A 535,537-nucleotide genomic window follows, 5' to 3' on the forward strand; every position below is an offset into this window, starting at 1 on the left:
ATTTTCATGACTATGAAAATTGTACATTTACACTGAAGGCATCAAAACTATGAAATAGCACATGTGGAATTATATACTTAACAAAAAAGTGTGAAACAACTGAAATTATATCTTGTATTCTAGGTTCTTCAGAGTAGCCACCTTTTGCTTTGATGACTGCTTTGCACACTCTTGGCATTCTCTTGATGAGCTTCAAGAGGTAGTCACCGAGAATGGTCTTCCAACAATCTTGAAGGAGTTCCCAGAGATGCTTAGCACTTGTTGGCCCTTTTGCCTTCGTTCTGTGGTCCAGCTCACCCCAAACCATCTCGATTGGGTTCAGGTCTGGTGACTGTGGAGGCCAGGTCATCTGGCGTAGCACCCCATCACTCTCCTTTTTGGTCAAATAGCCCTTACACAGCCTGGAGGTGTGTTTGGGGTCATTGTCCTGTTGAAAAATAAATGATGGTCCAACAAACCGGATGGAATAGCATGCCGCTGCAAGATGCATTGGTAGCCATGCTGGTTCAGTATGCCTTCAATTTTGAATAAATCCCCAACAGTGTCACCAGCAAAGTACCCCCACACCATCACACCTCCTCCTCCATGCTTCACGGTGGGAACCAGGCATGTAGAGTCCATCCGTTCACCTTTTCTGCATCGCTCAAAGACAAGGTGGTTGGAACCAAAGATCTCAAATTTGGATTCATCAGACCAAAGCACAGATTTCCACTGTTCTAATGTCCATTCCTTGTGTTCTTTAGCCCAAACAAGTCTCTTCTGCTTGTTGCCTGTCCTTAGCAGTGGTTTCCTAGCAGTTATTTTACCTTGAAGGCCTGCTGCACAGTGTCTCCTCGTAACCCTGCTGTACTGTTCGGGTCAATATGACCCGAAATGATTTTTGAGACCCTGTAGATTTTTTTTATATGAGGATTTGAAACTAGTGGTATCTTGACTTCTCATTTGTGGAGATAGAGATAATTATATATATAATTATTATTATATATATATATATTTTTTGTGTGTGTGTGTACTTTTTGCTACACGCTGATTGTTACACTTGTACTGTTCGGGTCAACATGACCCGATAGCATTTTATACTGTTCTATAGGTCTCTGATTATTTCTGACTGCAAAAATTATGTTTTTTTATGTGTACTTCATCTCAAAATGGTGGTGGTTTCACTGTTCTTATCAGTAAACAAGTAATTTTCTAGTATTATCCATTTGCTGTTTGTGAGAGAGGAGACTGGTTGAGTATCATTCAAAGGCTGGGGGTTTCACTGTCATCAGTAATCAAGTATTTATTTAGTCAAATGCATTTTCAGTTTGTGAGAGAAGACATTGTTGTCTTATAAATTGGACACCAGTCATTTGACTTACACCCTGAAGCTAAGTTCTGTGAAAGAGACACTGGAATCTGTGAGCGAGAGAGCACTGAGCTGTGAATACACATCTTTACAGGTATTTTTTTTTTTCAAAACTTGGATAAATATGTTTCTAAAATGTCTATTGACTGACGCTGTGAATACATATCTTTACAACTATTCTTTTCTTTTCCAAACTTAGGTAATTCTAATGAGCACAATGCACCATGACAATGCCGTAAGTGATAGAGAAGACAGAAAGCCTGACGTTATTTTGGATTATAATGCCACAAAGGGAGCAGTTGATACTTTAGACCAAGCAATATCAACATACATGCAAACGCAAAACCAGTCGGTGGCCAATGATTTTATTTTATAACATACTGGACGTTTGTGCATACAATGCATTTGTCTTATGGAGAGAAATCTACCCCGATTGGAACCGGAATAAGCTGCATAAAAGAAGATTATTTCTTGAGGAATTGGGCAAATCCCTGATTAGGCCATATATTGAGAGCAGAAAAGTGACCCCCAGAAGTGAAGGAGCAACAGCCATTGTAAAAAGTGTCCAGCATGCTCAAGAAAGACTCCACATCCACAGCTACCAGCAGCACAGCTACCAGCAAAGAAAAAGGAAGAGATGTAGCTTCTGTCCATCTTCCTGTGACGATAAGACTAATCTGACATGTGCTGGATGTTCAAAATATCTGTGTAAAGGACATGTCTTATTATTGTGTTCAGTGTAAAAAGTTGAAGTTTTTATGATTTTTCATTTGTTGATTTATAAATATTGTTTTCAAAAAGTTAAATGTCATGTTTAAGTAATGTAAAGCTTCTTTGATTGTTGGCATTCTGCACACAAATAACAAATATAATTGTAAAAAGCCTGTGTAACCTTTTTATGACAAAAAATAAATTAAGTTTAAATTTTTTATTTGTTTGATAAACCATGTTCACATACAGTATAATAATGAAAAAAGTATTCAAATAAAACACTGAGTAGCTAAAAATCAAGAATTAATAGGTCGGGTCATATTGACCCGGGAACAGTACAAGTGTATAGCAAATGCGAACAGAACAGCAGGGTGAACAGTTGTTGTAGAGATGTGTCTGCTGCTCGAACTCTGTGTGGCATTGACCTGGTCTCTAATCTGAGCTGCTGTTAACCTGCGATTTCTGAGGCTGGTGACTCGGATAAACTTATCCTCAGAAGCAGAGGTGACTCTTGGTTTTCCTTTCCTGGGGCGGTCCTCATGTGAGCCAGTTTCTTTGTAGCGCTTGATGGTTTTTGCCCCTGCACTTGGGGACACTTTCAAAGTTTTCCCAATTTTTCGGACTGACCTTCATTTCTTAAAGTAATGATGGCTACTCGTTTTTCTTTACTTAGAATTTGTAATATGGCAAGAAAAAAGCAGCTAACAGTCTATTCAGTAGGACTATCAGCTGTGTATCCACCAGACTTCTGCACAACACAATTGATGGTCCCAAGCTCATTTATAAGGCAAGAAATCCCACTTATTAAACCTGACAGGGCACACCTGTGAAGTGAAAACCATTCCCAGTGACTACCTCTTGAAGCTCATCAAGAGAATGCCAAGAGTGTGCAAAGCAGTCATCAAAGCAAAAGGTGGCTACTTTGAAGAACCTAGAATATAAGACATAATTTCAGTTGTTTCACACTTTTTTGTTAAGTATATAATTCCACATGTGTTAATTCATAGTTTTGATGCCTTCAGTGTAAATGTACAATTTTCATAGTCATGAAAATACAGAAATATCTTTAAATGAGAAGGTGTGTCCAAACTTTTGGTCTGTACTGTATGTATTCATCCCTTTTGCTATGTATCCCCTAAAAAATTTCTGGTGCAAGCCACTACCTTCATAAGTCACATGCTTAGGGCCCATACTCACTTTCGCGACACTCAGATGAGTCTTGCATGTTAATACCCGGCGCTGCTGCCGGCACTCAGATTGTAGCGTGCGGCAGCATAGGAATACATGCAGCCGCACGCTCCACTCCTCTGTGCCAGGTGCAGTGCCGGGTATTGCCGTGCAAGACTCATCCGAGTTTCGCGCGAGTATGAGCCTTTAGTGAAAGGAAGTCCACCTGTGTGCATTCTAAGTGTCATTGTCTCAGTACATGCACACCTTTTCTAAAAGGCCACAGAGGCTGCACATGGAAAGAACATTGTACCACAACAAACCTGCCAAGAGAGTGCTGCCCAAAAAAAAACTCTCTGCCTGGGCAAGGAGGGCATTAATCAGAGAGGCAGCACAGACCAAAGGTAACCCTGAAGGAGCTGCAGAATTCGCAAGCAGAGACACTGGAGTGTCTGTTCAAGACAATGACTCAAAGCATGCTGCTAAAGCAACACTCGAGTGGTTTAAGGAGAAGCGTGTAAATGTTTTGGAGTGGCCTGTCAAAGCACAGACCTTAATTAAATTGTGAATCTGTGCTCAGACTTGAATTTTGCTATTCTCCAGAGGAAACCATCTAACTTGAAGAAGCTGGAGCAGTTTTGCCTTGAGGAATGGGCAGAAAGCTCAGACTTATCCAAAACGACTTACAAATTTAATTGCCGGAAAAGGAGGCTCTACAAAGTAATGACTTTATAGTGTGAATAGGTATGCACACTTAAGTTTTCAGTTATTTTGTTCTATTTGTTTGCGTCACAATAAAAAGAAATCCAAATGTTCATTTTGTATGCATGTTCTCTACATGAACTAATAAAAACAGACAAAAAACAGTGAAATTTCAGGTTGTGAAGTGGCACGACACAAAAAAAAAAAAGCCACGGGGGTGTATGAATACTTTCACAAGCCACTGTATATTATTCTATTCCAATTTGCTATTTTCTACAGTGGCTATAGCTCACATTGCAGTGAACAGGAAGCATTAATGAAAGTAATGTTTACGTTTTCCTATCCCTCATTTCTTTAGTAGGGATTATAGAGCGTTTTTAAGCAAGTTTCCTAATTTTAATTGGTTTTGGGTAAGCAAATGCCTGATAATTTCATCGATTAATAGGCATGGAGAAGTTAAAATAACTTTTGAGCATTTTTTTTTAAAAAAGGGAAAAATTCAAAGATTTCCAGGTTTCTAAAAGACTATGGTGTTGTCTGAATCCTGCTGTTTGTATGGAAATTGCATTAACAGGTAACCTGCAGGTGTTGTCACATGTCCAAATACAACCAGGTTTGGGGGTCTTTACAGATGTGATAAGCCAACATGTGACTATAAAAACCTTTTGTGTAATAGAAATGTTGAGGGTTTTTTTTAGGTTCATACATGGCTATTTTAGAAGACTGGAAAACCACTTTAGGCTATGTGCACACGTATTCTAGGTGCACTGCAGATTTTTCTGCAGCGGATTTGATAAATCTGCAGTGGAAAACAGCTGCGGATTTCACTGCGGTTTTACAACTGCGGATTTCTATTGGAGCAGTTGTAAAACCGCTGCAGAATCCGCAGAAAGAAGTGACATGCAGAATGTAAACCGCAGCATGTGAACTGTAAATTCATGGGAAACTGCTGCGGATCCGCAGCAAAATCCGCATTGTGTGCACATACCCTAAAGGTACCTTCACACATAACGATATCGTTAAGGAAATCGTTATGTGTGACAGCGACCAACGATCAGGCCCCTGCTGGGAGATCGTTGGTCGCTGAACAAAGTCCAGAACTTTATTTTGTCGCTGGATCTCCCGTGGACATCACTGGATCGGCGTGTGTGACACCGATCCAGCGATGTCTTCACTGGTAACCAGGGTAAATATCGGGTAACTAAGCGCAGGGCCGCGCTTAGTAACCCGATGTTTACCCTGGTTACCAGCGTAAAAGTAAAAAAAAAAAAACACTACATACTTACCTACCGCTGTCTGTCTCCGGCGCTGTGCTCTACACTCCTCCTGTACTGGCTGTGAGCGTCGGTCAGCCGGAAAGTAGAGCGGTGACGTCACCGCTCTGCTTTCCGGCCGCTGTGCTCACAGTCAGTACAGGAGGAGTGCAGAGCACAGCGCCGGGGACAGACAGCGGTAGGTAAGTATGTAGTGTTTGTTTTTTTTTTACTTTTACGCTGGTAACCAGGGTAAACATCGGGTAACTAAGCGCGGCCCTGCGCTTAGTAACCCGATGTTTACCCTGGTTACCCGGGGACCTCGGGATCGTTGGTCGCTGGAGAGCTGTCTGTGTGACAGCTCTCCAGCGACCAAACAGCGACGCAGCGATCCGGATCGTTGTCGGTATCGCTGCAGCGTCACTTAATGTGAAGGGGCCTTAAGTGAAGCTGTGAGAAGGATAAACCCTCCTAACTTGTCTACATGGACATGCAGGTCATAGAAAGGTGACTAAACTGGTACCTTGATATCTGCGATCTGATGTCTTATTCCAGAGAAATACACATTTTTCTGAGCTGCTAAGAATTAAGGGCCAGACACAGATCTCCCTGAAAATCTGCCTCCAGAGTTTATTTTAAAGGGAACTTGTCACCCCCAAAATCGAAGATGAGCTAAGCCCACCAGCATCAGGGGCTTAGCTACAGCATTCTGGAATGCCCCCGATGTATCCTGAAAGATGAGAAAAAGAGGTTACATTATGCTCACCCAGGGGCCGTCCCGGTGCGGTCCGATGGGCGTCTCGGTCCGGTCCAGGGCCTCCCATCTTCTGATGATCACGTCCTCTTCTTGTATTCATGCTGCGGCGCAGGCGTACTTTGCTCTGCCCTCAACAGAGCAGACAAAGTACTGCAGTGTGCAGGCGCCGGGAAAGGTCAGAGGCCCGGCACCTGTGTATTCCAGTACTTTGCTCTGCCCTCACCAGGGTATACAAAGTACGCTGGAGCCGCAGCGTGAAGACAAGAAGAGGACGTCATCCTATGAAGATAGGAGGCCCCGAACCGCGACGCCCATGAGATCGGACCGCCCACCCAGGTGCGTATAATCTAACCTCTTTTTCTCATCTTTCAGGATACATGTGGGGCTTTTCTACAGCATTCCAAAATGCTGTAGATAAGCTAAGCCCACCAGCATCAGGGGCTTATCTTCGATTTTTGGGTGACAGGTTCCCTTTAAGTGACACGGGCATTACCAGTGTGAGACATGTAACGACTTAACCCCTTAATGACCGCCAATACGTCTTTTAACTGACCTGAGATATAAGAGAATAGTATCCCCATACAGGTGACAATCCAGCATCTGTCAGTTGTACACTATAGCTGACAACTTGCTGTACCAGCCACGATCAGTATTTGCACCATCTAAATCTGTTTAACCCCTTAGATGCTGCTGTCAATAGTGACTACATCATTATAAATGGTTAACAGAGTGTGGGGGCTTCTTCTTTATCCCAATTGGTGCCCTCAGATCATGATTTTGTTGTCCTGATGTTTGCGATGGCAATTCATGGCCAAATAGTGGCTTTAGAGTCTGACGGCTGTAGTAATCTGTTTAGAAGTTAGAGACATTTAGGTGGTAAAAATACACATTTTCATTTCTGTCATACCACTTTGCATTAATTCCTGTAAAGCACCTGAAGGGTTAATAAACTACCTGACAGCAGTTTTCAGTACGTCAGGGGGTGCTGTTTTTAAAATGGTATCACGTTTGTGGGTTTCCCAATATATGAGACCCCTAAAGTCACTTCAAACATGGATAAGTCCCTAAAAAAATAAATTTTGTAAATTTCTTTGAAAAAATGAAAAACTGATGCTACATTTTTAAACCTCCTAAACTGCTAACAAAATAAAATATTTTACAAATGGTCCTGATGTAAAGCAGACATGTGGGAAATGTTATTTATTAATGGTTTGCTGTGGTATGACCATCTGGATTAAAGGGATAATCATTCAAATTTAGAAAATTGCTAATTTTTTTACATTTTTCTCAAATTTTTGATATTTTTTATAAATAAACACAAAAAATGTTGAACAAAATTTACCATTATCATAAAGTATAATGTGTCACGAAAAAACAATCTCAAAATCACTGGGATTTGTTGAAGCGTTGCAGAGTTATTACCACATAAAGTGACACTGGTCAGATTTCAAAAATTTGGCTCGGTCACTAAGGGGTTAATCTAATCTCTCTGCAGAGCTGTATGTCATTACAATCATCACAGTATAGCAGAGCTGAGCTTTGTCTCATCACAAACACATCAGCTGCAGCAGCTCTCTTTTCTTTCAGCTCTGCTATACTCCCCTCCTCCCATATTGACTGCCTGTATTAGTTAAAATGAGTTTGAGCTGTGCAGCCCTATGAGAGGACAACTGCATCTGTAGATGTTTGTAATGAGACAAAAAAAAAAATCAGTTCTACTGAGTGTGATTATAACTCTGTCATTACACATCTCACACTGGTGATGCCCCTTTTTCATTTAAAATCAGATTCTAAGGGAGATCTATGTCCGGCCCATAGTCCTGAATAGCTCATTTGCATATAAGAAAAACACATGTGACCTGAAATCTTATTCCAGAAAAATATCAAAGTATTTAATTCACCGGCCCCATGGCCTACATGCCCATATAGCTGGCTTATGAGGGTTATCCTACTGATTTCCTTTAAGTCCTGGAGTCATACTAAGCTGATATGCAAAACTGTATTATTTTTGTATCTGTTTCTTGAAAAACTGATACAACCCCTGACGAATTATGGAATCACCGGCCTTGGAGGATGTTCATTCAGTTGTTTAATTTTGTAAAAAAAAAGCAGATCACAGACCTGGCACAAAACTATAGTAATTACAAATGGTAACTTTCTAGCTTTAAGAAACACTAAATGAAATCAAGAGCAAAAAATGTGCTAGTCAGTAATGGTTACTTGTTTTTTAACCAAGCATAGGGAAAAAATTATGGAGTCACTCAATTCTGAGGAAAAATTATGGAATCATCCTATAAATTTTAATACCCAAAAATAACACCTGGATCAAATTAGATCTGTATATTAGTCTGCATCTAAAAAGGAGTGATCACACCTTGGAGAGCTGTTGCACCAAGTGGACTGACATGAATCATGGCTCCAACACGAGAGATGTCAATTGAAACAAAGGAGAGGATTATCAAACTCTTAAAAGAGGGTAAATCATCACGCAATGTTGCAAAAGTTGTTGGCTGTTCACAGTCAGCTGTGTCTAAAATCTGGACCAAATACAAACAGGGAAGGTTGTTAAAGGCAAACATACTGGTAGACCAAGGAAGACATCAAAGCGTTGAGCCCGGAAACTTAAAGCAATATGTCTCCAAAACAGGAAATGCACAACAAAACAAATTAGGAACGAATGAGTGGAAACTGGAGTCAACGTACTGTAAGAAACTGCCTAAAGGAAATGGGATTTACATACAGAAAAGCTAAACGAAAGCCATCATTAACACCTAAACAAGAAAAAACAAGGTTACAATGGGCTAAGGAAAAGCAATCGTGGACTGTGGATGACTGGATGAAAGTCATATTTAGTGATGAATCGCGAATCTGCATTGGGCAAGGTGATGATGCTGGAACTTTTGTTTGGTGCCGTTCTAATGAGAATTATAAAGATGACTGCCTGAAGAGAACATGCGAATGTCCACAGTCATTGATGATATGGGGCTGCATGTCAGGTAAAGGCACTGGGGAGATGGCTGTCAATACATCTTCAATAAATGCACAGGTTTATGTTGATACTTTGGACACTTTTCTTATCCCATCAATTGAAAGGATGTTTGGGGATGATGAATCATTTTTCAAGATTTTTCTCTCCTCCTTGCTTACCAAAATCCCGCACTGTCTGTCTGCCATTTCAGCCTTCTTTTCTGCTCGCTTTCTACAACTGAACATGGACAAAACAGAATTCATCATCTTTCCCCCATCTCACTCTACCCCTCCACCAGACCTATCCATCAATGTCAATGGCTGCTCACTATCCCCAGTCCCACACGCCCGGTGCCTCGGGGTGATCCTCGACTCTGCCCTCTCTTTCAAGCCACATATCCAAGCCCTTGCCTCCTCCTGTCGTCTCAAACTCAAAAATATTTCCCGGATCCGTGCTTTCCTTGACCGCAACACTGCAAAAACGCTAGTGCATGCCCTTATCATCTCCCGCCTCGACTACTGCAACCTCCTACTCTCTGGACTCCCCTCTAGCACTCTGGCACCACTCCAATCCATCCTACACTCTGCTGCCCGACTAATCCACCTGTCCCCCCGCTATTCCCCAGCCTCTCCCCTGTGTCAAGCCCTTCACTGGCTTCCTATCGCCCAGAGACTCCAGTTCAAAACCCTCACACTGACATACAAAGCCATCCACAACCTGTCTCCTCCATACATCTGTGACATGGTCTCCCGGTACCTACCTACACGCGACCTCCGATCCTCCCAAGACCTCCTTCTCTACTCCCCTCTCATCTCTTCTTCCCATAACCGCATCCAAGACTTCTCCCGTGCTTCCCCCATACTCTGGAACTCTCTACCCCAACACATCAGACTTGCGCCTACCATAGAAACCTTCAAAAAGAACCTGAAGACTCATCTCTTCCGACAAGCCTACAGCCTGCAGTGATCCTCAACCTACTGAACAGCCGTACAGCCAGCTCTTCCCTCTCCTAGTGTATCCTCACCCACCCCCTGCAGACTGTGAGCCCTCGCGGGCAGGGTCCTCCCTCCTTATGTACTCGTGTGCCTTGTTATCTGCTCATGTTTAATGTATTTGTCTATATTTGCCCCGTATTCACATGTAAAGCGCCATGGAATAAATGGCGCTATAAAAATGTATAATAATAATAATAATAAAGATGATAATGCATCCTGCCATAGTGCAAAAACTGTGCAAACATTCTTTGAAAAAGACACATAAGGTCAATGTCATGGCCTGCAAATAGTCCAGATCTCAATCCAATTGAAAATCTTTGGTGGAAGTTGAAGAAAATGGTCCATGACAAGGCTCCAACCTGCAAAGCTGATCTGGCAACGGCAATCAGAGAAGGTTGGAGCCAGATTGATGAAGAGTACTGTGTGACGCTCATTAAGTCCATGCCTCAGAGACTGCAAGCTGTTATAAAAGCCAGAGGTGGTGCAACAAAATACTAGTGATGTGTTGGAGTGTTTTTGTTGTTGTTTGTTTTTCATGATTCCATAATTTTTTCCTCAGAATTGAGTGATTCCATAATTATTTCCCTATGCTTGGTTAAAAAAAGTAACCATTACTGACTACCACATTTTTTTGTTCTTGATTTCTTTTAGTGTTTCTTAAAGCCAGAAAGTTGCCATTTGAAATGACTTTAGTTTTGTGCCAAGTCTGTGATCTGCTTTTATTCTACAAAATTAAACAACTGAATGAACATCCTCCAAGGCCGGTGATTCCATAATTTTTGCTAGGGGTTGTAAAAAAAGACTCAGGTTGTCAGTAAACCTGCACACTTGATCAGTTTGTCATTATACACGCTCCCTATATCCCTCCCCCCCCCCCCCCCCCATCCATTTTTTCTTTTCTTTAGTCTCCCTCCCAGAATTCCTGATAACTTGAAAGATTTTCTAGTTAAAACTCTAGGAAACCTGGGTGAGCACATAGGCATGTCTGGATGCACCTTTACACAGAAGGTGAATTGTTAACTTATATTTAAGCCGCCTTCTCACATCTGCATAAAACACTTAGGGTACCGTCACACTCAGCGACGCAGCGATATAGACAACGAGCCGATCGCTGCAGCGTCGCTGTTTAGGTCGCTGTAGAGACGTCAAACACAGCAACTCCAGAACGATGCCGGAGCGATCCAGTGATGTAACGGCGACTCACTTATCGTTCTCGCTGGTTGTTAGCTCCATGTAAAACATTGCTGCCATCGTTGCTTTTGATGTCAAACATGACGATACACGCCGACCTGACGACCAAATAAAGTTCTGGACTTCTAGCTCCGACCAGCGATGGCACAGCGGGATCCAGATCGCTTCTGCGTGTCAAACACAACGAGATCGCTATCCAGGACGCTGCAACGTCACGGATCATTGTCGTTCTCGTTGTAAAGTTGCTGAGTGTGACGGTACCTTTATGTGAAAAACTGGTATCTGTGTTTATCATCAGTGTGTCTGGTTTTACCATCAGCGTATAATCAGTGTTTCTCCTGTATGAATAAAGAAAGGAATAAATGACAAAGTGTCTCCCATACTTTGAACTGTCAAAGACAGACCGCACACTAATGCCAACCGTGTGATGTACGTGGTTTTCAAGGACCCATAGAGTTGTACGGCCCTTGTCATCTGTGCTGCCAGAAAAAAACTGATGTCTTCATTAGGCTACTTTCACACTAGCGTTTTTTTGACGTACGTCGCAATGCGTCGTTTTGGAGTAAAAACGCATCCTGCAAAGTTGCCCGCAGGATGCGTTTTTTCTCCATAGACTTTCATTAGCGACGCATTGCGACGTATCGCCACACGTCGCATCCGTCGTGCGACGGATACGTCATGTTGTGGCGCACCGTCGGCACAAAAAAACCTTACATGTAAATTTTTTGTGCATCGAGTCCGCCATTTCCGACCGCGCATGCGTGGCCAGAACTCCTTCCCCTCCTCCCCGGACCTTACAATGGGGCAGCGGATGCGTTGTAAAACTGCATCCGCTGCTCCTGTTCATTTTTTTTCGCAGTTTGCATCGGGCCGACCCGGGCTCAAAATTTAGGTCTCCATTGTTTTCAATGGGGTTCAGATACCCAAACTGAACTTTGGAATAAAGTTTGGATTGGGTACCAGAACCTTAACTTCCGTAGGTCTGCTCATCCCTAGTCTCACACAGGGTTCATGAAAAACATAAAATACCATTAGTGCATCCGTGATACAAATGCACACATACTGGAAACACGGACATGTGAAGGAGGCCACAGCGGTTATTTTGTATCACAGGTTCTCCTTTTGAGTATTGGCTTGACACTGCCATCCGTAGACTGGATTTTATTCTGAGAGTTCTGATTGTTTCATATTTAATCAGTCACTTAGTAATTTGTGGCTAATGCATCCGGATCCAGTTTTAACTATTTCAGCGCGCAAAATGGCGGCCTCTGTGTGGCGGTGACAGGTGCATCTTAATAAGATTAATATCAAACATGCAGAGTATTTAGTCGAGCCGGGCGTCTTACTCAATGGCCTGTTTAGAACTTGGGAGTAATTGTATATATTTATATACATTTTCTTTCTCCGCCGCCTTTTATGAGTTTGTGTGCCGGTGGAACTTATCACCTTTAAAACCACAAGGGGAAAAAAAAATAATGAGCCGCTTGTACTTGTTCTCAGTCAGAGGCAGTTTATTTAACTTTGATTTACATTTATAAGCAGCTTTGACAGGAGTTTTTGATTCATTAAGTTGCCTTCGGATTGAAAACATTAAAACCCCTGTCACCTTCCAACTTAACGTACTCTGTCCCCAACACAACATATGAAAATATAATTTAAACACTTTTCACAGACACAGTACGATACATTCACTATACACAATGTAACAAAATAGTCCCATCCTTACCTGTGGAATAATACTGTCACACGGAGTAGGTAAATAGAAACGGGAATTTCAGTTTTATAGCTGAAAAGAATTTACATGCAACAATGATATTATTTTACAACTGTTTAGCTGTTGCTCTAACATCCTGCCTGGGATATAAAGAACGTTGCCAAAAAAAGATTCAGGCTTTGTTTTTTTTTTTTCCTTGCAGGGCTGCCAACAATGCAGAAGAAGATTGCAAATTGCCTAATAGGGTTTGCTGAATGCTTCCCGCTTCATCCCCATGTCTGGATCAGGCAGCAGATGTGAAGGGGTCACAGAATGGCCCTGGGTCCATGTCGGAAAGCAACATCTCTTCTATAGAAGCAAAATTCACACTTTTGGGAGGTTTGGACATTTAAAAGAAAAAAAAAAGTCAGATTACATGACTGATGCACAAAATCATTGGAGTTTCAATCAATACAGGAAAAAACAAAATCCAGCTCACCATACCGACATTCCCAAGAGCTCGGAGCACGGAACCGCTGTGTCAGGGCGTAGACGAACAAGAAAGAGAAGGAGATCCAGCTCAACGAAATAGTGAAAAATCCATAGTTTATTTCACTTAAAATATAGTGAAAGGACAAAACATCAGCATACAAAAAAATGTTTTAAAACCAAGGTCAACGCGTTTCCGGTGACTAAGCACCCTTAATCACGATTAAGGGTGCTTAGTCACCGGAAACGCGTTGACCTTGGTTTTAAAATATTTTTTTGTATGCTGATGTTTTGTCCTTTCACTATATTTTAAGTGAAATAAACTATGGATTTTTCACTATTTCGTTGAGCTGGATCTCCTTCTCTTTCAGTTTCAATCAATACCCCGCATTTTCTCTAGCCCGATCCCTATACCTTTTCTTCTATTTTCATTTAAAGGGAACCTGTCACCTGAATTTAGCGGGACCGGTTTTCGGTCATGTGGGCGGAGTTTTCGGGTGTTTGATTCACCCTTTCGTTACCCGCTGGCTGCATGCTGGCCGCAATATTGGATTGAAGTTCATTCTCTGTCCTCCGTAGTACACGCCTGCGCAAGGCAATCTTGCCTTGCGCACGCGCAGTATGCTTTGCCCAACTGCAAAGCCGAAAAACATTAGTGCGCATGCGCCGGCGCACTATCTCCTGAAACACAGCGAAATAGTTCCAGGACATAGTGCGCCGGCGCATGTGCACTAATGCTTTTCGGCTTTGCCCGCAGTTGGGCAAAGCATACTGCGCGTGCGCAAGGCAAGATTGCCTTGCGCAGGCATGTACTACGGGGGACATAGAATGAACTTCAATCCAATATTGGAGCCAGCATGCAGCCAGCCGGTAAGGAAAGGGTGAATCAAACACCCGAAAACTCCGCCCATATGACCGAAAACCGGTCCCGCCAAATTCAGGTGACAGGTTCCCTTTAACACTCCATCCGTTGCACCTTAGCGTCTTGTTTTTACAACAGTTCTATTATCAGTGGACATGCCGCTCATTAATGGTCCACCTTACTATGAATCTACATGATAAAAAATATTGTCACTAGGAATAACAAAGCTGCAGTCACACATCTGTTTTTCACCTCCTTCTGATGTCCTGTTTAAAGCAGACCGTACTGGAACCATTCACACACATATATATATATATTTTTTTAAACAGAACCGTGCGACTGTTCCGTTAAAGTTTTTGCCGATCATATTCGGCCATTCAAATCTACAGGGATCCATTGGAAACTGAAGACATCCGTTTTCTATCACTTTTCCATCTGTTTTTCAATTTATTTTTAACTGATGCATTATTAAAGGGAATCGGTCATCGATATTTCACCCCCTGAACTATGTATATGTGCTTGTAGCTACCTGTGAAATCGGTGTTTGAATTGATATGCAACAACAGAGGTTGAATATTTCTGAAGCATCTGTCACTCCAGCTCTATTCCTCAGCCAGTGATGTCTCCTTCAGCTTAACTGATGGCTTATTTGCCTGAGGTCAAACAGCTTCATCATGCATGCCTGCAGAGGTCGGCAGTCAAGCAGGATGAGGCAGCGCTGGGCGGGGGAATAGAGCTGGAATGACAAAGGCTTCAGATCTACCCGAGTCCTTCAGCCTCATTTACATGTTAATTCAAACACTGATTTCTCAGTATCTGATGAGCAAACTGATCATGTAAAGGTATTGCTGGACTTGTCTTTTAAAGAGCTAAATAGTTTTGGGGGGGTGAAATCACGCTTACATATTCCCTTTATGTGTTATTGGATAAAAAGTTTGGTCAGTTTACTGCCTGTTTTAAAAGCAGATGTATATCAAAGGCACAATGACATGCAAGTTGAGAGAAAAACTGTCCAAAAAACCATGGTTGTGGAACGTAGGTCCATCGTGTCCATAAGACTGGCATTCTTCCTTCTGTCCCAGACCATCTTACTGGGGATAGTCCGCTCCACTATAATGACACATTTTGTAAGAGAGGCTTTTTTTTCCCCCTTAATGGAAAGAGGATATAAAACCCTCATGATTTTGTGCATCAGATATCCGATTCAGATTAAAATGTGGTGAAAGTTTATGAAATATTTTTCAAAGTACAAGAATCTCTGCTCACATCATGTTTTTTTTTTGTTTTTGTTTATTACACCCGCCCAGTGATTATATTTGGAAATCACAAATAAAGGAATTTAAAGGTTGGTACAGCTGAGCCATAGACGCTAATGGTCGGACTGTGCTCATATTTGACATCCAAAATTTTTTTTAGGTCTGGAAAAGCCTGTTACACTGCGCGTATCTAATAAACTGTTCAGATGTAATCATAGCTGGACCACGGCTGACCATTACAGTCTATGGATACCTTTATAGGCTGGTTTCACATCTGCGGTCGGGAGGGCTGCGGATGGCAGCGTACTTCCTTCTTCCTCCTTGAAGCCCAGCCTACGCTCCGCCTATTCTGCATGCGTCCTGCGTACCTATCTTTAACATTGGGTACGCAGGGACGTGCGTTGTATGCGGATATGTCCGCCTGCGGCGATTTGACGTGTGCAGCGACCGCACGGAAATGCAAAATTCTGCCCTCCCGATCACAAATGTGAAACTAGCCATACCTCTGTATATTGGATTGTGTGAACTACCCCTTAGATATGACAGCAAATGACGTGATCTAGTGTGTCCTCATATTCATGTATGTGCCACACAGCTGAGACATATCAGAGCTTCCTTTCCATATCCACAAGACTTTACACATAGATATTTCTTCCTCTGTACAATCTTCCCCTCCCCCTCCAAAAAAAAAGACATCTGTGAAAAATTCTGCCTGCAGAAAAGACTTCACAAAATGGTACCACGCTCATCTAAAGAACAGCAATCTTTGAATCCACTACTTACATAATGAGGCTACTAAGATAACCTTGAGAATTAATTTAGTAATTTCATTAATAGATGAAATTATAGAAAGGGTCAACTTTTTTTTTTTTTTATAAAGTAACAGCACCACTCTTGACCTCAGGCTGTGTCTGGTATTGCAGCCCCCCTCCTTTATTTAATGGAAAGTCATTGAGCTGCAATACAAGATTTGGTAGTAACTCTACTGATATGCCATTACTAGAGAATCCACATTTTTCACTTAAGATCATCCAATTTCAGATCTGTTTGGATTTCTGTACATTAGATGAGCAAGGAATGATCCAGACATGTTAATGTAAGACAGGTGGCTGTAACCGTGCCACCCGCAGCACACAACGCACCGCACCGGTGACCCGTAAGGCTAAACAGATACATCTATGTGGAATGAAACAAACATTACAAAAGGAAAGTACAATTAAAAAAATAATCACAATAAACATCAAAGGAGAGTCACTTGAAATTCCTTTCTGACTGCTCGGCCTCCCTTCTATTAATGGAGACTTTAGGAGTGCAGTCTACTTGCACATTTCCTGTGCCATATTACAATAATTGGCATTGCAGAAAACATTAGCTTGGTTGGCAATAGAGAACTACAAAGTGCTTTAAATCTCCATTTTTTTTATAACGGAGATGTTTCACAATTTAGATAAAATTAAAGAAAAATGCAGAAAAAAAAAATGAATACCGGGGGCAGCATTGCATGTTTTTGTCAACACAGAAGTTGATACATGAATACAAGATCTTAAGGTCATGAGAATAATGGAGGAGATACAAGTGTATGTAAAACAATACAACACGACTGCCTGCAGGGGTTCTGATCACCCAACACGACTGCCTGCAGGGGTTCTGATCACCCAACACGACTGCCTGCAGGGGTTCTGATCACCCAACATTATGCCTGCAGAGGTTCTGATCACCCAACATTATGCCTGTAGGGGTTCTGATCACCCAACATTATGCCTGTAGGGGTTCTGATCACCCAACATTATGCCTGCAGAGGTTCTGATCACCCAACACAATTGTATTCAGGGGTTCTGATCACCCAACACAACTGCCTGCAGGGGTATGGATCACCCAACACAACTGCCTGCAGAGGTATGGATCACCCAACACAACTGCCTGCAGGGGTTCTGATCACCCAACACGACTGCCTGCAGGGGTACGGATCACCCAACACAATTGCCTGCAGGGGTTCTGATCACCCAACACGACTGTATTCAGGGGCTCTGATCACTGAAGAAGAAAACAATGTCTGTAGAGGATGACCATCACAATATCCCCTACCTAAAAAGCAATAAATCTCATGTTCTTCAAGGAGACGTGAAAAACTAGAAAACATGGCTGCTGTCTTTCAACAAAACAAAAAAGCTAAGGTACAATACTACACACAACCTGTAGACAAGTGTGACTGACGGTGGTTTTAGGCAGAAATGAGTAGTTTTTCTAATCCTGTACTACCCCCTTAAAGAGAACCTGCCTTTGGGAGAAAGTCCTCTTAAAGGGCTAGTCCCAACATCATTATTGGTTAAAGTTGTCTATAAAAACAAGCAAAGTTGCTATTTACTAGTTTTTTAAAAAAATGTATGTTCTCAAGAATGGAGGGATTTTTGATTGCGTTGTTTAATGCTCGCGGTTTAGTTTACCAGCCACTGCTGCAATCTAGCAGCAGTGGCCGAGCGTGCATAGTGCTAGAGGATGCTTCTGAATCCAGCTTGTGAGCACTGATCTAAAGCTGACCTGATTTAGTGCCAATGTGCCCCTCCGATGCCGCCCCTGCTTGCAGCATCACAGATTGTACAGTTCAGGCCATTCAGACTCGGCCATGCCAATGGTCCGAACTGTAAATCTTCAGGAGTGCAAACAAGAAGGTGAGAGGTTGGGGAGCAGGGCGCTCCTGAAGATAAATGAAAAAACCTCCTTTTAGGCTCATGCATATGTAGAGTGAAAGATGGGACTGGATTTATTCCTACAAGATCAGGAAAGCATACCTCAAATCAAGTTCTTACAGAAAAATAACCTATTCTAGGGCACCAATTACATGGCTCCTCCTAAAACCACATGTCAAAGTTCATCAGGGGCCAGACGAGTGTGCCCACCCACAACTCCACAAGACTCTTACTCTATCTTATGACTGCTGTAGTAAGGCCATGTCCACATCTTCTTTGGATTCTACAAGCCACTGGGCTCCATTTTTCCGAAGAAGGCGAAAGGAGACTTGTTTTGAACTCTGTCACATTGGTATACTGGCTTTACTGGGAGTCTATTAGTTGCCCAGTCTGCGTAACCTTCCATAAGAGGTTTACATATGAGGAACCTCCCAACTTCCATCTATCATGGGTCCAAACCATGGTGTGAACAGAGCCTGACCCATCTGCTTCATCCTTTGAAAGTTTGAAGGTTTTCACTACAGGCCAACCATCAGGCTTGTAAACATTTCCCTATGCTATCTTTTCATTCAAAGCCAGCAAAAAAAAATTATGTCCTAAGTATAAAATATATGAAAAAAAAAAAATCAATTGAGACCTCACCCCTGAGGCACCTAGTGGAGCTTACACAAGCCTCTGTCAGATCCATCAATATTCAGGGAGCAGATCCAGCTGCTCTTTTAATTAAAACAATTGAAGGCCTTCTGCTAAGTGCAGACCTGGATGACTACATCAAGATGTCCAACGTCAGGTCATGAGATGATCATGCCATCACCAGGATAAGCCACCGAGCAACGCACATGACTCCTAACGGCAAACTACTGCAAAATCTATAAGAAAATCCAATATTTTATTAAATCTTTTTCCAGTACCAAGTTAAAGGTAACAGCTGATGTTATCTCTGCTTGTTTCCCCATAATGCTTAAAGGGGTCCTGCACCTTTGGGAATATATATATACAGTGGGGCAAAAAAGTATTTAGTCAGTCAGCAATAGTGCAAGTTCCACCACTTAAAAAGATGAGAGGTGTCTGTAATTTACATCATAGGTAGACCTCAACTATGGGAGACAAACTGAGAAAAAAAAATACAGAAAATCACATTGTCTGTTTTTTTAACATTTTATTTGCATATTATGGTGGAAAATAAGTATTTGGTCAGAAACAGAATTTCATCTCAATACTTTGTAATATATCCTTTGTTGGCAATGACAGAGGTCAAACGTTTTCTGTAAGTCTTCACAAGGTTGCCACACACTGTTGTTGGTATGTTGGCCCATTCCTCCATGCAGATCTCCTCTAGAGCAGTGATGTTTTTGGCTTTTCGCTTGGCAACACGGACTTTCAACTCCCTCCAAAGGTTTTCTATAGGGTTGAGATCTGGAGACTGGCTAGGCCACTCCAGGACCTTGAAATGCTTCTTACGAAGCCACTCCTTCGTTGCCCTGGCGGTGTGCTTTGGATCATTGTCATGTTGAAAGACCCAGCCACGTTTCATATTCAATGCCCTTGCTGATGGAAGGAGGTTTGCACTCAAAATCTCACGATACATGGCCCCATTCATTCTTTCATGTACCCGGATCAGTCGTCCTGGCCCCTTTGCAGAGAAACAGCCCCAAAGCATGATGTTTCCACCACCATGCTTTACAGTAGGTATGGTGTTTGATGGATGCAACTCAGTATTCTTTTTCCTCCAAACACGACAAGTTGTGTTTCTACCAAACAGTTCCAGTTTGGTTTCATCAGACCATAGGACATTCTCCCAAAACTCCTCTGGATCATCCAAATGCTCTCTAGCAAACTTCAGACGGGCCCGGACAAGTACTGGCTTAAGCAGTGGGACACGTCTGGCACTGCAGGATCTGAGTCCATGGTGGCATAGTGTGTTGTGTTACTTATGGTAGGCCTTGTTACATTGGTCCCAGCTCTCTGCAGTTCATTCACTAGGTCCCCCCGCGTGGTTCTGGGATTTTTGCTCACCGTTCTTGTGATCATTCTGACCCCACGGGGTGGGATTTTGCGTGGAGCCCCAGATCGAGGGAGATTATCAGTGGTCTTGTATGTCTTCCATTTTCTAATTATTGCTCCCACTGTTGATTTCTTCACTCCAAGCTGGTTGGCTATTGCAGATTCAGTCTTCCCAGCCTGGTGCAGGGCTACAATTTTGTTTCTGGTGTCCTTTGACAGCTCTTTGGTCTTCACCATAGTGGAGTTTGGAGTCAGACTGTTTGAGGGTGTGCACAGGTGTCTTTTTATACTGATAACAAGTTTAAACAGGTGCCATTACCACAGGTAATGAGTGGAGGAAAGAGGAGACTCTTAAAGAAGAAGTTACAGGTCTGTGAGAGCCAGAAATCTTGATTGTTTGTTTCTGACCAAATACTTATTTTCCACCATAAAATGCAAAAAAAATGATAAAAAAACAGACAATGTGATTTTCTGTATTTTTTTTTCTCAGTTTGTCTCCCATAGTTGAGGTCTACCTATGATGTAAATTACAGATGCCTCTCATCTTTTTAAGTGGTGGAACTTGCACTATTGCTGACTGACTAAATACTTTTTTGCCCCACTGTATATATATATATATATATATATATACACACACAGCTCTGGCAAAAATTAAGAGACTACTGCAAAATTATCAATTTGTCTGATTTTTCTCTTTATAGGTATATTTTTGAGTGAAATGTAAATTGTTATTTTATTCTATAAACGTCTGACAACTGGTCTCCGAATTTCCAAGCAATACATTTTGGATTTTTTTTCTGACAAAGAAAAATGGTCAAAATTAAAAAAACAAAACAGTGCTTTCAGACCTCAAGTAATGCAAAAAAAACAAACAAGTTCATAATCATTTAGAAACAACAATACTAATGTTTTAACTCAGGAAGAGTTCAGAAATCAATATTTTGTGGAATAACCATGATTATTAATCACAGCTTTCATGCGTCTTGGCATGCTTTCCACCAGTCTTTCACACTGCTTCTGGCGTAAAAATGTAAGCAGTTCTTCTTTGTTTGATGGCTTGTGACTATCCATCATCCTCTTGATTACATTCCAGAGGTTTTCAATGGGGTTCAGGTCTGGAGATTGGGCTGCCCATGACAGGGTTTTGATGTGGTGGTCTCTTAATTTTTGCCAGAGCTGTATATATATTTATTTAATGAAATGAAAATATTTGAGGCTAAAAATCATTTTCACAATTGGGTGTCATTAAAAATGTTGCCCTGTTTGGCTTTTACAGGCTCTTGGTTTCCCTGCACTCAGGTCTTAAATCAACCGTGAGGAGCTGAGAAAAAGACAGATAGCCCCAGTTATATGCATTTACGGTAAGTAAGAAAAAAAAGAAGTCTGCAAAGGTGAACAACCCCTTTAATGGCCTTTTGCTTTAGCGCTCCACTGCTACCATGGTATCACTGTACATCACAGCAGCCAATCAGACTCCAGCTTTTATTTCTAGACTACATAAGGAAAATTCTGATTGGTTGTCCTTACATCCACTATCCCTATGGCAACACTGCAGAAAGCGTCACACAAGAACCTCTGATTTTAACTACAGAATACTTGATATCTTAATTATGGTTGTCATGTTTTTAATCTATAATGTAGGTCTTCTTGGAGTTAGTTCTCCTTTAAATTCCTACAGGCTAAATGAAAAGCTGACACAGTATGGTTTCTTCCATAGAAAACAAGACATTATCATATGAGATTGTAAGACAGAACAAGAAAGGTTTTGCATATTCATGGACACTTCACACATGTATAACGTTATAGGAAGCCGATCGCACCGCTCTCCATCACTATCCGAGTGACTCCTGTCATCATGGAGGAAGCGGTGAAATATATACAACCCCAATAATCCAAAATACATCCTACTAAAATATAGTCAGGCACAATTCTGAAGGGAAACATTACCCGTTATCATAAATGATTCTAAAATAAGAAAAATTGTGCCGCTTAGAAAATGTAAGAAAAGTCGACCCTGAAGCCTGGACTAGTCCCGGTTTTTTATTTGTGCTCCACTTTTGTACCTTAAAAATGGCACAAACCTGCGACTATCGTTACACGTCGCTGCACTTGCCCTTCTTGCACTTAGACCTTGTCTTAAGCAGCTAAAAGAAAAAAAAGAGAAAAATAAAAGGATATTTTTTGCATTTTAAAGGGAACCTGTCACCTGAATTTGGCAGGACAGGTTTGTGGTCATAGGGGCGGGGTTTTCGGGTGTTTGATTCACCCTTTCCTTACCCGCTGGCTGCATGCTCGCAATCTTGCCTTGCGCAGGCGTGTACTACGGAGGACACAGCATGAACTTCAACCCAATATTGCGGCCAGCATGCAGCCAGCGGGTAAGGAAAGGGTGAATCAAACACCCGAAAACTCCGCCCATATGACCGCAAACCTGTCCTGCCAAATTCAGGTGACAGGTTCCCTTTAAGTAGGTTTCTACACAACAACCAGTGGCTCTTTATCATTTGCTGTGAAACCCACTGAATCCCTGTAACGTTCTTGTAATGTCTAGACTACGGCATACCCCGTCATACATAAAAATGGCACAAGAAATCCTCATGGACCCCTAGGTCCTCAGTTTGCTGTTGTATGGTCCTCCATCAGGCACCATGTTCTCCCCTAGAAGACCACAAATTGTTTTAATCGATTCTCAAAGAATCTATAATGGAAAAAAAAAATAGGTACAGAAGATGCTTAATAAAAATGTACTAGGCCAGTAAGGTGTATCTGCCGGGTGCATAAGCCCTAATTCATAGCAATATGATGTGGTGAAGAATGAATTAACAGTTTCATCTTTTTTTTTGAGGGTTATGTTGTTCTTTATGCAAGTTGTCTCGGAAGAGGTCTTGAACTCTATAGCGCCACCTATTGGAAGTAGCGATCCTACAAGTCACAATCAACCTGTTAACGAGCCTTAAAATATGGCTTAGGATAAAAGCCAAACAGAATCTCAATTTGCAGACACGGTGTTTTAGGGTGTTGCCCCTCATTAGTACAAAGTATGAGATCTGATTTAGCTGGGTGGGAGGCTACGACTAGGATCTAAGGGATAAGGTTTCTCCTTGGTGGAGAGTGACATGCCAGGTCTGACACACCAGTCTATGGAGGCTCGTTAGAGGGTCGATTATGACTTGTAGGATTGCTACTTCCAACAGGTGGCGCTAGAGTTCAAGTCCTCTTCCTCTCTGAAGAGACATTTATCATATTCCTAGAGGAGCATGCAAGGCTTTTAAGTCTCCTCACACTGGTGTGCCAGACCTGGCATGTTACTCTTTATAGCACATTGGCTTTACCTTTATTAATTCCTGTGTGGCTAAAACCGGCAATGCTGCTTGAAATATGAAACCTATATATGGCTAGGGTGGCATGGACAAGTTTTCATTGGTGGGTAGAGAAACCACGATAAGTCTTCCCTCAATATCAACATTGTCTTGCCGGCCAAATGGAATTACCCACTAAGCTACTAGACACTCTCGCCCATGTGTGCCCATGTGGCTATGCCAAGCCCCAGCCTTTCACTGCAGGAGAGAATTTCCTGGTTTCCTGGCCCAAAACAGAAAGTTGGCACCAAGTCAAATCCTTACTATACTGTGCTGACTGTAAACCACACAACTTCATTAACATTGAACTTTTTATATATATTTTTTATCCATTTTCATTTTTTTTTCTTTTTTTTTTTTTGCTAGTTGCAGACAAGAATTTTAGCACTTTAAATGGTAACAAAAATAGGATAAGCAAGATAATAGGAAATGATAGAAGCGCAGCCTTTATATGTATGTCATTTACGTATGAAAATATCTTTCTTATAATATGTTAGACATTCTTATTTATACTTCCATTACCCACGCCACTGATACCAAATATACTGAGATTAACAAGTAAGGCAGGTTAGCGAGTCTCAACGTGGTGGTCATTTGGCTTTATGCGCACGTTAAGCGCCTGTCATCAGAAAACAACGAGAGGATTAACGTGGTAGTAAAAATCTGTAACAAAATGACTCGAGTTTATCAAGAGCGTTTTAAGCTCAGTTTCCCACAAGTGCGGAGAGTATATGTATAACTATGTGCGGAGACATTTCTACTTACACCAAGTTTCGGGAATATTGTGGCTTTATCGGCCCGCTTTGTCCATTTTTTCTTTAGGTGAATTGAGGGTAAAAAAATCGCTCATTTTCTACAATTAAAAAAATATTTCCAAACGTATATAAAAATGAGGCCAAGACCTAAATAAGGCCAAAGTCATAAAAATCCTTCTCCTTAACCATCCAATGATTCTATGGTTGCACCGTGGCCCAGTCTTATAGCCTTAGTGCTATTACGGGAGGGTTGCTGAGATGTTTTCTAATCATACATATTCAGTCCTGTTAGGCTATGTTCAGATGGAGTTTTTTTGAGGAGTTCAAAAAAGTGAAGATTTTCAAAAGAAACTTCAGGAAATGCTATTTTTGGAGGTTTTCTTCTCCTTAAGTGTTTCTAAAGGGAATATGTCACCAGGGTTCTGACACATAATCTGAGAACAGCATCATGCAGAAAAAGATACCCTGATTCCAGTGATGTGTCACAGCTGCTTGCTGTAGTTTTAATAACATCACAGTTTTATCAGAAGGAGATTATCACTAGGAAACCAGAAGCCAAGTGGTTCTCTATATTCATAAGCTCTTTGTAACAGCACTGATTGTCAGCTTTCTGCCTATGCACAGTGTGTAGAAAGCTTGGAATCAGTGATGTGGGCGGGGCTATACAGATCTCAGCATTTAGAGAACTGCTGAATCTGCAGCAGATAAGACAATTGATTTTATCACAGCTACATTAAACAGACCAGCAAGTGATATATCGCTGAAATCAGGGTCTCTGTCCCTACATCATGCTGCTCTCGCTTGTGTTTTTTGCAGCTGACTGATTAGACAGTGTCTAGTTTGGAGAGGATTCCATCAGGAGCTGTTCAAAGAAGTGACATGCACTTTCTTTCAAAACATGAAGTGGAAAGAATCAAAATACTCATCAAAAACAGTTAACACCGGGCATGGATAGGAAGAGTATTTCAAGCATTTTTGGAGCAATTTTCATGGTGTTTTTTTTTTCTAATGGATACATTCCAAAATTCCCTAAAAACCTCAATTTGCGCATAGCCTCACACTCTGTTGGGTTGAGCTTTCCCATCCAGTCTCATTCAGGTGTTGAGCGTCTGTACATAAGAGTTAAGGATAAAGGGAAGCGGTCACGCTCAACACGTTGTATCTGTCATCTACCACCATCTTCTAGAACAGAAGAATTTGATATCTATTATTGGGGAAATGATTTAGTATTACTCCTATTTTATTCATTGTAAATTCTTCTCACTCTGGGCTCAGAGGTCCAGGGGTGGTCTCAGTGCGTATGTCTGTGAGCGGACACCGGTGGGAAGGCTGTCAGTCACTGATAGCACAGCCCACAATACATATCATACTAAATATCAACCTATTCCAATCTTCCTGCTCTATAATAGAACGCCAGAATATTAGACGGCATTTTTATGGTGACAGATTCCCGTTGTTATATGGTCACATGTAAACGATAACACGTGACCACGTCTGCTTTTATTCTTGTAAAACTTTGGCCATCATATTCTGAAGATTTTGTATAGGAACCAAAGTCACGTGCAACAAACGGCATCCGACCAGCGTCATCTACAGAAAACAATGGTAATCCCCGAATGTATCACTGCTGATAATGTCAGTGCAGCAATGTCCTGGAGTAATGGACATCAATAAAAGGAGGGGTGATGGAACCATAGACTTAGCATATGACATCCCATGAGAGATGCATAAGATCTTATGGCCATATGTCCATGATTTACTACTGTACACAGGGCAGATCAATTCATGGCGGTGATATATAAAAGCTGATGACAAAACCTCCCTGCCCTTTAATCCTTTCCATCCCTTCAGTTAACTTAATGGTCTTTTTTCAACTATACAAACATATGGGCTGAAATTAACCAATCAGATTATAGTCGTAATTTTCCTACCCAGCACCTGATTGGCCAGTAATGCTTTTCTGTGCACATGGGACATGTAGTGCCTCAGTTTGGCTTTGGAGATTATCGGTTATATTGGTTTACGTCCATATTATAATTACCAGATATACAGCCATCAGTATGAATATATTTTTTCACATATGAAAGAACACTGAACCTTACCGCCCCAGATAAACCTGGCCAATATTCCTTAAAGTGCACGCTCTAAAGATTTGTTGCATGCCACTTTCAATCCTCTTAGATGCTCATTAGCATCAGTCTACCTGTTGCCCAGTCTGCGGCTAAGGAGTAACGACACCACTATACAAGACCTAAGGTAAATAGGTGAAGCTACACGCTATGTCCTCTCCTCTGGCCACCAGTCACAGGTGGTCTCCAGACTCACTTGGCAGTAAAATAGTTCTAAGGGTCTCAGTGCCGAGATTACTTTTCCCATCCACGTCACCTATCACATCTATACAACCCAACATGCGTCCTAACCACTTGGACTGTCTTTATGGTTGGGAGAGAGAAACACTCGTTTCCTCCGCAGAAGGTTTGACCTTGTGTAATTCTTGTAGCACCGTATCAAAGTAATGAAAATGGGTCTGGTAATGAATGTGCAAAGTACAAAAAGGGTCACTTAAAAGAGCGATCATTCCAAACAACTGGAATTCTTTGATTAAAGCATGCACTGAAACGTAGGTTCTGTTGGACTTTTGAGTGCTTCCCCTGAAATGCAACATAAAGGATAAAAATAAAATAAAACCAGAATGTGGCTATTCTCATAATTAGCATCTGCTGGTGAGGGTTTCTTGGCACAGATGTCTTCAGCTTTTATTGCTGCATTTTCCTGATAATCTCAGCGGAGACAGGAGGATGGAAATTGATTGTGTGGTGACGGAGACCCTGAGCTGTCTTGTAACTCTTCCCACAGCGGCATTTGAAAGGTTTACGGACTCGTATTTGCGTTCGGTGTCCATTCTTGGCGTGGTACTTAATACCATTTACATTCTGTGGGTGAGAGGGAAAACAGTACAGATGTTAAATTAAAATGCAATATGGAATTTTTCAAAATTATGTTTAGGCCATATGGCAGGAAATTGTCCTGACAAATATCTCTAACATGTCTATAACCTAGGGGGTTCTGTTTCTCTTTGTGGAGACAGCCAGCTGGTATAGGAGGACCTACAGGATATACTCCTTGTGAAGAAGATATGCAAATATACCTACTTCCTGAAGTTGCGGGCCCCTATACAGATTAGATGAAAATCAATGAATACACCGATTTTGGAATGACCGGCAGGCCATTTAATGAGTATTTGGGCCTCCCACTGTCCTACTGCAGACGATGTAGAGGGAGAGAAAAAATTTGAATTTTCAACATCTGATCCGATAAGCTGCTGCCAGAGCTGTTTAGCAGTGACTTTTTCTTCTCTACCTATTGGAAACACGTAAGCTCATGGCATAGTTGGACGGTCATGTGTATAGAGTAGTCAGGAGAGATAGCGGTTGGTTGATCAAACATTAGTCAATTAGCTATATCATGTGTATGGCCATCTTTAGGTTTTGGAGAAAACTCTGACTCAGCTACAGTTCAAGACAACTGAGGAGTAAAATAACCAATGTCTTCCAATGGTCTTGGGGTATCAACAACAACAGGGGACATCACATCACCAATGTAGGCAATTAGCAATGGGCTCAGATGACATATGAAAACTGAAGGCATCCACTTATTATCTGCAATGGCCATGTCACGCCTGCCCAGCTGATGATACACTGAAACAGGCGGGGGTCATAGAAGAAAGTGCAAAGTAGCTGCAGGAGATAAGTGTCGTTTTTTTATTAACCCACCCTCGGTCTATTAACAATAACTTTAAAAGTCGTGGAAAACTCCTTTAAACACTGTGACTGAATCTGAGGGAAAGGTAGAAGAATACATTTATATACAGTACAGACCAAACGTTTGGACACACCTTCTCATTTAAAGATTTTTCTGTATTTTCATGACTATGAAAATTGTACATTCACACTGAAGGCATCAAAACTATGAATTAACACATGTGGAATTATATACTTACCAAAACAGTGTGAAACAACTGAAAATATGTCTTATATTCTAGGTTCTTCAAAGTAGCCACATTTTGCTTTGATGACTGCTTTGCACACTCTTGGCATTCTCTTGATGAGCTCCAAGAGGTAGTCACCGGAAATGGTCTTCCAACAATCTTGAAGGAGTTCCCAGAGATGCTTAGCACTTGTTGGCCCTTTTGCCTTCACTCTGCGGTCCAGCTCACCCCAAACCATCTCGATTGGGTTCAGGTCTGGTGACTGTGGAGGCCAGGTCATCTGGCATAGCACCCCATCACTCTCCTTCTTGGTCAAATAGCCCTTACACAGCCTGGAGGTGTGTTTGGGGTCATTGTCCTGTTGAAAAATAAATGATGGTCCAACTAAACGCAAACCGGATGGAATTGCATGCCGCTGCAAGATGCTGTGGTAGCCATGCTGGTTCAGTATGCCTTCAATTTTGAATAAATCCCCAACAGTGTCACCAGCAAAGCACCCCCACACCATCACACCTCCTTCTCCATGCTTCACGGTGGGAACCAGGCATGTAGAGTCCATCGTTCACCTTTTTTGCGTCGCACAAAGACACGGTGGTTGGAACCAAAGATCTCAAATTTGGACTCATCAGACCAAAGCACAGATTTCCACTGGTCTAATGTCCATTCCTTGTGTTCTTTAGCCCCAAAAATTTCTTCTGCTTGTTGCATGTCCTTAGCAGTGGTTTACTAGCAGCTATTTTACCATGAAGGCCTGCTGCACAAAGTCTCTTCTTAACAGTTGCTGTAGAGATGTGTCGGCTGCTAGAACTCTGTGTGGCATTGACCTGGTCTCTAATCTGAGCTGCTGTTAACCTGTGATTTCTGAGGCTGGTGACTCGGATAAACTTATCCTCAGAAGCAGAGGTGACTCTTGGTCTTCCTTTCCTGGGGCGGTCCTCATGTGAGCCAGTTTCTTTGTAGCGCTTGATGGTTTTTGCTACTGCACTTGGGGACACTTTCAAAGTTTGCCCAGTTTTTCGGACTGACTGACCTTCATTTCTTAAAGTAATGATGGCCACTCGATTTTCTTTACTTAGCGGCTTTTTTCTTGCCATAATACAAATTCTAACAGTCTATTCAATAGGACTATCAGCTGTGTATCCACCAGACTTCTGCACAACACAACTGATGGTCCAAACCCCATTTATAAGGCAAGAAATCCCACTTATTAAACCTGGCAGGGCACACCTATGAAGTTAAAACTATTCCCGGTGACTACCTCTTGAAGCTCATCAAGAGAATGCCAAGAGTGTGCAAAGCAGTCACCAGAGCAAAAGGTGGCTACTTTGAAGAACCTAGAATATAAGACATAATTTCAGTTGCTTCACAATTTTTTGTTAAGTATATAATTCTACATGTTTTAATCCATAGTTTTGATGCCTTCAGTGTGAACAATTTTCATGTCATGAAAGTCATGAAAATACAGAAAAATCTTTAAAGGGACACTGTCACCTGAATTTGGAGGGAACAATCTTCAGCCATGGAGGCGGGGTTTTGGGGTTTTTGATTCACCCTTTCCTTACCCGCTGGCTGCATGCTGGCTGCAATATTGGATTGAAGTTCATTCTCTGTCCTCCGTAGTACATGCCTGCACAAGGCAATCTTGCTTTGCGCAGGCGTGTACTATGAAGGACAGAGAATGAACTTCAATCCAATATTGCAGCCAGCATACAGCCAGCGGGTAAGGAAAGGGTGAATCAAAAACTCAAAAACCCCGCCTCCATGGCTGAAGATTGTTCCCTCCAAATTCAGGTGACAGTGTCCCTTTAAATGAGAAGGTGTGTCCAAACTTTTGGTCTGTACTATATGTCAAAAAAATAACACGTCTAGGATGTCTTGACTATATCCATCACCATTCTGTTTTTCTACACTATACCAGAAAAATAAGGATACCACATTTTGTACCTAAAATGCAAATGAAGTTGTGAAGTCCGGCTATTGCTTTTCAATTTCATTTTTAATGGCACTACAAGTGACAATGAAAAGACTTTCCAACAAATACACTTTTTATATGGTGTTCTGCAGAAATAAATTGGTAGTTATACAGCCCTTTTCCCTACATGTGGTTTTATCTATACAAATGCATTATAGGAGGTTATCTAGGTTTACAAAAATATGGAATTTTATTCCAGAAGCAGCTGTTCATGGCTTGTGTTTGGTATTGAACCTTGGCTGTATTAAAGGAAATGGGACTGTACTGTAATATCATCCCAACCTGTGGACAAGGAGGGAACCATGTTTTTTAAATCCAGTACACTAATTAAAATATATACATTAGACAGATATCTATTTTTAGCAAGCCAGGAAGAATAGACTTATCTATATGTTAACTTTTTAATTCCTGTGTTTCTTTCTGGTTGGTCAAAAAAACAAACTTTTGCTTGTATAAGCCGGTAATTTTGACTTGTAAATTTGACAATTTGCTGTGACACATTGTGCTCTTATCCTGGATGACTAGTAATGTTTGCTGATATGCTGATTAGATATTGTCTAGGCCAGCCAGTTTGTTGATGTGGAAAATAGAGGAAAAACTATGTAAATAGATTACATAACACTGGTCTACAAAAAAAAAAAATTCTGGCATGGACTTTAAGAACAGTTTTAGACTAATTTGAGGGTGCTGAATTCAAATCTGATCTTATAATTTCTCTACCACATCACGTTTTTGCGCTATAGGTATATAGCCCATTTTCATGAATTCCATGATAAATATAAGTAGTGTATGAAAAAGTGCCGGTTTATACGGTTCACTAAGGTAAATTTAGTTTTCATTTAGTCTCCCAATAAATGTTTTCTTTGAACATGCATAATTCCCATTTGTTATGATAACACCCTTGTTTTCTGTGCTACTGAGACAGTAGAGCTACAGCAGAGTATTGGGTGAAAACTGAATGGCCTCAGCGACAGAGTTTGGCATCTGGTGATAAGAATGTCATCCATGATCCTGTAGTGGATAGGAAGGACATTGTGTTTCCTCCCTTACACATAAAACTTGGATTGATGAAGCAGTTCGTCAAAGCTCTCAATCACAGTGGAGAATGCTTTAACTATATATGTTCAACTTTTCCTGGTCTTAGTGAAGAGAAGAAAAAAGCTGGAATATTTGATGGACCTCAAATAAGAACACTTATGAGAGACCCAAATTTTATCACATCAATGAATGAGACAGGAGAAAGAGCTTGGAATGCATTTTGTAATGTGGTGCCGAATTTTCTATGGAATAAGAAAGCAGACAACTATAAAGAGATTGTGGAAGAGCTACTAATGAGTCTGCGAAATCTTGGATGTAGAATGAGTATCAAGATTCACTATTTACACAGCCATTTGGATTTTTTTCCAGAGAACCTTGGGGAAGTGAGCAAGGAACAGGGGGAGCGTTTTACTATGAAGAGATTGTGGAAGAGCTATTAATGAGTCTGAGAAATCTTGGATGTAGAATGAGTATCAAGATTCACTATTTACACAGCCATTTGGACTTTTTTCCAGAGAACCTTTGGGAAGTGAGCAAGGAACAAGGGGAGCGTTTTCATCCTGACATTAAAACAATGGAAGAACGGTATCAAGGCTGGAGGGACTCACATATGATGGCTGACTATTGTTGAAGCTTGATGAGAGACAACCCAGAAGCTGTACATCACAGATCAGCCAAGAAAAGAAAGTTCAAATAACTGCCATTTGTCATTCATCTGTGTGCCATATATATGTGTTTTTATATTTTGTAGTTTAATTCTGTAAGTATATTTGACTTGCTGTACATAGACTTGTCATCTTTGTTATTCCTTGATTAAAAATATACAAAATATAGTACCGAAAATCATGTGTTTTTATCATAAAACATTAGGAGTAATTTTCATCACAAAATGAAAATATCTCGAAATCCTGATGTGATAGCCAAAAACGGAGTTCATATTGGTAATCAGCAGCAAAAATTGACTTAAAATATGTTTTAAAACCTTTTGCGAGAAAAATTGCGTTGATGGTCTTATCAGCATTACTTGTAAATACTGAATGAAGGACATTTGTTAATTATAAAAAGAGGTTACATGCCTCTGTATGGTGTGCCAAAGATTTAGCCCAGACATCCAAACATTCAGAGACGCTACAGTACTGCAGCCAAGACATCATGACTATCAGATTTGTCATTCTACAGGATGCCAGCTTAGAGGACCATGGCCCCAGCTGCAAGAATACAGATGTGCTTCACTGACCATCGCTGAACCATGTATACGTTTGTGAAAGCCATGTTGGGACCATCCGGTCACCTGTAACCTATAGATACCGTTCAAGAAACCAGGTTGGGACCATCTGGTCACCTGGCACCATGGATACATTTGGGGAAACCAGGTTGGGACCATCCGATCACCTGGCTAAGTACTTCGATGGACTGTCATCTTCTCTGCGTGCCACAGGTGGGGTAGTTGACCCTGGAAGCTCCAAAATCACAATTGCTCTTATCCCGATGAGTCAGCAGAAGGGTGAGACTCTGTAATGTACACCATCTTGGGAATTGTGCTGGGACTGTTCTACATGTTATCTTCATGTTTTGTGGTTCAATAAAATATGGTAACATTGTTTTACCCTCACCTCGTATTGTCTGAGTAGAGCTATGCTCTTGTTAAAAAGGAGAGCGGGCGGGCGAAGTGATGACCCTAGAGGGCCGGGGCGCCCAACGACCCCCCGTGCCTCCAAAATTAGGATAATATATTTATCCAAGTTTCTATTTATCAGGGCTGTGGAAACAGAGTCGTGGAGTCAAAGTTGGTAGAAATGTACCAACAAAAAAGATTATTCATTATTAATATTGATTAACCCCTTCATGACCCAGCCTATTTTGACCTTAAAGACCTTGCCGTTTTTTGCAATTCTGACCAGTGTCCTTTTATGAGGTAATAACTCGGGAACGCTTCAATGGATCCTAGCGGTTCTGAGACTGTTTTTTCGTGACATATTGGGCTTCATGCTAGTGGTAAATTTAGGTCAATATATTCTGTGTTTATTTGTGATAAAAACGGAAATTTGGCGAAAATTTCGAAAATTTCGCAATTTTCACATTTTGAATTTTTATTCTGTTAAACCAGAGAGTTATGTGACACAAAATAGTTAATAAATAACATTTCCCACATGTATACTTTACATCAGCACAATTTTGGAAACAAAATTTTTTTTTGCTAGGAAGTTATAAGGGTTAAAATTTGACCAGCGATTTCTCATTTTTACAACGAAATTTACAAAACAATTTTTTTAGGGACCACCTCACATTTTAAGTCAGATTGAGGGGTCTATATAGCTGAAAATACCCAAAAGTGACACCATTCTAAAAACTGCACCCCTCAAGGTGCACAAAACCACATTCAAGAAGTTTATTAACCCTTCAGGTGCTTCACAGCAGCAGAAGCAACATGGAAGGAAAAAATGAACATTTAACTTTTTAGTCACAAAAATGATCTTTCTGCAACAATTTTTTTATTTTCCCAATGGTAAAAGGAGAAACTGAACCACGAAAGTTGTTGTCCAATTTGTCCTGAGTACGCTGATACCTCATATGTGGGGGTAAACCACTGTTTGGGCGCACGAAAGGGCTTGGAAGGGAAGGAGCGCCATTTGACTTTTTGAATGAAAAATTGGCTGCACTCTTTAGCGGACATCATGTCACATTTGGAGAGCCCCCGTGTGCCTAAAAATTGGAGCTCCCCCACAAGTGACCCCATTTTGGAAACTAGACGCCCCAAGGAACGTATCTAGATGCATAGTGAGCACTTTAAACCCCCAGGTGCTTCACAAATTGATCCGTAAAAATGAAAAAGTACTTTTTTTTCACAAAAAAATTCTTTTGGCCTCAATTTTTTCATTTTCACATGGGCAACAGGATAAAATGGATCCTAAAATTTGTTGAGCAATTTTTCCTGAGTACACCGATACCTCACATGTGGGGGTAAACCACTGTTTGGGCACATGGTAAGGCTTGGAAGGGAAGGAGCGCCATTTGACTTTTTGAATGAAAAATTATCTCCATCGTTAGCGGACACCATGTCGCGTTTGGAGAGACCCTGTGTGCCTAAACATTGGAACTCCCCCACAAGTGACCCCATTTTGGAAACTGGACCCGCCAAGGAACTTATCTAGATGCCTAGTGAGCACTTTAAACCCTCAGGTGCTTCACAAATTGATCCATAAAAATGAAAAAGTACTTTTTTTTTCACAAAAAATTTATTTTCGCCTCAATTTTTTCATTTTTACATGGGCAATAGGATGAAATGGATCCTAAAATTTGTTGGGCAATTTCTCCCGAGTACACCGATACCTCATATGTGGGGGTAAACCACTGTTTGGGCGCACGGCAGGGCTCGGAAGGAAAGGCGCGCCTTTTGACTTTTTGAATGGAAAATTAGCTCCAATTGTTAGCGGACAACATGTCGCGTTTGGAGAGCCCCTGTGTGCCTATGCATTGGAGTTCCCCCACAAGTGACCTCATTTTGGAAACTAGACCCCCAAAGGAACTATTCTAGATGTGTGGTGAGCACTTTGAACCCTCAACTGCTTCACAGAAGTTTATAACGCAGAGCCATGAAAATAAAAAATAATTTTTCTTTCCTCAAAAATGATTTTTTAGCCTGGAATTTCCTATTTTGCCAACGGTAATAGGAGAAATTGGACCATAAATGTTGTTGTCCAGTTTGTCTTGAGTACGCAGATACCCCATATGTGGGGATAAACCACTGTTTGGGCGCACGGCAGGGCTCGGAAGGGAAGGCACGCCATTTGGCTTTTTAAATGGAAAATTAGCTCCAATCATTAGCGGACACCATGTCGCGTTTGGAGAGCCCCTGTGTGCCTAAACATTGGAGATCCCCCACAAATGACCCCATTTTGGAAACTAGACCCCCAAAGGAACTAATCTAGATGTGTGGTGAGCATTTTGAACCCTCAAGTGCTTCACAGAAGTTTATAACGCAGAGCCATGAAAATAAAAAAAAAATTTCTTTTCTCAAAAATGATTTTTTAGCCCACAATTTTTTTTTTCCCAAGGGTAACAGGAGAAATTTGACCCCAATATTTGTTGTCCAGTTTCTCCTGAGTACGGTGATACTCCATATGTGGGGGTAAACTACTGTTTGGGCACATGCCGGGGCTCGGAAGTGAAGGAGTGAAGTTTTGAAATGCAGACTTTGATGGAATGCTCTACGGGCATCACGTTGCGTTTGCAGAGCCCCTGATGTGGCTAAACAGTAGAAACCCCCCACAAGTGACCCCATTTTGGAAACTAGACCCCGAAAGGAACTAATCTAGATATGTGGTGTGCACTTTCAACCCCCAAGTGCTTCACAGAAGTTTATAACGCAGAGCCGTGAAAATAATAAATACGTTTTCTTTCCTCAAAAATAATTTTTTAGCCCAGAATTTTTTATTTTCCCAAGGTTTACAGGAGAAATTGGACCCCAAAAGTTGTTGTCCAGTTTCTCCTGAGTACGCTGATACCCCATGTGTGGGGTAAACCACTGTTTGGGCACACGTCGGGGCTGAGAAGGGAAGTAGTGACTTTTGAAATGCAGACTTTGATGGAATGGTCTGCGGGCGTCACGTTGCGTTTGCAGAGCCCCTGGTGTGCCTAAACAGTAGAAACCCCCCACAAGTGACCCCATTTTGGAAACTAGACCCCCCAAGGAACTTATCTAGATATGTGGTGAGCACTTTGAACCCCCAAGTGCTTCACAGACGTTTACAACGCAGAGCCGTGAAAATAAAAAATCATTTTTCTTTCCTCAAAAATGATGTTTTAGCAAGCATTTTTTTATTTTCACAAGGGTAACAGGAGAAATTGGACCCCAGTAATTGTTGCGCAGTTTGTCCTGACTATGCTGGTACCACATATGTGGGGGTAAACCACTGTTTGGGCACACCTCGGGGCTCGGAAGGGAGGGAGCACCATTTGACTTTTTGAATAAAAGATTGGCTGGAATCAATGGTGGCGCCATGTTGCGTTTGGAGACCCCCTGATGTGCCTAAACAGTGGAAACCCCTTAATTCTAATGCCAACACACCCCTAACCCTTATCCCAACTGTAGCCATAACCCTAACTCCAACACACCCCTAACCCTAACCACAACCCTAATTCCAACCCAACCCCAACCCTAAGGCTATGTGCCCACATTGCGGATTCGTGTGAGATTTTTCCGCACCATTTTTGAAAAATCCGCAGGTAAAAGGCACTACGTTTTACCTGCGGATTTACCGCGGATTTCCAGTGTTTTTTTGTGTGGATTTCACCTGCGGATTCCTATTGAGGATCAGGTGTAAAACGCTGCGGAATCCGCACAAAGAATTGACATGCTGCGGAAAATACAATGCAGCGTTTCCGCGCGGTATTTTCTGCACCATGGGCACAGCGGATTTGGTTTTCCATATGTTTACATGGTACTGTAAACCTGATGGAACACTGCTGCGGATCCGCAGCGGCCAATCCGCTGCGGATCCGCAGCCAAATCCGCACCGTGTGCACATAGCCTAATTCTAAAGGTATGTGCACACGCTGCGGAAAACCCTGCGGATCCGCAGCAGTTTCCCATGAGTTTACATTTCAATGTAAACCTATGGGAAACAAAAATCGCTGTACACATGCTGCGGAAAAACTGCACGGAAACGCAGGGGTTTACATTCCGCACCATGTCACTTCTTTCTGCGGATTCCACAGCGGTTTTACAACTGCTCCAATAGAAAATCGCAGTTGCAAAACCGCAGTGAAATGCGCAGAAAAACCGCGGTAAATCCGCGATAAATCCACAGCGGTTTAGCACTGCGGATTTATCAAATCCGCTGCGGAAAAATCCGCAGAGGACCAGAATACGTGTGCACATACCGTACCCTAACCCTACCCCTAACCCTAACCCTACCCCTAACCCTAACCCTAGTTCTAACTCCAACCTTAGTGGAAAAAAAAAAATTCTTTATTTTATTATTGTCCCTACCTATGGGGGACAAAGGGGGGGGTCATTTACTGTTTTTTTTTATTTTGATCACTGCGATAGGTTTTATCACAGTGATCAAAATTCACATTGGAACAAATCTGCTGGCCGGCAGATTCGGCGGGCACACTGCGCATGCGCCCGCCATTTTGGAAGATGGCGGCGCCCAGGAATGAAGACGGACGGACCCCGGGAGGCTAGGTAAGTATAAGGGGGGGAGATCAGGGCACGGGGGGGGGGGGGGCGTCGGAGCACGGGGGTGGATCGGAGCATGGGGGGTGGATCGGAGCATGGGGGGGTGGATCGGTGTGCTGGCGGGTGGATCGGTGTGCGGGGGTGTGGATCGGTGTGCGGGCGGGTGGATCGGTGTGCGGGGGGGTGGATCGGTGTGCGGGGGGGTGGATCGGTGTGCAGGGGGTTGGATTGGAGCACGGGGGGTGGGATTGGAGCAGACAGGAGGACGGGGGAGCGGAGCACAGGACGGAGGGGAGCGGACCACAGATCGGAGGGCTGGGGGGGCGATCGGTGGGGTGGGGGCACAAAAGTGTTTCCAGCATGGCCGATGATATTGCAGCATCGGCCATGGCTGGATTGTAATATTTCACCAGTTTTTTAGGTGAAATATTACAAATCGCTCTGATTGGCAGTTTCACTTTTAACAGCCAATCAGAGCGATCGTAGCCACGGGGGGTGAAGCCACCCCCCCGGGCTAAACCACCACTCCCCCTGTCCCTGCAGATTGGGTGAAATGGGAGTTAACCCTTTCACCCGATCTGCAGGGACGCGATCTTTCTGTGACACAGCATATGCGTCACAGGTCGGATTGGCACCGACTTTCATGACACATACGCTGTGTCACAGGTCGGGAAGGGGTTAATTTATTTATTAAATTTAGACAAGTTTAGAAATGTTAATACTTTAATCTAAGGCCCTTATTTAAAAAAAAAAAAAAAAAAAAAAAAAACACAAAAAACCCAGTGATGTTACTTTACTATTTGACTTCCGTAAATTTGTTATTGGCCATTCATGAAGGGGTTGGTGCCAGTGTCGGATTGTGGAAAAATGGAAGAGGTGACATTAGTGATGAGCGAATATACTCGTTACTGGAGATTTCTCGAGCACGCTCGGGTGTCCTCCCAGTATTTTTTAGTGCTCGGAGTTTTAGTTTTTAGCGCCGCCGCTGAATGATTTACCTCTGTTAGCCAGCATAAGTACATGTGGGGGTTCACTGGTTGCTAGGGAATCCCCACATGTACTTATGCTGGCTAACAGATGTAAATCATTCAGCTGCGGCGCTAAAAACTAAATCTCCGAGCACTAAAAAATACTAGGAGGTCACCCGAGCGTGCTCGGGAAATCTCGAGTAACGAGTATATTCGCTCATCACTAGTTGACATCAGAGTGGGAACCTTGGCTTACAGACTCCACAGTCCGGCTGCACCGTAATATTGCTCTTTATATAGTATCATAGACTTTGCCGTGCTTAGAGTAAACGCGCTTGCGTTATCAGAAAAAGCCTTTTCGTGATATCCAGCGTTGGCAGCAGAAAGTATCCTCCTCTGCCAGCAATCAGACGTTTATTGCCAGTTTGGCATTTTTTTTTATTGCACTCTCTAGATTAATTTTTGCTCAGATGTGACAAATACGAACTGCTGCATTAACCCTTCAGTGACAGCTTGTACCGCGCACATTCTCTAGCACACGATGTGTGGACGAGGGCATCTTTACAACATGAAACAAACAAATAAAAATCATCTTGCACTTATATAAAATGGATAAAACATTCTGTTAATGGGATGTGATGAGCAGTAAACTCTGCAGATCATAAATAGCCTCAGCTTGTTAAATCTGCGCAGCTGCAGACAGCAATGAAGACTATCGTCTTCTATTATATGACTGCCCTTCTCATTCTTGGCCTCTGCCTTGAAGACAATGACGCTGTAAAAAAAATTCAGGTCTGTAAAACCTTTGATTGAAATGTGCAAATACCTGAAAAGGTAAGAATGTGATGGGCACGACGAGCTGAGAATTTCCCTCTAATCACAACTTGAGCCCTATTTCAGTTTCCCCCCCACACTAAGTCATTCTTCATGCCATTGCAGCAAGCAGTGGGTTCATGTTAATGTATCTATCCATATTCTGCAGCGTTGTACATAGATTGTCAGCCCTAACAACAATCTCTGTCCCCAATATACTTTAGCCAATTTCAAAGGAGGCCAATCAACCTTTCAGCATGTTTTTTACTATTTCCAGTTTATAAAAGTGAAAGGAAGAAAGCTTGTAGTACCATTCACAGCCACTATACCATGGCTCAGCTGATTGTGGTGGAATGGGAGGGGGGACAGACCCCCACCAATAAAATATCAGTGACCTATTCACAGTGCAGTAGGGGGAGGTATACTCCCTGGGTATGCACGGTGCAGCGAGGTATACCGTACTCCCTGCAAGGAGAGCAATGAAGCCAGGCAGACTATACCTCTGTTGCACTGTATAGTACCTTGAAAATGTATCCATACCCCGTGAACTTTTCCACATTTTTTCACATTACACCCATAAACTTAAATGTATTTTATTGGGATTTTATATGATATACCAGCACAAAGTAGCAAGTATTTGTGAACTATGAAACAAATGATTTATGGTTTTTCTTATTATTTTAAAAATATAAATCTGATAATTTTGATGCACATTTGTATTCAGACCCCCGTAGTCTTATACTCCTAACTTAAATAAAATCTTGAGTAGCCAATTAGTTCCAGAAAGCACATAATCAGTAAATTGAGTCCACCTGTGTGTAATTTATTCTCAGTATAACTACAGCTGTTCTGTGGAGGCCACAGAGATTTATTTGAGGACACGGGGGATCAAGCAGCATCATGAAAACCAAGGAACACACCAGACTGGTCAGGGATAAAGGTGTGGAGAAGAGTAAAGTAGTGTTAGTTAGAAAAAAAAATAGTCCAATATTTGAAAATCTCACGGAGTACTTTTCAGTCCATTATCCAAAAGTAGAAGTATGGCACAACTCCAAAGACATTTTTGAATGCAAGCCATCAGAAGTTCCATTTGCAGATTTAAAAAAAAAAAAAAAAAAAAACATGTACAGGACACAGCTAGTATGTGAAAGGAGGTGCTGTGGTTAGATGAGACCAAAGTAGAACTTTTTGGCCTAAAGGCAAAATGTATGGTAGAAAGCTTACACTGCACATCACTCTGAAAACATCATCCTCATCATCATACAGGGTGGTAGCCGCATCATGCTGTGGGGAGGCTTTCTTCAGCAGGCACAGAGAAGCTGGTCAGAGATGATGGGAAGATGGATGGATCTAAATATTGGGAAATCCTAAAGGAAAACCTGTTAGAGGCTGTAAAAGACTTGAGACTGGGACGTAAGTTCACCTTCCAGCAGGAAAACGACCCTAAACATACTGCCAGAGCTACAATGGAATGGTTTAGATCAAAGCATATTCATGTGTGTGAATGGCCCAGTCAATCACAGTCCAAACAAACTCCATTGAGAATCTGTGGTAACACTTGAAAATTGCTGTTTACAGACGCCTCCATCCATCTCACTGAGCTACAGCTAGTGTGCAAAGAATGGGCAAAAATTTCAGCCTCTAGATGTGCAAAGCTGGTAGAGACAGACCCCAAAAGATCTTCAGCAGTAATTGCAGCAAAAGGTGCTCCTACACGCTATTGACTCAGGTGGGCTGAATACAAATGTGTGTCACAATTTTCAGATTTATATTTTTAAAATATTTAGAAAACCATTTGAAAACCATGTGTCATTTCTTTTACACTTTACTAATACTTGCTACTTTGTGTTGATATGTCACATAAAATCCAAATATTTTTTTTTTTACTTTGTGGGTGTAACGTGAAAAAATGTGGAAAAGTTCACTGGGTATCAATAATTTTTCAAGTCACTATATACAGCTCTGGCAAAAATTAAGAGACCACCACATCAAAACCCTGTCATGGGCAGCCCAATCTCCAGACCTGAACCCCATTGAAAACCTCTGGAATGTAATTAAGAGGATGATGGATGGTCACAAGCCATCAAACAAAGAAGAACTGCTTACATTTTTGCGCCAGAAGCAGTGTGAAAGACTGGTGGAAAGCATGCCAAGAAGCATGAAAGCTGTGATTAAAAATCATAGTTATTCCACTAAATATTGATTTTGGACTCTTCCGGAGTTAAAACATTAGTATTGTTGTTTGTAAATGATTATGAAATTGTTTTCTTGGCATTATTTGAGGTCTGAAAGCTCTTAGGTATTTTTTAAAAAATTTTGACCATTTTTCTTTGTCAGAAAAAAAATACAAAATTTATTGTTTGGAAATTCGGAGACATGTTGTCAGAAGTTTATAGACTAAAAGAACAATTTACTTTTTACTCAAAAATATACCTATAAAGAGAAAAATCAGACAATCTGAAGATTTTGAAGTGGTCTCTTAATTTTTGCCAGAGCTGTATGTCTGGGGAGTATAATGAAACAACACACGGACAAGACACAGGATGCCAATCATTTCACAAGCGGCAGCTTTGTTGCAGTAACTTTTGCTGATGATGATCAGTTCCATCTAATTGAAGTTGTTTTGGTGGCAAGCACATGGATTTTTGCAGTCCCCATTCGAATGAATAGAACTGTTGGAAAGCTGTAGAAATCTAAAGATTAAATCTAGCGCATGTGAATAAATTCTAAATGTCTAGTTTTCTTACCCAATGTTGCCTATGAAGTAATAATGTTCTATTAATGTTGTAAGGAAATACTAAAAGATGCACGCAGCTTGCAGTACATGATTGCACCACGAAAAGCGAGTAAATTGTGCAAAGAACTTCTGGAAAGTTGATTTCTAAAGGGTAAGACTGAGTCTTTGTGTGGCTGTGTTCGCAATCTATGCCACACCTGCTAGAAAGGAGTGAAAATGAGTTATGACTGAAGACAAGATTTAGTTCAGCTCTAATAAAACGCACCGAGCATACAAGATGCAGGCAGGGGGTAAGCAAAGTAAGGCTGAAGCCGGATCTCAATGATTGACATAGAAATAAATTCTGCCTCTATAATAACTGGGGACTTGCTACTTCTTTTTCCACTCTGCTAATGTCAACATTTTGTTTTGTGTATCGATGAAGCTTGCCAAGGTCTAAAGGGATGGAGTACAGAACAGTGCCAATCTTGTAAATGGGTTTTACTGCCCCGGTGACTGCACTGGAGGCGACAAATTATGAATTCTGATGACTTTATTTATGTTTGAGAGACGCAAATATGATTCACCGGGGAAGTGATCTGGCAGATGCATTGATAATGAACTAATTGAATGACATGACAGTCACAGACTGAAGTACATGTAGAAATTCATGATAATACACATTGCAAAGTTGACGATACATACCGTAAATGATTAATAGCTATAGTTCTAAATTGGTTCACACAGATATTTGTACTAGTAATTTGATCAATTTGATCCATATCAAGTTTAACACCAACCATTGATAACGGATTGATGTTTTGGAAAACAATGATTCCTCTTTACGCCATCATCCTTAGAACTGCCCATTCATTTGTGCTAAATGGGAAGATTGCCACGGCCAGCTACCTTGTGTGACATTGGAACCTGCCCTACCTGTCTTTGCTTCTGTCGCCATTTGTTGTCCATGCTGGGAGATCAAGAGTTCACATTTGTCAGTATTTGATTCCTCCTGTCTGGTCTGGGCAGGGCTGCAAGCTATTTAAGCTCCTAACAGCCTGCTGTCCACCAGCGGTTATAATTTAATTCCAGGAACAGCTTAGTATCCTATTTTGCTTTCCAGTAGACAGTCCTGATTTTGATCTCAGGTCGTTTTTGACTACTGCCTTACGATCTTGTCCCTGCACTGACCTCCTGGTACTGACCAAGTCACCGGACCTTTCCTCTTGCCAGCTTGCTCCACCGAACCTCAGTTAACTCTGTGGTCGCTGTTAAGTTCAGATACATGATTAGGGATTAAAGTGTGAAAGCCATGGTGACTCCTAGGATCTGGAAAATAGATTAGCTAGCACTAAGTCTGTTTGTGGTAGCCATATTTAGAGCTGACAGGTAACCACGAATAGTGCCTCCATTACACTTCTGGCAGCAACTTATCTCTGCTGAGAACCAAAGATGGTATTCAGATTCATCCAATAGTATCTGACATGGGAGAGTTGGAACACCCCCACATGCATAAGATGGTTGGCCCATCCAGCAGAAATCATTAGTTTCAGCCAACATTCAATAAATGTGTATGGCCAAGAATGTTTTAGCATGATGCTCTGCCAATCATTAAAGATGGCCAATATTGCTGTCTGTGTGTTTTGTGTTTGGATGTGTTTTGACTACAATTGTAATTTCTTACAATTGGTAAAACATAGTCTTTATTATTGTTTTCCAACATCTCAGCTCATCAAGATCACTTTATGACATTTAATGGTCATGTTCTCCTTTTAATCCAAAAATGTATTGCTCCAGTGCATGATAAAAAATATGGATCTTTTCAAAGTTTTTAATTAAAAAAATTACGTTTTGTGTCTAAAGCTTATATCCAGGGCTATGTGTTGCTAGTGTTACAGACTACAAACAATCTACCGTATTTTTCGGACTATAAGACGCACTGGACCATAAGACGCACCCCAAATTTGGGGTGAAAATTGCAGAAAAAAAGATTTTTTATAAGATGGGGGTCCGTCTTATTGTCCGAATTTACAGTATCTTACCTGAGGGCTGGCGGTGGCAGAGCAGGGTCACAGGAGGCAAGGTGTCGGCAGAGGTGGGGTGATGCTGGGATGAGGAGGTGCTGGGATGAGGAGGTGCTGGGATCAGGAGGTGCTGGGATAAGAAGGTGCTGGGATGAGAAGGTGCTGGGATCAGGAGGTGCTGGGATGAGGAGGTGCTGGGATGAGGAGGTGCTGGGATGAGAAGGTGCTGGGATGAGGAGGTGCTAGGATGAGAAGGTGCTGGGATCAGGAGGTGCTGGGATCAGGAGGTGCTGGGATGAGAAGGTGCTGGGATCAGGAGGTGCTGGGATCAGGAGGTGCAGTGAGAGGTATGGCGTGAAAGGGGTCCCAGGCTTACCGTGCAGGCAATGCAGGCTTACCGTGGCGGCAGAGGTGCGGTGGCAGAGGTGCAGCGGCAGAGGAGGCGCAGTAAGCAGGGTCCCTTTCCCCAGTATGGTGATGCAGCAGCCCGGTATGCAGCAGAGCCGGGTGAATCCTGTTGTTATCGGTGGGCGCGGCCATCTTCCTGAGGCCGCGCGTGCGCAGATGGAGCGCTCTGCTTCCCGGGGCTTCAGGAAAATGGCCGCCGCGATCTCCATCTGCGCACGCGCGGCCTCCCGCGGCCATTTTCCTGAAGCCCCGGGAAGCAGAGTGCTTCATCTGCGCACGCACAGCCTCAGGAAAATGGCCGCGCCCACCGATAACAACAGGATTCACCCGGCTCTGCTGCATACCGGGCTGCTGCATCACCTCACCGGAGAAAGGGACCCCGCTTACTGCGCCTCCTCTGCCCCTCTGCCACTGGACCTCTGCCTTTTTTGGGGGGGGAAAAAGTGCGTTTTGTAGTCCGAAAAATACGGTAATCTTCTTGTCATACTATTTTCCATCTATATCCTAACTTGCTTATTTATAATAAGTAGATTAGACAGAAAAAGGGCGATAGATGGAAGAAAGTGCGACTGCAGGATCAGACTACAGAATGTTTGATTGTAGTCTGTAACCATGACGTCACATACAACACCATAGCAGTTATATATCTGCTTGCTGTCATCTGCTGCCTATCATCCTGCAACATTCCCCTTTAACGCTACACATATCTCTGCTTGCTGTCATCTGCTGCCTATCATCCTGCAACATTCCCCTTTAATTGTACAAATATCTCTGCTTCCTGTCATCTGCTGCCTATCATCCTGCAACAATTCCTTTAAATGTGCCTATTGAATGTTTGCTAAATTCATTTGTTGTATTATATTACTTACAATTACTGCTGCACATCCATGCTGTGGTCACAGGAGATATTATCTTGAGCAAAGAGGTGTTAGAGCATATGGTTGTAGCCAGGCTCAGTGCCTTTGATCATGTAACCTCCCCTGGGGTGTTGGTCAATTGCTAATTTATCCCAAACTAGATTGTGGCCCGATTCTAACGCATCGGGTATTCTAGAATATGCATGTCCCCGTTGTATATGGACAATGATGATTCCAGAATTCGCGGCACACTGTGCCCGTCGCTGATTGGTCGAGGCAACCTTTATGACATCATCGTCGCCATGGCAACCATTATGACATCTACGTCGATACTGTGCCCGTCGCTGAATCAGAAACGTGAGATGTCTACGTCCTTTATGACATCATCGTCGCTGTGCCCGTTGCTGATTGGTCGAGGCCTGGCGGCCTCGACCAATCAGACGCGGGATTTCTACGTCGATGCTGTGCCGGTCTCTGATTGGTCGAGGCCTGGCGGCCTCGACCAATCAGAGAGCCGGGATTTCCAGGACAGACAGACGGAAAAACCCTTAGACAATTATATATATAGATAAGGACCCACAATCCCTCTCACCTGATCCTTTACTCAGTCCTATAAGTTTAGTAGCATCTTAAAGGGTGCACGCGTGTGGGGTCAGGCACGCGCATCCCTGCAGCAAAGCATCACACAGCTAAGCATACAGACGCTGCAGTTATTTCAACGGTAGTTAGTCACGGCAAGATTCAGGACCCCACGCTATGTATCTGTCTCTTTTGGGAATGTCTGCTGAGTAAGCACTTCTTATTACTTGGACCTAGCTTTTCTATTAACCCATCTTACTCCATCATGTTTACATACGCCCATACAGTGTTTGCTCCACTAATCCTCTCTCTCCTTCGCTATCAACAAACCCCAGCACCCTCTAACCAAATAACCATCTCCACTGCACTCTTACCTCCCCACCTGTCCTCCTCTGCTGACCTGCTCCTCAACCTCAAATCTGTCCTAATAAAACACAAAACCAGCCGGCCACTCTTCTTCTTCCATCTGCTCTCCCTATCTCTGCTTCTCCTCACTGCTGGTGACATATCTCCTAACCTTGGCCCCCCACAGCTCATACCTCTCATGACTACTCCCTCCCATCGCTCCCTATCTAATACGAACTACCGCAATCTTTCCAACATAAAACCCGTGATGCTGATGCTCACCCCCCTGCTCCCTCTCTCTGGAGCACTCTGAAATGCCTGCTCAGTCTGCAATGAGCTTCATGACCTTTTTCTCTCTCACAAGCTTGCCTTCCTTGGCCTTACATAAACATGGCTAACACCCTCTGACACCGCCTCCCCTGCTGCGCTGTGTTACGGCGGCCTCCACTTCACCCACACCCCCCGCCCCGGCAACAGACATGGTGGAGGAGTGGGTCTTCTCCTTTCTTCTAACTGCACCTTTAACCCAATCCCACCTCTACCCTCCCTTATCCTCCGCTCTTTTGAAGTCCACTCTGTCCGCATCTACTCTACCTACGACCTACAAGTGGATGTCATATACTGACCTCCAGGCCCCGCCACTGCCTTTATTGACCAATTCTCCACCTGGCTTCTTCACTTTCTCTCTGCTGACATTCCCACCATCATCATGGGTGACTTCAACATCCCCACTGATACCCCTCAGTTAACAGCCTCTAAACTTCCGTCACTTACTTTCTCTTTTGGACTTACTCATTGGTCCTCCGCAGCCACCCACACAGACGGACATACATTAGACGTGGTCTTCACCAGTCTCTGCTCTCTATCTAACTTCACCACCTCCCCTCTCCCTTTATCCGACCACCATCTGCTCACTTTCTCATCCCTGTCCTCCTCACTGGTCACCCAGGTCCAGCAACATGCGCACCCCTGTAGAAACCTTACACACCTAGACACCAACACACTCTCTGACTCTATCCTACCACTGGCATCCATATCCTCACTCCACGACACAGACACTGCCACTGCTTTTTACAATGCCACTCTCGCATCAGCTATTGACACGGTCACCCCTCTCGTTCATGGCAGAGTGCGACGTATCAACAGACAACCCTGGCACAATAACACCACTAAAAAACTCTGGCAACTGTCCAGGGTTGCAGAGCGGCATTGGAAGAAAACACATTCGCAAGACGACTTCACTGCATTCAGGCAACACTCGCTTTTAAATCTGCTCTCACCTCTGCTAAACATGCCTACTTCACAACCCTCGTATCTTCCCTATCCTACAACCCCAAACAGTTATTCAAAACCTTTAACTCCCTCCTCCGCCCACCACTGCCCCGTCATCTCTGCTGAGTACTTTGCTACACACTTTAAAAATAAGATCGAACAAACAAGGCAAGTCTTCATTGCTCAACCACCACAACCCCTTTGTATACGAGACCAATGCCCAAACCCCATAACCTCCCTCTCCAAGATCACTGAAGGGGGAATTAATTGTCTCCTCTCCAAATTGCACCTCACCACCTGTGCGCTTGACCCCATCCCATCTCCTCCCCAACCTCACCACCACACTTATCCCATCCCTAACCCACCTCTTCAACCTATCACTAACTTCTGGCACCTTCCCTTCTGCTTTCAAACATGCCACAATAACGCCTATCCTTAAAAAGCCAACCCTCGACCCAACAGCTATGTCCAGCTATCGCCCAATATCGCTGCTCCCATTCGCTTCCAAACTCCTGGAGCAGCACGTCCACGCTGAACTTTCCTCCCACCTCTCATCTAACTTGCTCTTTGACAATCTACAATCTGGTTTCCGCCCCCATCACTCAACTGAGACAGCCCTGACCATAATCAATAATGACCTACTTACAGCTAACAGACAATACTCTGTACTCCTCTTCTAGACCTGTCCTCTGCTTTTGACACAGTTGACCACTGCCTCCTACTACAGATCCTCTCCTCCTTTGGCATCAAAGACCTTGCCCTATCCTGGATCTCCTCATACCTTTCCAACCGCACATTCAGCGTCTCCCACTCCCACACTACCTCCTCATCCCACCCTCTCTGTTGGAGTCCCCCTAGGCTCTGTTCTAGGACCCCTACTCTTCTCAATTTACACACTTGGCCTGGGACAACTCATAAAGTCCCATGGATTCCAGTACCACCTTTATGCTGATGACACTCAGATCTACCTTTCTGGACAAGACGTCACCTCTCTGCTGTCCAGAATCCCGGAGTGTCTATCAGTTTTATTCTCCTTCTTCTCCTCTCGCTTTCTCAAACTCAATGTGGACAAATCTGAACTCATCATCTTTACGCCATCATATATATCTTCCATACCTGACCTATCTATTGCAATTAATGACATCACGCTTTCCCCGTACCGGAAGTCCGCTGCCTCGGAGTAACCCTTGACTCTGCCCTGTCCTTCAAACCACACATCCAAGCTCTCTCCACCTCCTGTCGCCTCCAGTTCAAAAATATCTCCAGAATCCGTCCTTTCCTCAACCGTCAATCTACTAAAATGCTTGTGCATGCCCTCATCATCTCCCGCCTTGACTACTGCAACATCCTTTTCTGTGGCCTCCCTGCTAACACCCTTGCACCTCTCCAGTCCATCCTTAACTCTGCTGCCCAACTAATTCATCTTTTCCTCGCTACTCCAGAATATCCCCCATCTTCTGGAATTCTTTGCCCCAACATATCTGACTATCAACCACATTCGAATTCTTCAGATGGAACATGAAAACCCACCTCTTCAGGAAAGCCTACAGCCTGTACTGACCCTGGCTGCCTCCTCACCACTACTAAAGCTACCGCCTCACCAACACCGGTGCTCCTACAACCCTCAACCTATTGTCTCCATCCCCACCATCCTGTAGAATGTAAGCTCGCAAGGGCAGGGTCCTCGCCCCTCTATATCAGTCTGTCATTGTTAGTTTACTAACTGTAAGTGATAGGTGTAATTTGAATGTAACCCCTTCTCATGTACAGCACCATGGAGTCAATGGTGCTATATAAATAAATAGTAATAATATACAATTATTTTTATAGGTGTATTTTTTTAAAGAAGTTGCACAGAACTTTGATATTGTTGGCTTTTTGGAGGAGAGGTCATCAATATCAATTAATGGGAACCCCAACCAATCAGCTATTACATGTCCCTTGCTGGTTAGAAGCACATACAGTATGGAATGGAACCAGAACACCATAGTTCCAAACACTACCTTATTTATTCCTGAAGAAAACCTTCAATTTAGAAATATAAAACCTGCATGCTAAAAATATTTTATCTTGAATTTTCTTATATAGGGTGAGTTGTTCATGACCTCCATCACTGCATAAAGCCTACGAATCCATTACCCATGACCTTTCTGCACAGTTTCCTTCTGAGCACTACTATTAATACCGTGTAGTCTACTAATCAGTGAAACTACGGGCTTCCCAGCGACATATATATAAGTGCTAACAAAGCAATAAAATGATAAGGAAGGCATGCAAACTTTACTGAAAATAAACACATAAAGCAGTGCAAACTGGATTTACTACAGCTGAAGTGCACGTAGAAGCTGGGTAGAGCTACTAGGTCAACACGAGCAGTCACAGAACTCCCATAAAAGATCTGCAAACAGACACAGGGTAGGTCAAGGGCAGAGGTAATAAGTGTTGATTGTGAAGGTGGTGCAATTTGAGAAATGGTTGTGAACTACAAATCTATGAAAACCTTTGGTGGGACTCAAGGAATTCAGATTGCTTATGTCACACAACAGCAATTAGAAAGGCCAGAGAAAACAGGAAAAAAAAGCTAAAGCCAAGGCAGGGTGCACCAAGAACAGCACTTGCATGGCTTACCTTCTAAAAGATCCTACCCAGTTTTTGGGTAAACAATAAACTTCCTATTTGGCAAAGTTCAACTTAAAAGTCAATAGTGTTAAGATATCCAGTAATCCTACAGACCACATAAAGCGTCCTATAAAAGCTCCATCTAAAATGTCTGCTGTTTAGAATAATCTCTCAGTTATACAACATTAAAAAATTATTTTGAGGTCTGATACATCTATTCTGCAGCCGAACCAGAACAGTAAAACAGCTCAGGATAGTGTACAAAAATAAAAAAAAATCATATTCACACATCCATTCCCTGTACCTCCTGTTTCAATACTGTGTAGTCCTTCATGGACAGCCATTTATTACTACTTCCCGTTCCAACATGAAGACATGTGTGTGCATACATAAATCTGTAAATTACATGGGATTTGGTTTCCTTAAAATGTGTTGCTGCCTTGAAGTTTCATACATTATGAAAAATTATTTTACTGTTTATATATTTTTATTGGATCTTTTCCAATAACTGTTTTTCTATGTGAAGTAGATGGTTGTATTGCACCTATTCCTATTTGTATGGTTGATCGTGAAAGATCTACATATAGTACATTATATATATATATATATATATATATATATATATATATATATATATGGACACATCACCAATTTTCTAAGTAAATCTGTTTCTAAAGGTGCTATTGATATGAAATTCTCACCAGATGTTGGTAACAACCCAACCAATCCAAGCAAAGAAATCAAACCACAGATGTCCATAAATGAAATTATGTGTAATAATGAGAAATGACACCGGAAAAAACGCTTACGGAAATTTAATTAATACTTATTACAAAATCCTTTGTTGGTGATGACTGCTTTCAGATGCCTCCTGTATGATGGAGAAACTAGTCGCATACATTGCTCAGGTGTGATTTTGGCGCATTCTTCCACACGGAGCGCTATGCAGTCTGTGAGTAAGGCGGGGTTCACAGGAGCATATGCAAAATCATCTGTTTAAAGTACAGAAAAACCTGAAGATATGTCTGTTCTCTCCATCTGCACGGCAACTGTACAATTTAATAAACAGGTAATATACAGGTTCCTATCTTTATAATTGTAATGTATCCGTGAAAAACACTTGCCATACGGATGGTAACCCGTACATGATTCGTGTTTTGTGCGCCCATTGACTTATACTGGCAGAGTCTGATCCTCTGTGGAGGGCGGTGTGGCTGCACAAGTTGTGGAAATGCTATGTCCACCACTGCACCAGGCCACATAAAAGGATTATGGCTATAGTTACATACATGGCACAAGTTCAATTATGATTAGAATTAAGTTGCTATGTAAAGATCATTAGAAATGAGTCTATTCCAGCCATGTGTCGCACGGTTCAGCCCATTCTGTGAAGGTCTGTAACGCCCCCTGTTGGCTAAGGACAAATGTTCTGATTATCTCAGGGTGGTGTGGCAGACATGGGGAACAGCAGGGTGGCTGAGGACAACACAGGGGGGTGCACAGACTGCAAAGGAAGAGGCCTATAATATGGAATGGGGTACCATAATAAAATGTAATAAAGTATCCTGCGATAAAAAGTGATTTCATACAAAATCCTTGGGAAAGAAGAAGGAAAACAGTTAATATTTATTCAAGTCTCTGTATGGTTACTTTTTATTTGCCGCTTGCTCCATGTTTGTCAGCTTTCCCCGTGGCTCATTAATTTCATTCCCTTCTGACTTAATGGTGTGCAAGATATCCTTGAGACAGTCCTTGTGCATTTGAGATGAAGGTGGTGTGATAGGAAAAGCAGGCAGGAACAGTACGCTTATTTGGGCAATAAAAGGAGGGCTGGCAGTCACACAGAGAACAGACAGGATGTAGCAAATTACAAGCCCTCTACCTCTAGATTCTCTCTTCTAAGGAAACACTTGCTGCAGTATGGGGATGCCCCCTGGGAAAAGGGACCCCTGTTACAATGGCAATGGCTAGTTTGCTTCCTGACTTAAGACACTGGCGTTTTACTATATGCCCTCCCACCATCACCACTTTACTCATAAACACTGCATTCTTGTGAAGAAAAGGATATGTCTGTGTAATGGGCATCTGTGATTTTCTGATTCTTTCTAAACTAGACGAAACAGATAAAAAACCTGCGCAAGAAACCAGAAGCCGGCAGAGCACTAATTGTGCCGTAATTAAGAACAAGAGCGTCTTACAGTAGGGTTTCTGGGTGTGCCACGCTGTACCAACTAACACTAATTTATTGTACCTGGCTGCGCCATAAATATGTTCACACTGTTCCAGGCTTAAATGGACAGGAATAAACATCATGTGAGACACAAGTGTTATTGAGACAGTCAAGAAAGTGGTGAAGAAAGCCCCTCATACACACAGCGGTGAGAGCCCCAGGCGCACCTCTGCTGAATCAGGGGCCGGGGTACCATGTTTAATTACACTTTACTTACAGACCTTCTTAGGCAATACAGAATATCAAAAGTCCGTTCACCTCCAGGCATAAAAGAGACACAAAGGCAATTAAGATAGCGGCTATTATATTGTACAGGATTAAGGTGTGTGTACAGAAAGTAGCAGCGTACAATGTGAACGTGCCTTGAGCCAAACTGTAACACGTAAAGGAAAGGGGAATGTTAAGGGGGAAAGTTTGGAAAAGGAGGTAACATATTTGGCTGACAAGTAATTATTGTACATCATAATAGATACATATTTACTGTAAAGTATGAAAGAGTAGGAAATACTCTTACCCTGCTCATAGTGCCCATCCCACCGTCCCTGAACCATGCACGATATTGGTTAAAGGATGTGAAATGTGTCTTCCCTCCTTGCAATTTTAGATGGTAGAGAAGAGGTTCCTAAGCGACCTCTGCATTTAAAGTATCCCACCAAAATGAGGCTTCTCCAGGGGTCTTGCCTATCCAAGGTGAAATTTTTCCGCTCAACCCTTTATAGTAAAAGCTACTACATTTTGCACCATACAGACCCAGAAGTGTTAGCGTCTTCCAGTAAGGTGTCATAAAGAATGTGCACTAGAAGAAAAATAGCTTGATGTCCCATGGCATACCTGTCCATATGTCCTGCAGGTCAGAGTGTGTCCTTGGCTTTCATATTGGCAATTCTGAAAAACCTTACCTCCCTAAGGGTTGTCATTCATGAGATAGCTGTTGACCCGAACAGCTACCTCTCTTGACTTCCCCATGCACATGACCGCTCATGTATTTTCTAGAGGGAGAGAGGAGAAAGCTCCGCCAGACCCCTCTCTCAGCAGCTTACCTCCCCTAAATACAAAAGAATCGGTGGCTGAATTGCCCAATCCTTCTCTCCCCTAACACAATCTGTCGGAGAAAGAGTCAGGGTCCTCCATACAATCAGATGGTCAGCCAGTCCCAACCCCATCAACTTTCATCTAATATGGAGGCTTTAACATATAACTAGAGAAAATAAAAGCTACCAGTAACAATGGGACCTGACATATGTAGGGTTTATCTCTACCATTAAAGAACTTCTTCAATTTCCAAGTCATGACATATCAGTGGAGGTCCGACGTCTGGGACTGCTACCGATCCTGAGAATAAAGGGAATGCAACACTGATGTAGATCTGTCTTTTCCCTACACAGTTTTCCCTGGCTACAAGACTGTGCTGGGACCTGCAGAGCAGAGATCTCCTCAGGATCGGAGGGGGTACCAGATATCAGACACCCACAGTCGTAAAATGATAGCATATCCTAGCTACAAGCCATCATTTTACGAGATGTGACATAACCTTTAAGAGTAATTAGAGGATCACTGTTTTGCTGTCCCTGAGAAAGGGGAAGGAACAAAGAATCATTGGGAAATGGAACGCCATTATTAAATAACTATTATTGTCAGTGCTCATAGTAGAGAGGGGCCCATGATTAAATGTTACGCCCCAGGCCATTTCGACAGTTGTTGGAACTTTCCATATGTGAATACGAGAAGGGACATACAGTATGTTACTGTCAGTGGCACTCTTATTGAGGTTCTGGAGCTACATGTGGCTCGCGGGCCCATAATCTGTAGCTCATGGCGGCCTGCCAGCTTAATGTGTTAGCACGAAGTTTATCAAACAACTATGAAGAGAAGGTCTTCAGATGGTGACTTCTGTGAGTAGCCCAGCACTGAACAACAGATCTGTATGCGCATATTCTGGGGGAGGTGGGCTATAAGTATGGCAAGATGGAGACAGGGTCACACTGACCGCTAGCGGGGTGCCCTGAGCTGGAGACAGAGTGACACTGGCCGTTAGAGGGGTGCTCTGAGCTGGAGACAGAGTGACACTGGCCGTTAGAGGGGTGCCCTGAGCTGGAGACAGAGTGACACTGGCCGTTAGAGGGGTGCCCTGAGCTGGAGACAGGGTGAAACTGACCATTAGAGGGGTGCCCTGAGCTGGAGACAGAGTGACACTGGCCGTTAGAGGGGTGCCCTGAGCTGGAGACAGAGTGACACTGGCCATTAGAGGGGTGCCCTGAGCTGGAGACAGAGTGACACTGGCTGTTAGAGGGGTGCCCTGAGCTGGAGACAGAGTGACACTGGCCGTTAGAGGGGTGCCCTGAGCTGGAGACAGAGTGACACTGGCCATTAGAGGGGTGCCCTGAGCTGGAGACAGGGTGACACTGGCTGTTAGAGGGGTGCCCTGAGCTGGAGACAGAGTGACACTGGCCGTTAGAGGGGTGCCCTGAGCTGAGTATGATAGTGCGGTGAGTGTGTTTGATCAGACCATCAATCAGACCCGAATGTGGTTCTCAATATAGGAAAGGTTGAGGAGGAATACTCATTTAATGTTGGATTTCATTCCAAATCTTCTAAAAAATATCTCTGCTTGATTTCAGTGAATGGAATAATAATATTCAGAAGCTCTAAACCTTGTTAAATCAGAACTCACATAGATGACAGCTAACTGTAAGAGTCTGCTCAGATTGTGCTTTGGCTTTACGTTTGGCACAGAGGAACCCATGTTCACATTACCTTATATCTCTTTTTACATCCGGGAACAGGACAGGCAAATGGCTTCTCATCCCCTCCATTCATACACATGGAGCTCAGAATTGCTTCAGAACTAATGGCACTCTCTGTGGTCCAAGACTCATCACTGTCCGAGTCTTCATAGTCTACTTCTTCCTCGTCATATTCACTACCTGTGGAATAAGAGAATAGAAGAATAAAACCTATGGTTGATGGTGGAATAAGGTTGTAGATCATCAGACAACATCATCATCAGCAAATCATTATTAGGAAAATTTCCTTGTCATCGTTGGGATTGACGTTAAACCATTAAAAGGAATCTGTCATCAGGTTTTTGCTATTTAATCTGAGAGCAGAGTCATGTAGGCAAAGAGCCTGATTCCAGGGATGGGTCACTTGCTCAGCTGCTTGCTGTAGTTTCAATACAATTGGTGTTATATCAGAAGGAGATTATCACTGCTGCACTAAAGTGTCAGTGCTAAAAGTAGTTCAGCTAATCTGTGTAACCCTGCCCCATCACTGATTAGCAGCTTACTGTCAGTGCGCAGTGTACACAGGAATCTGTCAATCAGTGGTGTGGGCAGGTTATACAGAGCTCAGCATTCTGTGCACTATTACATCTGAGGCAGATAAAATAGGGATTTTATCAAAACTACCCCAAGCAGCCCAGTAAGTGATACATCGCTGGAATCAAGTTATCTGCCCCTACATCTTGCTGCTCTCAGACACCACAGAAATAAAACCTGCTGACAGATTCCCTTTTAAATATTTATATGGCTCCAGTGATTTGCCTGTTGATGGACATGGTACTCTATTGTTATTTTTATTATTGTAGAGCATTTAACATTGTATTCTAATTATACAACGAACCAATGTGAATTTCAGTAAAAACTTGTTTTTCATAAAATAACAATTCTGTTTCATGTTTTCTTGTACATGTTAGAATCAATTTTCATAGTGCAAAGATTGGAAATAATATTGGTACATTTACCCTACCAATCTCAATAATTCTGCTAAATATTAATAGAATTATTTTATCACTGCGTTGTGTCATTATTCTACAAATACGTAATCGACCAATCCAATCAACAATGCTCAGATGACAAAATAAATATATAAACACTGTATTTATCTCTTCATTGAAGTTTGAAGATACAAATAAATGCTTGAATACAAACAAAGACACCAAAGAAATGCACAGCGCCAAAGAAAAAATAAGGACAAATAGTGAGTAAAGGTGCTGCTAAATTATTGAGTAAATTACATAAAGAAAAAATAGTAAATTAATGAATAAATGAAAGAATAAACTTCAATAGAATATACAGTGCAAGTAAACAACTTAGAAGCTGTAAATTAAAAAAAAGATGAAAGAGTTCCTGCCTGAAAACGAGAATTATAAAGGCCACATACTGTACACACGGTCACATAAACATCCCCTTGCATGGGAAACACAGGAAAACCACACATCGCACACTGTCGCAATTTGAAAGTCTGCAGCCACAAAAAATGACTGCAGACTTTTCTTATAAGTCCAAACAACCCATTTAAGAATCATGATGGGCCAAGAAAAAGTTGGAGACTGAAGCCACGTTCACACGGTCAGTATTTGGTCAGTATTTTACCTCAGTATTTGTAAGCCAAAACCAGGAGTGGGTGATAAATCCAGAAGTGGTGACGTGTTTCCATTATACTTTTCCTCTGATTGTTCCACTCCTGGTTTTGGCTTACAGATCCTGAGGTAAAATACTGACCAAATACTGCTAGTGTGAATGTGGCCTTCGAAAGTATAAATACTCAACTCTCTATGTTTTTGTATCTAATCATTGTTTTGACAGGAAAATCTGCACTGACCTAACACATGGAAGGGAAAAGACTTATATTGATGCTCATTGGGCAGGGCAGGATACAATTTTGTACTGCACCCCCTAAGTAATATCAATTAGTACTCAAATAATACAATGCCAACTAGCAATACTTGACAGTACGGATGTGACACTGTCACACAAGCATTAAATAACGGTGCTGCATAATGCTTATATAGTGTCATTTCAACAAATCTTGAATAAATTAACAGCAAAAATTGGACTCAGAATACATGCTGTATATATAAGTGTATGAATAGGGAAGGAAGAGGAAGAGGAGAGGGGGAGAAAGAGGGACAGAATGAGGGGGAGGGGGAAATAGAGAGCGGTATGGGGGAGAGAGAGGCGTAGAGAGGAGGAGACAGAGGAGCCGTGAGGGTGAGAGAGAAAGGGGGATGGAGACATTGGGAAAGAGAAGGAGAGAAAGAGAGGGAGAAAGAGAAAAGGAGATATATACCTGATTTATAGTATTGTAGCTCAGCCCAATGCTGGATTCACAGTTACACTGCTCAATAATATTAAGTCCACAATGCTGGTGCTGCTTCTGAGGGTGTGTTACATAGAGACAGGAGGATTCCCTATTCTTTGCGTGTAGTGCATAAGAGAGACATTATAGAACTTAGTCTCCATCCATTAGCGTGACGCCCCAGGGTCCTGGTTGTCACAGTGGCATTGATTTCCCCACAGGGAGAGTTGTGTCACACTTGGAAGAGATGAAGGATTCCTTTTATCAGGTAAGCACATACACACAACATGTTCATACTCCAGGCCAGAAGGGGGAGCTCTGAACCCGGATTAAGGGGAACTTCCCTATATTCTGGTCTGGAGGAAAAGGAAGTCAGTCAGTCTGTCAGAGGACAGAGAAGAGAACAGTCAGACCTTGAGTGTCAGAAAAATGGAAAGGGCTGCATAGCCAGAGTTGCTGCAGCTCCGGGAGAAGGAGAACTAAGAAGGAAAGGACAGTTTGTAGAAAGTGTGCAGGAGAGCGAAGCACAGGAGAGAGACACCAGGGAAGGACAGCTGCGACTGGGCTACCTCCCTGGAGAGCGCAAATACCGGTAGCCGGAAGACCGAGGTTGTGTCGGACTCTAGGAAGCACAGCAGAAAGCGGCAGGACAGCTGGATTAGAAATCACCTGTCCGCCTTAATACCCAGGAGGCACAGTGGCACATAGAGCCCGAGTCATGATAGAGACCCTATAAAAAGTCTCGAGTCATACAGGTTGTGTCCTAACCTATATGGAGGACAGAGAGAACTGTGAGGACCTTATCAGAAGCCATAGGCAGTAAGGGACTACAACACCACCGCGCTTTGAGGAAGGCTTTCATCTCCACCTGGTAAAGGGGACTCTGGATTCGCTTCCAAGCCGGCCGGACCCTGCCTATACCTGTGATCTGGTGCCCTGGACTGTGGTTGCCTGAAGCTACAGTAAACCAGGTAAAGAGATTGCAAACCTGTGTCCTCCGTTCTTTACTGCAGCATTCACCATCTTCACCTACACACCGGGAGCCCTGGGAATCTACTTCACCTGTGGGAAGTTATACCATATAGCTGCCATAACATCACCCCAGTGGACCCCTTTAAGCAGCGTCGGTCCCCACTGACCGAATACCACAGGTGGCGTCACAAACAGAAACCTTATTCCAAATCCCCTTTAAAGACTTTCCCCTTAACATGGGCGCCCAGGGCCATGGATCGGGTCGTCGCCACCGTGACATATACCTTTGAGCCGACAGGACCCGGTACCGAGTACCCCACGGCCCTGGCGGGCGACTCAGAGGATTCCCTATTCTTTGCGTGTAGTGCATAGGAGAGACATTATAGAACGTAGTCTCCATCCAGTAACTTAGAGACAACTGAAAATTAAGAGATAGAGCTTGTAATACTTGAGAATTGCCATATACAAGTCATATGTTTGGAAATAGTGTTCAACAGCTTATTCTGAAAAGTCACCTGAAAATACTAATCTCTCATGTTAAACGTGTGTTCTCGGCTAATTAGGTATTATATTATAATCCAATTAATTTAAAAAAATCTGATTATATTTCCCAAGTAAGATTTATAAGCGAATTAATTGAATTTATTCCATAAAGAGGTGAGAAGCATTGTAGCCCAGAACAAACCTAGCATAAAACACCCTCAGCCATCAAGTGCATAGTTTAGACCATGTTATAAACCTCCTATTATAATAAAACTAAATAAAAAAAAGCAAAAATTAATTTCAATTAGTCGATTTAACACAACATATTAAATACTAACTACAAAAATGGCATTGGAGTGTGGACCAATTACACAAGTAAGCAACATCTGCTACCGATGAAGACACTGCTTCCTATTGATATAAGGCCCAACCGTCTGCTCCTTGGGGAGTAACAGCATCTGATTAGCATGAAAGCCTTCTCTCTACGGTAGGGCGCAGGGCTTACCGTCCCCACGCCTAAAGTCAGGGCTGCCCAATCCTTAGGAGCATAATTCTACCGATCATAAACCGTGTCAAATAATATGTTGACAAGTCCTAATGCATTTACTAGCCCTCTGGAATTAATGGGAATTATGTCAGAACATTAATAAGAGTTACAGCAATTACGGTCGCACAGTTCAGTCCCTCAGGTGTGGGAATGAATGGCATTGTAAGGCTGGCCAGGCTCGGGCTCTGTGCTCAGCATAAGGTGTCCAGGCACCTGGAGCTCATTTCTCTTTTCATTTCAATTTGTGTTTTAAGCTTATTAATCAGGCTGTCGGAAGGGGAGCAATGCCATTGGGGTGGGGGCTCGCTTTACTACTGTGCTGTAATCAAAGGAAATCGGAAAACAGACGCTACAAGATTCAGTCTATGGTACTGTAATGTTCTGCAATGGGAACCGTAAAGACATAGATCACAACGATAAGACGAAGACATTGTGTCCCACTGTAGTCGTCCCTTATTGTGGTGGACAAGCTGCACACATAGCTGGAGATCATCATCTGGTGATCGCTACATCTGTACCTTGCAATTAAGCTATAGCACCCTTGATGACTTTTGTGATTCCCCAGGCCTTGCACTTGTTAAATAAACCCTAAACCCAACAATAGATAATTGCTAAAAATGCCAGGATTATGCTGGGGCTATAGGGTGACTTTAGCCATGACACAGGTTGTGCCCTTTGTGCTGCCATGTAAGAGAATGAGGTTGTATTGCATTTGCAATGTATCGCGCCCATGACAAGTCACAAAAAGTCAGAGTTTGTTGGATTTGTTGTGACTTACCTTTTTTGAGGTACTTTGTAGTATCATTCTGTAGCACTATGTAGCAATGTAACAACAGCACATAGTGATCTCTAGCAAAGTACCGTATTAGTATTTATAGGCATGACATTTTTTAACTTTTGCTTTTATAGCAATAACTGCATATAAGAAACCTATAGATCTCCCTATAGAAAGCTGGTACCAAGCTCAGACAGCAGCAGCCTGTGCTCTGTGAATAGACCTCCCTATAGAAAGCAGGCACCAAGCTCAGACAACAGCAGCCTGTGCTCTGTGAATAGACCTCCCTATAGAAAGCAGGCACCAAGCTCAGACAGCAGCAGCCTGTGCTCTGTGAATAGACCTCCCTATAGAAAGCAGGCACCAAGCTCAGACAGCAGCAGCCTGTGCTCTGTGAATATACCTCCCTATAGAAAGTAGGCACCAAGCTCAGACAGCAGCAGCCTGTGCTCTGTGAATAGAACTCCCTATAGAAAGTAGGCACCAAGCTCAGACAGCAGCAGCCTGTGCTCTGTGAATAGACCTCCCTATAGAAATCAGGCACCAAGCTCAGACAGCAGCAGCCTGTGCTCTGTGAATAGACCTCCTTATAGAAAGCAGGCACCAAGCTCAGACAGCAGCAGCCTGTGCTCTGTGAATAGACCTCCTTATAGAAAGCAGGCACCAAGCTCAGACAGCAGCAGCCTGTGCTCTGTGAATAGAACTCCTTATAGAAAGCAGGCACCAAGCTCAGACAGCAGCAGCCTGTGCTCTGTGAATAGACCTCCTTATAGAAATCAGGCAACAAGCTCAGACAGCAGCAGCCTGTGCTCAGTGAATAGACCTCCTTATAGAAAGCAGGCACCAAGCTCAGACAGCAGCAGCCTGTACTCTGTGAATAGACCTCCCTATAGAAATCAGGCAACAAGCTCAGACAGCAGCAGCCTGTGCTCTGTGAATAGACCTCCCTATAGAGAGCAGGCACCAAGCTCAGACAGCAGCAGCCTGTGCTCTGTGAATAGACCTCCTTATAGAAAGCAGGCATCAAGCTCAGACAGCAGCAGCCTGTGCTCTGTGAATAGAACTCCCTATAGACAGCAGGCACCAAGCTCAGACAGCAGCAGCCTGTGCTCTGTGAATAGACCTCCCTATAGAAAGCAGGCACCAAGCTCAGACAGCAGCAGCCTGTACTCTGTGAATTGACCTCCCTATAGAAAGCAGGCACCAAGCTCAGACAGCAGCAGCCTGTGCTCTGTGAATAGACTTCCCTATAGAAAGCAGGCACCAAGCTCAGACAGCAGCAGCCTGTGCTCTGTGAATAGACCTCCCTATAGAAAGCAGGCACCAAGCTCAGACAGCAGCAGCCTGTGCTCTGTGAATAGACTTCCCTATAGAAAGCAGGCACCAAGCTCAGACAGCAGCAGCCTGTGCTCAGTGAATAGACCTCCCTATAGAAATCAGGCAACAAGCTCAGACAGCAGCAGCCTGTACTCTGTGAATAGACCTCCCTATAGAAATCAGGCAACAAGCTCAGACAGTAGCAACCTATGATTTGTGTATAGCCCCCTCTATAGAAAGCAGGCACTAAGGAGACAGCAGCAGTCTGTATTCTGTGAATAAATCCCCCTATAAAGTAGGCACTAAGCAGACAGCAGCAGCCTGTGCTCTGTGAATAGACCTCCCTATAGAAAACTGGCACCAAGTTCAGACAGCAGCAACCTATGATTTGTGTATAGCCCTCTCTATAGAAAGCAGGCACTAAGGAGACAGCAGCAGCCTGTACTCTGTGAATAACCCCCACCATAGAAAGTAGGCACTAAGCAGGCAGCAGCAGCCTGTGCTCTGTGAATAGACCTCCTTATAGAAAGCCGGCACCAAGCTCAGACAGCTGCAGCCTGTGCTCTGTGAATAGACCTTCTTATAGAAAACAGGCAACAAGCTCAGACAGCAGCAGCCTGTGCTCTGTGAATAGACCTCCTTATAGAAAACAGGCAACAAGCTCAGACAGCAGCAGCCTGTGCTCTGTGAATAGACCTCCCTATAGAAAACTGGCACCAAGTTCAGACAGCAGCAACCTATGATTTGTGTATAGCCCTCTCTATAGAAAGCAGGCACTAAGGAGACAGCAGCAGCCTGTACTCTGTGAATAACCCCCACCATAGAAAGTAGGCACTAAGCAGGCAGCAGCAGCCTGTGCTCTGTGAGTAGACCTCCCTATAGAAAGCTGGTACCAAGCTCAGACAGCTGCAGCCTGTGCTCTGTGAATAGACCTCCCTGTAAAAATCAGGCAACAAGCTCAGACAGCAGCAGCCTGTGCTCTGTGAATAGTGTTATGATTAGGTAATTCAGTACCACAATGGACATAGAGGTCAGCGCACATACAATGACCTGACAATAACCCAAAAACATAGAACGAGCTCTGAGACGTGGGAACTCTGCTGACCGCAATCCCTAATCCTCTCCAACCACACTAGAAGCAGCCGTGGATTGCGCCTAACGCTCCCTATGCAACTCGGCACAGCCTGAGAAACTAGCTAGCCTGAAGATAGAAAATAAGCCTACCTTGCCTCAGAGAAATACCCCAAAGGAAAAGGCAGCCCCCCACATATAATGACTGTGAGTAAGATGAAAAGACAAACGTAGAGATGAAATAGATTTAGCAAAGTGAGGCCCGACTTTCTGAACAGAGCGAGGATAGGAAAGGTAACTTTGCGGTCAACACAAAACCCTACAAACAAACACGCAAAGGGGGCAAAAAGACCCTCCGTACCGACTAACGGCACGGAGGTACACCCTCTGCGTCCCAGAGCTTCCAGCAAGCAAGAAAACCAACCAAGCAAGCTGGACAGAAAAAAACAGCAAACAAAAATAACAAAAGCAGAACTTAGCTATGCAGAGCAGCAGGCCACAGGAACGATCCAGGAGGAAGCAAGTCCTATACTAGAACATTGACTGGAGGCCAGGATCAAAGCACTAGGTGGAGTTAAATAGAGCAGCACCTAACGACTTCACCACATCACCTGAGGAAGGAAACTCAGAAGCCGCAGTACCACTCTCCTCCACCAACGGAAGCTCATAGAGAGAATCAGTCGAAGTACCACTTGTGACCACAGGAGGGAGCTCTGCCACAGAATTCACAACAGAATAGACTCCCCTAGAGAAAACAGGCAACAATCTCAGACAGCAGCAACCTATGATTGTGTATAGCCCTCTCTATAGAAAGCAGGCACTAAGGAGACAGCAGCAGCCTGTACTCTGTGAATAAACCCGCCTATAGAAAGTAGGCACTAAGCAGACAGCTGCAGCCTGTGCTCTGTGAATAGACCTTCTTATAGAAAACAGGCAACAAGCTCAGACAGCAGCAGCCTGTGCTCTGTGAATAGACCTCCTTATAGAAAACAGGCAACAAGCTCAGACAGCAGCAGCCTGTGCTCTGTGAATAGCCCTCTCTATAGGAAACTGGCACCAAGTTCAGACAGCAGCAACCTATGATTTGTGTATAGCCCTCTCTATAGAAAGCAGGCACTAAGGAGACAGCAGCAGCCTGTACTCTGTGAATAACCCCCCCCCCCCCCCATAGAAAGTAGGCACTAAGCAGGCAGCAGCAGCCTGCGCTCTGTGAATAGACCTCCCTATAGAAATCAGGCAACAAGCTCAGACAGCAGCAGCCTGTACTCTTTGAATAGACCTCCCTATGGAAATCAGGCAACAAGCTCAGACAGCAGCAGCCTGTACTCTTTGAATAGACCTCCCTATAGAAAACAGGCAAAAATCTCAGACAGCAGCAACCTATGATTTGTGTATAGCCCTCCCTATAGAAAGCAGGCACTAAGGAGACAGCAGCAGCCTGTACTCTGTGAATAAACCCGCCAATAGAAAGTAGGCACTAAGCAGACAGGAGCAGCCTGTGCTCTGTGAATAGACCTCCTTATAGAAAACAGGCAACAAGCTCAGACAGCAGCAGCCTGTGCTCTGTGAATAGACCTCCCTATAGAAAACTGGCACCAAGTTCAGACAGCAGCAACCTATGATTTGTGTATAGCCCTCTATAGAAAGCAGGCACTAAGGAGACAGCAGCAGCCTGTACTCTGTGAATAGACCTCCCTATAGAAAGTAGGCACTAAGCAGACAGCAGCAGCCTGTGCTCTGTGAATAGACCTCCTTATAGAAAGCAGGCAACAAGCTCAGACAGCAGCAGCCTGTGCTCTGTGAATAAACCTCCCTATAGAAATCAGGCAACAATCTCAGACAGCAGCAGCCTGTGCTCTGTGAATAGACCTCCCTATAGAAATCAGGCAACAATCTCAGACAGCAGCAGCCTGTGCTCTGTGAATAGACCTCCCTATAGAAATCAGGCAACAATCTCAGACAGCAGCAGCCTGTGCTCTGTGAATAGACCTCCCTATAGAAATCAGGCAACAATCTCAGACAGCAGCAGCCTGTGCTCTGTGAATAGACCTCCCTATAGAAATCAGGCAACAATCTCAGACAGCTGCAGCCTGTGCTCTGTGAATAGACCTCCCTATAGAAATCAGGCACCAAGCTCAGACAGCAGCAGCCTGTGCTCTGTGAATAGACCTCCCTATAGAAATCAGGCACCAAGCTCAGACAGCAGCAGCCTCTGCTCTGTGAATAGACCTCCCTATAGAAATCAGGCACCAAGTTCAGACAGCAGCAGCCTGTGCTCTGTGAATAGACCTCCCTATAGAAATCAGGCACCAAGCTCAGACAGCAGCAGCCTGTGCTCTGTGAATAGACCTCCCTATAGAAATCAGGCAACAAGCTCAGACAGCAGCAGCCTGTGCTCTGTGAATAGACCTCCCTATAGAAAACAGGCAACAAGGTCAGACAGCAGCAGCCTGTGCTCTGTGAATAGACCTCCCTATAGAAAACAGGCAACAAGGTCAGACAGCAGCAGCCTGTGCTCTGTGAATAGACCTCCTTATAGAAAACCGGCACCAAGCTCAGACAGCAGCAGCCTGTGCTCTGTGAATAGACCTCCTTATAGAAAGCAGGCAACAAGCTCAGACAGCAGCAGCCTGTGCTCTGTGAATAGCCCTCTCTATAGGAAACTGGCACTAAGCCCACTTAGTCCAAGATTGATTCTCATGCACCACTGGTGGCTCCGTGCTGACTTGGTTAGACCCCCGAATAGGTGTAAAGCCATGGAAAATCCAAGATTCCAAGGCACCAGAGAAAATAGGGATAAAACATAGACTTTATTCCATTCTTAAAAATCACAGGGTGAAATACAATTGAGGTAGACGAGTGAACCAACGTTTTGGCCTAAAAGGGCCTTTTTCCAGCCAGAATTGCAATAAGAATTAAAGCCATAAAGTTCCGAATACTCAATTGTGTTTTTTGATACACCAGAGAAGATGGGCTCCACCTCTCCCTTATATTCCAAGCCACTCTTTACGGTCATGACAACATCTAGCCACCAAAACAAATAAAGCATTAAAACAACTTAAAACAATTTAAAAACAAGTGAGCTCACAAAACACATAACTGGTGTATTAAAAAGAAATGGAGTTATGTTCATACCAACGTGCCAATACTTTGGAAAGCGATCTGTGAAAGATCTGTGGCCAAGGCGCAAAAAATAGATCTCCACATGGTTTGACATGTGAGGTTGTTGCAGACATTGGGGAGAGTATTGTGAGCAGCCTGAGGCATTGAGGTGAAAAATATCCTAACAGGTGTACCCCACTCAGCCACATGTCGCCGTGTCCTGAAAGGACCACCTGAAGCCACTGAGTCAGCTGTGCTGGAGAGAATGGAGGAGGATAAGTCTTCACCCTCATAGGTGGTACATTGTGACTGGCTACTAATCATTTGGACTTCCAGCATCTTATCCATCAGGAGCTCATGCCACCCATCCTGTCCAAACCGCACAAGAAAAACGGGCTTCTGTCTTTTGTATACAGGTGTTAGAGTTTGAGCTCATTCAGACCTCAGTCATTTTTTTTTACCTAAAGAACGGACTGTTCTTCATCAGTGTTTGATCGGCAAAGTTTATCAAATCAGTGTTTGATCAGTTTTTTTTGCATACATGAAGATTGCTAAAGCTTTGCCTGTCAAATAAGTATATAAATTGTACAGCAGTGGTGATGTAACAAGATGACATCTCAGTGCTGTCTTATTGTTTTCACGGGTCCATAGAATTGCATTGGCGAGTTCAATCTGTGACTCGGAACAAAATCAGACATGTCTCCTTGCTTTGGTGCAAAAAAACTAGGACATATAACTCGTATCCATAAATAAAATGGCAGCTAATAAATATGCAGATTATATTTATTAGTTTCACACAAAAAACTGCGGCATTTCACTTACTGTAATAAAGTAACACAAGGTCAAAGGCTTGATGAATAGTTCACATTTGTCCCCATATTACAGAAGAATAGTAATTCCTTCATTTGCAAGGTACTTTCCAGCTTAATTATCTCGAGTTTGGTTCTAATTTATGTTGTATATAAATCTGTTAACTTAATTGGGCAATAAAAAAGTAAAAAGAAAGTTACTCTTCATCTCCTGGCAGAAGTAGCTAAGATCGGAAACTGTCTATAGTATCTTAGAAACTGGATACTTACACTGTAAACGTACAGAAAAGTATCTTTTCTAATAGTATGCTCACCTATGAAAGTGATTTTACAGTTTACAATTAGGATTTATGTACTTAAAATTAATAGGGAACTTTAAATACTTTCTAGTCCTCCTCATGTTGTTTCTGAGTCTTCACATATACTTCAGAGCTGCATTCACAAATCGTTTTGTAGCTCAAATCTCTCAGCATTCTTTAAGTATTGCATATTATGTGTTTATATCAATTAAAAAAAAATCTGACATCCATCTTCATTATCAAAGCTGAGTTATGAGATGTAACTAGGTCATTAATTGACTGAATATTTGAGTAATTAGTCTAAATCTGTCAGAAAACAAAACCACTTTCCATACTGGGAAGATGTTTGCAGAACATGCAGCGTAGTCAGGGCATAATACTGCAGCTGAATGGCACAGATACAGCAGTTTTGAAAAAAAAAAAAACCACAATGCCTTTCCCACTCCTATTTTCAAAACTTTTCTTGTGCTGCACCAGTTTTCTGGAATGCGCTACGCTAATCAAACTAAATTCACAAATCCACATTTTAAGACTCAGGTCTTTTTAGGCAGTAATCTGACTTCTGTTCCTTTATCTCCATTACACTTTGGGACCTCATTCTTCATTTAACATTATTCCCCACACTCCTTGTATCCTAATCAACTTAATTTATGTTCATACACAAATAGTGGCTGGGCGAGCGGCTTATACAGCTTTATGAACCACAGAACTATGCACTCTCTGAATTGTAAAGTGCAGCAGTGGTATATGCTGGTGCCAAAAAATATATATATATTATTATTATTATCAGTGGTAGTATAAAAACAATACTGATCTAAAAACACTTTTCAGGAGTAATTCCTGCAGGCAAGTTTATTAAAGGAGATGTTCCATGAAGGGTTGTCCACATCTCCTCCGAAAAAAGCAAGGCCACAACTAGCTCTTGATATATTTTAATTATTTATGGATTTAAATGCCCTATTTCCTCTAATGATGGCTGGACCATAGTTGCACCTACTGTGCCCGCCTATTTCCCTGTAGATTGTAAGCTCGCGAGCAGGACCCTTACTCCTTCTGTAACTGGTGAGCTTACTTTCTAATGTCCCCACTTAATTTTAGCGTGTTGGTAGTATCTAAACATTATTATTTTTAAACTTAATAAATATTATTATTATTGCTATTTGCCTGATTGTTATTTTTTTTTTCCAAATCTGGTAGCAGAAAGCTGCATGAAAGATTGCTTTTAATTTTTAAACCTTGACCCCATAGTCATAAAGCTGATGGCGGTGTAATCTATCCCTTGTCTAGCTTGTGGCATATCCAGGAAAAAACCATGGTATAGTTTTCTGAAAACAAAGCAGGACATTTTCCACCTCCAGTCACGGGATGTTAATGGCATTCTGGCAAATGTTTAAACGATCTCCACGCCGCCCCTCCATCAAACACTCAGCAAAGAATTAAAAACAGTTGGGGCAGAGAAAAATGAACATCTGGTACAAGCTTATACTGTATGCGCCTTCGAAGTACTCCCCTAATTAATGTGGTTTTGGCATGTGTTACTGGAGAATGTAATTATAAGATAGAAACACAATTCTGAATGAGCTTACTAACAAACTCCCTGGCCGCATATAAAGAGGCCGTCCAACTGTTTAGAGAACCAAGTGGATCTTCGAGACTGGGAAGAGAAAAGCTATTGGGTGTGTGAATGGGAACAGGCAATGATACCGGAACACTACCGCCGGCTAATGCATGAATCATAGAATCCAACACACTACCGAGTTACACTAGGCTTTCTAGGATTGGTACTGTTACATACAAGGATACTGTAAAAACCATAAACATTTGGCAAATTCAAATAATCTTTAGGGGCCTAAATCACCATGCCGAAGGGGGAGTTCATGATCTACTCCCTTGGGTTAAAGGGAATCCATCAGCAGGTTTTTTTGCATGTAATCTGAAAACGGCAGCAGATAGGGTCTGAAACATAGATTTCGGCAATGTGTCACTCATCAGGCTGTGTGCTGTTTACTTATAACGAAGATATTATCATCAGGAGATTATCATTGCCAGGTGTGATATGAACGTGATTGTTAGACCGACTCCGTCCCTTCCTGTGATAAGTAGCTCGCTGTCAATAGACTTTGTACATAATGAACCTGGTGTGGGAAGGGTTAACTTTCTCAGATCTGCTGCATGATACATCTAAGAACTTTCGATTGTGACAACTGCTGCACCCAGTAAACAAAGTGACACATCGCTGGATCCAGGGTCTCTTTGCCTACATTGTGCTGCTCTCAGATGAGGTAGCTGTGACAGATTCCCTTTAGAGTTCTGTTTACAGTTTCTTTTCATCTGGGGGTTCGGAATTTTGGATGGCTCGGATTTCTAGAGATTTTCTAGCTGTCAAACATATTGGTAACCTAATGGGAACCTAACAGGCACATTTATATCCCAGTTAGATTTCTTTTTGAAAATGGATGCGGCACACTTGTCATTTTTTTTATTATGAAGCAGAAAAATTCATACGTTCCCAACATACCAAGATCCGGACTGACGCTAGCATGCCCCATTTATTAGGTAAGCATCAGGCCCTTCAGATGAAGATGCAGCCTTCAGGATGGACATTAGACTAAACGAATGGAAACATTCAGATAATTGAGTAGCGTCCCATTTTTTCTTTTAATCAACACGTAGGTGCTGTCAAAATTGACCCATATGGAGAAGAGTCATTGCGGTAAACCTAAAAGTCCGAGACTCAGAATTGGTTGAAGCCTTAATTGAGTGTTGTGGATGTGTAGGCTACAGCCCTATAAAAAAAAGATCTAAACATCTGATATTCTGGAATCATGCCAGTCCTGAGCATACTAGATTTTTTATATTACCATGAACCATTTTTGTGTCCTGTGAATAGGATTTGTTAATCCATCTTGACTGGAAAAAAAATATCTTAAACTTGAATTAATTGCAGTAAACTAGTAATGGCAAGAAACTTAGACCTTGTGAGAACAACTTTAGTCTCTGCTTGTGCACGCGACTTTTTCGGATGCTGAGCAGCCAGGATATATGCTCTTTGTATTCTGCACTATATAAAGTGAAATAGTAGCCCTAATCCCGCATGAGGCCCTTAGTGTGTCTCTTTGATGTCAATGCTACTTAGGTTCGACCTGACTAATTAGAAGTTTTGAAGTCTGATCTACAGGGATTCCCCCACTGTGCCCGAGGTTCTGAGACATCACCTGCGGAGTTTGGCACAACTCAGTGCTCAGCTGTGTGTGTCTGCAGATGTGATACCATTGAGAGCCACAGTGTAAAATGTCTGTAATAGGTTTAATAAAGTAAATGGAACAACAAATGCAAACCATATTTAGGCTTCTACTAGCTGTTAACTGTGCTGAAACGTGTATAACTTGTATTTTTGTTAAAAAATTAGTACGATGAGTTGCTCCAAAAATTGCATTAAAGGCATTTTAATAAGTAAAATGCAATCAAAAACATACAGGGTGTACCATGTATATTGTATGTCTACATCAAAATGTATAGATTACAATTCTTGTACCTTGTTAGATACAGTGGGGAAAATAAGTAATTGATAGACTGCCGATTTTGAAAGTTTCCCACCTATAAAGGATGGCGAGGTCTGTCATTTTTATTATAGGTTCACTACACTTCAGCTGTGACAGACAGAAAAATAAAAAAAAATCCAATCGTATGATTTTTAAATGATTAAATTGCATTTTATTGCATGAGATAAGTATTTGATCACCTATCAACCAGCAAGAATACTGGCTTTCACAAACCTTTTAGTTTTTCTTTGAGAAGCCCTCCTACTCTGCACTCATTACCTGTATTAATTGTGCTTGTTTGAACTCATTACCTGTGTAAAAGACACCTGTCCACACAATCAATCACAAGCAAACCTCTCCACCATGGTCAAGACCAAAGAGCTGTCTAAGGATACCAGGGACAAAATTGTAGATCTGTACAAGGCTGGGATGGGCTACAGGACAATAGGCAATCAGCTTGGTGAGAAGGCAACAACTATTGGCACAATTATTACAAAATGGAAGAAACAAGATTACTGGCAATCTTCCTCGTTGTAGGGATTAATGCAAGACCTCGCCTCGTGGGGTAAGGATGATTATGAGAAAGGTCAGGAATCAGCCTAGAACTACACGGGAGGACCTGGTCAATGACCTGAAGGGAGCTTAAACATTACCATTAGTAACACACTACGCCGTCATGGATTAAAATCCTGCAGGGCACGCAAGGTTCCCTTGCGCATGTCAGCACATGTCTAAGCCTGTTTGAAGTACATAATTTACTATTTGGATGATTCAGAGGAGGCATGGGAGAAGGTCATGTGGTCAGATGAGACCAAAATAGGACACTTTTTTGTATCAACTCCACTCGCCGTGCTTGGAGGAAGAAGAAGGATTAGTTCAGCCCCAAGAACACCACCCCAACCATGAAGCATGGTGGGGGAAACATCATATTTTGGGGGTGCTTTTCTGAAAAGGGAACAAGACGACTGCACAGTATTGAAGGGAGGATCGATGGGGTCATTTATCACAAGATTTTGGCCAACAACTTACTTCCCTCAGTAAGAGCATTGAAGATGGGTCGTGGCTGTGTCTTCCAGCATGACAGTGACCCAAAAAACACAGCCAGGGCAACTAAGGAGTGGCTCCGCAAGAAGCATTTCAAGGCCCTGGAGTTGCCTAGCCAGTCTCCAGACTTGAACTCAATAGAAAAGCTTTGGAGGGAGCTGAAGCTCAATGTTGCCCAGCAATAGCCCCAAAACCTGAAAGATCTGGACAATATCTGTATGGAGGAGGGGGCCAAAATCCCTTCTGCACTGTGTGCAAACTTTGTCAAGAACTACAGGAAACGTCTCTGTAATTGCAAGCAAAGGTTTCTGTACCAAATATTAAGTTCTGTTTTTCTATGTATCAAATACTTATTTCATGCAATAAAATGCAAATTAACCCATTCCCGACCCATGACGCCACGTAGGCGTCATGAAAGTCGGTGCCAATCCGACCCATGACGCCTATGTGGCGTCATGGAAAGATCGCGTCCCTGCAGATCGGGTGAAAGGGTTAACTCCCATTTCACCCGATCTGCAGGGACAGGGGGAGTGGTAGTATAGCCCAGGGGGGGTGGCTTCACCCCCCTGTGGCTACGATCGCTCTGATTGGCTGTTGAAAGTGAAACTGCCAATCAGAGCGATTTGTAATATTTCACCTATTATAACGGGTGAAATATTACAATCCAGCCATGGCCGATGCTGCAATACCATCGGCCATGGCTGGAAACACTAATGTGCCCCCACCCCACCGATCGCCCCCCCCAGCCCCCCGATCTGTCGGGTACACTGCTCCGGCTCCCCTCCGTCCTGTGCGCCGCTCCCCCTGTGCTCTTGTCCGCTCCCCCGTGCTCCAATCACCCTCCCCCGTGCTCCAACCACCCCCCTGCACTCCGATCCACCCCCCCTGCAGTCCGATCCACCCCCCCTGCAGTCCGATCCACCCCCCGATGCTCCAATGCACCCCCCCCGTGCTCCGTTCCACCCCTCCCGCGCTCCGATCCACCCCCCCATGCTCCGATCCCCCCCGTGCTCCCCCCACCCCATCATACTTACCGATCCTGCCGGGGTCCGTCCGTCTTCTCCCTGGACGCCGCCATCTTCCAAAATGGCGGGCGCATGCGCAGTGCACCCGCCGAATCTGCCGGCCGGCAGATTCGTTCCAAAGTGCATTTTGATCACTGAGATAGATTATATCTCAGTGATCAAAATAAAAAAAATAATAAATGACCCCCCCCCCTTTGTCACCCCCATAGGTAGGGACAATAAAAAAATAAAGAATTTTTTTTTTTCCACTAATGTTAGAATAGGGTTAGGGGTAGGGTTAGGGTTAGGGGTAGGGTTAGGGTTAGGGGTAGGGCTAGGGTTTTGGTATGTGCACACCTATTCTGGTCCTCTGCGGATTTTTCCGCTGCGGATTTGATAAATCCGCAGTGCTAAACCGCTGCGGATTTACCGTGTTTTTTCTGCGCATTTCACTGCGGTTTTACAACTGCGATTTTCTATTTGAGCAGTTGTAAAACCGCTGCGGAATCCGCAGAAAGAAGTGACATGCTGCGGAATGTAAACCGCTGCGTTTCCGTGCAGTTTTTCCGCAGCATGTGTACAGCGATTTTTGTTTCCCATAGGTTTACATTGAACTGTAAACTCATGGGAAACTGCTGCGGATCCGCAGCGTTTTCTGCAGCGTGTGCACATACCTTTAGAATTAGGCTATGTGCACACGGTGCGGATTTGGCTGCGGATCCGCAGCGGATTGGCCGCTGCGGATTCGCAGCAGTGTTCCATCAGGTTTACAGTACCATGGAAAACCAAATCCGCTGTGCCCAGGGTGCGGAAAATACCGCGCGGAAACGCTGCGTTGTATTTTCCGCAGCATGTCAATTCTTTGTGCGGATTCCGCAGCGTTTTACACCTGTTCCTCAATAGTAATCCGCAGGTGAAATCCGCACAAAAAACACTGGAAATCCGCGGAAAACCCGCAAGTAAAACGCAGTGCCTTTTACCCGCGGATTTTTCAAAAATGATGCTGAAAAATCTCACACGAATCCGCAACGTGGGCACATAGCCTTGGGGTTAGGGTTGTGATTAGGGTTATGGCTACAGTTGGGATTAGGGTTAGGGGTGTGTTGGGGTTAGTGTTGGAGGTAGAATTGAGGGGTTTCCACTGTTTAGGCACATCAGGGGTCTCCAAACGCAACATGGCGCCACCATTGATTCCAGCCAATCTCGTATTCAAAAAGTCAAATGGTGCTCCCTCAATTCCGAGCCCCGACGTGTGCCCAAACAGTGGTTTACCCCCACATATGGGGTACCAGCATACTCAGGATAAACTGCGCAACAATTACTGGGGTCCAATTTCTCCTGTTACCCTTGTGAAAATAAAAAAATGCTTGCTAAAACATCATTTTTGAGGAAAGAAAAATGATTTTTTATTTTCACGGCTCTGCGTTGTAAACGTCTGTGAAGCACTTGGGGGTTCAAAGTGCTCACCACATATCTAGATAAGTTCCTTGGGGGGTCTAGTTTCTAAAATGGGGTCACTTGAGGGGGGTTTCTACTGTTTAGGCACACCAGGGGCTCTGCAAACGCAACGTGACGCCCGCAGACCATTTCATCAAAGTCTGCATTTCAAAAGTCACTACTTCCCTTCTGAGCCCCGACGTGTGCCCAAACAGTGGTTTACCTCCACACATGGGGTATCAGCGTACTCAGGAGAAACTGGACAACAACTTTTGGGGTCCAATTTCTCCTGTAACCCTTGGGAAAATAAAAAATTCTGGGCTAAATAATTATTTTTGAGGAAAGAAAACGTATTTATTATTTTCACGGTTCTGCATTATAAACTTCTATGAAGCACTTGGGGGTTCAAAGTGCTCACCACACATCTAGATAAGTTCCTTTCGGGGTCTAGTTTCCAAAATGGGGTCAATTGTGGGGGGTTTCTACTGTTTAGCCACATCAGGGGCTCTGCAAACGCAACGTGACGCCCGCAGAGCATTCCATCAAAGTCTGCATTTCAAAACGTCACTACTTCAATTCCGAGCCCCGGCATGTGCCCAAACAGTAGTTTACCCCCACATATGGGGTATCACCGTACTCAGGAGAAACTGGACAACAAATATTGGGGTCAAATTTCTCCTGTTACCCTTGGGAAAATTAAAAAATTCTGGGCTAAATAATTATTTTTGAGGAAAGAAAACGTATTTATTATTTTCACGGCTCTGCATTATAAACTTCTGGAAGCACTTGGGGGTTCAAAGTGCTCACCACACATCTAGATAAGTTCCTTTCGGGGTCTAGTTTCCAAAATGGGGTCACTTGTGGGGGGTTTCTACTGTTAAGCCACATGAGGGGCTCTGCAAACGCAACGTGACGCCCACAGAGCATTCCATCAAAGTCTGCATTTCAAAACGTCACTACTTCACTTCCGAGCCCCGGCATGTGCCCAAACAGTGGTTTACCCCCACATATGGGGTATCAGCGTACTCAGGAGAAACTGGACAACAACTTTTGGGGTCAAGTTTCTCCTGTTACCCTTGGGAAAATAAAAAATTGCAGGCTAAAAGATCATTTTTGAGAAAATATATATATTTTTTTTATTTTCATGGCTCTGCGTTATAAACTTCTGTGAAGCACTTGGGGGTTCAAAGTCCTCACCACACATCTAGATTAGTTCCTTTGGGGGTCTCGTTTCCAAAATGGGGTCATTTCTGGGGGATCTCCAATGTTTAGGCACACAGGGGCTCTCCAAACGTAACATGGTGTCCACTAATGATTGAAGCTAATTTTCCATTTAAAAAGCCAAATGGCGTGCCTTCCCTTCCGAGCCCTGCCGTGCGCCCAAACAGTGGTTTACCCCCACATATGGGGTATCAGCGTACTCAGGACAAACTGGACAACAACATTTGGGGTCCAATTTCTCCTATTACCCTTGGCAAAATAGGAAATTCCAGGCTAAAAATCATTTTTGAGGAAAGAAAAATTATTTTTTATTTTCATGGCTCTGCGTTATAAACTTCTGTGAAGCACCTGGGGGTTTAAAGTGCTCAATATGCATCTAGATAAGTTCCTTGGGGGGTCTAGTTTCCAAAATGGGGTCACTTGTGGGGAAGCTCCAATGTTTAGGCACACAGGGGCTCTCCAAACGCGACATGGTGTCCGCTAACAATTGGAGCTAATTTTCCATTCAAAAAGTCAAATGGCGCGCCTTCCCTTCCGAGCCCTGCCGAGTGCCCAAACAGTGGTTTACCCCCACATATGAGGTATCGTCGTACTCGATAGAAATTGCCCAACAAATTTTATGATCCATTTTATCCTAATGCCCATGTGAAAATGAAAAAATTGAGGCGAAAAGAATTTTTTTGTGAAAAAAAAGTACTTTTTCATTTTTACAGATCAATTTGTGAAGCACCTGAGGGTTTAAAGTGCTCACTAGGCATCTAGATAAGATCCTTGGGGGGTCTAGTTTCCAAAATGGGTCACTTGTGGGGGAGCTCCAATGTTTAGGCACACAGGGTCTCTCCAAACGCGACATGGTGTCCGCTAACGATGGAGATAATTTTTCATTTAAAAAGTCAAATGGCGCTCCTTCCCTTCCAAGCCCTGCCGTGCGCCCAAACAGTGGTTTACCCCCACATATGAGGTATCAGCGTACTCAGGGCAAATTGGACAACAACTTTCGTGGTTCAGTTTCTCCTTTTACCATTGGGAAAATAAAAAAATTGTTGCTAAAAGATAATTTTTGTGACTAAAAAGTTAAATGTTCATTTTTTCCTTCCATGTTGCTTCTGCTGCTGTGAAGCACCTGAAGGGTTAATAAACTTCTTGAATGTGGTTTTGTGCACCTTGAGGGGTGCAGTTTTTAGAATGGTGTCACTTTTGGGTATTTTCAGCCATATAGACCCCTCAAACTGACTTCAAATGTGAGGTGGTCCCTAAAAAAAATGGTTTTGTAAATTTCGTTGTAAAAATGAGAAATTGCTGGTCAAATTTTAACCCTTATAACTTCCTAGCAAAAAAAAAATTTTGTTTCCAAAATTGTGCTGATGTAAAGTATACATGTGGGAAATGTTATTTATTAACTATTTTGTGTCACATAACTCTCTGGTTTAACAGAATAAAAATTCAAAATGTGAAAATTGCGAAATTTTCAAAATTTTCACCAAATTTCCGTTTTTATCACAAATAAACGCAGAATTTATTGACCTAAATTTACCACTAACATGAAGCCCAATATGTCACGAAAAAACAATCTCAGAACCGCTAGGATCCGTTGAAGCGTTCCTGAGTTATTACCTCATAAAGGGACACTGGTCAGAATTGCAAAAAACGGCAAGGTCTTTAAGGTCAAAATAGCCTGGGTCATGAAGGGGTTAATTATGTAAAAATCATACAATGTGATTTTCTGGATTTTTTTTGTAAAGATTCGTCTCTCACAGTTGAAGTGTACATATGATAAAACAGAGACCCCCTTAGCGGACAGTCACAGCAGGAAGCCCTTTCCCATTCCAAAACTTGTTCTAGTAGTTACAGGAAGACTTTAGCATAGCCTCAACTACCTCAGCTAGGTCTATTTCTATTGTGCTAGTCTCTGATAAACCACTGCCATGCTGGTAATACACTACATACCAGCCTCCTGTTGCCAGTTGTATGCGGCTTCCTGAGTTGTCATCTATGTACAGAGCCTGATAGAGGGGGCACACAACACTGTCACTCCTCCCCAACTAGGGCTTATCCCCTAAATTAATTCTAATTTGGTTTTGATCTAAAATTTGTTTTAAAAAAACCCTTCATATAGTTTATATATAACATCACTTTTTTCCATAAACCAACAGCTTTGTAATATATTTTTATCAGAAATAAGCTTTTTTCTCCTCCTGTACTTATTATTCAGTCTCATTTCTCTGATTAACCCATGTTTTTACTAAAGACAGGTTTTATCTCACAGAGGAATGAGATGACAGTTGCTGCTCGTAAAAGTCAATGGAGAGGGGAGGAGCTAAAGACTGACACAGACAGACATTCAGCTGCAAGTTCCCCTGAAACGACAGGTACACCTTATTTACTTGCCTCATTATACAAATCAGTACAGGTTTTTCCATCCGGAACCATGCGCTGTTATATCCTAAAACACCAATATAGTTGGGAATTGTTAGAGAAAAATGAGTCAGTAAATCCAGCAATACCGCAAACAAATTACGAAAAAGAAGGAAGGATAATTTTCCACTTTATCTGCTGTGTATGCTGAGAGCAGCTCTGTGCCAGTCGCTGACACCCACCGTGGCTGTCGTAGGTACATTATAAGGATTACTAAAATATTTCTACTCTGGAAATATGGGTATGCCAGGAGGCGCTCTCACCTCCAGGGTGGTCCTGTAATCCACAAGACTATGTTACATCTCCACGGTAAACACTGCAGTCTTCAAAGCTAGAACTAGGCTTAAATGAAAGGCGACGCGTCACAGAAAGTCGGGAAGAAGGTGATCAGGAAAACACATGTTCTGTACTTGTTGAGCGAATCCATCCTTTCAACGGCTTCACACTATCCAAAATCAATGACAAAATGAGCGCTAAAATATCTATTGCCTTTTATAAGCATCAAAAGTGGCTAGCTGACTGTGATGGAGGTGTGGAATTGTGTGCCACGCCTACAGGTGTATGCCCCTACCATCGGCAAGACCAACCCCACCTATAACCTCAGGGCAATCCAAAGGCTGAGGCTTTGCTGGGATTGACTGACTCATTTTTCTCCAACAGTTCCCAACGACATTGGTGTTTTAGGATATAATAGTGTGTGGTTCTGGCTGTAAAACGGGTACTGAGTCGTATAATGAGGCCAATAAAGTCTACCTGTCTCTTCAGGTGCACTTGCAGCTGAATGTTTCTATCTGTCTTTAGCTAGCGCCTTCCTCCTCCTTCCCTCTCCATTGACTTTTTTGAGCAGCAACTGTTTATTGCTTTAAAGAGAATCGGTCACCAGATTTTAGTTACTCTATCTGACAGCAGCATGGTGTAGGGGCAGAAACACCGATTCCAGGGATGTATCACTTATTGGGCTGCTTGCTGTGGTTTTGATAAAATAACAGTTTTCTCTGCAGTTCTCTGAATGCTGAGCTCTGTATAACCCCGCCCACACCTCTTCACTGGCAGCTTACTGTTTACACTGTGCATAGGCAGAAACCTGACATTGAATGGAGGGGACAGGGTTATCTAGAGCTCATGACTATGAAAAGCTACATGACACAAACCAGATAGTCCTCTAGCGATTATCTCCTGTTGATATACAGTGATTGTATCAAAACTACAGCAAGCAGCCCGGTAAGAGACATTACTGGATTCAGAGTCTCTTTCTCTACATAATACTCAGATAGATTCACAGAAGATTAATGAATTTCTTTAGTGCTGAATCCTAGATACCTATGGGGCAACTAATTGCAGGGTGAATGAGGTCTATAAGCTGCAGTTGGCTTCCACTTAGGCCACCGTGGCAATCTCCATAGCTCCCACTGACTGACTATAGTTGGCCCTTTCAGTCCACAGACACAGCTCCAGAGCACAAACTACTGTAATACATGATCAAGTGCATCACTTGGGAAAATCTGAACGTTAAGAAACGCCACAGTTACTTATTATTATTTGGGAAGTGATGATTTTGGCCGCAGACAGCTGCATCCAGAAGTATTTGGGCAGAGGCAGAAGGATCAGAATTTAGTCTCTACACAGCTGTACTATGGATCAGAAAATAAATCATTAATTGTGACTGAAGAGCAGACTTTAGTTTTTATTCACTAAAAAATATTCCATTTATTGTGTAGGAATTACAGATATACAGACATGTTTACATACAGTAGTTTTCCATTTTCACTGGTTCAAAGGTAATTGGCCAATTGACTGGTTGGTGGTCTCACGGTCTGGAGTGGCCTGTTACCCCACTATTTCATGACAAGGTAAGGGCATGAAGGGTCTGATGTTGAATCCGAATGTTACACAAATCAAAGCTGAAGATGTAAAAGACCAACAAACAAGAAGCAGCTGAAGAAGAGAATCTCTATCGAGGACACTTGTTACTCAGCGATGGTCGTGTCATGCTCATGTGTTTCAGACTTTCGAAAGTCATGGCAAATTATGTGCGTCCGATATTTTGAGTGTGAGAGAATGGAGTTACTATAATGAAGGGACAACTTCGATTCGTGCAATATATCTGTAACATCTATTGATTTAAAGGAAAATAAAGATGCATCTCAAACTAGATTGTGTATGAAACTACAAAGGCTCATATCCCTCTGCCTGTTCTCCTATGTGATTTTGCGATTTCTCACTGTCACCTCAGCACTGATGCTGCTCCTGAGTTCTCCACCTACCTTTTGGGATGCTATGTCAGAGATCACCGGGCGTGGCTTGTGTCTTGTGGCTAATGTATGGCCACCAAGGCTTATCAGAGGCCATGTGCAGGTTTGATGTCTCCCCATACCCCTCACTCTTGTCATGCACTTCCTGCACCTTCACAGGTTGTATGTGACCTGTTCAAGGCTATGGAACATCTGAAGGTCATCCAAAGTGAGACATAATCTAAGTCATGTGACAAGGCTCGTTGGAGAGGTGATATTGACGTTTAGGATTGCTGCTTCCTGTAGGTGACGCTAGAGTTCTAGTCCTCTTCCTCTCTGAAAAAACAAATTGCAGATCATCTTTGTAACGCTCTACACTCTGGCCAACGTATGAGGACCTGAGTAAGAGACCTTTGGCTATTAAGTCAGAATTTTTAAAATGTATATATTAAAATGGGTTTTCTACAAAAAAAGCAATACATAAATGTATGTGTTGGCAGATTGTATGTGGCAGATCAAGAGTAGGTGATTCCCAGATACAAATGGAACTCTAAGGGTACCGTCACACTATACGATTTACCTACGATCACGACCAGCGATATGACCTGGCCGTGATCGTAGGTAAATCGTAGTGTGGTCGCTGAAGAGCTGTCACACAGACAGCTCTCCAGCGACCAATGATGCCGAGGTCCCTGGGTAACCAGGGTAAACATCGGGTAACTAAGCGCAGGACCGCGCTTAGTTACCCGATGTTTACCCTGGTTACAAACGTTAAACTAAAAAAAAACAAACAGCACATACTTACATTCTGGTGTCCGTCAGGTCCCTTGCAGTCTGCTTCCCGCACTCAGTGACTGCCGGCCGTAAAGTGAAAGTGAAAGCACAGCCACTGTGCTCTGCTTTCACTTTACGGCCGGCAGTCACAGTGCGGGAAGCAGACGGCAAGGGACCTGACGGACACCAGAATGTAAGTATGTGCTGTTTTTTTTTTTTTAGTTTAACGCTTGTAACCAGGGTAAACATCGGGTAACTAAGCGCGGTCCTGCGCTTAGTTACCCGATGTTTACCCTGGTTACAAGCGAAAGCATCGCTGGATCGCATCGCTAGATCGCTAGATCGGTGTCACACACACCGATCTAGCGATGACAGCGGGAGATCCAGCGATGAAAGAAAGTTCTAAACGATCTGCTACGACGTATGATTCTCAGCAGGATCCCTGATCGCTGCTGCGTGTCAGACACAGCGATATCGTAACGATATCGCTGGAACGTCACGAATCGTACCGTCGTAGCGATCGAAATGTTATAGTGTGACGGTACCCTAACTCTTTGGGACAGAATGATAATTACTCAATTTTGCTTGCTCTGCATGAACCCTCAGGGGTCTCAGACATGTTACGATTTTGCCACAAATTCAATACAAAAATGTCCTGAGCTCACAATGTGACTCATCTACGACCGCACACATGCATAGATAGGTGAGTGGTGCCTGCTCCATATCCCTCGTCTTCATTGCAACCTCTGATGATGGTCATGTAGGACTGAGGACACATCACACTGCCAGTTCCACTATCACATTTCAGTTATTTTTTATTGCAGTAACCAGAATCTACCTTCAGCTTTCTTATCAACAAATACAAGACAAAACTGAGTGTTTTACTATTGATTTATAGAGAAGACTATCATTGTTTTCCTATAGACTCTGCAAAGCCGACTTAAAAGCAAAGCAAAACAGAGCCGGCATACCACCGGCAAAGAGCAGGAATGTCCCATGAAAAAGCTTCCGTACAGGATATGAAGAAAATATACCGTATATCAGAAGTACCCCTCTCACCCCCACAAAAAAAAAAAAGAAACATTGACAGCAGTGAACCCCAATTTCCCACTACCCTTTATGGTATATATGGAAAAAAAAAGAGAGGAAACAAACCAAAAAGTCCAGAATCTAAACTATTGCTACAAAATATGTTAATCAAACAAATCAGGGAAGTAACAAAAATGTACAACAATGTAGGGGCGTGCATGCAATATACATAAAAGAATATTTACAACATAGAATGCAAGGGGTCAAACAACATGTCATATAGATATATACTATGTTATGTATTTGTGTCATTGCATATGGTTCAGGCATATAACAGATTAGATAATACCTAAGATTAACATCTTCAATAATCCGAACCGCACACGCCCATCTCCAGGACTTCTCACGTCTGCGCCATTTCTCTGGAATGTGCTACCCAGGATAATTAAATAAATTCCCAATACCCACAGTTTTAGGCTTGGCCTAAAAGTGCAGTTCTTTAGATTGTCCGATCTCCTCACTTCATTTATGTAACTATTTTACTTTTGCTCAAACAGAATTTTCTCCCAAATCAGGACCCTCGTATCATCTGTTCACACACCCTCCACGCACTTAATATCCCTCTGTGTCCGTACACATACTGGCTGGTGACCCATTCTGTAATGTCTTTATTGTCTGTACAAGTCCCCTCTATAACGTTAATATAAATATTATATTATTATTAGTTTCATTCATCAAATTCATCATTTTTCCACTTACTCATTGCTTTCTGTGGGTGAAAAAAAAAAAAACGCTGAAAGATTTGACACGCTGCAGATTTGCAAAAAGGCAGCAGTGCTCAACTTCATCCCGTTGTGTGTGCATGAGAGTTCTGAAATCTCACTCCTTTTGATGATACTAGAAAGAACAGCAAAAAGCCAGATGTGAACATAGCCATAGAGTTACCGTACAACTCGTGGCCCTACAGTGTTAAATAGTCAAAAACCCATTTCTTGACCTTGTAGAGTGAAATAGTCACTGGGCAAGTACCAGAATTCCAGATGTCTACTTTAATTCCTCTGTCGGTCCTTTAGGCAAAGTGACATCTAAAAGACTCTGCCAAACAGCACCACATACCTCAGCTTTGTGGATCTTTGAGAATATCACTTAAAGTATTGCTTTAACAAAACAAAGTTTTATTACATTTTACTTGAGCCTGTCTTTACCTCCCACTTTTCTGGAAGTCTCCTAGCACTGTGGTATGGATGCTGCTTGGCTTGTAGACCTGGAGCCATTAAACATAAATGTAGAAGTGTAATTGTAAAACGCTATTACTGACAAAGGCTTGGAAAGCTGATGTGAACAATATGCTTTCTAGCGGAGAAGTTACTTCTTTTAGAAAGACTGGAAAATGTGAAGTAGGAATTACAGGAAGTGACATGATGCAATGGACTAAGGTGTGGTCTATGCAAGTCCACATTTATGGATCCCTGGGGGGTTACCAAATATGGATGCTGCTGCTATTAGTTCATAGTACATGTGCTGGTATGCCCTTTCAAATGTAGCCTTCATACTGAAAAGAAGTCATTATCCATCTCCTCTGCTTGCCTTAGGGGATTGGGAAGGTCACTGACATCCAGCCAGCAGACAGTGTCCCATGACTGCTTCCTTCACAGTATTTGACTGAACAAAGAAAGGGGATATTTTCCTAAAAATAATATATGTGATCTCAAGAAAACATTATAACTGTATGTTAAGAATTTATACTTGGATGACAATTCATAACTTTAATAATAAAAAAAATACAGAACTTGTAAAGACTGTCAATCGGCAACATAATACACCCAGCTTGGTCAAGGGAGTATTCCTACAACTCGGCCCGGTCAATAGGTTCCTCCAACAACCCTACCTGGTCAATTGGGTTCTCCTAAAACCCTGCCTGGTCAATGAAGTTCTCCTACAACACTGTCTGGTTAAAGGGACACTGTCACCTGAATTTGGAGGGAACAATCTTCAGCCATGGAGGCGGGGTTTTTGATTCACCCTTTCCTTACCCACTGGCTGCATGCTGGCTGCAATATTGGATTGAAGTTCATTCTCTGTCCTCCGTAGTACACGCCTGCACCAGGCAATCTTGCCTTGCGCAGGCATGTACTATGGAGGACAGAATGAACTTCAATCCAATATTGCAGCCAGCATGCAGCCAGCGGGTAAGGAAAGGGTAAATCAAACACCCGAAAACCCCGCCTCCATGGCTGAAGATTGTTCCCTCCAAATTCAGGTGACCGTGTCCCTTTAATAGAGTTCTTCAACAACCCTGTCTAATTAATGTGGTTCTCCTAAAATCATGCATGGTCTATGGGGTTCTCCTACAACCCACCTGGTCAGTGGGGTTCTCCTAAAACCCTGCCTGGTCAATATGATTCTTCTACAACCGTGTCTGCTCAATGGTGTTCTCATACAATCTTGCCTGGTTAGTAGAGTTCTTCAACAACCCTGTCTGGTTAATGTGGTTCTCCTAAAATCATGCATGGTCTATGGGGTTCTCCTACAACCTACCTGGTCAGTGGGGTTCTCCTAAAACCCTGCCTGGTCAATATGATTCTTCTACAACCGTGTCTGCTCAATGGGGTTCTCATACAATCTTGCCTGGTTAGTAGAGTTCTTCAACAACCCTGTCTGGTTAATGTGGTTCTCCTAAAATCATGCATGGTCTATGGGGTTCTCCTACAACCTACCTGGTCAGTGGGGTTCTCCTAAAACCCTGCCAGGTCAATATGATTCTCCTACAATCCTGCCTGGTCAATGGGGTTCTCCAATAAGTAAAAAAAATGAAGTAACAAAGTAGGAAGCCATATATGTTATATATGGCACCAGATGACACCTATGGGGCAGTGCACTCGGGCTGTGGCTCTACTTTCTGCATCTACCATAAGGATTCACATTATCTGGATATCGTTTGAAACTTTGTTTTTTTCTGGTCTAGAGCCTAGTTTTACTAAACTCTGGTTAGTTAAAGGGATTGTCAGACAGAAACATCTTCTATCTGTCCCGAATCAGCAGAAATCTAGGGGTTAGACCTCTACCCATCATAATTATATGGTGTAGTTTAGCAATATGCCATCATATTACATGATGAGAATAGCCCTTTTACGGGGGATGTTCACAATGTTACAGACCAGAGCTGCCTTTACAGTTCTGCTGATTAACACAGGAAAAACATGACAATTGCAGAATTATGAGAAAATATGCCCCAGAATTTTTATTTTATTCAGAATATAAATATTTATTAAAGTAGATTTACTGACATGTCAGGAGAGATGACAAATTTTCTTTACAAAATTTTATCTGCATTTTACATTAAATTATTACTTACCTTAGAAAGGCCAATGACTGAAAAACAGAGGCAAGACACCTCGGACTCGGTTGTTCTTGTAATGATTTGCTTTGAGAAGCAAAAAGCCTGGGGCGGTTTTGCAAAACCTGTGCATTTTGATGAGGTTTGGTATAAATTTAGCTCGTTTTAAACGGAACCTGTCAGGTCCCCCGTACCTCTAGAAATGCCAGCAGTTGCGTCTACATATCTAAATTCCCTGCCAAACAGTCCCTTTATTACATTGGACACAAACAGATCTTGAGAAAAAGTATTTCAAAAGTCCATTTGTGATTTATAAATTAACCCTTTGACTAGTCGATGGGGTGTTAGTGTCCCCAGACTAGCCCACTTAGCATGTTATCACGCCCCTGTGGGCCTAATAAAATGACTTTCAAGCTCTGGCATAATCGCTAGCGCTATACAAACCTCGCGCATACACGCAGCTTTTTTCTCTCTCTACATTGGACCTCTGAAGCCAGGTGTATGCGTCCAGACTTCAGAGAGGCGCACTGCGCATGATCGGAAGTCTTCTGCACTTGTAAACATGCGCAGTGCGCCTCTCTGAAGTCTGGACGCATACACCTGGCTTCAGAGGTCCAATGTAGAGAGAGAAAGAAGCTGCGTGTATGCGCGAGGTTTGTATAGCGCTAGCACTTGTAAGTCATGTTATCACACCCACAAGGGCATGATAACAAGCTAAGTGGGCCGTGCAGTCAGGGGACACTAACGCCCCATCGAAGGCTTCATTTACATATCATAATTGGACTTTAGAATAGTATTTCCAAAGATCTGTTTACATGTTTAATGTGATACAGGGACTGTTAGGCCGGGTATTTAGATATGTAGACACAACTGCTGGTGGATCTTGGGGTACAGGGGGACCCAACAGGTTCCCTTTAGACTTTAAAAATCAGTAGATTTTAGGAAGCAAACTTGGAAGTCAAAGTCAGGCTATGTTCAGACGTTACTTTTTCGTTGCTTTTTTTTCCTGCAGCCAAAACCTGATCTCTTGGCAGTAAAGAAGTTTTTGCTGGCTTTTTTGATGCTTTTCTACAGTGTTTTTCAGGAACCCAAAGTTCAGCTTTGCTTCTCCACCAATACAAATTGTTAGGCCACCAATGCGAGATATACAGTATGTGAAACCATAAAATATTTTGGAAAAAAAGTACAATTTGATCAAGTTATTTAGTGGCAAAAGTTTTTTTGTGTGTGAAAAAATAGTGAGTATTCCGAACAAAAGAGTTCATGAAAAAATATACAATTGCAAATGTAAAAACAGCAGGGGGGGGAGTTAAATTGGTCAGGCACTGCTTAGCTAACAAGTTGGCAGGGCATTGAGTTGGTCAGGCATTGTTCACTGTCACAGATATCACTAATTTAATTAAACTGTACTGATACTAAAGGTACCTTCACACATAACGATTTTGTTAACGATATCATTGCAATGTCACACTTTTTGTGACGTAGCAACGATCCCGCTAACGATCTCGTTATGTGTGACAGCGACCAACGATCAGGCCCCTGCTGGGAGATCGTTGGTCGCTGGAGAATGATCAGGACCTTTTTTTGGTCGCTGATCACCTGCTGTCATCGCTGGATCGGCGTGTGTGACGCCGATCCAGCGATGTGTTCACTGGTAACCAGGGTAAATATCGGGTTACTAAGCGTAGGGCCGCGCTTAGTAACCCGATATTTACCCTGGTTACCATTGTAAAAGTAAAAAAAAAAACAGTACATACTCACATTCCAATGTCTGTCATGTCCCCCAGCGTCAGCTTCCCGCACTGATTGTGTCAGCGCCGGCCGTAAAGCAGAGCCTTCTAGCTCTGACCAGCGATGTCACAGCAGGATCCTGACCGCTGCTGCGTGCCAAACACAACGATATCGCTATCCAGGACGCTGCAACGTCACAGATCGCTATCGTTATCGTTCTAAAGTTGCTCAGTGTGAAGGTACCTTAAGAGTTACTTATCAATCATGGACATTTTATTGACAATACACCACATTATTCAATTATATGGCTAAAACCGAATAAAACAAAAGATGTAAATTAGGATTAGTTCCGAATGGGATCATAAGGACTTACATACAGAACGTCATAAATGCCTAAATATACAAGCATAAAATGTATTTTGTAAAAATAAAAAATATGGTAGACAGAAACAAGCCTCTACATTAATTGCTGGCGTTGGGTGCTCTATACAGCAAGAATTCGATATCTCAGTAATGGATATGACAGACACTGAGCTAGTTACATCCAGACCACATCATAAATTAGCATTTTCATCAGTCGCTAAGTTAAAACTTATGTTTTACTCCCCCATTAAGAAGAAGCCAAATTAAACAGTCGTCTGCATATTACGGCATTCATTGATGAAATCACTTTGGCCTAATTATTAACCCCTTACTATCCTTAATTAGAAATCATTTCCGTAGTGTTAAGCACAATGCAATCTTCTTTTCTATAAGGAACATTAATTGTAATTATTCATTGGGGAATCCTTTACATTTGCACATTTTTGTCCTTACTTGCTCAGTCGCTGGATTAGATGCTACTTTTTAATACAGTTAGATAAAAGGGGAGAAGAGGGGTGCAGGAATTATTTGCCCTTCTGTCAGAGTGATTTTTAACCCCTACACCCCCCAATCTGTTTTCACCTTCCTGACCAGGCCAAACTTTACAATTCTCAGCAGTGTCACCTTATGAGGTTATAACTCTGGAACTCTTCAACGAAGACTGATTCTGAGACCATTTTTTACTAACACTATGCAAATTAGTGAAAATTTAGGTAGAATTTTTTGGCGTTTATTTGTGAAAATATCAGAATTTTGGAGAAAAAAATAATAGTTTTCAAACTTTACATTTTTATATCCATAAACCAGTGATTCATGCCTTACATAATAATTTATAAATAACATTTCCCATATGTCTACTTTAGATCAGCATCATTTTTTAAACATTTTTTTTTTGTTAGGAGGTTAGAATGGTTAAAAGTTCATCAGCAATTTCTCATTTTTCTAACAAAATTTATAAAACCATTTTTTTAGGGACCACCTCACATTTTAAGTGACTTTGAGGGCCTATTTGACTGAAAATAACCGAAAGTTGACACCATTTAAAAATGTCACTCCTCAAAGTGCTCAAAACTGCATTCAAGACGTTTATTAATCATTTAGGTGCATCTAGGGGTGCAGTGAGCATTTTGAACCCTCAGATGATTTTTAACCTCTTAACATATTGCAGTCATCATATCACTAGGGGGAGCTAAATATATATATTCATACCGCTCCTGGTGGAGGAATATAAGTACATGTAAGTATAACTAATGGCATATAACTTCTTGCCTTACACAGGGAGACTTGACTGCTGAGTTACAAGTCTTTCTTATTTCCGTTGGGTTGTTGACACATGACTTATTGCACTTCACAACCAATCTCAATCCATGCAGACTGCAATAGGGTAATATAGGATTTTCTTGCTAGAACTTCTACTTGTAAATAAGAGTTCCTTCTATTGTCTAAGGATCTTTCATGATGAATTTACAAAATTACTTGACTGTCTGATATTTTGTAAACCTCATTTACATGGTGGCAAGCAGAGAAAAAAGCAGTCGGGGTGAGATGGGTCCCCAAAGCTGTGGCACTCTCCAAGTCCAGGGCTATAATTATTGCACTATATGGCTTTTCATTTCTGGCCTGCTTACCCCATGCGGGGAACAAAATGATTTAATAAAACTTATTTTTCTCCTAATTATGTTGCATAAACTGATAAAAGAAACCAGTGAAGGACAAGCCCATAAAGCAATGCCTATTAGCTAACATTGTTTGGGGGGGGGGGCGTCTAACATTTTTATGCATGATTAACAATTTCCAAATTCTAATCATTCTGCAGGAAAAGGAATGTTTACATTGGACTCTAAAAGTCATTATATACCATTCACAGAGCATAAAAAAGCCACCAGTACCCAAAATAAGTATGATTTGCAGTGATGCTTTCAAGGTTAAAAAGATGAATTTATGACGTTCACAGTCAGATACGAAAAGGCGAGACTGCACTACAGTGTCTCCAGGCCGTGAGGTGGGGTAAGACTTTCCAATCCATGGGGCTTAGCATGTCTGGTGCATACTTGCTCAATTATTCCACTTATACAACAAGCTATAGAGCTGTATAGAATAAAGCAGGAGACTCTAAGGTGGCTATTTATATGTAAGACGCATCTAATATATTAAGAAACTCACTAATGTTGTAATCCTAAAAAAATGCTAGGATATAAATGTTAAAATCTACATACCTTTGATTTAAATTACCCTTCCAGTCAAATGATGTCTGGACAACAAGACTGTAACTTGCTTGCAGTGCCGCAAGTGGAGAAATGAAAAATATGATGGTGCTTAATGAAGTCAATAGGTTGTCTTTGCACATGCGCTGGACATACCGGGTGCTCCAAGAGGAGTAAGTTGACTCCAACTAATTGTTAATTTAGTGGTCTTTCTCGCATTCCCTAATAGCTTGATTTGTCATGTATAGCCTTTCTATTGCTATCTCTAACAGTGAGAGGAAAGAGGAGGAGATGATGAGCAGAAGTGCTGTCAAATCTATATTAGAAGCAGCAGCACAGCCAGCCAAATAGAGGAGTTAAACAGACTCTACAGCAAAATGGAAGTGAGTTTATGAGGACAATTGAGAAAGATGTTTCATTTAGAAAGGAAAATAATAAAATAAGATTAAAAAGAGGAAGACAGGAAAGGTGTTTAAACATATCTTACTGTACTGTATCAGCAGCACCATTAATTAATAAAGTTTTATTCTGGAGAACAATATCCTTGTGAGAGCTCTGAAGTCGCCTGCTACAGATGTCACTCAGGAGCAGAGCGGAAAAGCTGCAGAGCTCTTACTACACAGAGGGAAGAGCACTTCAGCCTCCAGGACTGATGCCTAGAACTCAAACGTTATTTTTTTTTTATTATTATTATTATTTATTTTTATAGCACCATTAATTCCATGGTGCTGTACATGAGAAAGGAGTTACATACAGGGTATGTCATTTAATTATGAATGCTGCTGCTAAAACAGTAGAGTTTTGACAATGTATGTCTAAACATCAATGTACGTTAACATCCGTGTAAGACTTCATTTTATGTAAAAATAATGTAATTCTAGTGAATAAATATATTGGGCACCGAAAGCTTCATGTAGTACTTCCACTAACTTACCTGTAGGGGTGCTACTGCGGAATGAAGAAGATGGAGTGATGGGTGGAGTGACTGGTGGGGTGAGGCTGCCACTGCCGTGGCGGGGCGGTGTTGACACATTTCCACGGGATACAGAGCTGGACAATGTCAGTGAGAGCTTGGGCTGAATTTTCTTCTTTAAGGTTTCTTGTTCACGTCGAGCTGCATCGGTCATGAATCTATAATAAAATAATAAGAACATAAATCCTCCAGAGAACGAGTAGAAAATATAGTACTGGACATATAGTAGGCACAGTGGGTAGTCTAAATATATAAGAAAAAGGGCTTTCGGAAGAACGTAATACCATTATAGGTATGATATATATTTTGGGGGGTATTACCATACACTGATATATTGTCTATGCATTTCCGTAGTTGTAACTCTCCAAAGTTTTCAGGCTTTTAGGCCAGTGTCTGACCATCTCACCCGCACTTGTTCTCTCCCTTTTATCCTGCTCATCACTTAATATACTATAATAAAAGATTTTTAAATCTATTGTATTTTTTGCATTGATTTCTGTGTTTTTGCTCTCTATTGTGATATGGTGGATAGTTGTACTTGGCCTTGTCTAATTCCACTTCCTCTTCCTCAGATTGATCACTTTAAGGGCTTGAGCAGAGGACCGTATTTTCAGTTTGAGTGCGATCCGTCGAAAGATCGGATCACACTCGGACCCATTCTATGGGCTCACGTACATGTCAGATTTTTCTTCTTGGACAGGATGAGATTTTTTCCTCAGGTCGGATCAGAATTTGATCAGAGTGTGATTATCATAATTGGCCCATGTCTCTCGGATGAGAGGCGATACGGTGGTGTGACACCAGCGTGACACTGGCCAATTATTATTGATCAGAATGTATGGTGGTGACACACTTTATTGACTTTATTTAGGTGAATAGTAATACCCAGATTCTAACTTGTTCATTGGAAACAACAGAAGAACAGCACGAGTAATAGATTTACTGAACGGATCAATTCAGTGAGCTGACATACTTTCTAATGAAGCCAACACTGGTCCATATGTCTTTTTTTATGGCATATGAATTAACCCCTTCATGACCAGACACTTCTTCTTCTTTTTTTTCCGTGCTTACATTTTTTTCCTACTCTTTTCCTCAGAGCCATAACTTTTTTATTTTTCAGCCGACACAGCCACATGAGGGCTTCTTTTTTTGTTGGACGAATAGTATATTTAAAAGGAAAACCATTCATTTTACCATACAATGTACTGAAAACGGAGAAAAAAAAAACAGGTGCAGTCAAGTGGCAAAAAAAAAGTGAGACATTATTTTGGGGTTTTGTTTTTACAACTTTCATTCTGTGGTCAAAATGATCTGGTAACATAATTTCTCAGGTCATTACCGTTACAGAGATATCAAAGATGTACAGTTCCCTTCTTATTTAAGTGATGAAAAAAAATTCTTACATTTGTAAAAAATGAAATAAAATGTGGTTTGTGCTGCCATTTTGTGAGATCAGTAACTTTATATATTTCCATCAATGGAACTGTGTTGCAGCGTCTTTTTTGTGTAGCTTGCTGGTGTTTTTTTGGTACAATTTTGAGATGCATACTATGGTTTGATCGCTTCTTATTGCGGCAACCGAAAAACTGCAATTCTGGTGTTTTCTCCAAGGTATCGTCTGTTCAGTTCCTGAACCTGCACCATACTCCGGCAACTGGCATCACATGTCGGCAAGGGTTTAGAGATGACGAGACATCAACTATTTTACCTGCTGTATATGCCATTTATTTTATTTAATATGCTTTGCTTATATAGCGCTATCTTATTCTGCAGCGCTTTACATCCATTATCATCACTGTCCCCGATGGGGCTCACACTCTAAATTCCCTATCAGTATGTCTATGGAGTGTGGGAGGAAACCGGAGAACAAGGAGGAAACTCACACAAACATGGAGAGAACATACAAACGCCTTGCAGATGCCATGGTTCTCCTCAATCTGCTGTTGTTATTCGTTTGTTCCTACACCTTTCTGTTCCTGTGATATGGACCTTTCTTCCCTATTTTTAAATCTAGTATTATTAGCGAAGTGGGTGTGATCTTCAATTGATCTCAACAAGAGTCTTCATAAAGACCATGCCCTGTTGGATAAACGAAGAAAACTAGATTTCTAAACAGAGAGAATGGATCACATCTCAGGAATGGAAAATCACACGAACAGATAATAAACAAGTGAAAGATTCAGGAGAACAGAGGCATTTAGACAAGGTAAAGAAAATGCATATTTATAGCATGGTTATATTGATAGGTTGTTTTTAACTGAATACTATAAAATATGGTACAGACCTGATCCAATGACCACAATGCTAACCTGAATATCTGATCGGGACTTTTTGGCCTATAAACCTTTCGATGCTTAAATATTAGTCCATAATGTCAACATAAATCTGGGCACATCCATAGGAAAATCTGCTCTTTGGTGCTGGAGTCTTCTCTAGGACATAGTAAGCTAAGGACATCACAGAAGACATCACCGCACATCTATAAGACTGTGATAGTTGTGAAGAAACCAGATTGTATCTTAATTTCCCAGACAACCATGTTTTTGCAAAACCAAAAGAACTGGCGTTTTATCTGTATATTGGCTTGTGAATTTAAGTATTTATGTCTGGTGGGTCAAGAAGACAGACTTGCCCACTGATATACTATCTAACATACTGTGTAATCATAAAGTCACACTAAACGACTTACCAACGATCACGACCAGCGATACAACCTGGCCGTGATCGTTGGTAAGTCGTTGTGTGGTCGCTGGGGAGCTGTCACACAGACAGCTCTCTCCAGCGACCAACGATCAGGGGAACGACTTCGGCATTATTGAAACGGTCTTCAACGATGCCAAAGTCCCCCTGCAGCACCCGGGTAAACATCGGGTTACTAAGTGCAGGGCCGTGCTTAGTAACCCGATATTTACCCTGGTTACCCTTGTAAAAGTAAAAAAAAAAAAAAAGTACATACTCACATTCCGATGTCTGTCACGTACCCCGCCGGCGTCCACAGGGTCAAAACTGCTTTCGGCAAGAGCGCTGCTAATGCACGCGCTGCTGCCGAGAGTTTCCCTGCACTGTGTCAGTGCTGATGAATATATAGATTAGAGCACCATATAATCTAATGCGGAGCAACTCCCAATAGTCTATACACAATAAAGCAAATGGAGTCAAAGAGGCTCATTCATGAATACAAAAGTATAACATTTATTAAGTACATCGTCATAAAACAATCTAAGCATAATAATACAAAAGTTAGTTATACAAAAAGAGGATTTCTCACTATTTGTACAAGGATCCAGGTAAAGATGTTCCTACACCCACACAAACATAAAGTGTATTGGCCAGAGGTTCAAGTTCTCAATGCTATGATATTACAATTGCATGTAGCCACTATACAGGGGCTGCCGTTACAAGGTGGTACAATATTAAAAAGACTGAACCTCACCCATGTTTGCCGTAGTGTGGATGCGGAACCGCCAGCCCCTACGCGCGTTTCGCGTAGGCTTCTTCAGGGGGCCGTGTCAAGTGTGTCACTACGAGGTCTTAAATAGTGCTACCGCACCTGATGTGGATAACCGGACCTGAACGGCGCATGTACGCGCGACGCAGGCGCCGGAAATTGCATCATCCCCGGCCTCCCGAGCGACGCGCGACGCCAGGGAGCCATCTCCATGGCAACCATGGTCGGCGCGCATCACCCAATGGGCGCCAAGAACGATGCTCCGAAGCACCGACGTCACGGTCATGCGCACTGGCCCGTAGTAGAAAAAATGATGAGAGCGGGAGCTATAAACATATGTAAAGTGCGAAGTGCTGTGCAAATGGGACGCTGAAACAACCCTTAGTGCGTACTGAATTTCCAAGTGCCTAACACCAGAGTCATGGAAAATACATGAGTCCGTACTGAATAGGACGCAAGGTGTCCCTAAATATGTACCAATCCAGGCACATCACAGTGTAATCATAAAAGTGCATAGAGGCGTGCCAAATGCAACGTTAAGACGTCACTAATTATGTGCACATAAGGTTACATTTGAAAATGCATACTACTGTGCTAGATAGGACGCACAAGCGTTCCAAAAATATACTAAGTAAAGTTACATAAAAACTAATATCAAAAAAACAAAATAATATTGATTCACATAACTTTTATATGCATATATAGTTATATATAGAAAATCAACAATAAACATATTATAAATACATATAGAAATTTCAGTGCAGTTCTTTCTTGAAATATAGAAGTGAAGAAGTGAATCGAATTCCCGCATCACTCATCATCCACTCGGTAAGATGGCTATTGTAAATAGATTTAGTCCCTTTATGGTACAACTAGAAATAAACATAAAAATAAAAATAAAATGAGACATCACATAAAACATAAAAGACACACGGATATAAAATACCAAATCCAGAGGTAATCTGTACAATCTAAAGGAACGGGGCGAAACTAATTTGTTCGTTCAATCCGTGAGGTACCAATGTATTAAGGATCGTAATCCATCTACATTCGCGCTGGAAAAGAAGACGTTTTAAATTACCACCCCTGATCCCGGCGTGGACCCTATCAATCCCACATACTCTCAAATCATTGGGATTGCAATTGTGTTTCTCCCTGAAATGTCTTGGGATGGTTTTGAGGTTCCCTGTTTCCTTTTCCAATCTTGCGGCTGTGATTTCCCTCACGTGTTCGCGTGTCCTCACACGTAACTCCCGTGAGGTGAGGCCTATATATATGAGGTTACAGGTGCATTTCGCATAGTATATAACAAATATGCTCTTGCACGTTATAAATTCTCTGATTTTATATTCCTGTACCCCATCTGAAGAATAAAAGGAAGAGGCTCTCTGATGGTTTTTGCATGCCAGGCACTCAGTACAGGGGAAAAATCTCACTCTTGGTTTCCCAATGCCAGGGATTGTGGGTGGTTTTGCCACATAGTGACTCTTAACGAGAATGTCACGTAGGTTCCGGCTTCGTTTAGCCGTCATCAGTGGGTATTCAGAGAGGTGTTGTTTCAATATTGGATCGGTTGTAAGAACCGACCAATATTTTGATAGGATGGAACGTAATTCGTCCCAATTCGAATTAAAAGTTGTAATGAATCTTGTTGACACTTGTTGTGTCTTATCCATTCCCTTTTTGTTGGCACAACTCTGTCCCTGTTGGTTCTGGGATAGCAGCGAGGTCCTGGGTGTTCTTTTTGCTCTTTTATATCCCTTTTTAATACACCTCCTGCTATACCCACGTTCTCTAAATCTCTCCCCAAGGTCCACAGCTTGACGCTCAAAATCCTCATCAGAGGTACAAATTCTTCTCATCCTGAGAAATTGTCCCACAGGTACAGCCCTGATGGTTGACTCCGTATGTGCCGATGAGGCATGTAGAAGTGCATTCACTGAGGTATCCTTTCTGTGCACATCGGTGCCCAGTGAACCATCAGGCTGCACCTGTATCTTGATGTCCAGAAATGAAACCTCATGAGCATGGTAAGTATGGGTGAGTTTGATGTTGTAATTGTTGCGGTTCAAACTGGAAACAAAATGATCTAAATCCCTGACCGACCCCTGCCAAATGAAAAAAATGTCATCAATGAAGCGGTACCAGCTAAGGATTTGGGGGACGGCATGTGCGTCATCAGGAAAAATCTCCCTCTCCCAAAATCCCAAAAATAAATTAGCATATGAAGGCGCACATGCCGCCCCCATTGCGGTACCACGCTTCTGCAGAAAGAAACGGTCCTTAAACGTAAAAAAATTGTGTTCCAAGATGAACCGCAACAAGTCCAACACCAGCTCACGGACGTCTGGATCAAGATTGCTAACCTCAAGGAAAAAGCTCGCTGCCCGCATGCCATCCTCGTGATCAATGCATGTATATAGCGTTTCAACGTCTGCTGTCACGAGGAGCATGTCAGGCTCGAGGTGCAATCCATCCAGACGTCTAAGGACGTCCATAGTGTCCCTGACATAGGAGGGCAACGTCTCGACCTGTGATTTCAAATAGTGGTCAATATATTTACAAATTGGTTCGTTTAGCCCTCCCATGCCAGAGACAATAGGACGCCCAGGAGGATTTTGAGCATCCTTGTGGACCTTGGGGAGGAGGTAGAGTGTCGGTGTTCTAGGGCAGTCCACAGTCAGGCCATCACGTAGTTTTTTCGTGATGACCCCCCTTTCAAATGCTATCTCCAATATGTGACACAACTCTGTTTGGAATTGTTTTGTCGGATTTTCTGTAAGTATGGTATAGGTATTTTTGTCCCTGTTGTTTAAATCCTCCTGGGCGTCCTATTGTCTCTGGCATGGGAGGGCTAAACGAACCAATTTGTAAATATATTGACCACTATTTGAAATCAAAGGTCGAGACGTTGCCCTCCTATGTCAGGGACACTATGGACGTCCTTAGACGTCTGGATGGATTGCACCTCGAGCCTGACATGCTCCTCGTGACAGCAGACGTTGAAACGCTATATACATGCATTGATCACGAGGATGGCATGCGGGCAGCGAGCTTTTTCCTTGAGGTTAGCAATCTTGATCCAGACGTCCGTGAGCTGGTGTTGGACTTGTTGCGGTTCATCTTGGAACACAATTTTTTTACGTTTAAGGACCGTTTCTTTCTGCAGAAGCGTGGTACCGCAATGGGGGCGGCATGTGCGCCTTCATATGCTAATTTATTTTTGGGATTTTGGGAGAGGGAGATCTTTCCTGATGACGCACATGCCGTCCCCCAAATCCTTAGCTGGTACCGCTTCATTGACGACATTTTTTTCATTTGGCAGGGGTCGGTCAGGGATTTAGATCATTTTGTTTCCAGTTTGAACCGCAACAATTACAACATCAAACTCACCCATACTTACCATGCTCATGAGGTTTCATTTCTGGACATCAAGATACAGGTGCAGCCTGATGGTTCACTGGGCACCGATGTGCACAGAAAGGATACCTCAGTGAATGCACTTCTACATGCCTCATCGGCACATACGGAGTCAACCATCAGGGCTGTACCTGTGGGACAATTTCTCAGGATGAGAAGAATTTGTACCTCTGATGAGGATTTTGAGCGTCAAGCTGTGGACCTTGGGGAGAGATTTAGAGAACGTGGGTATAGCAGGAGGTGTATTAAAAAGGGATATAAAAGAGCAAAAAGAACACCCAGGACCTCGCTGCTATCCCAGAACCAACAGGGACAGAGTTGTGCCAACAAAAAGGGAATGGATAAGACACAACAAGTGTCAACAAGATTCATTACAACTTTTAATTCGAATTGGGACGAATTACGTTCCATCCTATCAAAATATTGGTCGGTTCTTACAACCGATCCAATATTGAAACAACACCTCTCTGAATACCCACTGATGACGGCTAAACGAAGCCGGAACCTACGTGACATTCTCGTTAAGAGTCACTATGTGGCAAAACCACCCACAATCCCTGGCATTGGGAAACCAAGAGTGGGATTTTTCCCCTGTACTGAGTGCCTGGCATGCAAAAACCATCAGAGAGCCTCTTCCTTTTATTCTTCAGATGGGGTACAGGAATATAAAATCAGAGAATTTATAACGTGCAAGAGCACATTTGTTATATACTATGCGAAATGCACCTGTAACCTCATATATATAGGCCTCACCTCACGGGAGTTACGTGTGAGGACACGCGAACACGTGAGGGAAATCACAGCCGCAAGATTGGAAAAGGAAACGGGGAACCTCAAAACCATCCCAAGACATTTCAGGGAGAAACACAACTGCAATCCCAATGATTTGAGAGTATGTGGGATTGATAGGGTCCACGCCGGGATCAGGGGTGGTAATTTAAAACGTCTTCTTTTCCAGCGCGAATGTAGATGGATTACGATCCTTAATACATTGGTACCTCACGGATTGAACGAACAAATTAGTTTCGCCCCGTTCCTTTAGATTGTACAGATTACCTCTGGATTTGGTATTTTATATCCGTGTGTCTTTTATGTTTTATGTGATGTCTCATTTTATTTTTATTTTTATGTTTATTTCTAGTTGTACCATAAAGGGACTAAATCTATTTACAATAGCCATCTTACCGAGTGGATGATGAGTGATGCGGGAATTCGATTCACTTCTTCACTTCTATATTTCAAGAAAGAACTGCACTGAAATTTCTATATGTATTTATAATATGTTTATTGTTGATTTTCTATATATAACTATATATGCATATAAAAGTTATGTGAATCAATATTATTTTGTTTTTTTGATATTAGTTTTTATGTAACTTTACTTAGTATATTTTTGGAACGCTTGTGCGTACTATCTAGCACAGTAGTATGCATTTTCAAATGTAACCTTATGTGCACATAATTAGTGACGTCTTAACGTTGCATTTGGCACGCCTCTATGCACTTTTATGATTACACTGTGATGTGCCTGGATTGGTACATATTTAGGGACACCTTGCGTCCTATTCAGTACGGACTCATGTATTTTCCATGACTCTGGTGTTAGGCACTTGGAAATTCAGTACGCACTAAGGGTTGTTTCAGCGTCCCATTTGCACAGCACTTCGCACTTTACATATGTTTATAGCTCCCGCTCTCATCATTTTTTCTACTACGGGCCAGTGCGCATGACCGTGACGTCGGTGCTTCGGAGCATCGTTCTTGGCGCCCATTGGGTGATGCGCGCCGACCATGGTTGCCATGGAGATGGCTCCCTGGCGTCGCTCGGGAGGCCGGGGATGATGCAATTTCCGGCGCCTGCGTCGCGCGTACATGCGCCGTTCAGGTCCGGTTATCCACATCAGGTGCGGTAGCACTATTTAAGACCTCGTAGTGACACACTTGACACGGCCCCCTGAAGAAGCCTACGCGAAACGCGCGTAGGGCCTGGCGGTTCCGCATCCACACTACGGCAAACATGGGTGAGGTTCAGTCTTTTTAATATTGTACCACCTTGTAACGGCAGCCCCTGTATAGTGGCTACATGCAATTGTAATATCATAGCATTGAGAATTTGAACCTCTGGCCAATACACTTTATGTTTGTGTGGGTGTAGGAACATCTTTACCTGGATCCTTGTACAAATAGTGAGAAATCCTCTTTTTGTATAACTAACTTTTGTATTATTATGCTTAGATTGTTTTATGACGATGTACTTAATAAATGTTATACTTTTGTATTCATGAATGAGCCTCTTTGACTCCATTTGCTTTATTGTGTATATACTGTGTCAGTGCTGGCAGTAACAGCGGTGACATCACCGCTGTGCTCTGCTTTACGGCCGGCGCTCCTGCCGAAAGCAGTTTTAACCCTGTGGACGCCGGGGGACATGACAGACATCAGAATGTGAGTATGTACTGTTCTTTTTTTTTTTTACTTTTACAATGGTAACCAGGGTAAATATCGGGTTACAAAGCGCGGCCCTGCGCTTAGTAACGCGATATTTACCCTGGTTACAAGTGAACACATCGCTGGATCGGCGTCACATACGCCGATCCAGCGATGACAGCGGGTGATCAGCGACCAAAAAATGGTCCTGATCATTCCCCAACGATGGTCGCTGTCACACATAACGAGATCGTTAGCGGGATCGTTGCTACGTCACCAAAAGTGTGACGTTGCAACGATATCGTTATGTGTGACTCTAGCTTAAGTCTGTAATAGTGACTGTACATAGGGTGTGTTAAGATTTGTTTATTGATGTGTGCTTATATGCTAATAGTGCTACTTAATCCCATCACCATTGTTTACCGTATCTTGATGTTGGACCCTGGGTAATTCTAAAAATAGCTTACATGCCTTGGGTATAAAAAGACTCAGAGATCACATCCTGGTAGATGGAAGTAACACAGAGCTACCAGCCAGACATTCTGCAAACCACCCAACAGACAAGAGAAAGGACTGCAGCCAATCCATCATGGCACCATCACGAGGGACACTGATCTATGATTCTATAGGAAACAACCTAGGGATTTTCAGCTCCGGTTGGAAGGACACAGATCTGACCCAGTGACCATCTCTGAACCATGGATATGTTTGGAGAAAGCCAGGTTTGGGACCCGCTGGTCGCCTGGTTCCATGGAGATGGTCAGATAAGCCAGGTGGTGACTCTCCTGTCAACTGGCTTTGGACCTTGTATGGACTCTATGGAAAGTTCTTGGTCATCTCCCTATGCTTGTCGTTACCTCTTCTCTGTGCGTGCATCCACAGATGAAGTAGTGACCCTGGGAGCTCTGGCATCATGTCATACTGGAAATACGTGGAGACGCAGCGATCTTTTATATGCGCCCATGTAACCAAGCCTTTCCAGCCATGTTGAGATTGTTCTGTTTGCTATTGTGTGTTGTGGTTCAAAAAAGTATTGCCACACTGTTTTACCTTAACCCTGTGTTGTCTGTGTAGTGTATTGCCCACTGGGAGATAGAGCGGGCGTTCAATGGTATGAGCCGTGGTCCATGCAGTCTTGCAAAAGACAGCCGGGCCAGCGGACGAGAGCACCCACTGACCCCGTTTCTCCACAATATTGTTTTATGTTTGTTTCCGCAGTCAGTAGGAAATGTCAGATCTGATTGGGACTATGGGGGTTTTATTGGGTTTGGAAAGAAATTAATAAGGCTTTTGTTCTGCAGGACTGTGTATCACAATGGGTAAAGTACGGCTGGAAACACTGAAAACATTAAGGGAAAATAATGGAAAATATCTTTAATCCCATTAGATCAAGTGGAAATTTTTAATTACATTTGGATTTTATGACTGAATAAATAATATGTTGTATCTTTCCAAAAAAATGCATTATACAAAGAAACATATTTGTGAAGTATCTATTAAGACTGTGCCAAACCCAAAGTCTGAGACAGATTAAATAATACCACTATTAAAATCAGTGTTTGCCAATTCTGAACAGCGGCACGTAATTCATCATTTATCATAGTAAGACGTATAACGATCTGTCACTACCCTGTCACCACAACATGCAGATGACGCTGTACGTAGATAAGTCGCAGATCTGTTGCAGAAATGTCTCATTCCCAGTCATCAGAAAGGACTATCTTTTTACAGCATCCACACAGATTTTTGGAAGCTCCATTGAAAACTACCATCCAACACTACCAATGTATCTGTCAAGTTGATTTCATACTTATCAGATTTGTTACAAAATTTTGTATGACTGTATCATTCAGTACTGTCATGGAAAATGTTGTCATAAATCTGAAATCAACCTGACAGATACATTGGTAGTGTTGGATGTGACCGGCACAATTTCAAGGAAATCTGTCAGTAGGATCAACCCTCCTAAAGGTACCTTCACACTGAACGATATCGCTAGCGATCCGTGACGTTGCAGCGTCCTGGCTAGCGATATAGTTCAGTTTGACACACAGCAGCGATCAGGATCCTGCTGTGATATCGTTGGTCGGAGCAGAAAGTCCAGCACTTTGTTTCGTCGCTGGACTCCCCGCAGACATCGCTGAATCGGCGTGTGTGACGCCGATTCAGCCATGTCTTCACTGGTAACCAGGGTAAACATCGGGTTACTAAGCGCAGGGCCGGGGGACAGACAGCGGAAGGTAAGTATGGAGTGTTTTTTTTTTTTACTTTTACGCTGGTAACCAGGGTAAACATCGGGTTACTAAGCGCGGCCCTGCGCTTAGTAACCCGATGTTTACCCTGGTTACCGGCATCGTTGGTCGCTGGAGAGCTGTCTGTGTGACAGCTCTCCAGCGACCAAACAGCGATGCTGCAGCGATCCGGATCGTTGTCTGGATCGCTGCAGCGTCGCTTAGTGTGAAGGTACCTTTAGACGTCTATAGGGGGATGGAGGTCATGGGAAGCTGAATAAAATGATACCGTGATATATGCAATATGATGTCTTATTCCAGAGAAATCCATGTTTTTCTTATATGTAAATGAGCTGTTCAGGACTCAATTTCAGCCAATTTTGTGTTCTAAAGGTCAAACGGTGCTCCTTCCCTTCCGAGCCCTGCCGTGCACCCAAAGAGTAGTTTTTCTCCCACTTATGGGATGTCGGTGTACTCAGGAGAAATTGCACAACAAATTTTTCTCCTGTTACCCTTGTGAAAATAAAAAAATTAGGTCTAAACTAAATTTCTTTTGTGAAAAAAAGTTAAATATTCATTTTTTCCTTCCACACTGCAAAAATTCCCGTGAAGTACCTGAAGGGTTAATAAACATCTTGAATGTGGGTTTGAGCACCTTGAGGGGTGCAGTTTTTATTAGAATGGTGTCAATTTTGGGTATTTTTCTCTCATACCAACCTCTCAAAGTCATTTCAAATGTTATGTGGTCCCTAAAAGAAATGGTTTTGGAAATGTTGTTGGAAAAATGAGAAATCGCTAGTAAACTTTAATCTTTATAACTTCCTAACAAAAAAAATGAGGTTTCAAAAATTGTGCTGATGTAAAGTAGACATGTGGGAAATGTTATTTATTAACTATTTTATGTGACATAACTTTCTGGTTTCAGGCAATAAAAATGTAAAGTTTGAAAATTGCAAAATTTTTAAAATTTTCAAATTTTTAAACAGATAAACGCAAGTCACATCGAATAAATTTTACCCCAACTTGAAGTACAATATATCACGAAAAGACACACTCAGAACCAGTGGGATCTGTTGAAGCGTTCCAGAGTTATTACCACATAAAGTGACACCGGTCAGAACTGTAAAATTTGGCCTGGTCATGAAGGTGAAAACAGGCTTTGCGATGTTGGGTGGTGAGGTGGGGGGGTTGGGGGAAGGGGTAAAGGGTTTAAACATAATGCGTACTATAAGGCTAGGGTCACATTGCGTTAGGGCAGTCCGTTTATCGCATAGCGCTACGGACTGCGCTAACGCAATGTCCCAAAAGGGATCGCGTTAGCTGATCCCGCTAGCGCAGACCCCCGATCTGCGCTAGTGAGGAATGGACCGCGTTAGCTGCAAGCAGCGTTCGCAGTCCATCACTCAAATGACGGCACATCGCTAGCGCACGCCCAATGTGGGCGTGTGCTAGCGATGCATTCGCCATTACAATCAATGGCGGAGTTAACGGACTACGTTACACCGCGTTATGCCACGGTGTAACGTAGTCCGTTAAACGTACCGCCATAACACAGTGTGACCCTAGCCTTAGGCATGATTGTGACATTTAATACTTTCAAAGGAAATGGACACCTTTATTACTTAAAAAAAGAAAAACATTTTTTAGTAGGGTTTTATTTCCATTTTTGGATGGTTTACCTTCTCCAGCCACTATGTTTCATAGTATGTAGCAGACTGCAGGATAAGTTAACAGTAAATCTCTACTTGAGCGGGATTTGTAAGATTTATCTGTCGTACCTTGAATGCTCTTCTAATCCAGTTTCAGACATGCATACTATGGGTGTACCCATATCACAAAAATCCAAGTCCTAGCTCAACTGCAGGTCTAGGGACCCAAACACACAGCTTTATAAGGAACTGTTGATTGCAGCCATGAATCACATGAATTAAAACTAATTATTGTGGCTGTACAAGCTAATTTAATATTCTTTATAAAACAGTACTGCAAAAAGGATTTTTAGCCAAAAATGCACGCTGTACAAATACAATTAAACTTGGGTCTGCTGTGCTCCAGCACATCATCACTTCGCAGTGAGAAGAGCAGGCTGTTTATCAATGATATTGTGAGGACATGTTATTATTATTATTTATTATTATAGCGCCATTTATTCCATGGCGCTTTACATGTGAGGAGGGGTATACATAATAAAAACTCGCTCGCAATCTACAAGGGGTGGGTGAGGCTACAGTAGGCGAGGGCAGAGCTGGTCGTGCAGTGGTTTGGGAGATCGGTGGTTACTGCAGGTTGTAGGCTTGTCGGAAGAGGTGGGTCTTCAGGTTCTTTTTGAAGGTTTCGATGGTAGGCGAGAGTCTGGTATGTTGTGGTAGAGAATTCCAGAGTAGGGGTGATGCGCGAGAGAAATCTTGTATGCGATTGTGGGAAGAGGGGATAAGAGGGGAGTAGAGAAGGAGATCTTGTGAGGATCGAAGGTTGCATGCAGGAAAGTACCGGAGACGAGGTCACAGATGTTTGGAGGAGACAGGTTGTAGATGGCTTTGTATGTCATGGTTAGGGTTTTGAACAGGAGTCTTTGGGTAATGGGGAGCCAGTGAAGGGATTGACAGAGGGGAGAGGCCAGGGAATAGCGGGGGGGACAGGTGGACTAGTCGGGCGGCAGAGTTTAGAATAGATTGGAGGGGTGTGAGAGTGTTAGAGGGGAGGCCACAGAGCAGGAGGTTGCAGTAGTCACGGCGGGAGATGATGAGGGCACGGACTAGGGTTTTTGCAGATTCTTGGTTGAGGAATTTACGGATCAGGCAGGAAGTGGAAAGGGCTTGGATATGTGGTTTGAAGGAGAGATCAGTGTCAAGGATTACACCGAGGCAGCGAGCTTGTGGGATTGGGGAGAGTGGGCAGCCATTTACTCTAATAGATAGGTCTGTTGGGGGAGTCAAGTGAGATGGGGGAAAGATGATGAATGTTCTTCTTTCCCCAATATATTCCTGCCTGCCTATGATTGGTCAGCATTGGAAAGAGTAAACCATCCACGCCCACAGTGAAACCTCTCTGATAATATCCACTTGGTCCTTTTTAAAGGGAACAAGGGGATATGTTCAGTTGGTAATAGCTGCACTGCAATTGGTTCACAACTACCCACCTATAGGACACATTGTGAATTTTGAGATTGGCCCCATTATAAAAATCAGTTGCAGATTCCTCCATGGTCTGTACTAGAAGGTACAGCTGTAGATCCCACAGCCGAAATTCCAAAACAAATCCAAATATGTGTCGACAATACATACGGTATATAGGACCTCATGTACATAAAGCAGTGCTAACGAAAACTGCAAATGTTTCCAAGTAAACGATTAGATTTCAGCCACCATTTTTAGAACAGGTTTTAAAAGGGATCAAATCAGTCGCAAAGGTAATTTCTGGTTATGCTCCAGACAGGAATAATGGTTTTGAAGGTTTTTCAATAATCAGTGGATTAAAGGTTATGATTTCTAGTAGCATGGATTAAGGCAGACATTTAATCAGTCTACCCAGGACGAGGTTACAGGAGGACAGCAGGCAACGGCAGCTTCTGGCAGCCACATATAACTAAGCTCAAAATAAGCGTATGTGGATTGCAAAGCAGGTGCAGGCTGAGGGCTGGGGTTTCTTTTTTTTCTCAATTCCTCAAACTTATCCACGTGGGTGAGACTCAAATAAAGAAATCAATATGTTATGAAAAGTATCAAGATGTCTGCAAAAGTATCAATAATAATAATATTTAATTGCTAGGTGGTATATATACAAGTAACAGGATGTTCCTATAACCAAGGCTAATTTTCATTTGGTTTCAAAAGAGTATAGCAATGAATTTCCAGGCTGATCTGCTTTATATTCTCAGGTCTGACAAGATTACTGCAATCAGGCATCACTTGTATTGTTATATTATGATGCATGGAGCCAAATAACTACTGTAGTTTCTTTGGTAAAATCCGGCTGACAGGTTTCCGTTACATTTTTTTCTGTTTCAACCTATTTTTTTAGATGGAATTCCCAAAAATATTCTGATCCCAGGGTTGATCCCGCCGGTGTAGACTTGGGTGAAACTTGTGCGTAATTCTCTGGCAGCACTACAACAGGGGAAGTACTGAATGGCATCCATTGGAATCAGTGGGCCGTCTGAGTAAATACATAGACATATTGGGGACAAATCATCAAGACTAGCGCAGTGCATACTTGAGTAGAAGGCGCCAAATTCATAAAGAGGTACACGCCTGCGCCTTAAATTCAGTAGGTGGTGTACAGGCTAAAATTTTATTTAAGACCTCTTCTGAGTCATGTGTGTCTCCACATGCCACAGCAAAAATGGTTCCAGATGAAGGTTTTGTTCAGCGAAACGGTCGTCGCCTCCAAATCCTTGTGCTGCTTTGCAATGAGTACCTTTTCCACCTCGTGTATTTTCTTACTGCACAAATATATTTAATTATGCCACTCTGTACAATTGTACCATTTCTTGTTTCTTTCAGGTATTTAGGAATTGCGGGTAACCTGCCCTGCTGGTAATGTATCCAATAAAGGAATCCGATATAGAAGGTAACAGTGCGGTTTCGAAGGTCTTCATCAGTAGGACCACAAATATTGTAAATTTTTGTTTACTTTTTTACATTTTTTTAAATATTCAATAAAACTACAATTAAAAAAACTGTCAATTTTCTATGATGTTTAGTGAATTATGAAGAATGCTGGTAAAGATTTGCAGGTCCGAGCGGCCAACGGAGGCGCGATTGTGCCGTTAGCAGAGTCAGATTTACAGTATTACCAATCTGCAGATTAGCATACCACATTTCTTGACACCAGCCCTAATGCAAAAGTATTGCAAGACTCTGGCATTCATCCGAAGCTTTTAGCTGAGCAATGTCTACAAGCAGACGGGATAATGTGAGCCGTTGTGCTGTCAGTCACCAGGGTGCACAAACTATCAAGGTGGCTTGTATATCACATGTGAAGACTTAGAACAAATTTATAATCTTATTATTTGTGCATCCCTCAGCTGAGATACACAGTATATTTTATTTATTGCCGCTTAGCACCCCTTATCTTCACCCATACAAAAAAAAAAAAGTTTGCCAGCAACGGTAATAAATGTTGTGCTATTTCACTGTAGTTGGGACACAAACTGCAGATGATGAAGAACCTCCTTTTTTAAAAATAAGGGGGTACATGTCACTCAGTCTTATTTGTTAACTCCTCATCCATAATCATGTATCGTAAACTCTATTAAAGAGGATCTGCCACCAGATTTCTCAATGTAAACCGTGCACATTATCAGATCTTTTAGACCTGATAACACTGGTGTACTTACTTTGAAAACAATGTCGGTATGGCTGTATAATTCTGAACTTTAAATGACCACTTTCGGAGTCCATCTCTACTTTGACTTGCAAAAACGTTTATTTTATTATGCAAGGAAATGTTCACAAAGGATTATACAACCGTTCTGGCATGGATTTTTCATAGTAAGTACACCAGCTTTATCAAGTCTAAGACATCTATTTACAAATATATGCAGTTTGTATTGTGAAATCTGGCGATAGATCTGCTTTTAAAGGGGTTTCCACTGCCCAACGGGGTCCCCAAACGACTGCAGTCATGTAACAGACCAAAGTCAGAGATTTTCACCCCCCCACAGGTCCAGTGATGGTTCTCCACCACTGATCTGGTCTTTGTGTTTTGGCTTCAGCGCTGAAGTCATGACTACACAACACATCACCAATCTCTCGGCAGCTCTGCAGATTTACACAGATGCTCTGTTGAGTGCAGCGCTTGGCAGCGGATGTGATGCACACTGCAGTCATAATGTCATGGCTGCATCCACAACACAAAGACTAGAGCAGCAGCGGGAAGTGGAATACACTTATAATGAAGCAATCTAGTCTCCGATTCAAGTTCTTCTATGAATTATTCAGCGGCATCTTGGAAGCCATTCCTGTATGGGCAGCCGCGCTATAAGCTAATGATAATGCTTTTGTGATTACATGATGCTCACAGTTAAAGGAGTTGTCCGATACTCATGCAACCCCTTCTGAATCCCTATGTTTCCCGCCAGTAATATAATAATACCATTTCTCACCTCCGATGTCGGCGCTATTTCAGCGATGTTATGTCATGCAATCCCGGCGGCCAATCAGCACTGGCTTCACTCTCCCTGCCTTCAAGACATCTGGAGGAAGTGAGCGAGCAGCTTCAGGATGTCAAATACATCCAAAGGAGGGGACAGTGAAGCCAGCAATGGGAGAGCCAGTGCCGACACTACTGGAATGACACCAGCACCAGAGGTGAGTACAGGTGTTACTATTTTACTGGGGAGAAACCTAGGGATTCAGAAGTGGGCTGACCAAGTAGTGGAGAACCCCTCTAAATATTCTAGTGTGATGCCAAATAACTCCACACGGGGCACTGTTCATAGAACTCATTGCTCTATATCAAAGCGTCAGACTATAGTCAAATATTTGAGTGCAATTCCTCCGAATGCCACAGGGAGCACTGTTTTACAGACCTCATGGATAACATCGCTCCTCAATCAAACAAAAAAAAACATCGATTCTCTTATTTTTAAATGAAAAAAAAAAAGTGAAACAATGAGAATCGACATCCTCTACAATGAAGGCCTGTTTTCTCTGTAAAGTAACAGAGGTTTTGCTCTTGGACAGGTGACAGGAATTTTGTCCCCCCTGCTCCCGTCTCGCCTGCCCTGTATTTTCCCACAGCCCCAGATTTTCATAACACAAGGCATAATAATATGCGGCTTTGCTTTTATAAGCCAGACTGCTAATGCATTGAAAACACAAAGTAATACAGTGAGGCTTAGGACATGGAAAAATCAATGCATGGCAAGCTTTATTAATACATTAATGGAGAACGCAGCGACAGAAAAACTGGAAAATATCATCTAACTCACTTAGCGTTAATTGGAGCCTCATACACCAAAAATTCACTTGTGCTTTTAGGCGATGTCAACAACTCGACAATGCATTTACACAGGGTCCGGCGATAATGAATGACTCAGCCACATTACCTAAATTAAAGCCATATAATAACAGCACAATATGGCAGCTTGAATTTTAACAATTAAATGCCTATTTCTGCAGACTCCTGCTCCAAAAACTATTACCATCTGACAGCTGTAGCCCGGACTGAGTCCTATGATTTCATACTTGGTACCGAGCCTGGAGAATGGACACTGCCCACAATCCTAGGCTGTTTACCAGATTGGCGCTAGACTGCTGCAAGAACTATGGCTGCTCCCATCCCCCAGCGGTCACTATCCGCTCAGTACGGTGCAACAGCTCCCTCTGCAGGTCAAGAGGTGAATCACATCATATAGGTCACTTGCAGAATTCAATGAGTGCCATATTACAGTGTTGGGGTTATTAGGACACATACTAATAAGGAGTATAGATCAAAACTTCCCAATAAATATTTCTAATATCTTCCTGTTTAAGATCGCGGTTCACAAAATGCCATTCTGATGCATGGTGTCTTTTTAAAGTCAAAACCAGGTAAAGAGACATATTATCTGATTAGAGCTATATAAAAATACAGATTATTATTATTATTAGATAAAAGTTGCAACAGTACCAAAAACATGCAAAAGGAAAAAAAATCCTGAAAAGGTTTGAGGATGTGTTGCAGGTAAACCGGATTTTCAAGCATCGGAAAGAGTTAAACTCGTAACAAATTGAATACATTTTTTATGGCCATGTATGCAATGGAAATCTTGAACCATTTGAGAACATATTATTCATTATATTTCTTTTGAAAATAAGTTTTGGCGGCCCATTGACTTGAGTGGCGCTTTATTACAATGCTGTTTTGCAAGGGAGTTAATGGAAAATATTGGGGGGTTCCAGTGGTCAGACCCCCAGCATTGAGATTGCTGGCTTTCAATTTTGCTTACGTTCATTAACGTTTTTTTTTTCTGGCATCATAAAGTTGCAAATTACGTTGTATAGAATAGTGAATATCTCCTATTTACGGTCCTTTCGCCACTTTTAAAAAGTGGGTTGGAAAGGGGTTAATGATACAAATACACCAGGTTTATGGATTCGGAACGAAGTTGAAATTTTGGAATGTTCTGAAAAAAAGAGTCTCAAGTCTGAGTTCAGTACGGGGGACGCTTAAGGCTAAGTTCCCATGATGAGTTTTTGATGCTGCGTATTTTCGCGGTGCAAAACAAAACGTACAGAAACAACAGTTCGAACAAGACGTATGGGATTCATACACATCTCACACACAGCTTTTTTATAATCTTCGCAAACTGACCGGTGGTGCGTGTTTGAAATCTGCACTAGAAAAACCTTTCCTGACGAAACTCTCAGTTTTACGTGCAGATTTTCGGCATAGAATTGCATTTGATGCGGAAAATCTGCAGGTAAAAAACGCACATGCTTTTTTAGTGTACGTATTTCCGGACTAGAAATCACTAAAAACACATGTAATCCGCACATGACGTATCAATAAGGTTTTATCAAATCCAAATATCAGAAAGGGAGAGTTACATTTCACGTGGATCCCCATTAAAAAATTGTGGGTTCACATTAGTAAAATTCTCACCATTAGGCATTTCTTCCGGGGGAATGTTTATACCCAGTATTTCGAAAAGCCTTTAGTTTACTCTTTCTATGGTTTGCTGCAATAAAACTAAAATTAAGATTGCTACTTCAATAAAAAGAGAGATAAGTAACTCCCGGTTGGAACTTATCTCCCAGGGGGAAAAAAAGGACTGGGCATGTTGAAATCCGATATGCCTAATCCTTCATTCCCTATTTCCTGCACAGGGGACTATTATGCTGCTCTAATTGGCTCGTTAGGTCAAAACTTATTCTATGTGTACAGCAAGAGAAGCTGTCACCAATGTTATACTGCCCCCTCTGAGGCCAGCATAAAGTAGAAACAGAGACCCTGATTCACTGGCTGGGTTACTTACTGTAATTTTGTATCAACTGTTTTCTCTCCCGCAGCTTTGATAGTCTTCTCAGTGATGAGCTTTTACTATGAAGTCCTCAATATTCATGAACTCTGGCTATAAATGTGCCCCCGCCATTGACTGATAGCTTTCTGCCTAAGCACAGTGTACGCAGAAAGCTGTCAACCAACAGCATGGATGGAGTCAGTTCATCATTGAGAAAACTAGCAGAGCCGCAGAAGGTAAAACTATGATTGCAACCAAACGATAGTGTACTTCATTCTATGTGACACACCGCTGGAACCAGGGTCTCTGTCCCTATTTTATGCTGCCCTCAGATTATGAAGCATAAACCTGTTGACAAATTCTGTTTAACTGGATAAAAGTTATGTGATACATAAGTAGTATACTATACCTAAACACTCCAAAAGGCAACAAATCGTAAAAAAAAATCCATATTTTTGTCCTTCTGTAACATTTCCTCCATTTTTAGGATTTTCTCTAATTGGCTTCTTTCTAGGTAACATAGTTCAGCAGTTACCGTACTCATCAAAAATTTGCTACAAACTTCACCTAGGATCAATAATGATTATTTGCTCTGCCTTTGTAGCAATTACATGTTTTATATAAAAATAATAGAAAACAACTAGATTGGAAAAGTTGCATTGATGGAATATTATACCATAATACAAATGCATTATATACTGTATATAATACTCACAGATTAAGTACAAAGAAAGAAAAAAGCCAGCTCACCGATATGTGCAAGGAGCACGGAACTTTGTCCTGACTCGACGTAGTGCAGATCCAAGTAAAAGAGAAAAATGTTCCAGCTTCTTGATAAAATGTAAAACTTTAATCCATCATATAAAATAGCAGAAAACACACTCCTGGGACAATGCCATATCACAAGTGAAGAAAGCTACGCGTTTCGACCATACGGTCTTTGTCACAGCTGATCTACTCAGCAGTCCATCCAGTATAAGAAGGACTGACCTACCAATGGAAAGGTAAAAAAAAAAAAAAAGGTCAGTCCTTCTTATACTGGATGGACTGCTGAGTAGATCAGCTGTGACAAAGACCGTATGGTCGAAACGCGTAGCTTTCTTCACTTGTGATATGGCATTGTCCCAGGAGTGTGTTTTCTACTATTTTATATGATGGATTAAAGTTTTACATTTTATCAAGAAGCTGGAAAATTTTTCTCTTTTACGATAATACTCACACCATGTTTTGTTGCCAATGAACATAATATAATACAAAGAATACAATACAAAGTATATAATACAGTACAAAGAATATAATGCAAAGAATACTGAGAGGTAGTGATCGGTGAACCTGAACAGTAAAGTTTGGGGCCTGTACAGAACACCTACTGTTAGGGCAACCTACTGGATCGGCACCCCGAACATCAGGTGTTTCCCGCACTGTCATGCAGCAACATCGGCGGCTCTGATCAGTAAGGTTATTACCGCCGGTCAGAGCACCAGCAGCTGTGACTGGTGGTAAAAATAACAGCTAATAACAGCTAGAGCAGGTGTGGCTAATGGGAGTATTTATCAGCAGTTTCATGAGCAATAAATAAATAAATTAAACAAAAAGATGTGGGGTCTGTTTTATTTTCGATAACCAGCAAAACTGATCCCACAATTATGAACCCCACTTATTACCACCACAGGGCAAGTAAGAAGAGCCGGGAAAGCGCCAGAATTGGCGTATCTAATAGATGCATATTTTCTGGGAGGCTGAGGGCTGCTATTTTTAGGCTGAGAGGGACAATATACATATATGGCCCCTTACCAGTCTGAGAATACCAGCCCCCAGCTGTCTGCTTTAGCTTGGCTGGTTGTAAAAAAAAGGGGGGGGGAGCCCCATGCCGTTTTTTAAATCATTTATTTAAATAATAAAAAAATACTGCATGGGGACTCCTCTATTCTTGATAACCAGCCATGATAAAAAGCTAAGGGTTGCAGCCAGCAGCTGTCAGTTGTGCCATGCTGGTTATCAAAAAAAATAAAGACCCTATGTCATTTTTTCTTTATTTATTTATAGCGCTGGCGCTGGCTGATGAATACTTCCATCAGCGGTGCCTGCTCTCGCTGTTAATAGCTGCAGCAGATGTAGGCTGATGGGAGTAGTACTCTCTCATCAGCAAATGCCTATGTGACCAGAGGCAAACGTTATACCGCCAGTTACAGCTGCGTCATCTGGCAGCGTGGGAACGGTAGCTCTCTGACTGGCAGTAATGATCTTATCGCTGATCAATGGAAGCGCTTGCCACGCTTTTCCTGCAGATGACAGCGTGGCAAACAACGGATGTTCGGGCCCTCCCATTCATCTGAATGTGGTCCGGGTTCGGGTACTGCTCTAATACATTAACCGATTTTTTTTTTTTTTAACTGTCCGGTCAAACCCGCTGGACCCGAATATCCAGGGATTTGCCCATCACTACTGAAAAGTTCAATGTTTTATTTGAAAAGCAAACTTTTGGATGCACAGTGTTCTCCATTCTTTACCTTTCCATAACTGGCAATTTCTCATCTAATTATGGGAAAAACTGAAGTTCAAAACATAATTTGTCTCATCATGTATACACATTTGACCTTGGTCAGATTTTATGGCAGCAGACAGCCGAAGAAAGCAGGGAGATGTATATGAAATTAATAACTGATTGTTTTACGGAATATTTATATAATCTCAAATGGGTATTACAAATGATGTCTGCAATTAATCTGGCTCTTCTCACCAGCCGATTGCCTTCAGCTTTCCAAACAAACTGTAAATTAATTATTAAGCAAAGAACAGGCTGCTGAATTAATAGCTCAAGGCAACAGTGGCGGGGGTTTAATTTCTAATGATCAACTAGTAGTGTGAAAGTGGTTTCATTACTGTCTGATGGAGACAAATTTAAATAGATGGAAATGAATCAACTGCAGTGAAGTTTTGTCAGTGTCAAGCAGTTCAGATCATGGTAAGGAAGACGCAGAGAGAAACACATTTAACACATAAAAACGGCTGCTGTCTCGGTGGTATACTGTATTAAATGGCAATTAATCCAAAACATGAGTTGATTCGAAATGCGAGAGCATCGCATAGTAATCTATTCGTGTAGGCATAGTATCTATCCACCAAACCACAAGACTCCATTACAGAGATGTAGCTTCTCATCTGACACCTGCCTTGTTTTATGGCAACCCTAACATTGTAGGATCAGGTAATGCCTCTTTATATTGGCTTGGCATCACCTTCTGGGCTGAAGTCCAAGACATGTTTCACTGGCATCACCTCCAGGAGCGCTGTGAAAGAGCATTGTAACGTGACCCTGACACAAGGCACCAAGTGGCCAGATGAGAAATCCACACGTTCCTCCTTAACCTCTTGCCCCTGCAGTCAATTTTCATTTTTAAGTTTGTATTGTTCCCTCCATTCTTGATTTTTTTTCTACTTACAGCACTTACACTATATAGGATAATTAATGTTACATTTTGACAGATCTAACTGTTTTACAAATGAAATTAGATATATTTATTTTTCACTTTTTCTTATTTCATTATTTTTAAAAGGGTGGAGGGAACTATATATATATTTATATATATATATACCGTATATACTCGAGTATAAGCCGACCCGAGTATAAGCCGACCCCCCTAATTTTGCCACAAAAAACTGGGAAAACTTATTGACTCAAGTATAAGCCTAGGGTGGAAATGCAGCATTTACCGGTGAATTTCAAAAATAAAAATAGATCATTATTTCCCCATAGCTGTGCCATATAGTGCTCTGCACCGTTCATTTTGTCCCACAGCTGTGCCCCATATATGCTCTGCACCGTTCATACTGTCCCATAGCTGTGCCCCATACTGTGCTCTGCACCGTTCATACTGTCCCATAGCTGTGCCCCATACTGTGCTCTGCAGCGTTCATTATTGTCCCATATCTGTGCCCCATACTGTGCTCTGCAGTGTTCATTCTGCCCCATAGCTGTGCCCCATATATGCTCTGCAGCGTTCATTCTGCCCCATAGATGTGCCCCATACTGTGCTCTGCAGCGTTCATTCTGCCCCATAGATGTGCCCCATACTGTGCTCTGCAGCGTTCATTATTGTCCCATATCTGTGCCCCATACTGTGCTCTGCAGCGTTCATTCTGCCCCATAGCTGTGCCCCATATATGCTCTGCAGCGTTCATTCTGCCCCATAGATGTGCCCCATACTGTGCTCTGCAGCGTTCATTCTGCCCCATAGCTGTGCCCCATACTGTGCTCTGCAGCGTTCATTATTGTCCCATATCTGTGCCCCATACTGTGCTCTGCAGCGTTCATTCTGCCCCATAGATGTGCCCCATACTGTGCTCTGCAGCGTTCATTCAGCCCCATAGATGTGCCCCATACTGTGCTCTGCAGCGTTCATTCTGCCCCATAGATGTGCCCCATACTGTGCTCTGCAGCGTTCATTCTGCCCCATAGATGTGCCCCATACTGTGCTCTGCAGCGTTCATATTGGCCCATAGATGCTCCACATAAATCTCTGCCATTGCTGCTGCAATTAAAAAAAAAAAAAAAACCACATACTCACCTCTCTTGATTGCAGCTCCCGGCGTCTCGTTCCGGCGCCTCCATCTTCCCGGCGTCTCTGCGCTGACTGATCAGGCAAAGGGCGCCGCGCACACTATATGCGTCATCGCGCCCTCTGACCTGAACAGTCAGAGCGCAGACGCCGGGAAGATGGAGCGGCGCCCGGTGGCTGGAACGTGGACAGGTGAATATGACATACTTACCTGGTCCCGACGTCCGGCTCCCTCTGCCTGTCACAGCTGTCTTCGGTGCCGCAGCTTCTTTCTCTAATCAGCGGTCACCGGCAGCGCTGATTAGAGAAATGAATAGGCGGCTCCACCCCTATGGGAGGTGGAGCCGCCTATTCATTTCTCTAATGAGCGGTCCCACGTGACCGCTGAAGAAGGGAAGAAGTTGCAGCACAGAAGACCCGTGGGACGGCAGGGACAGTGCGAGGATCGCTGGAAGCAGGTAAGTATGCTTCAGCGCCCTCTCCCCCTCACCCGCCGACCCTGCCACCCACCTTGACTCGAGTATAAGCCGAGAGGGGCACTTTCAGCCCAAAAATTTGGGCTGAAAATCTCGGCTTATGCTCGAGTATATACGGTATATATATATATATATATATATATATATATATATATATATATATATATATATATATATATATATATATATATATATATATATATATATATATATATACAGTGGGGCAAAAAAGTATTTAGTCAGTCAGCAATAGTGCAAGTTCCACCACTTAAAAAGATGAGAGGCGTCTGTAATTTACATCATAGGTAGACCTCAACTATGGGAGACAAACTGAGAAAAAAAAATCCAGAAAATCACATTGTCTGTTTTTTTAACATTTTATTTGCATATTATGGTGGAAAATAAGTATTTGGTCAGAAACAAAATTTCATCTCAATACTTTGTAATATATCCTTTGTTGGCAATGACAGAGGTCAAACGTTTTCTGTAAGTCTTCACAAGGTTGCCACACACTGTTGTTGGTATGTTGGCCCATTCCTCCATGCAGATCTCCTCTAGAGCAGTGATGTTTTTGGCTTTTCGCTTGGCAACACGGACTTTCAACTCCCTCCAAAGGTTTTCTATAGGGTTGAGATCTGGAGACTGGCTAGGCCACTCCAGGACCTTGAAATGCTTCTAACGAAGCCACTCCTTCGTTGCCCTGGCGGTGTGCTTTGGATCATTGTCATGTTGAAAGACCCAGCCACGTTTCATCTTCAATGCCCTTGCTGATGGAAGGAGGTTTGCACTCAAAATCTCACGATACATGGCCCCATTCATTCTTTCATGTACCCGGATCAGTCGTCCTGGCCCCTTTGCAGAGAAATAGCCCCAAAGCATGATGTTTCCACCACCATGCTTTACAGTAGGTATGGTGTTTGATGGATGCAACTCAGTATTCTTTTTCCTCCAAACACGACAAGTTGTGTTTCTACCAAACAGTTCCAGTTTGGTTTCATCAGACCATAGGACATTCTCCCAAAACTCCTCTGGATCATCCAAATGCTCTCTAGCAAACTTCAGACGGGCCCGGACATGTACTGGCTTAAGCAGTGGGACACGTCTGGCACTGCAGGATCTGAGTCCATGGTGGCGTAGTGTGTTACTTATGGTAGGCCTTGTTACATTGGTCCCAGCTCTCTGCAGTTCATTCACTAGGTCCCCCCGCATGGTTCTGGGATTTTTGATCACCGTTCTTGTGATCATTCTGACCCCACGGGGTGGGATTTTGCGTGGAGCCCCAGATCGAGGGAGATTATCAGTGGTCTTGTATGTCTTCCATTTTCTAATTATTGCTCCCACTGTTGATTTCTTCACTCCAAGCTGGTTGGCTATTGCAGATTCAGTCTTCCCAGCCTGGTGCAGGGCTACAATTTTGTTTCTGGTGTCCTTTGACAGCTCTTTGGTCTTCACCATAGTGGAGTTTGGAGTCAGACTGTTTGAGGGTGTACACAGGTGTCTTTTTATACTGATAGCAAGTTTAAACAGGTGCCATTAATACAGGTAATGAGTGGAGGAAAGAGGAGACTCGTAAAGAAGAAGTTACAGGTCTGTGAGAGCCAGAAATTTTGATTGTTTGTTTCTGACCAAATACATATTTTCCACCATAATATGCAAATAAAATGTTAAAAAAACAGACAATGTGATTTTCTGGATTTTTTTTTCTCAGTTTGTCTCCCATAGTTGAGGTCTACCTATGATGTAAATTACAGACGCCTCTCATCTTTTTAAGTGGTGGAACTTGCACTATTGCTGACTAACTAAATACTTTTTTGCCCCACTGTATATATATACACTGCTCCCAAAAAAATAAAGGGAACACAAGCAACAGAATATAACTCAAAGTAAATCAAGCTTCTCGGTCAACTTAGGAAGCAACACTGTTTGACAATCAATTTCACATGCTGTTGTGCAAATGGAATAGACAACAGATGGAAATTATTGGCAATTATTAAGGCACACACAATAAAAGAGTGGTTCTGCAGGTGGGGACCACAGACCACATCTCAGTACCAATGCTTTCTGGCTGATGTTTTGGTCACTTTTGGATGTTGGTTGTGCTTTCAAACTCGTGGTAGCATGAGAAAAACTCTACAACCCACACAAGTGGCTCAGGTAGTGCAGCTCATCCAGGATGGCATATCAATGCTAGCTGTGGCAAGAAGGTTTGCTGTGCCTGGCAGCGTAGTGTCCAGAGGCTGGAGTCACTACCAGGAGACAGGCCAGTACACCAGGAGATGTGGAGTGGGCCATAGGAGAGAAACAACCCAGCAGTAGGACCGCTACCTCAGCCTTTGTGCAAGGAGGAACAGGAGGAGCACTGCCAGATCCCTGCAAAATGACCTCCAGCAGGCCACAAATGTGCATGTGTCTGCACAATCGGTTAGAAACCAACTCCATGAGGATGGTCTGAGTGCCGGACGTCTACAGATGGGGGTTGTGTTCTCAGCCCAACACCGTGCAGGACGATTGGCATTTGTCACAGAACACCAGGATTAGCAAATTCACCACTGGTGCCCTGTGCTCTTCACAGATGAAAGCAGGTTCACACTGAGCACATGTGACAGACGTGACCAAGTCTGGAGACGTCGTGTAGAGCGATCTGATGCCTACAACATCCTTCAGCATGAACGGTTTGGCAGTGGGTCAGTAATGGTGTGGGGTGGCATTTCTTTGGAGGGCCGCACAGCCCTTCATGTGCTTGCCAGAGGTAGCCTGACTGCCATTAGCTACCAAGATGAGATCCTCAGACCCCTTGTGAGACCATATGCTGGTGCGGCTGGCCCTGGGTTCCTCCTAATGCAGGACAATACCAGATCTCATGTGGCTGTAGTGTGTCAGCAGTTACTGCAAGATGAAGGCATTGAAGCTATGGAGTGTCCCGCCTGTTCCCCAGACCTGAATCTGATTGAACACATCTGTGACATTATGTCTTGCACCATCCACCAACGTCATGTTGCACCACAGACTCTCCAGGAGATGGCGGATGCTTTAGTCCAGGTCTGGGAGGAGATCCCTCAGGAAACCATCTGCCGCCTCATCAGGAGCATGCCCAGGCATTGTAGGGAGGTCATACAGGCACATGGAGGCAACACACACACAACTGAACATCATTTCCTTGTCTTGAGGCATTTCCACTGAAGTTGGATCAGCCTGTAATTTGATTTTCCACTTTGATTTTGAGTATCATTCGAAATCCAGACCTCCATGGGATATACATTTTGATTTACGTTGATCATTTTTATGTTTTATTGTTCTCAGCACATTCCACAATGTAATGAATAAAGATTTGCAACTGAAATATTTGATTCAGTGATATCTAGGACGTGGTATTTTAGTGTTACCTTTATTTTTTTGAGCAGTTTATATATACACACATATCTGTCCATATATTTATTTGCCATTTTGATTTTATATATATATATATATATATATATATATATATATATATATATATATATATATATATATATATATATATATATATATATATAGTACAGACACCAAAAGTTTGGACACATATTCTCATTTAAAGATTTTTCTGTATTGTCATGACTATGAAAACTGTAAATTCACACTGAAGGCATCAAAACTATGAATTAACACATGTGGAATTATATACTTAACAATAAAGTGTAAAACAACTGAAATTATGTCTTATATTCTAGGTTCTTCAAAGTAGCCACCTTTTGATTTGATGACTGCTTTGCACACTCTTGGCATTCTCTTGATGAGTTTCAAGAGGTAGTCACCGGAAATGGTCTTCCAACAATCTTGAAGGAGTTCCCAGAGATGCTTAGCACTTGTTGGCCCTTTTGCCTTCACTCTGCGGTCCAGCTCACCCCAAACCATCTGTGGAGGCCAGGTCTTCCGGCGTAGAACCCCATCACTCTTCTTCTTGGTCAAATAGCCCTTACACAGCCTGGAGGTGTGTTTGGGGTCATTGTCCTGTTGAAAATAAATGATGGTCCAACTAAACGCAAACCGGATGGAATAGCATGCCGTTGCAAGATGCTGCGGTAGCCATGCAGGTTCAGTATGCCTTCAATTGTGAATAAATCCCCAACAGTGTCACCAGCAAAGCACCCCCACACCATCACACCTCCTCCTCCATGCTTCATGGTGGGAACCAGGCATGTAGAGTCCATCCGTTCACCTTTTCTGCGTTGCACAAAGACACGGTGGTTGTAACTGAAGATCTCAAATTTGGACTTATCAGACCAAAGCACAGATTTCCACTGGTCTAATGTCCATTCCTTGTGTTCTTTAGCCCAAACAAGTCTCTTCTGCTTGTTGCCTGTCCTTAGCAGTGGTTTCCCAGCAGCTATTTTAGCATTAAGGCCTGCTGCACAAAGTCTTCTCTTAACAGTTGTTGTAGAGATGTGTCTACTGCTAGAACTCTGTGTGACATTGACCTGGTCTCTAATCTGAGCTGCTCTTAACCTGCGATTTCTGAGGCTGGTGACTTGGATAAACTTATCCTCAGAAGCAGAGGTGACTCTTGATCTTCCTTTCCTGGGGCGGTCCTCATGTGAGACAGTTTCTTTGTAGCGCTTGATGGTTTTTGCAACTGCACTTGGGGACACTTTCAAAGTTTTCCCAATTTTTCGGACTGACTGACCTTCATTTCTTAAAGTAATGATGTCCACTCGTTTTTCTTTACTTAGCTGCTTTTTTCTTGCCATAATACAAATTCTAACAGTCTATTCAGTAGGGCTATCAGCTGTGTATCCACCAGACTTCTGCACAGCACAACTGATGGTCCAAACACCATTTATGAGGCAAGAAATCCCACTTAGTAAACCTGACAGAGCACACCTGTGAAGTGAAAACCATTTCCGGTGACTACCTCTTGAAGCTCATCAAGAGAATGCCAAGAGTGTGCAAAGCAGTCATCAAAGCAAAATGTGGCTACTTTGAGGAACCTAGAATATAAGACATTTTCAATTGTTTCACACTTTTTTGTTAAGTATATAATTCCAAGTGTGTTAATTCATAGTTTTGTTGCCTTCTGTGTGAATTTACAATTTTCAGTCATGAAAATACAGAAAAATCTTTAAATGAGAAGGTGTGTCCAAACTTTTGGTCTGTACTGTATATATATATATATGTATATATATATATATATATATATACATACACATATATATATATATATATATATATATATATATATATATATTAAAGAGCATCAGAGCTAAGATGCTAAGTTTGCATGTTATTCATTTTTATATATTGTAGGGATTTCACTCACTCAGGTGCGACGGCTGACACTCAGGAGGCACGTTCCTTTAAAAGTTCACAGGGTTTATTACTTCATAAACCACATGGCAAAATAACAGCAAACAAATAGCCTTTAGTTCAGGAAAAGAAAAACAAAGTGTCCAGTCCACCAGGCTCAGTCCTGGAGCCTTAACACGCTCAGGAGGGTTTCACCTCCACACATATCTGCTGTGTTAAGCATTAGCCTGTCTTATGTAGAGCTAACCACACCCAGTAACCCATCACATGATTAGCCATGTGGTCTGACATCACCACAGGTCCTGAAACACATATATATACATGGTTATGTACAACAAAGAAATACTCCAGGCTACATTACAGCAACAAGGCACTTATGTGGCACGTACCTCCCATGGACTACACACCCTTTAGCCATGCTACAATATATATACATATACGTATATAAGAATAACATGCAAACTTAGCATCTTAGCTCTGATGCTCTTTATTTTATATATGCAGGCGCTGTGTGGAATGGTAACAGCGCTACATACGCATTAGTTTAACTTGCAAACTTAGCGATATAAGCTTGAAACTGTGCGGCTCACCGCTCAGTACTTTGGGAACCGGATGTGACGTGGCCTGGGGTGATCACACTCCCGGCGCCTGCTCTCTTGCAGCTTGCGCTCCAGGAGGTATCACGCTGCGTTCCAGTGACGCACATCTATGAGCCACCAATGAATATCTGTGTGATAAGACCCGGAAGTAATTATACATTCAATCTGCACATGTTGCAGGTGCGGGATATACCTTAGGTACGATCTGCAATATGATTCCCCCTGCCACTATTGCGATGGGAATAATTAATTGACACCTGCTGAACCCTGGATGCTGAATCCTGATAGGTGGTGGATCAGCAGGTAAATTGATGGGAGGGCGTTTTTGTTGATATTTAAGAGACGCCATTACAGAGTTCACCCATGATGGGCTCTTTGTGAATACTAATGATGACTGAGCACTTCATCATGAAGACCACTGCTTGAATGTCCTATCCCCTGATGATTTCCTTTTCTCTGGAATGAAACGCGTAGGGAGGTGGTCCTGAAAGGAACATGAATGGTCTATGGAGTCATGGATCGTTTTGACTGACTGAATGACAGGGTGCATTTTCTATGTGGCATCTTTACCAATTGGTGAGAATGTTCCAATCTATATTATTGCACCCTTTATTTTTACTTTTGCTGACACAGTATGGTGATCATGAGTGGTACTGATTTGTTTTCACTTATTTGAGCAAAGGTATATTGGTACAGACAGCAATAATTCGTACTCCGCTTCTTTACAGGGCTGGATAATATCTAATGGTTACCTTTGTTTGCTTGCAGTACCATAATTTTGATCTCTTTTAAATGGTTTGACTAGGTGTTGGTAGAACATGTTCGTTGTGTCACGTGTTTTTAATAGGTATATTAAATGTTATGTTTTAGGTCCCTTTTTTGTGCTATTTAATATATAATTTGTGGGTACCTGTTATGACCTGGTGGTTAGGAGCACCCGGAATGACCTGATAGTTAAACCTCATACAGGACGAGCTCTGGGATGTGGGAACTCTGCTGACCGCAAGCCCTAATCCTATCACACACACTAGAAATAGCCGTGGAGCGCTCCTGACCAGACCCTAGGCGCCTAGTCACAGCCCTAGCCCTAGAGATGGAAAATAAAGCCTACCTTGCCTCAGAGAAATTCCCCAAAGGTAAAGGAAGCCCCCCACATATATTGACTGAGTAAAGATGAAAGTCACAAACTCTGAAATGAGACAGGTTCAGCAAAGGGAGGCCAGACTTACTAAATAGACAGAGGATAGGAAAGGTAACTTTGCGATCAGCACAAAAACCTACTAAAGACCACGCAGAGTGTGCAAAAAAGACCTCCGCACCGACTCACGGTGCGGCGGGGCCACTCTGCATCCCAGAGCTTCCAGCTAGCAAGACAAAATAATGATAACCAGCTGGACAAGAAACAATGAGCAAAAATAATAATCAGGAACTTAGCTTCTGCAGGAGAAGACATGACACCAGACAGATCCAGGAGCGAACTGAACCAATGCTAAAACATTGACAGCTGGCATGGAGTAACGATCTGAGAGGAGTTAAATAGAGCAGCCAACCAAAGAACAAACCACGTCACCTGTGTAAGGAACGTCAGAAGCCGCAGCTTCACTCATAGCCACCAGAGGGAGCCCATAGACAGAACTCGCCGAAGTACCATTCACGACCACAGGAGGGAGCTCGACAACAGAATTCACAACAGGTACCCCCCTTTTTTCTAAAAAGTTGGTAGGCTTTCAACCCTTTGCTAATTTTCATTTAAGAATAAAAAAGGAAAACAGCACAAAAAATAGGAAAAAAAATGGGCTTTAATGCTGAACGGTGTGGTAATGTTTCGGATATGTTATCCTTTTTCAAGCAATGAACATACAAGTGAAGTAAGTTTATATAGAACACACACATGTTCAATCATATTAAATTATTAACAATATTTAACGTTTTCAAACGTCAGTGCATATGTGATCGGTGATCAAAAAAAGTGCACAAGTGCTATTATAACAAATTCATCTAGATACATTATTCATACATAAATAGCATAAAGTGCAATGTGATCATAGTTAAAATTTACTCAATGATCAATCAGATCAACTCAGGTGTCCCAATCGGGACGAGATCTAAATCGGAGCATGCGCTCAGCGGCAATTTTCCCGGAGGCCACCGCATCGCAGCAATGGAGCTGCCGGGGCCTCCGGGCTTTGAGGAAATGCCGGAGGAGCCCCGACTGACTGCACTAAGATACGTCGCCGCCGCCCCACAGCACAGACCCTCGACGCTGCATGAAGAGGAGCCGCCGCCCCACAGCACAGCACCCACGCGGCACAATGAGGAGCAGCCGCCGCTCCCAGCACAGAGACCCCACGCTGAAGCTACAATGAGGTAATGGGGGATACTCCACTCACACTTTCCTGTGAGACGCCCCCTCTTCATCATCGGGACCACTGCTCCCCACCCACCATATACACATTGGTGTCTGCACCCGACGTACAAGACGACCCCCGACTTTTAAGAAGATTTTCAGGGGTTAAAAAGTCATCTTATACGCCAGAAAATACAGTATGTATATATCTATATATTTTTTTTTATTTTACTTTATTTTTTAGTCCCTCAAGGAGCCTTTAACATAAGATCACCCAAGCATGTATACTATATACTGTAACACTGCAGCTGAGCTTCACAGGAATGCCAAGATGGCAGCAACAGGTCCTTCAGCAAGACCCCTACTGCCATGGGAGCCCACCGGGGCCCTGTGATCGCTCCATTTAAATGCCACCATCAGCAATTGACAGAGGCATCTAAATGGTTGACGGCAGCGATCAGAGCTCTGCTCCAGCTGTTGATGTTAGAGGCAGACGCCAGCTGGGTAACTTTGGACAGTTCTACTCCAAGAAGTGATATCTAAAGAAGACAAACAAAAAATAACATCAAACTAAGAGCTAGCATATTTACTATGAGTGGGATATAACTGTAATGACAAGACATTGATTAGCTCAAGTAGTTGACTTCTCCTCACAGACATAAGATAGATTAATTGCCCAAAGAGATTTTTTCAAATTTATTTCAAGGCACCGACTAAGCCACAAAAGAACTTATACTCGATTAATGTCTCCATGATCAATTTTAGAGTGGCCTAGAAATGTAACAATGGAACATGAGGTTACCGGCCAATATGAGCGATTGGTTATTGGGTTCATGAAGAGACACTTGGAGACAATGGTAATTAATCTGCGCTTTTACTGCCACAGATTTTCTGATCATAATACTTATTTAGCCGGCCATACACATTAGAAAAACATCAGCCTGGGCAGCTAATTTCAATGGGACAAGTCGACCATCAAGTTAGTATGGGGCCTTATCTTGATTTTTTCCTGGTGACAGATGATTGGGAAAATGCCAGATCATTTTGTTCTCAGGGTTGATACACCGTCACCAGAAGAGTCCAGATGCGGGTTATTCCCATGCAGTAAAGGGGCGATGTCATGAGAAATATCCATTGGCTGACTAACCTTTCATCTGTCAACGCTTTAAAGTGTAGGGCCAGCTCTGGGAAAACTGCTGCTTTTCTTAGCCATTACAATTCTCATAGATATTTTTTACAGTTTTCCAGATTTTTTTTACAGGAATCTTGTACATAATTGTCTAAGGGTCACTTCTGTCTGACTGTCCTTCTGTCACGGTTATTCATTCGCTGATTGGTCTCGCCAGCTGCCTGTCATGGCTGCCACGACCAATCAGCGACGGGCACAGTCTGGAAGAAAATGGCCGCTCCTTACTCCCCGCAGTCAGTGCCTGTCGCCCGCATACTCACTGCAGTCACCGCTAACACAGGGTTAATGCCGGCGGTAACGGACCGCGTTATGCCGCGGGTAACGCACTCCGTTACCGCCGCTATTAACCCTCTGTGTCCCCAACTTTTTACTATTGACGCTGCCTATGCGGCACCAATAGTAAAAAATGTAATGTTAAAAATAATTAAAAAAAACCTGCTATACTCACCCTCCGTAGTCGCTCGCGCCGGCCGCCATCTTCCGTTGCAGGTTCCGGTGGCAAAGATGGTATGGGAGAAGGACCTGTCATGATGCCACGGTCATGTGACCGCGACATCATCACAGGCCCTGCGCTAGAAAGACCTACCATGACGTCACGGTCATGTGACCGCGATGTCATCACAGGTCCTGCGCTCATACCAACCCTGGGACTGGAAGCTCCCGTGGACTACAAGGGACCCTCGGAAAGGTGAGTATATGTTTATTTTTTATTTTTTAACCTGTGACAAACCTGGCTGGGCAGTATACTACGTCACTGGGCAATATACTACGTGGCTCTATGCTGTATACTACGTCGCTGTGCAATATACTACGTGGCTCTGTGCTGTATACTACGTCACTGAGCAATATACTATATCACTGGGCAATATACTACATAACTGGGCAATATACTACATAACTGGGCAATATACTACATAACTGGGCAATATACTACGTAGCTCTGTGCTGTATACTACGTCACTGGGCAATATACTACGTCACTGGGCAATATACTACGTGGCTGGGCAATATACTACGTGGCTGGGCAATATATTACGTGGCTGGGCAATATACTACGTGGCTGGGCAATATACTACGTGGCTGGGCAATATACTACGTGGCTGGGCAATATACTACGTGGCTGGGCAATATACTACGTGGCTGGGCAATATACTACGTGGCTGGGCAATATACTACGTGGCTGGGCAATATACTACGTGGCTGGGCAATATACTACGTGGCTGGGCAATATATTATGTGACTGGGCAATATACTACGTGGCTGGGCAATATACTACGTGGCTGGGCAATATATTATGTGACTGGGCAATATACTACGTGGCTGGGCAATATACTACGTGGACATGCATATTCTAGAATTCCTGATGCGTTAGAATCGGGCCACCATCTAGTCCTTCCATATATTCCAACAGCTTTCCTATAGCTGCAACTAGCGACCATAACATGGCCATAACTTTTTTATTTTATGGCCATGCGAGGGCTTGTTTTTTGCAGGACGAGTTGAACGTTTGAACGCCACCATTGGTTTTAACATATTGTGTACTCAAAAACGGGGAAAAAATTCCAAGTGTGGTGAAATTGCAAAAAAGTGCAATTCCACAACTGCTTTTTGGATTTTTTTTTACCATGTTCACCAAATGCTAAAACTGACCTGCCATTATGAATCTGCAGGTCATTAAGTGTTCGAGACACCAAACATGTCTAGGTTAATTTTTATTTACATGGTGAAAAAAAATCCCAAATTTGTTAAAAAAAACCAAACCGCCATTTTCGGATACCCATAACATCTCCAATTTTAGGAATCTCGAGTTGGGTGAAGGCTTATTTTTTGTGTGCCGAGCTGACGTTTTTAATGATACCATTTTGGTGTGCATGCGATCTTTTGACCCCCCGTTATTGCATTTTAATGTAATGTTGTGGCGACCAAAAAAATGTAATTCTGGGGGTTTTACTTTTTTTTTCGCTACGCCGTTTACCGATCGGGTTAATTCTTCTTTTAAATTGATAGGGAGATTCTGAACACGGCAATACCAAATATATGCATGTTTGATTTTTTTAAAATGGTTTTATTTTGAATGGGGTAAAAGAGGGGTGATTTGAACTTTTATATTTTTTTTTTATATATTTTTTTAACATTTTTTACTTTTGATATGCTTCAATAGTCTCCATGGGAAGCTAGAAGCTGCCATTACCTGATCGGCTCTGATACATATCAGCGAAGATCAGATCGCCTGTATGTAGCAGAATTGGGTGGGCGGCACTCATAGCAATCCGGCATTGACAACCATAGATGTCTGCTAGAGACCTCTGGTTGTCTTGCCGATCCATCTGTGACCCGTGATCAGATGATGGGGTTACCGATGGGAGGGATTTACGATGCGCTTGCCGGAAGCCCGCGTTCAATGCCTCTGTCAGAGTTTGACACATTTAACTAGTTAACAGCCATGGGTGGATCGCGATTCCACCCGCGGATGTTAGAGGCACATATCAGCTGTTCAAAACTGAATGTGACATCTGTCTGAGTGTTACCGTTTGAGAGAAACGGACTGATTTTTTTCTCAGAAGTCAATAGTTCTCCTAGTTGCATCCGTTTTTTCACTGAAGCAGATTAACTGTGAAGTTGTTTTATCCAATGACTTAACAATGAATCGGATTAAAGCATGATTTAACTCTGACATACAAAGACTGATTTAGGCTTTATTCACACATCATTATTTTTTTTTATCAGTAATTCATTAGTATTTTTATTCCAAAACCAGGAGTGTCTCCAAAGCACAGAAAAAGTGTCAATCTTTCATTTATGTCATATTCAGTATTTGTTCAGTATTTTACCTCAGTATTTGTAAGCCAAAACCAGGAGTGGGTGATAAATACAGAAGCGGTGACGTGTTTCTATTATACTTTTCCTCTTATTGTTCCACTCCTGGTTTTGGCTTACAAATACTGATGGAAAATACTGACCAAATACTGAACGTGTGAACATGGCCATACTCTGAGTATCAAGGACTGGAGGCATAGATCCGTTTTTAAAGCTGATGTGTCTATGGGTAATCAAGACTCTGTAAGTCAGAATGCTGGCTGATAAAAAAAAAACGGACAGCAAAAGGATGTGTCACACATATGCGTGAATGTAGCCTTAGAAGTTGTATTTTGTCAGATGACTACTTTTTGCTTAAGGTTATGTGCACACACCTTTTTTTTTAAATGGTCAACAACAACATGTTTTCTACTGGAACTCTCTTTGGGAAATCCATTTCCTTTGGGGAGTTTTTGGAGACGTTTTTCACTTCCTGAATAAGTTTGGAAACAGTTTAGAAGAGTTTTTTTTATTTTACTGAAGCTTTTTTTATTTGCACCCTTTGGATTGGGCCTTGTTCGGAGCAGGTTCCATCAGTAATATCTGTAAAGAAGTGATATGCCCTTTTCTCTTTCTTCCACCAAGTGTTTAACAAAACCCAAATTGGACAAAAAACACTCAAAATACTGAACATATGAACATCAAAGTGGATTTACAATGGAAACGAATTGGAAGATTCTTTCAAGTGGTTTTTCAGCAATTTTTCCAAAAACTCTGTGTGCACATGCCCTAAAGATCCAGACTTGTGCTATTTGACTAGTAAGAAGATGTATACGACTATATGCCTAATTTTCCTCTTGTGTTTATCCAGCCATCTACAAGAATAAATGATAAGCGACACCAACTCAACAATTTGTGACATGGTGACTAGTAACTAATAAGCCATCTTGGGTGTTACGTTCTGTAGGAACGCTGACGGTCTCGTTGTGCTATAAGCGGACACTTTGTTCTATTCAGAAATTGGCACTTCATTTATTTTTTCTGATCAGACCTCAAACACTGCGGCCGTTGTTACCCTGACTCCCCACTGTGCACATCACAGCTCGGGCACAGAATCCATCTTATGTCTACGGCTGCACGCATGCTACTTCAGCTGCTGAATTATGTCCGGTTTTCTTTTCCAAAATAGACAAACTTTCAAGCATTGCTGTGTTTCCTTTTTTTCCCATTTGCCCATAGTTTCCCAGCGAGAGTAGGCCAAGAAAAGTAAACCCTTTCAAAGTGCGGTCTGATTAGCTTAGTAACGTTCTGCTACAATACCCAAACAGAACAAAACTGAGAGCTGCCAATCACCATACCACAAGGTCACGGCGCTGTCTGGCCAAGTCATCACTGCGAGGTGTCTAATCCCCCAACTTATTTCTACTCTTTCATATTCCTCAAGTGTATGAGCAAAGTATAGCGCAACTAATATATGCACGTTGCATGCCTGCATCATAAGGTAGGAGCCTCGAGAATCAATGTGCTGTAGAACTTACACATGAAGCCCCGAATAATGCTGGAAAGTGAAAGCATCACATTCATCAAAAGTCAGCATGAGACATGGTGTTCTGGCTGTAGATAAAACATGAAATTAGTCCTGCAGAGATCTAGTTGCCAAAAGTAAATACACTACACAAAAAGTAGAGCCATGTTTAAAGTGTTAAAGGGGTTTACAAAAAAAGTTCTAAAAGTATTTCCCGAACTTTACCTAACACCAGCATTTAAAAAAAATAAGTTGGAAAATCCCTTTACGTGACAGTGTCACTATAAAATGATTCTCCACCTTTAATAACCGTTGCATAGAGTCAGCAGTGTAAAATCTAGCATATTTGCAATTTATCTATATGTCTACGGCATGAAATCTGGGTTATGCACAACTTCCTTCCTCTAATAGAGACTTGAAAAGAAACGTTTATGAGATGATGTCCGTAGAGCCCTGAGTACAGATGTGTGCAGCATGAGGCCTACCTGCTGAGATCTGGAGAGGGCTTGCTGTGTGAGGGCCACTTGATGGGTATGGAAATCATTTTCAGCACTCTGTTCCTTTGCTACATACCATGTAAACGGATCCATTCGGCTATAAAATATCCAGCACAAACAATGGCTGGAATACACATTGCAGCTCCTATGTGTTACTAAACTCAAAGTTTTACAAGATTTGCTCCCCGGCCGCAGACAGATAAGGGAAACATTCTGGAAAGTATCATATGACACTTATGCATTAAAGATAAAATCTAATCTTACATAAGTTCTGTTACGTTGGCCATAGATGTACACGTGATGAAGCTATACATGTTCTTAGTAGATGTACCTGTGATGTGACTATATAGTCATGGCTGAAAGTGTTGGCACCCTTAAAATTGTTCCAGAAAATTAAGTGCCGTATTTTGCGGATTATAAGACGCACCCCAAATTTTGAGGAAAAAATAGGAAAAAACATTTTTTTAATAAAATGGTGGTGCTTCATACAATCCATGCGTCTTATTGCTTACAGGGGCTGGTGGCTGCGGTGAAGCGTGGTCCTAGGGTCACTGATGGAGGAGGCAACAGTGGAGCGTTGCTGCAGGCCGCAGGCTGGGATGAGGGGGGTGTTCGTATGTGCAGCACTGAGTGCAGGGCCGGCCCGAACCCATAGGCAAACTAGGCGGCCGCCTAGGGCACCGACCCAAAGGGGGCGCCAGAGAAAAAATAGCAAAAATTATAAAAATCTTTTCAGAAGGCAAAAAGTTTTAGGGATGGAAAGAAAAGTGTACAAAAATTTTTTTACCATAAATTTAAAAGAAAAACCATTGAGCTTCAATTTACACACGGAAAGGAGGCGCTAAACTACGGACATGAGTCGTTTGCATCGTCTGCTGACAGGTGTTTGATCCCACGCGTTTATTTTGCTCCTAAGTTTTCAAATGTTGGCAAAGCAAACAACCAAAAATGCACACTTAACACACACTATACTAAGGGGGCGCCCGAGAAAAAAAAAATACGTATACTTAAAAGGTAGGTGTACTGTTGTGGATTCTGTGGCCAAGCTCCCTCCTGTGGTCGTGAGTGGTACTGCGGCTGGTTCTGTCTATAAGCTTCCTTTGGTGGATGAGAGTGGTACTGCGGCTTCTGAGTTTCCTTCCTCAGGTGATGAGGTTAAGTCGTTAGGTGCTGCTCTATTTAACTCCACCTGGTGCTTTGATCCTGGACTCCAGTCAATGTTCTAGTATTGGTCTTGCTTCCTCCTGGATCGTTCCTGTGGCCTGTCTATCCTGCATAAGCTAAATTCTGCTTGTGTTATTTTTGTTTGCTATATTTTCTGTCCAGCTTGCTATATTGGTTTTTCTTGCTTGCTGGAAGCTCTGAGACGCAGAGGGAGCACCTCCGTACCGTTAGTCGGTGCGGAGGGTCTTTTTGCCCCTCTGCGTGGTTGTTTGTAGGTTTTTGTGTTGACCGCAAAGCTTTCTTTCCTATCCTCGGTCTATTCAGTAAGTCGGGCCTCACTTTGCTAAATCTATTTCATCTCTGTGTTTGTATTTCATCTTTACTCACAGTCATCATATGTGGGGGGCTGCCTTTTCCTTTGGGGAATTTCTCTGAGGCAAGGTAGGCTTATTTTTCTATCTTCAGGGCTAGTTAGTTTCTCAGGCTGTGCCGAGTTGCATAGGGAGCGTTAGGCGCAATCCACGGCTACCTCTAGTGTGGTGTGTTAGGATTAGGGATTGCGGTCAGCAGAGTTTCCACGTCTCAGAGCTCGTCCTATGTTTTTGGTAAATGTCAGGTCACCTTGTGTGCTCTGAACTTCAAGGTCCATTGTGGTTCTGAATTACCTGTTCATAAGAGTACTGGAGGCCCAAAGTACTAATGCTTCTCAATAGAGGGAAAAGAGAAGTTCTGAGACCATTTTTTTTCTTCTTTGCACTGTGTTCTGTCTTTCTTTTCCCCTTTACATCAGGGTGGTTCAGAACACAGGTGTGGACATGGACATTCAGGGTCTGTCCTCTTTGATGGATAATCTCACTATAAGAGTACAGAACATTCAAGATTTAGTGGTTCAGAATCCTATGTTAGAACCTAAAATTGCTATTCCTGAGTTATTTTCTGGAGATAGAGCAAATTTTTTGAATTTTAAAAATAATTGTAACCTGTTTCTGGCTTTGAAACCCCGCTCCTCTGGCGACCCAGTTCAACAAGTTAAAATCATTATTTCTTTATTACGTGGCGACCCTCAAGACTGGGCATTTTCCCTTGCGCCAGGAGATCCTGCATTATGTAATATTGATGCGTTTTTTCTGGCACTCGGATTGCTGTACGACAAACCTAATTCAGTGGATCAGGCAGAGAAAAATTTGCTGGCTCTGTGTCAGGATGAGATAGAGATTTATTGTCAGAAGTTTAGAAAGTGGTCCGTGCTCACTCAATGGAATGAATGTGCGCTGGCAGCTATTTTCAGAAAGGGTCTCTCTGAGGCCCTTAAGGATGTCATGGTGGGATTTCATATGCCTGCTGGTCTGAATGAGTCTATGTCTTTGGCCATTCAGATCGGTCAACGCTTGCGCGAGCGTAAATCTGTGCACCATTTGGCGGTATTATCTGAGCATAAACCTGAGCCTATGCAGTGCGATAGGACTTTGACCAGAGCTGAAAGGCAAGAACACAGACGTCAGAATGGGCTGTGTTTCTACTGTGGTGATTCCACTCATGCTATCTCCGATTGTCCTAAGCGCACTAAGCGCCTCGCTAGGTCTGCCACCATTGGTACGGTACAGTCGAAATTTCTTTTGTCTGTTACTTTGATCTGCTCTTTGTCTTCCTATTCTGTCATGGCATTTGTGGATTCAGGCGCTGCCCTGAATTTGATGGACTTGGAGTATGCTAGGCGCTGTGGGTTTGTCTTGGAGCCCTTGCAGTGTCCTATTCCATTGAGAGGAATTGATGCTACGCCTTTGGCCAAGAATAAGCCTCAGTATTGGACCCAGCTGACCATGTGCATGGCTCCTGCGCACCAGGAGGATATTCGCTTTCTGGTGTTGCATAATCTGCATGATGTGGTCGTGTTGGGGTTGCCATGGCTACAAGTCCATAACCCAGTATTAGATTGGAAATCAATGTCTGTGTCCAGCTGGGGTTGTCAGGGGGTACATGGTGATGTTCCATTTCTGTCTATCTCATCATCCACCCCTTCTGAGGTCCCAGAGTTCTTGTCTGATTACCGGGATGTATTCGATGAGCCCAAGTCCAATGCCCTACCTCCGCATAGGGATTGTGATTGTGCTATCGATTTGATTCCTGGTAGTAAGTTTCCTAAGGGTTGACTGTTTAATTTATCTGTACCTGAGCACGCCGCTATGCGGAGTTACGTGAAGGAGTCTTTGGAGAAGGGTCATATTCGCCCGTCATCGTCACCATTGGGAGCAGGTTTCTTTTTTGTGGCCAAGAAGGATGGTTCGCTGAGACCTTGTATTGATTACCGCCTTCTAAATAAAATTACGGTCAAATTTCAGTACCCCTTGCCGCTGCTGTCTGATTTGTTTGCTCGGATTAAGGGGGCTAGTTGGTTCACCAAGATAGATCTTCGTGGTGCGTATAATCTTGTGCGTATCAAATGGGGCGATGAATGGAAAACAGCATTTAATACGCCCGAAGGCCATTTTGAGTACCTGGTTATGCCATTCGGACTTTCTAATGCTCTATCAGTGTTTCAGTCCTTTATGCATGACATCTTCCGAGAGTACCTGGATAAATTCCTGATTGTATACTTGGATGATATTTTGGTCTTCTCGGATGATTGGGAGTCTCATGTGAAGCAGGTCAGAATGGTGTTCCAGGTCCTGCGTGCTAATTCCTTGTTTGTGTAGGGGTCAAAGTGTCTTTTTGGTGTTCAGAAGATTTCATTTTTGGGGTTCATTTTTTCTCCTTCTACTATCGAGATGGACCCTGTTAAAGTTCAGGCCATTTATGATTGGACTCAGCCAACATCTCTGAAGAGTCTGCAGAAGTTCCTGGGCTTTGCTAATTTTTATCGTCGCTTCATCGCTAATTTTTCTAGCATTGCTAAACCGTTGACTGATTTAACCAAGAAGGGTGCTGATGTGGTCAATTGGTCTTCTGCTGCTGTGGAAGCTTCTAAGGAGTTGAAGTGTCGTTTTTCTTCTGCCCCTGTGTTGTGCCAACCAGATGTTTCGCTTCCGTTCCAGGTCGAGGTTGATGCTTCCGAAATTGGAGCAGGGGTTGTTTTGTCGCAGAGAAATTCTGATTGCTCGGTGATGAAACCATGCGCCTTCTTTTCCAGGAAATTTTCGCCTGCTGAGCGAAATTATGATGTTGGCAATCGAGAGTTGCTAGCCATGAAGTGGGCATTCGAGGAGTGGCGTCATTGGCTTGAAGGAGCTAAGCATCGCGTGGTGGTCTTGACTGATCACAAAAACTTGACTTATCTCGAGTCTGCCAAACGGTTGAATCCTAGACAGGCTCGTTGGTCGCTGTTTTTCTCCCGTTTTGACTTTGGGGTTTCGTACCTTCCGGGCTCTAAAAATGTGAAGGCGGATGCCCTGTCTAGGAGTTTTGTGCCCGATTCTCCGGGTTTGTCTGAGCCGGCGGGTATTCTCAAAGAGGGGGTAATTTTGTCTGCCATCTCCCCTGATTTGCGGCGGGTACTGCAAAAATTTCAGGCTAATAGACCTGACCGTTGCCCAGCGGAGAAACTGTTTGTCCCTGATAGGTGGACGAATAAAGTTATCTCTGAGGTTCATTGTTCGGTGTTGGCTGGTCATCCTGGAATCTTTGGTACCAGAGATTTGGTGGCTAGATCCTTTTGGTGGCCGTCTCTGTCGCGGGATGTGCGTTCTTTTGTGCAGTCCTGTGGGATTTGTGCTCAGGCTAAGCCCTGCTGTTCTCGTGCCAGTGGGTTGCTTTTGCCCTTGCCGGTCCCGAAGAGGCCTTGGACACATATCTCTATGGATTTTATTTCGGATCTCCCCGTCTCTCAGAGAATGTCGGTCATTTGGGTGGTTTGTGATCGCTTCTCTAAGATGGTCCATTTGGTGCCCTTGTCTAAATTGCCTTCCTCCTCTGATTTGGTGCCATTGTTTTTTCAGCATGTGGTTCGTTTACATGGCATTCCAGAGAACATCGTTTCTGACAGAGGTTCCCAGTTTGTTTCGAGGTTTTGGCGAGCCTTTTGTGCTAGGAGGGGCATTGATTTGTCTTTTTCCTCGGCTTTCCATCCTCAGACAAATGGCGAGACTGAACGAACCAATCCGACCTTGGAAACATATCTGAGATGTTTTGTTTCTGCTGATCAGGATGATTGGGTGTCCTTTTTGCCTTTGGCTGAGTTCGCCCTTAATAATCGGGCCAGCTCGGCTACTTTGGTTTCGCCGTTTTTCTGCAATTCTGGGTTCCACCCTCGTTTCTCTTCAGGGCAGGTTGAGTCTTCGGACTGTCCTGGTGTGGATACTGTGGTGGATAGGTTGCAGCAGATTTGGACTCATGCAGTGGACAATTTGACTTTGTCCCAGGAGAAGGCTCAACGTTTCGCTAACCGCAGGCGCTGTGTGGGTCCCCGACTTCGTGTTGGGGATTTGGTTTGGTTGTCATCTCGTTATATTCCTATGAAGGTTTCCTCTCCTAAATTTAAGCCTCGTTTCATTGGTCCATATAGGATTTCTGAGGTTCTTAATCCTGTGTCTTTTCGTTTGACTCTTCCGGCTTCTTTTTCCATCCATAACGTGTTCCATAGGTCATTGTTGCGGAGATACGTGGCACCTGTGGTTCCATCTATTGATCCTCCTGCTCCGGTTTTGGTTGAAGGGGAATTGGAGTATATTGTGGAGAAGATTTTGGATTCTCGTGTTTCGAGACGGAAACTCCAGTATCTGGTTAAGTGGAAAGGTTATGGTCAGGAAGATTATTCCTGGGTCTTTGCCTCTGATGTCCATGCTGCCGATCTGGTTCGTGCCTTTCATGTGGCTCATCCTGGTCGACCTGGGGGCTCTGGTGAGGGTTCGGTGACCCCTCCTCAAGGGGGGGGTACTGTTGTAAATTCTGTGGCCAAGCTCCCTCCTGTGGTCGTGAGTGGTACTGCGGCTGGTTCTGTCTATAAGCTTCCTTTGGTGGATGAGAGTGGTACTGCGGCTTCTGAGTTTCCTTCCTCAGGTGATGAGGTTAAGTCGTTAGGTGCTGCTCTATTTAACTCCACCTGGTGCTTTGATCCTGGACTCCAGTCAATGTTCTAGTATTGGTCTTGCTTCCTCCTGGATCGTTCCTGTGGCCTGTCTATCCTGCATAAGCTAAGTTCTGCTTGTGTTATTTTTGTTTGCTATATTTTCTGTCCAGCTTGCTATATTGGTTTTTCTTGCTTGCTGGAAGCTCTGAGACGCAGAGGGAGCACCTCCGTACCGTTAGTCGGTGCGGAGGGTCTTTTTGCCCCTCTGCGTGGTTGTTTGTAGGTTTTTGTGTTGACCGCAAAGCTTTCTTTCCTATCCTCGGTCTATTCAGTAAGTCGGGCCTCACTTTGCTAAATCTATTTCATCTCTGTGTTTGTATTTCATCTTTACTCACAGTCATCATATGTGGGGGGCTGCCTTTTCCTTTGGGGAATTTCTCTGAGGCAAGGTAGGCTTATTTTTCTATCTTCAGGGCTAGTTAGTTTCTCAGGCTGTGCCGAGTTGCATAGGGAGCGTTAGGCGCAATCCACGGCTACCTCTAGTGTGGTGTGTTAGGATTAGGGATTGCGGTCAGCAGAGTTTCCACGTCTCAGAGCTCGTCCTATGTTTTTGGTAAATGTCAGGTCACCTTGTGTGCTCTGAACTTCAAGGTCCATTGTGGTTCTGAATTACCTGTTCATAACAGTGTACCATATGGCCTATTTATACGTAGTTTGGACTTTAGGTACTAGGTACTAGTTGGAGATTATATTGATAGATGTCATCAGCAGTCGATGCGGCTAGTGGGAGGAGTCTCTTTTGACGCATTGGCGTAGACTGCCTGGCTGGACTGCCAGTCAGGCCAGCTAAGGCAAGGGAGATGGATAGCATCTACGTTTTTTGCATATCGGCGCGCGTGATTATACGATTTTCGAGGTATGTCTCTACTGTTTGCATTCTTTATCATGTGAGCCATTGCTGTTATTTTGTATATTCATTAGATTCATTGTTCCATGAGGTTTCATGAATGCAAATAGAAAATAGGAGGTTTTTAGTAAATTTTTGGCCTAGGTTCTAAAGTGTTAGGCGCTGCGAGGTAGGTATATTGTTTTGATTTTCAAAAATATTGGAAACATTGGAAATTGTTAAAGAAATTTGTGGTTTTTGTCTTAAAAGTAAAATCGTATTATATAATGTTCAGATAACAATTTTAATCGGCGCGTTAACTTTTAGGTAAATGCTGTGTGTTGTAACGAGTCATGGCTGATAAGAAGAAAAAAACTTTCGGGGTTTCAGAACCGTAAAAGAAAAGCTGAGGAGGAGAAATCACTTTCAAAAATCAAAGAGTCATTTTTAAAATATCTAAGCAATCGAAATGAAGACGCGGAATTCCAAACGTTGGAACAATAGGCTTCTGTTGCCTCTGAAATATCGAATGTGGAAATAGAATTTGTTTCTCATGCTGAAAATAGTGAACTACAACCATCAATACCTGGTGGTAGATCTGATCAAAGTACCAATACTGACATGGAGGCTGGTACATCTATAGAAATAATACGCAAAGACTATTCGGACGATCCTGCTACGTGGACCGTAATCAATGATGACTTACGCCTACATGTAGTAAAACTCGGCCCCACACAAGTTAAAGATTTCGATTTTCCTTTGGACACTAATCGTAGAAAATTTTCTTGTGTTCACTATAAACTTCGTCTTGTCAATGGTGAAAGTCTTGAACGCAATTGGCTAACATATTCTATTCAGAAAAATTAAGTTTTTCTGTTTTTGCTGCACGTTGTTTCCAGACTCATCACTTCAACTAGGAATCATCAAACGCTCAGCCTTAGGTACTGATGGTGTAAATGACTGGAAAAACATATCTGCCATTTTAGCCAGCCACGAAAAAAAGCAAAGATCACAGGATTAGCTTTCAAAAATGGAAGGAACTCGAAAATAGACTTAAGATGAACAAGACCATTGACGAAGAACACTTACGCAAAATTGAAGAGCAAGAAAAATACTGGCATCAAATTTTAGAAAGGTTGATAGCTCTAGTGAGGGTACTAGGTACGCAAAACTTAGCGTTCCGTGGATCAAATGATGCATTGTTAGCATCTAATAATGGGAACTTTTTGAAATTTGTGGAGTATTTGGCTATGTTCGATCCCGTCATGTGTGAGCACATTCGGAAAATCTGGGACAAAGATTCATGCACATTATTTGTGAAAAACAATACAGAATGAGATGATTCAACTGCTAAGTAATGGTATTCAGGAAAAGATTCTTGACGATGTCAAAACTGCAAAATACTTTTCTGTAGTGCTGAATTGTACTTCAGACGTGTCTCATGTTGAACAAATGACTATCATTGTTCGGTTTGTTTCCACATCAGAAGACAAAAAGTTTGAAATTAAAGAGCACTTCTTGGGATTCATTCCTGTTTCTGATACAACTGGAGGTGGTTTGACAGCCGCTGTCTTGAACAAGTTTGAAGAACTGTCACTCTCTGTGGAGAACTTACGAGGGCAAGGCTACGACAATGGGAGCAACATGAAGGGAAAAAACATTGGACTACAAAGACGAATTTTGGACATAAACCCACGCGCATTCTTTGTGCCTTGCAGCTCCCATTCTCTAAACCTAGTCGTCAACGATGCCGCTAAATGTTGTTTTGGAGCGACAACTTTTTTCCTGTTAGTTCAAAATCTCTACGTATTTTTCTCTTCGTCAACTCAGCGTTGGGAAGTACTCGTGCGTCATTTGCCATCTCTGACTCTAAAACCTCTAAGCGAAATAAGGTGGGAAAGTAGAATTGACGCTCTGGCCCCCCTCCGTTACCAATTGAGCGAAGTCCATGATGCCCTAATGGACACAGCAGAAAATATTAGTCTCACAGGAAGCTCTGGAAATGTCTCCCGGCTAGAAGCTCAAGGTCTTGCTAAACAAGTTGGAACCTTTTCTTTTGTTACATCTGTTCTAGTATGGTTCAACTATTTGTACAAAATCAATTTGACAAGTAAGTTACTTAAGTCACAAGAATTCGATTTAGTTGCTGCTTCTCAACACCTTGACAAAACAAAGAAATATCTGCAATCATTAATAAGCGATGAAGAGTTTGAGAAGCTGTTAGTTGATGCGAGGGAAATCGCAGAGGAGCTTGGCATACCAGATACTTTTGAGTCAAGTTCTGCGCTAAAACTTTTAAAGAAAAAAAACAGACAGTTCTCTTATGAAGGGAAAGCTGAGCCCATAAGAGATGAGAAACAGAGTTTCAAAATTAACTTTTACGTTGCGATCTTAGATACTGCTATAAATTCAGTTGATGAGCGGTTCACTCAGCTGAAAGAAATGGAATTGAAATTTGGATTTTTGTACCACATCCGTTCACTTGAGGGAAAACCAAGCAAATTTGTTTTGGATAAGTGTAAAGCTCTGGAAAAGTCTCTTACACACAACGAAATAAAAGACATCGATGCCATAGAGCTATGTGGTGAACTGCAGGCAATGCCAAGACGTGTTCCAGAAGATTCATCACCAAAAGACGTTCTTGAACTTTTGCTTAAATCTGACTTGAAAGAAAGTGTCCCCAACCTGGTGGTGGCTCTAAGAATTCTTTTGACTCTACCTGTGTCCGTGGCCTCAGGAGAGAGAAGCTTCTCAAAACTAAAGCTAATTAAAACATATTTAAAGGGACTCTGTCACCTGAACTTGGAGGGAACAATCTTCAGCCATAGGGGTGGGGTTTTCAGGTGTTTGATTCACCCTTTCCTTACCCGCCGACTGCATGCTGGCTGCAATATTGGATTGAAGTTCATTCTCTCTCCTCCATAGTACACGCCTGCGCAAGGCAAGATTGCCTTGTGCAGGCATATACTACGGAGGACAGAGAATGAACTTCAATCTAATATTGCAGCCAGCATGCAGCCAGCGGGTAAGGAAAGGGTGAATCAAACACCCGAAAACCCCGCCCCTATGGCTGAAGATTGTTCCCTCCAAATTCAGGTGACAGAGTCCCTTTAAGGGCAAATATGATGCAAGAGAGGTTGGTTGGGTTGGCAACAATTTCGATAGAATCTGAAGTTGCTAAACAAATTAATCTCGGTGAGTTAGTGTCATCTTTTTAAATAAAAAAAAGGTAAGGAAATTTTAATTACCTATGGTCATTTTTGTTTTGTGTTATTGATTACTTTGTATATATTTGTCCTATACAACTTCTCAGAAGATTAAAGAGTTAGGAGAGAGTTAATCATTGTTGTTGTGGTTTATTTTGCTCCTAAATTTATATCCCAAGTTTTCATCTACTGCCAAGAATAGTAGGGGCGCAACAAAATAGTTTCGCCTAGGGCGCCGTAATCTCTCGGTCCGGCCCTGACTGAGGGTGTTCGGCGATGCAGGGGCTCCGGCAACATTTTGTGAAAGCCTAGAGCCCCCACACTTACATGGTTTACTATGCAGTGGACTCAAAGAAAATGGCTGCCAGGGGCGGAACATCTGCAGATGGAGATATTGGCACTGAGATCTCATTTCCCGAGATTTCTTTCACTTTGTTTGCTTCTGCACGCCCAGAGCTGGGGTGACTCGCTGTGTGGACTCCATCTTCATCTGAAGAGTTGATATACAGTGAGCTGACCTTCCTATTCCCTGTCCCTCTATATATATGATCTTCATATTGCCCACACCTGTAACTTGCACAGCTGAGTTTGAACGAGCATCACATACTTGAAACAAAGTTGTTTACCCACAATTTTGAAAAAGTAGCAACAATTTTGTTTGGCCCATTTTTGGGGTTTTGTGTGAAATGATGTTCAATTTGCCTTTTTTTCATGACAGCGCGAGAAACGCAGGTGGTTCTGATTGGCGGTAAGATTATTACGGAGAGCTACGGTTCCAACGCTGTCAGATAACAGCATGAGCCAGCATCTGTGTCTGCTGGTAAAAAGTTTACTGGCATCTGCTGATGAGACAGTACTACTAGTGGTGAGGTCATAGAGACCACGGCCAGTGATTGAAGCTGCATTCCCACACTTCACTGTGAAATGGGACGATGAACTGCTGTGACCTCAATAAAATCACAGTGAACCTGAAGCTAGTCACTGAAGCTGTGCTCGCAGCACCTCATTCTCCTGTGGTTTTCAGCCTGGACAGTTGCATCATGGCACTGCCCAGGTTGTAAACCCCATATCGCAGATATGGATTAAAGGACATCTTCACGTTGGACAGGTGAGGAATATGGTTGTTTATTATTTTTCTTTTTTTTACAGTGGATACTTTTTTTGTTATTTATTATTTTCAGGTTTGTTTTTTTAACAGGGAACAAGGGCTTCAATGGAGTGGCCGTAAGGTGAGCATAACTGTGCTTTTTTATTTTTATTTCAAATAAAGGAGTCAGTCTTTCTTTCAAATAAAGGATTTTATTCTGGCTTAGTCTTTTTTTTACAATCTAACTATGGAATTAGTAATGGAGAGGTGAACCAAACTTTTTTTTAGATGTTCGGCCAAACCCACCGGACCCGAACATCTAGGGATTCGTCAATCACTACTCATGACTTATGTAGACAAAATTAACCTCCTGTTTCTACATAGAGCTTATAAAGACTCAGCTAGTCTGTTTTTAATGAGGCAATCTCAAAGACCTAATGGAAAAGAGAAGAATAAACTGGGTAGAAAGGCAAAATCAGCAATTGTAGGTAAACAGTGCTATATAATATGATTTCAATATATCAAGAGGATAAAAATTTTGATGGGAGTCCTCCTTTAAGGCAATAACTGATGGATGGCATGTCCCAAATATGTACATGTCATAATGATTCAGTGTTACGACTCTTTTCTGGAACAGAGCTCCGCTCAGTGAATGGGGTTGTGTTAATTAGGAAAATGTGACAAAAGCTATTGAGGTGTAAAGTAATTAAATGGAACTTGCATTAAATCACTGTACATGTACAGTGTTTTTCTAATGTTAACAAATTAGCTTTCTTTCATACAACACTTCAATTCTAAAACTTGTCATAAGAAACATCTTCCGTATTACATGCCTATTCATATATTTGTTGGTATAATGTAATTTTATAACCAACTTTTCTCCTCCTTCCATCTGCCTGTAAGGAACCCTTGTGTGTGACTGTACATGATTAGGGAAAGAGGCCCTGAACCGTCCCTAGGACTGGTGACCTAATTATCCCTGCTCCCAAAGGTAACTCAAAAGGTGAGGAGGTTTGGGCCACCAGCCTTACAGTTCTCCTGCTATTCCCTAAGCTGTCCACTCCCCCTCCCCCAGGAGGCAAGGCACAGAAATACTAGTGAATCAACACGCAAGACAGACAAAGATACCAGAAAGCAACAAACATACAAAACACTCATCAAAGGTAGAGAGGTATATAGGGAAGGATAGGAATGTACCAACCAAATGGGAATAAGACAATGAGGAAAGCATACACCCTAAAACAGCATGCAACAACCTTCAGTAGCAAGGAGCTAGGGGAATGTTCCCACGGTCAGGAAACGCTGCGGGTTGGACACTGCAAACATCTACAGAAGCCAGATGTTACAGCATAGTGGATGGGATTTCAAGAAATCCCATCTCCACTACGAGTGCAGGGATGCCTCTGGCATCCCTGCAGAGACGGACATGCGGCGCGTCTTTTCAGACCGCAGCATGTCTATTTATCTTGCGGAGGCGCTCAGTCTCCACAAGTTAAATATCACTTGTCCAATGTATTGGGATGGGTGATTCCGCACAGTTCAATGAACACATGCGGAATCACCTGAGCTCAAAAGCAGGCAGTGTTTTGGACAGAGCGGACAGGTGCTGCATCCAAAGCGCTGCCTGAAACTGACTGTGGGGACGTAGCCTAGGAAGCAAAGATTTCACGGGCAAGGAAGAGAAGGTCTAACCAGATTTTATAGGGAGAGGAAATGACCAGGTCAGGAACAGATGCGAGATGCAGCTGCAAGTTTCTAACAAGCACAGAAAGGCTAGTTAAACTCTTCAGCACCAAAGGAAACAAAAATTCATTTAATATGAAACACAAACACACAGGCTAATTGGATGATCTGCAAATCACAATATGTAGTGATTTTCTAACCCCAGATCTCTCAGGAGGACGTGACCCTCTTGTGACACTGAGAACCACTAATAAGGTCAGAGCATGTGCATTGATTTGTCTCTGCTCATACTAGTGTAATGGGTTCTTTTTATAACAAAGCCAAGAAATCTATGTTGGATACATTTGCAAATGTATACTGATGAATCCCGATAGAAATGCAACGTTTTCCTATATTTTAGCACTCCCGGAACTTTTGATTAGTAAGTGGCTGTTTAAGCTAAAAAGTGGAAAAATAAACGTAATCATTTAAGATTTTGCCTAATGGTGGCTCATGCAGTGATACCTAGACATTGGTGAACAACAGAAGTGACATCCTTGAGAGAGTGGCACCAAGAGTTTGCACACATATACCATATAGAGGATTTATTAGTCAAAGCATAAGGAGACAATAGAAAATTTGTTTGGATTTGGCAACTTTGGATTCTTTTTAGAGATTCTCCTGATTACCTATCTCTATTTGTGTCATTTCTTCTTCTCTTTGTTATTGTTCTAATTTTTTGTAATCAAAAACTTCTCAATAAAAATTATTACACATAAAAGTGAAGAAATTGCTCCACACAGAAGTGTTATATCCAATCGTGCACCAAATTTATTAAACATTGTGTGACACTTTGGTGCAAATTAGACAGATATAGTAGCAAAAGAGCCACATATGATGAACTTTGATTGCAAATTCGGAGCATTTTTTTTTTTAATTCATGAGGAATGTTGGGCAAGTTCTGGGTGGAGTCACTCTGTCATGCACAATACAAGATGATGAAGAGAAAAAAGCGTATGTTCCAGCTCCTTAAAATTTGAGAAAGTCTTTATTAATCCATATAAAATAGGGCAGATCCTTGCACGCAGTAGATGCGGACAGGTGGACAAGACGACGCGTTTCGATCTAAAAGATCTTAATCATGACTTACTACATGTCGGCACCAATGACCCTTATAAGGTACTAGGTAACCTATCACTGCGAGATCGCTGATCACATGATTTTTACACAGGTCCTAACAGCTCATAGCACCATAGAAAAGTGAATAGTATTTTACATACGGTACATTAAAAAAATCAATTACACAATACAAATTTTAAAAAAAACAAAAAAAAACATTTAACAATAATGATACATAATTTCGTTTTTCTTATTCAGACCAAAGGGGGATCTAGTTTGCAAATTATAGATTCAAAACGCCTCTCTCGTTAGGAGGCGTCTTTTTATATCCCCCCCACGATTGGAGCATTTAACTTGTTCTATACCCTGAATAGACATTGCTGAAATGTTACCGCCATGTTTTGCGACCATAGAGATGTTCCTACATTGAAATTACCAATATCTCTTATATGTTCGGATATTCTAGTTTTTAATTTCCTTGTAGTGCCCCCCACATACGAGACTCTACAGTCTAAACAATTGATTTTGTACACTACATTTTTAGAATGACAATTTATAAATTCTTTTATATAGTAGCTTTTGGAATTATCCGAATTTGTAAATGTTTTACCTGATTGGTTCAATGCGTAAGTGCTACAAGCAGAGGTGCCGCATTTATAAAACCCCTTGCGCTCCAACCAAGTTTTTGATTTGGACTTCGATGTAAAAAAAAACCCGGAGAAATTACCAATTGTAGGAGCTCTACTAGCTACCACATTAATTCCCTCACTCAATATACTTGATAACATTTCATCTTCCTCTAATATTGGTAATATTTTATTGTATGAGCTGGGTGACTACTCTTAGCATATAGGACAGTGTTCCCACTTACAGGTTGAACATGCTCTTTGCTGTTTATAATCTCACCATCATTTCCACTGAACTCTAAATCTAGAGATTCGGCATGTCATGACAATACAAGATGGCAAGTAACTGCGATGTAACAACGATAATCACCTCCCCCTAAGGCTTCTTTCACACTTCAGTCGATCGGGGTGCGTCATAATGCAGTGAAGCGATGTGTCGACTGATGTTGTGAAAATAGTGTAAAACGTGTGCAACGCATCCAGTGTTATGACGGATGCGTCGGAGGAGTTCCTGCCTGCATTTTCAGGTATAAAAAAATTCTTCCGGACATGCTCAGAATGAAAAAACGGGATACGTTGCTGGATTCCTGTGTTTGACGGTCAGCGACGAATCCTGCTTCCATAGGCTTCCATTATAGCCAACGCAGGCAGGCAGTGCAGAACCCGTCGCTGAGCGATTTTCCGACGTGCAGAAGAAACGTTCCTCTGAACGTTTTCTCCGCACGACGGACTGCTATTTTCCGACGGATCCAGTGCACGATGGATGAAACGGATGGACATCCGTCACAATCCGTCGCTAATACAAGTCTATGGGAAAAAACAGGATCCTGCAGAAAAATTTGCAGGATCCTGTTTTTTCAAAAATCGACGGATTTCGACGGGAGGAAAAAGACGGAAGTGTGAAAGAGGCCTAAGGCCTCCTTCACAAGGGACTTTTTCTAATACAAGTGCGCCCTGTGTTTTTCACAGATAGCACTGGTCCCTATGATAATCTTTTTTACATATTTGATTTTTTTTCTGGACTGAGTTGTCTGCAACAAAAGCGAGGAAACTTGTCCAATATTGATCCGATAAGTGTCCGATCAAACTCGCCAATGCAAGTCTGTGGATCTGTGAAAAAAAAAAAAAAAAAAAAATCAGACAGCACTCGGATGCCATCCTGGTGTCTGTTTTTCACAGCCAGTTTGATAGGAGAGGTTTGAGGTCTTTTTTCAACTGAGAAAAACTAATAAAACTCTGATCAAACTCTGATGATAAAAACTGGCCAGACTGATGACACTCTGATCAAAATGATTGATGAAACGCAGAACGTTTTTGCGTATGAGAAAAATAAATGATGTGTGAAGGAGCCCTAACATTATTACCCTGTAAAGCAACCATGATACACGGAATACGCTGACACTTTGTGCACTGAGCAGAATGCCGCCTTTGTTGGCTCTTTCTCTCCACAGAAATCAGTAAGGCTTAAGGGAAGCCTTGTCATACATTTGCCTCATTGGCTGTGTAGAGATATTTCCATCCCAATAAATGCTAGGTGGCCTATTTTGTGAAGATAAAGCTGCACTTAATATTTTATTAATCATTAATGAGTATTTATTGTGTGACCCTGACAGCTTTCTGCTGCCATGATAAATTATCTGATCTAAGCCAAAGGCAAAAATGCAAAGAAAGAGCTAATTAACCTCACAGGATCTACTTAATAAAAGCTTTTCTTGTCATCTACGGTTTTGCAGCGTGGGCGCCATCCATGGCTACTGCTGGCGACGATTTCTCATGGTGCACTCCTACTTGTCACATGTAAATAAGGTGTTTTGGAAAGTCAGAAGTGACCTTTTATTATCAGCATCACAAGAATATATTAGATAATTGCAAGATAAATTTCACAGCCAGAAATGTAAAGCTTATAGCTTTTAACACTGCTGGGTGCTGATCTTGAAGCTTTCATAGTGATTCATGTTAAGTAGCGATAATGGATTTGCATTTTCACTGAGGGAGATTCTAGGACTTCAAAGATGTAAAGAAAAATGATTTGGTTATATGCAGATGATTGGCTGCGGTTTGGTGCTTGAGATTGTGCTGGGACTTTCTCCTGTGAGAGGGGAGAGAGAACTACTAAAGTTTTCTTTTCTTATAGAGTTGCCTTTATGATTGGTGAGAGTTTGACTTCTGGAATGAACGGCTGATAATGTATGTGACATGTATGGCTGGTAATGTATGTGACATGTATGGCTGGTAATGTATGTGACATGTATGGCTGGTAATGTATGTGACATGTATGGCTGGTAATGTATGGGGCATGTATGGCTGGTAATGTATGTGACATGTATGGCTGGTAATGTATGGGGCATGTATAGCTGGTAATGTATGTGGCATGTATAGCTGGTAATGTATGTGACATGTATGGCTGGTAATGTATGTGACATGTATGGCTGGTAATGTATGTGACATGTACAGCTGGTAATGTATGGGGCATGTATAGCTGGTAATGTATGTGACATGTATAGCTGGTAATGTATGTGACATGTATAGCTGGTAATGTATGTGACATGTATGGCTGGTAATGTATGTTACATGTATGGCTGGTAATGTATGGGGCATGTATGGCTGGTAATGTATGTGACATGTATGGCTGGTAATGCATGGGGTATATATGGCTGGTAATGTATGGGGCATGTACGGCTAGTAACATATGGGGCATGTATTGCTGGTAAAGTATGAGGGCATGTATGGCTGGTAATGTATGGGGTATGTATGGCTGGTAATGTATGGGGTATGTATGGCTGGTAATGTATGGTGCATGTATGGCTGGTAATGCATGGGGCATGTACGGTTGGTAACATATGGGGCATGTATGGCTGGTAATGTATGGGGCATGTATGGCTGGTAATGTATGGGGCATGTACAGCTGGTAATGTAAGGGGTATGTACGGAGGCCTGGTAACAAATGGGGCATGTATGGCTGGTAATTAGTGATGAGTGAGTGTGCTCGTTATTCTAGTTTTCCGAGCACGCTCGGGTGTTCTCCGAGTATCTTGGGCGTGCTCATATATTATGTTATGTACGTCGCAGCTGCAAGATTTGCAGCTGCTAGGCAGCCTGAATACATGTGGGGACACAAATATAATCTACGAGCACGCCCAAGATACTCATAGAACACCCAAGCAAGCTCGGAAATCTCAAGTAACGAGCACACTCGCTCATCACTACTGGTAATGTATGGCGCATGTATGGCTGGTAATGTATGGCTCATGTACGACTGGTAATGTATGGCTCATGTATGGCTGGTAATGTATGGGGCATGTACGGCTGGTAATGTATGGCTCATGTATGACTGGTAATGTATGGCTCATGTATGGCTGGTAATGTATGGGGCATGTACGGCTGGTAATGTATGGCTCATGTATGACTGGTAATGTATGGCTCATGTATGGCTGGTAATGTATGGGGCATGTACGGCTGGTAATGTATGGCTCATGTACGACTGGTAATGTATGGCTGGTAATGTATGGGGCATGTACGGCTGGTAATGTATGGCTCATATATGACTGGTAATGTATGGCTCATGTACGGCTGGTAATGTATGGCTCATGTATGGCTGGTAATGTATCGGGCATGTATGACTGGTAATGTATGAAGCATGCATGGCTGGTAATGTATGGGGCATGTATGACTGGTAATGTATGGCTCATGTATGGATGGTAATGTATGGCTCATGTATGGCTGGTAATGTATCGGGCATGTATGACTGGTAATGTATGGCTCATGTATGACTGGTAATGTATGGCTCATGTATGGATGGTAATGTATCGGGCATGTATGGCTGGTAATGTATGGGTCATGTATGACTGGTAATGTATGAAGCATGCATGGCTGGTAATGTATGGGGCATGTATGGCTGGTAATGTATGAAGCATGTATGGCTGGTAATGTATGAAGCATGTATGGCTGGTAATGTATGGGGCATGTATGGCTGGTAATGTATGAAGCATGCATGGCTGGTAATGTATGGGGCATGTATGGCTGGTAATGTATGAAGCATGCATGGCTGGTAATGTATGGGGCATGTATGGCTGGTAATGTATGAGGGCATGAATGGCTGGTAATGTATGACGCATGTATGGCTGGAAATGTGTGGGGCATGTACGAATGGTAACATGGGGCATGTATGGCTGCTAATGTATGGGGTATGTATGGCTGGTAATGTATGGGGCATGTATGGCTGGTAATGTATGGCACATGTATGGCTGGTAATATATGACGCATGTATGGCTGGAAATGTGTGGGGCATGTACAAATGGTAAAATGGGGCATGTATGGCTGGAAATGTATGGGGCATGTACGAATGGTAACATGGGGCATGTATGGCTGGTAATGTATGGGGTATGTATGGCTGGTAATGTATGGGGCAGGTAATAATGGTAACATGGGGCATGTATGGCTGGTAATGTATGGGGCATGTATGGCTGGTAATGTATGGGGCAGGTAATAATGGTAACATGGGGCATGTATGGCTGGTAATGTATGGGGCATGTATGGCTGGTAATGTATGGGGTATGTATGGCTGATACATGTGGCTGATTCGGTACTTAAGATACAACGCCCCTTTTAATGGGAAAGTTATAATTCTTGTCTCATAAATATTTAATAGCAGCTTCCTTATGAAGCAACACTATAAAACATATCAATCTAAATGCTAAATATGAAAAGACTTCTTAATGTTTTCATAATAACAGCAATAAAGTCATCTAAGCCAGCCAAACAGTCTGAATAAGCGGTTTTAAATGTCTCTCAGGGACTGCGATACATTTCATATTAAAGAATCCTGGCCACCGAAGGAATAAATTAACCCCTTAATGACCGCCAATACGTCTTTTAACTGACCTGAGATATAAGAGAATAGCCTCCCCATACAGATGACAATCCAGCATCTGTTGGTTGTACACTATAGCTGACAACTTGCTGTATCAGCCACGATCAGTATTTGCACCTTCTAAATCTGTTTAACCCCTTAGATGCTGCTGTCAATAGTGACTACATCATTATAAATGGTTAACAGAGTGTGGGGGCTTCTTCGTTGTCACAATTGGTGCCCTCAGATCATGATTTTGTTGTCCTGATGTTTGCCATGGCAATTCATGACCAAATAGCGGCCTTAGAGTCTGATGGATGTAGTAATCTGTTTAGAAGTTAGCAACATTTAGGTGGTAAAAATACACATTTTCATTTCTGTCATACCACTTTGCATTAATTCCTGTAAAGCACCTGAAGGGTTAATAAACTACCTGACAGCAGTTTTCAATATGTTTAGGGGTGCTGTTTCTAAAATGGTATCACGTTTGGGGGTTTCCCAATATATGGGACCCCTAAAATCACTTCAAACATGGATAAGTCCCTAAAAAAATAAATGTGGTAAATTTCTTTGAAAAAATGAAAAATTGCTGCTACATTTTTAAACCTCCTAAAATGCTAACAAAATAAAATAACATTTTACAAATGGTGCTGATGTAAAGCAGACATGTGGGAAATGTTATTTATTAATGGTTTGCTGTTGTATGACTATCTGGATTAAAGGGATAATCATTCAAATTTAGAAAATTGCTAATTTTGTAACATTTTTCTCAAATTTTTAATATTTTTTATAAATAAACACAAAAAATGTTGAACTAAATTTACCATTATCATAAAGTATAATGTGTCACGAAAAAACAATCTCAAAATCACTGGGATTTGTTGAAGCGTTGCAGAGTTATTACCACATAAACTGACACTGGTCAGATTTCAAAAATTTGGCTCGGTCACTAAGGGGTTAAACTGTAATTGGAAATACACTAATACACAAGTGAAAATGGAGCAAAGATATAAATGACGAGTGCAAGAAATACAGGGCAAATTCCAAAACAGCTACTTTTTATACTTTTACCTTCAAAAAGCCAAATAGCTTACAAGCATTTGCCAACTTTTAAGTTTCTAGAAAATGTCAACTTGACCTAGCAGGAACTTAGCTGTAGTAGTGAATACCTTACAGTCAGTTCGATAAGGAGAATTTTATGGTGCCATCAGAATGCAGAACTAGGAAAGGAAACCTGTCCAACAGGAGGCGGTAACCCATGCCCCTGTCTTCATCTAATGTGAACTACAGTCAAATATTCTGGATATATGTACAAGTATGTTGTAAAATCACTGTGATCAGTTTATCTTGTATTGCTGGTCGTTCAATATTATTTTGTTTGTATTTAGTGTATTATTCTTCATAGCTCTATATTCTTGGGAAGAAGTGCCATTTTTTGTTTATTTTTACTCCTTTGTAGTCATCAGCTTCTCACACCAAATATTAAGGAAGATTGAGCTTGTCTGGAAAAAGTAATGAAACCAATTCTTTATTTCGTCAAAATGCCTTATTGACTGTCCGTGGCTGGTAGGTATGTTGTGGTAATCTCCCACCACCATCATCTGTAATATAGGTAAGCCAGCATGGACGCCCCCGGAAGAAGCTAGGGCGAAACGTGCGTTGGGGTGAGGAGGGTTCCTCGATCGGCGTTGACTCTTCTACCAGGTACAGGCATCGGTTGCTGATTTATTTTGATTCCATAGTTCACATATCCACCCTTATTGTGGTTTTTGGTATATGTATTGTCTGGATGGATCACTTTTACTTTGAGATTAGATTTTTTTAGTTATTACATATACAGCACCTTTGTCTGTGGTTTTCAGCTCTTGATGTAATATATTACATTATATAATATTCTTAGTGTTACAAATATTTATTATTTTACTGACTAATGTGGAGCTGCATTACATTTTACTGAGTCGTTTTATGCCGTACTTAGGGCCCCTCCTACTGGACTCTCCTGTTTGTATTACTTAGATCCTTATTATTTTTCTTTTTATTCTCAATAAAGCTACAGTATTTGTTTTTACATTGATGGTTCGCTTCTTTTTGGACTACAATGCTGTAAGTCCTCCAGTGTGCATAGAATTTATGAAGCGCCATATCTAGTCATGGTATTTGGGGACATATTTTGGTGCTATTAATGGTGGCTCAGTGGTAAGTAATCTGCAAGGAGTTTTTATGTTCTCCTTTTGCATTTACTCTCACTCCAAAGACATACCGCATTTGAAAGGGGATTTAGATTGTGAGCCTCCATGGGGACAGTGATGATAATGTGATAACACTTGATAAAATTGCCAACCAAATAAACCCAAACCTAAAACATATACGGTAAGTATCTATGCTCCAGTCTTCAGCTGACTATACAGGGAGCAGGACCAGCAGACATTTTTCCACAAAGGTATTTCTTTCAAATAGACAATGTTCCCCTTTCCAAACTGTATCTATTTTCTGCATGGAGAACTCTGTTCACATTGGTGTTAGGCAATTCTGCCTCTTAGGCTATGTTCACACGTTGCATTTTTTTTTTTTTCTGTTTTTTTTTTGTTTTGTTTTTAATTTTCAACTGCATTTTACAGTACCAGCAAAGTCTATGAGATTCCAAAAATCAACTGCACACACATTGTTTTATTTGTCCTCGGTATTTCGTGCAATACCTTGTTTTTTGCAAAATGCAGCATATCACTTCTTTTAGCGCTTTTCACCCATTGAAAGCAATGGATGGTGCACAACAAAACCGCTGCAAAAACGCAGGTATCAGTTTTTGTTGCAAAACCTGAAGTAGAATCAGATTTTGTTTTTATTCACTAAACCTTATCAGCATGCACAAAAGACAAATGTAGCATGACAAAAAAAATGCATCAAAAAAGCAACGTGTGAACATAGCCTTCTAGGAACAGAGCGAAGAAATCCATGCATAGGATGGTTCAATTAAATGAACTATGTAAATCGCATCAGAACTGACCATTTTGGGTATCTGCTATGGTACCTTTCATTTTAACAGAAACAAATTGTGCCGAATGTAAAAACAAAGGACATCATAGTGGAAATCTACTATATAAAGCTGAATGTGTGTGTGTGTGTATGTGTGTGTATGTGTGTGTGTATGTGTGTGTGTATGTCCGGGATTGGCATCTGCACCGTCGCAGCTACAGCCACAAAATTTTGCACAGTCACACGTCTGGACCCCGAGAGCGTCATAGGCTATATTGTGAGGCGAAATTTTAACCCCGCGCGTTCCAATTCAGCAAACAATTTTGCCCCTATCTACATAATGGGGAAAAAAGTGAAAGGAAAAGTGTTGGAAGCGTCGCAGCTACAGCAACAAAATTTTGCACAGTCACACGTCTGGACCCTGAGAGCGTCATAGGCTATGTTGTGAGGTGAAATTTTAACCCCTTCATGACACAGCCTATTTTGACCTTAAAGACCTTGCCGTTTTTTGCAATTCTGACCAGTGTCCCTTTATGAGGTAATAACTCAGGAACGCTTCAACGGATCCTAGCGGTTCTGAGATTGTTTTTTCGTGACATATTGGGCTTCAGGTTAGTGGTAAATTTAGGTCAATAAATTATGCGTTTATTTGTGATAAAAACGGAAATTTGGCGAAAATTTTGAAAATTTCGCAATTTTCACATTTTGAATTTTTATTCTGTTAAACCAGAGAGTTATGTGACACAAAATAGTTAATAAATAACATTTCCCACATGTCTACTTTACATCAGCACAATTTTGGAAACAAAATTTTTTTTTGCTAGGAAGTTATAAGGGTTAAAATTTGACCAGCAATTTCTCATTTTTACAACGAAATTTACAAAACCATTTTTTTAGGGACCACCTCACATTTGAAGTCAGTTTACGGGGTCTATATGGCTGAAAATACCCAAAAGTGACACCATTCTAAAAACTGCACCCCTCAAGGTGCACAAAACCACATTCAAGAAGTTTATTAACCCTTCAGGTGCTTCACAGCAGCAGAAGCAACATGGAAGGAAAAAATGAACATTTAACTTTTTAGTCACAAAAATTATTTTTAGCAACAATTTTTTTGATTTCACAATGGTAAAAGGAGAAACTGAACCACGAAAGTTGTTGACCAATTTGTCCTGAGTACGCTGATACCTCATATGTAGGGGTAAACCACTGTTTGGGCGCACGGCAGGGCTTGGAAGGGAAGGAGCGCCATTTGACTTTTTGAATGAAAAATTGGCTCCACTCTTTAGCGGACACCATGTCACGTTTGGAGAGCCCCCGTGTGCCTAAAAATTGGAGCTCCCCCACAAGTGACCCCATTTTGGAAACTAGACACCCCAAGGAACTTATCTAGATGCATAGTGAGCACTTTGAACCCTCAGGTGCTTCACAAATTGATCTGTAAAAATGAAAAAGTACTTTTTTTTCACAAAAAATTTCTTTTCACCTCAATTTTTTCATTTTCACATGTGCAATAGGATAAAATGGATCCTAAAATTTGTTGGGCAATTTCTCCCGAGTACGCCGATACTTTATATGTGGGGGTAAACCACTGTTTGGGCACACGGCAGGGCTCGGAAGGGAAGGCGCGCCATTTGACTTTTTGAATGGAAAATTAGCTCCAATTGTTAGCGGACACCATGTCGCATTTGGAGAGCCCCTGTGTGCCTAAACATTGGAGCTCCCCCACAAGTGACCCCATTTTGGACACTAGACCCCCCAAGGAACTTATCTAGATGCATATTGAGCACTTTAAACCCCCAGCTGCTTCACAGAAGTTTATAACGTAGAGCCAAGAAAATAAAAAATAACTTTTTTCCTCAAAAATGATTTTTTAGCCTGGAATTTCCTATTTTGCCAAGGGTATTAGGAGAAATTGGACCCCAAATGTTATTGTCCAGTTTCTCCTGAGTACGCTGATACCCCATATGTGGGGGTAAACCACTGTTTGGGCGCACGGCAGGGCTCGGAAGGGAAGGCACGCCATTTGGCTTTTTAAATGGAAAATTAGCTCCAATCATTAGCGGACACCATGTCACGTTTGGAGAGCTCTTGTGTGCCTAAACATTGGAGATCCCCCAGAAATGACCCCATTTTGGAAACTAGACCCCCAAAGGAACTAATCTAGATGTGTGGTGAGGACTTTGAACCCCCAAGTGCTTCACAGAAGTTTATAACGCAGAGCCATGAAAATAAAATAAAAAATTATTTTCTCAAAAATGATCTTTTAGCCTGCAATTTTTTATTTTCCCAAGGGTAACAGGAGAAATTTGACCCCAAAAGTTGTTGTCCAGTTTCTCCTGAGTACAGTGATACCCTATATGTGGGGGTAAACTACTGTTTGGGCACATGCCGGGGCTCGGAAGTGAAGTAGTGACGTTTTGAAATGCAGACTTTAATGGAATGCTCTACGGGCGTCACGTTGCGTTTGCAGAGCCCTTGATGTGGCTAAACAGTAGAAACCCCCCACAAGTGACCCCATTTTGGAAACTAGACCCCGAAAGGAACTTATCTAGATGTGTGGTGAGCACTTTGAACCCCCAAGTGCTTCACAGAAGTTTATAACGCAGAGCCGTGAAAATAATAAATATGTTTTCTTTCCTCAAAAATAATTATTTAGCCCAGAATTGTTTAATTTTCCCAAGGGTAACAGGAGAAATTTGACCCCAATATTTGTTGTCCAGTTTCTCCTGAGTACGGTGATACCCCATATGTGGGGGTAAACCACTGTTTGGGCACACGTTGGGGCTCGGAAGTGAAGTAGTGACGTTTTGAAATGCAGACTTTGATGGAATGCTCTGCGGGCGTCACGTTGCGTTTGCAGAGCCCCTGATGTGGCTAAACAGTAGAAACCCCCCACAAGTGACCCATTTTAGAAACTAGACCCCCCAAGGAACTTATCTAGATATGTGGTGAGCACTTTGAACCCCCAAGTGCTTCACAGACATTTACAACGCAGAGCCGTGAAAATAAAAAATCATTTTTCTTTCCTCAAAAATGATGTTTTAGCAAGCATTTTTTTATTTTCACAAGGGTAACAGGAGAAATTGGACCCCAGTAATTGTTGCGCAGTTTGTCCTGAGTATGCTGGTACCCCATATGTGGGGGTAAACCACTGTTTGGGCACACGTCGGGGCTCGGAAGTGAGGGAGCACCATTTGACTTTTTGAATACAAGATTGGCTGGAATCAATGGTGGCGCCATGTTGCGTTTGGAGGCCCCTGATGTGCCTAAACAGTGGAAACCCCTCAATTCTACCTCCAACACTAACCCCAACAAACCCCTAACCCTAATCCCAACTGTAGTCATAACCCTAATCACAACCCTAACCGCAACACACCCCTAACCACAACCCTAACCCCAACACACCCCTAACCCTAACCACAACCCTAATTCCAACCCAACCCTAAGGCTATGTGCCCACATTGCGGATTCGTGTGAGATTTTTCAGCATCGTTTTTGAAAAATCCGCGGGTAAAAGGCACTGCGTTTTACCTGCGGATTTACTGTGGATTTCCAGTGTTTTTTGTGCGGATTTCACCTGCGGATTCCTATTGAGGAACAGGTGTAAAACGTCGCGGAATCCGCACAAAGAATTGACATGCTGCGGAAAATACAACGCAGCGTTTCCGCGTGGTATTTTCCGCACCATGTGTACAGCGGATTTGGTTTTCCATAGGTATACTTGGTACTGTAAACCTGATGGAACACTGCTGCGGATCCGCAGCCAAATCCGCACCGTGTACACATAGCCTAATTCTAAAGGTATGTGCACACGCTGCGGAAAACGCTGCGGATCCGCAGCAGCTTCCCATGAGTTTACAGTTCAATGTAAACCTATGGTAAACAAAAATCGCTGTACACATGCTACAGAAAAACTGCACGGAAACGCAGCGGTTTACATTCCGCAGCATGTCACTTCTTTCTGCGGATTCCGCAGCGGTTTTACAACTGCTACAATAGAAAATCGCAGTTGTAAAACCGCAGTGAAATGCGCAGAAAAACCGCGGTAAATCTGCCATAAATCCGCAGTGGTTTAGCACTGCGGATTTATCAAATCCGCAGCGGAAAAATCCGCAGAGGACCAGAATACGTGTGCACATACCGAAACCCTAACCCTACCCAACCCTAGCCCTAACCCTAACCCTACCCCTAACCCTACCCCTACCCCTACCCCTAACCCTAATTCTTACCCCAACCTTAGTGGAAGAAAAAAAAAATCTTTATTTTATTATTGTCCCTACCTTCGGGGGTGACAAAGGTGGGGGGTCATTCAGTATTTTTTTTATTTTGATCACTGCGATAGGTTTTATCGCAGTGATCAAAATGCACTTGAAACGAATCTGCCGGCCGGCAGATTCGGCGGGCGCACTGCGTATGCGCCCGCCATTTTGGAAGATGGCGGCGCCCAGGAAAGAGACCACGGACCACCGGAGGCTCGGTAAGTATGATGGGGGGGGAGCACAGGGGGGTGGATCGGAGCATGGAGGGGTAAATCGGAGCACGGGGGTGGATCGGAGCACGGGGGGGTGCATTGGAGCATCGGGGGGTGGATCGGACTGCAGGGGGGGTGGATCGGACTGCAGGGGGGGTGGATCTGAGTGCAGGGGGGGTGGATCGGAGTGCAGGGGGGGTGGTTGGAGCACGGGGGGGATGATTGGAGCACGGGGGTGAGCGGACAAGAGCACGGGGGGGAGCGGACAGGAGGACGGAGGGGAGCGGAGCAGCGTAAAGGACAGATCGGAGGGCTGGGGGGGGCGATCGGTGGGGTGGGGTGGGGGCACATCAATGTTTCCAGCCATGGCCGATGATATTGCAGCATCGGCCATGGCTGGATTGTAATATTTCACCAGTTATAATAGGTGAAATATTACAAATCGCTCTGATTGGCAGTTTCACTTTCAACAGCCAATCAGAGCGATCGTAGCCACGGGGGGTGAAGGCACCCCCCCTGAGCTAAACTACCACTCCCCCTGTCCCTGCAGATCGGGTGAAATGGGAGTTAACCCTTTCACCGGATCTGCAGGGACGCAATCATTCTGTGACACAGCATATGCGTCACAGGTCGGATTGGCACCGACTTTCATGACGCATACGCTGTGTCACAGGTCGGGAAGGGGTTAACTCCGCGCTTTCCAATTCACCAAACTATTTTTCCCCTATCTACATAATGGGGAAAAGTGAAAGGAAAAGTGTTGGAGGCAAATTGACAGCTGCCAGATGTGACCAAGGGGGCCATGAACAAGAGAGCGATGGAGCCAAAGAGTATATACCGTACAGTTGCTAAGGTGGGGCCCCGACATGGGATACTCACCACACACGGGGATATGAACACACACACAAAATGCGCCACACACTACCACGTGCTTGAACACATATTACCCTCAGCACACATTTCACCACACATACACCAACCTCGCCACATAAAAGTCGAAACGCAAAAGTCGCCGCTCAAAACTCGCCACGCGCAAAACTCGCCACATGCAAAAACTAGGCTGACGCAAAACTCGCCACAAGTGCAAAACTCACCTGATGGAAAACTCGCCACACGCATAACTTGCACACGCGCACAAATTGCCACACGCACAAAAGTTGCAACACATGCAAAAGTTGCCTCACACAAAACTTGCACATACTCAAAAGGCACCACACATAGAACTCGCCACGTGCAAAACGCGCCATGCGCAAAACTCGCCATGCGCAAAACTTGCTGCACAAAACTTGCTACACTAACCTGCCACATGCAACTCGACACACAAAAAGTTGCTAGACGCATGTTGCCACACAAAACTCATCTCACAAAAGTCGCTACATGCATGTCGCCACACGCAACTCAACACACACAACTTGACAAACGAAACTCGCCCTAAAACACACACAAGTCTAGTATTATCCTTCAAAACTAAAAATCTGATTAATAAGCAGACAAACTACAAGAGCAACAAATGTACCATATAGGAAATACGGCAGCTGTCAGTCACATGACCTGTCTATTATGTGTATGTGTGAGCTAATATATACTGCCAGAGGGAGGGCTTCCTGTTGGCTGGGGATTTATCAGGCTGCCAATTTAGCTTACAAATAATGAGGTAAAAATACTGAGCAAATAACGTGTGAACGAGGTCTAATACAGGAGAAGATGACACACAGGTATATACTATATACAGGGGAGATGACACACAGGTATATACTATATAGAGGAGGAGATGACATACAGGTACATACTATATATAGGAGATGACATACAGGTATATACTATATACAGGAGGAGATGACACACAGGTATATACTATATACAGGAGCAGATGACCTACAGGTATATACTATATACAGGAGGAGATTACACACAGATATATACTATATACAGGGGAGATGACACACAGGTATATACTATATATAGAAGGAGATGACATACAGGTATATACTAAATATAGGAGGAGATGACATACAGGTATATACTATATAGAAGGAGATGACATACAGGTATATACTATATATAGAAGGAGATGACATACAGATATATACTATATATAGAAGGAGATGACATACATGTATATACTATATATAGGAGGAGATGACCTACAGGTATATACTATATACAGGGGAGATGACACAGCAGGTATATACTATATACAGGGGAGATGACATACAGGTATATACTATATACAGGAGATGACATACAGGTGTATACTATATATAAGGGAGATGACAAACATGTATATACTGAGGTGAAAATGAGAGGTGTGAGGTGAAAATGAAAAGGTGTGAGTGCAAAATGAGAGGAGTGAGGGAAAATAGTGGAGTGATCGGAAAATGACAGATGTGAGGTCGAAATGACAAGTGTTAGGGGGGAATGAGAGGAGTGAGGGAGAAAATGAGAGATGTGAGGGAGAAAATGAGAGATGTGAGGGAGAAAATGAGAGATGTGAGGGGGAAAATGAAAGATGTGATTGGGAAAATGAGAAGCGTGATGGGTAAATAAGAGAAGTGAGGTGCTATAACTAACCACAGATATTTACTATGCCCAGGCAACGACGGGCTCTTCAGCTAGTCTAATATATAAAGCTGAATGTGTGTGTGTGTGTGTGTGTGTGTATGTGTGTGTGTATGTCCGGGATTGGCATCTGCACCGTCGCAGCTACAGCCACAAAATTTTGCACAGTCACACGTCTGGACCCCGAGAGCGTCATAGGCTATGTTGTGAGGCAAAATTGTAACCCCGCGCGTTCCAATTCACCAAACAATTTTGCCCCTAAATACATAATGGGGAAAAAAGTGAAAGGAAAAGTGTTGGAGGAGTCGCAGCTACAGCCACAAAATTTTGCACAGTCACACGTCTGGACCCCGAGAGCGTCATAGGCTATGTTGTGAGGTGAAATTTTAACCCCGCGCTTTCCAATTCAAACAATTTTACCCCTATCTACATAATGGGAAAAAATGAAAGGAAAAGTGTAGGAGGCAAATTGACAGCTGCCAAATGTGAACAAGGGGGACTTAAAGAATGAGAGCGATGGCGCCAAAGAGTATATACCGTACAGTTGCTAAGGTGGGGCCCCGACATGGGATACTCACCACACACGGGGATATGAACACACACACAAAATGCGCCACACACTACCACGTGCTTGAACACATATTACCCTCAGCACACATTTCACCACAAATACACCAACCTCGCCACATAAAAGTCGAAACACAAAAGTCGCCGCTCAAAACTCGCCACGCGCAGAACTCGCCACATGCAAAAACTAGGCTCTTGCAAAACTCGCCACAAGTGCAAAACTCATCTCATGGAAAACTCACCACACGCAAAACTTGCACACGCGGAAAAATTGCCACATGCACAAAAGTTGCAACACATGCAAAAGTTGCCTCACACAAAACTTGAACATACTCAAAGGGCACCACACATAAAACTCGCCACGCGCAAAACTCGCCATGCGCAAAACTTGGTGAACACAACTTGCTACACTAACCTGTCACATGCAACTCGACACACAAAAAGTTGCTACACTCATGTCGCCACACGCAACTTAACACACACAGCTCGGCACATGAAACTCGCCCTAAAACACACACAAGTCTGGTATTATCCTTCAAAAATAAAAATCTGATTAATAAGCAGACAAACTACAACAAATGTACCATATAGGAAATACGGCAGCTGTCAGTCACATGACCTGTCTATTATGTGTATGTGTGAGCTAATATATACTGCCAGGGGGAGGGCTTCCTGTTGGCTGGGGATTTATCAGGCTGCCAATTTAGCTTACAAATACTGAGGTAAAAATACTGAGCAAATAACGTGTGAACGAGGTCTAATACAGGAGGAGATGACACACAGGTATATACTATATACAGGGGAGATGACACACAGATATATACTATATACAGGAGAGATGACACACAGGTATATACTATATAGAGGAGGAGATGACATACAGGTACATATATATACAGGAGGAGATGACATACATGTATATACTGTATACAGGAGCAGATGACCTACAGGTATATACTATATACAGGAGGAGATGACATACAGGTATATGCTATATATAGAAGATGACATACAGGTATATACTATATACAGGAGGAGATGACACAGATATATACTATATACAGGGGAGATGACACACAGGTATATACTATATACAGGAGGAGATGACATACAGGTATATACTATATATAGAAGGAGATGACATACAGGTATATACTATATATAAGAGGAGATGACATACAGGTATATGCTATATACAGGGGAGATGACAGCAGGTATATACTATATACAGGAGATGACATACAGGTGTATACTATATATAAGGGAGATGATAAACATGTATATACTGAGGTGAAAATGAGAGGTGTGAGGTGAAAATGAGAGGTGTGAGGTGAAAATGAAAAGGTGTGAGTGCAAAATGAGAGGAGTGAGGGAAAATAGTGGAGTGATCAGAAAATGACAGATGTGAGGTCGAAATGACAAGTGTTAGGGGGGAATGAGAGGAGTGAGGGGGAAAATAAGGAGTGAGGGGGAAAATAAGGAGTGAGGGGGAAAATAAGGAGTGAGGGGGAAAATAAAGAGTGAGGGGGAAAATAAGGAGTGAGGGGGAAAATGAGAGGTGTGAGGGGGAAAATGAGAGGTGTGAGGGAGAAAATGAGAGATGTGAGGGGGAAAATGAAAGATGTGATTGGGAAAATGAGAGGCGTGATGGGAAAATAAGAGAAGTGTGGTGCTATAACTAACCACAGATATTTACTATGCCCAGGCAACGCCGGGCTCTTCAGCTAGTCAAATATATAATATCATATATTAAAAGCGAAGGGCACCTTTGTCATGTAAAAGTGATTTTTCCATTTGTTAGTAGTAAACATTAATTAGTAAAATTGTGCCAAGTTTCAGGTCGCAATCTTCTGTCCCTAATTCCTATATGATATCCAGCCTGATCAGAGGTTCACATTTTTCTCTATTGGGAAAGTCTCTTTTACAATGTAAGGCCGGTTTCACACGTCAGTGGCTTCGGTACGTGAGGTGACAGTTTTCCTCACGTACCGGAGCCACTGACACACGTAGACACATTGAAATCAATGCATCTGTGCAGAGGTCATTGATTTTTTGCGGACCGTGTCTCCGTGTGCCAAACACGGAGACATGTCAGTGTTTGCGGGAGCGCACGGATTACACGGACCCATTAAAGTCAATGGGTCCGTGTAAAAGACGTACCGCAAACGGACGTTGTCCGTGTGCAGTCCGTGTGCCGTGCAGGAGACAGCGCTACTGTAAGCGCTGTCCCCCCCACTGGTGCTAAATCCGCGATTCATATCTTCCCTGCAGCAGCGTTTGCTGTAGAGAAGATATGAATAATCCTTTTTTTTGTTTCTCGTGTTTAAAATAAAGATCCATGTTCCCAACCTGTGCGCCCCCTGTTCTTAAAATACTCATCCGGCTCCCTCGCTGGCTGGCGCTGCTTCCTGTCCTGGCCGCACCTTCTACTGTATGAACGGTCACGTGGGGCCGCCGATTACAGTAATGAATATGCGGCTCCACCTCTCATAGGGGTGGACCGCATATTCATTACTGTAAATGAGCGGCCCCACGTTTTTTTTTTTTTTTTTTAAATCTGACCAGTGTCACTTTATGGGTATGTGCACACAATGCGGATCCGCAGCAGTTTCCCATGAGTTTACAGTTTAATGTAAACCTATGGGAAACCAAAAACGCTGTGCACATGCTGCGGAAAAAAAAACGTGCGGAAACGCAGCGGTTTACATTCCGCAGCATGTCGCTTCTTTCTGCAGATTCTGCAGCGATTTTACAACTTCTCCAATAGAAATCCGCAGTTGTAAAACCGCAGTGAAATCCGCAGAAAAACCGCAGTAAATCCGCAGCAGTTTTACACTGCGGATTTATCAAATCTGCTGCGGAAAGATCCGCAGTATACTTTATGGTAATGGATAATTTAGGTTGATATGGTTTGCATTTATTTATAAAAATGTCAGGAATTTGATAAAAATGTTTAAAATTTTGCAATTTTCAAACTTTGAATGATTATTCCTTTACTCCAGATAGTCATAGCACACAAAAACTAAAAAAAATTATAGTTATTGTAAAACTAATAATATCAGTCACAGATCAGGTTTTGTATTGAATACAGTGTATAAGCTACAGATATTGGGGAGAGGAAAAGGAATTAGAAAACAGCGGCTATATGTTTCTGACATTGGCTGACCCTGTGACTTACATAAGAATAAAACACAGAACAATAGCAGAAAACGAGGAATTTTTAGTGAAGAAGTGACCTGTAAGACCAAATCACGAAACCAGAATTAAAAAAGAAAAATAAGTACAATAAGTTTGTGGTTGGGATTTGGACTACAAACACTTTAGCATGTTTTTCATACGGCGTGTAAGACGAATTCTACTTCTTCAGAGCTTCAACGTTGCATCAGACTTTATTGTGTTTCTCTTATTAACCATAAAATTTGCTCTGGCCTTATTAAAATATGCTTCATAAAACCCGTCAGAAGTGACTCGACTTCATTAATGTAATGCCCCCTGCACTGTATGTGACCGCTAGTAATGCCTCAGACGCTTGTTGTGTTTTCACTTTTCTTTCTTATCCACCACGTGTAAAGCAAACTAGATTTTCTTTCCAGACGATTGATCTTTACAAACGCTACCTGTGTGTGGATTATATGGCTCCAGTGGAAAAGGCTTACAAAACTCCTGGGTTGTTTTATACTTTAGTACCCTACAATTTATTGAAATACTAAAATATTACAAGAGGCGCTGCAGTGTTTAAATAATTTTTATGTGGCTTTCAAAGAAAATGTGCACACTGAAGTTAGACTGCCAAGGAAACATAAATCCTAAATATGAGCCTATAAGAAGTAATAAGCATCTCTGCTAATGAATTTATTTGGAACTGTACATAGGAAAACGGGTTTCCCTTTTCTAATGTTGGTGTGTCGCTTTGCTTAAATTCTATGATTATTTGATCCAGCAACATAGCAACTAGTATGGACTCGTAGAAAATGTTCAGGATGAGAAATATGGGATCTCATATGTAACTGATAAATATTAGTGATGAGCGAAACCTACTCTGATAAGGTGTTGCCTGATCATACTCGATGCTAACCAAGTGTCTTCGGCATACTCAAAAAATATGTTTGAGACCCTGCGGCTGTTCGACAGCAGCAAAACATATACGTATTGCCCAAAAAACAGCCAAACAGACTGTTGAACAGCCGTGAGACATGCAGCAGCGGGGACTCAAGCATACACTGCTCAAAAAAATAAAGGGAACACTTAAACAACAGAACATAACTTCAAGTAAATCAAACTTCTGTGACATCAAACTGTCCACTTAGGAAGCAACACTGTTTGACAATCAATTTTACATGCTGTTGTTCAAATGGAATAGACAGCAGATGGAAATTATTGGCAATTATCAAGACACAATAAAGGAGTGGTTCTGCAGGTGGGGACCACAGACCACCACTCAGTACCAATGCTTTCTGGCTGATGTTTTGGTCACTTTTGAATGTTGGTTGTGCTTTCACACTCGTGGTAGCATGAGACGGACTCTATAACCCACACAAGTGGCTCAGGTAGTGCAGCTCATCCAGGATGGCACATGAATGCGAGCTATGGCAAGAAGGTTTGCTGTGTCTGTCAGCGTAGTGTCCAGAGGTTGGAGGCGCTACTAGGAGACAGGCCAGTACACCAGGAGACATGGAGGGGGCCATAGGAGGGCAACAACCCTGCAGCAGGACCGCTACCTCAGCTTTTGTGCAAGAAGGAACAGGAGAAGCACTGCCAGAGCCCTGCAAAATGACCTCCAGCAGGCCACAAATGTGCATCTGTCTGCATAAACGGTTAGAAAAAGACTCCATGAGGATGGTCTGAGTGCCCGACATCCACAGATGGGAGTTGTGCTCACAGCCCAACACTGTGCAGGACGATTGGCATTTGCCACAGAACACCAGGATTGGCAAATTTGCCACTGGCGCCCTGTGTTCTTCACAGATGAAAGCAGGTTCACACTGAGCACATGTGACAGACGTGACAGAGTCTGGAGGTGCCGTGGAGAGAGATCTGCTGCCTGCAACATCCTTCAGCATTACCGGTTTAGCAGTGGGTCAGCAATGGTGTGGGGTGGCATTTCTTTGGATGGCCACACAGCCCTCCATGTGCTCGCCAGAGGTAGCCTGACTGCCATTAGTTACCGAGATGAGATCCTCAGACAACTTGTGAGACCATATGCTGGTGCGGTTGGCCCTGGGTTCCTCCTAATGCAGGACAATGTAGACCTCATGTGGCTGGAGTGTGTCAGCAGTTCCTGTAAGATGAAGGCATTGAAGCTATGGAATGGCCCGCCTGTTCCCCAGATCTGAATCCGATTGAACACATCTGGTACATCATGTCTCGCACCATTCACCAACGTCACGTTGCACCACAGACTGTCCAGGAGTTGGTGGATGCTTTAGTCCAGGTCTGGGAGGAGATCCCTCAGGAGACCATCCGCCGCCTCATCAGGAGCATGGCCAGGCGTTGTAGGGAGGTCATACAGGCACATGGAGGCAACACACACACAACTGAACATTATTTTCTTGTCTTGAGGCATTTCCACTGAAGTTGGATCAGCCTGTAATTTGAGTTTCCACTTTGATTTTGAGTATCATTCCAAATCCAGACCTCCGTGGGATATTCATTTTGATTTACATTGATCATTTTTATGTTTTATTGTTCTCAACACATTCCACTGTGTAATGAATAAAGATTTGCAACTGAAATATTTCATTCAGTGAAATCTAGGATGTGGTATTTTAGTGTTCCCTTTATTTTTTTTAGCAGTGTATTTTTCAAGCATGCTGAAGACACTTGGTTAGCATCCGATCATGCTCGGATAACACCTTATCCGCACACGTGCGCTCATCACTAATGGATATCAATTATTCTGCAATATCGGATTGTCATAAGACAGCATATTAATCTAGTCTTCCTGAGAGAGTCTGCACTTCTATCACTTTTATTTTCTAAGAAAACATCTCCAAACGAGTTCTCTATACTGTCGTCTAGGCTTGAAACGCAAAGGATTTAAAGTTTACACTTGCCGTGTTTTTGCGGCCCCAATAATTTCTATAGGGCCGCAAAAACAGCCCGCAAAAATGCATCTTGGCGCCGTGTCCCTTATGGCCGTGAGGGCCGCATATATGGCCGTGAAAAAATATTGAGCTTGCTCGATATTTTTCATGGCTCATGGACACGACCTCCATTTAAAACAATGGTACTGCAAAAACAACGGTAGCTTGTTTTTGCGGTACACTGTATTTGCGGATTGTGTTTTTTTTCCCTGCAATTTGTTATAACAGGGAAAAAAGGCGATCCGAGAAGGTTATTTGCGGCCCATTTTTGCAGGAGACCGCAAAAAACACGTCAATACGGCCCGCAAAAACGGCCCGTAAAAACCCGGCATGTGTAAAAGCTCCATCACAAGGAGACAGCATTTGTTGGGTTTTATTCTTTAGCGTGTAAAAAACGCTCTGAGTTTCAGGCCACATTCACACGTTCCTTTTTATCCTGCGGGTTCTCCCGCAGCGGATTTGATAAATCTGCAGGGCAAACCCGCTGCGGTTATCCCTGCAGATTTATCGCGGTTTATCCTGCGGGTTCCGCTGCGGGTTCCGCTGCGGGATTTTACCCCTACTATTGATGCTGCATATGCAGCAATATGCAGCATCAATAGTAATGTTAAAAATAATAAAATCATGATATACTCACCCTCTGACGTCCCGATCTCCTCGGCGCTGCAGGCGGCGGTCCGGTTCCAAAGATGCTGTGCGACCAGGACCTTCGGTGACGTCACGGTCATGTGACCGCGACGTCACCGAAGGTCCTGGTCACATAGCAAACCTGAGACCGGACGGCCGCGTGCAGCGCTGAGACTTCAGAGGTGAGTATACCATGATTTTTTATTTTAATTCTTTTTTTTTTAATACAAATATGGTTCCCGGGGCCTGGAGGGGAGTCTCCTCTCCTCCACCCCGGGTATAACCCGCACATTATCCGCATTACTTCCCGCATGGTGGGCACAGCCCCATGCGGGAAGTAAGAGGATCAATGCATTTCTATGGGTGCAGAATCGCTGCGATTCTGCACAAAGAAGTGACATGGTCCTTCTTTTTTTCCGCAGTAATTCAGCGCGGTTTTTTTCGGGTTTTTCCGCATCATGTGCACTGCGGTTTCTGTTTTCCATAGGGTAACATTGTACTGTACCCTGCATGGAAAACAGCTGCGGACCCGCAGCGGCAAAATCGCCGCGGTTCCGCAGTAAAAACCGCATAGTGTGAACATGGCCTCATACATTTCTACAAACGTCTTTCTATTATTTCGTTGCATTGTTTTTTTTTATTCATATATGCATATTTTTCATGCTATCCTTCCAAATCAAAATTCTATGGGAAATTGCAAAAATGTCAAAATTTCGACCATGCAGAATGAATGTGAGAGAAACCTCCCCCCCAAAAAAAAAAAAATACCATACATGAAATGACTGAACAAGGCCAAATAAAGCAGTTTCCAGCGCATATCAAATTTAACTATTCCCTTACAGCAAACATCTGGTCAAGGCATTTTTTCTGCAAAAAGCATTGCAAAAATGTTGCTTTTAGAAAAAGCAATCAACAAACACATATTTATAAAGTTAAATGAGCCAGAACTGTGTTGTAATTTTAGCCAAAAATATTTATAATATTTTATTCAGTTTCTGCACCTTGACCAATAACGGTCTCAGTGAAAGGGAGCATGTTTACCTGAAAAGGGCGTTGCTTAATATCCACCAAAAATGGGCCACAGTTTTACTCATCTTGCTACAGCCTAAGGCCACATGCACACCTTCAGTATTTGGTCAGTATTTTACATCAGTATTTTACATCAGTATTTGTAAGTCAAAACTAGAAGTGGGTGAGAAAGACAAAAGTGGTGACGTGTTTCTATTATACTTTTCCACTGATTGTCCCACTCCTGGTTTTGGCTTACAAATACTGATGTAAAACACTGATCAAATACTGAATATGTGAATGTGGCCTTAAAAGAAATATGTCAGTAGGTTCAAATATGTAAATGAGTTAAGATTTCTAGACCAGACATAGATCTCCCTGAGAATCTGCCTCCAGAGCTTATTTTAAATGAAAGGTGGAAGTACCAGTGTGAGACATGTAATGACTGACTGTCTGCTCTCCTGAGCTACATGTTTCACATTCATAGCACCCTCTTTCATTTAAAATAAGCTCTGGAGGCAGATTTGCGGGAGATGCATGTCTGGCCCATAGATATCATTTACATTTTAAGAAAAATAGTGATTACTCTGGAATAAGACATTGGATCGCAGATATTAATGTATCATTCTATTCAACTTCCTATGACCATCATATCATGCCCATATAGGAGGGTTGATCTATTTAGAGCAATTCACTTTAAAAATCACCCGTCTACTTGGCCTGGGCAGTCTCTTCTGATGCCATCTAACGATTTAACATATAGCAAATTATGATATGTATATGACTTTTGTGATATTTAAACATTTATTAATGACCATACTTTGGTGAATTGATATGTTCAGTATGGACTTGTATTTATATTATACTAACTTAGTAAGTATGTAATCCTATCTTCGGGAAAATAGGTTCTGTATTAGTCATGGCACTTCCCTGAACAGCGTAGGCAACTTTTTGTACATCCGCAGATCAATGTGTTTTTAATTATGGAAATAATCATGTATGCTCGACTACTCCAAGTATTCATGTTTAAGTTGGAATTGGGGAAGGGAACTTCTGGCCAAATGGCCATTTGGCTGATGGCCTTTTCACGTGCATAGCCAGCCTAAGACTTGATGTCTGTGTCCTAAACATCAACATGATTCACAAAGCCAGAGTACATCTGGAACATTTTGATAATCCCTGATATATTCCTTGTAACCAAATCCCTCCCACCTTTTGGTTTTTCACCAAGAGTACATGGCATCACCTTTCCCTTCCACATTCTCATACTTTATTTAATGTGTAATTTATTTCGTGAGCATTCTTCATATTTTATGTAAAAGTGTTGGGGGATTATTTTTGCGTATTTTGATTCACTTCAACTATATTATCTGATATAATTGTGGTACAGACTATATGGATCTCCTTGAGTAGACAGGCACATGACAGCAGGCAACAAAAAAAATTGCACATTGCATTAATGGGACTGTAAGCTATAGTCACGATTATACAACCCCAAATCCCCAAAATGTTGGGCGCTGTGTAAAATGTAAAGAAAAAACAAGAATGCAATGATCTGGAAATATCTTATAGCCATATTCTATCACAACAGTACACAGTACACCAGGGGTGTCAAACTGCATTCCTCGAGGGCTGCAAACAGGTCATGTTTTCAGGATTTCCTTGTACTGCACAGGTGATAATTTAATCACCTACACAAATAATGAGTTGGTGATTAAATTATCACCTGTGCAGTACAAGGAAATCCTGAAAACATGACCTGTTTGCAGCCCTCGAGGAATGCAGTTTGACACCCCTGCAGTACACAGATCAGAGGTTGAATGTTAGGATTTTTCAAATACATTTGAAAAAAAAAAACTTATTTAGAAATTGATGGCGGCAACACATCTCAAAATAGTTAAGACAGGTTTAACAAAAGACTGGAGAATCATCTGGAAGGTCTATGAAAAACAGCTGTCATTGAAACAGCTGGAGGGTCAATTTTCATCTAAGCCACATAATGGTGTATAAAAAGGGAGGCAGAGTCTCTCACATGCAAAGACAGTCAGGGGTTTATCAATCTGTGAACAAATATGTCTTAAAATCGTGGAACAATTTAAGAATCCAAACTTTTTTTGGAATGCGAGTTGTAAAATCTTTTGGGTTATAAGATCAAAGCAAGGGTCATTTGATGGAGTTTTTTTTTATGTCGGCTCCATATGCAGAATACAGGTTGTCATAAGTGCAATTAACATTCTGCAGATAATTATAGAGTGGGAAAAATATTGCTTATTTACTGTTTTCCATCATTTTCTCCAGTATCACATAGATATAAAAATTACAAATTGTCAAAAACTCATCTTCAGATTTCCTACAATTCCTGCAACAATGGTTCCAGGTCCGCAGCATCGAAGCTACAGCCAGAGATTGGCTTCTGCAGTCATCTGGTCGCTGAGGGGAATGACAGGTGCTAAAGCGACTATTTTGTTATTTTTAGTAATATGCATGATAAACTGGGGTTAAACTCACTTTCCTGACTTAGTATCTGGCCTGTCCCCATAAAAATAAAACATTAACATTTGGTCCAACTTTGTGAGGCATGTACATTGGCTTTTGCTAGATAAAGTAGGAAGGTATGCTTTTATGAGAAATTAAAAACTTTCTATTTTGTTTATTGTGTTACTACAGAGAATTTGAGTGGAGCAGAAAATGCATGGAAACAAAATATACAAATTTGTTTTTAGGTGTTTGCTGGAAAAACCGCAACACATGAAAATTTAAGTGCATTTGGCTGTGTATTTTCCCATGTGTTTTGCAAGCAATTTCCATGGATGTTTCATGTACTGAGAATCTATTGTACTAGTAGTACAATGCCTCGAAAATAGGACACGCCACATTCTAAAATTTCAAACGCAACATTAAACTTTTACAATGCACTGATGTCAACAAAACCACAGATTCTTATGTGTCCAACTTTACAGTAATTCTGCTAGGAATATGAAAAACACATTGAAAAAATGTGAATGCGCCATGCATATGTTAACAGTAGAAAGTTGTTTTTTTTACTAGAAAACTGTTATAAATGCTAAAAAAAAATAATTTTCTTCAATACTTCCATACTCTTCCAAACGTTTGGTAATCTCACAAATAATATTACGAAACATAGCAGCCAATCTCCTGCATGGTGAAAAGAACAACATCCGTCATACGGAGGTTCTGGCAAAAGACGTAGGTCTCACATTCATCTGCATGAAAAACGGCAAGTGCAATCTGATTAAAAAAAATCGGATTGCACTCTAAGTGCCCGGTCACGTATAAAGCTTCCCTGTTCTGCCAATCGTGCTAGACCCCCACGATCAGTAAGTTGTTTGCTACATCATAATGAATTTGTCTCCGTTTTCTCCAACTCCAGCCTTGATTAATCTGGACCATGTAATCTGACAATGAAAACCCTCAAATGGTCTCTGTCTTTTCAATAAGGTTTGCATAGATCAATAATACTATGGAATATAGAACAACTTTTTTATATATCTAATAACAGAAAATGACTTTTTGGCCATAAGTTAATTACTTCTCCTCCCCCAGCCTCCTGAACGATCACTCACTATTAGATTAGTCTAATAGAGAGTGCAGGTGGGAACCAGAGAGGAAAGGAGACAGCAGCTACAAAGAGAAATAAGAGCAGACACATAAAGATCAGTGCTGCTTCTTTCTAGTATGTTTATCTACCAAGTTTAACTCACAGCTGAATACACAGCTACACTGCTCAGTACTGCTTTAATTTGTTCTTGCTGCTGCTGCTTCTACAAAGATAGGGAAGAAGGATCTCCTCTTTTCTACTAGTTTAGAGACAACTGACATTTAAAGGGAATCTGTCAGCAGGTTTTTGCTACCTCATCTGAGAGTAGACTGATGTATGCAAAAAGAAGCTGAATACAACGATGTATCACTTAAGATTACTTAGTGCAGCCATTCTGACATAATCAGGGCTTCCAGATTTAGAATGAAGCAGAGCTGAGAAAGCTAACCCCACCCACACCAGGCTCTCCATGCAGAAAGTCCATAGACAGTGAGGTGTCTATTTCAGGAGGGGGCATTGCAGGACTAGTCTGGCAATGTTAATCTCTTAGTGATAAATCCTTCACAATTAGTAAACAACAGCGCCAAGTGACAACTCCCTAAATTCTGTCTCCACCCCTAACTCCTGCGGTCTTCAGATTACATAGCAAAAACCTGCTGACAGATTCCCTTTAAATTGAGACCATAAAGAAGAGAACTGGTGATAAATGCAGAATATAAGTCATCTAAAGAAATAGTGTTACCTCTCATGTACATACACTACAGCTAATTCTGAGGAGTCCCCTAAATTGACATTACGATTTAGGACTATAGTTATTTTATCTTCTACTGGGGGTATACTTAGTACAGGATGGAGGCAATGCAGTATATTGCATGGATAACGAGTGTATGGGTAAAAATACATGCAGTGGAGTGGCAATTTTCTGTTAAGTATTAATACTGTGCGCCATTAGTAGCCCTCATGTGAGAACTACTAGGCACTAAGGCTGAAATATTATGTGGTCCCACCCATGCAGCTAGGATTAATTGTGGAGACAACCACAACATGCACAGATCGGGCTAACATGGGGCTTGTACCTGACAAAATAATTCCCTCTAAATGGTTGTCTGATATGTGTTGTTATTGCTGGGGTAGCTTAAGGGTTTCTACATTTCTAAGGAATAATTTTTTTTAACACACAGCACAGATCAAATGAGAATTATTGTGATTCAATTGCAATAAGTCTTTCTCTTTTAAGTGGCCCCTAATCTGGATCCCAGTGGAGTCCTCAAGCATCAAACCCCTCACTGTGCCCTAATAGTACAGGAGTTGTGTTATTAAGACAATGCCCCAAAATAATTAGTAGGCTATGCTCACACATTGCATTTTTGCAGCATTTCTTAATGCAAATTTTCAGCTGTGTTTCACACAGTACCAGAAATCTCATGCACACACGCATTGGATTTATTTTCCTGACTCATTTGGAAAACTGCTGCGTTTTTGAAAACTGCACACTTCTTTCAATGTTTTTACCTGAAACAACGGGTAAGTGGAAAAATTAAGCAAAAAACGCAGGTATCAGTTTTTGATGTGTTTTTGGTGCAAAAATCTAAGGAAGTTAAATCAGGCTTTTTTTTTCGTTGGGCCGCTAAACTTTATCAACATGCACAAGAGGCAACAAAAACAGTGCAATAAAAATGCAGCAAAAACTCAGCAAAACCTATTTTTTGTAAGCAGCTTCTTTACTCTCAAGAGAGCAGGCTTTGCTTGCGAAAAAAAAAAAAAACGCAGCAAAAACACGTGTGAACATAGCCGTAATGAGTGCTCTGATTCTATACATATGCCAGGAAGGAAAACACAGATAAGATATGATCTCCGAGAAGAACATTGGGCATGGACTAAAAAGATGCAAGATGTTGACATTTTTACTACTTCTAGGGTTTTTTTTTAAGTTAAAAAAAAACATTATTTTTAAAGTGCTGTTTTGTTTTTTTTTTTAAAGGGCAAACATTTTGATAGTACCCCTATGTAACTCCCTGCAGGTTTTTGCTCTAACATTTACCCATTTCCTAGAGGTCTCTGCTTCTTGATCACATCTCTATACACCAGACATGGTTGGATATTTCTGCTCAAACTATGACTAAAGCAGGTGACTACTGTGGCTAGAGACTGGCTGAAAGCGGGTGACTACTGTGACTAGAGATTGTCTGAAAGCAGGTGACTACTATGACTAGAGACTGGCTGAAAGCGGGTGACTACTGGGAGTAGAGATTGGCTGAAAGCAGGTGACTACTATGACTAGAGACTGGCTGAAAGCGGGTGACTACTGGGAGTAGAGATTGGCTGAAAGCGGATGACTACTGTGGTTAGAGATTGTCTGAAAGCGGGTGAATACTATGGCTAGAGATTGGCAGAAAGCGGGCGACTATTGTGACTAGAGATTGGCTGAAAGTGGGTGACTACTGTGACTAGAGATTGGCTGAAAGAGGGTGACTACTGTGACTAGAGATTGGCAGAAAGCGGGCGACTATTGTGACTAGAGATTGGCTGAAAGTGGGTGACTACTGTGACTAGAGATTGGCTGAAAGAGGGTGACTACTGTGACTAGAGATTGGCAGAAAGCGGGCGACTATTGTGACTAGAGATTGGCTGAAAGAGGGCGACTACTGTGACTAGAGATTGGCTGAAAGTGGGTGACTACTGTTACTAGAGATTGGCTGAAAGCGGGTGATTACTGTGACTAGAGATTGGCTGAAAGTGGGTGACTACTGTGACTAGAGATTGGCTGAAAGAGGGTGACTACTGTGACTAGAGATTGGCAGAAAGCGGGCGACTATTGTGACTAGAGATTGGCTGAAAGTGGGTGACTACTGTGACTAGAGATTGGCTGAAAGTGGGTGACTACTGTGACTAGAGATTGGCTGAAAGTGGGTGATTACTGTGACTAGAGATTGGCTGAAAGTGGGTGACTACTGTGACTAGAGATTGGCTGAAAGTGGGTGATTACTGTGACTAGAGATTGGCTGAAAGTGGGTGACTACTGTGACTAGAGATTGGCCAAAAGGCCATTAGTTTACGACTAGTTCAGGTGTGTGAAGTTCAGACTTGGGAAAGTGTCAGAACGGATGCTGTGGGGGATCAGTGAGTGGCTGTTACTTCTTATGTTTATTTTTAGCGGTCTGAGCCCTTTAACCCCTTCATGACCCAGCCTATTTTGACCTTAAAGACCTTGCCGTTTTTTGCAATTCTGACCAGTGTCCCTTTATGAGGTAATAACTCGGGAACGCTTCAATGGATCCTAGCGGTTCTGAGATTGTTTTTTCGTGACATATTGGGCTTCGTGTTAGTGGTAAATTTAGGTCAATAAATTCTGTGTTTATTTGTGATAAAAACGGAAATTTGGCGAAAATTTTGAAAATTTTGCAATTTTCACATTTTGAATTTTTATTCTGTTAAACCAGAGAGTTATGTGACACAAAATAGTTAATAAATAACATTTCCCACACGTCTACTTTACATCAGCACAATTTTGGAAACAAAATTTTTTTTTGCTAGGAAGTTATAAGGGTTAAAATTTGACCAGCGATTTCTCATTTTTACAACGAAATTTACAAAACCATTTTTTTTAGGGACCACCTCACATTTGAAGTCAGTTTGAGGGGTCTATATGGCTGAAAATACCCAAAAGTGACACCATTCTAAAAACTGCACCCCTCAAGGTGCACAAAACCACATTCCAGAAGTTTATTAACCCTTCAGGTGCTTCACAGCAGCAGAAGCAACATGGAAGGAAAAAATGAACATTTAACTTTTTAGTCACAAAAATGATTTTTCAGCAACAATTTTTTTATTTTCCCAATGGTAAAAGGAGAAACTGAACAACGAAAGTTGTTGTCCAATTTGTCCTGAGTACGCTGATACCTCATATGTGGGGGTAAACCACTGTTTGGGCGCACGGCAGGGCTTGGAAGGGAAGGAGCGCCATTTGACTTTTTGAATGAAAAATTGGTTTCCATTTTGGAAACTAGACGCCCCAAGGAACTTATCTAGATGCATAGTGAGCCCTTTAAACCCCCAGGTGCTTCACAAATTGATCCGTAAAAATGAAAAAGTACTTTTTTTTTCACAAAAAAATTATTTTAGCCTCAATTTTTTCATTTTCACATGGACAACAGGATAAAATGGATCCTAAAATTTGTTGGGCAATTTCTCCTGAGTACACCGATACCTCACATGTGGGGGTAAACCACTGTTTGGGCACATGGTAAGGCTCGGAAGGGAAGGAGCGCCATTTGACTTTTTGAATGGAAAATTATCTCCATCGTTAGCGGACAACATGTCGCGTTTGGAGAGACCCTGTGTGCCTAAACATTGGAGCTCCCCCACAAGTGACCCCATTTTGGAAACTGGACCCCCCAAGGAACTTATCTAGATGCCTAGTGAGCCCTTTAAACCCCCAGGTGCTTCACAAATTGATCCGTAAAAATGAAAAAGTACTTTTTTTTTTTACAAAAAATTTCATTTCGCCTCAATTTTTTCATTTTCACATGGGCAATAGGATAAAATGGATCCTAAAATTTGTTGAGCAATTTCACCCGAGTACGCCGATACCTCATATGTGGGGGTAAACCACTGTTTGGGCACACGGCAGGGCTCGGAAGGGAAGGCGCGCCTTTTGACTTTTTGAATGGAAAATTAGCTCCAATTGTTAGTGGACACCATGTCGCGTTTGGAGAGCCCCTGTGTGCCTAAACATTGGAGCTCCCCCACAAGTGACCCCATTTTGGAAACTAGACCCCCCAAGGAACTTATCTAGATGTATACTGAGCACTTTAAACCCCCAGGTGCTTCACAGAAGTTTATAATGCAGAGCCATGAAAATCAAAAATAATTTTTCTTTTCTCAAAAATGATTTTTTAGCCTGGAATTTCCTATTTTGCCAATGGTAATAGGAGAAATTGGACCACAAATGTTGTTGTCCAGTTTGTCCTGAGTACGCAGATACCCCATATGTGGGGGTAAACCACTGTTTGGGCGCACGGCAGGGCTCAGAAGGGAAGGCACGCCATTTGGCTTTTTAAATGGAAAATTAGCTCCAATCATTAGCGGACACCATGTCACGTTTGGAGAGCCCCTGTGTGCCTAAACATTGGAGATCCCCCACAAATGACCCCATTTTGGAAACTAGACCCCCAAAGGAACTAATCTAGATGTGTGGTGAGCACTTTGAACCCTCAAGTGCTTCACAGAAGTTTATAACGCAGGGCCATGAAAATAAAAAAAAAAAATTCTTTTCTCAAAAATGATTTTTTAGCCCGCAATTTTTTATTTTCCCAAGGGTAACAGGAGAAATTTGACCCCAAAAGTTGTTGTCCAGTTTCTCCTGAGTACGCTGATACTCCATATGTGGGGGTAAACCACTGTTTAGGCACATGCTGGGGCTCGGAAGTGAAGTAGTGACGTTTTGAAATGCAGACTTTGATGGAATGCTCTGCGGGCGTCACGTTGCGTTTGCAGAGCCCCTGATGTGGCTAAACAGTAGAAACCCCCCACAAGTGACCCCATTTTGGAAACTAGACCCCCCCAAGGAACTTATCTAGATGTGAGGTGAGCACTTTGAACCCCCAAGTGCTTCACAGAAGTTTATAACGCAGAGCCGTGAAAATAATAAATACGTTTTCTTTCCTCAAAAATAATTTTTTAGCCCAGAATTTTTTATTTTCCCAAGGGTTACAGGAGATATTGGACCACAAAAGTTGTTGTCCAGTTTCTCCTGAGTAAGCTGATACCCCATGTGTGGGGGTAAACCACTGTTTGGGCACACGTCGGGGCTCAGAAGGGAAGTAGTGACTTTTGAAATGCAGACTTTGATGGAATGGTTCCTCAAAAATGATGTTTTAGCAAGCAATTTTTTATTTTCTCAAGGGTAACAGGACAAACTGCGCAACAATTATTGGGGTCCAATTTCTCCTGTTACCCTTGAGAAAATAAAAAATTGCTTGCTAAAACATCATTTTTGAGGAAAGAAAAATGATTTTTTATTTTCACGGCTCTGCGTTGTAAACGTCTGTGAAGCACTTGGGGGTTCAAAGTTCTCACCTTATATCTAGATAAGTTCCTTTGGGGGTCTAGTTTCCAAAATGGGGTCACTTGTGGGGGGTTTCTACTGTTTAGGCACACCAGGGGCTCTGCAAACGCAACGTAACGCCCGCAGACCATTCCATCAAAGTCTGCATTTCAAAAGTCACTACTTCCCTTCTGAGCCCCGACGTGTGCCCAAACAGTGGTTTACCCCCACACATGGGGTATCAGCGTACTCAGGAGAAACTGGACAACTTTTGGGGTCCAATTTCTCCTGAGTATGCTGGTACCCCATATGTGGGGGTAAACCACTGTTTGGGCACACGTCGGGGCTCGGAAGTGAGGGAGCACCATTTGACCTTTTGAATACAAGATTGGCTGGAATCAATGGTGGCGCCATGTTGCGTTTGGAGACCCCCTGATGTGCCTAAACAGTGGAAACCCCTCAATTCTACCTCCAACACTAACCCCAACACACCCCTAACCCTAATCCCAACTGTAGCCATAACCCTAATCACAACCCTAACCCCAACACACCCCTAATCACAACCCTAACCCCAACACACCCCTAACCACAACCCTAATTCCAACCCTAACCCTAAGGCTATGTGCCAACGTTGCGGATTCGTATGAGATTTTTCAGCACCATTTTTGAAAAATCCGCGGGTAAAAGGCACTGCGTTTTACCTGCGGATTTACCGCGGATTGCCAGTGTTTTTTGTGCGGATTTCACCTGTGGATTCCTATTGAGGAACAGGTGTAAAACGTTGCGGAATCCGCACAAAGAATTGACATGCTGCAGAAAATACAACGCAGCGTTTCCGCGTGGTATTTTCCGCACCATGGGCACAGCAGATTTGGTTTTCCATATGTTTACATGGTACTGTAAACCTGATGGAACACTGCTGCGGATCCGTAGCCAAATCCGCACCATGTGCACATAGCCTAATTCTAAAGGTATGTGCACACGCTGCGGAAAACGCTGCGGATCCGCAGCAGTTTCCCATGAGTTTACAGTTCAATGTAAACCTATGGGAAACAAAAATCGCTGTACACATGCTGCGGAAAAACTGCACGGAAACGCAGCGGTTTACATTCCGCAGCATGTCACTTCTTTCTGCGGATTCCGCAGCGGTTTTACAACTGCTCCAATAGAAAATCGCAGTTGTAAAACCGCAGTGAAATGCGCAGAAAAACCGCGGTAAATCCGCGATAAATCCACAGCGGTTTAGCACTGAGGATTTATCAAATCCGCTGCGGAAAAATCCACAGAGGACCAGAATACGTGTGCACATTCCTAACCCTACCCCTACCCCTAGTTCTTACCCCAACATTAGTGGAACAAAACAAAAAAAAAATTCTTTATTTTTTTTTATTGTACCTACCTATGGGGGTGACAAAGGAAGGGGGGGGTCATTTACTATTTTTTTTTATTTTGATCACTGAGATATAACCTATCTCAGTGATCAAAACTCACTTTGGAATGAATCTGCCGGCCGGCAGATTCGGCGGGCGCACTGCACATGCGTCCGCCATTTTGGAAGATGGCGGCGCCCAGGAAAGAAGACGGACGGACCCCGGCAGGATCGGTAAGTATAAGGGGGGGAGATCAGGGCACGGGGGGGGCATCGGAGCACGGGGGGGTGGATCGGAACACGAGAGGGTGGATCAGAACACAGGGTGAGGGATTGGAGCACGGGGTGGGGGATCGCTGTGCGGGGGGGTGGATCAGAGCACAGGGGGGGAATCGCAGTGCGGGGGGTGGATCGGAGTGCGGGGGGGTTTGATTGGAGCACGGGGGGTGTGATTGCAGCACGGGGGGAGCGGACAGGAGGACGGGGGAGCGGAGCACAGGACGGAGGGGAGGGTAGCGGACCACAGATCGGGGGGTTAGGGGGGCGATCGGTGGGGTGGGTGCACATAAGTGTTTCCAGCCATGGCCGATGATATTGCAGCATCGGCCATGGCTGGATTGTAATATTTCACCAGTTTTTTTAGGTGAAATATTACAAATAGCTCTGATTGGCAGTTTCACTTTTCACAGCCAATCAGAGCGATCGTAGCCACGGGGGGGGGGGGGGGGGTGAAGCCACCCCCCCCTGGGCTAAACTACCACTCCCCCTGTCCCTGCAGGCCAGGTGAAATGGGAGTTAACCCTTTCACCCGATCTGCAGGGACGCGATCATTCTGTGACACAGCATATGCGTCACAGGTCGGATTGGCACCGACTTTCATGACGCATACGCTGTGTCACAGGTCGGGAAGGGGTTAAACATGTTTTTTTGTGCTTTGGAAACCCCTTTAAGCTGGGCATCTTTGTGGTCCTGCAAATCTTTAATGGATGAGAATGTCCAGTGCTAATCTACAGAGGGAAGAAATGTTTCTCCATCACCTTTATGATTTATCACAACATTTGCATAAACCAAATTTCAGTATGCTGCAGTCGTTACATACAGCGCACTCATTAGCACACCTTCCTGTGCCATTTTCTTTGGGACAGACAAGTAAAGTGCTTGGATATTTATCTAGGACTCGAACTTTGTTTTCTTTTAATAAAAGCCCAGCTATTGTGGTGTCGGCTTAAAAATATCATGCATTAAAATGGAAATACATTATTTAACAATCACCTATATATGAGACATTACTTGAGCTGAACCAGAATTCTGCCATAATGCACGGGTATTAACTAATTAAACTTTCAGAAGTCATTTCAGGCTGAGCTTCCTCCAAAATAAATGGAGCTGAGTAGAAAGCATTAATTTTACCAGGCACACTACCAGTATGTGTGTACCTATGTCTATACCTTACAATGGCCATGGCGGAATAACGTAGTAGAGTCAGCCTGAGATCCTGTATAGCCCGCCTCCTGTGATGACATCTCGCCCCACGTGATTGCTGCAGGCTATAACTGGCTGCAAATCCCAATGGAAATTTTGCAGCAAATTTGCACTGTAATATTTTGCACAGCTATTTTTCACTGAAAATCTTAAGTTTTACAGATAAATCTATAGTAAAAACGCTAATAAAATTTGATTTATGCAACAGGCTGCAATATACAGTGGGGGAAATAAGTATTTGATCCCTTGCTGATTTTGTAAGTTTGACCACTGACAAAGACATGAACAGTCTATAATTTCAAGGGTAGGTTAATTTTAACATTGAGCTATAGAATATCAAAAATAAAATCCAAAAAATCACATTGTATAAATTATATAAATGAGTTTGCATTTTGCAGTGAGAAATAAGTATTTGATCCCTCTGGCAAACAAGACTTAATACTTGGTGGCAAAACCCTTGTTGGCAAGCACAGCAGTCAGACTTTTTTTTGTAGTTGATGATGAGGTTTGCGCACATGTCAGGAGGAATTTTGTTCCATTCCTCTTTGCAGATCATCTCTAAATCAAGGTTTTTTTTTTTGACATAACAGGACCAAGCACAATGTAAAAACACCTTAATTAGTTCTCTATATTCAATCTTTGTGTTGCGTAATTAATGCAGATTTTTTGCTCCAATTTCAAAACCAAAATCCACAGATTTCTACATCTAAAATCCACACAAATACAGTACAGACCAAAAGTTTGGACACCTTCTCATTCAGTCTTGTGATAGAAATGGTGAATAATTAGGGTTAATAGGATACAGAAAAACTGGGTTATTTGGTGTCCACCTTCAGAATTATTCCATAGTGTGTATACATCCAGACAGCAACTCCAGATTGGCCACAGCAAAACATGTGAACGTTTCTTAGCTCATGTATGTCTTCCTTTTTTGCCTTTCTTCCTTCTGTACGCACATATACACCTTAAGACTCTCATGATGGAATATTAAGTGCCCGACAAGACAGGGGATTCCATTACCGTGTGGTCTTCTTGAGTTGAACATACTGGTCAATCTACTGCCGCGGCACTTTGTAACATTCTGCTCTTTCTTCGTAATATCCCCTTTTTGATCTTTACTACTCAGATGTAAAAGAGAAAATAAGTGTTTTATCAAGTTCAAAAAAAGTTACATTTTGGTTCACCTAATCTCTGATAAAAGGATTGAAAATAAGTCCAAGGACGTAAATCTTTGTGCCACAGAAAACATTTCCCTTTTCCCTGACCTAGCAGTGATTTGTGCACATCTTGTTCAAATTTATCATCTGAAGTTCATCTTTTGCTTTTTGCAGAGAAAGCTCCTCACATAGCACAATGTAGTGATCTTAGTGCATGAATGGAAACACATGATCGCTGTAGACAGCGCAAGAATAAAAAGGAAGGAGCAGAAATTATTATCTGATGAGAGATGTGTGGCTTTGATCCATCAGTCTCTGCCTCATGTCAGAGAAATCTGAACCAGCTCCTTAAGAGTCTAAAACTTCCTCCGATTCACTGATCTCTTCTCAAAAAATGGTTTCCTTGGTCACACTAATAAAAACATGCAACACATGATGGTGCTACAAACTGTGAGCTGAAATTTCCATTTTTCTGATTTTGGTGGATCACACGAAAAGAACGAGCGTAAATAAAATGTAAAAAAAACATTGTGGTCAAGAGAACAGAACGTGGGAAGACGATTCCATAATGGCATCTCAAATATCAGGAGTATGACCTACTAAATTCTGATGGACGAGGTCTTCTAAATGTGTCTGGATCTTAGAATATAAAGTTATATGCAAGATATGATTGCAACTTGTCAAGCAGTATTCATTAATGGATCCTACCACATCTGCGATATGAGAATGTACAGAAGAATATACAGCTCTGGCAAAAATTAGGAGACCACTGCACAGTTTGACAAAAATCAGCTTCTTTACATGTCTGACAGCCATTCCATTTCAGTGTCAGTTGAATTACTATTATTATTATTTATTATTAAAGCGCCATTTAATCCATGGCGCTTTACATGTACATAGTAAAAAAACAGGTGCAATAATCTTAATCAATACAAGTCATAACTGGTACAGAAGGAGAGAGGACCCTGCCCGTGAGGGCTCACAATCTACAAGGGATGGGTGAGGATACAATAGGTGAGGGCAGAGCTGGTCGTGTAGTGGTTTGGTGGATCGTTGGTCACTGCAGGTTGTAGGCTTGTCGGAAGGGGTAGGTCTTCAGGTTCCTTTTGAAAGTTTCCACAGTAGGCGAGAGTCTAATATGTTGGGGTAGACAGTTCCAGAGGAGGGGGGATGTGCGGTAGAAATCTTGTATGTGATTGTGGGAAGAAGAGGTAAGAGGGAAGTCGAGAAAGAGATCTTGTGAGGATCGGAGGTTGCGTGCTGGTGGGTATCGGGAGACGAGTTCAAAGATGTATGGAGGAGACAGGTTGTGGATGGCTTTGTATGTCATGGTTAGGGTTTTGAACTGGAGTCTCTGGGTAATGGGGAGCCAGTGAAGGGATTGACAGAGAGGTGTGGCCGGGGAATAGCGGGGGGATAGGTGGATTAGTCGGGAGGCAGAGGTTAAGATAGATTGGAGGGGCGTGAGAGTATTAGAGGGGAGAACCAACCAGAGTACACCTCATTCTACTTAATGTGCTACTGATTAGGTGATCACCTGAACCAAATCCTATTTAACAAAAGGAAAGTATAAAAAACACTGCTGTGGTGTTCACAATCCTCTTGCAATAGGACAAGCTGGATGGCAAAACAAGTGCTAGCAATATCCCAAAAGTAATAGGAATGAAAAAATAACTTTTAACCATGCCAAAGGAGTTGAAAAGAAAAGTCTTGAGTGAGGAAAAGAAGGGCTCAATTTTGGTTTTACTAGCAGAGGGCCACAGTGAGTGTCATGTTGCCTCCATCCTTAAAATGTCTAAGATGGCAGTCCATTACAACACAGTCAAGCATCAGACATTAGGGACAACAAAGCTACAGACGGGCAGAGGGCGAAAATGACTCTCTACTGACCGGGATGACCAACATCTTATTCGAATGTCACTCAGCAACCGCAGGATGACATCAAGTGACCTACAAAAGGAATGGCAGCTGGGGTGAAGTGCACGGCAAGAACAGATCGTAAGAAGTTCCTAGAGGCAGGACTCAAGTCATGTAAAGCTAGAAAAAAGCCTTTCCTCAATGAGAAGCAAAGGAGAGCCAGGCTGAAGTTTGTCAATCCATAAGGATTGGACCATAGAGGACTGGAGAAAGGTAATCTTCTCTGATGAGTCTAATTTTGAGCTTTGCCCAACAACTGGTCATCTAATGGTTAGACGGAGACCTGGGGATTTGTACAAGCCACAGTCTATTGCACCCACTGTGAAATTTGGTGGAGGATCGGTGATGATCTGGGGATGCTTCAGCAAGGCTGGAATTGGGCAGGTTAATCTTTGTGAAGGACGTAGGAATCAAGCTGCATACAAGGTTATACTGGATAAACAGTTGATTCCTTCTGCTCAGGCAATGTTCCCCAACTCTGAGGACTGGTTTTTCCAGCAAGACAATGCACCATGCCACACAGATAGGTCACTCAAGGTGTGGATGAAGGACCACCACATCAAATTCCCGTCATGGCCATCCCAATCTCCAGACTTGAACCCCATTGAAAACCTCTGGAATGCAATCAAGAGGAAGATGGATAGTCACAAGCCATCAAACAAAGAAGAACTGCTTACATTTTTGTACCAGGAGTGGCATAAGGTCACCCAAAAGCAGTGTGAAAGACTGGTGGAAAGCATGCCAAGACGCATGAAAGCTGTGATTAAAAATCATGGTTATTTCACAAAATATTGATTTCTGAACTCTTCCTGAGTTAAAACATTAGTATTGTTGCTTCTAAATGATTATGAACTTGTTTTTTTTTGCATTATTTGAGGGAGGTCTGCAAGCAATGCATTTTTTTTTATTTTGACCATTTCTCATTTTCAGAAAATAGATACAAAATTTATTGCTTGGAACTTCGGAGACATTTTGTCAGTAGTTTATAGAATAAAAGAACAATTTACATTTTACACAAAAATATACCTAAAAAGAAAAAAATCAGACAAACTGAAAATTTTTCAGTGGTCTCTTAATTTTTGCCAGAGGTGTATATCGATGAAAAAAACTCGGCAGAAAGGATCATCCAAACATCTTGGAGAATTAACCACAGATCTTCGGTAGATGTAGACTTTTACAAATAATTCTGTCTCTTCATGTAATCCCAGACAGACTCGATGATTTTGAGATTATGGCTTTGTGTGGGTCATATCACCACTTCTAGGACTCCTTGTTCTTCAGCTCTTAATGACATTGGTTGAATGTTTGGGTCCATTGTTTGGGATAGGTATCCCAAGAACTAGGCTCTGAAATGTGAATGGAGCGGTAGTCAATGGTGGGGGTCCCCAAACACTTGGACTCCTAGAGATCTAGTAATCACCTATGCAATAAACGGGGTCATAACGTCTGAACTTTAGACTACCACTTTAAAGCCTCCACAGTAAAGGGTCTCAGCTAAGTTTTATGGGTTATTTCTGACAACAAGGTTGTCTAATGTTCCTGTGACAACCAGCAAGTCTGAAACAAAGGTTACATACTTATGGTCACGTGAAGACCGCTCGAGCCAGAAAGCAAAGTTGCATCCTAACAATGTGAAAATTAGCCACTGTAAGGACTCCGCAGCCAACAATGCTTGCAAAAATTTTGCTCTGGTTTGAAAAACTCTTTTAAGGAGCAAGTGACTAATATACTTTTCTGGCATATGGGACCCTTGCTGTCCTTCGTCTACTCATTTTAATAATAATAGTCCGAATGTCAATTCAGCTGAAGATTAAAGGGAACCTGTCACCCCGTTTTTTGAGATTGAGATATAAATACTGTTAAATAGGGCCTGTGCTGTGCGTTACTATGGTGTATGTAGTGTTCCCTGATTCCCCATGTATGCTGAGAAATACATTACCAAAGTCGGCGTTTTCGCCTGTCAATCAGGCTGGTCTGGTCAGGTGGGCGTGTTCACAGCGTTCTTTTCTTCCCCAGGTTTCCGTTGGTGGCGTAGTGGTGTGCGCATGTCCAAGGTCCGGATTCCCTGTGCCCACGTGAAGACACAGCGCGCGATCTGCACTGTCATTCCTTTCATCGGTGCGGGCGGCCATCTTCCTGGGGCCGCGCGTGCGCAGATGTAGTGCTCTGCTGCACGGGGCTTCAGGAAAATGGCCACGGGATGCCGCGCGTGCGCAGAAGAGATCGCGGCGGCCATTTTCCCAAAGCCGAGATGCAAACTCGGCTTTGGGAAAATGGCCGCCGCGATCTCTTCTGCGCACGCGCGGCATCCCGCGGCCATTTTCCTGAAGCCCCGTGCAGCAGAGCACTACATCTGCGCACGCGCGGCCCCAGGAAGATGGCCGCCCGCACCGATGAAAGGAATGACAGCGCAGATCGCGCGCTGTGTCTTCACGTGGGCACAGGGAATCCGGACCTTGGACATGCGCACACCACTACGCCACCAACGGAAACCTGGGGAAGAAAAGAACGCTGTGAACACGCCCACCTGACCAGACCAGCCTGATTGACAGGCGAAAACGCCGACTTTGGTAATGTATTTCTCGGCATACATGGGGAATCAGGGTACACTACATACACTATAGTAACGCACAGCACAGGCCCTATTTAACAGTATTTATATCTCAATCTCAAAAAACGGGGTGACAGGTTCCCTTTAAGGGTTTTTTCTTTTTGCACAAGTTATCTCGCTTACTCAGCGAAAGACGGATATAAAGCACAATAATGTTAGGTTATATGTTGCTAAAAAGGAATATACCGTATTTAGTAGAAAAGCAGCAAGTCTGTTAGTAGGGATCGTAAATCTGGCTACACGGCTCTACATTGCGGCTCGGCCCTCCTCAGCTTCATGGTACAGCTCCAGAATCAGTCACCACCTTGTTACTTATTTGCTGGAGGCCGCACGCTGGTGCCAGAATGGTTCAGCTGGACACGTCATTGCCGCGGATTTCATCACACACCTTTATTGCAGCACTAATGTATATTTATACCAGTATATATCAAATAATCAGCTTCAATTCAGACCGACCGACATACCTATTGATGTAACTCAATGCAACATATGTTGGCTGCTGAAGTTCCTGCTTCTCCAAGATGCGTGGATCTGTGTCTGCAATACAAACAGGGAACAATTCTATTAGACCCCACATGATGCAAAGAATATACAATATGCTGAGTAATATATTATCTATCAGCTATATTCAGAATCTGACCTCGTATTTCCAGTACCTGGTTATTGAACATCAACTTTTGCACCTTACTAGCATTTTAGTTTGGGACAGGCAAGCTATTGGACAAGGGCAAAAGCTAAAAGAAGTTCCAACACCTATAATGCTGGAAGAATACCCAAGAATTACTGCCTGCTCCAGTTATAAGCTGACTAAATGTAAGACAATATTTAGCAATCTGCTCTTATATACAGTAGTTATAAGGTTCTTGGCATTTCTACAACTTTTTTTGTCAACACAAATGTATTATATACAGTATATGACAGGTTGACTTGAAGATGACTTTCTGTGCAGAGTCTGTAGTATTACACATGATGGGCACTTCTCTGCACAAGGAAGTACAAATTTGTCCTTCTTAGTCTTATTAGCAGCTAAAGAAGCCCGCTCAAAATTTTAATCCTCTTAATATATTGCAGTCATTCTATTATATAGCACTGTGTACTTACAATTGCTCATTTTGTCTTTCTACCCAGATATTTTTTCTCTTTTCCATTATGTTTGTGACATCAGGTGATTAAAAACTGATTAGCTGACTCCTTCTAAGCTCAATGTCAAAACAAGAGGTCTCTTTTCCTGTTTCTACATAGAGCAGAGAAAAGAGAATTATCTGGGTAGAAAGGCAAAATAAGCAATTGTAAGTACAAAGTGCTATATAATATGATGACTGCAATATATGAAGAGGATACAAACTTTGATAGGAGGAGTGCTTTTTTATTCAAGGTCCAAACTGCACAAAGTCTCCATCAATCAGTGTCAACTGGGGCAATTTGCATGCTTTAAAAAAAAAAGATCCAGTGAACAGTTAAATATTATGGCGCTACCTGAACACATTCAAATGCATAGCAATATGGACGTCTACCTAATGAACCGAATGCTGATGGACACACATGCTCCGTCACCATTCCCTGCCTCTGCCTACTAAAGAACAACCAATAGAGTTAGCTTTCTGCCCTGCTTTTCAGTAAAGGAGCAGCAGGAAGACAAAGAAGGGACTGTAATGTTGGCTGCCAGAGGGTGAAGGAGATTGATTTCATCCACAGTTTGCCATCCGCAACACTTATTAGCAGCATCAAATAATTGTACAAAACATTTAACACAATTCAAAACAAAAATACTACTTCAAATCGTGTATATCTAGTGTGATATTGATTCTTTTTAATGGGCTGTTTTGTAAACTAAACTGCTTAAAAAAATTGCATTACAGTACCCATATATGCCATAGAGTAGTATTTTTCCCATGCACATTTTCTACTTTTTCATGGATTTGTTTCCTTTCTTATACCAAACTATGATTCTATATAACAATAGAACAGGACGAAACCCCAAACCCTTCCTACTTTTTTTTTCCTTCCCTCCAGCAAATTTTCTGACTTATTTTAATTTATTATTACTCCATGTGACATATTATAGAAATATGCTATTAATTCACCATTAAGGTTCTGATTAAATATGACTGCTCATTCCGCCGTATATCTTCCCTTTGTCTATGCTCAGGGAATGGAAGGAGACATATATCAGGGCAGGGAAATAAGCTGGCGTACAGAAGGCACTGCGGCACTCACAAATTCGGTTACTTTGTGATTTGTGCTTTCTGACAGTTGCAAATAACGTTCATTCAGCATTTTATCAAACTCTACCTTGCATCACTGTGTGGAAAGCCTCCTGCCTCTAAATTCAGCTACCTAGAAAAAACATGTCATCTGAATCATACATATTCCTGCTCAGTTCAGCCTGTTTTATTATGTTGCCAACCATGCTCCATAGGATATATATTACTGGCTGAAATTGACTGTCAAAGTGTATCTGTTCCCTGCCACAGGCTCGGAAAGATTTAACCCTTTGGGCTCTTCAGTCTTTTTAATACCCCCCGGTCAAGGTTCCTGATTGCAGACTACAGCAATGCCTTACCTCACCGCAATTAATGGTAACGTTTATGGCAGGGAACCAATAAAATATTTATGTCTATTGAACAAGCGCAGTTTCTCCAGCTTCTTAAAGTAAAATTGATTTTTGCTTAAAAAGTTTGTTAATGTGAATTAGTTGACCTAAACTAAAAAGCTGGGGTACTTTCCAAGTCTGTTTTTTTTTCCTTTTCATTCCTCTTGACAATTATTCTCAAATCATATAAAATGTAAAACTGAAATTATCATAAAGTACAGAACAATACCACCTAAAAAAATTAAAATGTAATATTTTCAATAGATAAAATGGTTTATAGATAGAATTAATCAAAGAATAAGTTGAGAATTGAAAAAAAAAAAAAACCTCCACCAGTTGGTGTTTCCTCCTTTGCTGGCACCTTTGCCAGTTGGTGTTTCCTCCTCTCCTGGTACCTTTGACGGTTGGTGTTTCCTCCTCTCCTGGTACCTTTGACGGTTGGTGTTTCCTCCTCTCCTGGTACCTTTGCCGGTTGGTGTTTCCTCCTCTCCTGGTACCTCTGCCGGTTGGTGTTTCCCCCTCTCCTGGTACCTTTGCCGGTTGGTGTTTCCTCCTATCCTGGTACCTTTGCTGGTTGGTGTTTCCCCCTCTCCTGGTACCTTTGCCGGTTGGTGTTTCCTCCTATCCTGGTACCTCTGCTGGTTGGTGTTTCCTCCTCTCCTGGTACCTCTGCCGGTTGGTGTTTCCTCCTCTCCTGGTACCTTTGCTGGTTGGTGTTTCCTTCTCTCCTGGTAGCTTTGCCGGTTGGTGTTTCCCCCTCTCCTGGTACCTTTGCCGGTTGGTGTTTCTTCCTCTCCTGGTACCTTTGCTGGTTGGTGTCTCCTCCTCTCCTGGTACCTTTGCTGTTGGTGTCTCCTCCTCTCCTGGTACCTTTGCCGGTTGGTGTTTCCCCCCTCTCCTAGTACCTTTGCCGGTTGGTGTTTCCTCCTCTCCGGGTACCTTTGCTGGTTGGTGTGTCCTCCTCTCCTGGTACCTTTCCTGGTTGGTGTTTCATCCTCTCCTGGCTGGGCCTCCATCCGGTTCTTGGCGTATCCCAGCCCCCTGTTGTAATATCTCATCACGTGACCACTACAACCTCTGATTGACTAGATGAGTCACATGGGATGGAATGTCTCCAGAGGAGGCAAGGATGTGCCAAGACTGGCTTGGGAGTCGTACTAGGAGAGGAGGAATCACCAGTGAAGTTATCGTTTTTCCCCACAGTGGAACCCCAAATAAACTCAGGAGTATAGTATTATTACTACTTATTTAAGCACAATGGGGAAATAAGGTGGTTAAAAAAATATGGAAAGAAAATCTGCAGAGTATCTGGAATGTCTTAATATAGCCTTATTATTTGAATACAGTTTCTATTATAAACATATTTTAAATACATGATGGTATTTACCTTTATTTGACTATCAATATAAATACAATTTCAGTATTCATACAAGCCACAAACAATAGGCTGTTATTTTCTGCTTTCTGCAGCTCATTTGTCGTCTTTGCTGTGTAGACTGGGTCAGAGTCAGCAGAGGATTTGGGATTTAGGGGCAGATGACTCTTCTATTGTATAACTGGAAGTTTAGATAAAGCAAGATAGAAATACTAAACATACAATCTGGATTCAGTATGCCCATTGCTTGTGAATCTCTGGACTCTGGGGAATTCTTATACTTCCTAGTGTCGTGACATTTTTCTAATCATTTTAATGGATTTCAAGCACTGCAGCTGCCACAAAGCAAACACACCCTTATTTACTGTACAGATAATATTGGAAGTGTGTGCATCAAACATGTCCACCCTCAGAAAAGATTTTAAAATTGAAAAATAGATGCAACTATTTTGCAATGATCTTGAATGCAGTGGGGCTCCAACATCACCCGGCTTTTGCATTCAAAGTCTATGGGACTAACAGAGATATTAAAGCAAACCTGTCATCAGGATTTTGCTCAGTAAACTACAGGCATTGTCAGGTTGGTGCTATTACACTCATTAATATGATGCCTGGGTTGAAGAAATCTGTTTTCTGGTTCTTGTTTAATCTGTGTTTGCAAGTTTGAGTGAATGAGATGCTTGTGTTCTGGGGCGGGCCTGTGGGGGGGTCTTTTTTTAGTGCTCTTGTCTCATCATCAGCAGAATATTAAATGCGCAGTCACAGTATTTAAAATAGGAGGCAGGTCACTGGAGGTTTAGTAACCGGTCATTTAAGCTCAGAATGATGATGAGGCCAGAGCACTACATAAAGCCCCACTCACAGGCCGCCCCAAAAGCACGAGCATCTCATTAATTCAAAACTGTACACACAGATTAAACAAGAACCACAAGTCAGATTTCTTCAAGCCAGGTATCATTTTAATCAGTGTAACAATGCCAACCTGACAATGCCTGTAGTTTACTTAGCAAACTCCTGATGACAGGTTCACTTTAAGTTCAATGTTTCTCAGCAGCTTATTGCCACCACTAGGGGGCAACATTGGTATACAGCTAAATACAGTTCTAATTGACCTGAATAGTCATAGAGGAGGCAGCCACCAACTGATCTGTGTGTGAGCGAGGTGGAATAATAATAATAAAAGTAGCACTAGAACTCCAAAAAGTGGATTAAAATAATTTCTGCTGCTGGATGGTTAGGGTAGGTACCCATGTTCAGTAGTTGGCAGTGCTTTGGATGTAGCACATGTCGCTGCGTCCAAAGAGCTGCCGGCTATTGAACGCAGGTGAATCCGCATGTGTTCACTGAATGGTGCGGAATCACCGCGTCCCATATATTGTGTCTCCTCCGCAAGATAAATAGACATGCTGCGGTCTGGGAAGACGCGTCGCATGTCCGTCTCTGCAGGTAAGAAGCGGGCGTCTGTGCAGGTATAGTTCAAAAACCTGACCTGCACATCCAAACATAGACTCAGTGTGAACAGGTGCTGAACCTAGAGTCGCCAACTCGTATATAGTTAAGTTAGTAAGGCAGCACACTGCAGCGCTAAAACATGCAAACTTGAAAACACGAAATTTGAACTGCATTACTGCACTAGAAATATGAAAAATGAGAGCTTTTAGCGCATAAAAATGGCCAATTTTATGTGTACCTGGTAGCCCCTTTACGGCATCTCTCTTATACCAGGTCCTACGCTTGCCTTACCTCGCTGAGAATAAACGTCTCCATCTGAATGGGTACATGTGAAACCTCTTCTTAGACTAAAATTCTCTCTCTCTGTGGAGGGGTATTGGACCTGCTGTAATTAAAACACCTGTGGCTAGGAGGCGGAGTGCACGATCAGAAGGCTAGAGAATACATTTCAAAAACCTGACCTGCACATCCAAACATAGACTAAGTGTGAACAGGTGCTGAACCTAGAGTCGCCAACTCGTATATAGTTAAGTAAATAAGGCAGCACACTGCAGCGCTAAAACATGCAAACTTGAAAACACGAAATTTGAACTGCATTACTGCACTAGAAATATGAAAAATGAGAGCTTTTAGCGCATAAAAATGGCCAATTTTATGTGTACCTGGTAGCCCCTTTACGGCATCTCTCTTATACCAGGTCCTACGCTTGCCTTACCTCGCTGAGAATAAACGTCTCCATCTGAATGGGTACATGTGAAACCTCTTCTTAGACTAAAATTCTCTCTCTCTGTGGAGGGGTATTGGACCTGCTCTAATTAAAACACCTGAAGCTAGGAGGTGGAGTGCACGATCAGAAGGCTAGAGCAGGGGTCCCCAACTCCAGTCCTCAAGGCCCACCAACATGTCATGTTTTCAGGATTTCCTTAGTTTTGCCCAGGTAATAATTGCATCACCTGTGCAATGCAAAGGAAATCCTGAAAACATGACCTGTTGGTGGGCCTTGAGGACTGGAGTTGGGGACCCCTGGGCTAGAGAATACATTTCAAAAACCTGACCTGCACATCCAAACATAGACTCAGTGTGAACAGGTGCTGAACCTAGAGTCGCCAACTCGTATATAGTTAAGTAAATAAGGCAGAACACTGCAGCGCTAAAACATGCAAACTTGAAAACACGAAATTTGAACTGCATTACTGCACTAGAAATATGAAAAATGAGAGCTTTTAGCGCATAAAAATGGCCAATTTTATGTGTACCTGGTAGCCCCTTTACGGCATTCAATACTCCATTCAGATGGAGACGTTTATTCTCAGCGACGTAAGGCAAGCGTAGGACCTGGTATAAGAGAGATGCCGTAAAGGGGCTACCAGGTACACATAAAATTGGCCATTTTTATGCGCTAAAAGCTCTCATTTTTCATATTTCTAGTGCAGTAATGCAGTTCAAATTTCGTGTTTTCAAGTTTGCATGTTTTAGCGCTGCAGTGTGCTGCCTTATTTACTTAACTGTGCACGTATAGTTGGCATGGGATTTCTTGAAATCCCATCCACTATGTTGTAACATCTGGATGCTGCAGGTTGGACGCTACAAAAGTTCGTTGGTCCAACCTGCAGCGTTTACTGTGAGAACATACCCTTAGAAGAACACTGTGAAGAAAACTTTATAAAACATACCCATACAGATGTAAGAGGTTCACTGAACATAGCATTGCAGCCTTGTGTAGGCTCTAGAATACCGCCAACCAGACAAAAGTTTATTTCTGGCTATATGTGGTAATGGCTATTTAGACAGCCAGCGATTTTGGCAAAACGTATTAGAAAGAATGGTGAGCGGGCGAGGATTACCCAGACGCCCCTACAGTTCCACTGATTAGACAGGTGCACAGAATCAGTACATCAGGAAAAATGTGAAAGTCCTGTAGATACCGGAGCGGAGCAGAATTAATAATGATAAATATAGTTATCTCTAATGATTTCCTGACGTACGCCGGGCATACACGAGAACAGCCTGACTTTGCACTTTCCAGCCTGTTAAAACACAAAATTCCTGAGACTTTTCCAATAAATTATTCTAAATCTGTACGAGCGCCGGCCATTATTAAAAGGCAGCTCTGTATATCACGCGGCATTTTTTCATCTCCTGCCACTTTTACGATAGAAAAATATCTTCATCATATGAAATTATGTGCGTCTGGGCTGTTACCACCTCTTCTCCATATCAATTATTAGTGCACAGTAATGAGACGAGCTGCTGTACGGGCATGAACAATTGGTCTTAACTATAACCTTTACAGCTGTCATGGCAGCCTCCAATATGCAATTAAAATGAAAAATAAGCGCACGCCGAGGATTCATACATATTACTTCTAATAACACACCGAAACAGACAACGGCAAGAGGGTGGCAGCACCAGGAACATTAATCAGGGCCTGAGAAGTATCCGTGGCACCATCACTGGGCATCAGTGCGCAGAGCGTTTAGGAGATACCAGGGTATAGACTGACAATTTTTTTTTTTTTTTTACAATATTTTCACTAACCTTTTCAAAAGAATTTGTCAGCACAGAAATCCTGCGGCCTAGTATAATAGCAGCGCTCCTGAACGGCTGTGAAATCGCTAACATTTGTCCTATTGCTGATTTAGAGAGGTAAGTCCCTCTGAAAATCACCTAGATAAATAAGACAAATAGTTCTCCTCTTACATAAAGTCTAACCTGAATTATTAATGTTTGCCAGTATAATGCCCCTTAGGGTTGTTACAGATTTTCATAGTTCCAAATTGATAATTTACTATCACTGTTTTAACTTAATCTCATCCACATGCTAGTTCTCTTTTTTTTTGTGCAGAATCCGCATAAAAATGGCCTTTTGTTGGGTTTTATAAAGCTGCAGAATGTCAATTTCTGTTGTGGAAATTCACCTTTTTGGAGCAGATTTTACCCATTGACTTGAACGGGGATCATAAATCTGCAAGTAGTCTGATTTGGTCACATTTTTGGTGCACAAAACGTACCTAAAAACACATAACTAAGTGCGGAAAGTATGGGTGGATTTTAGATGCAGAAACGCTGCTGATTTCAGTTTAGAAATCCGGATGTAAAATCCACACCAAATATGTAACATGTGAATTCTGGCTGAGCAGTAAAATCTGATTCTAGACAAGAAATTAACTTGCTGAAAATTAAAGAAAAAAATAATTTCCACGTTAATTACGCACACAGAAAAAGACAGAATGTTAATAACAAACTAAAACTCATCCAATTTGCTGGTTCTGTAAAATTCGTGCGGAAAATCAGTGAAGAAAATCCAACCAAATTACACAAGTGAACAACCCAGCCTACAGGCACTAGAATAGTGTTAGTGAGGGCGGCAAGGTTTCAATTCAGCAAATCCCAAAAATAAAATGGACATCTTTATTTAAAAAAAATGGTTAAAAAACATATTTAAAAACAAGAAAGGAAAATGGGGAAGGAAAGAGGGTGATAGAATCAAATGAAGAGGTGACGCGTTTTGAACTACATGGGCTCATAATCGTAGCCTACTATAATAGTGTGAATTTTCCGTACGGATTTCTAAACTGAACACTGTACGATTTCTAGATCTAACTGGCATTTCTTGTCATTTAATGCGTTTTAGTTGCGAAAAAGGGTTAAAACACTGCATTAAAACAATGCTAGGCTTGCAGTTTAAGCTACAGATTTAGGGTCCGGTTTGAAAAAAATTGCTAAAATCCAAACCAAAAAACGGATTTCCACAAAAGAAACTGCCATTCTGCGGATTTAAAAAAATGCAACAAAAGCCGATTTCAGTGCGGATTCCACATCAAAAAACAACGCAGAATGTAGATGAGATCAAGGTAAAACTCATTCACTTTGCTGGAGGCGACTGGATAAAATCTGCACCAAATCCTCGGAACGCAAATCCATTCTGTAAGTGGTTGTCATCCACTGCTCCCCGCAAAGAAGATCCAGGGACTGTAGAAAGAGAATATACACCTCTCTAGCTTCTCATTCATAGTACATTGATATTTAGCATATATTTCTGATTGACGGTGGCCCAACTACTGGGCCCCCCCACAGATCAAAAGAAGAGGGGGCTAGTCTGTTGTTTGCGGAGGCAAGCTAGCCACATGTATGCAATCACACTCCATTGAGGTCTATGGGAAATTAGGAAATAGCTCGCTTTTCAGATAAATCTCCCTCTTCTATTCTAGGGCTACATATCACATATGTATGGCAGCTTTACTGTAGTTACATTATGAGCCGTGCCTTCTCTCCTGAAGGATTTACATATGAAATAATGAAAGTTGCGAGCGACAGTTCACTTTGGATTGCAGGCAATTCCATTATTTTTATGGGGTGAACAGCCTCTGAAAAAGCCAAGTGTTGGCCCAAGATACAGAGCGCCAGAGCCAGCAGTCACGTCACACAGCAGGCTGACTTGTGGCCTATACAGGCAGAAAATTCGGGGATAGGATTTTTCTACTTGTGCTTACATCTACATTGTTTTTAGCATTTCTAGAAATAAATTATGTTCCAAACTTTTATGAGTATAAAAAAAAAATGTAGTTTTGTGCACTGAAACATTACACAGTTCTAGAATACTTGTATAAATAGCACGCCCCCTGAGGAAGCGGGATTTATTGTACGCAAAACGCGCGTTGGGGTAGTTCACCTGGACCTGGACTGGACTCACCACCAGCATGGGTAATTAACTTTTAATCTTTAATTAATCATTTAATATATGTGCCTTCTTTGGCACGGCTATTGGGGGAAATGCACAGCGGCAGTACCGGTACCTATTGAGTTATATCTGCTAGTTAATGGAGCTGTTGCACTTTTCCTATAGCCTCATGTTTAGTATGGGAGTATACTGGTCATACATTTCATCATAGGCATTTACAACCATATATATCCAGTAGTATCTTAGTCCTCGATCCTAGGTTTGTTTTGATGCACTATGGATTTTGTTCACGAATTTTTAATGATGATAATTTTTCAATAAAATATTAATGTGAATATTATTTTGGCTACCTTCTGGACTCTTAGTTCTCCTTGGATTTAGTTCTAGAATACTGTACACTCTCTGGCCCAAATTCATCAAAGATGGCGTCATTTGGCCCAAAGGTCTACTGCACTCACTTCAACGTCATCGCTCCTTATGTATCAAATGTGTCATCACAATGATAAATTTGGCAGAAATAACGCCAGTCCAGTTTTTAATCATTTTTTGCCAAACTTCTCAATGTCAAAAAAAAGTCTGAGACCAATGTGTCAAATGAAGCAAATTAGAAATGAATTTTGAACAAATTGAAACTTTTTGACCCCGATTCATCCAAGTAATTGGACCCGAATTTTAGTGTAATACTTTCACAATAGTCACACCAGTTTCTTCCAGCTCCGCCAAAATGGGCGGACGCCACTTGTCAGACACTCCGGATTCATGAAGTACAATATCTCTGCATGAATCGGCAGCGTCTTACTCCACCATGCCCCCTCATCAGGGCCAGTGAGAAAATCAACGATCTTCATGAATCAGGGTGAAAGCTGCAACCTGTCTACAAAATGAAACTTTTTTTAATACTTTAATTCAAAAGTGCAATCTTAAATATGTCCGCTCTTCTCATCATTTTTAAGTCTGCAGCATATACTAAAAAATAGTGAAATAAATTGTGTCACAAATAGAAAAAAAATCTATCCATCCATCTATTAACTATCTGTCCATCTATTATTTTATTATTATTATTACATTTTTATAGCGCCATTTATTCCATGTGAAAGGGGCAAATATAGACAAATACATTAAACATGAGCAAAAAACAAGGCACACAGGTACATCTATCTATTACATAGCTCTTATCTATCTATTATCTATCATCAATCTCTTATCTATCTCTTATCTATCTATCTATATCTCTTATCTATCTATTATCTATCTCTTATCTATCTATTATCTATCTCTTATCTATCCTTCTATCTATCCATCTATTATCTATCTATTATCTATCCTTCTATCTATCCTTCTATCTATCCATCTATTCTCTATCTATTATCTATCCTTCTATCTATCCTTCTATCTATTATCAATCATCTATATCTCTTATCTATCTATTATCTATCTATCCTTCTATTATCTATCGCTTATCTATCTATTATATATCTATCTATCATCTATCTCTCTGATCTATCTTTCTATCTATCTAATCATATATTTATCTATCATATATTTATGTATCTCTAATCTAACATGTTTATCGCTCATCTTTTATCTATCCATCTTTCTGTCTCCAGTCTATTATCTATCTATCCATCCATCTAATATCTATCTATTATCTATCTGATCTATTTATTATCTATCTATCTATCTGATCTATTTATTATCTATCTCTCTATCTAATATCTATTTATCCATTAATCTAACATAAAACATGAAATTAAAAGTTTCACCTTTATGGTAATTAGGTAGGTCAGCCACATAGGATATTCTCTTATTCTCTTCTCGATCACTACCTGATCAGCAGTCAGGGGCGACCGTTAATCACGCGAACGAGTAATTCTAGGGAGATACAGCAAAATGTCTTTCTGTTTTGTGCAGGAGCAAAACTGTTCTAATTCTGAGCCGCGCATAAAACAGATTTAATAAAAGGTCAAACCTGGAAGCCAACATGGAGAGCCGTGAATGAAACGTATATATCGCTAACTAGCAGATCATTAGGCCTTTTTACATGGTGTAATGTTTTTGTAGCTTATGGTAATGTGGACTGATTTAAAAGCTATAATTATCTCCGTGGCCCATGGCACTTATTAATGGGCAATTCAATTTGGCAAAAACCTTCATTAATCAAAGCAGCCAACGGTAGACCCTGAGAATTAAGGTAGAAATAACAAGCGGAGTAAATCACCGCCGTGTTTAATAAATAGAGTTGAAGTCTGGAAACCTATATATATATATATATGTTTCCCAAAGAAAGGAAAAAATGGAAAGGGAATTTTAGTTGGCAATTGTACTTACTGTACATGCCTCTGTAACCCTTGCCGGCTGCCAAATTAATAATATACCGGTAGTCTAATAATATATGATATAATTGTACTTTGGTCCTGAAAAATACATGGTCAGATATAAGAAGTATCGTTTCGCCTTGTGGAGAGTGACATGATAAGCATGTTGAGGTGAGGAGACTTAAAGCCGCAATGCTCCTCTGGGAAATATGCAAATTGTCTCTTCAGAGAGGACTAGAACTCTAGTGCCACCTATTGGAGGTAGCAATACTAACAGTCAATGTCAACCCTTTAACGCAGGGGTCCCCAAACTACGGGCCGCATTTGGCCCCCGGAGGCCTTTTACCCGGCCCCGCCGCAATTCACATGTTCCTCTAGCTTCTGAGCGCCCGGCGCTATGCAGAAGCGAGAGTTCCTACAGACCTAGATAAGCACGTCCAGTGGCGTAGGAAGGAGGGTGCAGGGGGGGGCGGGCCGCCCCGGGCGGCACAATGCGAGGGCGGGGGGTGGGTCACCGGGCCGCGACCGGCGCAGGCTGAAGATATACCCCGGATTATCGCTGGAGCCGGCCATCTTCTGGAGGCCGCGCGTGCGCAGATGTCATCCCGCGGCCATTTTCCTGAAGCCCCGAGAAGCCTAGAACTTCCCGGGGCTTCAGGAAAATGGCCGCGGGATGACATCTGCGCACGTGCGGCCTCCGGAAGATGGCCGTCGCCAGGCTCCAGCGATAATCCGGGGTATATCTTCAGCCTGCGCCGGCCGCAGTCCGGTGACCCACCCCCCGCATTGTGCCGCCCGGGGCGGCCCGCCCCCCCGCACCCTCCTTCCTACGCCACTGGACGTGCTCATCTAGGTCTGGAGGAACTCTCGCTTCTGCATAGCGCCGGGCGCTCAGAAGCGAGAGGAACATGTGAATTGCGGCGGGGGCTGGGTAAAAGGGATTTTCACAGTTTTTTTATAGTCTGGCCCTCCAACGGTCTGAGGGACAGTGGACTGGCCCCCTGTGTAAAAAGTTTGGGGACCCCTGCGTTAACGAGCCTTGTCACATGACTTAGGATAATAGCCAAACCAGAATCTCAATTTGCAGACACTGTGTTTCGGGGTACTGCCCCTCGTCAGTGCAAAGTGGAGATCTGGTTTGGCTGGTTTCACCTCCAATAGGTGGCACTAGAGTTCTAGTCCTCTTCCTCTCTGAAGAGACAATTTGCATGGTCAGATATATGTATGCATCTATAGTACTGCCACGTGACTATGACTTGCTTTTGCAGATGTCAGTACTGATGATAATGCTTGCTTAAGGAAAAATATATATAAAATACTAAACAAAAAAAAAAGACGTAGTTGTGGATTTGCTGGGTTCTGGAAAGCTGCCGGGCTTTAGCAAACCATGATCAGTTATAGCGTGCAATCAGGGCACTGTATTTCCTCTGCAACCGGGGCTAATATCTCAGCCTCAAGTACAGGGGAAACCATCCTTAAAAAAATTTAGTATATGTAATGTTAAAATATATGTAATATATATGCGTATATATGTAATATTAAAATTGTCTTATAGAGGCAAAATGCCCCTGTATATAGAGAAAAAAGGGAAAAAAAGCAAAGAGCCCCATCACTAGCCCAAAAACTGTTACAGCCATGCATCTGACAATGCAAAAATATACATCAACTAGACTAGGGCTACAAAGCATCTCGTAGTCATGTGCCAAAAACCGTAGTGTTACTACATGGCAAGAAACGATAGAAAATGCTGTCAGGTTGGTGCCTATAAGGCGTTGCTCTGGCCCCCGATAGTCAGCAGAGATCCATCCACACTTGTACAACCACACATTACACCATGCTACATGGCACGACAGTTTGGCAATGTGTTGCTTTAAAGCTGTGATTTTTTTTACTTAAAAACTTAAAAATCTTTTAAAAAAATCTAATAAAAAAACAGCCAACACAGACAGGTTCCATTCAAGTTAGACATGACTTACATTGAAGTCTATGGGAGCAATTTAGTGTGCAACAGGTTTCCTTTTCTTGGCCACAACGACACCACTGACAATCATGAGATGTAGAGAATCGCTCCTCATGAAAACAAGAGGGGGGATGGGGCTGCTTCTCTTTATTAGGAGGGTTCCATGGAAATGTGCCAGTGTCTCCGAGGTAGTCAGTCTGCACTCCGCCACCAGTGTATACACCATAAATATATGTAGCAGCCAGACATCTGCCTGCCGGACCTCTCACCCGATTGCCACCAAATAGGCCCCTGCTTAGAGCTTCAGAAAGCCCGGGTCTACTATTAATATAAAAAAGCAGCTCGCACCATTTTCCGCCATATTTACAGACAAGCAGACTATGGTTTTCATTGCTTGCCCATTTTATAACTACTGTACAAGCAATATCACTTACAATACCCCTTACGGTACTTTTTAATTTTGCTGAGACTCGTGTGCTAAGAAAAATTTGAGTGACGAAACACAATCACATATACTACAATCCCCCTTAAATCGGCTACAAATATCTAATTTCACCAAAAATAATAATAATAGCAGGTAAAAAATCCCATCAGAGTGTAAAATTTTGTGTTTTTGAGGAAAGTCTTACAAACTACAGCCCCGATACATCATTTTTGCCATTTTCCTTCTTTATTTTTTAGTTACTTTTCTTTACATGTCTTGTATTTGCTGCTCTATTTTATGCCAAGTCCTCCAAAATGGAGAATGTGGTTTATGACTTTTGCGCAAAACTAAAAAGGCTCTTTCTTTACCTTTTTTTTTTATTTTTTACATGTTTTTAAAGAAAAAAGTATGTTTCACTAAAATTACATAAAATTTGGCCAAAAAAAAGGTATACAGAAAATCACTTGGGCAAGGGTGCTGGAATACATTTATGCTAAATTTTGCAGGTTTCTAAAAAGTCGCAACTGATGAATCAGTCGAAAATATCTGTAAACCCCAAACTTCGCTCACGTTGTTGAACATGTGTGCGGTGAATTTCACTACCTACATAAAAGAAGAATAAGGCGCAATTAAAACAGAATAAATAAAAAAAAAAAACAGATAAAGCCATGCAAATGCAATTATGAATCGGATCCTTTGTACCTTTAGGAGACCCCTGATGATATTGCGGTAAGAACGCTATGTGTGGGGCCTCCGTCTGCCCTCCCTGTGGCCCATATTACCCCATCACTACTTTTTATATTTGGATGAGTGTATTTATTGGTGCTTTTATATTTATGAGTATTAACTTATTTATTTCTAGTTATTTTTCCATTACTATGTTGTCTCCTTATGAGCAGGTTATTGCAATAGGTCGCGGTAATGGCAGTATGGACACCGACATCAGTGTCTGGCATCCATAGGTTACCCTTGGTTTTAGTGTTTTTGGTTGTTTGGTGTATATTTTTTCACTATGGTCTGCTTTATCATATATCATTATCGATAGTGTCTAGAGATGTAGGATGTGCACCTTTATGGAGTTTATGATGTACTACTTTCTCTTTTGATAAGCCTTTTGGAGCCCATTTACACTTTTCTTATTGCTCACTTGAAGTAGCAAATATTATACAAGTCTTTACTTGAGACATTTTAGTGGAAGGCAACACCTGAGCGGAGTAATAGTAAGGCTGGGTTCACACAGCGTCTTCTCCTACGTTCAGTTGCCCTCTGCAGAACGACACTCGAGTGTATGCGCTGATGAGGCCATTGACTTTAATGATGCAGACGGAGCCATAATGCGCTCTGACGTGCATCATTTTCAGACGTATGCGCCTAGTTGAAGCAGGCACCAAGACGTAGGCCCAAATGAGGCCACTGAACATAGGAAAAAATGCTGTGATCCCAGCCTTACTGTTAACCCTTGAACCGAGAAGGATCTACAACTTTCCAAAGTTTATGTGCTCAGCAGCTAGCGGAATAACCCATGGAAGATACAATTGTAACCTTGGAGACACATAGGTCTGCATTAGTGATGTATACTCACAAATTTTACATATTTTAAATTGTGACTATTTGCAAAGCTGCTTATTTAGTTGCTTTAAAGCGACTGGAGGAATAAATATCTAGTTGCAGCAAACACATAGCAGAAGAAAAATAAAATACAAGACATTTATAGAAAAGAAGCCAAGTTTGGCCTCATTTAGTTGTTGGTTAGTATTTGTAAACTCACACAAAAGAGAAAAACTCGAATGGAAAAATTGACACCTCATCTCATTTTACCTGAAATATGGTGTTCTATATTAGGAGAGAACCCGAAACATATAGAGTGAGGGTATGTGCACACGTCCGGAAAGTATGCAGAAAAGTCCTGAGAAAATCCTGAGGTTTTCCGCAGGAATTCTGCAGGCGTTTTTGTCCCGTTTTTATCGTGTATTTTGCGCGTCTTTTGTGCGGATTTTTCCGGAGGTTCCCAATGCAATAATACAGTGGGAAATCCGCTTAAAATCAGCAAAATTAATGAACATGCTGCGTATTTTTCCGCATGCGTTTTTTTCACGGAAATACGCAACATGTGCACAAAAATTGCGGAAACCATTATAAATTATGGGATGCATATGTATGCATTTTTTAAGCATTTTGGTTGCCAAAAAATGCGAAAAAAATGTGAAAAATCCGCGAATAATCAGGAACGTGTGCACACAGCCTAAAAGTTAAAGGGGACGTGTTACCTCTCCTAATGTGTCTATTATAATAAAAGCCCCATATTTTCTGCTGTATCTATCCTTAGAACCAAGCCGGTCCTCTGTTAATCCTTCAAGAAACTGACAACTGGGTGTTACAATTTCCTTTGTCAAAGGGGAGTGTCCCAACATAATTTGACACGGTCTGCTCTGATTGGACAATGTCAGAGGGTAGTGGGACACACCCCCAGCTGGTAACACTCAGCTATTCATAGAGTCATTCATTTCTAGGAGGAATAACAGAGGAACGACACAGAATTATTACCAAAGATACGGTAATCCAGGATTGTTACTTTACGGGGATGCAAGTATTTACAGACATGTCAGGAGAGATAGTATGTCTTCTAGAAAACCAGCTATATTATTTTACCTACAGATATATTGCCAGATTTCTATTGTCTCTGACAGGAGATCGATGGATCAATTGTCATACAGTTTGCAATCTTTTAAATTACCTTCTCTGCAAACTCTTGGGCAATTTTTAATAAATCATGTGTAGAAAATAAGTTATGTACTAGTGGTGGATCCAAACAGAACAATTTCAAACTCGCCCTAAAAAAATATATAATTAAAAAATACAAAAAGTTAACAAAAAGTTATTCTAACTAAATTTCCATTCCACTACGATAGGTATTTTAGATGCAAGTATTTGATGATTTTTAATACTAGTAAAATAGCAATAATAGATAAGAATAATAAAGAACCTCGCGTGTTATAATGACGGCATTTATAATGATTTGGTAAATCTTGACTCACTAAATGGCGGATATATAAGGAATAATTCAGTAAACACAGCATCCTGTTATATATAAAAGGCCTTTTTTTTTTTACAATAAAAGCCTAATTTCTCAGCTTCTTTAGGACGCATAAGGCATGAGTATCGCCGAAAATAGGCTCCGGATTACATGAAGGGTTTGGGACGGAGCTTCGATCCTAATTTATTTTTTTTTAAGTGGAAATTTTCTTTGCACACAATGGTCTAGTGTGTGAAGAAAAGTAGCTGCTTCCACGGCTTCCCTTTCCCATGTCGAGCAGTTGTGCTCTGCTATATGACTTAGCGCACGCAGCAGGATATCGTGGTAACCAGGTGCAGATAGATTGACACGGGAAGTTTTATGACAGCTGTCACTTTGCAGGACTAAAATTAAAAGACACTCGAGTCAGCCAACTTTTATAGGTTGTTTGCGTTCATTTTTTCTAAGCCGTGTAAGGCCGTACATTCGCCTAAATGGGTTTTTTTTGGAATTCGAAGGAAAATATACCACGCTTAGAAGCGGTTTTTATGTTGATTTTTAGGCTGTTAATAATGTTAATCATCCCGTTAAGATAAAAAAAAAAAAAAAATGACATTCTGCAAGGCTCTAATCCGCCTATCAGGCAGCTTAGTTTTATGCAGGACATAATCAAGTCTAAAAAATGTCTTCTGGTCCAAATTGATTCCGGCTGTGAAACATATTCAGAAAAAGGTCTCACGGCGTACGAGGCGTAGACCCCTGAGAAATCGGTATTCTGTTACTATTATGACAATATGTTTGTGTCAGAGTATAATAAAAATCCTAAGTCATTTTATCCTCACTGTTTTCTGCCTTTTTTTATGGAAATTAAATTCCTTTTTTTAAGCAATTTTTGGTGCCTTTTACACTTTAAAAAAAATAAATAAATAAATAAATTATTTTACCATTTATTAAAGGTATGTAAAAATGTGAAAAACCCCCAAACACCATACCTAAAGTATTCTATATTGTGAAAAAAGGCAAAGAAAAAATAAAAATTCACAAAACCATAACAGCAGCATTTTATCTGACATTAGCATTTATTGATGCAAAAAAAAAACAAAAAAAAACAGCAAAATCGCTTGGAAAGCAAAGCAAGAAAACACGGCATTGCTCCTTAAAATGGTAAAAAAGTACGCTATATACTGTATATCAGCGGAATTGGGACATTTTCTATCACAGACCCCTTATCATTTATTCATGTTCTCCAACCTGCTTAATACAATTTTAGAAGACACATTTATATATATATATATATATATATATATATTTTTTTTTTTTTTTTTTTAAAGATCATTTACAACACTTTAGTGGACTGAAATCTTCCATTTCTGCATCATGGTTGTTATTCATATCCATTCCATTTTTCACAATTTTGCTGTCTTCCTGTTCCCCACACCCAGATCGCTGTTATATATGGCATTACATTATTTTGACTTAAATAAGGAAATTGCTTCATTATATGTCTGTACTGTAAATACCGCAGAGATCTCTGACAATGGTGATATGCTGCCACCTGCTGACTGGCGGCAAATCCTGCACAAAGTGTTTGGTTTTCTTTTACAATTCGGCCTACAATTTCCTGTTTAGATGTTAAATACGAACTTCGTGGCAGTCCATTATCAGAGCGTTGCCTTATCCATTTGTCCTGGTGCTACTGGATGGATGCAAGAGAGATTATGGATGGATGACATTGAGCGCCTACTGGGTAATTTACATAGGTGGTGGAAGAATCCATGTACACCAGAGGATGGTGTATAATAATATGCATATAAAAAAATTATAATACAGTATGGAATAATATTAAAAATAAGATCAAATCAAAACCTAACACCTCTCCCCTCTGTACCAGTCTGTCATTGTAAACTTGTTTACTGTAAACGATATCTATAACTTTGTATGTAACCCCTTTCTCATGTACAGCACCATGGAATTAATGGTGCTATATAAATAAATAATAATAATAATAATAAAAAGTAAAAATATATATATATGTATATCTATATACACCATGTTGCAAATTATTATGCAAATTACATTTTTCTCGGATTTTCCTAAATGGTTGGTGCAAATGACAGTCAGTCTAATAAAAGACATCACCCATTAGAGTATACATCGAATTTTATTGAAGAAACCTCCCAATGATAACAGTATAATCTCCAAAATGAATAAAAACTCAAAATGCACTGTTCCAAATTATTAGGCACAGTAGAATTTCTATACATTTGATATGTTTTAAAGAAGTGAAAATGCTCATTTGTGGAAATTACAAAACGGATTATTTTTGCAGTTACAGCACCAATAACTAAGAGAGCCACCTTGTCAGAATGCTACATTACTGCTGCACAAGGTGGCTCTTTTAGTTTCAAACGCCTGGGGGGGTGACAGGTTCCCTTTAACCCCTTCATGACCCAGCCTATTTTGACCTTAAAGACCTTGCCGTTTTTTGCAATTCTGACCAGTGTCCCTTTATGAGGTAATAACTCAGGAACGCTTCAACGGATCCTAGCGGTTCTGAGATTGTTTTTTCGTGACATATTGGGCTTCATGTTAGTGGTAAATTTAGGTCAATAAATTCTGCGTTTATTTGTGATAAAAACGGAAATTTGGCGAAAATTTCGCAATTTTCACATTTTGAATTTTTATTCTGTTAAACCAGAGAGATATGTGACACAAAATAGTTAATAAATAACATTTCCCACATGTTTACTTTACATCAGCACAATTTTGGAAACAAAATTTTTTTTTGTTAGGAAGTTATAAGGGTTAAAATTTGACCAGCGATTTGTCATTTTTACAACGAAATTTACAAAACCATTTTTTTTTAGGGACCACCTCACATTTGAAGTCAGTTTGAGGGGTCTATATGGCTGAAAATACCCAAAAGTGACACCATTCTAAAAACTGCACCCCTCAAGGTACTCAAAACCACATTGAAAAAGTTTATTAACCCTTCAGGTGCTTCACAGCAGCAGAAGCAACATGGAAGGAAAAAATGAACATTTAACTTTTTAGTCACAAAAATGATCTTTTAGCAACAATTTTTTTATTTTCCCAATGGTAAAAGGAGAAACTGAACCAAGAAAGTTGGTGTCCAATTTGTCCTGAGTACGCTGATACCTCATATGTGGGGGTAAACCACTGTTTGTGCGCACGGCAGGGCTTGGAAGGGAAGGAGCGCCATTTGACTTTTTGAATCAAAAATTGGCTCCACTCTTTAGCGGACACCATGTCACGTTTGTAGAGCCCCCGTGTGCCTAAAAATTAGAGCTCCCCCACAAGTGACCCTATTTTGGAAACTAGACGCCCCAAGGAACTTATCTAGATGCATAGTGAGCACTTTGAACCCCCAGGTGCTTCACAAATTGATCCGTAAAAATGAAAAAGTACTTTTTTTTCACAAAAAAATTCTTTTAGCCTCAATTTTTTCATTTTCATATGGGCAACAGGATAAAATGGATCCTAAAATGTGTTGGGCAATTTCTCCTGAGTACACCAATACCTCACATGTGGGGGTAAACCACTGTTTGGGCACATGGTAAGGCTCGGAAGGGAAGGAGCGCCATTTCACTTTTTGAATGAAAAATTATTTCCATCGTTAGCGGACACCATGTCGCGTTTGGAGAGCTCCTGTGTGCCTAAACATTGGCGCTCCCCCACAAGTGACCCCATTTTGGAAACTAGACCCCCCAAGGAACTTATTTAGATGCCTAGTGAGCACTTTGAACCCCCAGGTGCTTCACAAATTGATCTGTAAAAATGAAAAAGTACTTTTTTTTCACCAAAAAATTCTTTTCGCCTCAATTTTTTCATTTTCACATGGGCAGTAGGATAAAATGGATCATAAAATTTCTTGGGCAATTTCTCCCGAGTACGCCGATACCTCATATGTGGGGGTAAACCACTGTTTGGGCACACGGCAGGGCTCGGAAGGGAAGGCACGCCATTTGACTTTTTGAATGGAAAATTAGCTCCAATTGTTAGCGGACACCATGTCGCGTTTGGAGAGCCCCTGTGTGCCTATGCATTGGAGCTCCCCCACAAGTGACCCCATTTTGGAAACTAGACCCCCAAAGGAACTAATCTAGATGCATATTGAGCACTTTAAACCCCCAGGTGCTTCACAGAAGTTTATAACGCAGAGCCATGAAAATAAAAAATAATTTTTCTTTCCTCAAAAATGATTTTTTAGCCTGGAATTTCCTATTTTGCCAAGGATAATAGGAGAAATTGGACCCCAAATATTGTTGTCCAGTTTGTCCTGAGTACGCTGATACCCCATATGTGGGGGTAAACCACTGTTTGGGCGCACGGCAGGGCTCGGAAGGGATGGCACGCCATTTGGCTTTTTAAATGGAAAATTAGCTCCAATCATTAGCGGACACCATGTCACGTTTGGAGAGCCCCTGTGTGCCTAAACATTGGAGATCCCCCAGAAATGACCCCATTTTGGAAACTAGACCCCCAAAGGAACTAATCTAGATGTGTGGTGAGGACTTTGAACCCCCAAGTGCTTCACAGAAGTTTATAACGCAGAGCCATGAAAATAAAAAAAAAAAATTATTTTCTCAAAAATGATCTTTTAGCCTGCAATTTTTTATTTTACAAAGGGTAACAGGAGAAATTTGACCCCAAAAGTTGTTGTCCAGTTTCTCCTGAGTACGGTGATACCCCATATGTGGGGGTAAACTACTGTTTGGGCACATGCCGGGGCTCGGAATTGAAGTAGTGACGTTTTGAAATGCAGACTTTGATGGAATGCTCTGCGGGCGTCACGTTGCGTTTGCAGAGCCCCTGATGTGCCTAAACAGTAGAAATCCCCCACAAGTGACCCCATTTTGGAAACTAGACCCCCAAAGGAACTTATCTAGATGTGTGGTGAGCACTTTGAACCCCCAAGTGCTTCATAGAAGTTTATAATGCAGAACCGTGAAAATAATAAATACGTTTTCTTTCCTCAAAAATAATTATTTAGCCCAGAATTTTTTATTTTCCCAAGGGTTACAGGAGAAATTGGACCCCAAAAGTTGTTGTCCAGTTTCTCCTGAGTACGCTGATACCCCATGTGTGGGGGTAAACCACTGTTTGGGCACACGTCGGGGCTCAGAAGGGAAGTAGTGACTTTTGAAATGCAGACTTTGATGGAATGGTCTGCGGGCGTCACATTGCGTTTGCAGAGCCCCTGGTGTGCCTAAACAGTAGAAACCCCCCACAAGTGACCCCATTTTAGAAACTAGACCCCCCAAGGAACTTATCTAGATATGTGGTGAGCACTTTGAACCCCCAAGTGCTTCACAGACGTTTACAACGCAGAGCCGTGAAAATAAAAAATCATTTTTCTTTCCTCAAAAATGATGTTTTAGCAAGCATTTCTTTATTTTCACAAGGGTAACAGGAGAAATTGGACCCCAGTAATTGTTGCGCAGTTTGTCCTGAGTATGCTGGTACCCCATATGTGGGGGTAAACCACTGTTTGGGTGCACGTCGGGGCTCGGAAGTGAGGGAGCACCATTTGACTTTTTGAATACAAGATTGGCTGGAATCAATGGTGGCGCCATGTTGCGTTTGGAGACCCCCTGATGTGCCTAAACAGTGGAAACCCCTCAATTCTAACTCCAACACACCCCTAACCCTTATCCCAACTGTAGCCGTAACCCTAATCACAACCCTTAACCCCAACACACCCGTAACCCCAACACACCCCTAACCCTAACCACAACCCTAATTCCAACCCAACCCTAGTCCTAAGGCTATGTGCCAACGTTGCGGATTCGTATGAGATTTTTCAGCACCATTTTTGAAAAATCCGCGGGTAAAAGGCACTGCGTTTTACCTGCGGATTTACTGCGGATTTCCTGTGTTTTTTGTCCGGATTTCACCTGCGGATTCCTATTGAGGAACAGGTGTAAAACGCTGCGGAATCCGCACAAAGAATTGACATGCTGCAGAAAATACAACGCAGCGTTTCCGCGCGGTATTTTACGCACCATGGGCACAGCGGATTTGGCTTTCCATATGTTTACATGGTACTGTAAACCTGATGGAACTCTGCTGCGGATCCGCAGCGGCCAATCCGCACCGTGTGCACATAGCCTAATTCTAAAGGTATGTGCACACGCTGCGGAAAACGCTGCGAATCCGCAGCAGTTTCCCATGAGTTTACAGTTCAATGCAAACCTATGGAAAACAAAAATCGCTGTACACATGCTGCAGAAAAACTGCACGGAAACGCAGCGGTTTACATTCCGCAGCATGTCACTTCTTTCTGCGGATTCCGCAGCGGTTTTACAACTGCTCAAATAGAAAATCGCTGTTGTAAAACCGCATTGAAATGCGCAGAAAAAACATGGTAAATCCGCCATAAATCCGCAGCGGTTTAGCACTGCGGATTTATCAAATCCGCAGCGGAAAAATCCGCAGAGGACCAGAATACGTGTGCACATACCGAAACCCTAACCCTACCCCTAACCCTAACCCTACCCCTACCCGTACCCCTAACCCTAGTTCTTACCCCAACCTTAGTGGAAAAAAAAAAAATATATTTTTTTTATTGTCCCTACCTATGGGGGTGACAAAGGGGGGGGGGGATCATTTACTTTTTTTTTATTTTGATCACTGAGATATAACCTCTCTCAGTAATCAAAATTCACTCTGGAACGAATCTGCCGGCCGGCAGATTCGGCGGGCGCACTGCACATGCGCCCGCCATTTTGGAAGATGGCGGCGCCCAGGAAAGAAGACGGACGGTCCCCGGGAGGCCAGGTAAGTATAAGGGGGGGGAGATCAGGGCACGGGGGGCGTCGGAGCACGGGGGGGGGGGGGGGTGGACCGGAACACGGGGGGGTGGATTGGAGCACGGAGTGGGGGATCGCTGTGCGGGCGGGTGGATCGGAGCACGGGGGGGGGATTCGCTGTGCGGGGGGGGATCGCTGTGCGGGGGGGGATCGGAGTGCGGGGGGGTTTGATTGGAGCACGGGGGGTGTGATTGGAGCACGGGGGAGCGGGCAGGAGGACGGGGGAGCGGAGCACAGGACCGAGGGGAGCAGACCGCAGATCGGGGGGCTGGGGGGGCGATCGGAGGAGTGGAGTGGGTGCACATTAGTGTGTCCAGCCATGGCCGATGATATTGCAGCATCGGCCATGGCTGGATTGTAATATTTCACCATTTTTTTAGGTGAAATATTACAAATCGCTCTGATTGGCAGTTTCACTTTCAACAGCCAATCAGAGCGATCGTAGCCACGAGGGGGTGAAGCCACCCCCCCTGGGCCAAACTACCACTCCCCCTGTCCCTGCAGATCGGGTGAAATGGGAATTAACCCTTTCACCCGATCTGCAGGGACGCGATCTTTCCATGACGCATATGCTGCGTCATGGGTCGGAATGGCACCGACTTTCATGACGCAGCGTATGCGTCAAAGGTCGGGAAGGGGTTAAGTAGTTTTCTTTTAATTAGAGTCACCAGGAAAACTAATTATCACATGTGTTTATGATTGATTTTAGTGATCCATTGAGCCCTGAGGCACAATACCATCCACGAGTTTATTTGAAAACCAAAACAATTAAATCTTTATGACACTTAAATCTAATTTGCATAATAATTTGGAACACAGTGTATATAATTGTCTAAGGGGTACTTCCGTCTTTCTGTCTGCAACTTCTGTAATGGAAATCCCACGTCGCTGATTGGTCTCATCAGCTGCCTGTCATGGCTGCTGCGACCAATCAGCGATGGGCACAGTCCGATTAGTCCCTCCCTACTCCCCTGCAGTCAGTGCCCGGCGCCCGCATACTCCCCTCCAGTCATCGCTCACTAAGGGTTAATGCCAGCGATAACAGACCGCGTTATGCCGCGGTTAACGCACTCCGTTACCACTGCTATTAACCCTGTGTGTCCCCAACTTTTTACTATAGATGCTGCCTATGCAGCACCAATAGTAAAAAGATGTAATGTTAAAAATAATAAAAAAACAAAAAACCTGCTATTCTCACCTTCCGTAGTCCGCCGAGCCGCACGCGGCCTCCGCCAGCTTCCGTTCCCAGAGATGCATTGCGAAATTACCCAGAAGACTTAGCGGTCTCGCGAGACCGCTAAGTCATCTGGGTAATTTCACAATGCACCTTGGGAACGGAAGATGGCGGCAGCCGTGCGCGCATCGCCAGAGCTTCAAGTTCGCTGGATTGGATCCCAGTGAGTATAGAACTATTTTTTTTAATATGGATATGGTGCCCACACTGCTATATCCTGCGTGGGCTGTGTTTGATACCGCGTGGCTGCTATATACTACCTGGCCAGTGTTACATACTATGTGGGCTGTGTTATGTACTGCGTGGGCTGTGCTATATATTACGTGGCCAGTGTTCTATACTGCATGGGCTGTGTTATATACCGCGTGGCTGCTATATACTACGTGGCCAGTGATAGATACTATGTGGGCTGTGTTATGTACTGCGTGGGCTGTGCTATATGTTACGTGGCCAGTGTTATGTACTGCGTGGGCTGTGCTATATATTACGTGGCCAGTGTTATATACTGCGTGAGCTGTGCTATATATTACGTGGCCAGTGTTATGTACTGCGTGGGCTGTGTTATATATTACATGGCCAATGTTATATACTGTGTGGGCTGTGTCATATACCACGTGGTTACTATATACTACGTGGCCAGTGCTAGATACTATGTGGGCTGTGTTATTTACTGCGTGGGCTGTGTTATATATTACGTGGCCAGTGTTATATACTGTGTGGCCTGTGTTATATACTACATCGCCTGTGTTTTATACTGCGTGGCTGCTATATACTGCGTGGGCTGTGTTATATAGTACGTGGGCTGTGTTATATACTGTTTGGGCTGTGTTATATACTACGTGGCCACTGTTATATATTGCGTGGCCTGTATTAATGCATAGGGTATTCTACAATATGTATGTATGTGTATAGCAGTCACATAGTATATAGCACAGGCCACGTAGTATTTGTCTGCTATATACTACATGGCTCCTATATGCTACGTGGCCTGTGCTATATACTATGTGGCTGCTATATACATACATACATACATATTCTAGAATACCCGATGCGTTAGAATCGGGCCACCATCAAGTGTATATAATATAATTATATATATATATATATATATATATATATATATATATATATATATATATATATATATTCAGGGCAGTCCCTTTAACCCATTATCTACCAATGTCCTTTTTTTGGGACGCCTAATCTTTAGCTTCTAGCAACTAAGATTTTATAATTTTTATAATTAGTTCCAATTTTTTGGGTTTTGTTTGTAAAATGAATGTTTTCAAAATAGGAAATCATGTCATTGTCATTTTTAATTGAATATTGGGATGCCCTTTTCTAAAAAAAAAAATACGTACTTGTAAAAATTTAATTTGGCAAGTAATGGGTTAAAAGAGTAGCTGCAAGGCATAGTTGTTCTCATAAACTTTGTCATGCCGTGCAGCTTTACATGCAGCTTGTACAAATTTTAAATTGCAAAAAAAATCTACATTTCCAATACTTTGAATATTTCCAGTGGGAAACAAATAATTTTAAAAAGACTAATTCTAATAACCCTGGACAAGCCCTTTAAGGCTGATCATGTAAACTTACCCCTGTAGGGTAAGAGGATGGTGTAACAAGATGCACAGCCCCTGAAGCTCTGCAGCCATATATCCTCGGCTCTACCCTCCATACAGTAATTATATTATTACTTCTTCACAAGGAGAATGACAGAAATGATCACGTGGCGGAGTGACTGTGTCAGATCCTCCATAGATGAATGGCAGCCGCCTGACACTTGCGTCCAGTATTCTTACCTCCGGCCCTCCACTAAGACGTGTCTCACTGCTGGAGGAGTCTATCTGGCATCCGGTGCCATGACTGCTTCCTGAGAGCGCGCCCTGACAGATGAATGGTAGGTCAGTCACTGGCAATGTCGGACATATCGCTCATGAAGAGAATGAATGCTGGAGAAAGTAAAGATAAAAGGAAGCAATATTCTACAGAATTGCAGAACTCACGGTTTTCTTTTTCTTATATCCACAATGCCCAGTTCACACTTGTGGATTTCGTCATAAATTATACCCAGAAATCCACGTCCATTCCTACGACAATCTGCATCCATTGCATGTAAATATTAACAATCTTTAAATTTTACAAAAATAGGCATACACCATAAATAGAAAGCTAGACATTGCCTGACTACCGAAAACCTACACGGAGTGTCCAGTGAATAACACTGCCTGCGGCACTGGATATGTGCTAGTGTTTAGGGACGAAATGGCAGATGGATTTTTTTTCTGTGCTGCCAATGACTCCAATATGAGGAAGAAAGGAGTCCAGGAGGCGCGGTGGAGAGGAGTGCGGTTTTTATTAGTCAATGCATTTCGAACTTCGCAGACTTCTTAAATCAGGACAAACCACTGCTGAAACATAGTAGACTGCGTTTGGGTGTCCGTCTCCAGTAGGCGTACAAGCCCGAAAATGATGCACGTCAGGGTGCACGTTCACTCTGTCGGCACCCTTATAGTCTACGGCCCTATCGGCACATATGCTTGAATCCCATTTTGCAGGGGGTTCGGATGTAAGCCCCAACGGAGTCAAGAAACGGGTGCCAGAACACAGTGTGGAACCACCTTTATGTGCCACTTCTAGACAAAATACAGATCCCGGGACCAACTCCTTTAATCGCTGATATACATCCTCTTTGTTATACTGTATATACTTGGCACATGTGCATTGTTATGCTTAGAGCTGAAATGTTGTACGGATAAGCAAAACTGACATCCCGCCTTGGGTTCCTTATTTCTTCTACTTTTTCGGCCTTGATGAGTGAATCGAGTCCTACAAATACACTCAATCCAAGTGACCTGAGTGAGGTCGAGCACTTCTGGCCGGAATGTGGCCAGAATTATGCAGATCACATACTTACAGTCACATGACCGTCCGCTCTCGCCGGTGACACCGAAGTCTCCTGACTGTGGGGTGCGCATGCTGCAAGGGTTCAGAAGTCTGAAGTCACAGAGTGATTGCAAGCTCTTTGCAGAAGACAGGACCCCTTTAAGGTAAGTGCTTTCCTGAGTTAATTTAGGGACACTCATTTACTCCAAAGATTCTCCCTCAACTAAATCTATAATAAACAGCTATAGGAATAAACATGGTATGAGTAGCACCAGTAGAATATCTAGCAATGGTGACAAGTTTAGAGAAAGATAACAGAAGACTATACAATCGCAGGTCAGCAAACATGAGTTTGGCTCCCAGTGAGCGACATTTGGACAAGTTAATGACAGTGCAGGCAGTCTACACATAAACAGTGCTACAATACCATCCACACACTGGAAGTCTCAGCGAGGAAATATACTGTACTTTTGGCAAGTTCATTTACAAGTGATCTGATTTCCAAAGATTTATTTTATAATACATTCCACAAGTTGTAGAAGCCAGAACACCTCCTGCTGCGTGAGGATAAGCAGAGAAGTACATAATCTGCCTGAGAACTGAGTGCACACTGCCTGCTTCCCCCAGTACTACTCCCTGCCTGTCCCTGCATGCTAGCACAGGAAAACATGAGGACACTGGACAAAACTGCAAATGTGACTCACTGTTTACAGCTATGTCCCCTGGGCGGTCACTAGATAAAGTGTTGTGCATTACAAAAGTAAAAAAATGTTTGAATCTAAGGCCTCTTTCACACTTCCGGCATTTGCAAACCGTCGTTTAGGGCAAAAAACGGATCCTGCAAATGTGCTCGCAGGATGCGTTTTTTGCCCATAGACTTGTATTAGCGACGGATGGCGACGGATTGCCACTCGTCGCGTTCGTCATGCGACGGATCCGTCGTGTTTTGGCGGACCGTCATCACAAAAAAAGTTCAATGTGTGTGTCGCGTCCGCCATTTTCGATCGCGCATGCGCGGCCGAAACTCCGCCCCCTCCTCCTCCTCGGAGTGCAGAATGGGCAGCGGATGCGTCGAAAAACTGCATCCGCTGCCCACGTCTTGCAAAGAATTCACAACGTCCGTCGGCCTGACGCATTGCGACGGGCCCGTACCGACGGAAATGTGAAAGAGGCCTAAGATAAAAACATCAACCCCTATTATTTACTGCACTGGAGGATCAAAGGGTTACAATAGTCAGTACAGTACTGGGCAAAAGTTTTAGACAGGTGTGGAAAACATGCTTCAAAGTAAGAATGTTTTCTAAAATAGAAGTGTTAATGGTTTAAGTGAATGAACAAAAGGGAAATCTAAATAAACTCCGTATTTGGTGTGACCACTCTTTGCCTTTAAAACAGTCTAAATTCTGCTAGGTTCATTTGCACACAGTTTTTGAAGGAACTTGGTAGGGAGGTTGTTCCAAACATCTTGGAGAACTAACCACAGATCTTCTGTGGATGTAGACATGCCAAACATCTTGGAGAACTAATCCAAGATCTTCTGTGGATTTAAGCTAACACAAATACTGCTGTGTCTTCATCTAATCCCACACAGACTTGTTGATGTTGAGATCAGGTTTCTGTGGGATTCACGTCCATCACTTTCAGAACTCCATGTTCTTTAAAGGGAACCTGTCACCCCCAAAATCGATGGGGAGGTAAGCTCACCGTCATCATGGGCTTATCTACAGCATTCAGCATTCTGAAAGAGGAGAAAAAGAGGTTAGATTATACTCACCCAGGGGTGGTCCTGCTCCGATGGGTGTCTCAGGTCCGGAACAGCGCCTCCCATCTTCATTCCATGACGTCCTCTTCTGGTCTTCACGCCGCGGCTCCAGCGCAGGCGTACTTTGTCTGCCCTGTTGAGGGCAGAGCAAAGTACTGCAGTGCGCAGGCGCCGGAAAGGTCAGAGTGGCCTGGCGCCTGCGCACTGCAGTACTTTGCTCTGCCCTCAACAGGGCAGACAAAGTACGCCTGCACCGGAGCCGCGGCGTGAAGACCAGAAGAGGACGTCATGGAATGAAGATAGGAGGCGCCGGAGCGGACCTGAGACACCCATTTCACCGGACCGCAGCGGGACCGCCCCTGGGTGAGTATAATCTAACCTCTTTTTCTCCGCTTTCAGGTTACATCGGGGGCTTATCTACAGCATTACAGAATGCTGTAGATAAGCCCCTGATGATGGTGGGCTTATCTCACCGTCGATTTTGGGGGTGACAGGTTCCCTTTAACCTGAAGATAGTTCTTAATAACTTTGGCTGTATGCTTGAGGTTATTGTCCTGCTGTAGAATAAATTTGGAGCTAATCAGACAACTCCCTGATGGTATTGCATAATAGTTAATTATTTGCCAGTATTTTGCAGCATTGAAGACACCATTAATCGTGAGCAAATCCCCAACTCCATTAGCTCATATGCAGCCCTAAACTTGTAAGGAACCTCCATTGTGCTTCACTGTTGCTTGCCGACACTTGGTATTGTAGCGCTTTTCAGCCCTTTGGTAAAACAAACTGCTTTCTCTTAGAGCCAAATAGTTCACATTTTGATTTATCAGTCCAGAGCACCTGCTGCCGTTTTCCAATACCCCATTTCTTATGTTCTTGTGCAAAGTTGAGTCGCTTGCCCTTGTTCCCATATTGAAGATGTTTGTCTGCAATTCGTTAATGAAGACCACTAGTGGCTAAACTTCTCTGAAAGGTAGATGGGTGTAGCAGGATCCTGCTGATTGTTCTGAGCTGATGGCACTGCTGGACATGTCTGATTTCAAAAGGGAAGCAAGCATAATGTGTTTTCCATCTGCTGCACTAAGTTTCCTTGGTCGAACACTGTGTCTACCATCTTCAGTATTACAAATTCCTTGGTGTTTCTTCAAAAGAGATTGAACACCACATCTTGAAACTCCAGCCTGCTTTCATATTTTTGCCTGGGAGAGACCTTGCTGATGAAGTACAACTACCTTGTGTCTTGTATATGTGCTCCAGGTTTGCCATGGTGTATGACCTGTGACATGAAATGGTCTTCCACAGCCTCACTTTTGTAGCAGAGTTTGGCTGTTCCTCACAGAATTTTAAGCCTTCTATACAGCTGTTTCTGCTAATGGACTATGCGGCTCAGTGGTCACAACGCTAAGGCCAATGATTGCCTGCAGTGGTCATGTGTGTAAACAGCACATCATTACTGCAGCCAGGTAAACAAACAGGAACAGGAACCACAAGAGTGACAGCACTGGAGCGGTGGGGACTTAACATGCAGTAAAGCTTTTATTATTTAATGGCATTCAATCCTCTCTCCCCAAATGCAACAGTTTTCTCAGACTCCTGTAAGGATCCAGAGGATCTGTTATTTGGGATTCAGGGAAAGATTGATGATATCCTTGTTAGGCATCGAACAATGACTGACAAATGGCTGAACACAATTTTTAATAACACAAGTTACATTTTTCAGTTTTTTTAATTTCTTATTTTTCTTTACAGTAAATATTGTTAAATAATTAGACTTTACTAATGAAATTAATTTCCAAGAACACAGAATTTATAATCTGGGAATAAACTCTTTAGAATAAAAATGTAAAGTGGATGTTTTAGTTTACAAAAAAAGCCTATAAATTATATAAAAAATGTGACCCCGTTTTTAATATGTTTTAGTTTATTTTCTGGGGGGAACAAACTTTGACCTGCCTTTCTTCTTCAACTACTAGAAAATGTCTATTATTTCAAGACCACACAGTCCATTTTTCCTACAAGCAGCTGAAAGAGTGACAGATAATTCTTATTTACGGACTGCTTGTAAGTGTTGGGATAATTCACAGAGCGGGCTGGTAAATAGGTGTAAAACTTTGATGAATTATGCCCAACTCTTTCAAGAAACTGGAAATACCGATCCCATATAATCACTCACGGAAATTGGAGGACATAAATTGTGTGAAACGTGTTACCAAACATTTGTGTGAAGACAGCTCCAGGCAGAGCCCGCAAAAGTTATTAAATATTAGGTGCGGACAACGACGTCTGCAAGTCTCTGACAACATTTCTTGTACTAACCGTCACAAGTCATAAGAAAAATTGCCGCTCATTATGATAACATCACACATATGACAATACATTGACAGCAATTACAAGGTTTTATCCCGCTATTGACAAATGATCTGACTTAGACTAAAAACGTATTTATTCGTTTTGCTAATGCAGGCAGCGGGCCTCGGGCAAACGGTCTTGACATCTCCTTATGGAACACCTGCGAAGGAGCACGCTGACTTATGGAAGACTTGCAGGACTCATTTATCATCCTACCTTCTGTTTAATTACTACGTTTGTGCCTAAGCAAATAAAAATAAAACAACTGATGTTAAGACGGAAGTGGCCATGAGCATTGGTGTTCAAGACATTCTTTTTTTTTTTTTTTTTAAAGCGCCACTCCAACATTTTTTTTTTTATTTCAGCGCTGGAGTGGTGCAACTAATGCAAGCTCTCTGACTCCAGTGTTACACTTACTAGCCGGCGTCTTCAGCTCTTCCTGATGCCGCTCCCATCCCGATCCACCATCTTGTGACAGCAGCAAGTCTATCAAATCCTCGTTCTGTTCTCACGGACTTACACGTGACTTCTGCATCACCCCGGCAGGTCACCAACTTCATTAGTCAACCGGAGTGGCACCAAGACGGCGGATGGTAAGTATAATACTAGGGTTATAGAACTTAGATTAGTTAAACCACTCCAGTGGTGAAATAAAAACAAAAAGGCTGGAGTGGTGCGTTAATAGTTTGGTGACATTTTGTGCCACCCTGAAAAGCAGATGCCAATCGTGCTATCAATACTGATGCTAAAGGGATTCTCATTCTTAGAAAATCCATCTGTTAGAAAGTTATGAGTTGAAGGTATTTTTCACGACTGTTCAAACTTTGCCAGAACAAAATAAAGAAAAAAATGAGACATTCAAGGTAAGAGGCCTATTGTAAAATAGAGAGAAAAGATGGCTGAATCATTAAGATTGGCATTGTGCACACGAGGGCTCAGTGGAATACGATACACCCAATTCATTAAGAGGCACACGCCACTGAATTCATTTGATGCATCTTCTCAGTGGCGTGCGACTCGCCAGAAATGCTACTCTAGTCGGGGACTGGAGTAGCATTTCTGGAGTAAGAAACACTGACACTTTTTGCTGAATTTGCCCCATCCTGCCCTAGCTCCTCCCCAGCTTAAAAATGGTGTGCAAACGGCAAAAGTCACAAAATAGTTTTAGTAACCCGTGATGCGCAATAAAATAGTTTTACCCTACTTTTCTGGAGAAAACACTTTAATGACTTGCCTCTTAACTGCTACTTACCCCACCAATTGTCTGCTACTTTAGTGGTCTCCACCAGGACTGGAAGTGATCATGTCTAGAAATGAGCGAACCCGAACTGTAAAGTTCGGGGTTCGTACTGGACATCTAGTGTTCGGGGCTGAAATCCAAAAATGGACATCTCTTCCTGTTTGGAGCTGCAAATTCTTTCTTCCCCGAAGTTCAGATCCCCATTGATTTCTATGAGGTTCAGGTTCAGGTTCAGGTTCAAGTTAGGGTACAGTTCTAGTACCTGAGCCGAACTTTGGACTAAAGTTTGATCAAACCTGAACATCCACGGGTCCGCTCATCTGTAATCACGTCCTGTCCATTCAGTCTTCTGAACATGAATCCCGCTGATTGCAGAGTCAGGTAACTGATGGATAGGATGTCCTTACTTCGGGAGGGACAACATTCCGGTCATTGGTCATCTGGCATTAGACAAAAAAGTGTCTTCAGCCCTCCCTGACTGCAAGTCATCATTCCTGGTCCAAGCAGATATCACCATATAGATGTTTAAAGGGGTAAGTAACACTTCTTTCATTTTTTTTGTGTAATAATCCCTACATTATAAAAATAATGAAAACCCCATTGAATGCATTGCGATCCTCATTTCAGAGCTCTTATTACTATTTAGCTCTAGCAGACAACAGAGCATTATGTGCTTGCCATCCATTAATGAAGCCTTCCATAGGCACTGTGTCCAGGTATCCAATGTAAGACAAAAGCCGCCTGGCACAATCAGGATGCTGGGGATATGGTAATAAATAGGATACATAACGGATCTCATGGTGCTCTACTTAACATGGACAATTGCAACAGAAGTAAGAAGATAAGGTGGCACTCACCACCCATAAATCATAGGTTATTTATTAAATATCCATTAAAAAAAAATCATCAAGGGACTCAGAAAAATGCAGTATACTAAATCATATCATATACCCTATTTCAGACTGAATTCTTCCCTACAAGCTGGAATCATTATTTCAGGAGGAAAACCCCACCTGGGTAACAAATCCTATCTCTGTACTAAGCAGTTTGTCACATGCATAGTCAGGTCCAGTGAAATGGTGCACCATAACAGTGAACTCACATGTCCACGCATGAGGCCTACCCAGGGAAATGGTTTAGACCATGATAGAAAAATTACCTGGAATATCTTTCTAGACATTCTATAACCCTTTAATTTGTTTTTTTTTTTTTAATTAAAAGAACTGTATGCATTACTAAATAGATATCTTAGACCTGATGAGGCCGGTGTGTTTACTATGAAAAAAATCCATGTAAGAATGTCTGTACAATCAATAGTGAAAGTTTCCCTGTCTATTAATGAAATAAACAACTGCTAATTTTAAATTGAGGATTGTACGTGGATTTTCAAAATACAGTGCTGTGCAAATTAATTGGGACAAAGCAAATAAAAAAATAAAATGTTATAATGCACTGTTACATACGAATTCTGAAAATTACCTTTTTCCACTGGCTAGTTGACCGAGATTTATTTACCGTATTATGTATTAAAACTGGTGTGAATCACTGACTGGTAACCAACCTACGATTTTACTTAAAAAATGCTGTCCCAATTAATTTGCACAGCACTGTAAGTATGCCAGTCTCATCAGGTCAAAGAGATCAATTTACTAATGTATGCAGTTCGTACTAAGTAATCTGGTGACAGATCTGCTTTAAAGGCCGATGGAGAGTACATTTGCTGTTTTTTTTGTTAAGCGCTATAAGTGGCAGCCAAAGCATCCATAATTTGTGTCCAGTATCCCATAAATATGCCCCGAGCAGCGCCGGTGGCATAGGGGTCAGTCATTGTACCCTCATAAGTGCCAGCCTAAGATTCCCATTATGTGACTCACTGAAAATTAAGCAGGACCCGGGGTACATCTTTATTTTGGAGGCGCAGATCAGCAGAGACGTGTAAGGCTACGTTCACACTAGCGTCGACGCACGCGTCATGCGCCCCTATGTTTAACATGGGGGACGCATGCGTTTTTGTGTGCTGCGTTTTGCAACACTTGCGTCTTTTTTGCCGCTAGCGTCGGACCAAGAAAACGCAACAAGTTGCATTTTTCTTGCGTCCGATTTTCGGCAAAAAACGACGCACGCGTCGCAAAACGCAGCGTTTTTGCGTGCGTTTTGCCGCGTTTTTGTGTGCGTCGTGCGTTGCGTCGCCGACGCAGCGGCGCGCAACGCTAGTCTGAACGTAGCCTTATTAGGATTCTGCATTAGGCTGCGGAGGATACAAAACTATTTCTGGAAATTTATTTATTTTTTTTTCATCCCGTAAATGAGATTTTTCAACATTAATTTGAATTTAAATATCTTTGGAGCCAGACTCCTCTGTGAATTTGGGCATGGTATATTTGGCTCACATTCAGGCCAGTGCTCCCCTCTCCAGCCCGGTACACTGAGCTTCCAAACGCCATTAAGTAATGTAAATTGAGCGGCGGTTGGTTTCCACCCTCCATCATCAGAGGCCGACTCCATTCGGACTGAAACGCACTGCGAGGAATCTTTGTGAGGTTTTTTTTTCTGCTGCTTCCAGTAACAGCCCAGGAAGCCTTGCCAAATTAGACATTTTTGTTTTACGAAGGCAATTTTAGAATGCCGTCCATTCCAATACGTGTCCGAGTTTACCGGGGTCGGTTCAGACTAGTTTTCCTCTGACTCACTCTAGTTAACAGACAAAAAACCACTTAGTACCCGGATTCATAGGTCTTGTCGTGTGTGCATGTGAGTGTATGTGTGTGTGCTGGAATTTCAAACCCTAGCGAAAGGTCAAGTTCAATTCCATGAGGGCCAGATTGAAGCGATCACTTTTATGGGCCTCTGCACCCATAAGGAACACATTTACAGCAAGGAAGAGAACAAAACTCATCAGGAAAGAACCACTCTGCCACCTAGTGGCCAACGGGGAGAATGCAGGAGCCATAATGATTTATTAGGAGAATCGAAGCTCTCCGGTGTGGGCGCGCTATAAAGAAAAAATATCGCTATTTTCTTCAGTATCAGAGAGGTCCTCAAGAGTAGACGCTGCTGGTTCACTTAGAGGGCACGCGGCGTTTGATGTTGAATTGACTAAAGGGAAAGGAGTTTTAACCTCCTGCCCACCATCCATATAACCTGCTGAATAATGGAGGCCTAAAATGTGTTATCCACTGCAATGTTTCTGCTTTCTGTCATCTTAATATACCTAATAGGATCATAACTCACAGGGGTCACACGTTGTAAATAGACTCCCAGCGCTCGTTTTTCTTTTGTATCAGCAATTAGCAGAAGTTTTGTTGCTTTGTCTACTATATACAGTATGGTATCGCCGGCTTGTTAATGGATTGTAATTAAAATCAGACTTTCTTCTTCTCATCTCTAGGAGAGGGCTCCGAAAACACTGAAGAACTGCAGCTGATTACGGAGTACGACGAGACGGAAAAAATAAATCTAGAAATCCTGATAAAGTGAATCCGTCAGCAGATTTCATAAAGCAAACTATGTACACGGCTAAATAGATTCTCAAATGCTAATATTTTTCTATTTACTGGCTAACATGGTACAAAGATATATTTTTCCTGTATCTAAATAGATTCATTTGACCTGATGAGGCCGTTGTATATACCTGGAAAATCAATGTCTTAATGGCTGTATAAACCTTTATGAAAGTTTTACTAAATCTTTGAGACTGTCGTCTCCTCAGCGCCCCTCCTCCCTGCTGCTGAGATCTCACACTACTCAGGACAAGCTGCAGCAGCCAGTCCAGCTGGATGGGCAGAGACAGAAGACACTTGGACTCATGACCTATTTCATTTTCTAAGAGGAGTCATAAAATACTCATCTTTATAATAGGATTATACAGCCATTCATACATGGATTTTCTAAGTAAATACACCTGTTTTATCAGGTCTAAGGAATCTATTTAAAATGAAATACAGCATCCATGTTAACAGCAGCACATCCAATTTTTAAAAGCAGGCATAAATGGTCTGATCGGTTGATTAACTAACATTTTGGTGTAGCTGAGCACCAATCACTTAAAGAGAACGCATCGCCTACATGAGGTTATGTGTTTTATGAAAAGGAATATCATTAGCGACCCATAAAAAATGTGTAAATAAATACGTTTTATATATATATATATATATATATATATATATATATATATATATACGGTATGTTTAGTCCCTGAATGAGGATCTTCTGACAGCTCTTTTTCAGGTTCTTACTTAGCGGCATGGTCTTTAGACATTGCTGCATTAACAGTGGTCCCTGAGGAGGAGGTAGAGGCGGTTTATCACAGCTTCCGTCTTCTGGCTGTGTCTGACTACTTAGCCCTAAGTGAGCGCACTATGGAAACCCTGTGAAGGCCGTTACTTCTATTGGACCTGGCACATGATGGCTAAAAATGTCCCTGACATAGCAAAGCTTAGGTCACAGCTGGAGGTAGTTGTTCCCTATGGATGCACCAGCAACGGTGAAAAACTGAACCGTAAAAACAATTGATGTCCCCCAGAGATCTTTTATGACTTCTTGGCAGACGTATTATTTAACAAAACCTAAGAAAAAAATAAATGTGATAAACTGAACCCCAGAACAAAAAGATATCTTTTACTTCTTTATTACTCAGCGATTTTCCTTCATTTTCGTTTTATTTGTTCCTCCCCTTTTTCCAAGAGCCATAACTTTTTTATATTTCTGGCCATACTTGTTTTATGTGGCACAAATTTTACTTTATGTGCCACGAACACCATTCATTTGACCATATAGTGCACTGGAAAACAGGAAAAAAAATTCCAAGTGCGTTGAAATTGCAAACAAAATTGCATTTCCACAATTGTGTTTTTGAGTGTCTTTTTTTTTTTTTTTTACCATGTCCACTATGTGGTAAAACTGACCTGCCATTATGATTCTCCAGGTCAGTATGAGTACATAGACACCAAACATGTATTGTTTTGCTTTTACTTAGATGGTGAAAAAAAAAAAATCGGAAAATTGGGAAAATAAAATGTTTTTGTCGTCATTTTCCAAAACCCGTCTATTTCTCAGGATTTTGGGGCTGGGCGAGAGCTTATTTTTTGCGGACGTTTTTATTGATACCATATAGGGGTAGATACGATGTTTTGATAGCTTCTTATTGCATTTTATTGCACTGTTGAGGAGGCAAAAAGAAAATTAATTTTGGCATTTCAATTTCCTTTCTCCTTTCCAACGTTTACTGATTGACAATATATTTTATGTTTTGATAGATCGGACACTTCTGAAATCAGCAATACGAAATATGGGTATTTTTTATTGTTTTACTTTCAATGGAAAAAAGGAGGGTGATTTGAACTTGTGTTTTTTTTTCATATTTTGTAAAACTTTTTTTCCTACTTTTTACTGAAGTTAATAGTGCCCTTCGGAGACTTGAAGCTGTGATCGTCCGGTCGCCTGTCCTCTACGTAGCAGGGCTGATGCCCTACTATGTATAGCAGAAATCACAATCACCTATAAACGCCGGCCATGAGTATCGTAATGACAGGTACCGGGGGTCTTCTGCAGACCCCCGGCTGTCATGACAACCCATTGGCGTCCATCAATCACGTGTTAAATCCCGTTGTCAGTGATTGAGAGCAAGATTTAACTGGTTAGCTCCACCGGCGGCTGCTGGAGGCACTTGATGGCTGACTAACACAGCCATCAAGTGCGGGTAAAGATGTGGGCTCGGCGTGTGAGCCCACAACAAAGGCAGGGACACGGCCTTTGACGTACATGTACGAATACATTCTCTTGCACAAACATTAACACTTATAAATCATTCACACGAATGACCTGAAGAAATCATTCAATGGGTAATTTTGCATGAAACGTGAACTGTATGTAGAAAAAAAATACAATTTTTTCTTTTTTGCTATTCTGACATTAAAAACCAAAATAGAGGCTTGTAAAGATGATGGAATATTTTTCTGAGGGTTCGTTCGCATTCATGTGGGGCATCAGTTGCACCAGATCCTTCATGGAGCCGGATCGGAAAATGTTACGCTATCAGTTTTGCAGTAGAAACTAGCTTGGGTGGGTTTCCATGCATCAGTCACACGTGGATCAGTCTTCTTGTACCTAAACTGATGTCGAAACGGCATCAGGTTTTTTCAATAGTCTCTACTGAGAAACTGATGACACGGATTGAAGAATGCAAAATGTGGTGTTATTTTTATTTTAATTCATCTTCTTGAAGTTTCTGGAGCAAATACAAATACACAAGATGAACGGGAATTATTCCATTGATTACTGTGGGATTAGTTTTTCCAGGAATTGATCTCTGGTATTTCACTGCCTGAGAGAAAAAAAGCAGATACATGGATAGGTAGAAAAGAGGCCGGATTAGAAGTCGACGCACAAGAAAACTGACGCTGAATCATTGGGTAAGTGAAAACCTGGCCTCATTTATACAGTATGTACCTCTAAAGGCTAAATTGTCATGACCGTATAAAAGAATCATTCTTTCATTGTCATCCGGATGGCAAATATTTTTCTACTAGATGGTGGCCCGATTCTAACGCATCGGGTATTCTAGAATATGCATGTCCACGTAGTATATTGCCCAGCCACATAGTATATTGCCCAGTGATGTAATATATTGGCCAGCCACGTAGTATATTGCTCAGCCACGTAGTATATTGCCCAGTTACGTAGTATATTGCGCAGTCACGTAGTATATTGCCCAGCCACGTAGTATATTGCCCAGTTACGTAGTATATTGACCAGCCACGTAGTATATTGCCTAGTGACGTAGTATATTGTGCAGCCACGTAGTATATTGCCCAGTTACGTAGTATATTGCCCAGCCACGTAGTATATTGTCCAGTCACGTAGTATATTGTCTAGTGACGTAGCATATTGCCCAGCCACGTAGTATATTGCCCAGCCACGTAGTATACAGCACAGAGCCACATAGTATATTGCCCAGTCACGTAGTATATTGCCCAGCCACATAGTATATTGCCCAGTTACGTAGTATATTGCCCAGTTACGTAGTATATTGCCCAGCCACATAGTATATTGCCCAGTTACATAGTAACATAGTTAGTAAGGCCGAAAAAAGACATTTGTCCATCCAGTTCAGCCTATATTCCATCATAATAAATACCCAGATCTACGTCCTTCTACAGAACCTAATAATTGTATGATACAATATTGTTCTGCTCCAGGAAGACATCCAGGCCTCTCTTGAACCCCTCGACTGAGTTCGCCATCACCACCTCCTCAGGCAAGCAATTCCAGATTCTCACTGCCCTAACAGTAAAGAATCCTCTTCTATGTTGGTGGAAAAACCTTCTCTCCTCCAGACGCAAAGAATGCCCCCTTGTGCCTGTCACCTTCCTTGGTATAAACAGATCCTCAGCGAGATATTTGTATTGTCCCCTTATATACTTATACATGGTTATTAGATCGCCCCTCAGTCGTCTTTTTTCTAGACTAAATAATCCTAATTTCGCTAATCTATCTGGGTATTGTAGTTCTCCCATCCCCTTTATTAATTTTGTTGCCCTCCTTTGTACTCTCTCTAGTTCCATTATATCCTTCCTGAGCACCGGTGCCCAAAACTGGACACAGTACTCCATGTGCGGTCTAACTAGGGATTTGTACAGAGGCAGTATAATGCTCTCATCATGTGTATCCAGACCTCTTTTAATGCACCCCATGATCCTGTTTGCCTTGGCAGCTGCTGCCTGGCACTGGCTGCTCCAGGTAAGTTTATCATTAACTAAGATCCCCAAGTCCTTCTCCCTGTCAGATTTACCCAGTGGTTTCCCGTTCAGTGTGTAATGGTGATATTGATTCCCTCTTCCCATGTGTATAACCTTACATTTATCATTGTTAAACCTCATCTGCCACCTTTCAGCCCAAGTTTCCAACTTATCCAGATCCATCTGTAGCAGAATACTATCTTCTCTTGTATTAACTGCTTTACATAGTTTTGTATCATCTGCAAATATCGATATTTTACTGTGTAAACCTTCTACCAGATCATTAATGAATATGTTGAAGAGAACAGGTCCCAATACTGACCCCTGCGGTACCCCACTATGTATGTAGTATATTGCCCAGTTAGGTAGTATATTGCCCAGCCACGTAGTATACAGCACAGAGCCACGTAGTATATTGCCCAGCCACGTAGTATATTGCCCAGCCACGTAGTATATTGCCCAGCCACGTAGTATATTGCCCAGCCACGTAGTATATTGCCCAGCCACGTAGTATACAGCACAGAGCCATGTAGTATATTGCCCAGTCACGTAGTATATTGCCCAGCCACGTAGTATATTGCCCAGCCACGTAGTATATTGCCCAGTTACGTAGTATATTGCCTAGTGACGTAGCATATTGCCCAGCCACGTAGTATATTGCCCAGCCACGTAGTATACAGCACAGAGCCACGTAGTATATTGCCCAGTCACGTAGTATATTGCCCAGCCACATAGTATATTGCCCAGTTACGTAGTATATTGCGCAGCCACGCAGTATATTGCCCAGTGACATAGTATATTGCCCAGCCACGTAGTATATTGCCCAGTTACGTAGTATATTGCCCAGTGACGTAGTATATTGCCCAGCCACGTAGTATATTGCCCAGCCACGTAGTATACAGCACAGAGCCACGTAGTATATTGCCCAGCCACGTAGTATATTGCCCAGTTACGTAGTATATTGCCCAGCCACGTAGTATATTGTCCAGTCACGTAGTATATTGTCTAGTGACGTAGCATATTGCCCAGCCACGTAGTATATTGCCCAGCCACGTAGTATACAGCACAGAGCCACATAGTATATTGCCCAGTCACGTAGTATATTGCCCAGCCACATAGTATATTGCCCAGTTACGTAGTATATTGCCCAGTTACGTAGTATATTGCCCAGCCACATAGTATATTGCCCAGTTACATAGTAACATAGTTAGTAAGGCCGAAAAAAGACATTTGTCCATCCAGTTCAGCCTATATTCCATCATAATAAATACCCAGATCTACGTCCTTCTACATTGTGCAGCCATGTAGCATATTGCCCAGTGACGTAGTATATTGCCCAGGGACGTAGTATACAGCACAGAGCCACGTAGTATATTGCCCAGCTACGTAGTATATTGCCCAGCCAGGTTTGTCACAGGTGAAAAAATAAAAAATAAACATATACTCACCTTTCCGAGGGAGCCCTTGTAGTCCACAGCAGGTTCCGGTCCCAGGATTGACATTAGCGCAGGACCTGTGATGACATTGCGGTCACATGACCGTAACGTCATGGCAGGTCTTTGTAGCGCAGGAACACAGGGCCTGTGATGACGTTGCGGTCACATGACCGTGACGTCATGGCAGGTCCTTCTGCCACCGGAACCTGCAACGGAAGATGGCGGCCAGCGTGAGCTGCAACGGAGGGTGAGTATAGCAGGTTTTTTTTTTTATTATTATTTTTAACATTACATTTTTTACTAGTATAAAATTGTTAGTCCCCATGAAAATAAATAATAAACTACTCACTAAAAAGATATATACATACATATAACTATATATCTTTTTAGTGAGTAGTTTATTATTTATTTTCATGGGGACTAACAATTTTTTCAATAAAATAATAACGTTATCCTGGTACTAGGTCCTTGTTCTATTTTCACTACTAATATTTTTGCAAGATGGTAAATAAGCAATTTTTTAAAAAACATTATTTATTGAGAAAAGTGTAGAGGGCAAACCCGCTACAGTGGAGTGTAGATGAGTCTAGCTGTACATGATGTAAAGCAGCACCTGGAATAATTCACAGGACGCATCTCTAGGATGCAGATATACTGTAGTAATATCACTGGGGTTTGCTATTCACAGTGTATTCTCATCTCCTCCTGTAATTTTACTGCCACTTTCACTGTGGATGAAGACGCGGAAGATCAAAGTCACTAATATAAATACCCCGGAGCAAGGGATGGACATGTGAAAAGAATGGCGCTCTCAGTCCTGGAGCCGTCGTAAACCGCGCTCTCAGGCTTTCAATATTTAGTAAATAAATAAAGAGAATGCGAGAGTCTGAAATCATTAACAGGATTCGGAGGGACATCATACAAAGTCGCCCAGTGAGATCATTTGGGAAGAGACTTAAAGGAAAACTGTGACCATTTATACATCTTCATCTGGTGAGACTGGAAGAAACACATAACCCAGCCAGGTGTTTGGTGCGTTCTCATGCCAAATCCTTGGGAGGATGTAGCGCAGCTGGCAAACTAAGACACGGCTCGCATGCCAGTCTCCATTAACTCCTTTGACACCAGGGAGTCGTGCAGGAAAACGCCGTTTACTTTGTCGGAATCTCATACAGTTCTGCCTTCCTCCCAGTCATGGCTGGGCCGTAAATCATTTTCAACCAAAATGTTAGAAAAGCATCTAGGATGAACATAGTTAAACCCCTATATAATGTATTAATTCATGTATTATTAATTGTATTATTAATGTATTATTCATTCACTGCCACATAGTGAAATTACAGGGGCGGATAGTAGACATCTCCATACAAAGTTGTACTCTAAAGCTCCTGCACCCCAATGTAAACTCTTCCGCAGGGCCCTTCCCTAGCGTTAGCTCCAGGCACCACTACTAGGGCCACAGTATTCAGCCCTGGGGCTTGGCCCCATAGCAGTTAAATTAATTTGCCCCTAGGAGCGTGCTGATCACTAATTATAACAATCAAGAGCACAGTTTAAATAAATTAGTCAAAATTAGAGCTGGTATCACCCCCTACCAGGGAGACTCGTGCTCCTCAGGCCATTTATAATTTGGCCAAAATAAAACAAGGTATAGGCTACAACCGAGCTGCAGGAAACTTGGGGGTGTCTGTTCTATTACTGGGGGGCACTAACTCAATACCAAGACTAATTCTACACTTTATCCATTACTAAATCCATAATTCCTAGCATTGACCAAAATATGTAACGTGATTGCCAGTAAAGCTAACGGGCAAGAGGGTAAACTGTCAAGTCGGAGTGTTTATCACAGAACAAAATTCCTTTAATCCAGCATAAAATTATGGATTATCAAAGAACCTAGGAAAGTTTCTAAAATGCACTTGCAGGTTAGAGACCCCCAGGACAACAGCACATAATAAAATGCTGTGAAGGGATATTCTGCTACAAAGTGAGGAGTCTCGTAAGAGGTTACCTGTGGGAGTCCAGATTATTTGGAATATATGACTTATTGGGTTTATTAGATTTTACTGTAAATAAAATTTCTTAAGAACAGTTCTACAATCTTGGAAAAACCCTTTAAAGCTTTATGCGACTACTGACAATTCAAGTTTGCAGGATGCAATGTCTATATTTACAGCAAAAAAGAATTTTACAAATCACTTTAGAAAAATATAAGAAAAAAAGCTACAAAAATACATAAAGCAACAAACCATGTCTTGCCTTTGGTGTCACTATTCTATGTAATGTGACTGTCCACTATATACACAATGAAGAGGTGCCAACAGCAAACAGAATCAGCGGGACCACCATAAATGAGAGATCTTGCTAGAAGTTACTTTAAAAGGTTTTCCATCTGTTCCTTATAATAAACTTATCGGCCAAGTGTGCTATAAATAAGAGAAATAGCACTTCCTCATGCTTCCCCCACTGCTCCTCTGTCGGTCTTCTCTGGTCCAACGCCGCTCTCCTCTGGCCTGGTCAACACAAGACCGCTGCAGCCAATCAGTAGCTGCAGTTGTGACCAATGCATCAGCGCTGCAACCACTGACTGGTTTCACTGGTCACATGATCAGGCATGAAGAGTAAGGTAGGAAAGTGATGGTGGACCCAGCCTGTGGGATTAAGGAGCAGAGAAGAATCCTTTGATGAGTTTTTGATAATTCATTTTTTACAGCACAACTGACTGATACGTTCAATACAAGAAACCGCTTTATATGTAATATTAGGTATGTACAGGACTTTAAGAGAAATTATTTAGCGTAAAAATTATGACAAACTTTTCCTTAAACTATTGGAACCAATTCCATGAACAAACCCCACTTCAGGTGTTAAAAAAAAACCATATTGGTTCTATGTGAGAACTTCCCTCTGAGATCTGTGACAATTTTATATTCCTAGTATAAAAGTATTTTATTAGAAAAGGGTTAGTAAAAAAAAAATATTGAAATCATGATGCAATACCAATGGCAGCTCAACGACAAGAGTAGCGCTATTTCAAACCCTTTTGGTATCGATGGGTCATCCAGCAGCTCTCGCTTGGTCGGTCCTTGTGCTATGTGAAGGCGTCTTTTTTGGCCAAGCCAATTCAATAGCTAAGTAATCCACGTGTTTGCAGTGATCATCTTAAGTAGTAGCAGTGGCACTTGACATCTGAGTTTGCTCCGATTTCCACAGACTGACAGAATGGAAACATTTTTTTCCATCATCTCCTCATCCGAGACAATTGGAGCACACTATGATCACACTCTGATCAGCATAATTGACCTGAATTTCCCAGATGGCAAAAAAATATGATCATCTGCACCGAGCCTAATAGTGATGTATAGGTCATCAATTTTAAAATATTAGAAACCCCCTTTAATTTTGAGAAGAAATGGGCCACAATGGTTGGATTCTGTGTTAATGAATGTACTGAGAGAGATGGTGAAAATGTAAATAAAGTACATAGTGGATTCTGCAATGTTCATGTATTTTTTGTTTTACTTTTGGGGTCTTAACGAATTGTGATCTACATGCTGATTATTTTTAAAAAAGTAAAATTAATGTGAAACAAAAATAAGTCAATGGGCTCCATCAGTCGGCACTCAGGACCATCATTGTGGCTCAGTATGGACAGATTCTCAATCTCTTTGTCCAAGAAATTTTGCTCTATGGGTTAAAATGTAGATGGACTAAGACAAAAACTTTCCAGTCCGCTCTTAGTCAGTGATGTGCCTTGAATTGGTGCGCTTTCTCTCCATTTATCTCATTTGAAAAGAGCATGCAGAATGTTAATACATTTGATAAGTCTGACACTAGAACACCTTGTGTCATTCAACGCTAAAGGCTGAACTCTCCCAGACTTGACACCATAGTTCAGATGGATCCTGCTTGAAAGCAAAGCTGTGATTTACAGCAACATAGAAAAGTTCAGCTTGGAGACTAAGTGATCTGAGAAGCGCTGATTGATTGTGATGCGGAGTGCGGATCACTGCAGCCGGGGTAATACTCTGACATGTACAAGACACAGCAGGAGCAGCACAGTTCATTACATCACCTTATTTATGGTCTCACTTTCTTAAGTGCTATTAGTTATTATTGAATCTGAATGTCTTGACACCATAATATTATAAAAAAAGGTAAAAAAAAATAAAACATTGGATGTGTTATCAAGGTTGTGTTATGCCTCGTAAGACCCCCATAAAATACTGTTGGCTGAGTCAACTTCTATTGACAGGTTCGGCCAACACTCCAATGTCTATGACACCGATTGATATCAGGGAAGATCTTGAAGATCAGGCATGTCCGATTTCAGACTGACGATCAATTTGTTCCTTGGAGATAATCCACCAACAGACATGTCCGTCAGCAGCTTTCTCATAGAGATCACAGGAGAGCTTGGCCAAAAGAGTGCCCCTGTTTAGGGAAAGATGGCCGAGATGGAAAGCCATTGAAAGCCATTCTCTTTTTTAAGAATCAAGATCTTCTATCCATAAATCAAGAAGATTGGCATGAAAAGTATCTTGGGTCATGCTCGGATAGGATAGTGGTTGGGTTGCATGAATTAGAAGTTGTTTTTTTTAAAGAACTTAAACACAGTTGAACTGCAGAACCAAACCCACAGCCCATGCCAAGATAGTCAAGTGCTGTAGCTGCCTACCTCCGTCAGTCACAAGCTGCAGGGACTCCCAGCGATCGGACATTTATTGCCTATCTGAATGGCTGGTGATAGAAATGCCTGTACCATGTAAACAAGCCCAGTATTCCACCGACAAACTCTTTTGTGATGACATCCTTTATGAGGGCCTAAAAATTATTGTTGATTGGCGGTACATCCCACCAATCAAAAAAGAGATGTGTTGCCAACAATGTCAGTAGGAGGTTAAATTTGTAGGTGAAAATGAACTTTAAAGAAGCACTACCAGCTACAATTGTGTCTCCTAACCCAGGGGTCCCCAACTCCAGTCCTCAAGGCCCACCAACAGGTCATGTTTTCAGGATTTCCTTTGCATTGCACAGGTGATGCAATTATTACCTGGGCAAGACTAAGGAAATCCTGAAAACATGACATGTTGGTGGGCCTTGAGGACTGGAGTTGGGGACCCCTGTCCTAACCCTTCATAAATATGTCTGTCATATAGTATAGGTGGTTATATATTTACTGATCGCTGTCTTCCCGGTTTCCTGCGCTGTTCTGGTCTTCTCATGCGTCATCTTTGCCGGTTCACACAATGAACCATTGTGCTACTTCTACCAATAGAGGCCTATGAAGACTCAGAGCAAGACACCAAAGACGTACGTTGTGAAAATTACATTGCCCACACATAAACCCGTGTGATAAGTCTGATTTGAAGTCACATGGTCCAGAAAAGGACTGGAGCGGTACTAAAAACCAAGGAAGATGGAGATCGGTAAGTATTTGAATGAGTCTTCTCCATCTCACATACATATTTAGAAAGGACTAGGAGATAACATTTTTACTGGAAGTAAAAATGGTTTGTCATTTATCAGGACAACCCCTTTTTAAGTAAAGTAGCCCACCTTGTACAATAAAAATAACATATACTCACCTCCCGTGTTGGCACCATTCCAGTGATGTCAGCGTGAGCCCTGCAGACAATCAGCGGTCACTCTTGGGCTGCTGTGCCCTCGCGTATTATAGGGGCTGCTGATTGGCTGCAAGGCTCTCGTGACATAACGCGAGACCCAGAAGAATCAGCGGCAGGCGAGTATATGTAACTTTTATTTTACAGGGGGTGCCACTTTATTAAAAATTGGGTTGTCCAGGTAGTGCAAAACCTTTTTAATGCAAATCATCTTCCATTGTTCATCGATCGCTGCCCCTTACAAGTGCTTTATTTGCCTTTTTAAAAGGACAGCACAGTGGCGCAGTGGTTAGCACAGCAGCCTTGCAGCGCTGGAGTCCTGGGTTCAAACCACACCAAGGACAACATCTGGAAAGAGTTTGTATGTTCTCTCCGTGTTTGCGTGGGTTTCCTCTGGGTACTCCGGTTCCCTCCCACATTCCAAAGACATACTGATAGGGAATTTAGATTGTGAGCCCCAACGGGGACAGTGATGATATTGTGTGCAAACTGTAAAGCGCTGCGGAATATGTTAGCGCTATATAAAAATAAAGATTATTATTTATTATTATTAAGGACCCTTGAATTACCTAAAATTTGCAGGAAAGTAAAAGTTGACCTCAAACATAGCACAACCCGTCAATTCCAAGTATCGCCACTCTATTTAGCCTGGAGGTGTCATTTTCCTACTGAACTGAGATAATTCTCTCTCCCTGAACTGCCCTTCAATACGTTTGTCTGTTCTCTGGTGAAAGATCATCTGCCAGAAGGTGGATTAACACGAGCACTTTGTATTATGCTCACTCAGACACTTGAACTTTTATTTACTTGCTGAATGCCGCGTCTCTCATTTGATGTGATTGAATGTGTACAATAATATCAAAAGCAGCCGGCCTGACGGATCCTAAAGTTTAAAGGGAACCTGTCACCCCGTTTTTTCAGATTGAGCTATAAATACTGTTAAATAGGGCCTGCGCTGTGCGTTACTATAGTGTATGTAGTGTACCCTGATTCCCCATGTATGCTGAGAAATACATTACCAAAGTCGCCGTTTTCGCCTGTCAATCAGGCTGGTCTGGTCAGGTGGGCGTGTTCACAGCGCTCTTTTCTTCCCCAGCTTTCCGTTGGTGGCGTAGTGGTGTGCGCATGTCCAAGGTCCGAATTCCCTGCGCCCACGTGAAGACACAGCCTGCGATCTGCGCTGTAATCCCTTGCATCGGTGGGGGCGGCCATCTTCCTGGGGCCGCGCGTGCGCAGATGGAATGCTCTGCTGCACGGGGCTTCAGGAAAATGGCCGCGGGATGCCGCACGTGCGCATTAGAGATCGCGGCGGCCATTTTCCCAAAGCCGAGATGCAAACTCGGCTTTGGGAAAATGGCCGCCGCGATCTCTTATGCGCACGCGCGGCATCCCGCGGCCATTTTCCTGAAGCCCCGTGCAGCAGAGCATTCCATCTGCGCACGCGCGGCCCCAGGAAGATGGCCGCCCCCACCGATGCAAGGGATTACAGCGCAGATCGCGCGCTGTGTCTTCACGTGGGCGCAGGGAATTCGGACCTTGGACATGCGCACACCACTACGCCACCAACGGGAAGCTGGGGAAGAAAAGAGCGCTGTGAACACGCCCACCTGACCAGACCAACCTGATTGACAGGCGAAAACGGCGACTTTGGTAATGTATTTCTCAGCATACATGGGGAATCAGGGTACACTACATACACTATAGTAACGCACAGCGCAGGCCCTATTTAACAGTATTTATAGCTCAATCTGAAAAAACGGGGTGACAGGTTCCCTTTAAGCTTAAAAGCCTCTCGTTCTTTACATTTTATCTGAGGGATGAAAGGGTAAATCAAAAATAAAGTAAGTATCGAGACTGGTTCCTGCTTAGGTATGTTGAATGTTTATGCAATCTCTTGGGCCGCTTACGTTGTCATACTGACTTATGATTACGGTGCTTTATGCTATACATTGCATAGGAGGCATTTTGGCACACAACAGTGGAAACACCGGCTACATCAGTCTCATAATTGGGGCACATGATGTAAAGACTTCGAATGACTAACATTTAAAAAAAAAAGAATTGAATCTGGAGGCTTTTATTTTTTCTCTTTATATAAATTAATTTTTACAATTACGGTATTTTCCCAAACATCAGGCTCCTGGGTTGGGAGTGGTGAAATCACACCGCCAATTATGTAATGAGACTCCAGTTTGGAGAGTAAAAAGCGTTTTATCTAAAAATTAAGTTTTATTTTGTTAAAGTTTTTTTTAATTGAGAAAAGGGGTTTCATAAGACAATAGTCAAATGATTCGAACATAAGGACAAGAAACTAGATCAAACAGAGGTATAATAGACCACTGCAGTTAAAGTCCTGCACACACTTGACTGAAGTCGACAGTAGCGCACATATCAGTAAGATCGGCCCACAGTCTAATGTGTATGGGGGACTCCGGAATCTCCCCGACAGGTGATGTCTGGGAAGAGAATGATCAGATCTTTTTACCTCTGGTGATAAACTGCTGCCAAAAAGGTCTGGTACATGTTCCCAAATATTTAGGAGTCAACTGAGATCGCTTTTGGCCAAACAAATGTAATACGTATATGGGGGGACTTAAAGAAATTTCACAGTCTAGAAGAAGTGGTCAGGGATATATAGGAAATAATGCCGAATAAGTCGGAAAACTTAAATGTTATGGTCAGCATGATCTTTCCATACAACCACAAGAACGTAGAAAAGGCACCAAACTTCTATCTAAAATGAATGAAGTAGCTTTGAAGCTAGTTTTCTTGTGCCAGATATCACAGCATAGGTCAAACCAAGAGGAAAGTGAGGAAGGACACAGCTGCCTTTAGGATTCAGAGTTTTTAGTTCTTTGTGACACAGATTTAGAACAAAACACCAGTGAGTTTGTCACTATTCTTAAAGAATTATTTAGAATTTGTTTATTACAATTTGGATAGAATTCCAGAACATTTAGGAGTTTCCCTCAAACTACAGAATATGAGACATAGCTTACTGACACATTATAGGTCCAGTACACATTCCTTGAGGGACATTTGGTAAGAAGATACGAGCTACAGTATGAAGAAAAGGAAAACATGACGGATTTGTACTTTGCACAGTTTGTAAAGTCTTCTGTGTTCCCCTTTCCCAAAGTTATACCTGTAGATTATACACCAAGCTGCGTGCCAAGTGTAGGATTACCAGGACAGAATGTGAGGGCGCTGATATACTGCTGACTAAAGAAAGTGCCATCTACTAATGAATGAGACAACCTCCACTGGTCAGAATAGTGAATGCGAAAGCCAGGAGGGACAGTAAAGTCCAAGTGCACCGACGTTCACACCCAATAACCGAGGGGAGCTCTGCCAAATGTTTATGCACTTACAGCGTGCTACTTCACGTTTATGTATTTCACATTAGAAGGGGGGATACATGTATATTAAAAATAAATGAAGTGCTTGCTTCTACTGCCAGCCGCCAGGAAACCAGCTCCGAATAAAAGAGCGCGCCCACATCTGGGAATGAAGTGGAGAACACACACTTTTAAATCCTGCTGCAACTTTTTCCCTGTAGCGGTGGTCATTTCCCTTGTACCTCTCATGTCTACTTTGGTTGGTAACCAAAAACATTTCCAAGGCAAATCAACTCCCTACCCACATGGAGGCATCTGTGAATCTGCCAGCATTAACCCTTTTGTACTTCTACTAAAGGCTTTCCACTCAGATCCACTGATAGAAAACTAACACAATCTGCAACAAAGATTTAATGGTGTTGTACAATCATGTATGCACAGAATAGGTGAACAATGCTAGGTTGCTGGGGGTCCGACGGCAGGTACCCCCATCAATCAGCTGTTACATGTTCTGGTGTTCGGATGCAAACACAAGGAACTGAGCTACAAAGCATAGCAGTATTCAAAGCGTAGTGCCCACTGCTGGGTACTGCAGAACAATAGGTGGCCCTGCAGGCCATAGCCTTCATTTTCTTTCATGTATTATATATATATATATATATATATATATATATATATATACTAGATGGTGGCCCGATTCTAACGCATCGGGTATTCTAGAATATGCATATCCACGTAGTATATTGCCCAGTCACATAGTATATTGCACAGCCATGTAGCATATTGCCCAGTCACGTAGTATATTGCACAGCCACGTAGTACATTGCACAGCCACGTAGTACATTGCACAGCCACGTAGCATATTGCACAGCCATGTAGTATATTGAACAGCCACGTAGTATATTGCACAGCCACAGAGTATATAGCACAGCCACAGAGTATATAGCACAGCCCACGTAGTATATACTCATCTTCCGTCCGCAGCTGTCACCGCTGCACGTGCTGCGCTGTTTGCTGCTGTCACAGCCGTCATCAATAATCACGACCATCATCACTGACTGTGGCCGCAAATTTAGTCCCCGGCTTTTTGGCGAGGTAGGCCCAACAGCGTCCATGGTCCCGGCCGCCTCCGCCCTCTTTGCAGCACTTCTGGCCGGCTCTGCATACTTCCTGGCCTCCCCTGCCCTTTTGTGTACGCCCACTGGCTGGCCGCGACCAAAGAATATCCGGGACAGACAGACAGACGGAAGTGACCCTTAAACAATTATATAGTAGATATATATATATGCAACGGCAACGTGTATAGGAATGATAGTAAGAAAATGTTTTAGAATATGTTTAAGTGAAGTTCTGCCTGCAGAAACTCTTTAAAAACAAATCTGTCACCAGAATTTAGGATACAAACTGCAGACATTACTAAACAGGTCTCTAAGAATTAACAATGATTCTTTAAAAAAAAAAAAACATGTCAGAATGACTGTACAATCCTTTTTTTTTTTTTTTTTAAAGCAGTCATGCTCGGTGAATAAATTTCGGACTCATGAGTCTCTCTCACCTTCGATTGACTCATAAAATGCTCATTTTAATGTTAGAATGACTACTGAATGCTCCGTTCTGACATGGATTGTCAAAGTCAGTACACTGGCTTCATCAGGTTTAAGAGATCCATTTAAGGGCTCCTTCTCACTTGCGAGCAACTCGGATGAGTCTCGCATGTTTAAAACCCGGCACTGCACCCGGCAATCAGATCAGAGCGTGCGGCCGCATAGAAATACATGCAGCCACCTGCTCCGCTCCTCTGTGCCAGGTGCAGTGTCGGGGTATTGCCGTGCTAGACTCATCCGAGTCTCGCGCAAGTGAGAAGGAGCCCTAAGTGTCTGCCTCAAGTAGGCATACAAGAAAGAAAATGATGCACATTTTACGGGAGGGTCCGGATGTAAGCCCCGACTAGACCTACGAGTGAGTTGCCAAACGAAAGGTGAAAGCATCCTTAGGATATAACCAGTGCTCTGCATGAAGGGGGCTGCCTGACTGGCTTATTTCATTGCTAAGCCAATCCCTATTTCCACCACCTCTTCTTCATGCAAGTAGCTGCATGTTTTTGTTTTTTTTTTCGTCCAGATAATTTATGAACTATAGACAAACGTTAAGTGAGCTTTATTCAGTTTCTCATTACTTTCAGTGGGTAAAAAAATGCTGCAGAAACACTGAAAGAATTGACATATTGCAGATTTTCAAAAATGCGGCATTGTTCAACTTCATTCTGGAAAAAAAAAGCTGTATGTGCATGAGATTTCTGAAATCTCATTACTTTTGCTGGTACTATAAAATGCAACTTCTTTTCCACGTGAAAGAAATGCACAACATATGAACATAGTCTAAGGGCTCATAATCACCTGCGAGAAACTCGGGTGAGTCTCGCACGTCAATGCCTGGCGCTGCATAGCAATACATGCAGCCGCACGCTCCGCTCCTGAGTGCCGGGTATTGACGTCCGAGACTCATCCGAGTTTCTCGCAGGTGAGTATGAGCCCTTAGGCTTCCTCTACACAGTTTTTTGTCTGTTTGTTTGTTTTTTGCAGCATTATTTTATGGCAGCATGTATTTTATTTTTTGTTTTCTAACTTTTTTTGACTTATACATGGATTCTTTTTTATGCTTTACAGATGCCATATCGTGCCCATGCTACTTTTGGAAATGAACGCCAACTATGCAAAAAATGCAAAAAAAAAAAAAAAAGGTGGATAAGGCAACACTTAAAGAAAACATTTAGCCATATATTTTTTTGCTGCAACAAAGTGTCAAAGACACATAAAAAGAGGCCAAATATTGCAGCATAAAGCAAATCTTTTTATGACTAATAAATTGGCTTTATTTACTGACCGGCCATAAAAGCAGTGTGAGGTATTATACAGGTCAGTAAACAGGGCGAAAAGTTTGATGAATTCCTTTTTAAATTGCTTAGTGGATGCTTTCCTGAAACGGAAAGTACTTGCAAGCAGCATAATACAAAGAATAGCAGGTTTACCCAGAATCCTTTGCAGTAGGCGGAGCTATGCAAATCATCTCTTTCCACCCCTGTCTAATCCACAGCGCTTGGAACCGCCAAGCGTGCAATGCTGCGGATTAGTTTCTAAATTTACACTGTGTAAATTTAGAAACTAATCCGCAGCATTGCACGCTTGGCGGTTCCAAGCGCTGTGGATTAGACAGGGGTGGAAAGAGATGATTTGCATAGCTCCGCCTACTGCAAAGGATTCTGGGTAAACCTGCTATTCTTTGTATTATGCTGCTTGCAAGTACTTTCCGTTTCAGGAAAGCATCCACTATGTATTTCCTTTAAGTAGAGGGCTTTTCGGTCTCTTTCGTCCCGCTACATTTAGCCCAACTTGGGTCTCTCCCTAAGGTGGCTAGCATGTATGTATTTTTAAATTGCTGTAATTTATAATCCGCGGTGGAGCTGGCACGCTGCAGTGTGGGAGCATATGGATCCACTTGTCATAAATTTCGCAGGGTCTGTTTTAAGCCTTAGGTGAATCTGCAGCAAATGGAGAACAAAGCCAATGCTGTGAAACTGCAGGGGTCTGCAGACATACTCGTGCGGATGTATTTTGTCTACAAGTGCTGTAACATATAGGGTGTGCTTATGAATCTGAAAACCTGCAGCATGTGCCGTAACCCACATGGATGTATTTTTTTTTTTCAACCTTATGTGAGTTCTTTATTTACATAATGAGATCACTTTCAACATCACTATGAAAAGCAATAAAAGGGAACCCGTCATGTCCAGAATCGTTATTTACAGGCATATATAGGGTTAACTTATAGGTAAATTGTGCAAAAATTATACCTGGACTCCTTGCTGGAGCCTCGGCTAAAGGGAGAAAATAAATTTATATCCTCCTTGCAGCTGCTTACTTCCAGTCATCGGGGCAGTGCAGGGAGCAGTTACAATCACCAGTCATTGTACAGTGAGTGCGCGGTAATCACTCTTTCACTCTTTGATTGACAGACTGATTTGTAGCGTGTGTGTGCTGAGCAGGCTGTCAGACAAAGCGCCGAGTAGTGATTACAGCGCACTCACTGTATCGTGAGCAGTGACTGTAACCGCTCCCTGCACCGCCCCGATGACTGGAAGCAAGCAGCCGCAGGGAGAACATACCATAAGTTTATTTTCTCCATGCAGCCGCTGCTTCAATAAGACACTCAGGATTGTAAGGCCGTGTTCACACGATCCTTTTTTTCATGCGGAATTGCCGCGATTTTCCCGCTGCGGGTCCGCAGCTGTTTTCCATGCAGGGTACATTACATTGTACCCTATGGAAAACAGGAACTGCTGTGCCCACAATGCGGAAAATAAAAATAAAAGCCGCGCTGAATAGCTGCGGGAAAAAAGAAGTACCATGTCACTTCTTTTTTCAGAGCCGCAGCGGTTCTGCACCCATTGACCTCCATTGTGAGGTCAAACCCGCAGTAAAACCCGCAGATGAAAAAAATATCTGCGGGTTTTACTGCGGTTTGTGGTGCAGAACCGCTGCAGGAGGAAGTGCGGGGAAGCGGGCGGAAGTGCGTGGGCGGAGTGTGGCTGCCCCCCCGTGCTCCGATCCCGCCCCCCCATGCTCCAATCCCACCGCCCCGTGCTCCGATGCCCCCCCCCGTGCCCTAATCTCCCCCCCTTATACTTACCCGGCGTCCCGGTGTCCGTCCGGCCGTCTTCTCCCTGGGCGCCGCCATCTTGCAAAATAGCGGGCGCATGCGCAGTGCGCCCGCCGAATCTGCCGGCCGGCAGATTCGTTCCAAAGTGCATTTTGATCACTGAGATATAATCTATCTCAGTGATCAAAATAAAAAAAATAGTAAATGACACCCCCCCCTTTGTCACCCCCATAGGTAGGGACAATAAAAAAAATTAAGAATTTTTTTTTTCCCACTAAGGTTAGAATAGGGTTAGGGGTAGGGTTAGGGGTAGGGGTAGGGTTAGGGTTAGGGTTAGGGTATTTTCAGCCATTTTAACCCTAAAAAACTTCCTAGAAAACACAGACTCTGCATAGAAAACTGCATAAAAAAAAGGATCAAAAAAAGGATCAAAAAACGCATCAAAAAAGGACAAAAAAAGGACCAAAAAAAAGGACCTGTGTTTTCTGCAAGAGCTGCAGTTTTTTAAAAAACAGTCCTGAAAAAAAAAGGATGGAAATCAGGAACGTGTGAACATACCCTAATGTTGTTTACCTACAGATTCATCCTATATCTGAAGGTAGACAGCATTTCTAAACATGGCAGGTTCCCTTTAATAGGTACATTCAGGCATTAGTAACCAGGGCTTGAAGCAATCTCCTCAAGAAAATGGTAGACTCATAAATATGAACCTGATGGTTCCTTTGATAGCTTTTATTAGCCACACATTAACCCCATATCTGCAGGTAATAATGTTTTATTACATGACAGGTTACCTCTTAACCCTGCTGTGGAACCATGGGGTCATATAGACCCCAGCGCTGAATAAATTGAAATATTTCTAAAACTGGTCAATCTCACACATTGACCATGTATTTTCAAGTAACATATTTCTGCTTATGTTGATGATATTTTGAATTTGTTTTTCAATTTTGTTTTAAAGTTATTTTCAATTTTCTGTGTTTGGGACTCTCCTGACCCCATAGTACCTTTATTGTCTGACATTTTTTTTCTTTAAATATTTTCTGTTTATTCACGGGTTTTGACAATGGCTAGTTCCAAGTGACACCAGCAGTGTTACAAGACAGAGCGAACGGTAATATGTTTGTCCTTTATCGGAGGGCAAAAGACGAGATTTGTTTGCAATGACTGAAAGAAGTTCATTTGTGAAGAACATGGCGCTATGACGTGCAGTGAATGCAAGGGCTAGATTTATTGCCAGATCATTCGTTGTCATTATGTTTTTACTAAAATCCCACACAGTTGCAGTTATTGTGCATTTTTTTATTGAATCTGAATACTTTAGTTATTAGTAAAGCATTTTGGTATAAATTTCAGTTTGTGTTTGATGATGACAAATAAATCACTTCAAAGTTACGTTTGATTTCATAACTGTGTTCTGAAATGATGACAGAGTAAAACTTGATTATTCTGAGCAGCCAGCGTGTTCATTTTAATGAAATATGATGATTTTGAGCCTGGGGTCATATAGACCCCATGGTACCAAAGCAGTGATTTTTTTCATGGTTCCACAGCAGGGTTAAAGCCGTTCTGTCACCGGATTTCACTATACGAACTGTATTCATCCTTAGGACTCCTTCTCACTTGCGCGAGACTCGGATGAGGCAATACCCCGGCACTGCACCTGGTACAGAGGAGCGGAGCGTATGGCTGCACGTATTGCTTTTGTTTTAAACATGCGAGACTCATCCGAGTTGCTCGCAAGTGAGAAGGAGCCCTTAGATGCAGTCTACTACATCTTGGTGTTCACCTCTGGTAGGTGTACAAGCCAGAAAATGATACATGGCAGAGCATACATTGACGCTGTCGGCACCATTATAGTCTATGGTGCCGTCGGCGCATGATCCCAAATTCCATTTTGCAGGGGGGGGGGGGAAGAGGGTTTCAGACATAGGCCCCGATAGGATAAAAAAGCGGATGCCAAAAAGCAATGTGAAAGCCCCATAACACAGGGAGATAGGAGAAGCTTTCTCCTATGTAGAAGCAAATGTGAAGGTAGGGCCGAGAAGACCCTGGGAACATGGAACATGGGTGGTTCTTAGATAATGAGTTTATTAGCGAGCTGTATATAGATGGACAACCCACTTAAAGGAGATGTCTGTACTGTCTGTAGGATACAAGTCTGCAGTTAGTCTATGTGACTGCAGACTTGTGAATCCTTGCATGGTGTGTACAGCGCACACTGTGAGCATGAGCAGGCAGTCATATAACCGCAAGTATGTGATTTTCATAATTTCGGCTACACAACAAGGAGACTCCTTGCTTAATACACTTGCATTAAGTGAGACCGCCCAATCGTTCAGAGTACAGTGCACGCAAAGTAAGGATTCATGAGTCTACAGTCACATATGCTACAAGCCTGGAGACACTCTAAGGCGGACAACCCCTTTAAAGAGGACCTGTCATTTCTTGCTATAAACCAGAGGTGCACAACCTGTGTCCCGGGGGCCATATGTGGCGCGCTGTATTGTTCTGTGCAGACCTCAACCATTTGCATAGTGTCTGGTCACGTGTCTTTTCCATGTCATGCAGCAGACCAGTGGTGCATAGCCACGGAAGAATGGGTGATTATGAATCGCGTGTTATGGGATCATTTCTGGGCCAGCCATATTTTGGCAGAATGGGTGAGTCCTGACTCCTCGGGGAAGATCACTGCATACAGAAGCCTTAGCGACTTTAGAAGAGTTCAGTAAGACACAGCAAAAAAAATTAAAGATGAGAAGATCTGTCAAAAATCGAAGACGTTGTGAATATATAGCATGGAAGGAAGGATGAACATCCACGTGCCATTGTAGGCTTGGCCTGGATTTACCAAGCATTGATATAACCTATACATGAGTATTACATGGATGTAACATATATTGAAATAGCCAACAATATAAACTCTAATGACTATCCGGTATCACAAAAAAGTTAATATAGCATGCAATATATGCTTGAGATAAGAAGATTACCGAAAAGAGACCATGAATCACTTTGGTGTCTAGTAGTGTCAAACCACCCCTGACAGTAACATAAAAGGACAGGCAGACAGTCTGTCTCGCGGATCCTCATTTTGCTTAAGGTTTCGAATCCATAAAACTACCTCAGTGTCATCCCCTGTCTCCTTTGTGCACATTATTATTCATATGTGGATATTTTACTGCTACAATCAAGAGAAAAAGGACAACTGCTACAGACTATTTATTGTGTTTTTTTCCTTCCAGTAGATCTTTAACTAGCAATTTATGGCGCTGTGACACTGAAGAACTGTCATGGATTCACATCTCTCCACAACCAGAGACTTTTGTGAGGTTTCTCAAAGGAACAGAATTTAAGAGGAAAAAAAAACAAAAGTCTCAATCTGAATAAGAAAGAAACACCTGTAAATTGCAGCCTTTATTCTGACCATATGTTGTTTTGGTTCTTTACTTCATTATTACTTTGGCCGCCCCAAAAGTATAGATTTTATGTTGCAAAACGGCATGTTTCTAACATAAAATAGGTGAAGCAGACATTAATAGTGAAGCGCCAATTTATCAAAGTAAAATTAGATTAAATGTATTTTCTTTCTAAAGTGCTTGTACCAAGTAAGGAAGTATCCATAGGCCATGAGATGAATACTTTATTCCCAATGACCCTGAGAATGGGGGAGGGGGGGTGAAGTCTGAGCGTGCGACCCTATGCTCCACTGATTCTCTACGAGGCTGTTGGGTACAGTCCTCAGCTATTGGGATCAAAGTATGTGCCAGGAACCGGACCACTTGCTCAGGATGTTATTCTTATCCTGTGGATGGAAGATAACTTCCACACTTGGGTGCAAACCGTTAGTGGAGTCGTCCGGTGTCAAGCTCTATGTGACTGTAGACTTGTGAATCCTCACATTGCGCACACTGCATGCTATGAGAATTCTCCAGTGCCAGCGCCAGGAGCAGTAGGTGCTTGACCAAGTATGTGATTTGCATACATACGGTCACATGCCAACTAGATGGGCGCAGCTTTGCTCAATGGCTCAATGCAAGTGTATTGAGGAGGTCTGATACAGTCAGAATGTGTCGGAAATAGGCAAATCATGTCCTTGCGGTCAAATGACCGCCTTCTCCCAAAGCTGGCACCGAAGGACCCTCAGAGTGTGCAGTGCGGGCGACGTAAGGATTCACAAGTCTGCAGTCACACAGAGTGAATGCCGTTTTGTTGCTTAAGACCGGATGACTCCTCTAATGGTGCTCAAACATTTTGGATGAATATTGTCCAAACCCTCAAATTCAACATAACCAATCTCATCTGCATGGTGTTGTTCTGACTTTCCACAAAGACAGAGGATTTCATGGTATCTGGGAGCATAGTTGTCCAAAGAAAGACACAACTATCTAAGATGAACTTGTTATATTCGGCAGGAGCCTTTCTTGACTGTTGTGTTAATTGCATTGTTCTTCTCTGCTCACACGAGAATCACGAGTTCCATTTATAAACCGATTATATTATTATCCTACTTCATACTCTGCCATGTGTCTGATACTTTTAGTTAGGTAGGAGATTTTCACTCAAAACTATTTGCAGATGTATTGAAAAAAAAACAAAAAAAAAACAACAACAGTGCATTAGTTCACATAGGGGCAGTACAGTGAAAAATACCTAAACCCTTTGCTAATGCTACACAGTTGTCTGTCTGGATGAGCTCTTAAATAAAGGTGTTGTAGATCATATAAAGCGGTATTACAAGTACAGCAACAACTAAAGCTTAATATTTGAAGTGTGAAATCGCCGTGGCTTTTAATGTTTTTACTATTATTATTACGCCAACTATAGAAACGAACACCGTACACCTCTAACGAGAGCGCAGGTTCAATTCTCTCCCTGCTTCTACCTTCAATAACTTTTCATTCAATCTACAGAATAAATAATATGTATGCAAATTCCTCACATCTATATTCCACACCAGCAGAAAATGAGCTGGGTGCCAACAGAATGGTTTATAGTCGCACACTTTTCAACTATAAAAAAAATTCAATTTCCTTTTTGAAAGTATAGGCGTTATTAAAAATAAACACTTCACAATTTACTGGTTTTGGGTTACCAGGGTTTCCATCGTGAGACTGTGTCATGACAAAGCGTAATAGAAGAAACATCTACTGCGCCCCACACGAGTACCTCTCCGGTAATGTGATAAATACCACACCCGGAGACGTAGAGGTGAACCAGGCCGAAAACGGCTTTTCATCCTCAATGCATATATTGTGCCATCCCCGACACCTCAACTGTTTCATTAAACCTGGGTTACTTCTAAATCGGAAGAAGAAACGTAATTTGTTTTTTGCTCAATGTCACAACCATGTCCTTTAAAGAAAAAGAGAGAAAAAAAAGTGGTGACAACTAGTGATGAGCAAATATACTCATTACTCGAGATTTCCCGAGCACACTCGGGGGTCCTCATAGTATTTGTAAGTACTTGGAGATTTAGTTTTCCTCACCTCAGCTGAATGATTTACATCTGTTAGCCAGCTTGATTACATGTGGGGATTCCCTAGCAACCAGGCAACCCCCACATGTACTTATGCTGGCTAACAGATGTAAATCATTCAGCTGCGGCAAGAAAAACTAAATCTCCGAGCACTAAAAAATACTCGGAGGACCCCGAGCGTGCTCGAGAAATCTCGAGTAAAGAGTATATTCGTTCATCACTAGTGACAATGTTAAGTTTAAGGTTAAATTCTTACTGTGAGTATTTGACGCTGCGCATTTGGGCCATGTTCACAGGTTCAGTATTTGGGGAGTTTTTTACTTCAGTATTTGTAAGCCAAAACCAGGAGTGGGTGAGAAATACAGAAGTGGTGAGTCGGTGACATGTTTCTATTATACTTTTCCTCTGATTGTTCTTCTTGTGGCTTTGGCTTACAAATACTGAGGTAAAAAATTCACAAAATACTCAGCGTGTAACGTTGCCTAAGGCCAGGTGCCCATGATCCGGAACTACAGTCATGGCCAAAAGTATTAACACCCCTGCAATTCTGTCAGATAATACTCAGTTTCTTCCTGAAAATGATTGCAATCACAAATTCTTTGGTATTATTATCTTCATTTAATTTGTCTTAAATGAAAAAAACACAAAAAGAATTGTCCTAAAGTCAAATTGGATATAATTCCACACCAAACATAAAAAAGGGGGTGGACAAAAGTATTGGCACCATTCGAAAAATCATGTGATGCTTCCCTAATTTGTATAATTAACAGCACCTGTAACTTACCTGTGGCACCTAACAGGTGTTGGCAATAACTAAATCACACTTGCAGCCAGTTTACATGGATTGACTCAACCTCTGTCCTGTGTCCTTGTGTGTACCACATTGAGCATGGAGAAAAGAAAGAAGACCAAAGAACTGTCTGAGGACTTGAGAAACCAAATTGTGAGGAAGCATGAGCAATCTCAAGGCTACAAGTCCATCTCCAAAGACCTGAATGTTCCTGTGTCTACCGTGTGCAGTGTCATAAAGAAGTTTAAAGCCCATGGCACTGTGGCTAACCTCCCTAGATGTGGATGGAAAAGAAAAATTGACAAGAGATTTCAACGCAAGATTGTGTGGATGTTGGATAAAGAACCTCGACTAACATCCAAACAAGTTCAAGCTGCCCTGCAGTCCGGGGGTACAACAGTATCAACCCGTACTATCCGTCGGCGTCTGAATGAAAAAGGACTGTATGGTAGGAGACCCAGGAAGACCCCACTTTGCCAAAACTTACCTGAGAAAGCCTAAAACATTTTGGAAGAATGTTCTCTGGTCAGATGAGACAAAAGTAGAGCAATTCTGTCAGATAATACTCAGTTTCTTCCTGAAAATGATTGCAAACACAAATTCTTTGGTATTATTATCACACAACCTTTAGCCAAAATAACTGCGACCAACCGCTTCCGGTAACCATCAATGAGTTTCTTACAATGCTCTGCTGGAATTTTAGACCATTCTTCTTTGGCAAACTGCTCCAGGTCCCTGATATTTGAAGGGTGCCTTCTCCAAGCTGCCAATTTTAGATCTCTCCACAGGTGTTCTATGGGATTCAGGTCTGGACTCATTGCTTTTTGTGTTTTTTCATTGAAGACAAATTAAATAAAGATAATAATACCAAAGAATTTGTGATTGCAATCATTTTCAGGAAGAAACTGAGTTTTATCTGACAGAATTGGAGGGGTGTTAATACTTTTGGCCACAACTGTATACATGTATATAGCAGCAACATAGTATATAGCACAGGCCACGTAGTATAAAGGAGCCATGTAGTATATAGCAGAGACGCAGTATATAACACAGCCACATAGTATATAACACAGCCCACGTAATATATAGCACAGCCCACGCAGTATATAACACAGCCCACGCAGTATATAACACAGCCCACGCAGTATATAACACAGCCCACGCAGTATATAACACAGGCAATGCAGTATATAACACAGGCCACACAGTATATAACAGTGGCCACGCAGTAAATAACACAAGCCACGCAGTTTATAACACTGCCCATGTAGTATATAGCAGCCACGCAGTATATAGCACAGCCCACGTCATGTATAGCACAGCCAACGCAGTATATAACACAGGCCACATAGTATATAACACAGCCCACGCAGTATATAACACAGCCCACACAGTATTAAACACTGGCCATGTAGTATATAGCAGCCACGCAGTATACAACACAGCCCACGTAATATATAGCACAGCCCACGTAGTATATAACACTGCCTATGTAGTAAATAACACAGCCCACGTAATATATAGCACAGCCCACGCAGTGTATTACACAGCCCACGCAGTATATAACACAGCCCACGCAGTATATAAAACAGCCCACGAAGTATATAGCACTGCCTACGTAGTATATAGCAGCCACGCAGTATATAACACAGCCCACGTAATATATAGCACAGCCCACGCAGTATACAACACAGCCCACGCAGTATACAACACAGCCCACGCAGTATATAACACTGCCCACGTAGTATATAACACAGCCCACGTAGTATATAGCAGCCACGCAGTATATAACACTGCCCACGTAGTATATAACACAGCCCACGTAATATATAGCACAGCCCACGCAGTATATAACACTGCCCACGTAGTATATAACACAGCCCACGTAATATATAGCACAGCCCACGCAGTATATAACACTGCCCACGTAGTATATAACACAGCCCACGTAATATATAGCACAGCCCACGCAGTATATAACACAGCCCACGCAGTATATAGCAGCCACGCAGTATATAACACAGCCCACGCAGTATATAACACTGCCCACGTAGTATATAACACAGCCCACGTAGTATATAGCAGCCACGCAGTATATAACACAGCCCACGCAGTATATAACAGCCCACGCAGTATATAGCAGCCACGCAGTATATAACACAGCCCACGCAGTATATAACACTGCCCACGTAGTATATAACACAGCCCACGTAGTATATAGCAGCCACGCAGTATATAACACAGCCCACGCAGTATATAACACAGCCCACGCAGTATATAACAGCCCACGCAGTATATAGCAGCCACGCAGTATATAACACAGCCCACGTAGTATATAGCGGTGTGGGCACCATATCCCTGTTAAAAAAAAAAATAGTTATATACTCACCCGTCGGCGTCCAGTGAAGCTGTCCCGATGCGCGCGCTGCTGCTGCCAGCTTCCGTTCCTAGCGATGCACTGCAAAATTACCCAGATGACTTAGCGGTTTTGCGAGACAGCTAAGTCTTCTGGGTAAGTTCGCAATGCATCTCTGGGAACGGAACCTGACGGCAGCCGTGCGCGAATCGGCAGACAACGGAAGGTGAGAATAGCAGGTTTTTTGTTTTTTTATTATTTTTAACATTAGATCGTTTTACTATTGATGCTGCATAGGCAGCATCAAATAGAAAAAGTTGGTCACACAGGGTTAATAGCAGCGTTAACGGAGTGCGTTACCCGCGGCATAACGCGGTCCGTTAACGCTGCCATTAACCCTGTGTGAGCGCTGACTGGAGGGGAGTATGGAGCGGGCGCCGGGCACTGACTGGATGGAAGTAGGGAGGGACCAATTCTCGGCTGGACTGTGCCCGTCGCTGATTGGTCCAATCAGCGACGCGGGATTTCCGTTACAGACAGACAGACAGAAGTACCCCTTAAACAATTATACATATAGATATATAGTGGCAAACAAATGACACTACCAATATATATAGTAGGGGGTACTCAATGTGCTACGTGCATAAGAGCAGACATACAGTATAAGGCCGGGGTCACACTTGCGAGTCCAATGCGAGAAACTCGCTCGAGCCTCTCGCATCAATACCCGACACTGCCGCCGGCACTCGGGACCAGACCGAGCGGCTGCATGTATTTCTATGTACTTCTTGTACATAGAATACAATCTGGCCAGAAATAAAGGCACTCGAGAGCTTTAATTTAAACTGAGATGTCGGAGCCTAAATGGCTAAAACTAATTCTATTAGAAAAAACTATAAAGATTAATTTTAATATTCAAAGGGAAAATGATGGCTTATACAAGCTACACTGGCTCTATGATTTTAGACAGGTATGTTTGACTCTGAAGTATACCTTAAAAGTCGCCGAGGACCGAGCTGAAAGGGAGACAAGTCAGAAAGGTGGGACCTCAGCAGCTTCTCCCAGTCCACTCCTTTGAGTGACAGATCTCAGATTGCATGCATGAATAGGGAGAGATCTGTCACTTCAGGGGAACGGGCGGGGAGAAGCTGCCGCAGACCCGCCTAGTCTGTCACACAAGTTAAAAACACCTGGCTGAAATCAGGCAGCAAGTGCCCAATACATGCTGCTCGTGGATCGGGCATCATCTACAGCTGTCAGGTTCCCTTTAACATTCTGTCTGCCAATGATGATTGTTCCCTATAGGCAAAGTGGTTTGGTTTTCACTCCTACCATAAATCTTTGCACTGTGTGAAGTAGCTCCAAAGCAGAAATATAATAATTAGGGCTTAATTATGCCTGGATTCCCTTCACCAATCTCAGCATTCCATCTAACCTAGTTCGGGTCGGTTTTGGCAATGCTGATGTCCTTACTTGCCCTCTTCACATCGCATTATCAAATGAGATAATTCTTCAAACATCCATATATATGGTAATTTAGCCACCCAAGTGCAAACACCGCATGACAGCAGGTTCAGGGTGAAATTACAGGAATAAAGAAAGGAGCTACAGGAATGATTAAAAGACACAACCAGACCGCACCTCGACACCCTGGGGCTACCTGCACACTTTATGAATACTCCCATTTAGTAATAAGACTCGTGTTTCCATTCTTTTAATGACTCCTTTTGTTACAATGTGTATCTACAGGCATATATTTTAAGAAAGTGACAGCCTAACTATTCTTGAAAGAAGAAATTAATCTCCATAAAAGAAAAAGAAACATTGTCATCCAATTTCCTTAATACACAAGAACAATTTATTAACCTGTCACTAGAAATATTCTAAGTGGAGACATACCGGCTGAACAAAGCAGCAGAATTTCCATGACTATTTGGCGATGCACAATGGCTGACACTTCTGGTGAGACATGCTGCTCATATCTTCATACCAATCAGATGAATCGTTGCCTTAGGGGTCTGTTCACACAGCGCAGTTTTGGGGCAATATCAAATGGTATGTCCACATTCACAACCAATGACTGCTGAACAATCTAATAAATAAAGCTGAATGTATGTGTGTGTGTATGTCCGGGATTGGCATCTGCACCATCGCAGCTACAATAACAAAATTTTGCAGAGTCACACATCTGGACCCCAAGAGCGTCATAGGTTATGTTGTGAGGCGAAATTTTAACCCCGCGCTTTCCAATTCACCAAACAATTTTGCCCCTATCTACATAATGGGGAAAAAGTGAAAGGAAAAGTGTTGGAGGCAAATTGACAGCTGTCAGATGTGAAGAAGGGGGACTTAAAGAATGAGAGCGATGGCGACAAAGAGTATATACCGTACAGTTGCTAAGGTGGGGCCCCGACATGGGATACTCACCACACACGGGGATATGAACACACACAAAAAATGCGCCTCAGCACACATTTCACCACACATACACCAACCTCGCCACATAAAAGCCGAAAACACAAAAGTCACCGCTCAAAACTCGCCACGCGCAAAATTCCCCACATGCAAAACTCGCCACATGCAAAACTAGGCTCACGTGCAAAACTCACCTCATGGAAAACTCGCCACACGCAAAACTTGCACATGCGGAAAAATTGCCACATGCACAAAAGTTGCAACACATGCAAAAGTTGCCTCACACAAAACTTGCACATACTCAAAACGCACCACACATAAAACCCGCCGCGCACAAAACTCGCCGTGCGCAAAAGTTGCTGCCCACAACTTGCTACACTAACCTATCACATGCAACTCGACACACAAAAAGTCGCTACATGCATGTCGCCACACGCAACTCAACACACACAACTTGACACATGAAACTCGCCCTAAAACACACACAAGTCTGGTATTATCCTTCAAAAATAAAAATCTAATTAATAAGCAAACTACAAGAGCAACAAATGTACCATATAGGAAATATGGCAGCTGTCAGTCACATGACCTGTCTATTATGTGTACGTGTGAGCTAATATATACTGCCAGGGGGAGGGCTTCTTGTTGGCTGGGTATTTATCAGGCTGCCAATTTAGCTTACAAATACTGAGGTAAAAATAATGACCAAATAACGTGTGAACGCGGTCTAATACAGGAGATGACATACAGATATATACTATATACAGGAGCAGATGACACACAGGTATATACTATATACAGGAGATGACATACAGGTACATACTATATACAGAAGATGACATACAGGTATATACTATATACAGCAGGAGATTACATACAGGTACATACTATATACAGGAGGAGATGACATACAGGTACATACTATATACAGGAGATGACATACAGGTACATACTATATACAGGAGGAGATGACATACAGGTACATACTATATACAGGAGATGACATACAGCCTGTATGTCATCTCCTCCTGTATATAGTATGTACCTGTATGTCATCTCCTCCTGTATATAGTATATACCTGTATGATACAGGTATATACTATATACAGGAGGAGATGACTTACAGGTATATACTATATACAGAAGGAGATGACATACAAGTATATACTATATACAGGAGGAGATGACATACAGGTATATATACTATATATAGGAAGAGATGACATACATGTATATACTATATATAGGAGGAGATGACATACAGGTATATACTATATATAGAAGGAGATGACATACAGGTATATACTATATAAAAGAGGAGATGACACACATATATACTATATACAGGAGATGACACAGGTATATACTATATACAGGAGGAGATGACATACAGGTATATACTATATACAGGAGGAGATGACACGTATATACTATATACAGGAGGAGATGACATACAGGTATATACTATATACAGGAGGAGATGACATACAGGTATGTTGTGAATTCTGCTCTTGGGCTCCCTCCGGTGGTTGTTGATGGTAATGCAGTTATTCCTGAGCAGCAGTCTTGGACAGGTGTTTCTGCTAATTGCAATTTTGACTGGGGTATTTAGCTTTGCAGGACTCATTAGTCCTTGCCAGTAGTCAATGTTCCTTTGGAAGTGTTGGTCCTCTGCCTAGCCTCTCCTGCTTGCTGCCAATTCAGCAAAGATAAGTGTTTGCTTCATTTTTTTAGACACACTGCTGTGTGTTTATTTTCTGTGCTGATCTTGTTTCTATTTTGTTCCTGCTAGACTGTGCCTGATGTTTTTCTCAGTCTAGTTGGATTCACTGGAGTCGCAGATATACTCTCCACATCTTTAGTTAGGTGGTGGAGTTTTTGTATTTTTCTGCTGTGGATATTTTGTAGTGTTTTATGCTGACCGCATAGTATCCTGTACTATCCTTTCCTATCTAGGTAGAAGTGGCCTCCTTTGCTTATCCCTGTTTTCGGTCTGCGTGTCTTTTCCTCTCCTACTCACAGTCATTATTTGTGGGGGGCTACCTATCCTTTGGAGGTCTACTCTGAGGAAAGAGAGTTTTCCTATTTCCATCTTTAGGGATATTTAGTTCTCCGGCTGTGTTGAGGTGTCTAGGTCTTGTTAGGCACACCCCACGGCTACTTCTAGTTGCGGTGATAGGATCAGGGTTTGCGGTCAGTAAAGTTACCACTGCTCCAGCGAAGGTCATTTCATGCTGCTCCAGGGCCACCTGATCATAACACAGGTATATACTATATATAGGAGGAGATGACACAGGTATATACTATATACAGGAGGAGATGACACGTATATACTATATACAGGAGGAGATGACATACAGGTATATACTATATAAAAGAGGAGATGACACACAGGTATATAGAGGAGATGACATACAGCAGGTATATGCTATATACAGGGGAGATGACATACAGGTATATACTATATACAGGAGATGACATACAGGTATATACTATATATAGGAGATGACATACAGGTATATATTATATACAGGAGGAGATGAAACATAGGTATATACAATATACAGAAGGAGATGACATACAGCAGGTAGATACTATTTACAGGGGAGATGAAATACAGGTATATACTATATACAGGGGAGATGACATACAGGTATATACTATATACAGGAGATGACATACTGGTATATACTGTATACAGGAGATGACATACAGGTGTATACTATACATAAGGGAGATGACAAACATGTCTATACTGAGGGGAAAATGAGAGGTGTGAGGTGAAAATGAGAGGTGTGAGTGCAAAATGAGAGGAGTGAGGGAAAATAGTGGAGTGATGGGAAAATGACAGATGTGAGGTCAAAATGACAAGTGTTAGGGGGGAATGAGAGGAGTGAGGGGGGAATGAGAGGAGTGAGGGGGAAAATGAGAGATGTGAGGGGGAAAATGAGAGGCGTGATGGGAAAATAAGAAGTGAGGTGCTATAACTAACCACAGATATTTACTATGCCCAGGCAACGCCGGGCTCTTCAGCTAGTTTCATATAAAATAAGATAAAAGCTAACAACTTTGACAATCATACTTACTGTGTTTGTGTACACAGCTCCTGTTCAGATCTATGGCCCTGATTCATTATTGCTATTTTTCCAGTTTCTGGAGTAACTTCCTCCTTATATGTTTGGCATCACTTTTTAATCTGCCTTTCCCTTTTAAACCTTTTTTAATTTTTCCCCGAAAACTTTGCTTATCCAGATGTTTGAGACAGTAATTTACTAAATTATGCTTTTTTACTTAAAGATATGGAAAAGAAAGTCATATTTGAGCTTACCATGTCTGTATTTTGACACGACTTTCCATATCCGCCGCTGCCACTCCTGATGTGGGCTTCCAACTTGGTAAATTTTTTAAGGATTGGAAGAAAACAGTCGATCCCCAAATCTCATAAAAAACAAACGTTACTTCTTTATTGAGTATATCCATAAGGAATAGAAAAAAAGACTAAAATCCACGTGGCATGGTCTGAAAACTCACCTAAGCATTTCTGGTATATCAGTCACCTTATTAGTAGTGTGAATAAGGGCACGGAGACAACAGAAACGCGACACTAAATTTTCAGAACCATGCCATGTGGATATCACGGTAATTTTTTTTAAATTTCTTATGCTGCGAATACAAGATCAGGAATACTTGCGTTCTGGATGCAGCGTATTTCAGCTGTGTCCAAAATGCTGCGTTGTACAGTACAATCACAGTGGATAGGATTAATAGAAATCCCATGCCGTATATAAACGTCATATGTCGTAAAGGGGTGAAGACCGGACAACCCATTTGAAGAATAAAAGCAAAACATAATAATAATAATAATCTTTATTTATATAGCGCCAACATATTCCGCAGCGCTTTACAGTTTAACATAAGTGTTGCCAGGTGTTGCATCTGCCCCATACTTCGTCATCGCTTACACATGCTGGGTTAGCATGAAGTAGTGGACAGATGGACAATTGTTAGACTGCAGGACCAGACTGCACAAAGTCAATCTGTAGTCTGTAACCACGGAGATACATACATCTGCACTGTAGCTGTAGGCACAAAAGGAGATTTTAATTATGACTTCAAAGCTGCTTCAGTTTTTCTTTGGATACATAATAATAATATAAAGAAAATAGCTTCAGACTTGAACATAAATTTTTTTTGTTTGAGCTTAGAAAAACTTTTTTTTTCAGAAAATAGCGCCACTTTTGTATATTGACTTGTTTTATTGTCTAGTATTACAACTCAAACCCATTTAACTGAAGTGGCGGGTGTATGCATGCCAATAACATGCAGATAAATCTTATTTTACAGTGAAATTTTACAGTGAAATTGAAGTTTCAGATCTTTTAACTACATAACATTTCTGTCTTGCTGTAAAAATAGACTCAAGGGAGAAGGCAACGACACCAAGAGCTGCCACCAACAAAACACAACCAAAGAAATTCATATGAAGACAAAATGTCCATGTGCTTTCAACACTTCGGGGCTGATTCATCAAGATTGGTATTTTATTTTCCAGTCTCGATGAAGAGTCTGCTTGAGTAAATGCACCAAATTCATTAAGAAGCATGTAATTTTGAAAGACTTTGGTGCTTTCTTCAGTAGTCATGCATCCGGAGTAAGAAATACAGTATACTCCAGCCATCAACTGGAGTACATTTCTGTTGTACTTTATGCTACTTTTAGGGGTTGAGGCAAGCGGTGGATGCCGCGTCGGAGAGCGCTGCAGCTCCAGGAATCTTCCTATTTGCTCATAGCAGGTTTGCCTACAGCAACCACGCTGAACTAATTTTGATATATGATCGTGCAGCGAATTATAATTCCCGTTGCCGGCTTTTATTTAATAACCTCCTGTAACTGATGAGGGTCACAATTGACCGAAATGTTTTCCTGTATTTACTACAATAAATTTTTCCTGCTGCATCTTACCTAAAGTTGAGTGCTAGGTCTCTTACTATTAATCTATATTGTTTGGGAACCTGTCCTTAGCACCCCTTCTCTAGTAGTGCTCACGGTTAAATTTTCCATTTTTAGTTTCCCTGTGTCCTGTGCCTGTGGCCTCCAGCACTTGTAGTAACTTCTCTATACCTGCTTTCCGGTGTCCTGTCTGCCTGGGGCCTCCAGTGCTTCTAGTCTTTGTTTCCAGTGTGTGTGACTTGCCTGCTGCACTGACGTCCGTGTCCTCTGTGCCCACACAGACCTGGGACTTGGAGGAATGACCTCAAGGTAAAACAGAATGGATTAGGGGCCGAGCATTTGCACTTGTGCTCCATTCAAGACAGGGCTCTAGACAAGCATAATTAGTAATTATGGAGGTCCTGATGGTCAAACCCCCAACAATTAGCCAGCTATCCCTTATTCCATGAATACGGGACAAGTTACCATAGTTAGGAATTACTTTTAGCCATAAAGAGGATGCTATACTAAAAAAACCCTTTAATTTAGTATACCAAAGGTGCCAATTTGAGAAAAGGATACTTCATCATTACCCACAGGCAGGCTCCACTATGGAGAAATCAGGAACACTTTAGGGCACAAACTTTGGTCCTCCAAGTATCAGTCCATAAACGGGTGCATCATTCTCTAGTGGTAACACAGTGCACAGGACAACCAGACTGAGCCCCTTGGGGCATTCCCCCTTTTCTGGGCTCTGACTCCTTGGCCTGATTCTGCCAGAGGAAGGTGAGAACCAGAATGAGGTCTCCTGGTCTCTGTTCCTGTCAAGACTCCGGTGATGGAGAGTGTAAGCCAATTTGTCCACCCACCCATTAATTGAGGGAGGCCAATGGTGTTTGAATAATAGAAAAATACTTGAAATTGAATGGATATTGGCTAGAATGTCTGGTGCTCCAGAACATATAGTATTAGTAGTGGTATTATGACTTTTCAAATGTTGCATCAGAATCAAATATTGTTTCGCCTTACTGATTTACCACCATACAGTGATTTATATGTGACACCCTTGGTTTGCAGAAATGGCATTCATTGGATGTGGTCCCTAGGTGGCTTTAAATGTGTTCTAATTGCATTTTTCAGGGCAGCTGAAAGCTGACAGCTTCCGCTTCCCAGCTCATTATCAGAGCACATCAAGGACTCATTCCACTAGACAAGCACCTGGACTACATTTATTTCAAGGGCCCAAAGCAAAATGGGAAGGTGCTTAATGTTCAACCACATTGGTGACATTTTTACGACCTCCAAAGTTCAGGAACAAATAAATGAATAGTTTGAAAGCAATACAAACAGAAAACTGTGACAATAAAAATTCTACATTCACATATCAATTTTAAAACATATACCACCCGTATAGCTGGCGGGGGAAGGCAAAAGTTCAAGCGATGATAGAAATAAAAAATAAAAAAAATCCATCCCAACAATTCTCATTCACTTCTCCGCTGTTATTCTTGAATATATTTCGCTTTCCCTCTGCATAATTTATGCTGCTTTTCATTACAAGCCAGGCATCACATAAAAGTGCTTTGCATCGTAACGGCATCCTTGAGTTCACATATCACAACGGCCGCTGTTTGTTCACAGTTTAACGCTGATTAATACTCGTGCCGCTCAGCCGAGCCGTGGAAGCTGCTACTCGGAAACATTCAGATGACACAGCGCAGTAAATACTTTCTGAAATAGCAGCTTTAAAATTGAAATCAGCTGAAAACAGAATGCAAAATGTGTAAACTGAGTTTATTATTAAGGGCTCTTAAAGGGGTTTTACCATCTGATCAATACTAGCTGAAGTGTGAGGTGACACACCGATAAAGTACCCTTGGGGATATCAGTAGAGTATAGCTTGGAGAGTCTCCCAATAATACTAAAACTTTACTTTTAATCACTAAATTAAGATTCACATGACATAAAAATCACATATACATAAAGTGCTTGTGCAAACCAGTGCTCAATATTAAAAATCCACAGAATAGACAGTGTAGGCCTCCCTACGCCTTTCCTCCCCAGTCTCGGAGATTCATCAGGGGAGTTAGATTATATTAATGCCAGTGGGACATGGAACAAATATAAAGCAAAGCGTCCGTAATCATAATGAATCCCGGAGTGGCCGGGTATCAATGTATAGATGTGACTAGTTGTGTCACTGCCTACTTTCCACGTGGTGTTGAATACTAAAATGCAACATGCAGCAGTCTTGAAAACAATTATTACTCCTTTGATGCTTTGTAGCATTACCATTAAATCCTTCTTTGCTTTTTCTTTCTTTTTGGCTATTTCTATACTGAAGGTCTTAAATCACTTTCTGCCAAATCTGTACATATTGAGTTACACTTAATGGTCAGAATATTTATGATAACTGTAACACCGCGTGTATTTTGTTTTCCAGAAATTATGTTATCAAAATTCTAACGCCATGTCACTTTAGAGACCTACCTAAAGAGAGGAGCCTATATTTTGTTGGGCACTTGCGTCAATGGTGGTTCTCAAAGATATAATTATTATAGTTTTGGAATAGCTCCTTTTAAACATTTATTTGTTACTTAAACTGGTAAGTGAATTTATATTTAGATCAATATATTTAATTATATACAAAAGAGTGAAGTAAGTGTTGAACACGTTACCATTTTTCAAAGTGAATATATTTCTAAAGGTGCTATTGACATGAAATTCTCACCAGATGTCCATAATAACCCATCCATTCCAGACAGGCAAATAAATCAGACCATAAATGTCCATAAATTAAAGGGAACCTGTCACCCCCAAAATCGATGGTGAGATAAGCTCACCGTCATCAGGGGCTTATCTGCAGCATTCTGTAATGCTGTAGATCAGGGGTGTCAAACTGCATTCCTCGAGGGCCGCAAACCATGCGTGTTTTCAAGATTTCCTTAGCATTGCACAAGGTGCTGCAATCATTATGTGTGTAGGTGATTAAATTATCACCTGTGCAGTACAAGGAAATCCTGAAAACATGACCTGTTTGCGGCCCTCGAGGAATGCAGTTTGACACCCCTGCTGTAGATAATCCCCTGATGTAACCTGAAAGAGGAGAAAAAGAGGTTATATTATACTCACCCAGGGGCGGTCCCGCTGCAGTCCGGTCAAATGGTTGTCTCAGGTCCGCTCCGGCACCTCCTATCTTCATTCCAAGACGTTCTCTTCTGCTCTGTTGAGGGCAGAGCAAAGTACTGCAGTGCGCAGGCGCTGGGCCTCTCTGACCTTTCCGGCGGGCGTGAAGACCAGAAGAGGACGTCATGGAATGAAGATGGGAGGCCCCGGACCCGAGACATCCATCGGAGCCGGACAGCCCCTGGGTGATTATAATCCAACCTCTTTTTCTCCTTTTTCAGGTAACATTGGCGGCTTATCTACAGCATTACAGAATGCTGTAGATAAGCCCCTGATGACGGTGAGCTTACCTCACCATCGATTTTGGGGGTGACAGGTTCCCTTTAAGTTATGTGTCAAGTTACATTTGTCCATTCATCTTTCCTTCAATTATATAAAGTTTGCCAGTGCCATATGCTGAAAAACATCCCCACACCATGATGATCACACCTACAATCTTCACTGTTGATATTGTGTTTTGTGGCTGATATGTAGTGCCTTTTGGCCTCCAAACATGGTGTGTATTAAGGTATCCAAAGAGTTCAATTTTGGTCTCACTTGAGCAGACTATATTCTTTCAGTATTTTACAGCGTTGTCTAAATGTTGTTGAACAAACTTTAAACGCAATTGAACATGCTTTTTGTTCAGTAATGGAGTGGCAAGCATGCATACAGGCCATGGAAGTTGAGTGCATTACGTTTTCTTTGAAACAATTGTTCCCGCTGATTTCAGATCTTTCTGTAGCTCTCTTGGACAACTCTTCTGATAATTTTTTTCATTCCTATTTCTGAAATCTTGCGGGGAGCACCTGGTCGTAGCTGGTACATGGTGAAATGATAGTCTTTCCACTTCTGGATTATGGCCCAAACAGTGCTCACTGGAACCTTCAGTAGTTTAGAAATTATTCTGCAGTCAGTGCCATCAGTATGTTTTGCAACAATAAGGTTGTGAAGGTCTTGAGGCAGCTAACTGGTTTTCTCATCATGAGATGTTTGTTGTGTGGCACCTTGGTAATGAGACACCTTTTTATAGGCTATCAGTTGATATTATTTATGATATCCATCTTGTGACTGATGTGTGGACCACATTTGGAAAAAGAGAAGGGTACATGCTCCTGTCTGCCCAAGGAAAATCATCAAACATCAGCTTATATGACCCAAGTCTGGATGCAGGGCCCTTAAAGAGGTTGTCCATTGCAGCAGCTCTCTCTTCCACTGGATGTATGTGATTGTCCAAAGAAGGGGAGAGTGAAGCCATTGCAGATTGGTTGCAGGGACTATGTTATGCAATCTCCAGGAGAGCCACTGCTGACACCGATGGAACATCGCCGGTCTGGAGGTGAATATAAGTGTTATTAATTTACAAGGGGGGAACATAGGGACTGAGAAGGGGTTTCCAAGGTTTGCTGATGTCATATCATCTATCTGACTTACTTTTCATTTTGCTGTGACTAATGCTGTGCATTATGCAGAATACCTCAAGATAAGTGGTGCATACTGGTAAAACAATTCCAGGCGAGTTATTCTTGGCAGCCATTCAGGTGCTTACTTCTTTTATGTTCACTTGTAAAATTGCTGTGGGCAAAATCACAGTTTTGGAGCAGTTGATATACGTAGTACTCAGTATTTCTCTGGTGATAGTGATGTGATGATCCTTCTTAGTGAAAAGTCATAATTAGTCCAAACATTGTAGGACCACATGAAATGTAATAAACGTTAGGTAGAGTCCGTGGGTCACACTGAACGTTGTCAGCTTGGTTTCTTGGTGAAAAGCGAGTTAGCAGCAGCAAAGCACTGTCCCTTAGGAGTTCACTGATACAAAGTTAAGGATTAACGGATGGTAACATGACACGGGCATAATGCTAAGGCCATAAAACTTATGAATGATTAGGTCAAAGGCCGTTTTTAATGCAAAATGCATATATATCACACACAGTCATCAGGACAATTAACTGTTCTGCAGAACAAGACTCGAAAAGTGCATAAAAAGACTGTGGAGGTATTAGAGAATGTATGCCACAAATACAAATGAACACATCATCGTTTTAGAATTTAGAGAGGTTGTCCTGTTTTCAATTTTCACTTGCTGGTGGAGGGGAGACGGATGCTTCTTTTTGACTAATAATTTGGATCAGTGGCATCCTTGCGCCGCTGGCCTGAACTGTGCGCGCTCTGATGTACTTACATGATGCGGTCTTGCCTCCGCAATATTAGAGGAGTGCAGGGGAACTGCGGTTGGCAGGAAAGGAGAACTAACAATGCCCTTCAGCGATCTGGCCCGCTCAAGAGCACCGCTTACAAATTCAATAGAAGAGCTTGTAAGCACTAAGCAAGATCTGTCATCACTGCTAGACCACAGCAGAGGCCAGTATCCTAGACAATGAGTTTTAAACAAGAAAAAGTACAATAGTAATTATCTGAAGAAAGCTATATAATTTAATAAGAAGTAAGTTGGAAAGTTGCCTCTTTTTACAAGTACTTTTCAATTATACTCATCTTATAAGATTGGAATAATCCTTTAATATCCTTTTCGTCTCTAGAAAACCTCATTAAAGATCAGTATGGTGGCTGCTTAGTGAAGAATAATTAAGTTAAAAGAACACTGTTTCCTGCCTCACTTCATTAATTTGTATGGTACTTTTATTTCAGTGTTTACTCCCCATTTCACTCTCCTTGTCTCACAGTACATAGGCGGATCCTTCATACATGGGAGACTACCCACCCTACAAGGCATTGGAAGACAGACAGAAAAGGGTCCCTGTGCAAGAACAATATATGGGCCCTTTACCGTTCAAAACCTCAGCATAATGCACAATTCCAAATGATTCGGAAGTGGAAATGGGCCCCCTTACCTCTTAGGCCCCTGTGCAACTGCACAGGTTACACCATTGATATGTCTGCCCCTGCGACAAAGTATCTGCAGCAAGGTCTACTGCACCCTGTAGGTACCCTCCTGGTTACATTCTTTATTTTATATAGAATATACACATAGAAGTATACATGGCCAACCTATCAAATCAGGCAGCAAGGAAAAATTCACAAGCTATTTTTGATCAGAAGCTGAGTTACGATACTAAGCGATACTGTACTAAGCGATACACATCTCTTAATAAACTTGGCATTCTTTTGAGCTTCCATTTGCCCGAAACAATGATTCCCTATGCGACTGCCTACTTTGCCTACTCCTCATCGCTCCTTCCTAGAAACCTGTAGTTTTGCAACAGGTAGAAAGCCATATGTTATAGACGACTGTTGAGCTTACCTTACTAGCATGCTAAAGCTATTACACAATGTTACAATATCTACTTATAATAACAATACTGGGTAATATTACCTAATTACAAGGTATTAGGCAGAAATTTCCAGACTATTATCTTCAACTAAAAAAATGGGTTTTGTGTTATCTGAGCTGTAGGAATAATAAAAATCATGTGTCTAGTAACCTGATTCACAGGTTCGGCAGATGAATTCCATTATAACCCCATAAGAACACTCGTAGCGTTCATCTTAATCTTCAAAATCTCCATACCGTCCTTGTAAAGAACATACCTTCAAGATGGATGCACAGTCTAAACGACCCCTGCACATATTCACTCATTTATGAGAACCCCCACACGATACCACCCTTAGGACCATGTGTTGTGAATTCAGCTTTTGGGCTCCCTCCGGTGGTTGTAGAGGGTAATGCAGTTGTGCCTGGACTGCAGGAGTGGACAGGTGTATCTACTAATTGCAAAACTGACTGGGGTATTGTCATGATCCCAATGGCAGGGGATCACAAAAGGACAAGCACAAAAAACAAAACAAGCTCTAGGGTGATGGAAACTGAGCTGACCGCGATCCTGAACCTCAACACACAACTAGCTGTAGCCGGGGAACATGCCTACGATGATTCTAGATGTCTCGCGCCAGCCGAAGAACTAACTTTCCCTATTAGAAGAAAGACAGACCTCTCTTGCCTCCAGAGAAACACCCCACAGAAATAGCAGCCCCCCACATGTAATGACGGTGAAATGAGAGGAAAGCACATACGTAGTTATGAAAACAGATTCAGCAAAATGAGGCCCGCTAAAGCTAGATAGCAGAGGATACAAAAGTGAACTGCGCGGTCAGCGAAAAACCCTACAAAAAACCATCCTGAAATTACTTGAACTCATGTTCCAACTCATGGAACATGAGGAGTAATATCAGCCCACTAGAGCAACCAGCAAAAAGGAATCACATATCTGCAAGCTGGACTAAGACAAAAATTAAGCAAAACGTGGAACAGGAAAATCAAAAACTTAGCTTGTCCTGAAGAATACAGAAGCGGGAAGCAGAGGTAACAAGACACACTGATTACATTGATAGCCGGCGAGGAAATGACAAGAAAGCCAGGTTAAATAGGAAACTCCCATATCCTGATAGAACAGGTGGACACCAGAGACCGCAGAGAACACAAGTCACCCAGTACCATCTGTAACCACCAGAGGGAGCCCAAAAACAGAATCCACAACAGTACCCCCCCCTTGAGGAGGGGTCACCGAACCCTCACGAGAACCACCAGGGCGACCAGGATGAGCCCTATGAAATGCACGGACCAAATCAGCAGCATGAACATCAGAGGCAACCACCCAAGAATTATCCTCCTGACCATAACCCTTCCACTTGACCAAATATTGGAGTTTCCGTCTGGAAACACGAGAATCCAAGATCTTCTCCACAACATACTCCAATTCTCCCTCCACCAGCACCGGAGCAGGAGGCTCAAGCGAAGGAACAACAGGTACCTCATACTTCCGCAACAACGACCGATGGAACACATTATGAATAGCAAACGATGCCGGGAGATCCAAACGAAACAACACAGGGTTAAGAATTTCCAAGATCCTGTAGGGACCGATGAACCGAGGCTTGAACTTAGAAGAGACCTTCATAGGAACAAAACGAGAAGACAACCACACCAAGTCCCCAACACGAAGTCGAGGACCCACGCGGCGACGGCGATTAGCAAACTGCTGAGCCCTCTCCTGGGACAACTTCAAATTGTCCACCACATGACTCCAAATCCGATGCAACCTATCCACCACCATGTCCACTCCAGGACAATCAGAAGGCTCCACCTGACCAGAGGAAAAACGAGGATGAAACCCCGAATTACAAAAGAAAGGAGAAACCAAGGTAGCAGAACTAGCCCGATTATTAAGGGCAAATTCGGCAAGCGGCAAAAAGGTAACCCAGTCATCTTGATCAGCAGAAACAAAACACCTTAAATAAGTTTCCAAGGTCTGATTAGTTCGTTCCGTCTGGCCATTCGTCTGAGGATGGAATGCAGACGAAAAGGACAAATCAATGCCCATCTTAGCACAGAACGTCCGCCAAAATCTAGACACAAACTGGGATCACCTGTCAGAAACGATGTTCTCCGGAATCCCATGCAAACGAACCACGTTCTGAAAAAACAGAGGGACCAACTCAGAGGAGGAAGGCAACTTAGGCAAGGGTACCAGATGAACCATCTTAGAAAAGCGGTCACACACAACCCATATGACGGACATTTTTTGAGAGACAGGGAGATCCGAAATAAAGTCCATGGAAATGTGCGTCCAAGGCCTCTTCGGAATAGGCAAAGGTGACAACAATCCACTGGCCCGAGAACAGCAAGGCTTAGCCCGAGCGCAAACTTCACAAGACTGCACAAAAGAACGCACATCCCTCGACAAGGAAGGCCACCAAAAAGACCTGGCCACCAAGTCTCTAGTACCAAATATTCCAGGATGACCTGCCAACGCAGAAGAATGGACCTCGGAGATGACTCTACTGGTCCAATTATCCGGAACAAACAGTCTTTCAGGCGGACAACGATCAGGTTTATCCGCCTGAAACTCCTGCAAAGCACGTCGCAAGTCTGGGGAGACAGCCGACAAAATCACCCCATCCCTAAGGATACCAGTGGGCTCAGAATTTCCAGGGGAGTCAGGCACAAAACTCCTAGAAAGAGCATCCGCCTTCACATTCTTTGAACCTGGCAGGTATGAAACCACAAAATCGAAACGGGAGAAAAACAGTGACCAACGAGCCTGTCTAGGATTCAGACGCTTGGCAGACTCAAGGTAAATCAGATTTTTGTGATCAGTCAAGACCACCACACGATGTCTAGCACCCTCAAGCCAATGACGCCACTCCTCAAATGCCCACTTCATGGCCAAAAGCTCCCGATTACCAACATCATAATTCCGCTCAGTGGGCGAAAACTTTCTAGAAAAGAACGCACATGGCTTCATCACTGAGCAATCGGAGCTTCTCTGTGACAAAACCGCCCCCGCTCCAATCTCGGAAGCATCAACCTCAACCTGAAAAGGAAGCGAAACATCTGGCTGACGCAACACAGGAGCAGAAGAAAACCGGCGCTTAAGTTCCTGAAAGGCCTCCACAGCCGCAGGAGACCAATCAGCAACATCAGCACCCTTCTTAGTCAAATCCGTCAAAGGCTTAACAACACTAGAAAAATTAGTTATGAAACGACGATAAAAATTAGCAAAGCCCAAGAACTTCTGTAGACTCTTAAGAGATGTAGGCTGCGTCCAGTCACAAATAGCCTGAACCTTGACGGGATCCATCTCAATAGTAGAAGGGGAAAAAATATACCCCAAAAAAGAAATCTTCTGGACTCCAAAGAGACACTTTGAATCATTTAGAAACAAAGAATTGGCCCGCAGGACCTGAAACACCTTCCTGACCTGCTGAACATGGGACTCCCAGTCATCCGAAAAAACCAAAACATCATCCAAATACACAATCATAAATTTATCCAGATATTCACGGAAAATATCGTGCATAAAGGACTGGAAGACAGAAGGAGCATTAGAAAGTCCAAAAGGCATCACCAAATACTCAAAATGGCCCTCAGGCGTATTAAATGCGGTTTTCCACTCATCACCCTGCTTTATCCGCACAAGATTATACGCACCCCGAAGATCAATCTTAGTGAACCATTTAGCCCCCTTAATGCGAGCAAACAAATCAGTCAACAATGGCAAAGGATACTGATATTTAACTGTAATCTTATTCAAAAGACGGTAATCTATACAAGGCCTCAAGGAACCATCTTTTTTAGCCACAAAAAAAAAACCTGCTCCCAAAGGGGACGAAGATGGACGGATATGTCCCTTTTCCAAAGACTCCTTAACATAATCCCGCATAGCAGTATGCTCTGGCACTGACAGATTGAACAAACGACCTTTAGGAAATTTACTGCCAGGAATCAAATCTATAGCACAATCGCAATCCCTGTGAGGAGGAAGCAAATTGAGCTTAGGCTCCTCAAAAACATCCCGATAATCAGACAAAAATACCGGAACCTCAGAAGGAGTAGATGAAGCGATAGAAATCGGAGGTGCATCATCATGAACCCCCTGACATCCCCAGCTTAACACAGACATCGTTTTCCAGTCCAAGACTGGGTTATGAGTTTGTAACTATGGCAGACCAAGCACTAAGACATCATGTAAATTATACAGTACCAGGAAGCGAATCACCTCCTGATGAACGGGAGTCATACGCATGGTCACTTGTGTCCAGTACTGAGGTTTATTCATAGCCAAAGGTGTAGAGTCAATTCCTTTCAAAGGAATAGGGACTTCCAGAGGCTCCAGACTAAACCCACAGCGGTTGGCAAATGACCAATCCATAAGACTCAGGGCAGCGCCTGAATCCACATAGGCATCGACGGAAATGGCTGATAATGAACAAATCAGAGTCAGACAGAATGAACTTAGACTGTAAAGTACTAATGGCAACAGACTTATCAACCTTTTTTGTGCGTTTAGAGCATGCTGATATAACATGAGCTGAATCACCACAATAAAAACACAACCCATTTTTCCGCCTATAGTTTTGCCGTTCACTTCTGGACTGAATTCTATCACATTGCATTGTCTCAGGTGCCTGTTCAGAAGACACCGCCAAATGGTGCACAGGTTTGCGCTCCCGTAAACGCCAATCAATCTGAATAGCCATAGTCATAGACTCATTCAGACCTGTAGGCGCAGGGAACCCCACCATGACATCTTTAATGGCCTCAGAAAGGCCATCTCTGAATCTTGCAGCCAGGGCACACTCATTCCACTGAGTAAGCACCGACCATTTCCGAAATTTCTGACAATATATTTCTGCTTCATCTTGCCCCTGAGAGAGAGCCTATAAAGCTTTTTCAGCCTGAATCTCTAGGTTAGGTTCCTCATAGAGCAAACCCAATGCCAGAAAAAACGTATCCACATTGAGCAACGCAGGATCCCCTGGTGCCAATGCAAATGCCCAATTCTGAGGGTCACCCCGCAGGAAAGATATAACAATCTTGACTTGCTGAGCAGGGTCTCCAGAAGAGCGAGATTTCAAAGAAAGAAACAACTTGCAATTGTTCCTAAAATTCAGAAAACTAGATCTATCTCCAGAAAAAAACTCTGGGATAGGAATTCTAGGTTCAGACATAGGAGCATGTACAACAAAATCTTGTATATTTTGAACCTTAGCAGCAAGATTATTCAGGCTGGAAGCCAAACTCTGGACGTCCATGATAAACAGCTGAGGTCAGAGCCATTCAATGATTAAGAGGAGGTAAGACGCAGCCAGGCTGCAATTAAGGCTATGCAGCAAACTGAGGGGAAAAAAAAAAAAAAAACTTCCTCAGACTACTTTTCCTCCTACTTCAGCCAATACGATTACCACTTTTTGGCCGGCTATACTGTCATGATCCCAATGGCAGGGGATCACAAAAGGACAAGCACAAAAAATAAAACAAGCTCTAGGGTGATGGAAACTGAGCTGACCGCGATCCTGAACCTCAACACACAACTAGCTGTAGCCGGGGAACATGCCTACGATGATTCTAGACGTCTCGCGCCAGCCGAAGAACTAACTTTCCCTATTAGAAGAAACACAGACCTCTCTTGCCTCCAGAGAAACACCCCACAGAAATAGCAGCCCCCCACATGTAATGACGGTGAAATGAGAGGAAAGCACATACGTAGTTATGAAAACAGATTCAGCAAAATGAGGCCCGCTAAAGCTAGATAGCAGAGGATACAAAAGTGAACTGCGCGGTCAGCAAAAAACCCTACAAAAAACCATCCTGAAATTACTTGAACTCATGTTCCAACTCATGGAACATGAGGAGTAATATCAGCCCACTAGAGCAACCAGCAAAAAGGAATCACATATCTGCAAGCTGGACTAAGACAAAAATTAAGCAAAACGTGGAACAGGAAAATCAAAAACTTAGCTTGTCCTGAAGAATACAGAAGCGGGAAGCAGAGGTAACAAGACACACTGATTACATTGATAGCCGGCGAGGAAATGACAAGAAAGCCAGGTTAAATAGGAAACTCCCATATCCTGATAGAACAGGTGGACACCAGAGACCGCAGAGAACACAAGTCACCCAGTACCATCTGTAACCACCAGAGGGAGCCCAAAAACAGAATCCACAACAGGTATATAGCTTTGCAGGACTCTTTAGTCAGTGCCAGTTGTTCATTGTTTTTGCAGGATTCACTTACCTGCTGGTCTCTCCAGTTTGCTGTGCTTTTCTACAAAGATAAGTCCTGACTTTGTTTTTGCTGTCCACCTGCTGTGGACCTTATAGTTCTGTGCATATTCATGTTTTTGTCTTGTCCAGTTTTGTCTGTGAAGGATTTTTTGCAGCCTAGCTATTTCTCTGGAGATGCAGATATACCCCCCATGTCTTTAGTCAAATGTGGTGATTCCTATCTTCTGTGGTGGATATTTTCTAGTGTTTTTATACTGACCGCATAGTACTCTGTTCTATTCTTTCTTTTTAGCCAGCATGGCCTCCTATGCTAAAATCTGATTTCATTTCTGCATATGTTATTTCCCTCTCCTCTCACAGTCAATATTTGTGGGGGGCTATCTATCCTTTGGGGATTTTCTCTGAGGCAAGATCGGTTTCCTGTTTCTGTCTTTAGGGGTAGTTAGATCTTAGGCTGTGCCGAGGGGTCTAGGGAGTGTTAGGTACCCCCCACGGCTACTTCTAGTTGCGCTGCTAGGTTCAGGGTTTGCGGTCAGTACAGGGACCACCTTCTCCAGAGTCCGTCTCATGCTGCTCCTAGGCCACCAGATCATAACACATATGGTGATGGCCAGGTTTAGGTAGCAGTGGACAAATTTTTTTTTTTTTTTTTGAGTGTTAATAGGATAAGCATATGTGGATGGATTCTTCTTTATAAAGTTTAACAAAGCAGAAAGTATTTTTCATATATGTGGTAAAAAGTAAACCCAAATGCTAGTACATTTCGAGTTTTCTCTGCATTCAGTACTGCCTTGGCTGTCTGGTCTTAAGGACCCGTCTTTTTATGGTGTGTTGTATCTGCCTTAAGGGGCAAGTCCTGTTTTCAGCAAACCTCAGTGACAGAACACCAGCATCACCATTGTTATATTAAACAGATGCCGTGCAATGCTGATTTTATGGGATATGCAAAGCCAAGAAGGCCTCTTATCAGGCCAAATGTTCAAGTGCTGCCTTGAGCCAATTAAACAGACGTGCAAGTTGACTTCTAAATGGAAGCTTTCAAGCTCCTCACCCAACCAAGCAGTCTGCGAGCCGGATACCTTCTTCAAGGGCCTTGGTACTGCTCGTTCTAATTGTTATTTCCACCCTTTTATTGAGACACAATGAAACTTCAATAACAGTGGCCAAGTTAAGACTGTCTGTGGTTCCCTAAGCCTGAAATCGTAGGCTGAGCTGGAATGTTTGCAATGTAATCTCTGGCACCGTGCCATTTGTATGGTGCTTTTATTTCCCATCTGCACTCTAGCAGCAAGCTGGTAAAGTTTGTAGAACATAACCTGCGATCCTCTATTGGGTCTGATAATTCCTGGGCTTTTATTATACAGTTTTCAGAGGAAAACAAGTACATGTAGGGAAACTCATAAACGAAGGACGAGGCGGGTAGCAGGGTAAATATGGTCTTTTCTAGTAGGGTGGTCACAGCAGAACATACACCTGTCATCAGGTAATTTAAAAATAAACTTTACAGTCAACTTTTTAATAACTGTTTTGCAGCCGTAAAACCTCTTTTTCCACCCGAAAGCAATGATTGACTGTATTTTTTCCTAGACAGATATTTATGTATATTTACACCAGTCAAAACATCTGTATCACATTTTTCCCCCCAGCTTCAACATTTTGTATTTTTTTTTTTAAGATCTTTTACCCTTATGCAACACTCAACTTTTCAGCCATTCTGTTCACCTGAACCTTAAAGGGGTTATCCACTTCTCATTCCCCATATTTGTAGATTGTGAGCCCTCGCAGGCAGGTTCCTTCTCTCCTCCTGTACCAGTTGTGACTTGTATTGTTTAAGATTATTGTACTTGTTTTTATTATGTATACCCCTCCTCACATGTAAAGCGCCATGGAATAAATGGCGCTATAATAATAAATAATAATAATATTTGCCTCCGTTAAAATAAAAACACTAGTGATGAGCGAGTGTACCGTATTTTCTGGTGTATAAGACAACTGGGCGTATAAGATGACCCCCCAACTTCTCCATATAAAATATGGAGTTTGGGATATACTCGCCGTATAAGACGGGGGGTCATCTTATACGCCTAGTCGTCTTATACGGCGTGTGCGGTCCGGATGGTTCCCAGGATCTGGAGGAGAGGAGACTCTTATTCAGGCCCTGGGATCCTTATTCATGTAAAAAAAAAAGAATAAAAATAAAACTATGGATATACTTAGCCTCCGACGGCCCCCGGCTCCCAGCGGTGCAAGCGACGGCCTCCGTTCCTAAGCATGCATTGAGCGAAGGACCTGAGATGATGTTGCGGTCACGCGACCGCGACGTGATTTCCGGCCTCGTGCAATGCATCCCTGGGAAGTATTAGTGTTCAGAGATTTAGTTTTCATCACGGCAGTTGAATGATTTACAGCTATTAGCCAGGCTGAGTGCATGTGGGGGTTGCCTGGTTGCTAGGTAATCCCCACATGTAATCAAGCTGGCTAGTAGCTATAAATCATGCTGCTGAGGCGATGAAAACTTAATCTCCGAGCAGTCATAAATACTCAGAGACCACCCGAGCGTGCTCGGGAAAACCCAAGCAACGAGGACACTCACTCATCACTAAAAAACACCTATATTCACCTCACGTGCCAGTGCCGTTCCAGCGGTGTTGGCATTTGCATTCTTGGTTATTATGTCACTGGAGCCCTGCCCCAATTGGCGAAGGCCTCACTGTCGCCACCTTAGGATGTATAAGTAATCCAGAAGAAGTGAGCGGCCAGCAAAAGCCCTGAATTATCCGTTTGAAGGCAGGGACAGTGACGCCAGCGCAGATTGGGCACAGGGCTCATGTTCCAATTTGTGGATCAAACTCGCCCATTTATCTGAATGGCTCCTTCAAAAAAAAAAAAAAAAAAAATCAGCATTTGGATGCAATTTATGTTGCATCCTAATGCTGTCTCTTTGTTACTGTCTAATGGGTAGGAGAAGCTTGGGATTTTTTTCGGCAAAAATGCATGCCACACTGATGGTAAAAGCAGACACATGGACCAAAAAAGATCCAGTACACTGATGAAACTCAGTCTGTTTTTTCTCATACTCAGAAAAAAGATAGATGTCTGAATAAAGCATAAAACAAAAACAGCTTCTTGTATTCAATGTGAAAGTTATCATTAAAGGTATGAAATTTAGATTGTGAGCCTCAATGGGGACGGTGATTATAATGTCTGTAAAGCTCTAAAGAATATGCTATATAAGCAATGCATAATAAATAATCATATACAATATTTACTACTTATGAACAGGATAGATGATAAATGTATGATCACTGGGGGTCTACCCGCTGAGATACCAACAAATTTGAGAATAGGGTCCCAAAGTAGTAGTGCGCATGGGCAACTGCTGCCAATATAAACATACTTACTACTGCTCCATCCACACAGGAGACTCAAATGAAGCATGCGGGATTTTAAAAGGATTTATGAATTGCAATTTAAAACCTCTGATGGCTTTTTGAGGTCTCTTCTGTACTCTGCCTTTCCTCTAGACAATAGAAAGTCAAAGCAAGGTTCACAGGTAAGGGAGATTCAGGATGGAGACCTAGGAAGAATTCTAAAAACTCTATCTACCTTTATTTTAGGCCTAAAAGTGACCACACACAATTATAATTGATCAAAATGGGACAGTTCAGGGTGAAATGTAATAAAACCAAGTTCAACATTTATTCAGGGGGAAAATAGTAGACAAACTTTTATTTCAACGAATGCTCCCAGACTATTAGGGTAACATACATCAAAAAGTACAGGGACTGAAAGGGGACTCAGGACACATCAGAGCCAGAAGGTGGATGAAAAAGGTATATATTACTTACTTTACACCAATTTGAGCAGTTTTGTTTTGTTTTGTTTTTAACATGGAAATAGCTGAATAATATGGACATGTCTTAGTCACATGGAAGAGTGGCCCAATACACCCCATGCTGATTACATTAATTACGGTAAGTTTTCCCGAGAACAAAAGTTTATTTTAATCAATAGATCTTGGAATAATAATAACTTCCACAATTGGATGTGTTTAAATAAACTGTTCTTGTGCTGACTGTAGTGCAGCGATGTCCTTGCTGTGCAGTGAGAAGGCAGTGACCCAGGAAAAGGTTCAAAATAAAGTCTTGCTTATTGTACAGCGCACTCACAAACAGAAAGTAAACGAGTCCTCTGGTACGCAGCTGAGAATAAATGAAGACAGTCCACGACCAGTTGCCACCGTGTACGCTGGGGTGTCAGGCTTTAGACTCGGCCTGGCACCCTGTTGCTTCACACAGAAAGAGCTCTGCACAAGTCTCCTGCTAGCTCTGCTTCCAAGACCAACACTGACACACCCAAACCCTCCTACAGGGTATTTTTTTTACTCTGGCTGCCAGACTCTGTGGCCATGGGCCACTTGTAAGATCCGGGCTGGAAGAAACGGACCGGCCCCACTACCTTCCTGCAGTCCATTTCAAACATAAAAGCCCAAACCCGTTTTCTTGAACAATTCCTTGGTCACATAGTTTGACCAGGTTCCAGCTTACTATTCGGTCTTGTGACTCACAGGCACCCTGCTGTGACCACAAGGCACTCCAGCGGATCTAATACGCTTCTGAGCGCATGCTGGGAAACACATAGCGAGCCTCACATATGACACCGGTCACTGCATCACATGAGATAATCGTATAAATGTGCCCCTGCTGTGTATTGTGTAATGGCTGTGCCTGACCATGCAGGAATATGGTCTGGTTATGCCACAGCTCCTGGCCAGGGGAGGAATCAAAAGAGTATACAGACAGGACACAGCTGCTTCTTTTTGTGAGGTAAAACATTTCACTGCCTGTTTTTAAACAATATTTTACCTCAAACAAACAATCATTTGTGATCCCGTGCTGTCCTGTCTGCATACTCTCTTGCATACCACTCAGGACCTGTAGTATGATCAGACCATATTCCTGTACGGTCAGACACAGCCATTACACAGTGCACAGCAGAGACACATTTATAAGATTATCTCAGCACAGGAATATTTTTATAAAACACATCCAATTGTGGGAATTATCATTATTCCAAGATCTATTGATTAAAATCAGCTTTTGTTCGAGGGGAAAACCCTTTTACTGTAATATAGTGAATGCCACTTACTGTACTTTCTCTGTTTGAACTGATCACAAAAGCTGCCTGAGAGTCTATCAGCATAAAGTTCTATTATGGCTCGCTCACACTGCCGTATATTCTCAAGTGAGAGAATCGGGCCGTTATGCTATTGACACTCGGCTGAAACTGTCAGAGTGTGATCTGATTCTCTGCCATGAGAGAACCACAGCACAGGTGCGGAGAAGACGGAGAACATAATTTCTCCATCTTCTCCATTGTCTCTGTGACTGTACATCGGACTGCAGTGGGATGACATCCGAGTGCAGTTCCATGTTTCCCAGACACCCATAGACTTGTAGGAGTGCGCGTGGTCTGAACAGCACATTGTTATCTTACGCAGAATCAGCATAAGAAAATAATCTCACATCTTCAGTGCCCCAGAGTATAACATTGGGCCGAGTGCTATCTGATAAAACATCACACAGCCCTTTGCCGTGTTATACAGCAGTGTGAGCGAGCCCAAAAGTGTGGATTCCCATACAATGCATTTTTTGGGTCACAGATGTGGCTGTGGTGAATCCAATGAAAAATCCACGTGCACATTGCAAAAAATGAAACCTGCAACAAGTCTGCAGAAAAATAACATTATAATCTACATGTAACACAGGATTTTTCTTAGAATTAATTGTGTCCACCCCAAGGCCTTATTCAGACGTCCGTGTTGCATCCTTTTCTTTCACAGTTATATTATAATCTATGGGGCTGTTCACATGTTGTGTCTTTTACTGAATGTGTCTGTGCAAAACACACAGAGACATGTCTGTTTTATTGCGTCAGCACGGATGAAAAGGGCAAATACAAGTCTATGGGTCTGTGAAAAACACCTGTGTGTCATCCGTGTGCTGTCCGTGTTTAACACTGAAAAGTATAGGAGAAGCTTTGTCATTTACCTTCCTTATTTCTTTATCGATCCATGAAAAACATGGATGACATACTGATGGTGAAATGGACACACTGATTGTGAAAACAGACACACGGATGACACATGGATGGTGAAATGGACACACTGATGACACACTGATGGTGAAATGGTCACACTGATGACACACTGATGGTGAAATGGTCACACTGATGACACACTGATGGTGAAATGGACACACTGATGGTGAAATGGACACTGATTGTGAAAACAGACACACGGATAACAAATGGATGGTGAAATGGACACACTAATGACACACTGATGGTGAAATGGTCACACTGATTGTGAAAACAGACATGGATAACACATGGATAGTGAAATGGACACACTGATGGTGAAATGGACACACTGATGACACACTGATGGTGAAATGGACACACTGATGACACACTGATGGTGAAATGGTCACACTGATGACACACTGATGGTGAAATGGACACACTGACGACACACTGATGGTGAAATAGACACACTGATGACACACTGATGGTGAAATGGTCACACTGATGACACACTGATGGTGAAATGGTCACACTGATGACACACTGATGGTGAAATGGTCACACTGATGACACACTGATGGTGAAATGGACACACTGACGACACACTGATGGTGAAATAGACACACTGATGACACACTGATGGTGAAATGGACACACTGATGACACACTGATGGTGAAATGGTCACACTGATGACACACTGATGGTGAAATGGACACACTGATGACACACTGATGGTGAAATGGTCACACTGATGACACACTGATGGTGAAATGGACACACTGATGACACACTGATGGTGAAATAGACACACTGATGACACACTGATGGTGAAATAGACACACTGATGACACACTGATGGTGAAATGGACACTGATGACACACTGATGGTGAAATGGTCACACTGATGACACACTGATGGTGAAATAGACACACTGATGACACACTGATGGTGAAATGGACACTGATGACACACTGATGGTGAAATGGACACTGATGACACACTGATGGTGAAATAGACACACTGATGACACACTGATGGTGAAATGGACACACTGATGACACACTGATGGTGAAATGGACACTGATGACACACTGATGGTGAAATGGTCACACTGATGACACACTGATGGTGAAATGGACACACTGATGACACACTGATGGTGAAATGGACACACTGATGACACACTGATGGTGAAATGGACACACTGATGACACACTGATGGTGAAATAGACACACTGATGACACACTGATGGTGAAATGGACACTGATGACACACTGATGGTGAAATGGTCACACTGATGACACGCTGATGGTGAAATGGTCACACTGATGACACACTGATGGTGAAATGGACACACTGATGACAAACTGATGGTGAAATGGACACACTGATGACACACTGATGGTGAAATGGACACACTGATGACACACTGATGGTGAAATGGTCACACTGATGACATGCTGATGGTGAAATGGTCACACTGATGACACGCTGATGGTGAAATGGACTCACTGATGACACACGGATGGTGAAATGGACACACTGATGACACACTGATGGTGAAATGGTCACACTGATGACACGCTGATGGTGAAATCGTATACATGGGTGACACACTGTTGGTGAAAACAGACACACTCATGACACACTGATGGGGAAATGAACAAACTGATGACACACTGATGACACACTGATGGTGAAACAGACACACGGATGACACTGATACCATTTTTTCACAGACATGTGAATGAGGCCTAAGGGTAGGATCACATGACAGTATAAAAAAAAATCAGTCAGGGTTTCATCCAGAAAAGTGGTATGATTTCTATCTCGATTGTCATCCGTATGGAATCCTTCAATCCATTTTCTTTTCTTCACAGCAGCAGCTAATAATCATTCACAGTTTCCTATGTTACAGAACTGCAATATACATGCAAAAATCGGATACTAGACTTTGGCTCCTCATGATTATCCAATTTTTTTCCTTCACCCATAGACATGAATGGGTAAGTTTGGTTCGATTTTTGGAATAAACTAGTGCATGCTAGTATTTTTTTTGCAACCGCAGTGGTCGGTGAATAAAATTGGTCGTTTGCACTGCCTCATTGAATAACAATGATCAGACAATCTGGTCGAGTGTCCGAGTGCTAAGAATGATCCTCCAACAGTGGAAGGGAAATTGCTGGATAATACACAACATTATTAATTTTCCTAATCAGATTCATAATATGGAAAGTCACCATCTTAACCATTTAATTTCATTTTTTTTCTCCTTTTGATCTGAACTCCAAGCAACATTTTTTCAACAGTTATTTTTCAGCATTTTTGATTTGGTCATTCATATGCATTTAGCCTGTGCTATAATCATACAGTGCTATGGTGGTAGACAATGGCTCATGATAATAATGCATAGTAATTAGAATAAAGAGATGGGCAGCCAGGCGACTAAATGGTCACATTTTACACGCAACCGCAATCTACTAATGGCCAATAATAAATTCTCCTTCAACCATAATGAAACAGACAGCAGTCCCACAAGCAGCAGTCTGATGGAGCCTGAATCCACTGGAGCCGCAAGTGAATGCGTTGTCTTCAGACACGTAATGTCACCAGAAGAAGAAATCAGGGCCGCGGGATTTACGAGCCCAGTAAAAGTCTGTAACCATTAATCACCGGAATTGTATTGACAGCCTCAAAGTTTGAGGTCTTACAAAATTAATGCATTTGGTTTTTCACACCATTGATCCGGCAGGGAAATTTCTCGAAGTTTTTCGTTTTATGGCCGAGGCTTTGACATCTTTACAGGAACTGTATATTAAACCAGTGCTTTTACGTTATGGGGCTTTTTTTTGTGTGTTGTACGCAAGCAAATCCTACGGACATCGGCCTCAGGAAAAAGCTTTATAAATACCAGCGGCAAATATTGCTCGGTAATTCACCTAATCCGTGTTTAGATAGTTCCGAGGACTGATTCATGCCCCCCAGAACATGGGGCCACTAAATTACATTTAAGCTTCCCTAAATAAACCCATCTTACATGTCAGCACCTTGCTCTTTATGATATCTCAGTGTTCCAATAATTCCGCTTTACAACTGAATTCCGATTGTGCTTTAGTAAGTGATGTTGGTGGCTAAACTTCAGGCCTCGGAGTAATGACTTGGATGAATGTAATTAGGACAGCCAGGTGCAGCAGGCCCGGCCGCCAATAAAAAACTTCTGACGGTTTACAGCTTCCGTTTCAGTTTTTGGGGTACAACTCCATACCATCCTGCCCAAATTACAGAGGAAATTATTTCCATGTTTTGTGCTGCTGCACATACTTCCCAACAACGCATCCTTCACTGTCATCCCCTCCCAGCGCCGCCTGCATGGTGTCATCATGAACTGACCTTGCTCACGTTAACCAAGAGGTTTTTCCATTTCTAGGACTTTCCATTCAGCACATTTTTTAATACAGTTTCTTATCCAATTTAAAATTTCTAGTGCTAATTATAAGAAAAAAAAAAAATGGAATTAAAGGGGTATTTCCATCTCTAAGATCCTAGCCCAATATGTAGTAGCTGTAATAATAATAAAATTAGCAAATACCACCAATTACAAATGTAGTATAGTTTTTCTGGTTTACTATGTCTCTTTCCTCATGCGCAGACATTGCAGGACCTTATGTATCCATGGTCAAGACCACTAGCAACAAGTTGTCACTATATCAGTGGTCATAACCATGGATACTCAAGGTCCTGCAAATATTGCACACAAGGAAAATTACATAGCGAATCAGAAAAACTATACTACATTTCTAATATAATTTGCTAATATTATTATTATTTCACCTACTACATATTGGGATAGGATCTTAGAGATGGGAATACCCCTTTAACGATTTATACCAATTGCCCTATGCAAAAAGTAGATGGGTCTAATTAAAGGAAGATAAATCCTATAATGCCAAACGTACCACATGCTTCACCCTATTGCACAAAAAGGAACAGAGGATAGCTGAATGCAGAATAATATCATTAAAAACCTTAGGCTTCCTACAAAGTCTTTTTTTAATTACATCATTTTTTGTGCCTATGTACACTGGACTTTGTTAAAATGTTCTATCTATTCCTTATGTTCAAGCAGAGCAGATTAGATGGAGAAATTTTACTTTTATATACATTTAAAAAGAGCATGAAAAAAAAATCATGTAAATGCTGCAAAAAGAACCACATGTTGGGTATGTGCCCACGATCCGGAGTTGCTGCAGGTTGGACGCTGCATGAATATGCAGCATCAAACCCGCAGATGCCAGATGTTACAGCAAAGTGGATGGGATTTCAAGAAATCCCATGTCCACAGACGCTTGCGGATCACCCGTGGAGACGGACATGCAGTGCAACTTTCCAGACTGCTGCATGTCAATTTGCGCAACCCCGCAACAGAAATTTCACCAATAGAATGCGTTTGTTCTCATTTGTTAAAATAGGTGAAAAACGCTGCAAAAAACACAAAGGATTGACCTGCAGCAGATCTGAAACTGCTCCAAATTTGCAAGGAACAAATAATCGACATCTGCATGAGATTTCAGAAATCTCACTCACTTTGTTGGGATGGTAAAATGATGCCTTTTCCATGGCAAAATGCATGAAAAAGAGAGGCAAATATGCAATGTATGAACAAGACCTTAGATGTATCCAATGCATTCGCATATATGCAAAAAAAAACCTGCCACACGTAGACACATCCTAAATAGTGACAAATGAAAGCCAAATCAAGTTGTGGGATATTCTATAAGAATAAGGCCATGTGCACACATTGCGGAAAGGTGTGTGGATTTTTCCGCAGTGATTTTGGTAAATCCGCAGGTAAACCGCACTGCAGAATTACAGCGGATTTACCGCAATTTTTTTGCGGGTTTTGTGCGAATTCCACCTGCGGTTTTACACCTGCGGATTCCTATTATGGAGCAGGTGCAAACCGCTGCGGTATCAGCGGATTTTGTTTTCCATAGGTTTACATGGTACTGTAAACTCAGGGAAAACTGCTGCGCATCCGCAGCAAAATCTGCAACGTGTGCACATATCCTAAAAAAGTTTTTTTTTTTTCATATTAGTTCCTCAACTACATGATCCATTGTTTTTAAATATTGTTCATTAATAACAGGGTTTTTTTTTAACAGAAAATAAAAAATACTAAAGAACAGATCTGTAATTTATTTGGGGTTTTAAACAGATCTCCTTCTATAGGATCTATTCATACATCTATTTTTATGTCACTTCTTCGATAAAGGGGCTGTCTAATCTCTCTTCAGGAGCAGATTGCATCTCTGCCTCCTGCTTGCAGAAGTATAGAGTGCTGCTGACCTGAACTGTGCACTCTCCCATGCAGAGGCAGGTTTACCTCTGCAGCATCAGAGCAAATGGTTTCCAAGCGTGCGCTCCTAGCCTAGGAAAACGGCAACGAGCAGTAAACAATAAAATTAAATAGCCCTCTGGTCTTGAGTATGGAATGGTTTTTAATAAGAGGTAAATTGCAAAGTTGCGTCTCTTTAAAAGCACTTTGCAATTTTACCCAATTAATAACTTGAGCGCCTTGGAATGACAAATGCTGTTTTTTTGTTTTCTTTTGTCTCCAAGAAATAAAGTATCTTCAAATGGTATCTACAGCCAGTAGAGTAATTAGATACAATTTAACAAATGAAACTGAAAAAAAAAATTCTTAAAAACTCAGTCATTTGTCATAGAAAGTAGTCACAAAACACACATTCATGTATAAATGTGCATAACCCCCCCCCCCCCCCCACACACACACACACTATTAGCCAGGGCTGTGGAGTCAGAGCCCAATTTTCGTTAGCCAGAGCTGTGGAGTCGGAGTCAGAGCCCAATTTTCGTTAGCCAGAGCTGTGGAGTCGGAGTCAGAGCCCAATTTTCGTTAGCCAGAGCTGTGGAGTCGGAGTCAGAGCCCAATTTTCGTTAGCCAGAGCTGTGGAGTCGGAGTCAGAGCCCAATTTTCGTTAGCCAGAGCTGTGGAGTCGGAGTTAGTGTCATGGAAATTGAGGAGTCGGAGTCGGAGGTTTGGCTTCCCGACTCCACAGCCCTGATATTAGCAATAGATTTACCAGCATAATATTTTTTTTTTATTAAATTACTAATGAATACCTTTACTTCTGCCTAAGGAAGATTTTGATAGTAAGCTTAGCTATAGCAAAGCAATCTGTAAAATGAATAACAATAATGACATATACCTACATAAGTATATTAATATTTGAAAATAAATATTTTCTTTTAAAATAATAAATATTAAACTTTTCCTAAACTTCATGCTGCCACCAAGGACACAAAAGTGGACAGCCCCGATCACTTGTCTACGTCTCCAAATAAGAAACCCCTTTGATCCCATTTCGAGCACTAATACCGACACATGTCGGGATATCACATTTCTGTTTTTGATATCATAATCACAAGCATTTTTGCAAGGTTATTTAATCCCGCCTGAAAATTGATTTTTTTTTTTCCCTCGTGGAAAGGTTCACAAAACCCCATGTGAAATCTAAATGTTAAGAAACATGCATAATTAAAAGCCGGACCAAAGCCCCATGCACTTACCAGCAGTAAAGTAAACATTAGCATTTTCTGCCTCTGCTTTTAATAACCAATTCATTTGGCAACTTTTTTTTTCCCTGATCGACCTGTCGAGTGTCGTAAAAAAAAAGTAGAATTGTTTGGTCACTCTAAGCATCCGGCAAAAAGTGGAAAAGATCAATACATGTTGCATCATTATAAAGTTTCTAGAAGAGCAAAGACTGCTCAAAACGCCATAAATGTCAATCGGTTTTTTCGCAGAGGGAGCTTTGCGAGGGTCTACTGCCAATAATGCCGACGGTAAGTATAGGCTTTGTTTGGAATCAAAACATTCGGATCAGTTGTTGGTTCCAACAGAACCAGCGGTCGTCCTAGTAATTTAATCATGTGGTGCTATGCGAGCTTCCCCTACAAACTGCACAAGAAAGGGCCGCAAGCTCGGCGAGCAAAGAATCGGAGGGATATGCGTGCAAGGAATGTGTGTGTGTGCTGCAGGAAGAGTTTAGGAATTTTCTCAGCATGGCTAATGTATGTATTGCTCAAAGAGGGACATACGTGTGAAAAGGAAAAGATTTCCTATGGATTTTTTGCAAGATTTTTTTTTTTAACCCTTGTCTGGCTGAACGAAATCCATGCAAGAAAACAGGTAATGGATTGTGCCCGGTCAGACAGAGCTCCTCAGTAATGAAACAAGACAGGAAAGTAATTTTGTGTCGGGGGGGGCTTGGCTATAAACAGTGCACATGAAAGGCAATATAACCTGTAGTAATAATGAAGGCGAGTTGCAGTATCAGCACATTAGCAGGTGTTTTCAGACCACAGGCTCGTTTCGCACACCTGCAATGGAGACGTGAGCAGGGTCCTGAATGCCCGCAGTCATTGGTTCTGAATGGGGGTTGACACAGATGAATTGGAAATTAATGGACACCAAAACATTCACATCATTGACTTTTGTGATGAAGTTTTCATGTAGAGTTAATAGTAGCTTTCATGGGCCTGCCTTGGCGGACAATAGTCCGTGCTAACACTCCTTCAAAGCGATGCAATAAAGAATAAAATGTGTTACTTTATAAAAGATGACTTACCACCTAGTGTTTACTATCTAATCTGAGGCTAGCACAATGTAGAAACATAGATACTGATTCCAGCGATGTGTCACTTATTGGGCTGCTTGCTGTAGTTTTTTTTTTAATAAATTCACTCTTTCATCAGTAGGATAATTTCATTAGAGGACTACTTGGACTGCCGCTATGTAGTCCAACCACACCCCTTCAGCTCTCAGCCTATGGCACAGTGTACCCAGAAAGCTGCCAATCAGTGGTGTGGGCGGGGTTCTACAGAGCTCTGCATTCAGAGACATTGTGGATCTACAGAAGATAAAATAGGGCTTTTCTCTAAACTACAGCAAGCAGCTCAGTGATACATCGCTGGAATCAGCGTCTCTCCCCCTACATCATGCTGCTCTCTGATAGGGCAACAAAACCTGCTAACAGATTGTCTTTATAGGGTTCTTTATGGAGTTTATTAGTGGCACAGCATCGGTACATTCTACAGTGGCATGTAAAAGTTTGGCCACCCCTGGTCAAAATTACTGTTATTGTGAACAGTTAAGAAAATTGAAGATGCAATGATCTCTAAAAGGGCTAAAGTTAAAGATGACACATTTCCTTTATATTTTAGGCCAAATATATATATATATATTTTCATCTTTTACATTTTAAAAATTACAAAAAGGAAAATGGGCCAATGCAAAAGTTTGGGCACCCTGCATGGGTAGTACCTTGCAGTTCCCCCTTTTGAAAGTATCGCAGCTTGTAAACGCTTTTTGTAGCCAGACAAGAGTCTCTCAATTCTTCTTTGAGGGATTTTCATTTTTAATTCCTTAGAAAATTCTTACAGTTCTGTGAGATTCCTGGGTCGTCTTGCATGCACTGCTATTTTGAAGTCTAGCCACAGATTTTCAATGATGTTCAGATCAGGGGACTGCGAGGGCCATTGTAAAACCTTCAGCTTGCACCTTTCGAGGTAGTCTATTGTGGACGTTGTGTGTTTAGTATCATTATCCATGTGTAGAAGCCATCCTTTTTTCAACTTCAGCTTTTTTATAGATGGTGTTATGTTTGCATCAAGAATTTGTTGAAATCTCATTGAATCCATTCTTCTCTCTACCCGTGTAAATGTTCCATTGGCTGCAACACAACCCCAAAGCATGATTGATCCACCCACATGTTTAATGGTTGGCGAGATGTTCTTTTCCTAAAATTTTGCGCCCTTTTTTCTCCACACATACCTTTGATCATTGTAGCGAGAGTTATATTTTAGCCTCATTGGTCCACAGGACTGGTTTCCAAAATGCATCAGGCTTGTTTAGATATTTTTTTTGCATACTTCTGACAATGAATTTTATGGTGAAGACACAGATGAGGTTTTCTTCTGATGACTCTTCATGAAGGCCATATTTGTGCAGGTGTCTCTGATCAGAACAATGTACTCCACTTCAGAGTCTGCTAAATGTTTCTGAAGGTCTTTTGCCGTCAAGCGGGAGTTCTGATTTGCCTCTCTAGCAATCCTACGAGCAGCTCACTGAAATTTTGATAGGTCTTCCAGACCTTATTTTGACCTCCACTGTTCCTGCTAACTGCCATTTCTTAATTGCATTTCGAACTGAGGAAGAGCAACTTGAAAACGCTTTGCTATCTTCTTATAGCCTTCTCCTGCTCTGCGGAGTGCTGGGCAGCTGCTTGGGAGAACCTATGGCCGCTGCTTTTTGGCACAGATTTAGAGGAGGTAATTTAATCTTTAACTTGCTTGACTGTTCACAATAACAGTAATTTTGACCAGGGGTGCCCAAACTTTTAAATGCCACTGAATATTGCCAGTGAATGATACAAGCTCTTGTCCACACTTGTAAATGAATGAAGGCAATAAAATGTATACCACCATGCCACTTCTGACTCATTGTTGAAAACTAAATCTCTGGAACACTAACAAATACTCGGAGATCACTCGAGCAATGAGTATACTCGCTCATCACTAGTTGAGATACAATGAGTCATAATCCCAAAAATCTAATATTGATGCTCCAACGACATGGATATCCTATAGGTAGGTTCTCAATATTAAAATCCCAGAAAACTCTGTGAAGGTGAACCTATCCCTATAAAAATGCATTGTAATCTATATGATTCAGTATAATTTATATTTTCATAGTTGAAACCTCTGCTCCTTATGTGATTTCTGGTCCAGTGGGCAGTCCTATCAGTGATTGACAGCAGTCTTTGTATAAGTATGCATATGAGAGGCAGCTGTCAGTCACTGCTCTGGACACCCACTGGACCGAAATCACAGAAATAGCAGAGGTTTAAATGGGTGCTGAGTATCTTGGGCGTGCTCTAATATGTTTGAGTCCCTGCAGCCTCATGATTTGCAGCTGTCAAGACAGCTGCAACAAATGCAGGGATCGCCTGTTAGGCATTCCAATGCCATCAGCTGCTTTATGCTTGTAAGCAGCGCATGGCAGTGACGTAATGCGCTGCCTCTAAGCCGAAGGACAGCTGCCAGAATACTCAATGCTCCCCACATCTATGGAAGCGGGCACACATCAACGCCCAGCAGCTGCAGGAAGCCGGCTGTTGAGGCTGACACTGTGTGCGCTATTAAAGAGATATTAATATTCACTGCTTTCCACTCCCATGGGCATGGAATGCAGTGAATATTCATTTCTATTTAGCAGTGGGCACAGGAGTTAGCTGTAGCTGCCTGCTCCTGCCTTCTGTGATCCGCTGCTCCCCCGTTGCCGTTCCCCACCTCAGCCAGAGCAGGTATATCCGGACTATAAGGTGCACCCCCCATTTTCCTCCACATTTTTGGAGGAAAAAAGTGCATCTTATAGTCCGAAAAAAAGCAGTATTTAGCTTTGACAAAACTATTGATACAGTCATGTGCTGATTACATGCGTTTTTAGCATTTTTAGTACATTTTCCGGAGTGGAAACACACAAAAAACACATACGGTAAATGTTTTTTTACGCATCTAATGAAATTCTATGGGGAAAATCCGCACATAAAACGCAGCGTAACGGCAAGAAAAATTGACACGCTGCTAATTTCCACAACGCAGCACAGATCAGTCTACACCACACATAAGGAAACACAGTGGGCAGGAGATCTCTATAAATCCCATCCACTTTGTTGGAACTGTAAGGCTCTGAATTTTTTTGCACACCGAAAATACACTTCAGAAACTCAGTAAAATCTCACCATGGGAAAGTAAGCAACACTCCAGCTGGAGTGTTGTTAATCTAAGTCCCCTGCCCCCTGTCTTAGGCTGCCGTCACACTATCAGTATTTGGTCAGTATTTTACATCACTATTTGTAAGCCAAAACCAGGAGTAGGTGATAAATACAGAAGTGGTGCATATGTTTCTATTATACTTTTCCTCTAATTGTTCCACTCCTGGTTTTGGCTTACAAATACTGATGTAAAATACTGACCAAATACTGATAGTGTGATGGCAGCCTTACACTCACGTTCCGGCATCTTCCCCGTTCTTCAGGGCCTCTCCGGTCTCCTGTCACCATCTTGTGACCGTAGCTTCCGACTGGCCAGAAGTCAGAAGCTACGTCACAAGCTCTCAGGGTATGTGCACACGTCAGGATTTCTTGCAGAAATTTTCCTGACAAAAACCGGACATTTCTGCCAGAAATCCGCATGCGTTTTAACCGCGATTTTACCGCGATTTTGACCCGTTTTTTGTGCATTTTTCCCCAAACGCATAGAATTGCGGGAAAACGCAGAAAATCCGCAAAAATAATGAACATGCTCATTTTTTTTACCGCGATGCGTTTTTTTCGCGTAAAAAAAACGCATCCATGTGCACATAACATGCAGAATGCATTCTAAATGATAGAATACATAATGTATGCGTTTTTAATGAGTTTTTATAGCATTTTTGCCGCGAAAAAACCGCGAAAAAACCTGAACGTGTGCACATAGCCTCAATGTAAGTCTATGAGAGCCGGAACGATGCTTGCATTGATTAGTGACCTTCAGCGCGCTCCAGCAAACACTGGAACAGTCAGCAGGTCACAAACTGCTGGAGACCGACCAGAGCGGAGGCTACAGAAGGAGAAGGTGCTGGAAGGGGAGGATGAGAATAGGGGCAGGGGATCTAGATATGAAGTAACACTTAAAAAACAACCACTAGAGTGGTAATGTAACCTAAATCTCCCCAATTATATAGAAAGTTCACATAAGGCCAGCCTCCGGGCTATCCATTAGATAACTAAATTATCATCACTTCATGGTTATTTTCCCAAGTCAGCTCAATACTAAGCCTACAGGGCGCCAGAGCATTTCCCGCCGGTCCCGTGTGCCCCTGCCCTCACAATACAGCTGCAATGTAAGGGTATATAACAACCTGGAGCATGCATTAGTGCTGAGCACACCCGTTGGCTGGATACTTTGCACAACGCCTAGTACTCTGTAAGAAATGCAAGCTCTTACAGTACAGCGTGTACTAGTCCGTCCGCAGCAGATCATTACAATGAAAACACTATCAATCTCGCCAGGTAAGCATTGATTACTAAGCAATAGGTCTGAGAACTCTCCGCGTTACTTCCCAATTAATTACAACATTACAGATCAGATAAAAAGTTTAAAAGGAAAAGGAATGCCCCCTCCCCCGATTCCATACCAGCCAGGCTGCATTTCATATCGATCGGTTTGTGAGGACAGGCACGATTTCACTAGGCCGGTTTTAGACTGGTTTTTAATATACAAGAGATCACAGTGAAAAGGGAGGAAACGCATAATTCACCCAATTTATGGCTATTAATTTCACATCTCATTAACCAGAAATAAAATGTGCTGCACGCAGGAAACCCAGGGGCAGATTTACTAAGCTAAAAGGAGCGAAAATTCGGGTTTAGGCCTAATTCGGACATTCGTGATTTTGCTAGTACTCAAAAACGTTTTCATGTTCATAGTCGGTGTCTCAAGTTTTTATCATCAGTGTTTTATCAGCGATTTTCTTGTATGCAAAAATAAAAAATGCAAAGCTTCCCTTATCCAACACAAAAACGGAAAGGACACTGATGGCACTCGTGTACCGTATGTGACTTTCACAGACGTGAAGAGAGAAAGTCCAGCTCACCAATAACGCCTGAACCCTGTACTGTCCGAGACATGGAACGAGTTACTGCCAAAACACCCAAAATCTTAGAGGGAATCTGTCAGCAGCTTTTTGATTCCTCATCTCAGAGCAGCATAATGTAGGGAAAAAAAATCCGATTTCAGAGATGTATCACTTAGTTTACTGGGTGTAGCCGTTCTGACACAGAGTTCTTAGATGCAGCATGAAGCAGAGCTGAGGAAGCGGCCCCCGCCCGCACCAGGCTCTGTGTGTACATAGTCTATTATCGATGAGCTGCTTATCACAGGAAGGGGAGCAGTCAGACAACTTGACATGAGGCAGCTAGTCACAGCAATGATAATGTTGTAGTGATAAAACCTTCATTGTTAGTAAACAACATCACACAGCCTGATGAGTGACACATTGTTAAATTCAGTGTTTTATCCCCTACCTGATGCTGTTCTCAGATAGCAAAAAAAAAAAACACCTGACAAATTCCCTTTAAAGCAAAGAGGAGAGATCCAGCTCCATGGACATACAATCTTCATTATTAGTACATGTTAAAATTCCAAATAACATTTTCACAGACCCATAGACTTGTACAGAAGATCTGGATCTGTCATCGGATTGAATTTGGGTATGTTTCCAGAATTTTTTCACAGATACATGGTCCACAAAAAATAATGACAAGTGAACAGCTCCACAGACTACAAAGGTATATTGTAACATGGACGTGAACAACACACATTTGGGCCTAAAATTGGGCCAAAAACTGATGCATCTCATTTATTATTTGTGTCTGACATGCATGACAATAGGGTACATTGTGGCCTAAACTGACCACCATGTGTCTGAGCAGCAATATCTGGCCCAAATTCCTGGTAGACAGACATTAATATGTGGTGTCATCTTCCACTAGACAGTCTAAGGATGCCACAAATGTACCGGACAGCATGAACGGCCATGATAAAACTCCTGCCATCCAGTCTAAGTTTAATTAGCTGAAAGCTAGAGAGTCTGCCAAATGGTACAGAATTAGCGATTCAGGTTTGTGGCAGTGATTATGTGATTTTGTTTGATGGACAAAAGGCTGCAGCATTCTGACCCCCAAATACAATTATATGACTGATGTACTAAAAGAGAACCTATCAGCTCGGAAATACTGTGGGCAATCTATGGGCAGCATGTTATCTTTATCAGCAGCGCAAATTTGGACACATACACCCGGCTTCACCATTATCCTCGGTCTTTGGACCCATCTCCTGCAGCGGCTTTCCACATGTTGCTTAGTTACAACAAAACAAGGTGAGCGTACCTCTCCCCGATCCACCCCATGTTTCTAACCAGTTAAGGCCCTATTTGCACTTTTTTGATCTCCAGATTTTCTATTTCTATTCATTATGAGCTGACATTCAATCATCCTGTACATGTATCATATCATCATGTACAAGTACCGGTTGGTGCTGGCCCAGATGGTGCTGGTCCGGCTGCTGATGACCCAGCTGGTAATAGCTCGGCTGATGTTGGCCCTGCTGGTGATGACCCAGCTGGTGATGACCCAGCTGGTAATAGCTCGGCTGATGTTGGCCCTGCTGGTAATAGCTCGGCTGATGTTGGCCCTGCTGGTGATGGCCCTGCTGGTGATGGCCCTGCTGCTGATGACCCAGCTGGTAATAGCTCGGCTGATGTTGGCCCTGCTGGTGATGGCCCTGCTGGTGATGGCCCTGCTGCTGATGACCCAGCTGGTAATAGCTCGGCTGATGTTGGCCCTGCTGGTAATAGCTCGGCTGATGTTGGCCCTGCTGGTGATGGCCCTGCTGGTGATGGCCCAGTTGCTGATGACCCAGTTGGTGACGGCCCGGCTGATGCTGGCCCTGCTGGTGATGGCCCTGCTGGTGATGGCCCTGCTGGTGATGACCCAGCTGGTAATAGCTCGGCTGATGGTGGCCCTGCTGGTGATGGCCCTGCTGGTGATGGCCCAGTTGCTGATGACCCAGTTGGTGACGGCCCGGCTGATGCTGGCCCTGCTGATGTTGGCCCGGCTGGTGCTGGCCGGCTGGTGCTGGCCCTGCTGATGTTGGCACAGCTCACTTCCTCTGACAAATGGCTTTATATGACCACTGTGTGATGCTGCCACCTGCTGGTCACTAAAATTATGTTGCCTCTAAAACATTACAGAAATAAAAAACACACAAGTAGTCAGCTCACCTAGAAATCTGCCACCTCTCATCTGTTCCTGCACAGAGGTAGGAGCACACAGTCCACGGGAAAAAATATGATAAGTCCAGCAGGAAATTCAAGTAAAAATTATTATTTATTTCTTCATATTTAAAATATAAATAATGGTAAACCACTCAAAAAGTATTGCACAGCATCACGCATAAAAAATCCATGGAGTGGCAGCATTATTCCGACGCGTTTCAACTTGATGTCTTAATCATGGCTTGATTAAATAAGAATTTTTCCTTGAATTTCCTGCTGGACTTATCGTATTACAGAAATAAGGCTCTGCTCGGATTATGCTTTGCTCTAAGCTGTACTGTATACAGTAGCATACACACCGTATTCATTTGGTATGACTGCATATACAGGTTTAGATTACGCCAAACTGACACCCTTAGTTATATGCAGATTGCGTGGGGACCTATGGACATGATCAGTGTATGCAAAAAAACATGAAATCATGACACCTATCTGAAGCTGGGACTTTTCTTTTAACAATTTTGTCTTTAACATTAATAGTAATAAATCGATTATAGAACAGAATGAACAGCTAAGTCCCTTTCTGATCCATGCCTCCTGTGATATTACATGCGCGCAGCGGAACCGCTCCGACTCATGATTCATTTCTTGAAACCCAACAGAAAAGTGAAAACTGAACTTGTGAAACGACGGTGTTGTGCTGCCCTCTGCTGGCGCATACAGTGAAATACTATCAATAACTAATGGGAAATGTCAAGCGCCAGTACTTGAATCAGCAAATTAAAACCTAATTGCAAAAAACAGGTTGGAGTAAATATCGCCAGGAGAATAAAATGTCATCTGTAAATCAACGTGCACATATTTCTAATGAAAAGGGCATGTGTGGATAGCGATGAAGCTCACCACCACCGCAGCTGCTCGCAAGGCATTGTTTTTCAACTCTACTTCAATAAGCACAGATTGATATAGAGCATTTTAAAAAATTTTTTAGATTTTCACATGATGTTTTTTTTGACATTTTTGCTATAGTAATATTTATCTTGTTTTTTTACTGCAGTGGCACAAAATGAAATAAGAATGAATGGGAATTTATAATATATTTTCTTATTTTGCTACTATAATAACAGCTATAGCAGCCAAATAGTAAGGACACTGCCTGAGGCCGGTTTCACACGTCAGTGTCTCCTGTACGTGAGGTGACAGTTTCCTCACGTACCGGAGACACTGACTCACATAGACACATTGAAATCAATGTGTCTCTGCACATGTCAGCGTGTTTTCACGGACCGTGTGTCCGTGTGCAAAACACGGAGACATGTCAGTGTTCGTGGGAGCGCACGGATTACACGGACCCATTAAAGTCAATGGGTCCATGTAAAACACGTACCGCACACGGACGCTGTCCGTGTGCAGTCCGTGTGCCGTGCAGGAGACAGCGCTACAGTACGCGCTGTCCCCCCCCCCCACGTGGTGCTGAAGCCGCCATTCATATCTTCTCTCCAGCAGCGTTCGCTGGATAGAAGATATGAAAAATCCTTTTTTTTTTTTGTGTTTAAAATAAAAATCCCTGTCCCCACCCCCTTCCCACCCCCTGTGCGCCCGCCCGCTGTTATTTAAATACTCACCCGGCTCCCTCGCAGCTCCCTGTCCTCGCCGCAGCTTCTCCTGTATGAGCGGTCACGTGGTGCCGCCGATTACAGTCATGAATATAGGGGTGGAGCCGCATATTCATCACTGTAATGGGCGGCACCACGTGACCGCTCATACAGGAGAAGGTGCGGCGAGGACAGGGCGCTGCGAGGGAGCCGGGTGAGTATTTTATTAACAGCGGGCGGGCGCACAGGGGGTGGGAGGGGGGTGGGGACAGGGATCTTCATTTCATCTCTAGCGCTGTCTCCTGCACGCTCCACGTGGTACCCAGTCGGCACACGTGTGCCACACGGATGGCCTACGTGAGCTCACGGACACGGATAACTCCGGTACCGGAATTATCTGGACGTGTGAGACTGGCCTGAAACACAAAATGGTCTTGTGGCACCCCTAGGGGTATTTGCCACAAAAATAGTTACTGACAGTAAATGCAAATACTAAAATAGCAAGACTGCACTACCACCTCCGGCCAGAAGGGGGAGCTCCAGAGACTCCCCTTGATCCATTCTGGTCTGAGAGAAGAACTGGCAGTTGGGCAGTTGGGCTAAGGAGCTGATAGTGAGAGGTCATACAGCTGAATTTCTAACAGCCCTATGACGGTTTCCAGGCCCAAATCACCGGCCTGAGGAGAAGAGGGATAGAGAAAAAGGACATTGTGAGAACCGGGTAGCATTAATCACTACCCAGAACAGGCGCAAAGACGGATACCGGATCCGTGGCTGTATTCATTATATATAATACAGCAACCGGAAAAACGTGAGGTGATATCAGCTTCACTAGGGCCGGACGCAGCAACAGACACAGAGTTCAGCGGTACTCCCAGGGGGGTAAACCGATAAAAGGACTCGGGTTGCCCGTCGAACCAGGACCCGGAGGGGACAGATTGGGCCGGCAGCCAGTTCACATACAGCAGCAGGGCCACACAGAAATTGCGCACAATAAGAGGCGAAGACCCCGGCAGGGTCAAAATAACTCAGAGTTCCCATACAGACTCCGGTGACAGGACTGGTTGTAAATCCTTTTATGTTAAAGTAAACTGGTTAAACGTTTCAGTGCCTCAGTCTTTCATTTGGACAATAGCCATCTATCCAGGATCAGGATCGTCACCGCTGGGAGAACCTGCTGCTGATCAAGTAAGTGCCTGTCCCCTCACGATACCCCTTACACTGTGCATTGCCTGAGGCCACAGCACCGGGTCAAGCCACCCGTGACATCCCCCTCAAGAGACAGACCCCATTGGTCCGGTGCTGGGTATCCCGGTCTCCTGGGCGTCACAATTGGCGTCACGAACAGGATCTAGCCAGCCCGTATACCGGGTATTGTGTGCCGTGATTGGAGCCCAAAACTGTGAAAACTGGGATGAAAAATCTTGAAAATTGACTTTATTAAAGAAAAATCCATTCCCCATTGAAAACTATTGAAAGTGACTTTTCCCCATTGGTTATAATGGAGTAAAGATGGCCGCCATCCCCTGAGGTAATCACTTCATAACCGTTAGGCACGAGACTGTTAATTGAGCTACGCCATCACCTGAGCCCCAGTCTAACTGAAAAACTTCAGAATCCGCCATTACAGAGCGCGGTGGGTGGGAGCAGCAGGGGGCGTGTCATTGTGGGCGGAACCAAGCTGAGCGCTCTGACATCAGAGCAAGGGGAAAATCGATCCTGCTGCACAGCGGAACGAATCTACACTATCCCGACGGAAGCGGAGGACCGGAAGGGTCCGGATTAACTAAGGGGGCACAGTATGTCGCAGCACGGAGACGCCGCAGCACTCGGCAACGCTAATGCAGCTGAAAGACAGAGTGTCAATAGAGAGTCCGGCAGCGCAGCGGTGCAAGGAGTGGCGCCCATCATGCCGGTGCTGATGCCATATACCCCGGGTGGCCCATGGCTTCCAATGTATGAAGGTGAGCCTAATACCCTTGACGATTTCAGAGAAAAGATGCTGGCCCATTTTGACATGTTCCCTGTGGGTGAAGTTCAGCGTGTTAGTCTCCTGATGATGCAGTTAAGTGGCCATGCTAAGCGAGAAGTCACAGCATGGGCAGCTGATCTAAAAGGCACTGTTGAACGCATATTTGCTGGATTAAAAGCTACATTTGAAACCACGGCCAGCAGCAAAGCTAAAATACGATTCTTTAGTTGCAAACAAAAAGCTAATGAGGGCGTGAGAGACTTTGCCTTAAACCTGCAGGAAGCCCTTAAATCACTTACACTGGCTGAACCCATTTTTAACACCGGAGCGGATAAACTGCTAAGAGATCAATTTATTGAGGGACTCTACACCCCTCCTCACCGGGGGCATGTGAGCATGCTTGTTTTTAAGAACCCTGAATTGACATTTGCCCAATTAAAGGAGAGCGCTATACGTCTCCAGCTGGCAGAGGCACCTCGGGATCAGGATCCTGCGCAACCCATGGCAGAGGCACCTCAACAACAGGGAGTGCCAGTGACATCAGCTATGTCTGGGGCCATTGCTAAGCCCCTGGGGCCCAGTACTAATGAGGCTCTTCAACAAAAGCTTGACTCTTTAGCTGATGTTGTTGCTTCAATGGCTAAAACCATGCAGGAGATGAGAGGACACAAGATGGAGTTGGCAAACTGTAGAGAGGATGTTCCATGGATGAGACCCCGGAGATACCCGACATGGAGAGGACGACCCCGCGACCGCTACCAACCGGATGGACAGCCCATTTGCCGCCGTTGCCAGCAGCTGGGCCACTTTGCACGAGATTGTGATTTAAACGGGAATCCCCTGGGAATGCGGGCCGCTTCGCAGGAATGAACTTTCAAGGCCCAACACCCTGGCACGACAGGTACATCGGAGGACGACCCATTATCCCTATCGTGCTGGACGGAATTCCCCTCAACGCTTTGCTGGACACAGGTTCCCAGATTTCATCTATACCGTATATCCTTTATAAGAGGTACTGGGCTGATGCAGATATTGATAAAGGGCCCTCTGATGTTGAACTAGATATATGGGCCAGTAATGGTAAGTTGGTACCGAAACTAGGATTCAGGGAGATGACCATAAAGATTGGTAAAGTAGAACTGAAGAAACAGGGTATAATTGTTGTTGATGTTGACCGGCAGAACTGTGAACCAACTGTATTGATAGGAATGAATGTGTTAGAGAACTGCTTTTCCGAAGTCATTTCTGTCTTACAGCAAATTGCTGAAACTGCCCAATCCTGCCAGCAGAGAGTTCTCCGGAGGGAAATAAAAGTATTGATGTTAAGGCAACAGGTAGAAGTTGCAGGTGGAGAAATCGGCAGTGTGAGGGTAAGTGATCCAACGTCTATTGTAATCCCACCAAAAACAGAAATGCTGGTATGGTGTAGAGCAGCCATTGGTACTAAGGGACGAGATTATCAAGCCTTAATAGAACCAGTGTACACCGACAGCAGGCCCACTATACTCACAGCACGAGGGATAGTCGAGGTACACCGGGGACGAGTGCCGGTACGACTTTTGAACTGTGGAGAGGAAGAGGTCACTTTGCCAAGGTATGCTACAATGGCAAAGCTATATACTGTTGACAACAATGCCATCACAACCATTGAGCCCTTAGAACCAACCTGTCAGGTGGAAGGCAATGGCTCAGATGGAGAAATGGAGGATTGGTGCCAACAGCTACACGTGGGCATAAATTCAACACCTACCCATCAAAAACAAGGGGTGTATAGGCTAGTGACGGAATATGAACAAGTCTTCAGTAAACACCCATTGGACTTCGGACGGATAGAAGGGGTAGAACACACAATCCCCACAGGTGACCATCCCCCAATAAAAGAAAGATATAGACCCATACCGCCCGCTCACTATCAATGTGCAAAAGATATGCTGAGGGAAATGAAACAGGCCGGGGTAATAAGAGACAGCTGTAGCCCCTGGGCGGCCCCTCTAGTGATTGTCAAAAAAAAGGACGGAACCATGAGAATGTGCGTAGACTACCGGAAGATTAATAACATCACCCATAAAGACGCCTACCCCTTGCCTAGGATAGAAGAGTCCTTAACTGCTTTGAAATCTGCTAATTATTTTTCCACCTTAGACTTAACAAGCGGGTATTGGCAAGTCCCTGTGGCTGAGAGAGATAAGGAAAAGACGGCATTCACCACACCAATGGGTCTATGTGAATTTAATCGCATGCCGTTCGGACTCTGCAACGCATCCGGTACCTTCCAGCGGCTGATGGAATGCTGCCTCGGACACAAGAACTTCGAGACCGTCCTCCTGTACCTAGATGATGTGATCGTCTACTCAAAGACTTACGAACAACACTTAATAGACCTGGCAGAAGTGTTCGAAGCCTTATCCAGGTATGGCATGAAAGTCAAGCCATCCAAATGTCACCTTCTCAAGCCAAAGGTACAGTACCTGGGACACATCGTGAGTTCGGAGGGAGTAGCACCAGATCCCGAGAAAATAAGCGCCATAAGGGATTGGCCAAGACCTACCAGCGCAAAAGAAGTGAGACAATTCCTGGGATTGGTGGGTTACTATCGCAGATTTATAAAAGGATTTACCAAGTTGGCAGCACCCTTGCAAGACACCTTGGTAGGGCAGACGAAGAAACCTTCAAACCGAAACCCTCCTTTTCAGTGGAACGACGAAAGGGAAGACTCCTTTGAACAACTAAAGAAGGCACTAACCGGAGAAGAGGTTCTGGCATACCCAGATTACCATAAACCTTTCATCCTCTACACCGATGCCAGTAATGTGGGACTAGGAGCGGTGCTGTCACAAAAGCAAGAAGGTCGGGAGAAAGTCATCGCCTTTGCAAGTAGAAAGCTCCGGCCTACTGAAAGAAATTCAGAAAATTACAGCTCCTTCAAATTGGAACTACTGGCAGTAGTCTGGCCGCTGGCCGCTGCAGAATTTATTGTCTATACTGACAACAATCCGTTGACCCACCTGGACACAGCCAAATTAGGTGCGTTAGAACAGCGATGGATAGCCCGGTTATCTAATTACAACTTCATAATCAAGTATCGAGCAGGTCGCAAGAATGGAAATGCCGATGCCCTATCCCGGATGCCACACTTGAGAGATGTAGAAGAGGAAACGGGGGAGATTGAAGAAATTGAACTACCAGCCTTCCATCGTCCCAAGGCAAAACATCATCAGTCAAGTACCTATCAGAAACAACAAGAGGTGAATTTTAATCCGTTAGCACACCATAGATGGGCTGACACCCAAGACAGCAATCCGGCTGTGAAGTTGGTGAAGGAACTGTTGACTGAGCAAAGTGCATATCCCTATGAGGATGCCCCAGAAGAGACGCATCAACTCTGGAAAGAGAGAGGCAAAATGTTCCTGTATCAAGGGAAGCTCTGTAGAAGATACACCAATCCGAAAACACATGAATTGGTTTGGCAGATTATTGTGCCTAAACAAGATGTGAAGATGGTCCTCGAAGCTTACCATAATGGTGCTGGTCACTTCGGTTGGAAAAAGTTAGAAGTACTTCTAAGAGAAAGATTTTATTGGGTCGGGATGAGAAAATCAATCGAACAGTGGTGCAGAAATTGTGGCCCGTGTAACCTCAGAAGAAACGATCAAAAGAACCAAAGAGCACCACTGCAGCCCATAATCACCAAACAACCACTTGAACTTGTAGCCATGGACCACGTGAAGTTGACACCAAGCCGGTCCGGCTATGTCTATGCCTTGACCATCGTGGACCATTATTCACGTTTCTTGGTAGTAGTACCCGTAAAAGATCTGACAGCAAAAACAGCAGCCAAAGCGTTCCAAACGTACTTTTGTAGACCCCATGGATATCCGGAACAGGTTCTCACCGACCAAGGTACAGCCTTTGAATCAGAGATCTTCAGAGAATTCTGTAATATGTATGGTTGCAAAAAGATCCGGACGACGGCCTATCATCCACAAACAAACGGCTTATGCGAGAAGATAAACCATATTGTAATAGACCTACTAAAGACTTTACCTGAGACAGAAAGGAATCAATGGCCAGAGAAATTGCCTGACTTGGTGGATCTGTATAATCATGTCCCGGTGAGCTCCACCAACTGCACCCCAGCTTACCTTATGCGTGCAAGACCCGGCCAATTACCAATCGATCTAGAAATGGGAATTCTGAAACCAGACGCAGAAGTTCAAGACTCCAATTGGGATATCATACGGCAAAAGCAGTATCGCCAAGTGCAAGAGAGTGTGGAAAGAAGCCTTCAGCAAACTAGAGAAAGACAAGAGCGAACTTTCAACGAGAATGCTCTAGCGACCCCATTAAGACCGGGTGACCAAGTGCTCAAGAGAAATCGTCGAACCAATAAACTGGACAATCAGTGGGAAGCCGTACCCTACACAGTTTTACCAACAAGAGTGGATAATCCTAAAATGTGTCTCATTAGCAAAAACGGAGGCTTAACATCTGTACTAGTGTCAAGAGACAATCTTAAATTATGTCCGGAAGCATTGAAAGAGCCAGACGTTGTCCAGCCAGAACCAGAAGTTATTCAACCCATACAGGTTCAACCAGTAAAGGAAAAAGAAGAGGAAGTGTATCACACCTGTATAGGAGACTTTCCCAAAACCCTACTAACATACCATGGTGCAGTAGTGGTCCCCATGGTGGCCTTTTACCCAACACCGAACCCAATACCAGAAGTCCCAAGACAGGAAGAGGCTGGCCCCGTACTACAGGAGGTTCCAGGCCAGGAAGAACAGATTCCTGGTCAGAGTAATCCCATTCACGGTGGACTTGCCAACTCCATAGTCGTGGAATTATCTTTAGCAGAGCAGGCAGATACTACATCCGCAGTAGACAGTAGTACACCACATGAAGAGACACCGCTATTACGTAGATCACAGCGTAGTACCCAGGGTCAATTACCGGCCAGGTATGCAGATTACCAACTATAAAGCTCATAATGTGAATTGTATATATGTTATGCCGTATATAGTTAAACAGAAAATGTAGTATAGTCATTGTTATCAGTCTGCAACGTTTAAGCCCAGTGCCTACAGAGACTTGTCTGTATGAACTTCTTGCATATTCTTGAACTTTTTATCAGCCCGGAGGCACTAAATCAAAGCTCCGGAAAGACTGCTTTTTGAACTTTGCTTTTTGCTCTTTTTGAACTTTCTTTAGACTTTATATTGATAACTCCGTTGGAAAAATGGAACTAAATTCTTGGACACAAAGTGCAGTGCCTTTCCTAGTACCTTCAAGGATAGAACTGTATTAATGGACGCTATTTGAAGTGACTTTTTACAGAACTATATTTTTGTTTCCTTGAGTGGTTTTTGTAACTTTTCATTTTTAAGACTCTGTACATATTAATTGTTATTTCAAAATGTTATTGTCCCACAGTCCCGGAGTACTGTTCTTAACTAAGGGGGAATGTGGCACCCCTAGGGGTATTTGCCACAAAAATAGTTACTGACAGTAAATGCAAATACTAAAATAGCAAGACTGCACTACCACCTCCGGCCAGAAGGGGGAGCTCCAGAGACTCCCCTTGATCCATTCTGGTCTGAGAGAAGAACTGGCAGTTGGGCTAAGGAGCTGATAGTGAGAGGTCATACAGCTGAATTTCTAACAGCCCTATGACGGTTTCCAGGCCCAAATCACCGGCCTGAGGAGAAGAGGGATAGAGAAAAAGGACATTGTGAGAACCGGGTAGCATTAATCACTACCCAGAACAGGCGCAAAGACGGATACCGGATCCGTGGCTGTATTCATTATATATAATACAGCAACCGGAAAAACGTGAGGTGATATCAGCTTCACTAGGGCCGGACGCAGCAACAGACACAGAGTTCAGCGGTACTCCCAGAGGGGGTAAACCGATAAAAGGACTCGGGTTGCCCGTCGAACCAGGACCCGGAGGGGACAGATTGGGCCGGCAGCCAGTTCACATACAGCAGCAGGGCCACACAGAAATTGCGCACAATAAGAGGCGAAGACCCCGGCAGGGTCAAAGTAACTCAGAGTTCCCATACAGACTCCGGTGACAGGACTGGTTGTAAATCCTTTTATGTTAAAGTAAACTGGTTAAACGTTTCAGTGCCTCAGTCTTTCATTTGGACAATAGCCATCTATCCAGGATCAGGATCGTCACCACTGGGAGAACCTGCTGCTGATCAAGTAAGTGCCTGTCCCCTCATGATACCCCTTACACTGTGCATTGCCTGAGGCCACAGCACCGGGTCAAGCCACCCGTGACATCCCCCTCAAGAGACAGACCCCATTGGTCCGGTGCTGGGTATCCCGGTCTCCTGGGCGTCACAGTCTCATATTACGGTAGTTACCCAGCAATTATATAGGTTGGAAATTTCTCCTTTCAGAGGTATTCTTCTATTGCAATGGCCATTTTTGCAAACAGAACGACATAAAACACAACCATAATAGGGTAAGCTTTAAAAGGAACCTGTGACCAGAAAAACGCTATTGATCTGCAGATATGGGTATACTCTGCAGGTAGCGTTACTAACCTAACTGGCGCCTGCACACAGCCGAACGCTGCGGGTAGAACATTTTCTTTATTCCCCCAGCAAGCGTCAAGATTTCAATCATGACGGCGGTGCCAGCGCTGGTTCAGTCACCACTTTGAGTGTCCACAGAGTTGGGGTTTTTCAAAAAAAGATGACTATATGAGCTAGTGTTGAGTGCAAGCACTCGCTGCTCGAGGTTATCGGGTGCTCAGGTATGCACGGGTCCCATGGGCAGAGACTCAAGCACCCGCAATAGTTGGTGCATACCCAAGCACGCGATGCAACATGGAGTAGCGAGCACTTGCGCTCCACATTAATAACTACATATTCAAAATAACAACTTCATGTTATCAAATTCTGTGTCAAACGTGGGTTCAAAATGCTCACTATATCCCTGGATAAATTCCTTGAGGGGTGTGGTTTACAAAATGGGGTCAATTGTTGCACTGTTTAGGCACATCAGGGGATCTCCAAACAAGACATGGCGTCCGCTTCTCAAAAAGTCAAACGGGTTAATAAACTTCTTGAATGTGCTTTTAAACACCTTGAGGGGGGCAGATTTTATAATGGTGTCACTTTTGGGTACTTTCCCTCAAAATCACTTCAAATGCTATGTGGTACCAAAAAAAAAAATGGTTTTGTAAATTTTGTTGGAAAGATAAGAAATCGCTGGTCAACTTTTAAATCTTATACTTCCTAACAAAGAAAATTATGTTTCCAAAATTGCGCTGATGTAAAGCAGACATGTGTGAAATCTTATTTATTACAGTAACTATTTTGTGTGACATTACTCTCTGATTTAAGGGCACAAATTAAAAGTTTGAAAATTAAAAAAAAAATTTCAAAATTTTTGCCAAATTTCCATTTTTTTCATAAATAAAGGCCCGTCGTATCAAACAAATTTTACCACTAAGATGAAGTACAATATGTTACAAAAAACAATCTCAGAATCAGTGGGATCCGTTGAAGCCTTCTGGAGTTATTACTCAAAAAACTCTGTGCACATGTAGCCTTACGGCTCATGCAGACAGCCGTGGATCTCGGTCTGATCTCAGACCGCAAAACATGGACTGGCCCTTCGGCACTGCTGACTTAACTGTAACAGCCTCAAATACATGGACCTGTCACGCTGAGGTCGAGAGACCCGCAGCCAGTGTTCAGACTGATTCTACATGGACGTCTGCATGAGCCCTTATACTTATGAATGCCATTCTCCCTAGCTACCACATGGCTGTCTTCAATCATTAGCCATTTCTACACTACAATTTACCTAAATGACATTAACTTTTCCAGTTCAGGATTGCATAGCACATAGTGGTAAACATTAGACCTCCTAAGATAAATGAGCAGAATAATCCGCTACATCCTGTAAAGACATATATGCAGTACAGTGATAAGCGAATATACTCGTTACTCGAGATTTCTCGAGCACGCTCGGGTGTCCCAAGTATTTTTTAGTGCTCGGAGATTTAGTTTTTCTTGCCACAGCTGAATGATTTACATCTGTTAGCCAGCATAAGTACTTGTGGGGATTCCCTAGCAACCAGACAACCCCCACATGTACTTATGCTGGCTATCAGATGTAAATCATTCAGCTGCGGCAAGAAAAACTAAATTTCCGAGCACTAAAAAATACTTGGAGGACCCCCGAGCATGCTCAAGAAATCTCGAGTAACAAGTATATTCGCTCATCACTAATGCAGTAGTTGCTTCTCCCTACTAAAACGGAGAACCCAGGGATGATATTCTGCCATTATTCACACAGCAACTCATTCTCATTCCTCTGAGAATGAGGCGAGGCAGGAGGATCCTTCATCTTTACAAGATGTAACACTAGAGCTATCCACGTCATTATGAGGTCAGTCGACAATAAGTGGGATTCAGTGTCTTTAGAAGCTTAAATTTACATGGTGGCCATACCTTCAGAAGCCTAAATTTACAAGGTAAAGAAACACCATGAGCACAGATATGGGGTGGTGCTAAAGTTAGGATCCCAAACCATAAGTACAGTAAATATAAACTTAGCACTCAGCTTAAATGCGTAGAAGGAGAATCTACATCTCTGGACCAGATATCACCTCCCTACTAACCAGAATCCCTCAATGTCTATCCGCTATTTCATCCTTCTTCTCCGCTATATTTCTAAAACTTAACATGGACAAAACAGAATTCATCATATTTCCCCCATCTCACACTACCTCCCCAACGAACCTATCCATTACAGTAAATGGCTGCCCACTCTCCCCAGTCCCACAAGCTCGCTGCCTCGGTGTAATCCTTGACACTGATCTCTCCTTCAAACCACATATCCAAGCCCTTTCCACTTCCTGCCGCCTCCAACTCAAAAATATTTCACGGATCCCTACATTCCTAAACCAAGAATCTGCAAAAACCCTAGTCCATGCCCTCATCATCTCCCGCCTCGACTACTGTAACCTCCTGCTCTGTGTCCTCCCCTCTAACACTCTTGCACCCCTCCAATCTGTTCTAAACTCTGCTGCCCGACTAATCCACCTGTCCCCCCCTATTCCCCGGCCTCTCCCCTCTGTCAATCCCTGCACTGGCTCCCCATCACCCAGAGACTCCAGTACAAAACCCTAACCATGACGTACAAAGCCATCCACAACCTGTCTCCTCCATACATCTGTGACCTCGTCTCCCGGTAATTTCCTGCACGCAACCTCCGATCCTCACAAGATCTCCTTCTCTACTCCCCTCTTATCTACTCTTCCCACAATCTTATACAAGATTTCTCTCGTGCATCACCCCTACTCTGGAACTCTCTACCACAACATATCAGACTCTTGCCTACCATCGAAACCTTCAAAAAGAACCTGAAGACCCACCTCTTCCGACAAGCCTACAACCTGCAGTAACCACCGATTGACCAAAACGCTGCACAACCAGCTTTACCCTCACCTACTGTATCCTCACCCATCCCTTGTAGATTGTGAGCCTTCGCGGGCAGGGTCCTCTCCTCCTGTACCAGTTGTGACTTGTATTGTTCAAGATTATTGTACTTGTTTTTTATTATGTACACCCCTCCTCACATGTAAAGCTGTTGTGAATTCTGCTCTTGGGCTCCCTCCGGTGGTTATGAGTGGTAGTGCTGCGGTAGTTGGATCGCAGCATTTATCAGGTGTATCCATTTTTTGGTAATTTGGGCTGGGCTATTTAAGTCCTGCTTTATCCTTTGTCAGTGCCAGTTGTCCATTGTTTTTGGAGGATTCACATCCATTCTTGGTCTCTCCTGGTCTGCTGTTTATTTCTTCAAAGATAAGTTCTGGCCTTGTTTTTGCTGTCCACCTGCTGTGGACCTTATAGTCTGTACATTTTCTTGTTTTGTTTTGTCCAGCTTTGTCTGTGAAGGATTTTTTGCAGCCTTGCTGTGTCTCTGGAGATGCAGCTATACCCTCCATGTCTTTAGTCAGATGTGGTGTTTTGTATTTTCTGTGGTGGATATTTTCTAGTGTTTTTATACTGACCGCATAGTACTCTGTCCTATTCTTCCTTTTTACCTAGTATGGCCTCCTATGCTAAATCCTGATTTCATGTCTGCGTATGTTATTTCCCTCTCCTTTCACAGTCAATATTTGTGGGCGGCTGTCTATCCTTTGGGGATTTTCTCTGAGGCAAGATAGTTTTCCCGTTTCTGTCTTTAGGGGTAGTTAGTTCTTAGGCGGTGTCGAGGGGTCTAGGGAGTGTTAGGTACTCCCCACGGCTATTTCTAGTTGCGCTGCTAGTTCAGGGTTTGCGGTCAGTACAGGGACCACCTTCTCCAGAGTACGTCTCATGCTGCTCCTAGGCCACCAGATCATAATATAAAGCACCATGGAAAAAATGGCGCTATAATAATAAATAATATTAATAATAATTTACTGCAGTACACAGAAAACTTTTCGGTTCATACAGAACCTTCTTCAGTTACGTGCTGTATTGAGCATGTAGGGGGCGTTACTCTCTAGTGAGAGACTTGGTGAGTAATACGTTATAACGGTAAACCGTAGAGTGTGGTACATAGAGCTGTAATGAGCCTGTAGAACGGGCAAACGTGCCACCAGACGCGGAGTTCACCTCAAGCCTAAATTTACATGGTGGCCATACCTTCAGAAACTGAAATTTACATTGTGGTCATACCTTCAGAAGCCAAAATTTACATGGTGGCCGTATCTTCAGAAGCCTAAATTTACATGGTGGTCATACCTTCAGAAGCCTAAATTTACATGGTGGTCATACCTTCAGAAGCCTAAATTTACATGGTGGTCATACCTTTAGAAGCTGAAATTTGCATGGTGGCCATATCTTGAGAAGCCGAAATTTACATGGTGGTCATACCTTCAGAAGCCTAAATTTACATGGTGGCCGTATCTTCAGAAGCCTAAATTTACATGGTGGCCACATCTCAAAAACCAAAACTAACAAAAGCCAACATGCAGTCGCCCGGAATGTAATAATCCCAAATCTTAGTACATTTTCGGTAGGCGACTTTTCAATTTGTACAGAGATCTGATTGCTGACTTTCTATAAGCTTAGAGCTGATTTACCGTATATAGATTAGTATGATGCTAAGCTTCACCATTAGATCAGATGATCTCTAAATAATACTACATAGAAATTCTGGTGAAGAATTGATGTATAAAAAATGCACGTCATAAAATGATGTCTCCCGCTGAGGACCTTCAATCTCTTGAGTCCAAGTAGCGAGCCAGCCTGTAGGAGCAGGTCTGGTTGTGACAGACGGGACCCGTCACTTTTTATAGGGATGTTCATGCATTTGAATAGAGTAGAGCAAAAAGATTCCCAAGATCCTGCCAGAACTGAGCCCTGCGAACCTCCTGCTAACTGCGGCATCTCAGAACCTCTCTTTATTAGAATGTTTGGCAAAATCATTACATTGATTCCAACACACGTGAGTGACGTTGTGTCTTCTATTAATAAGAAGAGGCGTTCGGAAACCTGCAGGCAATAGGTTCACATAGCGCTAGTCTGCCGGCTATGGACTACTGATGTGGCCGCTGAACCTGGGTTATGCAAATTTCTTTTGCTTAACTTTACAATAGAATTTCTACTGTTTGCAGAGAGTGACAGGAGTGTGACTACAGCAATTAGCTGAATGACCCATTAAGTGGTTTCTTAATATGGGATAATCATATTCAGAATTCAGGATAGATGTTGATCATCTCCAGCCAGAAGTATTAAAAAAAGTGCAAACCAACATGCGCTCTGGGCTTGGCTGAACGTGCATGTGTTGGGAATGGGGAGAAAGCCGCCAGCGATGTCCAGTGGCTTATCTTCCTGAGTACTGAAGGATTGGGCAAGTCTTCCCTGACATCAGCCATTAAGGAGGTCCAGAGAAGTCCTCACACAATAAATGGTCAGCCTTTATTACTCTTTGTCGTGGCAGTCTGGTGCTTGTATCCAGCTCGGAAATGATGGGGAGGGGGCCACACATGTGATTCTGGGTTTTGAAGTCACTGGCTCAGTTGTCTATACAAATTCCATAGACTTCAGTGGAAAGAAAACCTGCCCTATATGAGGGTGTGAAAGAGGATCAAGTGGGATCCTGGTTTTCTGACTGATTTGGAAAATTGCATCATTTTTGCAAACTGTCAATTCTTTCAGCGTTTTTTCACCCATAGAAAGCAAGTAAGTGCAAAAACACAGCAAAAACGAAGGTACCAGATTTTGCTCTCTTTTTGGTGCAAAAACCTAAGAAAGTTGCATCAGTTTAAATGGGAGGGGGGAGCAAAAAACGTTATCAATATGCACAAGAGACAACAAAAACACAGCAAAAATGCTGCAAATACGCATCAAAACCTGCTTTTCGCAAACTTCTCTGCTGCCAAGAGAGGGTGTTTTGCCTGCAGAAAAATAAACGCCGCAAAAACGCAACGTGTGAACATAGCCGTTGTCTAATCCAGATTGATAAATACGCTCGGATATTAATAAAACATAACATTATAAAAATCGAGCAGGATTTAGCCCCACTGGAAAGTCATACATTGCACAGCAAAGCCCCTTAGTGTCCAATTCTTTCATGTATGTACAATGCTCACTTTACACTTTACGGTTTGCAGTTTTTATTAGCAAACAGTAGGAGCAAAGCTGACAGAGAGGAGACATAGAACAGGAAGCGACATCTACATTTAGGATTACCAATATCCAGGTTTGGCTCCATAGAAGGTCAGTAACACACATCAACTGATAAGAGGAGCTGCAGTGCCACCTACAGCCAGGAACAGGATCCTGCAACCTTATCACTTTAATAGTACAAGGGCAAATTTTGATTTTATTCAACGGTATCCCGAGATTTTATAATCTCATAATGTAACATCATAAATTGCAATAATTTGATCTATGCTTCAAAATGAATGTTATATTTGGAAGACCACGGTGAGAGATGGACATAAAACAAACTGTGCATCATGTAAAAAAAAAAAAAAAAATAGACCACCGCCAATGTGCGGAATGAAGGGGCATCATGCGGCTGAAGTTTGTTCTCTGCTGTTACATCGCACCATAGTGCAAAGTGAATGATGCCACAATGCAACCCGCATGGTACAGCCACTGTGACAAGCAAGTCACAAAACGTTGGGACCCGTTGGAATTTTTGAGCTTGCATGCTTACTTTTTGGGTCCTTGCACTATGTTGCAATGTAGCAGCGTAGAATTGCGATATTTGGCCTTTGTCACGGCGAGTCGCTGTTTAGTCCGTGCCTTGGAACTGCACATACAGGGTGGGCCGTGTATATGGAAACATCTAAATCAAATGGGAATGGTTGGTGATATCAACTTCCTGTCTGTGGCACATTAGTATATGGGAGGGGGGAAATTTTTCAAGATGGGTGGTGACCATGGCGGCCATTTTGAAGTCGGCCATTTTGGATCCAACTTTATTTTTTCCAATGGGAAGAGGGTCATGTGACACATGAAACTTATTGAGAATTTCACAAGAAAAACAATGATGTGCTTGGTTTTAGCGTAACTTTATTCTTTCATGAGTTATTTACAAGTTTCTCTTTGTTCACAGCCATTGACCTGTCACAGGGTAACACATGAGGAGCGGATAGAAATTGTGTTGATGTTTGGTGAACGCAGTACCCAGGTCATTGCAGCAGATTTCAATGCAAGATACCCTACACAAGAAAACGGTCACCATTCCCTTCTTATTTAGGTGAATCCATATACATGGCCCATCCTGTATATTACAGTGCAAGCATAATGTGCACGCTAATTTGGCTACAAAATGGTCTGTAGATTTTTCTGCTTTTGATTGCAATTGGTGAAATCAGTAGTAAATTTGGAAGAACATACGCTACCTCTATTTGCACTCAATTTACTTTGCTGCATCTGAATAGGGTTTTATCGAGTTTGCTTTATGTATTTTTTATTATGAAGATTTTGCCCCACATTTATTGGTATTGCAGCTTCATCTGCGCCAAATCTGAAGCGTAATCATTTCAACAACGCCACTTCATATTCTTCACCTTAGTAATAAATCGGGCACAAGTTCCGCAGGCACAAGTTCCGCAGGCACAAGTTCCGCAGGCACAAGTTCCGCAGGCACAAGTTTTTCAGTATCGCAGCAGAATTCCCAATATCAGATTGCAGGTTGAGATCATTGTGTGAAATGTCAAAAGCAATGCCAAGTTCTGCACACCTTGGAACTTCTTATATATAATAAAGGGGTACACTTCCAAAATGTTAGAAAGGAGCTTGGAACCAAAGTGTCAAACATTGTAGGGAAGTGTCGAATTTTGAGCAAATTGCAACTTGTATTTTGCTACGATTTGTAACATACATAAAAGTATTTATTCCACACATTCTTAATGCAGCTGGGACCTGTCTACAATATTTGACGTTTTGTGACTTTCATGCAGAAATGTAATCAATAATCATAATATATTTCAATGTCATAATATTTCAATGTCAGTTTCAAGATGGCAGCGTATAACTACAAGTGCAAAGCCTCAATGATTGCTTGCTCAATGTAATACGGTAAATGGGGACACAAGGCGCCAACTCGTGATCTTGTGTTATCTCCTCTCTATGCTAACAACAGCCCGTAAATGTATTTTATTTTAGATGTATTACTAAAGATGTGGCTTTATCTTGGTTATTTGCCTTGCACTTCTTTCTCTTGCTAGAAATGCAATGCAACTTTATGCCAAAAAAGTTTATCATGCCCCCTTTTCCCATCATTTTGGACTAGATACTAAAAAAAAGGTACAATAAATGGAGTACAACATTAATACATTTGCCTTATGCAGTTTTCAACAATAGAATGTAACAGTTTTACAGTACATGCAGATTATGGTGCAACGTAATAATAAATGTCCCCTAATGAGCCTAAATAGAAGCCTGTGATTGCCCCATGCCAACATACCCCCTGTAGTTATCATTACACAGGTGACATCACAGACATAGGCGGAATATAATGAGGGCAATCTGGACTACCGATTACATTGTTGTGTGTGCCGCCATCTGCGGTGCACGTATCACAGCAGGGAGCTTTCCCGCCACTGCTCTGCCGACAATGCAGAACGGCAGCACAGCTCCAGGGGAGCTCCCGTCGCCTCTGCTGTGATGTGCCAATGACGTAATTGCGCTAGAATGTACGCGCTGGCCAGTAGAAGTGGAGCCTCGAGGATCAGAGCAGAGAACCAGGGGAATGGGAGCGAGGTACGGTATGTCTTTTTTTTATTAATATGTGTATGGGAAGCGAGGGCTCATACTGTTCATGTGAGGCTATGTACGGGCTCATACTGCATGTAGGATGCTATATGGGGCTCACACTGCATACAGGAGGCTATGTGTGGGCTCATACTGAATATAAGAGGCTATGTGCAGGCTCATACTGTATACAAGAGGCTATATGTGGGCTCATACTATATATAGGAGGGTATGTACGGGCTCATACTGCATATAGGATGCTATATGGGGCTCACACTGTATACAGGAGGCTATGTGTGGGCTCATACTGAATATAAGAGGCTATGTGCAGGCTCATACTGTATACAAGAGGCTATATGTGGGCTCATACTATATATAGGAGGGTATGTAGGGGCTCATACTGTATGTAGGATGCTATATGGGGCTCACACTGTATACAGGAGGCTATGTGTGGGCTCATACTGAATATAAGAGGCTATGTGCAGGCTCATACTGTAATACATGTGGCTAAATGCAGGCTCACACTACCTAGGAAGCTATATGGAGTATTACACTGTATACAGGAGGCTAAGTGTGGATTCACACTGTATATAGGAGGCTATGTGCAGGCACCTTATGTATATAGGAGGCTATACGGAGGCTCATACTATATATAGGAGGCTATATATATGTATATATAAGGCTATGTGGGGGTTTATACTGTATATAGCAGACTATGTGCGGGCTCTTATTGTATACAGGAGGCTATGTGCGTGCTCACACTGTATACAGCAGGCTATGTGTGGGCTCATACTGTAAATAGGAGGCTATATAGGGGCTCAGACTGTATACAAGAGGCTATGTGCAGGCTCATACTGTATATAGGGGGCTCATACTATATATAGAAGCCTATGTGCGGGCTGATACTGTATATAGTAGACTATATAAAGGCTCTTATTGTATACAGAAGGCTATGTGCGGGCTCATACTGTATATAGGAGGCTATGTATGGACTTATACTGTATATAGGAGGCTTTATGTGGGCTCATACTGCATATAAATAGCTATGTGGGCTTATACTGTATATGTGGGGGCTCATATTGTATATAAATAGCTAAGTGAGCTTATACTGTATATAGGGAGTTATGTCAGTGCTCATACTGTATCTAGGTAGCTATATGGGGGCTCCTACTGTATATAAGGAGCTATGTGGGGCTTATACTGTATATACGTAGGTATGTGGGGGCTCATACTGTATGTAAGTGGCTGTGTGTGGACTCATTGTATGTACGGGGCTGTGTGTATAGCGCTATGTTATGTATAGTGCTGTACATAAGGGAACAATTTGTGCGACGCCCTACGCGCAGCGGCATCTGTTTTCCGTGTACAGATGTGCCCTAGAGCACCTGTGTGTTAATCACATCACATGTCACGTGATATATCGAGTACCTGGGGGCCACACCTTGTAATCTCCCTGGGGCCCTGGCTACTCTTAATTCGCCCCTGACCACAGATTATAAGAGTGACCTCACAACTCAATATCGAGACATGTAGCAGCCATGTGTACACAGATCAAAGGGGTTAGGCAGTGCAAACAAGTTATCATCTATCTGCAGGACAGGTTAGAACTTATTGATCCGAGGGGGATTGACCACGGTTCACAGAACAACATTTTTTCATCCTGGACAGGGCACTTTCATCCCTGGTTAAAAATGGAGAAGTAAACCAGATGTCCAAAAGCTTCTCCATTCATTCTTTATTGGGCTGCCAGAAAAAGTTGAGTGCAACACTCGGCAGCCCCGTAGGGAATGAAGGGAGCGGCATTCGAGCATGTGCACTGCTGCTCAATTCTAACGGGATACAAGTTCGCTGTTCTGCTGATCACAGCGGGTCCCAATGGCCGGACTCCTACCAATCAACGAGTTATCACCAATTAAAGGGAACCTGTCACCCCCAAAATCGCAGGTGAGGTAAGCCCACCGGCATCAGTGGCTTATCTACAGCATTCTGAAATGCTGTAGATAAGCCCCCGATGTAACCTGAAAGAGGAGAAAAAGACGTTAGATTATACTCACCCAGGGGCGGTCCAGCTCCGGCGCCTCCCATCTTCATCAGATGACGTCCTCTTCTTGTCTTCACGCTGCGGCTCCAGCGCAGGCGTACTTTGTCTGCCCTGTTGAGGGCATAGCAAAGTGCTGTAGTGTGCAGGCGCCGGGCCTCTGACCTTTCCCAGAACCTGCGCACTGCAGTACTTTGCTCTGCCCTCAACAGGGCAGACAAAGTACGCCTGTGCCGGAGCCGCAGCGTGACTACAAGAAGAGGACGTCATCGTAAGAAGATGGGAGGCGCCGGACCCGGACCAACAGCGGGAACGCCCCTGGGTGAGTATAATCTAATGTCTTTTTCTCCTCTTTCAGGTTACATCGGGGGGCTTATCTACAGCATTCCAGAATGCTGTAGATAAGCCCCTGATGCCAGTGGGCTTACCTCACCCGCGATTTTGGGGGTGACAGGTTCCCTTTAATATGGATAGGAAATAACTTGGTTTCACCGGACAATTAGTGATGATCGAGCATGCTCTGATGAGGTGTTATGTGAGTGCGCTCGTGCGTTAATAGAGTAGCTCTGGCGTGCTCCAATATTATGCTCAAGTCGCCGCGGCTGTTCGACAGCCTCTACACATGCAGGGATATCCTGATGGTTAGAGACATGCAGCTGCGGGGACTCAAACAGAATTCGAGCATGTGGAAGACTCTCTTCTAACACAAGAGCATGCTCAGATAACATCTTATCCGGGCATGCTCGCTCATCACTTCGAACAATCCCTTTAAGCTCAGAAGGATCACAGAAAGGTTTCTGCTGTGACATAAACACTTGAATCTGTAATGGATTTAGGTTTAACATGGCAGCGCCCTGACAACACGTCTACTAATCGCATAGTCACAGATAATAATGGGACATGCTTATAAAACACTAGTGGCAAGCCAATTGTTGCTTTGGATCCTGTAATCTGACAGTGTCAGTGTGACTGGTTGCTATGGGCTGTTATTATTTGTACTCCTATTTACATACCTCCCCCCCCCACAATATCGACTTAATGTACTCAAGCCTACAAACGTTTGCAGCATATAAATGACGTAGTCATAGCAACAGATGGATCAAAAAGTGAGAGGCTAATAATAGCTGCAAACTTACTTCACTAATTGGTGAAATTAACCCTCTAAGTCATATCTAATTTAACAAGACCGACTCAGTTAATCACAGCGGCCTGCACAAACTGTATGGCACAGCCTGCAGATAAGGAAGGAACAATAGACACCTTCCTCTGAATTTCATTAGATATTTCACTTTTCTACAAAACTTTTAGTTGATTTAAACTTTAACCTTTCTTGGGACAAAACCTATAGCCTCATTAATAAGGGCACAATACCATTCAGGCATAAATTATACTGCCATCTATAGTCACTGACCAAAGGGGATAGGTGTAATCATCCCAACACACTGAGGTAATTAGTGTACAGTGACAGGCGGGGTAACCAGTGTGGCCATGGAGCCCTGGCCTGGTCAGTGAGCACAGGGAACCTCCGCAGAATGGGGCCTTGTTCTAATTACACTTCAATTACATGGGAAAAATGTTCTGTTCCCATCTGTAAAGTGACGAAACCACAGAGACCATAACATTAATAGACACCACCGATGGCCAATAGACCCCACTGCTTTTGAGTACAGTGGTATCTGTTATGTTTTTTCACAGAAATAATAGGGCTGCATTTTGAGTTACATCGTTTCTCTGTCAACTTTGACAAAATCTGTAATGAGGTCTATGACAAATGTGAGCTCAGTTTAAAGCTGATTCCTCGCAGGATCGCCACAGTGAATAATCATTTCTCTTTAGCAGTGGGCACACGTGATTGCCCCGCAGCCACAGCTACTGGCATCGGAACAAGATGCTGCGAGGGAGCGCAGAGATGGTAAGTAGAATGGTTTATTTGTTTAATGTTTTTCTGATGCAGGCCATGCATACCAGGATAGGGATGAGGAGCCATGCAGACCATGATAGGGATGAGGAGCCATGCAGACCATGATAGGGATGAGGAGCCATGCATACCAGGATGGGGATGAGGAGCCATGCGTACCAGGATAGGGATGAGGAGCCATGCAGACCATGATGGGGATGAGGAGCCATGCAGACCATGATAGGTATGAGGAGCCATGCAGACCATGATAGGGATGAGGAGCCATGCAGACCATGATAGGGATGAGGAGCCATGCAGACCATGATAGGGATGAGGAGCCATGCATACCAGGATGGGGATGAGGAGCCATGCGTACCAGGATAGGGATGAGGAGCCACGCAGACCATGATAGGGATGAAGAGCCATGCAGACCATGATAGGGATGAGGAGCCATGCATACCAGGATAGGTATGAGGAGCCATGCATACCAGGATAGGGATGAGGAGCCATGCATAACAGGATAGGGATAAAGAGCCATGCATACAAGGATAGGGATGAGGAGCCATGCAGACCATGATAGGGATGAGGAGCCATGCGTACCAGGATAGGGATGAGGAGCCATGCATTCCAGGATAGGGATGAGGAGCCATGCGTACCAGGATAGGGATGAGGGGGCAATGCATACCAGGATAGGGATGAGGAGCCATGCAGACCAGGATAGGGATGAGGAGCCATGCAGACCAGGATAGGGATGAGGAGCCATGCAGACCAGGATAGGGATGAGGAGCCATGCATACCAGGATGGGGATGAGGAGCCATGCATACCAGGATGGGGATGAGGAGCCATGCATACCAGGATGGGGATGAGGAGCCATGCATACCAGGATAGGGATGAGGAGCCATGCAGACCATGATGGGGATGAGGAGCCATGCAGACCATGATAGGTATGAGGAGCCATGCAGACCATGATAGGGATGAGGAGCCATGCAGACCATGATAGGGATGAGGAGCCATGCAGACCATGATAGGGATGAGGAGCCATGCATACCAGGATGGGGATGAGGAGCCATGCGTACCAGGATAGGGATGAGGAGCCACGCAGACCAGGATAGGGATGAAGAGCCATGCAGACCATGATAGGGATGAGGAGCCATGCATACCAGGATAGGTATGAGGAGCCATGCATACCAGGATAGGGATGAGGAGCCATGCATAACAGGATAGGGATAAAGAGCCATGCATACAAGGATAGGGATGAGGAGCCATGCAGACCATGATAGGGATGAGGAGCCATGCGTACCAGGATAGGGATGAGGAGCCATGCATTCCAGGATAGGGATGAGGAGCCATGCGTACCAGGATAGGGATGAGGGGGCAATGCATACCAGGATAGGGATGAGGAGCCATGCAGACCAGGATAGGGATGAGGAGCCATGCAGACCAGGATAGGGATGAGGAGCCATGCAGACCAGGATAGGGATGAGGAGCCATGCATACCAGGATGGGGATGAGGAGCCATGCATACCAGGATGGGGATGAGGAGCCATGCATACCAGGATGGGGATGAGGAGCCATGCATACCAGGATAGGGATGAGGAGGCCATGCATACCAGCATGGGGATGAGGGGACAATACATACCAGGCTTATACTTGAGTCAATAAGTTTTCCCATTTTTTTGTGGTAAAATTACGTGCCTCGGCTTATACTCGGGTCGGCTTAAACTCGAGTATATGCGGTAAGTAGATTCATTAAAAAAAATGCCTCCTCCAAGATGGCTACTGCACAGGCGCCATCTTGCTAGAGTATAAAAAAAGTCTCCACTAAGATGGCGCCAGCCACACCTGCGCAGTAGCATGTATCGGTGATCCGCTAGATGCTACTGCACAGGCAACGCCATCTCTGAAGAGTTGTTTTTCTTTACTTTTGCAAAATGGCGCAGCCGACACCTGTGCAGTAGCATCTATCGGCAATCGCTGACAGCTGCTACTGGGCAGGCGCTGCCATCTTGGCGGAGGCATTTTTTTTAATGAATTTACTTATATCATCAAATAAAACAACTTAACACACATTACACATGCGATCATGCTGCTGTGCAGGTGCTGCCGCCGGCTTGCTGCAGGTGATATTTTTTTTTATTTTTTACAATATATATAATATTCATTATGTAAAAAAAGGGGCAGCTCATTGAGAGATCAGTGACCTGTCAGAAGCCATACTGGTGAATACCTAAGCAGAGCACCACATGAAGACCCCCTCCCACAGGCCGCACCAGAGCACGAGCAAATCATTAACTCAAATCTGAAAATAAAGATTAAACAACAACCACGAGATGGATTTAGTCACCCAAAGTATCATTTTAAGCAGTATAACGGCACCAACCTGACAGTGTTTGTAGGTTGCGGAGCACAATGCTGCTGACAGATTCCCTTTCATATAGAGTTGATTCCCGCTTTGTAGATATAACAGCTTCCACTTTTCTAGGAAGGCTTTTTACAAGATTTTGGAGGTGTCTGGGAATTTTTCCCATTCATACAGAAGACCATTTGTGAGGTTAAGCAATGATGTTGGATGTGCGAGCCTGACTCACAATTTCCAGAGGCCTTTATGGCGTTGAGGTCAAAGTTCTCTATGGGCTAGTCAAGTTATGCAAACTCAGCCAACCATGCTTTTATGGACCTTACTTTAGGCACTGGATGTCATGGCACTGTTGCAGGATATCCTGGGGTTAGGGGCTCCTTCCCTATCCCTAAAGCTAGGGACGCCTAGCTATCCCTGTTCCCTGGTTTACTTCTGAAGGTGAAGACACCAAGGCCACATGCCTTGCTGAGCTACTAAACCAGCCCTTATCTGTCCCCTCCTCCAACCAGTAAAGTGGGGAGTTGTATAACAATACACAAACCAGACTAAAAAGGGAAGACATACAAAAAGAAATTAAAATACCAATCTTACAAATATGCACTCACAGAGTAGAACACCAGGAAGTAAATTAAGGAAAAATCAAATAAAAGAGGATGAGGATACGCACACAGACAAATCACCAAGCAACAGTCTTCTGAACAACACTCCAAATGCCTCCTGAAACAACCAACACCTCCAACTCCAGAACAAGGCAGTATGAAACTAACACTGGCAATCCCTGATTGCCAGAGGCGAGTATATATAGCAGAGGGTAGTGGCCAACACTGAACAGCTGAGACTATTAAAGCAGGAAAGCTACAGGAGCTCACAACTGAAAAGATTAACCCCTGCATTGCTAGCAGAAACCTGCACTGTTTAATTTGAGGGTGCAGTACTTCTAATTAGTGCAGGAGTATGTGAAATCAGACACTGCAGTCTCTGGCCCCTGTCTGTCGCGGTGCACCCATGACACTGGGACACAGTCATGTTGGAACTGGAAAGGGCCATCTCAAAATTTTTCCCATAAAATTGGAAGCATGTAAACAGCAATATTTCCCTTTACTGGATTTAAGGACCTCAAGCCAACCACTGGAAAAAATCCCCTTAGGTTGTCACACTAGCAGTATTTGGTCAGTATTTTACATCAGTATTTGTAAGCCAAAACCAGGAGTGGGTGATAAATGCAGAAGTGGTGCATGTGTTTCTATTCTACTTTTCCTCAATTGTTCCACTCTTGGTTTTGGCTTACAAATACTGAGGTAGAATACTGACCAAATACTGCTAGTGTGACAGCAGCCTTAGTCAGACAGGTAATGTTCTGCTATCCATCGTCAAATCCATATTGGTTCATTACACTGCCAGACAGAGAACTGTTATTCATCATAGAACATGTTTGCACTGCTGCAGAGTGCAGTCCAGTTGTGGTCTGCTTTACACCACTCCATCCAACGTTTGGCATCGTGCTTGGTCATGTAAGGCTTGCATGCAGCTGCTCGGCCATTGAAACCTATGCAATGAAGCTTCTATTGCAGTTTTATGCTAATAGGATTACCAAAGGAGTTTTGAAATTCTGACGTTACTGAGTCAGCAGAGCAATGGTGGTGGCTTTTATGCAACATGTGCCTCAGAACTCCACAACCTCAGGCTGTAATTTTGCATGGTCTGCCCTACTACCTACACAGGAATATTTAAGGAAAAATAAATGTCATCAACTGACTTGATACCATGGTGGCATCCTATTACAGGATCACATTCAAATTCAGTGAGCTCTTTTGGCTAGCGTCACACCTGCCTATATTCTCTAATTCAAGAGAATCAAGTCGATTACGCAAATCACACACTGATCAGAGTTTGATCAGAATGTGATCACAGTGTGATCCGATTTCCGGTGAGGAGAAGATGGAAAAATAAAATCTCCATATTCTCCATTCTTTAAGTCTGTGAAAATCAACTGCACTCAGATGTCATCCGTGTGCAGTCCAATGTTTTCCACAGACTCATTGACTTGCATGGCTGAGTGTGATCTGATATTAGGATCCAACTCAGCATCCTGTGATTATTTCCATGTACGAGTAAAAATCTGACATGTTATAGAATAACATTGGTCTGGGTGAGATCCAATGTTTTGTCTGATCGCACTCAGACCGAAAATATGGTCATGTGTACGATCAATTAGAACAAGCCATTAGGGGCTGGATTTTATCCACCTGTGGCAACAGCACTGAATGAAAAACCCGATTTCAATGTTAACCCCTATCTGACCTCGGACGGGATAGTACGTCCGAGGTCAGATCCCCTGCTTTGATGCAGGGCTCCGCAGTGTAGCGCAGCTGATCGCGTTGTGCCTGCTTCTAGCCTCCCATGGAGGCTATTGAAGCATGGCAAAAGTTTTTAAAAAAAGTTTTAAAAAAATGTGAAAAAAATAAAAAAAATATAAAAGTTTAAATCACCCCCCTTTCGCCCCAATCAAAATAAATCAATAAAAAAAAAATCAAATCTACACATATTTGGTATCGCCACGCTCAGTATCGCCCGATCTATCAATTAAAAAAAAGCATTAACCTGATCGCTAAACGGCGTAGCGAGAAAAAAATTCGAAACGCCAGAATTACGTTTTTTAGGTCGCCGCAACATTGCATTAAAATGCAATAACGGGCGATCAAAAGAACGTATCTGCACCAAAATGCTATCATTAAAAATGTCATCTCGGCACGCAAAAAATAAGCCCTCAACCGACCCCAGATCATGAAAAATGGAGACGCTACGAGTATCGGAAAATGGCGCAATTTTTATTTTATTTTTTTAGCAAAGTTTGGAATTTTTTTTCACCACTTAGATAAAAAATAACTTAGTCATGTTAGATGTCTATGAACTCGTACTGACCTGGAGAATCATAATGTCCAGTCAGTTTTAGCATTTAGTGAACCTAGCAAAAAAGCTAAACAAAAAACAAGTGTGGGATTGCACTTTTTTTGCAATTTCACCGCACTTGGAATTTTTTTCCCGTTTTCTAGTACTTGACATGCTAAAACCAACGATGTCGTTCAAAAGTACAACTCGTCCCGCAAAAAATAAGCCCTCACATGGCCAAATTCACGGAAAAATAAAAAAGTTATGGCTCTGGGTAGGAGGGAATGAAAAACGAACACGGAAAAATGAAAAATCCCAAGGTCATGAAGGGGTTAAAGAAGTGTGTCCCTGTACGTGTGTCCATATTGTTCAGGACAATGGAGATCATGTCATTCACTGTAGAGTAACTTCCTACCAGTAAAGGTCATGCTCCTTCCAGACTACCAACCACACTCCTTTATTAATTCCAGTACTGTTGTGTAAGTAGAAGGCTAAGCTGCCACATCATTTAGGTTAAGCGGCTGAAAAAGACTGGATTAATATTTATTTTGCAAGTGTACATGCCAGAGAAAAAATGTCATTCCATTTAGCGGTCACCCATATCTTGTGGTTAAATCTCAGCTGTCTCTGCCTGCCAAGAGAAGTACGAGGAAAGTCCAAGAGTGTGTACAGAGAGATTTATCCGGCATGCAGAATGGAGGACAACAAGATGAAGGTGTCAACTGTTGGAAAATTTACAGAAAAAATGTCTAAAAGGGAACTTGTCATCATTCTCCCCCCTTCTCCCAAATCACAGCTGAGAGACAATTTTATATTCTCTGGGAATAGGAGAGTAATGCTCAAATAACCAATTTTCTGTGCGAAAATACTGCCCCGATCATACAGTGCCCTGGATATTTAAATGACTTTATAGATAGGAAGGTCAGATGTATCTGCCATCCATATATTCTGGGGCATCACTTCTAGAAGTTAGCTCTGTTAACTTTAAATGTGAGGAATAACTATCACCTACCAAAGGCTAGGTAATCATTTGTTTATCGGTGATGGTCTGAATACTGGGACTACCACTGATGTAAAAAACGGGGCCTTGAGATACCTGTTGTAGTGAAACGCACATGCCGAAGATAGCCAAGAGCTGAACTTAGCCACAGAAGCTCTTGTGACTTTGCTGTTGGGTGACACAAGACCAGGGGCTCTTTCTCTGCCTCTAACGCTAGGGGCACCCCAGCTCGCCCTGTTTCCCAGCTCTGACAATGAGTGCTAGCCAGGACCCAGATTATATAGGAGATAGTTGTGGCAAACAGTGAACAGCTGAGATGTCATGATCCCAATGGCAGGGGATCACCAAAGGACAAGCACAGATACAAACAAGCTCTAGGGCGATGGAACCTGAGCTGACCGCGACCCTGAACCTAACACACAAATAAAGGTAGCCGGGGAACGTGCCTACGATGATCCTAGACGTCTCGCTCCAGCCGAAGATCTAACTTCCCCTATTAGTAGAAACACAGACCTCTCTTGCCTCCAGAGAAATCCCCCACAGAAATAGCAGCCCCCCACATATAATGACGGTGAAATGAGAGGAAAGCACATACGCAGTATGAAAACAGTTTCAGCAAAATGAGGCCCGCTAAAGCTAGATAGCAGAGGATACAAAAGTGAACTGTGCGGTCAGCGAAAAACCCTTCAAAAAACCATCCTGAAATTACTTGAACTCATGTGCCAACTCATGGTACATGAGGAGCAATTTCAGCCCACTAGAGCAACCAGCAGCAAGAATCACATATCTGCAGGCTGGACTAAAAACCAAATAAAGCAAAACACCAAAACAGGAAAATCCAAACTTAGCTTGACCAGAAGGTTCTAGGAGCAGGGAGCAGAGGTAACAAGACACACTGGATACATTGATAACCGGCGAGGAAATGCCAGCAAAGCCAGGTTAAATAGGAAACTCCCATATGCTGATGGAACAGATGGAACCCAGAAACCCAGGAAAGACAAGTCACCCAGTACCATCAGTAACCACCAGAGGGAGCCCAAAAACAGAACTCACAACAGTACCCCCCCCTTGAGGAGGGGTCACCGAACCCTCACGAGAACCACCAGGGCGACCAGGATGAGCCCTATGAAAAGCGCGAACCAAATCATCAGCATGAACATCCGAGGCAACCACCCAAGAATTATCCTCCTGACCATAACCCTTCCACTTGACCAAATACTGGAGTTTCCGTCTGGAAACACGAGAATCCAAGATCTTCTCCACAACATACTCCAATTCTCCCTCCACCAGCACTGGAGCAGGAGGCTCAAGCGAAGGAACAACAGGTACCTCATACTTCCGCAACAACGACCGATGGAACACATTATGAATAGCAAACGACGCCGGGAGATCCAAACGAAACGACACAGGGTTAAGAATTTCCAAGATCCTATAGGGACCGATGAACCGAGGCTTGAACTTAGGAGAAGAGACCTTCATAGGAACAAAACGAGAAGACAACCACACCAAGTCACCAACAAGAAGTCGAGGACCCATGCGGCGACGGCGATTAGCAAACTGCTGAGCCTTCTCCTGGGACAACTTCAAATTGTCCACCACATGACTCCAAATCCGGTGCAACCTATCCACCACCATGTCCACTCCAGGACAATCAGAAGGTTCCACCTGACCAGAGGAAAAACGAGGATGAAACCCCGAATTACAAAAGAAAGGAGAAACCAAGGTAGCAGAACTAGCCCGATTATTAAGGGCAAACTCGGCCAGCGGCAAAAAGGTAACCCAGTCATCCTGATCAGCAGAAACAAAACACCTTAAATAAGTTTCCAAGGTCTGATTAGTTCGTTCAGTCTGGCCATTCGTCTGAGGATGGAATGCAGACGAAAAGGACAAATCAATGCCCATCTTAGCACAGAACGTCCGCCAAAATCTAGACACAAACTGGGATCCCCTGTCAGAAACGATGTTCTCAGGAATCCCATGCAAACGAACCACATTCTGAAAAAACAGAGGGACCAACTCAGAGGAGGAAGGCAACTTAGGCAAGGGTACCAGATGAACCATTTTAGAAAAGCGATCACACACAACCCAGATGACGGACATTTTTTGAGAGACAGGGAGATCCGAAATAAAGTCCATGGAAATGTGCGTCCAAGGCCTCTTCGGGATAGGCAAAGGTGACAACAATCCACTGGCCCGAGAACAGCAAGGCTTAGCCCGAGCACAAACCTCACAAGACTGCACATCCCTCGACAAGGAATGCCACCAAAAAGACCTGGCCACCAAGTCTCTAGTACCAAATATTCCAGGATGACCTGCCAACGCAGAAGAATGGACCTCGGAGATGACTCTACTGGTCCAATTATCCGGAACAAACAGTCTCTCAGGCGGACAACGATCAGGTTTACCCGCCTGAAACTCCTGCAAAGCACGTCGCAAGTCTGGGGAGACAGCAGACAAAATCACCCCATCCCTAAGGATACCAGAGGGCTCAGAATTTCCAAGGGAGTCAGGCACAAAACTCCTAGAAAGAGCATCCGCCTTCACATTCTTAGAACCTGGCAGGTATGAAACCACAAAATTGAAACGAGAGAAAAACAGTGACCAACGAGCCTGTCTAGGATTCAGACGCCTGGCAGACTCAAGGTAAATCAAATTTTTGTGATCAGTCAAGACCACCACACGATGTCTAGCACCCTCTAGCCAATGACGCCACTCCTCAAATGCCCACTTCATGGCCAAAAGTTCCCGATTACCAACATCATAATTCCGCTCAGCCGGCGAAAACTTTCTAGAAAAAAACGCGCATGGCTTCATCACTGAGCCATCGGAGCTTCTCTGTGACAAAACCGCCCCCGCACCAATCTCGGAAGCATCAACCTCAACCTGAAAAGGGAGCGAAACATCTGGCTGACGCAACACAGGAGCAGAAGAAAACCGGCGCTTAAGTTCCTGAAAGGCCTCCACAGCCGCAGGAGACCAATTAGCAACATCAGCACCCTTCTTAGTCAAATCCGTCAAAGGCTTAACAACACTAGAAAAATTAGTTATAAAACGACGATAGAAATTAGCAAAGCCCAAGAACTTCTGTAGACTCTTAAGAGATGTAGGCTGCGTCCAGTCACAAATAGCCTGAACCTTGACGGGATCCATCTCAATAGTAGAAGGGGAAAAAATATACCCCAAGAAAGAAATCTTCTGGACTCCAAAGAGACACTTTGAGCCTTTTACAAACAAGGAATTGGCCCGCAGGACCTGAAACACCTTCCTGACCTGCTGAACATGAGACTCCCAGTCATCAGAAAAAACCAAAATATCATCCAAATACACAATCATAAATTTATCCAGATATTCACGGAAAATATCGTGCATAAAGGACTGGAAGACTGAAGGAGCATTAGAAAGACCAAAAGGCATTACCAAATACTCAAAATGGCCCTCAGGCGTATTAAATGCGGTTTTCCACTCATCACCTTGCTTTATTCGTATAAGATTATACGCACCCCGAAGATCAATCTTAGTGAACCATTTAGCCCCCTTAATGCGAGCAAACAAATCAGTCAACAATGGCAAAGGATACTGATATTTTACGGTAATCTTATTCAAAAGACGATAATCTATACAAGGCCTCAAGGAACCATCTTTTTTGGCCACGAAAAAAAAACCTGCTCCCAAAGGGGACAAAGATGGACGAATATGTCCCTTTTCCAAGGACTCCTTAACATAATCCCGCATAGCAGTATGCTCTGGCACTGACAGATTGAACAAACGACCTTTAGGAAATTTACTGCCTGGAATTAAATTTATAGCACAATCGCAATCCCTGTGAGGAGGAAGCGAACTGAGCTTAGGCTCCTCAAAAACATCCCGATAGTCAGACAAAAACACAGGAATCTCAGAAGGAGTAGATGAAGCGATAGAAATCGGAGGTGCATCATCATGAACCCCCTGACAACCCCAGCTTAACACAGACATTTTTTTCCAGTCAAGGACTGGATTATGAGTTTGTAACCATGGCAGACCAAGTACTAGAACATCATGCAAATTATACAGTACCAGGAAGCGAATCACCTCCTGATGAACGGGAGTCATACGCATGGTCACTTGTGTCCAGTACTGAGGTTTATTCATAGCCAAAGGTGTAGAGTCAATTCCCTTCAAAGGAATAGGGACTTCCAGAGGCTCCAGACTAAACCCACAGCGATTGGCAAATGACCAATCCATAAGACTCAGGGCAGCGCCTGAATCCACATAGGCATCGACGGAAATGGATGATAATGAACAAATCAGAGTCACAGACAGAATGAACTTAGACTGTAAAGTACTAATGGCAACAGACTTATCAACCTTTTTTGTGCGTTTAGAGCATGCTGATATAACATGAGCTGAATCACCACAATAAAAGCACAACCCTTTTTTCCGCCTATACTTTTGCCGTTCACTTCTGGACTGAATTCTATCACATTGCATTATCTCAGGTGACGGTTCAGACGACACCGCCAAATGATGCACAGGTTTGCGCTCCCGTAAACGCCGATCAATCTGAACAGCAATAGTCATAGACTCATTCAGACCAGCAGGCGCAGGGAACCCCACCATAACATCTTTAATGGCCTCAGAAAGGCCATCTCTGAACTTTGCAGCCAGAGCGCACTCATTCCACTGAGTAAGCACCGACCACTACCGAAATTTTTGACAATAAATTTCTGCTTCATCTTGCCCCTGAGAGAGGGCCAACAAAGCTTTTTCAGCCTGAATCTCTTGGTTAGGTTCCTCATAGAGCAAACCCAATGCCAGAAAAAACGCATCCGCATTAAGCAACGCAGGGTCCCCTGGTGCCAATGCAAATGCCCAATCCTGAGGGTCACCCCGCAGGAAAGATATAATTATCTTGACTTGCTGAGCAGGGTCTCCAGAGGAGCGAGATTTCAGAGAAAGAAACAACTTGCAATTGTTCCTAAAATTCAGAAAACGAGATCTATCTCCAGAAAAAAACTCTGGGACAGGAATTCTAGGTTCAGACATAGGAGCATGTACAACAAAATCCTGTATATTTTGAACCTTAGTGGCAAGATTATTCAGGCTGGAAGCCAAACTCTGGACGTCCATGATAAACAGCTGGGATCAGAGCCATTCAAAGATTAAGAGGAGGAGGAAGTAGCCAGGCTGCAATAAGGCTAGGCAGCAAACTCTGAGGGAAAGAGAAGGAAAAAAAAAAAAAAAAAAAAACTTCCTCAGACTACTTATCCTCCTACTTCAGCCAATACAATTAACACTTTGTGGGCCGGTTATACTGTCATGATCCCAATGGCAGGGGATCACCAAAGGACAAGCACAGATACAAACAAGCTCTAGGGCGATGGAACCTGAGCTGACCGCGACCCTGAACCTAACACACAAATAAAAGTAGCCGGGGAACGTGCCTGCGATGATCCTAGACGTCTCGCTCCAGCCGAAGATCTAACTTCCCCTATTAGTAGAAACACAGACCTCTCTTGCCTCCAGAGAAATCCCCCACAGAAATAGCAGCCCCCCACATATAATGACGGTGAAATGAGAGGAAAGCACATACGCAGTATGAAAACAGTTTCAGCAAAATGAGGCCCGCTAAAGCTAGATAGCAGAGGATACAAAAGTGAACTGTGCGGTCAGCGAAAAACCCTTCAAAAAACCATCCTGAAATTACTTGAACTCATGTGTCAACTCATGGTACATGAGGAGCAATTTCAGCCCACTAGAGCAACCAGCAGCAAGAATCACATATCTGCAGGCTGGACTAAAAACCAAATAAAGCAAAACACCAAAACAGGAAAATCCAAACTTAGCTTGACCAGAAGGTTCTAGGAGCAGGGAGCAGAGGTAACAAGACACACTGGATACATTGATAACCGGCGAGGAAATGCCAGCAAAGCCAGGTTAAATAGGAAACTCCCATATGCTGATGGAACAGGTGGAACCCAGAAACCCAGGAAAGACAAGTCACCCAGTACCATCAGTAACCACCAGAGGGAGCCCAAAAACAGAACTCACAACATGAGAACCTTAATGCAGGAAAGCTTCCTGGAGCTCTCAACTGAGCAGATTAGCAGGTGAAGTGCTTCTAATCGGTGCAGGAATAGGAGAAATCAGATGCTGTGCTCTTCTGGCTCCTCTCTGTCGCGGTAAACCCGTGACAGCTACATTCCAGTCACAAGACATTTCAGATTCCTTTTCTTGAGATCGGTTGGGTTCGAACCACTGGGAACTTTAGATATAGAGAATAACCCTTTAAAGGGTTATTAAAAAAGTTAACTCCTATCAATAGTATAGGGCAGGAGTGGAGAACCTTTTTTCTGCCAAGGGCCATATGGATATTTATGTCACCATTCAAAATCATCAACTTGAACATTACCCTGCTATATTTGGTCAATCATATAATTAACTTACCCCTAATGTGACGGCTGAAACTGCTTCTAAGGATCGACTGTGCTGTTAGGTGGTATGGATGATGTTGCTGCTCCTAACTGCTGTTCCAGATTTGCGTCAGTCTGCAGCACAGGTGACTATCTTAACTTGGGTCTGCTGCACTTTGGTTAGTGTAATTGTTTGGAGGCCTTTAACAGGTATGCATCTTTGCCTGTGTACTGTTTTTTTTTTTTTTTTTGTCAAGAATAGTGGAGGTTTTTCCTCTTATGGTGTTTTTTTGTTAGAGTAGGACTGGCAATACGTAAGGACCCTTGGCGTGGGTTGCCAGCTTAAATATTATGGCCATAATACCAACCAATACCTTACATACATTGTTATGTTTTTGGGCACGTCATTTTTTCAGGGTGCAGCTGGGACCTAGATGGCTCTGTAAACTGTGGCCTCTGTTCACACAGGATGCATTATAGCAATGGCTGGCCCGCTTTATGGCGTTACTAATAGGCCTTGAGCCATATGCTCTGCATTTCTGTGTGAACCTGCCACATACAGATTATTTTGCACAGGTGTGCCAGGCGGCCAAATCCTGATTGTAGGCTGGCTGCATTATCGGTATTATTGCACCTGTGCTTCTGTTATCCACCATCTTAACTTGGGTCTGCTGCACTTTGGTTAGTGTAATTGTTTGGAGGCCTTGGACAGGTATGCATCCTTGCCTGTGTACTGTTTTTTTTTTTTACTCTATGCGATGATAAGTTTTGTAAAGAGCTACCAATAGAAGGTCGCACCGAACATAGATGTGGATTTCACAGATCTTCTCACAGTAGGAAATCTATCACTGCTCACATTACATTACACATCGGGCAGCACGGTGGCGCAGTGGACAGCACAGCAGCCTTGCAGCGCTGGAGTCCTGGGTTCAAGCCCCACTAAGGACAACATCTGCAAAGAGTTGGCACGTTCTCTCCGTGTTTGTGTGGGTTTCCTCCGGGTACTCCGGTTTCCTCCCACATTCCAAAGACATACTGATAGGGAATTTAGATTGTGAGCCCCAACGGGGACAGCAACGATAATGTGTGCAAACTGTAAAGCGCTGCGGAATATGTTAGCGCTATATAAAAATAAAGATTATTATTATTATTACATTTATAGAACTCAAACTGGGGGAGATATGCTGTATACTGTTATGATCCGGTGACCAAGGAGCTGCATGAGAACTTTCACTGGAGAAAGTGGCCACTGTACTGACCGCAATCCTGAACTTAACACCGCAACTAGAAGTAGCCGTGGAGTGTACCTAACACACCTAGACACCTCGTCACAGCCGGAGGTCTAAATACCCCTAAAGATGGAAATAGGAATACTATCTTGCCTCAGAGAAAATCCTCAAAGGATAGACAGCCCCCCACAAATATTGGCGGTGAGTCGGAGAGGAAAAAACATACACAGGCAGAAAAACAGGATTAGCACAGGAGGCCACTCTAGCTAGATAGGACAGGATAGGACGGAGTTCTGTGCGGTCAGTACTAAAAGCCTTCAAAACATCTACAGCAGAATATACAAAAACTTCCTACATCTTACTAAAAGATGTAGGAGCGTAAATCTGCAACTCCAGTGAATCCTACAATCAGAGCAGGAATAAAACTGAAACAAGCACACCGGCAGTGTGCCACAGAAACAAAAACCAAACACTTATCTTTGCTGAAATAGGCAGCGAGCAGGAGAAGCCAGAAAGTGATCCAACACTTCACAAGGAACATTGACTACTGGCAAAGGCTAAAGGATCCTGCCCACTTAAATATCCCAGTCAGAATTGTAATCATCCGATACACCTGGCCAGGTCTGTGACTCAGAGACAACTGCATTCCCACCTGCAACCACTGGAGGGAACCCAAGAGCAGAATTCACAACAATATACATCACATAGGGGACACCGAGATTGCTGTCTACATCACATCACATAGTGCGGGAAGCTGACGGTGGGGGACGTGACAGACATCGGAATGTGAGTATGTACTGTTTTTTTGTTTTTTTTTACTTTTACAATGGTAACCAGGGTACATATCGGATTACTAAGCGCGGCCCTGCACTTAGTAACCCGATGTTTACCCTGGTTACCCGGGTACTTCGGCATCGTTGGTCGCTGGAGAGCTGCCTGTGTGACAGCTTTCCAGCGACCACACAACGACTTACCAACGATCACAGTCAGGTCGTATCGCTGGTCGTGATCGTTGGTAAGTCGTTTAGTGTAACGGTACCTTAACTCTAACGTGAGGATGCAAGGTTTCATTGTATGAGCAATAATGTAGGAAGAGACCCTGATATCAGCGATGTATCACTTAGTTTACTGGGTGTAGCAGTTGTGATAGCGTTCTTAGATGCAACATGTAGTAGAGCTCAAAAAGCTAACCCTAACCACACCAGGCTCTGTATGTACATTGTCTATTGACAATAAGCTACTAATCAGTGCTGGGGAGTGGTTGGACCTCTTGGCAAGAGGTAGCTAGTCAGATAGTGATAATCTCATGCTGATAAAACACTCATTGTATTGAAACAACAGCACACAGCCTAATAAGTGGCATATTTGCTTGAGTCAGTGTCTCAGTGCCTACATGATGCTGCCCTCAGATTACATGCAAAAAAGTGCTGACAGGTCCTTTTAACCCATTATCTATCAATTTCCTTTTTTGGGACGCCTAATCTTTAGCTTCTGGCAACTAAGATTTTATAATTTTTATAATTCGGTCCAATTTTTTGTGTTGTGTTTGTAACACGAATGTTTTCAAAATAGGAAATCATGTCATTGTCATTTTTAATTGAATATTGGGACGCCCTTTTCTGAAAAATCCGTACTTGTAAAAATTTTAATTTGGCAAGTAATGGGTTAAGAGTTGAACAAAATTGAAAAAACTTGTCCGAACAGTGCCACATCCGTTGGCAGCTTGCGAATAGTACTGCACTTCAGCACCACCCATGACAAATGCCATGTCAACCCATTGACAAATGCGATGCTTGTTACCCAAGAATTTAGCCATGCTTTCACACCCCCATAACATACTTTATTCTGCCGTTTATACGAGCTCAGCCATTGATTTGAATAGTACATTTCCGCTGCAGGGAAATGTCAGGCTGCCCAGTGCTTCCCTTGATAACCTTACCTTGGACCACTCGCATGTCCAAAACACAGGAGCCCATTTACATGCACGATACGAAGGGAAATGGTGATTTTTCATGAAAAGTCGCTATGTGCAATGCCAGCGGAACACGGGGAGACCAGGCGGCACGTACAAAACATTTCTTAGTGTATTGGATTAGAGCAATTCTGTAATCACCCCACAAATCAGATGTCACAGGACTTTGATGAAAGAGAAAAGTAATTGTCTTCTCATTACCAGCACATTATTTAATCACCATCTGCCTCTGCAATCAAGCTCTGCAGTTTTCTGCAACGCCCAAAATTATGTTAAAAAAAATAAAAAAACAATACTGGGTCCTGAATCCAGATAGAGGGATCTGCAAATAATTCCATTCAGGGGAGAATTAAACACAGTGCTGTGCATTAGAAATCTGCAAGAAGAGGGCACATTTGGTTGATTTGTATCACAGAATTACCAGTAATAACTGGCTGATTGCCAGCATTTTCTACAGTTATGGCTAGGATGCACAAAAGCATGAAATCTCCTAATCATATTACGGGCGTACCTCTCTTCATGAATCAGGAGCATCAGACGAGTGGCGAACGCCTCGCCACAAATCCTACTCCAGCCACGACTGCAATAAGATTTGTGGCTTAGGGAATGCCGCCGCTTGTCATGAATTGGAAGAGAAGCGGTAATAATGTCCTAGTCCCGCCCCCCCCCAAAAAAAAATTGAAACGCCTGAATTACATTTTTTTGGTTTCTGCAACACTGCATTAACCCCTTTCTGACCTCGGACGGGATAGTACGTCCGAGGTCAGAAGCCCCTCTTTGATGCGGGCTCCGGCGGTGAGCCAGCATCAAAGCCGGGACATGTCAGCTGTTTTGAACAGCTGACATGTGCCCGTAATAGGCGATCTGCCCGCACCTATTAACTAGTTAAATGCCGCTGTCAAACGCAGACAGCGGCATTTAACCACCGCCTCCGGCCGGGCGGCCGGAAATGACGGCATCGCCGACCCCCGTCACATGATCGGGGGTCGGCGATGCTTGTACATTGTAACCATAGAGGTCCTTGAGACCTCTATGGTTACTGATCGCCGGTAGCTGTGAGCGCCACCCTGTGGTCGGCGCTCACAGCACACCTGATTTTCTGCTACACAGCAGCGAACGGCAGATCGCTGCTATGTAGCAGAGCCGATCGTGCTGTGCCTGCTTCTAGCCTCCCATGGAGGCTATTGAAGCATGGCAAAAGTAAAAAAAAAAATGTGAAAAAAATAAAAAAAATATAAAACTTTAAATCACACCCTTTTCTCCCCAATCAAAATAAATCAATAAAAAAAAAAAATCAAATCTACACATATTTGGTATTGCCGCGTTCAGAATCGCCCGATCTATCAAGTAAAAAAAGCATTAACCTGATCGCTAAACGGCGTAGTGAGAAAAAAATTCGAAATGCCAGAATTACGTTTTTTTGGTCGCCGCGACATTGCATTAAAATGCAATAACGGGCGATCAAAAGAACGTATCTGCACCAAAATGCTATCATCAAAAACGTCATCTCGGCACGCAAAAAATAAGCCCTTAACCAACCCCAGATCATGAAAAATGGAGACGCTACAAGTATCGTAAAATGGCGCAATTTATTTTTATTTTTATTTTTTTTTAGCAAAGTTTGGAATTTTTTTTCACCACTTAGGTAAAAAATAACCTAGTCATGTTAGGGGTCTATGAACTCGTACTGACCTGGAGAATCATAATGTCAGGTCAGTTTTAGCATTTAGTGAACCTAGCAAAAAAGCCAAGCAAAAAACAAGTGTGGGATTGCACTTTTTTTGCAATTTCACCGCACTTGGAATTTTTTTTCCGTTTTCTAGTACACGACATGCTAAAACCAATGATGTCGTTCAAAAGTACAACTCGTCCCGCAAAAAAATAAGCCCTCACATGGCCAAATTGACGGAAAAATAAAAAAGTTCTCTGGGAAGGAGGAGAGTGAAAAACGAACACGGAAAAACGAAAAATCCCAAGGTCATGAAGGGGATAAAATGCAGTAACGGGCAATCAAAAGATCGTATGTAGACAAAATCAGCTGACGTGTTGTGGTGGAAAAGATGCAGGCTCAGTGCCGGAGGCGCATGTCGTGAAAGAGTTAACAAAAATGTGTATTTTTCGGGCAATTACATATCACATGGCAGATAGCAAGGTATCTTTTTATTCAACTTTTTACAATCTGCATGCCCATATAGACGGCTTAGGAGGATACATGTACTGGATATCATCAACCCCCATAAGCAGCTGGTGGGGTGCCAGTGGGTTGTTGTGGCAGCCAGAAGCCTGCTGAAGGCACAACCGCTGCTGCCATCTTGGTTCTCCTATATAGCCTTTGGCTGGGCTTCATATGAAAACATCATTTTTACTACATGCTGCGCTATTGCAGCGTACAGAACAATCAATCCAACAAGCTCTTATCGTATCCCTGTACTAATCACAGCCTGTACTATTTTCTTCCAAGTCTCAGATGAGACTCTCTAATTCAAGTGTACTGGTGTGCAAAAAAAAGCCGGCCCTCACACTGAACCTACATAGATCATCCCATTTTTTACTGATACATTTTCATTATTGATCTGTATTTGATCATGTGCTCGTTTCAATGTAGATGTATGAAAATGGATCAAACACAAATGTTACATGTATGTTACACGAGTAACAGATAACAGATAACAATATGGATGAAAATCGTCCGAGTCTTCTGGATGAAACTCTGAAGATTTCTCATATGCTCGTCTGCCCCCAGCTTAAAGGGGTTGTCCGGTCTTAAGCTACAAATCTGCAGACACTGTATGCGCACAGTGCACAATGTGAGGATTTACAAGTCTACAGTCACATAGAGTGACTGCAGACTTGAAGCTTAAGACCAGACAACCCCTTTAGTGATGAGAAAGACACTGACATTCTGTTTAAAGATCTGTAGTGCACAAAGCACCTTGAATCTTGCATTGTAGGATCAGAGTGAAATAATTAGTCCAGGCACATTATATGACCCTAATAGGTCCAGTTTTACTAATTATCAACATTTGCTAGGAGACTCATTTTAAGGGTACGCTGACATGTTTTATGGGATTGCACTTGTCCGATTTATACGCCAGTGTGAGCGAATCCTCGGAACTATCTGCTGCTAAGGAGTTTTGAGGCACAGAAACACTATATCACAATTCTGGTTTTGCGTCAGAAAATTGATCCGATTCTGAAATACCCTTTCCAGAGTGTAGTCAGCTGGCAGTTGTTACATTCACTTATATTACATCTTCCATTTGCTTAAATTGGAATGATTTGGCTTTCAGGATTGAGATGTTTTTGTACAGATTAATTATGTTTACCTACTGCACAATGACAACCATATGGGAGATGAAATCGGGGCAGATGGAGTAAACTGCAAAAACTTTTCAGTTTACATTTGGGAAGGTCTGAGCCTGAAGCAGGAGCTGAATTATTAATGTATTGTAGATGTGATGTAGACCGGACCTGGTGCAGTCCTAGACTACAATGTCCTAGACTACAATTCTTCACTGACCCAGGAAGAGTAAGTACTAACACAATACAAATACAATAGAATACAGCATAATAACAACTGAAACTCATCTCCTGCTTTTTATATCAAAACTGTGGCTAAAAATATGGCTGTAAAAAATATGCAGATACAGTAGGAGTACAGCCTCAACTTCCTCTGTAAGGGCTCGGGGGAGTAGGTGTCACTGCCATGGTTTGCCAAGTTGTAAGAGTGACAAACCCATTTTGTGATGAGTAGAAAACCTGTTGTGAGTCTAATAGCATTGTGTGTAAGGCTATGTGCACACGTTCAGGATTTCTTGCAGAAAATTCCTGAGAAAAACCTGAAATTTTCTGAAAGAAATCTGCATGCGTTTTTTGCACGTTTTTGATGCGTTTATTTCCGGACATTTTATAGTGGGAAATCCGCAAAAAAAAACCCGCAAAATTACTTAACATGCTGCGTTTTTTACCACGATGCGTTTTTTTCACGGAAAAAAACGCATCATGTGCACAAAACATGCGGAATTCATTCTAAATGATGGGATGCTTATTGTATGCTTTTTTTTGCGGTTTTATAGCGTTTTTATCGCGAAAAAAAACGCAAAAAATCAGCAACGTGTGCACACAGCCTTAAGGTACCTTCACACTAGACGATATCGCTAGCGATCCGTGACGTTGCAGCGTCCTCGCTAGCGATATCGTCCAGTGTGACAGGCAGCAGCGATCAGGCCCCTGCTGTGATGTCGTTGGTCGGGGAAGAAAGTCCAGAACTTTATTTCGTCGCTGGACTCCCCGCAGACATCGCTGAATCGGCGTGTGTGACACCGATTCAGCGATGTCTTCACTGGTAACCAGGGTAAACATCGGGTAACTAAGCGCAGGGCCGCACTTAGTAACCCGATGTTTACCCTGGTTACCATCCTAAAAGTAAAAAAAACAAACACTACATACTTACCTACAGCCGTCTGTCCTCCAGCGCTGTGCTCTGCTCTCCTCCTGTACTGGCTGTGAGCGTCGGTCAGCCGGAAAGCAGAGCGGTGACGTCACCGCTCTGCTTTCCGGCCGCTGTGCTCACAGACAGTACAGGAGGAGTGCAGAGCACAGCGCTGGAGGACAGACGGCTGTAGGTAAGTATGTAGTGTTTTTTTTTTTTACTGTTAGGATGGTAACCAGGGTAAACATTGGGTTACTAAGCGCGGCCCTGCGCTTAGTTACCCGATGTTTACCCTGGTTACCGGCATCGTTGGTCGCTGGAGAGCGGTCTGTGTGACAGCTCTACAGCGACCAAACAGCGACGCTGCAGCGATCCGGATCGTTGTCGGTATCGCTGCAGCGTCGCTAAGTGTGACGGTACCTTTAAGGTGTAACTTAAAATCGGTGGCGCTGGACTCACATTTGATAACCTAAGCATAGGCTCCTTGATGGGAAATAAGTTGCAGCACTTGGCAGCTACCCAGTGCATCTGGCCACTGCTGGAGCAGATCGATATCAAGTGATTGTTAAGTCAATGCATCCTCACCTATTTCATATTCGTGGGATAGGTCATTATGTAAGCTCTGGATAAACACTTAAAGCTGCTGTGACTCAATGCAAACCTACCAGCTATGTCCAATAATTCCTGATGTCGCCATATGTGGCATAGGTGCCACTGGACCTCCTAGGAACAGGTACTGATACGACTGCTACCCACCACCACTGTGTGTGGTTCCACTGTGGATGATTCGTTTCTACATTATTTAATTTAAAGCTTTATATGTGTAATATAAAAATAAAACTATTCACATGAACATGCAGCACAAATTCCCCTTATCTAATATTCACATAGTGGCCCCACTATCTTTGTATGGGGTGGTATGGGCAGGTTTGGTATATGGGGTACAAAGATAGTGGGGCCATTCTTCATCAATGGAAACCTCAATGCCACTGGATATCTGAAATTGCTACATGATGATGTGTTGCCCTCTTTATACACTGAAGATGGCACGTTCCCTGAGTTTTTCCAGCAAGATGGTGCACCATCACATTATGGTGTCAGGTCCGAGCATTCCTACATGAACAATTTCCTGGAATGTGGATTGGTCGTCGTGGGCCAGTTGAATGGCCACCAAGGTCTCCCGATCTGAGCCCCTTAGACCAGGGGTCCCCAACTCCAGTCCTCAAGGCCCACCAACAGGTCATGTTTTCAGGATTTCCTTTGCATTGCACAGGTGATGCAATTATTACCTGGGCAAGACTAAGGAAATCCTGAAAACATGACATGTTGGTGGGCCTTGAGGACTGGAGTTGGGGACCCCTGCCTTAGACTATTATTTTTGGGGTCATCTGAAGGCAATTGTCTATGCTGTGAACATACGAGATGTGCAGCATCTCAAACAACGGATACGGGAAGCCTGTGCTAGCATTTATTCTGTGGTGTTGCTATCAGTGTGTCACGAGTGGGAGACGAGGGTTGCATTGACAACCCAACACAATGGGCAGCACTTTGAACACATTTTATAAATGGTCATAAACTTGTAAATAACTGATGAAAGAATAAAGTTATGATAAAACCAAACACACCATTGTTTTTCTTGTGAAATTCTCAATAAGTTTGATGTGCCGCATGACCTCTTCCCATTGGAAAAAATAAAGTTGTATCCAAAATGCGTGACTTCAAAATGGCCTCCATAGTCACCACCCTTCTTGAAAAGTTTTCCCCCTCCCATATACTAATGTGCCACAAACAGGAAGTTGATATAACCAACCATTCCCATTTTATTTAGGTGTAACCATGAAAATGGCCCACCCTGTATTTAGCGCAGAAACGATTAGGCTAGGTTCAAACCAGGGTTGTGCAAGAAATGAGTAAGTCCTATGACTTAACAGAGGCTCCAACACCAGTGAGAACCAAGTCTTATCTACACTGCATGTCACTGCAGCAAACATTCAGTTGTAAGAATTGGATCCATGGGTTTTCAGCCTCTAAATATAACAACTTTGAACTAACTTTGAACAATCACATTCACGTAAAGCAAAAATTTCTAGTTACTGAGACGTTGGAGGGAAAATACACCTTAAACAATGGGCCTAGAATGAGGTGTCTGAGATGGTCACTAGTCACTTATGCAAGCCCAAGCCATTTTTTCCCTGCCTAGCTCAGCATGATTGACAGGTATCTTCCTTTACACACATATGGGAAGATTGATTATACATTTAGGACCTGAAAGGGAGTAGCCGGCTGTGACCGCCTCTGACTGGTCAACTCAGCCTCCTCATTCAGAGTCTCCTGTTTAAAGGGAACCTGCCACCCCCTGGCGTTTTTAACTAAAAGAGCCAACTTGTTCAGCACTAATGCTGCATTCTGTCAAGGTGGCTCTTTTAGTTGGGGTCCTTGAACTATTTGTTTTTATAATTTGCCCCTCATACCTGTAGTTTGTCCAGGGGGCATGTCTTTTCCCCCCAGACACAAACGCCTCCCAGCCATCACTCAGCCCCTCCGCGCGCCGGGCACCGCCTCCTGTGCCTTCATTAACGTCCCTGGCGCCTGCGCTGTAAGTTCCCATCATGTGATGGGAGTCGAAGGGCAGCACAAACCGCGCATGCCCGAAAAAAAACTTATAGCGCAGGCGCCAGGGACGTTAATGAAGGAAGTGGAGGTAGCGCCCGGAGCACAGAGGGCCTGAGTGATAGCTGGGAGGCGTTTGTGTCTGGGGGAAAAAGACATGCCCCCCCCCCCGGACAAACTTCAGGTATGAGGGGCAAATTATAAAAAAAGAATAGTTCAGCATTGGCAGGGTCCCCAACTAAAAGAGCCACTTTGACAGAATGCAGCATTAGTGCTGCACAAGGTGGCTCTTTTAGTTAAAAACGCCTGTGGGGGGGGGGGGGGGGTGACAGGTTCCCTTTAAAATGTGTTTTCTTCTAAACACTGCAGTTTTCAGAAAGAAACATGGGTATTTGTAATAAGGGTCCCATCCTTGACTCCTGTCGATGGTGTTCCACTGCAGAGTTTAGTAGACCGGCCCATTGGAAGTTAAAAAGCGAACTGTGTTGCAATACTCTGGGCAGATTGGTGAGTGAGTTGCTTGAGTTTTCCTGAGCACACTTGGGTGGTTTCCGAGTATTTGTAAGTGGTCAGAGATTTAGTTTTTTTTTACGCAGCTGCATGATTTACAGCTGCTAGCCAGTCTGAGTACATGTGGGGGTTGCCTGGTTGCTGGGGAATCCCGACATGTATTCAGGCTGTTTAGCAGCTATAAATCATACAGCTGCGGTGATGAAAACGAAATCTCCGAGCACTAACAAATACTCAGAGAGTATGCTGCAATATTGTTTTTTTTAATACCTGTAGTCACAAACGCTCCCAACCATCACTCGGCCCCTCCGCGCACAGGGCGCCGCCTCCTGTGCCTTCATTAACGTCCACGGCGCCTGCCCTGTAAGTTCCCATCATGTGATGGGAGTCGAAGGGCAGAGCAAACTGCGCATGCCCAAAGAGGAACTTACAGCGCAGGTGTCGGGGACGTTAAAGAAGGCACAGGAGGCGGCGCACGGAGGGGCAAAGTGAGGCTGGGAGGCGTTTGTGTCCAGGGGGAAAATACATGCCCCCGGACAGACTACAGGTATGGCGGGCAAAAAAAAAGATATTGCAGCGTTGGGAGGGACCCCAAATAAAAGAGCCACCTTGACAGAATGCAGCATTAGTGCTGCACAAGGTGGTTCTTTTAGTTAAAAACGCCGGGGGGTGACAGGTTCCCTTTAATCAGAAGTTGAGCTATACTGCCAAATGTATATACCAGCTTCTTAATCACCTACGTGTAATCTATCTAACAGGAGGTTAACTGCTAGCTGGAACCGAAAATAACCGTAACTTATACGATGCATAAAAGAACATTTCTCCTATTTCTCAATATTTACTTTTAATGGCACTTAATACAGATTTGGAATTCACACCTAATATTTTACCAATATGATTGACAGCTACATAAAATAAAAAGTTTTGGCTCTCCCAATCAAGGTTTGCTATGAATAGAGGGAAATTCTAGTTGTGGAAATCCATAAAACATCTATTTATAACCTCGAAAAGAAAAACTTCATTTTACATAAATATTGTTACAAGGCTGAAATCTACTTAATGAATTTGAAATTATGGCTCAACTTCAAAAGCGGAGAATGAACTTCAATTTATAAAGACGTTTTCTTTTTTTTTTCCATTACAGATTCAAATTTAAAAAAAGTAACTTGGGTTGTATTTTCCAATTTGAGATGAATATAAAATAGTGATTAGTCAGAAGTGATGCAGAGAATTATACTTTGGATTGAGACCTAAGGACAGTACCTAATTACACCTTCTAAGCAGTCATATAATAGTGGACATGGACATGAACATTTACTAGGAAGGCAGAGATTTTTTCTGTTCATTCAGATCCTGTAAAATGCTTTAAAGAGATTATCTAGAACTATGCTTATTTCTTTCCATGTGGCTAAGAACTTACAGGCAGAGAGTTGCTAACTACTTGCTTGTTCTGCCTGGTACTAATCTCTGCCAGCTCAAAGCGGTCATGGACTGCTCCTGATAGTGATTCTGCTGCTTCGTTTGACCTCATGTCAATAGAGCAGCTTCTTTCGTTCCGGATCCTCTGTCAATGGGGCATCACTGATGAAGTCATGCTGATTGACAGCCAACTGCCCTCAGATAGCCAGGAGAGGTGGCTGTCAATCAGCATGACATCGGCAGAGATGCCCCGTCTACAGAGCAAAGCTGAAGAGAAGCTTTTCTGTTGATGTGAGATCACCGGAAGCAGTAGAATTGCTGGCAGGAGTGGTCCATTACCAGGCTGAGCTGGTAGAGATCAGCTCCAGGCAAAACAAGCAGGTAGTTAGTACCTAGCTGCCTGTACATTCTTCGCCTCAGAGCAAAAAATAATCAAATTCATGGAAAATTCCTTTAATGGAAGACTATCTTGATAATACAGCACCATATGGAGATACTATTCAGCGGCACATAGAGTGCCTAAATAGAAAAGGTACGGTAGTCTCATAAAGACAACGCCTTTTCAACTATAAGCAGGCCTAGGGATCAGTTATTCATCACAGGTCTGGTTCTTTTAGCCACTCCTGTCTCTACTTTTCCCCCGCAGCAGCCTAGCAGTCGAATAAATGAATCACCATGTAATGTGTACAAGCTGTGCCCACATGTACAACGCAAATGAAAACAGATAGGCCCAGATTCATCAAACACTTTGCTGCAGAAAACTGGCATAAAGCTGTTGCAAATGTCATAAAATGTTTGCCCAGAGTGTAGCAGTGCAAAAATGTGGCTACTTTTGCCATATTACGCCACTTCCGTCAACATTCTGAAAAGTGTGCAAAGCTTACAGCGGCCAGACAAATTTACGGTATTATAATTTGCTTGTCAAAAGTAGGGATAATTATAGCAGAAATATACTCCGGTTCACGGCAAATTTGGCACATCTTACTCCAGCTGGGATACAAAATGGCAATTTTGATGAACCAGGACCTAAAAGTCTGACGGAATTCTGTTTCTTCCCTTTGTATGAGAAGAGTGATGAAATTGCAAAGAGACTTGTTGACTACCGTATGTACTTTTAGTGGTTGAGTCTGCTCAATAACCCCACAGGAATGGTAAAATAGCAAGTAAGTAGTAGCCAGGGACTGATTTGGGTTTCCAGGATTACATTTCAGTCCAGGATTACAGTCCACATGCACTCAAGATAAACACCATGGCCAAGCAGCTGATTATGGTGGTGCCACATGTTGGACTACACTGATGGATAGAAAAGATTGAGATCCTAGTGAAACCATTTAACCATTACACCATGTATGACCAACATAACGCACCTAAGGCTACATCACATTTGCGTTGTTGGGCGCAGCGTCGTCAACGCAACCAACAACGTATATACACAACGCTGCTTTTTTTTGACGCATGCGTTGACATAAACTAGTAATGTTCATGAATTTTGGCGCAGGGAAAACGCTACAAGTAGCGTCGTCCGTGCCCTGTCTGGTGCGTCAAATTGACACATGCATTGTAAAACGCAATACAACGCATACCGGCGCATGTCCATGCGCCCCCCATGTTAATTAACCCCTTCATGACCCAGCCTATTTTGACCTTAAAGACCTTGCCGTTTTTTGCAATTCTGACCAGTGTCCCTTTATGAGGTAATAACTCAGGAACGCTTCAACGGATCCTAGCGGTTCTGAGATTGTTTTTTCGTGACATATTGGGCTTCATGTTAGTGGTAAATTTAGGTCAATAAATTCTGCGTTTATTTGTGATAAAAACGGAAATTTGGCGAAAATTTTGAAAATTTCGCAATTTTCACATTTTTAATTTTTATTCTGTTAAACCAGAGAGATATGTGACACAAAATAGTTAATAAATAACATTTCCCACATGTTTACTTTACATCAGCACAATTTTGGAAACAAAATTTTTTTTTGTTAGGAAGTTATAAGGGTTAAAATTTGACCAGCGATTTGTCATTTTTACAACGAAATTTACAAAACCATTTTTTTTAGGGACCACCTCACATTTGAAGTCAGTTTGAGGGGTCTATATGGCTGAAAATACCCAAAAGTGACACCATTCTAAAAACTGCACCCCTCAAGGTACTCAAAACCACATTCAAGAAGTTTATTAACCCTTCAGGTGCTTCACAGCAGCAGAAGCAACATGGAAGGAAAAAATGAACATTTAACTTTTTAGTCACAAAAATTATCTTTTAGCAACAATTTTTTTATTTTCCCAATGGTAAAAGGAGAAACTGAACCACGAAAGTTGTTGTCCAATTTGTCCTGAGTACGCCGATACCTCATATGTGGGGGTAAACCACTGTTTGGGCGCACGGCAGGGCTTGGAAGGGAAGGAGCGCCATTTGACTTTTTGAATCAAAAATTGGCTCCACTCTTTAGCGGACACCATGTCACGTTTGGAAAGCCCCCGTGTGCCTAGAAATTGGAGCTCCCCCACAAGTGACCCCATTTTGGAAACTAGACATCCCAAGGAACTTATCTAGATGCATAGTGAGCACTTTGAACCCCCAGGTGCTTCACAAATTGATCCGTAAAAATGAAAAAGTACTTTTTTTTCACAAAAAAATTCTTTTAGCCTCAATTTTTTCATTTTCACATGGGCATCAGGATAAAATGGATACTAAAATGTGTTGGGCAATTTCTCCTGAGTACACCAATACCTCACATGTGGGGGTAAACCACTGTTTGGGCACATGGTAAGGCTCGGAAGGGAAGGAGCGCCATTTGACTTTTTGAATGAAAAATTATTTCCATCGTTAGCGGACACCATGTCGCGTTTGGATAGCTCCTGTGTGCCTAAACATTGGCGCTCCCCCACAAGTGACCCCATTTTGGAAACTAGACCCCCCAAGGAACTTATTTAGATGCCTAGTGAGCACTTTAAACCCCCAGGTGCTTCACAGAAGTTTATAACGCAGAGCCATGAAAATAAAAAATAATTTTTCTTTCCTCAAAAATGATTTTTTAGCCTGGAATTTCCTATTTTGCCAAGGATAATAGGAGAAATTGGACCCCAAATATTGTTGTCCAGTTTGTCCTGAGTATGCTGATACCCCATATGTGGGGGTAAACCACTGTTTGGGCGCACGGCAGGGCTCGGAAGGGATGGCACGCCATTTGGCTTTTTAAATGGAAAATTAGCTCCAATCATTAGCGGACACCATGTCACGTTTGGAGAGCCCCTGTGTGCCTAAACATTGGAGATCCCCCAGAAATGACACCATTTTGGAAACTAGACCCCCAAAGGAACTAATCTAGATGTGTGGTGAGGACTTTGAACCCCCAAGTGCTTCACAGAAGTTTATAACGCAGAGCCATGAAAATAAAAAAAAAAAATTATTTTCTCAAAAATGATCTTTTAGCCTGCAATTTTTTATTTTCCCAAGGGTAACAGGAGAAATTTGACCCCAAAAGTTGTTGTCCAGTTTCTCCTGAGTACGCTGATACCCCATATGTGGGGGTAAATCACTGTTTGGGCACATGCCGGGGCTCGGAAGTGAAGTAGTGACGTTTTGAAATGCAGACTTTGATGGAATGCTCTGTGGGCGTCACGTTGCGTTTGCAGAGCCCCTGATGTGGCTTAACAGTAGAAACCCCCCACAAGTGACCCCATTTTGGAAACTAGACCCCCAAAGGAACTTATCTAGATGTGTGGTGAGCACTTTGAACCCCCAAGTGCTTCATAGAAGTTTATAATGCAGAGCCGTGAAAATAATAAATACGTTTTCTTTCCTCAAAAATAATTATTTAGCCCAGAATTTTTTATTTTCCCAAGGGTTACAGGAGAAATTGGACCCCAAAAGTTGTTGTCCAGTTTCTCCTGAATACGCTGATACCCCATGTGTGGGGGTAAACCACTGTTTGGGCACACGTCGGGGCTGAGAAGTGAAGTAGTGACTTTTGAAATGCAGACTTTGATGGAATGGTCTACGGGTGTCACGTTGCGTTTGCAGAGCCCCTGGTGTGCCTAAACAGTAGAAACCCCCACAAGTGACCCCATTTTAGAAACTAGACCCCCCAAGGAACTTATCTAGATATGTGGTGAGCACTTTGAACCCCCAAGTGCTTCACAGACGTTTACAACGCAGAGCCGTGAAAATAAAAAATCATTTTTCTTTCCTCAAAAATTATGTTTTAGCAAGCATTTTTTTAGATTCACAAGGGTAACAGGAGAAATTGGACCCCAGTAATTGTTGCGCAGTTTGTCCTGAGTATGCTGGTACCCCATATGTGGGGGTAAACCACTGTTTGGGCACACTTCAGGGCTCGGAAGTGAGGGAGCACCATTTGACTTTTTGAATACGAGATTGGCTGGAATCAATGGTGGCGCCATGTTGCGTTTGGAGACCCCTGATGTGCCTAAACAGTGGTAACCCCTCAATTCTACCTCCAACACTAACCCCAACACACCCCTAACTCTAATCCCAACTGTAGCCATAACCCTAATCACAACCCTAACCGCAACACACCCCTAACCACAACCCTAACCCTAACCACAACCCTAATTCCAACCCTAACCCTAAGGCTATGTGCCCACGTTGCGGATTCGTGTGAGATATTTCCGCACCATTTTTGAAAAATCCGCGGGTAAAAGGCACTGCGTTTTACCTGCGGATTTTCCGCGGATTTCCAGTGTTTTTTGTGCGGATTTCACCTGCGGATTCCTATTGAGGAACAGGTGTAAAACGCTGCGGAATCCGCACAAAGAATTGACATGCTGCGGAAAATACAACGCAGCGTTTCCGCGCGGTATTTTCCGCACCATGGGCACAGCGGATTTGGTTTTTCATATGTTTACATGGTACTGTAAACCTGATGGAACACTGCTGCGAATCCGCAGCCAAATCCGCACCGTGTGCACATAGCCTAATTCTAAAAGTATGTGCACACGCTGCGGAAAACGCTGCGGATCCGCAGCAGTTTCCCATGAGTTTACAGTTCAATGTAAACCTATGGGAAACAAAAATCGCTGTACACATGCTGCGGAAAAACTGCACGGAAACGCAGCGGTTTACATTCCGCAGCATGTCACTTCTTTTGTGCGGATTCCGCAGCGGTTTTACAACTGCTCCAATAGAAAATCGCAGTTGTAAAACCGCAGTGAAATGCGCAGAAAAAAACGCGGTAAATCCGCCATAAATCCGCAGCGGTTTAGCACTGCGGATTTATCAAATCCGCAGCGGAAAAATCCGCAGAGGACCAGAATATGTGTGCACATACCGAAACCCTAACCCTACCCCTAGCCCTAACCCTAGCCCTAGCCCTAACCCTACCCCTAACCCTATTCTAACATTAGTGGGAAAAAAAAATTTCTTTATTTTTTTATTGTCCCTACCTATGGGGGTGACAAAGGGGGGGGGTCATTTATTATTTTTTTTTATTTTGATCACTGAGATATAATCTATCTCAGTGATCAAAATGCACTTTGGAACGAATCTGCCGGCCGGCAGATTCGCCGGGCGCACTGCACATGCGCCCGCCATTTTGGAAGATGGCGGCGCCCAGGGAGAAGACGGACGGGACCCCGGCTGGATCGGTAAGTATGATGGGGTGGGGGGGGGACCACGGGGGGGGGGATCGGAGCACGGGGGGGGGAATCGGAGCGCGGGAGGAGTGGAACGGAGCACGGGGGGGCTGGAATGGAGCACGGGGGGGCTGGAATGGAGCACGGGGGGGTGGAACGGAGCACCGGGGGGGGGTGGATCGGAGTGCAGGGGGGGGTGATTGGAGCACGGGGGGGTGATTGGAGCACGGGGGGAGCGGACAAGAGCACGGGGGGGAGCGGAGCACTGGACGGAGGGGAGCCGGAGCAGTGTACCGGCCAGATCGGGGGGCTGCGGGGGCGATCGGTGGGGTGGGGTGGGGGCACATTAGTATTTCCAGCCATGGCCGATGATATTTCAGCATCGGCCATGGCTGGATTGTAATATTTCACCCGTTATAATAGGTGAAATATTACAAATCGCTCTGATTGGCAGTTTCACTTTCAACAGCCAATCAGAGCGATCGTAGCCACGAGGGGGTGAAGCCACCCCCCCTGGGCTAAACTACCACTCCCCCTGTCCCTGCAGATCGGGAGAAATGGGAGTTAACCCTTTCACCCGGCCTGCAGGGACGCGATCTTTCCATGACGCCGCATAGGCGTCATGGGTCGGATTGGCACCGACTTTCATGACGCCTACGTGGCGTCATGGGTCGGGAAGGGGTTAAAGATAGGGGCGCATGACGCATGCGTCGACGACGCTGCACCCAACAATGCAAATGTGAACGTAGCCTAAGCTGTAGTGTGTAGTGCGGTCAAAAACACACAAGAAAAACTGTATGCAGTTTTACAGGTGAAACATGTTAATAAAATGTGGACAAAAATTCACAGCAATTTTTGGTAAAATCAAACGCAATTTTTCAAAATGTTGTTAAACCACTTGGCACACTTGGGTTTTCAGTGCTCCACATAAATTGGCGCAGTCACTCTGACTACAGATTGCCAAATCCTGACAATTGCACACTGTCTTATTTTTCTCTTTTGCCGTCTTTAGCGGTTGTCACTTGATTACAAGTATGTGATTTGCGTAGTTGCTGTCACATGCTGATGCGAAGCAAGTCTGCAAGTGACAGCAACTAAGCAAATCACATACTTTGGTCTCGTGGAAGTTGCAGAACTTGGCACACTGCATAATTGCTCAGAAATGTTGTGATTTGTAGTGTGGGCCCCAACATTAAATGTGAGTGGAGCTTTGAAAAAAAAAGACTCAGTCAAATACAGAGTGGTTTACAATAATCCTATGAAAAATCTATGCCAGCTCATTGGACAGCCCAAAAATGTTCCGAATTTAATCAGAGGAGTGACGCGCTAAAAATAAGCTCCTGGACATCAACGCGAAAAATAAAAACACTCCATACCTGTAAAATTCTTGCTGAAGTCTAAGGTTTAAGATATTGTATTATTGATCAAACCTGACAGCTGAGTTATAGTACGAGAAGCGAGGCAAGAACGTCGGGTCCAAGCTCTGGTGTAAATCTGGAACATGAGGCCTTGAATTCCGACGCTTGTTTTATTTCTTGTGGCAGCGGCTGTAATATATTTTTACTTCTTATCAGCCAGATATAAATTATTCACGTCGTGGACATGGATATGGAGCTGCATAAAGCTGTTCCTTTTCTGCTGCCCTGTTTACATTTATATGCATTCCTGTTTTACTCAATAGAGCAGGCATATCATAGAAAGAACACCAAACACCGTCTGCTTTATGGCTTTCTGCCATCGTATGTTCTGAATGTCAAATAAGTAAATACAGCGAGCTGCGATGCTCTGTGGCACCAGACGGGTGAGCCTTCACCGCACACGAGTCCTGGGTGCCCATGACCTTGTCCTTCCTGGGCCTACCTGTAATAGTTACTAGCCACGGCATACTAGTAACACATAAGGTCTCCATATTGGAGATGCTCTGGCCCAAGTGTCCAGTTGTCTCAATCCGGCCCTTGTCAAAATTGCTCAGATCCAGAGTCAAAATTCACACAGAGTAAAATGGGATAAAACAGCGGCAAAAACTGCATCTGAAAAACTAAAAGCACATTTTTAAAGAATATGCGGATTTTCAGTAGGGTTGCCAACTTGACGTTTTATTTTGTCTGGACGGCTTATCAAAATCCACGGACTGACAAAAAGTTTTACGGAAACATTGGAAAACCGTAAGTGATCCCCGTCTACAGTTCATAATTCTGATATGAAGACATCAGCTGCATTCACTGTAAAATGATGATAATTGCCTCATGGATACCACCACTTGCCAGGCACTAGTGCAGTAAGACACAATGTCTTCTATTAACCGCGCAGTGGTTGTGATGTTACGTCTGCTTGGTTGGTGTTTGGTGCACGGACAGCTCGTGTTCGAGGTGCAGCTGTATGAAGTGGCTTCCTGAAAGTCGCAGAAGCATCACAAATTTATTGTGCTGCGATCAGCTGTGACCCTGTGCTGTCCTGTCTGTATACTGTAAGGTTTTTTAAAATGGAATCTGTGACCATGGGCCACTTGTAAGGCCCGGCCTGGAGGGAGCATACTGCCCCACTACCATCCTGTAGTTCTCACCAAAAATAAAAGCCCATGCCGGGTTTTCTTAAATCTGCCGTGGACAAATAGCTTGTCCAAGACCAAACTTACTTTTATTTTGCACTGCAATCACAGCTATGCCTGTGACTGCAACATGGCACTCCCACAGCCTCAATATGCTTCTGCTCGCATCCTGGAGGATACATATCGACCCTCACATATTTATATATATTAATTTTGTATTCCTATTAGGGCTCGCTCACACTAGCGTATCAATCGGATGAGTGCAATCTGATTAAAACAAAGTTATTCAATGAGTGCAGATTTGCAAATTTTTTCTCAGCTGTATTCGGCATCAGAAAAAAAATCGTAACATGCTGTAAAATCGGACAGTGAAAGAAAAAAATTGCATGCCATACCATCAGTATAACATGGGATGTTTACGGATATATTACAATTCAGCAACAATTCGGTAACATAGGAAACTGTAAATGGTCCTGTAAGATTAATAGTTGCTGGAAAAAAACAGATTGTACATGGACAGCACGCGGATGATAAGTGAGAAAAAAAATCACCCCACTCTCCTGGATGAGAATGAGACAGATTTATATGCAAATGTGAGCGAACCCTTAAACTCAGCCATTATGAGCCAAAAGGAAAAATACAAAATTTACACATATTCAAAGTGTGGGAGGGAAGACATGGGAAGAAAGGGAGAACACCCTCAAGAACGAGTGCCCATATTTCTAATTAATTTCCAAACTGATTTCCAATAAAGATTATCTATGGCTTCCAATAGCAACAATAAGCTTATATTCTATCATACCCCAGATGCCACCACTTACTTCCTTTTTCCTTTGAGTACGCTTTTTTTTTTTTTTATTTCACAGAAATGCTCGAAGAAGAGGTAGGTGTAAAGCCATGCTGCCAGAGATATGATACACAATAGGAAGCCAAATGGAGTGTAGATGCAGGTTTTATTAGGCTTCTTTCACACTTCCGTCTTCCAAATCTGCACAGGATCCATCAAGACGTTGAAATGACAGGTCCTGTGCAGATTGTGGAAAACGTGTGCACTGGGCCCGTCTTTCTGACGGACCCGTCGAGGCTATGTGCACCTGTTATGTATGCGTCTTTGCATCGGTTTTCCGCTGCGAATACGCATACACAACACAAACCAGGTTAAAAAAATAAAAAATTGCAGTATTCTCACCTACCGGCGTTCCCGTGCACCGATGCTCCTGGCAGCTAGCATTCCTAGTAATACATTGTGAAATCTCATGAGAAGTCGCGGTCTCGCGAAACCGCGACTTCTCACGAGATTTTGCAATGTTTTACTAGGAAGTAACGCTGGCTGCCGGGAGGATCGGTGACGCTGCAGGGGAACGCCGGTAGGTGAGAATATTGCGATTTTTTATTTTTTTTTATATTTAACATTATATCTTGTTACTATTGAAGCTGCATAAGCAGCATCAATAGTAAAAAGAGAAAGAGAGCGAGCGAGAGAGAATTTCCTGATGGGAAATTCTTCCACGCCTGCTCAGTTTGAAAAAACAGGACCCGTCGCTGGATTCCTGCTTTTCACAGGCAGCGACGCATCTTGCGCCCATAAGCTTCCATTGTAGCCAGTGACGGGCAGCGCAGGATGCGTCGCTGACCGATTTTCCGACGCGCAGAAAAAACGTTCCTCTGAACATTTTCTCTGCCCGACGGACCGTTTTTTTTTACGCAGGATCCAGTGCATGATGGATGAAATGGATGGCCATCCATCACAATCCGTCGCTAATACAAGTCTATGAGAAAATGCAAATTTTTTTCAGGATCCTGCATTCTCAAAAATCGACGGATTGTGACGGGAGCTGAAAGACGGAAGTGTGAAAGAGGCCTTAGGCTACTTTCACACTAGCGTCGTGCACTGCATGTCGCTATGCGTCGTATTGTAGAAAAAAACGCATCCTGCAAAAGTGCTTGCAGGATGCGTTTTTTCTCCATTGACTTGCATTAGCTTCGCATTGCGACGCTTTGCCACACGTCGCGCGACGGTTGCGCCGTGTTGTGGCGGACCGTCTGCTGCAAAAAACGCTACATGTAACGTTTTTTGCTGTCGACGGTCTGCCATTTCCGACCGCACATGCGCGGCCGGAACTTCACCCCCACCTCCCCGCACCTCACAATGGGGCAGCGGATGCGCTGGAAAAATGCATCTGCTGCCCCCGTTGTGCGGCGCATTCACTGCTAGCGTCGGTACGTCGGCCCGACGCACTGCGACGGGCCGAGTACGACGCTAGTGTGAAAGTAGCCTTAGTCGACAATGCGTTTTGAGGAGATGGAGCCTCTTCATCAGGACAAACCACAATCAGTGGCTAGCTTTAGCTTGTATTTTATTCCCACTGCTCCCTTGAGAAATATAAATATTTTTTTAAGTCTGTCATACAGTTTCAGAGATTTGAGCCCTTTAATTTGCTGCTAATTTTTATGGGTTTCATCAAGCAGGCGTGGCTCACGGATTCTCTGGAGACGTGTCTTTAGTCTGCTCTGCATTATTATCTTGTGAGCCACATCCCCTTGGTAGAAACTATAAAAATAATCACTAAATAAAAGGGTCCATGTTTCTGAAACTGTATGGCGGATTTAAAAGCAACAATACACAAAATACTCCGGGCACAGCAGGAATAATGTAAGAGTGAACACTGGACACTTCTGACCTGATGACAGGTCCTCTTTAACTTACCACTAGTGAAGTTATTTTCTAAAACTTCTGATGATACCAATGAAGGAGGGGTTTGGGGGTGAGACACAGTGAGCCCTCCATCTCTAGAGGGTTTGGTATTGAATGAGATGAAATATTGACAAATTATTCAGGAGCGGTGCCGCACCACCTAAACCAGGGCTCCAAGAAAGGCCTATATAAAATGCAGCAAAATAGAGCTTTTATATTAGTACCATAAGGACTCCCAAATTCAGGGTCATACCCAGGAATAAGTCTCATTATACTCTTTCCTCCCCAAATCAATTTGTTAAAATATTCTCAGTCGCTTTAAAAACTTTGGCCCCGATTCATCAAAGTTTTTAAGTAAAAGAACGTGTCATAAAAGCTTTGAAAAGTTGCTAAATTTTGGTGCAAACTTGGGAGTTTTTTGACTTTTCACAACAGTTTTTCCCAGCTCCACTGAAATTGCCAGAGCTGGGGGCTGAGGCGGGATGGGGACAAGCTCAGACTGGCCCACAGGAGAATCCCCTGGTAAGCCCCTGTGAAGAAGCACTAATGAGTACTGGTATTACACTTGATTCACAATTTGCAGAAATAGTAGGTATAATCTAATCTTTCCATGCGCTATCTGTGGTAATGATGATGATAATGATCACCACGGATAGCGCACGGTGCGCTCTCTACCTGACTCCCTGGACACCCATCGTCATGCCCCTGTTGGGACAATATATATCACTCTATTCAAATAAGCAGCTACCCTACACTATCATCCCAGCTGGATTTACCGAGGTTTGAGAAAGACCCAGGCTGGGTGGAAACGTAACCTAAATTATCGTGATATCATCATCATCTATTATATTACTAAACACTGTGGTGAAAGGCTATACATGCAATAATAAAAACTGATTCTTTCTGAAATTTCTGTGAGTGCGGCTGATTACTCCTGACTAGAGTTGAGCGACCTTGACCTTTTTAGAGTCGAGCTGGGTTTCGCGAAACCCGACTATCTCAAAAGTCGGGTCGAGTGAAATCGGCCGATTATAACGTAAAGTCGGGATCGACCGAAACACGAAACCCAATGCAAGTCAATGGGGCAGCATAGTCGGCAGTGAGTGGGGGCCAGGAAAACACCTAGAGTGCCCATTTTAATGTCAAAACCATCCATTCTTCTTAATGAAGCTTGTCAAGCGTAATTTACCTTATAATAATTGGAAGGCATTTGAAATTGGGGGTCATTTGGCTAAAGTTGTGGTGGGTAGGGCTGGTTCAAGTAATTAGTGGGCCCAGGAAATCTGGACCACGTCACGGCAGTGGAGCAGGGAGAGGTAAGTATTTCAACTTTGCAAGTGCTGTGAACCTGAGCAAGCAGGGGGGGCCCACTCGTTGACATTGGCACTGGCACAGGGCCCCTCAAAGTACAGCGGTGTGTTTGCACGGCGGGGGCGCCTCCCACCGGCAGCAACACTTTTGCGTACTATGAGAGGCCCTGTGCCAGTGACGTCGCCAACTAGTATTCCTCCCCCCACCTGATGAAGGAACCTGCACTTTCATCTGCACCTTCCTCTTTGTCCCCGTGTAAGGTGGTATGGTATGCGGGAAGAGCAACCTGACTTTCAGCAGGGTCAAAATGTTGTTGTGTAGCGTGCACGGGGAATGTTGCGTTATGGGTCAATGTACCAGCAGACTCATCTATCACTGGCTGGGCAATGGGCAGGATGAGGAGGAAACACAGATATAGGCCCAAAGAATAAAGTTGGCTAAATGCAGTTCAAAATTGGTAACGCAGGAATAACCAGGGGGCATTGCAGTGGAGGACAACTGGAATGAGAGGCTGACACAGAGAGTAGGCCCAAATCAGTAAGTAGTCGAAATGCAGTTCAAAATTGGCAACCGTAGTAAACAGGCGGCACAGCTTTGTTCAGTGGAGGAGAACAGCAAGGAGTGGCAGACACCGATAGAAGGCCCCAACCCAACTAGTAGGCCAAATGCAGTCTAACATTAACAACTACTTAACGAGCGCCTGAAAACGGAATTTCAGGACAGGAAACCAGGAGAACAGCAAGGAGCGGCAGACACTGTTAGTAGGCCCCAAACCAACTAGTACGCCAAATGCAGTTGTTCCATTTAACCACAATTTAACGAGAGCCTGAAGATAGAAGCTCAGGAAAGGCAACCTGGAGAACACCTTGGAGTGGAACACACCATCTCTCTCCACCCCATACCCATTTTGTAGGCCTAATGCAGTGTAGTTTTCTACAACTACTAAACGAGAGTCGGAAGACCGAAGCAATGGCAAGGAAACCTGGGGAACACCTTGGAGTGTAACACACCATCTCTCTCCACCCCATACCCAATTTGTAGGCCTAATGCAGCCTACTTTCCGACAACTACTAAACGAGAGCATGAAGATCGAAGCTCAGGAAAGGCAACCTGGGGAACACCTTGGAGTGTAACAAACCCTCTCTCTACACCACGGAAGGGCTGATTCTTAGGAAGGAAGGCTGTCGGAAAGAAGCAGGGCGCGTCCGAGGGTGATTATATTCTTATTAGGTATATACTCACCCTCGGACGCGCCCTGCTTCTTTATTTGTAATGAATGTTTATTTGCAATGTGGTTTTGACTTACTCTATTTTTTTGGTAAATAATGATTTTATTATTTTCATTGTTTTGCATCTTCTTGGCAATAATATAAAGAAGCCGCGACAGGACAACACTCGGTGGATGCCATATCTGTGTTTTAAATTGAAAAAAACTTTCAGTTAACTACTTGCAGGAGAAAGTTATTGTAGCTGGTGGCCATTTTTAGTACTGTACCAGATTTTTGTTGTATGTGTTTGTTTTTAATGTTAAAATGTCTGCATTTGATATCTCTCCAGTATTTTCTTTTTTATAAGCAAAATACTTATTTTTATATTTTCTGATGTTGGTTCAAGGGGTACACGGGCAGCAGTAGACAGGTCAGTGGAGGCCTAGTGGAAGGAGGGACCGCAGACAGGCTTCGAAGCCCTAACATAATAAATTGGGCTGGCTGTAGGCAATTTAAAATTGGTTCCAGGGGAACACGGGCAGCAGTAGACAGGTCAGTGGAGGCCTAGTGGAAGGAGGGACCGCAGACAGGCTTCGAAGCCCTAACATAATAAATTGGGCTGGCTGTAGGCAATTTAAAATTGGTTCCAGGGGAACACGGGCGGCAGTAGACAGGTCAGTGGAGGCCTAGTGGAAGGAGGGACCGCAGACAGGCTTCGAAGCCCTAACATAATAAATTGGGCTGGCTGTAGGCAATTTAAAATTGGTTCCAGGGGAACATGGGCGGCAGTAGCCAGGTCAGTGTAGTAGTAGTGGAAAGAACGGGCCGCAGACAGGCTTCGAAGGCCTAACATAACAAAAATTGGGCTGTAGGCAATTTAAAATTGGTTCCAGGGGAACACGGGCGGCAGTAGACAGGTCAGTGGAGTCCTAGTGGAAGGAGGGACCGCAGACAGGCTTCGAAGCCCTAACATAATAAATTGGGCTGGCTGTAGGCAATTTAAAATTGGTTCCAGGGGAACACGGGCGGCAGTAGACAGGTCAGTGGAGGCCTAGTGGAAGGAGGGACCGCAGACAGGCTTCGAAGCCCTAACATAATAAATTGGGCTGGCTGTAGGCAATTTAAAATTGGTTCCAGGGGAACACGGGCAGCAGTAGACAGGTCAGTGGAGGCCTAGTGGAAGGAGTGACCGCAGACAGGCTTCGAAGGCCTAACATAAGAAAAATGTCAATACAATGGTATTGACAGTGCCAGGCATTGAAGGATGTCAGCGCATAGACTAAACATTGGTGGAGCTGTGAGAGAAAATTTTGCAAGTCGTAGAGCACTGTTTGACCTGGGGGGGGGGGACTGCCTTGTGGCCGGCGGTACAGGCCCAGGGCCCCTCATATTACAACGGTGTGTCTGACGTTGGGTGCGCACCACCACCGCCAGACACTTTATTGTACTATGAGGGACCTAGTGGCAGTGCCGTCGACCAAAAGCGGGCACACCCACCTCTTCAGACAAACAGTACTCTCACGGGTGCTGGCGCCAAGTGGCGATACCACGGCCCCGTGTGGGGACTTTGGCCATTTAGGGAGGTGTTAACATGTCGGATGCTGGACAATCAGGTGCTGCAAATTACGAGATTGGAAAAGTCGTTCAGAATAGTCCACAGGCAAGACCTTTACATAGGAAAGCTAGGTGTCAGCCGGGCAAGGTGGGGCAAAAGATTTCGAAATCCAGTTGTGGTTCATTTTAATGAAGGTTAGATCATCTACATTTTGGGTAGCCAGACGAGTCCTTTTTTCTGTTAGTATTGAACCTGCAGCACTGAATACTCTTTCTGATAGGACACTAGCTGCCGGGCAAGCAAGCTCCTGCTATGCATATTCTGCCAATTCTGGCCAGGTGTCTAATTTTGATGCCCAGTAATCAAATGGGAATGACGGTTGAGGGAGAACGTCGATAAGGGATGAAAAATAGTTAGTAACCATACTGGACAAATGTTGTCTCCTGTCACTTTGAATTGATGCTGCAGTACCTGTCCTGTCTGCGGTCATAGCAAAATCACTCCACAACCTGGTCAGAAAACCCCTCTGGCCAACGCCACTTCTGATTTCTGCCCCTCTAACACCTCTGGTCTGCTGGCCCCTGCAGCTCGTGTTAGAACGATCACGGGCGCTGTGTGCAGGGAATGCCAGAAGCAAACGGTCAACAAGAGTTGATTGTTTGGTTGCTAATATTAGTTCCAAGTTCTCATGTGGCATTATATTTTGCAATTTGCCTTTATAGCGAGGATCAAGGAGGCAGGCCAACCAGTAATCGTCATCGTTCATCATTTTTGTTATGCGTGTGTCCCTTTTGAGGATACGTAAGGCATAATCCGCCATGTGGCCCAAAGTTCCAGTTCTCAAATCTGTGGTTGTGCTTGGTTGAGGGGCAGTTTCAGGCAAATCCACGTCACTTGTGTCCCTCCAAAAACCAGATCCCGGCCTTGCCGCGCCAACAATTTCCACTGGCCCCGGAAAAGCTTCCTCATTAAAAATATAATCATCCCCATCATCCTCCTCGTCCTCCTCCTCCTGTTCGCCCGCTACCTCGTCCTGTACACTGCCCTGGCCAGACAATGGCTGACTGTCATCAAGGCTTTCCTCTTCCTCAGCTGCAGACGCCTGATCCTTTATGTGCGTCAAACTGTGCATCAGCAGACGCATTAGGGGGATGCTCATGCTTATTATGGCGTTGTCTGCACTAACCAGCCGTGTGCATTCCTCAAAACACTGAAGGACTTGACACATGTCTTGAATCTTCGACCACTGCACACCTGACAACTCCATGTCTGCCATCCTACTGCCTGCCCGTGTATGTGTATCCTCCCACAAAAACATAACAGCCCGCCTCTGTTCACACAGTCTCTGAAGCATGTGCAGTGTTGAGTTCCACCTTGTTGCAACGTCTATGATTAGGCGATGCTGGGGAAGGTTCAAAGAACGCTGATAGGTCTGCATACGGCTGGAGTGTACGGGCGAACGGCGGATATGTGAGCAAAGTCCACGCACTTTGAGGAGCAGGTCGGATAACCCCGGATAACTTTTCAGGAAGCACTGCACCACCAGGTTTAAGGTGTGAGCCAGGCAAGGAATGTGTTTCAGTTGGGAAAGGGAGATGGCAGCCATGAAATTCCTTCCGTTATCACTCACTACCTTGCCTGCCTCAAGATCTACAGTGCCCAGCCACGACTGCGTTTCTTTCTGCAAGAACTCGGACAGAACTTCAGCGGTGTGTCTGTTGTCGCCCAAACACTTCATAGCCAATACAGCCTGCTGACGTTTGCCAGTAGCTGCCCCATAATGGGAGACCTGGTGTGCAACAGTGGCAGCTGCGGATGGAGTGGTTGTGCGACTGCGGTCTGTGGACGAGGTCTCGCTTCTGCAGGAGGACGAGGAGGAGGAGGAGGGGGTGCGAACGGCTACAGCCAACTGTTTCCTAGACCGTGGGCTAGGCAGAACTGTTCCAAACTTGCTGTCCCATGTGGACCCTGCATCCACCACATTTACCCAGTGTGCCGTGATGGACACGTAACGTCCCTGGCCATGCCTACTGGTCCATGCATCTGTTGTCAGGTGCACCTTTGTGCTCACAGATTGCCTGAGTGCATGGACGATGCGCTCTTTAACATGCTGGTGGAGGGCTGGGATGGCTTTTCTGGAAAAAAAGTGTCGACTGGGTAGCTCGTAGCGTGGTACAGCGTAGTCCATCAGGGCTTTGAAAGCTTCGCTTTCAACTAACCGGTAGGGCATCATCTCTAACGAGATTAGTCTAGCTATGTGGGCGTTCAAACCCTGTGTACGCGGATGCGAGGCTAAGTACTTCCTTTTTAACCATAGTCTCATGTAGGGTGAGCTGGACTGGAGAGCTGGAGATCGTGGAACAAGCGGGGGTGCCGGTGGACATGGCAGACTAAGAGACGGTGGGAGATGGTATTGTTGCCGCCGGTGCCCTAGATGCAGTGTTTCCTACTACGAAACTGGTGATTCCCTGACCCTGACTGCTCTGGCTTGGCAAAGAAACCTGCACAGATACTGCAGGTGGTGCAGAAAATGGTGGCCCTACACTGCCGGAAGGGATGTTGCGTTGATGACTAGCTTCATTGGCCGAGGGTGCTACAACCTTAAGGGACGTTTGGTAGTTAGTCCAAGCTTGCAAATGCATGGTGGTTAAATGTCTATGCATGCAACTTGTATTGAGACTTTTCAGATTCTGCCCTCTGCTTAAGGTAGTTGAACATTTTTGACAGATGACTTTGCGCTGATCAATTGGATGTTGTTTAAAAAAATGCCAGACTGCACTCTTTCTAGCATCGGATACCTTTTCAGTCATTGCAGACTGAGCTTTAACCGGATGGCCACGCTGTCCTCCAACAGGTTTTGACTTTGCCACGCGTTTTGGGCAAGATACGGGCCCGGCAGATGGAACCTGTTGCAATGTTGATGCCTGCTGCGGCCCCTCCTCCTCCGCTTCAGAACTGCTGCCGCCTGCACCCGGTTCCCCCAATGGCTGCCAATCGGGGTCAAGAACTGGGTCATCTATTACCTCTTCTTGTAGCTCGTGTGCAACTTCGTCTGTGTCACCGTGTCGGTCGGTGGTATAGCGTTCGTGATGGGGCAACATAGTCTCATCAGGGTCTGATTCTTGATCAGCACCCTGCGAGGGCAATGTTGTGGTCTGAGTCAAAGGACCAGCATAGTAGTCTGGCTGTGGCTGTGCATCAGTGCACTCCATGTCAGATTCAACTTGTAATGGGCATGGACTGTTAACTGCTTCACTTTCTAAGCCAGGGACGGTATGTGTAAAGAGCTCCATGGAGTAACCCGTTGTGTCGCCTGCTGCATTCTTCTCTGTTGTTGTTTTTGCTGAAGAGGACAAGGAAGCGACTTGCCCCTGACCGTGAACATCCACTAACGACGCGCTGCTTTTACTTTTACCAGTTTCACGAGAGGAGGCAAAAGAGCTAGAGGCTGAGTCAGCAAGATAAGCCAAAACTTGCTCTTGCTGCTCCGGCTTTAAAAGCGGTTTTCCTACTCCCAGAAAAGGGAGCGTTCGAGGCCTTGTGTAGCCAGACGACGAACCTGGCTCCACAGCTCCAGACTTAGGTGCAATATTTTTTTTCCCACGACCACCTGATGCTCCACCACTACCACTACCCTCATTACCAGCTGACAATGAACGCCCCCGACCACGACCTCTTCCACCAGACTTCCTCATTGTTTTAAAAACGTTACCAAACTAATGGTATTTGTTGCTGTCACACAACTTACACGGTGAGCTATAACTTCAGTATGATTTAGCTACCCCTTTACAGGTGGGTGAGACCACAACGAAAATCAGGCACAATGTTACACACTCTGTTGTTGGTGGCAACAAATGAGAGAGATGCCACACACGCAGGACTGTCACTGAAGCGCAAATGTAAATATTAATCTCCCACTGATTTGTTTTTTTTTTTTTTAAAAGGGAGACTTTAGAAAAAAAAAATAATAAAAAAAAATGATTTTTTAAGGAAGAATTTATAAACCAAATAAAATGAAATGATTGTTTCAGGGAGAATTTAGAAAACAAATAAAAAAAAAAATAGGCTTTCTATGGCCCACTGAGTGAGAGAGGACGCACACAGGAGTCAGGAGTGGCACACAAGCCCAAAGGCCAATATTTATCTCCCACTGATTGATTTAGTGATTTTTTCAGGTAGATTTTGGAACCCAAATCAAGCAAAAAAATTAATAGGCTTTCTATGGCCCACAATTGGAGAGAGAGAGATGGCATACCCAGGAGTCAAGACTGGCACACAAGCAGAAAGGGCAATATTAATCTCCCACTGATTTGATATTTTTTTTTTTTTTCAGGGAGACTTTAGAAAAAAAATACAAAAAAATGAATTTTTCAGGAAGAATTTAGAAACAAAATAAAATAAAATGATTGTTTCAGGGAGAATTTAGAAAACAAATTAAAAAAAAAAGGCTTTGTAGGGCCCACTGAGTGAGAGAGGACGCACACAGGAGTAAGGAGTGGCACACAAGCCCAGAGGCCAATATTTATCTCCCACTGATTGATGTAGTGATTTTTTCAGGTAGATTTTAGAACCCAAATCAAGCAAAAAAATAAATAGGCTTTCTATGGCCCACTGAGTGAGAGATGACACAGACAGGGATGGCACTCTAGCAGAAATGCCAATCTTAATCTCCCACAAAAAAAAAAAAAAAAAAGGAACTGTCCTTCAATTACTATCTCCCTGCAGTAATCTCAGCCAGGTATGGCAGGCAGCAATAAGGAGTGGACTGATGCACAAATTAAATAAAAAGTGTGGACAAACAAACAAGATAGCTGTGCAGAAAGGAAGGAACAAGAGGATTTGTGCTTTGAAAAAAGCAGTTGGTTTGCACAGCGGCGTACACACAGCAATGCAGCTATCAGGGAGCCTTCTAGGGCAGCCCAATGAGCTACAGCGCTGAGGAAAAAAAAAAAAAGTAGCTTCCACTGTCCCTGCACACCGAAGGTGGTGTTGGGCTGTGGAAATCGCTACAGCACAAGCGGTTTGGTGGTTAATGGACCCTGCCTAACGCTATCCCTGCTTCTGACGAAGCGGCAGCAACCTCTCCCTAAGCTCAGATCGGCAGCAGTAACATGGCGGTCGGCGGGAACGCCCCTTTATAGCCCCTGTGACGCCGCGGACAGCAAGCCAATCACTGCAATGCCCTTCTCTAAGATGGTGGGGACCAGGACCTATGTCATCACGCTGCCCACACTCTGCGTTTACCTTCATTGGCTGAGAAATGGCGCTTTTCGCGTCATTGAAACGCGACTTTGGCGCGAAAGTCGCGTACCGCATGGCCGACCCCGCACAGGGGTCGGATCGAGTTTCATGAAACCCGACTTTGCCAAAAGTCGGCGACTTTTGAAAATGAACGACCCGTTTCGCTCAACCCTACTCCTGACTTGATGAAGTGGAGCATTCCAGTCCGGCCAGCACCCCCACAACCCCCAATTTATTGCCCTCATCAAGACCAGCATGTAAAATCACAGATCTTGATGAATCGGGGCGTCAGTGCGCGCACACACTTTAGACAGAATGCCAGTATTGAACGTTGATCTTGGTAAATTCTCCCCTACTGGAAGAAGGTGATTTATAGGCTAGTCCTAGTCCAAAGCACGCTGGAATAAAATATAACAAACTTATTAAGAGGTACAAATCTAAGCCTGCATGGATTTGCACTATAATTAACTCATGCTCCTGTCTTCTCTCACTAATCCTCACTTACGTTACTTGTCACTTTGTAAAAAAATATGAGAGAATCACAAAACAGCCAAAAGTTTGAACACATAAGGCTTATGTCACTTACATTGGCATGCCAGTGCCGGTATGTCATTCTCCTCACTCTCTATAAGGAGAAACCTTACCCCTTAGACCTCAGTCCAGAGCCTCTTGCATAGCCAAATCAGTTCTCATACTTTGCACTGACGAGGGGCAATTCCCCGAAACACCGTGTCTGTATATTGAGATTCTGATTTCACTTTTATCCTAATTCAAATTGCAAGACACGTTAGAAGGGTTGATTGTGACTTGTAGGATCGCTACTTCCAACAGGTGGCGCTATAGGGTTCAAGTCCTCTTCCTCATTGAAGAGGTAATTTGCATATTACATTTCCCAGAGAAGCATTGCACGGTGAATAAGCCTCTTTACATTGACATCCCAAGCCAGTATGTCATTCTCCACAAGGAGAAACTTTACCCCTTAGACCTAAGGCTTATGTCAACATTTGCAATTTTTATAGGCCACTTTTGTAGTATAAAGGCAATAATGAATCCTAATTCCCCCTTAGTGGTTGTTTCCCATTCTAATGACATTCCTGGATGCCATGCTGCATAAAAGGAGGTCAGTGCGGCCATCACTGACGGTGAATATTGTGAAGCCAGAAGAGTTTCACTGCAGCGTTTGAAGGAAGTCTACAGCAGCTAAAGTATGCGATTGGCACCTTCAGTGTGTCTAGTATCTATCAGACCTGCAGAGATCTAGGCCTGCCAGGCCTCTAAGGGTACGTGCCCATGAAGAGGAACTGCTTCGGGTTTGACACTGCGCATTTATGCAGCGTCAAACCTGCAGCAGTCAGCTGTGACAGCATAGTGGATGGGATTTCAAGAAATCCCATATTCACTATGCGTCCAGGCGCCTGTGGATCACCTATGGAGATGGACATGTGGCGCGTCTTTCCAGACTGCAGCATGTCAATTTCTCTTGCATAGATGCTAGTCTCCACAAGAGAAATTACATGAAAGCCGTACACCCACGACCCGGAGCTAGCAGCGCTTTAGATGTAGCGCATGTTTGCTGCGTCCAAAGTGCTGCCTTCTATTGAACGCAGGTAAATCCACATGTGTTCACTGACTCATACAGATTAACCGTATCCAATACATTTCTATTGATGAAATTTCTCTTGTGGAGATTAGCATCTCTGCAGAGTCTTCTTAGTCTTCCCATAGTACTGTATAAATAGTTCATTCATTAAGTGTTACAATACATTAGGTGTTACGTGTTGTTTTTAATCTGTTTGTTCATTTTATCTGATTAGTAAGTGTCTGGTTGTCTCAGCTGACGCTGGGGTAGGGGCAGTAACTTTGTAGTGTTCTGATCGCATAAAGTTCCCCTCCCCCCAGTCTTACCTTAGACCCGTAGAAGCGCAGCAGCGCTAAACGGCCGTTGTCTCGTGACACCCACGTTATCCTGTGAGACCTTGCTATACATTTTATGCCACAATAAAGACTGAACATTTCTTCTGGATGGTGAGTGCTCCTTTCTACCTCTCCTTCGTTGAACTACAGCAATGTTTGCGGTTCAATAAGAGTTGAGAAAAGATATTTGCATTGCTCTGGTCTGGTATCAAATACAGTTCTATGGCAGTCAGACCAGGGAATTCTTCACTTCTGTGCCCACACTGTCAGCCCAGCATCCTGGACACCTTTCACATTTACTAGGCTCCACAAGACGGAAGTCATGACGCTTTATAATGCCTAGTGATTAGGGCCTAGTAAACATCAGAGGCACGAAGGATGCCAAGCCAAGGATGGTGGCGATATAAAATAGGATTAATTATGATACCTCAATATTAGAGCTTCTGAAACTATGAGGACAAAACTAAATGAGAAAGATGAATGTGATGGCCCCGTTACTTACCGGCAAATGAGCGCTCCTGTGTATGGGAGTGATGGCTGTGCTGATATCGGCTGATCGTTCGACTGACATCCAACAAATGGCCGGCCTAAAACTCTCCTCATATTTCATTACAAATAATTAGGCAGTAATGTCCAAACCTGGTCCCCATAACAGTGCCCTTTGTTCACACTAGTACACTCAGTGGCACTGGAACCAATCAGTATTGTGTTCCTATGCACCCACTAAATATCTAGATATCAGATATCGCCTTAAGAAATAATTAATAGGAATGATCATATCCTTGATGGCCAAGGCTGCAACGCCGCCGCCCTTTCTGCCGCAGAGATGGGGGCGCTGGTCACACCCAAATAGTATGAATTAAATGGCCATGCTCCAACACTGCATCAATCACATAAGTGGGGTTTCACTGGTTGGTCCCCCACAAATCATGTGGATAGGAAACAACAGCTTCTTGCTCATTGTAATAAAGTTGGTTTTGCACTAATCACAACTTACCGTACTTCTGTAGGTTTGGGGAAATGTACACTTTATTAGCTGCGGGGCTTGTGAGCCAGGAGTCATCTGTGTTCATGAGCTGAACCCGCCCCTCAGTCACTGATTGACAGGTTTCTCCTTACTCCTATTAATAAGGAGAAAGTTGTCAATCAGGTGTGGAGGGGCAGGCATAACCCCTCAGGTGATGAATACCATGTAAAAGCTGCATCTAGTAAGTGTGAATTTCTCCAAAACTGTTAGAAAAATAACAGGCAGAAGTCAGTCTGATGGTCACGACGTCATGCTGCCTGCAGAAAGGGCAGCGTCAAGATGGTGACACATTCCCTTTAAAGGGATTGTCCAGTGAAAACTTGTACCTGATAGGTAATAACTTGCTGATAAGTGGGTGTATTACCGCTGGGACCCACACCGATTGACAGATCAGGGAGCTTTCATTTCTGTTACAAAAGGAGTGGCAGGTCGGACACCCGCACGCTACTCCATTCATTCTCCAAGGGACTGCTGGTAAAAGCTGAGTGCAGCGCTCGTCAAGCACATAGCGAATGAACGCAACAGCGGTCCAGCAAGTGCACTGCAACTCCATTCTAAGGCTATCTGCACATGTTGCGGATTTATTGCTGATCCGCAGCGTTTTTTTCCGTTCCGCGCAGGAATGCTGCAGATCCGCAAAGTGATTTACAGTACAATGTAAATCAATGCAAAAAAAATGCTGTGCTAATGGAAAATGCAGCGCATTGAAAGAAGGAGCATGTCACTTCTTTTGTGCGGAGCTGCAGCTTTTCTGCACCCTTCCATTATAGAAATCCACGGGGGTAAAAAACACATGAAATCCACACAAAATCAGCAGCAAATCCGCGCAAAATCAGCAGCAAATCTGCAACAAAAACGCACAAAATACGCATAAAAAAAGTATCAAATCTGCACCTGCGTTTTCTGCCAGGAGATACAGATATTGTGCCGAAAATTCTGCACCCAAATCTGTAACGTGTGCACATAGCCTTAACAGGGATAGAAGGTCCCTCTTCTGACGATCGGTTCGGGTCCTAGAGGTCAGATCGCCGCTGATCAATTACTTATCACTAGTGATGAGCGAGTGTACTCGTTGCTCGGGTTTTCCCGAGCACGCTCATGTGATCTCTGAGTATTTATGACTGCTCGGAGATTTAGTTTTCATCGTGGCAGCTGAATGATTTACAGCTGTTAGCCAGCCTGAGTACATGCGGGGGTGGCATGGTTGCTAGGGAATCCCCACATGTAATCAAGCTGGCTAGTAGCTGTAAATCATTCAGCTGCGGTGATGAAAACTTAATCTCCGAACACTAACAAATACTCGATCACCCGAGCGTGCTGGGGAAAACCCGAGCAATGAGTATACTCGCTAATCACTACTTATCATCTATGCTATGGTGAGATTTCACTGGAGAACCTGTAATCTATTCACCAATTGATCCACAATGAAGACAGTGGACAGTTAAGGCCCCACACAAAAAAAGGGCCCAAAATCACCAGTGAACGCACCTGTAGGGCAGCACGGACATGTCACAAAGCGGTAATGGCCTTTTCTAATCGGCAGTGGGGTTCCATTACAGTGCCCTTTATGTCACACTAGATGGTGGCCCGATTCTAACGCATCGGGTAGTCTAGAATATGCATGTCCACGTAGTATATTGCCCAGTCACGTAGTATATTGCACAGCCCACGCAGTATATTGCACAGCCCACGCAGTATATTGGCCAGTCACGTAGTATATTGCACAGCCAACGTAGTATATTGCCCAGTCACGTAGTATATTGCACAGCCCACGTAGTATATTGCACAGCCCACGTAGTATATTGCCCAGTCACGTAGTATATTGCACAGCCCACGTAGTATATTGCACAGCCCACGGTACAATATTGCACAGCCCACGGTAGTATATTGCACAGCCCACGGTAGTATATTGCACAGCCCACGGTAGTATATTGCCCAGCCACGCAGTATATTGCCCAGCCACGCAGTATATTGCCTAGCCACGTAGTATATTGCCCAGCCACGTAGTATATTACCCAGTCACATAGTGTATTGCCCAGTCACATAGTGTATTGCCCAGTCACATAGTGTATTGCCCAGCCACGTAGTATATTGCCCAGCCACGTAGTATATTGCCCAGCCACGTAATATATTGCCCAGTTATGTAGTATATTGCCCAGTGATGTAGTATACAGCACAGAGCCACGTAGTATATTGCACAGCGACGTAGTATATAGCACAGAGCCACGTAGTATATTGCACAGCGACGTAGTATATAGCACAGAGCCACGTAGTATATTGCCCAGCCACGTAGTATATTGGCCAGTTACGTAGTATATTGCCCAGCCACGTATGTCATAGGTTAAAAAATAAAAAATAAACATATACTCACCTTCTGAGGGCCCCTTGTAGTTCGGTCACATGACCGTGACGTCATGGCGGGTCCTTCTCGCGCAGGCCCTGTGATGACGTCGCGGTCACATGACCGTGACGCCATGGCAGGTCCTTCTCCCATACCATCCTTGCCACTGGAACCTGCCGCTTGCATGGAGCGGTCACCGGAGCGTCGCGAAAGGTGAGTATATAATGATTTTTTATTTTTTTTTATTATTTTTAACATTAGATGTTTTTACTATTGATGCTGCATAGGCAGCATCAATAATAAAAACTTGGTCACACAGGGTTAATAGCGGCGGTACCGGAGTGAGTTACTCGCGGCATAACGCGGTCCGTTACCGCTGGCATTAACCCTGTGTGAGCGCTGACTGCAGGAGAGTAGGGAGGGACTAATCGGACTGTGGCCGTCGCTGATTGGTCGTGGCAGCCATGACAGGCAGCTGGCGAGACCAATCAGTGACTTGGATTCCATGACAGACAGAGGCCGCTACCAATGAATATCCGTGACAGACGGAAGGACAGAAAGACGGAAGTGAACCTTAGACAATTATATAGTAGATACGTGTGACTGACACAATTAGTCTCCTCTATCACATATCAACCCGAGACACTGCAGGAAATGATATTGCCCCTCATTTAGAAATCAGTAGTCCCTGTCCTTGAAGTTTACCAGCCTTCCACAAGTGCCCACCAACCTGGGCGGAGGTCCTGTCATACAATTACACTTTACCTAGTGCCCAACAACCTGGGCAGAGGTCCTGTCATACAATTACACTTTAACTAGTGCCCACCAACCTGGGCAGAGGTCCTGTCATACAATTACACTTTACCTAGTGCCCACCAACCCGGGCGGAGGTCCTGTCATACAATTATACTTAACCTAGTGGAGACCACCTCTGAGTTCCTTGACAATACCTTGTGTATGACAATACCCTGCCAGTCACTGAGGGTCCGGTCCACTATTCCCCAGCAGGATGGGCAGCACCCAAGCAGCCGCTTATCCTCAATGTTCAACATACAGTACAGACCAAAAGTTTGGACACACCTTCTCATTTAAAGATTTTTCTGTATTTTGATGACTATGAAAATTGTACATTCACACTGAAGGCATCAAAACTATGAATTAACATTTCTTGTTCCCTCTGCGACTGCTTACAATCTGGCTTCCGGTCACACCACTCCACTGAAACTGCCCTTACTAAGGTCACCAATGACCTCTTAACCGCCAAGAGCAAGCGACACTACTCTGTCCTCCTCCTGGACCTGTCGGCTGCCTTTGACACAGTGGACCATTCCCTATTATTACAGACCCTCTCATCCCTTGGCATCACAGACTTGGCCCTATCCTGGATCTCATCCTACCTAACAGACTGGACATTCAGCGTCTCCCACTCACACACCACCTCCTCACCTCGCCCCCTATCTGTCGGAGTCCCACAAGGTTCAGTCCTAGGGCCCCTGCTCTTCTCCATTTACACCTTTGGCCTGGGACAGCTCATAGAATCTCATGGCTTTCAGTATCATCTCTATGCTGATGACACACAGATCTACATCTCTTGACCAGATATCACCTCCCTACTAACCAGAATCCCTCAATGTCTGTCCACTATTTCATCCTTCTTCTCCGCTAGATTTCTGAAACTTAACATGGACAAAACAGAATTCATCATCTTTCCCCCATCTCACGTGACCCCCCAAAGAAACCTATCCATTACAGTAAACGGCTGCCCACTCTCCCCAGTCCCACAAGCTTGCTGCCTCGGGGTAATCTTTGACGCTGATCTCTCCTTCAAACCACATATCCAAGCCCTTTCCACTTCCTGCCGACTTCAACTCAAAAATATTTCACGAATCCGTTCATTCCTCAACCAAGAATCTGAAAAAACCCTAGTCCATGCCCTCATCATCTCTCGCCTTGACTACTGCAACCTCCTGCTCTGTGGCCTCCCCTCGAACACTCTCGCACCCCTCCAATCTATTCTAAACTCTGCTGCCCGACTAATCCACCTGTCCCCCCGCTATTCCCCAGCTTCTCCCCTCTGTCAATCCCTTCACTGGCTCCCCATTGCCCAGAGACTCCACTACAAAACCCTAACCATGACATACAAAGCCATCTACAACCTGCCTCCTCCATACATCTGTGACCTCGTCTCCCGGTACTTTCCTGCACGCAACCTCCGATCCTCACAAGATCTCCTTCTCTATTCCCCTCTTATCCCCTCTTCCCACAATCGTATACAAGATTTCTCTCGCGCATCATCCCTACTCTGGAACTCTCTACCACAACATATCAGACTCTCACCTACCATCGAAACCTTCAAAAAGAGCCTGAAGACCCACCTCTTCCGACAAGCCTATAACCTGCAGTAACCACCGATCGACCAAACCGCTGCATGACCAGCTCTACCCTCGCCTACTGTATTCTCACCCATCCCTTGTAGATTGTGAGCCTTCGTGGGCAGGGTCCTCTCTCCTCCTGTACCAGTTATGACTTGTATTGTTTAATATTATTGTACCTGTTTTTATTATGTATACCCCTCCTTACATGTAAAGCACCATGGAATAAATGGCGCTATAACAATAAATAATAATAATAATAATGTGGAATTATATACTTAACAAAAAAGTGTGAAACAACTGAAATTATGTCTTATATTCTAGGTTCTTCAAAGTAGCCACCTTTTGCTTTGATGACTGCTTTGCACACTCTTGGCATTCTCTTGATGAGCTTCAAGAGGTAGTCACCGGGAATGGTCTTCCAACAATCTTGAAGGAGTTCCCAGAGATGCTTAGCACTTGTTGGCACTTTTGCCTTCACTCTGCAGTCCAGTTCTCCTCAAACCATCTCGATTGGGTTCAGGTCTGGTGACTGTGGAGGCCAGGTCATCTGGCGTAGCACCCCATCACTCTCCTTCTTGGTCAAATAGCCTTTACACTGCCTGGAGGTATGTTTGGGGTCATTGTCCTGTTGAAAAATAAATGATGGTCCAACTAAACGCAAACCGGATGGAATAGCATGCCGCTGCAAGATACTGTGGTAGCCATGCTGGTTCAGTATGCCTTCAATTTTGAATAAATCCCCAACAGTGTCACCAGCAAAGCACCCCCACACCATCACACCTCCTCCTCCATGCTTCACAGTGGGAACCAGGCATGTAGAGTCCATCCGTTCACCTTTTCTGCATCGCATAAAGACACGGTGGTTGGAACCAAAGATCTCAAATTTGGACTCATCAGACCAAAGCACAGATTTCCACTGGTCTAATGTCCATTACTTGTCTTCTTTAGCCAATAACAAGTCTCTTCTGCTTGTTGCCTGCCCTTAGCAGTGGTTTCCTAGCAGCTATTTTACCATGAAGGCCTGCTGCACAAAGTCTCCTCTTAACAGTTGTAGAGATGTGTCTGCTGCTAGAACTCTGTGTGGCATTGACCTGGTCTCTAATCTGAGCTGCTGTTAGCCTGCGATTTCTGAGGCTGGTGACTCGGATAAACTTATCCTCAGAAGTAGAGGTGACTCTTGGTCTTCCTTTCCTGTGGCGGTCCTCATGTGAGCCAGTTTCTTTGTAGCGCTTGATGGTTTTTGCAACTGCACTTGGGGACACTTTCAAAGTTTTCCCAATTTTTCAGACTGACTGACCTTCATTTCTTAAAGTAATGATGGCCACTCGTTTTTCTTTACTTAGAATTTGTATTATGGCAAGAAAAAAGCAGCTAACAGTCTATTCAGTAGGACTATAAGCTGTGTATCCACCAGACTTCTGCACAACACAACTGATGGTCCCAACCCCATTTATAAGGCAAGAAATCCCACTTATTAAACTTGACAGGGCACACCTGTGCAGTGAAAACCATTCCCGATGACTATCTCATCAAGAGAATGCCAAGAGTGTGCAAAGCAGTCATCAAAGCAAAAGGTGGCTACTTTGAAGGTCCTAGAATATAAGACATAATTTCAGTTGTTTCACACTTTTTTGTTAAGTATATAATTCCACATGTGTTAATTCATAGTTTTGATGCCTTCAGTGTGAATGTAGAATTTTCATAGTCATGAAAACACAGAAAAATCTTTAATTGAGAAGGTGTGTCCAAACTTTTGGTTTGTACTGTACATTCTGGGTGAACCCCAGTATTTGTAAGTCAGGGATCATACTGTACCAATCACTGTACTGGCAGCAGGATGCCACCCATGCCCACTGTCCCACCACTCACTACCACCCTGGGTACAACTCAGTGCAGGCACACCACAGGGTGAGGGGAGAACCACCTACTTGTAGGCAGGGCTGAGAGTTTCAGGCTGGCATTGCCCTGGCCATGGGCACAGCTCTGTCTAGTGCTGGTCCTCTGCAGTATGGGGCTGCACAGCTGCACCAGCACAGGACCAGTGCCCAGCATGGTGCCCAGCAGCAGCAGTGCTGGTCCCAGCAGCAGGGCACACACCCCCCGCTACTCCTCCTCCTCAGGCCTAGACACAGGCACGCACATCGGCTACACGGCGCAGAGCCGCCCCTGCTGCACACATGTGAGGGTCTCCTCAGGGCTGACAGCAGAGGGGGCACCGTGTGCTCCTCCCAGCACACTGTGCACGGTGCCAGCACACATGACAGGAGGTGCCACCCTGCACCCACCACACCACACCTAGCAACACAGCTGACAGGACGCAGCGAGACTAATGGCTGCCACCAAGGGCAGGGGCCCGGGGGTGGCCGCAGCATCTGTAAACCCCCCACCCACGGGGGCGGACCCTGCACCTCAGCAGGGCGCAGACAGGGTGCCCAGCGGTGCGAGGTGAGTGCATGTGCTGCGTGGCCGCGGCTGGCACTACTCGCTCCATACCTCCTGCATGCACACTCCTCGGGGTGCCCGGCACAGAGCTGCCAAGCTAACGGGCAGTTGTGTGCAGCCCTGAGAGCCGCACATGTGTCCGGAGCAATGCACCAGTGCAGCCCCGGCATCCTGCACTGGTCACAGGGGGAGAGGTGTGCACCAGACCTGGGGGTGCACCGATCGGGGGTACTCACCGATGTGGTTGTCTTCGATGTGCTCGATCAGCTCGGCCAGGGTGGTAAAGTGGAGTCCACAGCCTCCGAAGCGGCAGGCATTGGAGAAGAAGGAGGCAGCAGCGATGCCTGTCATCATGGTGTGGTCATTGAGGTCCCGGTGGGGCTGAGAGTGGGGAGCCGGACAGAGATGGAGGGAGAGGAGGATGGCAGCCGGTGCTGGAGGAGGGAGGGATGGAGGGAGCGAGAGGGGGAGGAGGCAGTACAGGCGTCGGGAGCGGAGGAGGCGGCTGTATGGAGCAGCTGAGAGGAGGGGGCAGCCGGGACAGAGGAGGGACCCCAGCAACCTCCACAGCTGGACGGACAGCTCCAGCCCCTCCACCTGACAGAGAGCAGCCTGGTGACAGCTCCAGCCCCTCCACCTGACAGAGAGCAGCCTGGTGACAGCTCCAGCCCCTCCACCTGACAGAGAGCAGCCTGGTGACAGCTCCAGCCCCTCCACCTGACAGAGAGCAGCCTGGTGACAGCTCCAGCCCCTCCACCTGACAGAGGGCAGCCTGGTGACAGCTCCAGCCCCTCCACCTGACAGAGGGCAGCCTGGTGACAGCTCCAGCCCCTCCACCTGACAGAGAGCAGCCTGGTGACAGCTCCAGCCCCTCCACCTGACAGAGAGCAGCCTGGTGACAGCTCCAGCCCCTCCACCTGACAGAGGGCAGCCTGGTGACAGCTCCAGTCCTTCCACCTGACAGAGGGCAGCCTGGTGACAGCGCCAGCCCCTCCACCTGACAGAGGGCAGCCTGGTGACAGCTCCAGCCCCTCCACCTGACAGAGGGCAGCCTGGTGACAGCGCCAGCCCCTCCACCTGACAGAGGGCAGCCTGGTGACAGCACCAGCCTCTCCACCTGACAGAGGGTAGCCTGGTGACAGCTCCAGCCCTTCCACCTGACAGAGGGCAGCCTGGTGACAGCTCCAGCCCCTCCACCTGACAGAGGGCAGCCTGGTGACAGCTCCAGCCCCTCCACCTGACAGAGGGCAGCCTGGTGACAGCTCCAGTCCTTCCACCTGACAGAGGGCAGCCTGGTGACAGCGTCAGCCCCTCCACCTAACAGAGGGCAGCCTGGTGGCAACGCCAGCCCCTCCACCTGACAGAGGGCAGCCTTGTGACAGCTCCAGCCCCTCCACCTGACTGAGGGTAGCCTAGTGACAGCTCCAGCCCCTCCACCTGACAGAGGGCAGCCTTGTGACAGCTCCAGCCCCTCCACCTGACAGAGGGCAGCCTGGTGACAGCTCCAGCCTCTCCACCTGACAGAGGGCAGCCTGGTGACAGCTCCAGCCCCTTGACCTGACAGAGGGTAGCCTGGTGACAGCTCCAGTTCCTTCACCTGACCTAGGGCAGCCTGGTGACAGCACCAGCCCCTCCACCTGACAGAGGGCAGCCTGGTGACAGCTCCAGCCCCTTGACGTGACAGACTCGGGTAGCCTGGTGACAGCTCCAGTCCTTCCACCTGACAGAGAGCAGCCTGGTGACCGCGTCAGCCCCTCCACCTGACAGAGGGCAGCCTGGTGACAGCTCCAGCCCCTCCACCTGACAGAGGGCAGCCTGGTGACAGCTCCAGCCCCTCCACCTGACAGAGGGCAGCCTGGTGACAGCGCCAGCTCCTCCACCTGACAGGGCAGCCTGGTGACAGCGCCAGCTCCTCCACCTGACAGAGGGCAGCCTGGTGACAGCTCCAGCCCCTCCACCTGACAGAGGGCAGCCTGGTGACAGCTCCAGCCCCTCCACCTGACAGAGGGCAGCCTGGTGACAGCTCCAGCCCCTCCACCTGACAGGGCAGCCTTGTGACAGCTCCAGCCCCTCCACCTGACAGAGGGCAGCCTGATGACAGCTCCAGCCCCTCCACCTGACAAAGGGCAGCCTGGTGACAGCTCCAGCCCCTCCACCTGACAGAGGGCAGCCTGGTGACAGCGCCAGCTCCTCCACCTGACAGAGGGCAGCCTGGTGACAGCTCCAGCCCCTCCACCTGACAGAGGGCAGCCTGGTGACAGCGCCAGCTCCTCCACCTGACAGAGGGCAGCCTGGTGACAGCGCCAGCTCCTCCACCTGACAGAGGGCAGCCTGGTGACAGCGCCAGCTCCTCCACCTGACAGAGGGCAGCCTGGTGACAGCGCCAGCCCCTCCACCTGACAGAGGGCAGCCTGGTGACAGCGCCAGCCCCTCTACCTGACAGAGGGCAGCCTGATGACAGTGCCAGCCCCTCCACCTGACAGAGGGCAGCCTGGTGACAGAGCCAGCTCCTCCACCTGACAGAGGGCAGCCTGGTGACCGCTCCAGCCCCTCCACCTAACAGAGGGCAGCCTGGTGACAGCGCCAGCCCCTCCACCTAACAGAGGGCAGCCTGATGACAGCTCCAGCCGATCCACCTGACAGAGGGCAGCCTGGTGACAGCTCCAGCCCCTCCACCTAACAGAGGGCAGCCTGGTGACAGCTCCAGCCGCTCCACCTGACAGAGGGCAGCCTGGTGACAGCTCCGTCACCTCCACCTGACATTGGGTAGCCTGGTGACAGCTCCAGCCCCTCCACCTGACAGAGGGCAGCCTGGTGACAGCTCCAGTCCTTCCACCTGACAGAGGGCAGCCTGGTGACAGCGTCAGCCCCTCCACCTAACAGAGGGCAGCCTGGTGGCAACGCCAGCCCCTCCACCTGACAGAGGGCAGCCTTGTGACAGCTCCAGCCCCTCCACCTGACAGAGGGCAGCCTTGTGACAGCTCCAGCCCCTCCACCTGACAGAGGGCAGCCTGGTGACAGCTCCAGCCTCTCCACCTGACAGAGGGCAGCCTGGTGACAGCTCCAGCCCCTTGACCTGACAGAGGGTAGCCTGGTGACAGCTCCAGTTCTTTCACCTGACCTAGGGCAGCCTGGTGACAGCACCAGCCCCTCCACCTGACAGAGGGCAGCCTGGTGACAGCTCCAGCCCCTTGACGTGACAGACTCGGGTAGCCTGGTGACAGCTCCAGTCCTTCCACCTGACAGAGAGCAGCCTGGTGACCGCGTCAGCCCCTCCACCTGACAGAGGGCAGCCTGGTGACAGCTCCAGCCCCTCCACCTGACAGAGGGCAGCCTGGTGACAGCGCCAGCTCCTCCACCTGACAGAGGGCAGCCTGGTGACAGCGCCAGCTCCTCCACCTGACAGAGGGCAGCCTGGTGACAGCTCCAGCCCCTCCACCTGACAGAGGGCAGCCTGGTGACAGCTCCAGCCCCTCCACCTGACAGAGGGCAGCCTGGTGACAGCTCCAGCCCCTCCACCTGACAGGGCAGCCTTGTGACAGCTCCAGCCCCTCCACCTGACAGAGGGCAGCCTGATGACAGCTCCAGCCCCTCCACCTGACAAAGGGCAGCCTGGTGACAGCTCCAGCCCCTCCACCTGACAGAGGGCAGCCTGGTGACAGCGCCAGCTCCTCCACCTGACAGAGGGCAGCCTGGTGACAGCTCCAGCCCCTCCACCTGACAGAGGGCAGCCTGGTGACAGTGCCAGCTCCTCCACCTGACAGAGGGCAGCCTGGTGACAGCGCCAGCTCCTCCACCTGACAGAGGGCAGCCTGGTGACAGCGCCAGCTCCTCCACCTGACAGAGGGCAGCCTGGTGACAGCGCCAGCCCCTCCACCTGACAGAGGGCAGCCTGGTGACAGCGCCAGCCCCTCTACCTGACAGAGGGCAGCCTGATGACAGCGCCAGCCCCTCCACCTGACAGAGGGCAGCCTGGTGACAGAGCCAGCTCCTCCACCTGACAGAGGGCAGCCTGGTGACCACTCCAGCCCCTCCACCTAACAGAGGGCAGCCTGGTGACAGCGCCAGCCCCTCCACCTAACAGAGGGCAGCCTGATGACAGCTCCAGCCGATCCACCTGACAGAGGGCAGCCTGGTGACAGCTCCAGCCCCTCCACCTGACAGAGGGCAGCCTGGTGACAGCTCCGTCACCTCCACCTGACATTGGGTAGCCTAGTGACAGCTCCAGCCTCTCCACCTAACAGAGGGCAGCCTGGTGACAGCTCCAGCCGATCCACCTGACAGAGGGCAGCCTGGTGACAGCTCCAGCCCCTCCACCTAACAGAGGGCAGCCTGGTGACAGCTCCAGCCGATCCACCTGACAGAGGGCAGCCTGGTGACAGCTCCAGCCCCTCCACCTAACAGAGGGCAGCCTGGTGACAGCTCCAGCCCCTTGACCTGACAGAGGGTAGCCTGGTGACAGCTCCAGTTCCTTCACCTGACCTAGGGCAGCCTGGTGACAGCACCAGCCCCTCCACTTGACCTAGGGCAACCTGTAGACAACTCCAGCCCCTCCACCTGACAGAAGGCAGCCTGGTAACAGCTCGAGCCCCTCCACCAGACAGAGAGCAGACTAGTGACAGCTTCAGCCTTTCCACCTGACAGGGCAGCCTAGTGACAGCTCCAGCCCCTCTACCTGACAGAGAGAAGCCTGCTGACAGCTCAAGCAACTCCACCTGACAGAGGGTAGCCTGGTGACAGCTCCTCCACCTGACAGAGCAGACTAGTGACAGCTCCAGCCTTTCCACCAGACAGAGCAGCCTAGTGGCAGCTCCAGCCCCTCCACCTGACAGAGGTTAGACTAGTAACAGCTCCAGCCTCACTACCTGACAGAGGGAGGCCTGTTTACAACTTCAGCCCATCCACCTGACATAGGACAGGCTGGTGACAGCTCCAGCAAGTCGTCCTAACAAAGGACAGCCTAGTGACAGCTTCAGCTCCTCCACCTGACAGAGGACAGCCCGGTGACAGCTCCAGGCCAACCTGCTGACAGCAAGCAGACTGGTGACAGCTCCAGCCCCTACACCTGTCAGAGAGCAGCCTGGTGACAGCCCCAGCACCTCCACTTAACAGAGGGTAGCCTGGTGGCAGCTTCAACCCCTCCACCTGACAGAGGGTAGCCTGGTGACAGCTCCAGCAACTCCACCTGACAGAGGACAGCCTTGTGACAGCTCCAGCCCTTCCACCTGACAGAGGGCAGACTAGTAACAGCTCCAGCCTCACTACCTGACAGAGGGAGGCCTGTTTACAACTTCAGCCCATCCACCTGACAGGACAGCCTGGTGACAGCTCCAGGCCAACCTGCTGACAGCAAGCAGACTGGTGACAGCTCCAGCCCCTACACCTGACAGAGAGCAGCCTGGTGACAGCCCCTGCACCTCCACTTAACAGGGTAGCCCGGTGACAGTTTCAGCCCCTCCACCTGACAGAAGGCAGCTGATGACAGCTCCAGTAAGTCCACCCGACAGAAGGCAGCCTGGTGACAGCTCCAGTAAGTGTACCTGAAAGGAGGCAGCCTGGTGACAGTTCCAGCAAATCCTCCTGATAGAGGTCAGCCTGGACACAGCTCCATCCCCTCCACTTGACAGAGGGCAGCCTGGTGACAGCGCCAGCCCCTCCACTTGACAGAGGGCAGCCTGGTGACAGCGCCAGCTCCTCCACCTGACAGAGGGCAGCCTGGTGACCGCTCCAGCCCCTCCACCTGACAGAGGGCAGCCTGGTAACGCCCCCAGCCCCTCCACCTGACAGAGGGCAGCCTGAAGATAGCTCCAGCCCCTATACCTGACAGAGAACAGCCTGATGACACCTCCCGCCCCTCCACCTGACAGAGGACAGCCTGGTGACAGCTCCAGCAAGTCCACCTGATAGAGGGCAGCCTGGTGAAAGCTCCAGCCCTTCCAAATAACAGAGGACAACCTTGTGACAGCTCCAGCTCCTCCACCTGACAGAGGGCAGCCTAATGTCATATCCAGCCCCTCCACCAGACAGAGGACGGCCTGATGAAAGCTCCAGCCTTTCCACCTGACGGAAGGCAGCCTGGTGACAACTCCAGCCCCTCCACCTGCAGAGGGCAGCATGATGACAGCTCCAGGGACTCCACCTGACAGAGGGCAGCCTGGTGACAGATTCAGCCCCTCCATCTGACAGAGGGCAGCCTGGTGACAGCTCCAGCCCCGCCACCAGACAGAGGGCAGCCAGGTGACAGCTTCAGCACATCCACCTCATAGAGGACAGTCTGGTGACAGCACCAACCCCTCCACCTGACAGAGGGCAGCCTAATGACAATTCGACCCCTCCACCTGACAGAGGGCAGCCTGGTGACAGCTCCAGCCCCTCCACCTGACAGAGCGGAAAGCTCGAGGGCAGCTTGGTGACAGCTCCGGCCCCTCCACCTGACAAGGCAGCCTGATTACAGCTCCAGCAAATCCTCCTGACAGAGGACAGCCTAAACACAGCTCCATCCCCTCCACCTGACAGAAGGTAGCTTGGTGACAGTTCCAGTAAGTCTACCTGACAGGAGGCAGCCTGGTGACAGCTCCAGCCCCTCCACCTGACAGAGGGCAGCTTGGTGACAGCTCCAGCAAGTCAACCTGACAGAGGGCAGCCTGGACACAGCTCCAGCCCCTTCTACTTGACAGAGGGCAGCCTGGTGACAGCTCCAGTCCCTCAACCTGACAGAGGGCAGCTTGGTGACAGCTCCAGCAAGTCAACCTGACAGAGGACAGCCTGGTGACTACTCCAGTCCCTCAACCTGACAGCGGGCAGCCTGGTGACAGCGGGCAGCCTGGTGGCAGCTCCAGCCCTTCTACCTGACAGAGGGCAGCCTGGTGACACCTCCAGCCCTTCTACCTGACAGAGGGAAACCTGGAGATAGCGCCAGACCCTCCGCCTGACAGAGGACAGCCTGGTGAAAGATACAGTCCTTCCACCTGACAAAGCAGCCTGGTGGCAGGTCCAGCCCCATTCACCTGACAGAGGCAGCCTGGTGAAGCTCCATCACCTCCATCTGGCAGCGGGCAGCCTGGTGACCGCTCCAGCCACTCCACCTGATAGAAGGCAGCCTGACTACAGCTCCAGCAAATCCTCCTGACAGAGCACAGCCTGAACACAGCTCCATCCCCTCAACCTGAGAGAAGGCAGCTTGGTGACAGTTCCAGTAAGTCTACCTGACAGGAGGCAGCCTGGTGACAGCTCCAGCAAATCCTCCTGACAGGTCAGCCTGAACACAGCTCCATCCCCTCCACCTGACACATGACAGCCTGATTACAGCAAATCCTCCTGACAGAGGACAGCCTGAACACAGCTCCATCCCCTCCACCTCACAGAAGGCAGCTTGGTGACAGTTCCAGTAAGTCTACCTGACAGGAGGCAGCCTGGTGACAGCTCCAGCCCCTCCACCTGACAGGGCAGCTTGGTGACAGCTCCAGCAAGTCAACCTGACAGAGGGCAGCCTGGACACAGCTCCAGCCCCTTCTACTTGACAGAGGGCAGCCTGGTGACAGCTCCAGTCCCTCAACCTGACAGAGGGCAGCTTGGTGACAGCTCCAGCAAGTCAACCTGACAGAGGACAGCCTGGTGACAGCTCCAGTCCCTCAACCTGACAGCGGGCAGCCTGGTGACCGCTCCAGCCCTTCTACCTGACAGAGGGCAGCCTGGTGACAACTCCAGCCCTTCTACCTGACAGAGGGCAGCCTGGTGACCCCTCCAGCCCTTCTACCTGACAGAGGGCAGCCTGGAGATAGCGCCAGACCCTCCGTCTGACAGAGGACAGCCTGATGACACCTCCAGACCCTCCACCTGACAGGACAGCCTGGTGGAAACTCCAGTCCTTCCACCTGACAGAGCAGCCTGGTGGCAGGTCCAGCCCCATTCACCTGACAGAGGCAGCCTGGTGACAGCTCCATCACCTCCATCTGGCAGCGGGCAGCCTGGTGACAGCTCCAACCTCTCCACCTGACAGAAGGCAGCCTGACTACAGCTCCAGCAAATCCTCCTGACAGAGCACAGCCTGAACACAGCTCCATCCCCTCCACCTGACAGAAGGCAGCTTGGTGACAGTTCCAGTAAGTCTACCTGACAGGAGACAGCCTGGTGACAGCTCCAGCAAATCCTCCTGACAGGTCAGCCTGAACACAGCTCCATCCACTCCACCTGACAGATGGCAGCCTGATGACAGCTCCAGCAAGTCCACCTAACAGAGGGCAGCCTGGTAACAGCTCCAGCCCCTCAACTTGACAGCAGGCAGCCTGGTGACTGCTCCATCACCTCCACCTGACAGAGGGGAAAGCTCCAGCCCTTCGTCCTGACAGAGGGCAGCTTGGTGACAGCTCCAGCATGTCCACCTGACAGAGGGCAGCCTGATAACAGCTCCAGCCCCTCAGCCTGACAGCAGGCAGCCTGGTGACTGCTCCAGCCCCTCCACCTGACGGTGGGCAGCCTGGAGATAGCTCCAGCCCCTCCACCTGACAGAGGGCAGCCTGGTGACTGCTCCATCACCTCCACCTGACAGAGGGCAGCCTGGTTAAAGCTCCAGCCCTTCCAAATACGTAAGGACAGCCTGGTGACAGCTCCAGCCCCCCCACCTGACATAGGGCAGCCTAATGACGTATCCAGCCCCACTGCCTGACGGAGGACAGCCTGTTGACAGCTCCAGCTTTTCCACCTGACAGGGCAGCCTATTGGCAGCTCCAGCCCCACTCACCTGACAGGGCAGCCTGATGACAGCTCCAGCCTTTCCACCAGACATAAGACAGCCTGGTGACAGCTCCAGCCACTCTACTTGACCTAGGGCAACCTGTTGACAGCTCCTGCCCCTCCACCTGACAGAAGGCAGCATGGTAACATCTTGAGCCTTTCCACCTGACAGAGGGCAGCCTTGTGACAGCGCCAGCCCCTCCACCTGACAGAGGGCAGCCTGGTAACAGCTCTATCTCCTCCACCTGACAGAGGGCTGCCTGTTGACAGCTTCAGCAAGTCCTCCTGACAGAGGACAGCCCAGTGACAGCTCCAGCCCCTTCACCTGACAGAGGGTAGACGGGTGAAAGCTCCAGCCTCTCCACCTCACAGAGGGAAGCCTGCATACAACTCGAGCCCCTCCTCCTAACAGAGGGCAGCCTGGTGACAGCTCCAACCCGTCCATCTGACAAAGAGCAGCCTGGTGACACCTCTATCCCCTCCATCTGACAGGGAGCAGCCTGGTGATAGCTACAGCCCCTCCACCTGAGAGAGGGCAGCATAGTGACAGCTCCAGCCTCTCCACCTGATAGAGGGAAGCCTGGTTACAACTCCAGCCCCTCCAACTGACAGAGGGCAGCCTGGTGACAGCTCCAACAAGTTTTCCTGACAGAGGACAGCCTAGTGACAGCTCCAGCCCCTCCACCTGACAGAGGGCAGCCTGGTGGCAGCTTCAGCCCTTCCAACTAACAGAGGGCTGCTTGGTGACCGCTCCTGACCCTTTACCTGACAGAGGATAGCCTGGTGACAGCTCCAGCACCTTCAACTGACAGGGCAGCCTGGTGAGTGCTTCAGCACCTCCACCTGACAGAGGACTGCCTGGTGGCAGCCTGATAATTGGTGACAACTCCAGCTAGTCCTGCTGACAGAGGACAGTCTGGTGGCAGCTTCAGCGCTCCCAACTGAGGGCAGCTTGGTGATAGCTCCAGACCCTCCACCTCACAGAGGACAGCCTGGTGACATCTCCAGCACCTCCACCTGACAGAGGACAGCCTGGTGACACCTTCAGCTCCTCCACCTGACAGAATGCAGCCTGGTTGCAGCTCCAGCCCCTCAACCTGACAGAGGGCAGCCTGGTAACAGCTCTAGCAACATCACTGTACAGGAAATCCTCATGACAGCTCCAGCAACTCCATTTGACAGAGGGAAGGCTGTTGTCAGCTTCAGCAACTTCATCTCACAGTGGACAGTTTGATGACAGCTCCAGCAATTCCACCTGAGAGAGGACAACCTAGTGACAGCTCCAGCAACTTCCTCTGACAGGGCAGCATGGTGACAACTCCTTTCCTTCCACATGACTGTCAACCTAGTGACAGTTCATGCCCGTCTATCTGACATCGAGCAGTTTGCTGATGACCCAAGAGACTCCACCTGACTGCCTGGCAACACGTCCAGGCTCTCCACTTGACAGCAAACAGCAACAGTCTGGTGATAGTGTGAGGAGGTGGCGGGGACCCTCGGCTGCCTCCTCACTCCTACCCACTAAGCCCCATGGTTCCCTCATGTTTTACATTGATATGCTGTGTAATGTGCTGTATTTGCTATGTAACTGCATTTGTACATAGTTGGCTGGGTTGGTTGGGGCAGAAGGAGTTAAAAAGGGGGCCAGTCCACCAGGTTTACAGGAAAAGGATTTCCTGGTCTTGCAGCAGATGCCCAGGCACTTTGCTCAGGGCAAGACTCTCTCCACATCCAGAAACAGAGGGTACCCCGGTTGGGGGGCTACAAGCTGCCACAAACTCTCGGGCCCTGGCACTGTGGGACAGTCTCCAGAAGGACGTTTTGGTTCCCAAAAACCAGGATGGGAGCCATTGATGCTGTATAACTAGTTGAAGACGCAGGGAAAGCACAGGAAGCATTACTTTATTTTCCTCCTGTTACCTCATGATCATTAAAAGTTCAAACATTGGAACAGAATTGTGGCTTGTGGTGCATCTGGAGGACGCATTCCCAGCAGCTGTAGTGAGCGTGTGATGTAGGCAAATGACTTTTTTAGTAGGACTGGGACTTCACCTGTCATTTCATGTGCAAGAGGCCGGGGTGCTCACTGACTGTGACTTAGTAGATTTGCCCACAACTACCACCCCGTGCCACCTTGTTACATTTGGCATAATTGGCAGGATCGAACTCAGCAGCCCTGCCATTACAAGACTGAGAGGACCCCCAGAATTTGTGGACTGGTGACAGCCATGAAGGAGTTAAAGATGGCGGCTTACAGTTAATTTAAGATGGCGCCGAACACTGACAAGGAGACAGTAGTCAGTGACGCAAACATAATGGATGGTGCCGCCTTTCGTGGGCGTCATGGAAGAATCTTGGCGCCAAAAGGAAGGAGGCCATGTCCCATTGTGAGTAAGGTACACCCGAAATGGGTGCGGGCAAAGGAAAGGCTGCTGCCCATGCAACAGAATGTGAGGAAACGGTGGAGCTGCCAGAAGTAACCACCCACGAACGGGTGGAGCCCAGAAGAGCAAGACGGCTTGCCCTGAAGAGGGACGCCATTACCCAGCAAGATACCTACTGAGAGCAGAGACACCGCAGATGCAGAGGAGCCGGCACCTGAGGGAATGATGGAGAAGCCGAAAGTCGTGGAGAGAGGGACCATCGCAGCCGCGATTCCAAGTTCACGCTGCCGCAGTGGAGGACCTTCGCAGCTTCGGTGAGTGAGAGGCCTGGGCCTACCTCAGATCCCACACGACTCCTGCTCCATCCTCCCGCGACGTCTATCTGGACGAGCCCAGGTTCCCACAGCAGAAGAGGCCCGGTAGGTGAGGGGAGTGACTGAGGAGAAGAAGCGTCGGGAGCGCCAAATCTTAAAAGAAACGGTGACCGCAGTCTGGTCACGGTAGTGGGAGGACTCAAGTTTGCTGAGTCGGCCATTGCCAAGGAAAGAAGTAGGAGGAACAGTGATTAGTCATCCTCCAGTGGATCCTCGACTCATATCGTGGTGCAGGATCCACATGCAGCCCACTAAACCAATCAGCGGCCGTGCATTGATTAATGCGGCCCCTTTTTGAAATGTTGTGCTAGTTACACCTGCTGGACTACAGAGACTGTTTCGCATCTCTCATAGGGCAGTGGGCACTTTAAAGCACCAGGACCAGGTGCCAGTGATATTATCCAACCTCCTGATGATCCATAAATGGAGAAATGCGTAGAGGTTCTGATGACATCTAAAACATAAGTATCCACATCTATGCTGTCATCACGCTGAGATTTCTCCATGTATATATATATATGTTTTCTTTTTTCTGATATGTTGGGACAACGGATATCATTTGTTCCAACAATAGGTGGTTTGGTGGAATAGTAGATTCACCAATGCATAGGTATATGCAATTTTAAAATGTGTTTTTGCAGACATATTTTGGATTTTGAGATATCACTCTGTATGTATTAATAGGGTTACCTGCCTACATTGTATTTTTGTGCCAGATAGTTTGGTGGCGGTTATATTCATCCATTGAAAAGGGATTCCCAGGGTCAGCCGCCGTGGAGCAGGGGCGCCATATCCACTGACAATTAGGGTGCCAATCCCCGCTGATAGGCAGGTACCGACACAGCAGGGAACAGCATAGTTAGGTAGTATTTTAATGCACATGTCACTTTACCAGTACCAATCTGTTCACCCTTTGCTTGTATATACACTAACTGTTTGTCTTAAATTGCTAGTCCTCGGCTGACATCTTTATAAACTCCTTTTCCCTATGTGTGCATAAAAGGTTGATTGAATGAGGCACCAACATAGGGCTATCTAGGAGAAATAAAGGGAGAGCCGTCAATGAGTGGGGGCGCCATTTCTCGTTTATGTGTTTAAGGTGCCAACCTCCGCTGTCAGGCAGACATTCAGCATAAGGGTCCCAGAGTAGAGTGAAGATAGTGAGCACTATACTTGCACGGTGATTGTTGTCTATTTATTTTAGAGACATTTTGAATAAAAGTTATATTTTATTTAATCATAAAATATACCAGGGGTTTCTCCTTTGGTTTTTTTTCTTGATTCAATAGAACCCCATTAATATACAGTATATGTATATGCACAGTGTACACAGAAAGCTGCCAATCAGTAGTGTGGGTGTGGTTATACAGAGCTCAGCATTTAGAGAACTGCTAGATCTGGAGCAGATAAAAGGGGGATTTCATCAAACCTGCAGCAAGCAGCCCAGTAAGGCTAAGTTCACACTTGCGTGTGGCTGGTCTGTGGATGGCTGCGTACGTCCCCCTTAAGCTCTGCGTACGCTTTCCCTACTTCCGCATGCGTCCTGCGTTGTCCTGCATACTTATCTTTAACATTAGGTACGCAGGGACATGCGATAAACTGCAATGAATAAGATGAATGTAAATAAAAATGTTATCGCTGAAAACGTCATCTTGTCCCGCAAAAAAACAAGCAGCCATACAGCTCCATCAATGAAAAAATAAAAAAAGGAATAGCTTTCAGAATAAAACAATGCATTTTTTTCTATGAAACAGTTTTTATTGTGTAAAAATGCCAAAGCACAAAAAAAAAATATAAATGTGGTATCGATGTAATCGTACTAACCCAAATAATAAATATGCCTTGTCAATTTTACCACACATGGAACGGCATAAAAAAACAATTCCCGAATTGCTGTTTTTTGTTCATTCTACCTCCCAAAAATTGGAATAGAAAGCGATGGAAAAATGTCATGTGCCCGAAAATGGTACCAATAAAAATGTCAACTCGTTCTGCAAAAAACAAGCCGTTACAAGATTGTCGATGGAAATATGGAAAAATTATAGCTCCCAAAATATGGCAAAGTGCAGTCCAAACATAAAAAAAAATATAAATCTGTTATCGCTGTAGTCGCAGCGACCAGAAGAAAAAAGTCATCTACTCACTTATACCGCATGAGGAACGGTGTAAAAAAATAAATAAAACCAATTCTTCACTTGCTGCTGATTTTTTCATTCTGCCTCTCAAAGATTGCAGTAAGGCTTGTCCCACATTTATCCTGCTCTCTGCGCTGAGCGCTTACACCGGGGTTTCCATGTAAGTACGTGATTCAGACAGAACCCCTGATGGAAGATTCCCTATAATGAGGCAAATGGTGACACTGTGGATGCCGTCTGGCCTATGATACAGCGGTGTCTGTCTTTTTAGGCGTTCATAAAAGTGAAGTCGGTCACAGTTTTATGCACTTCTGAAAAGAAGGACATTGCTGATCAGAGGCTAGACAGAATCTAGAGTAACTCTGCTGCCTCATTATAGTGAATGGATCCCTTGTTTCATCTGAATCACATCACTCAGAGATTTAGATGGAATCCCAAAAGTAAGTGCTCAGCGTAGAGCCAATCAATGTGTTCCCAAATGTTATGTAAAATGTTCCCAACAAAAGCTTCAAATCAATTCACAAAAAAACCAAGTCCCCACTTAGGTCTGTCATCTGTTAACGGAAATACAGAAGTAGTACAAAGGCTCTGGAAAAGTGAAATGGCTCCTTGCCCACAAAAGAAATTCAGAAAATTCTGCACTCCCAAATCCAAATGCCTCCCCTCCCATTTGAGCCCCAGTGTGGCTAAACCACATTTAGCATCAACACGCTTTGCATTTCTCTAGCGATGAGAGACCGCCTAATTTACGGATGTGTGTTTCCAGAAGCATAAGCTGGTCACAACAATGTACTGGGCACTACTGCAAACTGGGGACTACAATGTACTGGGCACTATAATGGCAGGTTGCAAGTTTCTTACAGCAGCATCCACTGTTGCTTGTTTCTGGAAACCACCCATTAATTCAAAATTGTCACTATACCTGTTGATAAATTCCCAAAGGAGCATCATTTCCAAAATGGGGAAAATTCAGGGGGGATTTTGCTCTTCTAGCACTTAGGGGCTCAGTATATGGAGTCCGTAAACTATTCTAGGAAAATCTGCGCTCAAGGAGGCATGTAGCGCTCTGTCCCTATCTAATCTGGCTGTTTGGCTAATCAGTACTGTACAGCCACATATGGGATATTTCTACATTCAGCAGAAATTGTAGGACAAATTTTGGTGCCATTTTTACCCATTTTCCAGTGTGAAAATTTAAAATATGGGCTAAAACAAATTTTTGGTGGTAAAAATGTAATTATTTTTACTTCATTGCCTTATGGTATAAAATTCTGTGACACACCTTTGGTGTCAGTATGATCACTGCATGTCTAGATGAATTCATTGAGAGAAGTAGTTTGGAAAATGGGGTCACTTATGACTGTCCTGCCACCTCAGGGCACTCCCATTGGATCATGGCACCTGCAAACCATAACAGTAAAATCTGCACTATAATATGGTTCTCCTTCCCTTCTGACCTTTGCACTGTGCCTGAAAGCATTGCCCAATTATAAGTTCAGTATTGGTGTACTCAGTAGGTCCATTTTTCCCACTAGCCCTTAGAAAAATGAAAAATTGGTGGCTAAAACAATATTTTAGTGGGAAAAATGTAATTATTCTTTCTTCAACGACCAATGGAGTAAAATTCTGTGAGGCACTTGTGATGTCAATATGGTCTCTGCATCCCTAGATAAATTCATTGGGGTGTGTAGTTTGTAAAATTAGGTCACTTATGGAGGTTCTGCTGTTCTGGCACCTCAGAGGCTCTGCCAATGTGACATGGCCCCCTCAAATCATTCCAGCAAAATCTGAACTTCAATAAAGTGCTTCTTCCCTTATGAGCTTTGCAGTGTGTTTCAAAAGTAGTTTTCCCCCACATACGGAATATCGGTGTACTCAGCAGAAATTGTATAGCAAATGTTGGGCTCTATTTTCTCCTTCAATCCCTGTGAAAATGAAAACATTTGGGGCTAAAACAAAATTTTTGTGGGAAAAATATATTTTTTAAATTTTCACAGATATAAAATTCTGTGGAGCACCTATGGGTTCAAGGTGCTCACCACACGTCTAAATAAATTCCTTAAGGGGTCTAGTTTCCAAAATGACGTCATTTGTGGTGGGTTCCCACTGTTTAGGCATATCAGAGGCTCTCCAAATGGGAAATGATGTCTGCTAATGATTACAGGAAATTTTACATTCAAAAAGTCAAATGACCTTCCTTCCCTTCCGAGCCCTTCCGTGCACCCAAAAAGTAGTTTACTCCCTCATATGGGGTATCGGCGTACTCAGGAGAAATTGTACTACAAATTATGTGGTGCAATTTCTCCTGTTACCCTTATGAAAGTGCAAAAGTTGGGACTAAAATCACATTTTTGTGGGGAAATTGTGATATTATTATTTTTACGGCTCAATGTTATAAACTTCTATGAAGCACATGAGGGTTCAAGCTGCTCACCAAACATCTAAATACATTTCTTTGGGGGTCTAGATTCCAAAATGGGGTCACTTGTGGGATATTTTCAAATACATGTGGGGTATCTGCGTACTCAAGAGAATTTGCACAACATATTTTCAGGTCCATTTTCTCCTGTTACCCTTGGGAAAATAAAAAAATTGTGGCTGAAATAACATTTTTTTGTGGAAAAATTAGATTTTTTTTATTTTCACAGCTCTACTTTATAAATTTCTGTTAAGCACCTGAGGGTTAAAGGTGCTGACCACACATCTAGATACATTCCTTGAGGGATCTAGTTTCCAAAATGGGGTCACATGCGGGGGTTTCTATTTTTTTAGGCACATAAGGGGCTCTCTAAACACGACATGGCATCCGCTAATGATTCCAGACAATTTTTCATTCAAAACATCAAACGGTGCTCTTTCCCTTCTGAACCCTGCGCCCAAGCAGAAGTTTTTCACCACATATCGGGTATCGATGTACTCAGGAAAAATCGCACAAATTTTGGGGTCCATTTTCTTTTATCACCCTTGTAAAAATTTAAAAAATTGGGTCTAAAGATTTTTGTGAAAAAAAGTTAAATGTTCATTTTTTCCTTCCCCATTGCTTCAGTTCCTGTGCAGCACCTGAAGGGTTAAGAAACTTCTTGAATCTGGTTTTGAGCACCTTGAGGGGTGCAGTTTTTAGAATGGTGAAAATGTTGGTATGCTGCTCTTCAAAGTCACTTCAAATCTGTTGTAGTTTCTAAAAACAATGGTTTTGTAAATTTAGTTGGAAAAATTAGAAATGACTGGTCAAATTTTAACCCTTCTAACTGCCTAACAAAAAAAATTGTGTTTCAAAAATTGTGCTGATGTAAAGTAGACATGGTAAATATTATTTTTTAACTATTTTGTGTCATATAACGCTTTAGTTTAGGCATAGAAATTAAAAGTTTGAAATTTGCACCATTTTCAAATTTTTTGCCAAATTTCTGATTTTTTCAGAAATAAATGCAAGTCATATCGAACAAACTTTACCACTATCAAGAAGTACAATATGTCACGAAAAAACAATCGCAGAATCAAGATCAGTTGAAAGGTCTCAGAGTTATTATCTCATAAAGTGAAACTGGTCAGAAATATAAAATGTGCCCTGGTCATGAAGGTGAAATCAGGCTCTGGGGTAAAGGGGTTAAGCTGACAGTTCCTGGTAGAAAAACCCGTCAATGCAGCCGAATTAAAGCAATTCTGCAAAATAAAAAAAAAAAGTGGCCAAAAATCCCCCAACATGTATGTAAAAAACATTTCACAAGTTATCACAAACTCTTGATTGCATTTGTTAGTGATGAGGGTGGCACAACCACTTATTAGCTTTAGGGTGGGCAAGTACTTATCACATGGGTAATGAAGGGTTTGAATGAATATTTATTTTCAATAAGTTGAATGATCTTTTAAAAGCTGCATCTTGTGTGTTCTTCATCTAGTATTGAATTATCTGAAATATTTAAATGATAAATTAGCACTAAAAAAATAAGAAAGGAACAATTTCAGGTGAGGGGCAAATGCTTTTTCTCAGCACTGTATTTACTGTTAATCCCTTGGTTCTGCTGTAAACTCACAGGCCATGTCTAAAGGTACCGTCACACATAACGATATCGTTAACGATATTGTTGCTTTTTGTGACGTAGCAACGATATCGTTAACGAAATTGTTATGCGTGACAGCGACCAACGATCAGGCCCCTGCTGGGAGATCGTTGGTCGCTGGGGAAAGTCCAGGACTTTATTTCGTCGCTGGATCTCCCACTGACATCGCTGAATCGGCGTGTGTGACACCGATCCAGCGATGTCTTCACTGGTAACCAGGGTAAACATCGGGTTACTAAGCGCAGGGCCACGCTTGGTAACCCGATGTTTACCCTGGTTACCATTGTAAATGTGAAAAAAAAAAAAACAGTACATACTTACATTACGGTGTCTGGTCACGTCCCTCGCCTTCAGCATCCTGCACTGACTGTGAGCGCCGGCCGGCCGTAAAGCAAAGCACAGCGGTGACGTCACCACTGTGCTTTACGGCCGGCGCTCAGTCAGTGCGGGAAGCTGAAGGCGAGGGACGTGACCAGACACCAGAATGTAAGTATGTAGTGTTTTTTTTTTTACTTTTACAATGGTAACCAGGGTAAACATCGGGTTACTAAGCGCGGCCCTGTGCTTAGTAACCCGATGTTTACCCTGTTACCCGGGGACTTTGGGATCGTTGGTCACTGGAGAGCTGTCTGTGTGACAGCTCTCCAGCGACCAAACAGCGATGCTGCAGCGATCGACATCGTTGTCTAGATCGCTGCAGCGTCGCTTAATGTGACGGTACCTTAAGTTTGCACAAATATTTTTTTTATTTTTTTGCAAATTAAAAAAGAAACAATCTATACTTTTTTTTATTGTTTTATGTCTACAGTTTTTATGTAAACTATAGGCCATAATCAGCAAAGCTTTCAAGCCAGAATTCTGGCGTAAAAGCTTTGAGAAGTCACAAAAAATGTAGGTGATACTTGGAGATGTGCCTAAATTTTGCGGCTTTTGGTGTTATCACTCTAGTGTCTCTCAGATCCGCCAAAATGCGTGGAGCTGGGGCGGGACGACGGTTCGATGGGACATGACTTATCAGCTTGTCTAATTTATGATGAGCTCTGGTGTTCTGTATGCCAGAAATTTAACACCATTACTTGACAAGAGTGAGATTTATGGCATAGTGCATGGAGGCGCACGCGAGGCATCTGACACTCCAGATTCGTGAAGAAATGTGCGCCTTGTCATGAACCAGGAACAACTGGCTCCAGTTTATCTACTCATCAACATCAGCGTGAACAACACCGTATTTGATGAATCGGGCCCTATGTGTCAGTATGGTAACAGACTACAAACAATCTCTGTGTAGTCCGAAACATAAACATTGAAATATACACATCCTTTGCTAATCATTGCTGGTCAGCCATTGGGTCTATGAGATTTTCGGGGAGGCACAGATTCTGCCACAGGTTTTGATTCTAAGGGTCTAGTAGATGGCAATGCCATTTGTAGATTAGGAGCTAGTTGCTTTCTACTTTTTAATTGAATGATATCACTCTTGAAATCAAAAAGTAGCAACATAGGTTAGGATGCAGGTCAAGTGCACAATTTACCAATTTTGTTACTCAACTTTGTTATGGAATTTTTTACACCAGAGCAGGAATAGGCAATTTTAAGCACCACCTATGCATTTTTTTTGTCAGTGCTGGAGGAGTGCTTCTAATCTAAGGTCCCTAATCGTTGTCTTATACTTACCCACGCCATCTTAACCTTCTATTGACGCCACTCTGATAGAAGCTTGCAATGGTCACAAGCTCTTAGTGCAAGTCTATGAGAGCCAGAACAAGACTGTCATGGACTTGCATTGAAAAGTGATTACTACATCAAAAACTGTAGCGATCTGGCAGGTCACATACTGATAGAGACCGAGAAGAGCGGAGACGATTGAAGGTGGCAACAGGTAAGAATAAGACTAGGGGCAAGGAACTTAGATTAGAAGCACCGCTCCAGTGCTGCACTAAAAAAAGAAGCTGGAGTGATGCTTTAAATAACTAAAGATCCATTATTGAAACTTAAGAGACGCTCTCTACTTTATACTGAGTTGTGACAGGACCATAGGGAGTGATAGTAAGTCCTCAGGGATGCTGCAGGAGGTGGTCTGGACCATGTTAGAGACTAAAGAGGGAATTTAATACGCAGAATCCTAATTGTGAGTAATAATATACCTATTGTTTCTCCCTCCCGGCACTGATCACGTGACTGCTGGGAATTTGCCCAAGTTACTGCTGGCTGATTAACAAAAGTTGTGTGGAAATGAATCTGCTGCCAGAAACCACTGTTGGCTGCTCTCTGCTTAAGACAAAAGGATGAGATGTGTTAATCTAAAACGCCCTATCCTTCTTTTCGCTGGCATCATTATAATTCATTAATGTTTGTATATACATAAAATATATGCAAAACCAAACAAACATAGCCCCTTACCTTTCATGCAGTCTGCTCTCCTCGGACACACATCCAATATGCGCTGGCGTCGGCGGGCTCTCCTCCAGCACAGGCAGGCCCAGCCACGATCACAATGGAGTTCAGAACTTCTGGAGAGATCCACTCCTATCCAAGCATACAACTCTGGAGTTGGTCTGTGTTAACTTAGAAAGTTACTAGGGTTTCTTATGGATCTTTAACAATTTCTGGATTGGATGAAGGATGAGTGCACCACTTGTTATCTTATAATATCATAGTTCAGTTGTGTTGGGAGCATGGCCTATGTAAATAACGGGCATACGTTAAAAACAATTTGGACCTACATATTTGACATTTTCTCTGTAACCTCTTCGCCACTACCAATGACTTGATATATCACTTGAATAAGGGGGGCATTTTGCCTTTCTAATGAGGCACGGAGCAGTATCTATGGGCGAAGCACCAGTCTGCCGCACCTGGCATGCTACTTGAAAGTGGGCATCCTGGCTGGGTGTGTGGACTTGTGCTGTGAGGGTGCTACAACCGTGTAGGGCACATGTTACCAGTGTTGCTGATTTGCCAGGCCCAGATGTTTCACAGCTCAAAGATGGAGACTACCATTCAAAAATAAACCTTTTCCTAGACGGTAACTTGATTGGGAATATATGCGATCGATAGTGGGTACACAATCTTATGAACATTTCCTTTACAACTCGATGCATTTTCCACACAGTCTCCTTCTTTCATTTCTGTATTGTTCTCTATGTCCACTGTTTCTCACTCCTTCACCACAACCCAGCTTTATAACTACAATCCTGCTTTAGAAGAGTCTATTACCTGTCCCACGATTCTGTGTCCTCTGTTTCCTTTAGGGTGCCAGAATGTCCGGTAATGCTGACGCTCTGGAACTCCCGCCTTGGACACTTCACTCGTCTTATATACTCTATCCTATTTACCTGTTACCTTCAAGCGTTATAAACTCTGGGTCTCGTGGCTAGGCGTCCTCTCCCAGGACCTTCTCCGTAAGGTCACTCTACCTCTTAGTCACTTCTGCTCCAGATCTCGCTTTGTCCTTCAGTTTCTTCTCACTTAGGATCACCCCAGAATGCATCACTGCTCACCTTGGACCTTTAGGTTCACTTGCTATACTCTCCAGGCCCTATGTTTCTGACAGGAAATTGTTACTTACCCTGCAACTCAGCACCACCCACTCTGGACCAGTCCCATATATATATAGGCTGAGATAAAACAGACGTGGCACTCACCCGAAGTACACTGAAATCAATGTCCTTTATTCATCTTCATGCAGTAATGGACATTAGTGGAGACAGAGTGGGGAGTGCCGCATCTGTTTTATCTCAGCATCGATTGTGATTCTATTTTCCTGATACATGTTGAGCACCATCCTCGAAACGCATAGAACACTCGTGTGAAAAAGGGTCTTAAAAAGAATCCTTCCTCATCAATAGAGCCTGTAAACACATTATTACCTAGTGCTGTTCATTCTTGGATCTTTTGTTTACCATATATATATATGGTATATATACGGTACCATATATATATATATCATCTCCCGCCTTGACTACTGCAACATCCTTTTCTGCGGCCTCCCTGCTAACACCCTTGCACCTCTCCAATCCATTCTTAACTTTGCTGCCCAACTAATTCATCTCTCTCCTCACTACTCCTCTGCTTCCCCCTCTGCAAATCTCTTCACTGGCTCCCATTCCCTCAGCGTATCCAGTTTAAATTACTAATACTGACATACAAAGCCATCCACAACCTGTCTACTCCATATATCTCTGAACTAATCTCCCGATATCTTCCCTCACGTGATCTCTGGTCCTCCCAAGACCTCCTTCTCTCCTCCACACTTATTCGCTCGTCATCCAACCGCCTCCAAGACTTCTCCTGAATATCCCCCATCCTCTGGAATTCTTTGCCCCAACACGTCCGACTATCAACCACATTCGTATCCTTCAGACGGAACCTGAAAACCCATCTCTTCAGGAAAGCCTACAGCCTGCACTGACCCCGCTGCTGCCTCATCACTAGAGTTGAGCGACCTTGACCTTTTTAGAGTCGAGCCGGGTTTTGCGAAACCCGACTATGTCCAAAGTCGGGTCGAGTGAAATCGGCCGATTATGACGTAAAGTCGGGATCGACCGAAACACGAAACCCAATGCAAGTCAATGGGGCAGCATAGTCGGCAGTGAGTGGGGGCCAGGAAAACACCTAGAGTGCCCATTTTAATGTCAAAACCATCCATTCTTCTTAATGAAGCTTGTCAAGCGTAATTTACCTTATAATAATTGGAAGGCATTTGAAATTGGGGGTCATTTGGCTAAAGTTGTGGGGGGTAGGGCTGGTTCAAGTAATTAGTGGGCCCAGGAAATCTGGACCACGTCACGGCAGTGGAGCAGGGAGAGGTAAGTATTTCAACTTTGCAAGTGCTGTGAACCTGAGCAAGCAGGGGGGGCCCACTCGTTGGCATTGGCACTGGCACAGGGCCCCTCAAAGTACAGCGGTGTGTTTGCACGGCGGGGGCGCCTCCCACCGGCAGCAACACTTTTGCGTACTATGAGAGGCCCTGTGCCAGTGACGTCGCCAACTAGTATTCCTCCCCCCACCTGATGAAGGAACCTGCACTTTCATCTGCACCTTCCTCTTTGTCCCCGTGTAAGGTGGTATGGTATGCGGGAAGAGCAACCTGACTTTCAGCAGGGTCACAATGTTGTTGTGTAGCGTGCACGGGGAATGTTGCGTTATGGGTCAATGTACCAGCAGACTCATCTATCACTGGCTGGGCAATGGGCACGATGAAGTGGAAACACAGATATAGGCCCAAAGAAGAAAGTGGGCTAAATGCAGTTCAAAATTGGTAACACAGGAATAACCAGGGGGAATTGCAGTGGAGGACAACTGGAATGAGAGGCTGACACAGAGAGTAGGGCCAAATCAGTAAGTAGTCGAAATGCAGTTCAAAATTGGCAACCGTAGTAAACAGGCGGCACAGCTTTGTTCAGTGGAGGAGAACAGCAAGGAGTGGCAGACACCGATAGTAGGCCCCAACCCAACTAGTAGGCCAAATGCAGTTTAACATTAACAACTACTTAACGAGAGGCTGAAAATGGAATTTCAGGACAGGAAACCAGGAGAACAGCAAGGAGCGGCAGACACCGATAGTAGGCCCCAAACCAACTAGTACGCCAAATGCAGTTGTTCCATTTAACCACAATTTAATGAGAGCCTGAAGATAGAAGCTCAGGAAAGGCAACCTGGTGAAAACCTTGGAGTGTAACACAACCTGTCTCTACACCCCATACCAAATTTGTAGGCCTAATGCAGCGTAGTTTCCACCAACTACTAAACGAGAGCCGGAAGATCGAAGCTCATGAAAGGCAACCCGGGGAACACCTTGGAGTGTAACACAACCTCTCTCTACACCACGAAAGGGCTGATTCTTAGGAAGGAAGGCTGTTGTAAATAAGCATTGCGCGTCCGAGGGTGATTATATTCTTATTCGGTATCTACTCACCCTCGGACGCGCCATGCTTCTTGATTTGTAATTAATGTTTATTTGCAATGTGCTTTTGACTTACTCAATTATTTTTTTAATTATTGATTTTATTAAATTAATAGTTTAACATCTTATTGGAAATAATTTAAAGGAGACGCGACAGGACAACACTCGGTGGATGCCATATCTGTGTTAACAACTCCAAAAAACTTTCAGTTAACTTCTTGCAGGAGAAAGAAATTGTAGCTGTTGGACCTTTGTAGTACAGTTCCAGATATTTGTTGTGTGTTTGTTTTGATTGTTAAAATGTCTGCATTTGAGATCTCAACACGATCTTATTTTTTATAATCAAATTAATTTTTTAAATATTTTATTAGGTTGGTTCAAGGGGTACACGGGCCGCAGTAGACAGGTCAGTGGAGGCCTAGTGGAAGGAGGGACCGCAGATGCGCCACTGTTTCACCCATACACAATTAGTAGGCCTAATGCAGCGTAGTTTCCAACAGCTACTAAACGAGAGCCGGAAGATCGAAGCTCAGGAAAGGCAACCTGGGGAACACCTTGGAGTGTAACACAACCTCTCTCTACACCACGGAAGGGCTGATTCTTAGGAAGGAAGGCTGTTGTAAATAAGCATTGCGCGTCCGAGGGTGATTATATTCTTATTCGGTATCTACTCACCCTCGGACGCGCCATGCTTCTTGATTTGTAATTAATGTTTATTTGCAATGTGCTTTTGACTTACTCAATTATTTTTTTAATTATTGATTTTATTAAATTAATAGTTTAACATCTTATTGGAAATAATTTAAAGGAGACGCGACAGGACAACACTCGGTGGATGCCATATCTGTGTTAACAACTCCAAAAAACTTTCAGTTAACTTCTTGCAGGAGAAAGAAATTGTAGCTGTTGGACCTTTGTAGTACAGTTCCAGATATTTGTTGTGTGTTTGTTTTGATTGTTAAAATGTCTGCATTTGAGATCTCAACACGATCTTATTTTTTATAATCAAATTAATTTTTTTTATATTTAATGATGTTGGTTCAAGGGGTACACGGGCAGCAATAGACAGGTCAGTGGAGGCCTAGTGGAAGGAGTGACGGCAGACAGGCATCAAAGGCCTAACATTGGGCTGGCTGTAGGCAAGTTAAAATTGGTTCCAGGGGAACACGGCCATCAGTGGCCTGGTCAGTGTAGTTGTAGTTGAAAGAACGGGACGCAGACAGGCTTCGAAGGCCTAACATAATAACATAGGGCTGGCTGTAGGCAAGTTAAAATTGGTTCCAGGGGAACACGGCCATCAGTGGCCTGGTCAGTGTAGTTGTAGTTGAAAGAACGGGACGCAGACAGGCTTCGAAGGCCTAACATAACAAACTTGGGCTGGCTGTAGGCACTTTTAATTTTGTTCCAGGGGTACATGGGCAGCAGTGTATGGTCAGTGGAAGTCTAGTGGAAGGAGTGACCGCAGACAGGCTTCCAAGGCCTAACATAACAAACTTGGGCTGGCTGTAGGCACTTTTAAATTGGTTCCAGGGGTACACGGGCAGCAGTGGTCTGGTCTGTGGAAGTCTAGTGGAAGGAGTGACCGCAGACAGGCTTCGAAGGCCTAACATAACAAACTTGGGCTGGCTGTAGGCACTTTTAAATTGGTTCCAGGGGTACACGGGCAGCAGTGGTCTGGTCAGTGGAAGTCTAGTGGAAGGAGTGACCGCAGACAGGCTTCCAAGGCCTAACATAACAAACTTGGGCTGGCTGTAGGCACTTTTAAATTGGTTCCAGGGGTACATGGGCAGCAGTGTATGGTCAGTGGAAGTCTAGTGGAAGGAGTGACCGCAGACAGGCTTCCAAGGCCTAACATAACAAACTTGGGCTGGCTGTAGGCACTTTTAAATTGGTTCCAGGGGTACACGGGCAGCAGTGGTCTGGTCTGTGGAAGTCTAGTGGAAGGAGTGACCGCAGACAGGCTTCGAAGGCCTAACATAACAAACTTGGGCTGGCTGTAGGCACTTTTAAATTGGTTCCAGGGGTACACGGGCAGCAGTGGTCTGGTCAGTGGAAGTCTAGTGGAAGGAGTGACCGCAGACAGGCTTCGAAGGCCTAACATAACAAACTTGGGCTGGCTGTAGGCACTTTTAAATTGGTTCCAGGGGTACATGGGCAGCAGTGTATGGTCAGTGGAAGTCTAGTGGAAGGAGTGACCGCAGACAGGCTTCCAAGGCCTAACATAACAAACTTGGGCTGGCTGTAGGCACTTTTAAATTGGTTCCAGGGGTACACGGGCAGCAGTGGTCTGGTCTGTGGAAGTCTAGTGGAAGGAGTGACCGCAGACAGGCTTCGAAGGCCTAACATAACAAACTTGGGCTGGCTGTAGGCACTTTTAAATTGGTTCCAGGGGTACACGGGCAGCAGTGGTCTGGTCAGTGGAAGTCTAGTGGAAGGAGTGACCGCAGACAGGCTTCGAAGGCCTAACATAACAAACTTGGGCTGGCTGTAGGCACTTTTAAATTGGTTCCAGGGGTACACGGGCAGCAGTGGTCTTGTCTGTGGAAGTCTAGTGGAAGGAGTGACCGCAGACAGGCTTCGAAGGCCTAACATAACAAACTTGGGCTGGCTGTAGGCACTTTTAAATTGGTTGCAGGGGTACACGGGCAGCAGTGGTCTGGTCAGTGGAAGTCTAGTGGAAGGAGTGACCGCAGACAGGCTTCGAAGGCCTAACATAACAAAATTGGGCTGGCTGTAGGCACTTTAAATTGGTTCCAGGGGTACATGGGCAGCAGTGTATGGTCAGTGGAAGTCTAGTGGAAGGAGTGACCGCAGACAGGCTTCCAAGGCCTAACATAACAAAATTGGGCTGACTGTAGGCACTTTTAAATTGGTTCCAGGGTAACACGGCCAGCAGTGGCCTGGTCAGTGTAGTAGTTGTAGAAAGAAGGGACCGCAGACAGGCTTCGAAGGCCTAACATAACAAAAATGTCAAAACAATGGTATTGTCAGTGCCAGGCATTGAAGGATGTCAGCGCCTAGACTACACATTGGTGAAGCTGTGAGAGATAATTTTGCTAGTGGTAGAGCACTGTTTGAGCTGGGGGGGGAACTGTCTTGTGGCCGGCGGTACAGGCACAGGGCCCCTCATATTACAACGGTGTGTCTGACGTTGGGTGCGCACCACCACCGCCAGAGACACTTTATTGTACTATGAGGGACCCAGTGGCAGTGCCGTCGACCAAAAGCGGCCACACCCACCTCTTCAGACAAACAGCACTCTCAAGGGTCCAAGCGCAAAGTGGCGATAGCACGGCCCCGTGTGGGGAGTTTGGCCATTTCGTGAGGTGGAAACATGTCGTATGCTGGACAATCAGGTGAAGAAAATTACGAGATTGGAAAAGTCATTCAGAATAGTCCACAGGCAAGACCTTTTCATAGGAAAGCTAGGTGTCAGCCGGGCAGGGTGGGGCAAAAGATTTTGAAATCCAGTTGTGGTTCATTTTAATGAAGGTTAGATCATCTACATTTTGGGTAGCCAGACGAGTCCTTTTTTCTGTTAGTATTGAACCTGCAGCACTGAATACTCTTTCTGATAGGACACTAGCTGCCGGGCAAGCAAGCTCCTGCAATGCATATTCTGCCAATTCTGGCCAGGTGTCTAATTTGGATGCCCAGTAATCAAATGGGAATGACGGTTGAGGGAGAACGTCGATAAGGGATGAAAAATAGTTTGTAACCATACTGGACAAATGTTGTCTCCTGTCACTTTGAATTGATGCTGCAGTACCTGTCCTGTCTGCGGTCATAGAAAAATCACTCCACAACCTGGTCAGAAAACCCCTCTGGCCAACGCCACTTCTGATTTCTGCCCCTCTAACACCTCTGGTCTGCTGGCCCCTGGAGCTCGTGTGAGAACGATCACGGGCGCTGTGTGCAGGGAATGCCAGAAGCAAACGGTCAACAAGAGTTGATTGTTTTGTTGCTAATATTAGTTCCAAGTTCTCATGTGGCATAATATTTTGCAATTTGCCTTTATAGCGAGGATCAAGGAGGCAGGCCAACCAGTAATCGTCATCGTTCATCATTTTTGTAATGCGTGTGTCCCTTTTGAGGATACGCAAGGCATAATCCGCCATGTGGGCCAAAGTTCCCGTTGTCAAATCTGCGGTTGTGCTTGGTTGAGGGGCAGTTGCAGGCAAATCTACGTCACTTGTGTCCCTCAAAAAACCAGAACCCGGCCTTGCCACGCCACCAATTTCCCGTGCCCCCGGGAAAGCTTCCTCATTAAAAATATACTCATCCCCATCATCCTCCTCATCCTCCACCTCCTCTTCGCCCGGTACCTCGTCATGTACACTGCCCTGACCAGACAATCGCTGACTGTCATCAAGGCTTTCCTCTTCCTCTGGTGCAGACGCCTGATCCTTTATGTGCGTCAAACTTTGCATCAGCAGACGCATTAGGGGGATGCTCATGCTTATTATGGCGTTGTCTGCACTAACCAGCCGTGTGCATTCCTCAAAACACTGAAGGACTTGACACATGTCTTGAATCTTCGACCACTGCACACCTGACAACTCCATGTCTGCCATCCTACTGCCTGCCCGTGTATGTGTATCCTCCCACAAAAACATAACAGCCCGCCTCTGTTCGCACAGTCTCTGAAGCATGTGCAGTGTTGAGTTCCACCTTGTTGCAACGTCTATGATTAGGCGATGCTGGGGAAGGTTCAAAGAACGCTGATAGGTCTGCATACGGCTGGAGTGTACAGGCGAACGGCGGATATGTGCGCAAAGTCCACGCACTTTGAGGAGCAGGTCGGATAACCCCGGATAACTTTTCAGGAAGCACTGCACCACCAGGTTTAAGGTGTGAGCCAGGCAAGGAATGTGTTTCAGTTGGGAAAGGGAGATGGCAGCCATGAAATTCCTTCCGTTATCACTCACTACCTTGCCTGCCTCAAGATCTACAGTGCCCAGCCACGACTGCGTTTCTTGCTGCAAGAACTCGGACAGAACTTCCGCGGTGTGTCTATTGTCGCCCAAACACTTCATAGCCAATACAGCCTGCTGACGTTTGCCAGTAGCTGCCCCATAATGGGAGACCTGGTGTGCAACAGTGGCAGGTGCGGATGGAGTGTTTGTGCGACTGCGGTCTGTGGACGAGCTCTTGCTTCTGCAGGAGGACGAGGAGGAGGAGGAGGAGGAGGGGGTGCGAACGGCTACAGACAACTGTTTACTAGACCGTGGGCTAGGCAGAACTGTCCCAAACTTGCTGTCCCCTGTGGACCCTGAATCCACCACATTTACCCAGTGTGCCGTGATGGACACGTAACGTCCCTGGCCATGCCTACTGGTCCATGCATCTGTTGTCAGGTGCACCTTTGTGCTCACAGATTGCCTGAGTGCATGGACGATGCGCTCTTTAACATGCTGGTGGAGGGCTGGGATGGCTTTTCTGGAAAAAAAGTGTCGACTGGGTAGCTCGTAGCGTGGTACAGCGTAGTCCATCAGGTCTTTGAAAGCTTCGCTTTCAACTAACCGGTAGGGCATCATCTCTAACGAGATTAGTCTAGCTATGTGGGCGTTCAAACCCTGTGTACGCGGATGCGAGGCTAAGTATTTCCTTTTTCTAACCATAGTCTCATGTAGGGTGAGCTGGACTGGAGAGCTGGAGATCGTGGAACTAGCGGGGGTGCCGGTGGACATGGCAGACTGAGAGACGGTGGGAGATGGTATTGTTGCCGCCGGTGCCCTAGATGCAGTGTTTCCTACTACGAAACTGGTGATTCCCTGACCCTGACTGCTTTGGCCTGGCAAAGATACCTGCACAGATACAGCAGGTGGTGCGCTAAATGGTGGTCCTACACTGCCGGAAGGGATGTTGCGTTGATGACTAGCTTCATTGGCCGAGGGTGCAACAACCTTAAGGGACGTTTGGTAGTTAGTCCAAGCTTTCAAATGCATGGTGGTTAAATGTCTATGCATGCAACTAGTATTGAGACTTTTCAGATTCTGACCTCTGCTTAAGGAAGTAGAACATTTTTGACAGATGACTTTGCGCTGATCAATTGGATGTTGTTTAAAAAAATGCCAGACTGCACTCTTTCTAGCATCGGATACCTTTTCAGGCATTGCAGACTGAGCTTTAACCGGATGGCCACGCTGTCCTCCACCAGGTTTTGGCTTTGCCACGCGTTTTGGGCAAGATACGGGCCCGGCAGATGGAACCTGTGGCGATGTTGATGCCTGCTGCGGCCCCTCCTCCTCCTCTGCTTCAGAACTGCTGCCGCCTGCACCCTGTTCCCCCAATGGCTGCCAATCGGGGTCAAGAACTGGGTCATCTAATAACTCTTCTTGTACCTCCTGCGCAACTTCGTCTGTGTCACCGTGTCGTTTGGTGGTATAGCGTTCGTGATGGGGCAACATAGTCTCATCAGGGTCTGATTCTTGATCAGCACCCTGCGAGGGCAATGTTGTGGTCTGAGTCAAAGGACCAGCATAGTAGTCTGGCTGTGGCTGTGCGTCAGTGCACTCCATGTCAGATTCAACTTGTAATGGGCATGGACTGTTAACTGCTTCACTTTCTAAGCCAGGGACGGTATGTGTAAAGAGCTCCATGGAGTAACCCGTTGTGTCGCCTGCTGCATTCTTCTCTGTTGTTGTTTTTGCTGAAGAGGACAAGGAAGTGACTTGTCCCTGACCGTGAACATCCACTAACGACGCGCTGCTTTTACTTTTACCAGTTTCACGAGAGGAGGCAAAAGAGCTAGAGGCTGAGTCAGCAAGATAAGCCAAAACTTGCTCTTGCTGCTCCGGCTTTAAAAGCGGTTTTCCTAATCCCAGAAAAGGGAGCGTTCGAGGCCTTGTGTAGCCGGACGACGAACCTGGCTCCACAGCTCCAGACTTAGGTGCAATATTTTTTTCCCCACGACCACCTGATGCTCCACCACTACCACTACCCTCATTACCAGCTGACAATGAACGCCCCCGGCCACGACCTCTTCCACTAGACTTCCTCATTGTTTTAAAAACGTAACCAAACTAACGTTATTTGTTGCAGTCACACAACTTACACGGTGAGCTATAACTTCAGTATGATTTAGCTACCCCTTTACAGGTTGGTGAGACCACAGCGAAAATCAGGCCCAATGTTACACACTCTGTTTTTGGTGGCTGCAAATTAGAGAGATGCCCCACACGCAGGACTGTCACTGAAGCACAAATGTTAATATTAATGTCACACTATTATTTTATTTTTATTTTTTTCAGGAACACTTTAGAAACACCAAAAAAAAAAAAAAAAATAGATTTTTGCAGGGAGAATTTAGAAAACAAATGTAACAAACTATATGCTTTCTATGGGCCACTGAGTGAGAGATGACGCACACAGGAATCAGGAGTGGCACACAAGCCCAGAGGCCAATATTTTTCTACCAATGATTGATGGAGTTATTTTCTCTGGTAGATTTTGGAACCCAAATCAAGGAAAAAAAATATAGGCTTTCTATGGACCACAATTGGAGAGAGAGAGAGAGAGAGAGAGATGGCACACCCAGGAGTCAAGACTGGCACACAAGCAGAAAGGCCAATATTAATCTCCCACTGTTTTTTTTGGTTGTTTTTTTTTTTTTTTTACAGGGAGACTTTAGAAAAAAAAATAATAAAAAAAATATGATTTTATCAGGAAGAATTTAGAAACCAAATAAAATAAAATGATTTTTTCAGGGAGAATTTATAAAACAAATAAAAACAAAAATAGGCGTTCTATGGCCCACTGACTGAGAGATGACGCACACAGGAGTCAAGAGTGGCACACAAGCCCAGAGGCCAATATTTTTCTACCAATGATTGATGTAGTTATTTTCTCTGGTAGATTTTGGAACCCAAATCAAGGAAAAAAAATATAGGCTTTCTATGGACCACAATTGGAGAGAGAGAGAGAGAGAGAGAGAGATGGCACACCCAGGAGTCAAGACTGGCACACAAGCAGAAAGGCCAATATTAATCTCCCACTGTTTTTTTTGGTTGTTTTTTTTTTTTTTTTTCAGGGAGACTTTAGAAAAAAAAATAATAAAAAAAATATGATTTTATCAGGAAGAATTTAGAAACCAAATAAAATAAAATGATTTTTTCAGGAAGAATTTATAAAACAAATAAAACCAAAAATAGGCGTTCTATGGCCCACTGACTGAGAGATGACGCACACAGGAGTCAAGACTGGCACACAAGCAGAAAGGCCAATATTAATCTCCCACTGTTTTTTTTTTTTTTTTTTCAGGGAGACTTTAGAAAAAAAAATAATAAAAAAAATATGATTTTATCAGGAAGAATTTAGAAACCAAATAAAATAAAATGATTTTTTCAGGGAGAATTTATAAAACAAATAAAAACAAAAATAGGCGTTCTATGGCCCACTGACTGAGAGATGACGCACACAGGAGTCAGGAGTGGCACACAAGCCCAGAGGCCAATATTTTTCTACCAATGATTGATGTAGTTATTTTCTCTGGTAGATTTTGGAACCCAAATCAAGGAAAAAAAATATAGGCTTTCTATGGACCACAATTGGAGAGAGAGAGAGAGAGAGAGAGAGATGGCACACCCAGGAGTCAAGACTGGCACACAAGCAGAAAGGCCAATATTAATCTCCCACTGTTTTTTTTGGTTGTTTTTTTTTTTTTTTTCAGGGAGACTTTAGAAAAAAAAATAATAAAAAAAATATGATTTTATCAGGAAGAATTTAGAAACCAAATAAAATAAAATGATTTTTTCAGGAAGAATTTATAAAACAAATAAAACCAAAAATAGGCGTTCTATGGCCCACTGACTGAGAGATGACGCACACAGGAGTCAAGACTGGCACACAAGCAGAAAGGCCAATATTAATCTCCCACTGTTTTTTTTTTTTTTTTTTCAGGGAGACTTTAGAAAAAAAAATAATAAAAAAAATATGATTTTATCAGGAAGAATTTAGAAACCAAATAAAATAAAATGATTTTTTCAGGGAGAATTTATAAAACTAATAAAACAAAAAATAGGCGTTCTATGGCCCACTGAGTGAGAGATGACGCACACAGGAGTCAAGACTGGCACACAAGCAGAAAGGCCAATATTAATCCCCCACTGTTTTTTTTGTTTGTTTTTTTTTTTGTTTTGTTTTTTTCAGGGAGACTTTAGAAAAAAAATAATAAAAAAAATATGATTTTATCAGGAAGAATTTAGAAACCAAATAAAATATAATGATTTTTTCAGGGAGAATTTAGAAAACAAATAAAACCAAAAATAGGCGTTCTATGGCCCACTGACTGAGAGAGAGAGAGAGAGAGATGGCACGCTTAGTACTGGCACACAAGCCCAAAGGGCAATATTAATCTCCCTTTTTTTTTCAGGGAGAATTTCTAAAACCCCCAAAAAAAAAAAATAGGCTTTCTATGGCCCACTATTTGTGAGAGAGATGGGACGCTCAGGACTGGCACAGATGGCACGCTCAGGACTGGCACAGAAGCCCAGAGGCCAATATTAATCTCCCTTTTTTTCTGGGAGAATTTATAAAACCAAAAAAATATTTAAATAGGCTTTCTATGGCCCACTATTTGTGAGAGAGATGGCACGCTCAGGACTGGCACAGATGGCACGCTCACAACTGGCACACAAGCCCAGAGGCCAATATTAATCTCCCTTTTTTTCTGGGAGAATTTATAAAACCAAAAAAAAAATTAAATAGGCTTTCTATGGCCCACTATTTGTGAGAGAGATGGCACGCTCAGGACTGGCACAGATGGCACGCTCACAACTGGCACACAAGCCCAGAGGCCAATATTAATCTCCCTTTTTTTCTGGGAGAATTTATAAAACCAAAAAAATATTTAAATAGGCTTTCTATGGCCCACTATTTGTGAGAGAGATGGCACGCTCAGGACTGGCACAGATGGCACGCTCAGGACTGGCACAGAAGCCCAGAGGCCAATATTAATCTCCCTTTTTTTCTGGGAGAATTTATAAAACCAAAAAAATATTTAAATAGGCTTTCTATGGCCCACTATTTGTGAGAGAGATGGCACGCTCAGGACTGGCACAGATGGCACGCTCACAACTGGCACACAAGCCCAGAGGCCAATATTAATCTCCCTTTTTTTCAGGGAGAATTTATAAAACCAAAAAAAAAATTAAATAGGCTTTCTATGGCCCACTATTTGTGAGAGAGATGGCACGCTCAGGACTGGCACAGATGGCACGCTCACAACTGGCACACAAGCCCAGAGGCCAATATTAATCTCCCTTTTTTCAGGGAAAATTTATAAAACCAAAAAAAAAATTAAATAGGCTTTCTATGGCCCACTATTTGTGAGAGAGATGGCACGCTCACAACTGGCACAGATGGCACGCTCACAACTGGCACACAAGCCCAGAGGCCAATATTAATCTCCCTTTTTTCAGGGAAAATTTATAAAACCAAAAAAAAAATTAAATAGGCTTTCTATGGCCCACTATTTGTGAGAGAGATGGCACGCTCAGGACTGGCACAGATGGCACGCTCACAACTGGCACACAACCCCAGAGGCCAATATTAATCTCCCTTTTTTTCAGGGAGAATTTATAAAACCAAAAAAAAAAATTAAATAGGCTTTCTATGGCCCACTATTTGTGAGAGAGATGGCACGCTCAGGGCTGGCACAGATGGCACGCTCACAACTGGCACACAAGCCCAGAGGCCAATATTAATCTCCCTTTTTTCAGGGAAAATTTATAAAACCCAAAAAAAAATTAAATAGGCTTTCTATGGCCCACTATTTGTGAGAGAGATGGCACGCTCAGGGCTGGCACAGATGGCACGCTCACAACTGGCACACAAGCCCAGAGGCCAATATTAATCTCCCTTTTTTCAGGGAAAATTTATAAAACCCAAAAAATAATTAAATAGGCTTTCTATGGCCCACTATTTGTGAGAGAGATGGCACACTCAGGACTGGCACACAAGCCCAAAGGCTAATATTAATCTCCCACTGTATTTTTATCAGGGAGAATTTATACACCCCACAAAAAAAAATACAGAAAAATGAAAAGGCTTTCTATGGCCCACTATGTGAGAGAGATGGCACACACAGGGATGGCACTCTAGCAGAAATGCCAAATTGCCAATCTTAATCTCCCACCAAAAAAAAAAAAAAACAGGGAATGTCCTACAATTACTATCTCCCTGCCTGCAGTAATCTCAGCCAGGTATGGCAGGCAGCAATAAGGAGTGGACTGATGCACAAATCAAATAAAAAGTGTGGACAAACAAAAAAGATAGCTGTGCAGAAAGGAAGGAACAAGAGGATTTGTGCTTTGAAAAAAGCAGTTGGTTTGCACAGCGGCGTACACACAGCAATGCAGCTATCAGGGAGCCTTCTAGGGCAGCCCAATGAGCTACAGCGCTGAGGGGGAAAAAAAAAAAAAAAACTTCCACTGTCCCTGCACACCGAGGGTGGTGTTGGACAGTGCAAATCGCTGCAGCACAAGCGGTTTTGTGGTTAATGGACCCTGCCTAACGCTATCCCTGCTTCTGACAAAGCGGCAGCAACCTCTCCCTAAGCTCAGATCAGCAGCAGTAAGATGGCGGTCGGCGGGAACGCCTCTTTATAGCCCCTGTGACGTCGCAGACAGCAAGCCAATCACTGCAATGCCCTTCTCAAAGATGGTGGGGACCAGGACCTATGTCATCACGCTGCCCACACTCTGCGTTTACCTTCATTGGCTGAGAAATGGCGCTTTTCGCGTCATTGAAACGCGACTTTGGCGCGAAAGTCGCGTACCGCATGGCCGACCCCGCACAGGGGTCGGATCGGGTTTCATGAAACCCCGACTTAGCCAAAAGTCGGCGACTTTTGAAAATGTTCGACCCGTTTCGCTCAACCCTACTCATCACTACCGAAGCTACCGCCTCACCAACACCGGAGCTTCTGCAACCCTCAACCTACTGTCTCCTTCTCCATAATCCTGTAGAATGTAAGCCCGCAAGGGCAGGGTCCTCGCCCCTCTGTATCAGTCTGTCATTGTTAGTTTGTTTATTGTAAGTGATATCTGTAACTTGTATGTAACCCCTTCTCATGTACATCACCATGGAATCAATGGTGCTATATAAATAACTAATAATAATAATATATATATATCCATATATATACAGTACAGACCACAAGTTTGGGCACACCTTCTCATTTAAAGATTTTTCTGTATTTTCATGACTATGAAAATTGTACATTCACACTGAAGGCATCAAAACTATGAATTAACACATGTGGAATTATATACTTAACAAAAAAGTGTGAAACAACTGAAATTATGTCTTATATTCTAGGTTGTTCAAAGTAGCCACCTTTTGCTTTGATGACTGCTTTGCACACTCTTGGCATTCTCTTGATGAGCTTCAAGAGGTAGTCACCGGGAATGGTCTTCCAACAATCTTGAAGGAGTTCCCAGAGATGCTTAGCACTTGTTGGCCCTTTTGCCTTCACTCTGCGGTCCAGCTCACCCCAAACCATCTCGATTGGGTTCACTGAAGGTCTGGTGACTGTGGAGGCCAGGTTATCTGGCGTAGCACCTCTTCACTCTCCTTCTTGGTCAAATAGCCCTTAGACAGCCTTGAGGTGTGTTTGGGTCATTGTCCTGTTGAAAAACAAATGCAAACCGGATGGAATAGCATGCCGCTGCAAGATGCTGTGGAAGCCATGCTGGTTCAGTATGCCTTCAATTTTGAATAAATCCCCAAGAGTGTCACCAGCAAAGCACCCCCACACCATCACACCTCCTCCATGCTTCACGGTGGGAACCAGGCATGTAGAGTCCATCCGTTCACCTTTTCTGCGTCGCACAAAGACACGGTGGTTGGATCCTTCCCACAGGTGAAGTATGTCCCCAGGGCTTCCCAGTAAGGTGGATGGTGATGGTGTGAGGTGCCGCAATAATGAGGACACAAGTTGCAGTCTCTTTACCTCTTTACTGAAGGCTTCAGGATCCTCAATCCAGAGTACGTTTAACAGGGCTCTCAGAGACCGGCCGGTCCGATGGGCACATCCAGAGTTTCCCTCGCAGATGAAAATCGTTGCCTACCAATAGCGCCTGTGTGTTGTAGTCCTACCCTGCTGAGCATTCGGAATAGTCCTCACAGCTGTTGTTCTCGTTCGTTCGTTCTCTACAGCTAGCTCTCTCTCTCTCTCGTTTTTTGGTTCCAGATGTTACTAGTTTCTAACGTCCCTCAGGTATGTTATGGATAGGACACCACCCGTTTGACGGGAAGGCTTGGAGGTCTTCCGGGACCCTAGTGACGCCCCTCTCCCAATGTTGCCCCCTATGTCTTCGTAGGTGTAAAAGGTAGACAGCCAACCTATAATCAACTGTCCAGCGGAATTTGAAGTAAGGCCTGAAGTCAGTTACTCCTACGGTGATCCGGCCACCGACTACGCGCCTCAGTAAGATGTTGCCTTCCTCTCTCGGCACGACTCTTACTGGCTCTCCTTTGTGCTGATCTCGTTTACACTGTTCCACAGTATTCTTCCCCTCTTGTCTCTCTCTTAGGATACCGCCGCAAGGTGTGCAGGAGCGGTTCCGTTACGTTCTGTTCTGTCACTAGGCACCTGCCAGGTTCCCACGCCTGACAGGGACCCCCCTGTGCCTTCTCCCTGCAACACCCCCTGCCACGGGATGTTGCCTGGTTCCAACCCAGTCAGCTTCTGACTAACTTCCTCCCCAGACCCTAGTTTTACCAGTGTAAGGAGTGGCCCAATAAATAAAGCCTTTTGCTCCCCCTAGTGGCCGGAGTGTGAAGTGTAATGTGTTCTGGTGATACCTGGTCAGGATAACTCTTTAGTGCCAGCAGACGTACCGCTGCTCCCCTTAGTGGCAGAGCGCTATACTGCAACGACCAGGTCTCTGGGGCACTGCAGACACATCTCTCCAACAACTGTTAAGAGGAGACTTTGTGCAGTAGGCCTTCATTGTAAAATAGCTGCTAGGAAACCACTGCTAAGGACAGGCAACAAGCAGAAGAGACTTGTTTGGCCTAAGAAAACAAGGAAGTAAAGTAATGATGGCCACTCGTTTTTCTTTTCTTAGCTGCTTTTTTCTTTCCATAATACAAATTCTAACAGTCTATTCAGTAGGACTATCAGCTGTGTATCCACCAGACTTCTGCACAACACAACTGATGGTCCCAACACCATTTATAATGCAAGAAATCCCACTTATTAATCCTGACAGGGCACACCTGTGAAGTGAAAACCATTCCCGGTGACTACCTCTTGAAGCTCATCAAGAGAATGCCAAGAGTGTGCAAAGCAGTCATCAAAGAAAAAGGTGGCTACTTTGAAGAACCTAGAATATAAGACATATTTTCAGTTGTTTCACACTTTCTTGTTAAGTATATAATTCCACATGTGCTATTTCATAGTTTTGATGCCTTCAGTGTGAATGTAGAATTTTCATAGTCATGAAAATACAGAAAAATCTTTAAATGAGAAGGTGTGTCTAAACTTTAGGTCTGTACTGTATATACAGTGCCTTGTGAAAGTATTCGGGTCCCTGTGTATACTGTGTATGATCAAAAATGAGACCAAGCTGGACAAGTACGGAGGCCTGACTCCAACTGGAGCCCTATAGACTGCTAAACAAAGGCTCACAGCACTTGCTGCAAGACTAGGGAGATACACTAGAGAAGCTGAGACCAAGAAGATAAATGCCCTGTTCTCCAAATAAGCATTCAAAGTGTACTCCCAACTACAAGTAACAGCACAAAGTCAGTAACTCCACCAATAGCAGAGACTGAACAATACTGGAGGAACATATTGGAGAAAGAAAAAGCATAACACCAGTGCAATGTGGCTGCAAGATCGGAGAAAGAAACACAGCAACCACCTAGAGCAAGAACCAGTCACCATTACAGAAACAGACATCCAACAGCGGGTTAAGAACATGAAGAGCTGAACAGCACCTGGCCCAGACATGATCCACACCTACTGGCTAAAGAAATGAAATTAACAGCTGAAAGCATGGCAAAGCAGATGAACCAACTGCTAGAAGCAGGCCACCACTCAGCTTTGCTAGCACAAGAAAGAACAGTGCTGATCATGAGGGATCCTCACAAAGAAATAGTTCCATCCAACTACTGCCCAATAACCTGCCTTACAACAACATGGAAACTCCTGTCAGGCATCATAGCCACCAAGCTACAGAACCATATGAACCAGTACATGAATCCAGCTCAGAAAGGCATTGGGGCCAACATCAGAGGCTCTAAGCACCAGCTCCTAGTAGATAGAGCAGTCGCTCAAGACTCAAGATCCAGATAGACCAATCTCAGCACAGCCTGGATTGACTACAAGAAAGCCTATGACTCAATGCCACACACATGGATCTGTGAATGCTTGGCTCTCTACAAAGTCAACAGGAAATTAAGAGCCTTCCTCAGAAACTCAATGGGGCAATGGAGAACAACATTGGAAGTCAACTCAAGACAACTAGCACAAGTAACCATCAAATGCGGCATATACCAAGGTGCTGCACTGTCCCCATTGCTGTTCTGCATAGGACTGAAACCCATCCGTCAGATAATGACAGACTCTGGCTATGGATACAAGTACAAAAGTGGAAGCATCATCCGTTACCTCCTGTATATGGATGACATCAAGCTGTATGCAAAAAACAAACGAGACATCAATTCACTGATCCACCTGACATGGATCTACAGTGAAGACATCGGGATGTCCTTCAGACTGGAGAAGTGTGGCTGGTTGGTAATAAAGTGAGGCAAGGTAGTCAAGAGTGATGAATTGGAATTACTAGCAGGGCAAATAGCAGATGTACAGACATGCTACTAGTACCATGGCATCCCACAGGGATACAGTAACCATGATGAGGAGGCAAGGAAAGCAGCAACATCCAAATACCATCAAAGAGTAAGACAGATCCTGAAGAGTCAGCTCAATGGGAAGAATAAAATCCGCTCCATCAAAACGTATGCCCTGCCATTTATCAGATCACTGCTGGCATAGTGTGCAAGCCCAAAAAAGAGATGGAAGCTGCAGATGTGAAGATACGAAAGCTCCTCACAAAGCATGGAGGTCTCCACCCTAAGTCTAGCACGCAAAGATTGCATACCAATAGAAAGGACTGTGGTTGAGGCTTGATAATCATCCAAGACACAATCACGGATGAAACAAGGAGTATCCAGGAATACATCCAAAAAATGGCACCAAAAGAGGAGATGCTGAGAGAAAGCTTAAGGCAGCAGCAACAACAGATCTCAAAGGCATAACAGGAACATGAAGCACCATGGCAAAAAAAGCCGCTGCATGGGATGTACAATCGACAGATAATGGAGGTGGCTGACATGGATAAATCCTACCAATGGCTGGAGAAAGCTAGACTCAAAGACAGCACAGAGGCAGTTATCATAGCGGCACAAGAGCAAGCATGAAGTACCAGATCTATAGAAGCAGGAATCTACCATACAAGACAAGACCTAAGGTGCAGACTGTGCAAAGAAACCTTAGAAACAGTCCAACACGTAGTGGCAGGAACAGCATATACCAAACGCCACAACCAAGTAGCTGGAATTGTATACAGGAACATCTGCACAGCATATGGGCTAAGTCCCCCTAAAGGTACCGTCACACATAACGATATCGTTAACGATATCGTTGCTTTTTGTGACATAGCAACGATATCGTTAACGAAATCGTTATGCGTGACAGCGACCAACGATCAGGCCCCTGCTGGGAGATCGTTGGTCACTGGCGAATGATCAGGACTTTATTTCGTCGCTGGATCACCCGCTGACATCGCTGAACCGGCGACAGCGATGTCTTCACTGGTAACCAGGGTAAACTTCGGGTTACTAAGCGCAGGGCCGCGCTTAGTAACCCGATGTTTACCCTGGTTACCATTGTAAAAGTAAAAAAAAAACACTACATACTTACATTCCTGTCGCGTCGTTCAGCGTCAGCTTCCCTGCGTCCCCCAGTTTCAGCGCCGGCCGGCCGTAAAGCAGAGCACAGCGGTGACGTCACCGTTCTGCTTTCCGGCCAGCGCTTACACAGTGCAGGGAAGCTGACGCTGGGGGACGCGACAGGAATGTAAGTATGTAGTGTTTTTTTTTTTACTTTTACAATGGTAACCAGGGTAAACATCGGGTTACTAAGCGCGGCCCTGCGCTTAGTAACCCGATGTTTACCCTGGTTACCCGGGGACTTCGGCATCGTTGGTCGCTGGAGAGCTGTCTGTGTGACAGCTCTCCAGCGACCACACAACGACTTACCAACGATCACGGCCAGGTCGTATCGCTGGTCGTGATCGTTGGTGGGAGACCCCAGAGAAAGTGGTGGAGAATGAAAGTTCTAAAATCCTGTGAGACGTTAAGATCCAGAAGGATAAGCAGATGTTGGCTAACCAACCAGACATTGTGATAGTAGACAAGGATCAGAAGAAAGCAATGATAATAGGAGGAGAGCCAGCCTTGGCGTGCTTTGTCCGGGACAAGTCCAGAACCATCAATACTGTCACCCAGGTTACATAGTTACATAGTTACATAGTTATTAAGGTTGAAGGAAGACTATATGTCCATCTAGTTCAACCCATAGCCTAACCTAACATGCCCTAACATGTTGATCCAGAGGAAGGCAAAAAAAAACCCATGTGGCAAAGAGTAAGCTCCACATTGGGGAAAAAAATTCCTTCCCGACTCCACATACGGCAATCAGACTAGTTCCCTGGATCAACGCCCTATCAAGGAATCTAGTGTATATACCCTGTAACATTATACTTTTCCAGAAAGGTATCCAGTCCCCTCTTAAATTTAAGTAATGAATCACTCATTACAACATCATACGACAGAGAGTTCCATAGTCTCCCTGCTCTTACAGTAAAGAATCCGCGTCTGTTATTATGCTTAAACCTTTTTTCCTCCAAACGCAGAGGATGCCCCCTTGTCCCTGTTTCAGGTCTATGATTAAAAAGATCATCAGAAAGGTCTTTGTATTGTCCCCTCATATATTTATACATTAAAATAAGATCACCCCTTAGTCTTCGTTTTTCCAAACTAAATAGCCCCAAGTGTAATAACCTATCTTGGTATTGCAGACCCCCCAGTCCTCTAATAACCTTGGTCGCTCTTCTCTGCACCCGCTCCAGTTCAGCTATGTCTTTCTTAAACACCGGAGACCAGAACTGTGCACAGTATTCTAAGTGTGGTCGAACTAGTGACTTGTATAGAGGTAAAATTATATTCTCCTCATGAGCATCTATGCCTCTTTTAATGCATCCCATTATTTTATTTGCCTTTGTAGCAGCTGCCTGACACTGGCCCCTGAATATGAGTTTGTCATCCACCCATACACCCAGGTCTTTTTCATTGACGGTTTTGCCCAGAGTTTTAGAATTAAGCACATAATTATACATCTTATTACTTCTACCCAAGTGCATGACCTTACATTTATCTCCATTAAAGCTCATTTGCCATTTATCAGCCCAAGCTTCTAGTTTACATAAATCATCCTGTAATATAAAATTGTCCTCCTCTGTATTGATTACCCTGCAGAGTTTAGTGTCATCTGCAAATATTGAAATTCTACTCTGAATGCCTCCTACAAGGTCATTAATAAATATGTTAAAAAGAAGAGGGCCCAATACTGACCCCTGTGGTACCCCACTGCTAACCGCTACCCAGTCCGAGTGTGCTCCATTAATAACCACCCTTTGTTTCCTATCCCTGAGCCAGCTCTCAACCCACTTGCACATATTTTCCCCTGTCCCCATTATTCTCATTTTATGTATCAACCTCTTGTGTGGCACCCTATCAAAAGCTTTTGAAAAGTCCATATACACTACATCCACTGGGTTCCCTTGGTCCAATCCGGAACTTACCTCTTCATAGAAACTGATCAAATTAGTCTGACATGAACGGTCCCTAGTAAACCCGTGCTGATACTGGGTCATGAGGTTATTCCTCTTCAGATACTCCAGTATAGCATCCCTTAGAATGCCCTCCAGGATTTTACCCACAGTAGAGGTTAAGCTTACTGGCCTATAATTTCCGTTGCAGGGGGGTAGAGTTTAGTGCCCCGGAGACATCTTTGAACTTGAGATCCGGGGGTGTGAAGGGTAGAAGAGGGGAACAGGGACTCGGTTGGTGGGAATCTGCAGTGTGCGGAGGCAGAGTGAGAGCTCTCCCGCACTGTACAATCAGGACACAGTAGGCACCAGTCAGAGAGGCCTACGGAGACTTACCAGAGACTGTAGGAAGAGACGTCTCCTGAGATCCCTGGCATCCACTCCCGCAGTGTAACTGAGCATGAGTGAGCCCTCCCATGACCCGACCACAGGGGGCGCATTTCGAGACTCGATATCCCGGTCGTGAACAGAGTGCAACCGTTGAACATATACTCTCACGCCTGTATTAGCAATGTGCCGACACTTAAAAAGAAAGGACTGTCCTCTCTCCAGTGTGAATCATCGTGGAACCAGGACCTACGAAAGGACATTCCAGGACCCCCGATGACACCGGAACCCAGGACTCATCTCAGAGCAGGAGGCCGCCAGATTCTTCAAGCGTTCAGGCCAGAATGCCACCGCTATCTTCACAGAGACAGATCCTCAACACCGCCGGACTGATAAGTTTGATACCTTTGGATTTTCCTCAACCCTTCATTGCCCCTGCTATACGTACGTCCACCAGACACAATTTTATTATCCGTATCCCCCTCATTTACCCTCTCCCTGCGTGGAGTAACGCTGTTTAATTAAATCCCCCTGTTACCTCTTGTTCTGTCTCTGACTGTTACTGCATCCTGGTACCTGCTCACATTAGGAGCACTTAGAGCAGTGACCCTTAAGTTGAAAGAATGGCTACAACAGATCCCAGGAGCAACATCTGAACTCTCTGTTCTGAATAGAGCAATGCTGGGAACAACTAAGATCCTGCACAGAACCCTCAAAATCCCAGGCCTCTGGTAGAGGACACGAGAATGAGAAAGGACAAAAAAGACCATTGGGGGGGTGAGAAGGAAGCGTAGCTTATATATATTTTTTTTAATTCTCATAAGAGATTGTACAGCAAGAAGAAATAAATGACACAGGCCAATTACACTGTTTATTCCCTTTTGGTAGAATAGCTTACTGGTTAGGGATGATATCTAGACACTGAGTCCTCTTTAAGATTTGTTCTACAGTGGTTCCCCTTTTGTCTTTTCTCCTTGCGGGCACATCATTCTTCTCTTTATTTCCCTTTCTTCCACTGTTCTAGCCGGGAATCCTATTATGAAACAGATATTTATATTGGTTATAGTATAATAACATGAGTATTTTACCATCAAAGTTTTCTTTTCCTTTGTATATCATCTCTGACATTCTGTCATGTGTTTCAGTTTGGCGTGCGCATTCAAAAAAATTCACCTATTTAAACGATACCCCTGCTGTTTCCATATACATGTGGATACTCCTGAGGAAGATGTAACTCTGTACTTCGAAATGCTTTGACTAAATCACCAACTTTTTAAAGGGAACCTGTCACCCCGTTTATTCAGTACGAGATGAGAATACTGTTAAATAGGGCCTGAGCTGTGCGTTACTATAGTGTATTTTGTGTACCCTGATTCCCCACCTATGCTGCCGAAATAACTTATCAAAGTCGCCGTTTTCGCCTGTCAATCAGGCTGGTCAGGTCAGATGGGCGTGGCGACATCGCTGTTTCTTCCCCCCAGATCTTGCATATCTTTCCGTTGGTGGCGTAGTGGTTTGCGCATGCCCATCTTCTGAATCCACTGGGCAGGAGAAGAAAAAACGCGCAATCTGCGCTATTTCCCTGGTGATCTGTGGGGGCGGCCATCTTCCTGAGGCTGCGCGTGCGCATATGGAGTCCTCTGCTGCCCGGGGCTTCAGGAAAATGGCCGCGGGATGCCGCGCATTCGCACATGGAGATCGCGGTGGCCATTTTCCTGAAGCCGAGATGCGAACTCGCCTAAAAATTGGAGCTCCCCCACAAGTGACCCCATTTTGGAAACTAGACGCCCCAAGGAACTTATCTAGATGCATAGTGAGCACTTTGAACCCCCAGGTGCTTCACAAATTGATCCGTAAAAATTAAAAAGTACTTTTTTTCACAAAAAAATTCTTTTAGCCTCAATTTTTTCATTTTCACATGGGCAACAGGATAAAATGGATCCTAAAATTTGTTGGGCAATTTCTCCTGAGTACACCGATACCTCACATGTGGGGATAAACTACTATTTGGGCACATGGTAAGGCTCAGAAGGGAAGGAGCGCCATTTGACTTTTTGAATGAAAAATTATCTCCATCGTTAGCGGACACCATGTCGCGTTTGGAGAGCCCCTGTGTGCCTTAACATTGGAGCTCCCCCACAAGTGACCCCATTTTGGAAACTAGACCCCCCCCAAGGAACTTATCTAGATGCCTAGTGAGCACTTTAAACCCCCAGGTGCTTCACAGAAGTTTATAACGCAGAGCCATGAAAATAAAAAATAATTTTTCTTTCCTCAAAATTGATTTTTTTAGCCTGGAATTTCCTATTTTGCCAAGGGTAGTAGGAGAAATTGGACCTCAAATGTTGTTGTCCAGTTTGTCCTGAGTATGCTGATACCCCATATGTGGGGGTAAACCACTGTTTGGGCACACGGCAGGGCTCAGAAGGGAAGGCACGCCATTTGGCTTTTTAAATGGAAAATTAGCTCCAATCATTAGCGGACACCATGTCATGTTTGGAGAGCCCCTGTGTGCCTAAACATTGGAGATCCCCTACAAATGACCCCATTTTGGAAACTAGACCCCCAAAGGAACTAATCTAGATGTGTCGTGAGGATTTTGAACCCCCAAGTGCTTCACAGAAGTTTATAACGCAGAGCCATGAAAAAAAAAATTATTTTCTCAAAAATGATCTTTTAGCCTGCAATTTTTTATTTTCCCAAGGGAAACAGGAGAAATTTGACCCCAAAAGTTGTTGTCCAGTTTCTCCTGAGTACGCTGATACCCCATATGTGGGAGTAAACCACTGTTTGGGCACATGCCGGGGCTCAGAAGTGAAGTAGTGACGTTTTGAAATGCAGACTTTGATGGAATGCTCTGCGGGCGTCACGTTGCGTTTGCAGAGCCCCTGATGTGGCTAAACAGTGAAAACCCCCCACAAGTGACCCCATTTTGGAAACTAGACCCCGAAAAGAACTTATCTAGATGTGTGGTGAGCACTTTGAACCCCCAAGTGCTTCACAGAAGTTTATAACGCAGAGCCGTGAAAATAATAAATACGTTTTCTTTCCTCAAAAATAATTATTTAGCCCAGAATTTTTTAATTTTCCCAAGGGCTACAGGAGAAATTTGACCCCAATATTTGTTGTCCAGTTTCTCCTGAGTACGGTGATACCCCATATGTGGGGGTAAACTACTGTTTGGGCACATGCCGTGGCTCGGAAGTGAAGTAGTGACGTTTTGAAATGCAGACTTTGATGGAATGCTCTGCGGGCGTCACGTTGCGTTTGCAGAGCCCCTGGTGTGCCTAAACAGTAGAAACCCCCCACAAGTGACCCCATTTTAGAAACTAGACCCTCCAAGGAACGTATCTAGATATGTGGTGAGCACTTTGAACCCCCAAGTGCTTCACAGACGTTTAAAACGCAGAGCCGTGAAAATAAAAAATCATTTTTCTTTCTTCAAAAATGATGTTTTAGCAAGCATTTTTTTATTTTCACAAGGGTAACAGGAGAAATTGGACCCCAGTAATTGTTGCGCAGTTTGTCCTGAGTATGCTGGTACCCCATATGTGGGGGTAAACCACTGTTTGGGCACACGTCGGGGCTCGGAAGTGAGGGAGCACCATTAGACTTTTTGAATACAAGTTTGGCTGGAATCAATGGTGGCGCCATGTTGCGTTTGGAGACCCCTGATGTGCCTAAACAGTGGAAACCCCTCAATGCTACCTCCAACACTAACCCCAACACACCCCTAACCCTAATCCCAACTGTAGCCATAACCCTAATCACAACCCTAACCACAACCCTAATTCCAACCCTAACCCTAAGGCTATGTGCCCACGTTGCGGACTCGTGTGAGATTTTTCAGCATCATTTTTGAAAAATCCGCGGGTAAAAGGCACTGCGTTTTACCTGCAGATTTACCGCGGATTTCCAGTGTTTTTTTGTGCACAAAGAATTGACATGCTGCGGAAAATACAACGCAGCGTTTCCGCGCTGTATTTTCCGCACCATGGGCACAGCGGATTTGGTTTTCCATAGGTTTACATTATTATTATTATATTATTATTATACATTTTTATAGCGCCATTTATTCCATGGCGCTTTACATGTGAATACGGGGCAAATATAGACAAATACATTAACCATGAGCAGATAACAAGGCACACGAGTACATAAGGAGGGAGGACCCTGCCCGCGAGGGCTCACAGTCTGCAGGGGGTGGGTGAGGATACACTAGGAGAGGGAAGAGCTGGCTGTACGGCCTTTCAGTAGGTTGAGGATCACTGCAGGCTGTAGGCTTGTCGGAAGAGATGAGTCTTCAGGTTCTTTTTGAAGGTTTCTATGGTAGGCGCAAGTCTGATGTGTTGGGGTAGAGAGTTCCAGAGTATGGGGGAAGCACGGGAGAAGTCTTGGATGCGGTTATGGGAAGAAGAGATGAGAGGGGAGTAGAGAAGGAGGTCTTGGGAGGATCGGAGGTCGCATGTAGGTAGGTACCGGGAGACCATGTCACAGATGTATGGAGGAGACAGGTTGTGGATGGCTTTGTATGTCAGTGTGAGGGTTTTGAACTGGAGTCTCTGGGCGATAGGAAGCCAGTGAAGGGCTTGACACAGGGGAGAGGCTGGGGAATAGCGGGGGGACAGGTGGATTAGTCAGGCAGCAGAGTGTAGGATGGATTGGAGTGGTGCCAGAGTGCTAGAGGGGAGTCCAGAGAGTAGGAGGTTGCAGTAGTCGAGGCGGGAGATGATAAGGGCATGCACTAGCGTTTTTGCAGTATTGCGGTCAAGGAAAGCACGGATCCGGGAAATATTTTTGAGTTTGAGACGACAGGAGGAGGCAAGGGCTTGGATATGTGGCTTGAAAGAGAGGGCAGACTCGAGGATCACCCCGAGGCACCGGGCGTGTGGGACTGGGGATAGTGAGCAGCCATTGACATTGATGGTTAGGTCTGGTGGAGGGGTAAAGTGAGATGGGGGAAAGATGATGAATTCTGTTTTGTCCATGTTCAGTTGTAGAAAGCGAGCAGAAAAGAAGGCTGAAATGGCAGACAGACAGTGCGGGATTTTGGTAAGCAAGGAGGAGAGGTCAGGTCCGGAGAGGTAGATCTGCGTGTCGTCAGCGTAGAGATGGTACTGCATACCGTGGGATTCTATGAGCTGTCCCAGGCCGAAAGTGTAGATGGAGAAGAGTAGGGGTCCTAGAACAGAGCCTTGAGGAACACCGACTGACAAGGGGCGAAGGTACTGAATACAAGTTTGGCTGGAATCAATGGTGGCGCTATGTTGCGTTTGGAGACCCCTGATGTGCCTAAACAGTGGAAACCCCTCAATGCTACCTCCAACACTAACCCCAACACACCCCTAACCCTAATCCCAACTGTAGCCATAACCCTAGTCACAACCCTAACCACAACCCTAATTCCAACCCTAACCCTAAGGCTATGTGCCCACGTTGCGGAGGGTACTGTAAACCTGATGGTACACTGCAGCGAATTCGCAGCGGCCAATCCGCTGCGGATCCGCAGCCAAATCCGCACCGTGTGCACATGGCCTAATTCTAAAGGTATATGCACACGCTGCGGAAAACGCTGCGGATCCACAGCAGTTTCCCATGAGTTTACAGTTCAATGTAAACCTATGGGAAACAAAAATCGCTGTACACATTTTGCAGAAAAACTGCACGGAAACGCAGCGGTTTACATTCCGCAGCATGTCGCTTCTTTCTGCGGATTCCGCAGCGGTTTTACAACTGCTCCAATAGAAAATTGCAGTTGTAAAACTGCAGTGAAATGCGCAGAAAAACCGCGGTAAATCCGCCATAAATCCGCAGCGGTTTAGCACTGCGGATTTATCAAATCCGCAGCGGAAAAATCCGCAGAGGACCAGAATACGTGTGCACATACCGAAACCCTAACCCTAACCCTATTCTAACATCACTGGGGAAAAAGAAAAATTCTTTATTTTATTATTGTCCCTACCTATGGGGGTGACAAAGGGGGGGGGGGGTCATTTACTATTTTTTTTTTATTTTGACCACTGTGATAGGTTATATCACAGTGATCAAAATGCACTTTGGAACGAATCTGCCGGCCAGCAGATTCGGCGGGCGCACTGCGCATGCGCCCGCCATTTTGGAAGATGGCGGCACCCATGAAGAAGACGGACGGACCCTGGGAGGATCAGTAAGTATGATGGGGTGGGGGGGAGCACGGGGGGGGATCGGAGCATGGGGGGTAAATCGGAGCGCGGGGGGGATCGGAGCACGGGGGGGTGTGGATCGGAGCACGGGGGGTGGATCGGAGCACGGGGGGTGGATCGGAGCACGGGGGTGGATCGGAGTGCAGGGGGGTGATTGGAGCACGGGGGGAGCGGACAAGAGCACGGGGGGAGTGGAGCACAGGACGGAGGGGAGCCGGAGCAGTGTACCGGACAGATCGGTGGCTTGGGGGGGGCGATCGGTGGGGTGGGGGGGGCACATCAGTGTTTCCAGCCATGGCCGATGATATTGCAGCATCGGCCATGGCTGGATTGTAATATTTCACCAGTTTTAATAGGTGAAATATTACAAATCGCTCTGATTGGCAGTTTCACTTTCAACAGCCAATCAGAGCGATCGTAGCCACGGGCCCTTCCCTGCTGAACTACCACTCCCTCTGTCCCTGCAGATCGGGTGAAATGGGAGTTAACCCGACCTGCAGGGACGCGATCTTTCCATGACGCCACATAGGAGTCATGGGTCGGATTGACACCGACTTTCATGACGCCTACGTGGCGTCATGTGTCGGGAAGGGGTTAATCCAATAGCATGAAATAGTTAATAAAACACACACACAATATTGTAAAGTATTTTAATGAAATAAACACACAGGTTGTTGTAATATTTTATTCCACTCTCAATCCACCTGAAGACCCTCGACCTGTAACAAAGTAAAAACAATAAACCAACAATATCTCATACCTTCCGTCGATATGTCCCACAACGTAAATCCATCTGAAGGTGTTAAATTATTTTACAGGCAGGAGCTCTGCTATAATGCAGCTGTGCTCCTGCCTGTAAAACCCCAGCGAATGAATGGAAAGTAGGTCATTCGCTGGGGTTTTACAGGCAGGAGCACAGCTGCATTATAGCAGAGCTCCTGCCTGTAAAATAATATATATATTATATACCCCTATGCTATGTGTAGACATTTATTCTACCTATTCTATTGTAATCTGTCAGTGTGATTTTACTGTACATCGCACTGAATTGCCAGCTTTTCTCTCTAACACCGCTGCGTATTTCTCACAAGTCACACTGCTGCTCCTTGTGTAATCCGTATTTTTCTCGACCCCATAGACTTTCATTGGTGTAATTTTTGCGCAATACGGTGACAAACGCAGCATGCTGTTATTTTCTACGGCCGTAGAAGACCGTATAATACGGGTCAGTAAAATATGGCAGATAGGAGCTGGGGCATAGAGAAGCATTGTACCGTATGCAATCTGTATTTTCTGCACTTCTCTTACGTCCGTAAAACACGGTAGTGTGACGCCGGCCTTACAGTCGATCTGGATATGATTAATGATACATGGAACAGCATCAAAGAAAAAAGAATTAGTGGACAGTTTCTGCGCTACTGAAAGTATTGAGACCTATATCCCAGTAAAAGTTAAAAAGTTGGTGATTTAGTCAAAGCATTTCGAAGTACAGAGTTACATCTTCCTCAGAAGTATCCACATGTATATGGAAACAGCAGGGGTATCGTTTAAATAGGTGAATTTTTTGAATGCGCACGCCAAACTGAAACACATGACAGAATGTCAGAGATGATATACAAAGGTAAAGAAAACTTTGATGGTAAAATACTCATGTTATTATACTATAACCAATATAAATATCTGTTTCATAATAGGATTCTCAGCTAGAACAGTGGAAGAAAGGGAAATAAAGAGAAGAATGATGTGCCCGCAAGGAGAAAAGACAAAAGGGGAACCACTGTAGAACAAATCTTAAAGAGGACTCAGTGTCTAGATATCATCCCTATCCAGTAAGCTATTTTACCAAAAGGGAATAAACAGTGTAATTGGTCTATGTTATTTATTTCTTCTTGCTGTACAACCTCTTATGAGAATTTAAAAAAAATATATATATAAGCTACGCTTGATTCTCACCCCCCAATGGAGATGGTCTTTTTTGTCCTTTCTCATTCTCGGGTCCTCTACCAGAGGCCTGGGATTTTGAGGGTTCTGCGCAGGATCTTAGTTGTTCCCAGCATTGCTCTATTCAGAATAGAGAGTTTAGATGTTGCTCCTGGGATCTGTTGTAGCCATTCTTTCAACTTAAGGGTCACTGCTCTAAGTGCTCCTATTGTGAGCAGGTACCAGGATGCAGTATCAGTCGGAGGCAGAACAAGGGGTAACAGGGGGATTTAATGAAACAGCATTACTCCATGCAGGGAGAGGGCAAATGAGGGGGATAAGGATAATAAAATTGTGTCTGGTGGACGTAGGTATAGCAGGGGCAATGAAGGGTTGAGGAAAATCCAAAGGTATCAAACTTATCAGTCCGGCGGTGTTGAGGATCCGTCTCTGTGAAGATAGCGGTGGCCTGAACGCTTGAAGAATCTGGTGGCCTCCTGCTCTGAGATGAGTCCTGGGTTCCGGTGTCGTCGAGGGTCCTGGAATGTCCTTTCGTGGGTCCTGGTTCCACGATGATTCACACTGGAGAGAGGACAGTCCTATCTTTTTAATCGTCGGCACATCGCTAATACAGGCGTGAGAGTATACGTTCAACGGTTGCACTCTGTTCACGACCGGGATATCGAGTCTCGAAACTAGGATTCAGGGAGATGACCATAAAGATTGGTAAAGTAGAACTGAAGAAACAGGGTATAATTGTTGTTGATGATGACCGGCGGAACTGTGAACCAACTGTATTGATAGGAATGAATGTGTTAGAGAACTGCTTTTCCGAAGTCATTTCTGTCTTACAGCAAATTGCTGAAACTGCCCAATCCTGCCAGCAGAGAGTTCTCCGGAGGGAAATAAAAGTATTGATGTTAAGGCAACAGGTAGAAGTTGCAGGTGGAGAAATCGGCAGTGTGAGGGTAAGTGATCCAACGTCTATTGTAATCCCACCAAAAACAGAAATGCTGGTATGGTGTAGAGCAGCCATTGGTACTAAGGGACGAGATTATCAAGCCTTAATAGAACCAGTGTACACCGACAGCAGGCCCACTATACTCACAGCACGAGGGATAGTCGAGGTACACCGGGGACGAGTGCCGGTACGACTTTTGAACTGTGGAGAGGAAGAGGTCACTTTGCCAAGGTATGCTACAATGGCAAAGCTATATACTGTTGACAACAATGCCATCACAACCATTGAGCCCTTAGAACCAACCTGTCAGGTGGAAGGCAATGGCTCAGATGGAGAAATGGAGGATTGGTGCCAACAGCTACACGTGGGCATAAATTCAACACCTATCCATCAAAAACAAGGGGTGTATAGGCTAGTGACGGAATATGAACAAGTCTTCAGTAAACACCCATTGGACTTCGGACGGATAGAAGGGGTAGAACACACAATCCCCACCAGTGACCATCCCCCAATAAAAGAAAGATATAGACCCATACCGCCCGCTCACTATCAATGTGCAAAAGATATGCTGAGGGAGATGAAACAGGCCGGGGTAATAAGAGACAGCTGTAGCCCCTGGGCGGCCCCTCTAGTGATTGTCAAAAAAAAGGACGGAACCATGAGAATGTGCGTAGACTACCGGAAGATTAATAACATCACCCATAAAGACGCCTACCCCTTGCCTAGGATAGAAGAGTCCTTAACTGCTTTGAAATCTGCTAATTATTTTTCCACCTTAGACTTAACAAGCGGGTATTGGCAAGTCCCTGTGGCTGAGCGAGATAAGGAAAAGACGGCATTCACCACACCAATGGGTCTATGTGAATTTAATCGCATGCAGTTCGGACTCTGCAACGCATCCGGTACCTTCCAGCGGCTGATGGAATGCTGCCTCGGACACAAGAACTTCGAGACCGTCCTCCTGTACCTAGATGATGTGATCGTCTACTCAAAGACTTACGAACAACACTTAATAGACCTGGCAGAAGTGTTCGAAACCTTATCCAGGTATGGCATGAAAGTCAAGCCATCCAAATGTCACCTTCTCAAGCCAAAGGTACAGTACCTGGGACACATCGTGAGTTCGGAGGGAGTAGCACCAGATCCCGAGAAAATAAGCGCCATAAGGGATTGGCCAAGACCTACCAGCGCAAAAGAAGTGAGACAATTCCTGGGATTGGTGGGTTATTATCGCAGATTTATAAAAGGATTTACCAAGTTGGCAGCACCCTTGCAAGACACCTTGGTAGGGCAGATGAAGAAACCTTCAAACCGAAACCCTCCTTTCCAGTGGAACGACGAAAGGGAAGACTCCTTTGAACAACTAAAGAAGGCACTAACCGGAGAAGAGGTTCTGGCATACCCAGATTACCATCAACCTTTCATCCTCTACACCGATGCCAGTAATGTGGGACTAGGAGCGGTGCTGTCACAAAAGCAAGAAGGTCGGGAGAAAGTCATCGCCTTTGCAAGTAGAAAGCTCCGGCCTACTGAAAGAAATTCAGAAAATTACAGCTCCTTCAAATTGGAACTACTGGCAGTAGTTTGGGCTGTGACTGAACGTTTCAAACACTATCTGGCCGCTGCAGAATTTATTGTCTATACTGACAACAATCCGTTGACCCACCTGGACACAGCCAAATTAGGTGCGTTAGAACAGCGATGGATAGCCCGGTTATCTAATTACAACTTCAAGATCAAGTATCGAGCAGGTCGCAAGAATGGAAATGCCGATGCCCTATCCCGGATGCCACACTTGAGAGATGTAGAAGAAGAAATGGGGGAGCTTGAAGAAATTGAACTACCAGCCTTCCATCATCCCAAGGCAAAACATCATCAGTCAAGTACCTATCAGAAACAACAAGAGGTGAATTTAAATCCGTTAGCACACCATAGATGGGCTGACACCCAAGACAGCAATCCGGCTGTGAAGTTGGTGAAGGAACTGTTAACTGAGCAAAGTGCATATCCCGATGAGGATGCCCCAGAAGAGACGCATCAACTCTGGAAAGAGAGAGGCAAAATGTTCCTGTATCAAGGGAAGCTCTGTAGAAGGTACACCAATCCGAAAACACATGAATTGGTTTGGCAGATTATCGTGCCTAAACAAGATGTCAAGATGGTCCTCGAAGCTTACCATAATGGTGCTGGTCACTTCGGTTGGAAAAAGTTAGAAGTACTTCTAAGAGAAAGATTTTATTGGGTCGGGATGAGAAAATCAATCGAACAGTGGTGCAGAAATTGTGGCCCGTGCAACCTCAGAAGAAACGATCAAAAGAACCAAAGAGCACCACTGCAGCCCATAATCACCAAACAACCACTTGAACTTGTAGCCATGGACCACGTGAAGTTGACACCAAGCCGGTCTGGCTATGTCTATGCCTTGACCATCGTGGACCATTATTCACGCTTCTTGGTAGTAGTACCCGTAAAAGATCTGACAGCAAAAACAGCAGCCAAAGCGTTCCAAACGTACTTTTGTAGACCCCATGGATATCCGGAACAGGTTCTCACCGACCAAGGTACAGCCTTTGAATCAGAGATCTTCAGAGAATTCTGTAATATGTATGGTTGCAAAAAGATCCGGACGACGGCCTATCATCCACAAACAAACGGCTTATGCGAGAAGATGAACCATATTGTAATAGAACTACTAAAGACTTTACCTGAGGCAGAAAGGAATCAATGGCCAGAGAAATTGCCTAACTTGGTGGATCTGTATAATCATGTCCCGGTGAGTTCCACCAATTGCACCCCAGCTTACCTTATGCGTGCAAGATCCGGCCAATTACCAATCGATCTAGAAATGGGAATTCTGAAACCAGACGCAGAAGTCCAAGACTCCAATTGGGATATCATACGGCAAAAGCAGTATCGCCAAGTGCAAGAGAGTGTGGAAAGAAGCCTTCAGCAAACTAGAGAAAGACAAGAGCGAACTTTCAACCAGAATGCTCTAGCGACCCCATTAAGACCGGGTGACCAAGTGCTCAAGAGAAATCGTCGAACCAATAAACTGGACAATCAGTGGGAAGCCGTACCCTACACAGTTTTACCAACAAGAGTGGATAATCCTAAAATGTGTCTCATTAGCAAAAACGGAGGCTTAACATCTGTACTAGTGTCAAGAGACAATCTTAAATTATGTCCGGAAGCATTGAAAGAGCCAGACGTTGTCCAGCCAGAACCAGAAGTTATTCAACCCATACAGGTTCAACCAGTAAAGGAAAAAGAAGAGGAAGTGTATCACACCTGTATAGGAGACTTTCCCAAAACCCTACTAACATACCATGGTGCAGTAGTGGTTCCCATGGTGGCCTTTTACCCAACACCAAACCCAATACCAGAAGTCCCAAGACAGGAAGAGGCTGACCCCGTACTACAGGAGGTTCCAGGCCAGGAAGAACAGATTCCTGGTCAGAGTAATCCCATTCACGGTGGACTTGCCAACTCCATAGTCGTGGAATTATCTTTAGCAGAGCGGGCAGATACTACATCTGCAGTAGACAGTAGTACACCACATGAAGAGACACCGCTATTACGTAGATCACAGCGTAGTACCCAGGGTCAATTACCGGCCAGGTATGCAGATTACCAACTATAAAGCTCATAATGTGAATTGTATATATGTTATGCCGTATATAGTTAAACAGAAAATGTAGTATAGTCATTGTTATCAGTCTGCAACGTTTAAGCCCAGTGCCTACAGAGACTTGTCTGTATGAACTTCTTGCATATTCTTGAACTTTTTATCAGCCCGGAGGCACTAAATCAAAGCTCCGGAAAGACTGCTTTTTGAACTTTGCTCCTCGCTCTTTTTGAACTTTCTTTAGACTTTATATTGATAACTCCGTTGGAAAAATGGAACTAAATTCCTGGACACTAAGTACAGTGCCTTTCCTAATACCTTCAAGGATAGAACTGTGTTATTGGACGCTATTTGAAGTGACTTTGTACAGAACTATATTTTTGTTTCCTCGAGTGGTTTTTGTAACTTTTCATTTTTAAGACTCTGTACATATTAATTGTTATTTCAAAATGTTATTGTCCCACAGTCCCGGAGTACTGTTCTTAACTAAGGGGGAATGTGGCACCCCTAGGGGTATTTGCCACAAAAATAGTTACTGACAGTAAATGCAAATACTAAAATAGCAAGACTGCACTACCACCTCCGGCCAGAAGGGGGAGCTCCAGAGACTCCCCTTGATCCATTCTGGTCTGAGAGAAGAACTGGCAGTTGGGCTAAGGAGCTGAAAGTGAGAGGTCATACAGTTGAATCTCTAACAGCCCTGTGACTGTTACCAGGCCTAAATCACCGGCCTGAGGAGAAGAGGGATAGAGAAAAAGGACATTGTGAGAACCGGGTAGCATTAATCACTACCCAGAACAGGCGCAAAGACGGATACCGGATCCGTGGCTGTATTCATTACATATAATACAGCAACCGGAAAAACGTGAGGTGATATCAGCTTCACTAGGGTCGGACGCAGCAACAGACACAGAGTTCAGCGGTACTCCTGGAGGGGGTAAGCCGATAAAAGGACTCGGGTTGCCCGTCAAACCAGGACCCGGAGGGGACAGATTGGGCCGGCAGCCAGTTCACATACAGCAGCAGGGCCACACAGATATTGCGTACAATAAGAGGCGAAGACCCCGGCAGGGTCAAAGTAACTCAGAGTTCCCATACAGACTCCGGTGACAGGACTGGTTGTAAATCCTTTTTTGTTAAAGTAAACTGGTTAAACGTTTCAGTGCCTCAGTCTTTCATTTGGACAATAGCCATCTATCCAGGATTGGGATCATCACCGCTGGGAGAACCTGCTGCTGATCAAGTAAGTGCCTGTTCCCTCACGATACCCTTTACACTGTGCATTGCCTGAGGCCACAGCACCGGGTCAAGCCACCCGTGACACCCCCCTCAAGAGACAGACCCCATTGGTCCGGTGCTGGGTACCCCGGTCTCTTGGGCGTCGCACATTCATAACTCAAATTATACTTTGATCTCTGAAGTTATTATCATACTGTGAACTCAAAAGACAACGCGGTGGTTCAGTGGTGAGCATTGTTGCTTTGCAGTGCTGGGGACATCAATCCGGATCTCACCAGAGGCAACATCTACTAGGGGTTTGTATGTCCTCCCAGTGTGCAGGTACTCTGGTTTCCTCCCACACTCCAAAAGCATACTTTTGTTCAAATTCACACATGTTTGAGTACAGACTCGACAACTGAAAGGCATATACTGGTGAGCAAAAAGGTAGCACTGTTTTGAACTTTTGATTTTCAGGCTCCATATTTCACCATCCACTACTTCTTTGCAAAAAATCTTTGTAGATGTACTTCTTGTTTCATACAACATGTAACACAGACTTGTGGATAAAGCAATAAAGCACAGCTAGTAATAATAAGATTAAGGGGGCTGTCCAGCTTTGGGATGCAATCTGCAGCTGATATAGGTGACTGCAGACATGTGAATCCTGATTGATTCTCTGGTGCTGGCGCCAAGACCGGGAGGTCATGTGACCCCTCAAATTTGCTTACCTCCTGCCACATTCTGACTAGATGTGTCTGACCTCGCTCAATACATTTGCATTGAGGGAGGCCACACACACATCTATTCGGCACGTATATTCGTGTATGCAAATTGCATCCTTGTGGTCACACCCCTACCGCTCCCAGCGCCTACACCGGAGAATCACTGTGAGGGTTCACAAGTCTACAATCATATAGAATGACTATAGACTTGTAGCCTACTGCCAGACAATCCCTTTAAGTGAAAGTTGGCACTTCCTATAGGTCCATATTATAGTGAAGAAAAGCAGAAACTCATCTTTCCTTATGGTGTAATAGTCATCCCTGTCACAGCTGTTAATTAACATTCTTTAGAACAGCAGCCTTTCTGTCAAGTGGCCTACTGCTAGCCCTGACAAATCCTTTAACAATCCTCTAGTCACTCTATTTTCTCTTCTTTTTTTAATTGGATTAGGACTGGATGGTGATGCAAACATTTTTATGGAATAGTCCAGAATAAAGAGAAAAAAATGCAATCGCACAGCTGCTATACGCTAGACCCTTACTGCTCCAGGGGCAGAAAAATGCACTATTTTGTCAGAAAACAAACTAAACAAAAAAAACGCTAAAAAGATTATACCTTGGTGCTGCTTAAGAAAAACAGATCCAACATGATACATAAGAAGAGACTGAAAGCGCACTCACCGGTATATGAACAATCAAAGCGGTTTATTCACATGAGATCATGCGGTGCAAGGAGGGTATGTGAATACAAAAGAGGATGACAGCTGTTTCGTGCTAGGTGAGCACTTCAACAGATCCAATGGCGAGTGAAGAGAGAGAGGGCCTTATAACTAAGTAGTCTTCCGGTCCCTCCCATTATTCACTTCGTCATAATGAACTTATTAGTCACTATTCGGAGGAAAAAAAAAAGGGGGGGGGGAAAAGTGAAACAGTGAAAAGTTAAAATACAATAAAAACATTAACGGGTAACGAAGAATGTCATTTAGGAAGAAATATACCATAATATGATAACCAATACACAGGAATTTTTTACAAAAAAAGGAATTTTTTACAAAAAAACAGGAATTTTTTACAAAAAAACATGAATTTTTTACAAAAAAACAGACATGTCAACTTTATCATTGAACCCTATTGGTCCAGAAGCATTAGCTCTTAATATCCACTTTGCTTCATTACGCAGAAGCATACGATCTAAATTACCGCCGTCCTGCGGTAGGGCAGTTTTCTCTATCCCCGCGAATCGAAGCAATTTTGCATCCCCTCCATGTTGTTCGTTCATATGTTTTATCAAGCGGGGGACCCCCTTACCTGTGCGCAATGAATTGAGATGTTCCCTGAATCGAACAAACATTGGGCGAATTGTTTTCCCGATATAGAAAAACTACAAGGGCAATATAAGATATAAACCACATGAGTTGTCCTACAAGAGATGAAATCACGTACTGTATGCATTATTGGGCCAATTTTTAAATTAGTTCCTGTTTGATGTTGATTGCAATAATTACAATGCCCACAACGGAAATTCCCTTTGGGTGCAGTATCTCGGAGCCAATTGTTATGAGATGAAGTTACCCGATTTCGGACTATTAAATCCCCTATATTTTTACTGCAGCGGCAGGAAAAAAGGGGACCCTTCTCTGTCATATCCTTCAACGCTGGATCTTGGCAAAGAATTTGCCAATTTTTTCGAATTGCTGTTCTAATTTGTGCGTCCATAGGACCATATTTAAAGCAGAAAACAAATTTTCTATCATTTTTAGATGTTTTTTCTGTTATGATCTCTGTTTCTGCTCGTTCCAACGCTGAGTTCAAGACAGATTGGGGATACCCCCTATTACTGAACCTTCCATATAATTCTTGGGATTGTCTTTGAAAACTCGCAACATTACTGTTTATTCTTTTTACGCGGAGGAACTGGCTGTAAGGTAATGCTTTCTTCACATACATTGGGTGGGCACTATTATAATGCAGCAGAGAATTACAAGAAGAAGGTTTACGATATACCTCTGTGTGCAAATTACCATCAATTACTTTTAGGGTCACATCCAAAAATGTTAATTCTGTGCCTCCAAACTGGTGAGTGAACTGCATGTTCATGGTGTTAGAAAGCGCCAGGTACTCCACAAACTGTGTGAATGAAGCCCGGTTGCCGTCCCACACCACGAACATGTCGTCCACAAATCTCACATAAAATTTTATGTACTTGAGATATGGATTTTTCTCAGAATATATATACCTCTCTTCAAATACAGACAGGAAGAGGTTAGCCAGGGTACAAGAGACTGGTGTACCCATGGCAGTGCCCTCCACCTGTCTGTACCAGGTATTATCGAATTGGAAAGTGTTATTTTTCAAGACAAAAGTCAAACCTTTTTTAATAAATGAGATGGTATTGGGGTCCGTAGGGGTACTATTCAAGATTTCTTGGATCGCCTCCACACCCGCATCTTGTGGGATGCGGGTGTAAAGGCTTTCCACGTCTATCGATGCTAAAGAAAAACCCTCTTGCCAGTCAAAGCCTCGTAGAGTTTTTAAAAAATGCTTAGTGTCCCTTATATATGCCGGTGTATCGCACAACAAGGGTCGCAAAAGCCAATCCATATAAGCCGACAAGGGTTCCGTTATTGAACCCACCCCGGAAACAATAGGACGACCTGGCGGTTCCTCTAGAGATGTGTGGATTTTAGGTAAATGGTACCAATGCGGTTTTCTAGGAAATTCCGGAAAAAGTTTTTCCGCTTGTGTTTTTGACAAGGTACCATTCTCCACAAAGACCCTCAGGAGAGACCGCAGTGAGTTCTGAATTTTAAAGGTGGGATCTCCTTTTAATTTTTCATAGGTTCTTCTATCTGAAAGCTGTTTCAGGGCTTCTTTAATATACAGTTCTTTTTGAAGGAGAACAGTGTTACCACCTTTATCTGCTTTGCTTACTATAATATCCGGGCGTTTTTGTATATCTTTTATGGCTTCTAATTCTGCTGGTTTTAAATTTTTACCGATTTTGTTATACAAGATTGCTTCCACGTCTTTGACCACTTGGGCCTCGAAGGCATCAATTAGATTTCCCGGGGAAACCTGAGGAACATATGTGGATTTAACCCCTTTTCTAAAAGGCCTTGTTGGAAGTGTACTTGTATTAGGTGATAAATCACTGGTAATACTAACTAATAACTCCGCTTCTCGTTGTACATTTTCAGAGGGATCCATCGATAGTGAAAAACCCAAAGGGCCCATTTTACAAGGTTGTTCTGCAGAAAATATTTTTTTCTCACTCTCATTCTGATTTTTATTAATAATACCTGCTCTCTGTGTAAACGTTTTATATAGATGAACTTTTCTTACAGCCTTATATAAATCTATCTTGAAGTCCACTATGTCAAACTCCTCAGGGAGGCAATAATTTAAGCCCTTGGACAGGGCTGACACGTGTGCCTCGTTCAAAGGAAAGTCCGTTAAATTTACGATTAAATTCCTGTCACTCTCTGCTACTGCGGTCTCCACGAGACTTGTTTCCTCTTCCGTTCGTTGCCTTTCACCCCTTCTTTTTCCTCCACGCCGTGTCCTTCTTCTAAAGGGAGGGACACTGTATCTGAAAAACGATTAATGGCCGAGGTTGATGGTTCTGATCTTACTTCTGCGTCTTCTCGAGCGCTAGATTCAGAGTCAGTAGTAAGATAGTCTTTTTTATTTTGATTTTTTTCTCCAGCTATAACTTTTTTTGGAAGAACTTTTTTTCTTATAATTTTTCTGGAATTGAATATTTTTATTCCAAGTAAATATTTTGCCGCTTTCAAAGTCGTTCTTGTCTCGGATAAACTTATCCTTTTTCCTTTGCTTTATCTCATTTTGTAGCAAAATCAATTACGTATCCAATTTTTTATTTACTGCAGACCATTGTGATTCCGATAATCTTGTTTTCAATTCGTCCATAGTTTTATTCAGTTCTAATTTCGTGGTTTCATAGTTTATCACATTTTGTTTTAAAACCAATTGCAAAAGATCCTGTGAGCATTTCAAAAGGATTTTCTCCCATTCCTTTCTAAAACTCTCGTTGTCTTTAAACTGAGACATTTCTTTCTGCATTCTTAGACCGCGTGGCACTCTTCCGCATTCAATATATGACTGTAGAGAGTTATTTGTCCAAAAGAGGTTTACTTCCCTCTCTGCGGTATTGAACAGTTTATACTCCAAGGTTTTAGTACTTAATGATAATATATCTTCTTTTGTTTCACACTCCGAAAAAAATGTATTCACATTTTCCCTCCCTGCTAAAAGTCTGTTTGACAAGGCTGTAGTATCCATTTCCATAGTGCTAAATAGGTTACAAGGAACCTCTGCACACCTGAGCTATATATAGGAATCCAAACACGGCGTGCTGAAAGCTATGAGAAAAATCCAAAGTCCAGAATAAAGAGAAAAAAATGCAATCGCACAGCCGCTATACGCTAGACCCTTACTGCTCCAGGGGCAGAAAAATGCACTATTAAAGCCTTTTGTCAGAAAACAAACTAAACAAAAAAACCGCTAAAAAGATTATACCTTGGTGCTGCTTAAGAAAAACAGATCCAACATGATACATAAGAAGAGACTGAAAGCGCACTCACCGGTATATGAACAATCAAAGCGGTTTATTCACATGAGATCATGCGGTGCAAGGAGGGTATGTGAATACAAAAAAGGATGACAGCTGTTTCGTGCTAGGTGAGCACTTCAACAGATCCAATGGCGAGTGAAGAGAGAGAGGGCCTTATAACTAAGTAGTCTTCCGATCCCTCCCATTATTCACTTCGTCATAATGAACTTATTAGTCACTATTCGGAGGAAAAAAAAAAAAAAAAAAGGGGGGGGGGGGGAAAAGTGAAACAGTGAAAAGTTAAAATACAATAAAAACATTAACGGGTAACGAAGAATGTCATTTAGGAAGAAATATACCATAATATGATAACCAATACACAGGATTTTTTTACAAAAAAAGGAATTTTTTACAAAAAAACAGGAATTTTTTACAAAAAAACATGAATTTTTTTACAAAAAAACGAATTTTTTACAAAAAAACAGACATGTCAACTTTATCATTGAACCCTATTGGTCCAGAAGCATTAGCTCTTAATATCCACTTTGCTTCATTACGCAGAAGCATACGATCTAAATTACCGCCGTCCTGCGGTAGGGCAGTTTTCTCTATCCCCGCGAATCGAAGCAATTTTGCATCCCCTCCATGTTGTTCGTTCATATGTTTTATCAAGCGGGGGACCCCCTTACCTGTGCGCAATGAATTGAGATGTTCCCTGAATCGAACAAACATTGGGCGAACGAGCAGAAACAGAGATCATAACAGAAAAAACATCTAAAAATGATAGAAAATTTGTTTTCTGCTTTAAATATGGTCCTATGGACGCACAAATTAGAACAGCAATTCGAAAAAATTGGCAAATTCTTTGCCAAGATCCAGCGTTGAAGGATATGACAGAGAAGGGTCCCCTTTTTTCCTGCCGCCGCAGTAAAAATATAGGGGATTTAATAGTCCGAAATCGGGTAACTTCATCTCATAACATAGTAACATACATAGTAACATAGTTAGTAAGGCCGAAAAAAGACATTTGTCCATCCAGTTCAGCCTATATTCCATTATAATAAATACCCAGATCTACGTCCTTCTACAGAACCTAATAATTGTATGATACAATATTGTTCTGCTCCAGGAAGACATCCAGGCCTCTCTTGAACCCCTCGACTGAGTTCACCATCACCACCTCCTCAGGCAAGCAATTCCAGATTCTCACTGCCCTAACAGTAAAGAATCCTCTTCTATGTTGGTGGAAAAACCTTCTCTCCTCCAGACGCAAAGAATGCCCCCTTGTGCCCGTCACCTTCCTTGGTATAAACAGATCCTCAGCGAGATATTTGTATTGTCCCCTTATATACTTATACATGGTTATTAGATCGCCCCTCAGTCGTCTTTTTTCTAGACTAAATAATCCTAATTTCGCTAATCTATCTGGGTATTGTAGTTCTCCCATCCCCTTTATTAATTTTGTTGCCCTCCTTTGTACTCTCTCTAGTTCCATTATATCCTTCCTGAGCACCGGTGCCCAAAACTGGACACAGTACTCCATGTGCGGTCTAACTAGGGATTTGTACAGAGGCAGTATAATGCTCTCATCATGTGTATCCAGACCTCTTTTAATGCACCCCATGATCCTGTTTGCCTTGGCAGCTGCTGCCTGGCACTGGCTGCTCCAGGTAAGTTTATCATTAACTAGGATCCCCAAGTCCTTCTCCCTGTCAGATTTACCCAGTGCTTTCCCGTTCAGTGTGTAATGGTGATATTGATTCCCTCTTCCCATGTGTATAACCTTACATTTATCATTGTTAAACCTCATCTGCCACCTTTCAGCCCAAGTTTCCAACTTATCCAGATCCATCTGTAGCAGAATACTATCTTCTCTTGTATTAACTGCTTTACATAGTTTTGTATCATCTGCAAATATCGATATTTTACTGTGTAAACCTTCTACCAGATCATTAATGAATATGTTGAAGAGAACAGGTCCCAATACTGACCCCTGCGGTACCCCACTGGTCACAGCGACCCAGTTAGAGACTATACCATTTATAACCACCCTCTGCTTTCTATCACTAAGCCAGTTACTAACCCATTTACACACATTTTCCCCCAGACCAAGCATTCTCATTTTGTGTACCAACCTCTTGTGCGGCACGGTATCAAACGCTTTGGAAAAATCGAGATATACCACGTCCAATGACTCACCGTGGTCCAGCCTATAGCTTACCTCTTCATAAAAACTGATTAGATTGGTTTGACAGGAGCGATTTCTCATAAACCCATGCTGATATGGAGTTAAACAGTTATTCTCATTGAGATAATCCAGAATAACATCCCTCAGAAACCCTTCAAATATTTTACCAACAATAGAGGTTAGACTTACTGGCCTATAATTTCCAGGTTCACTTTTAGAGCCCTTTTTGAATATTGGCACCACATTTGCTATGCGCCAGTCCTGCGGAACAGACCCTGTCGCTATAGAGTCCCTAAAAATAAGAAATAATGGTTTATCTATTACATTACTTAGTTCTCTTAGTACTCGTGGGTGTATGCCATCCGGACCCGGAGATTTATCTATTTTAATCTTATTTAGCCGGTTTCGCACCTCTTCTTGGGTTAGATTGGTGACCCTTAATATAGGGTTTTCATTGTTTCTTGAGATTTCACCTAGCATTTCATTTTCCACCGTGAATACCGTGGAGAAGAAGGTGTTTAATATGTTAGCTTTTTCCTCGTCATCTACAACCATTCTTTCCTCACTATTTTTTAAGGGGCCTACATTTTCAGTTTTTATTCTTTTACTATTGATATAGTTGAAGAACAGTTTGGGATTAGTTTTACTCTCCTTAGCAATGTGCTTCTCTGTTTCCTTTTTGGCAGCTTTAATTAGTTTTTTAGATAAAGTATTTTTCTCCCTATAGTTTTTTAGAGCTTCAATGGTGCCATCCTGCTTTAGTAGTGCAAATGCTTTCTTTTTACTGTTAATTGCCTGTCTTACTTCTTTGTTTAGCCACATTGGGTTTTTCCTATTTCTAGTCCTTTTATTCCCACAAGGTATAAACCGCTTACACTGCCTATTTAGGATGTTCTTAAACATTTCCCATTTATTATCTGTATTCTCATTTCTGAGGATATTGTCCCAGTCTACCAGATTAAGGGTAATAACAATTGGCTCCGAGATACTGCACCCAAAGGGAATTTCCGTTGTGGGCATTGTAATTATTGCAATCAACATCAAACAGGAACTAATTTAAAAATTGGCCCAATAATGCATACAGTACGTGATTTCATCTCTTGTAGGACAACTCATGTGGTTTATATCTTATATTGCCCTTGTAGTTTTTTCTATATCGGGAAAACAATTCGCCCAATGTTTGTTCGATTCAGGGAACATCTCAATTCATTGCGCACAGGTAAGGGGGTCCCCCGCTTGATAAAACATATGAACGAACAACATGGAGGGGATGCAAAATTGCTTCGATTCGCGGGGATAGAGAAAACTGCCCTACCGCAGGACGGCGGTAATTTAGATCGTATGCTTCTGCGTAATGAAGCAAAGTGGATATTAAGAGCTAATGCTTCTGGACCAATAGGGTTCAATGATAAAGTTGACATGTCTGTTTTTTTGTAAAAAATTCATGTTTTTTTGTAAAAAATTCATGTTTTTTTGTAAAAAATTCCTGTTTTTTTGTAAAAAATTCCTTTTTTTGTAAAAAATTCCTGTGTATTGGTTATCATATTATGGTATATTTCTTCCTAAATGACATTCTTCGTTACCCGTTAATGTTTTTATTGTATTTTAACCCCTTTACCCCCAAGGGTGGTTTGCACGTTAATGACCAGGCCAATTTTTACAATTCTGACCACTGTCCCTTTATGAGGTTATAACTCCGAAACGCTTCAACGGATCCTGGTGATTCTGACATTGTTTTCTCGTGACATATTGTACTTCATGATAGTGGTAAAATTTCTTTGATAGTACCTGCGTTTATTTGTGAAAAAAACGGAAATTTGGCGAAAATTTTGAAAATTTCGCAATTTTCAAACTTTGAATTTTTATGCAATTAAATCACAGAGATATGTCACACAAAATACTTAATAAGTAACATTTCCTACATGTCTCCTTTACATCAGCATAATTTTGGAACCAATTTTTTTTTTTTTGTTAGGGAGTTATAAGGGTTAAAAGTTGACCAGCAATTTCTCATTTTTACAACACCATTTTTTTTTAGGGACCACGTCTCATTTGAAGTCATTTTGAGGGGTCTATATGATAGAAAATGCCCAAGTGTGACACCATTCTAAAAACTGCACCCCTCAAGGTGCTCAAAACCACATTCAAGAAGTTTATTAACCCTTCAGGTGTTTAATAGGAATTTTTGGAATGTTTAAATAAAAATGAACATTTAACTTTTTTACACAAAAAATTTACTTCAGCTCCAATTTGTTTTATTTTACCAAGGGTAACAGGAGAAATTGGACCCAAAAAGTTGTTGTCCAATTTGTCCTGAGTACGCTGATACCCCATATGTGGCAGTAAACCACTGTTTGGGCGCATGGGAGAGCTCGGAAGGGAAGGAGCGCTATTTGACTTTTCAATGCAAAATTGACAGGAATTGAGATGGGACGCCATGTTGCGTTTGGAGAGCCACTGATGTGCCTAAACATTGAAACCCCCCGCAAGTGACACCATTTTGGAAAGTAGACCCCCTAAGGAACTTATCTGGATGTGTGGTGAGCACTTTGACCCACCAAGTGCTTCACAGAAGTTTATAATGCAGAACCGTAAAAATAAAAAATCATATTTTTTCACAAAAATTATATTTTTGCCCCCAATTTTTTATTTTTCCAAGGGTAAGAGAAGAAATTGGACCTCAAAAGTTGTTGTCCAATTTGTCCCGAGTACGCTGATACCCCATATGTGTTAGTAAACCACTGTTTGGGCGCATGGGAGAGCTCGGAAGGGAAGGAGCGCCGTTTGACTTTTCAATGCAAAATTGACAGGAATTGAGATGGGACGCCATGTTGCGTTTGGAGAGCCACTGATGTGCCTAAACATTGAAACCCCCCACAAGTGACACCATTTTGGAAAGTAGACCCCCTAAGGAACTTATCTGGATGTGTGGTGAGCACTTTGACCCACCAAGGGCTTCACAGAAGTTTATAATGCAGAGCCATAAAAATAAAACAAAATTTTTTTCCCACAAAAATTATTTTTTAGCCCCCAGTTTTGTATTTTCCCTAGGGTAACAGGAGAAATTGGACCCCAAAAGTTGTTGTCCAATTTGTCCTGAGTACGCTGATACCCCATATGTGGGGGGGAACCACCGTTTGGGTGCATGGGAGGGTTCGGAAGGGAAGGAGCGCCATTTGGAATGCAGACTTAGATGGAATGGTCTGCAGGCGTCACATTGCGTTTGCAGAGCCCCTAATGTACCTAAACAGTAGAAACCCCCCACAAGTGACACCATTTTGGAAAGTAGACCCCCTAAGGAACTCATCTTGATGTGTTGTGAGAGCTTTGAACCCCCAAGTATTTCACTACAGTTTATAACGCAGAGCCATGCAAATAAAAAATATTTTTTTTTCCACAAAAATTATATTTTAGCCCCCAGTTTTGTATTTTTCCAAGGTTAGCAGGAGAAATTGGACCCTAAATGTTGTTGTCCAATTTGTCCTGAGTACGCTGATACCCGATATGTGGGGGGGAACCACCGTTTGGGCGCATGGGAGGGCTCGGAAGGGAAGGAGCATCATTTGGAATGCAGACTTAGATGGATTGGTCTGCAGGCGTCACATTGCGTTTGCAGAGCCCCTAATGTACCTAAACAGTAGAAACCCCCCACAAGTGACCCCATATTGGAAACTAGACCCCTCAATGAACTTATCTAGATGTGTTGTGAGAACTTTGAACCCCCAAGTGTTTCACTACAGTTTATAACGCAGAGCCGTGAAAATAAAAAATCTTTTTGTTTTCCCACAAAAATTAGTTTTTAGCCCCCAGTTTTGTATTTTCCCAAGGGTAACAGGAGAAATTGGTCCACAAAAGTTGTTGTCCAATTTGTCCTGAGTACGCTGATACCCCATATGTTGGGGTAAACCCCTGTTTGGGCACACAGGAGAGCTCGGAAGGGAAGGAGCACTGTTTTACTTTTTCAACGCAGAATTGGCTGGAATTGAGATCGGACGCCATGTCGTGTTTGGAGAGCCCCTGATGTGCCGAAACAGTGGAAACCCCCCAATTATAACTGAAACCCTAATCTAAACACACCCCTAACCCTAATTCCAACGGTAACCCTAACCACACCTCTAACCCTGACACACCCCTAACCCTAATCCCAACCTTATTCCCAACTGTAAATGTAATCTAAACCCTAACCCTAACTGTAGCCCCAACCCTAACCCTAACCCTAGCCCTAACCCTAGCCCTAACCCTAACCCTAGCCCTAACCCTAGCCCTAACCCTAGCCCTAACCCTAGCCCTAACCCTAACCCTAACCCTAGCCCTAACCCTAGCCCTAGCCCTAACCCTAGCCCTAACCCTAGCCCTAACCCTAACCCTAACCCTAGCCCTAACCCTAGCCCTAACCCTAGCCCTAACCCTAGCCCTAGCCCTAACCCTAGCCCTAACCCTAGCCCTAGCCCTAACCCTAGCCCTAACCCTAGCCCTAACCCTAGCCCTAGCCCTAACCCTAGCCCTAACCCTAGCCCTAATGGGAAAATGGAAATAAATACATTTTTTTTTATTTTTCCCTAACTAAGGGGGTGATGAAGGGGGGTTTGATTTACTTTTATAGCAAGTTTTTTAGCGGATTTTTATGATTGGCAGCCGTCACACACTGAAAGACCCTTTTTATTGCAAAAAATATTTTTTGCAATACCACATTTTGAGAGCTATAATTTTTCCATATTTTGGTCCACAGAGTCATGTGAGGTCTTGTTTTTTGCGGGACGAGTTGACGTTTTTATTGAAAACATTTTTGGGCACGTGACATTTTTTTATCGCTTTTTATTCCGATTTTTGTGAGGAAGAATGACCAAAAGCCAGCTATTCATGAATTTCTATTGGGGGAGGCGTTTATACCGTTCCGCGTTTGGTAAAATTGATAAATCAGTTTTATTCTTCGGGTCAGTACGATTACAGCGATACCTCATTTATATCATTTTTTTATGGTTTGGTGCTTTTATACGATAAAAACTATTTTACAGAAAAAATAATTATTTTTGCATCGCTTTATTCTCAGGACTATAACTTTTTTATTTTTTTGCTGATGATGCTGTATGGCAGCTCTTTTTTTGCGGGACAATATGACGCTTTCAGCGGTACCATGGTTATTTATATCTGTCCTTTTGATCGCGTGTTATTCCACTTTTTGTTCGGCGGTATGATAATAAAGCGTTGTTTTTTGCCTCGTTTTTTTCTTTTTCTTACGGTGTTTACTGAAGGGGTTAACTAGTGGGACAGTTTTATAGGTCAGGTCGTTACGGACGCGGCGATACTAAATATGTGTACTTTTATTGGTTTTTTTTTTTTATTTAGATGAAGAAATGTATTTATGGGAATAATATATTTTTTTTTTTTTTCATTATTTTGGAATATTTTTTTTAATTTTTTTTACACATTTGGAAAATTTTTTTTTTACTTTTTTACTTTGTCCCAGGGGGGGACATCACAGATCAGTGATCTGACAGTTTGCACAGCACTCTGTCAGATCACTGATCTGACATGCAGCGCTGCAGCCTTCACAGTGCCTGCTCTAAGCAGGCTCTGTGAAGCCACCTCCCTCCCTGCAGGACCCGGATCCGCGGCCATCTTGGATCCGGGGCTCGAGCAGGGAGGGAGGTGAGGAGACCCTCGCAGCAACGCGATCACATCGCGTTGCTGCGGGGGGCTCAGGGAAGCCCGCAGGGAGCCCCCTCCCTGCGCGGTGCTTCCCTGCACCGCCGGCACATCGCGATCATCTTTGATCGCGGTGTGCCAGGGGTTAATGTCCCGGGGGCGGTCCGTGACCGCTCCTGGCACATAGTGCCGGATGTCAGCTGCGATAAGCAGCTGACACCTGGCCGCGATCGGCCGCGCTCCCCCCGTGAGCGCGGCCGTTCGGCTATGACGTACTATCCCGTCCAGGGTCAGATAAGCCCAGGGCACCTCGACGGGATAGTACGTCTAAGGTCACAGAAGGGTTAACTTTTCACTGTTTCACTTTTCCCCCCCCTTTTTTTTTTTTTTTCCTCCGAATAGTGACTAATAAGTTCATTATGACGAAGTGAATAATGGGAGGGACCGGAAGACTACTTAGTTATAAGGCCCTCTCTCTCTTCACTTGCCATTGGATCTGTTGAAGTGCTCACCTAGCACGAAACAGCTGTCATCCTCTTTTGTATTCACATACCCTCCTTGCACCGCATGATCTCATGTGAATAAACCGCTTTGATTGTTCATATACCGGTGAGTGCGCTTTCAGTCTCTTCTTATGTATCATTTTTATGGAATAAATTGCTTTTTTCAATCTTTTTTTAAGCCACAAGAATTTGTCAGAATTATAGTGAAAACAACATATTGAATATATTTATTCCATGTGATGTACAGTAACATTAGGTTGGTAGTTTGTAATAAATAAAAGGTGTAGGTCTGATGTTTTCAGTAATACTTTTTACTCACTGTAAACTAAGCAGCTGAGCATCCATCCAATTGTCAGTATGTTTAAATATATTTAAAATATGTTGTGAACAATACATAAAAACAAATAGTCTAGACACCCTAAACCACTCAAGAGAGGGATTTCTAAGAGACATTACTTACGAGTGCGACATAATTGTACAAATGACGAAGCCTTTGAAGAACAAGCTAGAGAAACTGAGATTCCTCCAAAGAGGGTACTCTAAAAAAAGATTCTAAGGGAAGTGTTCAAAGAGGTGAAATCTAGGCACAGGGTAGAACGACTATCCCCTGGTATAAAACCAGAGACAGAAGCTTTAACTAGATATACAGTGGCTAGTGAAAGTATTCATCCCCCTTGGTCTTTTACCTATTTTGTTACTTTACAACCTGTGTTTAAATATTTTTCTAATCGATTTGTGCGTGATACATCAGCACTAAATAATCTAAGATGGTGAAATGAAGTGAGAAAAATATAGGCTACAATTCAATTTATGGAATAAAATTAAAAAAAATTGGCATGTGCATATGTATTCACCCCTATCGCAATGAAGCCCCTAAAAAATTCTGGTGCAAGCAATTACCTTCATAAGTCACATGCTTAGTGAATGGAAGTCCACCTGTGTGCAATTTAAAGGGACTCTGTCACCTGAATTTGGCGGGACTGGTTTTGGGTCATATGGGCGGAGTTTTCGGGTGTTTGATTCACCCTTTCCTTACCCGCTGGCTGCATGCTGGCTGCAATATTGGATTGAAGTTCATTCTCTGTCTTCCATAGTACACGCCTGCGCAAAGCAATCTTGCCTTGTGCAGGCATGTACTACGGAGGACAGAGAGTGAACTTCAATCCAATATTGCAGCCAGCATGCAGCCAGCGGGTAAAGAAAGGGTGAATCAAACACCCGAAAACTCCGCCCATATGACCCAAAACCAGTCCCGCCAAATTCAGGTGACAGAGTCCCTTTAAGTATCATGTGGTCTGTCAGTATATACATACCTTAACTGAAAGGTCACAGAGGCTGCAACGCCATTAAGCAAGAGGCACCACTAACCAAACAACACCATGAAAACCAAGGAGATCTCCAAAGAAGGAAACAGGAACAAAGTTGTTGAGAAGTACAAGTCAGGGTTGGGTTATAAACAAATATCCCAATCTCTGATCATCCTCTGGAGCACTACCAAATCCATTATCATCAACTTGAAAGAACATGGTACTGCAACAAGCCTGGCAAGAGAGGTCCACCCATTAAAACTCTCAACTCAGGCCACGAGAGCAATAATCAGACAGGCCATTTCGAGACCGAAGGAACCCTGAAGTAGCAGCAGAGTTCCCAAGCAGAGACTGAAGTATCTGTCCATACAACCACAATAAGCCATACACTCTATAGAGGTGGCCTTTATGGAAGAGTGGGCATAAAAAAGCCTTTACTTACACAAAAAGGCTCTTTTTTTAGTTTGTCAAAAGATATATGGGAGACTCCCCAAATGTATGGAGGAAGGTGCTCTGGTCAGATGAGACCAAAATTAAACTTTTTGGCCACCAAGGTAAACACTATGTTTGGCTCCAAATCAATACAGTTCATCACCCCAATAACACTATGCCCACAGTGAAACATGGTGGTTGCAGCATCATGCTGTGGGGATATTTTTCAACAGCAGGGACACAGCGATATTCTTAAATAACACCTGTTTCTGTCTGTCAGTGATTTGAGACTGGGAAGAAGGTTCACCTTCCAACAAGACAATGACCCAAAGCACACTGCTAAAGCAACACTCAAGTGGTTTAAGAGGAAATATGTAAATGTTTTGGAGTGGCCTACTCAGTGCCAAGACCTTAATCCAATTGAGAATCTGTGGTCAGACTTGGAGATTGTTGTTCCCCAGTGGAAATCATCTAACTTGAAGGAGCTGGAGCAGTTTTGCTTTGAGGAATGGGCAAAAATCCTAGTGGCAAGATGTGAAAAGCTCATAGAGACTTATCAAAAGTGACTTGCAGCTGTAATTGCTGCAAAAGGAGGCTCTACAAAGTTCTGACTGTAGGGGGGTGAATAGGTATGCACACTGAAGTTTTCAGCTATTTTGTCCTATTTTTTGTTTGCTTCACAATAAAAAGAAAACCAAATGTTCACATATGTAGGCCTGTTCTTTACATGAACTGATGGAAACCCTTTCACATTCCAGGTTGAGAGGCAGCAAAACAAAAAAAATGCCACCGGAGGTGAATACCATATTGTATTACTATTTTTTCTCATGGAGCACAAAAAATCAGATCCATCCTTATAAAATACTGGCCCATCCTGAAGACAGTGACATCAGTGGTCATTTGGACTCATATCTCCAAATCATATATAGGTGCTTCTTACAAAATTAGAATATCATCAAAAAGTTAATTTATTTCAGTTCTTCAATACAAAAGGTGAAACTCATATTATATAGTCATTACAAACAGAGTGTTCTTTTTAAGTGTTTATTTCTGTGTTATAGTTGATGATTATGGCCTACACCCAAAAGTCATTATCTCAGTAAATTAGAATACTTTATAACACCAACTTGAAAAATGATTTTAAAATCCAAAATGGCCTACTGAAATGCATGTTTAGCAAATGCTCTCAATACTTGGTTGAGGATCCTTTTGCATAACTTACTGCATCAATGTGGCATGGCACGAAGGTGTGGTACCTCTGAGGGTCCAGTCACCACAGAGGTACTGCACCTCAGTCAGAGACGTGGTACTCCGCTCTTGGGTAAGGAGGGTGCACTACCCAAGACCCACACTAGCATCCAACACCACACCACTCCAGGACAGGGGATTTGGGTGGACCCTATTGAGGGAGGGTCCCATCTCAGGCTGGAGGGGGAACTAGGTAGGGGGTGTGGGTGCAGAGAATGTCAGTTGTGAGGAGTTGTCAGGGAAACAAGAGGGAGGAGTTAGTCAGTCAGTTAGTGAGTTGGTGGGGAGGAGTGGATGAGAGCAGACGTGAAGGAAGAAGCTCCTGAGAGAGAAGGGGTTCTAGGGGCCAGGAAAGTGAGGGATCCACCCATGGCACCCAAATGCACGCCGACCATAGTCGGTTGGAAGCACCAGGTCGCAGTGGGGGACTGGCCCCAGACTTGTGGAGGAACTGCAAGTCTCAGGTAGCAAACGGGAGGCTGTAGTATCTGCATGTGCAACAGCCAAATCCACAGACATTCACTGAAAAGGCAGCTAGATAGAGTCAAGGGGGCCAAGAGAATGTCGTCCGACAGGACCCGAGGCTGCTGGCTTGGGACACTGTGTTCGAGGCGCAGGGCAGGAGGGTGAAGCAGCACAGAGAGACGGCCAGGGAAGGTACACAAGAAAGGGAGTCTCGGAAAAGTGCACCCAAATTGCCTGAGAGCTGGCTGGACCTCAGACCCAGAGGACACAGCACCCAGCTGGAGACTGTAACCATCAGACTGTGAGTAGTAAAAGTGTGAAGACTGCACCCTGCTATGTTCTCTATGTTATTTGCTGCGTCACCTGCCCTGCACTGCACTACAGTTCACCATTGACTTTAACACTTTAACTGCCCTGGGGCCTAGCTCTACCCGTGGAAAGCTGTAACACCTCTTCTGCATTACCAACTGACCCAGTGGACCTGAACCGCAGCGTCGGCTATTTCTCTATTGCCGAACACCACAAGTGGTGTCAAGAACTAATCACCTATAGACTTCATTCCCCTTCATTTCAATTTCATTGGATGCCCAGGGCCATGGACCGGGTCTCAGCTGCCGTGACAACCGTCTGACCCGGCCCGAGCACCCCACGGCACTGGCGGGTGCTCCAAAGGCGATCAGCCTGTGGCACTGCTGAGGTGTTATGGAAGCCCAGGTTGTTTTGACAGCAGCCTTCAGCTCGTCTGCATCGTTGGGTCTGGTGTCTCTCATCTTCCTCTTGACAATACCCTATAGATTCTCTATGGGGTTAAGGTCAGGCAAGTTTGCTGGCCAATCAAGCACAGTGATACTGTTGTTTTTAAACCAGGTATTGGTACTTTTGGCAGTCTGGACAGGTGCCCAGTCCTGCTAGAGAATGAAATTTCCATCTCCAAAAAGCTTGGCAGAGGGAAGCATGAAGTGCTCTAAAACTTCCTGGTAGATGGCTGTGCTGACTTTGGTCTTGATAAAACACAGTGGACCTACACCAGCAGATGACATGGCTCCCCAAACCATCACTGATTGTGGAAACTTCACACTAGAACTCCATCAGCTTGGATTGTGGCCTCTCCACTCTTCCTTCAGGTTCTGGGACCTTGATTTCCAAATGAAATGCAAAATTTACTTTTAACTAAAGCAATTGTTACCATCCACCTCTCGTGTCTCCCCTTTTCCCCATAGTTTGTAAGCTTGCGAGCAGGGCCCTCACTCCTCCTGGTATCTGTTTTGAACTGTATTTCTGTTATGATGTAATGTTTATTGTCTGTACAAGTCCCCTCTATAATTTGTAAAGCGCTGCGGAATATGTTGGAGCTATATAAATAAAATTATTATTATTATTATTATTATTATTACTTTCATCTGAAGACACCTTGAACCACTGAGCAACAGTCCATTTCTTTTTCTCCTTGTTACAGCTAAATGCTCTCCTTAATGAGTGAGCATTTAGCCATAACAGGCAAAAGACAGTAAATAATGCACACAGACATGTACCTAAGCAACAAGATAGCTAAGCAGAAATAACATGGCCCTTAGGAACATATGTAAATACTTAAGGTGGGATTTATGAAAGTGTGCTGGAGCACAAAGGCACTTATCTGCTGGAGACCTCTGGCATGGAACTCCTCTTCACACTTTCTGACTCTTCTGCTCTGGCTACACTTATAACTGCCCTGTACGGCCTAGGACATACAGTCATGGTCAAAAGTATTAACACCCCCGCAATTCTGTCACATAATACTCAGTTTCTTCCTGAAAATGATTGCAATCACAAATTCTTTGGTATTATTATCTTCATTTAATTTTTCTTAAATGAAAAAACACAAAAAGAATTGTCCTAAAGCCAAATTGGATATAATTCCACACCAAACATAAAAAAGGGGGTGGACAAAAGTATTGGCACCGTTCGAAAAATCATGTGATGCTTCTCTAATTTGTGTAATTAGCAGCACCTGTAACTTACCTGTGGCACCTAACAGGTGTTGGCAATAACTAAATTACACTTGCAGCCAGTTGACATGGATTAAAGTTGACTCAACCTCTGTCCTGTGTCCTTGTGTGTACCACATTGAGCATGGAGAAAAGAAAGACCAAAGAACTGTCTGAGGACTTGAGAAACCAAATTGTGAGGAAGCATGAGCAATCTCAAGGCTATAAGTCCATCTCCAAAGACCTGAATGTTCCTGTGTCTACCGTGCGCAGTGTCATCAAGAAGTGTAAAGCCCATGGCACTGTGGCTAACCTCCCTAGATGTGGACGGAAAAGAAAAATTGACAAGAGATTTAAATGCAAGATTGTGCAGATGTTGGATAAAGAACCTCAACTAACATCCAAACAAGTTCAAGCTGCCCTGCAGTCTGAAGGTACAAGTGTCAACCCGTACTATCCGTCGGTGTCTGAATGAAAAGGGACTGTATGGTAGGAGACCCAGGAAGACCCACTTCTTACCCCGAGACACAAAAAAGCCAGGCTGGAGTTGCCAAGACATACCTGAAAAAGCCTAAAACGTTTTGGAAGAATGTTCTCTGGTCAGATGAGACAAAAGTAGAGCTTTTTAGGCAAAGGAATCAACATAGAGTTTACAGGAGAAAAAAAAGGCATTCAAAAAAAGAACACGGTCCCTACAGTCAAACATGGCGGAGGTTCCCTGATGTTTTGGGGTTGCTTTGCTGCCTCTCGCACTGGACTGCTTGACTGTGTGCATGGCATTATGAAGTCTGAAGACTACCAACAAATTTTGCAGCATAATGTAGGGCCCAGTATGAGAAAGCTGGGTCTCCCTCAGAGGTCATGGGTCTTCCAGCAGGACAATGACCCAAAACACACTTCAAAAAGCACTAGAAAATGGTTTGAGAGAAAGCACTGGAGACTTCTAAGGTGGCCAGCAATGAGTCCAGACCTCTGGCTTGTCAAGGTAATATTGCACGACTCGTTAAAGGGTTGATTGTGACTTGTAGGATCGCTACTTCCAACAGGTGGCGCTATAGAGTTTAAGTCCTCTTTTTCTCAGAAGAGGCAATTTGCATATAACATTTCAGAAGTACTCCAATCATTGTTACATTCTTTAATTTCTGAAAGAAACAAAATCCTACAAAGGACAATTTTTTGGCCCGATTATAGACAATTAAAATAAATGTGATAAAATATATAGAATGTTATATTGATGTTAAAGCTTTGGAAGTGCACAGAATAATTTGACATCTATTGTTTTAGACAATTTAGAAGAAAAGTTGTCTTGGCATAAAGTTTTTAAATTAGGTCAATTATAAATTGTAACAAATTTTTTTACAATTATTCAATGTTATCTTGAGGGTTCAACAGAACTTTCAGTTTCTGAAATATATTAAAATATATAAAATAATATTATGCAATCCTTTGAACTATATCCTTTTTATCTTTTTATTAATTTCCATAAGCTTGAACAAAACGTTTTTGTTTAGATCGTAGTTTGTACTTTTCTGTGTCATTATTTCCATAGCAGTTTCTGTAAATCCCATTCACTTTATAGGGAGTTATGAAAACAGTGTAGCTCAGCCACGCTCAACTGTTTCCATAGGCCCACTTCCTATGACTGGCTAGTGGATGCTGTTATTTCTGTCTCAGCCATAAATGGTTGAGATGGGAATAACAGTTATAAACTTACTTAGCAATTAGGTCACTTATAAAGAAGGGGTGAATGTGTGAAGGCTTTATCTGGGGAGTAATATTTTTTAATGAAAGCATTTATGCTTCAATAAAGACTCTAAATTATTTGCTGCATTTATCTCCTAAACAGTGTTCTATCTTGCCATTTATAATTAGTGATTTAACGTTACTAGATTATGATTTTTACCTTCAGTCATTGTGTAATTCCAAACTTCTTTTTAACTGTGATTCAAAACCATTTTTCAAGTATTCCTTCAATAAGCCATAATAATGTAACAATGTTGAGAGTAAATCAGTAATTGTTTTAGCCATTTTAAAGGGAATCTATCAGCAGAATTTTGCTGCCTCATCTGAGAGCAGCATGATGTAGCGAAAGAGAAGCTGAATCCAGCTATTTATCTCTTAGTTTACTGGGTGCAGCAATTGTGACACAATGAGAGCTTTTAGATTTAGCAACACAGCAGAGCTGAGAAAGCTAACCCTGCCCACACCAGGCTCTACATGCACAAAGTCCATAGATTTGAGAATACAGCAGAGCTGAGAAAGCTAACCCCACCCACACCAGGCTCTCCATGTACAAAGTCCATACTCTCGTGCTTTGTTGTCGGACTAGTCTGGCAATGTTAATCCTATACAGAATTATTTATTGGCTGGCATTTAATACAAATAATATTTCCCTGATAACTAGGGTTTCAGAACGTCTCCTTTTTTAAAATCCTTCACAATATGTTTATCGTTTCCTTTGTGCTGTAATATGAGTAAAAGGCAAACCCCAAATCAACGACATTTGTCATGTTTTATGTACTGAACCTTGAATATCTGAGAAAGAATGATTAAGTCTGGCTAAGTATTAGAAAGAATTAAACGTGTTTTTTAATAAGAGACATAGAGAAGAGACATGTTTCTTTCTGTGCCTCTCTTAGGATTTTAAAAGCTTTCAGATGTGCAGATGACAATGATTGATGAGTACTTATTTTATAGATAATAATATATCCGCGCTAGGAGCAATACCCTTTCATTAAACAATGGACCAATGAATAGCCTGTCAAGTCTTAATTACCTATCAGCCCCACTTTTATCTATGGTTGTACCTTTCAAGCACCATATAGACCTTCAGTCTTTTTCATTCAGTTTTACCCACTGGGTGTTTTTTAATGTAAATTGCCGTCCCAATATGGCTACTATAATATAAAGAATATTTCAATATTATAAGGGCGCACTTGCTAAACAAATCCTACCAAGAGGATATATGAAATCTATATAAAAGAAAAACGCAAGGAACTGTATATGGAACAATAAAGTTACACCGAAGAAACTGTCCCGAACAACGTTACCTCCTGTGATCCGGTTACTTTCTCTCTATTGCGTTGCTTAATGAAGTCCTCCTCCTATGGTCGGACCTTCAAGTGAGTTCGGGAGCTTCGGCGGGCGGTGAACGCTGCTCCGGCCGGAAGCAGCGCTCTAACACGGCCGCTATTTGTGTTTAGGCAGCGTGAAATAGCTGCGCGCTGTGAAAGTTAGCCGCTAGGTATCCCGACAGTGCAGGACCTAGCGTGACGTCACAGTCACGTGAGCACACACGTGACCGGCTACGGATAGCACAATGGACCAAAAGCCAGGTCCTGCACTGTCGGGATACCTAGCGGCTAACTTTCACAGCGCGCAGCTATTTCACGCTGCCTAAACACAAATAGCGGCCGTGTTAGAGCGCTGCTTCCGGCCGGAGCAGCGTTCACCGCCCGCCGAAGCTCCCGAACTCACTTGAAGGTCCGACCATAGGAGGAGGACTTCATTAAGCAACGCAATAGAGAGAAAGTAACCGGATCACAGGAGGTAACGTTGTTCGGGACAGTTTCTTCGGTGTAACTTTATTGTTCCATATACAGTTCCTTGCGTTTTTCTTTTATATAGATTTCATATATCCTCTTGGTAGGATTTGTTTAGCAAGTGCGCCCTTATAATATTGAAATATTCTTTATATTATAGTATCCATATTGGGACGGCAATTTACATTAAAAAACACCCAGTGGGTAAAACTGAATGAAAAAGACTGAAGGTCTATATGGTGCTTGAAAGGTACAACCATAGATAAAAGTGGGGCTGATAGGTAATTAAGACTTGACAGGCTATTCATTGGTCCATTGTTTAATGAAAGGGTATTGCTCCTAGCGCGGATATATTATTATCTATATTACCTTTAGTACACGACGCAGTAAAGTGGTACTGTGACAATATCTGCTGCAAGGAAATAGTGTAGCAAGCGCCACCAATTTTCTTTATACTAAATTTTGAGTACTTATTTTAGTTTGTATGGCTTTTAGTTGTTGTGCCGTTATAGCTCACTTTGCCAGTAATGCACAATTTACTAAGAGATGGCCAGTGGAAATTATGAGGGCTCACCGAGTAACCATCAGTAAAAATAAGTCAGCTTTTGCTATTTCTTTTTGCCTTCTCTAGCTATTATCCTTCTGGTCATACCTGTGGAAAGTCAGTATTCACAATATTCAGAATTATATAGCAATGTTTTGGATTCTAATTGGTCTCAATTTGTTCAAATTCACAGAACAAAAACTCACATGTCACTTAATCTGGCAACAAAACAGCACAGCTTGTACAAAAAAGGCTGATGTCTGAGATATAAATGGTCAGTTATTCTGGGTGAAAAACAGTCCAATTAACACACAAAAATGACTGAGGTGTATTGCAGGATGTACAAACTGACCTGGGCTAAGTATTTCACTTTTATCTGATACTTTGTCATACCCTTCCTCTTGACTCAGTCTATTCTTTACTGGCAGTATCTCTCTAACTCACTTCCAAATCTTTATTTTACGTAAATCCAGGTTGTGCTTTATGAAATCGGAGTCCCTGTCTGTTAACTAGTTTTTAGCCTGTACCTTCTTCATTTATACGCAGTACCCCCTACTCTATCATCTTCTGTCCCACAGTGCGTGCTATCAGACCACCTTCATGCACTTCATTTGCAAGTGGGCACTGTGTGGGTAACATAAAATGGTCAAGTGTGGGGAACAACAGTTAGTGGAGTTTGACTTTTCATGCAAGGAGAGGCTAAAGGTACCTTCACACATAACGATATCGTTAACGAAATCGTTATGCGTGACAGCGACCAACGATCAGGCCCCTGCTGGGAGATCATTGGTCGCTGGGAATGATCAGGACCTTTTTTTGGTCGCTTTTCACCCTCTGTCATCGCTGAATCGGCGTGTGTGACGCCGATCCAGCGATGTGTTCACTGGTAACCAGGGTAAATATCGGGTTACTAAGCACAGGGCCGCGCTTAGTAACCCGATATTTACCTTGGTTACCATTGTAGAAGTAAAAAAAAACAAACAGTACATACTCACATTCCGATGTCTGTCACATCCCCCGGCATCAGCTTCCCGCACAGAGGTTGCAGGGAAAGTACAGGAAACATTGTCTTGTTTGCACCATGTTCAGTAAAGTTTTACCATTGGAGCACAACTGTGGCGTGTGGTGTTTTCTGGGATCTCGTTCCTCTGTGACTGAAGTGAACGTGTGCTGAAGGTAACTGACAATACCGCAGGACTGGGACTTCACTTGTCTTTTCATGTGCAAGGGGCCAGGGTGCTCACTGACTTTCGCTTAGTGAACTCGCCAACAACTACCACTCCGTGCCACCTTGTTACATCTGTATCAAACCAGTACTCATAACAAGAATTTTGTCAAATAGCATCAAATCGACTGGACAAATCAAGAAATCATCTGAAGATTCCAGCTGAGCTGAGCTGAGCTATAGTGAGAGAGAACAGACAAATTTCTAAAGGCAAACTTGATTGTATAGCAGCATAAGAACAGCACTACAATGACCATACAATATAATACTGTGTGATTCCTAATCATGGGAAATTACAGTCTAAAACTGAATGATTAAAGATTGCAAACTGAAACGGCAATTGTATTAATTAAAGGGGCCAGGGTGCTTCCTGCACTATAAAAATGCTTTTAATTGTTTTATTTTTTTACATGAGCATTTTTGAAGTCATAGAGTGAAGTCTACGAGAAAACAAAAAATAACCAAGAGCATGGTGCATTTGAAAAAAAAATCCATTGGTCCTAAAAGCACAGCAAAACACTAAAAAGTATATGGCTGCTTGTATGTATGTAAACTTTAAAATATTTTATTATAGACTTTGAAGGAAACCTGTCTCATGAAAAAAATGCTATTAACCTGCAGATATAGGGTTAATCTGAAGGTTAATAGTGCACTGAACCTGTCTGGCGGCGGCACATAGACCTCCTGCTGCCGGGAGGAAATTAACTTTATTTCTCCTGGTAGCATTCAGATTTCAGTCACTGGGTTGTTGCCAGTGCAGGTTCAGTTACTGCTCTGTGTATAAAGAGTGGTGGCTGTAACTGTACACCGGCACTGACTGACGGCACGCTCAACATTAAAGTTGGCTGTCAGTCAGTGGTGGATGCGTGGTTACAGCCGCCTCTGTCTACACACAGAGTGGTGACCAAATCAGTGCCAGCACTGCCGCCCATTGACTGAAACAAGAATGACACTGGGAGAAATAAAGTTCATTTCCACCAGGGAAGCGGAGAACTAAGTGTCGGCTCCAGGCAGGTTCAAAATGCTGTTAAGCTGCAGATTAACCCTTGTAGCATGGCTAAAGCTTGTATAGTCGATGGGAGGTATGTATCACAGAGAAGGTTTGCCGCTGTGATGTAACCCGGAGTGTTTTGTTTAATACACATAAGGCAATAAGGAATTGTTTAGGATGTTTGGGTCCGGGTTACGGGTAGCTATGAGAGATGGGAGGGTCTGGCTACCCATATACCTCACCCCTGGGTAAGGGGCATAACCATGCCTATTTGTGTTTGTTTCAGGACCTGTGGTGATGTCATAGCCACATGTCTAATCATGTGACGTTACTTCACCAATGGGTGTGGTTTCAGGCTACTTAATGGAGATGTGTAGCACATGGTAAGAGAGTGTTTGGGAATCTGTCAGGGTGGACAGAGGTCCCTGTGTCCAGATGGGACACTACAGACAGGAGTCTGTGTGTGTGGAGGAGAAAGCCTCCAAAGTGTGTTAAGGCTGCAGGACTGAGCCTGAAGGACTGGACTTTTGTATTTTCCTTTCCTGAGCTAAAAGCTGTTTGTTTACCTGTTGTTCACACTGTTATGTGGTTTATGGAGCAATAAACCCACTTGAACGCAGAAGAGAATGTGGCTCCTGTTTCCTCCTACGCACCTGAGTGGGTACAACGTTACAATTGGTGTTTTAGACTGCGGGCAACGATCCAAGGAGCACGTGTTGCAGCGCTGGCTGGTCTGAGCCAGAGGAGTGGACGGTCTTGAAAACCGTGAGTAAATACTGATCGGGATCAGTGAGAACTGTTGTTTTGGGATACCTCTGAGGAGAAGAGGGATCCGGGAAACTGTGTGGCCGGCACCAACAGGTAACGGACAGGTGTCCATGTGTACTGACCGGGGTCAGACTGGAAGAAAACAGAGACAGTGCGTCTGGGCATCTCTGAGGCTGAGGGGTGTTCAGGAGCCCGTGAAGTTGCCAACGGGTAACGGTCTAAAAACCGTGTGATACTGACTGGAGTCAGTGAAAATTGTGTTTGGGCTGTAAAGCCGGGTGTGAAACAGACCAGTGTCTGTGTTGTTCTGACCAGCGTCAGTGAAAGACTGTGAAGTTTTTTTTCCTGAAAGTCAGCTTGCTGTGGCTCGGTGAGGTCACGAAGTTTGTGTTGTAACTCGGAGGGGTTACGAAGGTGACAAGCGTCTTGCTGTAACTCGGCGGGGTTACGAAGGTGACAAGGGGCTTGCGGTGGATCGGCGGGTCCACGAAGTCTGCGGTGGAGCTGTACAGAGCATTGTGGAGTGCGGCTGCAGTTGCAGCAAGAGGTTCAGCAGAAGCGGCTTGTGATTGCCAGCAGGAGCTGGTGAAGTGTTGGAAAAAAAAAAAAACAAACTTTTTTTTTTTCTCTTTGCAGACTCTTAACGGGCCAGTACAGGCCCAGAGACTAAGTGGTGTACTGTGTGAACTGGGGCCTGAGTGCCGTGGGGAAGTCCACAGAGTGTACCCCAGGGAAGGGAGTGTCCCTAAAAGTGGGCGGGGACCCAAACGGGGATGGTTGCCCAAAAGGGGGTGGAGTCCCAAAAAGGGGCGGTAACCCAGATAGGGGTAGTAGCCCAAAAAGGGGTGGAATCCCAAATGGGGGCTGTAACCCGAACAGGGGTGGTGTCAAAAAATAGAGCACTTGCCCAAAAGGGGGCGGAACCAAAAAAGGGGAGCCGATCAGTGACGAGTCACGACTGTGTCCTTTTTGGCTGGATGGAGAGCGTGTGCGGGGGTTGTTAGACCCGGGGAGGGAAGCGTCTTTGCTGAGGACCCTTCCAGGAAGTTCTGTGTCACCTGGGACAAAGGCGAAAATAAGTGGCATAAGTGGGGACGCTAAAGGTCTTCAGGTAGCCACTCTCTACATTGTCGCAGCTGATGTTTCCACATACCATGAGGTGGCTGTAGTCCCGAACTTGCCATGTCCTATGGTAATAGGACAAGATTTGGAAGCACTGTGGGACTGGTGGGAAAAAGGTGAAGTGTTTGTGGAAATTATGTGTATGGGAGGTAGTAATGTTGTGAATGCGCCCCCTAGTGTGGACAGACCTAAGCTGGACATGCCCAAAGAAAATGGTGAACGGGCCCAACTTGGTGAGACAACATTGGCAGAAACACCTCCCAACACTGATGGGTCAGGTGTTAGGTTGAACAATTTAATAAAATGTTCACTTAAGTTGCCTACTCCTGGCCTAATGGATATTGATCAGGTGCGCACCAAAGAAATAAACATATAACAACACACAGTCATATGTAAACTCTCCATGATCAATCTATGGCCCAGCTGCAAGGGAAAAGAGAGTTTATTCAGTCAGAACACATGGTTACATATCCCCTGTAAGGGGGCTCGGTTAGCTCTAAAATGGGAGTGATTGGATGCATTCCATTGGTTAGTGGGTTGGGCAATGAGCAAGTCCATGGGTGGATCCATGAGGTCATCAGGGTGGGTTGGTCCATGAGGTCATCAAGGTGGGCGTCACTGTGGGTGGATCCATGAGGTCATCAGGGTGGGCGTCATCTTGGATACCAGCCAGGCAGCCACATGGTATGCTGAGACAGGAAATGGCAGCCATCTTTAGTGTCTTTTAATCTAAGAAAGCTTGTAAGGTTAAACAATACACGTTATGGGTCGCTTCTCTCAACCTCTTATGTCTTGGGCTTAATTAAGTATTTGATCTTATGGCTCTCCTCAACAGTCCCCCCTAAATACTTTATTAACCTTTTTTTTTTATCTTGATCCCACCGTGGTTTCCTAACCCACCAGTGTTAAGTGTCACTATGACATCAGAGGCTTCATGACAATACAGATGCTATAGACACCAGAGAATGTGTGACCAATCATGGATATATCAGGAGGTACCTCGGAGCGCGCTACCAGCGTCCTCGGGACTTTTCTACCTGCTGGATCTATTACTCTCCAATCTCCATGGTTACATAAAATACATATGTCACTCACCCTGATGTAACACATCCTAGATCTGACCGTCTCGCCCGGGAGGGGGGAATTGGAGTTTTCACCAGTTTGAGACAAGTTTTCCCTTGTGGAAAACCTCCCTTTGTAGCTGGACTTTGACAAGCAGGTCAGATCCTACTCTGTCCCTAACTGTCTAACAAGTTTATAATGTGAGAGTGCTATTGTAGTGGAAGCGTTGGGAGGAGAGGCCATTGCTTGGAGCATCTTGTGTGGGTTGTTGTGAACAGGTAATTCAGAACCACAATGGACATTGAAGTTCAGAGCACACAAAGTGACCTGACAATTACCAAAAACATAGGACGAGCTCTGAGACGTGGGAACTCCGCTGACCGCAATCCCCAATCCTATCACACAACACCAGAGGTAGCCGTGGATTGCGCCTAATGCTCCCTATGCAACTCGGCACAGCCTGAGAAACTAACCAGCCCTGAAGATAGAAAAATAAGCCTACCTTGCCTCAGAGAAACTCCCCAAAGGAAAAGGCAGCCCCCCACATATAATGACTGTGAGTAAAGATGAAAACACAAACACAGAGATGAAATAGATTTAGCAAAGTGAGGCCCGACTTACTGAATAGACCGAGGATAGGAAAGATAGCTTTGCGGTCAACACAAAAACCTACAAACAACCACGCAGAGGGGCAAAAAGACCCTCCGCACCGACTAACGGTACGGAGGTGCTCCCTCTGCGTCTGAGCTTCCAGCAAGCAAGAAAAACCAACAAAGCAAGCTGGACAGAAAAAATAGCAAACAAAAATAACACAAGCAAAACTTAGCTTATGCAGGACAGACTGGCCACAGGAACGATCCAGGAGGAAGCAAGACCAATACTAGAACATTGACTGGACGCCAGGATCAAAGCACTAGGTGGAGTTAAATAGAGCAGCACCTAACGACTTAACCTCATCACCTGAGGAAGGAAACTCAGAAGCCGCAGTACCACTCTCATCCACCAAAGGAAGCTCATAGACAGAACCAGCCGAAGTACCACTCACGACCACAGGAGGGAGCTTGGCCACAGAATTCACAAGTGGGTGTGCGGCTAAATTAGCAGTGGAAGTGACAGTAGAAAGGGTTGGTGCCGAGGACGATCCAGGCGGGAGCATTGCTAGATAGGGGAAAGGTTCGGTGCCCCATTGGAAACCACTGAGACAGGATACATGGGTAAAGCTTGTTCACTTCCCAAAGGAAAATAGTATTGGCCATTAGTGGTCATTACTGGGTAACAAGGATTTGGTGATGTGGTGTATAGCCTTAGTCTAAGATGTTCACCACCAGGAGCAGCACATTTGCCATCCAGAAAATGGCTACCGTCAGAATTACATGTTATCCACAAAATGGCCACCATTAGAATTAACACATTTGCCATCCACAGAATGGCCGCCGCCAGCATGAACACATTTGCCAACCATAAAATGGCTGCTACCAGCATTAACAAATTTACCATCCACAAAATGGATGCTACCAGCATTAACAAATTTACCATCCACAAAATGGATGCTACCAGCATTAACAAATTTACCATCTACAAAATGGCTACTACCAGCATTAACAAATTTGCCATTCACAAGATGGCCGCCGTCAGCACTAACAAATTTGCCATTCACAAGATGGCCGCCGTCAGGGTTAGCACATGGCTCTGGGCCACCATTATAAGGTGGTGGCCCCTCACAGGATATATTTTTGTAATACACATAACTCAAAACTCTGCCCTTTTTATTCCTTTCCTCTTCTACCCAATTTTCTCTATACAGACTTTCAGAGACTCTCTCCCATGCCCTAGCAGTAGACAACAATCCATTATCTTCTAGGATACCTTTCCTTTCTTTCAAGACAATCTTCCACTCCAGGGGCTGTAACCTTCCCCTTCTGGCATTCCACACAACTTCATAAGCTTTTTACATTGTTTAACATGACTCTTCCCTTCACGAGTCGCTACTAATGTACACGGGTCTAACTTGCCATCTGAATTTGGCTTAGTGCCAATACGGCAGAACTGCATTAATTTCTCCATCTTTCTATAGATATCTATATCTCTATCAAGATAACAAACACCAAACAAACAATAAGACGGGGGAGATGACTCAACCCTGAGATTCTAAAGGGAACTGAGTCTGCAGTACTCAGTTCCTATTCTTTCTTGTCACGTGGTCCCTGTCTGACTTCCGTATTCTGTACTTTACAAACCAATTATTCCCTACTTAGTCAAATTGCTCCCTAACTTACCAGTCCCCGTGCAGAGTCAACTCACTCGATGCCACGGGGCAAAAATAAAACTATAAATTTATTTATTTGGCTCGAACTGAGTCATCTCACTCCAAGTTTTAATGAGCCGCTACACAATTTATTAGGCGCCGAACTGAGTCATCTCACTCCAAGTTTTACCGGGCCCCCCTAGGCCGAGTCAATCACTCAAGGTCCTAGTCTCTCTTATACAGAACTGAAAATCTTATCACAGGCGACAACCATGTACTGTACCACAGACAAAAATATATATTTTTTTTTTCTTACACTTGCTTGCTTTTCTTTTCTAAAAACTTGCTTTTCCTGTTCTAACACTTGCTTTTCCTTCACTAAAAAAAAAAAAAAACAACTTGCTTTTCCTGTTCTAACTACCAGTCATCTCCCCTCCTCACAACACATAACAGGCAGTAGGCAACTAAAACATGTGACGGTTCTTGCAATTAAATGACCAGCAGCGGAGAGACCCTTCTGCCGTCTTACAGATACCACGAAGACCGGACACGGTCAGGCAATCTGCACAGGATACCCCGAAGGACACAGGTAAAGACTACAGATTATAAAAATCAGCAGACTTACCGTGTTCTGATAAGGAGGTGATCAGTCTCCACGTTCGGGGTATTCAGCGCGTTCTGCCATTCCAGTCGCCGGTCCTCAGGGTTCAGGGCTCTTCCTCTGCTGGCCCCAGGTTGGGCAGCCAAATTGTTAGGTTGAACAATTTAATAAAATGTTCACTTAAGTTGCCTACTCCTGGCCTAATGGATATTGATCAGGTGCGCACCAAAGAAATAAACATATAACAACACACAGTCATATGTAAACTCTCCATGATCAATCTATGGCCCAGCTGCAAGGGAAAAGAGAGTTTATTCAGTCAGAACACATGGTTACATATCCCCTGTAAGGGGGCTCGGTTAGCTCTAAAATGGGAGTGATCGGATGCATTCCATTGGTTAGTGGGTTGGGCAATGAGCAAGTCCATGAGTGGATCCATGAGGTCATCAGGGTGGGTTGGTCCATGAGGTCATCAAGGTGGGCGTCACTGTGGGTGGATCCATGAGGTCATCAGGGTGGGCGTCATCTTGGATACCAGCCAGGCAGCCACATGGTATGCTGAGACAGGAAATGGCAGCCATCTTTAGTGTCTTTTAATCTAAGAAAGCTTGTAAGGTTAAACAATACACGTTATGGGTCGCTTCTCTCAACCTCTTATGTCTTGGGCTTAATTAAGTATTTGATCTTATGGCTCTCCTCAACACAGGTATAAGGGCGACCAGAGGAAACCGTGCGTCTGCCGAACTTACTGACCTGACGTCACCTGAAGTGTGCGACAGTGTGACTGGTAATGAACTGGTAGATAAGGATGTAGTGGTTAAACAGAGTGGAGCTGACGCCCAGTTAGAGTGTGATTTGGGGGGTCGCCTTATTGTGGGGTGTGACACAGACTCCAAGGGTGACTGTGACATGACAAGGCCAGTAACAAGTGCTACAACTGAGTATGATGTACCGGTATCAGAAATACTGACACAGGGGAACGACAGGGCTCCACAGGGTGAAGACAGGATGGCAGTGACAGCCATGCCAGAAATTGTGACCTGTTTAAGTGGGGACTGTCGGTTCCAGGAAGACCAATTGGGTGGTGGTGACTTCCATTCAGATGATGACACCAGTGGAAAAGAGTGCAGTAAGGCTGACTCAGGTTCCGCTGGCAAGTCTTCCTCCCGTCGCCGGAGACGTAGAAAAGGCAAAGGGGCTGAACCAGTTGCACCTTGTGAAGATGTGACGGAAGAGGGTGAAGGCTCCAGAAAATCTGGTGCTGAGGACTTGAATTGTCTGGAGTACTTTAAAGTCCCAGGGGAACGGGACGAACCTAAGGATGTCACCGCTAAGACACCAGAGAGGGTTGACGCTGACAGTGCAAAGTCTGAGGGTGCAGAAGTGGAGGTGGCCACCAAAGAAGTGGTGCCTGAATTAGATACCTCCTCAAGTGATGCATGCTCCACCAATCCGGAGGATGGGAGAAGCGAGATAGAGCTGCTCAAAGAGTCTGTCGAACAAGAAAAGGCCCTGAGACAAATGGCGGAGCACAGGTTGGATGAGATGGAGAAGGAGGTCTCTGAGCTCAGAGGTCACCTGACAGTGTGGCAAAGTGAGAATAAGGCCTTAGGCAAAAATGTGGTAGTGCTCCGAGAAGCAGTAAGAAGTCTTCTGTCAAAGGAGAAGTTACGGGTCCGAGACGTACAGCAGTCATCCCCGAGTGATAACAAGGCGGAGCTGCCGATACCCATCTTGGCAAAGGTTGTTGAGAAGGGTAAAACTGAGGAAGAGCTCGCGGTAAAGGCAGAACAAGACAGTCACCCGGTCATGGCAGATGTCTTAATGGAAAGGTCCATAGAAGAACCGGAGCCGTCCGTCCATGAAGAGAGTGAGACCCCGCTCTTCAAGAGTGTGATAGATGTACCCGAGGATGTGCAAGAAGCCTGTACCGGTGAAGGTGTGCATGAGGCCTTTAGAAAAGCGGTGGAAGCATGTAGTGTGCACTGGGCACCAGAGACTAAACAGTTGGTGATACTGTCGACTATGGAAGTCACAGTGAAGCGGGTGGCTGTCCTGAGGGATATGCACCTACACTGCCTCCGTACAAAGCAGAAGATCATTTTGAAGAATGATGAAGCCATTCGACGTTTGGAGCGTGAAAGGAAAGCTCTTAGTCGGCTGGGCTTAGTGGAAGACACAGTCCAAGTACCTAAAGGTCTGGTGGCGAAAGTCATTGGGAAACTTGGGAGAGTGATGCAGGAGATGGTGGATAAATCCGGTCTGAAGAGACTGAGGATACCCGCTGATGAAGAGGTCCAGGTCTTGGGTGAAGATGGGATGGTTCCGTTCCTGGTTGTCGGATCCAGAGAGAGTCTCAGGAATATCCGCATGCTCCTGGAATATCGCATGGCATACCTAAGGGAGGTAGAGCAGCTGAGACTTGAGAGATGGCAAGTTAATAGACAGCTGCCAGAGATGCGAAGAAGTTTGCGTAAGACCAGAAGTCCTCAAGCGGAAGCTAGCAGGGGACATAGAGAAAAGTGGATGGATTGCTCTCCAGGCAATAAAAACCATGGGAGAAGGTGGCCTGATGAAACGGGTAGAAGCAGTGATGCCTCAGTTAGCTCAGGGTTAAGTGACCTAAGCAGGAGATCCTGTAGCAGACGAGATGACAAGGGGTCATCGTTATTAAGGGATCTGACCGAAAGGGATGACGAATGCCGACGAAAGGGTTCAATGACAGGCCCTGACTTAAACGGACAGTTTGACTGTCAGGGACGACTGAGAGGGGTCTCTAGTCGGTTTAGGACAAGTGCCAAGCCCCACGGCTTTAGGCAGAGGGGGGAGGTATGTAGCATGGCTAAAGCTTGTATAGTCGATGGGAGGTATGTATCACAGAGAAGGCTTGCCGCTGTGATGTAACCCGGAGTGTTTTGTTTAATACACATAAGGCAATAAGGAATTGTTTAGGATGTTTGGGTCCGGGTTACGGGTAGCTATGAGAGATGGGAGGGTCTGGCTACCCATATACCTCACCCCTGGGTAAGGGGCATAACCATGCCTATTTGTGTTTGTTTCAGGACCTGTGGTGATGTCATAGCCACATGTCTAATCATGTGACGTTACTTCACCAATGGGTGTGGTTTCAGGCTACTTAATGGAGATGTGTAGCACATGGTAAGAGAGTGTTTGGGAATCTGTCAGGGTGGACAGAGGTCCCTGTGTCCAGATGGGACACTACAGACAGGAGTCTGTGTGTGTGGAGGAGAAAGCCTCCAAAGTGTGTTAAGGCTGCAGGACTGAGCCTGAAGGACTGGACTTTTGTATTTTCCTTTCCTGAGCTAAAAGCTGTTTGTTTACCTGTTGTTCACACTGTTATGTGGTTTATGGAGCAATAAACCCACTTGAACGCAGAAGAGAATGTGGCTCCTGTTTCCTCCTACGCACCTGAGTGGGTACAACGTTACACCCTATATCTGCAGATTAACCCTATATCTGCAGGTTTATAGCATTTTTTCACATGACAGGTTTCCTTTAAGGGGGTTGTGCACTTTAGCAAATTTTTACTATAAAATGGCATTATCAATTGGTAACTGCTGTCTTATTGATGCAGGCAGTGCTCCTTTAGTCAAAGGCACGAGATCATATGAAAAAGACTGCCCAGCAGGGTTGTGATGGGCTGCTATGCATGCTGGGACTGAACAATGCACCCTCCATGCACATGATAACTGCACTTGATACTTGACCATTGCACTTAAACATACGGCTGATGACCGGATCATGCAGCTTTATATGAAAATCCCTATTTATTATAATTGCCAGACCTGAAATAACAAGCACTTTTCACCTATTGTGTCCCCCCATTTCCTTGTAGATTGTAAGCTTGCAAGCAGGGACCTCACTCCTAATGTCACTGTTTAAAGTGTCTTAATTCGTACCGAATTCATTGTTTGTACATGTCCCCGCTTAATTGTAAAGTGCTGCGGAATATGTTGGCGCTATATAAATAAAAATTATTATTATTATTATTATAATTGTTATTAACAATTGGTAAGATTCATAAGTTCAGATCTGATGCCTGCTGGAGAGTTGGATTCTTTGCAGTCTGTAAACTGACATATGTTGGCGAGACTTTTTACCTTTAATTAATACAATTGCAGTTTCAGTTTGCAATCTTTAATCATTCATTTTTAGACTGTAATTTCCCATGATTAGGAATCACACAGTATTATATTGTATGGTCATTGTAGTGCTGTTCTTATGCTGCTATACAATCAAGTTTGCCTTTAGAAATTTGTCTGTTCTCTCTCACTATAGCTCAGCTCAGCTCAGCTGGAATCTTCAGATGATTTCTTGATTTGTCCAGTCGATTTGATGCTATTTGACAAAATTCTTGTTATGTGTACTGGTTTGATACAGATGTAACAAGGTGGCACGGAGTGGTAGTTGTTGGCGAGTTCACTAAGCGAAAGTCAGTGAGCACCCTGGCCCCTTGCACATGAAAAGACAAGTGAAGTCCCAGTCCTGCGGTATTGTCAGTTACCTTCAGCACACGTTCACTTCAGTCACAGAGGAACGAGATCCCAGAAAACACCACACGCCACAGTTGTGCTCCAATGGGAAAACTTTACTGAACATGGTGCAAACAAGACAATGTTTCCTGTACTTTCCCTGCAACCTCTGTATGTTGCGTGTCACCAGCTCCCACCTGGGTCCCGAACCCCGCATTTCTCCTGGGGGCGATCCCGCAGGGCCAGTGTCCATCCCTGCTGTTCATCAAGCTAGGGCAACATTTATCCCCACGACCGGGGAATCCTCTGTCCTTGCTATGGTACAGGTCTCGCCCTGGGCAAGCCTGCCCGGGCTCTGCTCTAAAAGCAGGAAGTGCCTTTCCTAAGTCTCTGAGGCTTGGTGCCGTCCCCTTTTAAGTCCTCCCAATGGTTTAACCCTTCTGTACCCCATTTTGTCCCTGAGCTAAAGCACCTAGGTACAAATACATTTACATTTTTGTAATAAGACTTTAAGAGAACATAACATTACATTAATAAAATGTTAGAAAACCGCACGTAGCACATGTGCTTGTTATTCAAGAGAGAGAAGGCAATTGAGGGTCCCGGCCACCTCCTTACACAGACATCAATAGAAAAGCTGCCTCAAGAGTCCCATATTGGCAACCTGATGTTCACTTTGTAGCCTACTTCAAATTTCTTGGAAAAATTGGACACAAATAGGTTAACCTGCACTGCTATCGAAAGATGAGAAGACAGATATTCGAGTAATGCGGTTTATTTATCAACGTGTTTCAAAGTTTGAAACTTCTTCGTCAGGACTAATCACAGGATTATCATGGTTTGTCCTGATAAAAAAGTTTAAAACTTCGAAACGCGTTGACAAATATACTGCATTAATTGAGTTCCTGTCTTCTTATCATCTTTCGAAGGCAGCGCAAATTAACCCATTTATTTCCATTTTTTCTTGATTTCTCCTCGTGGGTCTTCAGCAGCCGTAAGCCGCTTGAATGGTTGTGTGAACACAACCCAAGCAGGTGAGTACGGGTGTGCAAATTTATTAATACATACCCTATTGCGCTTTTTTGTTATTCTCTAGTTTAAGCTCCGCACCGACTCACGGTGCGGAGGCGCTCCCTCTGCGTCCCAGAGCTTCCAGCAAGCAAGACAACAATCAAAATAGCAAGCTGGACAGAAAAATAGCAAACCAGAGAAAAACAAGCAGTAACTTAGCTTCAGCTGGGAAGACAGGTCACAAGAACGATCCAGGAGTGAACTAGACCAATACTGGAACATTGACAGGTGGCATGGAGCAAAGATCTAAGTGGAGTTAAATAGAGCAGCCAGCTAACGAATTAACCTCGTCACCTGTGGAAGGAACCTCAGAAGCCGCAGCCCCACTCACAACTACCAGAGGAAGCCCATGGACAGAACCAGCCGAAGTACCATTCATGACCACAGGAGGGAGCTTGACAACAGAATTCACAACAGTACCGCTCATTAAGGTGATGAATATGCGTCCATATTCATCACCTTAATGAGCAGTACCACCTGACCGCTGAGGACAGGACGAGCTGCCGGTGCTGAGACGGAGTTTTAGCAGGCACCGCTGGAGGAGGGTGAGTATGAAGTCTTCAGGAAGGGGCCGGGAGGGAGCAAGGGGGCAAGGGTGGGCGCTTGACCCCGGACTTTAGAAAAAAAAGAAAAAAAAACCTTGCTCAAGTGCGCCCCCCCGCATCCTGCCGCCCTAGGCACGTATCCTCAAGTGCCTGGTGGTAAATACAGCCCTGCCTACACCTCTCAATTAAATCATCTAGCGGTGCAGTGATCATATTGAAACCATCTGTGTGTCTGAAAATTTTATACCATTGGGTGTTGAAGAAAAAATATAATTCCATTTTTACCACCAAAAATAGTTTTAGCCCTATATTTACATTGTCACTCTGGAAACTGATTAAAAATGGCACCAATATTTGTCCCACAAATTCTGCTGAATTTGGCAATAACCCCTATTGTGACTGTATAGTACTGCTTAGCCATACAGCTTGACTCGGGAGAGACGGAGCACTATTTGACTCTTGGAGAACAAGTTATCGTAGAATAGTCTTGGAGAACAAATTATCGTAGAATAGTTTGCAGATGCCATATACAGAGCCTCTAAGTGCCAGAATAGAAGAATCCCCCTTAAAGGGAATCTGTCACCTAATTTTTCACATATAAGCTGCGCCGCCATTAGGGGCTTATCTACAGCATTCTGTAATGATGTAGATAAGCCCCCGATGTAACCTGAAAGATAAGAAAAATAAGTTAGATTATACTCACCCAGGGGCGGTCCGGTGTGGTCCGGGTTCGATGGGCGTCGTGGCTACGGCGCAGGCGTACCAATTTGCACTGTTGTGTTGTGAATTCTGCTTTTGGGCTCCCTCCGGTGGTTGTAGGTGGTAATGCAGTTGTCTCTGGGTTGCAGTCCTGGACAGGTGTATCTGCTGATTGCAGTTCTGACTGGGGTATTTAGGTTTGCAGGACTCATTAGTCCTTGCCAGTTGTCAATGTTTCTTGGAAAATGTTGGATCCCTGTCTGGCTTCTCCTGCTTAGCTGCCAATTCAGCAAAGATAAGTGTCTGTTTCTTTTTCTATGGCACACAAGCTGTGTGCTTGTTTTTTTATTGTATTCCTGCTCTGAGTTTAGTAGTCTCTGGAGTTGCAGATATACGTTCCACGTCTTTAGTTAGATGGAGGAATTTTTTGTATAATCTGCTGTGGATATTTTTGGAAGGGTTTTAATACTGACCGCACAGAACTCTGTCCTATCCTTTCCTATTTTAGCTAGAGTGGCCTCTTGTGCTAAATCCTGTTTTCTGACTGTGTGTGTCTTTCCTCTCCTACTCACAGCCAATATTTGTGGGAGGCTGCCTATCCTTTGGGGTTCTGCTCTGAGGCAAGGTAGTATTCCTATTTCCATCTTTAGGGGTATTTAGTCCTCCGGCTGTGACGATGTGTCTAGGGCTTGTTAGGTACACCCCACGCCTACTTCTAGTTGCGGTGTTAAGATCAGGATTTGTGGTCAGTATAGTTACCACCTACTCCAGTGAAAGTTTTCATGCTGCTCCAAGGTCACCGGATCAGTACAACTGGCCAATAATGAGTTAAATGCATCTCAGAAGAAGGGAAGAAAGGTGTTGAGCCATTTTTTTTTTCTTCAGTCTGCTTTATCTTCTCTTCCCTCTTTATCTCTGGGTGGCTGAGGAGCCTTGTGCAAGCATGGGTGTTCAGGAATTAGTTTCTTATGTAGACCAGCTTGCTGCTAGGGTACAGGGTATTTCTGATTATATTGTTCAAACCCCTGTTTTAGAGCCGAAGATTCCTACTCCTGATTTGTTTTTTGGTGACAGGTCCAAATTTTTGAGTTTTAAAAACAACTGTAAACTATTTTTTGCTCTGAGACCTCGATCCTCTAATGATTCCATTCAGCAGGTTAAAATCGTCATCTCCCTGCTGCGTGGCGACCCGCAGGATTGGGCGCTTTCCCTGGAATCTGGGAATCCGGCTTTGCTTAATGTAGACTCCTTTTTTCAGGCTTTAGGATTATTATATGATGAACCTGATTCTGTGGATCAAGCTGAGAAGACCTTGTTGGCCCTGTCTCAGGGTCAAGAGGCGGCAGAATTGTATTGTCAGAAATTCAGAAAATGGTCTGTGTTCACTAAATGGAATAATGATGCTTTGGCGGCAATTTTCAGAAAGTGTCTTTCTGAATCCGTTAAAGATGTTATGGTGGGGTTTCCCACGCCTTCCGGTCTGAGTGATTCTATGTCTCTGGCCATTCAGATTGACCGGCCCTTACGGGAGCGCAGAACTGTGCGCGCTGTGGCGTTGTTCTCAGAGAAGACTCCTGAGCCAATGCAGTGTGATAGGATTCTGTCTAAAACGGAACGACAAGGATTCAGACGTCAGAATAGGTTGTGTTATTATTGTGGCGACGCTTCTCATGTCATTTCAGTCTGCCCTAAGCGGACAAAGAGGATCGCTAGTTCATTTACCATCAGTACTGTACAACCTAAATTTCTGTTATCTGTGTCCTTGATCTGCTCATTGTCATCATTTTCTGTCATGGCGTTTGTAGATTCAGGCGCCGCCTTGAACTTAATGAACTTTGAGTTTGCCAGGCGTTGTGGTTTTCCCTTGCAGCCTTTGCAGAACCTTATTTCTTTAAGGGGCATTGATGCTACACCCTTGGCTAAAAATAAGCCCCAGTTTTGGACACAGGTGACCATGCGCATGGCGCCAGCCCATCAGGAAGATTGTCGATTTCTGGTGTTGCATAATTTGCATGATGCTATCGTGCTGGGTTTTCCGTGGTTGCAGGTACATAATCCTGTGTTGGATTGGAAGTCCATGTCTGTGACTAGTTGGGGTTGTCAGGGGGTTCATAATGATGTTCCTTTGATGTCAATCTCCTCTTCTTCCTCTTCTGAAATTCCAGAGTTTTTGTCTGATTTTCAGGATGTATTCGATGAGCCCAAGTCCAGTTTTCTTCCACCGCACAGGGACTGCGATTGTACTATTGACTTGATTCCAGGCTGTAAGTTTCCTAGGGGTCGACTTTTTAACCTGTCTGTGCCTGAACATACCGCCATGCGGAGCTATATTAAGGAGTCTTTGGAGAAAGGGCATATTCGGCCATCTTCTTCACCGTTGGGAGCGGGGTTCTTTTTTGTTGCTAAAAAGATGGTTCCTTGAGACCCTGTATTGATTATCGCCTCTTGAATAAGATCACTGTCAAGTTTCAATACCCTTTACCTTTGCTTACCGATTTGTTTGCTAGGATTAAGGGAGCTGGTTGGTTTACGAAGATTGACCTTCGGGGGGCATATAATCTTGTTCGTATTAAGCAGGGTGATGAATGGAAAACTGCGTTTAACACGCCCAAAGGCCATTTTGAATACCTTGTGATGCCATTCGGGCTCACTAATGCTCCATCTGTTTTTCAGTCCTTCATGCATGATATTTTCCGGACTTATATTGATAAGTTCTTGATTGTATATTTGGACGATATTTAGATTTTTTCCGATGATTGGGAGTCTCATGTGGAACAGGTCAGGATGGTATTTCAGATCCTTCGTGACAATGCCCTGTTTGTGAAAGGGTCTAAGTGTCTCTTTGGGGTGCAGAAGGTTTCTTTTTTGGGCTTTATTTTTTCTCCCTCGTCTATAGAGATGGATCCGGTTATGGTTCAGGCCATTCATGATTGGATTCAGCCCACATCCGTGAAGAGCCTTCAGAAATTTTTGGGTTTTGCAAATTTTTATCGCCGTTTCATTGCTAATTTTTCCAACGTGGTTAAACCCTTGACCGATTTGACGAAGAAAGGCGCTGATGTAGCGAATTGGTCCTCTGCGGCTGTCTCTGCCTTTCAGGAGCTTAAACGTCGATTTACTTCTGCTCTGGTGTTGCGCCAACCGGATGTTTCTCTTCCGTTTCAGGTTGAGGTTGACGCTTCTGAGATTGGGGCAGGGGCCGTTTTGTCTCAGAGCGATCCTGTTGGTTCCTTAATGAAACCGTGTGCCTTCTTTTCCCATAAGTTTTCGCCTGCTGAACGCAATTATGATGTCGGCAATCGGGAGTTGTTGGCTATGAAGTGGGCGTTTGAGGAGTGGCGACATTGGCTTGAGGGAGCTAAGCACCGTATTGTGGTCTTGACCGATCATAAGAATTTGATTTACCTCGAGTCTGCCGAACGGCTGAATCCTAGACAGGCTCGATGGTCCTTGTTTTTTTTTCCCGTTTTGATTTCGTGGTCTCGTACCTTCCGGGTTCTAAGAACATTAAGGCTGATGCCCTCTCTAGGAGTTTTTCGCCTGATTCTCCTGAGGTCTTAGAACCGGTCGGTATTCTGAAAGAAGGGGTGGTCCTTTCTGCCATTTCCCCTGATTTACGACGGGTTCTTCAGGAATTTCAGGCTGACAAACCTGACCGCTGTCCTGTGGGGAAACTGTTTGTTCCTGACAGATGGACTAGTAGAGTGATTTCTGAGGTTCACTGTTCCTTGTTGGCTAGTCATCCTGGCATTTTTGGTACCAGAGACTTGGTTGGTAGGTCCTTTTGGTGGCCTTCTTTGTCGCGTGATGTGCATTCTTTTGTGCAGTCCTGTGGGACTTGTGCACGGGCCAAGCCTTGTGCTAGTGGGTTGCTTTTGCCATTGCCGGTTCCTGAGAGGCCTTGGACGCATATTTCTATGAATTTTATTTCCGATCTTCCGGTTTCCCAGAGGATGTCGGTTATCTTGGTTGTTTGTGACCGGTTCTCTAAGATGGTTCATTTGGTGCCTTTGCCTAAATTGCCTTCCTCTTCGGATTTGGTTCCGTTGTTTTTTCAGCATGTGGTCCGTTTACATGGTATTCCGGAGCTTTTTGTGCTAGGCTGGGCATTGATTTGTCTTTTTCTTCTGCGTTTCATCCTCAGACAAATGGTCAGACCGAACGAACTAATCAGACTTTGGAGACTTATTTGAGATGCTTTGTGTCTGCTGATCAGGATGATTGGGTGGCTTTCTTGCCATTGGCCGAGTTTACTCTTAATAATCGGGCTAGTTCGGCTACTTTGGTTTCGCCTTTCTTTTGTAATTTTGGTTTTCATCCTCGTTTTTCTTCTGGGCAGGTTGAGCCTTCTGACTGTCCTGGTGTGGATTCTGTGGTTGACAGGTTGCAGCAAATTTGGGCTCATGTGGTGGACAATTTGGTATTGTCTCAGGAGGAGGCTCAACATTTTACTAACCGTCGTCGGTGTGTTGGTTCCCGGCTTCGGGTTGGGGATCTGGTCTGGTTGTCTTCCCGTCATGTTCCTATGAAGGTTTCTTCTCCTAAGTTTAAGCCTCGGTTTATTGGTCCTTATAGGATTTCTCAGATTATTAATCCGGTGTCTTTTCGACTGGCGCTTTCGGCCTCTTTTGCTATCCATAATGTCTTCCATAGATCTTTATTGCGGAAATATGTGGAGCCCGTTGTTCCCTCTGTTGATCCTCCAGCCCCTGTGTTGGTTGATGGGGAATTGGAATATGTTGTTGAGAAGATTTTGGATTCCCGTTTTTCGACGCGGAAGCTTCAGTACCTTGTCAAATGGAAGGGTTATGGCCAGGAGGATAATTTTGGGGTTTTTGCCTCTGACGTCCATGCCGCTGATTTGGTTCGTGCCTTTCATCTGGCTCATCCTGATCGGCCTGGGGGCTCTGGTGAGGGTTCGGTGACCCCTCCTCAAGGGGGGGGGGGTACTGTTGTGAATTCTGCTTTTGGGCTCCCTCCGGTGGTTGTAGGTGGTGATGCAGTTGTCTCTGGGTTGCAGTCCTGGACAGGTGTATCTGCTGATTGCAATTCTGACTGGGGTATTTAGGTTTGCAGGACTCATTAGTACTTGCCAGTTGTCAATGTTTCTTGGGAAGTGTTGGATCCCTGTCTGACTTCTCCTGCTTAGCTGCCAATTCAGCAAAGATAAGTGTCTGTTTCTTTTTCTATGGCACACAAGCTGTGTGCTTGTTTTTTTGATTGTATTCCTGCTCTGAGTTTAGTAGTCTCTGGAGTTGCAGATATACGTTCCACGTCTTTAGTTAGATGGAGAAATTTTTTGTATAATCTGCTGTGGATATTTTTGGAAGGGTTTTAATACTGACCGCACAGAGCTCTATCCTATCCTTTCCTATTTTAGCTAGAGTGGCCTCTTGTGCTAAATCCTGTTTTCTGACTGTGTGTGTCTTTCCTCTCGTACTCACAGCCAATATTTGTGGGGGGCTGCCTATCCTTTGGGGTTCTGCTCTTAGGCAAGGTAGTATTCCTATTTCCATCTTTAGGGGTATTTAGTCCTCCGGCTGTGACGAGGTGTCTAGGGCTTGTTAGGTACACCCCACGGCTACTTCTAGTTGCGGTGTTAAGATCAGGATTTGCGGTCAGTATAATTACCACCTACTCCAGTGAAAGTTTTCATGCTGCTCCAAGGTCACCGGATCATAACACTGTTGAGGGCAGAGTAAAATACTGCAGTGCGCAGGCGCTGGGCCTCTTTGAGCTTTCCTGGCTGCTGTGCACTGCAGTACTTTGATCTGCCCTCAATAGGGCAGAGAATTACCCCTGCGCATCAGGCGCGACAGAAGCAAGGAAGAGGATGTCATTGCAGGAAGATGGGAGGCGCCGGACCCGGACCTGCGACGCCCATCAGAACCGGACCGCTCCGGGACAGCCCCTGGATGAGTATATTCTAACTTGTTTTTCTTATCTTTCAGGTTACATCGGGGGCTTATCTACAGCATTACAGAATGTTGTAGATAAGCCCCTAATGGCGGTGGCCGCAGCTTATATGCGAAAAATGAGGTGACAGATTCCCTTTAAGTGATCCCATTTTGGAAATTACACCCCTCTGAGAATTCAACTACAGGTGCAGTGACAATTTTGACTACATGGGTGTTTGTCAGAAACAAGGACAAAGAATGCTGCTCAGTTAAAATGACAAATCTGCCATTGTAGTTCCCATACATTATGCTCAACCCGTGCTTCTGCAGAAGTGGACCCTGTAAACTAGGCGGGCCCTCATCACTACAGAATTGCCAACCATGTAGACGCCAAATGTGGTTTAGGCACACTGGGGCTCAGAAGGGATGGGGTTATTTGGTTTTGGGAGTGCTGAACTTACTGGATTTTTTAAGGGGGCGAGGAGCCATAGCCATTTTCCAAAACCTTTCTGGTATCAGTAACGTGGAATCCTCCTATATTTCCATTGACGGATGACAGACTTGAGTGAGACTTGCTTTTTTTGGGTACTGAGTTGAAGCTTTTATTGGGATCATTTTACGTAAAAGTTTGGATCACAGTTTTGAGCACTTACATTGGTGTTTCCATCCACGGAAACTCACCTCCGTACATGTACGGCGGTTGTCATGAAGGGGTTAAAGGGGTCTTCTGATAAAAGTATGCAGTCACTATGTGATACAGATTGACTGAATTCTTATCGTGAGTGCACCACACGCTGTCAGGATTTTTCTGTATTGCTGGGAAGAGCAGATGGTCACGTGACAGCAAGTATGTGATTTGCCGAATTCTGACTAGACATGCTCGGCATCACTCAATACAGGTGAAGACGTTCACTGACTTCTAAATTCTTGTTTTTTATGACAATATTGCTGAATAATCTCCGACAATGTATACCACCATATACTCTCGCTCACGTAAATGTTATATGTTATCTTAATTAATATTTAATGCCACAAATTCTTATTTCACTGTGTTTGACTTAATAGGGAAGGTCACAAGTTCATTCGCTCAGCTTGCTTTTATTTAGGATTGAGTGGGATTGTCATTAGAGATTAATGAACGTGGGAGGCGACCGGATGGGAAAACTGGCTGAAGACAATGATCTAGTGATGAGTAGAACTGGCCAGTACACCTGCATCTCACTGACCGGGGGTCATACATATGCAAAAGCTTTGCTAGCAGACATCCTGATCCTTCTCTGTAAGTTACATCAATATTCATTTACTAGCCACTTTTCGGAGTCATTTTTGACAGTATGATCACGGTATAATATGACAGCGGGATTAAGATTTTCAGAAAAGATTATACAGACTGGTAAATGTAATTTGTCGCAAAGTGTAGGTTTACTTGATTAGTATTATTCAGACATTCAGACATTGTAATAAGCAAAAGCAGAAACAGAAAAAAAAACAGATTATTTAGGATACAGATGGCTATACAGAATACAGTACATACCAAAAGTTTGGACACACCTTCTCATTTAAAGATTTTTCTGTATTTTCATGACTATCAAAATTGTACATTCACACTATGAATTATCACATGTGTAATTATATACTTAACAAAAATGTATGAAACAACTGAAAATATGTCATATATTCTAGGTTCTTCAAAGTAGCCACCTTTTGCTTTGATGACTGCTTTGCACACTCTTGGCATTCTCTTGATGAGCTTCAAGAGGTAGTTACCGGGAATGGTTTTCACTTCACAGGTGTGCCCTGTCAGGTTTAATACGTGGGATTTCTTGCCTTATAAATGGGGTTGACACCATCAGTTGTGTTGAGCAGAAGTCTGGTGGATACACAGCTGATAGTCCTACTAAATAGACTGTTAGAATTTGTATTATGGCAAGAAAAAAGCAGCTAAGTAAAGAAAAACGAGTAGCCATCATTACTTGATGAAGGTCAGTCAGTCCGAAAAATTAATTGGACAAACTTGAAAGTGTTCCCAAGTGCAGTGGCAAAAACCATAAAGCACTACAAAGAAACTGGCTCAGATGAGGACCGCCCCAGGAAATGAAGACCAAGAGTCACCTCTGCTTCTGAGGATAAGTGTATCCGAGTCACCAGCCTCAGAAATCGCAGGTTAGCAGCAGCTCAGATTAGAGACCAGGTCAATGCCACACAGAGTTCTAGCAGCAAACACATCTCTACAACAACTGTTAAGAGGAGACTTTGTGCAGTAGGCCTTCATTGTAAAATAGCTGCTAGGAAACCACTGCTAAGGACAGGCAACAAGCAGAAGAGACTTGTTTGGGCTAAAGAATAAAAGGAAGTAAAGTAATGAGGGCCACTCGTTTTTCTTTACTTAGCTGCTTTTTTCTTGCCATAATACAAATTCTAACAGTCTATTCAGTAGGACTATCAGCTGTGTATCCACCAGATTTCTGCACAACACAACTGATGGTCCCAACCCCATTTATAAGGCAAGAAATCCCACTTATTAAACCTGACAGGGCACACCTGTGAAGTGAAAACCATTCCCGGTAACTACCTCTTGAAGCTCATCAAGAGAATGCCAAGAGTGTGCAAAGCAGTCATCAAAGCAAAAGGTGGCTACGTTGAAGAACCTAGAATAAAAGACATAATTTCAGTTGTTTCACACTTTTTTGTTAAGTCTATAATTCCACATGTGTTAATTCATAGTTTTGATGCCTTCAGTGCGAATGTACAATTTTCATAGTCATGAGAATTCAGAAAATTTTTTAAATGAGAAGGTGTGTCCAAACTTTTGGTCTGTACTGTATTCTGTATAGCCATCTGTATCCTAAGTAATCTGTTTTTTTTTCTGTTTCTGTTTTTGCTTATTACAATGTCTGAGTAATACTAGTCAAGTAAACTAGGTCTAAGGTCTGTACTGTACACCAAAACTCTCAGGCTTATAGCCACAGCCATACATTCAGAACAATCATGAACAGTTTGGATTTTAGGAAGATTGTTGAAAATTTTAGAAAAAAGGGTCTGCTTCTTTAACATGTATAGAACCAATCTAGACCATGAAAATTCCAACATGCATATTTCTAGAGGAATGAAAATATACTGCTGGCCATCTTGCTGCCCTCTTATTGTTTTTGGTGTCTCACATAGGTAACCCACCCAGCCCATAGATCCTTCTCACAGTAGCATTTGTGGCCATAGACCTACAGCAACTTGTAGTTGCTACGACCCTTTGGGTGTTCCTAAATCTGTTTCTCTTTGATTGAACTAAATGGGAAAATGGCCATAGGAAGAATTGGCCGGTCGCCCAACCTCCCGGACTGAGCTAATTGCTTTGTATGTGCCCATGAAGCATTATCTGAGGTCACGAAACCCAGTGGTTGTCCTGGATTGTCCACTGTGAGAACTGTGTGTGTTTCACAGTTGTCTGAAACCAGTTTTACATGCATTTCATCTTGTATTTTATTGGGTAAAGAGAAAGATAAACTTATGCACCACTGCCAGAGAATGTTTTCTTGGCCACAGTCAGTTCTTTGATGATTTTATCCCTGTCTCTTCTATGGAACCAAGTAGCAACAATAAATATATTAGTTGTGCTGTAAAAGTTCACATTAATAATGTTATGCTATGATTTCCATTGTTTGACCTTAAAAAAACACTAAACAAATAATATAATTTCACTACTCATCTCCTCAAACTAATTGCTTTGTTTGATTCTATATTGTTTCTCCTTACAAATTAAAAGTGAGAAATTTGTTTAAAAATGAAAAAAAAAGAAAAGGAATAAGACCTCTGTTCTGAGTGATCAGTTATTCCCCCTCCATCTCTTTACTGTCCTGTCAGACTGTAAGACAGCTGGCTGCAGCAGGAGCCTCCCCCTCTGCACAGGATACAGTAGGACCAAGATTATCAATCGTCCAGAATTCCAGGACAGTCCGTAAAAATAAGTAGAAAAATAAAGTCAGGCATTCCGACTAAGGAAATCGGTGTTCAGTGGCAAGAAGACTTCACGGTATAATGGAATACACTGCACTCAAATAGTCCAATATGATTCAAATTGAATAGAAGAAAAAGCAGTGATATGGCTGCTTGGTCATGGCCTGAAAAATATATATGATAACAGAAAACTAAGTCACATGATGCTAAGTTGCATAAAAATAACAGGAAAAAAGAAATATATGCAAAATATATCATGATTGTAAATAAACAGACAATATTCATTTCTCTTATAGCGCGCAGCTACAGCTGCCAGCTTCCAGCACACATCCTACATATCTTCCCTGTGCGCCCTCGTTGCATCTCATTCTGGCCAAGCGATCACGTGTCCCCATTCATTAAGGTAATGAATATTCACATCTCTCCACTCCCATAGGCGTGGAGTGAATATTCATTACCTTAATGAGGGGTGACACGTGATCGCTCGGCAGGAAAAGTTGCTGGCGCTGGCCGAGATGAGATGCAGTGAGGGAATGCAGGGATGGTAAGTAGGATGTGTTTTTTTAATAGGAACCATGCATACAGGGATAGAGGATAAGGAGCCATGCATACAAGGATGAGAATAAGGAACCATGCATACAGGGACGAGCAGCCATGCATACAAGGACAGGGATGGGGAGCCATGCATGCAAGGATAGGGGATACGGAGCCATGCATACATGGACAGTGAGCTATGCATAAAAGGACACGGATGGGGAGCCATGCATGCAAGGATAGGGGATAAGGAGGCATGCACACAGGGACGAAGAGCCATGCATACAAGTACAGGGATTGGGGGCCATGCATGCAAGGATAGGGGATAAGGAGCCATGCATACATGGACGGTGAGCTATGCATACAAGGACAGGGATGGGGAGCCATGCATACCCTGGATAGGGATAAGGGGACAATGCATAAGCAGCTTATACTCGAGTCAATAAGTTTTCCCAGTTTTTCGTGGCAAATATAGGTGCCTTGGCTTATTCTCGGGTCGGCTTATACTCGAGTATATACGGTAATATGACATGATAGATGTGTAGATACATGATGAATTGATGAAACTAAAAAATTAATGTATGTACACGAATAAGTAAACAAATAACATTTCACAGACCATATAATAGGGTGAAAAAATTTGCAAAGAGATTACTATTTTTTTGGACTATAAGATGCACCGGACCATAAGACGCATCCCAAATTTTCAGACGGAAATAGGGAAAAAAATGAATGTGTCAAATGGGGGTCCATCTTACAGTCCAAATTCAGCGCTGGTGGAGCGTGGTCACAGGGGGTGTTCGGTGGTCTAGTGATATGACTCTCATCCCAGGCTGGTGCGGCAGGTGCGGTGGTCTCTGGGAAATCCCATCCCAGGCTGGTGCAGCAGGTTCAGCGGTGGTGCAGGGGGCTTCGCCAGAGCTCCTCAGAGGCCCCCTCACATCCATTGCTGCAATGCGGTGGCTTCTGGGGAAAGGGCCACCAGGGGCGTCACATGCTCAGATTGGGAAGGGACTGGGACCGCCACAGAAACACCCAACTAATGCTGCCGCCACAGTATTTGTAAGTATATTTAGACTATAAGACGCATCCCATTTTCCTCAAAAAATGTTGGGGAAAAAAGTGCGTCTTATAGTCCGAAAAATACAGCATATGGAAATTCACCTTTGCCTAATCATGTAAGATAATAGGGAAGGATAAGGAATGTGAGTATATAAAGGATATGACATAATAAGAAATACTGTATATGCAAAATGAATGTAACATGATAAATATACAAAAAAATAAAAATAAGATTCTATTTATGTACACACATGCATATGTGAATTTAAATCAGGCCACATAATGAGGGAAGAACCATTGTAAAGGGAATATATGGCGTTAATAGAGGTAATACATATGGTAAGTAATATATATGTTCCAAATAGTTTGTAGGGCATAGGATATACAGGTGAAAGGTAAGTGCAAGGAGGATATCACATTGTAAGCATTCTATAGGAGTGTGTAATAGAACCATTAGTACATGTGTACTTACTAGAGGAGAGGTACAGGTATATGCTGCTGTGAGGTGCGGTACATTTCGTTGTGTACAGTTTAAATAGTCAGCACTTTTTTTACCCTGTCTGTAAGCAAATAAAAGTAAGGTGTCCACAGAAGAAACTGATACCGATTATTTTGACTGTAATTATTTTACAGTTTACGGTGAATGCAACTGATGTCTTCATATCAGAATTATGAGCTGCAAATATGTATCACTTATAACGACAATGATTTATTATGGTTTTCCAATGAGTCCATAAGAAATGTTATCTGATTTTTTTAATACGTTGCCCAGAAAAAGTGGCAACCCAGAGTAGGACACAAAGGCTTGTCTAAGCCTCGTACCTGGCCTGAACCTCATCATGTCTTCTCACTGGCTTTTTACATTTTATGTTAAGATATTAATCAATATCTCATTCACACCCTGTTCTTCTTCAGAAATGCACAGGTGTGCGTTTTGGAGTGTTGTCATAGTGGAAAAGCGCACGTCTACCAAGGGCAGGAATGATAGTAGCAGCTCCTCTTTCAATATAGCAAAGTATGTCTATGAAGTCATGGTGTTCTTCGACACCAGCAGCACTCATGCAGCCCCACATAAGGACACTGCCACCACTATGTTTCACTGTCCTTATGTGGAGCTTCAACTAGATATACTGGAAGAGGAGATGTTGGATCCCACTCTAAAAAGCCACAAGGCTATGTGCAAACGTTCAGGATTTCTTGCAGAAATTTCCTGAGAAAAACCTGAAATTTTCAGCAAGAAATATGCATGCGTTTTTTGTGCGTTTTTACCGCTTTTGGTGCGTTTTTGGTGCGTTTTTTTTCTGGACATTTCCCAACGCATTATATAGTGGGAAATCCACAAAATTAATGAACATGCTGCGTTTTTTTTCGCGGAAAAAAATGCATCATGTGCACAAAAATTGCGGAATTCATTCTAAATGATAGGATTTATAATGTATGCTTTTTTTGTGGTTTTATAGCGTTTTTATAGCGAAAAAACTGTGAAAAATCAGCAAAGTGTGCACACAGCCTAAGACTTAACTTTTATTAAACTGATTAAAATACATGCGTAGTATTGATAAAAATGTCCCTAATCTACCTTGTGTTCATAAACTTTAAGGAGAACTTCTTCATTAACTGGTAGAACAGGACATACAATAAGTTCACAAGTCCCCCCAACATGCTTCATAGTGTGTGTGGTGTCATCATGGGATGGGACATTTTTATCAATACTCTGCATGTATGTTAGCCAATTTAATAAAAGTTAAAAGTATATTTTTGAGTAAAATGTAAATTGTTCTTTTATTGTATAAACTTCTGACAACATTTCTCCGAATTTTCAAGCAATACATTTTGTATTTTTTTTCTGACAAAGAAAAATGGTCAAAATAAAAAAAACCACAGTGCTTTCAGACCTCAAATAATGCAAAAAAACAAGTTCATAACCATTTAAAAAGAACAATACTAATGTTTTAACTCAGGAAGAGTTCAGAAATGAATATTTGTGGAATAGCCATGATTCTTAATCACAGCTTTCATGCGTCTTGGCATGCTTTCCACCAGTCTTTGGCCAATTCATGCATGCCCATTAACCAATGACAAGGTGGTCTAAAAACTTCAGTCTTAGAGAGGTATTCACACTAGAGACGTTAGGACCCATCAGTTTTGAGACCACCTTGTCGTTGGTTGATGGGCAGGCATGAATTGGTCAAATTATGTGCTAAGCGTCTCATTTTTTCCTAGTATCCAGAAGCAGTATTGCTATTCATATTTCATATATTTCACATAGACATGCTTTAGCACTACAGAGTGCATTTAGTGTATATGGAGGTAGCTGCTCCTAGTTGTCACCTGTTCACATTAGCTTGGAAGAGCAGTCAGTCTTTTTGTCATCATAGTTAAAAGCCAGTCAGGGTATTTTCAGCTAGGTTTTTGTCTGTTTGGTGTTACTGTTCTTTGCTTTGCACCTAGCTTCTGTTTCTTTTAGGACATAGGTGGCATATTTTCTAACTGAAAATACTTACTTTGTTTTGATATGATACCTTGGTTAATGAAATCTGTCTTGTGGTTGTTTAATCTTTATTTTCAGTTTTTAGTTAATGATATGCCCGTGCTGCGAGGCGGGTCTGGAGGGGGTTCTTTATATGGTGCTCTGATAAGGTATTCATACAGGTCACTGATCACTCACTTATCTGCCCCCTCGTTTACATAATGAATATCTGTGCATACTGTAGAAAAAAAAAAACCTTCTGCAGGCAGGTGACGGTCGTGGCACCTGCGTTGCAGCATAATTGATGTTTAGTGTCCTAGTAATTGTTCTTCATGTTATTGATCAACTAAAAAAAAAAAAATCAATTTGAAAACGGCACTTTCCGTGTCTGCGCAGTAGCAGCTATCGGTGTGTATAGAGATCTGATAGCTGCTATTGTGCAGGCGCCGGCGGCACCATCTTGCTGGTGAAGCAAAAAAAATCCTCCTCCAAGATGACGCTGTCCACGCCTGCCCAGTAGCTGCTCTTGGCGATCGATGTTACTAGGACGGCCCTTGTCAAGAAACAAAACGTCTGATTTATAAAAATAATTAAGCAACACCCTATTGGTAAAGAACATAAAAATGTTCACCATATGAATAGGCCCATATCTGTGGCACCGTATAATGGATTTAAAAGAAAAAAAGATAAAACCATTTAATCTGGAGCAACAGTAATAAAATTAGAGCAAAAACTAGACACTTTTGATCAGGTGACGTACTCTGTAAAACTAAAACTGATTTTGTCTTCCTCACTATTATATCTAGGGTTAAGGTACCGTCACATTTAGCGACGCTGCAGCGATACCGACAACGATGCCGATCGCTGCAGCGTCGCTGTGTGGTCGCTGGAGAGCTGTCACACAGACAGCTCTCCAGCGACCAACGATGCGAAGTCCCCTGGTAACCAGGGTAAAGATCGGGTTACTAAGCGCAGGGCCGCGCTTAGTAACCCGATGTTTACCCTGGTTACCAGTGTAAATGTAAAAAAAATACAAACACTACATACTTACATTCCGGTGTCTGTTCCCCGGCGCTCTGTTTCCTGCACTGACTGTGAGCACCGGCTGGCCGTAAAGCACAGCGGTGACGTCGCTGCTGCGTGTCAAACACAAAGATATCACTAACCAGGAAGCTGCAATGTCACGGATCGCTAGCGATATCATTGTTAAATTGTTCAGTGTGAAGGTACCTTTAGTTTTAGGCTCTCTTCAATGTTGCAAAACACATAAAACTAGACAAAAAAACAGGCACATGGGCAGTGATGAATTGGGGGCCATAATCTCCATTTTCCTTAATACAATTTTAACTTAATTAATTTTTTTCTGAACATATCCTCAGTGTAACGTGCTGGAACAATAAATCCAAACAATTAAATTAGATCCAGAAAAGTATTACATTTGCACATAAGTAGCTATACTTTGACTTATGTGCAAAATTGATACTTTTCTGGATCTAATTTAATTGTTTGGGCTTATGGTTCTAGCAAATTCTTGGCTCCAACGTCCAAACTTTTCCACCAAATCTGTTTTACTAGAAATAGAACAATTAATTTTCTTAATAATTTGTATATGTGAGGTGACTATGCTCCCAGCATACGTCCAAAGGAGACTCTTTTGAAAAGTTCTTAAAATTAAAAAAAATCAATTTATGACTCCATGTGTGTGAATTGTGCTGCCAAATGTCATATTATAAAGACAGATTGAAAAAGTATTTATAAAGAATTATTTTGGAAAAGTAATTTGACAGAGGTCTCCTTCTCTTTATAAGCATGTTGAAGTAATACAGTAAAGAATTCTTTTTCTTGTTTATAGTTATAAAGACTTTTTTTTATCTTAAGTAACTTTAGCCATCCATATGTTAGCGACTTTTTCTATTTTCCCTTAGGGCCTTATATACTCAATAATTATTCCAGTAGTAAAAGAAGTTGCCACATGGTGTCTCAATGAGTCACTGGAGCTCTATCGGATTACAAGTAGAGATCAGCTAATATGCCCCCTTTGTACAGAACTTGCTGTGTGATTCAAAAATGTATCAACAGAAAATATAGAAGACACTAATTTCATATATTTTCTAGCATTGAGCAAAATGATCTGCCCTGGTTTGGCGACTAGTCCCGTCCTCCATTGCAATTGGATCAAGGCAGTCTTTACTTCGAGCCTAGCTAACATGGAGGGTCAGATTGAATGCTGGACCAGGGCACTGCTAATCATTTTGCTTAACTCTTATATTTATTAATATTGATATTTTTGTAATCTTTATCAAAAAAGACAAATTTAATAAAAGTGTGACTGTGCACAGACATGTGCCTGATTCTATAAAGGGCATTTCTAAAGTTTAAGTCATATAAGTTCTTATATGGGAACCATACTTTCAACAATCTTTGCATAAATCAATAGTACAAGTGAGTATAAAATCTTTGTAATATATCTTATCAGATAATTCTGCTTCCTTTCCTACTTACAAGACACTTCTTCCTCTACCTCCTAAAGTTCTCATTCAATCTGAAAAACAGCTCAACTCCATCTTGCGCAGACAAGATACACTGCCAGCTCACTGTGGTATCATGACACAGGCCGTTATACTCAATGGAGAGGGAAAAGTGGAGGAGGTGTGAGGAGCAGAATGAGAAAACAAGCAAAAAGAGACACAGAAATATTGTGCTGAGCTTTCTAACAAGTCTTTTACCTCACTCTTGTACTGCATTCATATCTCCTTTGATACTGCTATGCAATGTCCTCCATGCTGCTGCAGCTTGTGTTAAATAAAGGAAAGAACAGCTATCAATCCTAGTGTGCTGTGCTGTGTATGCGATACATTTTAGGAGCTAATCTCCTCCCACCAATTCAAAGTGAATTGCAAAATTAAAGATAAATCATATAGAGGTGAAAATTGGTGGAAATGCAGAATACAAGTTATACAATGGCCAGAAATAATGTTACACCTCATGTCCACACAAAGGACATCAATTTTTCTGTAAACTTATTTGAAGGTACTGTTACCCTTTAAATTTGTAGGCAATTTATTAAAATGGATCAAAACAAATTGGTTTTACAAAGATTTGACATAAGCGGATTGCTGGAAACTTGCAAATCTGCAGTATGCCATATTCTGCTGTGGAAAGATGGCGGAATTCACTGAGGTTTAATGAAGGGTGATATTCACATTCATATTCATATAGCAATCTGCACTGTTTTCTGCAGTTATTTCTGCTCCAAATCTGCTTCTATTACTGTTGGAAATGGGAAAGGGGAGTATATAAAGGGATAGTTATTATAACTATCTTTTACAGTGCCATAGTTAAAATCAGTGGTTTGCTTTTTCCCTACCTGGTAGATGAATTGTCTTATATAAAATGTATATAGGGGTGGTATTGGTGGACATTTATGAGCCTTAATGTGGCAAGATGCAGAAAAATAACATCTAGGACAATGTCACGCTGCTACTATGCAGGTAGATGAAAACAGAAAAGCGCACAGAGAGGTAAAAAAATACTCTGCTGTAAAAAGGTCACAGTAAATAAGCAAGTGCTAGTCAAAAAATGAAAAAATACAGGGTATTTAGTTAATACATTTTTTTGCAAAAAAAGTATGTTAAGCTGCTCCACCAATCGCCAAGGTATACCCATAATAGAGCAGTCCTGTCTAATGTATATAATCCCTATCTGATGTATTTAAAAACCTGATCATCTGTATAGTACCTGTATGAACAGGGCTCAGAGAGAAAATATTCAAGGTTGAACATGCAAGATGGAACAGCTACAATGCAAATCACACACAGAGGAGTGGTGAACTCCCCAGTCTTGTAGAAACAAGAGAACAAGAGGTTTCTACAGACTTGTTCGCTATGCAGGTGGCCCATGTGTTTTTGGTACTATGCAGGTAGATGCAGCTCCGGTAGATACCAATAGAGTGGAGGGAGGACTGCACACAGCAGGAGCAGACCTGCAGCGCAGCAGCAAGGCCACCACCAGGTGGCAGCGTAATAGTAAACAAGCCGGGTCGATAATAGTCTGTAGTGCAGTACCAAAGGAATAACTAAGCACAGTCAGAAAAAAGCCAAATGGGTCAATGCCGGTCAGGAGCAGATATGCCCTGTTGAGGGCAGAGTAAAGTACTGCAGTGCGCAGGCGTAAGGCCTCTCTGACCTTTCATGGCGCCTGCGCACTGCAGTACTTTGCTCTGCCCTCAACAGGGCAGAGAACTACACCTGCGCTGCGCTCGCAACAAAAGCAAGGAGGATTACGACATCGTATGAAGATGGGAGACGCCAGACCCTGACCTGCGATGCCCATCAGACCCGGACCACATCGGACCACCCCTGGGTGAGTATAATCTAATTTGTTTTTCTTATCTTTCAGGTTACATTGGGGGCTTATCTACAGCATTACAGAATGCTGTAGATAATCCCCTAATGGCGGTGGCCGCAGCTTATATGCGAAAAATGACGTGACAGATTCCCTTTAAAGACAAACTCAGCCAGAGGCAATGAAGAGCACCAATCATCCTGCTAAGACAGTGTTCCCCAAGTTCGGTCCTCAAGAGCCACCAACGGGTCATGTTTTCAGGATTGCCTTAGTATTGCCCAGGTGAGAATTCCATCATCTAGACAGGCAATAATTCCATCACCTGGGCCATACTGAGGAAATCCAGAAAACACGACCTGTTGGTGGCTCTTGAGGACCGAACTTGGGGAACACGGTGCTAAGACATGGCAAGACACCGCAAGATTTGCTCAAGTGACTGATTGGTCCTCTCGTCTGACCATTGGTCTCAGGATGGTAGGCCGAGGAGAAGGTCAGGCAAATACCCAACCTATTACAGAAAGCCCTCCAATATCTGGACACAAATTGTACCCCCTATTAGAAACCACACTCAGAGGCACACCATGTAACTGCACAACGTGCTCCACAAACAACTTAGATAGTGTCTCAGCATTAGGCAGTCCTGCCAAAGGTAAAAAATGTGCCTGCTTATTGAATCTGTTAACCACCACCCAGACCACAGTTTTGCCATTGGAAGGAGGGAGATCGTTGATAAAATCCATGGACAAATGAGTCCAGGGTCTATCCGGAACTGGCAATGGCACCAACTCCCTGGCCGGCCGGTTATGGGAGACTTTAGTACGAGCACACATATCACAAGAAGACACAAACATGGCAACATCAGAGGCCATATAGGAGCACCAAAACAACTTAGTAATAGCTCGCCGGGTGGCCAAGATTCCAGGATGCCCACTGAGAGCAGAATCATGAAACTCTCGAAGCACCCTCAACCGGTATTGAACAGGAACGAACAGTTTATTATCAGGCAAAGACAGAGAAGCAAGAGACTCAGCCTCACAAATCTCCCACTCTAATTCAGAGGACACCCCAGCAGTGACCGCCCCATGCTAAAGAATGGATCCAAGCTGCGAGATAAGGCATCAGCCTTGACATTCTTGGAACCAGGTCAAAAGGTGATGGAAAAATGAAAGCATGAAAAAAAGCGACCACCTTGCTTGTCTAGGAGTCAAACGTTTAGGAGACTCAATGTTGGACAGTTTCTTGTGGTCTGTAATCACCGTGATCCAATGAACAGCCCCCTCCAAAAAGTGCCTCCATTCTTCAAAAGCCAGTTTTATGACCAATAACTCCCGATTCCCGACATTGTAATTTCTCTCAGCCGGTGAAAATTTCTTCGAGAAAAAGGCACAAGGTCTTAAATTAGTTAAAGTGACGGGTCCTTGGGACGCGTCCATCTCTACAATGAATGGTTCAGATGGATCGGGCTTGATCAACACAGGAGCAGACATAAAACATTCTTTTAAGGATGAAAGCGCCACCACTGCTGGAGCAGATCAGTTTTTGAGATCAGCGAGGGGCTTGACCACCTGAGAAAACCCCTTAATGAATTTACGGTAATAATTGGTAAACCCCCAAAAAACACTGAAGACTCTTCAAGTCTTTGTGTTGTATCCAGTCAATAATGGCCCGTACCTTTCCAGGGTCCATACAAAACCCCATGGCAGACAAAATGAACCCCAGAAAGGATAGCTTCTGGACAAAAAATTAAATTAGCAATTTTCAGGTTTAGCAAAAAGGGAGTTCTCCCGTAACCTCAGGAGAACTGTACGTAGATGACCCATGTGAGTTTGTCAGGTGAAAATACAAGAATATCATCTAAATAAACCACCATAAAGTGCCAAATGAAGTCAGCAAAGACATAATTCATAAAATTCTGAAAAACTGCTAGCGCATTTGTGAAACCAAAGGGCATGACCAAATGCTCAAATAAACCCTCCGAGGTGAGAAATGCCATTTTCCACTCATCCCCCACCCGAATGTGGATAAGGTTATACGCCCCCCTGAGGTCCAATTTAGAAAACGATTTGGCCCCAGATAGTTGGATGTACAGATCAGCGATGAGTGGAAGGGGGTAGGTATTTCTCATTGTGCTCTTATTTAATTCCCAAAAATTGAGGCATGGGCGCAAACCACCATCTTTTTTCTTTACAAAAAAGAATCCAGGCAACACAGGAGAGACAGAGGGATGAATGTGACCTTTATGGAGGCTTTCTGAGATATTCTAATTCATAGCGGTACGCTCCAGGCCGGAGAGGATATACAAATGAGCCTTGGGCAATTTAGCACCCAGAATGAGATCAATAGTACAATCAAAAGGGCAGTGTGGTGGTAAGACCTCAGCCTCTTTTTCGGAAAATACATTCTCAAAATTCTTCAGATACTCTGGAATACCTTCCAGATTAACGGATGGCACAAGTACAGTAGAAAGACAACCCTTAAAACAATTAGGACCCCATATTAAAATATCCCGAGATTCCCAGTCTATAACAGGGTTGTGTAACTGTAACCAAGGAAATCACAACACCAGTCCCGTGGGAAGATTGTCCAGAGCATAACATGAGATACGTTCCTGATGCAAGGAACCCACCTTGAGGAGGAGCTCCTCTAAGACAAAATTAACAACATTCTTAACAAGGAATGTTTTGTAAATGGCAATAATGTGAATTGGAGTCTCAAGCCTAACTGTCCCTAACTTACACTTGGTCACCAAGTTAGAGACAATAAAGTTCATGGATGACCCACAATCCACAAAAGCAGAAGTGGACGTGTAGCAACTCCCACAACAAAGTTTCACCTCCAACAATATTCTTTGAAATTAGGAAAAGGTACCTGAGAGTTTGGGTGATCTCCTCTTCAATCACCCAGAGTCGACAGTTGTTAGTCGGTAGGCGAGAGGGGCAGTCCTTTATCCAATGTCCAGGATCTCCACAATCAAAACAAGATCTCCACTCGAGTCATCGCCTCCTTTCCTTTTCCTTGAGGTTGGTGGCCCCAACCTCCATAAGTTCCATGTGAGGTACCACATCAGAGTTAGCTGGATGAAACGAAATCTCTCGCTGTATTACACCTCTCTCCCGCAACCTCCGATCCATCCGAATGGCCTCAGTCATAGCCTCCTCCAAGGAGCTTTGTGGCAAAAGGCGAGCCAAAGCGTCCTTAAGATGATCCGACAGTCCCCTCCTGAACTGGTATCTTAGCACACCATCATACCAGGTCACTTCAGTGGACCATCGCCTAAACTCTGAGCAACACCATTCGGCAGTGAGTTTACCCTGGGAGAGACCCATGATTATGTCCTCTGCCACTCTGACCCAGTCCAGTTAGTCAAAAATCAGTCCTAAGGCCTCAAAGAACCTATTCACCGACACACAGAGGCAGAAGCAGGTAAAGAGAAAGCTCACGATTGGGGACCCTCCCACAGTAACAAAATAGATATCCCCACCCATTGACTCTCGTCTCCAGAGGATCGGGGTCTAAGAGAGAACAGCAGCTTACAACTCTCTCTGAACATATGGTATTTCTCCTTTTCTCCTGAGAAAGTATTTGTGAGCCTGACCGTTCAGGAGAGTGTAGCAAAACATCCTCAGGGTCAGAGGGCTTACAGGTAGTTTGGGAAATAGAACCCTGAAGGGTGTTAACAGTTTCATAAAGCAAAATAATTTACTCCACTGACCTAATTGATGAAAATAGATACTCTTTTTACATTGGACTGTATTACTTGCACTGCTGAAGCCATTTATGAGTTATTATTAATTAGGGCTTGTGAAGCAAATCACTGCATGCACTAATTTTCTCCAAAAATTGGATGAGACTCACCCATTCAAGTATATGGATGCAAGGAAAAAATTGGATGCCATACAGAGCCACATATAGCATCCGATTTTTACCAACACATTGCAATTCTGTAAGATAGGAGGATGTAAATGGTTTTGGAAATGATTAATAGCTGTTGAGTCACAGGGTGTATAAAACGCAGAGCTTCCTTTTTAAGATATTGGTCCGCTCAGATGCAGACTGTTCTAGATATGGAGCAGAGGTTGCGCATTTAAAGCACATGTTCTGAGAATGCAGTAAACTGGGCTCATATTGGAAAAGCGCGTTAGCTCTAATGCAAAGGGTGTTTGGAGTGCAACTGCAGGCAGACCCAAAGGTGTGTGTTATCTTGGGGAGATCAAAACATCCAACACCGCGGAGACACCATCACGTGTTTCTAAACGCAGTGATCCAGAACACTGCTCCCATTCCTCATGGGAAATATGCAAACATAAGTTTATAGTCCTTTTACTAGCCACTGCTCCTAATAGCCAGTTTCATACTCCACACTGATGAGGGGCAAATACCCCGAAACAGCTGTCTTTGGATGGATACCATGTTTTGGCATAAGTGGTTTTCCTTTTGGATGCTGCCCTTCCCATGGTTGTTCCATCCCGGTGAAAGACCTGGCTATTTATTGCTTGCATTGAGAAACACGTGATGGTGTCTCCGCGGCTTTTCTACATGCATTATCAATTTTACCACACGCGGAACAGTATAAACTCCCCACCCTAAATGAATTGAATTGCTGGTTTTTGTTAATTCTGCCTCCCAAAAATCATAATAAAAAGTGATCAAAAAATGTCATGTGCCCGAAAATGGTACCAATAAAAACGTCAACTCATCCTGCAAAAAACAAGACCTCACATGACTCTGTGGGCCAAAATATGGAACAATTATTGCTCTCAAAATGTGGTGATGCCAAAACTATTTTTTGCAATAAAAAGCATCTTTTAGCGTGTGACAGCTGCCAAACATAAAAACCCGCTATAAATAGTAAGTCAAACCCCCTTTATCACCCCCCTAGTTAGGGAAAAATAATAAAATTAAAAAAATGTATTTATTTCCATTTTCCCATTAGGGTTGGGGCTAAAGTTAGGGTCGGGCTAAGGTTAGGGTTAGGGTTTGGATTAGGGTTAGGGTTGGGATTACATTTATGGTTGCGATAATGGTTAGGGGTGTGTCAGGGTTAGGGGTGTGTTTAGGGTTATGGTTAGGGTTGGGATTAGGGTTAGGGGTGTGTTGGGGTTAGGAGTGTGTTGGGCTTAGGGTTTTGGTTAGGGTTGGGATTAGGATTAGGGGTGTGTTGGGGTTAGGGGTGTGGTTAGGGTTATGTTTAGGGTTGGGATTAGGGTTAGGGGTGTGTTGGGGTTAGGGTTGGAGTTAGAATTGGGTGGGTTTCCACTGCTTAGGCACATCAGGAGCTCTCCAAACGTGACATGGCGTCCGATCTCAATTCCAGCCAATTCTGCGTTGAAAAAGTCGAACGTTGCTCCTTCACTTCCGAGCTCTACCGTGCACCCAAACAGTGGTTTACCCCCACATATGGGTTATCAGCGTACTCAGGACAAATTGGAAAACAACCTTTGGGGTCCAATTTCTCCTGTTACCCTTGTGAAAATAAAAATTTGGGGGCTAAATATCATTTTTGTTGGGAAAAAAAATATTTTTTATTTTCACGGCACTGTGTTATAAACTTTAGTGAAACACTTGGGGGTTCATAGTTCTCACAACACATCTAGATAAGTTCCTTGGAGGGCCTAGTTTCCAAAATGGCATCACTTGTGGAGGGTTTCTACTGTTCAGGCACATCAGTGGCTCTGCAAACGCAACATGACGTCTGCAGACCATTCCATCAAAGTCTGCATTCCAAAACGGCGCTCCTTCCCTTCCGAGCTCTGCCATGCGCCCAAAAGGTGGTTCTCACCACATATGGGCTATCAGAGTACTCAGGACAAATTGTACAACAACTTTTGGGGTCCAATTTCTCTGGATACCCTTGGGAAAATAAAAAAAGTGGGCTAAAAGATCAATTTTGTGGAAACAAAATATTTTTTTTATTTTCACGGCTCTACATTATAAACTTATGTGAAATAATTGGTTGTTCAAAGTGTTCACTACACATCTAGATAAGTTCCTTGCGTGGTTTAGTTTCCAAAATGGGGTCACTTGTGGGGGGTTTCCACTGTTTAGGCACATCAGGAGCTTTCCAAACGCGGCATGGCGTCCGATCTCAATTCCAGCCAGTTTTGCATTGAAAAGTCAAACGGCGCTCCTTCCCTTCCGACCTCTGCCATGCGCCCAAACAGTGGTTTACCCCAACATATGGAGTATCAGCATACTCAGGACAAATTGCATAACAACTTTTGTGGTCCAATTTCTCTTGTTACAATTGGAAAAATAAAAAATTTGGGGCAAAAATATCAACATGGCGTCTGATCTCAATTCCAGCCAATTTTGCATTGAACGACGCTCCTTCCCTTCCGAGCCCTGCCATGCGCCCAAACAATGGTTCCCCCCTACATATGGGATATCTGCATACTCAGGATAACTTGCACAATAACTCTTGAGGTCTATTGTCTCCTGTTACCCATGGGAAAAGAAAAAATTTGGATCTGAATTAATTTTTTTGTGGAAAAAAGTTAAATGTTCATTTTTTTTAAACATTACAAAATTGAAGGACCTGAAGGGTTAACAAGCTTCTTGAATGTGGTTTTGAGCACCCCAAGGGGTGCAGTTTTTAGAATGGTGTCACTTTTGGGTATTTTCTATCATATAGACCCCTCAAAGTGACTTCAAATGTGATGTGGTCCCTAAAAAAATATGGTGGTGTAAAAATGAAAAATCGCTGGTCAACTTTTAACCCTCATAACTGTAACAACCCTGCTGGCTTCACTGCATGGCCTCCCATACCCCACCTTCATTACACACAAACTCAGTCACTTCTCTGGGCCATGTTGTGACTTCTCTCTGCTGCCGGCTCCATGCTGTGTGCCTCATATCTCCTGCTTGCTCTGTGTATGCCTTCTGTCAGTGTGCATAGAGGGGCAGCGCTGGAAACTCTAATTGAGACTGTGTGCACCTTGCTAAGGTGTCCCCAGCCAATCGAGATGAGGCTTCCTGTATTTAAGACTTCCCCACCCATTGGTGGGGGCCTGTGCAACTAACTCCCTCAGTCAGTTCTTAGCTGCTGAGGTGCCAGGCCCTGTCTCTGTGACTCTTGTGTCTGCCACCCAGTGGGGCGTTGTACCCTGGTCTGTGTCCTGTCTTTGCCACCCAGTGGGCCGTAGTACCCTGGCCTGTGTCTTTGTGTAGCCACCCAGTGGGGCTTCGTACCCTGGCCTGTGTCCACCACCCAGTGGGGCGTCGTACCCTGGCTTGTGTCCATGTCTCTGTACCTTGTCCCATTCCTTACTCTCTTAGTCTAGTCCTGTTCCTGTGTCCGTTTATATTCCTGTCTTGGTTTGCTTTCTCTGCTGTGCATACTCTGTGTCTTGCTTAGCTCTGCTCTCGGCTCTGCACTCGGTGACTTGCTTTGCGCCACTCTCGGCTCTGCACTCTGTGGTCTTTCTCTGCTCTGTGCTCTGTGGCTCCACTCAGCTCCTTGTGGTTCTACCTGGCTCCGCTCCTTGCGGTTCTACCTTCCTCCGCTCCTTGCGTTTCTACCTGGCTTAGCTCCCTGCGGTTCTACCTTGCTCTGCTTCTACGTCTCTGCTCTTGGCTCTGCCTCCTGCGTTTCTGTTCTTGGCTCCGCCTCCTGCTCTTGGCCCCGCCTCCTGCATTTCTGTTCTTGGCTCTGCCTCCTGCTCTCGGCTCCGCCTCCTGCGTTTCTGTTCTTGGCTCTAGCTCCTGTGCTTCCGCTTTGCATCCTCTCTTGCGGTCTTTCTCTCCCTATTCATAAGTCCTCCTATCTGAACAGGTTCCTACCTGTTTTCATATATCTGCCTATATATCCTGCCAGTGTACCAGTTTTGACCGCCTGTTCTGCCAAGTGAGTCAGCCATGCCTGCTTGCCAGAGTGCCAGCTGTGCCCGCCTACCTGCCAGTGTCCCAGCCGTTCCTGCCAGTGTCTTTGTTGTACCCGTCTGCCTGCCTGTGTCCCAGCCGTGCCCGCTTGCCTATCTATGTTCCGTTTCTCCGGTGCGATCAGCAGCCACAGCCAGACACGACCCTGGAGTGGTACCTGGTAGCTTCCTGCCGCACAAGCCTGACCTCACCATCAGAGGCTCCAGCGAATACCAAGGAAGCTACTTAGTTACGAACCTTCCAGGGAAGTCTGGTCTGTGGCACAGTGGGGCCACACCCCCACATGCCCACACCAACCAGTCTGGGCACGAGCGTGACAATAACTCCCTAACAAAAAGAATTTTGGTTCCAAAATTGTGCTGATGTAAAGTAGACATGTGGGAAATGTTACTTATTAAGTAATTCGTGTGACATATCTGTGTGTAAATCAATGAAAATTCAAAGTTGGAAAATTGCGAGATTTTCAAAATTTTCACCAAATTTCCGCTTTTTCATAAATAAATGCAAGTCAAGGGGGCGTGGCTTGCTTATAGCCGGATAGGAAGCAGAGAGGCAGAACTCCGGTGTGATTTCAGCAAAAAACCTGACACAGAGGCATAAGTTAACAACAAGGCTCCTGGAATGAGACATAAGACGAGATCTTCGTCAGCTACAGCACCCCTGAACAGAGGAAGAGGTGAAATTACCTGCTTTTTTGAGCACTCCGCACTCCAGCAGACCGCAGACATTCTGTCCAAGATGGCGCCGGCTGGCGTTCCTCGTGCACAACAGGAGAATGCGGCGGAGACCCGAGGCTGCGAGATGTCGAAAGGTACCAGAGATGGGAAGGGAGCGGGAACAAGATGGAGCAGCACCGCTCCAAAAGAATCCCCACCCCACACGTCATATCGGGCTCAGCCGCCTGGACACGGTGAGAACTCCTTATCACCATCATCCTCCCCCCGCAGCACGTCTGCGAGACACGGGCAAAATTCACAGGTGCATATGACAGACGAGGAATGGGACTGGAAAGCGCATATCAAAGCCATTCCAACCAAGCAGGAGATGGATGCTCTATTACATAAACTGGAAGCCTCTCTTAACCCCTTCATGACCTCGGGATTTTTCGTTTTTCGGTGTTCGTTTTTCACTCCCCTCCTTCCCAGAGCCATAACTTTTTTATTTTTCCGTCAATTTGGGCATGTGAGGGCTTATTTTTTGCGGGATGAGTTGTACTTTTCAGCGACATCATTGGTTTTAGCATGTCGTGTACTAGAAAACGGGAAAAAATTCCAAGTGCGGTGAAATTGCAAAAAAAGTGCAGTCCCACACTAGTTTTTTGTTTGGCTTTTTTGCTAGGTTCACTAAATGCTAAAACTGACCTGACATTATGATTCTCCAGGTCAGTACGAGTTCATAGACACCTAACATGACTAGGTTATTTTTTACCTAAGTGGTGAAAAAAAATTCCAAACTTTGATAAAAAAAAAAAAAGTTTGCGCCATTTTCCAATACTCGTAGCGTCTCCATTTTTCATGATCTGGGGTCGATTGAGGGCTTATTTTTTGCGTGCCGAGATGACGTTTTTAATTATGGCATTTTGGTGCAGATACATTCTTTTGATCGCCTGTTATTGCATTTTTTACGCAATGTTGCGGCGACAAAAAAAACGTAATTCTGGCATTTCAAATTTTTTTCTCGCTACGCCGTTTAGCGATCAGGTTAATGCTTTTTTTTAATTGATAGATCGGGCGATTCTGAACGCGGTGATATCAAATATGTGTAGATTTGATTTTTTTTTAATTGCTTTATTTTGATTGGGGCGAAAGGGGGGTGATTTAAACTTTTATATTTTTTTATTTTTTTTCACATTTTTTTAACCTTTTTTTTTTTAACTTTTGCCATGCTTCAATAACCTCCATGGGAGGCTAGAAGCAGGCACAGCACGATCGCCTCTGCTACATAGCAGAAAATCAGGTGTGCTGTGAGCGCCGACCACAGGGTGGCGCTCACAGCTACCGGCGATCAGTAACCATAGAGGTCTCAAGGGCCTCTATGGTTATAATGGAGAAGCATCGCCGACCTCCGATCATGTGACGGGGGTCGGCGATGCCGTAATTTCCGGCCGCCCGGCCAGATGCGGTAGTTAAATGCCGCTGTCTGCGTTTGACAGCGGCATTTAACTAGTTAATAGGTGCGGGCAGATCGCGATTCTGCCCACGCTTATTACGGGCACATGTCAGCTGTTCAAAACAGCTGACAAGTCCCGGCTTTGATGCGGGCTCACCGCCGGAGGCCGCATCAAAGAGGGGCTTCTGACCTCGGACGTACTATCCCGTCCGAGGTCAGAAAGGGATTAAGGAGCGAGATGTTTACTCTCAAAAGGGAAATACAACATGTGGGACAGTACATTGCAGATATGGAGGGTATACAGGAACAGCATTACCAACAGCTATACTGTCACCAACAAGTGCTACAAGATCACTCCATCCAAATCAATGATATCCGCACTCACTTGGATGACATCGAAAGTGAACCTCCACAACTGGAAAAATGGGCCCAAAAATTTTTCAGTGACATATTGCAAAATACAAAACAGGGGAATATTGAAATTGACCGCATACATAGAGCTCTGGGGCCCAAACCCACAGATATAACCAGACCCAGGGATGTTATATGCCGGATTCATTTTTATAAAGAAAAGGAAGCAATCCTAAAAGAAATCAGGGATAGAGGTCCCATTTCATATAAAGACATTCCTCTCATAGTATTACCTGATCTGGCTCGCAGAACACTACAACTTCGCCGGACTTTGAAGCCTCTGTTGAGCTCGCTTAAAGACAGAGATATTCAATATCGCTGGGGATATCCCTTTCAACTCATTGCCAGAAAAGGTGGAAAGACAGCAATTTTTCGTCATATGAGTGATCTTCCAAAGTTTCTTGGAACATTTGAAATACCCATGATGAAACTCCCAGACTGGCCAACGTTGAAATCCTCACAACCCCTGCCTCACAGAGAACAATGGCAACCAGCCTCTCCAAGATCAAGGCAGATGGGAGTAATCGATCCCTGGTTGTTCCTTGAAGGGATGTCGGCTTCAATCCACTCAAGACACTTATATATCGTTTGGAGAATGAATCTCTTGGAAGTGGTTTTTCCACTGTGCAGTTAGATACGAGACAATGGAAATAGTCTTAACTATTTAGTTTTATTTCGGTTTGATCTATGTTCCCAATAGTATCTCTTCTTACGTTTAGTGTTAATATACGAGTAAGATATGGAAATATTATAGCACAATTCACCAGAAGTTTCTGGAAAGGAACTGATTTAATGCATTTTTTTTTCTTTTCTTATATACTGGGTAAATATGTCATTGTATGTCTCTCTATGCAGATGACCCGAAGGGTCTCATATATATATATATGCTGGGACATGGAGAGTTCACCTCTTGCCATGTGCAACCTTGTTACCTCACCTAGGGTTTGCAGCGTGATTGCTGTTTTAGACAATTGTCTATATTAGAAACCTTCTGGGGTTATTACTCTAACGATAACGTCTTATTTTCTCTCTACTTTTCCTTTCTATATCTTCCCTTTATCTTCTCTAATTCTTCTGACGACCTTTGTGGATGTCGGGGTTAACATTCTGCACATAATGCAAGGGGTCTTAATAAACCTGAGAAACGGAGACAAGTACTATATCGCTTTCATAAGAAACAAATAAATGTAGTTATGTTTCAGGAGACTCACTTTTTAGCCACAAATGTACCAAAGTGTGTGTCTAAATTCTACCCAGTCTGGTATCACTGTCCTCATCATTCTAAGGTTTGTGGGGTTTCGGTCACATTCCAGAAGACCTTTCAACCTAAGGTAACTAACACAAAGATAGACCCAGAAGGGTGATTTATTTTCCTTAAGCTTACTTTCTTGAACTCTATATATACGTTTGCAAATATATATTTTCCAAACCAGGGTCAAGTGAGTTTTGGTTCTCAGGTCCTGCGACTGCTGACTGAATTTGCAAATGGCTCTAACATCATTTTGGGAGGAGATTTCAACCTCGCTCTGGACCCTTCATTGGATTCGTCTTCGGGTAGGTCTTCTGTCTCCTTTCCGGCACTGCGTAAATTAAAAAAAGATCTGTAACCATTTTTTGTAATAGCGATGCGTCAAATTATACCTAGATTCTGGAGACCTACGGTTCTACCCCAAAAAATAGATTGGGTGGAGGCGATGAATGTTCTGCAGCACATGGAGCAGATTAGGGCATTTGATGGCAAGAAATGTACCAAGTGGTTTGCAATATGGTACCCATGGATCCAATTCAAAGAATCACAATATTTTCATACATGGTTAATGTAAGGTGTTTGTTCTTGGATCCCTAAATAAATTGGGTTGTTGGGATATGTGATCTCCGATATCCACTTTCTTTCTCTCTTTCTGTCTTTTACTTCCTGCTTTGCTTTTATGTCTTCTTCATTGTATTTCTTAATGATATTAACCTCTTTTCCTCCACATCTAAGAATTATAAACATGTTACATGCTTTAACATAGACACAGTTGGTTCATCATATTAATGTTTGAAATGGCATTTGAAACGGGGAAAAGATTTGATTGAATTTGTATTTGTCTATTTCGCTTAATATGCAATGTTTAAGATGTTACTAAAAGTCATGTAAAAGAAAGTAATGAAGTACAATATATCATGAGAAAAAATTGTCAGAATCACCGGGATCCGTTGAAGCATTCCAAAGTTATTACCTCATAACGGGACAGTGGTCAGAAGTGTAAAAATTGGCCCAGTCATTAACGTGTAAACCACCCTCGGGGGTAAAGGGGTTAAGAGACTGGGAAGGATCATGGATATTTACCCCTACCGAGCCTATTAACACAAGCCCTGGTTCTTAGCCTCAGCTCTTTCAGATTGCTCTTGTGTGGAGGCAATAATTTGGGGGTTGATGTTAGCTATGTAATGTCTGCTGATATCAAGCCCAGGGGTTAGTAATGGAGAGGAGTCTGTCAGTCATCCCCATTACTAATGTAGTAGTCAAATAATTAAATACACACACAAAAGTTAAATTAACTAATGAATGACAACTTAGTCTTCAAGATGGATAAGTGATGCTCAGCATTGGGTTGGAGATGTCAAGAAAGAGGGATGCTTTGTTTGAGGGAATCTGAATCACATGGCTCACCATTGCTCAAAGCAGTGGGCTTTAAAAAAGTATTTGTCTTTGCTTTATCACGAGAATAAATTATCTGGAGATGAAGAGTCCTGTATTGAGCCACTTTCCAAATCAGAGGTCCCTAGCAATGAAATTGAAGTCATGTGTCACCGAGTTACTACAACAAGGAGTGAGCACATCATTCTGGGACTTTTGGTTCCACTAATGAGAACTCTATAATAGAAATGTTGTTGAAGGGGATATTGCTGGAACTTCTGGTTCTATTGCTAAAAAGGTCACAAGAGAACTTTTGACATTAAAGTGCACCAACAGTTCCTGTAAGCGCACCAACACTCCGACAACTGGTGTACAGTGCGGGAAATAAGTATTTGATCCCTGGCTGATTTTGTAAGTTTGCCCACTGACAAAGATATGAACTGTCTATAATTTGATAGGTAGGTTAATTTTAACATTGAGACATAGAATATCAAAAATAAAATCCAGAAAATCACATTGTATAAATGATATAGATTAATTTGCATTTTGTAGTGAGAAATAAGTATTTGATCCCCTACCAACCATTAAGAGTTCAGTTAGATGCTCCTAATAAACTCCTTACCTGCATTAAAGACAGCTGTCTTACATAGTCACCTTTATAAAAGACTCTTGTTCACAGGCTCAATTAATTAGTCAGACTCTAACCTCTACAACATGGGCATGACCAAAGAGCTTTATAAGGATGTCAGGGACAAGATCATAGACCTGCACAAAGCTGGAATGGGCTACAAAACCATATGTAAGACGCTGGTTGAGAAGGAGACAATTGTTGGTGCAATAGTTAAAAAATGGAAGAAATACAAAATTACTGTCAATCGACATCGATCTGGGGCACCATGCAACATCTCACCTCGTGGGGTATCCTTGATCATGAGGAAGGTGAGAGATCAGCCTAAAACTACACGGGGGTAACTTGTTAATGATCTCAAGGCAGCTGGATCCACAGTCACCAAGAGAACCATTGGTAACACATTATGGTGTAAAGGTGTAAAATCCTGCAGTGCCCGCAAAGTCCCCCTGTTTAAGAAGGCACATGTGCAGGCCCATCTGAAGTTTGCCAATGAACACCTGGATGATTCTGTGAGTGATTGGGAGAAGGTGCTGTGGTCAGATGAGTCAAAAATTGAGGTCTTTGGCATTAGCTCAACTCGCCGTGTTTGGGGAAGAGAAATGCTGCCTATGACTCAAAGAACACCATCCTCACTGTCAAGCATTGATGTGGAAACGTTATCTTTTGGGGGTGTTTCTCGGCTAAGGGCACAGGACTACTTCACCGCATCAATGGGAGAATGGATGGAGCCATGTACCGTAAAATCCTGAATGACAACCTCTTTCCCTCCGCCAGGACATTAAAATTGGTTGTGGCTGGGTCTTCCAGCAAGACAATAACCCAAAACATACAGCCAAGCCAACTAAGGAGTGGCTCAAAAAGAAGCACATAAAGGTCATGGAGTGGTCTAGCCAGTCTCCAGACCTTAATCCCATAGAAAATTTATGGAGGGAATTGAAGTTCTGAGTTGCCAACTGACAGCCTCAAAATCTTAATGATTTAGAGATGATTTGCAAAGAGGAATGGACCAAAATTCCTCCTGACATGTGCACAAACCTCATCATCAACTACAGAAAACGTCTGACTGCTGTGCTTGCCAACAAGGGTTTTGCCACCAAGTTTTAAGTCTTGTTTGTCAGACGGATCAAAAACTTAATTCTCACTGCAAAATGCAAATAAATTTATATAATTTATACAATGGGATTTTCTGGATTTTATTTTTTATGTTCTGTCTCTCAATGTTAAAATTAACCTACCCTTAAAATGATAGACTGTGCATGTCTTTGTCAGTGGAAAAAACTTACAAAATCAGGAAGAGATCAAATACTTATTTCCCCCACTGTAATGGTGAACTTCAACAGGAACATATTGAAATGCATCAAATGGAGAATGTCCCACACTCAGTTGCAAAAACATTAGTCATTGGTCACAATTAAAATCCATAATCCAAATGACATGTATAAATATGATTAGCAGGGGATGCTGTTTTTCCATAAACAATATCCTTAATCAAAACATACATGTCATAATTTTAATGTGATTTTAGTCATTTTATTGAGTGCAGGATTTCCTTCTTTTGATTATTATATAGCCAGTTTTATGTCCTCCCAAGATCTAGATACACATTAAAGTTGTTGAACCTCCCCAATTAAAGGAACGGCCGACCCTCTAAAGTGTGTAGGTCTCTTGACTTTGCCCAGTTTTATGGTTCATGTATTGGAGAAAAGTCTCAATCCGATTGGTGCTTGCTAAAATGGGGAGTCTAAGGAAGGATGTTTCCTTCCTGTAAGGTTACTGTATAATATTTCCACTAGCAGCAACATATAACAGCAGATAAGTTTATAGTGTTACTCTAAGAACTGTTATATGGGAGAGAAAAGTATTATATACTGAATGTACAAAAATATTATTATAAATCATATGGGATTTGTTTAATTAAAGCAAGTAATAAAATGGAGGAGGGTCTAGCTTTCAGTCCACCCCAGTGTTTTATTACATGTTAATCCCAAACGATACAAAAGAAACAAAAAAATCCTGAAATTGGAACCAACACTCAAGATCTAATAGAACTGGAATGTTGGACCTCAGCCCAGTGCGAGTGCTCAGAGAAGGGAAGGAGATGGTCTGAGTCAGTGCACACATTTATTAAACTGTTTATTTCTGTTGTCATGGAAAAGACATATATGTAGCTGTTGCTATGATCATGTTGTACAGATGGACTCTGGTAACATACCTTTTGAAAGTCTTTCACTAGCCCTGCCAGTTTCTGATTGTAGTCGTGCAGCAGTGTTGTGGTCCATTAGAGGTGAAGGTTAATGAAACTTCCTCAATAGATCATTTTGTTATTTTTCATTAGATGTGATGTTTATATATTTTAAATTACACAACCTTGAGCGCTGATATCCCCAGGATAGTTTCTTTACTTCCTATTAGAAATGTTTAACTAAGACAGCTTGTGTTACTCTAGTTAAAAAACACCTGATGTCCCCAAATTAATAAATGTAATAAACAAGACTTTTTAACGTAAACTCTAAATGTAACAGCATTAAAGAAACACTCAAAAGAATTTCTTTTGAAACTTTCATAATAGGCACCTGTGTTATATGATCTCCATTCAAGCAATCAGTCCAATAGCTGTGCTACTATGTAGACAGGTCAGTCTTCCGACTTCCTGCGAACTACAGAATGACATGAAATATCAAATGTTTCCTGGCAGCTCTTCGACTTCTCCTCTCCCCATCCAGCTCTGCCCTCCTTGATTCTTCTGTTTGGAGTTGAAAATATAATTTATGCCCTATATTAAAGTATTAGACAGCAGTTATATAGTAGCTGAGTGCTTACAATGGTTAGCTACAGTGTTATGACATTTCCTTGACTCCACAAAACCTATTTTTGTCTATAATTGTTGTTTCCAAAATCTCCAATGTTTCTTACGTGATACAGTTTCAAACAGTTTTACACTTCTCCACTTTGGTGTCTACTAGTAAGATCTCCTGATCTTACCCCATTAGACTTTTATCTTTAGGGTCATCTGAAGGCAGATTAAACCCTGCACTGCTAAATGATATTTTCACCGTTTAATATAAAGGTGTAGTACTTCTAACCAGTGCAGGAGTACGGCCTTCTGGCCCCTCTCTGTTACGGTAATCTCTTGACAGTACCTTACCTTCTACGGGGCACCGACGGAACCGCAGAACTGGGTTTATCAGGGTGTACCACGTGAAAAGACTGGATCATCCTGGCTGCATGAACGTCAGATGCTGGTACCCACATACTCTCTTCAGGACCGTATCCCTTTTAGTGTTCCAGATACTGAAGCAACCAACCAACTAAGCGAGAATCAACAATCTTGAAAATTGAAATTCCAAATTTCCATCCACAATGACTGGAGATGGTGGTAGCAGTGATAGTACAGAGGATGCAACATATTTTTTGAGTAGAGATCGATGAAACACAATACGGATCCATCCTAAAAGTGAGAGGCAAAGCAAGGCGGAATGCTACAGGTTTGATCATGGCCACAATCTTATAAGGAATGATGAACCTGTATATCCCGAAAAACGGAGGCTTACCAGTAGACTGATGACAATAATTATTCACCGCAAATTCAGCTAGAGGTAAGTAGGTAACCCAATCCTCCTGATTCTAAGACACAAAACACCTAAGATAAGTCTCAATATTCCGGTTAACCCGTTCAGTTTGCCCATTAGACTGCGGGTAAAATGCTGAAGAGAATGACATGTGGATCCCCAAATGAGTGCAAAATGCCCTCCAAAATTTGGAAATAAAGTGCACCCTCTGGTCAGGCAGTCAGATCTGTAGGAATCCCATGTAATTCTACAATCTCACTGATGAAAATTTGCACCAAGGTTTAGGCATTAGGTAAAAGGGGTAGCGCAACAAAATTTGACATTTTACTGAATCTATCCACTATCACCAAAATTACAGTATTATCTGCTGACGTGGGTAGATCAGTGATAAAATCGACTGATAAATGAGTCCAAGGTCTACTGGGAATCGCCAATGTTTGGAGAGACCCAAATGGATGAGTATGACAGATTTTAGAATGCGCACAGATACTGCAGGTGGCTACATACTCCTGGACATCCTGATGTACCCCTAACCACCAAAAACACAGTGTAAGAAGATCTGTGGTGGCTTTATTACTGCTATGTCTGGCCAAGATCGAATGATAATGTTCACTAAGAACACTCAGATGGAGATTTACAGGCACAAACAGTTTACCTAATGGACAGGCAGCAGGGCCGTCCCCCTGAGTGTCAACAACTTCTTTTTCAAGATCAGAGCATATACAGCCCTGGCAAAGAGAACACTGCAAAATGTTCAGTTTGTCTGATTTTTCTCTCTATAGGTATATTTTTGAGTAAAATGTAAATTGTTCTTTTATTCTACAAACAACATGTCTCAGAATTTCCAAGCAATAAATATTGTATTTTTTGCTGCCAAAGAAAAATGGTCAAAATTAAAAAAATACCCTAGTGCTTCCAGACCTCAAATAATGCAAGGAAAACATGTTCATAATCATATAGAAACAATAATACTAATGTTTTAACTCAGGAAGAGTTCAGAAATCAATATTATGTGGAATAACCATGATTTTTAATCACAGCTTTCGCATCTTGGCATGCTTTCCACCAGTCTTTCACACTGCATCTGCCACAAAAATTTAAGCAGTTCTTCTTTGTTTGATGGTTTGTGACTATCCATCATCCTCTTGATTACATTCCAGAGGTTTTCAATGGGGTTCAGGTCTGGAGATTGGGCTGCCCATAACAGGGTTTTGATGTGGTGGTCTCTTAAATTTTGCCAGAGCTGTATATGCAATAACCATCCCTTTTCATAGTATAGGAATCGGTTCAAAATTATCTCCACTCCCAGGAAAGCAACGAGATACTTGAAACAGATGATAGAGGGACTAGCTTTTGAGGAAAATGTAGGAAGGGGGAACAGGGAATGGTTAGATTAGTGAGGTGAGGCAATTGGTCTGTCTAAATATGTGCTTTTAGAGCATTCTTAAAACTGTAGAGACTAAAAATTAATTGGTTTGTCTAGGGTACAGCTTTCCAAATAACTGGCACTGCAAGAAAAAAGGCTTGGACATGGTAATGGGAGGATTGTTTATTGGATATTAGTTATGTATAATTAGCAGAATGGGGAGCACAGGTAGTGTGGTAGATGGGCAACCAGTGCAATGTCTGGCAAAGGGTGGAGGCATTGGTGTAGTGGCTGGACAAAAATATGATCTTGGCTGCTGCATTCATGATAGATTGGAGAAGGAAAGGTTTAGGAAGAGGGAGACCGATTAGTAGAGTTGCAATAGTACAGACAAAAATGAATCATAGCAACAGTAAGGCTGGGTTTACACTGCGTTACAGCTGCCCGTTCAACACATACGTTAAACGGGCTGCTGTAACGCAAGTGCCAACTTTGGCACATCGCTATCGCAGATAGAGCATCTGCTAGCTGACCCGGACCCGGAAATGCTGCAGCCCGCTACTCAGGGTCCGTCACTTAATGACGGCACATGGCTAGGGATGCATCCGACATTGGAGTCAATGGCGGCGCTAGCGGACTACGTTACACCGTGTTATGCCACGGTGTAACGTAGTCCATCTAACAGACTGGGGGAATGCAGTGTGAACCCAGCCTAAGAGTTAAGTTTAAGAAAAGGTTGAATTTCTGAGATATTTTTTAGGTGCAGGTGACATAACAAAGCAAGTGACGGGGAAGGGGGGAGGGGGGGGGAAATCTGCTGACAAACTCAGGCATTGTTTTTTTTTTATTTATATCTGCTATTGATGCAGTTATATACAAAGAGCCAGTCAATCCAGAATAAACAAACTAAAGATAAAAGCATAAGAAAATACCCACACTAAATAAATATGCAGCAATAGTGCATCAAAGTAACATAAGGTGATTAGTTAACATAATTTTGATGAAAAAACATGTAAAAGCCATGGCACATTTGTTTTTCATCCAGAATAACCATAGCAATATAGAAGCGAGCATCATGTCCTAATATGATTTCATACAAAACGAATTGTCAGAATATGTATTGAACAGTAGAGAAAGGGCGCAGGCCGTCATGCCACTATTATTTCAGATTTCAATATGGATTGATCTCACTGTAGCTGAAAAGTCGTGTGAGAAGACAAGTCATGTATGTCTAATACATCTCAGTACTCAAACTCATTGGAAACATTTTCATGATGTGAGCAAGGAAATAGGGTCATAGTTGAAAGGGTATGTGCACACGTTCAGGTTTTTTCACGTTTTTTCGCGATAAAAACGCTATAAAAATGCATTATAAAAGCATACATATGCATCCTATCATTTAGAATGCATTCTGCAATTTTTGTGCACATGATGCGTTTTTTCCACACAAAAAACGCATCACGGTAAAAAAAGCAGCATGTTCATTAATTTTGCGAATTTTTCGCCTTTTTCCCGCTATTTTATGTATTGGGAAAAACCGCAAAAAAACCACGCAAAAAACGCATAAAAACACGAAAAAAATGCATGCGGATTTTTGACAGAAATGTCCGGTTTTTGTCAGGAAATTTCTGCAAGAAATCCTGACATGTGCACATACCCTAATGCTCAATTTACAAAATAGATAATGTCTCAAAAGATAAATGTCAAAATACAATTTAAATGTTACATTGTTTCCACCAAAATGCACAATATTCTAATAAGATTAGAAAAATTAGAAAATACATACAGACAAGCACTGTCATCAGTGTAATAATATGCTTTTATTTGTGTTTGATGCTATGTGCAAGACAATCATGCTTCTTTTAGATGAAAGTTAAATGTGCCATTCTTTCTCGTACCATTCTTCTTCTTACTCATGAAAATATATGTTATGGAACAATTGCTATACATTGACATTTTCTGTGTCATCATGATCTGATGCATTGACAGTGTATCCGTGAGATCAGCAACTAGCATATGTGGCACCTACCTGGTCCCTCGAACTATGGGGCGCCCTAGTCTATCCCTGTCCCAAAGATTACTACGGAAGATGGAGACACCAGGATCAAATGCCTTGCTATGCTCCTATCTTATACCTTATCTATTCCCTCCCACACCTAGAGAAGTGTGAGGCTGAAGTGTATAGGATTACACTAACCAGACAGATAAGAGTTGAAAGACAAGGTTGAAAGAAAACTACAATCATACAAATATATTAAAAAAATAACAGCGTGGAACACAGTGGGAGGGATAAGTAGGATGAGGATAAGCATATAAACCAACTCCAAGCCGAAATCTCTTGAACAACTTACCAACCACCTTCTGTAAACACTTAATTTCTCCTCCAACACCTAACTAGGAAGTAGAACTATCATTGGCAACTCCCAAGTGCCAGTGGTGAGCATATATACCAGAGGGGAGTGGCCAACACAGAACAGCGAGGCAATTCAGGATAGAGAGTTCCAGAAGATCAACTGAACTGATTAACCCTTGCCAAAGCAAGGGAAAAACCCGCGCTGATTAATAGGATGGTGAAGCAGTTCTAATCAGTGCAAGATTTCATGTGACCAGACGCTGCTATCATCTGGCCCCTCTCTTCTCTCTTTTGAGGTATCCCTGTGACAGTACCCCCCTTCCTAAGAGGGACCTCCGTAACCTCAGAACCAGGTTTATCTGGATGTGAAGCATGAAAAGACTGGAACAACCTAATCACATGAATGTCAGATGCCGGTACCCACATTCTCTCCTCAGGACCGTAACCCTTCCAATGTACCAAATATTGAAGAGTCCGGTGTACAATGTGAGAATCAGTAATCTTCACTATTTGGAATCCCAGATTCCCATGAACAATGACTGTAGAAGGTGGTAGTGGAGATGGTTCAGAGGAAGCAATGTATTTTTTGAGAAGAGATCGATGAAACACTATGAATTTTAACCCCTTTACCCCCAAGGGTGGTTTCACGTTAATGACCGGGCCAGTTTTTACAATTCTGACCACTGTCCCTTTATGAGGTTATAACTCTGGAACGCTTCAACGGATCCCAGTGAATCTGACACTATTTTCTCGTGACATATTGTACTTCATGACAATGGTAAAAATTCTTTGATCGTACCTGCGTTTATTTGTGAAAAAAACGGAAATTTGGCGAAAATTATGAAAATTTCGCAATTTTCCAACTTTGAATTTATATGCAATTAAATCACAGAGATATGTCACACAAAATACTTAATAAGTAACATTTGCCACATGTCTACTTTACATCAGCACAATTTTGGAACCAAAATTTTTTTTTGTTAGGGAGTTATAAGGGTGAAAAGTTGACCAGCAATTTCTCATTTCTACAACACCATTTTTTTTTAGGGACCACATCTCATTTGAAGTAATTTTGAGGGGTCTATATGATAGAAAATACCAAGTGTGCCACAATTCTAAAAACTACACCCCTCAAGGTGCTCAAAACCATATTCAAGAAGTTTATTAACCCTTCTGGTGCTTCACAGGAATTTTTTGAATGTTTAAATAAAAATGAACATTTAACTTTTTTTCACAAAAAAATTTAATTCAGCTCCAATTTGTTTTATTTTACCAAGGGTAACAGGAGAAAATGGACCCCAAACATTGTTGTACAATTTGTCCTGAGTACGCCAATACCCCACATGTGGGGGTAAAACACTGTTTGGGCGCATGGCAGAGCTCGGAAGCGAAGGAGCGCCATTTGACTTTTCAATGCAAAATTTACTGGAATTGAGATGGGACGCCATGTTTCGTTTGGAGAGCCCCTGATGTGCCTAAACATTGAAACCCCCCACAAGTGACACCATTTTGGAAAGTAGACCCCCTAAGGAACTTATCTAGAGGTGTGGTGAGCTCTTTGACCCACCAAGTGCTTCACAGAAGTTTATAATGTAGAACCGTAAAAATAAAAAATCATATTTTTTCACAAAAATTATCATTTCGCCCCCAATTTTTTATTTTTCCAAGGGTAAGAGAAGAAATTGGACCCCAAAAGTTGTTTTACAATTTGTCCTGAGTATGCTGATACCCCATATGTGGGGGTAAACCACTGTTTGGGCGGATGGGAGAGCTCGGAAGGGAAGGAGCGGCGTTTGACTTTTCAATGCAAAATTGATAGGAATTGAGATGGGACGCCATGTTGCGTTTGGAGAGCCACTGATGTGCCTAAACATTGAAACCCCCCACAAGTGACACCATTTTGGAAAGTAGACCCCCTAAGGAACTTATCTAGAGGTGTGGTGAGCACTTTGACCCACCCAGTGCTTCACAGAAGTTTATAATGCAGAACCGTAAAAATAAAAAATCATATTTTTTCACAAAAATTATCTTTTCGCCCCCAATTTTTTATTTTTCCAAGGGTAAGAGAAGTAATTGGACCCCACAAGTTGTTGTACAATTTGTCCTGAGTACGCTGATACCCCATATGTGGGGGTAAACCACTGTTTGGGCGGATGGGAGAGCTCGGAAAGGAAGGAGCGCCGTTTGACTTTTCAATGCAAAATTGACAGGAATTGAGATGAGACGCCATGTTGCGTTTGCAGAGCCCCTAATGTACCTAAACAGTAGAAACCCCTCACAAGTGACACCATTTTGGAAAGTAGACCCCCTAAGGAACTTATCTAGATGTGTGGTGAGCGCTTTGACCCACCAAGGGCTTCACAGAAGTTTATAATGGAGAGCCGTAAAAATAAAACAAAAATTTTTTCCCACAAAAATTATTTTTTAGCCCCCAGTTTTGTATTTTCCCGAGGGTAACAGGAGAAATTGGACCCCAAAATTTGTTGTCCAATTTGTCCTGAGTGCGCTGATACCCCATATGTGAGGGGAAACCACTGTTTGGGCGCATGGGAGGGCTCGGAAGGAAAGGAGTGCCATTTGAATGCAGACTTAGATGGAATGGTCTGCAGGTGTCACATTGCGTTTGCAGAGTCCCTAATGTACCTAAACAGTAGAAACCCCCCACAAGTGACACCATTTTGGAAAGTAGACCCCCTAAGGAACTTATCTAGATGTGTGGTGAGCGCTTTGACCCACCAAGGGCTTCACAGAAGTTTATAATGGAGAGCCGTAAAAATAAAACAAAAATTTTTTCCCACAAAAATTATTTTTTAGCCCCCAGTTTTGTATTTTCCCGAGGGTAACAGGAGAAATTGGACCCCAAAATTTGTTGTCCAATTTGTCCTGAGTGCGCTGATACCCCATATGTGGGGGGAAACCACTGTTTGGGCGCATGGGAGGGCTCGGAAGGAAAGGAGTGCCATTTGAATGCAGACTTAGATGGAATGGTCTGCAGGTGTCACATTGCGTTTGCAGAGTCCCTAATGTACCTAAACAGTAGAAACCCCCCACAAGTGACACCATTTTGGAAAGTAGACCCCCTAAGAAACTTATCTAGATGTGTGGTGAGCGCTTTGACCCACCAAGGGCTTCACAGAAGTTTATAATGGAGAGCCGTAAAAATAATACAAAAATGTTTTCCCACAAAAATTATTTTTTAGCCCCCAGTTTTGTATTTTCCCGAGGGTAACAGGAGAAATTGGACCCCAAAATTTGTTGTCCAATTTGTCCTGAGTGCGCTGATACCCCATATGTGGGGGGAAACCACTGTTTGGGCGCATGGGAGGGCTCGGAAGGAAAGGAGTGCCATTTGAATGCAGACTTAGATGGAATGGTCTGCAGGTGTCACATTGCGTTTGCAGAGTCCCTAATGTACCTAAACAGTAGAAACCCCCCACAAATGACACCATTTTGGAAAGTAGACCCCCTAAGGAACTTATCTAGATGTGTGGTGAGCGCTTTGACCCACCAAGGGCTTCACAGAAGTTTATAATGGAGAGCCGTAAAAATAAAACAAAAATTTTTTCCCACAAAAATTATTTTTTAGCCCCCAGTTTTGTATTTTCCCGAGGGTAACAGGAGAAATTGGACCCCAAAATTTGTTGTCCAATTTGTCCTGAGTGCGCTGATACCCCATATGTGGGGGGGAACCACTGTTTGGGCGCATGAGAGGGCTCGGAAGGAAAGGAGCTCCATTTGGAATGCAGACTAAGATGGAATGGTCTGCAGGTGTCACATTGCATTTGCAGAGCCCCTAATGTACCTAAACAGTAGAAACCCCCCACAAGTGACACCATTTTGGAAACTAGACCCCCTAAGGAACTCATCTAGATGTGTTGTGAGAGCTTTGAACCCCCAAGTGTTTCACTACAGTTTGTAACGCAGAGCCGTGAAAATTAAAAAAAAAAATCTTTCTCCCCAAAATTATTTTTTAGCCCCCAGTTTTGTATTTTCCCGAGTGTAAGAGGAGAAATTCGACCCCAAAAGTTGTTGTCCAATTTGTCCTGAGTACGCTGATACCCCATATGTTGGGGGGAACCACCGTTTGGGCGCATGGGAGGGCTCGGAAGGGAAGGAGCTCCATTTGGAATGCAGACTTAGATGGAATGGTCTGCAGGCGTCACATTGCGTTTGCAGAACCCCTAATGTACCTAAACAGTACAAACCCCCCACAAGTGACCCCATATTGGAAACTAGACCCCCCAGGGAACTTATCTAGATGTGTTGTGAGAACTTTGAACCCCCAAGTGTTTCACTACAGTTTATAACGCAGAGCCGTAAAAATAAAAAATCTATTTTTTCCCACAAAAATTATTTTTTAGCCCCCAGTTTTGTATTTTCCCAAGGGTAACAGGAGAAATTGGACCCCAAGAGTTGTTGTCCTATTTGTCCTGAGTACGCTGATACCCCATATGTTGGGGTAAACCCCTGTTTGGGCACACGGGCGAGCTCGGAAGGGAAGAAGCACTGTTTTACTTTTTCAACGCAGAATTGGCTGGAATTGAAATCGGACGCCATGTCGCTTTTGGAGAGCCCCTGATGTGCCTAAACAGTGGAAACCCCCCAATTATAACTGAAACCCTAATCCAAGCACTCCCCTAACCCTAATTCCAACGGTAACCCTAACCACACCTCTAACCCTGACACACCCCTAACCATAATCCCAACCCTATTCCCAACTGTAAATGGAATCTAAACCCTAACTGTAACTTTAGCCCCAACCCAAACTGTAGCCCTAGCCCTAACCCTAGCCCTAACCCTAGCCCTAACCCTAACCCTAGCCCTAACCCTAACCCTAGCCCTAACCGTAACCCTAGCCCTAACCCTAGCCCTAACCCTAGCCCTAACCCTAACCCTAGCCCTAACCCTAGCCCTAACCCTAGCCCTAACCCTAGCCCTAGCCCTAACCCTAGCCCTAGCCCTAATGGGAAAATGGAAATAAATACATTTTTTTAATTTTTCCCTAACTAAAGGGGTGATGAAGGGGGGTTTGATTTACTTTTATAGCGGGATTTTTAGCGGATTTTCATGATTGGCAGCCGCCACACACTGAAAGACGCTTTTTATTGCAAAAAATATTTTTTGCGTTACCACATTTTGAGAGCTATAATTTTTCCATATTTTGGTCCACAGAGTCATGTGAGGTCTTGTTTTTTGCGGGACGAGTTGACGTTTTTATTGGTAACATTTTCGGGCACGTGACATTTTTTGATCGCTTTTTATTCCAATTTTTGTGAGACAGAATGACCAAAAACCAGCTATTCATGAATTTCTTTTTGGGGAGGCGTTTATACCGTTCCGCGTTTGGTAAAATTGATAAAGCAGTTTTATTCTTCGGGTCAGTACGATTACAGCGACACCTCATTTATTTCATTTTTTTATGTTTTGGCGCTTTTATACGATAAAAACTATTTTATAGAAAAAATAATTATTTTGGCATCGCTTTATTCTCAGGACTATAACTTTTTTATTTTTTTGCTGATGATGCTGTATTGTGGCTCGTTTTTTGCGGGACAAGATGACGCTTTCAGCGGTACCATGGTTATTTATATCTGTCCTTTTGATCGCGTGTTATTCCACTTTTTGTTCGGCCGTATGATAATAAAGCGTCGTTTTTTGCCTCGTTTTTTTTTTTTTTTTTTTTTTACGGTGTTTGCTGAAGGGGTTAACTAGTGGGCCAGTTTTATAGGTCGGGCCATTACGGACGCGGCGATACTAAATATATGTACTTTTATTGTTTTTTTGTATTTATTTAGATAAAGAAATGTATTTATGGGAATAATATTTTTTTTTTTTTCATTATTTAGGAATATATATATATTTTTTTTTTTACACATTTGGAAAATTTTTTTTTAACTTTTTTACTTTGTCCCAGGGGGGGACATCACAGATTGATGATCTGACAGTTTGCACAGCACTCTGTCAGATCACCGATCTGATAGGAGTGCAGGCTGCTTCACAGTGCCTGCTCTGAGCAGGCTCTGTGAAGCCACCTCCCTCCCTGCAGGACCCGGATCCGCGGCCATCTTGGATCCGGGCCTGAAGCAGGGAGGGAGGGAGGTAAGACCCTCTCAGCAACGCGATCACATTGCGTTGCTGCGGGGGGCTCAGGGAAGCCCGCAGGGAGCCCCCTCCCTGCGCGATGCTTCCCTGCACCGCCGGCACATCGCGATCATCTTTGATCGCGGTGTGCCAGGGGTTAATGTGCCGGGGGCGGTCCGTGACCGCTCCTGGCGCATAGTGCCGGATGTCAGCTGCGATAGGCAGCTGACACCCGGCCGCGATCGGCCGCGCTCCCCCCGTGAGCGCCGCCGATCGCGCTGGACGTACTATCCCGTCCGTGGTCATGGGGGCCCACCCCACCTTGACGGGATAGTACGTCCAATGTCAGAAAGGGGTTAAAAATAGGTGGCAAAGGAAGGCAAAACACTATTATTAAACTCTATCAAGCCCCGGGCTCTTCCGGTGCTGCTGCGTCTCAGGTGTAGTGTGGGCCAATCACATAAATATCTTAGCCCTCTGGTTCTGCTAAGTGTCCTAGAGTCCCACTAAATCCTCGGGCTCCCAGTGCCCGCTTGCTGCGCTCTGGCTCTGAGGGTGCCCGGTCACAGTTCCCCTCTGAGCCTTTTTTCACTCCTGTGCTCCTTTCCTCTGTAGCTCCACCACATACAACCCTTCAGGTTATTTCTTTTTCCAGAGACTGCAGCTCTCTCGTGGCTGCTAAGCCTCTCTGTCTGTTCCAGACATTCTTTCTCTCTCTCTCTCTCCCTCCTGGAGACTAACTCGCTCCTCCTCCAGGCCAGGATACATAAAGTCTAAGGAAGCTCCCCTGAATTCGGGTCCTGAGCTCCTCCTTCTGGCCTGGATTTGGAATGTGTTGCATGTGGGTGCCTTACCTGATAAAGAGAACTCCATTGCCTCCACGCATGATATCGCACTCCCCGAAAGAAACATCACTGTAACAACCAGTTACCTGGGGTGTTACAATCCCCCCCGTTAACTCCAGTACTCCTGGACTGGGAAAAGAAAAACATTAACATACAGGTTATTACAAGACTTGCAAAATTTTTGGAAATGCATTTCAACAAGTTAAAAGTTAAACATCCCTTTATGGGAGGTACGGTTCTTGAACGTTGCATAACATTAACATAAGTGCACACAGGAAAAAGTGCAAACATTTGAATAACAATAAGGCGTATTGACCAGTCCTGGTCTCCGCTATGCTGTACAGTTCTGCTGTAAAGAAACAAGGCAAACAAGGCCCTACCCACACCGGCAAAGTGGGTAGAACCAGGGTGCACCTTAGCAGGTGCCAACTATTTACAGGAACAGTTCTCAGGTAATCATTGTCCATTACCCTATTGTCTCTTTAACTGTAAAGGAAACATCAATTAAACATTATTTACATAAATTTCACACAGGCGAATGTCTCTTTAATTATTCTTCCAGGGCAGGTCCTGGTGTGCACAGCTTCCTGACTTGGGAAGTCCTTTGGCAGATGTCACAACGGGTGACTCAATAGGAAACAGTCCATCAATAGGAGTTTGTGTAGCCTGGTGGGTATGCACTCCACTTTCAGTGGCTAGACTGATAGGGATTTGCTGTCCTGAGCATCTTTTTACATGTAGGGCATAATATCCTGATGTTAATGGTCCTCTGCAAGTTTAGCTTTGCGGGACCTGGTTTTTGCTGGTATTTTCACACGGTTAGCTGCTGTATGGGCCTCTACTGGGAATCCCATAAGGTCAGTTTTTGGGTGCTTACAGCGTATAGGTTCTTTTGGTCTGTACGCCTTCAGAGGCAATGATTATGGTGTCATTGGGTCAGTTAAATCATGTCTCATGTCTATAATGTGGTCTCATGTTATGGTAACAGTTACTGACTGGCCAGGTGATAAAGTCAGCGGGCCTTCTAGGGGTCCCACCAAGGTGTCTTCAGCTACTGGGGCAGTTAGCATACCTGTGTTTCCGGTGCGGGTGTCCTTTTCCGCCGCTACAGGGGTCAGATGCGCTGGTTGCAGGGCCTGGTGCTGTGGTGTTGTCATCTCGGATTGCAGCGTCTTACTTTCCAGCTCCGCTGGGGTCAAAGGTGCGGGCTCCAGGTCTTTCGTCGGCACCGCCATCTTTTTCAGCAGGGATGCTATTTCGGGCTCTGCCGGATTGTGAGCACTATTGATAAGTTCCGCTGCTGTGTGGTCATCATCCTTTTGATCAGGGAGTCCTTCAATGCGGCCGCAGCTGTCATCTGGGTCTGCAAAAGTTGTTGCGTAAGTTCTTCTACCCCTCTCCGCAGGAGGTCTGGATCCAGCTTCGGGGATGGGTATGGTTCTTGCAGGTCCCGACTGGGGGAGTCCTCCTGCTCCACCCCACACTCTGGTGCTCGCTCACCTCCCTCCACCATGTTGCTTTTCGGCACTTCCTCTTCAGTCTTGTTTCCCGCGGTTTCTCTGCACCATGCTCATCTTTGTGGGCGGTTCCTTTTTTTAATCCCCGCCATCCCAGATCAGGAGGCAGACCTCTCGTGTTGATGGGCATATTTCTCTCACATAGTAATACTGATGAGGGGCGGCCATTATTTTCACGCCGTTCCTCCAGGTGCTGCCCACGACAACGCGCCCATTTCCTCCTGCACGCCACATGGTGCTATAATGGTGGTGGCACAATTTACAGTTCAATAGTCACACAGTTAAGCACAGTCTCTAAGGCGGGTGAAGTGGGGTCCCCAGGGCTACAAGGTGTGTGGCAAGGATGCTGTATGCCGATGAATAAGTGGAGGACACAAGTTGTAAAGTCTTTACCTGGTTTACTGATGGTAGTAATGCATCTCAGTCCAGAGTACCAGGTACAGATGTAGCTGTGGTCCGGCCGGCTTGGAGGCAATAGAGGATCCCTTTCCCAGTTGAGGTCTGTGAGCTTTTCCTCCTTGCGCTGTTGTCTGAGGTCCCTGCTGCCTGAAGCCTACTGGCAAAGTCCTCTTTCCCCTGTCCTAGAACAGGTACCTGCATGACGGGCAGCTTGAGCCGTTTTATAGGGACTCAATCATGCCCTGGGCTCTTCAGGTGCTGCTGCGTCTCAGGTGTGGTGGACCCCGGGTTGTGATTACACCTTATTTGCTATTTACTTTTATTTGGTGCAGTCCACCAACCCTAACATAAAGCATCCGCCTTAATGTTCTTATCCTCTGGCCTATAGGTCACAAAAAAGTTTAATCTGGTTAAAAATAATGACCATCTTGCTTGTGTAGGTGTCAGACCTTTTGCAGATTCTAACTACAAAAGATTTTTATGATCGGTGATTACCATGACCGGATGAACTGCCTCCTCCGAAAAATTAGTCCACTCCTCAAAGGCCTATTTCATTGGCAAGAGTCCATATTACCAATGTAATAGTTTCCTTCGACGGATGACAGTTTCTTGGAAAAGTATGCACATGGATGCCATTTACTTGGAGACAAATCATGCGACAATACAGCCACAAGTCCAACCTCTAAAGTGAATGGCTGAGTGACGTCAGGCTGTGTAAGAATTGATGCAGAAGCAAAACATCTATTTAAAGTAGCAAATGCCTCACTAGCTGGACTGGATCATTTAGAAAAGTCCATCCCTTTCCTGGACATATCTGTCAGTGGTTTGGCCACTACCAAAAAGTTCTTGATGAACATACAGTAGTAATTGGCAAACTTTTAGCCACTTTTGAGCTTTATCCGTATCACTGTATTTGACTTAGGTATTTGACTACTAGGCCCATTATAACATTCATTTAGATATATAGTACAGTGTATTATGTATGGAACATTTGTAATTGTGATATAATTTTGTTTTGGTTTTTCCTTGGTGGTATATACAGTATCTCTGTGTCTAACACTCATTCATTGCATGTTTTTAATCATGTCTATTTCATGTTTTCTGATGACTTAAATATAAATAAAGTTTGTTATTCTTATTTTGGCCTCATGTAAATACACAATGGGAGACATGGTCTGGTCCCAACTTTTTTAGAGATGATTTGCTGCCATCAATTCCTAAATTAGTTAATTTTTTTCATATGAAATTGTAAAATGTCTAACTTTTAATTTCTGATATATGCTCTATGTTCTGCTGTGAATAAAATAAGGCTATAAGAGATTTCCAAAATATTGCATTCTTGTTTGATTTACATTTTATACAGCATCCCAAATTTTTGGCAATTGAGGTTGTATACTGTATATATATTATATATCTACAAAAACTGCTATGTTGCTTGCCACAATTTAATGGCGATTGCAGCAAAATAAGACACAAAACTTACATGTGTGATCAGAACCTACAATACTGAAAACACCCAAATTTGAGAATAAAGGATTTTAGGGGTTAACTATAGAAAGGTTTGTGTGGTCAACCTGGTGACCTCATATAGGTAAGGGTGAAATAAAAGTGTTCCTATCAATGGCGAATTCAATTGAGCCAGAACAGTCTTCATACAGTATGCCATAATTAGTATTGATTACCCATCCAAATGGCCTGAGGTGGCTTTTACATCTCAGGTTACGTCAATGAGAGTAATCATCTTCATGCTCACTAGCAGAGGTCAGCAGGGACTTCCAGAATGGCTTTTTTTGGCAGCCAGCCATATTTAACTTGGAACATTATCTTGGAATTTTAATTATTTGTCAAACTGCTCTTTAAAAAAAACATAAGCATATAGAAATACTTATACCAGACTGGCAACTTATAGGCAGTTAAGGAAGATCGCCAACTGTACGATTTCTAAAATATATTGTCTTTTTGAATTTCTGTGTCCTGGCAATTTCCCTATGCGCCTGCAAAGCACTTTATTCTGTCTCACAATATTGATGTGTGAAGACTTGAAATATTTTTCATTTCTTTATTTTCAATAAATAGAGATTTGCTTAAAAAACAACAACTATATTATAATGCCTGCCTGTCATCAAGACAAATATTTGATAAGAGAAGTATGCACACTGTGCTAGATTTTAGACTAGTCAGTCTGATAGTCACGTGGCATAATGGAATGATGAGGAGAGATCAATATGGTCAAAAAGCAAATATAAAATGTAGATCAAATATTTATAAAACGTCAATAATTAAATAGTTGGTTAAAAAAGTTCACAGATATGTTTTTAATTGGAAAATGATTCACTGTAGAGCCATAAAGTAATTGAAATAGCTTTATGCAGTATGGATAAAGATCCATTGTTGTTTCTATGGCAGCTCTGTTCATAATGATTAACAATCATATATATAGATATATAGATATATATATATATATCTATATATCTATATATATAATTGTCTAAGGGTTTTTCCGTCTGTCTGTCTGTCTGTCTGTCTGTCTGTCTGTCCTGGAAATCCCGGCTCTCTGATTGGTCGAGGCCGCCAGGCCTCGACCAATCAGAGACCGGCACAGCATCGACGTAGAAATCCCGCGTCTCTGATTGGTCGAGGCCGCCAGGCCTCGACCAATCAGCAACGGGCACAGCGACGATGATGTCATAAAGGACGTAGAAATCCCGCGTCTGATTGGTCGAGGCCGCCAGGCCTCGACCAATCAGTAACGGGCACAGCGACGATGATGTCATAAAGGACGTAGACATCTCACGTTTCTGATTCAGCGACGGGCACAGTATCGACGTAGATGTCATAATGGTTGCCATGGCAACGATGATGTCATAACGGTTGCCTCGACCAATCAGCGACGGGCACAGTGTGCCGCGAATTCTGGAATCATCATTGTCCATATACTACAGGGACATGCATATTCTAGAATTCCCGATGCGTTAGAATCGGACCACAATCTAGTATATATATATATACATATTTTGGATCTGTGGCAGATTTGGTGTTTTGTTTCATATTAAAACTTTATTCCTTTCAGGCCACCAGGAGTTAATGTCTGTTCCCCCCCCTGGTGGTCGCTGGTGTAATTACATTGCTGCCTAGTCTGCTGATGTGGTTGGTGACCACTCCCACCATCCCTCAAAAGGTCACCTGATGCATCAGCTGACTGTTGGTTATAATAATAATAATAATTTTATTTATATAGCGCCAACATATTCCGCAGGGTGGTTATACAGGTCCTTTTGGATATCAACCGTGCTGAAGACTGGAGGTTGCTGGTTCAGTGGTGCTTCAGTTGAATGTTGTACCTTGGTGCCTTACTCTGCTGTGCGGTGCATTTCAGCAGAGAAAAGCTAAGTGTTGTTTTGTTTCCTTTTCCTTGTGTTGTTTGTCTTACCTTACCTTGTGTTGTTTTAGTGCAGTGGTGGGACCAGTGTCTTCCCTTGCCAATTCCCTACTTAGGGATAGGAGCAGGGCAAGTGAGGGATTAGGTGTCCTGCTCTGCAACGGGGTGAAAGAACCCGTATAGGGATATCAGGGAGATTAGGGTACAGCCGCAGTAGAGTGCAGGAGGTGTCCATTTCCCCGTTCCCTATTGTCAGGACCACCGTTGCTATTGTGTCCCCAGTGTACCCTTGTGTGTTTTGCCGTTTTGTGACCGTCCCCTTGTCGGGTCGTGTCACGCTAGGACAGTCATGTGACAGCATTAGGTAGTGTTCACACAGACAATGCGGTTTGGTCCAAACATGTGCAGTTTAATTGCTTTCATAAAATTCCAAGGGATTCCATACAAAAGCAGTCTCTTCTAGGCACAAAGGTAAAACAGCAAATAAACAGTTAATTTAACAGACACAAGTATGTCAGTGCATGCTCACCCCACACCTCAAAGTCCTTTGTCCTGGAGCAAACGTTATACACAGAAGTACTTTCCTACCAGTCTCCAGCGCAAGTGAGGGTGACATAATGGCGGAGACCATGATTCCCAGCAGTCTATTGCACACAGGTTTCTGCTACATGAATATTGAGGACCTGGGAGCACTTTAATGCAGGCTGTCACCACTAGTGTTGAGCATTCCGATACCGCAAGTATCGGGTATCGGCCGATATTTGCGGTATCGGAATTCCGATACCGAATTCCGATACTTCCCGCGTATCGGATACCGGAATCGGAAGTTCCCAGAATTCAAATTGAACGCAGCAGCCAATGAGGAATGAATGAAAGTGTGGGCACATCCTGTTTAGCATGGTGGGCATGTAAGTACTGGCAAGGCTTGGATTGGCTGCTGAAATGATGTCACTCTGCACTATAAAAAAGCGCTGCCGCCATTTTGCGCTCACTCTGCTGTGATTTCAGTTAGGGACAGGACGCTGTGTTCTAACTGAGGGCCAGTTGAGCTAGCTAATTGCTTTATTTTCCTTTCCAAAGGCTAATTTAGCAAAACGCTGTGTGTTCTTCACTGTTCACCTTGCTCTTGCCTTGCAGCGCTGTTTTAACAGCGTTCTGCAAGGTCTCTGTGTGTGTGTGTGTGCAGCTCACTCTGTAGTCTGTGTGCAGCCATATACCCGGTTGTATTCAGCTCAGGGGGGGTTCACACTGCCTCACACAGTTGTTCTTTTTTGCTCTTAGTGCAGCCTGCTGCACATTTTTTCTCAAATTTCCTATTAGTGTTTTTCCACCAGTCTCCAGCTCTATTGTGGAAAAACACTACATAGGATAACCTAGAGGGGGGTTTTTGGGCCTTGCAGCGCCGTTTACGGCTGTCTGCACGGTCTCCGTGTGAGCCCAGCTCGCCCTGTAGTCTGTGTGCAGCCATAGCCGGTTGGATTCAGCTCAGGGTTCGTTACTGGCTCATACCTTGAGAAAAATTTTCCTTTTTTTCAAATAGTGCAGCCTGTTTAAAATTTGAAAAAAAAAATTCCTATTAGTGTCTTTCCACTCGTATCCAGCTAAATAGTGGAAAAACACTATATAGGATAACCTAGAGGAGGGTTTTTTGGCCTTGCAGCGCCGTTTACGGCTGTCTGCACGGTCTCCGTGTGAGCCCAGCTCGCCCTGTAGTCTGTGTGCAGCCATAGCCGGTTGGATTCAGCTCAGGGTTCGTTACTGGCTCATACCTTGAGAAACATTTTCCTTTTTTTCAAATAGTGCAGCCTGTTTAAAATTTGAAAAAAAAAATTCCTATTAGTGTCTTTCCACTCGTATCCAGCTAAATAGTGGAAAAACACTATATAGGATAACCTAGAGGAGGGTTTTTTGGCCTTGCAGCGCCGTTTACGGCTGTCTGCACGGTCTCCGTGTGAGCCCAGCTCGCCCTGTAGTCTGTGTGCAGCCATAGCCGGTTGGATTCAGCTCAGGGTTCGTTACTGGCTCATACCTTGAGAAAAATTTTCCTTTTTTTCAAATAGTGCAGCCTGTTTAAAATTTGAAAAAAAAAATTCCTATTAGTGTCTTTCCACTCGTATCCAGCTAAATAGTGGAAAAACACTATATAGGATAACCTAGAGGAGGGTTTTTTGGCCTTGCAGCGCCGTTTACGGCTGTCTGCACGGTCTCCGTGTGAGCCCAGCTCGCCCTGTAGTCTGTGTGCAGCCATAGCCGGTTGGATTCAGCTCAGGGTTCGTTACTGGCTCATACCTTGAGAAACATTTTCCTTTTTTTCAAATAGTGCAGCCTGTTTAAAATTTGAAAAAAAAAATTCCTATTAGTGTCTTTCCACTCGTATCCAGCTAAATAGTGGAAAAACACTATATAGGATAACCTAGAGGAGGGTTTTTTGGCCTTGCAGCGCCGTTTACGGCTGTCTGCACGGTCTCCGTGTGAGCCCAGCTCGCCCTGTAGTCTGTGTGCAGCCATAGCCGGTTGGATTCAGCTCAGGGTTCGTTACTGGCTCATACCTTGAGAAAAATTTTCCTTTTTTTCAAATAGTGCAGCCTGTTTAAAATTTGAAAAAAAAAATTCCTATTAGTGTCTTTCCACTCGTATCCAGCTAAATAGTGGAAAAACACTATATAGGATAACCTAGAGGAGGGTTTTTTGGCCTTGCAGCGCCGTTTACGGCTGTCTGCACGGTCTCCGTGTGAGCCCAGCTCGCCCTGTAGTCTGTGTGCAGCCATAGCCGGTTGGATTCAGCTCAGGGTGCGTTACTGCCTCATACCTTGAAAAACAATTTCCTTTTTTTCAAATAGTGCAGCCAGTTTAAAATTTGAAAAAAAAAATTCCTATTAGTGTCTTTCCACTTGTATCCAGCTAAATAGTGGAAAAACACTATATAGGATAACCTAGAGGAGGGTTTCTTGGCCTTGCAGCGCCGTTTACGGCTGTCTGCACGGTCTCCGTGTGATTTAAACTAGCTCTGTAGCCCGATCTGCACCAAAAAAAAGGTTAAGTTCACCAAACACAACTTACACTTGTGTAGGCCACATTTGAAAAATAATAAAGTTTAGTCCACAATTTACAACATTAGTGTTTCTTACACCTGTTAGGAGGAGCATTACAGGAATAAGCACACTAAGGCCTTAGTACTTTTCTGCTTATCTTTATCTGTCAACCAAGATGAAGAGGGCAGGGAGTAAGGCACGTGGGCGTGGGCGCGGAGCAGGGAGAGGAGCAGGGAGAGGACGTGGTGATTCTGTGCCTGCTGCGGGCGCCGGTGACTCGTCGTCACTCAGTTTCAGCAGGGAACAGTCCTTCATGCGCAGCTTTGTCGGAGAGCGCCGTGCACCGCTGCTGCGTGAAGACCAAATTGAAGCCGTTGTCGGGTGGATGGCAGCTAACGCCTCGGCATCGACTTCAGTTAGTGCCACATCCTCTCAGGCACAGAGCACTGGAGAGCAGCCATCTGTCTCTTCACCACCTGCCAAATTGGCCAGGCAGTCAGAGAGCCCAGGACAGGAGCCGTCTCTACTTCTGTTCTCTGAATCTCTTGGCTTGGAAACAGGGGGCCAGCCAAGCAGCATTGGAGAAATGGAAGAAGAGGCAGTGTGCAGTGATGCCCAAAAGCTTTATCTCTCTGACTCTGAAGAGGCAGGTGGGCCAGTGCCTCCGGTGACCACAGCGCAGTACGCATCTGATGATGAAACTCAGGTGCCGCTTTCTCGTGCGTACTGTGCTGCTGAGACTACCCAGGAGGAGCAGTTGGTGGCAGAGGGTAGTGGAGATGATGAGGTCCTTGACCCATCGTGGCGTGAGGAACAGGAAGGTGGTGGGAGCAGCTCAGAGGAAGAGCTTCCTCTTACGGGCCAAAGAGGGAGAGGGAGGGGGAAGACTGCGGAGCCTGTAGCCTCCACTTTGGCACCCGTTAGGAGCCTGTCTCTTTCCAAAGCCAAAAAGGGCGCTCCCAAGACTTGCAGTGCCTGGTCCTTTTTTGACACAGTTGCAGATGACATTTGTTTTGTCAAATGCAAGCTGTGTCATCATAAAGTAAAAAGAGGGAAAAATGTCAGCAACCTCAATACCACAAATATGTGGAAACATGTGCGGACCAGGCACGCGGTGGAGTTACAGAAACACACTGAAGATGTAGGCCAACCAACAGCGGCAGCTACCACCTCTTCAGCTCGTGTTGCCTCTTCCTCCAGCTCACGCACAGCTGGTTTGGCTTCCTCCCAGAGACCTTGTGTAATTCCACCCACAGCACCACCTTCCCAGTCATCCTCACACTCCCAGTCTACTCTACAGCCATCGGTAGTACAGGCATGGGAGAAAAGGCGGGCATTCTCGGCCAACCACCCCCGAGCACAGGCTCTGAATGCAGGCATTGCCAAACTGTTGTCCCTGGAAATGCTCTCGTTCAGGCTGGTGGAGACTGACAGCTTCCGTGACTTGATGGCATTGGCAGTCCCACAGTACAAGGTGCCCAGCCGCTTTTACTTCAGCAGGCAGGCTGTCCCTGCCCTGCACAGGCATGTTGAGGCAAACATAAAACATGCGCTACTGAACGCCGTCAGTAGCAAGGTCCACCTCACCACCGATGCGTGGACCAGTCAGCATGGACAGGGGCGATATGTTTCCCTCACTGCCCATTGGGTTAATGTTGTTGAGCCAGGTACAGATCGTGCGAGTGGCGCAGGACGTGTCCTGCCCACTCCAAGGATTGCAGGAATCCAGTCTGTACGCATCGACTCCTCCTCTTACACCAGTTCCTCTGATTCCTCTCTGCAGGATCCGTCACAGTCCACCCCCACATGGACCCGTGAACGTTTACCTATGACCGACATGAGCACAGCCGTGGCCAAACGTCAGCAGGCCGTCTTGAAACTAGTTTCATTGGGGCATCGAAGCCACACAGCGCAGGAGCTCTGGAATGCCATAAAGCAGGAGAGCGATGTGTGGTTACTGCCAGCGAATCTCCAGCCAGGCATGGTAGTGTGTGACAATGGCCGAAATCTGGTGGCAGCTTTGGCCCTTGGCAACCTCACTCACATCCCATGTCTGGCACATGTGCTCAATTTGGTTGTGCAGAGTTTTCTGAGGGACTATCCGGATCTTGATGCCCTGCTGCACAAGGTCCGCCTAGAGTGTGCTCACTTGCGGCGTTCCAGCTTGGCCAGATCCCGCATTGCTGCTCTGCAGCGCCGATTCCGCCTTCCGGAACACCGCATCATATGTGACCTACCTACCCGGTGGAATTCCACGTTACATATGTTGGAGCGGTTGTGTGAGCAGCAGCAAGCAGTTATGGAGTACCAGCTGCATCAGGCGCAAAGAAGTCGCAGTCAGCGCCGATCAGACTTCACAACCACAGAGTGGGCCACTATGAAGGACGTCTGCCAGGTTTTGCGTCCTTTTGATTATTCCACGCGGATGGCAAGTGCAGATGATGCACTAGTCAGCATGACTGTCCCCCTTATCTGCCTGCTTCAGCAAACTTTGCAAGGGTTAAGGGATGATGTGGTGGAAGAGGTGGAGGATGAGGAGTCACCTTTTCCATCAGCTTCTGGAGAGTCAGCGCCACGTGGTTCCTCACAAAGGGGTACGCAGGGGCCAATTTGTGAGGAGGATGAGGAGGAGTCAATGGAGGAGGAAGAGCTCCGTCCAGAGGAGGGAGCGACACAATTGTCCAGTGGTCAGTGTGTACAGCGAGGGTGGGGTGATGACGAGCGGGCAGAGATCATGTCTCAAGCAGGGGACAGCGTTTCTGGGCCGGTTGGCACTCTGCAGCACATGGTGGATTTCATGCTGCAGTGCCTGAGAAACGACCGCCGCATCGACCACATTCTCAACATGCCTGATTATTGGGTGTTCACCCTCCTCGATCCTCGCTACCGGGACAACGTCCAAAACCTCATCCCTGCGTTGACCCGGGAGCGTAAATTGCGGGAGTACCACGACACACTGGTGAATTCCATCATCTTCTCCTGTCCAACTGAGAGGAGTGCTGCTAGTGCTTTACAAAGCAGCTCAGTGCGTCGAGGCAGTGGGGGAGGCTCTGCCCAAAGAGGGAGCAGAAGCAGTGCCTCTGCCCAAGGCAAGCCCAGTATGGCACAACTCTGGCACACTTTTGTGTGCCCGCCCCAAATGTCTACACCATCACCGGCGGCTCCAGTCAGCAGGAGGCAACGGTTCCGTCAGATGGTGACAGACTACATGGCTTGCCCTCTTACTGTACTCCCAGACGGCTCTTCCCCGTTCAAGTTTTGGGTCTCTAAGCTGGATACATGGCCAGAGCTAAGCCAGTATGCATTGGAGGTGCTGGCTTGCCCTGCGGCTAGTGTCTTATCGGAACGTGTCTTTAGTGCCGCAGGTGGTGTACTAACAGACCGTCGCATGCGACTATCCTCCGATAACGTTGACCGGCTTACTTTCCTGAAAATGAACCAGGCCTGGATCTCGCAGGAATTTGCCACTCCTCTGCCTGATTAAGTAATTGGGTGTCATCCAGGTCTCCTGCTGTGTTCATCTTTCTACCACCTGAACTGCTATTCCTGGGCTCCAACACCGCCAGTTGCGGCTCAGAAGTGCAGGCTGCACAGTAAAAACATACGACCCAGTGTTATTGGGTTTCAGTAACGTCAGCTGATCCCCAGCTGTGTAGCCGGCAATGTGTCCTGCGACCGCCACGCTGGCACAACAACCTAAATGTAAGGGAACCTGTCCCCCCCCCCCCCGTCGTTTGTTACTGAAAGAGCCATCTTGTGCAGCAGTAATGCTGCACAAGGAAAAGGTAGCTCTTTTTTTTTAGCTCTTTGCACACGCAGAACTTAACACTTATAAAATGTGTTCACTGATACCGTTATACCGTCCCGGAGCTGGGACTTTCCTTCGTAATGTGACGCAGCACAGCCGTCATTCCTACCCCCTTGGTGCCATGCGCTGCCTCCTCAGCGTTGTTTTAAGCTGTCACGGAGCCTGCGCTGTTCTGTTATCCCTTGGGCATGCCCTATTTGCGCTGCCTGTCTTCTGACATAATTTGGTGTCAGGCTGGCTGCGCCTGTGCGGCCGCGCTGCCCGAGATCCCGCCTCGCAGTGTCTTCTGATTGAGTCACACTGCGGGCCTGGGATCCATGGGCATGCGCAGTGCATATCTTCCCCTCGGGCTCTCGCTCATTTCCCTCCGCCTTCTTTAGACTGTGCGCCGTCAGCTGATCCCTAGCATGCCACGGCCGTGACACCGCACAGTCTGAAGAAGAGGGAAGGAGGGGAGTGAGAGTCGAGGTTATGCACTGTGCATGCCCATGGTTCCAAGGCCCGCAGTGGGATTACGTTAGATGAGACTGCGAGGTGGGATCTGGAGCAGCGTGGACGCACAGGCACTGACAGCCTGACACCAAATTATGTCAGAAGACAGGCAGCGCTAATTGGGCATGGCCAAGGGCTAACAGAACAGCGCAGGCTCCGTGGCAGCTTAAAACAACGCTGAGGAGGCAGCGCACGGCATCAAGGGGATAGGAATGACAGCTGTGCTGTGTCCCATTACGAAGGAAATTCGCACCTCCGGAACGGTTTAACGGTATAAAGGGACACATTTTTAGTGTTTACTTCGGTGTTTGCAAGGAGCATAATTAAAAGAGCAACCTTTTCCTTTTGCATCCTTAGTGCTGCACAACATGGCTCTTTCAGCTACAAACGTCTTGGGGGGGGGGGTTAAAGGTTTCCTTTCAACTTGCTCCAATCAGGCTTCGGCCTACACTCTGTTCCTCTGCTCCTCCTGCTGTCCCTGGGCTCTAACACCGCCAGTTGGTGCCTGGAAGTGCTGTGTGCACAGTCAACAGTCGCTCCTCTGTTATTGGGGTTCAGTAACGTCAGCTGATCCCCAGCTGTGTGTGCGGCAATACCTCCAATCTGCTCCTCCTGCTGTCCCTGGGCTCTAACACCGCCAGTTGGTGCCTGGAAGTGCTGTGTGCACAGTCAACAGTCGCTCCTCTGTTATTGGGGTTCAGTAACGTCAGCTGATCCCCAGCTGTGTATCCGGCAACGTGTCATGCGACCGCCACGCTGGCACAACTAAAATGTAAGGGGACCTGTCCCCCCCCCCCCCTAGGCGTTTGTTACTGAAAGAGCCACCATGTGCAGCACTAATACTGCACAAGGGAAAGGTCGCTCTTGAAATTATGCTCCTTGCAAACGCTGAACTACACACTCATGTAATGTGTCCCCTCACACCGTCCAACCGTCCCGGAGGTGGGACTTTCCTTTGTAATGTGACACAGCACAGCCGTCATTGCTACCCCCTTGGCACCGTGCGCTGCCTCCTTAGCGTTGTTTGATTCCGTCATGGACCCTGCGCTGTTATGTTATCCCTTGGCCATGCACAGTTTGCGCTGCCCGTCCTCTGACATCATTTGTTGTCGTCCTGGCTGCGCCTGTGCGTCCACGCTGCCCGAAATCACACCTCGCAGTGTCGTCTAATGTGATCCCACAGTGGGCCTGGTATCCATGGCCATGCGCAGTGCATATACTAGCCTCTCACTCCCCTTCTTCACGCTTCTTCAGACTAGGCGGCGTCAGCTGATCCCTAATAGCATGCCACGGCCGTGACGCCGCACAGTCTGAAGAAGCAGGAAGGAGGTGAGTGAGAGGCGATGATATGCACTGCGCATGCCCATGGATCCCTGGCCCGCAGTGGGACTACATTAGATGACACTGCAAGGTTGGATCTCGGGCAGCTTGGACGCACAGGCACTGCCAGCCTGACACCTACATGATGTCAGAAGACGGGCACCGCTAACTGTGCATGGCCAAGGGATAACATTACAGTGCGGGCTCCGTGACAGAACCAAACAACGTTGAGGAGGTGGTGCCCGGCACCAAGGGGGTTGGAATGACGGCTGTGCTGTGTCACATTACAAAGGAAAGTCCCACTTCCGGGATGGTTTGACGGTGTGAGGGGACACATTATATGAGTGTGTACTTCAGCGTTTGCAAGGAGCATAATTTTCGGAGCCACCATTTTCCATGTGCAGTATTACTGCTGTACAAGATGGCTCTTTCAGCAACAAATGCCTGGGGGGGGGGGGTTAAAGGTTCCCTTTCAACTTGCTCCACTGCAGGCTTCGGCCTACACTCTGCTCCTCTTTGATTCCCTGGGTTTCAACACTGTCAGTTGCCACCTGGAAGTGTTGTCTACACAGAAAAAAACACTAGGTGATGTGTCAGTGGGGTTCAGCACCGCCAGCTGTTCCCCTGCTGTGTAGTCGGCAACGTGTCCAGCACAAGCCACGCTGGCACAACAGAACAAAAGCTGCCACCAGTGCAGGCTTCGGCCTACACTCTGCTCCTCTCCTCCTCCTGCTGACCCTGGGCTCAAACACCGCTAGTTTTTGCCCGGAAGTGCTAGCTGCACAGAGAAAAACACCAGCCAATGTGTTAGTGGGGTTCAGCAACGCCAGCTGTTCCCCTGCTGTGTAGCCGGCAACGTGACCTGCAAACGCCATGCAGGCACAGGAACTGAAATTAAAAGGGAACCTGGCCCCACCCCCCCAGGTGTTTCTATGTATAACAGCCACCTAGTACAGCAGTACTGCTGCATTTGTACAAGGTGGCTGACTTTTTCTCCTTGCCCACGTGGAACTCAACACGTACAAAATGTGTCTCATTGAGACCATTCCACTGTCCCTGAGGTGTGACTTTCCTTTGTAATGATACGCAGCACCCCCCTTGGTAGCGTTTCCCGTCTTTTGTCATCATGGTTAGCTGGCTGCGCCTGTGCATCCGCCCTGCTAGAAACAACGCCCCTCGTTGTCATATTTATTTTGTCAGCGAGGGTGTGGTTTATGGGCACGAGCAGTGCATATGTTCGCCTGTCTTAACTCATCTCCTTCCGCCTTCTTCAGACTGTGCGGCCTCCTGGCCGTGGTAGGCGATAAGGGATCAGCTGAGGCCGCCCAGTCTGGAGCAGGTGTAAGGACATGTGTAAGCGGCCAACCTATTTACTGCACAAGGCCACGAATCCCAGCCACGCAGTGTGATTTTTTGAAAACACACTGTGGGTCTGGGATTCATGTCCATCGCTAACCGCAACGGCCGACATGAAATGAGGTCAGAAGACAGGAAGCGCTCACAGCGCATGGCCAAGGGATCACAATAGCGCAGACTCCTGTACAGCAAATAAGAACGCTCAGGAATCTGCGCCCAGTACCTAGGTGCAAATTTTGACACCTGTGCTGCGTCTCGTTAAAAAGACAAGTCACGCCTCCACAACTGTTTGACAGTATAATGGGCTAAATAGTGTACGTGTTTTAGTCAGCGTGTGCAAGGAGCAAAACAAATAGAGCAACCTTTTACTTGTGCAGCATTAATGCTGCACAAGGTGTGGCTCTTGTACCTTGCAACACCTGAGGGGGGGGTTAAAGGTAACCTTTGAAATTGGTTCAACTAGGCTTCGGCCTACACTCTGCTCCTCTACTCCTCCTGCTGACCCTGGGCTCAAACACCGCTAGTTTTTGCCCGGAAATGCTAGCTGCACAGAGAAAAACACCAGCCAATGTGTTAGTGGGGTTCAGCACCGCCAGCTGTTCCCCTGCTGTGTAGTCGGCAACGTGTCCAGCACAAGCCACGCTGGCACAACCGACCAAAAGCTGCCACCAGTGCAGGCTTCGGCCTACACTTTGCTCCTCTCCTCCTCCTGCTGACCCTGGGCTCAAACAACGCCAGTTTCTGCCCGGACATGCTAGCTGCACAGAGAAAAACACCAGCCAATGTGTTAGTGGGGTTCAGCACCGCCTGCTGTTCCCCCGCTGTGTAGCCGGCATCGTGTCCAGCACAAGCCACGCTGGCACAACCGACCAAAAGCTGCCACCAGTGCAGGCTTCGGCCTACACTTTGCTCCTCTCCTCCTCCTCCTGCTGACCCTGGGCTCTAACACCGCTAGTTTTTGCCCGGACATGCAATCTGCACAGAGAAAAACACCAGTCAATGTGTCAGTGGGGTTCAGCAACGCCAGCTGTTCCCCTGCTGTGTAGCTTGCAACGTGACCTGCAAACGCCACGCAGGCACATGAACTGAAATTGAAGGGAGCCTGCCCCCCACCCACAGGTGTTTCTATGTATATCAGCCACCTTGTACAGCAGTACTGCTGCATTTGTACGAGGTGGCTGACTGTTTCTCCTTGCCCACGTGGAACTCAACACGTACAAAATGTGTCTCATTAGAGACCATTACAATGTCCCTGAGGTGTGACTTTCCTTTGTAATGACACGCAGCACCACCCTTGTTAGCGCTGCCCGTCTTTTGACATCATTGGTTAGCTGGCTGCGCCTGTGCATCTCCCCTGCTCGAAACAACGGCCCTCGGTGTCTTATTTTTTTGGACAGCGAGGGTGTGATTGATGGGCATGTGCAGTGCATATGTTTGCCTGTGTTCACTCATCTCCTTCCGCCTTCTTCAGACTGGGTGTCCTCATGGCCGCGGCAGGCGATAAGGGATCAGATGAGGCCGCCCAGTCTGAAGCAGGTGTAAGGACATGTGTGAGCGGCAAACATATTTAGTGCACCAGGGCACGAATCCCAGCACCGCAGTGTGATTTTTTAAAAACACACTGTGGGTCTGGGATTCATGTCCATCGCTAACCGCAACGGCCGACATGAAATGAGGTCAGAAGACAGGAAGCGCTCACAGCGCATGGCCAAGGGATCACAATAGCGCAGACTCCTGTACAGCAAATAAGAACGCTCAGGAATCTGCGCCCAGTACCTAGGTGCAAATTTTGACACCTGTGCTGCGTCTCGTTAAAAAGACAAGTCACGCCTCCACAACTGTTTGACAGTATAATGGGCTAAATAGTGTACGTGTTTTAGTCAGCGTGTGCAAGGAGCAAAACAAATAGAGCAACCTTTTACTTGTGCAGCATTAATGCTGCACAAGGTGTGGCTCTTGTACCTTGCAACACCTGAGGGGGGGGTTAAAGGTAACCTTTGAAATTGGTTCAACTAGGCTTCGGCCTACACTCTGCTCCTCTACTCCTCCTGCTGACCCTGGGCTCAAACACCGCTAGTTTTTGCCCGGAAATGCTAGCTGCACAGAGAAAAACACCAGCCAATGTGTTAGTGGGGTTCAGCACCGCCAGCTGTTCCCCTGCTGTGTAGCCGGCATCGTGTCCAGCACAAGCCACGCTGGCACAACCGACCAAAAGCTGCCACCAGTGCAGGCTTCGGCCTACACTTTGCTCCTCTCCTCCTCCTCCTGCTGACCCTGGGCTCTAACACCGCTAGTTTTTGCCCGGACATGCAATCTGCACAGAGAAAAACACCAGTCAATGTGTCAGTGGGGTTCAGCAACGCCAGCTGTTCCCCTGCTGTGTAGCTTGCAACGTGACCTGCAAACGCCACGCAGGCACATGAACTGAAATTGAAGGGAGCCTGCCCCCCACCCACAGGTGTTTCTATGTATATCAGCCACCTTGTACAGCAGTACTGCTGCATTTGTACGAGGTGGCTGACTGTTTCTCCTTGCCCACGTGGAACTCAACACGTACAAAATGTGTCTCATTAGAGACCATTACAATGTCCCTGAGGTGTGACTTTCCTTTGTAATGACACGCAGCACCACCCTTGTTAGCGCTGCCCGTCTTTTGACATCATTGGTTAGCTGGCTGCGCCTGTGCATCTCCCCTGCTCGAAACAACGGCCCTCGGTGTCTTATTTTTTTGGACAGCGAGGGTGTGATTGATGGGCATGTGCAGTGCATATGTTTGCCTGTGTTCACTCATCTCCTTCCGCCTTCTTCAGACTGGGTGTCCTCATGGCCGCGGCAGGCGATAAGGGATCAGATGAGGCCGCCCAGTCTGAAGCAGGTGTAAGGACATGTGTGAGCGGCAAACATATTTAGTGCACCAGGGCACGAATCCCAGCACCGCAGTGTGATTTTTTAAAAACACACTGTGGGTCTGGGATTCATGTCCATCGCTAACCGCAACGGCCGACATGAAATGAGGTCAGAAGACAGGAAGCGCTCACAGCGCATGGCCAAGGGATCACAATAGCGCAGACTCCTGTACAGCAAATAAGAACGCTCAGGAATCTGCGCCCAGTACCTAGGTGCAAATTTTGACACCTGTGCTGCGTCTCGTTAAAAAGACAAGTCACGCCTCCACAACTGTTTGACAGTATAATGGGCTAAATAGTGTACGTGTTTTAGTCAGCGTGTGCAAGGAGCAAAACAAATAGAGCAACCTTTTACTTGTGCAGCATTAATGCTGCACAAGGTGTGGCTCTTGTACCTTGCAACACCTGAGGGGGGGGTTAAAGGTAACCTTTGAAATTGGTTCAACTAGGCTTCGGCCTACACTCTGCTCCTCTACTCCTCCTGCTGACCCTGGGCTCAAACACCGCTAGTTTTTGCCCGGAAATGCTAGCTGCACAGAGAAAAACACCAGCCAATGTGTTAGTGGGGTTCAGCACCGCCAGCTGTTCCCCTGCTGTGTAGTCGGCAACGTGTCCAGCACAAGCCACGCTGGCACAACCGACCAAAAGCTGCCACCAGTGCAGGCTTCGGCCTACACTTTGCTCCTCTCCTCCTCCTGCTGACCCTGGGCTCAAACAACGCCAGTTTCTGCCCGGACATGCTAGCTGCACAGAGAAAAACACCAGCCAATGTGTTAGTGGGGTTCAGCAACGCCAGCTGTTCCCCTGCTGTGTAGCTTGCAACGTGACCTGCAAACGCCACGCAGGCACATGAACTGAAATTGAAGGGAGCCTGCCCCCCACCCACAGGTGTTTCTATGTATATCAGCCACCTTGTACAGCAGTACTGCTGCATTTGTACGAGGTGGCTGACTTTTTCTCCTTGCCCACGTGGAACTCAACACGTACAAAATGTGTCTCATTAGAGACCATTACAATGTCCCTGAGGTGTGACTTTCCTTTGTAATGACACGCAGCACCACCCTTGTTAGCGCTGCCCGTCTTTTGACATCATTGGTTAGCTGGCTGCGCCTGTGCATCTCCCCTGCTCGAAACAACGGCCCTCGGTGTCTTATTTTTTTGGACAGCGAGGGTGTGATTGATGGGCATGTGCAGTGCATATGTTTGCCTGTGTTCACTCATCTCCTTCCGCCTTCTTCAGACTGGGTGTCCTCATGGCCTCGGCAGGCGATAAGGGATCAGATGAGGCCGTCCAGTCTGAAGCAGGTGTAAGGACATGTGTGAGCGGCAAACATATTTACTGCACCAGGGCACGAATCCCAGCACCGCAGTGTGATTTTTTAAAAACACACTGTGGGTCTGGGATTCATGTCCATCGCTAACCGCAACGGCCAACATGAAATGAGGTCATAAGACAGGAAGCGCTCACAGCGCATGGCCAAAGGATCACAAGAGCGCAGACTCCTGTACAGCAACTAACAACGCTCAGGAAGCTGCGCCCATGCAAAAAGGTGTTGTTTTCGACACCTGTGCTGCTTTTCTTTAAAAAGACAAGTCACGCCTCCACTACTGTTAAACAGTATAATGGGCTAAATAGTCTACGTGTTGCATTCAGCTTGTGCAAGTAGACAAATTAATAGAGCAACCTTTTACTTGTGCAGCATTAATGCTGCAGAAGGAGTGGCTCTTGTTCTTTGTAACACCTGAGGGGGGGTTAAAGGTAACCTTTGAAATTGGTTCAACTAGGCTTCGGCCTACACTCTGCTCCTCTCCTCCTCCTGCTGACCCTGGGCTCTAACAACGCTAGTTTTTGCCCGGAAATGCTAGCTGCACAGAGAAAAACACCAGCCAATGTGTTAGTGGGGTTCAGCACCGCCAGCTGTTCCCCTGCTGTGTAGTCGGCAACGTGTCCAGCACAAGCCACGCTGGCACAACCGACCAAAAGCTGCCACCAGTGCAGGCTTCGGCCTACACTTTGCTCCTCTCCTCCTCCTCCTGCTGACCCTGGGCTCAAACACCGCTAGTTTTTGCCCGGAAATGCTAGCTGCACAGAGAAAAACACCAGCCAATGTGTTAGTGGGGTTCAGCACCGCCAGCTGTTCCCCTGCTGTGCAGCTTGCAACGTGACCTGCAAACGCCACGCAGGCACATGAACTGAAATTGAAGGGAGCCTGGCCCCCACCCCCAGGTGTTTCTATGTATAACAGCCACCTTGTACAGCAGTACTGCTGCATTTGTACAAGGTGGCTGATGTTTTCTCCTTGCCCACGTGGAACTCAACACGTACAAAATGTGTCTCTTTGAGACCATTCCACTGTCCCTGAGGTGTGACTTTCCTTTCTAATGATACGCAGCACCCCCCTTGGTAGCGCTTCCCGTCTTCTGACATCATTGGTTGGCTACTTGCGCCTGTTCGTCCGCCCTGCCTGAATAAAATGCTCCTCGTTGTCTTAATTATTTTGACTGCGAGGGTGTGATTGATGGGCACGAGCAGTGCATATCTTCGCCTGTCTTAACTCATCTCCTTCAGCCTTCTTCAGACTGTGCAGCCTCATGGCCGCGGCATGCGAGAAGGGATCAGCAGAGGCCGCCCAGTCTGAAGCAGGTGTAAGGACGTGTGTGAGCGGCCAAAATATTTACTGCTCAAGGCCACGAATCCCAGCACCGCAGTGTGGCTTTATGAAAAGACACTGTGGGTCTGGGATTTATGGCCATCGTTAACCGCACCGGCCAACATGAAATGATGTCATAAGATGGGCAGCGCTAACAGGGCATTGCCAAGGGATAACACAAGAGCGCAGACTCCTGTACAGCAAATAACAACGCTCAGGAAGCTGCTCCAAGCACCAAGGCGTTATTTTGGACACCTGTGCTGCGTCTCATCAAAAAACCAAGTCACGCATCCACTACAGTTTGACTGTAGAATGGGGTAAATTGTGTATGTCTTTCATTCAGCGTGTGCAAGTAGACAAATTAATAGAGCAACCTTTCACTTGTGCAGCATTAATACTGCACAAGGTGTGTCTCTTGTACTTTGTAACACCTGAGGGGGGGGTTAAAGGTTTCCTTTGAAATTGGTTCAACTAAGCTTCGGCCTACACTCTGCTCCTCTCCTCCTCCTCCTGCTTCAACACGGGCTCTAACATCGCTAGTTTTTGCCCGCAAGTGCTAGCTGCACAGAGAAAAACACACGCCATTGTGTTAGTGGGGTTCAGCAACGCCAGCTGTTCCCCCAGTGTGTAGCCGGCAAAGTGTCCTGCAAACGCAACGCAGACACAAAGCTGCCTCCAGTGCAGGCTTCGGCCTACACTCATCTCCCCCTGCTTACCCTTTGCTCCAACACCGCTAGTTGGGGCTCTAGGAAGACAATCTTTAATAGGCAAGGCAACGCATCCGGGTTCCAGCACCGCCAGCTGGTTCTCGGCAGTGTTCTTGTCACAGGTACTCCCTCGTGCCAAGCCTGGTTTCAGCACCGTCAGCTGTTTCCGGGTTGTGTCAAGCTCACTGAGACACCTATGCTTGCCTCGTCGTGGTGCGGTCGGGTTAGCCAACTCCAGGGTGCCTCCAGTTTAGGAGCTTCCTATGTGGGCTGCGTGAACTGGTAGTCAAGGCTGGTTCTGTAGTGCCAGTAGGCCCAGCTCCCCCTGTAGGACTGTTGGGGTTCGGTAACTGCGGCTGCCTCGCGGCCTAGCTGTTCTCTCCTCTCCTGTGGACCTTCGGGTCCACCACCTGGTTCCAGCACCGTCAGCTGGTTCCGGGCCGAGCCTTTGGCTTAGGTGCCTCCTCCTGGGTATCCGAGTTCCGCCAACGCCAGGCGGTCCTTGGTAGTGCTTTTAAGCGCGGGCACCTACAGCTTAGTAACCGGGTTCCAGCACCGTCAGCTGGTCCTCGGTCGTGCCATTGGCTCTTGCACACTGGGGCAACGCATCCGGGTTCCAGCACCGCCAGCTGGTTCTCGGCAGTGTTTTTGTCACAGGTACTCCCTCGTGCCAAGCCTGGTTTCAGCACCGTCAGCTGTTTCCGGGTTGTGTCAAGCTCACTGAGACACCTATGCTTGCCTCGTCGTGGTGCGGTCGGGTTAGCCAACTCCAGGGTGCCTCCAGTTTAGGAGCTTCCTATGTGGGCTGCGTGAACTGGTAGTCAAGGCTGGTTCTGTAGTGCCAGTAGGCCCAGCTCCCCCTGTAGGACTGTTGGGGTTCGGTAACTGCGGCTGCCTCGCGGCCTAGCTGTTCTCTCCTCTCCTGTGGACCTTCGGGTCCACCACCTGGTTCCAGCACCGTCAGCTGGTTCCGGGCCGAGCCTTTGGCTTAGGTGCCTCCTCCTGGGTATCCGAGTTCCGCCAACGCCAGGCGGTCCTTGGTAGTGCTTTTAAGCGCGGGCACCTACAGCTTAGTAACCGGGTTCCAGCACCGTCAGCTGGTCCTCGGTCGTGCCATTGGCTCTTGCACACTGGGGCAACGCATCCGGGTTCCAGCACCGCCAGCTGGTTCTCGGCAGTGTTTTTGTCACAGGTACTCCCTCGTGCCAAGCCTGGTTTCAGCACCGTCAGCTGTTTCCGGGTTGTGTCAAGCTCACTGAGACACCTATGCTTGCCTCGTCGTGGTGCGGTCGGGTTAGCCAACTCCAGGGTGCCTCCAGTTTAGGAGCTTCCTATGTGGGCTGCGTGAACTGGTAGTCAAGGCTGGTTCTGTAGTGCCAGTAGGCCCAGCTCCCCCTGTAGGACTGTTGGGGTTCGGTAACTGCGGCTGCCTCGCGGCCTAGCTGTTCTCTCCTCTCCTGTGGACCTTCGGGTCCACCACCTGGTTCCAGCACCGTCAGCTGGTTCCGGGCCGAGCCTTTGGCTTAGGTGCCTCCTCCTGGGTATCCGAGTTCCGCCAACGCCAGGCGGTCCTTGGTAGTGCTTTTAAGCGCGGGCACCTACAGCTTAGTAACCGGGTTCCAGCACCGTCAGCTGGTCCTCGGTCGTGCCATTGGCTCTTGCACACTGGGGCAACGCATCCGGGTTCCAGCACCGCCAGCTGGTTCTCGGCAGTGTTTTTGTCACAGGTACTCCCTCGTGCCAAGCCTGGTTTCAGCACCGTCAGCTGTTTCCGGGTTGTGTCAAGCTCACTGAGACACCTATGCTTGCCTCGTCGTGGTGCGGTCGGGTTAGCCAACTCCAGGGTGCCTCCAGTTTAGGAGCTTCCTATGTGGGCTGCGTGAACTGGTAGTCAAGGCTGGTTCTGTAGTGCCAGTAGGCCCAGCTCCCCCTGTAGGACTGTTGGGGTTCGGTAACTGCGGCTGCCTCGCGGCCTAGCTGTTCTCTCCTCTCCTGTGGGCCTTGGGGTCCACCACCTGGTTCCAGCACCGTCAGCTGGTTCCGGGCCGAGCCTTTGGCTTAGGTGCCTCCTCCTGGGTATCCGAGTTCCGCCAACGCCAGGCGGTCCTTGGTAGTGCTTTTAAGCGCGGGCACCTACAGCTTAGTAACCGGGTTCCAGCACCGTCAGCTGGTCCTCGGTCGTGCCATTGGCTCTTGCACACTGGGGCAACGCATCCGGGTTCCAGCACCGCCAGCTGGTTCTCGGCAGTGTTTTTGTCACAGGTACTCCCTCGTGCCAAGCCTGGTTTCAGCACCGTCAGCTGTTTCCGGGTTGTGTCAAGCTCACTGAGACACCTATGCTTGCCTCGTCGTGGTGCGGTCGGGTTAGCCAACTCCAGGGTGCCTCCAGTTTAGGAGCTTCCTATGTGGGCTGCGTGAACTGGTAGTCAAGGCTGGTTCTGTAGTGCCAGTAGGCCCAGCTCCCCCTGTAGGACTGTTGGGGTTCGGTAACTGCGGCTGCCTCGCGGCCTAGCTGTTCTCTCCTCTCCTGTGGGCCTTGGGGTCCACCACCTGGTTCCAGCACCGTCAGCTGGTTCCGGGCCGAGCCTTTGGCTTAGGTGCCTCCTCCTGGGTATCCGAGTTCCGCCAACGCCAGGCGGTCCTTGGTAGTGCTTTTAAGCGCGGGCACCTACAGCTTAGTAACCGGGTTCCAGCACCGTCAGCTGGTCCTCGGTCGTGCCATTGGCTCTTGCACACTGGGGCAACGCATCCGGGTTCCAGCACCGCCAGCTGGTTCTCGGCAGTGTTTTTGTCACAGGTACTCCCTCGTGCCAAGCCTGGTTTCAGCACCGTCAGCTGTTTCCGGGTTGTGTCAAGCTCACTGAGACACCTATGCTTGCCTCGTCGTGGTGCGGTCGGGTTAGCCAACTCCAGGGTGCCTCCAGTTTAGGAGCTTCCTATGTGGGCTGCGTGAACTGGTAGTCAAGGCTGGTTCTGTAGTGCCAGTAGGCCCAGCTCCCCCTGTAGGACTGTTGGGGTTCGGTAACTGCGGCTGCCTCGCGGCCTAGCTGTTCTCTCCTCTCCTGTG

At 43.8% G+C, this 535,537-nt stretch overlaps 1 protein-coding gene across 1 annotated transcript; it reads right to left on the reverse strand.

Annotated features, from left to right (window-relative positions):
• Window positions 1-23,803: 23,803 nt before the first annotated feature.
• On the reverse strand, window positions 23,804-370,531 carry JAZF1 (JAZF zinc finger 1). Its single transcript, XM_069729918.1, has 5 exons — window positions 370,324-370,531; window positions 186,211-186,283; window positions 89,931-90,127; window positions 54,965-55,134; window positions 23,804-27,130 (listed from the first exon to the last, which is right to left on the reverse strand). The coding sequence occupies exons 1-5, from the start codon at window positions 370,439-370,441 to the stop codon at window positions 26,954-26,956; spliced, it is 735 nt and encodes a 244-aa protein (XP_069586019.1). The 5' UTR covers window positions 370,442-370,531; the 3' UTR covers window positions 23,804-26,953.
• Between the last annotated feature and the right edge of the window lie 165,006 nt (window positions 370,532-535,537).

The sequence above is a fragment of the Ranitomeya imitator genome, chromosome 6 (genome assembly GCF_032444005.1).
Source record: "Ranitomeya imitator isolate aRanImi1 chromosome 6, aRanImi1.pri, whole genome shotgun sequence".
Classification (NCBI taxonomy): domain Eukaryota; kingdom Metazoa; phylum Chordata; class Amphibia; order Anura; family Dendrobatidae; genus Ranitomeya; species Ranitomeya imitator.

Coding starts and splice junctions, on each gene's coding strand:
- JAZF1 (XM_069729918.1), bottom strand. CDS start 370,441: ATGATGACAGGCATCGCTGCTGCCTCCTTCTTCTCCAATGCCTGCCGC. Junction 186,284..370,323: donor CATCGAAGACAACCACATCG/GTGAGTACCCCC, acceptor TTTGTATTGCAG/ACACAGATCCACGCATCTTG. Junction 90,128..186,210: donor GCATTGAGTTACATCAATAG/GTATGTCGGTCG, acceptor ATTTTATTATAG/ATTCATGACCGATGCAGCTC.